Below are 576,716 nucleotides of genomic sequence, written 5' to 3'. Positions count from 1 at the left end.
CGTCGGAAATGTTGTGCAAGAGCTGTTCTTTTGGCTAGGAGTAGCGAGCACGCTATAAAATGCTACTGCCTCCATTCTTCCTCTTTCCTCGAATGATTAAAAAGTTCCCAGTCCCAGTGTTAACCTGTGCGCCACAGCCATACACATACACACTCAGCATCTTGGCTCGACACAGATCAGTAACCAACCCGAGTGCAAACTGGCGTGGCTGGAGAAGCAGAGACACCCTAAGGATGTGGAACATTTACAAGGAGAAAGGGACAGGGCCATCATCCCCTTCGTGTTCCCATCTCCTTTCTGGCAGAGATTTGCAGATTCCACCACTAGAGTTTGGCAGCTTCACAATGGGGCCGCCTTCTCAAGGTCTGACTGCCGCCCGCCCAGAAACCCCTTTCCTCCGCTTCCCACCTGGCCCAAAGTTCACCCGCGACAGGTGGGGCGAGGGCGGCGATGCCCAAGGACATCTGCCGCTTTCGCTTCTGGCCAGCACCCGGCCCGAATCCACACGCGCGCCCCCGGCCACGACCGGTCTGCCCGCCCCCGCCAAACCGGCAGACGCGCAGCGGGCGCTGGCTGCGGGTTCCCGGACGGCCTCGCCCCCCAGACTGCTGCGCGGACGAAGAGGGCAGGCGAGATAAGGCTGCCACGGATTGCCCCGAGGTGCTATCTGGCCCGGGCAGTCGCACCCGGCGCGCGGCCCGGGCAGGCAGCCAGAGGCGCAGCAGGCCCGGGAAGGACCTACTTCTCAATGGGGCCCCCAGGCCCGCTGCCCCGCGATGAGGCCACGGCGGCGGATGAGCCAGCGTGCGCGCCAACGCGCGCCGACTTCCGCACCGCCGCACCGCGGGAGACGCGCAATGGGTCGTCGAGTCCCGCACCTCCCCGGCTAGCGCACGCCGCGCGCACACGGGGGCGCACGCCCCTGCACCCTCACTCACACGCGCTGCACACTCACGGCGTCTCCGACCCCACCCTGAGCCAAGAAACTGCGGGCTCCCGGCACCCCGCCAGGGCCCCACCCAGTCCACCAGACTCTACCCCCCTGATCGGGCGCCGGGGGACCAGACCGCCGAGGCCAAGGGCCGCTGAGGCCGCCCGCCGTCCATCCCGGAGGCCCGCCCGGTCAGGGTTCCTCAGCACCGCGCGGGCACCGCACGCCCGGCCCCGAGACGAGGCAGGGAGGAAGGGGCGGCGCCACGACTGGGGCTGGCACCGAGGATCGATGACTGGGGCAACCCCCCTAACCCACGCACCCACCCACCCATCATCATCATCACCACCACCACCACCACCTTTTCTGCAGCACAAAAGGTTGCAGAAGGAATCGCCGTCCCCGTGCAACCTACCAGTGGCCCACAGCTCCGCCGCCTCCGCCGTGCTTGGGGTCGCGGAGACTGAGACAAGGGCTCGGGAGGCGCAGGGCTGCGGCGTCGAGATCCGGGCTGAGGCCGCCAGCCGAGCCAGCCGGGTACCCTCTCCGCTCCCACCGCTCTCGGCGCCAGCTACGGCCCGGCGTAGTCCCCGCCTCCTTCTCCTCCTCCTCCGCCGCCGCCGCCGCACGCCTTCCCGCCCTCCTCCCTCTGGCTGCAGAGGCGCAGCCCGTCAGCGCTGAGCCCGCCTCCTGCGCCCAGCTCACACACCCTGAGGAAGGGCGGACCCGAGAGAGAAAGGCGCTCGGGAGCTGGAAGAAGGCGGCTGGGGAGAGGCGGGGGAGCTGCCGGCTGCGGTGGTTGAGGGGGAGGGGGAGGAGGAGTCGTAACCCCCCCTGCCCAGTCCAAACCCGCGCCCGACAAGTCAAGTGCTCCCACTCCAGGCCTGGCAACACTCAAGTTGCCCCAGTTATGTGTTGTGGCGATGTTTGTCATTGGTGAGTCTCCGCTTTAAGGACGCAGCACTGAGCTGAAGTAGAGAAGACTAGAAGCCCATGAAATTACAAATTATAGGGTCAATCTTAGAAAAATGCTAAATATCTAGTGAATGTGGGGAGGAGGGTAAAATTCAGATTCTGATTTGATTACCCCTTTTTGAATCCTCAGACTTGATCTTTTCCATTCTTGTAAGAAATTCTTTCCTTTGATCATTCTTTCCTTTTCTCGATTTATGTACGTCTCTGCCAAACCGGTTATCAAACTCAGAGATAAGAATAATTACGGACATTTATTTAGCCCTCACTGTGGGCCAGGCCTTTTTACATGCATTTTCTAATTTACACTCCTCAACAATTCTGTAAGAGAGTGACCAATTATGATTCGCGTTTTAAAGATGCAGAAAATTTAAGTAATTTCCTCGAGGTCACACACACGGAGTTAGTGGCTGAGGTGGGTTTGAACCCAGCCAGAGGAACCCCAGAATTGTTTATAAATGATGATAATTTGTGTTCCAGTCTCAATCCAAGAGAGTTTGTTGTTCTTCCTTTTTTTTTTAAGAAAATGCTTTATCTGAACATAAAAGGCATAATCTTGGTGTAAATTAATACAAATGTAAACAAATATTGATTCACACTTGTTCCAAAATCTATATATGCCCCTGAAACTATAAAGACAAATCTGAACACCCTTATTTCAACAGTGATGTCTGGAGGCTTCTCAGCTGGAAGACATTTTATACTACTTTATGTGCCCTAAAATACGTATGGGAAGATTATAAAACAATTTTAGGAAAACAAATTATTTCTAACAGATATGTGTAACTTCTCAAATATAGAACCTGGCACGATGTAGTATATGTTAAATGAATAAATGAATGGACTTTTTTTTCGTCAGTACTTTAGGAGAACACTGAAAGTTATTTCAGACTATAATCTGTTTGACACAGTAGTATATTGTTCTGATGATCAGTTCTCATAAAACCATCTCCAAAACATGGTATATTTTATATTCAGAAACTTACTTTCATTCTGTTCTGTCTGAAATCTTGTAACCTTTTCAGAAGAATGCCTTGTACTTGCCCTTTGCTCTGAAAGGTTGTCAATGTTCTTTAGCCAAAAGCAGTAAAGTTCTGATTTGCCTTTAAATTTATGAGGCTCAAGGCTAGCTCTCTTGAGGGGCATTGTGTCCAAATTGCCTCCCTCCCTGGGTGGTGCTTTGTTCTCCCATCCTACCCCTGACTCATCACCCAATCAAAACTTCAGTCAGTTCTTGAGTGTCACAAACACCCAATAAACCAATTCACCAGGTAGTTAATGGCTGATAATAGCTTTATGTGTGGCCCCTCCTGATGTGTCTATGCCACCTAAAGACTATGCCTGGGTACTGTCTTAATTCAGATCAGCTGTGGCTTGCAAGGACGTGGCTGAAGAGCGGAATCGGGGTGGGGGTAATGCAGAAGCCCAGAACAGAGCTCTTCCATGTTCTGTGAAGATCTTTCAGTCTACAAAGAAAAATGGCATGCTTATAAAGAATTAGGCGCAAATGTACCATAGATAGACCTTGTGATCTGAAAGGCCTTCTGAACCTGGGGAGTCAAGACACTCCATCTCAAAAGCCCCTTTTGTAAGTTACATCTTTGCCTCAAGCCTCCTTCCCAGAAAAATCACTTTAAAATGATGGCTGTCTGGAATTCCCTACCGGTCCAGTGGTCAGGACTCCACGGATTCGATCCCTAGTCGGGGAACTAAGATCCCACAAAGCGCAGGGCGCAGCCAAAAAAAAAACAAACAAAAATGATGGTTGTCTGGGAAAGATTATACATTGGTTTAAAGAGCGTCACCTAGCAAATAGTCAGTTTGAGAGAACAGGATACGTAGATTTGATAACAATAGAGTGGGTATAAAACAGAAACTACAAAGCCAGGTGTGCAAGAAATGCCACATCACCACTTTTCTTTAAATCCACTTGTTTCAGGCAGGGACTAACAGGGAAAATAGAGATCATTTCAAATTTTTGCAAAGACAGTTGATGCAAGGAATTGATAACACAGGCCACGGAAGAACTCAGAAGCTAAGCAGGGGTTGACAAGGTAATCCAGAAATTAGCAAGTGCAGCTCCTAACTGGAGAAACAAAGGGAAGAGGCAGGGTTACTGGAGCCCAGGGGTCAACCTGATGGAAGCTGTAGCCACAGAGGAAGAGACAGCTACTGCCAAGGAAGCCTTGGTTATGTAAATGCTCTGTATCCTGGTTGTGCTATTGAACTATAGCATAGTATTGAATATAGTATACTATATTGAACTATAGTTATATAGTATAGAATACTATATAGTATTCTACTGTAAATTACCAATGGGGAAATCTGGGTAAAGGGTATATGGATCTCTCTGTATTACTTCCTATAACAGCATGTGAACATAAAATAACATGTTCTTAAAAACTGAAGGAGTTTAAAAGCAACACATCTGCATATTTAGAACATATCTAGAACATATTTAGAAGCATAGCCAGGAAGAGAACAATATTAGTTGCCCCTAGGGAGGAAAAGTTGATGGCTGGGGAACAGAGGTAAGAGGTCAACCTTTTACTATATATTCCTTTGTATATTTTGAATTTTCAACCATGCAAAATTAATGCCTAGTCAAAAAATAAAATTTTAAATACCAGTTTTTAAATTCCTCAACCAATCAAAGCTTGATGCTTTCCAATTGTTAACAGTCTTGATTACACTATTACTTTCTATTCAGAAATTATATAAAGTGGCTTTTTTACCTTTCTAATCATTAACCTACTACACTAGTGCAATTTCTTGTTATTCCTGAACACTTAGCCAAAATCCTTATCTTTTTTAATTAAGAAGATTCACTTCTGTATACTCAATCTTTTCCAGAATAAAAAGAGTTTATGGAAAAATCTTTTTTCCTATTTGTTACTATTGCTGTGAACTATCTGCACATTTATGGGTCAACTGACCCATACCTACCTTGTCATCGAATTACTTTACAAGATACGATGTGATAAAATCGAGATAGCCTGGACTTTGAAATCATGCAGTCCAGGATTTCTAGCCACGTGACCTTGTTCAAATTATTTAACCTACCAAACCATATTTGCTTCCTCATCTAGAAAACAAACATAATAATACCCATTTTTCCAGATTGCTTTGAGTATTAATATCACCTATATACAGTACCTAAGACATGGTAGTGACTCAGAGCTAAAATTATTGAAAACAAAAAGCTTAGATGCAAAAAACAGAGGTCCACCAAAATAAGGGTGGGAATATTTTATGGACACATATCTCAGAAAACAAGGGCAGGAAACAAAGTACAGCCAACCTTGTGGAACCTTGAAAGTTAGCAGGACCTTAGAAGTCTTTTCTCTCTGTCAGAGGCTTCATGGTCTGTGTCTCTGTTATATTCAGCTTCTCCTCCAAGAACAATATTGGGGAATAGAAGCTCCTACAACAAGGAAGTACCGGGTGCTATGGAAGTCTGTGGAAGGGGCACCTAATCTCACCTTGATGAAGCCACTTTTTAAGTAACACCATGATGATATTCATCTTATAGAGAGAGGACATCTTTAGAATATTTGAGACATGAGGTAATGTCACATTTTTCTGTTATAATGTGGCAGATACATATTGTTTTCTGTAGATGATCCTCATGCTTCTATTTATAGTCATTGCTGGCTCTTTCATAGAAATTTTTTCACTGGTTCCTATAAACATATGGTTTCCTTGAGCACAATATTTAAAACCACGGTTCTCTGACATCTCCAGCAAGTGCATATCCACCTTTCTTGTTCTGCTTGCCTTGAAAGTATTTATGGCATAACCCATTCATTTAATTGATCTTCTTTAGCATCTGTTTCCACCTCTAAAATGTAAGCTTTATGAAGGTAGATATTTTTATTCCTTTTATTTACTGCCCTATTTCCTAGCCCCTTAAATGTTCCTGGCACATATTAAGCACCTGGTAAATATTTGTTGAGTGGAAAAAAAGAATTCCTCCATTTCTCATTCATCATAAAGAGACCTCCTCATTGTTGTTTAGATATTTATATCTTAGTCTTTCAGAAATCTTATAATGTATTACGTTAATTCTAGATTTAATTCTCAAATTTCCTTTCAGAGATGTTCCTCTGAAGTCTTCAACTTTTTTTCATTTAATTTATTTGTTAACTCGGGCTATCCAATGAAAAACCACTTCTACATCTTTGGACTACCAATTATACTTTTTTCCAATTTAATGACTGTGCAGTTATTAGGTCTTTGAGGCTCAACTCCAAACCCAGGCTTCTTCACTCTGCTCTGCGATGCCTGGCCTCTGCAGACATTTCTGCTTTGCCTGGTGAGCTCTGCCAGGACTTTCTGATGAAGTTCTCTTGATATTGTTCTAGATCAAATATGTCATTGAAAATATATGATTGAAGATGGTTTCATTTTCTGGATTATACTCTTTGGAGGAGGGGGATGGAAACTAGGGCAAAACAAATCCCTGTGAGGGGTGGCAATAGAGTTTTACTAAAAGGTGAGAGGTGCACATTGAAGGTAAAGAAAAAGAAGGCAGGAGAGCAAGACAGACATGGTAAATGGATGTCACCCAGGGTGTTGGTGGTGTATATGCCTAGTTACCTAGCAAAATGGTTCCCTCTGCAGGCAAATACTTTGTGATTATATGATGCTAAACATGTATAATAATTGTATCACAGTTTTCTTGGGGATCAGTCAAGAATGCACAGCACACAGACTCATCCCTCAACTTCACTCCTCCATCCCTATTCTAATATACATCACCAGAATGATGACATTCAGGACCATAATTCATCAGCACATGTCTTTCTCCTGATGTATTGTGTTTCATACCATCTCTTTGAAAGCGACACAGAATTCCTAGTGAGCAAAAACCCATAAATAATATTACAATTAAAAATAAAAGATTACTTACAAGGTAAAAAAAAAAAAAAGACAGACATGGTGTGTGCCCTTAAATGGCCCTTTGTGAGGGGCTGAATTTGTCTTTTTTTCTTCTCTTGGACTAGGGAAACAGACATATTTGGGATGTAATATTAAAAGGTTTTTAAAATATTATTTCTGTTGTAATTAATTTTCTTTAATTACTCCCAATTCTTCAGGGAAAACTGTTTCACCCATACAGCCTTGACTGCTGGTGCTCTGGGGGAATTAGACTATACAGTAATAAAACAAGGTGTGGGATTTTCACATCACAGCCACATGTAGTGCAGCCCAGTACCCTAGCATGGAGCAGGGAGCTCTAGACGGCAGTAGCCAAAAGTGAAACTGGGAGCGGTGAAGAGGATGTAGTGTGGAGGAGTGGTTGCCAAATTGAGGCCCCAGGGGTGGATGTAAATTGAACCTTCTCCTTTGCAAATCTCATAAAGAGAAAGCAGAGTCTATAAAATGAGAGATTTCCACATAGATCACACTGGGTAGACACAAAATACCCCTACTCACAGCATGAAAATCACCATTGTGACTTCCCTGGTGGTCCAGTGGTTAAGACTTGGCCCTTCCACTGCAGGGGGCTCGGGTTCAGTCCCTGGTCGGAGGAAGTAAGAGCCTGCATGTGGCACGGCACGGCCAAAAAAAAAATCACCCTTAATAAAAGCAACCTGATTCCCACATTTGCATCCCCCCTTCTTATCTTAGGTGCTTTCTTTCATTACAAGTAAACTTCCAATGTCAGGGAATTGTCAGATGTGGAGCCACCTAACCAAATAAGACAACAAATCCATCTGAGCCCATTTTAACAGGTTAATTCCTATTAAATCGGTAGAGCAACACTGGTAATATGTTGATCTACATGAGCATCCACAGAGCAGTTCCATAAGACATTAAGCTGGTGTACATCAAATCAAACTTATGAATATATAGGTGATATTTCCTTGATATTTCTGTATTTTCATATTGCTTCAATAGGCACATGTGTTAGATGTGTTTCTGAAATGCTGAAGGTAAAGAATACATTTTTAAGATGCACCTTTTACTGTAAGTTTGCAGTTGCCATTTAGAAGTTTCCACAATAAAACATAACTCTTAACATTCACTACCCAAAGTATTCCGCCCTGGTTGATAACTGGCATGTGTTAAGTTCTTAGGTCAAACTATAATTTAGTCAAAAGGACAGTCAAATCACAGAACTTTCATATACCCATTTCAATAATAGTACAAACGTTAATGTTGTTAATGTGTGCCACACAGGTGATTAACCATTTCTTAGACTTCTTTTAACTCTAAGAAATTTTTATATTGAAGTAATCATTCTACCTCAGTATTCAGCAGAATTCATGAATAGAAAATTCCCAGAGACAGAATCGTATAGATCTCAATGTTCACTAATCTCAGTGTCACTCTATTATTTATGAAAGAGATTGTCTTATTCCAAGACTGGACTCTCCTCTGTTGTACATGACAAAGGCTTTGAAATGTTGTTGCGAGGTATGTAGTTTTGAAGGATAAACGGGGGCTCTAAGAGTATTGTGCAGTTTCTTTTCTCTCAGACTATGCTACTGTTTGTGATTTTCCAACTATCAAGATCAACTCACCCACTTCCTGGAAAAATTCACTACCCGAAGTCATACAAGATGAATTTGGAGTAGAAAGTCCACCTAATCACTTCTGAAGGGAAATATTTCTTCCTGGTAGAGAAAACCAATTTGACATTAGAAGCCTACTTATTTAGGACTTGGGTGAGAAATGCACATACCATAATAGGTTTGGGCAGATTATCAAGGTCCCCTTGTTGGCCCATTTGAACCTCTGTCCTGGGGAACCCTGAAGACAAGAGCCCTAAATTGTTCCCAAGCCTAGATTCCATTTCTTCAAGCTATACTTTCTGTTCTTTGAACATCTAACTACTTACTTGAAAAAGACCCCTGGCTGTCTTCCAGAGAGATCCTCTCTGTATTAACCTCTTTTACATCTGACAGTTTCTGGTCTTTTAAGGAAGTGGTACATACACCCCCATCAACTTAGTGAGTTTAATCAACGTATTATCATGTTAAGTACCATTAGCAAACGGTTGGATGACTGTGACTTCCTTATGAGGTGCTGTGATTTTTGTACTATCACTTTACTGATTTTTTTTTTTTTTTTTTTGCGGTATGCGGGCCTCTCACTGTTGTGGCCTCTCCCGTTGTGGAGCACAGGCTCCGGACGTGCAGGCTCAGCGGCCATGGCTCACGGGCCCAGCCGCTCCGCGGTATGTGGGATCTTCCTGGACTGGGGCACGAACCCGTGTCCCCTGCATCGGCAGGCAGACTCTCCACCACTGCGCCACCAGGGAAGCCCTATTGATTATTTTTGAAACTGAAACCCATTCCTAATGACTCATCAGCTAGAAACCATAAATCTGCACTTTGGTTCCTATGTTCCTCAGTAACAGCCATCTGAGACACTACATTTTTAACCAGATCATAGTTACCAGGCAAATGAAGGCCTTTGTTTCTCAGTGCTAAATCATTAGAGTCAGATAGAAAGAGTTTGTTCTTAAAATCACAGTATATGTGCTTAAGGTTAGTCCTTGAGTCAAACCTCGGGTGTGTTTGTGTATGTGTGTGATATCTGTGAGAGAATGAGAGAGAGTACATTCCTACATTCCTGGAGGAGTTGCTGATCATCTTTTCTTCCCTAAAACCTAGCTTACCTTTACCATATCTCTGTAGTCACATTTTTCCCCTTGTTTTTCTATTGCTGCATATCCTGGACTAGCAACATTCTTTGTTCCCTCATCCTGGGAACATACCTGTGACATATAATCAGTATCTTTGTGGCCCAGAATTTCTGCTTCCTCAAATCCCCTAGCTCCCAGGACATTCAGCATAGGACAGCTGAGCGTGGAACAGTTGCTCACCAATCCTTGAGGTCTTGTAAAAGTCAGGGGCCATAGGGTTTTTTTTCTCTTTTATCACCAACATCATTCTGTGCTGGTACATAGTGGGTGCTCAGTAAATGTTGAGGAAAGGAAAGAAGGAAGGAAGAAAGGAAGGACGGAACATTTTGAAAATGATTTGGCAAAAAACAAACAAAAAACTGGGCACTTATGCTTTAAGGCATCGTATAAGGAGGCTGGTGGCAAGGAAATCCCAATACTTACACAATCAGAAACAAGCCTTTGCCATTTTATACGTTTGTGGATAAGGAGAGGGCTGGGAATACTAACACCCATGAGGGTGGTGATGATAAAGATGATGGTGAAGATGATGACGACAATGATGATAATTCTTACTTAAAACACTGATTTTTAGCTGGGGGACCAAAAAGTGAGAAGAGAACAAAAATTTCGATTGGCTATAAAATGTTGCTTACAATCATTTACAGGAACTGCTACCTATCTAAGCCAGGTTACTTTGCAATATGATAATGATGATAAACACTATTAAATGGATATGATTACTTTTATTATAATTTTCTCCCATTAGGATATTATTCTATATATACTTCTTCATAGTTATCACACAGCATAACGATACGTTCATTCAGAATGTTATATGCTTATGACTTTAAAATAATCAGAAAATATGGCATCTATCCAAGGAAAAATATATTTTCCCTGGTCTTGTTGAATAAGTTGTTTCACTCTCATATTAATTATTCATGTCCTCAAACCAGGTTGGACTATCTTTATAATCAGCCTTGGTAAAGAAGGCTATTTTGTTTCAATTAACAGGCAAATTGATAGCTTAGAAAAATAACAATTTCTTATGAACAATATATCACCTTCATATTGCTTAACTTTTCTATTTTCTATATCATTATCTTTTCCTGTTTCCTTCTGGGAGAGTGCCTCAATCAAATTTTCCAATCTATTAATCAATTCCTCAGCTGTATCAATTCTACATTTTACTTCATCTATTGTATTCTGTATTTCAACTACTGCATTTTTTACACATATTTCCACTGTTCTTTTTTTTTTTTTACATTTCCTTATGTTTCATATTGCTCATGTCTTTCCTTATCTGTTTTGCTATATTTTAAATGTTTATTTTGAGTCTTTGTCCCATCAGTTATAAAACTTATTTTTTTTTGATGGACTCTGCCATCTACTTCGCTGTTTTCTTTTGAAAGAGCTGTGCTCCCCAGCTATCCTCTTATTTTAACTTGTCAGTTAATATTCCCCTTGGGATATTCATTGCTCTGTCCAGCAATATATATGGGGGAAAGCTAAAAGTCCAACTTCAATCTGTCTCAGACCTGATGTTTGTGGGGTAGAATGGAGGTGTGAGCCTGAAGGTGGAGCAGCTTGGGTACCAGAAAACCATCCTAGTGTGTATCACCCATCCTGGAAGTTTGGGTGAGGGGGCGGGGAAGAGACATGACTATCCAAGGCTTATCAATCATCACAAGTTTTTGATGCTCCTAATCAGAATTTGTGCTGCCAAGATTTTATGCCTGAGGGCAGTTGCATTTACGTGGATTCTGGCACCACTGATAGCCCCAAGGCAAAGTAGAGAAAAATGATATCCAGAGCAAAATGCCCTAGACTAGGACCATCGTCCCCTCACACAACAGCCCTCCATTTTCCCAGGAATTTCTGAGAGTTTCATGTCTCTCTTGATGTTTCTATTTCGGCTGGAGTTGATCTTGGGGGAGTGACTTTGTGGTACTTAATAATATAATGTCTTGACTGGAAGAGGTGATTAAAACCTGCCTTACTCAAACTCTGTAGAAAATCATTTTTTAGTGCTCCAGGTACTTCATGGAAATTGTTAAAATTTTGTATAGCCCACAGCGGTAAGATGCCTACTGCAACGTGCTGATAATTGCAATGTGGAACTTTTAGGTATGTAAATTGTGTTCCATGATTAAATATATTAAGGATGTGAGATTGGACATGGTAAATCAATACATACCACCAAAAAATGTTGCTATGTGTTTGTTTTATCTCTTCTATCTGAGCCACGTGATTGTTGTTTTTCCAATTTACATGGAGAAAACACTTTAAGATAGCATCATACCTGTTTGTAAGAAAACACTTTAAGATAGCATCATAGGGCTTCCCTGATGGCGCAGTGGTTGAGACTCCGCCTGCCGATGCAGGGAACGCGGGTTCGCGCCCTGGTCCGGGAGGATCCCACATGCCACGGAGCGGCTAGGCCCGTGAGCCGTGGCCGCTGGTCCTGCGCGTCCGGAGCCTGTGCTCCGCAACGGGAGAGGCCACAACAGTGAGAGGTCCGCGTACCGCAAAAAAAAAAAAAAAAAAAGATAGCATCATACCTGTTTGTAAGCCATCACCACCAATGGGATGGACATTTCACCACCCCAACACTTGGCAGAGAAAGAGAGCGAAAGGACAACTTCTATCTGCTCTTCCCGTGCCTTGGCACGGACACCAGCCACTGCTGCTCAAAGCTCATTGGCTACATGTAATCGAATTTCCATGTCTGCCTACAGGGGGGCTGGAAAATGTTTTCTACATTCCTGGAAGGAGAGCAGAACGGGATACAAGTGACCACCAGTAATGTCTCTCACATGTCCTAAATGCCATGTCAATTATATTAATAATATAAGCTCGATTTCCAAGATGACATGCTGCTCAGATTCTCCTCTTATCTTCTTATTCTCTCTTTTTCCACTGGATTTACTTCTTCCATATCCCTTATAAATGTGTTTACCAGGGTTCGGCTACCTTTCTTATATGTGCTATCTTTCTTGTAGATTTAAGAATCATGCATCATGGTGTCTCTCATAGTTCCTTAACTGTAGAATTTTAATAAATTTTGAATGATCAATGAACTAAATGAAACATCAGCTCAAGGCTAAACAGTGATTTTAGAAGTTACATATTTGGCATGCATGTTTAGTAATCTTTCACACCGAATAGTAGAAATCTTCAGCCTTCCACCTCCTCTTTCTCATATTTCTTCCCTCTCCAACTGTTTTCACCTTAACACCTTAACTTTAATAGTTTTTTAAAAAGTATTAACTCTACAATGAGCTCTGTCCTTTGATAAACCAGAGTTTGTAAGTAATAACAGCATGAGGATATTCAAATTATGAAAACCTAGGTAAGAAAAGATAGTATTACTTTTTTTTTAAATGTCTTTATTGGAGTATAATTGCTCTACAATGGTGTGTTCATTTCTGCTTTATAACAAAGTGAATCAGCCATACATATACATATATCTCCATATCTCCTCCCTCTTGTGTCTCCCTCCCACCCTCCCTATCCCACCCCTCTAGGTGGTCACAAAGCACCGAGCTGATCTCCCTGTGCTATGTGGCTGCTTCCCACTAGCTATCAATTTTACATTTGGTAGTGTATATATGTCCATGCCACTCTCTCACTTCGTCCCAGCTTACCCTTCCCCCTCCCGGTGTCCTCAGGTCCATTCTCTACGTCTGCATCTTTATTCCTGTCCTGCCCCTAGGTTCTTCAGAACCATTTTCTTTTTTTGATTCCATATATATGTGTTAGTATACAGTATTTGATTTTCTCTTTCTGACTTACTTCACTCTGTATGACAGACTCTAGGTCCATCCACCTCACTACAAATAACTCAATTTCGTTTCTTTTTATGGCTGAGTGATATTCCATTGTATATATGTGCCACATCTTCTTTACCCATTCATCTGTCGATGGATACTTAGGTTGCTTCCATGTCCTGGCTACTGTAAATAGAGCTGCAATGAACATTGTGGTGCATGACTCTTTTTGAATTATGGTTTTCTCAGGGTATATGCCCAGTAGTGGGATTGCTGAGTCATGTGGTAGTTCTATTTTTAGTTTTTTAAGGAACCTCCATACTGTTCTCCATAGTGGCTGTATCAATTTATATTCCCACCAACAGTGCAAGAGGCTTCCCTTTTCTCCACACAGTCTGCAGCATTTATTGTTTGTAGTTTTTTGTTGATGGCCATTCTGACCAGTGTGAGGTGACACCTCATTGTAGTTTTGATTTGCATTTCTCTAATGATTAATGATGTTGAGCATCCTTTCATGTGTTTGTTGGCAATCTGTATATCTTCTTTGGAGAAATGTCTATTTAGGTCTTCTGCCCATTTTTGGATTGGGTTGTTTGGTTTTTTGATATTGAGCTGCATGAGCTGCTTGTAAATTTTGGAGATTAATCCTTTGTCAGTTGCTTTGTTTGCAAATATTTTTTTCCCATTCTGAGGGTTGTCTTTCTGTATTGTTTATGGTTTCCTTTGCTGTGCAAAAGCTTTTCAGTTTCATTAGGTCCCATTTGTTTATTTTTGTTTTTATTTCCATTTCTCTAGGAGGTGGGTCAAAAAGGATTTTGCTGTGATTTATGTCATAGAGCATTCTGCCTATGTTTTCCTCTAAGAGTTTTAGAGTGTCTGACCTTACATTTAGGTCTTTAATCCATTTTGAGTTTATTTTTGTGTATGGTGTTAGGGAGTGTTCTAATTTCATTCTTTTCTATGTAGCTGTCCAGTTTTCCCAGCACCACTTATTGAAGAGGCTGTCTTCTCTCCATTGTATATCCTTGCCTCCTTTATCAAAAATAAGGTGACTATATGTGCATGGGTTTATCTCTGGGCTTTCTATATAGTATTACTTTTTATTTCCTGATATTAAACCACTGAATGACTATTTTCATTTTTAGTTGTTTCCAATTAGTGTTGCACAAATAATGCTAACTTCAATGCCAAAAAATTTTGGAAATAGCATTTATTTTATTTAGCATCTTGAACTAGGAGCTATTTAAGACTGGTGTTTTTCATAAATAGTAGCAACTCTTAGGGCTATAGGACCAAAACAAAGTTACTTTTTAAATATTGGAAGACATTTTCACTAAAAGTCTTCTACATGAATATGAAAGTAATTTGAGAAACAAGATTGCTCATTGATTCATTTGTTTTCATTGATTCATTTTTTTAAAATCTTTATTGAACACCAACTGTGCATTAGATATCTTATTAATAAATTGACTTTGTGATCTCTGACATCCAGATACCAATGAATAGTTTCCAAAGAATCTATTTAATCCCTAGATGGATGTAAATTTTTACATCTCTGTATGTTATATGTCTGTGTGAATCTATATATACATACATGTATGTCTACATATGTGCATATGTGTCTCTATATATTTTTAGAGACTAAGGCAGATGATTGTGGCTCTCTTCTTGCTGTTTTGTCCTTGGGTTTCACCGGCCAGAAAATTTTTATTCTTGCCTTTATGTTTGTTTTTTGTTTAGTCTAAATATGTATCAAAGGGAAACTGACTCTATATGAAATTAGAGATAACATTTTTACTCTATGCCAAACATTTTCATAGAAAAAATTTACATAAATCAGATTCATTTTCAAGTAACATATATTGAGTGCTTACTGTAAGTGCCTACGATAGTGCTAAATGCTTTTATATCTTTTATGTTTTATAAAGAGCCAGAAAACAGTACCTGATATACAACAAATACTTTATGTCTGCTATTATACATTTTTACAGATTTACTCAAGTATAATTAAAATACAAACTGCACTTATTTAAAAAGTACAATTTGACAAGTGTTACTACATGTACACACTTGTGAAGGCATCCCAAGAATCAGGATAATGAAGATATCCATCAACTCCAAAAGTTGCCTTGTGCCTCTGTCATCCCTTTCTCCCACACCTCTCTGCACTACCACCCGACCCCCCATCCAGGCAACCAGTGATCTGCTTCTTGTCATTAGATTTGTTTTTATATCCTATAATGCTATGCACATGAAATGAAAGTATGATTTTTGGGGGGGGGGCTTGCTTTCTTACCCTCGTAATTATCATAATCATGTGGAGATTCATTCATACAGCTGCATGTATCTACAGTTGGTTGTACTTTAATGCTGAATTGTATTCCGTGGTATGGATATATCATAATTTGTTTATCTATTCACCTATTTATAGACTTTACAAATAAAGCTGCTATGAACACTCATGTTCAAGTGTTTGTTGCATATGCTTTCATTTATCTTGAGTGGATATCTAGGAGTGAAATGACCAGGTCATATGATAGACATATGTTTAATTTTTAAGGAAGTTGTCAAACTCTTTTCCCAAAGTGATCATACCATTTTACATTTCCACCAGCAGTGTATGAGGGTTCCAGTTGTTTTGCTTCCTTGACAACACTTAGTATAATCAGTACTTTTAATTTTACTCATTCTAACAAAGGTGTAGTGGTATCTCATTGTGGGTTTAATTTACAATTCCCTAATGATTAATGATGTTATATATTTTTCACATGCTTATTTAATATCTATATACCTCTTTGGTGAAGTATATATTAAATATATTGAAATATTTTGCAAATCTTGGTGGAGATTAAAGGAGTGTTCTTTATACTATTTTTTGTTTTGCAATATTTTAAAAGTCTGAAATTATGTCTGAATAAAAAGGTAAAAAATAAAAAAATTATAAATATGGTCACAATAATTATTACAAATGTTAACAAATCATCTTTATATATATGTATATATGTAAAATATTAAATAATACTTTAAACCCCAAAATGATGTATGAAGAAATAGAAACACAGAAAACTTCTCATCCATATAAGTGGGCTGAGTCAAAAAAGTGCAATTTCAATCTTGACTTGCATAATTAGAGTCCTATTTGTTCAATGCAAGTACAAACAAGAAGTGAAAACCATACAAATCACTGTAGAAGACAAAAGCCAAAGAACCATATTCCTTATATTAAAAGACGAAGAACACAGAACATGGCACCAAAACAAAAATAAACAAAACAAGATAACAGACAGAACAACACTACAGTTATACAAAGATTTTCTTGAGACATGGGAAAATATCCACAATATAATGTTAAGTAAAATGTGTAAGATGTAAAATGTATTCAGACTTCGTGTTAAACACACACATATATATTCAATAGAGAAAAAAAAGGAATAGAAGGAAACACATCAAAGTAATTGTTTTTGGGTGGTAGAATTATGCATAATTTTTATTTTCTTAATTATAATTTATGTTTTTCCAAAATTGTCTGTAGTGAGCATGAATTACTTTTATACCAAAATATGTGTTGTATTTTTTAAAAAGAAAAATATAGCTTTGCAAATCCCCCTGTCTCTTGAGCTAAATCTGATTAAATGGTGCATGAAATGACATCAAGACCTTCTGCCTAACATTTTTCATGAAAAATGTAAGTCTGCCCCTCCGGCAACATTGCTTAGGTAACAAGTTTTATCACTTAAGTTGTTTTACCTGGAACACTATCCCTCACATCAATTTTAGTTTCATCTTGGGTATATAAAAGGTCATATCAAGACGTTATAGGAATAAACATTAATGTCAGTCAGTTTTGATTAAAGTGGAGAATTTTCTCCCATTTCAGAGAACCTAGAAGAGGGGGCGTTTTTCCTTAGTATTTGCAATTGTTGTTTGTACTATTAAATGGCTTGGGATCACCTCCAGCAGCACAAAGGCCGCACAAGCACAGATTAAGAGCATGGATCATGGAGACATGATCTGGACTTCAGTCCTGGCCCTTGAACAAGTTAAATATCTTTGTGTCCTAGTTCCCTCATCTTTGAAATGGGGATGAAAGTAATAGTACCTACCTTACAGTTATGTTGAGAATTTAATGAAGTAATATTTGTAATCTGCTCTGTGCTATAGAAGTCTTAATTAAATAGATATAGCACTCTATAGAGTGCTATAGAAGTCTTAATTAAATAGATAACATTTACTGTAACTAAATTATAGGCTGTGGCACTTTGATCTTCTTCCAGCCTTTTGTTCCCTACAGCAACATGAAATAATATTTCTGAACCTTGTCACATACGGAATTGTGAAATACACTGCATTTCACCATTGGGCTGCTGCTCCCTTTGACCTCTTAATCTTCCAGATACAGTAATCTCCAATCCTTTCTTGATCCTCCATCATCTCATCAAAAACTACCTCTCCCGATGGATCCTGCTTCCTGGCATCCCTGCTCTCTACTTTCCAGAATCTAGCTGGGGAGAATCTCCACACTAACTTATTTACATGTTGTTCCTTTGCGCAGGGCCTTTCTGGAGACGATGCCTTAGTCCTATGTGACCAGAATGGTGTGACACAGAACACGGGTCAGAGGGATGTTAGCAAGTGTGCTGAGAGATAAGGTGTTCTGAGCTCCTATAAGGTCAGTAAACACACTGAGTTTAGCAAAATTAACCTATGCAATGTTGAAGACTCTATAATATGCTAATATGTATGTCCTAGTAGTGGGGACAATGTGTGCAGAATTTCCCAAACATTTGTCCTGATAGAAACTTTTACTTTTTCTCTGTATCCCTGGCAGAGTTGGCAGAACACCATGGAAAAATGCTGCCTTTGCTGAAAGGAGGGATGCCCTGTGTGAAAACACCCGCCTTGTGGGAGAGAAATGTTTCTGAAGGCACCATTCAAATGACCCCATTTTACTTTGGTGGCCAGAACTGCTTCATCCCCAAAATCCCAGAAGTAATTCAATCCCCCTCATCCTGCCCCAGGCCGTCATGCAAGTACTCAATCTACAAATGCTTGGGGAGGGCCCACTCACACCAGGAGCTGTTCTGGATGAGCACTCCTGCCTTTTGTTTCCTCGCTCGTGACTACACATCTTACCCAACAGCTCACAAGGACTATGTGCTGAAGATTGGAAAATATGAATCAGACTTTCAGGAGAGAGACTTGCCCCTCCTTTGGGACCCTAAAGAGCAGAGCCAGCCTCTGGGTGTGGATGGATGTTGAGGGAACTAAGGAGTAGTGTGAGTTCTGCTTGCTCCACTCTTCACTGTGTGCTATTTTGGCGTCCTTGGCAACCTTCTTTTAATCTTTAGTATAAGAGCTGTACAACTGGGAGTCCAACAAGCTACAAGGGCTGATCATAAGAACAATGTTGAAAATAGAAAATATTTACCATATTAAGCCCTTCATATATGTTAAATCTATTTTTACTCTACTTGGAGGGCTAAGTATTTTCTTGTACCTGGTTGAAATCTCAGGCATGTGCCATAATAATTTTTAGAATTTTAACAATAACATGAATCCTCTAATCCTTTCTAGGCACAAGAATGTTCTCATTTTAATAATTAAAATGTTCAGTGCAACTAAACTTTCTTCCGAGATAGTGTTTCTTCCCTGTCCTAGTGGGGGCAACTCCTCATGCCCTCACTTCAGAGTTGGAATGAGGATGGGAGAAGTAAGGGATGGAAAAGCTCTACTTAGCTGTCACAGACATAACCTCCGGGGCTCTTCTGTGTTTGTGGATCCCCAGGGCTGATTCTTTCCCTAGTGGAGCTCCTCAAAGGCACTGCTACTGGGGCCTTCACACTGTGATGCTGACAATGTCTGGCCCCAGCTGGTCAACATGATTCCTCCCTCATGCCCTGGGCAGCTACCTGGCAGTCCAACTCCTTTGTGGTGTTAAAGTAATTAAATAAGGACGCCATTACACCAGGTGGCTCTAATGCCTTGGTAGTCTACAAACCGAAACCTAAGCCAGAGTCAATTCTGTAAATGCACTTGTGTGGAGAAAACAAAATTTAAGAATAACCAATCACAAACAACCAACTAGGTTCTCCCAAATAAGGCAACCACTTAAGCTATAGCCAATAAAATAATTTCCTTGCTTTGCTTCCTTCCATGTCTGCTCTATAAAAGCCTTTCCCCTGGCTCCTGTTAGAAGAGGCTCCTCAGCACTTTGTTGACCTGAAACAAATTTAATGCCAAATATTTCTCCAGCAAAGATGAGTTCATTGGGGATCAGCAGAGAACTGCAATTGGGGTCTACAACCATGACAAGCCACATGCAAGTCCCCACCTGGCAAGGGAAGGAGAACTCTTCTATAGAGAGGAAAGGGAAGATGAGAGGGCTATAGTAAACATAGAGTCCATGGCTTTTCATTGGCTGTGTCCTTGTCAGGAAAGAAGAGGAGCTTTCTTCTTCCTGTTGGGCTCTGTTACTATCACAGGGCATGAGAGCTCCCCTTTCTGGTCTCCCAGCTCTATTTAATTGAGGTTTCTGTTTATTAACTTTTTACAACTTCCAGTTTGGCACTGCCTGATTCCAACTGTTTGCTCATATAAACCCTTGAAAATTTTAATGTGCCTCACTTTATAACAGAGGATATCACATTGTCCTTCCAGATAGGGATTCCTCAGAGTGCACATCTGGTCCATGAGACACGCCTGTGCTTTTATGCCAGTTGGCTACAGCAGTGTACCTTGCTTCCAGTGCAGCTCTTTTCTCTCAGCTTTGTCACCTCAGGCTTGAGCAGCCACAGCCTCTCAGCCATTTTTTATGTGCCTCAACTCCAGGGGACTCATGTCAGCCCTGCCAGTGATTCTCTTGAAGATCCCTTTCTCATTTAGGTGAGAAAGAATGTTTCCCACTCTTCACTATGGTGATGTGATGGATATGTGCAGTCCTCCAACAACTTTCTCCAAATAAATTATCTTTAAAAACAATTCTTTCTTTCAACCTATCCAAGCTTTCTTATATGCTTGAGGTAGGTGCTAAGCTGAGCTTTGCAGTTGTTGACATCACCTTTCCAGGTTCTTCATCAATGGTCTATTGAATACCTTGCCATAAAATGTAGAGCTACTTTAAACCCATTGTTTTGTTCTGCACCTTTGGGAATTCAGTGAACACTGAGGTAGAACGTCACTTTAACATCCTGGTACACAATCAGTCTGATTTTAAATGTTAACAGTTCTTTGGTTATTCACTAGAGTCTAGTGACTAGAATATAGGCCTCATGAAGGCAAGGATAATCTGTTCTTTTTTAAAATGTTATATCCCCAGAGCCTGGAACAATGCCTGACATTAGAAGCTCAACAACATTTTCTTAAATGCATATATTATTTTACAGATAAGAAATCTGAGTCTTAGAAAAGGTAAGTAACTTGCCCAAGCTTATTCAGCTAGAAAACCATGGAGCTATGATTTGAATAACTAGTGATGGAAAGCAACTAATGATAATCAGATGCATTTTACTTAAGCTTCTCCTTTTAAAAAAAAGCTTTTGTGTATATTTCTGTGACCTTATATAGCATTATTTGCACAGAGGTTTTAAATTTGTCTTAGTTTCATAGAAATCTTCTAGAATTTTGTTACTTTGTGTTTCAGATACTCGTGCTGGCTCATCAACCTGATTACATGGCAACCTAACCTTGGAAGGCCACACTGCCATCTGGTGTTGGATATATGAATTGCAAGTTCAATGTCTGTACTGTACATCTTTACATCCATTAACTCATTTAATTTTCACAACAACCCTACAAAATAGGTACTATTTGCATACCTATTTTATGGATGACTTATAGTGGTAGGACCAGGACTTGATCCCAGGCTAATTAGCTCCAAACATTACTCCTTATAGTCTACTGTTTCTCTAATACAGGAATATTCAAGACTTTCAGATTTAGGAACCCACCACTGAGTAAGCCACATAAACTTTTATTAGATAACAGTGGTATGTAAGAGGGCAGATCTGATTAAAACATGAATCACGTACAAGCCTACATAAAGAGTTATCAATATCTATTTTCTTTTGTCCTTCCAAGATCACGGTATTGGCAGGTTTGGCTTCCTCCAACTCCTCTGTCCTTGGCTTATAGATGGCCATATTCTCACTGTATCCAGCGAGGGTTTCCCCTAGGTTTATGTCTTAATTTCCTCTCCTTATAAGGACCTCTGTCATATTGGATTAGGGCCCACCCATATGACCTCATTTTACCTTACCTCTTTGAAGACCCTGTCTCCAAATATACTCACATTCTTAGGCACTGAGGGTTAGGACTTCAACATATGAATTTGAGGGGGACACAATTCAGCCCATAACAATTATATTCCATTTTAAGGGAATATTATCAACCAACTCACTCTATTTCAGTAATGCTAAATGTCTTAGGACCTCTGCTTCCTTGCTTTTCTACAACCTGCTTAATGTCATTTTATGAGGTTATCAATATCTCCACCAGCCTTCTAGGTGATAAACGCTAGGAGGATGAAACTCCAAATCATTTTATTATTTACTCACATAAGTTTTCTTCCTCATTTCTAAGTATTTTGATGCTAATCCAAGTGAGAAAAATTTTAGTCTGGTATTTCACCAACTATATGAAGCCTACTCTTTAACATTTATTATCTCTAGTTCAATAAGCACTGTGCAAGAATTCACATGTGATAATGTGATAGAATAATGAACCACATGGAAACCTTTGCCTCATTACTTTATGGTTATTTCCACTAAAGTTAATACTTCACTATCTGAATGGCTTGGAAGAGAACAACTCTCCTTTGCTGAATCAGGGAATCTGATTATTACACATCATTAATCTAATGTCAAAGCACATTCTTAAAAAATGAGGTCAATAATTCTTAGTGAGATCAACTTTTAATGCTGTAACCATAATTTTCATAATGCTTATATCTTTAAAATGCCTTGAAATTTACAGCACATTTTTGCACAGTTTTTTTTTAATCCTCATAATTATGATTTGAAGTATTCTCATTTTCATTTACAGATGAGGAAACTGAGGTTCAGAAAAGTTTTTGTGACACGTCCAGGGACATAGTTAATAAATAGCTGAGCTCAGACTTCAACTCTGATTCTAGTCCAGAGTTAGCCTTTTTTAAAGGCTTTCCTAATATTTATACTAATGTCAATTTCTAAATGATCTCTTTCCCAAAAGATGCCTTCAGGAGAAAAGGATTTCATGGTCAAATACATTTGGGGAACACTGTCTATTAAATTCCCCACTGGAAGAATCACAGACTTGTTATTTTTAAAGGCTGCGAGGGCTCCTGTAATAATGAAGCCCATTTAAGTTTGTTTAATCTAAGCTTATTCCCAGATTTAATTAATCGTTGAACTTTTTTCCCCAAGTAATTGCTACTAACATCCAGAGGACCTGCATTAATAACTGTTCTAAATGAACTGCTTTTCATCAACCACTCAAAAAGGCCTGGCTACCAATACTATTACATGTGAACAGGCCGTATTTTGGATGAGAGTTTAGTAAAACTAGAGGAAGAAAGTGGCCAGAAAGAACAAAAAGAAGTGTTTGCTTTTGTTTTTTGGTTCTTAGTCAAAAGAATCTGCTACACTATAAATGCCATGAAACGAAGATCCATTTCTAAACTGTTTTTGTGAGACATATAGTGCAATCCACTATCAAAAACATGTGTTTAAAGGAGAAAAATTGCATTAATTTCTCAAGTCAGTTTTACTAACCATAAACAATTGTTTATCAGAAAATAGAAAAAATTTAGCTTATTTTTCTACTTATCAAGTGGCATAGCACTGAGGTATTCTGATGGAGAAAGATCATTTGAAAAACTGCTATATGTTTAAGGGGCTTTAAGGGTCTTGTCATCAACACCACTCAATGATGTGATCAATGCTCCATACAAAATTTTCTTAAAGCGCCACATTGTTGCCAATGATATACTAGAGGGTCTTCAAATATATTAGAAAATAAATTATCTTGCAATTGGAGAGAGGAACAATTATTTTCTATGGTACTTTTTTGACTTAAAAAATCAATCTCTTTCCTTTTTGACCCCCTTTTCTATTCACTCTCGTTCACCTACCTTAATCGATCCAAATTCCTTATTTCAGAACTCTTTAGTAAAGGAATTTAAAAAGTCAGGCAGAGTGGGTAGAAATTGATAGGGTTATATATATCCTCTTCAGTACATCAAAAGTGCTGGGACCTCTGAATAATCACAAATACAATCCACCGCACAGATACATATTAATTGGCAGATTCTGCTCACCTCTCCCGCTACCAGAGTGGAACAGAAAGCTTAAATCTAAAACTTTTCAGTCAGTTCTCTCAGATGAGTATTCCATGCTGGGCACTAGACTCTATTCTTAGCTCCATTAATCTTCCATGAATGATAACTCTGCTTGTGATAAAAGGTCAAAAACAATTTTGAACAATTGTTTTTCTCTAAACATTTAGTTCTTGCCTGCATGAGTGCCTACATGTACACACACACACACACACACACACACACACACATACACAGAGACACAAAATTTATTAAATTATTTCTTCCAAAAAATGGTGTTTTCATTGGTAAGAGAATTTGAAAACCCAGCAGCCAGAGAGAAAAACCTGAGAACAACTGGTGGACTACCAAATTATAGTGAACTTGGATTTAATCCTTGAGCTTGCTCCCTATTACTCTCATATATAAAGACTAGGAATTTCACCTTGCTCTGATGTTAAGCACCCTTAAATTGCTGTCATAGTGGAGATTTTTACTAAAGGTCAACTTGTATCATTCAAGCAAATGAATCCTAACAACAGTTCAGGCTGAAATTTCTTAAATGGCCATTCACTTTCTTTCTTACATTAGCCGAAGAGATATCTCTTCACCTCTTCTGTGGTACTGAGGAAATAATACTATCTTACCTAGGTGGTGTGCTTTACAATTTACCAAGCATGTTCCCAAGTACCATCTTATTGTTGTTCATCACAAAAAGCCTAGTAAAGCAGGAAAAGTAGACATTATTCTCAGTTTTACCTATGATGCCACCAAGGCTAGAGGAGGGTAACAAATTTGCCCAGAGTCACGTACCAGCAGAGGACAGGGCTAAGATAGACATGCTGCCCAGACCGTCATCCAGTTCTCTTCCCATAACCACACTACAAAGAGTTGAAATGGAGGCTAAATAAAAGACAAAACTGAGCTATGTTTCTTGAATGAGGACTTCTAGAACCAAGTCTAGCTACCAGAATTTCTGTGCACTAACTAAAATACTTCTTTTAGAAGTATTAGAAAATTCATTTTTAATCGTTGCATCATGAATTACAAAAACCAAATTATATTCCCCGAGAACTATGGCCACTGAGCAAGGTTAGAAAGTTAAAATAATAAGCACTGAGAGAGATAATTACTGAGAGCTGATTCTGTGAGACAAAAATGCACAGGAGTTGTGGCACTGCAATTCATTTTCTGACTCACTGTTTCCTCTGGCAAACTCTCTGGACGTCAGCTTCCTTATCTGTCAAGTAAGAATACATGCTCTGCTAACCTCCTAGGGCTCTCTGAAGAACTCGGCAAACTAATTTATGATGAAGTTGAAAAGAATGTCTCTCTACAAATGAAAGTCCTGTGGTTGAATTGCCCGACTAGAACTTCAGCTCTTTAAGCCATGGGAATAATACAGAGGCTTAGCATTTTTAATTGCGCATTTTATTTATGGTAAAATGCACAGTCAGAAAAATGTAATTAATTTTATGTTTCTTTCTGATGTTCTAATGACTACTCCCATTTACTCTGTTTTTGCTTGTACTTTTCTTTTTTAAAAAAGTGAGATGTATACTCAAGGAAATATTTAATGGTTCATCTGTAGTTTGAGGAGAGTGAAGCAAAAATAAAAAATTGGGCAGGTTTCAATTCAAACAGATTTTGTAGTAAACTAGTCTCTTTAAAATGAAAGCAGAAAAGCTCGGAATCTGTTCTGTGCAGTTTTGGCAATCAACTTTTTGGTAATATAAGTAGGACGATGAGGCAAGAAAACCATTTTCCCATTCATACTAGTTTAATGTCATTACCTAAAAGCTGGCAAGACTCTGGAAAGGTACAATAACTTTGCATGCGTGTTACAAAAGACAGTGAGAGAACTTGTTTTTATTATAATACCACTTGCTAAGCTTTAATTAGGTACAAAAAGCACTGTTCAACCTTCAGATGCCTACCCTAGAAAGCTTTGAGGGCGTGGACACTTTAATAAAGCTTAGAATTGATTCGATACATTGGAAGTTTCAAAATGAGAGACATTTTAAGGATGGAAAATGGTAAATAATGGAATTAAATTTATTAAGGAGGTTATGGAACAGGATATTAATACCAAAGGGTCTACTTTTTTTTTAAGCCATATTTATACTTAAAATTTTACTTATTTACTTTTATTTTACTTTATTTACTTTGCAGAGTATTTTGATTTTTGGAATAAATATTATTCCTTAATCTGAATTTGGGTACTGGGACTCAGGAAGATTAAAAAATAAACTGCTTATCACACTGATGGCAATAAATAGAATTAACAGTTGAATTGTACCAAAGCCCACACCCTTTCTACTATCCCACATTGTATCCTTTTATAACTTTTGTCCCCATAATTCCACCTCTTGTAATCTACTGCAAAGAAATAATTCACCAGAAAACAAGCTGAGAGGAAAGAAAAAGAAGAAATTTAAGTGCTCTACAATAGGGACTTTAAACAAATTATGGTAGTTCAGCTAGTAGACTGTTAATACATACTGTAAAAATGATGGGAGTTCCCAATAATGAAAGTTGAACTCATGCAATTTAACTACAACTGCTTCCCAAACCACTCTAAGATGACAAGAAAGGAAGAATAAAAAACAATAAATCATAAAGAGAGTATGAATGAAAAGAACATCAGATGAGAGGTGTCAACAGATTTTTGGAAAGTAGAAAGCACACAATTCATGTTACTGGATTTAGAGAGCAGAGGCAACTGCAACCGAAGGCACCGCAGATGGAAACACCAAAGAAAAGCAAACCAGCTGCTCCAAGAAACCAAGAAACCCCGAGGGCTTGGGGCATACGGTATATGGGAGGCAAGGATGGGATGGGGCTTGGGGGAAAGGCAGCAGACACCAATGGTTTTCTACTCAACATCTATTTCTCACCCAGCCCCTGACATGCTCACCCTTCCTCCTTCCTGGAAGAATGCTAAGTCTTTCTCTTAGTGTGACGGTGTGGCCATGGGACTCAGAGGAAGACATGGGCATAGAATCTGAAAAACATGGAGCTAACACAGGAAAGTAGTGGACGCAGGCTTAGAGAGTAATCAGCCCAGACTGGAACAGAAAGACAGCAGACTTTGTTAATGTGAGAGTTCTGTAATGCCCTCAAGGGCAGCCTGGGGGCACAAAAAATTATTCAGAGAGCACTTTGATTTTTAAAATGTTCCATTTAGTAAAGTTACAAATTCAAAATTCCTAAGCACTTAAGTTGACTTTAACATATTATTCTATTTGTAAATCTAGCAAATTTTAATACTTTTGAAGGATCCTTTTATTAATATTCAGTCCCATTTACTAGCTTGATCCATAACACCTGTTTAAGTATTTAAAATATTTAAATGTCTGACAAATGTTCCAAGGTGCTCACAGAATTAAGTTTGATTTCAGCTTAAAATCAAATCAAATCAATTACACATCTTAAAATTGGAATCGCAAGCTGATCTAACTCCAATTGACCAAGTTTTCTTAAATATTATACTTATATAAAATACAAAAATGCAGAGATTCTCTAACAACAAAAAAAATTGTTATTTTAAGTTTGAGTCCCTTAAATATTCCTCTACTTAATTCTAAATCTTCCCAAAGTTAAAAGATAAATGACTCTTTGCCACTACGAAAAAAATTGTTACCCGCCACCAAAATCTTAACATTACCATCCCATGTCATTTTTGTGGCCACCCTTTCAGCTTGTTCAAAGTTTATGTTAAAACAAAACAAAACAACCCCAAAGTTTCTTTAGGTTCAGAGAAGACTTTGGCTTGGGCCAGGACTGGATTCTTGCCTTCAACACTGATGGGATTTACTGAGTACCATTTTATAGTTGTTGTATTAAGCACTCTGTGCCTAAAGAAGATGTAGGTTTTTAAGTAGTCTGCCATCTCTTAGACTGGAAATGTACATACCTTTCTGTCTACTCATAGACATCTTTAAGTCTGTCACATCCATCTAACTGACCATGTGACTTGACTGGATTTTGTATTTCTCTGGCTCTTCTTAAAGTATAAATATCTCCCTGCCTAGCTTTAAAACCTGAACTTTATAAATCATTCATTCATTTCAAATTTTTCCTGACTGGTAGGACCACACAACTCTTAGGAATAGTATGATAACATTGGATTGATTTCTGCATATCTGCCATTGCTTTTTTCTAACTTGGTGGGCCCAACTGCTGAAGTTATTCTACTGACAAGATACAGGAAGGATATATTCAGGGGAAGAAAATGGAACTAATTGGTTTTCTATTATGTTGAAAATAACATTAAAATCTGCTCTACATATCCACTGGAGAAACTGAAGAACTAGCAATATAGTAACTGAATGAAAACCGATGAAACAATTAATTCCAAGAAGAAACCAAAATTGTACAAGACAGGAAACAATCACAATATACTATTTGGCTCAGCAATAAGCAATATTTACCTAGCCACGAACACTGTAAACACTGATTAATGATTTAAAAATATTTTAATTTTCGAGGGTAGGAAGGAAAAGTAGAGTTTAGAAAGTTAAATTCTTACCGTAACAAGAAGTCAATAGATAATATCTAAAATTGCTAAATCAAAACACAGATGTATAAGATTATTATATAGAAATACGGAGGCAAATATATGAAGAAAAAGCTAGAAAACTTGTAGGGAGAAAATGAGACTTTAAGAAATGAGAGTAGGGATAAGGGTGGATAAAGGTCAAGGAAAAGAAGAGGCAGGGAACTGAAGCTCTTTTGTTACATTTTAGTAACATTTGACCTAATGTGCTATATTATTTAATAAATATATTTTTTAAAATTTTAAATAAAATACCAGAGTTTATTTCCTAGGAATAAAGAACCTGGGAAAACCAAAATTCTATGTTTATGGCACAATGATTAAAACTATGTAAAGATGCAATAACTGGAAGAGACAATGGAAAAATGAAAAGTTTTATTCAGGTAATGGGATAATAAATGACTTAAAAATATTTAAACTTCATGTTATATTAGCTTAACATCACTTTATTTTGAAAAGCTTTTACAACTTGCAGAATAACATTTTAGAGTATACACTTTATTTGGGATCCTATTAGGATGACAACCATCCGTCTCCAGTAGTTTATACTCGTGTTTTGAAATTCTTGAAGCCTCCTAAATTAAAGCCTCCCAACCAAGACCAGCCCAGGAATATTTATGAAGTCATCATCGTCTGCCTCTCCTAGCTTCCCCTCTAAATGCCTCTTCCTACTCCAACCTTATTTTGTTCCTTATATGCCACAATCACACACCACCAGCTAGTTCCTCAGATAAGAAGTCTCCTCTCCTAGGTTGCCAACTGTCTCTAGCGGTTTGCTCAGGGGATTTTTGAGTTGTTGTTTAACTGCGAGATTCCCTTGAGTGTGATTTTCTATTGTGGGAGTGCCCTGTGTGTGCTCTGAATTGTGAAAGTGTCTCCACTGTATGTTTTGGTATTTGCTTCTTTTTATGGTCCCACAGGACTTATCAAGATAATGAGCAGGCATGAGATTCTAACAGTTCTGATTACCAACAGTGAAGAGTGTTTCCTGCTCTCTCCTTTATGAATGGAGCCCAGCTCCAGTAACTTGCCATGCATATAGTTTGCAACCACAATCCCTATTATATCTTCTCAAAAGTACCCTTAGCTATAGCTCATGTTGACTAAATAAATTATCCCTGAAAAATCGGAGATCGAGGTACCCTTTGAATCCCTTGGATAAAAAGACTTCAAGCTTGATTTAGCTGTTGATTGTTTTTATATTTTGGATACCCTCTGGTTTTAATTTGTTTTTGAACTGTTGCATTTATTTTCAAAATATTTTATCCAGAAGTTTTAAGTGTTTGGAATGGAAGAGCTAATTACTCAGTCATTTTGCCATGGATTCTGATTACTTTAGAGCACTTAGTCCTCAGTGGACAGTAAATTCCTTAAAGAATGAAAACAGAACTTTTCACCTTTGTTATCACCAGGGCTTAGCACAGTAACTGGTTTATAATAGGCATTCAACACACACTTGGTGAAGAAATGACTATTCTCAGATGACTGAGAAAACCATTTGATTAATTATGGGGTTAATGACTAGCTTAATGAGGTAAACCTTCCAAGGGTATTTGCATTTTAAAAGGGGCTATCTATGTGTTCACAGGGGAGTTCATTGAGCTTTCTTAATGATTTTTTCCCTCAAACGATCTCCAGTGTTTACACTTCAGACACTAAATCTAGCAAGTAGGTGAGATATTTTGAGCAGATAAATTCCTTCCAAATTCTCACACCTTACTCAGCAACCAAATTTTCTGCTTATGTAGTAGCCTCTTGGCCCAACCCAGTAATACGAGGTCACCTGATTCCTACGGAGTCACTCTAGTTTTTTAGGGATAATGTGTGTGTGTGTGTGAAAATGAGTTATAGCCATTTATAACCAAGTGTTATGATGAAATGATACCATGTACTTATTTGTGATTGCAGGATTGGTCAGAATATAGAAGACAGAAGATAACAAGGGAAAGAACTTCCTTAGAATCACAGCATCATAGACTGTAAGTGAGAGGTCAGAACCCACATGATCATTTTACAGATTAATTTTACAGATGTTGGTTTAAACAACCAGTTGGACAAGGGTAATAATGCATGTGTAGTAGGAATATGGAACATATTCTATACACTGAAAGATTTCCCCTTACAGTCATTTGCTTTTACACAGCCCATAGGACTACACCACCCATAAGGATACTGTGTATAAATATTCTTTTCTTGCTACAAAAACATTTCCATAACTGTATTTCATTTTATTAAGGCTAATATGAAGAAGAGTTTGCATTTACAATACCAACCAATATCCAGAACTAAATGCATTCTGGGTAATAAAGGGAAGCTATTAAGTAAATATTCTCATGTTGATAATTCTCAAAGTTATTATTATAAATATTGTAGCATTAACTCTATTAACAGTAAATTCCTCAAAAGAACATCTGGGGAACAAGAGGGAGTAGTAATGTGAATTAGTACCACTAACTGTTTTTTGAGCTATGCTATCTACCTAAATAAGTGTTCAAAAAAACACTTGCTGACTATGATAGAAGAGGGAGCTAGTAATATTAGAGAGAATGGTTAAGGTTCTAGAATTCTGTGGAAGGGAAAATAAAGCAAGTTCATATAAAGTTTTAGAAGAAAGGGCCTCAGGCAAACCCTCTGGAGGCAGAGATAAGGGATCTGGGGACCAAAGAAGTATGGAGCATCACAGTCTCCCACACAGCCAGTAGCAGACCCGGGAGGCAAAACTAGGTCTCCTTTCTCCCAGTCCCGTATTCTACCTTTCATAGCAATGACTTTGCTCTTTCTTCCTGAAGAGGCTTTGAAAAAGTGTGGAAAAAAGCATTATAGCCAAGCAGTTCAACATGCATGTTTTTACATATACAAATTTCATTGCTAAAAATGGAATTAAAGCATCTATCTATTCAGTGCTCTATCCTCTTGCCCAGACTGTGGAATGATCACATGAGGGCATTTCAGTCACATAATTCCAATCTGGACATTTAATATTTCATACAGGATTTCTGAAATGACTCCGTGCTTTCTTTGATCTATTGATTCTTTCAATTTTCACATTTTTAAAGTGATTGCATTTCCCACAGGTGGAGCAGACACAGTTCTCTTTCAATATGGGTACTATTGTGTGGCTTATTCTTTGTGGCTTTTCCATCTATTCCACTGGGATGTAGGTATGGTATATGGGACTTTCAAAAAGGTTTCTACCTGACCAATGAAGAAACAGTAATAAAAAATTGTGATGAGTTATTACATTTGAGAGTCGCGGGTCTCATTTTATTGTCATGAATCTTGTGCTAGACATTATAGGACAAATTAGCATTTCTATGTGTAATGAAAGAGAGTCTAATTATTTGGTTTCCAATTTCTTCACATCAGCAATGATGCTTTTTGATAACAGTAGAGCCTGTGTTCTTTTATTCTCTGCCTCACCTCTCCCTCACTTTCTCTCTTTTCTCCCCATTTTTCCATCCATCCATCTACCTTTATCACTGAGCTTTCTATTCAGCAATGACTAGTTTGAGAAAAATCTATGGGTTTTAAAAGCAGCAAAACCCTTTCAGAAGGCACATTGGGTTTCTTTTTTCTTTTAAAAATCATCCTTCTGTATGTCAAGCACTCCTGAAGCACCTTACATAGAATGATAAAGAAGTAGCTCACTTTCCCCATCAAGATACATGCTTGTAAGTGCTTGAAAATAGGTATTTAAACTGTACAACCATTATCCCACCAGGGTCATATAACTGTTGTCATTCACATCACATACAATATGAGATGGATGGGTGGGAGGGCAGGCCTGATTAAATACTATGTTGCTTTTTTTTTTAACCCGCTTTAAGAAGGACTGTATTGCCTTATTTTAAATACTTTATTTTTAAAAAGGGAAAGGTGGCAGAATAACCTTGATTTGGGGGTGGGGGGCAGGTTCCATTAGATTGTTACTAGGCAGGCTGTTCCCATGGCAACAAGAGCAACCATAAAGGAGTATTAGGAGCTGTCCAGAACATCCTTGACTGAAAAATGCTGAAACACCATTGAAAACAGGCCTGGTGGACATCTGGACTATATACAACTCTATTACAACAAAAGAATGCAAACAATGCTTCGATTTTGTTCTTCCCTTTATGGTTTACCAAATTAACATTTCATTTGATCCTACCAACATTGTACTGCAGGCAGGACTGGCATTATTAGCTTCATTAATAAAATATAACTGGGATGAGAAGACATGGGCTTCTCCTTTTCTCCTTCCTCCTCCTCCTCTTCCTTCTTGTTAAAGGACAGTAACAAAAAAAGAAGCGATTCCCAGTTTGAAAATAAAGGAGGAATTATTTCTCAATAAAAAAATTATCCCCAAATATAAAACAGAAATATAAACTGTCTTCAACACAACTAGAAGACACCTGTAACCTCAGCCACAGTATATGAGAAAGGGATGACATATGTAGTCAAGGTCAAACAGGATGATGCCTGGAGAGGATGCTCACAGGGCAGATCTCAAAGTCACTAGACCAAAAGACTCCAAAATAGATGGCATAATTGGAGGGGCAAAGCCAATTCCTTGTCTGAAAAAATGGAAATGGGCTGAGTGCCAGCAGGAGGGAATTTTCTGAACACTACCTGGTACCACAGAGTAGCAGGAGAGGCAAAGCCAAAGAAGGAAATATAGACATGTCACATACAAGAAGCAATCTGTGGATGAGTCAGAAGGGAGGAAAGAGATTCCAAAGGTGAGTAGCTCTGCAGTTGCCAACCCTTGTTAGCAGGAGAGAACAAAAGGCTCAAAAAACTCTCTCAGACCCACAGTCCTGTCATAAGTAGCTTCACTGTAACCCAGGAAGAACTATTAATCCAAAATGGTGCCCTAGGGACTTCCCTGGTGGTGCAGTGGTTGGGAATTGCCTGCCAATGTAGGAGACACGGGTTTGAGCCCTGGTCTGGGAAGATCCCACATGCCGCGGAGCAACAAAGCCCGTGCGCCACAGCTACTGAGCCTGCGCTCTAGAGCCTGTGAGCCACAACTACTGAGCCCACATACCACAACTACTGAAGCTCGCACGCCTAGAGCCTGTGCTCCACAGCAGGAGAGGCCACTGCAATGAGAGGCCCGTGCACCACAACGAAGAGTAGCCCCCGCTCACCACAACTAGAGAAAGCCCGCGTGCAGCAACAAAGACCCAACACAGCCAAATAAATAAATAAATAAAACAAAATGCTGCCCTATCCACCATATGAATTTATACCAAATAGGTGAGCCAGAAAGAAACTTACCTCATCTAAAGAAGAGTAATAAATGAGAATGACCTCACACAGTGCTAACATAAACACACTCCAAGAAAAGGAGGAAAGGAACAGAAGAAACAACAGCAGATAAAACCATTCAACAGAGAAAATGAATTTGCTGAGCATACAAAGTATGTGACCAAACATACCATCAAAATTCAAAAAATTTAAGGAAGTGAAAAGTTCATCCAGATATACAGTGATCAGAAACCACCTGGCAAAACAACCAAAGGCAATGCAATATGAGCTAACAGAGTTCAGGAAAGAAAGAGAAAAAATAAAGACATCCCAGAAATAAGGTCACACCAGAAAGAATACAGTGGAAATAAGCGAAACTAAGAGAAGGCAAAGAAGAGATAAGGTGAAATGATTTCTTCATCTTGATTAACCAGGGGTTCAAAATATAACATTTAAATTGATAAGCATGTAATAAGGCATAAAAATATTTATAAAAGTTAAACACAGGAAGAACCAAGGAAATCAACCAAAACTGTGAAGTAGAGAAAAGGCAGAAGGAAGTGTACTAATTGGACATTGCTCATAGCAGGGAGTCAGTAGCACCTAAAAAATTAAATGTATAATACAAAATTATAGTTAAAAAGAAAACTATTAGTGGAACCAAAGAAACTATAGCAAACATGGATAATATAATTGATAGTGTACAGTTTATATTGATTACTTATTCATTATCCATCTCCCTACCTCTCCCTCCTATCAGAACCCTAATTTGTGTCATATATCCATCCTTTCTTCATACTGTCATGGGCTCTAGGGCACTGTTTCTTAACTGAAGGTGATTCTGCCCCTCCAGGGGACATCTGATCCTGTCTGGAGATGTTGACTCTCACAATTTCGGGGAGGATGCTACTGGCATTTAGGGTAGAGGCCAGGATGACGTGACTGGCTCCAGGCCAAAATCCTGTATGTGATCTTTCAGACCTTATCACAGGCAATTACAAAGGCTTTGCCTGACAGGATTCATGGGGAAAAGCTGCCCTTCCCACATATAGTCTTCCAAGAGAGTTATAATCAATAACCTCTGGGCCTGCATGCTCATATGCATATCTGCATTCCTAGCCCAGGCTTATCAGGAGACCTTGGCTGAGACACACTTTAGATCTCTCCACTGAGACCTCCTTATGGGGCGGGCCTTGACCAAGACACTTTTCTCCACTATGACTCAGTTTTTTCACTCATAGCCTTTCCTCTAGTCCCCTTGGTTCATAAAATGGCAGGAACCTTTTATTCCAGGCTCCTCAGCAGTAAGACAATTTCCTCCACCTGTACTACCTGTCATTTGATTGATCCTTGCTCAGTGCCATTCTACGGGGAGTGGGGGTTTGGAACAGTGAGGAGTGGGCACTGTTTTCCTACTTTCCTTTTTGGCCTCTCGCTTATCACAGTAAGTAAATAAAGACTTGATTGTTACTTTCATTTTGGCTCACTGTCTTAAAACCCTTCCAGCTTGGTGCAGGGATACTGCTAAACATCTTACAACGCACATAACAGCCTCCCACAATGAATTAACTGGTCCAAAATACCAACACTGCTGAGGCTTTTGGGGAAATCTGACCCCATCACCAGCTCTAGGGCCAATAAGTTCATAGGATTCTCCTGGTGAATGTTATTCATCCAGAAAGTGGACAAATAACTAAATAAGTTAGCCCAATCACACTGAAGAAGATGACTTACTATTCCATGGTTGAAGGAGAATTTTCCTCAATTTCTGTTGTGCTGGACATGAACAAGGCAACATGAAGCCACTGGTAACCATCTTGTGAACATGACGGAAAACAACTTTGGGAAAAAGTTTATTCTATGCTAGAGGAAACGGAGAGAACCTAGGCCCTTGATGACATGACTGATAGAACTGTGGCTGAAGCTCACCATCTTTGGACCTTCAGAAATGTTTAACAGTGAATTTCCTTATGATTTTAAGTTAATTTCAATTGGAGTTTTTCCTACTTGCAATGAAAAGTATTCTTTTACAAAAAGATAAACTAAATAAGCAATAAAAACAAAACATAACTAAAAGCAAAGATATATTACATATAAATAAATACAATTAGACTACACTAATAAATGAAATAAGATACTAAAATAGAATCACAAAGCAAAACCCACTATATAGTAAGTTAAAATAAAATACCTAAATAAATTGACACTATAAAAAAATAAAAGGATGAATAAGGGTATATCAGGCAAATGCAAGCCAAAATAAAACAGGTCATAATCTTAATATCTGACATTTCAAAAGCATCCAATGAGGAAAAAAAATATTGTTATAATGGCAAAGGTAAAACCCACAATGGAAATTTAACAGTTGTGAATTTATTTGCAACAGAAAACAGCCACGTACTGTACAGAAAAAAGTAAAGTAAAAACCACAGATAATAGGAGGAGAACTTAACAGTAATCTGTAAGTGGAGAGTTTAACTTACCTCTCTCTCAAGTCATGACTAAGCATGTGGATCAAAGGAAAAGTCTATAGAAAATCTAAATAATATCTTTAATCAGGATATAATATATATAAAGTATAAAACAATAAAGAGATTTTGTATAGTACTCCATTCTCTGAAAATAGAGACTAGATCTTCCACAAAAATTGACCCATGTAAAGAAAACTTTACATGCCAATAGTTTGGTACCCAGGATTCCATACAAAGGGACAACTGTTTCTACTTGGACTCCTTATCACAAGGGACTCCTTCAGGAGTGTAAAAATTGTTCCCATGGGCAAGAATGCTGCTATTTGTGGTAGCACCAGGTACAGAGAAAGAGAATTAGAGAGAGGCTAGAGAGGGAACTGCTGGGCCATCACAGAAGTGATCCCAACCTGACCAAGAATAGTATGGCTGCCTATACTGTCCAGAAAATAAGGCAAGGGTAAACTGACAGAAAACTAATGAATGCTTTATGTAAGGCAAACTTTGATAAGCACACAAGTAAAGATTGAGAATTTTTTACCAAAGTATGAACACAAAACAAAAAAGTAAAATCTTAGTTCAAACTGGCATGGAAATAAATAATAGTGGACGTGCAGGGTAGATCAGAGTCAGCAGAACCTGGAGAAAAATCTAGGTGACCTTGATCAAAAAACTCTTCCTTTGTCTAAAGAGTTTTAACAAGAGAGTTCTTGAAGAAGAACTATCATTTAACTTTTCTCTCACAATTGCCATCTATCACCCTCTTGCTCTAGGTATGTATATATTAAGCATACTGCCACATGTTCTCTGTTCATTTACTGTCTACCTTCTGCCTCCATTTCCTACTCAAAGGAAACATGATATAAAGTGTTCAGCATACTTTTCTCCATAACCCAAGACTGTACAACACCCCCAAAACATTTTCTAATAGTTAAGAATGGACTACAAGAACTCATTAGAACCAGAGCAGCAGAACCTGCTGGCACTGGACTTCAAGGGCAAAAAATAGGTTTGAGTTCATATGCAGGGTTTTTAAGGGGAAAAGATTGAATAATGCACTATGAAGACTAACAGGCCAGGATAACTGAACAGTACCTCAAGCTGGGCTTTCTCATCTCTTTGCTGGATGGAGGATTAGCTATGAGAAGAAATCTCTTCTAGTATTTAAAACAAACAAAAAACACACTTTACAGGGATAGAATCAAGTGAGAAACAGATGCTTCAGTCAAACTTCCATTGAATGGTGATAACTATAATTTCTTTTTGTTTGTTTTGGAAAATGAATCTAAGGTTCTTGCAAATAAAACTGTCCTGTCTACACAGCAGTTATTACCAAGTTTGGCGACTACAGTGAAATCACAGTTCTTGTATATCAATGGAATAATGTGACTTGCACTGAACTTTCTAGTTAGTTTCTATTGTGATAGCTATGGCCAATACTAAGAAATTTTATCTAATATCTAAGATGAGCATTGTTTAATATTAAAATACTTTTCCTCATTCTACTTTGAAAGTTAAAAGTAAACGGTCAAAGAAAAGAATAAAAAATAACTTGCCATTTAAGCCATCCTCTGATTCTAGAAATAAAATATTTTAATTCAGTTCCATTTAAAAAATAAAAGTAGTTTCTTTAATCTGACAATGAGCACATTAACCACATTTTCACATACAGAAAGCTTAGGTACATTCAACTGTTTACAAGACATGTCTCCATGTAATACATTTACATTCATGTGAAATATATGAACTTATAGAATTGTATATATTTGTGACTTTTGCATCTGGTACCTTTTAAAATGAACACGTATTATGCTTATTTTCTAAAGTCAATTCATATATGATGATTTAAGGTTAGGAGAGTCTCTACTGAAGGATTTTAATAGCTGCATTCATACAAGAATTCAATAATTTTTCTAAACATAAGCCTCAAACTAAAGCTTTAGCAATTTAAGTTACCTAACTGGCAATGGATGCAATTCTTATCAGGATGTACTGTTTGGTTTACAGTTTAAGTCATTTCAAGTGGTTTATACAATAATTATTTGTGCATCAGGGGAAAGTAAGCACCAAGGATAATAAATATTTTTTCACATTATAGATGAAATCACAATGCAATAATCTCAATTTCCCTTCAAAATCTAACCATTTGAAATGAGAATGTATTTCAAATGCTCAATCTTTAAGTTATCTTAGTGAGATCAACTGATATTCTAGAGATAAGAATGGAAATGGTAAAAATAGGTGCTATACATAGTATCTACTAACAATGGAATTCAGATACTCTTCTTACATTGATTACCTCCATTCTTGAACTCAGTTTTTTAGATCTAAAAAGAACTCTGAAAATAACTAACATTTATAAACTTGTCAACTATATCTTAAAGAGAAACTCTAAAGATGTCTTTCTTGCCAATATACAAAGAAAAATTGTCCTGACGAACAAAAGCACCTTATGGTAAGGAAATATATAAAGAAAATATTTTCTACAAATGTATGTGCATAAAGGTATAGTTATCCCAGCTGCATATGTAATATTTTAAATAATACACAATAAAAATTCAAAGCATAGATTGAAAAAATAACCCATATGCCAATACTCCAGTTATTAAATATTGCAGCATATATGTAATCATAACAATTGGGGAAAAAAAGGTTTCTAATCTATATGGTCAATGAAATCTCTTTGGAAATATGCTTTTTAAAAGTCCCCAGTATGGTCATCAAATTTCAAGCTATAGGTTTTTGCAGCCCAGATGTGATCCTCTGAAAGTGAAAATGTGTACAGAGGCCACCTCACAGGTTCTTCAGCAAACAGCATTACTGTGTGACATTGGCACAGGCTGTCTGGGTTTTCCCATTCCTCTTCTTTACCACAGGCACACAGTAAACATCACATTCAGAACAACAGATCTTTATCACCATAAGTTTTGCTACTCATAAAATGCTAATAAACATTGTTTTAAACATTTCCATATCATGACAAAGGCCTTAACTGAATATATACAAAGAATTCTCTAGATGTCATATATCTTTAAATTAATACAGAGATGTATAAGGAGACACAAATTACTTGCTTTGATACTTTTCAGTCAAGGTTTATTACGTGTCTCTTTCTACTGAACACGTGATTTTTTATAAGTATAATGAGTTCCAGCTTCTGCTAAGAAGATTTCATTTTTTTTTCGCAGTGTTTTTTTTGTGTTCATGCATTTCTGTTTTGCTACTCACACCCTTTTTCCGAGATGAGGTATTGGGAACAACCATACTAGAAGGTCCGCTGGGAGCTATACATAAAAAGAAAAACTACTGTTTAGATTTTCACAAGCAATCCAAGTTCAGATAATACAAAATAATCAACAGAAGTTCAAATAACATAAAACAAACTTCTCTTTTTCCCTGCATTCTTCCTGGGAAACTCATTTATTCCATCATTTTTAATTAACATCTAATGTCCTAACGACCTTCAAATTTATACTTCTGGTCCAGACCTTTTTCCCTTACCTCAAGATCTGTATATCCTGTACATCCTACTACAAACCTCTATATAGATATTTGACAGGAAATATAAACTTACCATGTTTAAAATGGAACTCATCATTTTCCCTATAAACATCTATTTTCTTCAGTATCTCCTATCTTACCACTATCTAAAAAGCTGAAAGATTAAAGAACTAGAAACATTCTTGACTTGGGAATCATCCTTTTATATCCAAACCAACATCAAGCCCCAATGAGTTATCAAAAAGTTATTCTAAGCCAGGTTACACTTTTGTATGGATGGGCAAGTTCCTGCCAGACCAATCCTCCTCCTGCAGGTAACAAGTATAAGTGCAGGATAAAATATGAAAAAAACAACTACCTGAAGACACTGAAGAATGAACAAAAGCAGGCATATACTAGAAAAGAATCAATATTTGGAAGAAGGGAACAACATGGAGTTAGTCCCCCATGCCCTTTTTAAAAAAGCTTTAGGCTTAAGGACAGGATCCAGTCTGCCCCATGTGGAATGGCTAAAACTACAACATAAAACTCAGTCCTACTAGCATGAAGAACCAGAAGAAAAGTATTGGGGCAAAAATAGCTGCTTGGAAGTCCAGTGGGGAATCCCAAATCTTTGTGTAAACCCTGATCAAGTGTGTGACTTGAGCAGAGTAAGCTCCTAAGAAGTCCGGCTCAGGCTAAAAGAAATGAAGTGAAATTTGAGCTGTCAGTCACTTCAGAAGACATAGGTTTTCAATCTGAGTTCAGCCAAGGTTAACTCTTTGCTTTAAAAACAATCCAATACTCTTTGGAGGAACATAAGAGAAACAACAGAGTCCAGTGTTTGTCTAGGATACAATCCAAAATTACTTAGTATATGAAAAACAGGAAATAAACCTTCCTTCTTGGGAATGAGAAAATTTATGAGACCAATCCTGAGATCAGCCAGATTAATAGACAAGAATTTTAAAGCAACTATTTTAACTATGCTCAAGAACAAAGGAAAATATGCTTATAATGAATAAAAATATAGGAAATCTCTGAAGGAAAAAAACTACAAAGAAGAATCAAAACAAATGTCTAAAACTAAAGAATAAATATATGAAATAAAATTTCACTGGATGGGTTTAACAGCAGAATAGAGATGACAGGTAAAAGTGACTATCAACCAGGATTTTATTACCAAAAAAAAAAAGTCCTAAGCATGCCGCAGTCAGACTTCTGAGAACCAAAGATAAAGGGAAAACACTGATAGCAGGCAGAGAAAAATAATCCATTAACCCATTGCATACATAGGAACAACCAATTCAAATTAACAAAGATTTCTCATCAGAAATAAGAGGAATGACAAGATAGTGGAACAACATCCTTAAAATGCCGAAAGAAAAAACTTTCTTCCCAAATTCTCTGTCCAGCAAAACTACCTTTCAAGAATGAAGGTAAAATAAAGATTTTTTTTTTTTTTTTTGCGGTACACGGGCCTCTCACTGTTGTGGCCTCTCCCATAGCGGAGCACAGGCTCCAGACGTGCAGGCTCAGTGGCCATGGCTCATGGGCCCAGCCACTCCGCGGCATGTGGGATCTTCCTGGACCGGGGCACGAACCTGTGTCCCATGCATTGGCAGGTGGACACTCAACCACTGCGCCACCAGGGAAGCACAAAATAAAGATTTTTTTTTCAGATATAGTAACAGATCTGAAGTATAAGAAATGGTAAATAGATTCAAGTTGAAGGGAAATGAAACCAGATGGAAACAAACACTTAAAAGAAGAAATAAAGAACATTAAAAATAGCAAATATGTGGATAATTAAAGACTTCTTTCTCTTTTTAATTTCTTTAAAATACATATGACTCTTTAAAGCAAATATCATAACATTGTACCGTAGCCTTTATAATACATGTGGAAGTAACACATATGGGACACTATGTGTAAAAGATGGAAAGAAGGGAAGGTAAACACACCTATACAGTTGGAAGGTTTCTACATTTTACGTTAAGTGGCACAAAATTGACTCGAAGTAGACCATGAAAAGCCAGAAATATGTATTTACTGCTACCAATAAAAGAATAATGCAAAAAGGTACAGCTAAAAAGCCAATAGATAAGTTAAAATGAAATTCTAAAAAATACTGAATTAATAAAAAAAAACAAGAAGGAAAGAATAAAGGAATAATAATCAGAAGGAATAAACAGAAAATATAATAAAAGAGTAGACCTAACTCAACCATATCAATAATTACATTAAATGTTAATGGACTATAAACACTACCTGTAAGGTACATACTGTTAGAATGGCCTTTTAAAAAAGCCAAATATATGCTGTCTAAAAAAGATCCCCTTAAATATGAAGATAGTTTGGTTAAAAAAAATATACACGTGCATGAAGACCTAAATAGTCATTTCTTCAAAGAAGACATACAGATGATCAATAGGCAAATGAAAAGATGCTCATCATTGCTCATTATTAGAGAAATGCAAATCAAAACTACAATGAAGTACCACCTCACACTGGTCAGAATGGCCATCATTAAAAAGTCTACAAATTACAAGTGCTAGCGAGGGTGTGGAGAAAAGGGAACCCTCCTACACTGATGGTGGGAATGTAAACTGGCGCAGCCACTATGGAAAACAGTTTGGAGGTTCCTCAAAAAACTAAAAATAGAGTTATCATATGATCCAGCAATCCCGTTCCTGGGCATATATCCGGAAAAAACTATAATTCAAAAAGATACATGCACCCCTATGTTCACAGCAGCACTATTTACAATAGCCAAGACATGGAAACAACCTAAATGTCCATCGACAGATGAATGGATAAAGAAGATATGGTATATATATATACAATGGAATACTACTCAGCCACAAAAAGAATGAAATAATGCCATTTGCAGCAACATGGATGGACCTAGATGAACTTCATGGATCTAGATGGACTTCACTTATCACACTAAGTGAAGTAAGTCAGAAAGACAAATACCATATAATATCACTTATATGTGGAATCTAAAATATGACATAAATGAACTTATCTACGAAACAGAAACAGACTCACAGATATAGAGAACAGACCTGTGATTGCCAAGGGGGAGGGTGGGTGGGGGAGGGATGGATTGGGGGTTTGGGATTAGCAGATGTAAACTATTATATATAGAATGGATAAACAACAAGGTCCTACTTTAAATTAAAGCACAGGGAAGTATACAATATCCTGTAATAAACCAGAATGGAAAAGAATATGAAAAAGTATATATATATATAAAACTGAAACACTTTGCTGTACATCAGATATTAACACAACATTGTAAATCAACTATACTTCAATAAAATAAATTAAATATATATATATATATATATATATATATATACCATGCATACAGTAGTCATAAGAAAGCTGAAGTAGCTAAATTCACATTAGATAAAATAAACTTTAAGACAAAGCATTACTAGAAATCAAAGAGGGAAATTTCATGATGATATTGGGGCAATACATTAGGAAGTCATAACAATCAAATGTGTATGCACCTAATAACAGGGTTTCAAAATTCACAAAGTAAAAACTGACCAAATTAAAGAGGGAAGCAGACAATTCCACAATTGTGAGTAGAAACTGCTCTCTAAGCAACTGCTAGAACAATCAGAACCTCCTCTCCCTTGTACGTGTTGCCATCCCCCAAAATGGTAAATACGCAGAAGATCTGAGTAACGTTATCAACAATCTTGACCTAATGGATACTTACAGAATGCTACATCAATAAACTATGGAATAATTCTTTTTTAGTGCACTTGGTACATTTATTATGCATCTAAAACATAGAGAACAATGCACCATGATTCAAAGAGTATTCAGGTCTTAGGTCTACTGACTACTAGCTACATGAACAGGGACAAGTCATAACCTCTCTGCAACTTTCTTCATCTGTAATGGGCAACAACACAATCAAATAAGCCAAGTAAAAACAGAAAAAAGCTGATAAAACATAGTTGAATTTGGTAGTTACAGCACCAGACTGAGAATGGAGAGATTAAAATACTCTAGGGAAAGAGAAAAAAAAAATCTTTCAAACAAAATGACTAAAGTGATGCCTTGGCTCAAGAGAAAAGCAAAAGAAGACAAGATAGTCCATAAATCAGTTTGGAAAAGTATGAGTATGAAGTATATTTTATTAACATATGTGAGGGAAAGGGGGGATAATTAATGGAGGAAAAAAACCCCAAATATGTAAATAGGCTACAATAACAGAGTTCCTAGAGTCTAATGATCCTACTTAAAAACAGATCTTTACATCTACAAAGCAAGCTATTATTACTCCTCTAATTGCTATATATATATATATATATATATTTTTTTTTTTTGTGGTACGCGGGCCTCGCACTGCCGTGGCCTCTCGTGTTGCAGAGCACAAGCTCCAGACGCACAGGCTCAGTGGCAACTGCTCACAGGACCAGCCGCTCCGCGGCATGTGGGATCTTCCCGGACCCGGGCACGAACCCGTGTCCCCTGCATCGGCAGGCGGACTCTCAACCACTGCGCCACCAGGGAAGCCCCTCTAGTTGCTATATATATATATATATATATATATTTTTTTTTTTTTTAATTGCTATATTGAATCCACAAATTCACACACACTCCTAACCTGGTTTGCTGCTTGCTTTAGTACTCTTTATGGTAGCTTCTGGCATTGGGAGGATCTTTGCAGGTGTATATGTATTTAAAGATACTTTTCTTCTTATTATTGGACTGGAACGTGAAGCTGAAGAGGCTGGAAAAAACAAACAAACAAACCCAACATGGTAATTCAATAATTTTCTGACAATTCTATCAAATCTAAACTAACTAGATTACAAATAATTAAATCAGATTGTCTTCCTATATCACCCAGATGAGATTTATCTTCAAGCAAAAGAAATTTAAATATTTTTTTTTCTTTCTAATTAAGGTGGGGAGATTGAGAGGTGTGAAAAGGACAAGTAGGTACAATTCTTAAGTATGAAGTCCTCTGGGAAAGGATAGGCTGGAGTGGGGGAGCTATTGGCATGACCTTTTGGGTTCCTAAACAAAGGGAGTTAAGGAGATAACAGAAGACCGATTTGCCTATTACTGCAATTTTGGAAGAGGACCTGATAGCAATAAACACTGTGTCTCTGAAAAATCAATATGTGGGCCAATTATGGCAAATGTGCCTTTGGTGGTTGATACCTACACTGAATGAATACAAATTTCACTGGCAGAAGATCAAAGTAGCCATTAATAAAATAATACACAAATGATTAAAAAGTGCCTAAAATATCCTATAAAGCACCACATCATTACTTAGCTCTTTTCTGCTTGCATTTTTTATCCTATTATAACTTCCACCTCTAACTTATCCAATTAGTATTCTCACACCTTTTCCACCAACATGATATTGTCAGTGCCTCATTGTAAGCTATCTACTAGTTACCACAAAATTAATTTTGTCCTAGGTGAGAAAAAAGTCTGTGAATGACAGATATTAACAATGTCTTCTCCCTTGTTATGAATGCCACAAATTCAGTATAGTTCTATATTATGATGTTACTTCCTTGACAATCCAGGGAATTAAGTATAAATTACATAAATATATTGTGACTACTAAATATTTATTCTGCAGTTACACTATACAATACAGGATTCAGATACTTCCATCATAATTGGAACCCTATTTTCTTTAATCAAAGAGAATGGAAAAACCATACACTTTAGGAGACCTGGGTTTTAGTCTTTTTTTGAGCACTAACTGGTTAATTTCCTCAATGGTGTCTCTAAGTTTTTCTCTTAAAACAGTAAGCTTTTCTCAAATGAAATCTTAAATAAAACAAATCAAAGCAGAGACTCTGATTGAAGCAACCACAGAAGACACAGGCCTAATCACTCAGCATCCTTCTCTTCCTCATGGAACTTCCTAAAGCTCTTGGGAATATACTTTGAAGACCAATGAATTAGATTAACTCTAAGGTTTATCCAACTCTATGAACTGCATTAACTATACTTACTTTCTCATCTAGTTCCCTTAGTAAGTAATGGAATGAAATTTTAAGAGAACTAGAGGGGTTGGGGTACAACTTGTGTGCATAATAAAGAGAAGAGTTAATGAGAACTAGAAAAGGAATTTAATATTTCATTTCATTAATATACCTCAATAATACACTCTGAGGAACTGAATTCACTAACCACAGAAATGAAGCCATCATAAGGTAGCAATGCCACAGCATAAACATTCAAAGATTATCTTTTTGTAAATATTCCACCAAAATTCTCTTTCCAAAACAGATGTCATTACTGCTACTTTACCTTTAAGTCATTTACTGAAGATCTTCTAAACTCAAAGCAGCATTAATGCCTACCCTAAATTCTTATTTACTAATTACAGTCTTTCTTTAATCTCTATTTTAAGATTATAAATCCCTGACCCAGGGAAGCACTGAAATGCCAAGTATAAAGAAAGGTAAAAGAGAAAATGAGAATTAATTTATTCAGGTTCTCTACTACGTTCTGAGGAGTAGCATTGTCCATTCTATCAGCTAACAGAGAATATAAAAGCAATAACATCCTTCAGTTTCCTGACTTTGACTTTATAGCTTGCAGGTTATTTCATTTGGAGTATTATCAATTCTCAGAATCAGACACATTCATATGTACATTTAAAACTGAAACCTACTTCCCCAAACCATTCCTAAAGTGAAATATTTTAGAACATTCACACCAAGATACCTCTCCATTACCCTTAATGGTTAAAAGCTGACCTCTGCCACCAGATGTGAAAGAGAAAGGCAAAAATGCAGGGGGCACTGTTTGGACAGAATACACTGAATAGAACTCTGCAGAATAATACATTGTGGTTCCCCAGGAAAGGGAGGAGAGTAACAGCAACACACAAAAGTGGCTTTCATCCCAAGACCTCCAATTTCATTCTTGGGAAAAACATATTTACAACATTCTCCTTACAAAAAGGAGTTGGTATACATAGAAAGTTTGTACCTTTCCTAAGATATGACTAGGACTAGCAAGACTTTTAACTCTAAGCAGAGCATTCTCTTTCAGAATGAATGCTTCCTAAACTGGAAATTCCAATGTGTCAAAGAATCCTACAGAGCTGAAAATGACAACAGCCAGCTGACTTCTCACATCTAAAAAGGTAGCCCTGAACATTTCCCAAACTGAAGTCCCTCAGAATAGTTCTACATGATGTTTAAATGCATTACCAAAAAAAGTGTTTTCTCAGCAAGTAAGTTCTGGAAAATGTGGGTGTATAGTTTTCTTTATAGAAAGAAGAAACTTAGCTGTTTATATGCTGATGAAACTACACCTCTTGAAAGGGAGGCGGGATATAATAAAGTTTCCAAAACTTACTTAGCCACAAACCCCCTTTTTTTTTTTTTTTTTTACACAGAGGAATTAACCTCTTCAGAATATTTTCTGCAGAACACAATTTAAAAAACTGTTGTCCTAATTTGCTCTCTTTAGTTAAGGGCTCTTTCTGAGTCTATATGACTGCTTATCAAAAGTGGTGAAGGGATGGGCATGTGGCATGTGTAGGTTAATATAGACTGATGTTTTGTCATTTTTAAAAAGCTTATGATAAAATGACATACAATAGGAATGTGAAAATAAGACCATGACTCTATATTACATGTTGCTGATTTTATTGCTGGGTCTTAGATTTTTCCCCCCTTTCTGTAAAAAAAAAAAAAAAAAAAAAAAGTCTTTGCGGAAGAGTCAAGACAACAGTCTGGTACATTGCATATTACACCAAAGAATTCTAAATAATGTTCTTCTCTTTCTCTCCTAAAATTCTATTTACTATCACTATTGAATTTATGTTTTTATAATTATTTTTATATTCAGATAATCTCTATTGCCTAAAAATCAAATAATAATAATAATTTTCCTACAAATTTCAGGGGTCTTCTGTGGAACTTCACTTGATGGAGAAGCAATGGAAGCAAGAAATTCATCCACCTGCTTTAAAGACAGGGCATTGTGAAGAGTTTCTAGAGGACAAATAGATGGCACCATCGAATACAATTCAAAGCCTGAGGGGAAAAAAACAAAAACAAAAACAAGAGTTGGATATCTTAAAAATCATTAATTAAAAAGGAAGAAGACCATTGCTTAGAACCAGACAGTTTAGATCTTTTCAATCTATCACATGCAAACACACGAGATCTCTGAAGTCATGACACCAGATGCTATGCAGTATGGGGTTGGATCAGGATGTGACAAAGATTTCATTTTAAATGTAACCACATAGTACAGCATGCACACAATTTCTTTCTCTATTTTGGTAAAATCTAAGAATAATACTTAAAGAAAAAAACCTGGGGGAATAATAAACAGAGAAAAATACAGGTTTTTTAGTTTTTACTTTTTAGAATCAGCTCTATTTGATAGGTGAATAAGCTGATGCCATAATGTGTCCCTGATGCCAGAATGCTAAAGGTAATTTCTTGTTGAAAAACAATTAAGCGATTACTTGTGAAGAGTGATTTTAAATACTTTTCTAGTCATAACAAGGCCAATAATACTCTCTAGTGTGACCCCAAAATAACATCCATTCATTTACGCTGAAATTAAAATTCCAAAACATATTTCACCTACCTTTATTGAATTAACACAATAATTCTATTTTTGGAAATTGCTAGCTGAGTGAAGTCAGGCCAAGTAAAAAGCAATACAAAATACATATATGTTTGCATTCAACAACGGCACAGGAATACAAAAATTTCATGAAACAAACCATGCAGATATGTATTAATACCATCAGTGAAACAAAAGCACTTAAATATACAGTTTTTTTAAACAAATAGGACATAGGTTATTCACTTTTTATAAATATTGCCTACTTTATTCAACTGAATGGCTTTTAAAATTGCTTTTATATACAACTAAAATAACAAGTCTTTCTGCATGTACTTTTTCAAAAATTTAAACTAGTTTTCCTCCAAAAGAAATACTTTTAATGTTTAGTTTCTACATAAAGTCTAATATTCTTAACTTAAAAGTAAAAATTAATTAAACTCAAATAGACTGGAAAACTCTCTGCTTCAATAGGCATGTGCTCATTTTAACACTGACTGATACTTATTTAATTTTGGGAGAAAATACTGACCTAAGAACTGTCTAATTCTTAGTTGCAATAGGGAAACTCTGGTTAAAAGAGAATCTATCTTTCAATGAAAACAACAAATCCTTTGATTAACAAAACTGGTATGTTTGATTTTCAGGTGCAAACCAAAGCATGACAGAACATTACATATACTTAAAACAAAACAAAACTATAATACCATAGCAGCAGCTAAAGCACCTAAGTTAAGCACTAAAGAAATTAGGCTTCCACAAGTACTACATTTCTTTAAAAGTACAAGATTCATGCAAATAAGCGCAAACCCTTTCCTTGCATTATGCTAAACTTAATACTGTGGCTTTTTTATCCTTTCCTCAGAATGTTTATAAGTCTTTTGTAACAACTATTTTCTTGCACTTGCCTGTTAGATTTTATAACAGGCAAATGACAATATAATCAAGCCCCTTTGGACTACATCTTTTTCCATCTATCCTTAGTAAACTTTTTCTTTAATGCACAGTGAAAGGGTTAGCGCAGCAGTTTAAAAAGCCACCCTGCTGTCATGTTTAGAAGCTATAAAAACATACCACTGGAGCCTAGAAATTCCACAGAGGAAACGGACCAGCACCTATAGAGGTGTAGGTGTTCTGCACAGAGGCCCAGAAAATAAGGTAAAGCACTGTCAGAAGATACTTGTTTCACCATGTTCTTTGAACTAAAGATGAAGGGGAGGGGTAAGTCCATAATAGGTGTTAAGATGGAAAAAACATGAAAGTTAAGGAAAAGAAAAAGAAAGAGTCAAATGACAACTCATAGGACAGATAAGACAACACAGCATAAAAAAGAAAATTTGAAACCCAAAAGAAATATTTATAGAATTGAAAGGGATGCATTTTATATGCATCAAGTCACACAATGTGTGGAAAATCCACATTTTTAAAAAAGTCTAAACCAAAAGAATATAAAATTACTCTATTTTCTGTTAAACTTAACAAAAGCTTTTTTATTTTTAAGCTTCAGTAAACAAAGATTTCTCCTATATAAAACTTGCAATACTGGCTATAAACACATAAGCATTTTGTATAAAAACTATAGTCAGTCTTAAATCTTCAATGTCTCTTCTTTAGAATTTTGTGACTTCGGTTTTCCTTGTGACTTCGGTTTTTCTTGTGACTTTGGTTTTTCTTCTAAGAAGTTCTTATGCATGTGGGTTCTTTAGAAGCTGCAGCTGTATCAAATAAGGATCTTTTTCTTCAAAAAGTAGCATTTAAACAGCTACAATGGAGGGAAAGCACATTTAGCTTTAAGGCTAAATTTTCACTTGTTGAGGATTAGATCTTCTTACTCCACCTTCAAGAAGTATTAGTGCACTGTTAACTTAGGTGTGCTGTTAAAGGATCCAGAAGGAGAAGAATGACTATAAACTTGTGTTCAATCCCTGAGCTTCATAATAGTTTCTGAAAGAACTGACCTGAGTTTTTGAAAGACTTACTTACAATTAAAAAGAAAAAGAAAAAAAATTGCATGGATAAAAACAACTTCATTCCGAATAAAAGCAAAAACATGTATGTTTTCTTTTAAATTCTTTGATTCTGAGTTATTTAAAAATGATTAGTAAATATTCCCTCTTGTCCCACATGAAAAAAGCTCTATGTAAGAAAGCTGTAATAGTGCAAAATTCAGCTTATAAATAATGGCCACAAAACCTTCCTGTTCAGCCTCAAAAACTGAATTTAATTGAACTGGTTGTCTAGATTTTTAGCCTAGTCTTCTTCCTATCAGGAGCCCTCCAAATCCTAACAAAAAGCAATGATACCCCCCCAAAATTGGTTGCTCGACAGCAGCAAACCATATTGCCACATGAGGACAAAGTGAATGCTGAATGAAGTTTTCAGAGTGCTCCAGACCAAGTTGGGTTTTGCTTTAGACAGGGATAAATAATGTTACACAGTGAAACCTGCATCCCCTGGTTCCCAAGAAGTTTTCAAAGACACATCTCATTTGGCTATTTGACAAGTGTGGTTCTGTATTTTTGTTAAATAGCTCAATGAAACAACCATGTGATCATGGTTGGGAGAATTGGAAGATTGGGATTGACCTATATATACTAATATGTATAAAATAGATAACTAATAAGAACCTGCTGTATAAAAAAATAAAATTCAAAAATTCATAAAAAAAGAAAATAAATTAGAAAGAAAAACACATTAAAATTATTAAGAATTAAAAAGAAAATAAATAATACTAACTGTATTTTTAAAATTCCATAGATTGATCACTTGAGAAATCAGAAGGAATTTTTAGGTGCTAATTAAGTATTAAAACTCATCATCAGTGTGGTCATTTAAAAGTTTGATGAGTAGTGCTAAATTATTGTCTAAATTACAGATGAAACAGGGAGCTAGACAGTATCAATATTTTGGGTGAATAATAAGTTAGAATTGTATGCCAATTGAAATTAAGGACTGAGAAATGAATGATACTGTATACCCCACATATTTTGAAACAGAAGAAAAATAAAAAAGGATGAAGCAGGGGATTATCTTTTAAAATAAAAGCAAAACGTACCATTGGTTGGGTGTCGAGCAAATGAGATAGAAAACCTTTTAACAGCAGAACCGCGTGTGGCGTCTGAGAAAGAGAAAAACAGGTACCTGAAATTCATAACAGCTACCAAAAGAAGGACACTTAAAAAAAGAGGAGGAAAAACAAATATATAAGGAGGTTAGAATTAGGTGACATGCAGAAGGGATGGTGAGAGAGAGAAATAAGCCAAAAACTGGTTAAAAGAAGTAAATGGCTTGATGATAGAGGCAAAGTGTTTAACGAAATATACAAAAGAAAGAAAAGCAGGATGAGCTGGCAATTCTGGGAAAGCCATGTTTTACTGAGTAAAATAAATTTGTGGATACATGAGAAAAAGTTTCAAATAAAGCTAATTCAGAAAGGGCTAATAAACACTCCTATTAATAAAAGGGGCAAGCTTCTGTGAGCCTCAAGAGATGTTCTGAATACTATAATTTAAGGTGCATTAACAGTAATGAGAGGATTTCCTTCTACTAGGCGTCCTAAAATATTCTCATCTTATGTTTATTCTTATAAAAATATTGCCAATATGATATTTTCTTCTACTTATAAACATTCCATTCACTTTATTTATTTAGATCAATACTAGTAAATAAAATAAGGTTTAATAATGAACAAACGTTTAAAAGATCAAAGAAAGATTTACTCTTTACAATATGGCTTATCAACTATTTAAAAGAAGAATACATATGATGTAGTTCTAAATTTCATATTTCAGTGAAATACTCACTGAACAAGTACTGTAAGTCTAACTACAATTAACTGTTTGATGAAACATGGACCCAAGTAGTGAATAACAGAGCACTAATAGTCACTTAGGCAAAGGGTGCTAGGATTCCACTTGCATCAGTTAGTGGCCTTAGGCTTGCCTTTGAGAAATATCGTATGCTCATGGGTGTGTGCATGGGTGTAGGTATGAATCTGTGTGTGCATGTGTGCACATACCATCTATGCAGCCAGAAGAGGTCAGCTTTTTACGATGAGTACGAGCATAATCCTGTAGGTTAGGTGCGCTTGAAGAACCCCCGAGCACCGAGGTGCTAAACAGGCCCGCACAGTGAGACCCTGATGGGAGTTAGAGAAAATACATACAACAACGGGTGTTCTTCTATTCACATTGGGAATTCATGCAGCATGCAATAACATGGCTCTTACCACACATACTTGGCAGTGCCCTGAACAGGCTCACAATTCACTTTTAATGTCAACTTAATACAATCACCACCACCATTTATCATATGTACAAATGGAGGCATTTTACACTGGAGAAAATGTTCTTTGAGGAAAATAATATGCCCACACAATAATTAGACATATACATATTTAAAAAACACTATCATAAAAATTAATTTAGGATGATAAGGAATTCTGTCAATCAATATGCGTGAGCAGGCCATATAAAAAAACTTCTCCTAGCATAAATTAAATCATACTAAATCAATATTTTTGAATGTATATCTGTAAATGAAGAAGCTTTCCTGATGCCCTTGAATTTGAGTTATCAAATTCTATTATGAAATTTGTAAGAAAACCAGGTGAAACAATTCCTTTTAAGTGGTCATTCAGGCCTAAATCACTCTAAATTCCTAATACTTAAATGATTTAAGATCTTAATTAATAAGACCCCAATCTAATGCTTAACTTGTAGTAAAAGTCTTTATACCCAAGTAAAACTTTTACCACTGGGTAAGGATTAAGTAAATTTTTATCAGATGCATTATGATATATAAAGAAAGGAGTAATATATATATATATATATATATATATATATAAATAATATGTATGTATATATATATATATACACACACACATATATATATACACACACACGTGTGTGTGTATGTGTATCTGGCAAGACACTGTGGGAATATCAAAAGTTATCAATTAACAAATATGTAATTAAAGAGAGATTTTTCAAGTATGTAGGCATCAATGGACAGTTCATAAACTTAGTATAGAGATCATAGTACGTACATAGTCGAAACATAATGAAATTTATTTATGCTGTTATTAAACTGATTTAGACAACTATTTACAGAAAATAATATGTCATTATCTCATGTAGTTTATCTATCATGACCTTAAAACTAAAATAAGTTTAGAAAGGTCTTTTTCAATGTTGCTTTGCTTGAGTGTTAGCAAAGAAACAATTATGTTCTGTAGGTCAATGAAGAATTAACATTGTCACTGTACATTAGTTTTGCTTTGGCTTTCCTTAAGAGATGACCAAAACCAAAAGGATAATTAATATACCCAGACAGGGTTTGAAACACTCCCCACTTAAAAATTTTTTTAATCAGAATAGTAGATTCTTTTTGTATGTGATAGCATATTTTCATCTTTATCAGCTGGGAAAAATGAAGTTTCCTTCCTAAATTAAAACATGTTGGGATTTTAACTTATAGAATACAAGATTAAAAATGAGCACTGGCAATTAGACTAAGTAGTTTACATTATGGGCATTCAAAAGGGTTATGAAACAAAATTAATGCTATTTCGTATTTATTTCATCAAAACTTTGTATTTTGAGCTTTATGACTCAACATTTCTGAATTAGTGTATGTTAAATAAAAACTAAAGCATAGCATTTGGTCATGCTTTCACCTCTGAAGAGTTTTACATGTGTGCAAAATAGTGAGTTTAAGATTTGGAATACAACTTCCTTTAGACCACATACCTACAGTAGGGTTCTGCTTCTGTTCTACAAGAGTTCGTGGTGTTCGCAAGTAATTAGCATTTTCAGATACAACCTGCACAAGGAAAGCAAAATAAATGAACTAAAACAGTAAAATAAATTAAAAAGTCCATACTTCATTTGCAGCCTGTTCCAGACAGACAAAGGTTAATAAGCTGTATGATACATATTAGTAGAAATACACAAATTATGAAAGATCATGCAAGATCCCCTTCTGAAGGGAGTCCATTTCATATGAGGTCCTTGCAATGAAGTGGTGCAAAGCAGGCATTCAGAATTAAATATCATGTATGAAACAAGACAGATGAAAAGAAACAATTAATAGACAATTAATAATTTCACTCTCTCTTAAAAGAAGCCAAATGCCCACTCTTAAACGGCTCCTGTATTTGAAGGGGGAAAAAAACAATCACAAACAAAAGAAAGGACAGACAGACTGTTGAGATCACCATACAATTACTGATCCATGCATAGGCTTTATCAGAGTAACCTTTAAATATTCACAGCCTTAATGGATACCATAATCCCTTTTCCTATAATCAATGCATTATATTTCCAAAAGGAAATTGCTGAAATTCTCGGAAAAGTCATGTGTATGAGCAGACCTTCCATTGTGAAAAAACAAAAAACTAAAAAAACCCACAGTATTTTAAGTTTCCAAATGTCATCACAAAAAGTCCTTCTGAAGTAATTTTATTTTGACCCCTTTTGTTGGGGCATATTATTGATGGGCACATATACATTGTCCCCTTTTATCTTAAAGAGAGCATTAAGATATTATACAACTAAAAAAACCCATACTGTATGTAATTATTAGATACTTCCAGATAATAGAAAGCGAGGGAGAGAACCATCAGTATTAGATGTATCCTGCTAATTAACATAGGGCCACATAAATTTTGATATTTAAAAAAATGTTCACATTCTCAGCAAATTCCAAATGGAATCTATTTTTCAATTATGGGGGAAAAGGTTATTAAATTTTCTTATCATCAAATTATGTAATTTCATTTCTGAATGTTTTAAAGAATAAGTCAAAAAAATGATTTCTTTACATTTAAAAAATTTTAATTAACAAGCTAAAGTTCCAGGAGTATAAAATTTATTGACTAATTTTAAAATCCTGGATATTTAAACCCCCCCCCAGTAAAAATGCTAAACACATGCAATGTAAGTGGTTTCTTTCCCTCAAATATTGTGAGACATTACAAGCATTTTTAAGTGAATTCAAAATTTAAAAACAGAAGTATTTACTCTGATGTAAAATATAAGGGATTAGATGTCCTCAAAGACAGCTGTTTGTTGCTCTGAATGCGGGGAGGAAAAATGTTTAATGAAGTAAAGTTTAAAAACCTGTTGCCATGAGCCAAAAATACTGGATGTGAAAGCCAATGATTTGGGGGAGACAGGGGAAGAAGTGATTTGTTCCCCTGATCTGCGTCTTCGACGCCCAGTACCCACACCACTGGTGTAATGCAGCCAGGTACCAGTACCCTCTGGGCTAGACACACTCAGGGGGCTCTCTTCCTGGAAGTGAGAAAGGGGCAAAAAAAAAAAAAAAAAAAAGCAGAGCATGCAAAGTTAGATACAACAGAGCCAAATGATCAGAAAGAAAAAAAAATACAGTTTGTTTGCATTTGTTTATCAATTTTTAAAAAACTATTAAACAGTAATTTGGGAGCCAAATATTTTAATATTTGAGAAATTGATCGGAATGAGTTATAAATCTAATTGTAAGTAATAGATTATGAGAATTACATTACTATCTTAAATATACAAAATATTTATACTGCTTAATAGTTGTCACTTCCCTCTTAGAACTTGAAAGATTTTAACAATTTTTTATCTTAGCAATGTTAAAAATATGATATTTAGGAGGTTTTATGCTATACTGGGCAAACTTTTCAACCCAAAGCACTAAAGAATCCTGCAAAGGGTTAAAGAGACTTCATTGTATATATGTATGAAAGGAAATCTGTCTGGCAGACAAAAAAAATTAGAGATCGTAAGATGGAGGATTCAAATTGCACTTGTTTACACTTTCAAGCTATCTATTTATTTACCCCCTCCAAAGGTTATTTATAGAGTTCAGTAGGCAAAACATGCAGCAAACATTCTCATTTTACATGTTTGCATGTTCAGGTTTCAGACAGTGAGGACAGAGTAAAATCTACTTGCACAAAATGAAGAGAATAGTCTTTTTCTCTGTATGTCTTTTGGAAGTACAAACTTCTGATATCCATGGAGATGATGGACGCTGGAAAAAGTCTTCAAGGTTTTACTTGAATAATTTACCTTATGGAAGTAAAAGTTTAGCATGGCATAGAAATAATCTCTTGAAAGCAACTATTTAAGTATTTACGAGAAAAAGGTTTATAAATGTGTTCTGCGTTTTAAGAGTTAACAAAGGGCAGTGATTTTGTTGAAGATTTCACAAATACAGATGAGACTCAGAATACGTTTGACTGTATCAGTGTTACAGACTTCTTCTGGAGTTCAGAAAAAAGGTTTAATGGTGAAATTCTGAACAGTCTGATGAATTGCAGATTGCTTTGTTCAACAACACCAAAATCACTGCCCTCACGCAAATGGTATTTTAGGTTACATTAATAAATGTCATTTCCCAATTTTCTGAAATTAAAGATAACTGAACATAACCCCAGGTTTCTCATTCTTAAATTAAGCTATAATAGAATAATCCCAAATTCTACAATTTTTAATCATCCTCTTTTTATTGGGTTGGCCAAAAGAGTGCAGGAAAAACCCGAACGAACTTTTTGGCCAACCCATAATTAACTTAAAATATCCCATTCATGGGAATCCTAACTAGTATACATTTTCAACTGTAAAATTACAACAATCTATTTTATCGAGATGTTTTTCCTATACACCATTGTCAAATTGGGACACATACATTTGAAATTTGAGAATCAAAAGCACATATGTTTGTATAATTTGGGGCTATAGAAATGAGCATAATTCTCATTTGTTGGTGTTTACGTTCCTATTCACCAACTGCTAGATGTTATACCTAACTCTTAAGATTTGGCATATTTAATCATCAACAAAAAATATTTTTCTAACTTAAAAGTTGATGGTTCTTCCTATCTTATACTTTTACTTCAGCATTTAGAGAACATTTTTAAGCACTGATCTCAAATCAGTGCTGGGGGAATCATCCTATAGAGAATATAAATAACCCAAAAAGAAGGTATTCAGAGTATAAAAATGTATACAGATGTTAAAGATTTACTTAAACTTTACTCCAACTGCTCAACTTTCCTTTCTTTTTTTTCAACTTTCCTTTTAAATGTTATTTTAGTAGTTATTTAAATGTTATTTTGTTAGTGAGCATAAGAATTAGCCTAAGTTATTTAATTATAGACCTTAATATAATACAAAGGTAAATTTTTCAACCATAGCATCAAAATTTCAAATTCCTATACTGACTTTAGCAATCAGGTTAACAATTCAGAATCTCACATCTTATTATACAGTGTCATTGGAATCAGTTGTTGCTGAAGCATCTCTGGCAATTCCTCACTACTTTTAACCAAAAATTATTCCTGATCCATTATATCAGACTTTGAAAAAAGTTCTTTATTAGAATAACCTAAAGTGACAAGAAAATAATGGATCAAGTCTTCAAAAGGCCTTATTTTACTACTTCTATTCAACTTTGCTATGAAAACTATAAAGCTCCAAATTCTAAAATTAATCTTTGCATTTTCTAACTGCCTCTATATTTTAAAAAATTTATTTGAAAAATAAAGTTGACAATTAAAAATCTGTTAGGTTCCCAAGCTTGATAATTAAAGCTGTATTTTCTTTTCTGTTTTATTAAAATATAGTTAGTTTACTTCATAAAAAACATGCTCTGATATATACTTACTTCATTTGCAGCCATCTTCCTAGATCTTGGAAGTGGAGACTTCCTGTGTATATGAATTGGCTCTGATACCATAGGTTTAAACAATATCACAGCTCGATCAACCTCATCTTTTTTAGAAGTATGTGGCTCATCATCACTATCAATTTTAAAAGATCTCCTGCCTTCACTCTGTGCAGAAAGAACATAACATAATAAAATTCAGATAAAACAAATCAATCTCTTCAGATGAACAAATTCAACCACCAACTGGTGTAGTCACTTGCAGTACATATACAAGTTTGTTTATTCAAGTAAATTAATAATTGAATTCTTATGAAAGCCTAGTATTATTCTGGATATTGTAAGACAGATGACAGAGTTCCTGACTTCAAGAAATACATACTCTTTGGATACATTAAACCATAAAACGACAATAAAGAGCCATATAAAACAAAGTACTTAATTAAATTTCATCCAATGCCCAAATAAATAAGCAATAATAATAAATGACAGTAAGAAAAAAGAGATCAGTTTTGTTACCAGTAATGCCATCAACTCAATCACAAACTGAAACAGTATCTGAAGTTATAAATTTTAGAAAATTCAAACTCTATGCCAAATATTTCCAACAAATGTAATGACTACATACTTAAATAACAACCATTTGATGACTCACTGAATATTTAGTGAGTATGTACCATGTGCCAAGACACAGATGAATAAGATACTGTCCCAAATTATAAGAATCTCACAGTATAGTACAGAAAACAGATACGTTTAAAAAAGTTACACTAAATATCCATCTAAATAGAATGGGTAGGGCTTCCCTGGTGGCGCAGTGGTTAAGAATCTGCCTGCCGGGCTTCCCTGGTGGCGCTGTGGTTGAGAGTCCGCCTGCTGATGCAGGGGACACGGGTTTGTGCCCCGGTCCGGGAAGATTCTCACATGCCGCAGAGCAGCTAGGCCCGTGAGCCATGGCCACTGAGCCTGCGCGTCTGGAGCCTGTGCTCCGCAACGGGAGAGGCCACAACAGTGAGAGGCCCGCGTACCGCAAAAAAAAAAAAAAAAAAAAAGAATCTGCCTGCCAATGCAGGGGACCACATGCCGCAGAGCAACTAAGCCCGTGTGCCACAACTACTGAAGCCCACACGTCTAGAGCCCGTGCTCCACAACAAGAGAAGCCACCGCAATGAGAAGCCCACACACCGCAACGAAGAGTCACCCCTGCTCGCCACAACTAGGGAAAGCCCACGCACAGCAATGAAGACCCAATGCAGCCAAAAATAAAAAAATAAATAAATTTAAAAATAAACAGGACGGATAAATTGGGTAAATTACACTAAAACACATATTTTAAAGCACTAAGAATGGGCAAACTAAAACTAATTACATCAATGAATCTTATGAACGTACGTTAGTTTAAAGAAGCCAAGCAGAAGTACATAAAAACCTTCATCAAACTAAGGGGTATAGAAAATAAAGATAAACTTCTTCAACCAGGTAAGGGATATCTAAAAACTTGAAACAATCATCACAATTAATAAATCACTGGAAGACAAGAGTGCCCACCATCACTAAATCTATTCAACATTTTGCTGGACATTTGTCATCATTCACAGATATGATCATATACATAGAAAATTCAAATGACTCTATGTATAAATTATTAGAATGAATAAATAGCATGCAGTAAGGTTGTTAGTTATAAAATCTCTCTATAAAAATGAGTTAAAATTCAATATGAAAATAGCAAACAGAAAATGAAATTTAAATAAGCCATTTATGATAACATAAAGAATTTAGGAATTACCCTGACAAAGAAAATACAAGACATTAAAAAAAGTCTTAATTTTATCAAGAACATATAAAGAATAGCTCACTAAATTCAGAGCTGTATATCAAGTCCTTGGACTAGAAGATTCAATTCTGTAAAAGTGTTATTTCTCTCAACACTGATCTGCAGAGTTTATGTAATTTCAATCAAAATTTCAAAAAGTTCACTTTGAAACATGACCTTTTGCTTTAGTTTGGGAATGAACAAGGATGATACTAAGGATGCTTAGTATCAACACTTCTACTCAACACCATACTAGTCCTAGCCAGTAGCACTTCACAAAAAGCATATTCAAATAACCAATGAATATAAGAAAAGGTACTAATCCTTATTGGTCATGAGGGTAATGTAAATTTAAGCCACAACAAGATACCACTACATAGTCCCCAAAATAGCTATATTAAAAACACTAATCATACCAAGTGCTGATAAAGATATGGTAGTATCTTTGGAAAGTTATTTGACTGTATTTTAAAAAGTTGAACATATGCATACCCTATAACCCAGCAATTTTACGCCTACATATATATCCAAAAGAAATGTGTACATATGTTCAGAAAAAGACCTGAACAAGAATCTTCATAAAAGCATCCATCTTCAAACCTTGAACTGGAAACAAATCAAATGATCATCATAGTGAAATGGATTAATAAACTGCACCATATTTATTTAATGTAATCCTACATGGCAACAAAAATGAAGAACCGATGAATCTCAAACACATAATGAAAGAAACCAAACCCACTCTCCACCCCCAAAAAGCACATATTTTGTGATTTCATTTGTGATCATAAAGTCCAAAAATAGACAAAATTAATCTAAGTCATGATAGTAGGTAACTTTGGGGAGAAGGCAGGGAGGTTGTGAGAAAGAGGGGGCACAACTGGTTCTTCTAGAATGATCTTCTATCTATAACCTGGCTAGTTGTTTTACAATTGTGTTCATTTTGTGATATATCATTAAACTACACACTTATGATTTAGGTATGTTTACGAATATGTATTATAGTTTAGTAAAAAAGGTTTAAAGCTGAGTACATATTTAACTTTTGTAAGGTTAAGAATTAAACTGCAGTAATTCGTAACAAGTGCTTAGCATAGTAAAGAATGGACTAGTCCTCAAGTAGGACTTGAGGACAAAAACAAAAATTATAGTTATCCATTCTAACTACTGATCTTAAAAATCCAAAAAATCTAGAGAAAAGATAAAATATAAAATTCTAATATTCATAAAAATGTTGTCTACCCAAATCATACTTCAAGAAATTTAAACCATCTTGCTACTTAGTTGAGATAAGAATTATAGTACATAATAGAAAATTCTTAAAGAAACCTCATTTATATTTAGAACTGTAGTAACTAAGCAATGAAAATTTCATCTTCATTACCTCCCTTGAAGCTGGTCTATATCCATAGCCAGATGGTAAATTTTTGTCTTCTTCACATCCTTTGGCTCCTGGACTAAAATGTAATTCAACATGAAAGCGTTCCTCAGAGGAAAGATCCTAAAAAATATTACAGAACACTTTCAAAATGAGAAACTTCAAGTTATTTATTTACCTCTGGTAACACACGCAAATCAAGACTCTGTTACCTTGTTAGGATCCTCGTAAAGCATGATAACAATCTGAGTCATGTAGTTGAGTTCACTGACAACATTTAAATAATCCATAGCTCGTTTCCACTGTTCATCCTTTGATTCCTGAACAAATGGTAAGCATTTTCTCATATTATGTTACTTTAAAACCACTTTATTTTCATTATGGTAATTTGTTTAATCCTGATTGATACCACACAAATGAGGTGAATACTTAATACTCAACAAGCTTATATATACTCAACAAGCTTTCTTCTACTGCCACCACCCTAAGTGTAAACTACATCATCTTTCTTTAGATCACTGTGATAGCTCCCTAAATCGTTTCCTCATATCTACTTCTACTTATCTATTGTCTACACAGAAACCAAAGCCATTCACTTCCCTGCTTAAAACCTTTTAATGGCTTCCCAATCCTCTTAGAATCCTCAAGGCATGGCTCTCCAAACTTATCTGTTACAATTTTATGCATCACTCACTATTACGCTTCAATTATAGGCTTTCTCTCCATTCTTACATCTTCTATGTTCTTTCTACCTTATAAATAAGTGCAAGAAAGTTAAAAGGTGACCACATAAGAGATGTATCTCTCCTCCCCTAAAACAATTCCATCATTACTAATGGATATATAAGCTCTTGCCTTGCTAATTAAGGGTCATTTTTTTCTCTATTTCTTTTATTAAAGCTCCACTAATCCTCATATGTATGCAAGGGATGCCACTTTGCTATCCTATTAAGGAATAAAAAAGAAATAAAAAACAAGAGAAAAGAACATATGAATTGGAAAATTTGATGGGAAAAGAACACTTACATAGTCTTAGGGTAACTGATAATAACTATTCATCAAGGCCCAATGATAAGAGAAATTAAGAATCAGGAGACATATACCAAATCTTCATACATTTCACTGACTGCCCTTTATTTTAAAAAGTACAAAAGAAAACAAAGTTGAATTCATTTTCTTTTAAAGATTATTTTTTTATAGATGTGCATAAATGTATATGCTAATATATATATATACACATAAAAAGTTTTTTAATTCTTATTTTTTGCTAGTTTGGAGATGGCTGAAAAGATATTTTTGATATATAATAGAAGTGACATTGTATTCTAGATAATTTGTGGTTTGAGTGTACTGAGAAAGAAAGGGGATATTAAAATTTCTAAGTCTGTGTGGTTATCACTTCCACTGCCAATCTCTAAAACATCATTTTCTTAATTTTTTCACATACAAACTTCCTGGGAATCTTATTAATAGCCACTGCTTCAGCCATCATTAATATGTTGGCTTACCAACTCTGTACCTTTAACCCAAACCTCTAGCCTTACATATAAACATACTACTGGTCATCTTCACTTGACTAGCCTACTAGTGCCTCAAATTCAAGCTATCTAACCTCATTACTTTCCTTCTAATGCCTGATACTCCCCCAAGTGTTACTTATCAGTGAATGATGAGTAATTTTGTAGATGATCCTGTTAGAAATATGGGAACCTTTCTTGACTCTCTTTTCTTTCTTACCTTCCACACCTGTAAGCAAAGAAAGGGCCTCAAGGAGAGTGTTGGTGAAAGTTAAAATGCCTCAAAAAGAGAGTGTTAGTGAAAGCCTGAAAGGGCACTGAGGAGGTTGTTGGTGAGGGACTATAGGAAGGTTAAAAAAAAATCTTACTGGAAACTATAGGAAAAAGAACCCTTGTTATGTAGTGGCATAAAGTGTAGAAACACTATAGCCTGCAGACAGTGGAACTCAATGAGCTAGCTACCAAAAATTCCAGGAAAAATTCTCAAAAGGCCACCAAGATTCTTCTCACTACCTGTGATGAACTATGAGAGGAGGGAGATAAACTACAGGAAAATGGTTAATTAAAGGACCCAAGACTTGCAGAGTTCAGAAATAAAACTGTTTCTCATTCCTAGCCTCTCCAGAGAGCAAAAAATGCTATAGTTAAAAAGTGGCTTCCAGGAAGAACAGAAACGCAGGAATCTGTCATGAAAACATGGGTGTGATTGTAAAAACACTTGCTAAGACTTCAGAAAGATTTAAGGCTCACAGACCTTTCAAAGACGCAAAGACTTTCTCAGGATTATACTACCATGTCTCTCAGATACTCACTATTAAGCAATAAGGACTGCTGAGTACTATCCCTCAGTAGACACAGAGGGAGCCCAATGTAAAAATGGGCTTATTCTTAAGATTTGTGGGTGTGAACTGTTTAATAAAGTAGATTATAAATTACTCCTTTTTGTTTTGTTTTTTAAATTATACCATCTTGAACTAAAAATAAACAGACCTTTGGATCCCCAAACTTCCTTGGACAGGAAGCAGGTTAAAGAAAACTACTTAGCTGCAAATGTGAGCTACTTTTTATGGAAAAGGAAGGATGACCTAGATGAAGCAATTAAGAACCCAAAGTATGAAGCCATGAACCATTATAAACAACTCCCTGGCAGTATGACAGAGCCCTAATTAAGGAATGGGCAGTAAGTACCTAGGCAGATTTCAAAATTGCTATGGACCAGTGACCATGGTGTACCTTCTGTTTTCCCCTCTTTTGAAAAGGTTATCTACAGCAGTTATTCTATGCTTATCCCACCACTGTATGTCAAATGTATGAAGGACAGACAATTGGTATCTTCAGTTCATAGGTCTTTGAAACTAGACTGAGTTCTCCTGAGCACTCAAGGAGCTCTGCCCAAGGAGTCCCATCCACACCTGGACCTGATTTAGATAATGAGATCCTGGATGTCAAGTTTATGCTATAATAGATAAGCCTGAGGGAATACTGGAGGAGAGATTACCTGAATTTTGCATGAGGGAGAAATATGGACTGTGTGGGTAATGGACATACTGTGATAGACTCTGTTTTCCAAATATGGCCACCAAAATACATCCAATCCCAAGTATTCATCTTACAATAAGTAAGTGACAGTGATACTCCACTCATCTAGTAATATGGGTCTATTCCCCACCCCTTGAACCTGGATGGGACTCGGTGACTGCCTCCAAAAATGCTCAGCAGAAGTGATACTACGTAACTTCATAAGTTAGGTCATAAAAATGCTTTGTGCTTGCTCCTTGCTCTTTTAGGAAGTTCACTTTTGGAACTCAGCTGCTATGTTCTGTGCATCAAGCACCAGACATGAGAAGAAAGTTGTGAGATGACTTGAGCCCGAGCCACTGTCTGACTGCAATATCACGAGAGGCCCAATGCAAAACTGCCTGATCACAGTCAGCCTTTAAACCATGAGAGAGAAAAATAAAATGACTGTGGTTGTTTTAAGGCAGTAACCTTTGGTATGATTCATTACCTAACAGTAAATAAGAGTCACAATGTCCAACCAAACACCAAGTCCTATTGATTCTAACCTCTAAATAATGCAAATTCATCAGTTTCTCTTTATCTCACTGCCACTGCCCTGTAACATTACCTAAAATATTTTGTATTATTGTTTGCTTAAATGGATCTTCTCCAAAGGGAAGAGAACATGTCATTATCTCAAACATCTAGCAGAGTGCTTGGTATAAAGTAGACCCTTGACAAATGATGGTAAATAATGAATTATTAAAAACTGCACAGTAAAAAAATGGTGTTAGTGATTCGATTATAAATTCAATAACACATATTTGTTAAATAGATTTATATAACTTATCCTACTTACATCACATAAGGCACCATAGCGAAGAATAGACAGTAAAGAATGTACATGACTTTCACTGGTGAAATATAATCTGGTACGGACATGACGTTCAGGTGACAGAACACCCCTGGAATACCTAGAGTAAGGAGCAGACACTGTTAAAATGTAACCATGCAGTTAAAACTTAATGAAATTATTTTGTAAAATGGAATTTAATCTTACTAGAAGTAAAAGAACATAATAAGCAAATCTATCACTCTTCCAATAACAATTGAGGCGTTATCTTAGCAGGTATTCCTCTAACATGAAGATAACTGGAACTAACTGGGACCACTGAGATGAGTCAAAGAAGCATTAATATTAGTCAAGTTCACTGTAAATAGGTTATTTAAGCACCTTTATTAACAACGAAAGAGGTCATAGCCCTAAAGAAGCTCACAGATGTTAATGCTGCTGAATGAGGATGATCACTGATGATCACATGTGAATGATAACACACATCCTCTTTCCCTGTTTGCCTCAGTTTTTTCTCCAATTTGGAGCCAAAAAGAACCTTGGTTGGAAGTTAACTATTAGAAATACCTAGGTAATATTTATTTCCACAGTGTGCCAAGTGATACACTCCTGATTTAGCCATAGGAACATTAAAAAGTAATTAGATTTGAAGAATGCAAAAACAGATGCCTATAGACTTAAATACCAGTACAGTCTCTTACACAGGATGGAGTTTATTTACAGTGTCATCATCTTGCGTCCTTTGAAGATCTGAGCGAATTTTTCTAACTAGAGGAGTACAGTAGCCTTTGGCAATCTCCAGTTTTTCAGCTTTAGTTATACCATATTCCTGAGCAGAACATACACAACATTAGAAAAAGGGTATAATAATAAAGAACTCCAATAAAGGTACTACTAAATTTAAGAATTTTAGTGAGCGACAAGTATTTTTATTCAGCCTCTTTTGAACATTATACAATGCTCCTAGTTTACATTTCTGCAACTTCAAGTACACTATTCCCCAAAGTATTGAGTGTAATTAGAAGAATTTTATTTTGGTGTAAATGAAAAAGAAAGTAATTTCTAAAGAGGATAGGATGAATGGATGAATGTAATCTTTATGAACAGTATTCAACTCAACCAGGTTTTAAATGTAGAAACAACCCTAAAAGAAAGATGGATTAAGGGCACAAACACTAAAGCACAGAACAAATAGTCAATAAACATACAGAAAGAAATATAAATTGAAACCATGAAATTTTTGTCTATTTGAATGTCAAAGATTAAAAAGGTTAACAAATTATTTAAAAGCCTTTGGCCAATACTGTAAAGGTTTTAACTAGTGGTTAGCCAAAAATGCCGTGAAATTATCAAACTTAATGAGCTCTATAACCATTATAAGTTAATTAAATGAGGAATTACAATCTAAAGTGTTAAGAAAACATAGTAATTGTAAGAATTATAATAAAAATTACAGTTCAAAGAGGTAGATGAGAAAATGACCTGATATAATAAAAAAATCTGTTTTGTGTGTATAGATGGGAAGAGAGGGTATAAGAGGAAGAGGGCAGAAAGTGGGGTGGAGGCGGAGGAAGGCAGGGACAGAGAGAGAAAGAAGGAAGAGTAGAGAAGAGGGAAGAAATAAGCACACTCTTTCTCTCCCAGTTCCTTCTGGGATACCTGTATTTAAAGGCTACTTGCTGTTATCAGGTACTTCCCAGATGGCAAAACTTTAGTATGGATAATAAATCTCAAAACTGCCTAATAAAGAAAAGGCTGATTGATTAGATGGAAGACGTATGAAAATGGAACCTCTTGGGTCATTTACCTTAAACACAAAAGCTTGGTTGGTTAATTATCTCACCAACATAGATGACTGTGAAATTGGTATGAAAAAAAGAAATACGTATGCAATTGTGTATGTATGTGTAAACAAAAGGAAAATGTTGAAATTAACATCATCAAAGGAAATTTTTCTGTTGTTATTAGCAAGGTGTAATGAAACAGGCACTCTCATACACTGCTGGTCTGTAACAAAACTGGTAAAAGAGTTCTGGAAATCTTCTTGATTTTATGTAGAAGACATATGTATAAGGAGAGTGAAAGAAAGTAAAAGAATCCACATTTCCAAATGTGAGAAATTGGTTAAATAGCTATTATTACATCACATCATTCAGCCATTAGGAAAAATGAAGTATATTTAGCTTTACTGATTTGGAAAAAATTTCTTGATGCCAAGAAAAAAAAATCAGGTTATAAAATAGTATGCATTTCCTGGTTCCATTTTTGCAAAGAATACATTTGTCATATATACGAATTTATGAAAAAAATTTTATCCATGAATTTAAGGGAAAAGCCCTTTTAGAATTTTCCAAAACAGTGAAATGTTTTTCTCTAGTTGGTAATGGCATACTGATTTTTTTTTTTTTGGCTATATCTATATTTTATAACAAAGATATATTACTTTCATAACAAAAAAACCTTTCCCTTCAAAACAGTGACATATTTTGTAGAGCTGAAAAAGCAAGCTGCCATAACCAACTAGGACCAAATAATTAATTGTTGGATACCCAAGTTCTCTTATTTCTTCCACAAAAAGAACTGATTAAAATAACCGATGAAGATATTTGAAAGCTTATTATATGGTGATATTTAATGAGAGTATCATTGGACTTTATATTGCAAATGCTATTATAAAGAATCCTCTGCATTTCATAATACAATCACCAAAGAAATGATCTTCAAACTTCAATAAATGTGTGCCATCTCAATTAAGACTCTTAATAACAAATATAATCTTTAGATGTTCTTATCTTCCATCATACCATCGAGGCTCTTTTACTATTTACTTAATTTACTGAGGTAACATTGGTTTATAACATGTCTCATGTGAACATTATATTTTGACTTCTGTATAAACTACAGTATGCTCAACACCAGAAGTTGTTTCTACTCATCACCATACAGTTTACCTCCTTTACGCAATTCACCCCCTTTCCCTTCTGGTAATTATTACTCTTTTCTCTATAAATACATGTTTATTTTGCTTGGTTTGTTCATTTATTTAAAAGAAATTTTAATATTCACATTTGAGTGAAATCATATAGTATGTTTTTCTTTGAATGACTTATTTATCATAACACCCTCAAGGTACAACCATGTTGCCACAAATGGCAAGACTGTATCTTTTTTATGTATTCCACTGTATTATATATACTACTTCATCCATCCATTCATCAATGGGCACTTTCCATATCTTGGCTATTGTAAATAATGCCACAATGAACACAGGGTGCATGTGTCTATTCAAATTAGAGTCTTCATATTCTTCAGATAAATACCCAGAAGTGGAATACCTGGATCATAGAGTAGTTCTAGTGTTAATTTTTTGAAGAATCTCCATACTGTTTTCCATAGTGGCTGCACCAATTTACATTCCCACCAACAGTGTACCACACTTTTTTCCACATCCTCTCCAGTACTAGTTATTTCTTGCCTTTTTGATAACAGCCATTCTAACAGGCCTGAGGTGATCTCTCACTGTGGTTTCGATTTGCATTTCTCCAATAATTAGTGATGTTGAATATCTTTTCATGAGCCTCCTGGCAACCTGTATGTCTTCTTTGGAAAAATATTTAGCTCCTCTACCCATTGTTTAATCAGACTGTGTTTTTGTTGTTGTTGAGTTGTATGAGTTCTTCATATATTTTGGATATTACCCCCAAATTGAATATATGATTTGTAAATATCTTCTCCCATTCCGTAGGTTGTCTCTTCGTTTAGTTGATGATTTACTTTACTGTACAGAGCTTTTTAGTTTGATGTAGTCCTGTTTGTTTATTTTTGCTTCTGTTTCCCTGCCCAAGGAAACATATCCAAAAAGATATTGCTAAGACCAACTTCAAGGAGCATACTATGTTTACTTTTAGTTTTATGGTTTCAGGTCTTACATTCTAGTCTTTAATCCATTTTGAGTTTTGTGTATGGTGTGATATAGTGGTCTAGTTTCATTCTTTGGCATGTGGCCGTCCAGTTTTCCCAATACTATATTGAAGAGACTATGCTTTTTCCATTGTATGTTCTTGGCTCCTTTATCATAAACTAATTGTCCATATATGTGCGGGTTTGTTTCTGGGCTCTCAATTCTGTTCCATTCATCTACATGTCTGCTTTTCTTATCTGTTATAAAAATACAACTTTTTATTGTGTAAAATAAAACCTCTTTTGCAAAATAAAACTTCTATTTAGCAAATGAAAGATGTTGTCAGAGACTAAGTCCTTGTTTTCTAAGCCTATGTTTCTTATAGTGAGGCCCAAAGACATATTCTTGCAGTATGAGATATTTTTATCCTCTTTTAAAGAGAATTTATTTGCAAATCACTGATTTATACAATATACTTAAACCTGTCTACATCATATACACTGACCAAACAAATAAATAGTTGTTCTTTCATGCTGCAAGAATAAGCTAAACTTTAACATGTATACAAATACTTATAGGTAAGTTGTGCAGCCTGAATTCCCAGTTTTTAAAAGTCTCTAGTTTTTCCTGGATATTCTGTGAATATTAGGAAAAGGACACTGGAGGGTTTTTTTTTTTTTTTTTTTTTGCTGCGCTGGGTCTTCATTGCAGTGCATGCATTTCTCATTATGGTGGCTTCCCTTGTTGCAGAGCACGGGCTCTAGGCATGCAGGCTTCAGTAGTTTCAGAACGCAGGCTCAGTAGTTGTGGCTTGTGGGACCCAGAGCACATGGGCTTCAGTAGTTGTAGTGCACAGGCTCACTAGTTGCAGCTCGCGGGCTCTAGAGCACAGGCTCAGTAGTTGTGGCACATGAGCTTAGTTGCTCCTCAGCATGTACGATCTTCCCGGACCAGGGATCAAACTCATGTCCCCTGCATTGGCAGGTGGATTCTTAACCACTGTGCCACCAGGGAAGTCCTGAAGTATAGTTTTAATTGTAGTAGATTTACAGTATTGTGTTGGTTTCAATTGTACAGTAAAGTGATTCAGTTATATATTGGGTTGGCCAAAAGGTTCGTTAGGGTTTTTCTATAACATAAAAACCCGAACGAACTTTTTGGCCAATCCAATATTTTTTCAGATAATTTTCCATTATAGGTTATTACAAGATATTGAATATAGTTCTCCTTGAGAACTAGTATATAGTAAATCCTTGAGAGAATATAGTAAATCCTTGTTGCTTATCTATTTTATGTATAGCGGTGTGTATCCCATACTCTTTATCATTCCCCCTCTCCCTTACTGTAAGTTTGGTTTCTATGTCTATGAGTCTGTTTCCACTTTTTAATATAGATTCATTTGTATTATTTTTTAGATTCCACATACAAGTGATATCATATAATATTTGTCTTCCTCTGACTTAATTCACTTAGTATGGTGCTCTCTAGGTCCATCCATGTTGCTGCAAATGGCAATATTTTGTTTTTATGGCTGAGTAATATTCCATGGTGTGTGTGTATGTATATGTGGTGTGTGTATGTATATATACGTATATGTGTGTAGAGAGATATATATATGTATATATACATACACACACCACATCTTCTTAAACCAATCATCCACTGATGGGCACTCCAGTTGTTTCCATGTCTTGGCTATTGTAAACGGTGTTGCTATGAACACCGGGATGCATGTATCTTTCTGAATTAAGAGTTTTTATCTTTTCTGGATATATGGAAGTGGGATTGCTGGATCATAAAATAGTTCTCTTTTTAGTTAAGGAACCTCCCCACTGTTTTCTATATATGAGTATCTTTAAGTGAGGCTACTTTTATATACAATCTTTACACTTTTCATGTACAGTGACCCTTGAAAAACGTGGAGGTTAGGAGCACCAACCCTGCACACCACTGAAAATTCGAGAATAACTTATTTGTGGTTCTGCATCCCTGGCAGATTCAACTGTGGATATGTGGATCATGCAGTACTGTAGTATTTACTATTGTAAAAAAATCTGCGTATAAGTGGACCCACTACAGTTCAAACCCACATTGGTCAAAAATCAACTGTATTTCATTTTTCCTGCTTTTTAACTTTGGTTCACAGTTGGAATGTGTGATTTACTCCAATCTCCCTTTTACAATGTCCAAATGATCTTTTAGTAATTGAGTTGAAAAAAGTTCTCCAAAGGGCATCTGCAACTGTTTTCTTCTAACACATTTCTTATCTCAACTTGTCTTGTCACCTGTCTCTTTATTATCATCTGATTCTCTGTTTAATTACATTTCAGTTAACTGAATTTTGGTTACACCTCTATTTTTACTCTCCTATAATGATAAGGCCCCCCGTTCCACCTCTACCACACCCCACAAATAACTACTTACATCCTGGCCTCTAAATATTATTTTCAAAATACTTCCACATAAGGTAAAAAAACTTCCAAAATTTATATAGGGACACAACTATCTTTTTCTCCCACTTTGCACACATTCCCACAGCACAGAGCTGGTAGGTGCACAATAAATGCCCAATAAATACTTAAGTGATTTATCCCATCCTATTTTCAGTTGTCTTGTTTGTTGTTAGCATATTATTATTAAGAGTATCAATTCTTAAATTTTAAAAAGTCACTATAAACTATTAAAAAATCAAACAATGATTTAATATAACAAAAAGTTTAAAATATAAATTCATAATTAGTTACTTTCCTTTTTAAAATTATAGGCTTACTGGGACACAAAAACCAACTATCTTTTATCCACTGATAGACGTTTTAAAAGTATCTATATAACAGTACAAGAAAATTGATATGTAGGAATTACTTACCTGAGGGATAACAATATCTGCTAATGCCTTTGAAAGCCTATATAATTCCATTGTGTTTTCTAATTTCAAGGAACCATTATGCTGGACATCATATTTTATACAGTCATATATGTCAGGGATTTTACTAATATCATATCTTCCATTCTTTGTTTTAAAGTCTTTCTCCAACTTGGACCATCTACGTAGCATGAGCTCTAAGGTCTCACTATGATAAAGCTGAATATCTAAAACAACATAACAGTTTTAGTGTATTAAACTTCAAAATCAGATAAAGAATATATATTAAAAATTGGTAGTTAGAAACTTCTTAAATATCAAAGGTAAAATTGTTAACAAGCTAGGAAATGTTATCATAGGCATATACTATTAGCAACCATATATTTTGTAGACTTGAATAAAGGTATAAATACATGGGTTAGGAACTGGTTTTATAGAAGACCTTCCATATGTTACATACGTTAGTTGCCCAAGTTATTAACTAAGCTAGTCTCAGAGCCAGAGCACTGATCACCTTCCTGTTGCTTGCTCCTTCTTATTATGCTGCCTATTTGCTGCTGAACTGTACAGTAATGCTACATAATTAACCAAATAAAAATGTTTTATTATCCCTTTCATGCTACCACAGATAAAAGCAATTATAACTTCGCTATTATTCTTTTGCTGGATATATACTAACTCAAATTACACCTAGACATACCTATCTAATGCTAAATATAGCATTAAAGGCTTGAATTTTTTATGATTGGCACATCTTATTTAAAAAATGTTTATAGCAACTGGATAGTGCCTTTTATTTGTTTTCTAATCTAAGGAAAACAAAATATTTACCTGATGATTTGGGATCTTCCATTCGATGTCTGATTTGAGAAGTCAAACTTTGTATCAAGAAATACACTTTGTCACAGGTCTTCACAGGATTTTTAATTAAATGCATTGATTTGATAAGAGAAATGCTTCCAGATGGAGTAAGCTACAAATGAATAGAGTATATATTTTTACATCTGGTTATGCTCAATTGGCCAAGAGAACAATATACAAAATTTTCCAGTAGCTGCAGAATAACTCAAACTACAAATGAAGATACCCCCAAAATACAGAAATAAGATCAAGGAGGAAATAAAAACCTCAAAATTTCATGTTAAAAAAATCCTAAACCTTAGCTAACATTAGATTATCCACAGGGAAAATCTAATAGAAGTACTCTAATTTACAAGGAGATTTTATTCTAGTATTTTGCAGACATTTTGCTGATTCACTTGGTATTTGCAAATATGGTTTAACCATTTGACATATATTGACATGGAATAACCTCGAGACTATTATTTTCATCACTTTTTCCAGATGAGGTACTTAACAGAGGTTAAAGCACCTTCCCTAAGATCAAACCACTAGTATGCAAAGAGTGAGATTAAAAAAGCAGGTAATCTGGCTAAAGAGCTGTGCTCTTAACCACCATGTAAATGCCTTTGTGATGAGATTTTTTGCAAGTCAACAAAAGCCATTAATGACAAATAGTTTCAATTTTCACTGTTGAAACTTTGCTTGGCAAGTAATTTAACCCCATCAAATAAATTTGTATAAATATAAAAAATGTAAAGTGGAATTCCACTTCTTGTTATGGTGAACTAGGTAGTTTAGGCCAATCTAACCACTGAAGATTAGTAAAACTCCTGGGCAAAGAACTTCTATACTTCTGCTTTAAGGTATCTGAGAGATAAGATATTAAGAATTATTAAGAATTATGGAAACCAAACTCTCTGGTCAGAGATCCAGAGAGTGATACTGGCTTTTAAGGCTGTTTTTGCATTGGAGACATCTGTTGATTCTGAATAGACAGCAGAGAAGAAGAATAGAGCTTTAATATCATTTTATGTTAACAGGACAAAAAAAGTGAAGTCCAGGATTTTCAAAGGTGAAACTCTGGTAAACTCTACATTTAGGGTTCAAAAAAGGGATAAACTGGAGTCTGCATTTTTAACAAGACCCCAGATGATTCTTAGTCAAGTAAGTTTGAAAAACACTTTAGTTCTAGAGTCCTTGCTTTGTCCAGGAAGAGGATAAAAGCATGATGTAAACATTCAATTTGCAGATGTCATAGAAGCCTATTGTTCTCTCTTGGGTAGTGACAAAACAAATAGTAAAATCAAATATAATTTTCTAACTACCAGGGAAATAAATAAATAAAAAGTACCAATTCCAATGAAGCAAGAAAGGAGAGAAAAATAAAAATAGGCAGTATAAATATAAAGCACTTAAAAGGATAATAGATTCATATACAAATTTCAGTAATTTATAATATAAATAATTGTCCTAAACAAAGATTTTCATGACAAATTTTTTAAAAATCTATATGCAGATTTTAAGAGATACATCTAAAAGTATAGTTTCAGAAAGACTGAAAGTTAAAAGATAAAAAAGATACTGTACAAACACCAAGTAAAAGAAAAAACAACTGTTTTAGCTATATTAATCTCAAAGTAAATTTTGAGGCAAAAATACTGATTGAAATATACCAATTCTTAATTTGTATGCATTTAATAGCATGACATCAAAACATGTAAAGCAAGGCTTAAGAGATTACAAAGACAAGAAAAATCCACAATTATAGTGGGAAATTTTAACACACAACAGTAAAGAAAGAAAAAACAGACCAAAAAAAAATCAGCAAGAATTTTTGTTTTTACCAAAATGATATAAAGTTAGAAATAACAAAAATATAACTTAAAAATGCATAGGTCTGAAAATTTTAAAAGTACACTTCTAAATAACGTATGATCAAAGAAATCACTAAGGAAATTAGAAAATGTCCCAGATGGCATAAACCTCAATTTATGAATACAGTCAAAACAGTGCATAAAGGGCCTAGAGTGTGTATTTTACAAAAGATTGAACATTCATGAGTTAATAAGCATCCATCTAGTGACATCAGTTTTTAACAATTAGAAAAAGAGCAAAATAAAACTACAGAAGTAGAAGGAATAAAATATTAAACAATAAAAATTAATAAAATAGAAAACAAGTGCATAATTTAGTGAACCAACAAATCTGAAAGACAGTTCTTTTAAAGGACTAATAAAGCTGATCAACTATGGCAAAACTGATCAAGGAAAAAAAAGGGGGGGAAGACTGTACAATGTTACAAAACAAAAAGGAATATCTCTACTGATCTTGCAGACATTATAAACAACTTAAGAGGAGTGTATACACAAATTTCTAGAAGAATGTAACTTAATACAGACACAAGACATAATAAATGCAAACTACTAAATTACTCTGGAAACCACAATTACAAGCTTTCCCATAAAGAAAATGCCCATGGGATTTACCAGTAAATTTTACCAAACATTTACTGAAACATATATACATGAATTATTCCCCCCAAACAGGACTCTCTAATTAATTTTATGAGAACAGCATAATCTTGATATTGAAAGCAGACAAAGACAACAAGAATAAAAAAGTAAAGGTCAGTATGACTCATGAACACAGATGTAAAACTTCTAACCAAAAATATTAGTAAACCCAAACCAGTGATATATATATATATTTTTTAAATGAGCTTATTCTAGGAACCACGGTAGCCTCTCCCCCAAATCATATGATGTTTAACAGATAAGAAAATATAAAATTTAAAAACTTGTCATGATAAAACCTCTTAAGAAAACAGGAGTAGAATGGATTTTCCTTATTTTGAAAAAGAGTAGCTTTAAAAAAATCTACAGAGACCATACTTAATGGTCAGTGTTAAAAAGATTTCCCTTTGAGAATATAAACAAAAACAGAAAAGCCACTTCTATTTACTATCACTTTGATGGTACTAGCTATTAAAGTAAAGCAATAAAAAGAATTAAAAACATAAAAACTGGAAAGGAAGACAAAAACCTGGGGATATGCTTTGAAAAGATTTTTTTTTAATCTACAGATAAATTACTAAGTTAATAAATAAGTTCAATAAAGTTGACACATATAAAGTCAATATTAAAAAAACTATTTGTACATAGCAGCAACAGATAGTAACCTTTTTAGAGGGAGCGTTTACAAGTACACAAAATTTTTTTTTAAAGATGTAAGTTTTCACAAACTATAGATCTAATGCAATCTAAATCAATATTCCAACAGGATTTTAGGCCAGGTTATTTTAAAATTTATATGGGAATACAAGAAAAGCCAAGAAGAACTTGAAGAAGGACCCATGTAGGATTTGGGAGATCTTATTCAATGGCCCAAGAGTCAACAAAAGAATACGTTCTAGAAACAGAGAACACACATATGATAAAGCTGGCACTACAGAGTAGTGGGGAAAGGATGGTCTTTTCAGTATGTGGTGTTGAGACACCTGGATGTACATATGGTTGGGGGGAAAACATCAATTTTGACATCTTTATCTAATAGCACACACAAAAGTCAATTTTAGCTAGATTGTAGATAAATGTGCAGGGAAAAACAGTAAAGTATATAGAAGATCGTATATGGGAATACCTTATGACCCCACATTAGAAAAAGGTATTATACTGTATGTTAACACACATATATGGAATTTAAGAAAAATAAAAATGTCATGAAGAACCTAGGGGTAAGACAGGAATAAAGACACAGACCTACTAGAGAATGGACTTGAAGATATGGGGAGGGGGAAGGGTAAGCTGTGACAAAGCGAGAGAGAGGCATGGACATATATACACTACCAAACATAAGGTAGATAGCTAGTGGGAAGCAGCCGCATAGCACAGGGAGATCAGCTCGGTGCTTTGTGACCGCCTGGAGGGGTGGGATAGGGAGGGTGGGAGGGAGGGAGATGCAAGAGGGAAGAGATATGGGAACATATGTATATGTATAACTGATTCACTTTGTTATAAAGCAGAAACTAACACACCATTGTAAAGCAATTATACTCCAATAAAGATGTAAAAAAATATATATATATAAGAATAAAATATAGGTTTAATTGTTGAACCTATGATAAATTAAAAAAAAGAAAAAGGTATTATAAAGAATGCATTAAAATGCACTGAACGTAAAGGAAAAAATTGACCTTGAAATACATGGGAAAAAAAAAAAGAAATTCATGGAAAATAAGAATTTCTGCTTATCAAAGGAAATCATTAAGGCTCAGAGTAGATGGCAGTATTTAGAACACATAACAAAGAGCTCATATCCAAAATATACAAAGAAATTCTACTATTCAATAAGAAAAACACAGGCAACTAGTAGAAAAAAAGGACAAGACTTGAAGAGCAGGCCTTATGAAAGAAGATACCTAAATGGTCAACGAATATTAAAACCACAGTGAGGTACTACTATACATCCACCTTCAGAATAGGCAAAATTGAATGGTCTGAAAATACCAAGAATAGAGACTATGTAGAGCAATAACAATTTCCATGGACTTCTGGTGGGAGTATAAATTGCTTCAATGACTTTGGAAAACAGTTTGACATCTACTAATATTGAAATATTAGCACACTGTGGGGCACAACACTTCCACTCCTAGAATACACCAAAGAGAAACATATGCTCATATGCACTAGGAGGCATATATGGATATTCACGGCAGTATTAGCATAACAGCCCCAAACTATAACAATATTAGAAAGCATATATAAATTGGCATATACTCATAAAATAGAATATGGATCAACAAACTAGGCCAAACATGACCTGTGATAGCCTGTGAGCTAATAAATGGTTTTTACATTTTTAAAAGGTGGTGTAAAAAAGAAAAGCATATGCAACAAGCAACTATATGTGATCTACAAAGCCTGAAATATTTACTATCTGGTCTTTTATAGAAAAAGTTTGCCAACCTCTGAAAACAATACTACATAGAAATGAAAATTCTCAAAACTATGGATGAATTTCACAAACATAACACTGAGAAAAAGAAGCCAGACATAAAAGAAAACATTCTATTACATGAAGCTTAAAAAATACCCCAAACTGAGACTATGGTAGCTACAGATACATACTTAGCCAAATAAGCACTCTGGGTATAAGACTATAAAAAGTTAGGATAGTGATTATTTCTAGCAGATAGGGAAGGGGCTGCAACTGGGAAGGGACACACAGAGGCTAGAGTTGTTCCAACGTTCTGTATCTCTGTACTGATTATATAACTCTTTGCTTTATAATATGATAAGCTCTAAGTTTACATTTTATGCACTTTTCTATGTGTATGTGCATGTAATATTTGACAATGCAAGAGTTTGGTAAGACCCACCTTTTCATAATCTTCAGCAGTAAAATCTCTGTCTTTCTGAAGTATTTCATGAAGTCTTGCTTTCACACGTTGCTGACAACTGCTCAAAGAGTCACTATCACTATCCAAAAGGCCATTCATGTTTGCACTTTTCACCATCTGAACAAGAATGGGTGTAAGTTCTCCTTCTAGAGCTAATAGCCCCTAAATACATAAAATAAAGCCAAAACAGATTAAGAATTAGTATGCAAAATAGAAGGTATCTTAATAATTATCTTGTTACATGCTGAATTTCACAAGGTGTAAGCTTACTATTTACAATAAACTTTATTAATAATGCAACTTGTCATTGCCATTTCAGGGCTTTAGTTAGAAGTTTCAAATTTAGAATATTAAAATAATACCTTAGTAAAAATCTTTTAAAATGCTATATTAGATGAAAATTCTAATAATTCTAAAAAACATTTATTTATACCTTTGCAAAAGCAGCTGCAGTCATCTGGACTCGTCCTTCATCAGAGGCGTATATTTTAAGGTCATGTCGGTAGGTACTGTGTAATCTAAGTAAACCACAACCAGGAAATCCTGCATAATCTCCTGAAAATAAATCCTCAAATCACTTAAGCTATATTTTTACCTCACTGTATTTCTATAAATATTTAATAACATCTCAAAATTAGGATTTGAAAATATGATGTATGAATTTAACTGAATTAAAGAAACTCCAATATTTACCTTGACCTCCAGGATACATACACCTCAAAGCTCTTCCAAGTTCTTCAGCCTGGACCCAGCCTGTATGAATTTAACTGAATTAAAGAAACTCTAAGATTTACCTTGACCTCCAGGGTACATACACCTGAAAGCTCTTCCAAGTTCTTCAGCCTGGACCCTGCCTGCAGGGGTTAGTTCTCCTCCCCATTTTAGAACCAGAAGTAAGGATGGCTCTTCTCTTCGGCTGTCTAAGATACATGTGAATGAATAAAGCAAATGTCAAGGTTTTTTCTTCTAAACAGACATATTTCAAGATTAATTTTTTCTTTGTGTCTCTTCTGCAGTGGAATATGGCCCTTATGTAAATTATTTTGTTCCCTAAATATACCTTTCTTGTAGGCTGTTGCTTCTGCTAGGAATACCCCTTGCTCCACCTGTTAAAATCTTACTAAAATTTCAAAATCTCTCCCACACTCTAGAAAGAAGGCTCTTTCCCAGTTCTCTAAAAGGAAACTTCTCCCTTCCCTGCTCTCAGTGGTATGAGAGCAATGGTATTTGCCCAATGTATTTAGTTGTACTACATATACTAGATTAAGAGCTCCTTGATGACAGGATTCAGATCTTGGCTTTATATTAAGAGCCTCCTGCAGTGCTGTCACATAAAAGTTAATGTTATCTGAAGTGAAGAAGATATACACATTTTTATGATTAGTAATCAGTGATTTGCATAACTTTCAAGATGTGAGATGACAGAGCTTAATATTTATTATAATTTAAACTTATGGGTGAGATATACAATAAAATATAGCCAAGAACACCTTTTTAAATTTGGAGTTGTAGAATCTGTATGTTCCAGACCAAAGTATATTCTCAGATATAGGGGTCTGAGTTTCTATATTTAATTTTGACTTGCTCTTTATCACGTCCTAAGATCTGTGCTGGATTACAGAAACAAAGGTCATTTAAAAGTTAGCACTATAAGCACTAAAGAATTTGATGATTCATTAAAAGTGATAGAAAATCACCCTTTCCCCTGGGGCTAGTTAGTAGCTGTATGTGCTTTATCATGCAAGCCAACATTTATAGAAAGGTAATTAATTGACTTGTTAATTATAGTTGTTTATGGATTTTTTTGATATAAACATCAAAATATAGAAAATTAATCTGTGTTGCTATTAATCACAAGGTGTGACAAGAGCAATATATCAAATTTTAGAATATATAAAGATCAACATAATCAAATTTGTTTGCATTTAAAATAATCATTACTTCAATTTTTGCTACTATAAATAATGCCACTGTGAATATCCCTATAGAACAATCTTTCCCTCAATATCGGATTACCCCCTTGGGATAGATTCTTATAAGTAGAATTAAGGTCAAAGCATATGAAAAATTTCTGAAGTGTTTTTTTTCCCCCCAGCTGCACTGTGTAACATGCTGGATCTTAGTTCCCCAACCAGGGCTCGAAACCGTGTCCCCTGCAGTGGAAGGGTGGAGGCTTAACCACTGGACTGCCAGGGAAGTCCCCTGAAATGTTGATATATATTGCCAAATTACTTGTCAAAAAATTATGTCAACACTTCCCTGGTGGCACAGTGGTTAAGATTCTGCCTGCCAATGCAGAGGACACGCGTTGGAGCCCTGGTCTGGGAAGATCCCACATGCCACAGGGCAACCAAGCCCATGTGCCACAACTACAGAGCCTGAGCTCCAGAGCCCACGAGCCACAACTACTGAGCCCACGAGCCACAATTACTGAAGCCTGCACACCTAGAGCCCGTGCTCCACAACAAAAGAAGCCACCGCAATAAGAAGCCGGTGCACCACAACGAAAAGTAGCCTGCACTTGCTACATTTAGAGAAAGCCCACGCACAGCAACAAAGACCCAATGCAGCCAAAAATAAAATAAATAAAACAAAGTAAAAAAAAAAAAAAAGAGTTATGTCAATTTACAATCCTACCAGTAAACTGAAATCTTGTCACATTGTACTCTCATCAGCATTCTTTATTATCATTTGAAAAAGAAGAAAATAAGAAAACACTTTGCCAGTGTGATAGGCAAGACTGAGTATTACTATTATCATTATTGTATTGGGCATCTCCACTTCTCCGTAAAATGGCTTCCCAATCCCTGCCCATTTTTCTTTTGAAAAGTAAATGAACTTCTGTGCTCACTGCTCTTAGGAAACTAATTTTAAATGCTTATTCTGATTTATTGGCAGAGAAAAATATCTATTTTAGAAACAAGGTGATTACGTATTTTTTTAAACAATCTTTTCATATTTCTTAAGTTTTCTTCCTGTATACCCTGTATGGGATAGGGACCCATTAAGTAACATTTAGTTACAAACAAATAAGCTTTCAGAAGAGTAAAAGAGAAGTCCTAGACAGTTTTCAAAATAATAAAAGGTATCCTTTACCTAAAGGATAAAACGTAAAACATCTTTTATTTAAAGGATAGAAGGCATAGTTAACACAACTCCATGTTATTTTTCCTCTATTCAGCATGCTAACCCCTAAACTATTAGACAGAAGATTACAAAGGTAATCAACAACGAGTAGTAAGTCCCTACATATAAATAAAACACAATGGGCATTAATAGTGACATACCTTCTTCTTCACTAGATGTCTTAGGACAACCATGAGGGAGATAGGTTAATTGGACCTTACGATTTATTCCAGAAAAATGGCCATACCTGAAAAATAAAATGGCAAACAGAACAGACAATTTTCAATAAGCATGCGATGCAACCTCCTAAAGAAAAACTAAAATCCACCTGGACAAAAACTAAATCTTACATATTAATGCTTCCTATTTGTAATTACCTTGCTGAATTCTTCAAAATATCCTAGCGCAAAATCTGTATCCTAGGTAATTATTCTAACCACGTTAAAAATAAAAATACAATAAAGTTTCTCTATAAAAGCTGGAGAATTTTGAATAGATGCCAAAGTATATAAACATACAAAAACATAAATGTATGTGTCTTTAAAAAAATAAAATAAAAAACAATTTTAAGTGGTCAAGGAAATAAAGTTTATAAGAGGAATATTGGTGGTACCAATTTCATTTGATTAAAACATAGTTCAAAATTATTTTTCACTTAAACAGCACTGAATCTGTGGTTAACTTAGCAATGTGGCCTTCATCCTAAGTAGTACTTCATACAAGATCTAAATGTGATGCCCTCTTTTGATCTTCTCATCAAAATTAAAACTAAAACAGAAACTTCAATACAACAATCTCTTTTCTCACTGTTGAAAATAAAGTTCTTGTTAGATTTCCACTAATTTCTCCTCAGCTACAGTGATAAAGAGAAAGAAGATAAAACTGTGAAGGAAATTAACATGAAAAGTCACACATATTAAAAAAAAAAGCACTATAAGTAGTTACCAAAATTATAGGTTTCAAAAAGATACTTACATCTCTAACACGGTCTTAAGTTGTTCAAGTTTTGACTTGTTTTCTTCAATTTCAGAATCATTATTTTGTCCCAACTCTATAAGAAGTTGTCGTGCAATATCCAGCACTTCCTGTAAAATAAATAAAGAATTGAATTTTTATGTAACTTTGCGATTAGCAATTTAAAACCCAACAAGAAATCAGATGCACTTACCTGTAATTGTTTTGGTTTTTTCAGCTTTAATTTCCCAGATTTATATCCATCACACTTTTCAAAAAGATCAAAGAATCTTATAAGAAAGACAGAGCACTGTTAGGCATTTGCAACAATATTACCTCTATAAACTAACACAAATAATTACAATAAATGATAGATATGGGACTAAAACAATAATTAATAATAGATATGGGACTTGGGGTCTATGGACTTCAAACACTGTGTGCCCTCTTTCACTATATGATGTCGCTCCTCTACTTTGATTGATAAAACTTAGTATTTTCTTAAATCATATCAAACTAATAATCACTAGTTTCACTGAATAGAAGCAACAAACTTTCATTCTACTAATTTTCATCTAGAAGGTTGAGAAGTTAATGATTCTCAGAAAGCAATGTAAGAGAATAATAACAGAAGACTGAATATTTACAACAATAAATAAAAGCTAGGTCAGGATGATGACCATATATGGATATTGCTACAGTAATTTTCAGATGCTAAAATATACAATTTAAAATGGATTTTGTTGGATTTTATTGCTTTCCAGTGGTTTAAATATTAATGGCCAAGAAGTAGTGGTAAACAGTTTTTCTATATGAAGTATTAATCAAAATAACTAAGCACCTATCAGAAATCTTAAATTATCTCCTAGGAGTTAAATTATTCCCCTTTAAACATACTTTTGATGCCTCACTTCCATTTTCATTTTTTGTTTTGGTGTTCGGTCCCCATGACGTATGACAGCTATGACACATCTAAGTTCCATCCTAAAATTTAAAAAATAACGTTCAATTTTCTGACAAAGATTTGTGTTATATAATTCAGATTAATATATCTAATTATATTATAGAACCATCTTTTACCACTCTAAGATATTCTCCATGAAGCATAGTGCTTATAACAAATAGTCTTAATTTTATCAAATCAAATCCTAAAAAGAATTTAAGAGGCTGGAGGGGGAGTAATATTAAGCTACACAATACCTGCTTCTTCTCTTGAGATGACTATGCTAACTCTAGGATAAAAGTAAATGGAGGGGAGACCTTAAAGATGGTGAAAGAGTAAGACGTGGAGATCACCTTCCTCCCTACAAATACATCAGAAATACACCTACATGTGGAACAACTCCTACAGAACACCTACTGAACACTGGCAGAAGACCTCAGACCTCCCAAAAGGCAAGAAACTCCCCACGTACCTGGGTAGGGCAAAAGAAAAAACAGAGACAAAAGAATAGGGATGGGATCTGCACCAGTGGGAGGGAGCTGTGAAGGAGAAAAGGTTTCCACACACTAGGAAGCCCCATTGCAGGTGGAGACTGCAGGTGGCGGAGGGGTGAAGCTTTGGAGTCACGGAGGAGAGCGCAGCAACAGGGGTGCACAGGGCAAAGCAGAGAGATTCCTGCACAGAGGATCGGGGCTGACCTGCACTCACCAGCCCGAGAGGCTTGTGTGCTCACCCGCCGGGGCGGGAGGAGCTGGGAGCTGAGGCCCGGGCTTCGGAAGGTCAGATCCCAGGGAGAGGACTGGGGCTGGCTGCATGAACACAGCCTGAAGGGGGCTAGTGTGTCACAGCTAGCTGGGAGGGAGTCAGGGAAAAAGTCTGGACCTCCCTAAGAGGCAAACTTTTTCTTGCCTCTTTGTTTCACGGTGTGTGAGGAGGGGATTCAGAGCACCGCCTAAATGAGCTCTAGAGATGAGCGCGAGCCACAGCTATCAGCGCGGACACGAGAGACGGGCATGAAATGCTAAGGCTGCTGCTGAAGCCACCAAAAAGTCTGTGTGCAAGCACAGGTCACTATCCACACCTCCCCTCCTGGAGCCTGTGCAGCCCACCACTGCCAGGGCCCCGTGATCCAGGGATAACTTCCCCGGGAGAACACAAGGCATTTCTCAGGCCGCTGCAACATCACGCTGGCCTCTGCTGCCGCAGACTCACCCCACATTCCATACGCTTCACTCCCCACAGCCTGAGTGAGCAAGAGCCCCCTAATCAGCTGCTCCTTTAACCCCGTCCTGTCTGAGCGAAGAACAGACGCCCTCAGGTGATGCAGAGGAGGGGCCAAATGCAAAGCTGAACCCCAGGAGCTGAGCGAACAAAGAAGAGAAAGGGAAATCTCTCCCAGCAGTCTCAGGAGCAGCGGATTAAATCTCCACAATCAACTTGATGTATGCTGCATCTCTTAATACCTGAACAGACAACAAATCATCCCAAATTGAGGCAGTGGACTTTGGGAGCAATGATATATATATATATATATATATATACTCTTCTTTTTTCTCTTTTGTGAGTGTGTATGTGTATGCTTCTGTGTGTAATTCTGTCTGTATACCTTTGTTTTTATCATTTGTCCTAGGATTCTGTCTGCCCATTTTTTTTTAGTATAGTTTTTAGCACTTCTTATCATTGGTGGATCTGTTTTTTGGTTTCCTTGCTCTCTTCTTTCTTTCTTTTTTTTATTACTTAAAAATTTTTTTATTTTTAATAATTATTTTTTACTTTAACAACTTTATTTTATTTTATTTATTTATTTATTTTTCTCCCTTTTATTCTGAGCTGTGTGGATGACAGAATCTTGGTGCTCCAGCTGCGTGTCAGGCCTGTGCCTCTGAGGTGGGAGAGCGGAGTTCAGGACGTTGGTCCACCAGAAACCTCCCAGCTCCACGTAATGTCAAATGGCAAAAAACTCCCAGAGATCTCCATCTCAACACCAAGACCCAGTTCCACTCAATGACCAGCAAACTACAGTGCTGGACACCCTATGCCAAACAACTAGCAAAACAGGAACACAACCCCACCCACTAGCAGAAAGGCTGCCTAAACTCATAATAGGTCATAGACACCCAAAAACACACCACCGGACGTGGACCCACCAACCAGAAAGACAAGATCCAGCCTCATCCACCAGAACACAGGCACTAGTCCCCTCCACCAGGAAGCCTACACAACCCACTGAACAAACCTTAGCCACTGGGGGTAGACACCAAAAAAAACAGGAACTACGAACCTGCAGCCTGCAAAAAGGAGACCCGAAACATAGTAAATGAAGCAAAATGAGAAAACAGAGAAACACACAGCAGATGAAGGAGCAAGGTAAAAACCCACCAGAACAAACAAATGAAGAGTAAGTCTACCTGAAAAAGAATTCAGAGTAAGCATAGTAAAGATGGTCCAAAATCTTGGATACTGAATGGAGAAAATACAAGAAATGTTTGATAAGGACCTAGGAGACCTAAAAATCAAACAAACAATGATGAAAAACACAATAAATGAAATAAAAACGTCTCTAGAAGGAATCAATAGCAGAATAACTGTGGCAGAAGAACGGATAAGTGACCTGGAAGATAAAATAATGGAAATAACTAAGGCAGAGCAGAATAAAGAAAAAAAAATGAAAAGAATTGAGGAGAGTCTCAGAGACCTCTGGGACAACATTAAAAGCACCAACATTCGAATTATAGGGGTCCCAGAAGAAGAAGAGAAAAAGAAAGGGACTGAGAAAATATGTGAAGAGATTATAGTTGAAAACTTCCCCAATATGGGAAAGGAAATAGTTAATCAAGTCCAGGAAGCACAGAGAGTCCCATACAGGATAAATCCATGCCAAGACACACATTAATCACACTATCAAAAATTAAGCAGCAAGGGAAAAACAACAAATAACATAAAAGGGAATCCCCATAAGGTTAACAGCTGATCTTTCAGCAGAAACCTTGCAAGCCAGAAGGAGGTGGCAGGACATATTTAAAGTGGTGAAAGGAGAAATCCTACAACCAAGATTACTCTACCCAGCAAGGATCTCATTCAGATTTGATGGAGAAATTAAAACCTTTACAGACAAGCAAAAGCTAAGAGAATTCAGCACCATGAAACCAGCTCTACAACAAATGCTAAAGGAACGTCTTTATGCAGGAAACACAAGAGAAGGAAAAGACCTACAAAAACACACCCAAAACAATTAAGAAAATGGTAATAGGAACATGCATATCGATAATTACCTTAAATGTAAATGGATTAAATGCTCCAACCAAAAGACACAGACTGGGCGAATGGATACAAAAATAAGACCCGTACATATGCTGTCTACAAGAGACCCACTTCAGACCTAGGGACACATAGAGACTGAAAGTGAGGGGGTGGAAAAAGGTATTACATGAAAATGGAAATCAAAAGAAAGCTGGAGTACCAATGCTCATATCAGACAAAATAGACTTTAAAATAAAGACTATTACAAGATACAAAGAAGGACACAAATAATGATCAAGGGATCAATCCAAAAAGAAGATATAACAATTGTAAACATTTATGCACCCAACATAGGAGCACCACAATACATCAGGCAAATGATAACAGCCATAAAAGGGGAAATCGCCAGTAACACAATCATAACAGGGGACTTTAACACCCCACTTTCACCAATGGACAGATCATCCAAAATGAAAATAAATAAGGAAACACAAGCTTGAAATGATACATTAAACAAGATGGACTTAATTGATATTTATAGGACATTCCATCCAAAAACAACAGAATAACTTTCTTCTCAAGGGAACGGAACATTCTCCAGGATAGATCATATCTTGGGTCACAAATCAAGCCTTGGTAAATTTAAGAATATTGAAATTGTATCAAGTATCTTTTCCAACCACAACACTATGAGACTAGATATCAATTACAGGAAAAAAAATCTATAAAAATACATACACATGGAGGCTAAACAATACACTACTTAATAACCAAGAGATCACTGAAGAAATCAAAGAGGAAATCAAAAAATACCTAGAAACAAATGACAATGAAAACAAGAAAACCCAAAACCTACGGAATGCAGCAAAATCAGTTCTAAGAGGGAAGTTAATAGCAATACAATCCTACCTCAAGAAACAAGAAACATCTCAAAAAAACAACCGAACGTTACACCTAAAGCAATTAGAGAAGGAAGGACAAAAATCCCCAAAGTTAGCAGAAGGAAAGAAATCATAAAGCTCAGATCAGAAATAAATGAAAAAGAAATGAAGGAAACGATAGCGAAGATCAATAAAACTAAAAGCTCGTTCTTTGAGAAGATAAACAAAATTGATAAACCATTAGCCAGACTCAGCAAGAAAAAAGGGAGAAGACTCAAATCAACAGAATTAGAAATGAAAAAGAAGTAACAACTGACACTGCAGAAATACAAAGGATCATGAGAGATTACTACAAGCAACTCTATGCCAATAAAATGGACAACCACAAAGAAACAGATAAATTCTTAGAAAAGCACAGCCTTCTGAGACTGAACCAGAAAGAAACAGAATATATAAACAAACCAATCACAAGCACTGAAATTGAGACTGTGATTAAAAATCTTCCAAAAAACAAAAGCCCAGGACCAGATGGCTTCACAGGTGAATTTTATCAAACATTTACAGGAGAGCTAACACCTATCCTTCTCAAACTCTTGCAAAACATAGCAGAGGGAGGTACACTCCCAAACTCATTCTACGAGGCCACCATCACCCTGATACCAAAACCAAAGATGTCACAAAGAAAGAAAACTACAGGCCAATATCACTGATGAATACACACGCATAAATCCTCAACAAAATACTAGCAAACAGAATCCAACAGCGCATTAAAAGTATTGTACACTATGACCAAGTGGGGTTTATCCCAGGAATGCAAGGAATCTTCAATATATGCAAATCAATCAATGTGATACACCATATTAACAAAAAGAGGAATAAAAACCAAATGATCATCTCAATAGATGCAGAAAAAGCTTTTGACAAAATTCAACACCCATTTATGATAAAAAACCTCCAAAAAGTAGGCATGGAGGGAACTTACTTCAACATAATAAAGGCCATATTCGACAAACCCGCAGCCAACATCACCCTCAATGGTGAAAAACTGAAACCATTTCCACTAAGCCCAGGAACAACCCAAGGTTGCCCACTCTCACCACTATTATTCAATATTGTTCTGGAAGTTTTAGCCACAGCAACCAGAGAAGAAAAAGAAGTGAAAGGAATCCAAATCGGAAAAGAAGAAGTAAAGCTGTCACTGTTTGCAGATGACATACTATATAGAGAATCCTAAAGATGCTACCAGAAAACCACTAGAGCTAAACAATGAATTTGGTAGAGTAGGAGGACACAAAATTAATGCACAGAAATCTCTTGCATTCCTATACACTAATGATGAAAAATCTGAAAGAGAAATTAAGGAAACGCTCCCATTTACCACTGTAACAAAAAGAATAAAATACCTAGAAATAAACCTACCTAAGGAGACAAAAGACCTGTATGCAGAAAATTATAAGACGCTGATGAAAGAAATTAAAGATGATACAAACAGACAGAGAGATATACCATGTTCCTGGATTGGAAGAATCAATATTGTGAAAATGACTATACTACCCAAAGCAAGCTACAGATTCAATGCAATCCCTATCAAATCACCAGTGGCATTTTTCACAGAACTAGAACAAAAAATTTCACAATTTGTATGGAAACGCAAAAGACCCCAAATAGCCAAAGCAACCTTGAGAAAGAAAAACGGAGCTGGCGGAATCAGGCTCCCTGACTTCAGACTATACTACAAAGCTACAGTAATCAACACAGTATGGTAATTGCACAAAAACAGAAATATAGCTTAATGGAACAGGACAGAAAGCCCAGAGATAAACCCATGCACATATGGTCACCTTATTTTTGATCAAGGAGCCAAGAATATACAACGGAGAAAAGAGAACCTCTTCAATAAGTGGTGATGGGAAAAGTGGACAGCTACATGTAAAAGAATGAAATTAGAACACTCCCTAACACCACACACAAAAATAAACTCAAAATGGATTAACGACCTAAATGTAAGGCCAGACACTATAAAACTCTTAGAGGAAAACATAGGCAGGACACTCTATGACATAAATCACAGCAAGATCCTTTTTGACCCACCTCCTAGAAATGGAAATAAAAGCAAAAATAAACAAATGGGACCTAATGAAACTGAAAAGCTTTTGCACAGCAAAAGAAACCATAAACAAGATGAAAAGACAACCTTCAGAATGGGAGAAATATTTGCAAAGGGAGCGACTGACAAAGGATTAATCTCCAAAATTTATAAGCAGCTCATGCAGTTCAATCTCAAAAACAAACAACCTAATCCAAAAATGGGCAGAAGACCTAAACAGACATTTCTCCAAAGAAGATTTACAGATTGCCAACAAACATATGAATGGATACTCAACATCAGTAATCATTAGAGAAATGCAAATCAAAACTACAATGAGAGGGCTTCCCTGGTGGTGCAGTGGTTGAGAGTCAGCCTGCCAATGCAGGGGACACAGGTTCGTGCCCCGGTCCGGGAAGATACCACATGCCGCGGAGCAGCTAGGCCCGTGAGCCACGGCTGCTGAGCCTGCGTGTCCGGAGCCTGTGCTCCACAACGGGAGAGGCTACAACAGTGAGAGGCCTGTGTACCGCAAAAAAAAAAAAAAAAAAAAAAACCTACAATGAGGTATCACCTCACACGTGTCAGAATGGCCATCATCAAAAAGTCTACAAACAATAAATGCTGCAGACGGTGTGGAGAAAAGGGAACTCTCTTCACTGTTGGTTGGAATGTAAATTGATACACCCACTATAAGAGAACAGTATGGACGTTCCTTAAAAAATAAAAAATAGAACTACCATACAACCCAGGAATCCCACTACTATGCATATACCCTGAGAAAACCATAATTCAAAAAGGGTCATGTACCACAATGTTCATTGCAGCTCTATTTACAATAGCCAGGACATGGAAACAACTTATGTGTCCATGGACAGATGCATGGATAAAGAAGATGTGGCACATATGTACAATGGAATATTACTCAGGCATAAAAGGAAACGAAACTGAGTTATTTGTAGTGAGGTGGATGGACCTACAGTCTGTCATACAGAGTGAAGTAAGTCAGACACAGGAAAACAAATACCATATGCTAACACATATACATGGAATCTAAGAAAAAAAATGGTTATGAAGAACCTAGGGGCAGGATGGGAATAAAAACGCAGACCTACTAGAGAACGGACTTGAGGACACGGGGAGGGGGAAGGGTAAGCTGGGACAAAGTGAGAGAGTGGCATTGACATATATACACTACCAAATGTAAAATCGATAGCTAGTGGGAAGCAGCCACATAGCACAGGGAGATCAGCTCAGTGCTTTGTGGCCACCTAGAGGGGTGGGATAGGGAGGGAGACGCAAGAGGGAAGAGATAGGGGGATATATGTATATGTATAGCTGATTCACTTTGTTATAAAGCAGAAACTGACAAACCATTATAAAGCAATTATACTCCAATAAAGATGTTAAAATAAATAAATAAAATAAATATAAAAAAAATAAAGTAAATGGACTGTAATCCCCTAACTTCTTTAATTATCTGCCCTGTAGCACAGATCACTATAGACTGAGATTTCATTAAATCAAATAAAATAAAGCTGCTATATTTATTTTGCCCACGTAAGAAGAAAAATATTTCAAACTCAAGTTACTGGAAGATAAAACTGTCTTAGCAGGAATGGTAGGGTACAATTTAACACTTGCCAGACTGTGAGACATAGAACATAACTCTATAGAATAAGTTACCCAAAAATATGTTTTGTGTTAAATAAGTTTGGAAATATTGGTTTAAAAACAAAATTAAGTATTTTTGCCCTCCTCTCCGCCCCAATCAGGACTCCTAAGAATATTTAATACGCTAAGATAAAGCTCTAAGCTGTGAATATGAAGCATTTGGTCAACTCACCTGAGTGACAGGTGAATTTCAAGCAGTAACTTTCACTAGAATTTATGAAACACTTTGGCAATGTTGGTCTAATTAATTTACTTCAAGATATAACTGTATATTTTTCCTTTACATGATGAGAGCACTAAAGTTGTATGACCACTGACCACGAACCTTTAGGGAACACATCTGTTGGCACCTCCTTTATTCTTATGGCTTAATTCAATAGTTCTATAACTATATAAGCATTTTTCAGGATTTTATTTGGAACAACAGAAAAGATCTTTAGTCTAAATAGCCCCATGTAAAGCATATAATCTATTTCTCCATCTGCAAAGTCAATCATATGAAAACATACACAGTAGAGTGTCTAATAATTATTCAGAAATATAATCTTCACTGTAATAGCACTAACCAATGGGGAAAACCCAAGGAGTTTCTAAATGAAAATATTTAAACTTACATAGTTCCAGATGTAGTTGGTACAATCGGGATATCTTCAGCTTCTAAGGGTATGGACCAGGGGATATGAAACTGTGGAGCAAGCTCTCGCATTACAATATTCCTTCAAGACAAAAAGAAAAGAAAAATTAAACTAGTTCATTTCAAGACAAACCTGGGTATTTAATGACAAATAACTGAGTATTATAGGAGGTAAAGTCAAACTATCTAGTGATTATGTGAATACAGCACATAAAAAGTAACCTAAAAAATCAATCCTGGTCAAGAAAAATTAGATCAGCAGTGCTAAACTGTTGTATAGAACACACTAACAGGATGTCGTGAATTTGGCTTTACTTATTTACTCTCATTTTAAAAATATAAATTACACAGGATTCAAGTAAATCACTGTAACTGCGTATCTACTTACAAAGATTCTGAAATCCAAGATTATCTCTTCTGTGTGGCCATTGATCATTTCTTTCAGTTTTTATTTATCACCTGCAAAGCTATTTTAAACTATTGCTCATGTTTAACAAATTTCTTATTACTCTTTGCTAATAAGGTTAATAATGAAAACATGTTTAAGTAATTATAAGACATTTTTTGTTTTGTTTAAATTTAGCATTTATTCATGCTAAAATTTAGTAAGCTCCCCCAAATTTCACTTTAAGGGTAAGTTCACAAACCTTTGAAATATACTATAACAGCTGACCCCAATTATTAAAATACATTTTAAAGTGTAAGTTTTTTACGGCTTTGTCAAATATACTTTGAAATGGTTTAAAAATAGTTCTTGTCTTTCAAGTCGTCTAAATCAGGATATAAGAAAATAAGTCAAAGAATATAAAAATGGCATTTCTATATGCAATAATTTCTTTTATATTCACTTCATAATCTCATGAGATTATTTTAAAGTAACATATGCGTGTAGAAAGCAGAATCATTCAAAAGAATTCTAAATTCCAGATATTTCTATTTTATTCTGGTTACTTATTCTGGTTAATTTTGAACCATTAAGTACTATAATTACATATCAAAAACTTGAGAAACAAAATAATCAAATAAATTAGCCATTTTGATGAATAACCACTGTAATAATCACTAAAAATCACTGTTACAGCATTTCTAAATCTATGAAGTTAAATACCTTTAAGCCTTTATCTATACTGGTCATATATTGATTTGTCTTTCATAACCCAAAGTGTAATTCAGGATTTGGCATGGTCTTTGGGCATGTCATTTTATGAACATTGATTTTTACTCTGCAGTGTTTACAAAACCCTGATCACTTGATGTTTACCATTATTTGGTTTCTGAATAACCAGTATGCATTAGCTGTAACAAAAGTAAAGAGGAAGAAGTATAAAGAAGAAAATCTTACCCAAGTATTTTTGCACAATCATCATAATACTTCATGGAATTTTTCACAAAACTGAAGCCATTGACATCACAGACATAGGACTGTCCATTGGCCCGTAACAAATCAAAGCCACAAACTGTTTGCTATTTAAAATAAAGTATAAACTTTAAAGTTCCATTTGAATTATGACTTACAGTTTTCCAGTCTTATTAGAAAACATCAAATTTTATAACTGCCTAAAAGTATATTACTGCTTATCAGTTTACTTCATAGCAAGTAAAAACAAAGAAACTACGTATTTGTAACTTGAATACTCTGAAATATGCATGTCCTATGATTATTTAAGTTCTTCCTATGAAGTAGATGTAGAACAATAATGCTTACGGGACTAGAGAGGCCAAGAAATTCTTCAATTAACATTTTATTAAAAAATAAAAGTAAAAATTTTTAAAGGCTTCAATAAATTCTGTGCTAGTAGAAATTAAATCATTTTAATCCAAAAAAAACCACAAAAAGCTAAACAGGAGAAAGTTTTGAAGACATATCCCAGAGGAAATGTCCCATTATCCCTATGAATCTTTTAAACGCTGATAACCACATACTTGTGAGCACCTGAAATAAATTTACTTTATTTGGGAGAAAACAGTTGAAGGGTATGAATTTCCTGCTCGGGCTCCAGGAATTTTCTGATCTTCTACATTTTATATTCACATATCACATATTAGTATAATGTTATTTTAAGTCAAGGCTTTTGGAATCCTGGTATTACAAAATTAAAACAATTCACATAAAGCTATTAAAACATATTTCAGGCTAAGATTCCTTCCATGAGAGACTTCAAATTACTAAAACACAAAGAACTTATTTATTATTTAATAACCAGTAATATACACTAGTCTTTAAGTTACATATCCAAGGCAAGGCTTCAACAAGGTAAAGTTTATCCTTTATTAGATTCAAGTTGAACTACTCTATTTAAATCTTTACTGTACAGTACAGGCAAAGCCTAATAATACAGATTGAGAGAACTAGTCAAATGTCATAAGTAAAAAGTTTTCTTTAGGAAGTGTATTAGTATAGCTTTCATGAACATATTTTACTATACATAATAGGCTAACGGATCAACTGCAAAGGCTAGAAGACTGATGACATTTTTTATTTAAAAAAATCATTTATCAACTCTGAATAGATACTTGTAATCAGTTTTGGTTATAGGGGTATGTTAAATAATACTCCTGTAATTCTACTGTTTCAGTTAAGTTTTCCTCTGTAATTGTAGTTTCTGAATAAATTGACACGGTTTCCTTCTATATAATACAGAAAGAATAAAGAGAAACAAAGGTCTTCATTTATTATATATTTTTAATATTAATGGCACTACAAGAATCCCTTGAAAAGTACATAAACCATTCAGATATACCACTTTATTTTCTCTGCTTCTCTCTCCTGTTATAAGCCCAAATAACATCTCATTTACTCAAAAAAAAAAAATCAGAATTTTTACAAGAGTCTATATGGCCTGCATAACATCTTACCTTAAATGCAAGGCAAACTCTCCAAGCAATTAATTTCTCTCGTGCATTGAGAATAACAGGGTACCTTACTTCTTTTCCTTCACTATCTCGTTCCACCTTGCCATCAAGTGCAGGAGATTTTCGAGCTTCAGCATGGGCATAATCTGGACCTACTGTATAAACCTTTCAGAAATATTAAAATACATATTTTACTTAAAAAAAATATATATATATATAAAAACAGCAGACAACAAATTCAAATAAAAATAATAAATAAAAAATACCTCAGTGTCCAGACTATTTTTTCACACATCTTTCTATTTTACATGTGAAAATTTTCAATACACTGGAAGAGGTTATAAATAATTAATTATACAGCAAAAATTGGTAAAGTAAGGTCCTGTTCTCTATAAAAAATAATTATACTGAACATTATGAGGGAATACTAGAATGCATATGATGTGACCCTTCTCAAATTGTTTTAGTTTAACAAAGTAGAGGTACAAATAAATTTAAAAATTACAGAAGGAAGTAACTGCCAAAATAAAGATTTAAAAGGGGGTGGGGGATGAGGGACAGCATGAATTCAAAAGCAGACAAGAGACGGAAACGCACTCTAAGCAAAGGTAATAAACACAGACAAAGGGCAGAGAAACAAAACAGCATGATGTATTCAGGTAACAGTACGTATTTGATATGGTTTATAATGTAAGAAATAAGGTTTGTAGGACAGAGGGCAGACTGTGAAGTATCTATGCCAGCCTTATAAATCTGATTATTACCCTGTGGTCAATGAGGATCCACAAGAGAATTTTTAAAAAGAAGTTCATGATCAGGTTTACACCTAAGAAAGAACTCTCTAGACACAGACTGGCTGAAGGTAAAGCAGTTAAGACCTTATTTGTCACCAACAGAAATCACACCTATTTTTTTTTAAATCACATTATAGTTGTCAAAGTTCTCAAAATATCATTTACACTGATCAATGCCTGGAAACATCGTGGTGGCTATTAGACCCTTAGCCACTATATTTTGGGTTGGTTTTTAAATATTCAATAAAATCTGTCTCCTTGGTAATCCTGTGTGGTTTATTTTAAGCATTTAAGAACATTATCCTGTATAAAGGGTCCATAGGCTTCAGACTGCCAATGGCATTCATAATACAAAACAGATTAAGAATCCCTAGTTAAAAAGAAAGAGATTCAGAATAGAGGTTATATATAGCTAACTAAAAGGTAATCTCTTTTTCTGAGATCACTGGTAAACTCAAAATACAAAATAAAAATATACTTTAATCAATCCTACCTTAACATCAGTACCATCTGTGGGCATAAACTCTTCATATATATATGAGCCTGTTTTTCGTACATTGCTTTCTGGGGAATAAACACTACTTCTACTGCCAATCTGAAAATAAAAGAAGTCTATCAATGTAAAAACTAAATTATTCTCCTCATTTTTATAAAATAACCCTTTTTACCATCTATTTCCATCACTGATATTTCCAAAAATTTTTTTAATCAACAAATATTTAACAACACATTACATAGTTGACACTATATTATTTTTTGCTCTAATGGTAACGAATAGCGTAAAAATACAATGAACACTAAGAAGAGTGTTTCTAAGATTCAACCATATTGCTGCATGTAACTACTTTCTTAATACTATAGAATTTTCCTCTGTATAAATAGCCCATAATTCATTCATTTGCCTATCAATATATATTTAGGTTGTTTTCTAAGCTTTAGCTAGTAGAGCAATCTTGCTTCGAACTTTCTTTTAAATATCCCCATGGCACACGTGTGCAGGAGTGTTTCTAAGGCATATACTAGAAATGGAATCGCTAGGTGATAGAATATGCTCACATTCAACTTACAAAATAATGCCAAAATCTTTTAAAAACTGTTTTAATAATTTCCAGTCTCTCCAGCAATGTATAAGAGTTTCTACTGATCTACAATTATCTATATTTGGTATTGTCAGACCTCCTAATATTTGCCACTCTAATGAACATAAAACAAGTACCTCATTGTGTTCTTACTTTGCATTTCCATGACTGTTTATGAGTGAACGTGCACATTTTTTTTTTTTTTGGTACGCGGGCCTCTCACTGCTGTGGCCTCTCCCGTTGCGGAGCACAGGATCCGGACGCGCAGGCTCAGCGGCCATGGCTCACGGGCCTAGCTGCTCCGCGGCATGTGGGATCTTCCCGGACCGGGGCATGAACCCATGTCCCCTGCATCGGCAGGCGGACTCTCAACCACTGCCCCACCAGGGAAGCCCTGAACGTGCACTTTTAATCCTGATATATTGCTAAGTTATATTGCTAAGTAGAAATGTTGCTAACAACGTTTGGACTTGTACTTGTTTTCCAACTACCTCAATCTTTTTGATCATGCTAATTCAAAAAGTAATTCAATGTCATTACCTTTTAGACTTTACATTTATTTTATTATGGGTGTAAAATTTTGAGCATACTTTCATGTATTTAAGAGTTCATTGGCATTACTTTTTCTATGAACTATCCATTTGGAAGGCCATTTTTCTTAAAAAAAATGCTGATCTTTACCGAATTTCTCACATGACAGATACATAAATGGAAGGTAGAAAGAAGATCAAATAATTTTCTTGGTATTCTGTAGGTAAGCTTTGCTTTTCTAACAAAGTATTGATATGATATCAGTTTTATTAATTTATCTCTAAATGATACATTGTTAATCTTAGTTTTACTAAATACTTCATTACTTTTAGTAAAATTTATACAACAATGTATTTAGAATAGTATTCACTAGGGTAACAAAGGTTTACCTTTCGAAAAAGTCTTTGACTTCCACCACCAGCAGATGTTGGATAATAAATGTAAACATTGTGGTCTTCTGCACTGACTGGCTTTTCTACAAATGGCTTTTGGAAAACTTCCCCATTTACTTCTACATGATCTTCCCCTTCAATCAGATTACATTCTATAAATCAAACACAATAGCAAGAAAAATTATATATTGTATATTACCTAGATATATTATTAAGGACTTTTTTTGTTTTTACTATAATAGAGATTACAAAGAAAAGTAACCTTGGATAATGTACTGATTTGATTTTAATTAAAAATATTTATGCAAACATATGATCTGTGACATTAGGAACTATATTCTTCAAAAATCTAATGGACTGGCCATTTTACCCTGCCACCCCATAGAATTCAAAGTTAGATATGAAATGATACACAAGAAAGATTGAGAAATAACTACATAATGCTATCATCTTCTGAAAAATGTATGGAATCATTATACCACAGATACCATAAAACATGAAATTATTTAAGTTAGAAAATTAACCAATATACAGAGTAACCAAGCAATCCAATCAGCAAGTTGTACCTCTAGACAAATGAGAAAAGTTCCCTGTTACAGATGGTACTATATCTGGTTTTTAATAAAAATTCCTCTAATGTACAATAAAGTCATCAAAATTCCCCCAAATAGTTATCAGAATATTAAATATTAAAACATATAAACATTTATCTTGCCTTTTTAGACTAAGTGTAACTTACATGCTATGCTTTAGATAACCAGGAAAATGAAGCAAAGGGTACTTTAAAATATTAATAAATAGTAGTATTTCAAAATTCCTACTCATCAGAAGTTTAGTTGTGGCATACTAACATGAAGTTTCTAATACTTAAATCAATAGTCATAGATGAATCACTCATTTACCCCAATCAATACAAATTTATTAAGCATGTAATTTAAAAATTCTTCTTTATGATTCTGATATGTCAAATGTAGACCAAAGAAATGTAGGACATACAACTCCTGATTATTAGTTAGCCTTGTAGTTCATAGTGTCACATTTTTATTGAAATTTAATTGCCTATTTGGATCATTTTTTAAAAATTGAATAGAATAACATAATTTAAATTCTTTCCATTTAATTATAGAAGACAGTGGCTCAAAAGTATGTTAAGTGACAAAAGATAGCTTGTTTAAAATCTCTTACTCTTACCTTTGGGATTATTTGGGTCACGATTCAAAATTGCGTAACGAGGAAGTAAAATACCTTCAGCTTGAAGAATACTATATACTTCTCTCCTGAAGAAAAAAGAAAATATCCTTACTGTTTTATTGTTCTGTTTCACAATGAGTATATTGCTGTACTGTTCATAAAGTACATTATTACTGTTCTATCATTAAAAAAGTCATGCATATAAAGTCTTTTTTTAAGTAAACAAATATGTCATTTAAAACATTGAAAAGCTGTATTCTAAGTAAATATTCAGCAATATTAGAACAAAAGTGTATGTACAATACTTTTTATGGCATATTAAAATACTAATTTTTAAAATTGGGAATGTAAGTGTATAAAAAGAAATGGTTAAAGTTACTATATCACAATGACAGAATATTATCTAAGTATTAAAACCCTTATACAGTACTCAAAGAATATTTAACAATGTGGGAAAATGTTTATAGTCTTTTAATAGAAATGTGATGCTAATTTTGTAAAATATAAGTGCATATATGTATTGCTTTCTATATTAAAAAAATATGGTAAACGTAGTGGCAGGGTTAAATGCCTTTCTTCATAATTTTATTTTTTAAATTTCTTAAAATGAATATGCATTTATATATATACATATATATATTTATACTATATAAACATGTAAACCTAGGAAAAATGTTATAAAAATTGAGATATTAACTATCTGGAAAAGGAAAAACAAAAATAGAAAAACAAAAAACTATAGGGCCTTACACTTCATATAGCATTTTCATATGTATAACCTCATATTGTAATGCTAAGACAGAATAAAATAGAATACCGGTGAAATTATAAGGGTAGCCAGTAGAGTGAAACACCAATTAAATGAAATATATAAATGCATTTGTATTTTACAATTTCTTTTAAATATCTATGCTTTTGACCTGTTAAATGAATTGCTAAGATATACAGTAAAATATTTCTCAAAATGGTTCCACTTTACCATTAAAAACCTAGTTATAATGGGTAAAGCCGTAGCTTCATCATCAGTCACATGATAGAAAAACTGTTCATAATTTTCAGTGGTTTAGTAGGGTCTGGAAATTAAACAGACCTGGTTTAAGTCCTTGTCCCACTACCTGAGAAACTACTTGTGACTTTTGGCAAACTAAATGATCTGCCTGATTCTCAAGTTTTGTCATCTGTAAAACTGGGTACAAATACCTATTTCTAAGTATTATTTCAAGGATACCACAAATTTATATATGTATAAAAACACCTGATACCATGTCAGTTTAAGTAGATACTAAATAAATGTTAATTTTCCTTCCTTAATTTAGCCAACTTAACCACTCACCTATCTTGTATGAGATACTGCATATTCAAGTCATTGATTACAAATGGATTCCTGAGTTTTGCATAGGCAACTGCCTTGTCCAGTGGAAATCCTAAGAACACATATTAACATATTCTGTAGAATCTCAAGATAAGTTGACATCTATAACTTAATCAACTTGAATTTATGCCATTTCCTATAAAAGACTAATTTCATTATGCATGTAACTGCTTTCTTTAGAAGATAGAATTATAAATACACAAAACTTGATTTATCTTGTACTAGTAAATAAATCTTATTTTTTCTTAGTGAATTTGATAGATAAGGCACAGCAAGCCAGTGGTTACATAACCCAATTTAGAGCACTGACATGTTAGTTGATGCCTGATTATTCAAAGTCACCTGACAGAAGGTAAGACTACCTCATACACAAATAGAAATCTATATACAAATAAGTGTATCACAATCACCTGGTGATTTTTAAAAAATTTATATAACTCCTCTTCTTCTAACGATATTTTGATGCATATACATATAAATTAGCTGATAATTCAAAGAACTTAAGCATCTTCAAAAACAGCAAAAGAAAAATTAATTTACATTCAACAGATATGCTCAAAATATAAAATACATGAGCAGAATCATGCTTGCTGTTAACTAAGTCAATAACACAGCAGAAATTAAGTCCTTACCATTTCTAGACTTCGGTAAAATTACTAATTACAATGAAAACAAATCAAATGGCAGATATAGTAAGAGATCTAAAAAAAATCTAAATAATTTTAATGATTATACTTCACTCTCTGTATTAACACTAAAAGACTCCAATTTTATCCATCAACGTATAGTTTATGATTAAGAATGGCAGTATACCATAGATGTTAAGAGCATAAACCAAGGTTCAAACCCTAACTCCACCTTTCATTAGCTATGTGACCGTGGGCAAATTTATTTAATATCTCCAAGTCTCTGATTCCCAGCTGTAAAGGGGTATTTTAACTAAAAGGGTTTTGGGGAAATTAAATATAATACTGTATATAAAACACATTACAATACCTGGCATAATAAGTGCTCAATAAATGTTAACTATTATTATTCCCTAAACAACAATATTTTAATAAATAAGCAAAAGCGTAACAATCATCAGGCATACATAGCTTTAGCATTTAACTATAGTATGCTACAGTGTATCTGTGAAGACACTGTATTTTGTAGCATTATCAGAATAGTTAGTAGAGGAAGGAAGTGTTAAAGCCTACTGAAGTTAAAAAAACAAAAACAAAACAAAGAGCTATGGTCAGTTAAAAAAAAGATTTAATCCTAAATTCCTCTTAGCTTTTAACATTTAATTAGAAGTACTCTATACCAAGAATCAATGGGCCACAAATCACAAACCCATCTAGTGTTATAGACTCTTAAGAATTCATCACTTACTGTAAAGATGTCTCAATGTCTATGGTTTGAAGCCTTGTAACAGAATTCAGGAAATAAGAAACGCCTATACAGTCATTACCCTGCTTTTGTTGCTGTTAAGGAGGCAGCATGTGGGACATGACCTTAGGTAGTATCTAGTTTTTACAAGCAAATAACTAGCTTTAACTTAATAAATAGGAAGAACCACGTGACAGTAAGGGAAGAACACCTTACCATCAAGGATAAGCAAGTTTTAAGATCCTCTAAAATGAATGACTTCAGTCTGTAAAGAAGACCAGGGACTTGACTTCTCTATGAAATAATGAAAATCAATACAGGGTATGGGAGCACAAAAAATCTTAACCTGCTCCATCCCCTTCTTGCTGAAGGGGATGCTTTTTAAACACCTAACTAAAGTGAGACTTTAACACACCTGGAGGCTACATTAGTTTGGTAACAAAAACGATTTAATATGAAAACATTTATAACTGAGTGCATATCTTTTAAATTAGAGCTCTTAATGAAAACTCACTTAATTCACAGATTCTTAGGTTATAAATTTTCAGACATACACTTAATAACTTTTGATTAGTGGACATTACTTTGAAGAAATACTTAAGCTTAATTGATATTTCAGTTTGATTTATAAAAGACAGCAAGGAAAATATAAAATTCAAATATTAAGTTCTTAAGAAATAAAGCATGAATATGTATTGAGGAATGATAGATCATCTTCTATATGGCAAAACATATGGGCTTATAATATTTAAAAAATCAAGAATTTGTCCTAAGAAACTTACAGTTGTAAACAAAGACGTACATTCAAAAAGTTCATCACAATCTTATTTTTAATAGTAAAAATTGGAAACCATTTCACTTTTAGGATATTGGCTAAGTATGATATAGTACATTCACAGGATGATATACTGTGACACCATTAAAAATCAGGTTTTTGACAAATGATATAGAAGGGGAAAACCTCTTGATGTAATTAGGTTAAAAATTAAATATAAAATTACATATACACTATAACACTAAATGTGTTTTTAAAAAATACACACAAAAAAAGATTGGAAAGAAATATATCAAAATGTTAATATCACTTATCTGTGAGACTAGGTGAGTTTAATTTTATTTTTCTATTTTATCTATTAGTTTTATAGTTAGAAAGGATAAAGAGGTTTCCCTCCCTGTTTTACTACCTTTAGAATGAAAAGAAATAAGACAATCACACAAAGGCCAGTTTTCCACCGGTTCATTCAAAATAACATCTTCTTCAAATACTACTACTGTGATATATTTAAATAAGGAGATCCGTTCAAGAATTTCCTTCATTGGTTTGGATTTGGATTTCTTTGCCATGGAACATATTCCAACCACAATCTGCCTTTCTGGTGGCTAAAACAGAAAGAAAACAAAAAATCAGGTTGACTTGATAACAACTCCAAAGTACAGCTATCTTAAAACTCTGTCAGAAGTACATAAAGTATGTGATGAATCAATAAAAGTGACACATTACCCGAACAGGCATTTTTCAAGATTATATTGTTATAATAAATACTTAATAATAATAGTTTTCTATAAAGGTCTGGAAAAATTTTTTTAAAGTTTCAGAACACTGTTACTATTTTCATTCAGATTTCAAACTTAAATACTTCCTTAACTGTCTCTAGCGTTTATTTGCTAAATAACAATTTAGCAAATTGTTAAATTGCTAAAGGAGCAAATAAGGCCTAAAGGGCCAATAGGAGTGAGATAAAGAATTCTCTTGCCTAAAATAAGATATTTTCACTACAAAGCTATGCAGTGTTAAAATATTTTTGTAGATTGAGCTTAAATACGAGTTGGTCACCAATGACAACTTAGAAGGAAATTTTGGAGAAAGCCACACTGCTTAACAGAGGTGTCTATGCTCTTTGACACCCCAATCTTCATACTCAACATTCCTAGTTTATAGTGTTGCTCATCTCTGGCACCCTTGCTACAGCTCAAAGGCCATGATTCAGCCTGAAATTTAAAACGCAGAATATAGAAAACTTATGAGTAGCTCATGGGTTTATAAAATTACTCAAGATTCATTCTGAGGTCTTTGCTTTCAGGTACTTTGAGAGTTTTATCAAATATAAAGCTGTGTCCAGTTTTCCATTTCAGTTCTTCTCTCTTCTATATTTATTTATTTTATATGACATTATAATCTGGGCCCAAAAGTGTTTTACTAGACCTTCTCTTATTATAAATCTAAAAATAAAACAGGGCAACATCTGAATAATTCTTCTTCTTTATGCTTAGCATTATTCCTCTCACTCATATGAAATTTAGAGTTCAAATTGGTATTGGATTTGATGTTACCATCAAAGATTGTAAATTCTAACCTCCCTGGGATCTGCTGTCTTTCACCCTCTGATCATCTACTTTTATGTTCCCTTATTCAATTCTTTCCTGATCAAAAGCCTCGGCATAGCTCATTATGATGCTCCTTAAGTAGATCTCCCTAGACAACAAGAGTACTCAACCTAACGTCTTTGATACCTTAACAGAACAATCTGGAACAAATCATTTTATCAATCTCCAGGTCAAATGAACCAAATCAAGCTCCTCAAAATGTGAACTCAATTTAATTAGTACCAATATTGCACTGAAGAGTTACATATACAGAAACTACCTGTCATCAAGCACTTTGAATCTAACAGGAAACACAGTAATCATACAGTACATAGTGATACACAGAATAGAAGTATATAGTCAAGGTATAGAAATGGTATTGAGGAAAAAATGTTCAAGTTTCTCATGGGGAAAAGAGTAAGGAGAGGGGGAAGACTGAACAACATGAAATCTGAAGTTTTGAAGAACGAAAACTGATTCACAAATTATCCAAAAAGGAGGGGTATTTCAGAGATAAAGAAGTACATACAACAGCAAAGAGGCATGGTACAAGATGGAATATGTGGGAAATAAAAATCTGATATTGCTAAAACATAAAAGGTAAAAGAGAAGAGAGACAAGTACAGTTCTAGACATAGGAGAGAGATAAAAATCCTTATATGGAAGAAGACTGGACTTGATTTATCAGCGGTGTTCTCATGTGCTCAGAAGAACTCTAAAGAAAAGGGGTAAGCGTAGCAGAGGCAGAATCAAAAGTACTTTCTAGTCTAAGTCAGTTAGAGAAGCTCTGCTTTTATGTTTTAGTTACTGGACTTCTACATAAGACTTTAGATGAAGAAAAGTTTTGGCTGGTATGAGAAGTTTGAAAACCATCATTTTTTTCTAGGGGTGACGTGAGGGGGGTGGGATAGATTTTAAATGGGTGACAGTCTGATTTTGCATTTCAGATGTATAACTGCACTGTGAAAGGTGTTGTTAAATAACAGTGAAAAAGAATTTGAAGAGTCATCTAATAGCTATTTTTGGTTCAGTTTTACTACTTACATCAAGTATAACAGGTTTTTGTTTTAAAACAAAATTCTTTTTTCAATTGGAAATATAAGAAACACATATTTTAAGTTTGTATTTTAAATAGGTTCTCAAAGTAAAGCAATCTCTAATTGTAAAGGGACAAAAATGATGAGTAATAAAAATGTTGAGCTAACATAACCATAGCAAAATAAACATAATAAATGTGTGTTACTCCTAAAGATCCAGTATGGTTTACACACATACACACACACCCGTAGATACTTGAGGTAGTTTCTCCTAGTCACACAGTTTAGACTTCTGAATAGTTAATAAAAGGGGTATCTTCAGGTCAGCCACTACTTGTGTTGACAACATGACAAACTTAATGAAGCTGGTTAAGCAGTTCTTCTTTAATACCTTTAAAATTCTTTATCTTGATGTATTTGCTGTAGCACTTCTACATACAAGGAACCCTTTTGATTTATGGCCCTGATTACTCTTTCTCCTTGTCACTTTTTCTACCTAACCCTGTGTTATATTAGACATAGCAATGAAAGACACTAAATTAGTCATTATTAAACAACTTAGAAATCTGACCTCTAATTGTCTTTCTTGAAGCACTATAGATTCAGTAATGTTACTAATGAAACACAGTATGCTTTTTCAGTTTAAAACTTTCCAACAAATTTCTATATGAAAAAAATGTCTTAATAATTTAAGACAATGGTATCAATTCCCCTTCACAGTGATCAGTAAAAAGCCCAGACTGTATTGGTCTTCACTAAACAAACAACTTACAGATTCATCCTCCTCCTCATCATCTTCATCTGCATGGTGGAAGAAGTGTCGATAATTTCCAGGGTTTATTTCTGTATCCTCAGGTCCAACAAAGAATCTGGGGCCTTCACTCATTTTTATTTCATTTGATATAAATATAACTTAAATGTGATATACTAAAACTGTTTCTAAATAAACAGCATCTGAAAAAAGCATTCTCTCTGTAAGAGTTGACACATGGGTCTGTTGCAGCTTGTTTCTGCTTATACAATCACTTGAAATTGTGATGACAGTTAGTTGGCAAATGTTCATTTGTTCTCAGATATTATTGCTTCATTGTTGATGCAGTTTAAAAGACAAGACAGTGACCTATTGCTTCAGTGAGTTGATATGGCAATCTTTTTACCTAAAATGCAATTAAAAAATTAATTTTGGAGACTGTACTTCAAAATCACTCATGTAAAAATAACTTTAAATGACACTTGTAAAATCATTATCAATAACTTGATGTATACCTTCAAATGAAAAGACATTTTTCCATAAACTTAAGAAATTTAGACTCTCATCTTCAATAATATATATCTTGGCAATTTGACAAACTGATACAAAATAACAAAAAAGAGTACACTAAATTCAAGTCTAAAAATATCTAAGGAATTAGGAGAAAATTATTCAAATTATAACAAAATTACACTAAAAGCTAAATCCCTCGGGCTTCCCTGGTGGAGCAGTGGTTGAGAGTCCGCCTGCCGATGCAGGGGACACGGGTTCGTGCCCCGGTCCGGGAAGATCCCACATGCCACGGAGCGGCTGGGCCCGTGAGCCACGGCCGCTGAGCCTGCGTGTCCGGAGCCTGTGCTCCGCAACGGGAGAGGCCACATCAGTGAGAGGCCCGCGTACCACAAGAAAAAAAAAAAAAAAAAGCTAAATCCCTCTGCACATAGCTCAGTAATATCTGAATAGAATGGAAAAGGATAAAATATAATGTGGATTTAAAAATAATTAACAACTATACACCAATCTGAAATTACATTAAATCAATTTTTAAAAAGGCTTCAAATTGTATAAGTTCAATTTGCAAACAGGTTTTTTGGGGTACATAACCATTCTTCATTTTGGTCTCACATATAAATCAACAGAACAAGATTAGAATGAAAACAGGATTTCATTATAACAGCAGCTCAAAGTTTTAGAGTCACAAACGCTTTTGCAATATTTTATAATAACCATAAATGGAGTATAACCTTTAAAAATTGTGAATCACTGTATTGTATACCTGTAACTTACATATTATATGTCAAGTATACCTCAATTTAAAAAAATAAAGCCTAAAAAAAAAAAACCTGTGGCAAATCTACTAAAATCTATGGATCTTCTCAGAAAAAATACACAAGTACACTAAATTCTGCAAGCAATTTTATGTGATTGACAGACATCCAAACTTCCACAAAAACAGATGCCCATGAACATCAGTTTAAGAACTATCATACAACAGTGATATAACCTCAGAATATTCCTTAGCAAAGCTGTTTACATGTACTTGGTTCCTTGGTCATATTAAAACTAATCACCTACCACGATGAAACTACATATCAAATACTTTATTAGATTACTGGTAATACAAGAAATTACTTGATTAAATATTCTTAGGAGCTGAATGATAAGCTAGCTAGAACTGCAAAGCATAATGCCAAAAGTCCTATCCCTAAAGATCTAATTCCAGTTTAATTGGTGGCTCCCTATGAAACATTAAAACTAGTTTACCTTGGGCTTCCCTGGTGGTGCAGTGGTTAAGAATCTGCCTGCCAATGCAAGGGACATGGGTTCGAGCCCTGGCCTGGGATGATCCCATATGCCGCGGAGCAACTAAGCCCGTGCGCTACAACTACTGAGCCTGAGATCTAGAGCCCGCAAGCCACAGCTACTGAGCCCACGTGCCACAACTACTGAAGCCTGTGCGCCTAGAGCCCGTGCTCCACAACAAGAAGCCACGACAATGAGAAGCCCGCGCACCACAACGAAGAGTAGCCCCCCACTCACCACAACTAAACAAAGCTTATACACAGCAACGAAGCCCCAACACAGCCAAAAGTAAATAAATAAATAAATTTATATTAAAAAAAAAAAAACTAGTTTACCTAGCCAGGCAACTACATTTTTATGAAATTTAAAACTTTGTCATTAAAGAATAAAAGTAGAAATAATTCATTTTATGTATCAGTGTTTTTTATTCCTATTTCCCTTGCACTGTTTCATACATAAAAGATGTTTGCTGAAAAAAAAAAAAAGGAAGTTTCCAATTGTTGTAAAACTTGATGGTAGTGAATAAGCTGATCTCAGTTCTTCTGTTTTGTATCAAAAGGCAAACTTCTTTGGTTTCTTTTTAGTTTTTAACCCCTCCCATCCACCTAAAACCAGCCCTAATATTGAATATTTAGTACCAGAAAGGGCATGTGTTTTAGAGTCAGATATACCTATTTAAATCTGTCATTACATAACAAGCAACTTATGCTAGTTTCTCTAAATTTCTTCATCTATAAAAAAAGGGGTATCATAGTACCCTGTAACTCTGTGAAGAGTAAGTAAATGTTTGGCATATACTAAACACTCAATAAACCTTAGTTTCTATAGGCACTCTATAAACCAAGCTCCCTATTAACATAACATAAAATCTAACAAAATGAATATTGCTCATTATTTGTTGACCTAAATCACAAATAACTTTTAACCTATTACAGAAGGCACAGTATTAGGTGCTAGCAATATAAAGTCAAAGTAAACATGAACCTTTTTCTTAAGCAGCTTAAGGTCTAGAAAGAAGACAGCCAAGTAAATTAACATTTTCTGTTTTAGTGTGATAAGCACACCAACAAAACTACAATAGAAATATGCAATAATGTCTCACTTTTCAGAACGGCAACAGTGGGAGATGTATTTCAGTGCATATAAAGATATATGTTTACTTTATATATATATATATATGCATGTAAGTATGTGTATGTGTACACTTTATGGCATGATTTTAAAATTGTACTTTCTTCTAATTTAGGTGCTTTAATGAGTGATAATAATCCTGTTCTACAGAGCTGAAAATTAATTTTCAAAAACTGTAATTTTAGAGTGTTTATCGTGAAAAGTCTAGAATGCATAAAAATGAAAATTTATAAGTCAGTTAATAATACCATGACCCAGTGGCAGAACTACTGGTTGTAGTTCTTAGTTGTGGAATTATTGGGTTGTATTTCCTACTAGTCCCTTTACTCTATATTTTCCCAAATTTTTGAGCTACTTTATATGTGTATTATGTGTGAGTAGAAATCAGCTTTTGGAAAAAAATGTGTATCCTGCACATTTTTTTCCAAGAGTATAAATGAATGACTGATCTGTCCCCTTCTCTTCACTTAGTCAAATTCTGTTTCAGTCTTCAATGCTGCTTCAAATACATATATGTCTTCAAATACATATATGTATGTCCCCCATCTGATTATGGGTTTAGGTCTGAAACCATGTCTCATTCACTCATTTGGAGAGAGACGATACACAAATCAACAAATAAATATATGATAGGAAGACCTCCCTAATATGGTGACATTTGAGTAGAAATCTGAATTAATGAGGAAACCAGCCATGGGGTTATATGACAAGAGCATTCCAGACAAGAAACAAACTCTAAAGGCCCTAAAACATAAATATTTGGCAGATTTCACATGATCAAGGAAAAGTAAGGAGAACATTGCAGCTGGAGCAGAGCAAGCAAGTAAAGGAAAAATGGTAGAAAATAAAGTCGGAGAAGTAGCTAAGATACATACAGAGGACTGAGAAGCCACGGTAAGAATTTTCAATTTTATTAAATGTGATTGGATTGCTTTTAAAAGAACGGGAGAAGAAGAAGTAGAGACAAGCTATATTGACAATTCTTTTGAAGGGCTTTGTTATAAGGGTAGGCAAAGGCTTTATTTTTTGTTTTCTCTTCTGATATATGAATGATACTTACAAATACCAGAAATAGACAGAACAGGCTAGTGGTTAATAGTATGGATTCTGGAGCCAAAAACACTTGGTGTTAAATCTTAACTCCAGTAGCTGTGTGACATTGAGCAAGTTAATTAACCTCTAAGAGCCTCAGTAAATTGTACCTATCTTTCAAGTTGTTTTACAGATTAAATTATATTTAGAAAGTTCTTATATCCCACCGCTCAGGCAATACTCCATACCAATTTTATCAAAATATTTGGGAGAAAGGCCCAGGTATTTTTAAGGTTTCTCAGATTCTAATGTGCACCCAAGTTTGAGAACCCCTGTAGAACTCAAAAAAAGGAGGGGGAGTGTAGAACAATGGAAGTACATGGCAAGCAAAACCTGTGTTTGCCATTGTTAGGGGAGCATGCTATTATTACAGGAGATCTGATGATCTGATAAAAAAGGAGACAAAGCTGATGAAGCAGAGTCTTTGTCTTCTTGACGCTTGGCACATCTCAAGTACCCAAAAAATATTCCCTCACAAACCTTTCCTTAACAATTTCCAAGATTTCTTCTCTGAATCATTCATTTTGCCCTTTGGTCACCTCTACTTTGGCATTATTTAGCTGTTTTGGTTGTGTACATCCCTTCAAAACACGATAAGCTTCAAGAGAACGAACATTTATTCACCATTGCTACCTGGTATGTACTTAATTTGTTAACCCAGAGCCTCGCAACACATTGCCTCACCATGAATGAATACTTTAAGTATGCCAAGTGTGGCAGCTGGAACCCCCGGCCAGTTGCCTCCAACACCACTCTCTTCAGTTTCTCCTGGAAACATCGTACAAATACTATCACTTTCTATGAATACTCTAATATGAAAAAAGTTGGGAAGCAGTTATGACTTTGTGATTTAACAATTATTCTTAGCAATCCTGGGATTAGAGATATTTTCCTCGTTTTACAAATGCTTCCAGTACATAGATAAATGTCCATCATTTGATTATAAATGAGGACTTGAAGCTCAGAAAGTTCAAGAAATTTGACTGTAACCACACACCCAATAAGACCTGTAAAAAGAAATCAAATCCAAGTCTGTTTAAACCAAAGGCCATCATGATCACTTAAGGGCAAAATCAGGACTCCACAGTCCTTACCATAGTATTACACATATTAAATAAATACTTATAAAACTAAAAGTATGAAATAAATGTATTTTTTGTTTCCCCTACCCAAGTGATATGTATACTGTAGTACAAGATGAAATTTTATGGGCATGATAGGAAATCCAGGATATTCTAATGAATTGCTATTTCACCTGAACCCCTGACAAACCAAATATACCTTATGCATTTCCACATTATTTAGCATTTCGACCAACCTACATCCTCCATCATGAATTCCAAAACATATAACTGGCCTTAAAGATATTACATTATTCAAGTATCAAAGTTGAGCCTTTCTTATTTTTAAGATTCTTTGTATAGCAGTAGTCCCATAATAAACTGGCTACATCAGAATTATCTGGGACATCTGTAAAAACTCAAGTTAATAGACCTCCCACAAATTTTCTACAGCAGCATTTCTTAACCAGATAATCTATATTTTAACAAATCAAAGTGTAGCCAGGTTTGGTAATCTGTTTAAATTTGTGCAAAAGACAAATACCTATTAAGGCTGATTTCTAAATTTGAAATTAGTATCATGCTACTAAAGTACCCACGCTCAAAGCACTGGTTCTCAAACTCTAGAATGCACTCAAATCACCTGGAGGGCTTGTTAAACTACTAAACTAAAAAGTCTGGAAGTCACACCTTTGCTAACCCCCAAATACACATCAGCACCCTCTTCCATCCTCTATGTTCCACAGCATTTTGGATCTATCGTTACAAATATGTTTCCACTACAGTTACAGTTTTCCTCCCCAACTTTTTATTGTGAAAAATTTCAAATATTCACAGAAATTGAAAGAACAGTTCACTGTAAACACCCATATACCCACCACTGGACTCAACAATTGCTCTACCATTTGAAAGTAAGTTGTAGACATCAATATGTGTCATCTCTAAATACTTTACTATGCATCTCCTAAAAATAAGGACATGCTCTTACAAAACCACAGTATCATTTCCACATAAGAACATTAATAGTTCCACAATACTATTCATATGTAGTTGCATGGGAGCTTTCAGAGAACGAGGATGTCATCTATATATTCCCAGTACTTAATTGGTGCATAGCACTTATTTGGGTGATGAATAAGTGTTCCACCAATTGTTAAGTTTAATACCCTCACAACTACCCTGCAAGTCGTGAGTTTAAAACTTAAACAGCAAGCTTTGATTGCACAACCTGCACCTTCTGCCCACCAGTTTAATCACCTGCTTTAAACAAACCCATGCAAGTTTAAGTATTTTGGTTTCTGAACTATTTAATTCTGCATCAATACTGAAGCTCCATGAAGACAGACGTCACATCTGTCTGCCTTAAGACACCTAAATAGGCATACCAAATATTTTTCTAATGAATACTTTCAGCTACTGAAAACGTTAGTGAAGAAGTTGGAAGCAATGAAGCACAACGGTAGGACAATGGTAATGTAATAGTTAAGTATACAGATTTTGAAGTATGAAAAACCTGCTTTCTAGTACAGGTTTGTTCAAACGTTTACCAGTAGAAAAAATTTACTAGAGCAAGTTAAGTGAGGCTTAGAGATAAGGCTCAGTTCCTACCTCTGTAAAATGAGAATAATAATCTAATACAATACACCTCATGGAATTGTTGAGAGAAGTATATGAGAAACTATGTAAAGCACTTGGCACACATAAGAACTCAGTGAATGGCAGCTATCATTATTTTTTTTATTTGCTTGAAACAAAACCTTTATTTTTCATGAAGAATTTTCAGTAGCAAAGCACAACTCTATCCCACTGCAGAGCAAGGATGCTAGGTGCCTAAGTCAGCAAGGAGGCTTCCTACTTCCACAACTAAGCTTTTCAATACGCTAAAGCCAAGGTAAGTATCATCCACGGGACTCCAAAGGTCGCAAACTCCCAGGAAGTCCTAGTAGATGAGATCCAGCGGTCACCACCCTCGCCCCTTCCCCCTCGAAGCGCGCGAGGATGCAACACTCCAACCGATTAGGGGCGGCAGTGACCTGCAGCCTCCTTCCCTACTCTGGAAAGCTGCAACGGAAGGGGCTTTTGGTCTCTTGTAGTGGAGTGGAGAAGCCGAGGAGCAGAAGGACAAAGACTGAGGAATGAAAATGAAAATAGCCATCTCTACCCACAGCAGTCCCCAAACTCGAGACTGCCTACTTCGGTGGAACGAGACCGCAGCCTGGCGTACCAGCCAGAACCTCGGCAGTTCCCTTCGAGCTAAGATGAAACCTCCGGTATCTCAAACCCAAGAAATGGAAAAGGGAAGTGATGGAGGAGAAAGAGAAAATAAGACACGGAAAGACCCTCAAGGCTGTACTGCCACTCCTCCACACCCACGCTGCCTCTCTGGCACATGCCCCTAGGAGGAGCGCGTGTCTAGTCTCCCCCAGAGCGCAGCAGGAGACAAAACAACTGCCCAGCAGCTGCCGCAAACCTCGGGGGACCAGGTTCCACATCTTGATTCCTTCGGTCACTGGGCCCGCACCTGCCACGGCTGCGGTCGTCACGCGAACTGCAGGAAATGACCACGCCCATTCAGGCCTCGGTTTCCCCTTTAATCCCCGGGACAGAACTGAGGTGTTCATCAAAGAGACTCCAGCTGTTAGCTTGAACCTGGGTCTTCTCTCTTCAATAGCAGCTGGAAGGCCACAGAGAGATACTGTAGGCAACACTACACCTCGCCGAATCCTGGTCACGCCTCTTCCCCTCCCGCCTCGGGTCTCACACTGAAACCTCACCGGGCGGAACGATTTCCGGCAAGAACCAAACGATCCGCCCTAACCTTTTGTGACCGAAGCTCCGAGGCCCCCGTAAACACTCCTCTCTTAACCACACGGATAGTTCCGCTTCCGGCAGCACCACATAAATCGCGAGAGGACGCTTAAATCTTGACGCTTGCGTTTAGGACCACTTCGGTGAGTGGTCGTTTTGGTGTGTTCACACTTGATGATTTTTTAAAATGAGGCGTGAGCTGACAGTAATTTCAAAACCATTCGCGTCAACTAGTTTAAAGAAGGGTTTAATTGACTTTGTGGAGATTGCGCAGGCGCCCTTGGAGCGGGAGGGCCTTGCTTGGGCGTTGCGATGCCCGCGACAGCTGAGCAGGAAAGGGACGTGTTCCGTTGTCGGGCCTAGGGAGGTGCTTTCTGCGTGTGACCGACTTTTACTTATTGGTCGTTTTCTTGCCTACGCTAAATTACCTGGACCTTGCCCTTAAGAATTAGTTAACGAGTAACCCAAACTCTGGAAATGCTCCCTCAGAGTAGCAAATTCAGAAGTTGAGTGCTGCCTTTGGCTGACAGTAAAGAATTCTCCTCCTTACTTTATCATAGTTGTCATTTAATCTTTTGCCCCAGATTAAAATCTCCTGTGGCGGGGAGAAATGCGAGTTTAAGGGAGAATCTTGCCCTGTTGTTTTAAAGGAAAATTACTATCTCTGTGGATGTTCTTTAAATGAGCGTTTCTGAACCAAAGTAGAGAAATAATTTTTAAAATTTAAATTCATTTATCACATGTGGCTTCATGTTTATGCATATGGAGATGAAGGCGTTTTTGTTAAATGAATTTGCACGTTGAAGTGAAGCAGATTATAGGGAAGTGTATTGTGTAATTAGATTTCCCGGTCGTTTTCGTTACATAAAATTGTGCACTTCCAGTTTTTCAGAGATTATAATAGAATAATTCAGAAGTAAAATTAATGATCCCAAGTAAATATGTTTCTCGAAATATTACAGATTTTAAGTTTTAAAGTTGGGACATATGCGTATTATAACCTTTAGAAGCTTAAATTGGGTTTTGCCCTTGGTGAAACACAGTTAAATCCTAATTTTATTTAAAGTGGTACCTAACTGCCTTTATTGCACACACAAGATAAAATTATTAAAGGAATCAAGTAATAAGTATTTACACCTACAATAAGTATTCATTGATTTCATCTAATGTTGTACCAGGGACATAGTGTAAAAAGCTCAACCAAATTTGATCCTGACAGTTCCTCAATTAGGATTTGTAATAAGACACCTGTACTGCCTTTTCTCATCCCTACATATTTTAATACATGAGTAATTATTTTTTTTAAGAATTCTTGAAAATGTGAGCATATCCAAAAAAGGTGTAATGTAATCTTCGTGTTTATAACTCAAACCACTTAATTCTCCCTTGTAAATGATACCTTTGTTTAATAATATTTGGGAATAGGAAGATATTTATCTTTGTTCTGAGTATTATAGCCTAAAGCCATTTGCTCATATTAACTATTCCATTGGATGGTTTCTAGGGACCAAATATTTCTTTTGAAAAGGAAAAAACTATTAGTTCTTTAAGTTATACCTATATATAAATAGCAAACATTAGCAGGAAACTTTTAACCTTCTACTTAGAGGACTGTACTTTTTGTGAACTGATTTTTCTTTCTTATTCGTTTTCTATTTCTCCTTGTCATCTGTCTTTAGTGCCAGAACCACAAACTTGTGAACCCAATTAGACTATAAACTCATTATAAAGTATACAACTCTTGATTCTTCTGGGTTTCGTGTTTAGCAGTAAAACATAAATAAACATTGCTGTGTAACATTAATCTCGTTCCATTAATGAAAGGAACGAGATTTTAAAATCTTTTTTTCCTTGAAGATAAAGGTTTTGAGACAAGAAAGTTCTTTGCTACTTTGAACAGTTTTATATGGATGATAATAATACTTAAAACATTTTAACAGTAATTATATATTGCGTTACCATTTGCAAAGGACTTTTCAAATTCATAATTATCCCATTGATCTTCATAATTGTGAAAAAGGAAAGGTAAGTATTATTTCCTTTTTGTCAAACATGGATACTGAGACAGGTAACTGTCACATGCTAGAAATTCTGACTCCTAAAAGCCGTACCTTCTTAGACAGGCCCCACTTGTAGTACCATATATCAATACATGCAAGTGAAGTAATGTTTGCTGAAGTGAAATAATAGTCACCTTTGGAACGTGTGCTCTTTTTAAATTCAATGCTACCTCTCCTGTCAGGAAATGCAAGTAATTCTTACTCATTTACAAATAGTTGAATGTCCACTGTGTCCTGAATACTATGTGAAACATTAAAAACTAACAAGACCTTCTCATTCCTCATTTATAACCTAAATTATTTATTACAAAAATCACTTTATAACTTTTCTAGCAGAGGCCTGAACCAAGTATTATGAAAGCTGAGGATGACAAATAATTAAATTAGTGTGTGTCAGGGGACGGACCATGAAATTTGAAGCAACAGAGACCAAGGTTTAAATTTAAGTCAATGGATGCATTCACTAACTGTGTTGCCTTGAGTAAAGTGGATGATCTCTCTGAACCTCTATTTTCTTGTCTCTAAAACAGATGTAAAACTAGTACCTGTTCCATAGCATGTTGTGAGGATCATCACAGTAAAGTGCTGTATAAATGTTTGCTATTATTTTTAAAATCTGCTTTTGTAGTTATTTTTCAAAAATCAGTTCAAAAAATTGTTTCCTCTCTTTATAGTTTTGGCTTTTCCAGATGTCATAAAAAGACTGGCGTATAGTATGTATGTAGCCTTTTGTGTCTGCTTTCACTTAACACAATGATTTTGAGATTCCTCTCTATTGTTAAATGTATTTGTAGTTCCTTTTTGCTGAGTGGTATTCCACTGTGTGGATCTACCACAGTTTGTTTATCCATTCACCTGTTGATGAACTTCTGGATTGTATTCAGGTTTTGGCTGTTATGAATAAAGCTTCTAGAAACATTCACATACACATTTTTGTGTGAACATATACTTTCATTTCTCTTGGGTTAAAACTGTTTTCCAACATGTTTACACCATTTTTTATTCTTACCAGCAATGCTTTTCATGCTTGGTAGTACTTAGTATTGCCAGGTTTTGTTTGTTTTTGTTGTTTTTTGCCATTTTGGTGGATTTGTAGTGGTATCTCATTGTGGTTTTAATTTGCGTTTTTGTTGTCTAATGGTGTTGAACATCTTTCCATGTTTTTATTTGCTAACCATATCTTCTTTGATGAAGTGTCTGTTCACACCTTTTGCCCATTTTAAAAATTGGATTGTTTGTTTTCTTATTATTGAGCTTTGAGAATTCTTTATAAATTCTGGACCCAGGTTTTTCATTATATACGTGTACTGCAAATACTTTCTCTGCGCTGTGATTTCTCTATTTTCTTAAATTAAAACAGAAGTTTTAATTTTTTCTTTTATGGGGTTCTTTCTGTTTGTTATCTGAGAGTCATTGCCTAACCTAAGCTCACAAAAATTTTCTTTTTTGTTGTCTTCTAGAAGTTCTGTAACTTTAGGTGTTACATTTAGGTCTGTGACCATCGTGAATAATTTTAATTTCTTCATATGGTGCAAGGTATGAGTTGAGATTCATGTTTTTTCATGTGGATGTTTAGTTAGTTGCTCCAGCATCATTTGTTATAAATATTATTCTTTCTCTATTGAATTACCTTGGCACCTATGTCAAAAATAAGTAAACACCATTTCTGTGTGGCTATATTTCTGGACACTCTATTCTGTTCTGTAGATCAATGGCTGTCATTTTGCCAGTACCACACAGTTTTGATTACTATAACATTAAAGTAAGTCTTGAAACCAGGTAATGTAAAATTTTTCAACTATATTCTTGTTTTTCAAACTTGCTTTAGCTATTCTGAGTCCTTTGGTTTTCCATATCAATTTTAGAATCAGCTTGTCAGTTCCTACAAAAGAGCTTGTTGGGTTTCTGATTGCATTGCATTGATTCTATAGATCAGTTTGTGGAGAACTGACATCTTAGTGAACTTATCCAGTTCTTTTCTCATTGTTAGGGTAGGAGTGACTTTTTTTTTCCAGCTTTCTGCATTCTAGGCAGAAGCCTATATGGGAATTTTTAAATGCTGTTTCAGAAAGGAATAATTTACTTCCATTGTTGAGTATTATAATTTACCAGTCAATTTCAATCTGAATTAACCACTTGAAGTCTTTTTTCTTATCTGGAAAATGGGATATTGAATCACAGTCACTGGGCTTCCTTTTGCTGCTATATTAATGTGTTCTTTAGTCAAGATCTAATTTTTCAGTGTGTGATGTGGTATATTTAAGTTTTCAAAAATCTGTTCATCTTTCCCTACTTCTTGAAGATTAAATGTATTTTAATATCCTTTGCTATATTATAATTGTGTGAAAGATGCAAAAGAATAGAAATAATGAAATAAACTAACTCTCCTGTTAATAATGATTGGTCTTTCAAATTAGAAAGCCTTATTTCCTGAACTTTTTGGAAGTTAGAAGTACACATCATCAAGAATGATGTGTATGTTTTAAGAAGTGTAAAAATTAATTTTACAAAGAGAAAATGAAATAAGAAACCTTTTTCTTCTGTGAAATTACCTCTTGCCTTTTTTCTTTATTTAGGAAGTGCTTAGAAAAGAGATATATGGAATTGACCTGATAGGTGCTTTTTGTTATACACTTAGAGAACTTAGTATTAGCATTGTCATCTGCCAGGTTTTTTTGATTCCAGTTAAAGGAATGTCGAAAACTTTTAGTCTGTACCTCTGAGCGACCTATAATTTATAAATATCAGTGTTATCAGTCTACAACCTTTTAACATCCAAAAATTTAACTTAATAAATCCAAGTTGTATTCACTTGTTAAATGCCTTAACTCTGAATTGTCAAGCTGTGTGCCAAGGCTTCCTAGCGCATCATAGTGAATTCACAGGGTGCCATGAAACACTGTAAACTTTCAAAGGAAACACAGGTGTATTCAACATCTATCATATCCCTTGTGGACCACTAGTTCACAGTTTCAACATTAGGTCACACTACATTCCTTTTTTTTATATCTTTGCAAGACTGGTTTTTGGATGTTTGCTGTGGTAATAATGCAGATACTGTACGAAAATCAGTACGGAAGAAGAAATGAGGGTGGCAGTGTCTAATCTAATTCCAAGGTTTGAGAAATTGTACACTGACCAGAGGTGCAGGCATGCCATTAGTAAGTAACTATAGTTACCTCAGTGCTATAGACAATGTTTGTGTCCCCCCAAAATTCATGTGTTGAAATTCTAACCCCTAATGTGATGGTATTAGTAGGTGGCATCTTTGGTAGATGATTAGATCCTGAGGGTAGAACTCTCAAGAATGGGTTAAGTGTCTTTATAAGAGAGAGCTCAGAGAGCTCCTGAACCCCTTCTACCATGTGAGGACATAGGAAAGATGCCATTTATGAACCAGGAAGCAAGCTGTTACCAGACACCGAATCCACCAGATTGTTCTTGAACTTCCCAGCCTCTAGAATTATCAGAAACAAATGTTTGTTATTATTAAGCCACCTAGTCTATAATAAATTACCATAGCAGCCCATATGGACTAAGATACCCAGGAGAAGGGAAATGGGAGGGGTATGGTGGGAACTTAGAAGAGAGAGGTTTTTAAGTATAAGGGCAAGATATAGACATCACTGTGCTTTATGCAGACGTTCATGTTTTCCAATGGCCAATTTTTTTCTACCAGTTGCAATTACCCACATCCCTCTGTGTTTTAGTATGGTGTATCACATTGATTGATTTGCGTACATTGAAGAATCCTTGTATCCCCTGGGATAAACCTCTGTGTTTTAGGACCTGTACTTCCTTTGAGGTGTGAGAGTTTGGTCTTTTGCTCCTGCGGGCTTTTTAGAGGCCTGAAAAGGCTTCTCCCCTTTTCTTTTTAATGTCCTTCAGGAAATTTTGCAACCTTTACTGGTCTCTGAAATGGAGGTAACAAAGGATTTTACCTTTTTAAAATAAATTTCATCCTCCTACAGGTACCATGCTCCCAGTGGCTAGGCTGGGATGTTTTAACGTTTTCTTTTATGATTTAGAACATTGGTGGTCCCAAAAGCCATTAAGGGAAAACAAGAATTTGGGGTCATTTATAATATATTATAAATTTTACAGAATATAGACCATAATGATTTAATGTAAACTAAGAAAGGACGGGTCCTTCTATCTCTTGGACTTGGAAGAGCTTGCGTCAGTGTATCCTAGAGATGAAAATAAGACAGAGAAAAATGATTTTTGCCTGTTTTTTGGTTGATTTTTTAAGAGTTAAGGAGAATTATTAATAATACAGAGCTAGAATGACAGGCAGGCAAATGAATAGGTAGACTGACAGTCTATATTCCATACTTAAAACCACACAAGTCTTCCTAAATTGAAAATTGATGAAGGGTGTAAGTTTGCCACAGAATCTTTTGGCAGAGGAAAGGCTGTAGATAGGATGACATGAAAATAAAGGCATCAAGGGGTCTATTGTCACAGATTTCACAGTTAGTTTGAAAAGCACTGAGATTTAGAGCAACACGGAACTGGAAAACAACAGAAGTGTCTATAGGGCAAGGACTGAGTATACACAGGGTAAAACCTCTTGATGCCTTTACTGTTTCCAGTTAGGGGTATTATGACTATATAACATCTATGAAAATTTTTATACATGTCTTCTGATACTCATATACTCATTTCACTAGGATATAAACTTAAAAATAGAATTGCCAAGTCCTTAGGGTAAACATGTTTAGCTTTAGAAGAAACTGTCCGTTTTCCAAGGTGGCTGTACCATTTTACACTTCCACAAACAGTGTATGAGTTTCGGTTACCTGTCCTCACAACCCCTGGTGTTGTCTCTGTTTTTAAATTTAGCCTTTTTAATAGTGTGTAGTTGTAAATCATTTTGGCTTTAATTTGCATTGCCCTAGGGGTAATGATGTTGAGCACATTTTCACTTGCTTATTAACCATTTGGATATTCACTTCTTTGAAATGTAAGATTCCCCCCCCCCTTTTTTTTTTTTGCGGTACGCGGGCCTCTCACTGTTGTGGCCTCTCCCTTGCCGAGCACAGGCTCCAGACGCGCAGGCTCAGTGGCCATGGCTCACGGGCCTAGCCCATGGCACGTGGGATCTTCCCAAATGGGACACGAACCCGTGTCCCCTGCATCGGCAGGCGGACTCTCAACCACTGCGCCACCAGGGAAGCCCCTCCCCATTTTTTTGTATTGAGTTTTATCCTTTTCTTCTTGATTTTGTAGTAGTTAATTATATATGCTGGGTATGAGTCTTTCATGAGATATATATACATTAAAGATATCTTCTCCCAATCTGTGGATTACCCTTTCCCTTCTTAATGGTCTTTTGATGAACAAGTTTTGATTTTAATGAAATCCAACGTGTTATAATTTTTTTCTTTTATGAATAGTGCTTTTTGTGTCCTGTTTAAGAAATCTTTGCTTATCCCAAGGTTTTGAAGATCTTCTTCTGTGTTTCCTTCCAGAAGTTTTATAGTTTACTTTTCACTTTTAGGTTTATGATTTGTCTGGAATTACTTTTGTTCATGATGTAGGTAGGTGGTCAATATTAATTTTTTTTTCTGATACAGATATCCAATTGCTTCAGCATCATTTATCGAAAAGACCATCTCTTCCCACATCGTATTGATGCCTTTGTTGTAAGTTAATTGACTGCATACATGTGGATTTAATTCTGGACTCCCTATTCTATTTCAGTGACCTGTTTGTCTATCCATAAGTATTGGCTTATGCCAGTACTTCACTGTCTGATTTACTGTAGTTTCATAGATGGTCTTAAAATCTGATCCATTCATTTTTGAGATGTTTTAGAAACTGTGATAAGGTACATTTGTTTGATTTAGGGGTACAACCATTTATTATAAAATGAAAAAAATTTATGTATTTAATGGAAAGTGAATTAAACTTAGAATAAGCTAATTGTTTTATAGAGATAATTGACCTGTTTTTTAGGTTATGATAGGAGAGAATTAGCTTTGCAGAACCTTTGCTTTTAAAATGGCGTACTGATATCCCAAAGTTATGAAAAGATCGGAAAGATGGTTATTAAATGTGCAAAGTGCTGTATCATTGGGAAAGAGACTTAATAAGCTTTTTAAGCCATAGTTTATAAGCATGGTCTATTCTGCTTTGTTCTAACACTCTCTCTGCAGTAATATTTTCTTGTAGCCTTATCCCTGCATCTTCTAGTGGTCAGTAAACATCTATATTGTTTTTGGAAATTCAGAATTTTAAGCATTTGTATCAATTATAGTTCTAGCAGGAAACAGAAGATATACTCTGCTAGGATTTTAAAGAAAATTTAATGAAGTTCCTGTTTATAAACATATGATGGAAAGGGTCAAAGAAACCAAGATGGCACCTGGAGACTAGCAACAGCAGAAAATAGCAACCACCTCTAGGGCTGAAGCAGCAAGAAGAAATGTTGTTACAGACTTCCAGTGAGAACTAGAGACACAGAAGATGGGCTTCCTGACAGGAGCTTTGATTGTAGAGGGTTGCAGCTTAAACCAAGGAAGGAGCCGGGAAATAAACATCCTGACCTCTTTCTTCTGCCATCTGATTTGCCTGCTCATATCTCCCATTGGACAAGTCCAACCAGAAAACTATAAATGCAGTCTGCAAGGGTCAGTCTGCAAGGGTACAGCAGCAGGGAGAGAAAGGCCAAACATGTATCTGGATCAGCGGGGATGGTGGCAAACAAAATAACCAGCGCAGAATAGTTCGTTTTGACTGAAAATATGAGGGAAAGGTTTTTTTTTTGAATGTAGTAATGGTTTTCCATATGGCTTAGGTCTAAAATAGAGAAGTTTTGTTTTGGCCAGTCCAGCCAGATTTTTCTTTATAACATAGGGAAAGTACACACAGAACAAAAGTCATTTCTATTCAAGAAAAATTAGCTTACATGTAGTTCAGAAGAGTGTATGAGATCTAGCATAGCGAAATATCTTCATTGCCATTTATCATTTGAACATTTCTAAAATGTATCTTTCTCATAAATGATTTGAGAATTTTTTGCATTTTGCAATGACCATGAATATATTTAGAAGTAATATAAAATTACATTTTCCCTCTTATAAGCTGTCATTTGTTCAAATGTCACATAACAGAACTATCCTATGTTAAGTAACATTTCAGTTGATGGTAATAGAGACTTTAAGCAAAACTTTTTGAAGTGTGCTTGTCATTTCCTTTTTTCCCAGTATGTGGAAATTTTTCAGTATTTCTTTTCACAGGGAAAGAGACGAGATAATGTGTCATGTTGTGTCTCAAAAATAGCATTTGAATATTTTAGTTCATCTACATCACACACTTTTCTGTACTACAATTATCTCTGACACAGATAATATTCCGGGAATGTTCAGTTCACATGTAAGCAGAAATATGACAGAAGGCTAAACTGAAATAGCAACTGAATTAGTTTATCATTTAAATTATATCTTTAAATACCTTTTACCTAGGTTCATGATGGTTCGTAGTGGAAAAAATGGTGACCTTCATCTTAAACAGATTGCATATTATAAACGAATTGGTGAATATCATCCAACTACACTGCCTAGTGAGAGAAGTGGCATAAGAAGAGCAGCAAAAAAATTTGCCTTCAAAGGTAAAATTAATGCCCCCAATTTTTAGTATAGAGTTTATATAGATGTTTCTCCATATGTAATTCCTTGTGGAATCCTGAGAATTTCTGTAGTAATTGGTCGTTGCTTAACAATTACCATTTAAATTGATAATGCCATTCAGTCAAAAGCAAAATAAAACTCACATTGAAGCTAACTGAAGGCCAGTAAGCGTGAAAAGGGCATTTTAAATCATAGACAGAAAATGATACCATGAACAAAACAAAACACTTACCTAAATTAATGTCACCTGCTTTTGTCCTCAGGTGATTCCTACTCTAGTGGTACACTTGTAAACATTCGTGTCACTCTCAATGAAGAACTTATTTGATGCCTAATATTGAAAATGTTGACAAAGTTAACTTACTCTACTTATTTCTGTGGTTCCTCCCTCTCAGTGCCATTAAATAGTCTCAGGATCATATTTATTTTTGAACTCCTAATCCCCCTGAATGAATTAAATATTTGAAAGACAGTAGAATATTTATCTTGAAAGGTTATGATAATTTTCCCCTCTTTCTCTTCCTCCTCCAAAGGGGAAGAGAAGTTTGGGATGAGATAAGCAAAGACATACAATCACCAGATGACTAAATGAATGTTGGTACTATTAATGGGAATTTTGCCTGTAGGTACAGAATCAGGCTTTTCTCAAAGCAGGTCAAGAAAATTCTAAGATAATAAATAAATACCTGCTTATTTTTCCCTGTGTACACCCCTTCCAGTAACTCCCTTAAGCTTAAGAACAGGCATACCTATTACATCTTAGACTAAAGAGGATTCATTCATTCATTTATTTAATCATTTATGCAACAAATGTTTACTGAGTTCCTCCTGTGTGCCAGTCACATTTTAGGCCTTGGGAACATGTTGATGAATAAGATAGATAACTCCTGCCCTTAAGTTGCTTACTTTCTAATTCAAGTAAGGAATGTTCCACTCAGCATGTGCTTAATTAAGCACACTAATAGCTTACTGGTGTATTTTGGAGTTTGAATAGCTACTCATCCACACTGGAGAATTAGCTATTCTCTTCCTGCCCTGATTACTTCCCAGCCGTAGACTCTTTCCAGGTGTCTCCAAAGGAAAACAACTGCCCTGAGGATTAAGGTTTGCCCACTTTCTTGGCTTTATGAACCCTATTTCCTACCCAAATCCTGAAAAACTTAAGAGAGGTAGTTGCTTACAAAAATACAGCTATGATGAAATGCTATTTTGGAAAATTCTATTCCAGAAGTTGCTTATCTGTACATAATTTATTTGCTAATTCCTGCCTTTTTTAGGAGGTGCCTGCTGCAAGTATTTTTCTAGTTTGATTACTCCCATAGAAGATAATTTTATACTCCCATATTTACCATGTGCTTTGGTGAACAAGCTAGCCCTACTTGTGTTGATAGCTACAAAACTATAGCGGCTAGTTCTACATATCTATTAGTAAGTGTAACAGCTGAGGACCTTTCAGATTGTATGGTAGCATCATCACAAATATTCTATATTAGAGGGAAAAGGATTTAACAAAAAAAACCTCATGGTTTGAAGATAAGGCTATGATTATCTTAAAACTATATAGATATCTAAAAATTTCAATTATATCTTTTTGGTATTTTTTTATTTCAGAAAAAAAGCTGTTTTATGTCGGAAAAGACAGAAAACAAAATCGTTTGGTAATTGTTTCAGAAGAAGAAAAAAAGAAAGTCCTAAGAGAATGCCATGAAAATGACACTGGAGCCCATCATGGCATATCCAGAACCCTTACTCTAGTGGAATCCAGCTACTATTGGACTTCTGTGACCAATGATGTCAAACAGTGGGTATGGCTTATGTATTTAGAATATTTTGAATAATGTCTTTGTAGTATATATCCAAAATTCATGTTTGCTCCAGATTAACTCTAGATATCACTTCTCATTAAGTACTTTTTGTCTGGGTAGTTTTTCTGCAAAACATTTAAAGGGAGTTTTATTTCCCTTCAAAAATCTTCTTTAAAATCACTGAAATATAATTTAAACTAGAACAAAACATTATTTAAATATTTGAAAATACTCTGTTTAGATAGATTATCTAGAACCAGATTTTCATCATTGAACTATCTTGTGTAGGCAGAATTTAAATGGGGCTGAAATTTCTTTGACCAAAAATTAATCATTACCTCTTTGATGGCAGTCATACAATCTTTTCTTGAGAGGAGAATATGTTCATTATAAGTCAGGCCCCATGTGTGTCTCCTCTTTTGTCCGTATATTGTCTTGACATAGAAAATGTCAAATATGGCAGAAACACCAAACCAACTAATTGCAAAATCAAGTTGTGAAGATAATGAAATTAGTCTGAGTTTTGTAACTTTATAACCCATTAGGACCTCAACTTCTTCTAATAGAAAATTCACCTAGGAGTTCTGGGATTCTTGCTGCTAGGTCAGTTGATCCCTACTCTTTCTAGTGTGCTCCATATAGCAAATGATAGAAATTCCTTAGTATGTATGTGAGAACCCGTTAGTAATCGTAATAGTGCATTAAAAAGACTGTCATTTCAGGCATAAAGAATTAACACAACATTTAATTTAACTAAGTATCATTTGTGAGTCTGTGCAGGTATTCCAAAGACCTCAGTTTTTGTATTTGCCTTTAGAACCTGCCACACATTCCTTTACAGACATTCAATGAAATCTTTGTCACATCTTTATCATTTGAAAAATGATTTTGGGAAATAAGGTAATTTGTGATGAGAATTAGTTTAAGTTAGAAAAACTAGAAAATAAAAATTTTGATCAAAAGTAACTATAATGCAAAAAGACTGGTTTAAAAATTTTGTTCAGGACTTGGTTTGAAAGTAGTTTCCAAAGTATAATTCCAGAAATATGTTGAACAATGGCACCATCCATATGTTGATCAATTGATCTCATCTCACACAAATGAAAGCTCCATGACAGCATGGGCTTTGTTTTTGTTCATTCTCTTTTTCCAGGACCTAGTGGAATTTCTGGCATCTATAAATATTGTTTGAATAAAGTTATATTTTAATGAATATTATTGCATACATGAATGAATGAACTCAGTAGAGTGATAACTTTAAAAGAAAAATTTTTTTTGCTTATAGAAATTATATACTCACATACTGATTTAAAATGATAGCAAACATGTTTTAAGATCTATTCATTTAATAAATATTTATTGATTGTAAACCAGAATTATGTTCCATGTGAATAAAAACCCTTAAGGCAGTCATTGAATAGTAGTAGCAAGTAATATTTGCTTATATTCTGAATAGGTTTTATTTTATTATGAGAATAGTCCAAAAGTTTCTCCTTCAAAACACAAAGTACCTATCAACCATTTCAAAGTTCAGATTTATAAGACTGCTTTTATTATATTGAATATATTAACATTTGTATACCTTTTCTTTATTGTATGCCTGTTTTATAGGTATATGCTTGTCAGCATTGCCAAGTGGCAAAAAATACGGTTATTCTAGCACCTAAACAGCATCTTCTCAAAGTGGAGAATCCATGGAGTATAGTTACTGTTGATCTGATGGGCCCTTTTCATACAAGCAGCAGAAGTCATGTATATGCTATAATCATGACAGATTTGTTCACAAAATGGGTTGTGATTTTGCCTCTTTGTGATGTTTCAGCATCAGAAATTTCTAAAGCTATTATCAATATATTTTTCTTATATGGACCTCCTCAGAAAATAATAATGGACCAAAGAGATGAGTTCATTCATCAGGTAAGACAAACTAGTTAGATCTAGGAGCATATTTTACTCACCTTTCAGTGAGCAGCACAACTTATATGGTACTTAATAAGTTTAGAAAATTCCTACAGATATAGAGGTTTAATATTGTATAGTACAAAGGTAGTTGGACTGGAAATTAAGGATTTTAATAGTTACTATGCCACTAAGTAATTGTAAACCTGTCTTTAGTTTTCTTCAAAGTAAAATGAGGCGGTTGGACCAAAGAGTCTTTTTTTGCTTCTAGCTTAAAAATTCTGTGATTGATATGTAGAGGGAGAATTGACTAAATGGAGAAATACAGTCATGCTTGTGAATGAGAAATTCAATATTGAAAGATACCAATTTTTCCCAAATCAAAATTAATTTATATGTTAATGTATTTCTAATCAGCATTAAAAAGGAGGGAGAATTTTCCCTTGCCCTGGCCTTTAACTGCATTAAAGTTAACCTGAAAGAATAAGTGGACAGGAATACATACAAAAATTCTAAAAAAGGAATATAACTACTATACTTAAGGCATATTATTAAATTTTTATAATTGACAGGGTACTGGTGTAAGAAAATAACCAGACTGTCTAGGTTCACGGCACCTTTGATATCTCAGTCCAAAAGAAATACCTAAAATGATACTTATCAAATAGTTAGGGCTTGTGCCAAGGGGTCCCTAAGGTTATCTCCAGGTTTTATAATTCACTAGGAGGACTCAGCAGATGTTCATACTATGGCTAAGATTTATTATAACTAAAGGATACAAAGCAAAATCAGCAGACAAAAGGCTCATGGAGATAAGTCCAGGGGAAACTAGGAACAAGCTTCTAAGACATCCTCTCCCAGTGTAATCACACAGGACATGCTCAGTTCTCCCAGCAGAGTTATAGCAACCCATGTAAATTGTTGTCTACCAGGGAGGCTCACTAGAGACTCAGTGCCTAGGATTTTTACTGGGAGCTGATCACATAAGCACCAAAAATTCTAGATTCTCAAAAGAAAGAAGGTGTTCAGCATAAGCCACCTTGATTGTATAAACAGTTTTGGCACTTTGAGCCACCCTTAATCAGTTAGGGAATGGTGGAAACCCGCACGAAATCCAAGGTCCTAGACACCAGCCAAGGGCCAACTTTGTAAGCAGGACTTTCACAGGATAGCAGCCTTAGTTCTGCTATGTTAACTCTTTTTCTGCACAGGTCCAAACAACTTAGTATTTATATCCTAACCACTTAGCCATTTAAAAAAATAGTAGTCATAAATTGAAAGAAATAATATTTTCATTTCATTCATTTCATTTCATTTCATTTTCATTTCATTCTTAAATAACCACAGTTAGTTACTAATGGGATGTGTATACCTGTTTACCACTGCTAAGCTTTTCAAACTTTGGAATCAGTTTGGACACTGCCATCCTCATTTCCTGTTTTGCATTGATTTTTATACAGTCATTGCTTTTTATCATAGCGCCTGTCAAAAAACAGTTCTGTAAAGAAACATCATCAAAAGGAATGTAGTCTGATCTATTGTTGAAACCATAAACTACCTTAAGCTAGTAGTTTTCAAGGTGTCCAACAGATGTTAAGGAGGCCCTTTGGCACAGAGTTTAGTAACCATGTTTAAAATGATAGAGCTGGTATCATAAATGAGTGGAGTTAGGGAAGGATTATTTAATAAATTTAATTTAATTAACAGCATAGATAACAATTTTCTAGTTATTTCTATAATATGATTTTAGAATTACTGCACACCAAAATTGTTTTCAGGTAAATTAAAAATTTTTTTTTTTTAATTGAAACAAAAAAATACAATTGACTTTTTTTTTTTTCAATCTCTAGAGACTGAGTTAACTTTCCAAGCTTAGGGAATAGTGGCATAAATTTAAATGGAAAAATCACCAACTTTGGCTGTTTAAAAATTAGAAATTTATATGTGGTAAAATCACCAAAATGTACAGGCCAAGAAATAGGCCAAAAAAATAAAGCACATTCATGCAGGAAAGGGCTAATGCCTTTATTATAAAAGATTCAAACAAATTAAAAAATTTAGTCAATGGCAGAAATGTAATTCACAAGAGGGAATAAAAATAATAAATATGGAAAAATGTTCAAACCCAATAGTAATGAGTAATGTAAATTAAGACCATTTTTTGTTTATCTAAATCAAGAAAAATAGTAGTAATACCAAAAATACCAAATAGACTACAGATAAAATAATATAGCCTTACATTACAGGTAGTATAGCAACTTGAAACTAACTCTTGTAAAGCAGTCTGCCAAAGGTCCAGTAAGAGCCATATATATATATATATATCTTGGTGAACGATCCTATTTCTAAGAATTCTAAGGCGATTATCCAAAGTATAGAAAAATAGCTCTTTTATGAAATTATTTACCACAATGCTATGTATATTAACGAGAAACAGGAAATGACCTAAATATCCAAATAAAGGAAGTGTTTCAGAAAAACGTCAAGCCCCATGATGAAATATTTTGTAGTCATTAAAAATGTTTACAAGAAAAGGAAATAACATGGACACTGATTAAAACATGTTCAGTTAAAACTCTGGGTAAAAGATTTTATTACATACATTATGTATACATATTTTACACAGATAACTATGTAAAAAATAGATGTAAAGAAACTAAAATAAAAATTTATATGGTTAACCATGGAGTTTTTAAGAGTAATGAGATTATAGGTTTTTTCCCTTAACTTTTCAGTTTATATGTTATCATTATGTTGTTTTTATAACTATTAGTGATTAAAATATACATAATCATCTGTTGTTTTGTGATATAAATTACTACTGCTTAGCAATAACTAGTTCTCCTAGCCTTCCAAACATAGACGACTGTCCTAGCCTCTTTCAGGTGGGCAAGCCCAAGTAACACATCTGGGCAAAGAAGTTGAATGGATGAATGTGTGCCCCTTTCAGCCTGAGGTATTGAAAACTTCATCCTCAATTCTTCCTTCTCCCAGTCTTATTCTGTCTCTGGAGAATTAACTGCATATTTCAGATATTACCCTAAAGGGTAGTGGATTTTCTCTCATCCAGGATTTCTGAGGCACCTAGGTGCTTTGGAGAGACACCCTGACCTACAGCTGACCTTGTCTGAGCAAGTAGTAAAATTTTTGAGTTAAACCACTGAGCCTTGAATGTGTTTTGTAACTGCAGTATAATATTGCCTACCTTGACTGACATAGCAGTGGTCTGCAAAATGAGGTGTGCAAGACAATCTAGTTTGTAGGATGACAATATTAGAACTTTTGTTTATAATTTTTATCTAATAAATAAGAAAGAAATGAAGCTTTTACTAATAATATATAGAGATTCATAATAGCATCCTGAGTCAACAAAGCAGATGATTGTGTGTCGCACATGGTACGGGAAGGTATCTTGGGAAAAAAGTGAGAATCTGCAACATGTGGGAGTCCATAGTGGTTCCCTCACTCATTCTTTTGCTTTAGCAGCAGTAATTAAATTTATGGATATTGTCCAGTTTTTGCCAAACTACCCTTCATAGAATAACTAGGTGGCTTAATTTTCTTGCAGTGAAACAAGATCATACGAATAATGCAATCACCTTTCAACCACAGGAAAATGATAGAGCTGACACAAGTAACTTCTAGTACTAGCTCTTTCACAGATACATTAACGATATAAAAATAAATGTGGACTAATCAGATCTGATAGGAAATTGGCCACCAAAACTCAAAATTATCAAGAAATCTATTTGAAATATTGTCTTACTTTTACCTTTATTAATGAAAAGCCTCATCCTAAATGCATATAGTACTTCAAGATACTAGGTAATGACAATATGAAACCATTATGAATCACCAGCAGTCTTTCCAGTCATGTTTAAAGTCATATGATGTATACATTATTGGTACTATGTATAAAATAGACAGCTGATGGGAACATACTGTGTAGCACAGGGAACTCTACCTAATGCACTGTGATAACCTATATGGGAGGGAAGTCCAATAGAGAGGGGATATCTGTATGTGTATGGCTGATTCATTTTGTTGTGCAGTGGAGGCTAACACAACATTGTAAAGCAACCATACTCCAATAAAAATTAATTTTAAAAATAAAAAAATAGTCATATGATAATCCAAGACTTTGAAAATTTTACCAAAAGTAACAATAAATGTTTATAAGCCTCTTTTATGAGGTTTAACAAAAAAAATAAAAATCACATGTGATTAAGAAAATTTGTTCTTTTTGCTGTGATTTATATGGCTTAAATATTATACAGCAGGCATAATTGTGACAAAATAAAATGGGTTTTTTTGTCAGCATATACTGACATAGGAAACACTGCTAAAGTATTGAAATAAGATTTAGAACATTATACACAATGTGGGAGGTTTATTATAAAGTTGATGAAAGTACAGATGTTTCTAACATATCTCAGCTTAGAGCATTTGAGTATTTGCTAAATTGTTTCAATAAAATACACAAAGACCTTTTTATAAACCTGTGAAGAAAAGAGAATTAACATTTGTAAAGGAAAAATTATTTCTTTAATTTTAAAAATGTGTCTTATGGAAAACTAAAATTGTGACCACTAATGGAATGTCTGGTTTGATGGGGAGAAAAAAAGGCTCTTGGGTTAAGGATATCTAGGTAGCATCTCACAAATGGATTCACTGGATCAGTTCTAGGCAACCTCTTCAAGTTGAAGCCTTTTCCAAAAGTCAGTCATTTTTAAAACCATTAATTATGACCTCAGATTGAGGCTGACCCAAATAATACCTATTTTCTGGGATTTCTTTTAGATTACTTTTGATTTAAAAGGAGGTGGCCTAACATATATACAGTGGAATATTACTCAGCCATAAAAAGAAACAAAACTGAGTTATCTGTAGTGAGGTGGATGGACCTAGAGTCTCTCATACAGAGTGAAGTCAGAAAGAAAAACATACCGTATGCTAACACATATATATGGAATCTAAAAAAAAAATGGTTATGAAGAACCTAGGGAAAGGACAGGAATAATGACACTGATGTAGAGAATGGACTTGAGGTCACGGGGAGGGGGAAGGGTAAGCTGGGACGAAGTGAGAGAGTGGCACAGACTAATATATACTACCAAATGTGAAATAGATAGCTAGTGGGAAGCAGCCACAAAGCACAGGGAGAACAGCTCGGGGCTTTGTGACCACCTAGAGGGGTGGGATAGGGAGGGTGAGAGGGAGACGCAAGAGGGAGATGTGGGGATATATGTATATGTATAGCTGATTCACTTTGTTATAAAGCAGAAACTAACACACCATTGTAAAGCAGTTATACTCCAGTAAAGATGTTAAAAAAAAAAAGGCGGCCTTCGTTAGTACATATATTAGGTAGGAATTGTATTCCACTGTGAGTAACAGAGAACCCTTCTCTTCCCTCCAATATATAAACTCCAATAGGAGTTTATTTTATACTTAGGGAAAAGAAAGCCAGCCTCTCCAGGGTTGGAAGGGTAACTCTGAATGTCATTGGGAACCCATGCTTCTAGCATTCTGTTCCACCATCTTTGAGATGTGACTCTCAATCTTATGCTTACAATATGGCATGCCACAAATTCTACATTTCTGGCAGAAAGAAGGGGGAGGTTAATGGGCAAAAAAAGCTAGAACTAGCTGAGTCTGCCCAACAACTTTCACTTAAATCTTTTTGGCCAGAACTATATCACTACCCCACTACTATATCACTACTATCTGACTACCCCAACGAAAAATAATAAGAAAAAATAGTTTGAGGTGTAAATAAGGTAGGAAAAATAAGTTAACAGGCTTATTCTTAGAAGTTTTCTAAACTCATTTTGACTTATTAGGCCCTGCCCATAATAAATATAACAACAAAAATAATAGTAACATTAAGAGTTATAAAGTGCTTACTACTTGCCAAGCACTGTTTTAAGTGCTTATAAACATTTATTCATTTAATCCTCAAGAGAGTCGTGGGTAGGATTTTCCTCATTTTACAGATGAAGAAACTGAGTACACAGAGGTTTGGTGATTTGGCCAAGGTCATGTAGCTGTCAAGTGGATTATGTTAACTGTGTTTGAGAAACTGTCTACTGACTTAAAATGTTATCTGAACTCAGAGTTAGTGTTAAATTCTGTTCTTCCATTTCCTTGCTGTATGTGTATGTCTGGCAAGGCACTTAACCTCCCAGAGCTTCAGCTGCTTATCTTTAAAATGGAGTTAATATCTCATAAGATTTTTGTCATGTATAATGACTGTAATGTAAAGCATCAGCACATAGTAAGGACTCAATAAATGGTAGTTACTCTTTTAAACAAAATATGTATGTTTTCATAAAGACTGGCTATGGTCAAGGAAAAGGCAAGATTCAAATTCTTTTGCAACCTTTCAATCCAGGGAAAAATAAAATACAGATTTTAAAATCAGCTTTGTTTTTTATATGTTTTTCAGATCAATGTAGAACTGTGTGAATTGTTTGGTACAAAGCAAATTGTAATTTCTCATGCCTCCCAAACTATTAATCCAACTGTAAGTACACATAGCACAATCAAAACATTTCTTTCCAAACACTGTGCTGACTACCCAAACAACTGGGATGATCACCTAGCAGCTGTTTCGTTTGCCTTCAATGTTACTCACTCGGTATGTACCTTTTTATAATCTGTACTTGTGAATTATGACTATTTCTTGGCTACATAAATGTTTTATTACAAATTGTTGTTTATTTTTCTTAATAGGAACCTACGAAAAATACACCGTATTTTCAAATGTTTAATAGAAATCTTTACATGCCTGAGACTTCAGATATTCTTCGTGAAGTGGATGGTAATAATACAAGTATGTTTGCCAGAATTCTAGGTGCAATTAAAGAAGCTGATAAAGTAATGGAGAATAAGACAACTTCAGCGGGCCAGGTGATTCTATCTAATAGAAAAAAACTCTATAATCTAAAAATCTATAAAGTGATTTTTTTTTAAATTTCAGCATACACTCACATACCTATGATATACCCTAAAACCAATTTTTTTCCATTGAATTCTGCATGTTTTGATTAAACAGTATGTTTATTAGCTATGAAATTCTGAGAGACATTACTAGGAAAACTATGTGTTTTGGAATCAAGGTAGAGCTGAATTCAAATCCCTGGTTTTGCTTTCTAGTTGTTTAACTTGGGCATGTTACTTTATCTCATATTACTTTATTTTCTTTATAAAGTTGAGGTAATAATACTGACTTTGAAATATTGTTTTAAAAAATTAAGTGGGATTCTTGCCTAGCTTTCAGTAGCATCTCAATAAGTAATCTTTTTATTATAATATTATCTGTATATACCTTCAAGAAACTCTAGCTCTTTCATCCCTTTGTTCTTTTTTTTTTGTTTTTACACTTGCAGATGGAGAACAACAGTTTTGATGAACTAAATAAAAGCAAAATCATTGTTAAAAAGAAACCAAAGCAATTAAATCCATTTCAACTAAAAGTGGGTCATGAAGTTTTAAGACAAAGGAAAAACTGGTGGAAGGATGGTCGTTTCCAATCTGAATGGGTTGGTCCTTGTGTCATAGACTATATTACAGAAAATGGATGTGCTGTTCTGAGAGACAACACTGGGACAAGACTTAAAAGACCCATTAAAATGTCCCACCTCAAGCCCTATGTAAGAGAATCCAGTGAACAAGGTAAATATCTGTCACTTCTCTACATTTTTACTTTCTTTGAATGAAGAGAGAAGTTAAAAATATAAGAAATCTCACCCGCCCCGCACCCCTCCTTTGGTTAGTTTTTCTTTTCCCTTCTCATTTTTATAAAATTTTGTACAGTATTGGAGCCCAGGTAGTCTTTTTTATAAGCATGTGTCTTCTGGAACTGTCAGGTTTGTAAGAGATTTTATATTGATTTCTAGTGTAATTTTCACACACTTTCCCACAGTTCATGTGGGAGACACTGAATGTGTTTCACAGAAGGAAGAATTATATCTTCATTATTTTCACTTTCAGAATATTTTGTCACTTTTAGCATGAAATGATAGTAACTAAGATAAATAATGCCAAAAACAAACATACTCTCTAGAATTCTGTTGTGAGATAAATATATTAGGGGACATTTTAAAATGTGATTAATTTTTAATGTTGCATCTTAGTCACAGTCATGGTGGATGCAGGGGAGGGTGAGAGTGGGAGATACTCAGAATGCTATAAAGTGCCATTATAAGAAGAGGTAAATAGCACACTGGACAAGGTAATACTTGCCTCAAAATGTGATTACGAATAGTCAAGATATCCTGATCTTCTCTAACCCTTTCTTTCATAGACTGGAGCTAAATGACATGGCTTTCAGATTAAGTCCCACTTTATGTCCTATTTTATGTGCTCCTTAGAGTTTCTTTGGAGTGGATAACTTAGAGGGAGTGAATTGGTACCTTAGCTAGTTAATTTTGTTTATTCTATAAAGAAATATAAAGCATCAGTATTATTTGAATCTGAGTAGCAGTTAAGGAAGATACAATTTAGTACAATTTTAAACAATATAAACAACTGAGGTATTTAACAAGCTTAAGTAAATAATAATTACAAAAATGATGATAATAGATAACCCTCTTTCTTAGGATATGAAGCCCTTGGGGCTGCTTTGTAATAGCTCAACTCTGTTTCTGATCTGGGTCACAACTCTCATGTTAAAAGCTCTGAGTACCTTCCTTTCTGCTTATGGCAGAACCAGTTGCTCTAGTAGCAAACTTAGCTTGGACTGTTCCAATTCAGAAAGCTCACAGTACCTTCATTCTCGTTGTTAGAAGATAAGCACATTTATTCCTTGTGCCTCCTCTTAGTTCTAAGCTGCCCTTTATGATTTCTCCTTTCTGCAAGTTAAGTAGGGACAAAAGATTATACAGGTGCATGTTGTCCTTCCTTCTTCTTTTGATTTTCCCTTTAATCTTTGGTGTTCAGGACTTGCTCCCTTCTAATGTGTTAACCTTCCTTAATTAATACAAAATTTCTGCTTAAAATGTTGCTGTATCAGGATCTGTTTCAACATTTTGCAATTTGCTCTTGCTGGAGAATTTCTTAAGGAGACCTAACATTTTGCTACTGCTGAATATTTCAGAATCCAATTGAATAGAACAATTTCTAAACAGAGGCAGTACAATTATTGCCTCATGCTTGAATTCTCTGCAGATTATTCTTCCAGTAATACAAAGGAAATTGCAGTATTAGTACTAGTGTATACATATAAGGAACCTGAGATTAATGGGTAAAGTTGTTTTTTCTTATTAATCAAAGGAAGTACTAATCTAGCTATCCTAGAGTCTGGTTCTTGTTTACTCTTTGGTCCGTTTTTGTCTGTTTTTCTTATTTGTAGAAAATTCAAAATAAATGTGATTTCTATCACATATTTTCCTGAAAACCTTCACCTCAAAAGCTGATTTTAAAGAGTCTTTGAATTTAAACTGAATTTAAACCAAACAAAATGTCTTTGAATAGTCATCCCATTCTTTTGACATAAATTTGAATAAGGTATAGCCAAAAGAACTATGAATTTGTCTGCATTGTTTCTCTTACCAGCATTGAGATTTCATAGCTGTATTAAAGTTCACTGTACAAAGCAGATATGCTTCCATTGCGAACTTATCCATTCTTATCTAGAACATAATGTTGAGGGAGCACATTCAGTACTAGGTTGACATTGCTATTTTAAGTAGGCCTATTTGCCTTTTTGTCTAGTTCAGTGCCAGGCACCTTTTCAAGACTAAGTATTTTAACAAGAAATTTTTTGACATACCATAGTGTCTCTTCATAATCGTAATGTTTCCCTTTGAAAGGAAAAATGTTATTGACCCATTATTCTATCTGACATAGATTTTGAGTAGTTTTGTTCTGAGTGGGAATTATTGTGATCAGTTTGTGTCTGCCTCCCCTAAAGGCTTTGGTATGATTGCCCTTCACAATTTGTGAAATGGTTTTTGTTCTTTTATAAGTTTCCTATTGCTGCCGTAACAATTTACCACAAATTTAGTGGCTTAGAACAACACAAGTTTATTATCTTACAGTTCTATACTTAGAAATCCAATGTAGGTCTCGTTGGGCTAAAATTGAGGCATTGGCAGGGCTGTGTTCCTTTCTGGAGGCTCAAGAAGATGGTGTTTCTGTGCATTTTCCACCTTCTAGAGGCTGTTCCCATTGCTTGGCTGTGGTCCTCTTCCTCTATCTTAAAAGCCAGCAGTGGGGGTAGAGTTCTTCTCACATTTATTACATCACTCCATCCTCCTATTCTTCCTTCCCCTTCCACATTTAAGGACTCTTATACTTGGGCCCATCCTGATAATCCAGGATAATCTCCCTGTTTCTCCCTGTTGGTTGGTTAGCAACCATAATTCTATCACTACCCTAAGTCTCCTTTGCCATGTAAGGTAACGTAATCACAAGTTTCATGAATTAGTACATGGCTATCTTTAGGGGTCCGTTATTCTGCCTACCACAATTATGGTCTACATTCACAAAACAAAATAAAGCTTAGTCCCTATATTAGTATCAAGCCCATGAGCTTGAATTTATTATTAATACACAGTCATCAGTTGGTATCCACAGGGGATCAGTTCCAGGAGCCCTGTGGATACCAAAATCCGCTCATGCTCAGGTCCCTTACATAAAATGGCATAGTACAGTACCCCCAACCTTTATCCCCTACCCCACCCGCACATCCATGGATACGAACCCTGGGATATGGAGAGCCAACTGTAGTTTTAGCAAAGCAGCTCCCTTTGACCTCTAATTATGTAATCTCAAAATTAAAAGTCATTCAGTTCTCTGTGTTAGTATTGGTTATCTATTATGACAATTATGTGTTATGTATCAAATTGTAGTTATTTGTTATTTTATCATAAGAAAAGATGTACTAGTATGGCAATACATTTGTAATAGTTTTAGGATATCAGGCCATGTATAGGATTAGTCAAGACACCTCACTTCACAATAAGAAAATTAATTATTCTGAAACCTTGTACTTTCTTTCTATTTGAAAAAATAAATTAATCCAATCACTCAGACTTTTCTGAGGCTTTGGTTTTAACTTATTTTTCTCCCTAGGGAAATTTTAATACTCTTAATCTCATTTTTTTTCTCCTTAAAACTAAATAAGAAAAAGTGTGTCAAAACTGCTGATAACACCTTCCTGAAATGTCTTGAAAATACCTCTGCTTCTAAGAAACTAAAGACTTAAGTATTCAGTCCAGTCAAAACCGAAATAATGCTTTCATCAAACATGTCATAATAGTAACTAAATAAATAGAATGAGAAAATTAAAATAATTAAATTCTATCGTGTAATGTGACTGAGTAGAAAAGTCCTTTAATACGGTTTTGTTTGTTTATTTCTCTGTCTTTTTATCTTGGGTGCAAAAACTTATCTTGTTCTTTTCTGTATCCCTAACTCAGGACTGTTCTAGATCAGTACTGTCCAATGGATATGTAATGCAAAAACTATGTAATATAAAATTTAAAATTTTCTAGTAGCCATGTTTAAAAAGTAGGTGAAAAAAATTTTAATAATATATTTTATAGTTACCCAGTATATTTAAGATAGCATTATTTATTATCTATCTAAGATAGATTATTTCAACATGTATGTAAGGCCTCAAAAATCTCTTTCTGGTAAGTCTTTGGTAATCTTTTTCGAAGTTAAAGAGCATTTCTCTTGGGTCCACTAGATTTAGAACATAGTAGGAATTGAAACATATTTGACCTTTATGAATGAATGAGAATTTTGTTTTTTCCTACACAAAGAAGGCTTGAAATCTCCAGAGTAGTTTTCAATTGCATATAGAGTGATTTGTGTAGAATTTGCTGAGTATAATCTTTATTCTCTACAGTTTTATCACACTAAGTTACTTTAAAGTTTATTTAAAAGAAAGTGTGTGTGTGTGTGTGTGTATGTATATTCAGATATATATTGGTTACTTTCATATAGAAGCTGTCCTCTTACAAACAGGTGAGGTTGGTAAAGTCCATTTGTTTCTAAGTCTACTGTAATTAGGAGGTGCTTATGCTCAAGGTCTTTGAATGCATTTGCAGGAAATCAAAGTGATAACTTCTAAGAGCTTTACATCTATCCATAGTTTCCCTGTTGATACATGTTTACTGGACATATTTTACTACAATAGACCCGCTTTCTGTATGCAAAAAAATTTTTGAGACAGAAAACTTCCTTCATCAAAGATCTCTGCAAAGATCCAATTTGGAAATACTTTAAATGCTATATTGTAGCTGCTGTCACTAATACATTGCAGCAGTGTACCCTGAACTTATGAAATTCTTCATGGCTTATTAGAAAAATTTCATCAGCAACATTTTTACCATATCTAACCTTTTTAAGTTCTCTTTTAAATTACAACCTATCTTTCTCTAGTATTAACAAGCTAATAGCAGACTTTGATGTTGAAGCTCTAGCAACACATTCTAAAAGTGTTTCAATTTCACTGATCATTTTTTCTTCTTTCCTGCTACTCTTGGGCATAGCACTTCTCATGGGTTGCATGATTTTTGTATCTTTCAGACTTGTTCTCTTGTTCAGCAATACATCCCCTACTAACATACAAAAATCATTTTCTTATCACCTTCAATTACCCATACTTTTATTTCCATCATAAGTATGTATATCTTCTTAACAGCCTTTTCAATCTAATTACTACTTTTGCATTAATAAGAATTGGTGGGGTTAAACTTAGAAAGCCTCTCAAAACTAAAATACCAACTACACTTTGCCTAATGAAGAAGTAAATGGGCAAAACTAAATGTCCATACAAGCCCAATTCTACTTATGCCATTGTTGGGAGAGAGCATAGCTTTATTTGATCTTTTTTTTAATATTCTTTTTTTTAAGTTTATTTATTTGTTTGTTTATTTATTTTGGCTGCGTTGGGTCTTCGTTGCTGTGTGAGGGCTTTCTTTTAGTTGCGGCGAGCGGGGCCTACTCTGTTGCAGTGCGCGGGCTTCTCATTGTGGTGGCTTCTCTTGTTGTGGAGCATGGGCTCTAGGCACGCGTAGTTGTGGCTCACAGGCTCTAGAGTGCAGGCTCAGTAGTTATGGCACACGGGCTTAGTTGCTCTGCGGCATGTGGGATGTTCCCGGACCAGGGCTCGAACCCATGTTCCCTGCATTGGCAGGCAGATTCTTAACCACTGCGCCACCAGGGAAGTCCTGTTTGATCTTTTGATGTTTGTAAATTTAAAGTTCATAAATGTGTAACTTATAGGGTTGGAATAGATTCAGTTAGCTTTTCACATATTAGTATGAGGATGGGTAGGGTGGAATAATGTTCTGGGATATATTACCAAATTTATCTGCTCTGAGAAACTTTCATTGATCTCTAATCTAAATGGATAATTAATGTTCCTTTTGCTATTTATTGGACTTAAAATTTGAGGATTCTTTAAGGTATTAAAATCTTTAAGAGAATCTGTTAATGTTTTGGGAGAAAATCCAGAAAGAGAAGGCAGGGGTCCAGGAAGTTAATCAGCGGCGGTGGAATAGTTCTTTGTTGTAATGAATTAAAATATTATGTAGGGAGAAATTCTTTTATATAATTAACCTTTATTTATAAAGATGATGCTACTTTGCCATGTGTTTTTCATATTAAGCATTTTTTTCCTGATAGTGATGATAAATTTGCTCAAAATAGAATGAAATGCTGACAGGGAAGATTCCTCGTCTCATTTTAGTATGGATTTAGCTACACGTTTTAAGAGGTCATGAGCATTTTAATATTAAATTAGACTTAAGTAAGCTAAGCTTTTTAATCTAATTCGTTGTAGCCTGCCTACTTTCACATTCCTATTATATAAGCCTGATTCTAGGAACTTAATCTTCATTTTAGTTTATCATTTCATATTGTGACAATTTAATATTATTGCCCTGATATGGATTCTATAAAGACCAGAGAATTATCTAAAGTTGTAAATGTAAGTATTTAACAATTCCATTTGTTAAAACATCTTTCGAGATGTTAATTCACCCAGAAATGCTTTGCAGAAGTATATTAAGAATATCATCAATATCAAAAATATAGTTTTATAACTTTCGTTTTTAATCTATACCATGATTCTCAGCCCCTCACCCACACCTACCACCCCCTCCACCCACACCTACCAAACACAGGTCAAGAGAATACTCTGTAATGGCCAAATGGGAAAAGAATCCAAAAAAGAGTGGATATATGTGTATGTATAACAGATTCACTTTGCTGTATACCTGAAACTAACACAACATTGTAAATCAACTATACCCCAATAAAATTTTTTTTTAAATCCTGTAAAAAAAAAAATCCCTTTATATTATTCCTTTTTTTTTTAATTGGAAAAAAAAAGTTTGGCTCTTTTAAAGTCCTTGATCTTTCCTGAATTCTGTATGTATGCACTGTCAAATTCATATGTCATTTTATTCATTCTTTGACATATTTATTTAGGAGATACGAGAACCCACCAGAAATTAATCTTGATAGTTAATTTGTATTACTTGGAATTTTGTTCCTCATTTAACATTATTTAATTTTAAAGTGGTTTAATTATAATTCTAAAAGGCAAACTTATGTTTCTTCTTTCAGACAGTCTTTATCTCTTACAAGGTTCAGTAGTGGCAGATCATGACTACATTGGAATGCCTGAAATTTCAGTTGGAGCATACCAAGCAAATATTCTGGTAGAAGATGCGACTATTGGAGTAGTCGACAATGAATTACTGACATCAAGCAAGGATCATGAACTGTTAGAATATAGAAATGCCAAAATCTCTCCCTTGATAGAAGATCATAGTACTCTTGAAAAGCAGACTTTTAGTCTCTTGGACTCTTCAAACCAAGTCCTTGAGTACTTAAGTTAGTGAACACCAAAATTCATTTAAAGTGCTTGTTTAGAAAGTATATCTCCTTGAATCTTGTTATCTTTTCCATTCAAAAAGGTTATTTAGAAAAAGTATCTTGACAAACTCTTAATGACTAAATCCTGAAGATTTATTTTATAACTATTTATTTATCTAAAGTTGTGCCTCATTTGAATGTCAGTGCATATATATATATATATATATATGCAAAGGAAGTATATTACATAGATGTCATTTTTTCTTCTAAAAAGAGAACAGGCAAAGCATGCTTGCTTCTTAGGAAGTAAACTAAATTCTAGCTCAAAACTTTGTTTGATATTGGTACCATGTTTTCAGTTTTAATTTTTTTTTTAATATTTCCCCCTTTTAAAAAATGTTTGAACTACCTAGAATTGCATTAATAAATATTTATTAAATGTGATAAATGAAACCTCTTTCTGTGTCATTGGAACGTCTAAAAACAATATTGTAGGAAAAAATTTAGAGTTGTTTAATGGGCTCTTACAGTGTATTGGTAAGTTCACCTTGTTAGACAGGCTGAGGATTAGGATCTGAAACTATATATTGGTTTGAAAACATTTGTGCATTTCCATAGTATATATTAAAGTCAGAAGCATCCATTAATAAGATTTTTTCTTCAGCCTTAAGTAAATAATAATTATAAAATAACTGATATCAAAGATTTTAAACTATAATTTCTATGATAGTTATAACTTTGCTCAACAAATATTTGTTATAAAGCACTTTGAAGAATACTGTGGGAAAAATAAATGCTGTGTGTGCCTTGTCCCCAAGAGAGACATACAGTCCAGTAGGGAATATAGATCATATAAGCCATGTACAACAGTAGTTACAAGTTATGTGCTAAGTTCCATAAGAAAAGTGCAAATAATATATTTAGGGAGGAAGAAAAGAAAGAGTTTATTTCTGGATAGGAAACTTAGGCTATTAATGGAAGAAGGATCTTTTGAGCTGGACCCTGAAGAATGAATAGGATTTGGTGAGAGGGTCCAAAAAATTAGAGGAAAACAAATGCACAGAGACAGAAAGTATTGTAATGATTTACAGAAAGGCGGGGCTTTTTGTTGTCTACATTGCCTCCAGTGTAAGGTGAAATGGTAAGGTATGGGGAGATAAAGCTGAAGGGGAAGTAGGAAACCTTGTGGAGGGCTTTGAATACTGTTAGGGGTTGAATTGTGTCCCCCTTCCTCCAAATTCACATGTTGAAGTTGTAAACCCTAGTACCTTAGAATGTGACCTTATTTGGAAAAAAGGTTATTGCAGATATTGATTAGTTAAGATGAGGTCATGTTGAAGTAGAGTGGGGCCTAATCCAGTATGACTGATATCCTTACAAGAGGGGGAAATTTGGTCATAGAGTCAGGGAGAATGCCATGTGAAGATGAAGGCAGAGATCGGGGTGATTCATCCACAAGCCAAGGAATGCCAGAGGTTACCAGAAAACCACCAGAAACTAAAGGAGAGGCATGGAATAGACTCTTCCTCAGAGCCCAGAGAAGGAAGCAGCCCTGTCAACACCTTCATTTCAGCTTTGTAGCCTCCAGAACTGTGAAACAGTATCTTTTCTTTAAGTCACCAGGTTTGTGGCACTTTGTTACAGCAGCCCAAGCAAAGTAATATAAATACCTAGTTAAATTATTTTTTATTTTCTGAGACCCATTGAAGGTCTTTGTATAGGGAAGTGTCATCAGGACTATGATTTAGGAAGCTTAATCTGGCAACTAGTAAAGAACTGATTAGAGGAGGAGAGAAGCAAAGCATGGAGGATTAGTTATGACTTTGAAGTGATGATGAATAATAGGAACCTGAACTATTCTAGTAGCATTAGTAATAAATGGAGCATATCTCAAGATCTACAGAATATCTCATATTTTTGGCATCAACCATACTGAACAGTGATATTGAAAATAGAAACCTGAGGTGAGGTATTACAGTTACTCATTTAAGAAAGGTTAAATTATGTTTAATATAGGCTAAAGTAAAAGTGATTGGAGGAAAGAAATCAAGGACTCCATCTTATACCACAGACAAATGAATTCCAAGTAGAATTCCAGAAACAAACCTTTAGAAAACAGAAGCTGAACCAAGATGGCGGAGTAGAAGAACGTGCTTTCACTCCCTCTTGTGAGAACACCAGAATCACAGCTAGCTGCTGGACAGTCATCGACAGGAAGAAACTGGAACTCACCAAAAAGATACCCCACATCCAGGGACAAAGGAGAAGCCACAATGAGACAGTAGGGGCGCAATCACAGCAAAATCAAATCCCATAACTGCTGGGTGGGTGACTCACAGACTGGAGAACACTTCTACCACAGAAGTCCACCCACTAGAGTGAAGGCTCTGAGCCCTACGTCAGGCTTCCCAACCTGGGGGTCCAGCAACGGGAGGAAGAATTCCTAGAAAATCGGACTTTGAAGGCTAGTGGGATTTGATTGCAGGACTTTGACAGGACAGGGGGAAACAGAGACTCCACCTTAGAGGGCACACACAAAGTAGTGTGCGCATCGGGACCCAGGGGAAGGAGCAGTGACCCCAGGGGAGACTGAACCAGAACTACCTGCTACTCTTGGAGGGTCTCCTGCAGAGGCGGGCGGTGGCTGTGGCTCACTGTGGGAACAAGGACACTGGCAGCAGAAGTTCTGGGAAGTACTCCTTGGCGTGAGCCCTCCCAGAGTCTGCCATTAGCCCCACCAAAGAGCCCAGGTAGGCTCCAGTGTTGGGTTGCCTCAGGCCAAACAACCAACAGGGAGGGAACCGAGCCCCACCCATCAGCAGTCAAGCAGATTAAAGTTTTACTGAGTTCTGCCCACCACCAGTCCCTCCAATCAGGAAACCTGCACAAGCCTCTAAGACAGCCTCATCCACCAGATGACAGACAGCAGAAGCAACAAGAACTACAATACTGAAGCCTCTGGAACAAAAACCACATTCACAGATAGACAAGATGAAAAGGCAGAGGGTTATGTACCAGATGAAGGAACAAGATAAAACCCCAGAAAAACAACTAAATGAAGTGGAGATAGGCAACCTTCCAGAAAAAGAATTCAGAATAATGATAGTGAAGATGATCCAGGACCTCAGAAAAAGAATGGAGGCAAAGATAGAGAAGATGCAAGAAATGTTTAACAAAGAAGAAGTAAAGAACAAACAAACAGAGATGAACAATACAATAACTGAAATGAAAACTACACTAGAAAAAATCAATAGCAGAATACCTGAGGCAGAAGAACGGATAAGTGACCTGGAAGACAGAATGGTGGAATTCACTGCTGCGGAACAGAATAAAGAAAAAAGAATGAAAAGAAATGAAGACAGCTTAAGAGACCTCTGGGACAACATTAAATGCAACAACATTCACATTATAGGGGTCCCAGAAGGAGAAGAGAGAAAGGACTCGAGAAAATATTTGAAGAGATTATAGTCAAAATCTTCCCTAACACGGGAAAGGAAACAGCCACCCAAGTCCAGGAAGTACAGTGAGACCAATACAGGATAAACCCAAGAAGAAACACACCAAGACACATAGTAATCAAATTGGCAAAAATTAAAGACAAAGAAAAATTATTGAAAGCAGCAAGGCAAAAGCAACAAATAACATACAAGGCAACTCCCATAAGGTTAACAGCTGATTTCTCAGCAGAAACTCTACAAGCCAGAAGGGAGTGGCATGATATACTTAAAGTGATGAAAGGGAAGAACCTACAACCAAGATTACTCTACCCAGCAAGGATCTCATTCAGATTCGATGGAGAAATCAAAAGCTTTACAGACAAGCAAAAGCTAAGAGAATTCAGCACCACCAAACCAGCTTTACAACAAATGCTAAAGGAACTTCTCTAAGTGGGAAACACAAGAGAAGAAAAGGACCCACAAAAACAAACCCAAAACAATTAAGAAAATGGTCATAGGAACATACATATCGATAATTACCTTAAACGTGAATGGATTAAATGCCCCAACCAAAAGACACAGGCTGCCTGAATGGATACAAAAACAAGACCCATCTATATGCTGTCTACAAGAGACCCACTTCAAACCTAGGGACACATACAGACTGAAAAGTGAGGGGATGGAAAAAGGTATTCTATGCAAATGGAAATCAAAAGAAAGCTGGAGTAGCAATACTCATATCAGATAAAATAGACTTTAAAATAAAGAATGTTACAAGAGACAAGGAAGGACACCACATAATGATCAAGGGATCAATCCAAGAAGAAGATATAACAATTATAAATATATATGCACCTAACATAGGAGCACCTCAATACATAAGGCAACTGCAAACAGCTGTAAAAGAGGAAATGAACAGTAACACAATAATAGTGGGGGACTTAAACACCTCACTTACACCAATGGACGGATCATCCAAAATGAAAATAATAAGGGAACAGAAGCTTTAAATGACACAATAGACCAGATAGATTTAATTGATACTTATAGGACATTCCATCCAAAAACAGCAGACTACACTTTCTTCTCAAGTGCACACAGAACATTCTCCAGGATAGATCACTTCTTGGGTCACAAATCAAGCCTCAGTAAACTTAAGAAAACTGAAATCATATCAAGCATCTTTTCTGACCGCAACGCTATAAGATTAGAAATGAATTACACGGGAAAAACCGTAAAAAACACAAACACATGGAGGCTAAACACTACGTTACTAAATAACCAAGAGATCACTGAAGAAATCAAAGAGGAAATCAGAAAATACCTAGAGACAAATGACAATGAAAACACGACAATCCAAAACGTATGGGATGCAGCAAAAGCAGTTCTAAGAGAGAAGTTTATAGCTATACAAGCCTACCTCAAGAAACAAGAAAAATCTCAAGTAAACAATCTAACCTTACACCTAAGGAACTAGAGAAAGAAGAACAAACAAAACCCAAAGTTAGCAGAAGGAAAGAAATCATAAAGATCAGAGCAGAAATAAATGAAATAGAAACAAAGAAAACAATAGCAAAGATCAATAAAACTAAAAGCTGGTTCTTTGAGAAGATAAACAAAATTGATAAACCATTAGCCAGACTCATCAATAAAAAGAGGGAGAGGACTCAAATCAATAAAATTAGAAATGAAAAAGGAGAAGTTACAACACCACAGAAATACAAAGCATCCTACGAGACTACTACAAGCAACTCTATGACAATAAAGTGGACAACCTGGAAGAAATGGACAAATTCTTAGAAAGGTATAACCTTCCAAGACTGAACCAGGAAGAAATAGAAAATATGAACAGACCAATCACAAGTACTGAAATTGACACTGTGATTAAAAATCTTCCAACAAACAAAAGTCCAGGACCAGGTGGCTTCACAGGTGAATTCTATCAAGCATTTAGACAAGAGCTAATACCCATCCTTCTCAAACTCTTCCAAAAAATTGCAGAGGAAGGAGCACTCCCAAACTCATTCTATGAGGCTACCATCACCCTAATACCAAAACCAGACAAAGATACTACAAAACAAGAAAATTACAGATCATTATCACTGATGAATATAGATGCAAAAATCCTCAACAAACTACTAGCAAACAGAATCCAACAACACATTAAAAGGATCATACACCATGATCAAGTGGGATTTATCCCAGGGATGCAAGGATTCTTCAATATATGCAGATCAATCAATGTGATACACCATATTAACAAATTGAAGAATAAAAACCATATGATCATCTCAATAGATGCAGAAAAAGCTTTTGACAAAATTCAACACCCATCTATGATAAAAACTCTCCAGAAAGTGGGCATAGAGGGAACCTACCTCAACATAATAAAGTCCTTATACGACAAACCCACAGCAAACATCATTCTCAATGGTGAAAATCTAAAAGCATTTCCTCTAAGATCAAGAACAAGACAGCGATGTCCACTCTTACTGCTATTATTCAACATAGTTTTGGAAGTCCTAGCCTCGGCAATCAGAGAAGAAAAATAAAAGGAATACAAATTGGAAAACAAGAAGTAAAACTGTCACTGTTTGCAGATGACATGATACTATACATAGAGAATCCTAAAGATGCCACCAGAAAACCAGAGCTAATCAATGAATTGGGTAAAGTTGCAGGATAGAAAATTAATGCACAGAAATCTCTTGCATTCCTATACACTAATGATGAAATATCTGAAAGAGAAATTAAGGAAACACTCCCATTTACCATTGCAACAAAAAGAATAAAATACCTAGGAATAAACCTACCTAGGGAGACAAAAGACTTGTATGCAGAAAACTATAAGACACTGATGAAAGAAATTAAAGATGATACAAACAGTTGGAGAGATATACCATGTTCTTGGATTGGAAGTATAAATATTGTGAAAATGACTATACTACCCAAAGCAATCTACAGATTCAATGCAATCCCTATCAAATTACCAATGGCATTTTTTACAGAACTAGAACAAAAAATCTTAAAATTTGTATGGAGACAAAAAAGACCCCCAATAGCCAAAGCAATCTTGAGGGAAAAATACGGAGGTGGAGGAATCAGACCCCCTGACTTCAGACTATACTACAAAGCTACAGTAATCAAGACAATATGGTACTGGCACAAAAACAGAATGATAGATCAATGGAACAGTATGGAAAGCCCAGAGATAAACCCATGCACCTATGGTCAACTAATCTATGACAAAGGAGGCAAGGATATACAATGGAGAAAAGACAGTCTCTTCAATAAGTGGTGCTGGGAAAACTGGACAGCTCCATGTAAAAGAAAGAAATTAGAACACTCCCTAACACCATACACAAAAATAAACTCAAAATGGATTCAAGACCTAAATGTAAGACCGGACACTATAAAACTCTTAGAGGAAAACATAGGAAGAACACTCTTTGACATAAATCACAGCAAGATCTTTTTGATCCACCTCCTAGAGTAATGGAAAAAAAAAACAAAAAAAAACAAATGGAACCTAATGAAACTTAAAGTTTTTGCACAGCAAGGAAACCATAAATAAGATGAAAAGACAACCCTCAGAATGGGAGAAAATATTTGCAAAGGAATCAACGGACAAAGGATTAATCTCCAAAATATATAAACAGCTCATGTAGCTCGATATTAAAAAAACAAACAACCCAATCCAAAAATGGTCAGAAGACCTAAATAGACATCTTTCTAAAGAAGAAGACATACAGATGGCCAAGAGGCACATGAAAAGCTGCTCAACATCACTAATTATTAGAGAAATGCAAATCAGAATTACAATGAGGTATCATCTCACACCAGTTAGAATGGGCATCATCAGAAAATCTACAAACAACAAATGCTGGAGAGGGTGTGGAGAAAAGGGAACCCTCTTGCACTGTTGGTGGGAATGTAAATTGATACAGCCACTATGGAGAACAGTATGGAGGTTCCTTAAAAAACTGAAAATAGTATTACCGTATGATCCAGCAATCTTACTACTGGGCATATACCCAGAGAAAACCACAATTCAAAAAGACACATGCACCCCAATGTTCATTGCAACACTATTTACAATAACCAGGTCATGGAAGCAACCTAAATGCCCATCGACAGACGAATGGATAAATAAGTTGTGGTATGTATATACAATGGAATATTACTCAGCCATAAAAGGGAACGAAATTGGGTCATTTGTTGAGACGTGGATGGATCTAGAGACTGTCATACACAGTGAAGTAAGTCAGAAAGAGCAAAACAAATATCGTATATTAACGCATGTATTTGGAACCTAGAAAAATGGTACAGATGAACCGTTTTTCAGGGCAGAAATTGCGACACAGATAGAGAGAACAAACGTATGGACACCAAGGGGGGAAGCCATGGGGGGTTGGGTTTGGTGGTATGCTGAATTGGGTGATTGGGATTGACATGTATACACTGATGTGTATAGAATAGAACACTAATAAGAACCTGCTGTATAAAAAAAAAACAAAAACAAACAAAAACAAACACCTTAAGAAAACATAGTTGTCTCAAACAGTGATACCTATCCTGCTCCTATTAGCAGAACAAAGTTCATGATGGAGTCATACTGAACTCTCTCTGGTAAATATAAGTGGTCAAGTGCCCTTTTCTTGGCTCAAATAAAGTGACTTTTCTTCAGTGATCATCTGACTCAAAGTCTTTTTCCATTGTAACAGGGTAATTAGTAATGAATCATTTTAGAATTACAATTCCTAAGCATTTTTTTTTTTTTTTTTTTTAGAATTCTATCTCCTCTAAATACTTTCTCATCAAACAGACCTTTATCCTGTGTGCACTGGTCATGTTGGGTTACACCAGGTTGTGTCTACAAACCACCCCAAAATCTTAGTGGCTTAAAATAACAGAATGTTATTTCTTAGCCACCCTCTTGGTTCATTAAGCATCCATTTTCATCCTCACTCCAAGATGCAGGCTGAAGGAACCTGAGTACTGGAATACACCAGTGACCATGGCAAGGGGAGAATACGGTGAACTGAGCACTAGCTGTGAAAAGACTTGGTGTGTAATTATGCACATCCTTCCTACTCACATAACAAGGGTAAAACCTAGTCACACACTGCTAATGGGTACAGGTTTCTTTTTGTAGTGAAAACAATGTTCCAAAGTTAATGGTGCTGGATGCATAACTGAAAAACTACTAAGATCCACTGAATTGTATTCTTTAAAAGGGTGAATTTTATGAGAATTATATCTCAATAAAATTGTTATAAAAAGAGTCTAAACCAAAGTTTTAAAAAAAGAACTAGCCACATAGCCACACCTAATATAGTCCTACTATATTCCTTGAAGGAAGAAAACTAGAATATAACTGCAGTAACTGCCATACTCGTCTTTGTTTGCAAATTCTATTAAAGGCCACCTATGATGAAAGTTATTTTTATTTCCTGATAGCGAATATAAGCTATTCAAATAAAATGCTGATTTTATTACTGAAATCTCAGGATTCTAACGTAGAGATTCCAAATACAGATGTTATGTAAACAAATAACAAATTATATACATATACATAATCTTGTCTCTAATGTTTGCAGGGCCCTGTCAAGAGTGAAAATGGATTTCAATATACCATATACCTAAATATTTAGAAGTTATAAATTGAGCTAATAAACTATTCCTACCTTGGCAAATATGCCTTAAGGTTCCTAGAATTCTTGGACTCTTCAAGCTTCACACTAATGAGTGGCAAAGCAGGGAGAGCTGGTCATAGAGAGTTCTTTGTCTCAACTCCATCCTCTCCCAAGAACAACTCTCCCCCCTCCATTGCTGCCCCTCTCCCCCATTCAAGCTCCTGCAGATGCACCCTTTGACCAGCCCAAGCCTTTGGGATGTGCTCTGCACCTCTCTGTCCACCCCCTTAGGAGGGAGGCCTTTGAAGAGGTTCTCCAGGAGGGGAGGGGCACATCCCTGAGCCCTGTGATCTTTTCACCCTACAGGGAGGAACATATGCTCAAGGGGGACAGAGCCTAGCCCTCAAGCAAAGGGTCTAGAGTGAGGTCCCTCTTGCCTGGATTTAAGTGAGGTTTTCTATAAGTATATAGTAAAATTTTGACCAAAAAAATTCCAGTGTCTTTATGAGGTTTTATATGCCACCTTCTGGTATTTTTATGAACACTTCAAACCATGATATAGAAAGAAATGGAAATGTTAAGCTATAATAAAGGAAAAATTTTTTTGAATAATTTCCTCATTTGAAAAGTTATTTTTAAATATCATAATTAACATTCCAAGTGTAAATTTTTTCTTATATCACCATCTTTAAAAAAGAAGTAACTCACTAAGATTTACAAAATAAAACTTACTAGATATTTAGTTATGGGATTTATTCATACACTCAAAAAAGGTATGTATTAAATGTCTACGATGTCCATGTACTGTTTTGGCACTGAGGAAATATCAATGAGAAACAAATATCTCTGCCCTCCTAGAGCTTGCATTCCAATAGAATAGTGACCAGTAGTTCTTAACAAATACATTACTTACATCCAATCTTAAAATCTCATTGATAGCCTTTTGCACAGACATCTTGTGGGATACCGACCTTAAGCCTCTTCCACTTATTTTTTGACTGTGTAGAAAGTTCTAACTGTTTTTGTTCAGAGGTCTAGAAAGGACTGGGCCACTTCCAGCTGGAGTTTCTAACCATTATGATTAGTAATTAAAAACAAAATAAACATTTAAAAAGCAAATTTTTTCCAAACTTTTGTTTTCCACAAATGCATCTGTTATTGAGTGGAAAATGCCAGCTTTGTGCATTGTTACAATTGATATTAAACAGGCAAGGATCAATTCAATGTCATCAAATTAGAAAGTATCTAAATTGGTAGATTGCCCTGAACATGAGGACCAGATCAAATGGTTCTCCTGCTTCCTCGAATCCCTCAATTTCCTCCTCTCTCCCCTTTCTTACTTCCTCAACCCCCATTAATACTAGTTCCTGGACTTCCCTGGTGGTGCAGTGGTTGAGAGTCCGCCTGCTGATGCAGGGGACATGGGTTCGTGCCCTGGTCCGGGAAGATCCCACATGCCGCAGAGCGGCTGGGCCTGTGAGCCATGGCTGCTGAGCCTGCGCGTCCGGAGCCTGTGCTCCGCAATGGGAGAGGCCACAACAGTGAAAGGCCCGTGTACCATAAAAAAAAAAAAAAAAAAAAAAAAACTACTTCCTTTGTGTACTCACCCAAAACTTGTTCACAAGTTAAGGAGCATTGAGTCCAGGGGACTTCCCTTATCTGACCGCCTCACTGTCCACACGTTGAAGTTCCTTGTGAAGAGCTCATAGTGAGGAAAGCCATTTCCTTGGCCTGGTGGGTAGCTGGAGGAGACCAGATAGCCAATGACCACTTCACTCCCTCCTCTCCCCCCACATCCCAATGAAGCCTCTGTTAGTTCTGAGAAGAGGTCCCAGGAAATGAAGTGGCGAACAGAAGAGAAATGAAAGGAAAGGGAATCTGACTTCCTTCCTTCCTGTGTATTATTGTGAAATAGAGGTGAAGAAAAAAATACTAAATGGAATGGTTCTCTTCCTCCAATATGTTTTCCTACTGCATTGTAATATATAATCTACAGTCTCTGGATTTCTGGAGAGTGTTTTATTCTGGGTTTTTGCTCTTTCCATTTAGAATTTCATCCTTACAAACATATGCATATATTATTCAGTTAACAATTTTATGTGGTAAATAAACAGTGATAAAATAATCGTAGTGGTGGTTTATGTTACTTGGTCATAGCTAGAAACAAGTCAGTGGCAAATCTGCCTAGACTTTGAGAATAGGACTTACAGTCAATCCCCTGTTAAGCCACACTGATCACAAACTATGTTTAATAATCACTAATTCTACCTGAGGTAGCTAATATGTTATCAGTTAAAAGGGTAATGATTTCTTTTTATGTAATGTGAAAAGTCATAAAATCAAGAATATATAAAAACTCTTGTAACTCAACAAACAAAAAGACAAGAACCCAATTTAAAAATGGGCAAAAGACTTGATTATACATTTCTCTAAAGAAGATATACAAATGAGATACCACTTCACACTTACTAGAATGGCTGTGATAGTTGGGGGGAAAAAAAAGGAAAATAAGAAGTGTTGATGAGAACGTGGAGAAATTGGAAACCTTGTATATTGCTGATAGGAATGTAAAATGGTTCAGCCACTATGGGAAACTGTTTGTTCCTCAAAAAACTAAACACATTATTACCATATGACCCAGCAATTCCACTTGTAGGTATATACCCAAAGGAATTGAAAACAGGGACTGGAACAGATAAGTGTATGCCAATGTTTATTGTAGCATTATTCAATAGCCAAAAGGTAGAAACAGCCTAAGTGTCTATCAACAGATGAATGAATAAATAAAATGTGGTATATACATGCAGTGGAATATTATTCAGCCATCAAAAGGAATGAATTTCTGAATAATGCTACATGATTGACCCTTGAAGACATTATGCTAAGTGAAATATGTCAGACAAAAATGAAAAATATTGTATGATTCCACCTACATGAAATATCTAGAATAGGCAAATTCATAGAGATAGAAAATAGATTAGTGTGTACCAGGGAATAGGGGAGGGGAAATGGGGAGTTGATGATTAATGGCTACAAGGTTTCTGTTTGAAGTAATGAAGACGTTTCGGGAATTGTAGTAATGGTTGCACAACATTGTGAATGTAATTAATGTCACTGAACTGTACACTTAAAATGGTTACAATGGCAACATTTATGTTATATATATTTTACCACAATTTAGAAAAATTAATAATGTAATATACCAAAAACTACTGAGTTATTCACTTTAAACTGGTGAATTTTATGGTATGTGAATTATATCTTAATAAAGCTGTTTTTAAAAGTTTGTGTGATGTAGCTCAAATTGTGCTTAGATGAAAATTTATGACCTACATGATTATACTGGAAAAAAATAAAGGCTATAAAGTAATGAGCTAAGCATCAACTTAATGTGGTATAAAAAGAACAAGTGAATAAGCCTAAAGAAAATAGGTTTGAAATCATGAACATAATAGAAATTAATGGAATAGAAAATAAGCCTATGACAGGATGAACTGAGCCAAAATTGCTTTTCTGAAAACACTAATAAATTGAGACAAATCTAGCAAGTTCTAATTAAGAAAATAATCTTAGAGAATTTATAAACAATATTGTGATATAAAAAGGGTCAGAACCATATATAATGCAGATATTTAAAAGATAAATGATATTATAACTTTATTCTAATAATTTTGAAACCTTAATAAAACTGATAAATTATAGAAAAATTTAACCTGCAAAAGTGGTTCAAGAAGAAATAATAAGCCATATGATTTTACCAAACATTTATAACAAAATTTAAGGAGTACATAATTTTAATCTTACACCAATTATTCATGGTGCAGAAGCAGAAGGGCTGCTCCTTAAATCTTTGGCATGAGGGTAGCATAATCTTGATACCAAAATCTGCAAAGGACAGAATGAGAAAGGAAAATAACAGCTCATTCTCCCATGAACACAAAGACCTAAAAATAAATTAGCAAACCAAATCCAGTGACCTATAAAAATATGCATTATGACCAAATTGAGTGGATCCCCAAAATGCAAGTTTGGTTTAACTAATGACTGTATTTCTAAGAGATCTGGCAAAAAAGAGATGAAACACACAAAACATTTTAACTGAGGAGAATTTAAGGAACTATTTAAAGATTAATGGAACCCACAAGGGATGGTGGGACATTTAGTAACTAGCAATAGCCAGAAACCTCTAGGCTTGAAGGGGCAAAGAGTGAAAATGTCCACTGAGAGACGAATTCATGGAAAAGAGTTTAACCATCAGTGGTGGTAGTCATAGAGGAAAGCAACTTCTGCCAGAACAATACAAGTTAGAACAGTAACAATCATTGTTAAAACTGTGACCATAGCAGGGTACAACCCTCCTATCTCCTGCTAGAGCCTCTCATTTGTTAGCCCCCATAGGAAGTCAGTGTCAGGGAGCTTGGGGATGCAAGCAGTTAAGATCAGCCTCCTAGGGAACAGAGCAGAAAAGGGCAGAGAATGGATGTTGGCATGTGATTTGAGAAGAACAGGCAAAACCACATGATCAGATGTAAAAAAGAAAAGTCACATAATCATCTAGTTAGGTGGCAAACATTTTCTGTAAAAAGCTTAGCTAGATAGTAAATATTTTTCAGCTTTGCAAACCAAACATTCTGTTGGAACTACACAATTCTGCCATTGTAGTGTAAGCAGCCATATATACACACTAAACAAATGGGTGTGTCTGTTTTCCAGTAAAATTTTATTTCCCCCCAAAAAATTGTGGACTGGATTTGGCCTGTGGGGTAGGCGTTTGTAGACACTTGATCTAGTAGATGCAGAAAAAGTATTTGCTGAATGTTAACATCCATGTGAAATTAAAAAAAATTCTTGGCAAACTCAGAAGGGCATTTCCTTATCTTGATAAAGTGTATTTTATTAAGAAAACAACTATAGTAAGCATTTATACTGAATGAAGCATATATTAAAAGGATTCTCTTTAAGATCATGAACAAGACAAGATTACTACTATTGTATTGGAGGCTATAGCCAGCATATTAAGGCAAGAAAAGGAAAAGTTATAAGAATTAGAAAGAAAACTAATCTTGTTTGCAATAGAAATAATTATCCACCTAAAGAACTAATATAAGTAAATATGAAAAAGATACCCTAATATAAAAATGGGCAATAGTCTTGAATTGGTACTTCATAGAAGAGAAAGAGAACGGCTCCTACAAATATCTTTTGTTTGCCCCTATATACCAACTTCCCACTGTTCTTCACCTTGTGCTCCGCCCAGGATCCTGGCCTCAGCAGAGTTCCAGGTGGATTTGGCCAATGGGGATTGCTGGCAAAAGATCAGAACGAAGGAGGAAAATGAGGTTGAGATATTTGTTCTTCTTGTCCGCGTCCTCATTCTGGCTGTTACTTTCAAGAAAAGGCCCCTGCTTTACAGTACTCTACTCTTCTGGGTTTCCAGTAACCTCTTCTTCCTCTGGTCCTTTTGGATCTAGGTGTGGAGTTAGGTCTATTGGTAACAGTCTGGGTTTTGCCTACATCCCATGCACATCTTTGTACTTAGTCCCTTTGATTATGCTGACTTGTCATTTGTTCACTGTTGAAATCCAGATACAACCAATAAACACATTATAAGATGTTCAATCTCATTAATAGCCAGAAAAAAATGCAAATTAAAACCATTATTAAAGATGATTTAAAACCTACCAGATTGGGGATAATTTAAAATATTGACAAGGATGAGAACAGACAATACAATTATACATTATTGGTGAGTGTATAAATTGATACAACCATTTTTGAAAAAACAATTTAGTATTATATAGCAAAGTTGAAGATTCACAAGCCTATAATCAGCGATTTTGCACCAGGAGCCATGTTCAAGGAGGAATTTTTGTAATAGCAAAACATTGGAAACAACATAGATATCTATCAACAGAATGGATAAGTGGATTGTGGCTTATTCATACAATGGAATACTTAATAGCAATGAAAATGAATAAATTACAGGTACATAAAAAAGCATGGAGGAAGTCAAGAACCAAAAGGGAGCAGAAAAATCAGCTTAAAGAAGGTGAGACATGGGCAAAGATTTGAAGAAAGTGAGAAAAGGAGGCATGCGCATATCTGGGGGGAGAGCATTCCAGAGGAGAAGAAACAGCAAGAGCAAAGGTGCTGAGGTGTTTGTGTTTGGTGTTTTGAGGAACAGCAAGGGGCCCAGGAGACTTAGAGTAAGAGGGAATACTGTATAACAAAAGATCAGAGAGGCAAAGGGGTAGAATAAGTTGTTTCAGGCCTTGTAGGCCATTGTATGGAATCTGTTTTTAGTGTGAGTAATATGGTAACTCACTGAAAGTATTTGAGAAAAGTGACACGATCTGACGTGTTTTTAGATAATCGCTTTGGAAGCTGGAATGAAAATGCACTGAGAAAGGGCGATGGAGGACTGAGAAAGGTTAGGAGGATGTTCCAATAATTCAGGTGAGAGATGACATGGCACTGGTAGCAGTGGGGTGTGGCGAGAAATGCTTAGTATCTGGTATATTTTAAAGCTAGTTTACATGGAATTTGCTTATATTGAATGTAGGTATCTAGAGGAAGACAGGAGTCTGTGATGACTCTAAACTTTTTAGGTTTGCATAACCAGAAGGATGGAGTTGCCACTAAATGAGATGAGGAAGAGTTTGAAGAGGTGGGTTTGGGAAAGAAGAAAGAACTTCAGTTTTGAACATGTTGCATTTGAGATAACCATGCAGATGGATATGTTGGGTAGACATTTGGATATAAGAGCCTGAAGTTCAAGAGATAGGAATTCAGCATTCGTTTATGCACATTTCAGAACTCTCCAAAATAAATCTTTAATATGCGTCCTTTTGGGAGACCAAGACATTCTCTTTGCTGCAGAGAACTGCACTTGCTGTCGAGCCACCACACTTCTCGTTAAATTATTGCTGAGGCAGCGATCCAAAGCACCTGGTGATTGATTACACATACTTGATGGCATTATTTATACTACCTGGCAGAGCAAACAGATGCTTAAGCAAGGTTCCTAGCTTTATGAATGACAGCAGCAGAGCATTCAACTCCCTTCCCCCTTTTGATGGATATAGCTGATGCTAACATCACATTTAAGGGACTACAAATAAAGCAGGTAAGTTCTCAAGAATCTCATTCTCATCCGCCAGTGGAAACTGAAAGAGGCAGAACATTAGCCTCTGCAGCAACTTATTATTTTGCCATCACACAGTACTTCGTCTTTCCTAAGGAATTTGCAATCCAATGTAATTTACATAGAATTTCTGAAGTTGTTCTTATATCATTTTCCTATTTCCAACTCAATTTGCATTTGAAAACTGGAGAGAGAAATTTTTTCCCCAGAATAAAGATCAGATTCTTTGGAATATCTTCTCAAACTTGAAGTTATTCACCCTTAATTCTAATCTTCCTTGTAATTCCTGTCAGTGAATTATAGATTCTAAAAGTCTCAGCATTGTACATAATTTTACTAAGATACCTAAGTTATCAAGGTCACTGGGATACAGGGCTTTGCTGAAGCAATAAGACATTTCTGTTCACTCAGAGGAAGACAGTGTGTTTGGCTCCAGTGGTAAAAGGGTTTCATTCGAATTGTGATCAATGACTGGAAGGTCATGTACCACTAGGGAAGACAGAGTGGGCAGTGAAGGCAGCACAGCAGCAGAAAGAAGAATATTTTCTGTTCTCCCCACACACCTCGTTAGCTCTTTCCATAGTTAGCTTCACATCTCTCCCCACTAAGAGGCCTCTTGGGCTTTAGGTTTCCAATCTCACAGACTGAGTCTCCCTGAGCTGAGAAAGCTAACGTAGGGAGTAGATCTGCCTGATGGTGGGATGCAGGGGCTGGGGGCACGGTTTAATCCATGGCAAAAGGACACCAACTGGCAGGGAGATTCTGCTGTGGGACGACACAGACTTCCAAGCAAAAATCACCCCATATCTGTGAGCCTCTCCCTAAGCAAGGAAAGCAATGTTGCAGGACACCTTGGGGAAAGGTATAGAAAAGCAGACCATCCACAGATGTTTTCACCAGTGTAGGTTAGGTAATTACTTAACTAGGCCCCTGGAAAGAGTTGGAATAATTCAGTATTCAAAGGAGCCATGACACAGTTTGCGGAAGCCAAGAATGCATTTCCACGCGGCCCAGCTGTGACTGGGAGTTTTCAGGCCTTGGAGGTGGACAGGGATTTATCTGGCTTGAAGGTTATTGGACAGTTTTTTTTTCTTTTTTGTTGAGATAGTTTACATACCATACAATCCACTCATTTAAGGTGAAAATTCAAAGGCTTTTAGCATTCAGAGCTGTGATTTTAGTCATATAATACTGTAAACAACTTGAAACCAGCGGTCTGAGGGGTGGCAGTAAAGAGCAGAAGAGAGGGGTGCCTGCTAGCTGCACTCCCCTGTTTATTATTCCTCCTCTTTTTCCTCTTCTGCTTCCCCGGAATCCATGCCCATCTCTTTGTAATCTTTCTCTAGAGTTGCAAGGCCCTCTTGGGCCTCAGAGAGCTTTCCTTGCTCCAAGCCTCCCGCATCTTAGCAGTGCACAAAGGTTTGCTCTGTGTGTCTAAGATCAAACTTATGGGCCGGGTGGGTCCAGGCCTCGGCGAGGGCAGTCGTGTCACTTTTATTTTTTAAAATGGCAATAGATAAGCATTCAGTGACTTTTGAATGGCATTATGTATGTATGTTTATTTTTGCCTCCTTAAGTGTTCATGTAAAAATTAGCTAAGCAATTTCACAATTTTCTGGTTAGAAAACAGCAGTTAGAGAAGAGCAGGCATGGATACTGTCAGTATCTATGTGACACCTGACGTTTCAGATATTTTCAGATACCTGCTTGGCATGTATTAAACTGCACCCTGGGGCTTCCCTGGTGGCGCAGTGGTTGAGAGTCTGTCTGCCGATGCAGGGGACACAGGTTCGTGCCCCGGTCCGGGAGAATCCCACATGCCGCGGAGCGGCTGGGTCCGTGAGCCATGGCCGCTGAGCCTGCGCGTCCGGAGCCTGTGCTCTGCAACGGGAGAAGCCACAACAGTGAGAGGTCCGCGTACCACAAAAAAAAAAAAAAAAAAAAAAAAGCTAAAAAAAAAACCTGCACCCTGCAGGCTTGCAAGCCTTGTAGTTGCACAGCCTCGAGACTGAAGTAAGAGCTCAGAGACAGCGACAGTGACAGCAACATCAATGGTTTATTGGATGGGAGATCTTACTTGTCTGAAGCAAAAAGGTCCTGGAGTGACCTCCCCACAGTATACAGCAGGCAGAACACGGCACTGCTTGTGGGAGAAAGAGGCTACCATTTATAGAGGGAATTGATGCCAGTTCGGCTCATCAGTTACCAGAGAAACCGGCAGCTAGGGGCATGTCCTCACAGCCCCCTCAGGTTAACAAGTATCACAAGGGCAGATGTTTCTCTTTAATAAACTAGCAGGTGGAGCCACCTGGCCTAAGGATTAGCACAATCACCAGCTTGGGCAGGGGACAAGCACGTTCAAGTGCGTAGGGACTGGTGGAGCAAGGGATGTACAAAGAGCAAGGGCACAGCTGTCTTGAATGACCTGACTGTATACTCCACCCATACAGACCCTGCATGACCCTTACAATCTTGGTCCAACCCTCTTCCTCGCTACCCCTGGAGTCAGTTATGTAGAGGTGCACTGCAACCAAATACCACAAATGCAATACAGGTAATAGCAGCTAAAGAGTATCAAGAGTTCAAGAGCCAGGTGCTTACTGAGTCAGTTTTTCACAGAAGTTCAGAGGACGACACCAACATCTCGCTGTAGACTCCACAATCAGATTCATTTCACACTGAGGCCACTGTTCTCACCCAGTCAGAAGAAATTCCCTCCACTCAGACTAGGGATGAAATGGGAGATGTTTAACAGGCACAATGCAGGGAAGATCATGACCATTAAGTAAAAAAAATAGCGGTGACCACATTCTGAGATAATACAACCTCGTGTGTCGTTTTTGTCCTGACCTGCAGAACCGTCCCGCCTGTTCACCCTCGGAGCCCACAGCCCAAGCTGAATCCTGGACAGGCAGTGTAATATAATGGTGCCTTTCTCCAGTAGAGGGCCTGGATTAATTACTTTAGCAGTCTTAGGCGAGGCTGGTAGAACACTTGTGAAATCGGTAAATCTCTTTCTAATCCTCTTCCCCACAGGCAGCAAATCCAAACCACCGGGGACTCACCTGCCGGTCCCAGAGCCTTTTTTTTTTTTTTTTTTTTTGCGGTACGCGGGCCTCTCACCGTTGTGGCCTCTCCCGTTGCGGAGCACAGGCTCCGGACGCGCAGGCTCAGCGGCCATGGCTCACGGGCCCAGCTGCTCCGCGGCACGCGGGATCCTCCCGGACCGGGGCACGAACCCGTGTCCCCTGCATCGGCAGGCGGACTCTCAACCACTGCGCCACCACGGAAGTCCCCAGAGCCAGTTTATAATGTGTTCCCCTGCGGGTAGCTCCCGTGACAAGGGCAGAAGTGAGCTATTGTACCGACTGATAGTTGGCAACGGTCTGGTGGTCAACAGCTGAACTTGGCTGGTGTTGACTAGTTGCCTCTGGGTTAACACGGCCTAGGCACTGGGATGATTGCTCCTGGATGTTCAGTTATAGCTCATACGGCTTGAGTTAGCCTCCTGGTCCACACGTTGAGAGATCAGATTTCTGGCTCACTCTTAATTTAAGTCCATTCATCCTTTTGATTATCTAGCAGCAGTGGGGTTCTAAGGCAGGTGGAAATGCCAGCGTATGGCTTTTTTATCAGCTCATTCCTGAACTTCATGGCCTGTGAAATGGGCTCTTTGGTCACTACTGATGTCCATTGGGGTCCCCTATTTCACACACAGCTGTTCTAGACCCGGAACAGTGTTGTTTTGCCTTGCTCCAGGACTTGGGTAAGCGTTTTGTAATGTCTTCCACCTGTTTATGATGCATTGTAGACTGCATATAGCTGTTGTTCCATCACACTATATGGTTGCTCTGTCCCCTTCCATAGCTGGGATCAGAAACCCAAGAGTACTCTTTTTATTATTTTGCTCTCAGAACAGGCCCCAACCAAACCTTTCAGGAAAACTGGTCACGTCAAATACACAAGCCTGTACCTGAGTTAATATCGCTAAAGCCTGTGTCTGTAATTGTTTAAGGGTAATGGGTTGGGGGTATCCAGGTTCTTGCATTTTGTCTGTACTCACCAGCTATCCCACTGCAGTCAGATGAGTGCAAGGCTCCGAGGTTAACAGGATGTCACCAATATAATGGAAGAGAAAGACATCTCTCATGGTAGACAGCTGTCACAGGGCCCCATATGCTAGTGGACGGCCACCTCTGAATTACCCCTGCAACCTTCCATTCTCCGTCCTTATTTCCCGACAGCTTGGCGCTCACGGGAGTTTACCCGGCCTCCTGGCTGGCTCATTAGCTGTTGGGCTGCACCCCGCAGGCCTGCAAGCCTTTGTAGTTGCCCAGCCACAAGACCAAAGTAAGAGCCCAGAGCCAGCGACAGAAACATCATTGATTATTGGACAGGGGACTCTTACTTGTCTGAAACCAAAGGTTCTGCAGCAACACGCCTACTGTGGACGGCTGGGGGCAAGCAGCATATGGCAGCAATCTATGCTACTTGGGAAGAAGGAGGCTACCAATTATAGGGGAATTGATGTCAGGTTGGCTCATCAGTTACCAGGGAAACTGGCAGAGGGGCATGACCCTCACAGCCCCTCAGGTTAATGTCCATCACCAGGGCAGATGTTTCCCTTTAATAAACTAGCAGGTGGAGACGTGTAAGTGAAGCAGGCACTGGTGGAGCAGGGGATATACAAAGAGCAAGAGAACAGCCATCTTGAGTGGCCTGATTGTACAGCATGATGTAGCCATAAAAACTAGATGACTAGCAGCATTTTAAATCATTCTTCTTGAAGACAGAGCCGTCATTCACTGAATAGCACCTCTTTCATGAGTGCAAAAATCCATGCAAAATTTTTACTAAGTTTTACCACCAGATGTCAGCCATTCACTGCACTCGTAACAACTACCCTGAAGCAATCTTGAGGAGAAATCTATAAATGTGGATGTCTCTTTCATTGCTCTTTCCCTCTGTCTCTCTTTCACCCCTTCCTGCTAATGACTGTCCGTCTATCAATCAATCATCTATTTATCTAGCATCAATTTATTTACTTGTAATGCACATATTTATTTTTATCTATCTAAATAATAAAAGGGATATACTAGGTATTTTAAGAAAAGTAACATGACAAAGAGTTTAACTATTTACATATACAAATGTGAAAACTTCACTAAAAACATTTTCTAAACTTTGGTCTGTAATTCAGACTCTTTTCAGCCCAGGAACTGTGGGACCAATGCAATGTTTTGCAGCCTTTGTTTTCAGAACATACTTTCAGCTGTCACCTGGAAGTTTTGTTTTTTGGAACTTTTTTTAGATTCTTGTTGTTACTCTGGAATTATATTCTTATTGAAAAAGTATCAACAATATATTGAGAAAACCATACAATACTTGATTTTTAGAAAGGCTCTAGGGTGTTTGATTAAAAAGCTATTGGAGGGCTTCCCTGGTGGCACAGTGGTTGGGAGTCCGCCTGCTGATGCAGGGGACGTGGGTTCATGCCCCGGTCCAGGAGGGTCCCACGTGCTGCGGAGCTGCTGGGCCCGTGAGCCGTGGCCACTGGGCCTGCGCGTCTGGAGCCTGTGTTCTGCAACGGGGGAGGCCACAACGGTGAGAGGCCCGCATACCGCAAAAAAACAAACAAAAAAAACCCAAAAAGAAACTCAAAACAATTAAGAAAATGGTCATAGGAACATACATATTGATAATTACCTTAAATGTGAATGGATTAGGGCTTCCCTGGTGGTGCAGTGGTGGGGGTCCACCTGCCGATGCAGGGGACGTGGGTTTGTGCCCCGGTCTGGGAGGGTCCCACGTGCCACGGAGCAGCTGGGCCCGAGGACCATGGTCGCTGGGCCTGCGTGTCCGGAGCCTGTGCTACACAACGGGAGAGGCCACAGTGGTGAGAGGCCCGCGTACCACAAAAAAGAAAAAAAAATGTGAATGGATTAAATGCTCCAACCAAAAAACACAAGCTTGCTGAATGGATACAGAAACAAGACCCATCTATATGCTGTCTACAAGAGACCCACTTCAGACCTAGGGACACATACAGACTGAAAGTGAGGGGATGGAAAAAGACATGTCATGCAAATGGAAATCAAAAGAAAGTGGAATAGCAATACTCATATCAGATAAAATAGACTTTAAAATAAAGAATGTTACAAGAGACAAGGGGGGACACTACATTATGATCAAGGGATCAGTCCAAGAAGAAGATATAACAATTATAAATATATATGCACCCAACATAGGAGCACCTCAATACATAAGGCAAATGCTAACAGTTATAATAGAGGAAATTGACAGTAACACAATAATACTGAGGGACTTTAACACTTCAATTACACCAATGGACAGACCATCCAGACAGAAAATTAATAAGGAAACACAAGCTTTAAATGGCACAATAGACCAGATAGATTTAACTGATATTTGTAGGACATTCCATCCAAAACCAGCAGATTACACTTTCTTCTCAAGTGCACATGGAACATTCTCCAGGATAGATCACATCTTGGGTTACAAATCGAGCCTTCGCAAATTTAAGAAAATTAATATCATATCAAGCATCTTTTCCGACCACAAAGCTATAAGATTAGAAATCAGTTACAGGGAAAAAAACGTAAAAAACACAAACACATGGAGGTTAAACAGTATGTTACTAAATAACCAAGAGATCACTAAAGAAATCAAAGAAGATTTCAAAAAAATACGGAGAGAAAAATGACAATGAAAACACAACGATCCAAAACCTATGGGATGCAGCAAAAGCAGTTCTAAGAAGGAAGCTTATAGCAATACAATCCTACCTCAAGAAATAAGAAAAATCTCAAATAACCAATCTACCCTTACACCTAAAGGAATTAGAAAGAGGACAACAAACAAAACTCAAAGTTACTAGAAAGAAAGAACTCATAAAGATCAGAGTAGAAATAAATGAAATAGAAACAAAGAAAACAATAGCAAAGATTAATAAAACTAAAAGCTGCTTCTTTGAGAAGATAAAAAAAATTGATAAACCTTTAGCCAGACTCATCAAGAAAAAGAGGGAGAGGACTCAAATCAATAAAATTGGAAATGAAAAAGGAGAAGTTACCACAGACACCACAGAAATGCAAAGCATACTAAGAGACTACTACAAGCAACTCTATGCCAATAAAATGGACAACCTGGAAGAAAGGACAAATTCTTAGAAAGGTATAACCTTCCAAGACTGAACCAGGAAGAAACAGAAAATATGAACAGACCAATCACAAGTACTGAAATTGACACTGTGATTAAAAATCTTCCAACAAACAAAAGTCCAGGACCAGATGACTTCACAGGTGAATTTAGCAAATATTTAGAGAAGAGCTAACATCCATCCTTCTCAAACTCTTCCAAAAAATTGCAGAGGAAGGAGCACTCCCAATCTCATTCTATGAGGCCACCATCACCTTGATACCAAACCAGACAGAGATTGCTACAAAAAAAAAATTACAGATGAATATCACTGAAGAATAGAGATGCAAAAATCCTCAACACACTACTAGCAAACAGAATCCCACAACACATTAAAAGGATCATACACCATGATAAAGTGGGATTTATCCCAGGGATACAAGGATTCTTCAATATATGCAAATCAATCAATGTGATATACCACATTAACAAATTGAAGAAGAAAAACCACACGATAATCTTAATAGATGCAGAAAAAGCTTTTGACAAAATTCAACACCCATTTATGATAAAAACCCTGCAGAAAGTAGGCATGGAGGGAACTTTCCTCAACATAATAAAGGCCATATATGACAAACCCATAGCCAACATCGTCCTCAATGGTGAAAACTGAAAGCATTTCCACTAAGATCAGGAAAAAGACAAGGTTGCCCACTCTCACCACTCTTATTCAACATAGTTTTGGAAGTTTAGGCCACAGCAATAAGAGAAGAAAAACAAAGGAATCCAAATCGGAAAAGAAGAAGTAAAGCTGTCACTGTTTGCAGATGACATGATACTATGCATAGAGAATCCTAAAGATGCCATCAGAAAACTACTAGAGCTAATCAATGAATCTGGTAAAGGTTCAGGACACAAAATTAATGCACAGAAATCTCTTGCATTCCTATATGCTAGCAATGAAATATCAGAAAGGGAAATTAAGGAAACACTCCCATTCACCATTGCAACAAAAAGAATAAAATATCTAGGAATAAAGCTACCTAAGGAGACAAAAGACCTGTATGAAGAAAATTATAAGACACTGATGAAAGAAATTAAAGATGATACAAATAAATGGAGAGATATACCATGTTCTTGGAATGGAAGAATCAATACTGTGAAAATGACTATACTACCCAAAGAAATCTACAGATTCAATGCAATCCCTATCAAATTACCAATGGCATATTTTACAAAACTAAAACAAAAAATCTTAAAATCTGTATGGAGACAAAAAAGACCCCCAATAGCCAAAGCAATCTTGAGGGAAAAATACGGAGGTGGAGGAATCAGACTCCCTGACTTCAGACTATACTACAAAGCTACAGTAATCAAGACAATATTGTACTGGCACAAAAACAGAATGATAGGTCAATGGAACAGGATAGAAAGCCCAGAGATAAACCCATGCACCTATGGTCAACTAATCTATGATAACGGTGGCATGGATATACAATGGAGGAAAGACAGTCTCTTCAATAAGTGGTGCTGGGAAAACTGGACAGCTACATGTAAAAGAAAGAAATTAGAACACTCCCTAACACCATACACAAAAATAAACTCAAAATGGATTAAAGACCTAAATGTGAGACCAGACACTATAAATCTCAGAGGAAAACATAGGAAGAACACTCTGACAAAAATCACAGCAAGATCTTTTTTGATCCACCTCCTAGAGTAATGGAAATAAAAACAAAAATAAACAAATGGGACCAAATGAAACTTAAAAGCTTTTGCACAGCAAAGGAAACTATAAAGAAGAGGAAAAGACATCCCTCAGAATGGGAGAAAATATTTGCAAAGGAATCAACAGACAAAGGATTAATCTCCAAAATTTATAAGCAGCTCATGCAGCTCAATATTAAAAAACAAGCAACCCAATCCAAAAATGGTCAGAAGACCTAGACATCTTTCTAAAGAAGACATACAGATGGCCAAGAAGCACATGAAAATTTGCTCAACATCACTAATTATTAGAGAAATGCAAATCAAAATTACAATGAGGTATCACCTCACACCAGTTAGAATGGGCATCATCAGAAAATCTACAAACAACAAATGCTGGAGAGGGTGTGGAGAAAAGGGAACCCTTTTGCCCTGTTGGTGGGAATGTAAATTGATACAGCCACTATGGAGAATAGTATGGACGTTCCTTAAAAAACTACAAATAGAACTACCATACGTCCCAGCAATCCCACTACTGGGCATATACTCTGAGAAAACCATAATTCAAAAAGAGTCATGTACCATTTGTTTCCATGAGCACTAAAGAAAAATGTGTATTGTTGTTTTTGGATGGAATGTCCTATAAATATCAATTAAGTCCATCTTGTTTAATGTATCATTTAAAGCTTGTGTTTCCTTATTTATTTTCATTTTGGATGATCTGTCCATTGGTGAAAGTGAAGTGTTAAAGTCCCCTACTATGAATGTGTTACTGTCGATTTCCCCTTTTATGGCTTTTAGTATTTGCCTTATGTATTGAGGTGCTCCTATGTTGGGTGCATAAATATTTACAATTGTTATATCTTCTTCTTGGATCAATCCCTTGATCATTATGTAGTGTCCTTCTTTGTCTCTTCTAATAGTCTTTATTTTAAGGTCTATTTTGTCTGATATGAGAATTGCTACTCCAGCTTTCTTTTGGTTTCCATTTGCATGAAATATCTTTTTCCATCCCCTTACTTTCAGTCTGTATGTGTCTCTAGGTCTGAAGTGGGTCTCTTGTAGACAGCAAATATATGGGTCTTGTTTTTGTATCCATTCAGCCAATCTGTGTCTTTTGGTGGGAGCATTTAGTCCATTTACACTTAAGGTAATTATCGATATGTATGTCCCTATTCCCATTTTCTTAATTGTTTTGGGTTCGTTATTGTAGGTCTTTTCCTTCTCTTGTGTTTCTTGCCTAGAGAAGTACCTTTAGCAGTTGTTGTAGAGCTGGTTTGGTGGTGCTGAACTCTCTCAGCTTTTGCTTGTCTGTAAAGGTTTTAATTTCTTCATCAAATCTGAATGAGATCCTTGCTGGGTAGAGTTATCTTGGTTGCAGATTTTCCTCCTTCATCACTTTAAATATGTCCTGCCAGTCCCTTCTGGCTTGCAGAGTTTCTGCTGAAAGATCAGCTGTTAACCTCATGTGGATTCCCTTGTGTGTTACTCGTTGTTTTTCCCTTGCTGCTTTTAATAAGTTTTCTTTGTATTTAATTTTTGACAGTTTGATTAATATGTGTCTTGGCATATTTCTCCTTGGATTTATCCTGTATGGGACTCTCTGTGCTTCTTGGACTTGATTAACTATTTCCTTTCCCATATTAGGGAAGTTTTCAACTATAATCTCTTCAAATATTTTCTCAGTCCCTTTCTTTTTCTCTTCTTCTTCTGGAGCCCCTATAATTCGAATGTTGGTGCATTTAATATTGTCCCAGAGGTCTCTGAGACTGTCCTCAGTTCTTTTCATTCTTTTTTCTTTATTCTGCTCTGCAGTAGTTATTTCCACTATTTTATCTTCCAGGTCACTTATCCCTTCTTCTGCCTCAGTTATTCTGCTATTGATCCCATCTAGAGTATTTTTCATTTCATTTATTGTGTTGTTCATCGTTGCTTGTTTCATCTTTAGTTCTTCTAGGTCCTTGTTAAATGTTTCTTGCATTTTCTCTATTCTATTTCCAAGATTTTGGATCATCTTTACTATCATTATTCTGAATTCTTTTTCAGGTAAACTGCCTATTTCCTCTTCATTTGTTAGGTCTGGTGGGTTTTTATCTTGCTCCTTCATCTGCTGTGTGTTTTTCTGTCTTCTCATTTTGCTTATCTTACTGTGTTTGGGGTCTCCTTTTTGCAGGTTGCAGGTTCGTAGTTCCCGTTGTTTTTGGTGTCTGTCCCCAGTGGCTAAGGTTGGTTCAGTGGGTTGTGTAGGCTTCCTGATGGAGGGGACTAGTGCCTGTGTTCTGGTGGATGAGGCTGGATCTTGTCTTTCTGGTGGGCAGGTCCACGTCTGGTGGTGTGTTTTGGGGTGTCTGGGGCCTTATTATGATTTTAGGAAGCCTCTCTGCTAATGGGTGGGGTTGTGTTCCTGTCTTGCTAGTTGTTTGGCATAGGATCTCCAGCACTGTAGTTTTCTGGTCGTTGAGTGAAGCTGGTTGCTGGTGTTGAGATGGAGATCTCTGGGAGATTTTCGCCGTTTGATATTATGTGGAGCTGGGAGGTCTCTTGTGGACCAGTGTCCTGAAGTTGGCTCTCCCACCTCAGAGGCACAGCACTAACTCCTGGCTGCAGTACCAAGAGCCTTTCAGCCACACGGCTCCTTAATTTGGGATGATCCGTTGTCTATTCATGTATTCTACAGATGCAGGGTACATCAAGTTGATTGTGGAGCTTTAATCTGCTGCTTCTGAGGCTGCTCGGAGAAATTTCTCACAGCTCCCGGGGCTCAGCTTTGGATTTGGCCCCGCCTCTGTGTGTAGGTCGCAGGAGGGCGTCTGTTCTTCGCTCAGACAGGACAGGGTTAAAGGAGCCGCTGATTCGGGGGCTCTGGCTCACTCAGGCCGGGGGGAGGGAGGGGCACGGAGTGCGGGGCTAGCCTGCGGCGGCAAGGCCGGTGTGATGTTGCACCAGCCTGAGGCGCGCCGTGCGTTCTCCCGGGGGAGCTGTCCCTGGATCCCGGGGCCATGGCAGTGGCGGGCTGCACAGGTTCCCGGGAAGCGGGGTATGGATAGTGACCTGTGCTCGCACACAGGCTTCTTGGTGGCGGCAGCAGCAGTCTTAGCGTCTCATGCCCGTCTCTGGGGTCCGCGCTTTTAGCCGCAGCTCGTGCCCGTCTCTGGAGCTCCTTTAAGCAGCGCTCTTAATCCCCTCTCCTCGCGCACCAGGAAACAAAGAGGGAAGAAGAAGTCTCTTGCCTCTTCGGCAGGTCCAGACTTTTCCCCGGACTCCCTCCCGGCTAGCCGTGGTGCACTAACCCCCTGCAGGCTGTGTTCACGCTGCCAACCCCAGTCCTCTCCCTGCGCTCCAACTGAAGCCCGAGTCTCAGCTCCCAGCCCCGCCCGCCCCGGCGGGGAAGCCGACAAGCCTCCCGGGCTGTTGAGTGCCGGTCGGCCCTGATTCTCTGTGCGGGAGTCTCGCCGCTTTGCCCCCCGCACCCGTTGCTGTTCACTCCTCCGCGGCTCCGAAGCTTCCCCCCCTCCGCCACCCGCAGTCTCCGCCCGCGAAGGGGCTTCCTAGCGTGTGAAAACCTTTCCTTCTTCACAGCTCCCTCCCACTGGTGCAGGTCCCGTCCCTATCTTTTTGTCTCTTTTTTTTCTTTTGCCCTACCCAGGAACGTGGGGGGTTTCTTGCCTTTTGGGAGATCTGAGGTCTTTTGCCAGCGTTCAGTAGGTGTTCTGTAGGAGTTGTTCCACGGGTAGATGTATTTCTGGTGTATCTGTGAGGAGGAAGGTGATCTCCGTGTCTTACTCTTCCGCCATCTTCCCGGAAGTCTTGGGCATTTGTTCTTATGTTCAGTATTGCCTGTGGGCATTTGAGACTACCTTCACGAATACAGTGGTGTAGACTCATCACTCAATGTCCCTTTTTAATGTTATAGTTTAACCATCACACACATAGCTATTTCAGTAAACCCCTTTATCTGAAAATATGGTTAAGTGGTTATGGTCTTATGGTAATAGTAGTGAATATCTGCTATTTTTTTCTTCCCAGAATCTACCCTATTCAACTGGCAACAGTATCTGAAATTTTCTTGGGGGAAGTGAATCCTTTATAAATCGGCAGTGTGGTTACTGTGGGACGTGACCCTGCCCAGGTTCGATGCATCACACTTTCCCTGCCCAGAGAGACTGGTTCTGAGGTTGGTGCATGAACCGGATCAGGCCAATTAGTCAACGTATTGGAACCCTTTAGAAAGAGAAGCTTTTTGTCTCAGAGTTACTGCTGGTAGGATTTAAACTTAGAGCTGCTGAATGCCACTTTTATTACCACATGTGGAGAGTCTGCATGAAAGTGAATCCTAGAGGGAGGGGAGCCAAACTGAGGGATGGAAGGAGGCAGAATCCTGATAGCATCATCTGAGTCTTGGAATCTAGTTATGTGTATCAGTCAGTAATAATCCTTTTTCTTGATACATTATTAGTTCCTGATTATTATTTTCATTATTATATATTATATCATTAATTCTTAACAAATAAAGTTGTTCTTCAGCCTATGTTTTTCGTTTTTTTTTTTAAATTGAAGTATAGTTGATTTACAATGTTGTGTTAGTTTCAGGTGTACAGCAAAGTGATATATATATATATATAGGTTACTATAAAATATTGATTATAGTTCAGTGTAGGTCCTTGTTAGTTGTCTATTTTATGTATAGTGGTGTGTATATGTTCCAGCCTATTTGAATTGAACTGTAATTAATGACTGAAGAAGTCTGACTAGAACTTGTTTGCAGAGCAGAGGTAGGGTCACAGATGTGGAGGGTAAACTTGTGGTTGCCGGAGGTTGGGTGGGGAGCACAGGGGGGAGGATGCGTTGGGAGATTGGGATTGACATATATACATACTACTATATGTAAGGGTAGATAACTAATAGGGACCTGCTGTGTAGCTCGGGGAGCTCTTCTCAACACTCTAGAATGACCTGTATGGGAGGGGAATGTAAAGAGTGTACATGTGTATGTGTGGCCAATTCACCTTACTGTGCAGTAGAAACTAACACAACATTGTAGATGAACGATACTCCATAAAAATTTAAAAAAAGAAAAGAAGCCTAATACAATGGCATATAAAATCATCAATTCTAGAACTTGGAATTTCAGATCATTCTGCTCTTAACCCAGTGTCTTTCCAAACTGAACATTGGCTAAGACTGGGCCATGCTAATGAATAACATTTTCTCCTTATCTAGAAGTGAGCTGTAAGAAGAAGTGCAATTGTGCTGTTTCATCCACATGCATGCTTGTCCCACAGTTCCCACACAATATGTTTTTTTCAAAAGACGTGGAGAATGTTGTAGTACAATAGAGGAAAAAACAGAGCATTCTCAATTGACCGGTTTATTTATTTTAGGAGAGAGTATGTATAACGAAATGCATTTTTGCTCAGAAATGAAAAGGGTACTATCTGCTATTGTCAAACTTGTTTTTATGAACTCCTATTTTATATTTTACTTTGGTATATCAATCTTGAGTACTTTATTGTCAGGTCTTCATTGGTAAACCCCTTCCCTACGACAGTACAGTGTGTACTCAATTTTGGAGCATGGAAAATACATGTACTTGTTTTGTACCTGTAGTTTGGATATATAACTGACATCTTTGAGCTTTGGTACTTCAAAAATTTTAAGGCCGTAATGAGGAGTCACATTTACAATCATCAATATATTCTCTACAATGAATATGCTCCCTTAATTAAATGATGATGCTGGAAAAACACACCAAATGGGTTTGGTTGATTCTTGTCTCCTTTAGATGTGATCCAACCCGCCCCCAACACTTTCACTGCCACAAAAAGAAACAACAACAAAAAACCCACAAAAAACCAAAAACACAAAGTCTAGCATGGTGACCTGCTGAAGACATGAACATATCACTTGTATTTTATCTTTTGTCTCTGATGCTTTTTTTAAAGGAGGTTATAGGGAGGTCCCTAGTAGCCTTTCTGTGTATGCATCCAAGTTACTTCCCATGGTGGGATAATCGGTGTTAGGGAACTATAGAAAGAAGCTGCTGGTAGGTAAGTTCTGGCCCTGAAGGTAATTTGCATCTACGTTTTCTGTGATCTAGGTTTGAGGAACTGGGGTGGATCACTTCTGGGCCAAACCATCACTCTACAGAGACCACATATTTGAGAAAATGTATTTGTGTACCTAATAATTTGTTTTAAGGCTCAGCTACTCTCTGGAGAACTGTATTTCTTGGAGACAGTCCATGGAACACCTGGATCCAAATCACCAGGGATGTTTTTAAAAAACGCAGCTCTTGGGCTTCCCTGGTGGCGCAGTGGTTGAGAGTCTGCCTGCCGATGCAGGGGACACGGGTTTGTGCCCCGGTCCGGGAGGATCCCACATGCCGTGGAGCGGCTGGGCCCGTGAGCCATGGCCGCTGAGCCTGCGCGTCTGGAGCCTGCGCTCCGCAATGGGAGAGGCCACAACAGTGAGAGGCCCGCGTACCGCAAAACAAAAACAAAACAAACAAAAAAATGCAGCTCTCTAGGCCCCATCCAATGTAGTGAATCAGAAACTCTGGGAATGGGACCAAGAGTCAGTCCTCTTCAAATAAGTACCCCAGTTGGTTCTTACATTCATTGAAGTCTGAGAAGTACTGCTATAGGCTACATCAACTTTGACTTACATCAACTTTGAGCTACTAGGTGATGACAGTCACGGGAATAAGCTCAAATACCACGTCTGTGGCTTCTCTTGTCATTCAGCTACTTAAATATTTAATTTATATAACATCTGAGTGAGACTTTAAAGATGCATGAGAACTTTGAAAAAGAATATGCTGATTTAATAAACTAAGAAGAAAGCTTAGAACAAAAGATTTTATGCATATGATAATTCAGGGCCAACTCAGTGAATGACAAAGCTACTTTTTTAACTCCCCCAAATAATATTCTCTGGATAATTTATTGTAAAAAAAAAAAAAAAAATCAAGCACAGCTGTTTCCCTTTGCCTTATTAATAAGTCAATTATGCCTATTTTAATTATCCAATTTAAAGCATTTAACAATTAAGGCATTCAGATCTTGGTACTAACGGTCATATCAAAACACCTCAGACCCCATCTTCTCTCTCCAAACATCTGTAAACTATAATTTATGTGAAAATATAGCTATCCACTTGTAGAAACTGGCAAAGTAAAACAGCCACTCTCAAAGACAGTGGTTTTCAACTCTGGTTGCACATTAGAATTACCTGAAGAAATTAAAAAATATGACCTATAGCAATATCCTATGGTAAGCCAATCAAATCAGAATTTCTGGAGGTAGTGTCCAATCATTTTTTTCTTAAATTCCCCAGTGATTCTACTGCGAAGGGATCCATTCCTTTAGGTACTTCCCAGGCAGTGCAATATCTAACTCAATAAATGAAGTTCAGCTAAGAACAAAAATCAGTGAAGAGATTGCCTGAAGTCAGTGCAGTTCATTCATTTCCAGTTCGCCATCTTTATTTAAGCCAGGTTAGTAGAATAAGGGTGGTGTTCTAGGACAGGATGGTAATGCAGACTTTCTTTTTCTGAATTTTCTTTTTTATAAGGCCATTTGCTTATATTAGGCATATAATGCCATGTGCTATATTAAGGGACATATGTAAGAACAGACCTGCAAATGTATTTGTCTATTCTATGGATATTGTTGAAGATTTTAATTAACACAACATGGTGCTATCTTTCAGAAGATACTTGGGAGGAAATTTTTCTGATCTTATTATTAGGAATTCTAAATGTTTAACTGGCTCATGAATCATGTAACTAGTCAAGTTTTACTTAATGAGCTGCTCGAAAGTTTAGAGCCAAATTCTCCCCATGAACAACAAAGATAAAAATGAAAATTTATACAAGAATAATTATCTTTGTTTTCCCTTTTTCTTTACCACCTCCTTGTAACTTATCATTTTGATCTAGTTTTTTTTTTTTTTTTTTTGCATCCATGAGCCACTGTAAAACTGTTTAGGAACAAAATTAGGCATACATAACTTTAAAGATATGTAACTAATAGAGCTGATGATCTAATACAGTACCACAAAAGATGGCTTTAGTGTAAGTCAACTAATTTCCTCAACGTAAGAAAAGTTGAACATCAAAGTCAGCCTATAACATAACACATTCCGATGCTGAAATACAAACATGTAAGATATAGTGAACAGGCACACATACACCAGAATAGTGTTGTTGTGATTCTACATTTACATGTTTACCACTACCGTGGTGAAAGGGGCATAAAGGAGTGGTCAGAGGGAGGAAAAGTGTGTTCTTCATTTGCGAAGGAAAAAAAAATCTTTCAATTAGCTCAATTTGGTGTAAATTATGAGGGAAAAACATCTAGGTTAAGTTAGATATTTTAAATAACTTAGCTGGAAGACAATTTAATTTTTTTGCAAAGTACTCTATATTGCTTTCGTGATTAGTCAGTTAAATCTATAACATGCTACTACTAAGATACCTGAATTGCAAGTAGGCATTTTGAAGAAAGGGTTCTAGAGTCTGATTATTATAAAAAGAAAAGTTATCAGGTTCTTACTAAATTGCATTGATTATGAAAAAGGTGTTTTAAAAGTAATTTGTAGTCACTTAAGAGATGAGTATTCCTACGAATACATGAGTATTTGGAGTAAAATTATTCTTTAAAAAGAAAACCATTAGTAGTAACCTACACTGATGGATTAATTTGCGTATGTAATTTGAGACACAGGTTTCCTCTTAGCTATGATCACCTTTTATTAAAGTATTTACCTTCTGATTGATATACAGGCAAAAAACCTCTTTGAATTTTAAAAGAAAGCCTGGTTTTACACATGTATGTAAACTCTTAGGCTGGTTTTTAATTTACATCAGCTACATAATAAAATACCATCTTAATTTTAATACATTTCTTTTGGTTGAAGACATTGAATAGGTTTCACTATATCTGTGGTTTGTGTAATTATTACAAAAGTTGTATACAAACCCTGCAAATATGCAAAAACTGCAAAATACACTCCGACAGCTAATGCTCTGAAAACACTTTATTACACAAATTACATTCAGATTCTGAAAATAGTGATCTAACAGTGTAACCATCTAAAAATAAGACATCCCCGAAACACACCAACTGAGGAAGAAAATTTAAAAAAAGAATTTAAATAGAGACTTTTTTTTCTTTCCCTCATTGCAATATAATGTTAGTGATTTTAAAAAAATAGAAGGAGATTTAGCCGCTTTGTTGTCATGTAGCACAAAGTTTCTCTTTACTGCCACAGGCTGAGAATGCTGAACAGGAAAGGCACCAAAGAAAGACACTGGCAATGGAGGTGCTATTGGGAAAACACTGTGTTCAAGCAGAGAATGGGGTTATTTACAAACTACAGAAAAGTCTCAAAAATGCAGATGAGCAAACCTTCCATCATTAAATTACTAGTGTGATGGAAGAAGAGAACTGTTTATTCTACGTTCATATAAAGACAATGGCACTGTTATGAACTTTTAGGAAACTCCTCAACTAGAACCAGAAGCCAACTAAATCAAAACGAAGTAAATAAAATGTGTACAGTCCCACACAGACTAGTACCGTTTACAATTAAATACACAAAACGCTAAACGTGCTAAAGGGAAAGGAATCTGGCATTCTTGGCAAATTTCATCAACCTAAATCAAAGCCCCGTTTTCAGGAGGAAGGTGCGGGTACAGGCAGAGGTGCTGAATACTCCTCTTCTGACTCACTTCCGTCATCATCTTTCTCCTGGTCACTTCCCTCCGTGCTAAGGCGGTCAAAGCCTTTTCGGCTATAGCCTTTCCGGCTTGCGAAGAAGTTTCCGAGGTTTAAGCCTCCACTTCCCTTTCCTGCAGAAATCGAACAATGACAGAGGATTGAGGTAACATTTGCACAAATGATTCTCAGTTTCCTTGTAAATTCTTATGGGGATGGGAAAGGGTAGATATTAGCGGGGCGGGGGGGGGAAGTGACATAGAGAGATACTTATCCTACAGAGTCAGAAAGATACGATTCCACAGATTCATTAAAATAAATAAGGAAAAAACCCAAAGCTCCCCAGGATTATGTGTTTCTGCAGGATTATTTCAGATTCACTTTTCACCTCCTGCCTGTTCCAGGCTCTCTGGAATGGGCATCCCCTTGAGCAGCTCTTCATTTCAATGACTTTACGAAAAGGTCATCTTCACCAAGACATGCACTGACACGCTGACAGAAGTGATAGAAAATATAGTGAAGATAGATGAAGCCAGATACAAAGGCAGGGGAAGAGAATTTGATAATACAGAAGAGCAAGCTGGGAAAATGAAGCTGGAGAACCTGCACCAGAGCCACACACTTCGGTCGGTTCATGGTTTGCATTCTGGGGATGCTGTGCTGCACACAAGGAGTTTAATTTCCAGAGAGAAAATAAAAAATATCTCCCTGCTTTTTACAAGACACACACTTGTTGACTTTGAATCACACGTGAAGGATTCTAAAAGGTCACAGGCATACCTCTAAGTCTTCCCAGAACTCTTCCCGAACTTCCCTCAAGTTTATGTTCAGAATCTGCTAGAAAAAGATGGCATATTTCAAAATGAGTCCCAGACACCTTCCTCAATCCATGGGCTCAACTTTCAACACAAAACAAGGAATTAATTCATGAATGATTAATAACAAGGCCTGGCTCTTGTCTGTATGTATTCTTAGAATTCTAAGGGAAAATAAAGGCAATATATTATTGTGATGTATACAAAGTCCAGAGCTGGGTTTGACTCCTGCCTGTGTCTCTTACAGGCTGTGCAATCTCAATAAATTACTTCTCTGAGCCTCAGTTTTCTCTTCTGAGAAAAGAGAGATCAATGACAATCTCTACACTTCTGTAAGGTTTAGATGGGATACTGCATGTGACATGCTTAGAACAGTGCCTGGTACACACACAGTAAATGCTCAGGAAATATTAGTTACCTTTATTAGGACAAACCAGTAATGTGTAAAAATTTGGAAGCTTATTACAGTTTTAGGAATATTGGTCTTAGGTTTTTGTCTTTCTATTAAGAACAGTACATGTCCTGCTTGAGAAAGCTTTGGATCCATGTACACCATTACCTTTTTATGTAAGACGGAAGGCAAAAAACCTGAAACCCTGAGTATTTTCAGCCATACAAGGTGACCCTAATTCCAAAATTTGGGCTCCCCAAATTCCAGCTCATCTCCATGAAGAATTGACTTTCTTTCCTTAGTTGGAGGCAGAACTCCTTATGGACTTATTTCTCTGTGTGCTGCGTACCACCCTGCACTCATTGCCCTGCTTCCAACACTCCCTTAAGGGCTATGGTCAGGGAAAGAAGGCTCAAAGTCTCTAACCAGGAGAGGCGGCAGCATCGTGGAGAAAGCTCACAGGCGAGGACAGAGCAAAGGCAGGAGTTGGTGGGGAGAGAAATAGGCAAGAAAAATCTGATGAGACCGTTAGAAAGCCAACAAATTAGACTGTAATTTCCATAAGGATGAGGGACAGTCCCTAGTCAGTTTTGCATCCCCTGTGCCTAGGACAGTGTCTGATGTGGAGCTGACATGCTGTAAGGGTGTGCTGAATAAGTGGAAGGCCTTTCATGAGGGTTATTAAAAACCCTCAGAGACTGGATAAGATCTATCAGGAACAAATGTTGAAAAAAGGTGAGAGGCTGATCTAATTTTAGAATTAAATGTATTAGACTTAACCGTATAAAACTGTAGTTTTCTAAATAAAACATGATTGAACAATGGCAGTTTCATATGGTTCGGCCTGGGTCCCTGTCTTCCCAACACACGCCTGTAAACTCAGTATCCCGGTAACAGTGCCACCCACGCGTGCTCACAGCAAACAGGAGACACCAAACCTTCGACTCCCCAGCCACTCCACCTCCAGTGTGGGTTGATTACCAACATTCCTGCTACCTGCCCCCAGGCCCCATGTGTTCCTGATACTCTGTGTATTTATCACTGCACTTACCACCCTCTCTTAATACCTTTATGTGTCATTTCTTTTTTATGTGTCATCTATTCCCTGAGCTCCATTTATGTATTCAGTCATTTTCCCAATGACTAATTATCAAACCCCTAGTGCCAGAAACTGTTATTTGTGCTGGGGATATATCAGTAAACAAGTAAACATACAAGATTCTTGCTCTTTTGAAGTTTCCATCTAACTCCATGAAGATAATGACTACATTTACTTATCTTTGCCTCTGCTTAACACAGTTCCATACCCGTAACAAGTGCTCCATAGCAGACCCTTTTGGGAAGAGTTAGCTGTATTTTTGCAGAGCTTTACTGATTGCAGATGAAAAGCAAAAGAAAGTCCTAGAAAAATTCCCTTTCACAAATTATTAAATTAAATCCTCTGGTTTTGTTTCTGTGTCAGGTCTTTGCCATGGGCACTGAATCCCTGCCATGGTTGCCTTGGCCTGAAATACGATCAGATGCGCTGTTTCTTGATCAAATGCTTCCTTCCACCCTGGTCCATGGACGCCTTCCCAAGCATAGCTGTAACCTCCTGCCTTAGGACCTGGGGACCCAGCTAAGGGACTCTTCCTGACAGGTGAGGATCACAAGTTGGATTATTTGTTTATTTATGTGGATACCTTGAAAGGGTCCTATAATATGATAATGATTTGATAAAATACTGACACCAGTATTGGACCCTCCCTTGTTTGGTTAGGGAAGGCTGATGGCCTAAATTATGACTATTTAAAAACTATCAAATGGTTTCTTATAGAAATAGTTGGTTTCCTGAGAGAGCTGAGGTTTAAGACAAGTATCTTTTATGACTTCTTATGACATTTATTACTTTATTACCAATGATTATTCCTAATAATTATTGGTGGTATTAATTGAACACTTACTAAGTGCCAGGTACTGTGATAAATGCTTTATGTACATTATTTCATTTAATCGTTACACAACCTTGTGAGTATTTTATCCCCACTTTATAGATGAAGTGGCTTAGAGAGATTAAGTAACTTGCCCAAGGTCATGTAGCTAGGAGCTAGAGCCAGGACTAGGGAAAAATACTACTTCTAAAAAACTGACCCAGGCATTTTGAGGACTGGGCCTGTTTCTAACAGAAGGGATCTCCTCCTTCCTGACCCTTCAGCTAATTTATACTGACTCTACTCATCTACGCAGTTTCATATGGAGACATTAAATGGGTTTAAGCCAACGCTAAAAGGCAATAATAAAGGTTATATTTTAATCTATCCAAATTTTGAAGCTCCAGATATATATTTCCACTGTGATACTAACTATAGACAATATTTGGAACATAGACAATGTTGAAAAAGGTAGAGAACACAAGAAAAAAAACAACAACACTGAAAAACATCACAACCAAACTTTGAGGATAATCAGGCCAAACATTCTTTCGAAGGTCAGGTTCCAAGTTCAAGGGGCTCATTTTACTTGCCTCCAAAGGCCCTTGATTTTTTCCACCGAATAAATAAGGCAATGGCCAGCAGGACAACCACCGGAATAACCAGAAGGGTTGTAATGAGAATCACGGGCACTCCCGAGCCTGGCTCTTTGATCAGTTTCTGTTTCTCCTGAATCTTCTGCAATTCTGAGGAGGCGGGTTTGTTCTCCATTTTGGTTTCAACAACTGCCTCGGATTCTTCAGGGAAAGAAGAGTTTACAATATTCAACTAACTCAAAAACTCCAAAACCCTCCCACCCGCCCCTACCCAGTCAAATTAACAGCTGCTCATGAAGAACCTGTTGAGCTCAATGCATGTGGGGTTCATATTTCAATATCTGCATCTACCGAACTGGCAATTGTGACTAGCAAATTCCCAGTGCATGATTTTTCCCCTTTAAATTGGGTTTCTTTGGTTCTGCTCTTTGTTCCCTCTTTAACTATAATTCCACAAAAGATATATCCTACTTTTGCATTTTTTCAAAGTTAAAATGGACAGGCAGCATGGTGTAGGGGACAGAACTGGCATGCACGGTGGAGTCAGATGAATCTGGGCTCAAATCCCAGTTCTCTTACATAGTCAGCGTGTGTAACTTTGGGCAAGTTACTTAAGTGATCTGGGCCTTGGAAACCTCCTCTGTATAACTGTAATGATGATAACAACCTCCTTCATGAAATTATTGAGGATAAATGTTTATCATAGAAAAGGTGCTTAGTATTTGTTTCCTTGTGTCTTCAGTTTATGAACCTCTTTCATGTTCAATGAATTATTAGTACCTCACATGCATAGTTGCACATATTAATTCTAGAATTAAGAAATGGAAAAAGGAACTGTGTCCTTTCCAGGTTCTTTTCTACCATTCCCAGCAAGTTGTAAGTGCACACAGATGCACTGTATGTCCATTTGTTGTTGATGAAAATAACTTACACAACTATTCTGTGATACTGGCAGATACTGGGTAGATATCAGGCCTAAGTACTGCTTGGGAAATTGATACAATAAAACCATATAAGCAGCTGCAGGAATCTTAATAACTACTGACTTGAAAATGAGGTTGAACCTTGAGGCATTCTTGCCCCCAAGAAGTACATATATGTGTTTGTACAAGAACCCTGTGTGTGAAGGCTGGAAGTCACAACCATGTTTGCCAAAAGGCTCACAAGGTTTCTGAACTTCAACTTCTTGGTGTGCCCTCTGCCCTATGATACAGAGTGCACCATATGGCCTCATGGAAATTTTGACAAAATGGCAGGGATAAGTGGTTTAACATGATCAGGAAAATCTTTGGTTCATATTTAATATGTATGGACACAGCTTAGTAGCTTGCTGGACACTTCTCCAAGGAAGCATTTCTTAAATTGCTTAAGGCATTGTAAACACAATTTATGATACACACAATTGGGAGGTCCCAGGTTTTTGCCTCAATGTTCTGAGCCAGCCTCCTTCCCAGTCTCAGTTAAATCTATCAAGCACGTACTCTGTTTCAGGCATTGTTCTCATTTAATCATCACACCAAGCCTATGAGTGGGCACTATTATTACCACCATTTTACAGATGGCCTCACAGTCTTCATTTCCTTCCCTGTACTGTGATTAAGGGGAGACCATTATTTCCCTTCCTTTATCCACTGAAGTGGGTCTTGAAGCTTCAGTGGGAAAGAAGGAAGGGGATTGGTTCATAGATCTAAATGGTTCAAATTTAATCTTTTAAGTCTCAGTTTCCAAGAGGAATATGAATGTGATTCTTACTCTTCCTGACCACTAGCTGTTTTGTCTTTTTCTTCACTGTTGTAGAAAAGGTATACAAATTGTTCTATATTTAAGCCTGTTCTATATTTAAGCAAAAAATAACAATAAAGAGATGATAGGATTAAAAAATACAGGCCCAAGATATAGATTGGTAGTCAAGAACTTGTTGCCTTGGAAGAAGGGTTTATTTCTATTTGAAAGTGACTATAATCAGAGTAATTACATAGCACTTCCTACCTGTCATTCAGTGGTTTACCTACACCTAAGACATTGGCTGTACCAGTTCATATCTAGTTTCATCGATAAGGCAGAGCTAGGATCGGGCTCCAATAAAAGGAAAGAAGAACTATGAAGTAGGTGACAGACTAACAGAATCATTTTACCATTCACAGTAACTGTGCTGAGAATGAGGTAATGAACTTGCTAAGATACGCACACTGCACTGCACTTTAGAAATTCTTGATTTCCACAACCCTTCTGTACGCTGAGTGCCATCTACTAAAAATAGTTGAACTTTCTAACTTTTGGAACCAGCTGAAGTATGTTTAGATTTTAAAAGATGCTCTACATTTTAAAGAAAGAGGATAAAAAATTTTAATTTCCCAATATAAAAGAAAAAATTGCTGCTCTTCTTAGAAGCCGTTATAAGTGGAGTAAAAAGCCTAAAAAATCATTATCACTTAAGAGACTAAGAATTCCATTCAAAGCGTAAAGAACAATCTAAATTCTGTCACTTTTACTCTTTATCCTAAATTCTTTAATTAAAACCCCCAGTAATTTAGAGCATCCCTGATGAAGATGGAATGGAGAAGCTCTAAGATTAGCCAGGACCTGGGGCTTCTGGAAGATGGGGGTACCCCATGTGACATTGTGACATTCTCCTATATAAGAGGCCAGATGTATTCAATCTGCAACAAAATATGTCTTCAAACAAGCTTTCTTGGAATCTCTAGAGATACTTGGAAATAAAAAGAATTTTGAAAGCTGATGTATAGGAAGTTTTTTCCTTCTTCTTTAAAGCAATGCATTTAGAAAGGGAGGCTAGGTGCACTCCTGTGTGAGCTCACACACACAAGAACGTGCATGTCTCTCCCCCCTTGACAGAAAGAGAGAAGCCCAGAGATGACCTGGAGTAACCGGGACAGGAAAGGACAGACATTCTTAATACAGCAACATAGCAATTATGACCCAGTCCATCACAGATGGAACTGAAGGCTGAAGGTTGTAGACGGCATACTGGCAAGTAGCATGTTAGAAGACATGAAAAGTACATATAGCACCAATGAGATTACAGGCATACTTTGGAGCTATTGCGGGTTCAGTTCTGGACCAACTCAATAAAGCAAATATTGCAATTAAGCGAGTCACATAAATGTTTTTGTTCGCCAGTGCATATAAAAGTTATCTTTACACTATACTGTGGTCTATTAAGGGTGCAACAGCATTGTCTTAAAAAAACAATGTATATACTTTAATTAAAAAATAGTTTCTTGCTAAAAATGCTAACCATTATCTGAGCCTTCAGCGAGTTCATAGTAGTATCATCAAAGATGGTGATCACAGATCACCATAACAAATAATATTGAAAAAGTTTGAAATATTTCAGGAATTTCCAAAATGTGACACAGAGACATGAAGTGAGCAAATGCTGCTGGAAAACGGCGCCGACAGACTTGCTCAATGCAGGGCTGCCATAAACCTTCCATTTGTAAAACACACAAAGTGCGTATCTACAAACTGCAATAAAACGAGTATTCCTGTACTCATTTTTTGGTTTGTTTGTTAAATGCAATGTGCTTCCCCTACAATGTGTTGCTCTCCATAAGGTCTAAGATGCTAACTGCTAAAAACAGAGAATTTATTTTTATTTTCTTAAGTCTGATTTGCCATCATCATCTTGTACGGTGGAGGTGGGGAAGGGGTGAAGGGCTATGCTTTTGGTGGGATATTGGCATATCTATTTTATCCCTAGTAACTTTATTCGAAAGTTTCAATCCCTTTCCTAAGTTTCTATCATCACAAATTCTCTTATCCCTGGAACTCCCTGACAACACAACACTGGTTCTGAAACTCTATTACTGATCGGTTGTATAACCTTTCACAGTGGGGATGAGTGTCATCAAAGGTTACTCGAATTTCAAAATTTACAATTACCATGTATCTACAGGGCTGTTAAATCTGGGATGGTGTTTCTCCCTCTCTTTGTAAGAGGTGGTTTAAATTAAGCTTCCAGATTTTGATAAAAGACAAACTCATGGAGATCCAGAATGATTTATATTCCTTTTTGTAATAAGAAAATAATCTTTTATAAAAAAGTTTAATAAGAGTCATACGGATTCAAAGAGGACTAGAACAAGTTCATTTGGGTTTGGGTATTCCTAACTATTAAAATGGAACTGTCATGACAAGGCATTTCAATTAAATTGACTATTTGAGCTGCTGAGAGGTTTCTCCACCAAACAGACTCAGTGGTGTGCAGGAGAGAGGATGTTGCCAGTGGGTGAGATCAGTGTGGCTGGGCTGTTCACAGCAGGTCAACCAGTATAGTCTCAGAGTTTTGGTGGGATCTATTTAAATAGAAACGGTCTGAGGCCACTTCGAAATCCCAGAGATTTCAGAGTAAACTGCAACCATCCGCAACCTGTAGTTCCTGGAAGAATTTATGGTGAATGAATTGGTGGTATTGACCTCTCCTCAGCAGTACAGTAATAGTGGTTAAGAGCACAGCTTTGGTGCCAGACTGGTTTAACTTCTGGCTCTGCCATTTAATATCTTAGTAGTAATTCTGACCCTCAATTTTCTCACATATGTAAAATGGGGATAATAGCAATTAACATATGGCTGGTGTAAGGATTAACCTTAATTCTCTGTATAGTCCATTTTTTGTGCTCCATAAATGACAGCTCTTATTAATAACGGTATCTTTTCCAACGTCTTTATTCCAGGGCGAATAGAACTTATTGATAACTCTTTACATAACAATAACAGAAAAATAGCAGATCAGGAACTTCTTCAATATGTGTAGTATGAATGTCACTCAGTAGTGTCACCTGGGTAGAATCTCTACAAATGCCAAACAGTTGCTATTTATTTATTTTATAATATTATCTTACCCCTTTCAACCTGGAGCCGACTATATTTTCTTATCTGCCTATATAAAAGCCCTAAATTGCCTCTTGGTTCTGGCTTCTCTTCCTCTCTTTTCCACCTGCTTTCATGAAAAAGGAAAACAAGTAAGCCTAGGCTTAAGTCTTAATATCTGGGAGAATCATTTGTAAAGCAACTAAGAATTGAATCACTTTGCTACTTAAACATTAGGAACACCTCTAGTGAGTTCTTAACTACACGACAATGTCAAATCCCTGAAAATAGAAAATGTATCAATATAAACTGATCCTAAGAAAGGGAGAAAATAATTTGACTGGGATTCCAAATGAACCCAGTAGTTTTGCCAGTAGCTAAATTCCATCCCCCCATGTCTTACAATACATACCAATGATGTAGTACTTATTTCTATATATGAATATGCATGTATGTATGTATACACACACACAGAGTCCTTACAGGCTATAAGTCTCTTGAAGTCAGGCAGTTCCATTGCTATAGTGCCTTACACATAGATGGCCCTCAGTAAATGCTGGGGGCTGAATGGTACTAAGATTGGAGCTTAGGGAGCAGCTAATCTTTTCAGGCCCCTATATTATTAACTCTCCAAAGATATTTTTCACTCTAAAGATTAGAGCCCATTAAAGAAGGCCTTTCCCAGCATGCTGGATGTTATTTTTCTACTTGCCTGAGGTTAAAACTTCCAAAAGTGACTGACTAACTTTTTTTCCTCTCTGAATGCCTCTGACCCACTTGTTGTAGATTTCTTACATCCCCAATCACTTTTCATCACTTGAAATCAGTGAGTTTGAGCTCATTATTACTATTCCATTTTATCAGAAAAAGCAGTGGCAGCATGTAGGTTTAAAGCCTCAAGCACACAGTAGAAGTTATCGATAATTTACCAGATTATATTATATTTTTAGCCTGATAATATTTAAGTGCAATCAAGAGCCATAAAAGAATTCAACACACATAGCCTTGGGTTTCAAAGTCACAAGAGGAATCTGACCAACCTTTGATCTCCTGGACCTCAATGCCAGCCTTTTTAACTGATCGATGTTCCATTTCTGTAACACAGTACAGCAAGGAGAGAGAAAATCAGAATCCCCAAAAAGAATGTTTGAAAACTTAATTTTGATATTAATTGTTCTCAGTAGATAATATTTCTTTAATTCATCAAGTACATTAGTATATTAGAAAAGAGTTTGATACAAGTCACTAATGAGGTGCCAGGTCCATGAATCCTAGATGAAATCCTCCTAGGGAAAGCTGAAATAATATTTCCAAGGTCTTCGTATCTAAAATGAGATTTTCCATGTGGAGTTTACAATTCTGTATTATTTCTGAAATATCAAGTAGTTCTGTTTTCATGTGGACATCTTAGACTGACTACTAGTTCTGCCATGTTTATCAGTCTTCTAGTTGACAGATTGATTTGACTAGTTAAATACTACAACATAAATACACAAGACACTTGTTTAGTCTTCTATAGCAATCCTATTGTTTCCAAGGTACTGTTTTTCCCAGATTTATTATTTGGTTGCATTCTGGACTGCGCAGAAGGCTTTTTCTCTTTCGTAGCTGAATGTTATATTGTAGTGCTTCTCAATCAGGGGATATTTCAAAACAACTTGGGAAGTCTTTCCAAAATACCCATATTATAACTCTTCTTCTTTCTATAGATCTTGAATGGGGTCTGGCCATGTGTGCTTTGAAAACCTTCTCCAGGTGACTTGGATATGCCTCTCTGTTTAGTACCAACAGCTAGGGTGGAATAATGAGCCTTAGACGGGAATCTTAATGAGTTCAAGTATCATATTCCTATCTGTAAAATGAAGATACTAGTTAGATTTCTGAAGTTTTTTCCATCTTGAAAGGTATTTATCCATCTTTTATTCTGAAAAGCCTGGGTTCAGTCATGCAATTGGGAATTATCCATCTCTTTGCTTTCCTGTCTGCCTACACCTTCTGGTTCTTCTTTGAGGAGGCAGGTGGTAGGAGAGGCACACTTGCAGGGGAATGTGGAGCTACTGCTGGAGGGGAATAGTCCATGGGCACCTCTGGACATTCAGCCCTAACTGGGTCCTTATTACAAAAGAGCAAAAATTACTCAAAGGACAATTCTGAAGACAACAGTTACCAAATTAACTTGGGCTCCAAGACCTGTACAGTATATGATTAAAGTTTTTGGACTCATGATTTTACTTTTCTTTGTTATACCTTGTATTTTTTCCTTGTTGTAATTTGCATTTTTCCTTATTATAAGTAGTATTTCTTATCTTCATCAGGTCCACAAGTCTTTATTATTTCTCTATTTAAAACTGCTGTAGGTTTTAAAACTGTTTTAACTGTAAAACTGTTAAAACTGTTTGTAGGTCCTGATACCTCAAATTTATTATCCGCAATTCTTTTCCTTAACCTCATCTTCTACTGTTTGGACCCTGCCATATTTTAAAAGCATCTCTGGACATTGAGGTTTGTGGCTTACTAAGCATCTGGTACTGTTCAATTTAGAAAACTTAAGTTTTTAGTATGGTATCGGTGGCTATGTTAGTATACTTTTTAAGAATTAGAAATAGTGCTCAAATTGCAATTAGAAGTCTCCAAACTATCTGGTCTGATCCTGATAGAGAAACTCTTCTGTCCCCAGACACACTTTTGGAGTTACATGAAAACATAGTTCAGTATTTTGAACAAGCTGAAGTCTAAAGGGAAAATGCAGAGGGCTTCCTGTTTGGGATGATATGTGTCTGACTCAGATGCTGGTCTTCCAAGATGCTCAGCAGCTACTGAGAGCTGAAGAGCCACGTGGGAAGGGATGCCTCAGTCAGGCCCTCTGCTTTGCCAGAGTCATCTCCTCCTTCTGGAACTAAGTTGGAATTAACATTGGCTTTCAATGTAACAGACCTTACTTCAGGCATCAAGAATTTCCTGTGGAATATCTGTGGAAATAAGGGGATAACTGCCAGCAGAAAAAAAAAAAAAGTTTCTTTCCGCTTTTAAAAAAGTTAATCCCTGAAATGACTACCAACAGGTCTTTTAACAACTGCCAGTCATACCTTGATTCCCTACTCTACTCCTAGCAATAAAAAGAGACGGACATGTAAATTTTTTGACATGTTTTTAAGCAATAAAACTGAGGGAAAATGTGGACAATAATGCTGTAAAGGTCATACTTTCAGTTGAGGTGAACTTCCACACGGTATTGGTGTGAGCGTCTCCAACATACACGGTCCCGTCTTCAGACGCAGTGATGTCATGAGGCATGTCGAAGTGCTGCCAAAACAAGAAGCACATAGTGCGGTGGTGAGCCTGTACTTGAGGTCTTCATGAAAAGGCAGACAAACACAGTACAGCACACAAGAAGACCATAAGCATGTTACTCAGACCAGAGAAACAATGATTCCCATCAAAGCAACTCTAGGCCAGAAAGAGTCATCCCTTCACGCACTGGACACTGCCTCTGCCAGACATAATTCTGTGTGCTGGGAAACACTGAGGCAGCCTCCTCACTGACTTTCAAGTCTTTTAAGAAGTGAACAGGGCTTCCCTGGTGGTGCAGTGTTTGAGAGTCCGCCTGCCGATGCAGGGGACACGGGTTCGTGTCCCAGTCCGGGAAGATCCCACATGCCGCAGAGCGGCTGGGCCTGTGAGCCATGGCTGCTGAGCCTGCGCGTCTGAAGCTTGTGCTCCGCAACGGGAGAGGCCACAGCAGTGAGAGGCCCGCGTACCGCAAAAAAAAAAAAAAAAAAAATGAAGTGAACATTTACAAGCAGATTATTTTTTTACACTCTTGATTAGTTGTTGTTCATTATTTACCTAATTATTTATATTTATAAATAATAATAATATTTTTTGCCTTCATATTTCTTCTACCTTTAGTCATTGTCAAATTTGCCTGTTTTAATTTGTACAACTAAAAAGGACCAGGTCTTAATTCTTGTTATTATTCTCATCAAGCTATCATAAGCTTCCTTAAAAAGTACTTTTATATTACTGATAAGAGGAATCATTTCAAAGATTCAGGACATTCAGATTATTTCTGAAATGCATACTAGGCAATAAGCAGTAAGGTCGGGTTTTCTACTCTGAAGCCCAGTGTTGACAATATTTTTGGTCAGCAAAGGAAACAAACTGAGTGTGCCCTTCAGTATTTCCTGGTTTTTGTACTTACTTCAGATACACTGGTGTTTTAATATGTCTTTCTTCATGACATATTTCCATATCAAATCATGCCATCTCAATCATGAGGACACAGGAGACAGGGGAGCCCTTTATGTGACTTTATCGGGGTCACCGAGTTGGTTTCTTGAAGAGCAGCCTTAAAATGTGCTGCTTCCATTTCCATCTGTCTACTGAAGATTTCAAAGGTGCCACGTCTTGGCTAGGTGGCAGGATGTGGATGATTTTTTTCATCTTTGAGGCCAGGAGGCCTGCTTGAGTGTACCATTCTCAAAAGTATGATCAGTGAGTATGAATAGGAACATTATCCTGACTTCTGGGCTTACCAGATAGCATCTGTCCACTTTGGTTTGCTGAGTACAAAGGGTGCTAATGAGGCTAACTGCTCTTCTTAGCCCGCTGTAGGAGGGGCAGAATACATGCTCTGGAGAAACTACTGTGCTTTGAAAATCAGCAACAATTTGTCACATTGAAAAGAAAAATGAGACAGCCATGCTGAGGAGGCTCATTCCTTCAAACTATCAAATGAGCTTGACAAATGTGCAGGAGAAGGACAGAGAGCCAGAAATCAAAACACTGCCTTGCTGAAATCCCCCAAACCAGTCGTTAAATGTCCATCTTTATTTTGGGTTCAGCTAATAGGTGGCAACAGAATTGCATCACAGGGAGCTCTTTCTCTATGCCAAAATACGTTTTAAGAAACTGCTTTGCAAAAGATGTGGTTGTAAAGTACTTCATATTTTCTGATGGGAAAAATATTATAATAGGTGGAGAAACAGAGGTGAGGGGGTAATGTTTGAACTATTCATTGGTAAGGACTTTGCTTTAAATTAATCACAATATGTCATCAGTTCAAGGCTAGAATAACAATCAACCTCTATCTGTGGTTCTCAAACTGATCCAGGGAGACAGGGGTTCAGCTGGAAATATTTTGGGGCCACAGGAGCGGTTCAGGGGGAAGCTTAGTGATGGGACTTTGGGACCTCTATTCCTACTGCAGTCACAGGCACTCAACTATAATCTTTTAAATGAATTATTCTACTGCTCTGTGTCATCTGAAACAAAATTATGCTGTAAGATTTAGTGTTAGGTTTTAAGACTTCAGAGGTGGACAGATTTAAAGATCTACTCTAGGCTTTGAAATCTTCTCTTGAGGTACTTCTCCCTAACAAAATAAAAGTGATCAGAGAAAAGAATGATAGCAACGTCCTGGGCAGCTGGTGACATAGCCCAGGGCAATCTGCCCTCAAAATCTTATATTCTGTCTTAAAAGGAATTCCTTAAAAGGAATTTGTGTTCTCCATATCCTATGTTTGCATTAACACAAAATAATGTTTAAACTTACTTCATATTAAGCAAAGAAGTTTTCTAAGAAGTTGTACCAAGTTATGTTATGGTTTAATATATCCCGTGGCCTCAGTATTAAACACATTTTCGAGTCAAAAAGACCTGAGTTTAAGATCCAGGTGTGCTACTTACTGTGTAGCTTTGGATATGTAATTTCACTTGTGTGAAACTTAGGCTCAAACACTGTCAAATACTGTGATTTTAATCTCCATTGTTAAGGTTGGAGAAATAACACGAATCTGGGGTTACTATTCCCTTCTTTCTATCTTTCTGATTTATTTTATTTTATTTTTTGGTATGGAGCAGTGGGGATATTCCTTTCCTTTTCCACATGAGCATCCGTGCAGAAGAAAGAAGACAAAAAAACGCTTGCCTGAAGGGTGTATGAAAGCCGATGACAGGGACCATAGTCTTTGCTATGATTATGGGAGCAAGAATGTGGGGGGGCAACTATGTATCTTTTGCCCTCAGAACTTTTTGACACCATTTGATAGAATCATCTTCTTTATTGTCCTACTGTCTCAGCTTCCCTGCATAGAGGTAAAGATGGAGATCATACATTCAGACATAAACATTCCTAAAGAATGTAATAGAAGAGGGAGAACTGAAGTATATGAGGAGATAAGTAGTGGACAGGCACAAACAGCGGGATAGACACATTATGTAAAACTTGACTTTTGACTTGCAGGAAAAATCACTTCTTACATAGGAGTCAATACACCACATTATTCCCTTCACCTAAACTTAATCTTTGTGATGATAATCTAATTAAGTGAAAATTCTGAGAGATTCATAAACCGGTTTCAGTTTACTGAGTCAACACAGAACACATTTCTATGTTTTGGTGTAATATCAAGTCTTGTTTATTGAAAGGAAAAGCAAATTTCATCTTGGAGTTAGACTCTCTTTTCAAGTTTGCTGTATTGACCCATATATTGTGACTTATTCATTGCTGAATGTCTGATGAATACTGATGTTTAGGCACAAGGCTGTCTGAAAATTTCATTCAGGGCTGCTCTCATTTTTACGAGAGTACGGCTCATTTAGAATCTAGCCTCTAGCTTAGCACTTAGTGTTGATTTCTAGATGCATATTTGAATTAAAAGTTAATATCCTGATTGACATAGTTCATTATTATTAAAAGAACAATCAAGCAAACACTGTTAATGCAAAGTGAAGACCTGAAAGGAAGTGAAGTATCTCACTTTCTTTATCAATAGATATGAAGAAGCTCAAAGCAGCGAAACAATGAAGATCAGATAATCAGTCAGGATCTGAAACAGTACTGAGGTAAAACACCTATCATCGATGTAGTGAATTTCTTTCTGAAGGGCTATTATGATTGGATATTTGATTGCTTATTGCTTTTCAGGTGAAATACTTCTACGAAAAGTCCTGTTTGTTATGTATCAATAGAAACTCCAAAAAAAAAAAAAAAAAGAAATTTGTACAGGAATATTTACTTCAGATTCAGTTTGGTTCAACTTGGATCCTGTAAGTTTTGTTAAACTTCAACTGAGGGAAAGGCTGTGTCCTGTTCTGTTCACCATCGTATCCTTAGTATCTAGCATAATGCCTGACACAGAGTAGGTACTTAATTAATAGCTCTAGAATGAATTTTAATAAATCCCAGACTGGCTGTCAGTGTTCTAACATTGGCATTGTAAAGTGTTTTTTTTTTAAGCTAGCAAAAATTTGGTGTCTTAGAGAATACTATAGGAATTTGAGTATGGAAATATGGTTTATCCAGTGGCTTACGACAGCTGCATTTTGATCCATCAAAGCTGATAAATCTTTACAAATTTTGAAAAATAACTCTTATTTGCAGCATTTTAGCTAAAATCTATGTACCACAAGCACATTCAGGCAGTGTATATGAGCATTCTGATCATTTTGGCAATCATTTTGCAAAGAAAGCAAACTGAGGAGACAGAGGGCTATGGGCACACCGCACCACAGTCACTGTGTTTGTAAAAAGCACTGTTGGAATAAACAGTGGTATACCATTGTGAGGTCAAAACTAGACTTTAGTCTTTTACCTAAACCAAATCTCTAGAACTTGAATACATTCTAAGAAGTGCTGTTTTCAAGTCTTGTTGCTCAGTGTAGTCATAGCATAAAAAAAAGCAAACACGATTTCTGTTGAATCTAAGAGAACTATAAAATTATAGTTTAACATATTGTGGTATCTTCTTTACTTGGATGAAACCAGGAAAAGACTTACATTTTAGATAATCTAACTACAGTGAATTTAAACCTGCTCTTGTGTGCAAATCAACTAAGAACCTTCGAATTGCGTACAGTGTTAATTTGCATCTGAAGAAATTCACTGAGGAATAGATAAGGACATTTATTCTAAATAAAACATAGTATACAGCACTCCCATCAACCTCGCTAAGAAAGTAATCACATGTCCTTTAAGTTTTTAAAAACTTATTCAAGTATAAATCGAATTCCAAGATTCATATTTTAGTTTTATTCTCATGAAAACTGATACACAGTTAATGTATGTGAATACCTTGCGCACTGGCTTGAAGACGTCTATAATTTCCCCATTGGAAAAGTTCATCACAAATCCTTGTACAGGTTCTTGATCCTCAAAGTAAGGCTTCCCATTCACCGCAAAGAGCAAACCTGTGAAAACATATCCAGTCAACCTTCCTTTAAAATATGGATAAGACGGGCTTTTCAATACATGTGTGTACATCACACAAACAAGAAATGTGGGGTCCACCTGGTTCCTCCAATTGCCAACAAAAGTAGAAAACAAAATACTTAGCAGATGTCTCTTTCTGAGTAATAAGATAAGGGGCAAACAGGTTAGGAGACTAACTTCCTTGTAATAGAAAAACCAGGAACTGCAAAGCTTGTTCCACTTAGGAAGCCAGTAGAAATCAGGAATACATAGATATGGAAGAGATGACATAGGTAGAGGAATAGATATATAGACATCACAGGTATTCTAAATAGGGATGGGAAGAGTCAGGTTATTTAAGGCAATCATTCTGGGGTACCAGATCTTTTAAAAAATATGTAATATCTACTATAGCTACAAGTAGAATCAGAGAAAAATATGCAAAGAAAGTGAAGTTACACTGTAGATAGAAGAATGGTCCGATTTTAAACAACTAACACTTGAAAATGTGAGATGCATATTTCAGATTATCAACGACATTTTTTCCTAATTAAAAAAATTAGACCATCTTTTTATATTAATTCCATGAATACTCTTTGAAGTAAAATTATATTTCTTAGTATAGTAGTGTTTATCCAAAATAATGGAAACTGTGATGTTTTGGTTAAATAAATACTTCAGATGATTGAATATTATGTTTTAAAGAATTAAAACACTAAAATATACACAATACTAAACCAGTGTTGAAGAGTTTTTCATCTTTCTCTAAGGATTTCAGGATAGGGGTCTTTAGCACATCATATTAAGAAAAAATCAACACTATCAACATCAATTACTATTGTGTAACGCTGTAGAGAGGATTCCAATTATAATACACTTTGTCTTTTGCTGAGATTCTCTTTTTAACCAGATTTCCTCTCATCTTTTCTCCTGATTGTTTTTCTCCTCACATTTGATTTATTTTTTTTCATTATGAACTGGATCACCCTCTTTGTTAAGTAAATGGTCTTGCCAAATTTATTCTTTAAATATGAGGTAAAAACGAACACGAGAATTTATCTTTCATTGACATTAATGAGTCCTTTATTACTTATTCCTTAGTGAAGCCAAACTTGTTCCTATTTCAGTCACTTGAGTCCCTTTATTCCATGTCCTAAATAAATTGGGGGCTGTCTCAGAAGATAGTAGCCATACACAACTTTAATAGCATAAGAAATATAAATATTATAGTGATAACCATGTAGTTAATGCAACTTTAATATAGGTATAGATATATTTACTAAGTAATTGCAAAAATTGTATATAAATTCTAGAAATATATTTTCAGTTGTTCAGTATTCATGATATAAAGAAATCTTATGCTAACTTATTTTTTAATATGAATTAAATGAACTTTACTTTGTAAGTTTGGATTATTTTTCTGAGTTTCTTTAAGTCAAGAAATCTATTTTGAAAATGAGAAAAAAATTCCAGATTTCATTGATCATTTCTCCTGACATTTACACATAAGCCTCACTTACATCACCTATTTATCTTAAAAAAATTGGCTGACACTCTTTAAAAAAGTGTGAAGCAGAAGTATTTTGAATACTGGTTTTATCAACATATACCATCTGTTGATGATGTGTGAAGACATAATATTAATCATTTAATAACTAAAGCAAATGACCATAATTAAGGAAAAATAAAAATCAACGTTTGGGAACCATTTTTTAATCTATCACAAACAGTTGCTAAATCTTTTGAGTTCTTCATTATTTCCAGATAAAGAACAGTGGCACTTGAGTTGAAAATGATGTACAATGCACTAACAGTTTTAAAAATTTTAAGATCTGATATGTAAGTCATCTTCAATCCCTTAATAAAAAAATTACAATAAGAGCGTATTAAGATAAGACAAACACTTTTTAAGAATACAGTGTAGTATGAAAAAACACAAAAAATAAAGATGAAATACCTGGTATATATGAAATTGCAAATACATTTCTTCCAAATGACGCATGCTTAATCTCTCGCACAAATTCTTTGGTGTCAGTTTTAAAACACTGGATCCGACCGTTTTCCCTGTCTGCCACACATAATTGGCCCAGATGAGGCACTAGGGCCAAGCTGTGAGGAACACTGAACTGGCCTGGTTTAGGATTGCTCTCAGTAGATTCTACAGAACAAAGAAAAACCTCAGATTTACAATTTGTAAAATCACCCAAAGTCTGACTCTAAAGTTTTATAATTTTCAAAATTCATGATAGTAAACCACTAAGTATCTGGAACCAGGGGAAAAAGAAGTTAAAGCACTTAATATCTTTTACCCACGAACACATTACAGATTTTCTCCCTATTTGGACAAACTTTAAAGTTTTTGGGTAGAAGCATTCTTTTTTCTCTTATAAGACTCGTGTGTGTGTGTGTGTGTGTGTGTGTGTGTGTGTGTGTGTGTGTGTGAGAACAGCCAACTGGATGCATAAGGAGGCCCTGTTTTCCTCACTCCAGGGGACAATTATATCCTAAAGAATGTGAGGGGTGGCCAATCTCTTGTTCCTAATGATGTTGGCCAATAATTATAATGAGAGATCAAGAGTCTTACTGAGTACCTTCTCCCCACTGTGTGATGAACTTTCCACTTGGTGAAAACTGCACGATCCGACTGTTGCAGTAACCATCTGATACATAGATGGTTCCTGTGTCTGGATCCACAGCCACATCAGTAGGTTGACAGAAGTGATTCTGGTCACTGCCTGGTTGCATGCTCTTTCCCAGGATTAACAGAGGGGCTTCTTCATTGTTTGCATTCAGTTTGAACACCTTTTAAAAAAAGAACAAAAGCCTTACCCACTTTGCATGGTTATAACTGACACACACCCACCTGACTAAGGCAATCAGAGTGTAAGCTTTCAGAGACTTATTTAAAAGCAGGTACTTTTCAGAATTGGATGGGACTCTAGAAATCATCTGGTCTGATTCCTTCATATGAAAAATGAGGCTTATAGAGATTAAGTGACCTGCCCAAGGTCATCCAGGTCATTAGTGGTGAATGGAGACTAGTATGGATGTCCTGTTCCACCCATCCCCACACTTCCTTTTTGTGTTTCCTTAGCTAATAGTAGAACGCTCTCCAGACAATACAAGAGCAATAAATGTTTACTGAGATGATGTTTGAAGACTAGCTATGCCTTCTGAGCTCTAGTTTCTTTTCCTACTTCTTTCCCATCTACTCATTAAACAGGTATTAAACATGAGCTTATCTTTTAAGGGAAAGATATTATGATATATACCCTAATGGAAATATAACTTCCTTTAAAAAGAACAAAGATTTGCTGTTTTACATATAAACGTATATACTAGAGACTTTGGCTCAATTTATAGAAGATTAAGGTAGCTTAAGAGAAATACATAAAACACATAAAGTGATTAAAAAAAAGAACTAAGACCTGGGGACAGAGGAAAGAAAAGCAGATATGGAAAAAAAGAACTAAAACCTGGGGACAGAGGAAAGAAAAGCAGATATGGAACCTAAGGAGGTTGGGAGAGCCCAAACAGTTGGTAGAGTGAAGCTTCACATCTGGCCCTAAGATTCCTGCCAGCCACACAGAGAAGGGTGACTTGATCATTTACATGTAAGTTTTTCCTAGCACTGAGTTCCAAAAGCACCATTTCAGACATGGCTGTTCCATTCTTTTGCTATAAACTTTCTGGGTCACAAAGAAAGACCCAGGGGGTGGTGGTGGTCGAATGAACTGGGAGATTGGGATTGACATATATACACTAATATGTATAAAACAGATAACTAATAAGAACCTGCTGTGTAAAAAAATAAATAAAATAAAATAAAAAAAGACCCAGACAACTCGAGTATTTTGAAAGCATAACTTCATTAACTTCTATTTGAATAACTGCCAAATGGAAGATTACCTGATGAAGAGCCACATCTGTGACCCAATAATTTCCATCTTTATCTATACTTAAGCCATGTGGCAAGTAAAACCTGCAAAATAAAGATAATTGTCTTAATTATATAATTACTCCCAAAGCATACATGAGAGGACATTTTTTTGCTAATTAATTTGTAAAGGCAATATAAATTTAAAAACTGATAAATGTATACCTGTATTACTAAAGAAAAGACCAAAATGAATTGTTAAATGAAAATACCCATTTTAATAGAGACCTCCTTGTGAAAAATCTTAAGCGGTATTTAACCATCTAAAAATCTATACACGAAGCCTACGTATCAATTACAAATATTATAAAGTATGGTATATTAAATAACACAAATAACATCAATTTGAAAACAAGTTCTAAGATCATAAAGAAATGTGTATAAAACAAATTGTCTAGAGAATTATAAATGGATTTATATGGTTTGAATATGCTGCTTAAATATGCTGCAAGGTAATATAATGCTGTACTAATATAAAATATTAAATATATGACTGAAAAGCTTTAAAAGTACCTACTAAAGACAGTAAAACCCAAAGAAAACAACTTCCAGCAGACATGGGCTGTGATCATCTGAGCAAAGAGAAGTGGTGTGCTGGATAATCATTAGAGAAAGTTAATCTGTTTAACAAATCAATTGGAACGACCTGGATAAGAGAACTGTAACGTGGACAGAGACTCACAGGCTTAAGGAACTTGGACAGAGTTAAAAACACATGGACAATGTCCTAATGTGATTGTGGTCAAACCTGACAATCCACAAGCTACGTCTGTCAGCTTCTAGCCTTTGCAAGGTGTTGTAATCATAGATTTTTTTTTTCATGAGCCAAGAATGTAACACCCTGATCTTGACTAATAAACTGAACTAGATCTCTCTTTTGGTGACTGAATGTGAGAGTTATGATTTGCTTTCAACATAGGAACCCCACTGTTGGCCAAGCTGATTTAGCAGCAGTTGCTCTGCCTTCCTCTTTAATTCCTTTCTGGAATGAGATGCTTCTGATTAATGGGTAGAGCACTGAAGAGACAGGTTCAGACACAATGAGTGGTGGGGCTGGTATATTAGAAGTTGGCCCCTGACTCACCATCTTAGAATCCTATAAAAAGCTAATTATTACCATCTCCATAAGCAGCTGCATTCAAAGTGGATGGCTCCCCGCCTTTCAAAGAAGCTGGCTTTCCCTGTGCCTAAGCAGATGGAGTAGGGTATAGCTCCTAACGCTGCCAGGTTATAGCTGTTGTGGACACTCTGTAAGCAGGTGTCCCTTTCTTTCAATGACCATGAATATCAGCCAACTTTTTTTGGCTGCCAAATGCCATCTAGGAATAAGACCAAATAATGAGCAGCTTTCAAAGTCAAATTACCTATGCATGCTATGGAAAGCTGAAAGTGACATTTGTTTAGTCTTCACTTTGAGACGGGAAGAGAGAAGGCTTTTTTCTTAATGGTGATTGGTTGGTGAATTTGGTTATGTAACTTTTCTGCTCAAGAATATTTTTTTTTATCCTTCAGATCTAGCTGAGTAGCAAGTCACTTCATTAGCATGTGTATCAATTCTCTCTGAAGCTTGACTACCTACTAGAATCACCTGGGGAGCTTTCAAACTACTATTTTGATACCTGGGCCCGCTCCCAGACTAAATCTCAATCTAATTTTTGGAAGCGTCTCAGGTGATTCTAATATTCAGTCAGGGTTTAGAACCACCTCTTTAGAAAATGAAAGATAGTCAAGTAATTTAACTCACAGATTTTTTCCACTGGACTGGAGTACTGCAGCATTATTTGGATCTATGACAAGAATAGTGTCTTCTTCAATTGGCCCGAGACCTCTTTGCTGGTAAATAAACTTACTGTCAAAAGAGCTAAAAAAAAAAAAAAAAAAAAAGCATTAGAATGGAAAATAAACCAATCAGAAACATCAGTGAACTTTAGAAATGCAGACCATTCACTTGAGATTTTAAATAGAGAATCAAGAGAAGGGCTCAGATGCGCCTGACTTCACTCTTTGCCCTTCACACTTCAGATATACCATTAGCCTGAAGAACTAGTGAATGGTCAGTGGAGCAGCAGCATGGGCAGTGCCTGGAGATGCAAGGTTTCAGACGTACCAAATATGAATCGGCACTTTCACAAGATCCCTAGGTGAGTCATATTCACATGAGACTCTGAGAAACACTACCTAGAACTCTTAAAGTAACTAATTTTTTTCAAAGGCTCTTCAAAATGTTTTAATTCAATAGTTATTTTCTTTCAAACTACAAAAGAAGGCATAACAACTTTTTGTGCAATGATAAGGAAAGTGTAAATGATAGCAGGAAGGATAGTGATCAAAACTATGTTTGCTATTTTACTTGCTGTAGGTACAACATGCGAATACATATTAGGATGTAGAACGGAATGTTCAAAATATTTCAAAAATATAAACCATAATTGATTCTTGAAACAAAAATGTGTTTAGAGACATAAAACTTTTTCCATATAACAATTTTTCTGTAAGTACAAAATGGACATCTATATAATAATTAATGTAAACACTAAAATGAATATGACAATTTCTGCTTTTTTAACTCTGTACCTTCCAGATTATTATAAAATATTATGAACATGTATGTTTATATATATATTTTCATTTATATTTCTATCTGAATTGTTAGTAGTATCTTTCTTTAAGTTGACAGTTATCACAGACATTGTACTTATTTAAATACCTGTTTTGGAAATTATTTGGGATAAATAACAAAGATAAGCTCTTCTAATGTAAGCTTATGTGAAAGAGGAAAATATACAAAGCGTCAAGAGACTAACTTATATTTTCAAAAGCAAGGAATTGATCAGCACATAGTTAAGCCATATGTGTGTGGGTGTTGGGGGGCATAAAAATATATAATATATATATTTTGCCAGATGAATATTTCTGTAAAATAGAATTTCCCTTATAGAATCAGACAAGTCTGTGAAAAAAACTATTAATATTTTGTAGTTCAACTGTATAAGCAAAAGAATCTGAATAATATTAAATATTTATGGAGAGACATTTGCAAATTTGGAAGGCGACAGACTGCTCAAATCTGTCATACCTCTATTGATTAGTTGGCTAGTATTACTTATGCAAAGTCCCAGTAGGAGAACAAACATTTCAAAATTACATTCTCTTGCCATTAAAAATATACATCACAATTATTTGAGCTTCTTGACTGTCATAGTCTTTTGGGTATTTTTTTCCTGAAAGATACTAATAAGTCCCTGAAGCAGTTCTTATTAATGATGCATTCAACTGAATAAAAAATATTGATTCAGCTTTCTCGACCTAAAACTTAAGTAATATTGCTTACACACGCTATTACGTGTAGTTAAAACCACACACCAGTACCTAGAAAAAAAATACCTAAGTTAACAAAATGGAAGTAACATCACTAACAGAGCAGATTTTATAAGACAGTCATGAGATCACTATTAAATTGAAATATAAAATTTTATTAGTTCGAACCAATGTAAGAATATACAAGGTATTATTAAATCAGGAGACACTGGTAAAGAGCAAACATGAAGTAACTCTTTCTCAGTACTATGAAACACCAGAGTTTATCCTATATCTGAAACTGTATTTTCAATGTGACTTTCTGTACTAAAAACATCATACCAATTCCCCTAGAAACAAAGGTACTGGATTCAACCATCAGTGATCTATATTTTTAACAACTTGTCTATGATACTGGATAACTTAAGTTCAGTATGTCTAAGACTCATAGTATGTTACAGTTTTATATTCATATGTAATAGGATAAAGTCTCTTCATTTATCATTTCTTTTAAGACCTAAGTCATATTTCTCATTATTCAGAAACATTTCATGATTTGTAGTGGCATAATGGTAATTTAAATAATGTGAAAATTATGTTTTCTCTGACTTTAAGGAGTTAAAATTTGTTTTCCCTTTTTTTTTTTAAAGAAAATTTGAGATAACTGTAGATTTACATGCAGTTGCAAGAAAAAATAATACAGAGAGATTCTGTGTACACTTTACCTAGTTTCCTCCATGGTAGCATTTTGCACAACTACAGTACAATATCATAACCCGGATATTGATATTGATAAAATCCACTGATTATACTTAGATTTCCCTTTCCATTTTGTATTTCCTAAAATTTTCATTTATTCTTGCAGTTTATTTACTTGGGCATGGAATATACTAGTACATTACTTCTCCACCCCACCCCCACCTAGGAGTTAGTAATATGGAAAGTTACCGAGTCCTCATAATTCTTACTAAGTGCTATCCACTTGACATGCAGACAGTGTTCTGACCCACCACTGACAGCTAATAACAGTGGCAGTCCAATTGCCTATTGCATATCTTGATAAAACTGGAGCCTATCAGACCTCAGCATACCTAATTCCATATCTCTTATCTGCAAAATGACAAACCATAGAGGAAGCCTGACATATTTACTTGTTCATGATTTCCCCAAGCAATAGGTTGCAGCAACAGCAATTCTTTGGTCTGTCTTGTCATTCACTTAAATATTCACCATCAGTCTTAAATCTCTGGTCCTACTATTTTAGGAAATAACATTCCTACAACTTATGATGGAGAGAAAGTACATCTCCCCACCCCCACGTTCAAGAGCATATGTTGACCTCCTCTAATTTAAATCATGTTTTTTATAGCTTCAGCTTATTTCTCCAGACACTTAAATATTTAAAAATGCAAACTCTAGTTTAAATTACTCTCTGGCAGCCATGTAAGCTCAAAGTCAAGAACCTGCGATATTGAGCTTGGCTTCCAAGAAAACAAGCTATGTCAAGGAAGAAACATAAATAAACCCCGACTCACAGTCCCAATGCTAGTCAGATCGAATGAAATGTTGTAGCTGATGCGTAGGTAAGTGAAAACATCCTTTATCAATGGTACTGTTCTGCACTGCTCATGAATACAGAAAAAAATGTATCAAGTAGTTGATATTTTGCTGTCACAAACCTAAATTGTGTGTGGGCATCTATACTCACAATCTAGAAATGTCAGATTTCTAATGGTGGGAAAAATAGCAAAATTAACTAATTTGAGGATCATACTCTTTTATTTTATTAACCATTTTTTGGTGATGTTATAATAAATTGTGAAATAGCAAATGAAAGCCAAAAGAAAAATAAGTAACAAAGTAAATAAGCTACAGAGTAAATAAATCAGATTTTGATAATAAAAATTTGGATACACAGAAAATATCAGATCTCTCAACTTATCAAGATTTTTTTCTTAGTATCTCATTACAATGTAACAACTAATAATATGGTTTGTTTTTTAGTGTTTTTTTTATTATCACAAATTACTCCCATGTCATTAGCATGTACAGAGGGCATTTTATGTGATGCTTTAGACTAACCACTTTTCCTATGGTATTTGGCTCTATGATTATTAGTCATAGTATTACTACACTTCCCCGTATCCATTAAGGATCTCAGTGATTAGGCAAGTTCTTGAATTTACTGATATTAGCATCATTTGAACATACTAATTTACTTCAGTAACATAAATAACAAATAATAACATTCTAGAATTCTTAGAAAGATCATAGCTTTAAGGAATTAACCACAATAGGCCCAACCGTTTCACTGAAAATCTTTTGTGATACCATTTACCAGATGTCTATATGTTTAAACTGGCAGCATCAAGGGACATTCAGTCCCTCAGTGGATTGGCTGATGAGCCCTAATCCTTTCACTTGGGATCACTGGAGCCTCATGCAACTAACAGCTGGCCCCTGGCAGTTACACAGGGCAAGTAATAAAAGGAATTGATGTTTTTCTGAAATGGGAAAATCACACACACACACACACACACACACACACACACACACTCACATTAAATCTGCCAAATAAAGTAATTTATAAACTCTTTTCTAATTCAAAGAAAAGTAACGCTCTAATAGTTCACAAACAGATGTCAGATTACAGAGCTGGATACACTGTTGCTATAGCAAACTGCTTATTTAGTGTTCTAAAGCAGCTACCCTGCATTATATGCTGCAGAGAGGTCTTTATTTCAACCACATTTAACTTTTTACAGGATATAATAATACCCTGCACATTTCACATAGTGCCTGGAGCACTGCTGATTTCTGTTTGCTTCTCTGAAAAAGCACTCAGCGGAAAAGACTGAACTGCGGGCTGTGGGCTGGAATCCATCAGTTCTTTATTTTAGCAATTTGAATCCCCCATTAATGATTTTGCACATTAGCAGCTAATCAAACAGTTTAGATAAGGATGAAAAGAAATGCTTTGCAATATTCTCACACAAAGGAACTAGAATAGGGAGACAATAAACTTCTGTGCCATCAATCAAAATTAAGGAAATGCAAAATAAATAATAGCAACTGAAGAGAGAAGTAAAATATAATGTTGTAATTATATAAATTAAGAGGCTGGAGAAAGGACCATAGCTTTTCAAGTGAGAAAATAAGTGGAAATGTACCCTCAACATTAGGAAAGCAAAGACATACCATAATAAGACCAAAGACTTTAAATGCAATATAATTTAATACTATGTTAAAAACACTTACTTCTGAATATATACACATTGAAAAATTCCTATGAGGAAGAAAAAAGGTAGGAAAAGAAACCAGTGTGACTATTTAGTATCCTGATGGACCTACCACTAGAGACATCTCAAATAGGGATGAAAAGAACAAAGAACTAGGTATCACAGCACTGGGCTCTGTTCCATCAATAAGGCCACTGGGAATGAGTCACTTAACAAAGTGCTTTTTGTTACTCAACAGAGTGAGGCACTTTTTAAAGTCTTCATTTTTTTGGACTAGGGAACAGAGGCAGGGAGTTCACATGTCTTGATACAGGTCTCAAAGGTAGGAGGTGGTAACCAAGATTCAAACCCAGGTCTCCTGTCTTCAAAAACATGTGGTTTTCTCTTACTAGGATTGACCTCACTGGACTGGAGAGTCTCCCCTCCAGTTATCAAATTTAATTTGTAGATGTAGAAGAGATAGGAAGAATAGTCACATAGCCAAGAAGAATCAGAGAAAGTGGCATAAAACTGGAAGAAAATGGCTTGAGTAAAACTGGAAATGGCAATATGAGAGAAAAGCGTAGACTATGGAAACATTCTTTTTGTAGAACTCCTTACAATTTTCTCTCAGATGTGAAGATACTAAGGTACCACTCAGTCATTTTGAGTTCAATTTTCCAGGCCCAATTAATCTTAAGGTATGAAAGAATTTGCAGATACAGAAGCAGGACCTCAAGCAGATATATCTTAACAGAGACGCCAGAAAACTAGGGAGGCAAATCTTGAACTGATTTTTATGAAAGTTAGAAAGCAGATAGATTTCTGAAACAATAGAACCTCACAAGGTTCCATAAAACATTGATGAAGAGGTGGTTTGTGAACAAATTTTTGGAGGGCAAATGGGAGAAGATTCCCAGAAGACCACACCTCTAAGGACAAAACTTGCTAAACCAATCATTCAACTATTCAATTTTATAAACAACATGTATAAAGATGTGAAAGGCAAGCTCATCAAACAGACCTAATACCAGGCTGGAAAGGACAGCTCATTCTCTGGTTAATTAAGAATAAAATAATATCTGTAAATTGAAGCAATGCTAAACCTAATGAGTGAAATGTAATTGGAATAAAATCCTGAATTCAGTGTTTTTAAAGCACTGCATAAGTATAAATTTCCAGTAAAAACTTCAGCAAAATTTCATGAAATACATTTGGAGATTCTAGTAGATTACAAATTCAACACAGAGTAACAAGGCAACACAAGATATGACTGCTGAAGAAAAGTGAATAGAACCCTTTTACACTAATAGATATCTAGAATACACATCAAGGAAAGTAATTGCATTGCTGAACAGCTAACACATGAGGTATTGTGGCCACTTCTCAACCAAACACTTTAAAGGACTGAGAAACCAGAGCACCTTCAGATGAAAGTATCATGTCAGTATGAAGACTGGCTGAGGGCCTGGGGGATATTTAGTCTGGAGAAGATAAGACTTTCTTTAAATATGCAAATAATTGACATGAATAAATGGGAGTAAATTCACCTTGCATTTGGCTGTCATGAAGGTGAAGTTACAGGACACAGATGTGAGTTTAACATAATGAAGAACTTTATGACATCTAGATGAGTCCCATAACCGGAAAGTATGTCTCAAATCTAGGGCATTTGTTGGCACTGAGAGTTCAAGCTCCAGATGACTATGGAAGATTTTGTTTACAGATGTCCCAGCAGGAAGCTGGAGATGAGCTCTCTGGTGGACATTTGCTATTCTGGGTGCCCAGGGTCTACTGCCCCATTTTGTGCTAATGAAACCTCAGTTTTTCTTTAGTTGACCCAACATTCTGAGCCTCACTCTCAGTCCACTTGCTTTTGATAATGTCAACTCTACTCTCACATTCCAAGGATAGAACAAAAAGTTAGGCTAAGCCAAACAGTAGATTTCAGGGCTTCCCTGGTGGCGCAGTGGTTGAGAGTCCACCTGCCGATGCAGGGGACGCGGGTTCGTGCCCTGGTCCGGGAAGATCCCACATGCCGCAGAATGGCTGGGCCCGTGAGCCATGGCCTCTGAGCCTGCGCGTCCGGAGCCTGTGCTCCGCAGTGGGAGAGGCCACAACAGTGAGAGGCCCGCGTACCGCAAAAAAAAAAAAAGAGTGGATTTCATTCCTCTGCCCACAGTGACTGGTTTAGGATGCAAGAAATATGACCTAAAGTCAGGTAGAACACTGACAGTGTTTTAGAACACTGAAAGTCTCCATTAAAGGATCTCCTGTTGACCTACATCAGGGAAATAGACTACCTCTTCTATAATTCTGAAGCTGCAAGTGGGGAGAAAGATCAATCAGGGTCTAAGAATGGAGCCAACCAGGAGAAAATTGTGTTAAATAGGTGCTGGTGGTGTCGTTTGAGCTACCATACCCTTAAAGTTTTTATTTATACAAACTAATAAATTTCTTTTCCTAAGCTAGTTTGTGTTGGGTTTTCTCCCTTATTGGTTACGGAAAGAATTACAAGTGATAAAACTTCCAAAATCCCTTCCAACTGCATGTGAAGAAATGACAAGTGGTATAATGGAAACACCTTTTAGCACCTAAAAATTAGGGATAAAACCCATGATTTACTTAAGAGGGTATGTGATGTGAGGCCTGCACAGCAGAACCTCAGCCATAGCTAAGATAAATAAAAGAAAGGCCAAGAAGCAAGCCTCTGACAATGGTGGTGATTTTGACAGAGACCGAGGAACAGCTGTTACTGAGGCAGGAGCTACCCAGCTCCTGCTGGGAGGCATTTAAAGAGCTCTAGCTGCCATGCCGCCCGAGCACCAGGGCAGACAAGAGGCTCTTTAAAGTTTCATTACACCCTGCTGGTAATAGGCATTTCCTATTTTAACTAGAAGAAGCCATACTGACAGGGAAGAAAATGGAAATCAAATTGAGAAAGGGAGTTGACAGTCATCTTTCAGGAGGGTAAGTGTTTTATCATCATCATTATTATTATTACTACTATTATTATTTTGTTGCTATGCTTATTTAGCATGATTAAGTAGAAAAGTAAGAGTTGATCAAGGCTATCAGGTAGAAATGAAGAGTAATACTACTTATAAAGACAGTTTTTGTGATGATATCAAAAGAGCTTTGAGTACTGAGTATTAATTAGGGATTACTATTAACTCCAAGTACTGTCTGATACTTAAAGAATGATCAACTACAAAAAATTAGGGGATATAGACTACTAAGATTTGATTTAGAACAAGCTCTAGCCTTATGGAACTTATAATTTTGTGAACATGAGAAGTATCAGGATGGGAAAGATTCTGAGGAAAATTAATACAGGATTTCTCATCTTTCTATCCAAACAGTGGTAGCAAAAAGAATGCAATTTCCACCCCATTTTTAATTTCCATTGTCTCTCACTAGCACATAATAAATTTTTCTGGAAAGTGCTGTCTTTTTCTTTGTATAATCCTTGGATAGTCAATGAGGAAAAAGAAAAATTATGTACGTTGTCTATTCTATATAATGCAACTTATACATGTAGGAAGGATGGTCACGTATGACCATTCAACGAGCAGGGCCCACACATCCGAATCTATTTTCCTACAAAATAACTAACAGAGTAATCCACTTCTTATTCCCTTTATGAATATTAAAGCAGACAGTGTTAAAAGCAGAGATCCGAGTGCCAGAAGAGAACTTCCTCACAACAATGGATTGCAAAGGCTGCTAGAGGCCAACAGGAAATACAAGAGAGGCAGAAGGAAAGAGAGATAACAAATATTCTTACACCTGAAAGATAAAAAAGAAGAAGAAGAAAGAAGAAACAGATTTAATGAGTTAAATCAGCATGACTGCCCTGAAAAAGTCTTGCATTTTTGGCCCTTTGTCAGTGCCATTTATCAGGGTAAACACACTGGGGCTTTGGTAATGGAACTGGAATCTATTTACACATGATACTGGTTATCTAGATGAAAGCAAGAGGCCAGGAAAAAGCAGGTCTTCAGCTAGGACGGCCATATATGTCCCAGAAAATGTTCTTATGTGGCTCTTGTTTCACAGTCTTGTGTCATCTACCCCAAGCTGGCCTTTACAGATCCCTTTTTATTTTTTTCTATTAAACGATTCCAGCCTCTGCTGTTTACTTGGAATGAATATCACATTAAAATGGAAAATTGGACTTTGTCCGATTTAGCTTTAGCCAGCTGAAACAGTATCAATGGGAGAAAATGATGCTGTAATTTTCTCGTCTGGTAAAATGTGGCTAGAAATCCATGCGGAAAATGTAGCAATATTCATTAAAATGAAGAATATGCTACAATGAATAGTAGTAGTTTGCTTTTGGAAGCACTTGTGAAAATATCATTAGATGTTCAATAATGACTAAGATGATGTAACAGAGATGTATAAATAGGGATGCTGAGTTCGATGGCTTTGAACTCTGAATTGATCTCTTCCTCAGATTCCATTTTTGAGTGTGACAACTGGAAAGGACAATTAAACAGTAACAAAGCTATCAATCTATTTTGAAATGCTAATTGAATTCCATCTTCAACTACACAAAGAAAACTACATACATGCGTATGTGACAGAGCAGGCTTAGCCTAAGTTAAATCAGTATCTCTGAAAATGGAGGAAGAAAACAATTGAACTGTGTATGTGGATCCTCAATTTTCCAAATGAAACCCTACAGTTGTACACTTGAAAGGAGAGATTCATTACACTTAATTCATAAGATATTAAAAAATTTACCTTCATATGTAGATTTGTGGTAAAACACATGAATAAATGGATACTCATTACTCAGGAGAATTAAGATAACCTGCTAAATTTTGGAATAAGCTTTTAAAAATACAATCATGTAAATGTGCTCGTAATCCTCTAAAAGGCAGTAAGTTTAACAAACTGGGTAAGCAGGCTGACTCTGGAGTCAGATGGAAAGGAACTGAAGCCTGACTCTGCCAGGCTAACTGTGAGGTCTGGGGCAGAACACTTACTTCCTCTTGGTTTCTTCACCTGTAAAACGTGAATGATGATGATAATAACAGTGCCTAAACGTTGTGAGGTAATTTATGTAAACAGAACAGTCACAGGAGCACAGTAAACACTCAATGAATGTTAGACTTCTTTACCAAAACTCCCTATAAGATGATAGTGGAAGATAGAATAAAAGGTTGGAAAGAGAAACCCAGAGGGAAAAGCGGGATATTAGTCTTAGTGTTATTCTCAAGTCTTGTTACTCTTTAAGTTTTCGGTGCTCATGAGAAATGCAAATTTGAGTAATAAAATTAATCTGTATGGAAATGTGAAGGCCAAGGTACTGACTCTTTCTATAATATGGTGGCCAAGCTGCTCTAACTACAGTCTCCAGAAGGCACTGTTATCATGCCAGGGAGCAGTCTGATGGAAAGGGAGAGTCCCATGGCCTTACTATGGTTCTGTACCCAGTACATGAAAATAATGAAGTGCTTTATTGTAGTCAACTAGTAACTTTCTTCGTTGATCATTGATCATGATGCACTTTTTCTGAAGTCTTGAAATGCCTCAGCCATGTACTGTCTTAACTGCCTTTAATGTTACTTTCCTTAGGAATGTGAAGGTAGCTTCAAGGGGGAGAGAGCAAAATGCTAAGTAGGCAGAATCACAGACTGTTATCGCCTTCTTTCCATAAACTAGTTTGTGAAACTACCTTAATTGTTTTCAAATGCACAAGACTTTCTCTTTTCTATGTGTCACAGTCATATACTAAAAGAACAAATATGTTTTGCTCACAAAAATCAAGTTCAAAGAAAACCTTGATAGTTCTCTCACCATTATTCTCAGTTTAATGAAAAGCAATGCATGCTATTTTTATCTTCTTTTACTCCTTCAAGGAAAAATTATTACTTACTTTCCATCCCAGACATGGTTACCTCTGTGGAAAATCACCAGATTATTCGTAGGGTCCAGAGCTATCCCAGAAACCTGGCCTGGTAACAAGTATACTCCAGGCCAATCCAGTGCCTCTTCTACATGGAAATCTAAAAGATAAATCCATACATTTAGTGTAAAAAAGAAAGCTAGTATAACCTCATGAAGATTCACAATGATTATAAGAAGTTCATGCAGTAATGTCACTAGATGCAAAGAAAAAAAATCAAGCCATGCTCTACATAAAATATACCACATGCACATGCCAAGGAGCCTCCTGAGCTATGAATAAAGTAAGTGACTGTGAACTTGTTTGGGGATATGCTCTTTTCCTGTTGATAAGATGCTTCGTAAAACCAGTTTATCCTTAAGCCATTAAGGGGCAAATTTGAGACAGTCTTCTTAACAAGATTCTTACTTTAAATTAGTATCTTTGAAAAATATGGCAACATGGATGGCATGATTTTAATACAAAGCTTTTAAATGTTGTAAATAGATAGTATTCTTAGGCAATAAGCCCGTTTCTGTGTGTTTGTGTGTGTCTGTCTTTCTCATCTAACTTCTGTGTAAATTGTGGATGTTCAGAATACATTAGACCTTATAATAAACCATCATTGATAATACCTTGTACAAGGAACTATGTAAAATACCAATCTCATTTCACCTAACTTTAGTGTTCCTATAACAATGGGAATGGAGAGATATTCTTTCACTGCTTATATTTCACTGTTTCCTAACACAAGAAAGGAAAACATAACAGGAACTCATGACTGAGTGATTTACAATCACTCTCACTTCTGATCAGAATACACTTATACTTAGAGAATACCTAGGTTCAATTGTTAACCCCTTTTATAAAAATGCTCATGAATAAAGAGGTACCATGTACAGAGTAGCTATATTAACTGAGGATATAAAGTTATGAAGATGCTGTGAAATCCTTTGTATCAGTGTCAATATTTCTTTCCCTCTGAAACGCTTCAACAGAGATGCTGAGAAGTAAAAAAGCAGCAGTTTGAGTCTCCTTTCTCCTTCCCATACTCTGGAGGATGTGGCGACATGCAGTGAAATCCTCAAAGATAAACATTAAAGACTGGAGGAAGAAAGGGAAACACAGGGCTTGTACAGTCAGATTCTGAAAGCCTGAGAGGATGCTGGTGTGAGAGTAAACACTTTAAGATAATTCTCTCAACTATACAACAGGAAACAGTAACTTTTCACTCAAAATATTCTTACCTTTGCTCATTTAATTTTTTAAAACAAAAATTAATAACACAGCACAATCAATAGGATGCCTGGAACAGTTGTGTCTACAACCTTTGCTGAAGCATATTCAACAAATATTCCCTAAGTGTATTGTCTATGTAAGGTGTTATGTTAGATTCTGGGGACACAAAGAAATAAAGCATGGTTTTGGTTCTAGAAGGACTCATAGGATAAAATGAAAAAAAAAAAACCCCAAAAAATAACCAAAAAACAAACAAACAAAAAACAGAAAGCAAATATTTATGACACAGTACAGTGCAGGAACACAGGAAAGGGCCCATAATCCTTCCTGAGGCTTGGCTGGGAGAGGGTAGGTGTTCTCACTTAAAGTTTATTGAATATAGAAGTAGGCAGAGAATATTTCAGTCAGAAAGATGGAAAGTGAGGATGATTATAATTGCAGAATGTGTTTCAAGATCTTTACGTAATTTGTATGTCTTTAAGGATATCTGTGTATGTCAGGAGCGGGTATGAGAGTGACAGGCAGGATTAACAGACCCCAAGATCTAGCTTAGACTGGAAAATATACATTTGTAGAGAACATGAAGGTATGGATTTAACAATGAATTAAAGAATGTAGTTTTGAGCTGTGGTGTCTTGATCTATACTGTGATTAATTTTGAGGTATGCTGCAAGTACTTTATTAATAGCAGTAAAGCACAAAACTTGGGAATAATTTACTTCTGAAATATATTAGAGCACGCGAGAATGTCATTCTCACTCATGTGTGTTTTGCTATGTCTTCCTGAGTTGGGGAGAAGGGGGCAGAGTAATAACTGGCGTGCCTAAATTTGCACAGCAGTGGATGTAAATGGGGCTGCTAGGATGAATAGCATTCATCATCTATCACGCTTATTATCTATCATAATAGGAGAAAAGGATGCAAATTGTGACTATAGGCGACTGGGAACCACTGAAGGTTTTCAATCATGGGGTGACATGAAAAAAACTGTGTTTCTGAAAGTGAACTCAGGAAGCAGGGTATAAGTATTATAATTAGAGACGTATGGATGGATTCCCCAAAGAAAATGTTTCAAATTATTTTTAAGTTGCTTGAATCTCAGGTTGTACTTCATTCATTCTCATCTCAGTTACAGCTTGTCTTTTCGGTGGTCATTCTGTACTCATTCAGCAGCTCCTGAAGATTCTGGATGGGCTCCAAGGGAGACTTGAACCTCATAACAATACAGATATTTAGTCGCTTTCATCAGCTTCTCAGAGCCCAGCACCACTACAACTAGATGGAATTTTGTGAGGGCAAGGATCATGTCTTATTCACTGTTTTGTCACTAAGTCTTGCACGGGGCCTGGCCCATTGTAATGGCCAAAAAAATGCACTAAATTGAACTCTATGCTCCAGTCTCTACTTGCTTATGTTGTCAACTAGCATTTAAACACCCTTATAATCTTTTAGTTCACTTGTACTACCTCTTTTTACCCCTAGTATTGTGCTGAAGCTACCGTGAAGAGACTAAAAAAAAAGCTAATTGGCTAATTATTTTCATTAAAGACAATAAACAAATGTCAGGTTTCCTGGAACTTTTCTATTCAGTGGTCCACCAACAGGTACTGGAAGCGAGGTGCTCATGAAGATTCAGAAATATTAATTCTGATAGAAATATGCAATGCAGAGATATTAATTCTGATAGAAATATGCAATGTCCCAAATATCAGTAAATACACTATTCTGGCTTCAAATGGGGATTTCATCAAATATTGGAAATACTGTATAAAGAACCTTAATCTGGCTGTGAATAACCCTAATTATCACTGATCTTAGATTGGTAAGCACTCAAAAAGCACTGCCTAATGGGTTGTTTACCTATTTTGTCACTTATAAGAATCCCTTTTGGTCGGGAATTTTCAAGAAGAAAAAGCAGTGTAAATATCTAGAACATATTTATATACTTTTGGTAAATTTTCAAAACAGCAAAGGTGATATGTGAGGAAATATATAAGAGGGTTAACACTGTAAGTAACTTTGCTCTTTTTGTCAATGCAAAGAACTATTTTGTGCACAGCAAGAACGTTCAGAGAAATTATATTAAATTATTTTGAATTTCATTTAAAAATATCATTGTACATTTATTAAGATTACCCAGCCAAGACCTCAAAACTTTCAGGACCTCAAAACCTAGGTCTCTGTGTTAATTACAAATTCTAAAATAGTTAAAGGAAAACTGAGTTCACGTCCTCTTCTGTGAACACTACCTCAGTTAATTGATGTTTTTGCTTCCAGTGTCATCTTTTTCATTATTAGGCAGTTAAAGGCTGTTCTCTTTAAGATTAAATGATCAAGAACAAAGCAGTCATTGAGGACTAGTGCTGTATGGATATGGAATAAATACTGATGTTTTCCCAATTCCTGCCCATCTTTATAAGAGAATCACAGAATACTAGAACAGGACTGGCTCATCCCAGGTCATTTTCTCTATTCATAAAAAAGGAAATACAGGCTTGGGCAAGACTTCAGTCATCAATAGCAAGGGTGATTATTTCCTAATCCTCAATTACAAATATTTCAAATCCTTATTAAAAATTGTATGACAAAATATATTTGGGTTCTAACTTAAACTTAACATTTTCAATCATGGAAAAGTTAAAAATTTGAGTTCAGATTCCTCTTAGTTTTTATCTAAGAAGTAATTCAGTGTATGACTAATGTTGTAGACTTACAGTTTTAATTTGAAAATTAAATACAAATTTCTTACATGTGACCTTGGGCAAGCCAACTCCAAGTGTCAGCTGCTCTAAATTCACATGTCAAACGACAGGATTATTTCAGAAGAATCTTTGTATTCATTATAAATAAAGGTAATTGTGCATATTCCAGCATATATTTAGAAACAAAGTTACTACTTTCAAAAAAAAATTAAACATTACTATTAAAATTGTATCAATAAATCACTAAGAGGATTAATGAATTACACCTTTCCAGAAAAGATTAATGTTAGTAATCAATGCTGCTTTCATATGAAATTATTAAGAAGCACTTAAAAGGGCATTTTCATTTATCTGTGTACATAAGGACTAACAGACAAAGTTGAGAAAAAACATAATTTCAAACCTAGGACTATGACTTAACTTCACCATAACAAGGCTCTTCATATTTAATCTTAAGGAAAAGACCCTAGTGAAATCAGTAGAACATTTCAACAACAAGAACAAAATAAAGTGGTTGCTCTTTCTATACTTGCAAATTCTCATTTAGTGAAGAAAAGATGCCTTATTTTGGTCAGGGATTGTTATTCATCAGAAGTGCCAACAATAACTATAATTAACTGAAACTATAGGAGAAATATTTATACTCAAGTGAGAAAGAAAACAGGAATAGTTATAAGGTCTTATTTAGTGGGAGTGAAGTGAGGAAGAGAATTAAGACATAACTAGGGGCTCAGAAGTATTAGCAGAGTTCGTTTTCTTTTAAAAATTTAACTGCAAACGAATCCTCACCTTAGTCAAATTGTTTGGATATTGATTGAGAAAGTATGACCAAAGGCAATCTACACCTAGAGTTATTACAGTTGTAGATAAGATGATGGGATGATTGGAAAAAACCAGCATATCTATCTTATCTATCTATCTATTATTTTATTTTATTGTGAGAGGCAGAGTAATAAAGTGATTAAAAACCAAGACTTGGAGCAAACCTGCCTGGCTTTGAATGTTGGTTTATTGAGCTGTGGCACTTTGGATCCATGGCATGACCTTTCTATGCCTCAGTTTCTTCCTCTATAAATGGGTTTATAAATAGGGTTGTTATGAGAATTAAATGAGTTAATGCATCTAAAACACTTAGCCTGGCTCATAGTAAGGGCTATGTGTGGGTTTGTTTTCACTATTCTCCTCTCCTCCAGAGATGAAAATTCAGCCTACTGAATGCTTTATTTTACCCTGGGAATTCTATAAGACTTGAACCTAGGGGTCAGCATATGACTGAAATATGTTAAAAGTAATGGACTCTGAGTCAAGAAAAAGTTGTCCATAGAAATTAAGTAAAATGTAAATGTATCATAACAATATTTAAAGATTCTGTGCATTCTCTTATCTGATGGGAAGCATCACACAAATGCAGATGTATTTTCTGATGTCCAAGGGTGTGTAACAAATGTTGAATCAGGCTTCCATATGCTAGCAAATAGTAGTCCAATCAGATCTGACAGCAAGAGAATAGCTGTCTGCAGTTTTAAATTTATTTTTCAATGAATCTAGTTTCCAGAAGGCAACTAGAATAAAGACTATGATTTCCTTTCTACTCTATTAATGCTGTCTCAATATAGATGTCAAACTAACGGTAGAAACCAAACTGTTAAGTGTAAAAAGGAGTGCATTTGCCTCTCAATTTACCAGGTTGCATATTTTCACACTGTACGTCATATATTACAGGAAAACATCAAGGCAGATCAATGTAAGTGATCAGCGATTTGAAGAGCCACAAACTCCCATTATGGTAGAACACTGCCAAGTCATTTTCTCAATTTATCAACTCAGAGTGCCAATTTTTGCAGCTTTCCTACACATTGCAAGAAAATTCTCTCATGGATGCTACTTAAGCTAAAATAATTAATATTTAATAAGTAATTAAAATAATAAATAACAAAACACCAACTACTTTGGTGTTTAAATTTTTGAACTATTAGTCCAACTTGACATTAATGGTAGCAATTATAATAATTATTGTTAACATATAGCACTTATTAAGTGCTTTTCTTTAATTAAAGTTAGATATTAGATAGTGTTATGGTAAACAGTGAAAGAAAATTGAAAAGACTTTTAGAAATAGCTTACCTAAATATGAGTTTTGTTATTTTGCATTTAATTTTTTAAAAATTTTGAATCAGAGCAGTGAAGTAACACTAAAATAAGTCATTTCAGAAAGGAAATACATGCACATCTTCTTCCTGTAACTAGAATTTGTGCTCTGTTTCTGTAACTCATTGCTTTATTTATTTCAGTGACATTCACCCACATACTTAAAATGAAAGGAAACTTTCTGAACCAGATCCTGGAGAAACATTTTTTTCCTGGTCACTGCCATTCTGACTACCTTGGAAGGTATAAGGAGATTTGGCCAGTAAGTGTATTTTGAGTATTTTAAGCATTTCTTTCTTAGAAAAACTAAGTAGGTTTTAGGAATACAATTCCTTAAGTCAAACTGTGATTTTTACATTGACATTTATGATGCCTATAAATGACCATGATATTATTTCACATCAAAGAGTAATAAAGGCAAGTCATAGATAACCAGAAACTAAATTTTTGGTGGTGAGCACACTGTAGGGTATACAGAAATAAAAATATACTGTTGTACACATGAAACACATATAATGTTATAAACCAATGTTACTTCAATAAAAAATAAATACTTCAATAAAAAAAAAGACAAGTCATGGAATAAAGCAGGATGCAACTCTAACACTTCATGCTTGAATAGAATTGTATTCTCACCAAAAAGGCCCCTTTCCCTTTTATATTTATATGCTGTTCGGGTTACAATTTACTGTCCTTAATACAGACGTTCAGACAGACACTCCAGTCTTTCTATGAAACGGATAGGGGCATGATAAACTGCAGATTTCTAGACATCATACTCAGAGATGTCAATTCAGTTGGTCTTCAGTAGGATTCAGGAGTCTAGATTTTTCATAATCACCCTAGGTGATTCTGATGCAAGAGGGTCCAGGGACCACCTCTTGAGAAACACAGTTTTATTAGGTAAATTTAGAAGGAGTTAGAGCAGGGCTGACCCTGTTTAAATATGAAGAGGTAAAAATCTGGGCTCCATTTAACGTCTCATAGAGACTATTAGGCCAGTCCTAATGGTCAATGATTGAAACTCCTGTGTTAGCAAAAGGCACTGCATCCTAATTTTTTTCAATTATAAATAAAAATCAGTTGGGTGTTGAATAATTTATGGCTTCCTGCAAAGCTCTATTTGAAAACATCAAGCTGGCAGCCTGTGCCATTCCAGCCCACACATGGACAGCTGCCATGCATGCATATCCGTTACTTTTTTGGGGATTATCTCCACATGCTGTATTATCTGGCTTTCCACATTAGCAAGTAACATGAAACACAATCAATATCACAGAAGCCACAACACAATTAAAGACAAAGATGAGGCATCCATAGCTTGCTGGTACAGAAACCTGAAGGGAATAAGGTATTGTCCTCTAATTACAGAAGCCAATCCTGGTTAGAAGTAAAGATAAATCTGATAGTTACTGACTTGCTGGAGGTCCCTTCAGATATAACTACTCAACTTTCCGATTAAGATAGTAATTGATAATGGAACTCAAGAAATCAAAGTCATAAAAATGGTTACATTTTACAAGTCAATTGGATGAGAACGCTGGAAGTGTAAGATTCCTCTGAGAGGAATTTAATTACCTTAAAGGAAGGTAGTGTATAACCATTTCATACACCGGGACTTTACATATCAGGTTTGAATTTTCAGTTTATTCCCATTGAACTAAATGGAGAATGTTGATTTTGTAAGAATCTGTTACCCTGAATTTCATATGCCACCCTGCCCAATATGATCCAAAGATTTTGGGTCTTAGTAATTCTGGCTCATCAACTGAACAGAGATTGAATTTATGTATTGATAGTACTGGACCAAAACAAAAAGAAAAACTCCTCAAACAAAGGTGATATCTGACAACCCAAATCTGAGTCATGTTTTTTCTAATGATAAATCCTTTTCATTGATGAGCTTTCTCACCCATTAATTTTTATTCCCTTCAGATTTTGCTTATGTGGATTGTAGCGTTTCACATTTTATTCTTTAAAAGAAGCCCTAAACGCACCTCCTGTGTGTTCTGGTTCCCAGGTGCCTTCACCGGGTAGCGGCTGCTGTAATGACAAAACTCTGCTCTCTGCTGGCCTCAAAGTAGATGCTAGTCTGTGGAATTTGTGAATTCTGTCTCTGACAAGAAGAGCATTGTCCCTCTCATGTTCTGCACTCTCTCTGGCATCAGACTGACCAAGATCCTTCTTTTGGACTACGTTTGCAATCTCAGCTACCAGGTCTGACTCTGATTCTGCCTTTTCTGTAGGATTATATTTATGCACATGAACAACATCTTCCCTTTCTCCTAGCAGCTTGGAAAGTAGTGAATAGAAATCACCTGTGAAAAAAAGAGAAGAGATAAGGGGTGGAGAGTTGATAAGATTGCAAAATTTACAAAATTTTGTGCCTTAAATAATATCATCCGATTCCTCATAATAAGTGAGAGGGAAGGTTGCTCTCAGATGTTCAAGCATGGGGAGAAAAAGATGATTTTCCAGAACAATGAGAAAATAATATGCTTCACATTTCATCTTACAAACCACCCATTTCCTTCTGTTATCTCAGGAGCCAACGACACTAAATAACCTCTATTAGCATAATAGTAGAAACAAAATAATGTGCATGTGACTGCAGGGCATGTTTTAATAAATGGTTTTCACAAGGTTAGTTTGGATTGATTTGGAAGTCAGAGTTCATCAGCTTTCTAAAACATTATCAACACTACAACAGAAAACAGCTATCTTCACAGGCAAACCCTTTGAAGTTGTCTTCTAAAAGCCTATTAAAGTGTAATCCACAAAAAATTAAATGTTGGGCTTCCCTGGTGGCGCAGTGGTTGAGAGTACGCCTGCCGATGCAGGGGATGCAGGTTTGTGCCCCGGTCCGGGAAGATCCCACATGCCACGGAGCGGCTGGGCCCGTGAGCTGTGGCCGCTGAGCCTGCGCGTCTGGAGCCTGTGCTCCGCAACGGGAGAGGCCACAACAGTGAGAGGCCAGCGTACCGCCAAAAAAAAAAAAAAAAAAAATTAAATGTATATTTTTGAGCAGGTGCTATAAAACACAAAAAAATCTAACATCCACTTGGCAACTGGAAAACCAGTTTTATTATTTTGTTAACTGTGTTAATGTAAGTAGCTCCAGTTGTTTATTTTAAATAAGAAACGAATAAATTTCAGAAAAATAATTTTGTGAGAAAAGAATATTTTTAAAACAGTTTCAAGCAAAAGAGATTTTAACAAACTAGTATCATTGGAATGATACATCACTGAAATGTATTTCATGTCTTCCTGTACTAAGAAGTAAACTTGGATATGATAATATAATTCCATGAAAACAAACTATTTATAAAATATTACAACAGATACAAAATATGACTATGGAAGGCTCATGAAGCATTTTAATCCTCATCAGTTACATCTATGGTTTCAAATCCATTCACATCAACTGTGTGAATGGGAAACATGTATATTCTCTATGGAATCATAAATCTGCTATTCTAACCCAAACCCAAAGGAAACCCACAGTTCTTCCTTTTCTCACTCTATACTAAGTGCTGCTAATGAAACTTATGATTGTGGAGTCCTTTTGCTTAAGTTTTAATTACATTTATAGCATGATCAGAAAACATTTATAAAATCTTTTTTATGACCATTAGGAAATAAAAATAATAACTGGTTTAGCCAGGATACATTCCACTAAAGAATATGTTATTAAAATATTGGTGCAAGGCGATATGAAGTCTTTCCAAAATGATGCTGAGATCCTGTCATGTTTATAAATAATCTTGGTTTAATGATTCAAAGTAGGTTTTCAATTCTTGCCCATGAAAGCAGCTTATCCTAGGTGAGATCTTCAATCAGAAAATAATTACCAAGTATTAGGGCCAATATCAGTAAAATGAACAAAGCAAATTACAATGCAACCAATTCTGGTAGGCCACAGTGGCATTCTGCCTTACAGAAAAGAAATTAACCCATTACTGTGTAATTGTCCTGCCCCACACACTAAATATAAATAGCTTAATACGCTGTTGTGCAATGAAACATTTTATATAGAAGATGAAAACAAGATGACTTCAGGAACAGAAAAAGAACACAATTTTAAAACTTGAATCCATGACATTAGGCTAATGTTGATGGAGGAACACAGGCTTAGAACTATGCATAGTTATTGAGGTTTGTCAGTAAAAATCTAAAAGCTGTGATAAAATACCAAATACAGAGTACTCGGTTCCTTTGAAATGATCATTTACAATGATCACTGGATTAGGAAAACAAAAATTTAGCAACGTAAGAGGCTTGGCTTCACACAAATGCACTGGCCTTGTGAGAACACAGCTTCAGAGCAGCATCTCACTTCTAGAGGTTACATGCAGGAGCCCACTAGATGGCTATCTCTTATATTCTTATACACAAACCAAAAAGGTTTCTTTTTTTTTCTCTTCTGGTGTATGGAATATATGAAATCCCAAAATGTTAACCGTCTTTCTTAGTCATATTAAGATCGTGATTGAGGAAATCTACCTAACCTTGAGTACAATGGATGGAATAGAATATAAACAGAGGAAGTTGGGTGGTCTCTACCCCAGTTTCATTTCTCAATATTCTCTTTTTCTTTTCAGTTTCTATTATAGCCATATTGGACTTTTACTTCCTTGAATGTCAACTCTAAGAAGATGTTGTTTCTTCTTCCTGGGACATTCTTTCCCTAGTAATCAACTAGTTCCTCAACCTTCAGATGCTACTTAGGCGTCACTTACATCCAAGAAGCCTGCCTTGACAATTGCTGCTATGTGCACCTACAGCACTCTGCTCTTTCCTTGTATTGTTATTACCCGATGTCTGGTCTGCATTTCACACTAGTGTTCGGATCCAGCCCCTGACACTTAATAGCTATTTTCTGTGCCTTTAAGCAAGTTACTTAGTGTTTTAAAATAGATAATGACAACTACCCTTAAAAATTGTTTTGTGGATTTAAAGAAGACAGTTAATGTAGAATGCCCAGTCCAGTGTATTTCATAAAGTAGATATCACTAAATTATAGCTATTATAATTACTAATGACAAAGATATAAACTCTAGTTGCAACATGCATCTGATTCAATCTATTGTTTACCTAAAATTTTTAAAAATCAGTTTCTGTTTCGTATTGGTATTTTCATAATGGAAAAAAGCCACCTTTAAGTTTACAGCCCTCTATTTTCTCAACAAGTCATTACGGCTGCCTTTGTGATTTGCTTCCTGATTTTGCCAGAGAAGGTTGTACCTGCATTTCTGCACTTTCTCTCTCTCTCTTTTTTTTTTATCAGTCTATTTTTGGAGAAAGAACTATCCCTACCACAGTGTTCTGGACGCCAGCCCTCCCTGAGCCTTCTAAGGCCTTTCCCATCTCCTTTTTCTTTCCTTTTCTAATACAATTACTCTGCCAAAGATTTGACTCAGGCTATAAACACACTCACTTTGGGCTTATCTTGAGTGGTCATGGAGGTGAGAAGAGACCCTCCTCTGACACAGTATGTCTTTCAAGCTTTTTCATTTTCCCTCTTTCTTTAACAAGTTCCAGCACCATCTACAAGAGCTTTCTATGATAATGGAAATAGTCTATACCTGTGCTGCCAATATGATAGCTCCTAGACACATGGGACTATTGAGTATTTGTAATGTGGCCAGTAAGACTGAGAAACTTAACTTTTAAGTTTACTTACTTTTAATTCATTTATATTCAAAGTTAAATAGCCACATGCGGTTAGTATCTACCATACTGGACAGTGCGGGGTTATGTGCTGCTTCATCCTTCCTCATATCCTCTTTCTTCCTAAATCGAAGGCATTTGCTTCCACTCCCTACTTCACTCCTGTATGGCTTCTGCATGAGTTGCTCAAGAGCTCCTAGTTGCCAAAGCCAATAGACTCTTCATCCTGACCTACTGGTGGCATGTAGCACTTTTATAGTTCCTTCAGAACCTCTCTCCTTACAATATTGTTCTTTCCAGATCTTCACCTGTCATCTTGGCTTCCTCTTATTCTGCCCAACATATGGAATGTTCCTGTTTTCTGAGGTCTATCCCTGGCATACTTTTATTGTCCCTGGCTAAGGCTTCTTCCTACTAAGTGATCTCAGCCACTCACAAAGCTTACGCTGCTACATTCAGACAAGTGACTCCAAAATCTGGAGATTTCCTAGAACCTAGTGGTACATAAAACTGCCATCTGGAAATTTCCACTTGGATTGAATGTCTATTTCAATGGGATTTTGAACTCAACATGTCTAAACCTGGGCGCTTAATCTTCTCCCCATACTTTATTATTTTTTTTATAGTATCTCTCTCAGCGATGAAACCATGTTTTGGGACCATCAGTCCAGAAAACTAGATTCATCTTTCTCTCACCAGTGAATCACAAAGTCATTTGATTCATAGATGCCGATTTGTCAACATCACCTTTTCCCTCCCTCCCACCAGTACTCACCTGAGATTCTTATCACCCCATAATTGTCGTGCTGGAGGACTACCCCTTCGTCTTCAGAACAGACCCTCACCCCTGCCTTCGATGGAAAAGTCTGTCTGGAATGGTATTAAAGCTGCTCGACCTTTGTGCAACTGACTTGTGATTGAGGGTAACCTGCGTCCCCTAGATACTTCCCAGTTATGACCCCTTTTCCTCAGCTCAGTTAACCTATGTGTTTCGGGGTAGTATTCTCTAATTCTATTCTGGGTCCTGCTGCTAAGTAGACCATATAATTTAATTACCAAACTGGGACACATTTGAGAAAGGAAAGGGGTGTTGTTAATATTTATACTAGGCATAAACTGGTACAATCCTGGAAAAACTGGGAGGTATAATTACCCTACTTATTCTCGACAGAGATAACATATAAAGAAGTACTTTATAAACTACAAATGACAATAATAGTAATAGCAGCTAGTACTTTTTGAGAGCTCAGCATGACCAAGTCACTTTACTGAGTGCTTTATACGACAGAACACATTTAACTTCCGTGGAATACTTACTGTTCTCATTTTAGATGAGGAATCTAATGGCACAGTACTAAGGTGCACAGCTGGTAGCATGTTGAACTTGGATTTGAAGGAGACAGCCTGACAGAGGGATCCACCTTCTAAGTATCACTATACTGGATCCAGGTTACCTTATCTTCTCTGTACTGGCTGTATCTCTTTCCTGTGAATTCACCTCAGACCTGTCCATCTTAGTATATTAATTTTTTTTTTCTTTTTAAAGTAACAGTCTACTGAGCTCAGGTGCCAGGTTTATGATTTAACTGAACAAGTTTCTTTTTTTTTGTCCTATCCTGGCTTGTCTTCTTTTTATTATAAGACTCTAATAAATTAGTCAATACATACATATACAATGTATATGCAAAAAACTGGCCTAAAGAATAATGACTGGGTTTCTTTTTGGCTTGAAAAAGTAGAAAAGTTTTCTATTTTCTATTCTCTTTAATAGTTTTAACTTACCACTGGCAATATGCCTTTCATGTATGATAAAATTCTCTAAGATGATCCAAAAAAACTTTTTTCGTACATTAAAATTATCTGAGAAGGGACAAATGGCAAGGTATAAATGTGATTTTATATAAAAATAACCCCCTCTCATTTCTTATATATTGTCATATTTCCAGTGATTAGTACTGTTCCTATTATAGCAGATACTCAATAAATAATTCTGGAATGAATACTGTGTTATAAATGGCTTCTGCATTAGTAAAGATAAAAATTTTTCCTTGATGATTTTAGGCTGCAGTGAGTTCTATTTCTTTCTTTTCCTCACTTCAAACTTTGATTCTTATCTTAAGAAATGCAGAAACGCTCTAGGTCTTTAAGTTATTTGGCCGAGTGGGTTTGGTATTTGGGAAACACTAGTGAAGTAGCAGCTAATGTGTCAGGAAAAGGAACACAGCATAACACAAGAGAGTCTAAAACACTACCAACTAAACTCCAAGTTTGTTAGCTGTGCGCTTGTTAGCTATTTCATGGCTCAATGTACATTTTTCTATTTAGTTGGGATCACTCAGTATTCCCTCCCACCAGCATGGAAGTTTCTCTGGTTTACTTTCAGGAATATGGTAAGATCAAACTAAACAAGATGGAAACATACCTTGAAAAAGTGCCCCATGCTTTTTTCTTTGAATAAAATGCTTTAAGATTATTGGATTAAAAAATAAGTACCCCTACTTTTAGACAGCATAAAATCTTAATTGTGGCAGGCATTTTTATTTTTAAAGTGATCAAGAGCCTCTTGGTAATCTTTCAGAATATAAACCGCCATTTCCCACACAAATCACTAGTACTTCATTACCTAAAACAAACAGCTTTTGTTACTGCTTATTGCTCTGTGATTTCTATGGTACATGGAGAGTAAATAGGATATTCATTGGCAGTTTAACCACTGACAAAATACGCCAAGTAACCAAGCTAATGAGATCACAATCATGCAACAACAACTGATTAATAAGGGGGATACGACGAATGAAAAGATAAAAGCATTTCTTTCTAGATTTTCGTATTTTAGTTTATGAGTCAGTCATAGCTGACACTTTGCCTTCTGGTTTACTTATTACTTTGCCTTACTGGTTACTTACTGACTGTTTACTTATTACCAACCCACAACATTTATCCTACTAGCCTTAGGGAAATAAAACACATGATCATGATGACCGGCTTAAGGATCATACTTTATTACTTTTTCCTCCTATAGGACTCATCTGATTGTGAAACAATCAGAAATGGGCCTTTTAACTCTTTTCTTTTTTTTAAGAAAATGAGACAAATGTGAAAAAGGAGAAGTTAGGAGATGATGACTTTTGCAACTGCCATACATACTGATCTATATCAGAAAGGCCAACCATGCGATAAATGATCATTCATATCTGCCTATTCTGTTATTAGGAAACCAATTCAGAAGAGCATCCCCTCAGCTTCCCAGAGCCTTGGGGGATATTTAGAGTTGTGTTTGATAGATGAGTTCAATAAATAAAGACTTGTGACTGCGCATAAATCATAACTGAATGGAAATACAAACAAGACTTGTATCTTCTTTAAAACAGCAAAGTGGTATTGAGAATGCTTGGAATAAGCTAAGAAGATGCTACTAAAATCATTTGGAATTTATTAGGGGATGAAGGGAGTGTCCTATTTTGAACAACAAAGGAATATAAATTTTAACTACTAAGCCCAGCCTGTGTTTCGCTCTTCTCATAAATGGTTTATCAACTGTTACTTTAATAAGCTTTTACAGTAGACTACTGTTGTGTTAAGTTGCAACCTTGTTCCCTTGATTCTGCTTACTTGATGAAACATGCCAATGGTAATTCATTTTTGTTAGCATAAAACCATTGTGAAATTATTCTGTTTCACAGAAGGTATCTGAAGACCTTTAACTATCTGGGGCCATGGAGTGTTTTCCCTCTACAAATTGTATTTTTGTCATATTCCTCCTGCTTTGGGAGTATAGTAGCTCATGCTGACCTTTGAGTATAAAGATTGATTATATGAGGGCATGAAGACTACAGTGAGAAGAGTTTGGAGCAAACTGAATAAAACATGCTAAAGGTCCTATCTGCAGCAAAAGAAATGCTGTCCAGAAAATAATGTACAATAACAAGGACATACTGGTATTGCAGATTTGACTTTCAATTCTGCCTTGAGGTTTTTTTTGTTTGTTTAAAAAAATTAATCAATTAATTAATTTATTTTTGGCTGCGTTAGGTCCTCGTTGCTGCGCGCGGGCCCTTTCCAGCTGCGGCAAGCGGGGGCTACCATTCGCCGTGGTGCGCGGGCCTCTCACTGCGGTGGCCTCTCCCGTTGTGGAGCACCGGATCCAGGCGCGTGGGCTTCAGCAGTTGCGGCTTGCAGGCTCTAGAGCGCAGGCTCAGTAGTTGTGGCGCACGGGCTTAGCTGCTCCGCGGCATGTGGGATCCTCCAGGACCAGGGCTCAAACCCATGTTCCCTGCTCTGGCAGGCAGATTCCCAACCACTGGCCACCAGGGAAGTCCCTGCCTGAAGTTTTTTTTTTTTTGCCGTACGCGGGCCTCTCACCGTTGTGGCCTCTCCCATTGCGGAGCACAGGCGCCGGACGCGCAGGCTCAGCGTCCATGGCTCACGGGCCCAGCCGCTCCGCGGCATGTGGGATCCTCCCGGACCGGGACACGAACCCGCATCCCCTGTATCGGCAGGCGGACTCTCAACCACTGCGCCACCAGGGAAGGGAAGCCCCTTGAGTTTTTTTAAGACATAAAATCTTCCCAATACAACTGATGTAAGTTTCAACAGTAGATCTATACTCTGAATTTTAAAGGAGAGAAACACCCACATTCAGAACTCCTAAATGTAGTTGTATAGATTCGTGCTTGAAGCTGGCATGCCTTTTAGTTTCAGACCACATTCCTTGCCTAAACAATGTTGATAGAACGTTCAGGTTGTACCTTTAGTATAGTGAACATATATAAAAAATCATAATGCATAAGAAATAAAGAGAAAAAAAACATGCCTTAGTTTCCTAAAAGTGCCAACCAGAACATGTAAGTAAAGGATACATTTGTGTGTGAAAAATCTCCACATCTTTCTCATTCTGTATAGTCTCCTAGGATTCATTTCCTCCACCCAGAATCACTGTCTAGTTGGGTTTTATTGTTTAGCTTATTGTACTTATTACATACACAGGGAGTTCTTTACTTACAACGTTTTCAAAGCTTGGTGACATTTCCATTTGTTTTGAATAGCCATTAGTGTTTTTCTGCATAGAAGCAGGCATCATCAACTCATTCACCTAAGCTCACCTGTAGACAAATAGGCTATTTTCAAAGCACTATGGGCAGGAATATACACATATTATGCAGTCATTAAAAATCCTGCATGCCAATAATTTTTATAGTTGGAGGAAATATTCAAGATATGGTATTTTAAAAAGAAGATACAAAAATGTGTATATATTATGATCTAAATATTTTAAAAATAATATACATATATGTAAAATATATATTTCACACAGGGTGTACATATACACCCATATTTCTGGGGATTATGGATGATTTTTGTTTACTTCTTAATACTTTTCTATAACTTCCATATATTCTATAATGAATATGATTAAAAAATTCTAATAAGCATTATTTTAAAAAAATCTCTGCAGATTTAATTAAAGCCTCATTAAAATGTTTTCCACTGTTGGGCTTCCCTGGTGGCACAGTGGTTAAGAATCCGCCTGCCAATGCTGGGGACATGGGTTCGAGCCCTGGTCCGGGAAGATCCCACACATCATGGAGCAACTAAGCCCGTGCACCACAACTACTGAGCCTGCAAGCCACAACTACAGAGCCTGCGCTCTAGAACCCACAAGCCACAACTACTGAGCCCGCGAGCCACAACTACTGAAGCCCATGCACCTAGAGTCCATGCTCTGCAACAAGAGAAGCCACTGCAATGAGAAGCCCGCGCACCGCAACGAAGAGTAGCCCCCCTTCACCACAACTAGAGAAAGCCCGCACGCAGCAACAAAGACCCAATGCAGCCAAAAATAAATAAATTTATTTAAAAAAAATGTTTTCCACTGTTGCACGATCCAGGACAACCTGATAGGTAAAGATGTCCATATAATGAGGTTCCTCTGGTGTCTCCATAATTATACTTTTTGAGATAGAGTCTGAGATACATTTGCCTTCGGCCAAATTTTGTTCAAGAGGCAGCAAAGGCAGACAAGGATGCTGCAGCAGGTTAGTGTGCTTGTGAGTAAGCACAGGGTGGGCAATTCTACATGGATTCACACAAAACTCAGATGGCTCTTTCAAACTAGTTAACTTCTGGTCAAGGTTAATATTCTGGTGAAAATTAATAGCTAGCAATTTTAGTGGTAAGAATTTCAAAGGAAATAAAACACATATTTCTCCTGCGGAAATAGAGTATTAGATAAACCGTGTTAAAATAGATTATTAGTTTGCTTTGGTTTTTTTTTTTTCTCTCCATGTTGGAGGTACCTACTACTTCCCATCCATTTGTGGCACTGCTACATTTCTTTTTTTCAGCCTATGGCATATGAGTCTTTCTCTCTCTCTCTTTTTTTCTTTACTACCTCAGTAAAGGTCATCCCTTCTTTCCAACACAGCATTTATGACATATCATGACCTTTATCTTCCTGCCTGCTTTGCCAATGTATTAAGACAGGAAGCAAAAAAAAAATATTGTTTGTATTATCCAGGTAGAACTTTCTCTATTATTTAGTCACTGATGGGTACAGAGCTTGCCTTTGGTTACATGTCCTCTTATGTTTTGGGTCTTTTCTTCCCTGCCCCTCAACTGTTCTATTTCCAATGGGAGTTTTATATCCTGTGTGACCAACATAGATGTTGTCTGTTAGTTTATGGCTAGCACAACAGAAATAATTCAGGGCTTTTATGTATCGGATATTTAAAATATTGAAAGAGTCAATGCAACCAGGAGGAGTACCTGAACATAACTTGTTTTTGCCAGAATACCAAAATAAGGCAAAGGGTTAAGTCTGAGGGATTTCTTTAAAAATCAGCCTACATGGTGTAATTTATTTGAATAATTAGAGCCCTCCTATCATCTCCTTGGTCCATTTAACACCCCAGGGAATGAATACAAATAGACATTTTGTGCAAACAAACATCTCTGAGAAGAATGGGATACTCTCTCAGTAATGAGTAGATTTGTCCTGTGTAGTGCAAGGAGATAGATTGATCTAACTAGCAAGTCAAATAAACTATGTGTACAAATATGCATTTGGAATATTTCTATAATTCTCTTTAAATTCCAGGCTGGTGATCCCCAAAGACTTATGGAATAATAGAGAGGCTACAAAGGCCATTGAAATAGCTTTTGGTGAGGTATTTGTCTTCACATAATCTAGGAGGTGACATTCTGATGGACCTACTAATTTCAACATATGAATGCCACAGCCTATTTTCTGCAGTACGAAAATTGAGTCAGACTACTGGTTTTTTCTTCCCAAGTTAAATCACTTTACAGCATTTTTATTCATAAGTAGAATAAAATGGTAACTACAGGAAAATAATTTATGTATCCACAGAATTCTTCTCTGAAACCATTAAGACTATACTGGGTATATAGCCCAATATATCAATAAACATATAAGGGTATATTTAAGCTTCTTAATACTATATGTATATGCTATCAAACATAAAAGGGTAAATGAATGGCAGTATATGAAAGTGTATTAAAGGATTTGGTTTTTAGGCATACATGACACCATCTAAAATCCTATGGTTTGAAAAGAACAGATTAAATCTAATATTTAAGGTTCCTCTGCTAATAAAACCTCCGTGTTTCTAATCTTTCAGGGGTCTCAATGTCTTTCTTGATCAACTCATGTAACTTCAAAAGGAAAAAAGTCCAGCCTCAGTTTCCATAGAAAAATTTTACAAGCTGCATCTACTAAATGGTGATCTCATTCCACACTGTACCACATATGCTGGTATTTGGAAATGTGTTCTAAGATGACTCCAATTATTCCAAAGACATACAGTTCAAACAGTGTGTGCAATGTCAAAATAATTCATTTTAAGTCTGATTAAATTTCTGGACAGTTATAGTAAACACTTAAAACTACTATATTTAGGCTACAATTATTGATTTCCTTACAAATTATATACACAGGATTGACAAATTTAGCTATTTTAAGCCATACTCAATAGTTCAGTAGGAACCACTTAGCATAAATTATTCACTATAAAATCATCTCCCTTTTTTTGACTTAATACAAAAATAGAAACAACTTCGAGCTAAGTTTATTTTTAAGCCACTTTGTTAGAATGAGATGTTATGGAACATACTCTATATAATTTCAAAACTTTTATATTACAGTTTACCCTATTCTCCTTTCAGAATGCATTTTTTTCCTTTAAAAAGTCTGAGTTTTTAATTTTGCAAATACTATTAGTGCAAGAGTACTATCTTTGACGTAGACTTAACAGAACACATTTTGAATAATTCCTATAGTGGTTTACAATACCCAAAGAGTCACAAATTTCTATAAGTTGCTAATAGAAAAATCCTATCTATTTCCTATACACTTTATGTTGTCAATAGAAGCATGTTTGCATTAACATTAAACTAATGCTTTTAAATATATTACATCTAGGCCAAAAACGACTTGATAACATACTTCAACACCTAACACAAAGTACTATGTTCCAATTTAACTGGCAAGAAAGCAAGATTCAGGAGAATAAATTTTCAGTGCCAGCACATACAGTATATGACCTACAACATCAAATATTACCACTTTAAATAAATAGAACAGAGGAAGAATGAAGCTTTCCTAACTCATCAGATGGCAACTTAACACAAAACTACAAATGCATAAGATGATAATCCCGCCTACCTTAACTGAAGGCAGAGAAGAATGACTTAAAAGAGAGGCAAGATATGTTTAATTCTTAATTTCTTTTTTTCTTGAACCTCAAGTATAGTTATGAACACACCATACAAAACATACAAGAATTTAAATGTTAAAGGTCATAAGGTTTCAAAAGCAGCCCACTGATTGTTTCTAATGATTATATCTGCACTTCCTTGCACTATATATAAAAGTTACAACAATAAATAAGGTAAAACAAGGACAGAAACATCTAGTGGGACTAAATTACATTAATACTTTTATTTTCAAAGCCAAAGTGCAACATTTGACCATTTTCTCATGAATTATGTATTACATAAAATCAGCAATATGTAGGGTATTAGGCTGACAAAGAAAGACCTAAAATACCTCAATAACTTTAAAATTTGGTTGCCTATTTGGATAAGGAATACTTTTATAGGCCTAGTTACAGAAGTAAGCATACATACCCTGTTCTAATACTTCTTCTCGTTTTGGCTGCTGTAGTACAGAAGTCTTATCTTTATTCACTGTTTCTGTAAAGGATCAAAAGAGCTGAGCATAAATTTGCAGTATATATTACATACTTTAAATAGTTTATTGGAAATATGCTATCAACATAAAAATATTTTCAGGGTCTTGTATTTCATAAAAACAGTAGTATTATGAATTGATATGGTAGAAATGCTCTAATTCACAAAAAACTCTAGCATAACTACAAAGTACCAGACTCGGACTTAATAACTGGATCAACTACCCTTTCAGTAATATATAAATGATGCAGAATTTTAAAGATGCATTAATAAAACTGCTTGTATTTTTTAAAAGTTGAATCTAGTAATAATTTTAGGATATTTTCAGAACATTTTAAGGTACATTTTATAAATATATTATGATTTTTATAAATGACCTGATTGCTATGTTAATTTCTTTTATAAAATTTCCTATAGAAAGAAATAAGAAGTTCTGGCATTAAGACTGAACTTGTAATACTCAGTAAAGTCTCAGCATACTTCCTCCAATAAAACAGTATGTGGGTTTTGCAATTTTAAACTAAAGAAGTGACAATCAATATGACCATTTTGCAGATGAACAGTAAATTAAAGAACAATTTAGAGAATGAGACCAAAAAGACTAAGGCTAGTAATGCCTCATAAATCAAGAACTGTTCTTTGCTTGAAGACTCATTCAACAGATAATTTAGGGTATGGTCGGAGATGATAACCATTTTCATTGGCAAACTGTAGCACTCTTTAGAATATGGTGTATAAATTCATAAACTGAATCATTCATTACTGGTTATGGGAAGAATGAAACGAGGAAACTAGAAACACAAATTAAATGAAGAAAGATCTACATTTATGGAATTGGTCTCAAATGAATCTGTTTCATCACTAGTTGAGAGTTTTCACTTTAACTGTTTTGATGGGGGAATGTCAGGAGGGGAGATAGAGGATAAAGAGGGAAAAGAGGGAATCAGATTATGTGTACATATGCGACTGTTTGACAGAAGGAGGATGATTTTAAACATTAATCATATAGTCAAGTGAGACACATAAGAAAACATAAAATACAAAATCATACGTTGATTTAAATTAAACACCAATTTTACCTTTGTGATGTCCATGCATCATAACCATATCAGACTTCACAGGAATTGGAATGTTGGCCTCTGGTGGTATGGTTCTGAACAAATCTGGAGCGATATTCTGTGTACAGGTCATGAAAGAAACTGCATGCTTGGCTTCCATGTAATACATAATGTATAAGTTGCACATTTCATCACTAGATGTGCCACTGCAGGCAAAACAAAAAAAAAAAAAACCCCAAAAAAACCCCAACCAAACAAACAAAAAAACCCACAGACATGACAAATCAGTCATTCACATAAAACACATTCTTAATGCAAGAAAAATGCAACCGGTAAATCTTCCAACAATGGATTCAAAGATGGAAATATTGTACATTTATTTTATAGCTTTCATTAAAACCCATCACAGTTTTCAACATCAAAAGCACACTTTCAAAGGCATATTTCCACTTAATAATGGAGTATTCTTTTGCAGTCACTCCATGGATATCACCAAATACTACTGACGGTAATGGCATTTCAGTTGCAATGAGATGCTTTCTTTCCTCTTCTAAATCCTTTTATTCTTTAGTCCTTCTTCTATTTGTTAAAACTCATAGATTGAGTAAAGTATTTTTCTCATGGAAAATCTTAATTATTTACTTAATAACAATAAAATTCAGAACAGTTCAACAGAAACACCATATATTAATTACAAGTTTATATAAAAGTGGCTTTTTCCATTTAACCCTTAGAGTCAGGGATCTTGGTTTTGGTAACTGCCTGTTCCTCAGGGTGAGATGAATCAAGAATCATGTGTTGATACTAAGACATCATAAACGTTATCTCTGGTATCTGACTTGGCACCTTGACTTCTATAGCAGGGAAGAAAAGAATGCCTGAGGAATGATACAAAATGAAACCAGGCCTAATGTCTTCTAAGGGCTCAGACCTGAATGGGGTAGTGCCGTACAACTGAAAAACTCAACGTTGAAGATAGATTTTAAAACAGTGGGGTGGTCATTTCCAAGAAAAAGTTCCGAATAATATAAATCATGCCTAATAGTTTATAGAACATGTTTTCTTCTTCCTCAATTCACATGGGTTACTAGGTACACCTTCACATAAACCACCTTTTATATACCAGCGTGGTTTGGGCAAAGCAACATTTCCTTTTTGGTGTTAGTTCTGACAATTTTTAGCAAGTCTCTACTAATAAAAAAACAAGCTCTGAAATGGATTATTTGCCATACAGAAATACATCAGTGTTGATTTTTCCAGCAATGTCATGCGGCACTTATTTCCTCTCCATAGCAACAGTAATGACATCAGCAAGGGAAGGAAAAAAAAGAAAAATCTTTTCCAAACAGGGATGTGGTTCCTCTAAGCTTTGAAAATGTAGAGCCCGAGAGACCACAGGAATGAGCCCCAGTTATGGGAAGCTCCGTTTGTGCTTTTGAAAATAATTTGTCTTCTCACTCTCTGAATCTGATACCTGCCAGTGTAATTGCCTTTCCCATGAAATAAAAGCAAAGAGTGAAGTGCAAACCCAAGCAAACACCTGTTCACTACACACATCTTCATGTGTCAAAATGCCATTGCTAAGAACTACATTTTAGCAGCTTTGGAGTTGGTCAGAAAATTATGTGCTATAAAAGGAATGGCTGGTGCCAAAGTAATAAGCCAGAGCTCCCACCATATTATCCACTCTCCCCTCATTCAAAATGAGGAAAAAGGTATAGATCAAGAGAGTGAAATGAGGGAAAAGTAATTTAAGATGTGGCCCTGGCTTAGAAAACCTTGCATCATTGTGCAGAGAGGGAAAGCAAAATGAAACCTTCCCAAATTAATGAAAGGAAAAAAACTGAATAAATTTGTATGGTAATAAATGAAACTTGCAATTAACCAATGGATAGATCCTTCTATATTTTTTGTTTGGGAATGTCATGCCCATGTTCATCTCTAAACACATGTGATTTTGTGAAACAGCCTAATCAGCTCACTAATATAGCTCATTTAAGGTATTGACTCTATGATACAATATTGAGCTGATTAAACAATTTAAGAATCTTCACAATCACAAAGGAAATTTCATTAAACAGCTGAAGAAAAAGAAAAGAGTCATACTTTATTCCTTTCCATCTATAATTGAACTTGTAGTCAAAGTAACTCTGAGTTCCCATCTGACACAGAAACTATCATATCCTAAACATGGTAGGATTCAAATCATTGTTAGTATCAGCAACATGGTGTGCCTGTTTTATTCCACATTCATCTTTCTTTCACCCAAAAAATATCTGACTTTAAACCAAACTGCTTTCTATGTTCCTAAGGGAGAACTGTGATACATCTACCCTTCTTCTCCATAGAGAACAACATATGCAATGCAACTCTGTCAATCTAATGCTTGTTAACATGAGAAAGTATGGAGGGACACTGTGTTCAGACTTCTGCGCTGGCTCTGCTGAATGGTCCTTTCAACACTCCCTAATGCCAATGTGATTCCCTAAATGATGATGGCTGGCATCACCTATATCCCCAAATTACAGTGGTGCATTTCTTTCCTCTTCATGCATAATAAGGTGCTTAAGTGAGAACTACTTCTTTTATATAGGCTAGCTTTAAATCTGACAAAGTCTGGTGAGCCTGAAAATAGTACATGCTCAATAAATATATGTTGAATGAGGAAGAAGGAACAATCTATCTTAACAGATGTTTATAATGTATTACAGCATAACCTGTTACCCCTAATACATCATACTGCTGAGTCAGGTCAATATTACAAACTCAATTTACAGCATTTCTGAAAAATATTGAGGTCTATCTGTTTATCTATCTTTCTTTTATCTATCAGGGTTTTTATAAAAATATATCATTTCATATTATAAAGATATGTAATTGACATTTAAGAAAGTATCAAATATTGTGAAATGTATCATTTATAAAAACCCAAATATTATGGAACACCATGACTATGTTTCAGACAGTGATACTCCACTCTGGTGATTCCCTCATCCCTAGCCCCTGCCCCTTACACTCAACAGATGCTACACTTGAAAATAACCAATGACAATAAAAGACTAATTTGGGAAAGAAATATGAACAGGTGCTAGACTTGAAAATAACCAATGACAGTGAAAGACTAATTTTGGAAAGAAATATGAAAACTTTAAAGAAGTTATTTTACAAAACTTTGAATTGTTTCTTAAGAGGTTTCATGGTACTTTAAAACTTGTACATTAAGAGGCTATTGATCATATAACTTTATTTGCATATAATACACTTTAAATGCTGATTAAACTGTTGTGCTTGGTAACTACAAATATTTATTAGACCTGCTCATATGTATATGAAATAACTGGTCCCAAATGAAAAATATCACCAACAAACTGACCAAACTGGTAAATATTACCTACCAATTCTCAAGAATTAATTTAAAATTTTAGCATATACACTTTTAGGCAAATTAGCTGACTTAATTAGCTTACTTGGCTGACTCAATTAAATTCTTTGTTTGTTGTTTAAACTTGACTAAACATCTGAAATGAATTTAGAGAAGCATCATGTTTAATATAAAATATGTAATGCAGTCAGGTAGAAAATACTGCTTCTTGGTAGGTTAATTAGTACTATATTGTCAATATATACATTAGCGCAACTTTGCCTAAGATATATTACTCATATTTACTATTTAAAAAGAAACATAATATATCTGGATTTAAAATGTTACCATTAAGTAAATTTATTAACATAATTTGTCTTAAATTCAGCTGTTTTTTAATGGTTATATTTTGAGATGAATCCCTGGTATGGAAAAATCTGTCCCTAGTTTTTTAAGGGCTTTTTATTAGTTAACTATGATTGCTCTACTTAAGCTAAGTTTTCTCCAGTCCTAAAATTTCTAGCTTAATAGAGTTAAGCTAGGATTGGGTAGAAGAATCACTCAAGTGAAAATCTTCCTAGTAGGCCACTGATGGTACAATTTTCCAGTAAAACCTAGTTTCCAGGTGGCTGCAGAACAAGAAGGTAAAAAACTTGAAGCCCATTTTTCTTCCAGTGCTTGAAGGGGGCATCTGCTGGTCCTATATGACCTTTGGGTAAGTGGGACTTGTATTTAAGTCAGCTTCATGCTCAGGGCTCAAACCTGTGCCAGTGGGAGTACATGTTTGTGTATGTGGGTTGGGGGTTAGATGGGAACAGAGAAGAGAGAGAGGAGATTTACAGAGTATCATTTAATTTAAAAGACATCATAAAAATACTAGTTTTCTCTTTATACTGGTTACATTCTCAATTGTGATTCTATAGTACCCTATGGAGGTGGTACCTTTTACTTTACAAAACAGATGCATTATTGTTATTACTAAAAAGTATATTAAGTGCTGTAAGAATGCTTTGCATTATTATGAGGATTTAATTCATATTTAAGTTTATTCAAAATTTTCTGCTTCCTTAGTTTAAATTAAATATTCAGAATATGGATTCACCCAATAAGTTAATTTCCTGTAATTTCTTTCTATTTCATTTACAAAGTGGCATTTTCTTTAGTCCACATGAGAGTTACAAAAAGATAGATTGGTATAGTCATTTTAGGGTATTATTTTAAAGCAAAATGCACATTTTAAAAAAGACTAGAATTATTCTGGACTCATGAAACTGAAAGAGGCCCCTAGAGATCACTTTGGCCTCTCATCCTGGTACTATAACAAGTCATTAATTTCTATGGCTGATAATTGCCTCACAGAGGATACTCAAAGGATAGAATCTGGCCAAAGTTACAAGCCCTCCAAAACTGTACAGGAACCTCTAAGCAAAAATATTCTACTTATTCCACACTTAAACTTGTAGGCTAGTACAAAGAATGTGTTGAAAGGGGTTTTTTTACTCCTTTGTTTGTCTACTTCAAAGGTTAATAAAATAACCAATGGCATTTAAGTTAAGTTCCAGAGGCTCTACGCTTCGTGTATTTAAAGATTGTTAATAAGTGAATTATTAGACTTTTTAAATCTAATTATGTCTACTTTGTCAGTCCTTTTGTTACCATTTTATGTAACTCAATAATTTTATTGCTTTACTCAAGTCTCCTTCCCAAATTTATCAGTCATCCAAAAGCAAAGCTGTTAAAAACTTCTTATTTAATATAACTTGATGACTTTTTTCTATTTGTTTTATCTTTAGCCTTAAAATTGATGATACAAAACCCTTTTAGACCGACATTAAAAAGTCCTATTCCACCATCTCGAATGCTTTTTTTTCTTTTACCTGCATCAGTACCTTTTCTGTTTCCCCTGACAACCAACAGCTAGTGTTGTCATCATAAGAATCATCTTCTGGGCATCTAATGCATATTTTCAGACGCCTATTCTCTGTAACTTCTCTTTGATCAAAAGATAAGTGGTTTAAAGCTCCATCTTCTAGGTGGCATCATAAATATTTTATAACCTAGTTTAATATGGAAAGGAGGCTCCTTGGTTCTTTTCTAACAGAAAGAAATAAGAGACTTTATCTTTCATTTTTAATTTAGGCAAACCTTTTTTGAAACAATTCATAGTGTTTTGAAAAATTTACTTGGTGTTATAAAGTATACTTATTTCAAAGCAGCTCAGTATTTTGAAAATTATTTAAAAATTCAACATTCTCTTATGGAAAAGGTACTGCATAGTATTATTCTCATTTGGTTTCTTATCTGGAAAACAATGAATACATAAAAGTTTTAACAGGTAGAAAAAAATCAATGGTTCTGAGTAATTAAGGGCCACCACTACATGCAAAACCTATATAATCACCTAAAGTTGACAGGGCAAAAGGACACTTGAGAAAAAAAAATTATAATCATTACATTTTTCTTTATTAAGATGTACAGGAAGTAATACACACTCTTGTGGCAACTATAATATGTAGAGGTGTGATCCTGAAGGTCTTGAATAAGCAGGAAGAAAGGAAGCATGAAAAAGTAAGCACATGTTCTGGAGTTTATCTAGATCAATCAGTTCTAAAATCATAAAATGCTATAGTTTGTTGTAATTGTTCATAATAGAGAAAAATGTGCCTGCCATTCATTCACAAAGACAACTGTCACCTATACTCATGCCTTGTCCTAATGAAAATCATTTTAAATAGTGGAATTTGTGAAATCATACCCAATGTGTGTGGCTTCTGTCCTTCCTTCACCAGTGAATACACATCTTGCAGCCAGTATGTCACCGAAACTAACATCTACTGGGTGTTCTACAGGGTAGAAAGCCTGCAAAGAAGACAAATACAATGATTCATTAAAATCCTCAATAAAACCCAGAAGCACATGCCTTAATAACGTGAGGCTTGGGGCACCCTGGGTAGAGAGGATGAACACACACTTCACCACGCTGCTTAGAAATATTAAGAGAACTGATAAGGAAACCATCAAGTTGGAAAAGAGGTTATACACAACTTAGATATACAGTAAAGGTAGATTTAGAGATATTTAGATCCTAGAGAAACTCACAAGGGCCCTATGAGGGTTTTTTAAATTACTATCTGATTAATATTTTTTTCTCTCAAAATTGTACTAGATTCTACACACCTGTGGCAGCTGGGGGCTTTGGTGTCCAATCAGTGTCCACTGTCCATTTCTTACTCTGTAACCACTTACTACCTTACCTGCAATGAACACAAATTATAATTATATAAGGTATTAGAAAAATAAAAGGCATTATTTTTCTTATTTCAAAATAAAATATGAATATTTTCAGAACTCCAAATGCTAGGCATTTTCATGAAAACAATATGATCAAAAAACATGCAGAATTTCAAGGTATTGCACAAAATCTCTTTCACTGAAACAGATTCAAGGTCAAATATAATTTACATTTTACATTTATAGCATTAGCAAGGACAGTGGTATATCATCTAATATGTAGTTTAAAGTTCTTACCTAAATGGTGAGTGTGAACTCTGTAGGCAAAGACATGCATTGGATACTTTTTATAATGGCATGAAATATCAGAATTCACCACTGTTAGAAATGAAAACACAGAAAAAAGTCACTATTCAACTGGAAAATAACATTATTCTTGACTAAAAGTATGTATAGAGTATTCACAAGTAGCTAAGCATGGGGGTTTTGAGTAAACATATACTCATATACTCAGCAGATATTAAGCACTTATTATGTGCCAGCTACTTTACTAAGATGAGTTAAGAACCCCTTACCCTCATATTTTATTTCACTCATAAACAAAATGACTAGGCCAAATCAACAGTGAAAACATAGGCTTAATTTGATATCTTTATCACGAAATTTACACAGTTGAAAAAGCTTAAACATTTGTTTTTACTTTTAGAACAGAAGGATTTTTGAAAAATTGATTACAGATACCTAAGATAACAAGATTGACAGTTCCTGTTGAGAAGGAAACATTTCATATACTTTTCCTTCCTTGCAGACTAACACATAGTAGCTATTCAATAAACATCTTTTAAAATAAGCCAATGAAAAGTAATGAGATCATACTTGTCATTAACTTTAAAAGATTCCCAGTAAGAACAAACAAACAATATTTAATATAACACTTTCACCAAAGGATAAGATACACTGATGAATAATATTATATTTATTCCAATAGCTTTTTGTAAGTTTAGGAGAAATCAGCTATTATTATCCCCATTTTACAAATGGAGAAATAAGCCCAGTAAATCTGTGTTCAAAGACTTGAGTTGCACCTGGATTTGCTGGCTTTTGATTCTGAATCTGATATTCTCTGCAGTAGTTTATGCCACAGTATGATATGAAATTTGTTTCTGGCATCAGAAGAATGGATGATTGATTTGTAAAATACTCAAGAATTATTCTTTAATTTGTATAACCCTCTACTTACCCATGGGCCTCAATTCTTAGCATAAAAACTGGAAAATAATAAACTACTGGCTTGGAATAATACAAAAACCTATTTTAACTCCAAGGATAATAAAGAACTGGTGTATTTTTCAGGGACTCAAAAATATTGGTCATTTCAAGTGTTTTGAAAAATATACTGTAAATCCATTCTTAAAGATTAGGTAATGAGGTAACTAATTCTGAAAGATCATTACTCACCTTTCTCTCCTGCTGGTATAACAGTGTCAACAGACATCATAAGGTACATGCCAGCAATTGAAGGCTGTCTGCAGAAAACAGTAATATTTATCTCAACTATTTGCAAAGTCAAAACTATTGCCTTGGAAAAATAAGGTATACTTCAATACATTGGTCGGCAAAATATGATTCATGTGAAAATTAAAATAATATGGTAAAAGAGGTAGAATATATATTTATTTCTGGAGAAAACTTTACTTTCTTGGGCAAATAATACACATTTTTGTGGCACAGTAAATGTGGAAGGCAGTCTCTTAGTGGCTCCTGTGATGGTTAATTGTATATGTCAAGTTGGCTAGGCTGCAGTGCCCAGTTGTTTGGTCAAGCACTAATTCAGATGTTGCTGTGAAGGTATTTTTTAAGAAGTAGTTGATATTTAAAACACTGACTTAGGGTAAAGCAGATTATGGTCCACAACGTGGGTGGGTCTCTTAAGGGAAAAGACTGAGGTCCCGGGAAGAGGAAGGAATTCTGCCTCCAGACTGTCTTTGGACCCAAGATTGCAATATTGATTCCTGCCAGGATTTCCCACCTGCCAGCCTGCCTTGAATATTTCAGACTTGCCAGATCGGACAATTGTGTGGGTCTATTCCTTAAAGTAAATCTCAATTTCTCTTTCTCTTTCATTCTGTCTCTCTCACACATTCTGTTAGTTCAGTTTCTCTGGAGAACCCTGATCTATACAGCTCCCAAAGACCCACAGCTCTGACATTCGTGACCTTGTCCAATCTTCTTCCCTTGATGTGGGCTGGACCTAGTAACCAGACCCAGTACTTTGTTATTTCTAACAAACAGAATATAGCAAAAATGACTTCTTTTTTTTCTCCGCTGGGTTCAGAGTATGAAGATTTGTTGTTAACTATTTTCTTCACCTATCAGGCTTATACATTATATTCAGTAACTTCTGAAATGAGGATACAAAATGACTCTCTGGCTTCTATCCTGCTCACCCTCTTGCTTTCTCCCTTGCTAGCTGTGATGGACACCAGCTGCCATGCTGTGAGCTGCCCTGTTTAAGGCCCACACGGGGAGGAAAGGAGGGAGTCCTCCAGCCCACAGCCAGCAAGGAATTGAATCCTGTCAATAGCCACCCGAGAGATCTTGGAAGCGAATCCTCCTCGGTCAAGTCTCCAGATGGCTGAAACCCTGGCCGAGACTTTGACTGCAGCCTTTGTGCGAGACTGCCAGCCCTAGCACCTAGCTAAGCTGTGCCCAAATTCCTGAGCCACAGGAAAATGAGACAATAAATATTCGTTGTTTTAAGCCACTACGTTTAGAATAATTTGTTATACAGCAATAGGTAACTAGCACAGTGGATTTCCCACTTTTAAGCTCTTGAAGATCTTAAAGTTGTAACTCAGCTAGGATAACAGTAGTACTTACGGCAGGCGTGTAAGGTGTAAGGAAACACCAGAGCAGTCTTTGTGATTATCTGAAAACACACACACAAAATACACACCTTAAATATAAAAATGTGAAAAATGGATTTCAAACTAAAAATGTTAACTAATCACAACCCAATACTACATAAAAAACCCTACATACTTCATTTGTATGGTGTTTTATAGTTTACAGAGTACTTTCATATTCATGAAATCCATTTATTTCCAATGTATCCCAGAGCAACAACAAAACTATCATTTCAAGCAGTCTGTAGCTTTTTTTCTTGACTCATCAAACTGACTAGTTATCTGCTTTCCTGCAGATACACTAAGTACTAGTCATAAGCTCACAGAAGAAAGCTGTGGCTTCTCTCTATGCATTATCTGTATTGTTGAAACATCCAGAAAAGTTTGTGAACTGAATGGTTTGTTCCATGGGGCTCCAAACAACTAGCTTTTCTACTTTTCAAGAACTGAAGTAGTCCATAATTTGGGCTTTCAAGATATAACCATTTTTTAGAGTCTGTAATGTCTCAAATTTATGTATAGGGATCACCTTATTTGGTTTCTACGCCTCGTTCATTCCCACCTTCTAAACAGGAACCTGATGTTCATTCTTTTTACACCCTAACTTCAGTTGAGAGCTGCTAAGTATCTGCATCTTTGCCAAGGACACTTCAGAGACCTCTTACAAATCTTCTCTCTTCTTTCTTCGTCTTCTCCAAATAGAAAGAAGGTAAAAATTTAAATTACTCATCCAAATTCTGATCTCTTTTGAAGTTGCTGATCTCTAACCACAGAGACCATGAAGAGTAACTCAGACTTACTCATTCCTTCCATTTCTGTATATGTTAAATCCTTTCTATTTCACATTTTATTCTAGTAATTATAAAACTCTGTATCTCAACTTTAAGAGTTGATTTTAATGTAACTATTGTGTATGTGTGTGCAAGATTGATAGATTTATATGAGAAATTAAGAAGTGAAGTATACTGGACTTCCTTGGTGGCGCAGTGGTTAAGAATCTGCCTGCCAATGCAGAGGACACGGGTTCGAGCCCTGGTCCGGGAAGATCCCACATGCCACGGAGCAACTAAGCTGGTGTGCCACAACTACTGAGCCTGCGCTCTAGAGCCCATGAGCCACAACTACTGAAGCTTGCTTGCCTAGAGCCCATGCTCCGCAACAAGAGAAGCCACTGCAATGAGAAGCCCACGCACTGCAACGAAGAGTAGCCCTGCTCACCACAACTAGAGAAAGCCTGCATGCAGCAACGAAGACCCAACACAGCCAAAAATAAATAAATAAATGAATTAATTATTTAAAAAGTGAAGTATACTAATAAATAACAGCACATGCAATAATTCAAGAAAATTTTTTCCTTTCATCTGTAATTCTCATGAGAAAAGCAAACGTAGCTTCACATAAAAATACATAATAACAGGTAACTAACAAGATATGCATTTTTATTTACCATAGATAAAGTTTAGAAAGAAAATATAACAAATCATGTTTAATACTTTGGTAATAAAACACAAAGGAAATGTCTCTGTATAGTATTATGCTTGATCTTAAAAACAACACAAATAAATTCAATGATAAATATTTTATATTTAATCAGTTGGATTTATTTTTGTCATTTTACAAAGGGACTTTATCCAGTCTCCTAAATCAATTTCAGTGAGATTTTATTTTCATAATAATTTCACTGTTCTTTTTTTAAAAATTTCAATTGAGTTTTAAATAGATGGAGAAAATAATAGCAAAAAGAATAAATTACAGGTTTATCTTAATTTTTGCCCATGCTTTTAAATATAGAAAGGATAACTGAGTATTTTTTTAATTTATTAAAAATTTTTTTACTTTTGAGAACAAGTTTTCCTAAATGTACTGATTGAGATTTAGTAAATATGCCTAGTCTGTACTACTTGCAAAATGATTAGCCATAGAATTTACCCAGAATTACCTAAACATCTCCACTGATCAAAAGAGAATAGTGGATAGGACTTCCCTGGTGGCGCAGTGGATAAGAATCCGCCTGTCAATGCAGGGGACTAGGGTTCGAGCCCTGGTCCGGGAAGATCCCACATGCTGCGGAGCAACTAAGCCTGTGTGCCACAACTACTGAACCTGCACTTTAGAGCCTGCAAGCCACAACTACTGAAGCCCGTGCGCCACAACTATTGAAGCCTGCACGCATAGAGCCCGTGCTCCACAACGAGAAGCCACCGCCAAGGAGAAGCCCACGCACCACGACGAAGAGTAGCCCCCACTTGCCACAACTAGAGAAAGCCCGTGCGCGGCAACAAAGACCCAATGCAGCCAAAAATAAACAAAATAAAATAAAATGAGAATAGTGGAAAGTATACCATTAATTCATACCAAACGAATTCTAAACTCCAGAGACTCACCTAATTAGCTTGGTTGTTTTCAGAAAACATTTCTCCTGTATATAAACAATGTCATATCTATCTTCTAAGGCTATTTTGAGAAATGGTACTCATCCATTCATTCAGTTAATATTCACTGAGCAATTGCTATACTCAGGCGCTGTTCTACACAATGGGGATTCAGTGAAAAACAGTATGTTCAAAATTCCTGCTCTCATGGTGCTTATGCTCTAATGGAAGTGGAGGAGATAGGGAAATGGGGTAGGTGGGACAGGGAAAAACAAAACACCAAATACATAAACATGATAATGTCACACAGTGAACTCAACAGGATAATATGACACTGGGTAGCTTTTTTATCTACTGTGGCCCAGGAGGGATATGGTGGCCAAGAGGCTGGAGACTGTCCGGGCCATGCAGAGTGTGTTAAGAGCCTGGGTTTTATTTTCTGTCTGCAAAGAAGCCACTGGAAGATTTTAAGCAATGCAGGACAGGATCATATAAGGTGTCCACCTAGCACATTACCTAGCACTTACAGATTACTCACTAATTACTTAATGTCAGATTTTGTAATTTTTTATTTTAATTAACAATATCAAGTGAGAGCTTGTTTTCTCCCTACCATGTCCATCCAAGCAAAAAGTTCTATGTACAATGAGAACTGTCTCTTGGTTTTACATTATATCCTTGTGTTGAAAGAATCAAGTTAATCACATTTTGATATCCAACTTGGCTGATTTTCTTTACCATGACTTAAAAAAAAAAGTAAATGGGAAAAATAAATAAGTTAACACATTTCAGGAACTATTAAATAAGTTTATTATTAAAGCTGAAATGTGTCACCAAATTAAGAGTAGCAGGAGTGTTACTAATAGTAACATGCCAGCTATTGCCAGTAACAAGGCATCTTCCTGTTAATGTTCTTCATTAGAACTGTCTAAATTGAGTAGATTTTTAGTCAAAGAAAAGCATGAAAATAAGTCAAAAACAAATTTTAATTTGAAGACATTTTCTAAGCACACATCAAAGTTTTCTCTAAATTAAATAATAGCAAATAGCCAATTAAATAATTTCTATATAATTGTTGTCTGTTTGATTCCCTGTAGAGATTAAAAAGTGAGCCACAGTCTCACCACTCCAGTGCAAAGTACCAGGTTTTCTTTTGATCCCACATGTTTATCAACTACATGCCATATTCTGTAAGAAAGTCAAGGATATCACACAATAATAACAAATCAGCTAAAAACTCAAGTAGTAATATGAGATGTTCAACACATTCTGGAGAAAAATATACTGAACTTCTGACTTAATGTATTATAACATAATGACTTTGGGGAAAACTGAATTTTAGAGACTCTAAGTTTTGTCTTAGAGAATGTAAATCTTATATGGGTAGAGGGCTGGTGAATATACACAGATCCAAAGTGAAAATCTTACCTGTTTTACAAAAAACTCCAGAAATCAAAATATACAGAAGGAAAATTAGTGAAGAAATACACTTAAGAGCCACCCTAAATAGAGTTGTTTACATCAAATTTATCTTGTCAATCTGATCCACTGAGTCAGCAAAAAACGAGGCATTCTAAAAACTGCTGTGTGTATGTGTGCCTGTGTGTATGAGTGTGTACATACTATGCTTTACATTTTAGATAATCATCATTATTTATCCATGGGGTAATAGAATTACACTACTAACTGTGTGACCTGAGGAAATTCTGTTACTTAGTAATGGATAACATTTTTTTTTTTTTTTTTTTTGCGGTACGCAGGCCTCTCACTGTTGTGGCCTCTCCCATTGCGGACCACGGGCTCCGGACGCACAGGCTCTCAGCGGCCATGGCTCATGGGCCCAGCCGCTCCGCGGCATGTGGGATCTTCCTGGACCGGGGCGCGAACCCATGTCCCCTGCATCGGCAGGCGGACTCTCAACCACTGCGCCACCAGGGAAGCCCATGGATAAACATTTTAACGATGATACTTTAGTAGAGCAAAATTCTAGGAGTTATCACAAAGTAAAGAAAATACTTATAAAGCATATTCATATACATTTTAGACATCATTTCAGTCTATTGCTATTTCATAGAGTCATTATTTCAAAATCAAATTTTATTATTGTAAATCATTGTGATTTCTTCTAGTTCGACTTTCTACAGTTTGACCTAAAGAGCCCATGTGTTTGTATATATACATAGTGAGAAGTCCCAGCAGGAGCAACTTGAACTCCCTCAAACAAGGCTGTCTCGAAGTCTGGAGGGCTCTCGGACCACAGCTATTCCTATAGCAAGTGGCAGCTTTGGAGAGAAGCATATTTCAGTCGAGTGTTTGGTGTGAAGATTATGACCTTTTAACTCCAACATGATCTTTACCACAGTGATGCATTATTATTTCCATAACCTCCACACTGATCTTCCTTCTGGTGAACTCAGAAACTTCAGCTAGTTTTGCATATTTTACTGATGATTTCCCAGTGTGCTCTGACTTGCTTGCCCTTCTATTGTAACACAGTGCTTCAGCCACAAGATATGAAGCCTCATAAGAATTAATTCATTTCAATTCACTAGGCTATAAATGAAATCTGTCTCTTAAAATGGATGAGACTTTAAAGGTTTACTACCATAAAGAAACACATCAGTGCTTCTGCTAATATTTTACCACATAAGATGAAAAGCAAAATCAGAACTGAGATAGTTAAGAAACATAGAGAAAATGAACTCAGAGTATCAAAATCATATGCTGGCTGAAAAAGCTAGTCAAAAAGACTAATTCTGTGACTAGAATAAAAGTAAACAAAAGAGAGCAGAGGAAATAGATGGGAAAATTAATGCAGAGCCGAAGAACCAGAGAAATGGAATCCCACAGCTTAAATAAAGATCGGACAGGAGTGAGTGAAATAACTAAAATGGCCTGAAATCACAGGATTGAATTTGTCCTAATGAAAGGTAGAACAGGAAATGAGGACTATTCCCTGATTTATATTTCAGCATAAATATTGTACATTTACAACATACAATATGTAAGATTTGTTGGGTGGAAAGTTTGGAATTAATTTTTACATTTTCATCACACACAGTTATTTGACCATAGTGCTTTACAAGATCATGACCAGTTTCAACTAGGTGCTCAATGAGTTCCTTTGTTTAAAACGAGCACAGGATCTAGAAAGTTATCTATTTAATACTTGGTAGATTAGTACTCGTGATCAATATTGATACCACTAAGAAACTCCAGTCTATAAATGAGACAATCTATAATATGTAAAGAATGTAGCACTCTATTTGGAGCATAGAAAAAATCCAATAAATATTAGTTCTTCTTCTTCTTATTGGTAGATTCCAAAAAATTTCAGCACATGAATATTTTACTTTTAAGAAATATATTTTCATAGTTATAGGTCAGGAATTTCTTTAACTGAAGAAACTAAAGCACATCAAATTTTTCCAACTTAATAACAGGAATAGAAAAAAGGGGGAAAACATGGGAATATTAAATGAGTAAGGAGACAGTTAAAAAAGGAATTAGAATTGAAATGGTATGTTAAAGATATTGCACAAAATAGATATTTTCAAAATGTAAATAGAAATGCTGATTCAGAAAGGTATGACCTAGGGAGATACAGAAGAGAGTCATCAGTGATATAGTGAAATTGTAGTAAGACATAAACATCACGGTCTGGCTAAAATGAAATTCTTGGATTAGGGACAGTAGGATCTCAAAGAAGTTGATAATACATTGTTTCAAAGGCCTTCCATGACTTTTAGCAATAAAGCTCCCTTTGACCAGACTCAAGACAACCTGCTTCTTTCTGAGTTCTGGGTCAGAAGAAGTTAGTTCAACAGGATTCTGTGTTTGTAGAAAAAAGAGTGAGGCAATTTTTATATTGATACTGCAATTGTTTTTTTAATCTATGTTTATTCATTTATCCTGTACAGCTATCATTATGCAAAAATTCTGACAACTCTTCTTTCCAGGTATCTTTGTTTTATTTTAGTCTTCTGCTTCAAAAACAGATTGTTCTTTCACTGTACTGGGCTATAGGTGCACTCTCTCTCCAAGGTATACTGGTGAATACTTGACTTTTAGCTATTAATGTTCTGTGTTTACAGAGGATTGAACCCAAGATATCACTGTTAAAGGGATCTTTCATGATTGCTGTTCTCTTTCAGTGAGAAATACTTTTAGCCTGATTGATTTCAAGATATAATGATGAAACTTCATTCACCAGATAGGTATCAGATGACACTGGGAGGTATATTTCATTTTATGTCATTACCGTCCAGTATAATGCCATATGTATGTACTAGAAGTTTTTATAATGGTAAAGATATTAACAGTGAATCTCTTAATGAGAATCATTTTTAAAAAGAAATGTAAAATCAAGTCTAATAATGCCTTAGAAGCGTATCATGGCATAGGAGGGTACTGCAGTACTGTAGGTTGAGTGGTAAGACTTCTGAAGAGTAGTCTGATGATGAAAGAAACAAGTATTTACAGACACTGGATGAAACTTGAAAATAGCACTCAACCCAAATCTAATCTTGAGTAAGATGAAAACTGGATGATCACTCGCTCCACAAGGGTCTCAGTTTCTCTTTTTTGAGAAATTGCTCTCCTCTGCTTAGGCAGAGATGTATAACCACAGCAAGGTATTTTATCAAATATATAGACTCATAGAATTTCAGAACTGGAAGGGACCCTGGAGATGAAGGAGTTCAAATCTTGCACTTTATAGACAGGGGAAAAGAGGCTACCGAGACTGGGTGTTGGCCAAAGCAATTCAGCTCACTGGTGACACACCTGGGTATCAAAACTAATTCTCGAATGTTAGTATTTAGTAAACATTATTTACGTAAAAAAAAGAGTTCTATTTCTTAGAGACTTCCAAAGCATTTTATCTATGAAATGTCCTGAAGTTAAAATAAAGGAATTAAGCAAGAATTGATAAGTAACCAGTGGTACTTAAGGATATCCACTTAAGTAGGAAGTACATTTCTCTTAATGTGAGGTGAATGCATGGGATATGAGGTTATCCATTCCATACTATTTAGCTTGCTTTTCTAATAATAGCTTTTAGTTCCTGCCTGGATTCATAGCTAAGTAGTAAAGTAAGTATGTAGAATAATGCATGATAATAACCTATTACATCTTAGGTCCTTAGAAGTCTGTTGATCTCTCCTAATCTTTCCCTCAAGAGATACACTTCATGAGCTCATCTTGTCCTGGTTGTTTCCTGCTTCAATTAAAAAAAACAGGTTAATCATCAATCCTGAGGGAACCAATGTGTTGTTATACACTACATCCCACTAACTGGAAAAGTCCTTCAGAAAGACAGTTGTAGAGTGGATTTTAATTCACTGCACTCTCCTCAGAAGATAAAGATAAAGGATAAAGCACACCCATTATCTACTATCCCACCCACAGTTTTAGATGATGGACCCTTTCCTTATGGAAGTACTGAAAAAGCATGCCTGGAACCATTGCCAAGTCTTATGAAAAACAAAGAAGTAACATCTTTAATAATAAAAATGTATTTTAGGAAATTTATGAGCAAACAGTAAACTGTATCATACCTTTCCACCCTCTCAGAGTGTTCTGACATAATTTAAAGACCATCTTCTTGACTTTCTGCCTATCTTGAATTAACAGACAAGAATGAATCAAGGATATAATACACACCAATATTTTTTCAATAATATATGTACACAGATTTTGTAATAACTATTTGACCGTTAAGCTGGTTTGATCTTTACCTTATGGTTCTTTGTTCTGAATTAACAACATTAAATTGATGGGACAGATCAATTGATGGCACTTTGCTGAGATTAAATCATGGCTCCCAAGGTGACGAAGAATAGGAGATTACTTGGGGATTCATTTCTATAGTCAGGAAAAATTTCATAGAGTCAAAATTACTTGGAAAATCCCATAGGAGAGTGGAGAGTGAGGTCTCTTAATAGATCGAACACAGCCAGTTTTCTTGGCACTGGAGCAGATGGCTGTCAGTTTTGTCCGTTGGGCCATGTTGTTTTTAAAAAATGTTATTTCTATATAGTTGGACTGTGTTGTTATATAAGAAAGGTTATTTCTGTACATTTGAAACCCTGCAGCAGCAGAGAGACGGACACAAGCACAAGAGGCAAATAGGAAACCGCAGAGGGAATAGCAGATAAGGGTCTCGCGTTCATTCTGGGTACAGGCACACTGAATGAAACTCTGGTTTTAATGAAGGTAAGACACAGTTCCTTTATTGTTTTTTGGTACCACTGGATTATAAATGCAGGTCCTAGAGTCACTTAACAGTACTCAGTAAAAAGATGATTCTCCAAATTAACCAGAAAATGCATATATTAAAGTGTTTTGTTAGAGTTTCCTCAAAACAAATTCTCAGTCACCAAATTTCTCCTAGAGAAATCACTGAAAACATATTTTCGTATCAGGACTCTCCAGTTACAGATACATTGATATAAAATAGTCTCCACTCAAAAAGCACTAACACCTTAAGCTGTCATGGCAAACGTGCATCTGCTTAGCAAATATAACTGAAATAGGTGCACTGTTAATACATGACACAAACTGCACAGAGGTTTTCCTGGGGGCTGCTGAAAGCTGGCTTAGCAGACAAGCCTTGGTGCTAAATAAACCAGCACTACCAAAAAAAAAAAACTTCAAAAAAGAATTCCTTTTGAAGCTGTCACTGCAGTGAGTTAGCCTCTTTTGATTTTGTACTCACTGCTGTGGGACTAGAAATTACTAGCTTCCATTTGTCCTGTGGCAAGGAAGAGAAAATGCATTTTATCCATCCTGCAAGAAGACGACTTTCACAAATGATGGCCTGTGCTGTTCCCAAAAGAGATCAAATGGAAGGCAGGCAGGCAGGCTCACCAACGAGCTTTTATAATCGCTCTGTGTGTGGAGAATGTTGCGGCGAGACTAATGTCAGAGCACTTTCCTCTTTCCATCTTTTATGAATGCAAAGAAAAGAATCCATAGTGAAGCTTATGATTTATACTATTTCTTCTCTCAGAATTATGAGCCTGCTCCAGAATCATACTTCCAAGAAAGTAAAATTAAAAGAAAAAAACCCACGAATCCTAGGTAAATACAGAATTTTTTAAAACGTGGCAGTTTTTTTTTTTTTAATTATATTAGCACTTTAATATCTATGCTTTTCAAGGTGGAAGTGAAAGTTATTAAACACTTGACATGGTGATTACTTCTTTTTTAAAAAAATTTTTCAATTTTATTTATTTTTTTATACAGCAGGTTCTTATTAGTCATCAATTTTATACACATCGGCATACACATGTCAATCCCAATCTCCCAATTCATCACACCACCACCACCACCCACCCGCCGCTTTCTCCGCTTGGTGTCCATACATTTGTTTTCTACATCTGTGTCTCAATTTATGCCCTGCAAACCGGTTCATCTGTACCATTTTTCTAGGTTCCACATATATGCGTTAATAGAGTTTTTAAATTAATGATTGTTTTTTGAACTTTTCGTTGAACTATATAATATACAGAAAATTGCACAAATCAGAAGTTACAGCTTCAGGAATTTTAAAAAACTAAAACACTCCTGTAACCAGCACCCAAATCAAGAAGCAAAAACCCTCCACTTGTGGCCCCTTCCTGAGGCATTAAGTTTTAAATCTTTATTTTGTGTACACAGCATATTTAAACATTTATTTGCCTTTCCGAAGGTGCTGTCTTCTGGCACCTTTAACTAGCTTGTCCACTAGCTTCATGGGCTTTGGTCGGCAGTTTTTAAAATACTATATCTGACTACTAAGAGTTATTTTATTATTTCCCCTTTCTCTCAGTGAAAAGTCCTATCAACCACTTTTTACTTCTGCATCTCAGTTTTTAATATATATTCATTTTTTAATTGAAAGTCTAAGCTTTCTTTTGCATTCTCCCAATTATTGTCTGTTCTCCCTACTGAGGGCAGAATGTAACTGCAAAAGTCTAGGAACCACAGTAAAGGTACCAGAAGAGTAAGTAATGGAATGAAAAGGAACTTTAAGAGTTTTAATCAAAGAAACTTTTAAATTCAGTTTGAAATATAAAGCTAAAAATCATATTTCTCATATAAAATGCTCTATTATGAATTTTTGAATTGTCTGGAGGATATTTTTTATATACATAAAAGGTTTACCTTTCACCCCCTTTGGAATTCTCAACTACTTTGTGCAACAGTATATTCTCCATCTTTTATTTAACTTAAACCGCTAAGTGCTCATGAATGATAAGCAAAGAGAGGGTAACCTAGTGGCAATAACATCCTGTTTTGTTTTGCAAACAGGAAGTTTATAGTCTGCAAAAGCGGTAATTTAATTGGAATATATGCTTTTTGAAGCTCAACCTAAAATCAGTGGCTGTATTTTCAACCCAATTATCTTCATCAGCTTAAAATACTGTATCGTGTACTGATTTTGGTTCTTCAATGAAAAAATAAATTTGAAGTAGCTAATTTACATATAATTATGCATGCATGTAGTCCTCGGTATTAATTAGGAAATATACTTTGAATATTATAGCTCATATATTTGACTTGGCATTAATTTTCAGTCATTCAATATGTTTACGTTGTAATTGGTATGAGGATTAATAAAGTTAATCTTCATAAAGCACTTGTGAGTTGAGAAGTAGTACGGAAAACACTGAAACTGCTCAGTGCCCCAAATTATCTCTCAAAATTCCCTGAGACCTTAAGCAAATCTTCATAATGTAAGATAAAGGGTCTGTTTAGAAGGGTTTGCAGTTACTGCTCAGATTTTATTCTCCTTTCTGTTATTATAGGTGATAGATACATTACAGTTAAGTCGGGGAAACAAGGGTAAGGAATACTTGCAAAGAAATGGAGCTAGAAAAGTGTTGGGTAGGGGAGATATCCGTACAAGAAGACAGCCTCTGGAAAATTTTCAAAGATGGAGAAAAGAAGAATTAATATAGAATGAGAAGAAACGGGGAGCAGGACAAAGGGTTTCCAACTGGGATGAAGAGGAGAGCAATGTTTCGTTGGCAGAAAGAGGGAGGTTAGAAGGGTCTCTTCCAGGCCTAAGGAAGGTTGGATTTTATTTTTCTAACAGTTATTTTATAAATGTCATGAGATGTCATATTTGAATGGTTTTCATCAAATGTCTTTTTGGTCACATATTTAGTTAGGGTATCTCTCTCATTTTACACGTAAGACAGTCAACTAACATAAAAAAGGAATTAATAGAAAATAGGAAATAGAATGTACAAATCCTAGCCTCTCTAATGACTTCCGTCTTTTACCGTACTTCCTAGAACACAGTAAACAAACGTAAACATGCCAAAGCAATGAGGGGATTAGTGAGGGACAGGGTGTGGAAACCAGCCTGAGTATTTGTGGAGTGTGTGAAAAAATGCTTTGGATCTCCTAATTTTGATGTGAACCCATGAGCAAGTGACTTTATTTTTCCTCTTAATTTCTTTTGGTTAAAAAATAAAACATTATCTGCTATTAATTTAAATGAAAGTAATTAGTTAATGATTATGTACCCTGACCAGTTTAAAAAAAAGAGTTAAAAATTAAGGGTGATTAAAAAATCATGAGCTGCAAAGGGGTAAATGAAGGTAAAGTATAAGGTTGTCTCAAAAACAACTAGAAAATAAAAGCGAAATGTGAGAAACTAAATAGTATTAGGGAAACTTTTTTTCCCTAAAAGACATCACTTAAGCTAAACATTATATTGTTCAATGTTACATTGCTCTAAAAAATACATTTTAAGGAAAAAAGGACATTCTGAATATATTCTTTAAAAAGCAATAATACTGCAGTGCTTTACATATCTTTTCATAACCAAATGAATGAAAATGCAATTCCTGATACTTAATGACCATATTTAGGTATTAAAATAAACAGGTGTCCCATGGAATGAATGAGATGAATAAGGACCATTAGTCTTCCAAAGTGAAGATGATTAACAAAACTGAAATGCAGGAAGCTAGAGAATCAGGGAGCTTACACTGGCAAAAGCCAAAAACTATTTCAGGATAATAGCCTTCTTTTGGATCATTTGAGAGGCACTGAATAGTCCTAAAATCATTCCCATGACTCACAACAAGCTGCTTGTGTATAATTAAGGTTAGAGAAGAACATGAAGAACATCCTATTATAATTCTTCTGAAATCAGTGGGATTATCAAGTAACCTGGTGTAGAAATATCCCTACATAAGGGAAGTGGATTCCTTCATACATCAGAATGAAAAGGCATAAATGAGATGAGGTAAGCAACTCCAATCTTTATTCATATTTATTCTATTGTGCAAGGATAATTTCATTCCTCTTCCTTCCTAGTGGTTCAAAGGATTTTTAGAAGGACTGACTCCATTATTTGTTTTATATAGTTAGGACATGAACTTTGATAAACTACACATTAGAAATTCAACACAAATTAAATTCTTTTAGCTTTTAATACCATTGGACTAGTAGCTATACCACCTCTGGCAAGTCACTTAACCTTTCTGAGTATCGATTTCCATTTCTGTAAAATAGAGGGGTAGGGCTAGATGGTCCCTTCCAGTCACACTGGTCTCCTTCTATCACTCCAAAGACTCAGTCTCTGTGTTAAAAACAAGTGCTTTAAAAATGAATTAGTACATAACACATAAGATGTACGGTTTTTACTATTTTCAGAAGAAAAGGAAATCAAAGTCATGGTTTTGTTTTCAATAATGCCTTTTCAGCCATGTTGCAATCTCTTCCCTTTATCTGAAAAGGCCTAAGAGGCTGTGGAATTTCATGCAGGTTGAATGTTACCTTCTTGCCAATCATATCTCTCTCCGAGTTGGTCTCATGGTCTCTGCCTTTCATTTTCTTGTCCCTGTCACCCCATATATTCCACTTAAAAATCAAAAATGTAAAAAAAAGGAAGGATATAACTTATTTTTGTTCATTGTTCAAAAAGGTTTATCTAGATTAAGTGTCAAGAAGGAAGATTTGCACCCCATACATGAAGAGGAGTGTGTCCAAGAAAGTCATATATGCGTTGTGTCGTCTACCATAATAGTAAAATAGCATTTTAAATCCAAACACCAAATTTTGTAAAAAACTTAAGAATAAATATAAACTCTCCTACAAATTTCTAAGTGAAATAAAAAAGTGCTAGAATAACCAGACAGTAAAGGCATTTTCTTCTTTCAAAGCACCCCTTTTCTTAGGAGGATTGGGATTTAATTATACTTATTTTGATAAATGCAAATTATTCTGCTCATGTCCCAAGCCCCAGGAGATTTCCCTGATACACCTGTAGTACAGGAAAAAAAAAAATGTAGAAGTAACTTCAATCCTCTAGGAAACTTTGCTCCTCAGTTGTCAAACTTTAGTTTGCATAAAAATCAACTGGGGAGCTTGTTAAAATTTCAGAATGCTGGGCTCAGTGATGTGCTGGTAACACACAAGCTCTCCAAGAAAAATATGCATGCGTGTGTAAATATACATTTATTATAGTTTTACTAATATAAAATGTGTGTAGGACACAATTTACAAACAATAATAAAATAAATAATATTCTTTATCATAAATTCCATATAACCAGTTGAATTTCACAGAATTATTTCCTTAATTTTGTTTTCGTTTTTTGATTTTTTTAAAACCAGATAGAAAGTTTACTTCTGATTCACATTAAAGTCCAATCTTATAGGAGTCCAGTGAGGTGGGGCTTGATGATCTTCTAGGGATCTGTCTGTATTTTTGCTTTCTCCCCTAGGATATTGCCCTCTTCTGCAAAGTCAAAGTTGGCTCACCACCACCATGTCTAAATGAATGCCCCTTAGAAGTGGAAAGAGCTATGTCCTTAATTTTTCCTTAATTTTTCTCTAGCCAATCTATGGTTATAACTGACTAGTGAGTCGTTTGGACAAGAATGTTTGTTGATATCCTTGTTTATTGAAAAACAAAGATATATGTTGGAACTGTACTTGCTCGTCAACAAAGTGAGCAAAATCTTTGCAGTACTGGATAGTAGTTTTTGAATACTTAAAAAAAAATTTCTTCAAAATTTTTGGCTATTCACAGTAATCAGCATTACTAATATTTTTTTCATTGTTTTCTTAAATCTAAACAACCAACAAAATAATTTATGAAGCACTGATTTGTAGCATTTTTCAATTTCGATGGTGTAAATTTTCCCACTACAGTTAATCTCAAGCTACCAATGTGACATTACTGAACACTGGGTTGGAAAGACACACTATTTTATAGTGTTTCCACGATACAGATACAATAGACATAAATACCCCCCAGAGCAAAGATAGTAGTAAAGTGTAGTAAAATAGTTAGGGAAGGATGACCTTTGAGTATTTATTGCCTTTATTTTTAATCAGGGCTATACTTAACAATCAGCTCACTAACTATCTGAAAATTAGCAATTGGCTCTTACGGGTCAATATGAATCAGCTCTAGTACACCACTGCCTAACCTCTACTTTTTGTGCATTTGATTCAGTAGGTCTGGTTGGAACCAGGAATTTTCATTTTAAAAAGCACTCCAAGAAGATTCTGGCACAAGTAGTACACAGATCAGCTTTTGACTGTACATGGACTATGTACTATAGAGGTAATTCTATTAAGAACTTCCAGCTAATTCTAATCCTTTTAATGAAACAGTAAGAGGAGTTCCTTGGTTTAAGTAAACACTGGGCAAAATGTTTTAACTGTGAAAACATCTAGTGCAGGTAAGGATATGAGGTTTGCTCATTCACTATGGATTGTAAATTGGAAAAACTGTTGCATCAGGTAATTTGGTGGAATCCGTTAAGGTTTCAACACTCCACAACCCCCAAATCCCATTTCTAAAAATCTACGCTGCAGTAGCAATACATGGTTACCTAAAACATTTCTAACGTTAAAGTTCACTGCAGTATTGCTTGTAATAACAAAAAACTCAGAACTTAAACGTCTTTAATGGGGAACAGGATATATAAATTATAATATATCCACACAACAGAATACTAGGCAGTCATTATAAATAATGAAAGAGCTTTCCATGTGCTGCCTTAGAAATCCCAGAGTACGTTGTTAAATTCAAAACAACAGCAGATGCAGATCTGTGGAGAGTGTGATCTGAATTTTGTCCAAAAAAGAAAAGAAGTGCAGATATACATACATATCTGTGCTTTCTGTGAGTATAATATAGAAATGCTGGGATAAGCATATGAAAACCTGGCAGATATAAATTCAGTTACCTGGGGGTTGGGGTTGGGGTAGAAGGAAGATGGGATTGAAGAAGGTATATTATAGATTTTTTTTCTTTTGAATCCATATACCTTTTCTTCAATAGCTTTACTGAGATATAATTTACATACGTTACAATTCACCCCTTTAAAGTGTACAATTCAATGGTTTTTTAGTATATTCACAGATCATATGTAACTGTCACCTCATATTATAGATTTTTAAATAGTTAGGTATTGTGAGTAACTTTTGTACTTTTCTTTTTAATGGCTTTTTGTATTTTCCAAAAAATGAAAAATAAAGTTTGGGATAGATTATTTTAATGGGAAAATATTCAGATATATCCAGAGTCCTCCAATCCTTGTTAGTATTTTAACCAATTAACTCAAGTATTAAGGAACAGGTTTCTTTGTTCCCATACTAGAACTATTTGCAATTCTGAAACCTGAAAAGTTTTGGAAGCCTAAAGTTTTTTTTCATAGCGTTTGGCAGCAAAATCCGATCTGAATGATGTGATGCTACTTACGTCTGTCTTTATCCCTTGTAGTGTGACCATTTGAACGTTTTGCTAAAGGAATATTAGCATATTTGATTACGGATAGTGTCTCAGATGCCCAGAGGTGATATAATGTAATATATGATTTATGTACTTGAAAACCTTTCAAAAATGTTTCAAGTTCATAACTCCAAACTGCATCTGTCCCAAAGCACGTGAATAAAAGTCTGTGCCCCCACATCAAGGAATATTAGACAAATAGAAAGTGGGAGGTGGGGAAGGAAGAAAGGAGACTTGCTGCATGGCACAGGTATCCCAGCCTTGGGAGAGAAAAGGGAAACTGAGGTCAAGTGCACCCTTCCTGGGACCACAGGGCTGCTGTCCCTGGAGTTGAACTTGGGAACATTATGTGTTCCCCGGAACAAAATATCATGTTGAGAACTAACCTTCTATATGCCGGAAGGGATTAGGCTTGCTGGAATGTGTGCATGTCAGGGTCTCATTCAGAGAAGGCCAGGCTGAATGCTAGAAAGGTGCCATCTCTGTCTCCTTTAGTGTAGAGACTCAATGGCTTTCAGGCATCTCCCCGGGGGAGGGGAATCATTAATAACACCCTCCACATTTGGAGTTTCAAAGGAGCTTCTTAAACATGGAAAGTAATCCAGAACACCTGAAAATACCTGGGTTTAAATACCCCGACCCACAGCATCCCTCACTTTGCAGAGGAGAGAGTAAAAGCAGGCTTGGTATATATCTCCCTGGAAAGCACGCAGGAGGAAGCTACTTCAACAGGTTTAGAAAAGACAACACAGGCAGCAACAGGGAGCAACATTCCACCAGTTTCCCACTGTCTCTGCAATCAGGTATCAGGGAGTCAAGAGCACCTCTAATGATTACACTGAAGTCAGAGCAGTCTGCTTTATACTGGAATGAAATAATTTGAAGTGCAGCTGCCCTGCCACTGATCTATGCTCCACCTTGTTCAAAAATGCATTAGCAAGGGATTCTTCCCCGGCCCACAATTTCAAAGCTTTTTCCATAGCTTCCTGGCAGAGTCTTGTAAGAGGCAGACATGCAGCAGGAGTCATAGTGGGATTAGAATTCCTCCAGAGTCCTCTGTTTTCCCTTCTGCCTGCCACTGTCTCCCCTTCCCTCATGCTCACCCTACTACTCCTTCAGTGGTGGCGAGGAAGGAGCCCCTTGTGTGTGTACGTGTACAAGTGTGGAGCGCGCATTTCACGAGTGCATGACCTATGTCTAGTAACACCCACCTGTCTGGAACTAAGCTATTCAGAAGCCACACCAAAACGGATCATAGCCAGGGTGGAACAACACAGGAGGGCAAGAGGAAATCAAATCTGAAGGTTACCAAGTCCAGGCACTTGTGTTCCCATGATTTTATTCAAAAAGTTCCCTCTAAGGGTTTCAGTTCAGAGTCTGTTTACCCTAAATTTATAAACAATTATATGAAATTTAGCTGCCTAGATTCCATATCATCAATGTAGTACAAGGCAGAAGGAGGCCTGTAGGAAATCAATCTGGCAACATGAAATCTTTTTCTAAACTAGGTGTGGTCTTGTTTGCTTCTCAACCCCCTCTCTTATTGCACAGACTGTACTGGCTCATGTAATTACAGTTACTGTTTTATTTTCAATTGCCCCCATAGGATGCAGGCAAACTTTTGTTCTTACTCATCTTTGCCTCCATGCGCTGCTCTGTTTGAATTAAAATGAGTTGAAGTGGTAGCTTGACAACAGAAGAAGTTACATAAAATAGAGAGAAGCAGATAGAAGAAGGCAACAAGCCCAGTAAGATGAAAAAACTCTATCTACTCCTAAAATTTGGAGGGAAATAATTGTGCAGTAGCTGATATCCAGAATGATATCCCAAAATTATGAAGGAAAGGGAGAAAGGGATAAGGAAGACAACTAACATTTATTGCCAGTCTGCTCTGTGCTGGGCACAGCATTAGGTATTTAACATCTGCACCTATTTTAATTTCATGAGACACATTATATATTTGGGAAAGATTTCTGTCCAAAATGTTTTAAGGCTATAGTACTTAGAGCGTTAAAACCTTAGCTTTCTGGAAAACTTGGCTACTGAAAATGATTTGTTCTTTAAGGGTTCTAACTAGAATTTTGTGATCTGATTTTACTAATATAACCCCAGAAATTTGGAGAAGAAACTTCTTAGAGCTCACCCTTACATAATGGAGAGTCAAAAACAGAATCCCTCGGTTTCATTCATCTCATTTAGAATATAAGCATTAAACATTCACTCTAAGGAAAATGAATTGTTTAGCTGTACTCCCAGGAACATGCTAAACTGTAGGTGTACTTTGAGGGCTGTGATGAAGGAGTAGAAGCAAGCTCTGGATGTGTGTGTGTGTGTGTGTGTGTGTGTGTGTGTGTGTGTGTGCACGCGTGTGTGTGTGATCTGTATCCTTAATAATACCTGTTAGTTTTCTTAAATGCACCAAGAGCTTAAGGACAGTAAATAGTTTATAGCATGGAAATTTTGCCAACTCAAAGACAGAGATTATGCACTTGGGAAGAAATTCTTGCCTCCTTTTTAAGATATCAGCTCCAAACTTCAGTTGGTGAGTGCAAGAGTTTTCTAATTTGAGAAATGAGTTATTGTTGGAGACTAGTAAGCTAATGCCGGAAACTCTGTAAAGAAGAGGCCACTTTTCTTGATTCCCCTGGGCCAAAACACCTAGAAGAAAAGTGGCAAATTTCTGCAACAATCTCAGCAGAATTTTCTCTATGGAATAAAACTCTATAGAAAAAATTTGGCAATGAAAGAAAGAAAGAAAGAAAAAGGACCAGGAGGAATCTCTAAATCTCTAGTTGCTGCTGTTCTAATTTCCTTAAGGGCAGGAACTTGGTCTTACAGTTTATCTCTGTATAACTGAACTATGAATAATGAAAAAGTCTGTGGAGAACAGGAAACAGAGCATAACTAGGAAAAGTCCGCTGGCAACGTGACAGACATAAATACAGTTCTGTGTCTAAACATAACAAGAAATTTTGACACCCTTGAAAAGTAACCAACATATTCTTTATATTATGGGCAACTATGGCAAAAGGTTGCATTTAGGGGAATTTATATCACTTTAAAGCCTTTTATGGGAACTATAACGATAGTAGCTAACATCGAGTGCTTACCAGATAACTTTATAGGAACCATTATGATCCCATTTTATAGATGAGGAGGTCAGAGAAGTTTAGAAACTTGGTGAGGATAACAAAATTAGCAAGTGCATTGTCAGGCCATCTGGTCTTAGAGTTTAATCATGTAACCAAATACTATGCTTATACTGGACACACATTTCTAATTGGGTTATATTCTGTTTTCCACAGAATATTAATTTATAAAATGTTATAAAGCTTACATTTAAAAAAGAACTCAGGGCTTCCCTGGTGGCACAGTGGTTGAGAGTCCGCCTGCCGATGCAGGGGACACGGGTTCGTGCCCCGGTCCGGGAGGATCGCACATGCCGCAGAGCGACTGGGCCCGTGAGCCATGGCCGCTGAGCCTGTGCGTCCAGAGCCTGTGCTCCACAACGGGAGAGGCCACAACAGTGAGAGGCCTGCATACCACAAAGAAAGAAAAAAGAAAAAAATAAAAAAGAACTCATTCTGGCCTTCCAGAGCGCCTTCCAGGCTCGCCCTGGCCTCCTAACACCCCAATCTTTCTTCATAAGGCTGGTAGCTTTCCCATGCACTCAAGCCTAGGACTGAAGTGAAAATCTGATCAGGTTACTGCTGATAAGCACTCTGGGTGCCAGCTCTCTTCTCCTTTCTTGCCACTTACCCCTTTGCATTTCACCCTCCAGTAAGGCCAAATCACCAAGAGTTCCTTGCGGACATGAGGCTTTTCACTCCCTCATGGCCATGCACATACTTCTACTTCATCGGGAACACGTCTTACCCCTGCTCCCACTTATCTGCAGTCTCCTGATCACCATTCAGATCTTTGCAATGGTTCCATCTTCTAAGAAGCCTTTCCCAGACAACGTCCCACTGCCCTTCCAGGCAGACCTGTTCCGCTCCACCTCTCCACGGCCTCCATATCTGGGATGTGTTTCTATTACTGCCTATAGACGCACTGTTCCTGTGCTTGTCTCTCCTGCTAGAATGTACTATACTCCTCTGGGCAAGAAGATCAGTATACGCAGCACTAGCCCAGGTCTGACATTATGATTGACATGGCATTTAATAAAGTTGGCTCCTTTTAAATGACAATTTACAGTTTCACATTCTGCTCAATTTCCAAAACAAACAACAACCAAAATAAAACAAATATTTTGGGTATCCCACAGACCTATCTTTTCCTACTACTAGGCCTCCCAGTCCAAGATATAACCAGCTGGCTTCAGGTTATGTTCTCTCTGATACTTTATCACATGCCAACAAATTTGAGAAGATATTTTAACTTCACTGTTGATGCTTTATTAAAGAGAAGTCCTAGGCTTCTCAACTCTCTAAAACCTTCCCTATGTGGAAAAATGCTCATACCCTTAAGCCAAACATTTTCCCACTTTTCAATAGAGTGCAGTGATTTCCTCAGAGTGTTAATCTGCTTCTGATTTATAATTTATATTCTTAAAAATATCATCATTAGTTCTAATACCGTGAAGTTCAAATCTTCACTGACACTAAGATGATTATGTATATATATACATATAATACATATATAACATATCTATAATGCATTTTTAATCATTAAAAGATATGTTATAATTCCACTTCTAGGTTCATCTGGAGATAAGTGTGTGATCACAGTATAGAACCTTTTTAAAGTGTAAGTCACTTCTTATAGTTAATCAGGCACATAAAGATTTACTTTAACTCTTTTTTGTCAGGAGGGTATGAGTGGGAATGCAGCGCACAAACTGGCAGGTACTGGCAGGTATCTAACATAGTGCTTATATTTGTGGAATTTAAAAACATGAAGAGAATGTTATAACATTGTAAAGGAAAAAAAAAATCACATGATCCTGTCTCTCATGCTTATTGACTGTTTCCTTTTATTCCTTGTTCCTTATAATCCTTGGAAACATACAAGCATACATATGGTTTTATGTAGTCTGTATAAAATTTTATGATTTGCTATTTTTGTTGTTATACCATTTATTTAATTAGTCCCCTATTAAGGGACGTTTGTTAACTTTCCAGGTTTTCATATTACTAGTTAATGGTATATAAATAACTGTGGGTAGGTAGCTCATTAGAAAACAAACCAAAAAATCCAACAAAACCCTTCCTTTAGTTTAGGATGAAAGCCTAGAGCAAGATTTTAATGTTTTATATAAAATGTATATAATATGATAAAGTTGCTTTCTAAAACACTGCACTAATTCACAAAGCTCCCCAAACTGTAGCATATTCATCTAAGCCCTGGCAGTCCTGGGTTTTATAATTCAATCTCCACTCACACCCAATTAAGTAAACGCAAAATGCTCTCTCGTTGTTTTAGTGAGATCTGATATTTTCCCGCGCGTTTACTTACTATTCTAAGCCATGTATAGTTTAAGGCACAAGATAGTATCTAATGCTACTGAAAGAATTATACGGGTGAAATTTTTTTGTTTACATTTTTATTACATTATCATAAGATCTATGAACTATAGGTCCTACCTCATATGCACCTTCTTTTAGAAAAAAGGTTCTCAAAAAAGTGAAAAATGAAAAACTAGTATGAAAGTTTCTAATCAGTCTCTCATAGTAAATAACTATATATTTATATATTAAATATCAATACTTTTAAATTACCCCATATTAGACATAAATTATAAAATAAAATTAATTCCTCATCGGTAAGAAGTTAATTTAAATTAAATTATTACAGTAATATGTTTTAAAAACTAGCATATTATATGTATCACCCATTTCCCCTGGGGTATCAGTATGGTATCTGTTAGGAGGTACTACAAAGCTCAGAGGAATTAGGCTGAAAAGTCAAGTCTAGGGTTCTATAGAAGGATGGAGAGTAGGGGTGGGGTCCCGTATGTGTGGACACTACCAGCTACTTTAGTTGTGGTAATTGGGGAAAGCCTTCCTCACTTCTTTGGAAAAATAATAGTCTTGTCAATGCTTTGGAAGTCAGCAGCCTTAGAATCTGCCTGTTCCCCTGATAGCAGATAATTTGTGTCTTTGTTTCTCAAACATGAACATTATTTATTCCTCTGTTTTCAACAAAACCTTGGCTCAGCACTACAATTAACAACTTAAGATTTTAGGTCCTGTTCCAAAAATGGAAAGCTATTTATACATAACTCAAAGCATAGTTTTCATAAAAAACAGGTTTTACTTGGAAGTTAGGTTCATGAGCTGGTCCACAGGAGCTTGTTTAATCGATAATATATCTGATTGTAGTACTAATTATAATTTTTCATTATATAAATTTATTCTTTTAAAAAAATTTTATTGGAGTGTAGTTGACATAAATTTATTCTTTCTAACATCCTTTTCCAGAGGAAGACTGCATTTATTGTCCCAGTCCTGAATGCTGAGAACCTATGGAAACTTTCAGCATGGGGCGCTCTCAGCAAAGGCCCCAGAGGATATTTCATAGGCAGAGATGGATGTGTACTTCTAAACTTAGTGGCTGGATAGAAAGCTAATGCATCTAGAGAGCAAAATGTATTAGGTTCGTTTGTAGAAAAATTGTGTTAGAGAACTCAAGAAAACACGTAGAGGTCAGCAAGACAAAGTAGAAAGGCTGACAAGCCAAGAAGAAGACTGCTTAACATTTACACTCCTGTGAACACCAAAGTGTGAACCTGGAATGCAGTTGGAGTTTGACTATATGCAGCAGAAGGAATAATAAGCCCAGTCTTGGTTGCCTTAGGAACAGGGCCCCTTCCTCATGTTAATGATTCTATGATAAGAAAAGGAGCACTTAAACAAAGTGCATGGTAATATGGGTAGACCAGCAAGTGTCTAGGGCAGTGTTCAGCAGCCTCTATGGAGTGGGTGGGGTCCGTGCATCGGTGCAGTGGGCAACAGATGAAGTGGCAAGTGTGGATTACAGATAAACCACTGACATGAACCTGAGCATTTGAGACCTTTTAAAAATTTTTTAAAAAAGAATAAATTTATATAATGAAAACTTATAATTAGTACTACAATCAGATATATTATCGATTAAACATGTTTTGTGTTACAAAACATGCTGACTCTCCAGTGGCTTGCTTCTAGTAATATAAATAAATTACTAGTCCCTAGTCTTTCTGACAATGTTGCTAAGAAGGAATCTAATAGGAGACGGTGGATAAGATAATACATTGGAAAGGAAGAGAACCCTGAAGTCAGCATAAGAGAAAGCACAGTAGGATGCATAAGAGAATATGTGCATAAGAGATTATAACTTTCAAAATAAAAGTCATTTCTTCAATAGTCTCAAATTCCAAGAGACAAAAGCAGCTGTTTACTAGTGGGCAGAGGGTGTAGTCAATTCTTCATTTTATTATATAGAAAACAGTATATATATTTTAAACAATATAGTATTGAAGTTCAGCTTAGTTCCAACATTTCAAAACTTACCTCTAAAAGCACTAATATCCCCATAGTGTACTTGTAGTACAAAGTATTTGCTTCCAGTCTCTCCTCCAACTCTGAATCCAACACCTGAAGATATTCAAAAGAAGATAAATTAATATTTTAGAAATGGAAGTTAAATAGAGCTAATCAAAGGTTGCTGATCTATGAAATCCAAAGGGAAAGAAAATAGCACATAATATATGAAATTATGTTATATGAAAATGGAAATAAACTAGGCATTCAATGAAAATCTCTGATATAACCTATCATTCCTTCTCTAAGCTCTGATAGAATTACACTCATAGTCTCCACTTCAGAACCAGAGTGATCACTTACACTTTAAGAGGACAATTCATTCATTTTTCAAGAAACAGAACAAAACAAAACAAAACAAAATTCTGTCCCTGTTGATTACATAACAGACATACATAAACCCATTCTTTCATTTTGTTTTGTATATACTCATATTCATTTTTATTTTCTGATTGAATATAGGAAACAGACTTCTTAGGACCATCTCAGGAAATTGTTTTTCTTCCCATACAAAATCAGGTATCTGCAAAAATATCATTGAAGAAACCAATTACCTACTAGATTACAATGTCAATAAAGTTTTGGAATCTGAAGGGTGCCTAAGAGTCTTACTGTTAGTAGAGTTTGCTAGTAAGCTAAAAAAAAATCTACAGAGAAAATATTTATAGACAGAGAAAAAAAATTTTTTTAATCTTCTCTACCAATGGATCTTAAAAACATCAACAAATCTATGACAAACCTCCCTATTAGTTTCCAAACTTGTTTGATAGTGGCTGCCTGGTAAACTCTAGAGAGGATTCTGACACTCATTTGAAGTAAAGCAAAACAGAAATCAAACTATTGGGTGAAAAAGAGGCTCAAGGATGTATTGCACAATGCATGGAATATAGTCAATATTGTGTAATAACTATAAAGAGAAAGCAACCTTTAAAACTGCATAAAAAGGTTAAAAATATTAAAAAATTTAAAAATTAGTGCAGGCATGAGTTAGGGAGGCATCACAAGATGCCATCCCTCCATCCCTAAACCACGGCAGTCTTATTCTGTTTCAGAACTATACGTTCACTTTGATACTAAGAAAGATCCAGGTAATAAAGGAGAGTCCGTTAATTCACTCACACGTTGGAAGCTATGAACGGTTTAGAGGTGAATTCAGAAAGCCAGCTGAGGTCTGGCATCACATTAAATACCCAGGTTCCAGGACTGTTAAAAATCTGTCTGCTGAAATGGCAATTTATTTAATTCCTAGCTCTCTTGGCTCGTGAAATGCTCCTGCTGTCAAGAACCAATGTGTCTCAGGCCAAAGGTGGCTTGAGGTATACTCGTTATTTTCTAATTCTATCTAAACTGTTGTGTGAGCCAATTACTTATCAAACAGAGGCAGAGAAAGAAGAACAACCTCAATGAAACCTTTTCAATATAAAGCAGGCAATAAGGGTACTTTTTAGCGTGAAATTGCAACATAGAACATGGTCAAGAGCTGTTGGAAAGAACATATAATAAAAAGTACGTTGGAATCAAAAACGAAGCAGTTTAATATAAGGCTATCCAAGAGGCCTCAGGTATACCTTTGGGGAGTCTGGTTGGGGGAGCATTTCTTGCCCAGGCATATAGAATATTGGCTTTATCTGTACAGGTTCCTTCATCACAAAACCTGAAGAAAAAAAAGTAGCTATAAGTGAAGATTCAATTAGTAAAGTGCATAAATCTCTTCCCATGGGAGGAGTGGGGAGGGAGAGGTTTTTGAAAACAAGGTAAAGAAAAGTACATCAATATACCATCATTATAGTCATATCAACTTTAAGACTGTAAGGGACACTGGAGCGAAGAACAATTTTATATGTGAAAAAGCACCTATAAAGGGAAATTTGTTTGTTAGTTGCCTGATGTGAAACAATCCTGTGAGGTAGATATACAGTTTAATTCACCATTCTTGGAATGTACTCTATGTAATCAGGTAGAAAAGTAAGCATTACACAAAGGGTGTGTAAACCAAAGCCAATGCAGTGGAAATTTGGAAGTGGATTAAAAGAAACATCATACTCATTTCCCATTTGGGGATCGGTGGCATTTATAGTCCTACCCTTAGTAGGGTGAACAATACAAGTATATCCCACTCACAGGGTTCTTGTGGCTTTTTTAAAGTTTATGAATACGGGTTATGCCATTTATAAATTGTTTCAAGTCACTTAATCTTACAGAGCCTCAGTTTTCTCTCTTGTAAAACAGGGATAGTTATACTTACTTCAAAGAGTTGTTCTATAAAGTAGATGATATAGAAATGAAAGCACTTCATAAACCTCAAAGCACTATACCAGGGTTCTGCATAATTTAACAAAACATTCACTTTATCTAAAGACTCACTGTTGAGAGGCAGTGTTATATGCTCAAAGGAGCACAGGCAGAAAGACATCTCTGGAGTTGAATCCCACAACCTCCCCTTAATAGCTGTGTATCTTGGACATGTACATCAGCCCTCAAAGGCCCAATTTCTGTGTGGAAACCTCTCTGATGGGGAGAGTAATACGTGTAAGGCACCCAGCACAGTAACTAGCACGTTGGTATCTATATGGTAGATCCAATTTCACAAATGGTAAGCTGTCTGACTCCAAACCACACATTTTTTCCCCATTACACTACATCTCTTAGTTGGTTCTGTTATATAATTTGACTTGTTCAAAACACTGTTGGGTGACATTTTCATGTCGCTTTTATATATTTGTGTTTTGAGAAACTGGCACCAAGCAAGGTCAGAGTCAGGAGTTTAGGCAGATCTGAAAGGTCTGAGGACCGTCAAGGACAAGGACAAAAACAGCTTCTTGGCCGGGAGGTTGGCTCACACAGGAGAAAAAGTGCATTGCCCATGGCCTGGAAGGGAAGTGAAGGCAGACCGTGGCAGCTTCCTAAACAGGTTAGAAACTGAGCCTAGAAACCTGGAGAAACTGAGCCTAGAAACCTGGAGAACACCCAGGCCATGTCAGAGGCAGGGACTCCTAACATGCTTCCTGGTTACAGCCAGAAATGGTGGGAAAGGATAAGCCATAAGTGCAGACAACAGTTATTCATCTGAATAAAGGGCCAGGAACCAGGAGGTCCCTATAAGGTTATATTTAGCAAATGCTCTAGCTTCCCTAAATCGGGCTGTAGAAAGAAATTGGGTAATGTGCAATGTAAAGCACATCACCCAGTGGTTTCTTACTGTTCACTGTCAAAAACGATATACTTATGATGCAGGATCATTAGCATGTGAGACACGTGCATTGGAACAAATGTCTGTGACATCCTTGTGCCAAGTGTGCTAAAAAGCTTGGGGTATTGGACAGTACACAAAAGCGGAATTTCCCTCCCTGGCCTCATGCTATAATAGTTTAAGAAACGAGATTGCCAGATGCGATGAACTTGGTATCTCACTGCTGTGAGCTACTAAAATTTAAAGATCTTGATGGCAATTTTCATAGCTTTCAACAAAGATCATAAATATACAAGTGCTTAACAGCAATGTGATGACAGTCTTAGGTTAAACAAGATAATTGCTTCCTCTGATATGGAAGTCAATTCAGTGTATGACTAGAAAGAACCAGAATGAAATATAACAGAGAAAACTGGTTTAGTAAAATTTTCTAAGCTACATATTTGACTGTGTCATTTGCTGGCACAAATTCTTTCAAATGTTTCCCAAAAATAACACCAAAATAAAATCTAAACATTGTAGTATAACACATGAGGCTTTTATGATCTGGGTCCCTGTTATATCCCCAGGAAAAAAAAACCCTTTTCAGTCATGCCAAGTTGCTGCCAATTTCTAACTTCTCTCTTCTCCACTGTTCTCTTTCTGGAAAACCCCTTCTCCAACTCTCTGCCTGACAACCTTGTTCTCACCTTTTCATTCAAGATTCACTTCAACTCTTCCTCCTCAGGGAAGCTTTCTCTGATGCCCGTCCCACCCAACTTGCATTCTTTAACCATAGCACGCATCCTAAGTATCACCTTGCTTATCTCCTCTCCAACCAGACTGTGTAGACTTTGAGGTTTGGGTCATATCTTTCACCCTGTACTCCCAGCACCTGCAGCTCTGCCTGGCATTTAGTAAATATTCAAGAAATGTTTGGGGAAGTTAACTTCTAAATACATTTTTAACTTTTTATATACAAACACTTAAATAATTGAATTGGCCTAAGTTTTACTGTACTGTCAAGTATAACATTTAAAAAAATATTAAATGACAATAAATTTGAATTATCATTTGCCTGGAATTCTGTACAAATTGGCTCATACTCACTCTCACAAGTCATTGCAAGTAGGTTATACTTTACAGCTGAATAAGCTCAGAGACTTTAAGTAACTTTCAAAAGGTCACACAGCCAAGCCATGATTCAAAGCTCTGGCTGTCACACTCCCTTATATCTCTATTCATGAGACTGACTTACAGGCAGAGACTTCATGGTATTATATGAAGATCAGCTTTGATGATTACTCTCATACCTGAACTAAGCTGCAATTCGAGTATGCAATTCTAAAATCAAATTTTAGATAAAATAAGTTCTTATTTGCGAAGAGACAATGTTTCATGCTCTCAACAGGTTTGGTAAAAGAAGAGCTCCAAAAGCAAACTTTGATTTGATTTTAAAATCCTGTTATATAATTTTAAAAAAATTGTATAAACTCAAGGCTGAGTAAACGATGACTCACTGGAGGGCCCTGGGATACTGAAACTCATTCTAAAACTTAATGAGTGACAGGACTAAGTGAAGAGGAAAAACAAGAGGTCAAGAGAAATGAGTCCTACAATGGATAACATAAAGGAGTGGCAAAGAACATTTGGATAAACTCGCCGCATCTTTTCATTTTCAAATTTCCATTTCCCATTTTAAATGGAAACAGTGTCACATTTTCTCCACATAAAATGACCAACAGAATAAAGGCAGTATTGCATATGTTGGCTTTCCAAACAGTGTCTTGTAAAAATAGTGAGAATTTTTATTATTCTTATTGAGAAGAAGAGTATTAAGGCTAGGAAACAAAGCAACCCTTGATCAACGGCTCTTGTAATTTCAGGCCTCATCGACCAGGTTTCTTATTCTTATAATTCTAACAGCTACTCCTAAAGGCTTGTCTAGATTAAGCCAATTAATTGTGAAAAGATTCACATAGCTCCCTAGTGGTTTTTTAGTATTCATAGCAAAAATGATGAGAATTAACATTTGAAAATAAAACTACTCTGGATTCTTGGACCTTTGCTATAGAACCTTTTCACCTCTAATCTATGGGGAAACCATTCAGATGGCATGGATATTTCCAGACTATGCCAAGCTCTGAAAAGTGCTAGCCTGTCATTTTGAATTATCCAAATAGAGCATAATTGACTGTTAAAGTACTCCTCTGGTTCTATCTGTGAAAGGTTAGTTAAAACCCAAGGTTACTCAGAGAAAATCAGAACTGATAAGTCATTTCTTCTTTGGTCTGAAAAAACTTGTTTTAATAAAATTGTCATGCCCTAAAGTTAAGTCTGTACAGTCTTCAATTACAATTTTAATGCATTAAGCATCTAACAGAATCACAGGAAAATTAATCCAAAGTCAGAAAGTTTCTTTAAGAAACACACATAAAAATCAATGGCATATGTGGAATGTCCTTACTTTTCAAAATTACATCCAGCGTGAGTCAGGTATTCAAATTTCATTAACTGCTCTATAAACCCACAGAACACATTTCCCAATTCAGACAAATGCTATGTGAATTTCAATGCAATGTGTATGCATTAACATAGTAATTAGAAGGATACTTAATGGGAAAACTAAATAGGAGAGGTGATTAAAAGGCACCAGCCTGAAAAAATAGCACCACAATATCTAGGCATCATCCTCACTCCCCACCCTACCCCTCTCCACCAACAGATCAGAGAGGCTCTAAAGTCCACAAGAGCAGAAGGTATATCTGTTTTGTTCACACCAAATTCTCAGTGCCTAAGAATGCCCTTGGTACGTAGTGGATGGTTAATATATATCTTATTAATAAATGAATAAAGAGAATAGTTACCATTTATTAAGTACTTCTATGTGCCAGGCACTGCACCAACCGTATTACTGACATCCCCTCACTTACTCTTTGTGATGGTCCAATCAGGCGGGATTAGTAGCCCCATTTTATAGATGAGGAAACAGACCAATAAAGATTAAATAATTTGACCAATGTTTATTACAACTATCAAGTAGTAGAACTGAGATTTGATCCCAAGATGCTCTGATTTCAAAGTTCTGGCTCTATATTAAATGTTATAGCACTGTGCTATAACACTGCCATCCTATTTAACATAAATACTCATCTTGTGAGAAAATAATAATGTTCAAAATTATGTAATGCTGGTTTCTGTTTAAACTCTCAAAATGGTTACAACCATGCCATTGTATTTTATTAAAGTTGACACTAGTTCACTAAGAATTGGTCAGTTGCTAAGGAACTCCTATCAACACCTCTATTACAGGCACCTAAAACTTAGACGAGGAATATGATCATTGGTGACCAGAAGTTAGAGCAAGATGCCAACTCTATTTTAATGAAGATTCTTTATACCATTCAGATATGCAGTATAATAATATGAATCTATTACAATATTAAAGGAGAAAAAGGAAAAGGATGCAATTAATTTTAGCCTAGCAGTAATTCATGTCTAAACTTTGCTGCTACACTCAAAGACACATTTTATAGTGCTTAGAACAAGGGGTAGCACAGATTTTGGAGACTGTGTTATTTTTATTTATACTGACAAGGAATTTATGTATGTTAAACTTTAGAAGTCTCATCATGGCAGAAGAAACAGAGGGGATTGCAGAAGACATGCTGTGAATCTTGCTGTATAGTGTATGGATGACAGGTAGCTAGGATGTGGAGAGGGTGCATAAAGGCAGTGTATGCAAATACCATTCTCAACCAAAGAATCATTATCATCATAAGGGAGGCAACAAAGCTGTAGACTTTTCTGGAAAGTGATATCACCCTAAAAAAAAGGTCATTTAAATGAGTAACCAAGCAGGGTGTCTCACATACAGGACTCTCTCTCTCTCTCTCTCTATATATATATATTTATATATATATATTTATTATTTATATATTTATATTTATACATATTTATATGTTTTAGCTACTTTTCTCTTTCCCCTCATCAGCATCTGTAACCCTGTGAAGACAGTGGCATTTAAAAAGACACAGCAGGTGGTTAATAACTAGAAGCAGTTGAAAGGGATCTTAGCTAAAGCTTCATAGGATGGTAAAGCACTACTGCTTTAGCTTGAGAATGATTCCAAGTTAGAACAGCTGGAAACAGCCTCATCTAACCAGCTGGGATTCTTCTTTTCAAAAAAGATTCAACAACCTGTAGAAGCCCCCTTAGGTTTGTAAACAGTAGCTGGTCATAAGCATCATTAGAAATAGTTTCCAAATCAAATATTAATTAATAAGACTGAAAACAATAATTTTAGCTCTGCATAGATTTTGTCAAAGTACAAGACGTAATACAGAAGAAGCCCATTCACTTTAATCACCCAGTATTGTGAACACACAATCTTGGGGCTTGCAGTCATAAGTTGCCTTAAGCCCTAAGTCCTGTGCTCAGCAGAACAGAAAGTGCTTAAGACTATACAACCTCACATCACAAAGAGAAAGTGCTCCAGAATTACTCCAAATGCCAAAACAATGTGTATAAACAAAACTATGATTTTCAAAGCTTGAAACTCTGAATAGCTAACCACTCATTATTTTTAAAAAATGATTGTTACAGTAAGAATAAAGAAAGGTATTCATTGAATAGATAAATGGATATTTCAATTTCCAAGGTCTCCTAAAATTTACCATATTTTCATGGAGAGCAGGAATAAATTTTTAATATCTAAATTACCTAGTTTTCAGCACCTCATTTCCCTACTGACTCCAAAAAGCCACAAAGAGCATCTGCTCAGTTATGGCTCACATTCAGCCAACAAATCTGGGGAACTTAGAACTGCTACACCTTGACTTAAGTCTGCAAGCACAAATGGAGTCCAACAAATCGTGCTATTGCTATGCTTGCTCCAATCCTGGTGCTATTACTTTCCCTTGGTGCCTGGATGCAGTAATTGTCTCCTCCTTTAAAAGTCTGGGAAAGAAGGGATGAGACTTAATCTGACAGGTACTGCTGCCTTCCTGACATGGGCCAGCAGAGCTGCTGCTTTTCCATCAGCTGGTCCTTATTTGCATCCTCGAGAGGTCTGTTAATTTAGAATTGAGCACCAGGCCCACTCTAACTAGAAAGGGACCACCCCACAGTATATTAAAAGGTTCACATCAATGTATGCAATTTAAATGCACATGCATATAATTAACTAGACACATTACCAGTGTGAGCTGCTAATTTGGAACGAGACACAAAAGACTGGATGGAATATGTGGAGAAAAAATAACTTTAAAATTAAAATGACTAAATAATGAAAACTGCTTCATGCTGTGTCTACTATTTTCATGTGAACTTAATGTAACTGTAAATATATTTTAATGAACAGTAGAAAGAGGCAATTACAAAGAGCAAAGGAGGGCAGCACAACAGTAAAATGTCATTAGAATAGCTCTTTGCCGTCATATTAAAAGTGCTGCCTGAAGACAGGGGATGAATTATAACTTCATAATTTCAGGGGGGAAAAATGTTTACTTTATTACAGACACACACCTATTTGCCAACTTGCTGGCAATGAAAACAGAAAACTAAAGTGAAAACGGGGAAATTCTAGCTAACAAACAGAAAAGAGAGGAAATCTGAGCTTGACGCTTTGGTTGTCAACAAAATAAATTAATCAATAGTGAATCTAAGAAAGAAATGGAAAATTTTATTTGAGCCAAACTGAGGTTTATAAGCTGGGAGACGGTCTCTCAGAGAGCTCTGAGAACTGTTTGGAAAAGGTCAGCATATATGTGATTTTGGTGCAGGGAGGATGTGCAATCAAGCACACATCTCAGTGGAAGGTTGCTGCTAGTCACAAGGAACAGACATCTGAGCTCATGGTTTTAATGCTTTTCTAACTACGGGAAGATGCAAGAAACTTAGTTCGTAAAATTTTCTCCTGAAAATGTCTATCAGAGGGCCAGTTTTGCCAGTTTTCCCAGAGCACAAAGTGCTTCATCGTTACCTTCACCCTGAACTCCTTTCAGGGTGTACTTTAGGTCCGCAACTGCAGTGGCTAACGGCTTGACTCTTGTAGAACTGGATGGTGGGCAACATTCTCTATCTTACAATTCCTTCTCTTCCAGTCTTAATTTCGACCAAAGTTTGGGAGGCATTTCGTGACCAATTTGTCCCTTGTTGCTAGGGATGCTCATTCCCAGACCAGGCAAATATTTTGTTGATAGGCCACTCAATGTGCTATTACTGGACTGGGTCCTGTTATCAGTAGCCAAAAGCCTCTGGACCATCTGTCTTACTAAGCTGTTATGGTCCAGGATATGGTTTCCTCTTGCTGCTTTTTCCCATATCTGGAGTTACACTATTACAATCATTGATCTTATAGGACTATATATTTGGTCAATGGTTTCAAGTCGCCTAATCATCATTAATTTTATCTGAGGCTCAGTCACATATTTGGTAGCGTAAGAAACAATTATCTTGTAAAATAGGCAGAATACAAATGATACTGCTAGTGACATGAGTAAGGTCATAGGTGAGTATTTAAGCTAAGGACTTACATTAGGTGTAGCCCAGCATCTCCCAGATTGTCTGACCAGGCAGTTCTGCACCAATCTCTACCATTAAGGAAAATGATAATTGCCACTGTACATAAAGTTTACCAAAGATGTCTGCACGTACAAGGTGAGTGGTGGGTCATCGTGAGCCCTGACAGGATTGAGAAAGGAATGCTGTCTTCTAAAGAAGTACACGGCTGTTGCCAGAAGAAGAAAAATTGATCTTTATGATTGACCAGATATTTCTGTCATTGGGGAGGTCTGATTAATGCATAATGCAGATGCACAATGCACACTAGAGGGGAGGGAGGAGGCCAAAGGGCAGAGAAAAAATTTATGTTTAAATTTTTCTCGTCTTGCCTTAAAATGTGAATTTTTAATCTCATCATGGTGTTAAAATATCCTCTTTGCTTTATCTTCTTTCACTAAAACAGCTTTGTATTCTCAAAATGATTTCCTTAGGGTGTGAATGAGTTCTTGATATTCTTACACATCAAAAGCCACTACTGGTATCATAACCAAAAATATATGTGAAAGTCTGGGAATGTTCATTTAAGTACTGTCTATATCACGGAGCAACTGAAGAATAGATTTGCATCTATAAAATGAGTGTGATAAAGTCCATGACTCAATGTAGAAAAATAATGCAAGGCTTTTGACACTGATAGATTTTTTTATTAGTGCTATAACTCAGATGGGAGGATAAGAGGTTAAGCAGTCGGAAAACATCTGCTGACTGTCTCCAGGGCTGAGCCTGAGTGGCATCGGGGGTAGGGAGTAGAGGATGTTTCTGTGAAGCAACTGAAAAGTTCAGCCCATGAAATATGCTGTGAGCTGTAATGCTTTAAAGAAGCATGGATTTTGCCAAATATTGGGGGATAAAAAGCCCATCCCATTTCTAAATGGAGAATAAGGCTGGATTGTTAAAGCCAGGTCACTAGAACAGTTTTAGGTAATGTACATTTACTAGTTTGCATATTGAACAGATTCTATATATGTAGTGAAAAGATCCTACTTTTAAATGTTAGATGAACACTTTGAGCTGGTTAAAAGCATCAATTATTGTCCTTGGTGTACGGTTATAAAGTCGATTATAACTACTCTATAGATTAACAGGGAATATATGCTGCAAGGCAAATTTTAAAAATCCATTTAAAATGACATGGGTATAGGGACTTCCCTGGTGGTCCAGCGGTAGAGAATCTGCCTTCCAATGCAGGGGACGTGGTTTTGATCCCCGGTCGGGGAACTACGATACCACATGCCGCAGGGCAAATAAGTCCATGCGCCACAACTACTGAGCTCTCACCCCTCAATGAGAGAGCCCGTGTGCTGCAAACTACGGAGCCCACGCACCCTGGAACCCACACGTCACAACTAGAGAGAGAAAATCCACGTGCCACAACTAGAGAGAAGCCAGCACGCCACAATGAAGAGCCCGCACCACAACGAAAGACCCTGCATGCCTCAACAAAGATCCCACATACCACAACTAAGACCTGACGCAGCCAGAAAAAAAATAAAGAAAATAATTTAAAAAAATAAATAAAATGACATGGGTATAATGTCATTAAGAATTCTAATTATTCAGTGATGCAACTCAATGGCAAAACACAGTGGCCTGTCTGCTTGAGGTGAGTTAACAAATGCAACTCACTTATGTCTCCAACTCCTAATAAAGATGTCTTTCCAATCTGACTCAGCATTTGTATACAATTTATATTCGCAGAATTATGGAATTTTAGAGCACAGAGGAGTTCTCTAAATGATCTAGTGTTAGTCCCTTGCTAGAATGAAAAAATCAAGACCAGCCTACAAGGGATAAATAATTTACCCACGGAATCTAGACAGTTAGCTACACGTTCACTCTATAATGCTGTCTTTCAAGTAATAATTTTAGCAAAAAAAATACGTGCAGCAATTACTTTACTCAAAATTGCTGTTTTCACTTTCACATTTTTCTTTGAATTCTCTCTTTCCCCAACCTGGAAGTCTTTTGGAAATATATTTTATAAACTTAATTTCAAAATAGTATATTTAAGAATATTAATATTTTAAAGGAGGCAACATAATGTGTTTGCTCTGATATTGCCTTAACATGAGAACGGTGAACTACACTTAGTTCACTGTACGTAATTTTTCTTAACAATTAGGGCCATAATAACATTTAAGTGATAGTTTATTTTTTCATTCATTCTCTTGAACCCAGAGAATCTGCTAAAGCAGGTTCCCTCTAGCCATTTTCACTAATTCTAGTTCAAAGGTAAATATTGCTAATTTCACAAGACATATTTTTAAAACATAAAGACCAAAATGTGTGATTTGCTGAATAAGATTCAGAAAAGGCTGTCACAGAATAATCTTTTAATGCCAGGATTTTATTTACAAAAATTTACTGAAGAGCAAAAACAGGAATGTTGATATCAATGGGTATTAACTGTGATTTGCTGACTCCATTTTTATATAAACCCAGTCATGTGAGCTGGGTTCCCATGTGATACGCCCCTTTCATCAAATAACTTAAGCCTATTAACAAATGCTTTGATGGTACTTGGTCCATGGAGATTTCCACTAATTGCCCCATGCTTTTAACACTTCCAAATACATATTACAATTGTTTATTGTAAAAATGACTAGAAAGCAGTCGCTGCATGCCTCGAATCAGCCTGATGAATATTAGGATGCACAGAGAAAGGTCTATCAGTCTACACGATCATGCAGGGGCAGGACCACAGAACAGACCCCTTTCCAGTGCAAAGCAGGACACACCAGTCATTCTGGATTGTTAAATATGTAACAGTGATTCTGCCTATAGGTGCAAAATATGAGGCTTAAAACACACGGCTATTTTCAAAGATCACTCTACCAAAGATCACTCTACTCTACCAAAGATCACTTTGGTAGTTCAATCTTGAACTACCAAAGAATAAAATGAAAGGGAAGATCTCAAGCCATAATTATGCTGTAAGCTTCTGGGGGTAGAAAATTATTTATCCTAGAACATCCCACAGCACCTGCTGCAGTTCTAGCATATAACAGGCATTTAACAGATGTTTATTGATTGTTCAAGACATGATATTAAGATTCACTGCAGTGATTAAATTCTAAAACTGCAACAGTTACTTGAATAAATGGGAGGCACTGTGGTAAAAGAGAAATAACTTTAGATTTGGAATCTAACAAACCAGGGTTCAATCCTGGTGTGACACCCACCAGCCATGTTACCTTGAGCAAATCACTGAATCTTTGAGCTTCAGACTCCTTGCCTGTAAAGTGGGGACAATAATACCAACTTTGCAAAGACGTTAGGCTAAATTTTAATTTTCATTTTAAATGGGGTATACAGATCACCTAGCACAATGTCTGGGATAAAAGAGTACTCAGTGAACAGATCTATGGTGCTCTTTGGGTTGAATCATGAACTTAAAGAAATAAACATCAGAGTATCCATTATCTCAATTTCAATCTTTCTTCACAAGCTGTCTCCACCTTGACACATTATCTATGACAACAGACATATATTTATAAAGTCAGTGACAAAGACTGATGGCTGTGTTCCACAGCAGACTAAATAACTGTGATAATCAAACCACGGCAACCATGTGATGCAAAAAGAACAACATTGTTTTCTAAAAAAGAAATGTTCTGCCTATTTACTAATCAGTTGTAAAATACCTGCAGAGATGCACTTTGTACTTATAAAAAACACAGTTTCTCACCCATCTATGTACTATGAACCCATCCCTTACCAGTAATTTTCAGTGGACGCTGGCATATTGCATCCAAAAAGTAGCATATGATGGACAGTATCCATGCTGGCATGGGGTTTGAAGTCAACTGTTAAGAGAAAATGATACATGATCGTCAATACAAGTTATACTTCTGTGCACAAGTGTCACAAGAGACCCCAGCATTCAACATTTCAAGTAGCTGTATAACAAAGATATTTTGATGCTCTTATGACAGAATGCTCTGGTTGTATAAATTATCTTATTCCTTAAGATGAACAGGATTTGATAATTTAGTAGGATAATAAACTATTATATAACAAAAGAGAAAATAATAGGCTGAAACTACAGATATACCCACACACACATTAATGAAATCCCCCTTTTAAAGTGATGAGAGCATTGTGTGGGTATAAAATGAAAGCTCCAGGCTACGTATTCACAATATATTTCCTTCCAGAATTCGGTAGAGTTCTGAGCACCATACAATACTGCACAACATTGTACTGAAACAGAAGCCACAGTGAGTGGTCAAAACATAAGCAAAAGGATTCAGAACACAAATTTATTATCATCTTAAAATAACAGTAGCCACTGGATTGTGATATGGAGAAACAAGTTACTAGAAAAGAAAAGAAAAGTGGAAAATGTATCTTTACAAAAATACACAAGAAGAAAAATGTCCTGGATGAGTACTGTGCACTTGTTAAAGGGATACTGAAACTTGCACATTGTCATTTCTCTTTTTGTCCTAATAATAGTGGTTGAAAGACATTAAAATAAACAAAAGTCAGTTCAGAGGTAGAACAAAGAAAAATCAGGGGTAAGTTATATTATTTAGTATGATCAATATAGAGCATGAGCTTTCTTTCCTGGTTTGGGTGTGGCTCATCTCCTTTTGTCCACATTCAAAATGCTGCCCTACTGGGCAGTTTTCAAGTCACCTTTACACATAAAAATGCTAAATAGTCTAAAATGATCTTAAGTCTTGGGTGTGTGTAAAACTGCATCTTTTAGCTCTTTTTGTCTATTTGATAAAATTAATAAAACACCTTTTATTGCTGAAATGTCTATCTGAGACATATGTATTTATAAAATAAAAGATGTTCTACATCAAACTATAGCACCACGACTTGCATAATGTGGTTGATCAGAAAACACAAGGTGCCTACTGTGAGCCATCTTGACTCCCAACTTTCATGGAAAATAAAAAGCCTTTCATTTACTGCACTGAAAATAAGAATTAAAGCCTAAAAATCACATCTTGAGATTTTTCATACTGCTATTTAAAAAACCAACAGAGGTTAGCTGGAAAATGGACTTGATATAACTTGAGGCTTTGTTTTCTGTTACCAAAGAATATAGTAAGCCTAGGAAAGTGAAGAAGACACTTTGGAAGGAAAGAAACAATTAGAAATTACAATAGTTCCCAAATCATAGAAAATCATATCATTACCAAGCCTAAGTTTGTTACAAAAGAAATGGAAGAAGGATTCTACCTCCATAGGCTCACTCTCAAGTTGAGTGCGGGATTTCTTTCCCCCCTTCCAGAATCCTCCCAGGGGATCATTCCTCTAAGGAAGCAAATTGAAAAGGCCCTGAGGTGGGAGCACCTAGCCTTTGTCTTTTACTCACTTTACATTTATTTTGGTATGTGATGCAATTTGCTATCTTATATTCATTTTTATCAAATGGCTTCTATCATTCTATGGATGTCTATAACTTTTTGGTCTGATTAAATCTACCTCCCACTCTTTTTTTTTTTTAAATATATATCCCTATGCCAGCCAGTCTATGAGGGGCTGTCAAATGAGAGGCTGACTCCTCTGCTTTTTCAGAACCTATGTAGATGATCATAGGGGTCCCATCCCCCTTAGATTCTTTGATTATGGGTGGATTATATTAATAGATTTCCCATGATTGAATCATTCTGGGAGTTTTGGTAATAAACCAACATGGCCACGTGCATTTTATCAAGAATTAAACTGCTGGATGAAAAAACAATGTGAGTTCGAGGTGTCAGCTAAAAATCCAGGTGTAATGATCCAGCAGAAGATTGGAATTCCATAACTCTTATTCAAGGAAGAGATCAGAGAATTACATATTTGGGAATCACTCAAAAATTGAACCCTGAAGCCATGAGGGTAAACAAAAGCACCAAAGGTGATAGTAGGAACCATAGCTAAGGCTCAGGACAGTTCTAGGGACAGCCCTGAGCTGTCAGGGTCTGTGTAGTAGACCCTAACAGTGTTTTGGGTTTTTTTTTTTTTTTTAAATATTAATGCAGTGTGTGTACTGTTGTGAAACAAAGCAAAAACCTTTTTGAAAGAAGAGTGGGCTACCATTAAATTTATAAAGTCAAATATTAAGCAAAAGATTCAGGTAAGGACAGAGAAGAGACCTATTGGGAGAAAATAGATCATGAAGACAACAACATACAGTCTCTGTGGCTTTTCACTAGGAAGCAAAGCCAAAAGTTTTGCTTGGGCTCCTGCTTATGCAAGAGGATCTTCTCGTTGTCCTTTGTACAGGGCAAACATTATTCAAAGTATAACTTCTCTAGCTATTTTCTGATTTTTTTTTTCCTTCTTCTGACATACTATTTTAAGAAGCACTTATTTGTTCCACAGTGAACTCTTAGTAGACATGTGTTTAATTTTAGTTTCTATAGTGAGAAAGAAGTCAATATCTTTAAGGGGTAGTAAAAGAAAATCCCTCAGGGGCTTCCCCGGTGGCGCAGTGGTTGAGATTCCGCCTGCCGATACAGGGGACACGGGTTCGTGCCCCGATCCGGGAAGATCCCACATGCCGTGGAGCAGCTGGGGCCGTGAGCCATGGCCGCTAGGCCTGTGCGTCCGGAGCCTGTGGTCCGCAACAGGAGAGGCCACAGCGGTGAGAGGCCCGTGTACCGCAAAAAGAAAAAAAAAAAGAAAATCCCTCAAAGTTCCCTTTCATAAAAACTTATTCTCACTGACTCATACATTCCTGCAGAAACTCAAGATCTAATTTAAATGCCAAGTAAATTATTGGTATAGAGTGAAAACAAACAACTAACCATCTTTTTCATCTCCTAAAGAAAGAGTATAATAAACTATTCATATAATTGTATCTGGAAGTAAAATTCATTGCAAATTGAAATGAAAAACACATCCAGCAAAATAAATGTCATATCAAAATACAAATCTAAACCAAACAGTAGATGCCATAAAATACAGCAAAGATAAAGCAGGACTTGGACAGTTTCATTGAAGGGCCTGCTGCCAGTACTGGGCAGAGGTCAACTGGGAAAAGATTAGGCTGACAGGTCCATTTCCTGGGTTTGTACCACTCCTACTTATTATTCCTGGCTTTGCAAAATAAGACCCCACCCCTAGGGAATAAGAATAATGTCCACTGAGCACAGGATACACAGATAACTATGCTAGAGATTTCAACACTACACAAAATATAATATGGAAAAATATTTAAAAATCACATCTTAAATTCCCCCTTCTTTCTTTTTCTCTCATCATACACCAAAAGAAATAAAGGATCCAAGGGGAAGGGAGCTAGAGGATAATACTGAAAACAACTGCATTTAAGTGTGCGATTCTGACAGGCAGAATAAACAAAGGCAGCCTTGGGATGGTGACAAACAGGCAAAGACCACTGCCTTGCGAGAATGCAAGCGTGTATTATATCCGATAAGATTAAAAGTGCCACTGACTCCTCTAACTCAATAATAAGATGACAGTTGCTTAAGTGGAAATGGTTCTTCAGCCTCAATGGGTGTTAGCAGTTCAGACGGCCTAATGGATAAGACCAGGGGAAATTTTATAGGCAAGTTAAGTGCGAGTGAGTCCTGGGAACCAAATACTTTTGAAGGACTAAAACTCCAGAAATAGAGACTCAAGCACATTAATTAAAGGAAATGTGATAATACTGCAAGTGCATAGGTTGGAGGATTTCTCAAAGAATAATTTCATCTGAAATGAAAGACTTGAAAGTACATGTGTGGGTGACATATTGAGCAGAGAGATAACTAGGTCTATTTTCTGGAGTTCTAAGCAAAATTTGTTCTAACTGCATGAGCTTGTTCAGGATTTATGGCCTCTTTTAGCTAACATCAGACTACAATCAGGGCCATAAAATTTTCTAAAAATGTGACCTAAGAGAGAATTTCATTTAGCACTTGGCTTTCTCTCCATTTTTCCCTTCCAAGTGGATATCCAGGTCTGCATGTCAAATTCTGATGTATCTGCCAGACCTAGGACGTGGAAATATTTCAAAGAACTCACATAGCCAAGTGGAGGAATATGCAATTTAGGAGATATCTATGTACACATATAACCAACCCCGAAATACCACTGGAAATGGGAGGAACACCCTTTTTAGCCAAAGGAAGGCAGTAAAGAAATACTACAGACCATGGATAATTAACCTATCGAATAAAAAAGAACTGACTTGCAAATGCAAGTTTGAATCTCCAAAACTTAGGCATTCCTGAATTATTACCTATATGTATCACCAGAGAAAACTGTTAACTTTATTTCTTTTTTCCTCTTAGTGGAATCATATTACACACAGTAAACAGCTTATTTCATATACTGTGGATATTTTTACATGTTATTAAACATTTTTTGTCAATGATACTTTTCAGCTAGTGCTGTGCATTAGAATTATCCTATGGAGTTTGTTAAAAATACAAGTGCTCAGGGCCAATCCTAGATCAGTCCTGCCCCTTCCCCCATCAATATCTTATTTGAATCTCCAAAAGTTGTTCCAGGCAAGTGTCTCTTTGCAAAATTTCAAAGGTGAATCAGAGGTGATTCTGACAACAGTCAACATTTTCAGTGGCAGTGGCTGAATATATTCTATCACGTGAGCATATGCAGAGTTTACTCATCTTAATTAACTTGGGTTGTATAGTTCTTTTAAATGTACAGAGTAAACAGTAAAGACAAGGTTTCTTTTAAAACGAATTTATAAATGTTTCTGAAGGCAAAAATTAGTTGATCCTTTAGAATTGTTTTATTAAAAGAGATCATTGGAACTCTACATTACGTCAGGCAGTTTTAGCTGTATCACCTAAAATCGTTTTAGGGCTGAGGTCTGAAGCAAGCATACAAATGGAACCCCTGGTGAGTATGTTCATGTCTGTGATAGAGTCCGTCTTCTAATAATCCTAGTGCTTTCAAGCCATTTTCAACATTGAGAAAATAGAGAGATGTAAGGTTCAAGAAACAATAATGTAAAAGAGCTGTCATAATTTAAAAAAAAATATCAGTTCCCCAATCTTAATATCACTCCCATAAACATTTCTTTATTTCCAAAAAATAAAGATTATACTTCAGAAACCATTCATAGGAACTGAAGATAATGCTCTAAATTGCAATTTAAGTGTAGGCTATGATCAACCTTAATGTTCATAATCTTGCAGTTGGGTGAGAAAAGTTCAGACAGATGTAAAGCTCACAGCAGCATAGTCCATTTGGCTGCATGTTGAAAACCCACAGCAATGGCATATTATATTACCTTCTGCCGGCTTTCTGCAAACCATAAAGCAATTCTACACTAAAATAAAGACCTCTGCTTGAACATTTTTAATCAGAAAGTTTAACAGAAAAGTTGTCGTTAGCTCTCGCTAGCTTGGACAATGATATACAATTCAGAAAGAATCCTTAACATGGTTTATGAGGACTTTAAGCTGCTGTTGCCAAATTAACCAAGAAATAAGACACGCAAGCAAGTCTATAAATTGAACGCAAATTTCAAGTGAAATAATCCTTACCGCTGAATAAAGGAATTTCAGCACAAAAAGAATTAAACTTCTAGATGAAATACCTTTTAAAAAGGAACTTTCTGGTATATGTCAGAACCAACTAAACGGTCAATAAATAGACTTTACCAGCCAGACTATGCAAGATAAAATAGCATAAGCTTCATTAAGCCCTATTTTTGTAATGTCATCTCTGTAATATCCCCCTATTAATTTCCCACAGAATCAAATCCACATTCCCCTCTTGCCTTCCCAGAATATCGCAGCAGTCTCCGATCCTGCTACATTTCCAACAAGACAACCTCCAACATACACTCCGTGCTCTCACTGGCTGCCCTTCTCACCTAGTAACCATAACCACTAACGTTTACTGAGGGCTTACCCTGTGTATGGCTCATTTACTGCTCACAACAACCCTATGAGTCTGGTCCTTTCCCCCTCAGACAGATGAGCCTGAGTAACAACCGCCCATGGCCATGCAGCCAGCAAGTGGCGAGGGTCACGCGTGTGCCCAGTACGCTCCTTCTGTGCTCATATGGTTGGCAGCTGGAATATTTTCCTCCTTCTGCAGATCCAAATAGACCGTCTTCCCAGACCCAGATCAAACACTGCCATCTCTGTCATGAAATTTTCTCTGACTAAAACAGTTCACACTGGTCTTTTTAGAGTTGGCCACTGAAATTGTCCCCACTGAAATAGCTGAAATGGATACTTCAGAATGACTGTCAAAATGCCAAGAACCCCTAGACACTGAAGGATGTTTTACACATCAAACCTGATCCAACCCTGGGCTTTTGGAATTGGCCGTTTTCTGGGGAGTGGGGAGGAGTGGCATTTTGACATTACTGCATTAAAACAGCTTTGTCAACATGTCAGTTACTTTTTGGTGACCTCTAGATGCACTGAATTGAAGACATTCCTAAGTCTCAGCTTCATAAAATATAATGAAATGGTTCCTACCCCTCCTCTCTGTTTTATTACCTGACAAAACTCTGGGGGCTTGGGGGGGCTGTCATGTTGGAAATGTGGGTATTTGGGTGACCAAAGGATAGAGGACATTTAAGAAATATGCTGAGACAGAGTGTATAGCAACAGATTCTCCTTCTTGATTATGACCAAGCAAATGAAGTTTTAGCCACTCATCAGAGACCTCCAGTACGGTGTATCTTATTTGTGCCACTTCAGCTCTCTCCAAGTAGCTTTCACTAAAAAACTAGAATAGCCTCTGAGTATGGCTGCTGGGAGGTACCCAACGGTCATGTGGAAGTCAGAGACTAAATTATTCATGTTGGAGAAAATCCTAGGTGAAAAGAGAAGTATATGTAGTCAATTAATTGGAAGCAGAAAGGTGACAGAATGATTGCATTGGGCTGGGGACTCACACACACACCCCCTTCTATTTACTGCTGTCAAAGCCATAAAATGTGGATAAATGAGCACTGAACCCTGCCAGATCTTGGTCTTTACAGTCATACTATGTAGCTGACCCATAAGCATGATCAAAATTAGATTGCTTCTGTAGTTTCTGAAGTATCCCAACATCACCTTAACATGTGCTTTAAGACAGGTCACATTTGGAAATATTCAAGTCTAACTGTACAATTCTGCAGTAGGAATTGTTTCACATTCAACAGAGAAGCCCAAGAAAATGAAAAGCAATGAATCATTAGATTAATTTTCATCTATTTCTAAATTCAATGCTTCTATCTGATTTGTATAGTGCAATTTGATAGATAGGGACCTGCCATCATTCACTAAGGAAAAGACACATTTATTTACTGGTCATCCACGTCAGGGAAAGCAAGTGGATGAAGATGACAGTCAAATTTCTTGGCTGAGTGGGCTGCTGTCAGAGCCAATTCTTCTGAGTGTCTATAAAACACCTTTCAGACAGCAACACAGTGCAGTGGTCAAATGTAGATTTTATCATACCCTCACTCATTCCAGTTCTGTGGTTCTTTATTAAAACAACAAACAAAAGCAGTGCTCTAGGGAAAGCTATAATTTTGTTCAGAAGATGAAAATTATACTTATCTTCATTATAGTATTTTCTCAAACACCTACTTTAATTCATATTTAATAATTCAATGCTAACATATAAACACATCAAACATGTTGGACAGGCTTATATGTATATATTACAGGCATATGCACATGAAATTCCACGATAATTGTGATGGTATCTTCTCAAAATTAAGAAATATGTTTATTTAAATGAGTTACATAATTAGTCACACAAGTGTAAAAATTATAAATTACTCAAAGGCAATTTTGGCTTTTACCACCATCAAGAGAGTTTGTTTTAGTCCTAATAAGCAGTCTGCCTTTTGTAATTTTCTTCAGAAATTTGAAAAGCAAAAGAAGAAAGTCCTTTTTATATGTTGTAACATTTGTATTCTTGTCTTCTAGAATTCTGCCAGGCTGTGATTTCCTTGAATTTGTATCATATTACATCTCCACTGCCTAGCCCAATAACTGGCACACGGCAGAATTTTAGAAGTTTGCTAAACTATTTACAATAGCCAGGCTATGGAAGCAACCTAAATGTCCATCGACAGATGAATGGATAAAGAAGATGTGGCACACATATACAGTGGAATATTACTCAGCCATAAAAAGAAACAAAACTGAGTTATTTTTAGTGAGGTGGATGGACCTAGAGTCTGTCATACAGAGTGAAGTAAGTCAGAAAGAGAAAAACAAATACCGTATGTTAACACATATATATAGAATCTAAGAAAAAGAAAAGAAAAAAAATGGTACTGATGAACTTAGTGGCAGGGCAGGAATAAAGACGTAGATGTAGAGAATGGACTTGAGGGCACGGGGCGGGGGGGAAGCTGGGGCGAAGTGAGAGTAGCATTGAGATATACACACTACCAAATGTGAAACAGCTAGTGGGAAGCAGCTGCATAAGCACAGGGAGATCAGCTCAGTGCTTTGTGACCACCTAGAGGGGTGGGATAGGGAGGGTGGGAGGGAGACACAAGAGGGAGGGGATATGGGGATATATGTATACATATGGCTGATTCACTCCGTTGTACAACAGAAACTAACACAGTACTGTGAAGCAATTATACTCCAATAAAGATCTATTAAAAAAATTTTTTTAAGTTTGCTGAATTTATGAACAAGTGCCTTTCTTAGAAAACAATTATTCCGTTATATTCAAATGAGTATAATTTAAGACAAAAGAGTAAATTGTCTACTATTCAATATGTTGCCTTATAAAATGGCCAAACAAAACACTTTTTTAGGGTCCACTCATGTATAAGCAAGCAATTACTGAGTCCCTACCATATCCTGTGGCACATATCCTGCTGGCATTCAAACATTTTAAGGGCACAGATAATGAAAACAGAAGGTGCAAAATGATAAGTGTCTTAAGAAAAAAAATGAACAAAGTTTTATAGGTGCTTACAAGTCTTCATTTCTAACCATATTTAATCTTATGATAAGGCACCCTGAGACCCAGAATTTCAGACAACACACAAAAAAGCCAAAATTTCATTCATGGAAAAGCCTTGGTTACCCCACAACTAAAACGTTCACTTTGGGAATTGGGATAAGCTATGTATAATCACCCTCCCAACATATAACCTGTATATCCAAGCCCTTTGCCTTCTGCAAATGTTTAAACCTTCATGTGTATTGGGTTTTATTTCATAAGATGGTTTGAGGTTTATTTTACTTTTTGGCAGAACTGACCAGAGTGTTCCCAGTAGGGAATGAAGGTAAGGGAATGAAAGAATAATTGTTTTTAATGTGAGGAAGACAGAGATGTGCGATTGCTGTATTTCAGCTCCTTCTATCCATTTGATAACTTCTTCCCTTTATCCCCTGTATCACTATCCCCACACCTAAATCTGTTATGATTTAAATGGCATACATGTAGGGAGCACATATATAGTAAAAGCTTCTTAACCTCTCTGACCTTCTGTTTCTTTTTCTCTAAAATGGCTTAAATACACTTAGTTTTCTGTGTCTTAGTGTCTGGCAAGTCCTCAGTAAACGATGGCTGGTGGTGGGCTGATTATAGGAACAAGCATGCCTATAATAGGACAAACTATTGTCCTAGCACCTGATTAAATCACAGACACAGATGTTCCTGTCTCTGTTTCTCTATATGAAATAGGACAACCTACAGTGCTGTCCTAAGAATTAATGAGATTATACATGCAAATTTTTCCTTACTTACTCCCTTATATAAATCATTGTTGGTACTTCTCTTTGGTTTTCAATTTTCCAGTTCTATTTTGCCTACACCTAAACTTCTGTGGTTGCTGAATTATGTAAACAACGGTAACCACAAATCTCCTGGGGGTAGTATATTAAAGGACTAACACTGAAAATGAAATAATCATGTTTTGAACAGGTGACAAAATGTTTAGTATTCATGCAATCCTCCCAGCAATAAAGTAAAGAAGAAATACTGAAAATAGTTATAATTATTCTTATAAGATTCTTTAAGGACGTTAGAACTGGAAACAGTTTAATCTTAGATGAGAGTTGCCTAAGAAAAATGGACAAATGTTTAACACCTGGTTGTAATATAGCCCTTTATGTGTTTCCTGTGAATATTTTTCTTGACTGAATATGTTGACTTGTACTTTCAATTTTAAGTTATGTGAAAGTAAACACATTTATATTAGGAGAGCAATAACACATTCCAGGATATATATTTATAGGCCTTAGAGTCACCAGCTCTGAAATCATTTACTACCACTACCTCCAGAAACAAGCCAGTAACCTATTAATGTGAGACCTGTAATACTGCTCTGAAACACGACTACCATATTTATACAGGTGTGTAGAGGGGCCTTCTCTTCAAAAACAGGAGGAAGAAAGTCTACTCCTAAAGTTGGACAAAGAAAATACAAAATTAGTAAAGAAAAACTTCAGGTACAGTTCCTTTTTATTAGTAAACATTGTTTTCTCCTAAGCTATCGAATATGTGGACATGAAACTGAGGAAAGCTTTACTGTTAATATTTTAATTATGAATTTATATCCTAAATCACTTTTGGTGTTACTCAAAGCATGACAATTAGGAACTTAAATTATTTTTCTCCCTTTAAAGTTAAAGTTCAGGATCTGGAAGCACCATACTTCCTAACTTTTTTCCTGGTAATGTTCAATTGTTACACAAAGGAACATCACTCAGGCAATGTTCAAATTCTCAAGGCTGACTTATTTTTAGGAGTTAACTATGAAGCAAATTTTGTTTAGAGTGTTGATACAGGTTGTATTTTCTGTTGTGATTGCCACCAAAGTGTGTGAAAAAAATAGATGCACATTGTTCTGGCTTTGAAGATCTATAATGTATTTTCCTGTGGGGAACACCTCATGAAAGTTCATCCTCAGATGGCCCCAAGGCTACTGTACACATTTTACAATTCATATAATAGCCATTTCAGACAGTCCACTTGAAGATTAGTTTCAAAGGAACAAAGTACAACTCTCACTACCATCACTTTCTCTCCAAAATCAACATCTCAAAGTAGAAAAACAAGGGACGGGGGCAAATCCATGAATAATTTGCCAATCACATGTCTTCCCTAAACAGTTAAATGTCTGTCATAAGGGATGTTTAAATTAAAACCATCTAGATGAAAACAGATGGTGCTCTGTCACATTTTCTATCTGATTTAAAGGCTCAGCTGGGGAAGGAGCTGTCATTTAAGAGCCCTCTTATTCTATAATATAGACAACAGGGCTGAGGTTCCTTCTGTCCTCCCTCCCTCCCTCTCTCTTTCCCTTCTTCCCTTCTCTCATTCACTCCTACTTTCATTCCTTCCTATCCATCTACTTGTCTGACAGGTAAAATCTTACATTCCCCAATGCTGATTCTGAGTGCAGTCGATTTATAGCATGAACCAGCAGGTATATAAAGAGTCTGTTGAGTGGAGCGGAATTAAGCATCCAGCCACAGACAGAAAGCCAATACTCTACAAATGGCACCACACGGCATTGGGAGCCATCGACATCTGCATGTAACTCCTTAACTACTATTACTCATAAGTCTCTCCAGATACAGTTTGTAATCTTGTCTCTCAGTGGCTCACTGGTTTGTTTCTGCATTAGGCATTATAAATGCATTTTTAGAAACTGACAGTAAAAGATTAATATGTTCATAACCATCAAAGAGAACCTTTCACTGATTTCCAATAGCTGCCCTTCCTTCAACTGCCCACCCCTCCACACCATCCAATTAATACTTACTCACGAAGGCTTCCTCATCCATTGGCAAATGCACTGACATGCAGAAGTACGTATCAGACTATTAAAGAAAGAAAGATACAAAATATGAATTAAACTGCTGCCAGTAAAGAAGAAATAACTTGTAAAAGCATGGGCTCTATGACTGAAAAAGAACTACTGGTCCAGTGAGGTGAAGTTGTCTGCCAAATGCTGGGTGCCAGGTTAATGGAAGGGCTAAGCCTAGAACTTAGGTTCCCTAAACATTTTTCTATGATTCTTTCCTAAACAACGTCAAATCCTATTTATAAAACCAATTATCATAAATAATATTTCTAGTACTGTCACAGTTAAAAGGCAACATTTTAAATGCTTCTATATAAAGTAAAACAATTCAATGCATTTGACTTTAAAATGGTAGGAGTTAGTTTTGACCATCTTTGCTATTTGCATAATTAAATATTTAATTTCTTGAATCACTTTACAACTTACCAAAATATTAATTAAAAAGATACAATGGGGGGCTTCCCTGGTGGCGTAGTGGTTGGGAGTCCGCCTGCCAATGCCGGGGACATGGGTTCGTGCCCCGGTCCGGGAAGATCCCACATGCCGCGGAGCGGCTGGGCCCGTGAGCCATGGCCGCTGAGCCTGCGCGTCCGGAGCCTGCGCTCCGCAACGGGAGAGGCCACGACAGTGAGAGGCCCGCGTACCGCAAAAAAAAAAAAAAAAAAAAAGATACAATGGGGACTTCCCTGGTGGCGCAGTGGTTAAGAATCTGCCTGCCAATGCAGGGAACATGGGTTCTATCCCTGGTCTGGGAAGATCTCACATGGCACGGAGCAACTAAGCCCATGTGCCACAACTACTGACCCTGTGCTCTAGAGGTAGTGAGCCACAACTACTGAGCCCATGTGCCATAACTACTGAAGCCCGCGCGCCTAGAGCCCATGCTCCGCAACAAGATAAGGCACCGCAATGAGAAGCCAGCGCACCGCAATGAAGGGTGGCCCCCGCTCGCCACGACTAGAGAAAGCCCGCGCGCAGCAATGAAGATGTAACGCAGCCAAAAAAATAAATTAATTTAAAAAAAGATACAATGAATAAAAGTTGGTTTTGAAATATATTATGTTTGGTTGTTCTCCCTTTATTATTTTTTAAAGATTTTTTTTTTTACGTGGACCATTTTTTTTTAAAGTCTTTATTGAATTTGTTACAATATTGTTCCTGTTTTATATTTTGGTTTTCTGGCCCTGAGCCCTGAGGCATGTAGGAACTTAGCTCCCTGACCATGGACCGAACCCACACCCCCTGCACTGGAAAGCGAAGTCTTAACCACTGGACCCCCAGGGAAGTCCCTGTTTCCCCTTACTTTAAAATTTTTATGTAGTGCATTGAAGAAATCAACATTAACTCATTATTCTTTCTTTTCCAGTTATTAGTCTCTTATCTAAATTGCCATTTTCTACTATCAAATGCACTAGCATCTACTAGCAAATACACTAGCATCTACTAGCAAATACACTAGCATCAATTTTTAGTGATAAAAATTGCAAATTAAGGAGAATGGGCATCTGTCGATCTATGTATTCCACTTCCTTAATGGAAATCCATATGTAATGAAGATGTGCTATGATTCATAATATACCCAATACAAATAGAGACTGAACTCATTTAATAATTCATACTTCATGGATTATTACTGCACAGTGGTGGAATCAAGAGATTCCACAAACATGGATAGAGATAATCTGGGTTTCTCTAAACCTACTGGTCAGCACGAAAAATTGTGAAATTTGTACTTCTTTTTTTCATTTCTGTGTTGGCTGGGAAGCAAGGAGATTCAAATACACATCAAAGAAGTATCTTAAAATTTAAAAAATTAAAGAAATATGATTCAGTCTTTATTACTACTTTTATATATACCATTTCTTCTACTGGAACAAATCATTTCATTTCTTAAAAGGCTTTATAATTATTTAGATTCACTCATTTTGATAAGGAGGAAACAGGCTGGGAAATGTTGAAGGTTGCACAGCAAGAAGGTTAAGCCACATAAATGCTGGAGATGTGACCTCTGTATCCAAAACCCAATATATTGGGTTTGGAAATATATTGGCAAAATACTGCTTAAAGATCTTACCATCATGTATAAGATTGCTCATAAATATTTTTCCAACCTCTGAATTACTAACGTTATAAAACAGACCTACTCTGTTCTAATAGAAATAAGAAATTCAAGATTCCCTTCTAGTTGAACATGCTGAGCTATGAGTAATTCAGGACTGAAAGATATTTAGTGGCAGACTATAACTGCTGCTGCTACTAATACTACTTCTAGCCAACAGTTATTGAATTCTTATTATGAGCCAGCCATGGTTCTCAATGTTATATATGTATTGTATCATTTAATAACAAAAACAATCCAATAAAGACCCAACAGTATCCACAGATACTATTATTAACTCCTTTAAAGACAGTAAGAGTAAAAATTAGCATTTGTTGAGAGCTTACTATGTGTAAGCACTGTTCTAAGTGCTTTACATGTATTAACTCCTTTAACACTTAAAACACATTCCTATGACACAGGTACTATTATTATCCCCATTTTATAGATGAGGAAACTGAGGCAAACCAAGATTAAGCAGTTTTACTATTCATTCTGGCCAAAACCTGGTAATAGGCAGATAGGCTTCTGAACCCATCTTAGTGCAGTTACTTTAGAAAGCTGGCAATTGTAAATCTTTTCTCTGCCTCTTTGAGTTCTAAATCTTCTATCCAGAACTGTCTTCTCACATCAAGGAGATAGTTCTCAGCCAATGGATGTCCTGCTCTAACTTACATCACTGCCTCCTGTCATAAAGATAGAAGTTTGTTTTTCCTCTGGATAAGTGCCAATCAACAAACCCAGATGGCCTAGTCACATGGACTAACTCCTCCAATCCCCCTCAGTGCCTTTCCCTTAGCATAGCTCAGCCTTTAAAATAAGGTCTCCTGCTTTTTTTTCCAGCAAAGTTGAATTCAGTTCATGCTGGAGCTCCTTCCTTATTTGCAATAGTTTTTATTGAAAAAAATCTGTCCTTCCCACTTTAACTAGTGACCACCTACACTAACAAGTGTAGGAGCTGGGATCTGAACACAGACAGTCTGCCTAATGCATCACAGTTCACTCAAAGCAATATGAACAATTAATGGCTTAGAAGCAAATATGAAACAAAAGTAAAATTTAAAGTAGTTAAGCATATATTTAGAACAAGAAATGATCCAAAGGAGCCAAAGGTTGCAATGAAATGCAAACCAAACAAGTTCTTTTAAATTTGTACTTATAATTTTTGGGTTTGATTTTATCTTTGATTTTATTATAAGCCACCTCAAGTTATTTTTGGAATAGAGAAGTTATGGGCATAAATAGGTATGCCAAATTCAGCAAGTTTGTTCTTTTGATTAAAAAAAAACCTAAGCACAATAATGGTTACATACACAGAATAAAGAAAACTACTTTTTATACTCAGAATTGATCAGAACCGTATTATAATTCTTTTTTTTTTTTTTTTATAATTCTTGCTCTTATCATCAGCTGCATAATTTTAAATGGCAGAACAACTTGGGAATGTCTTTCTTCTATAGATTTATATTTCTTGGCTTATAACTTCTCTAATGATAAGAATGTGTTCAGATTTCAAATGTTTCTGTCCTATTCTGTTAAAGCCAGTTTAAAAAAAAAGAGAAGAGATGACATAGATGCTCCACAGAATAAAGAGTATCCTACAAAATTATTTTTCGGAGAGTCTATATTAGACATTGCATCAGTGGTCTACCATGCACCATCATACTCTGATTTAGGATTTTACTTATGCTCCATTTTCAAGATAAAGAATAATTCTGTTAGAAAAAAAGAAGGTAAAACTCTTCTTTTTAAAAAATGAGCACATCAAAAAATGCAGTGTGTATCAGATCAATAATTAGCCTTCAGCTGAAAGCTCTGAAGACCACAGTGCAATAGAACAAAGAATAGCAAAAAGTAATTTATTCTTTCTCTGCAACTATAAAAGGTATCAGTGACTTTGTTCTCAAGTATTCTGGTACCATAGTTTGATTTCTAGAATTAAGTTGAAAGCTCAAGTTCCTTGGAAAGAAGATATGTTCCTAAGGTCATTTACATGGTTCGATGGGAAAAGCCAAATCTCCAAGGTCTGCCTCCCTTAGGCGGGCTGAGTAGAAGTAAGCACACTTTTGTGTTACTTCATTTTCTTCTCACAATTATGCTGTGAGTAGGTCGAAAAGGCACTGCAACTGTCTTATAGAAATGCAAACTTTCACAGAAAGGTTACTTATCCACCTAAGGCCAAGTAGTTAGTGTCAGAACTAGGATTAAAAATCTTCAGGTTTAAAAAATAAACAAATGGGACCTAATGAAACTGAAAAGCTTTTGCACAGCAAAGGAAACCATAAACAAGATGAAAAGATAACCCTCAGAATGGGAGAAAATACTTGCAAACGAAGCAACTGACAAAGGATTAATCCCCAAAATATACGAGCAGCTCATGCAGCTCAATATCAAGAAAACAAACAACCAATCCAAAAATGGGCAGAAGACTTAAATATACATTTCTCCAAAGAAGATATACAGACTGCCAACAAACACACGAAAAGATGCTCAACATCATTAATCATCAGAGAAATGCAAATCAAATCCACAATGAGGTATCACCTCACACTGGTCAGAATGGCCATCATCAAAACATCTACAAACAATAAATGCTGGAGAGGGTGTGGAGAAAAGGGAACCCTCTTGCACTGTGGTAGGAATGTAAACTGATACAGCCACTATGGAGGACAGTATGGAGGTTCCTTAAAAAACTAAAAATAGAACTACCATATGACCCAGCAATCCCACTACTGGGCATATACCCTGAGAAAACCATAATTCAAAAGGAGTCATGTACCACAATGTTCATTGCAGCACTATTTACTATAGCCAGGACATGGAAGCAACCTATGTGTCCATCAACAGATGAGTGGATAAAGAAGACGAGGCACATATATACAATGGAATATTACTCAGCCATAAAGAGAAACGAAATTGAGCTATTTGTAATGAGGTGGTGGACCTCGAGTCTGTCATACAGAGTGAAGTAAGTCAGAAAGAGAAAAACAAATACCATATGCTAACACACATATATGGAATCTAAAAAAAACAGTACTGATGAACCTAGTGGCTGGGCAGGAATAAAGACGCAAACTTCTCTAAGCAGACATAGAGAACGGACTTGAGGACACAAAGGGGGAAGGGGAAGCTGGGACGAAGTGAGAGAGTAGCGTTGACATATACACTACCAAATGTAAAACAGATAGCTAGTGGGAAGCTGCTGCATAGCACAGGGAGATCAACTCGATGCTTTGTGACGACCTAGAGGAGTGGGATAGGGAGGGTGGGAGGGAAGCTCAAGAGGGAGGGGATATATGTATACATAGAGCTGATTCACTTTGTTGTACAGCAGAAACTACCACAACATGGTAAAGCAATTATACTCCAATAAAGATGTTAAAAAAAAAAGTCAAGTTTATGCCTTCCAGATGATTAGAAATAATTACGTATCTTTCTTGCCACTTTCTTACCATTAAGTTTTAATCCAGTTAAACTGTGATTCTGGCGAGTCTTTCAACCTTCATACCCTGTTTTTTTAACTATGAGACTAAGTCCTATACTTTAAATAAAATTTAAGACTCTTCACAAGTAAATGAATAACTTTTTTTTTATAAGATATGTAATTTGTTCAAGAATGGAGTAGACAATGCCTTTGCCAAACTATTATAAGTTCATAACAGCATGGGGAGAAAAAAGATTATTTAGGTGATTACAAAATACTGTTTTATCAGTAAAGGTTAATTTCTATAGCAAGTCACCAAGAATGGACAGCACTTTTTTTTTTTTTTTTTGGACAGCACTTTTAATTCCATACTGTAAGCAGCAGTCAGTTTAAGAATTTAAGACTACACTAACATGTAATCACATAGTTAACTACAACCAACTCTTCGATGAGAAACTTTTTTTTAAAGCAAACCCTTGTGAGGCAACAACATTAAGAAAATTGGAACAATACATCTCTCAAAGTAATAAAATCATTACATCACTGATATAAATAACCGACTGTGTTTTTCTTTTCTTCAGGATGAACACCAAGAACACTATTTAACAATATCCTGATTAGGTAAATATGATCCCACAACCTCTATCATTCAACAATCCAAAAATATTCAACTGATTTAAACATACGATCAGTACTTAGCATATGATACCCTGTAAAAGGAAGAACATTTACCGCACATTCTAACGTCACTCTAGAACCTTCCCATCATAATTATTTATCATGGTAACATCACCAGGTAGGTATTATAGACACTACTTTAAAGATGGAAAAACTGAAGTTCAAGAAGGTAAGTAACTTGTGATTAAAAAAAAAAATTCTCAAAACTGATGAAATGGGATTTGAACCCAGTTCACTAAAGCAGTTCTCTTTCCACTATAGAAAGATAGCTATTAAAAGGTTGTTTTTCAAATCTAATATTTGAAAAGAAAATGTCAGTTCTTAGACACAATTTTAATTGTTTATTTGATTAATGGGATAAATAAAGGAATCAAAGGCATAAAATTTAACAAGAAGTTTTAGTCCAAGTCCTCTAAATTTTCAAGGGCACATGAGAACATTTCATGACAGATTGTTGACAAACTGCAGTGAACCAGACTAGAGCCACAGCTATTTAATTTGGTCATCATTTTGTTTCTGCAAGGTAAAGCAATTTGAAAATGTACACATAATTCAGATCAATATTTCTCTCTAACACTCTCTAACATTCTGAAGACACAAATACAGCACCTAATTGCCCATTACAATAGGTTCTTCATTTGAACACACTGCCCTAGAAAGGATGCTTCTGTAATTCAACCTAAACTGCCAGTGCAACCTTTCACAATTTTCCATATATCATCATCATGAATCTTCTTTTTCTCTCTGTGGGAAGAACACCGTATCTGAGCTTGGTGCCAGGCGACTGTCTGTAAAATACTGCAGATTCAAACTGCTAACATAAGGCTCAGATGTACAAAAAGGGAGAAATAATGTGCATCTACATAGCCATGTCTCTCCTTGCTATCTCTTACAGCACATCAGCCAAATCTGAATTAAGAGGGATATGATATTGCTGATGCCTCTTTACTGCTGCTTACTGGAAACTATCCAAGAAAAGCACATTTTCCTGACAAAAGAAGATAGTGTGGTAAAAATGAAAAAAAACTCACTTATTACTAAAGAACTCCTATTATATTCTATTATCACCCATTTTAAACTGAGTTCTCATGTAGACAATAGTGTTCATTAATACTTTGCTTACATTATTTAAGAAAAAAGTGTTCTTTATTTTGATTTAGTCATTTGTGAGACAGAGATGCAGTGGATTCTACGGAACAAGTAGTTAATAAAATTGACTCCTTATTTAAATTAATATGGGACAGACAAAACCATCTATATACTATTACACATGAAAACTGTTCACATAAAATCAGTAGTTTTTGTTTTGGGAAACCAGAGGTACCATTCAGATTCTAGTATTGAGCACCTTTCGTTTTTTTTTTTTTTTTTTTTTTTTGGAGGCACGTCGGTCTCTCACTGCCATGGCCTCTCCCGTTGTGGAGCACAGGCTCTGGACGCGCAGGCTCAGCGGCCATGGCTCACGGGCCCAGCCGCTCCGCGGCATGTGGGATCTTCCCGGACCGGGGCACGAACCCGTGTCCCCGGCATTGGCAGGCGGACGCTCAACCACTGCGCCACCAGGGGAGACCTGGACTACCTTTCTTAAGGAGACTATACAATGTGGTGACACAAACAGATGTAGGAACAGACAACATAACCCAGTTTTAGCTGAATATGGCCCTTTTGCTTATATCTGTGGCTATTTGCAAGTTGGTTGCTCTCTGTAAATAAGCCACAACCCATAGAAATGTTATACTGTGTATTAGGTCTCTGGTAACTTTTCTCAGTCATCCTTTGTTAAATAGCCAAAGCAGGGCAACCATCTCATGGTGGCTATAGTGACTTTGTGCCTTTGTTACCCAAAAAGTAGGCAGTAACCTTTCTCCTAACCCAGACCATGCAGTTTAAATCTGATCTAGACAAACCACAAAGGAGCCATCAAGCCCTACATTTTCACACAGTACCACTTAGGGTTCAAATAACTTGAATTCTGCAAAGAAGTAGAGGAAACCTCAGGGACTGACAGTAGTACTGCTAGACCAACAAGAGAAAAGTACAGAAAGTGATCAAGTCTCTTTGACAAGAATTTTGGTTATTGGAGGAAGGAAGCATTTGGAAAATTACTTTTCAAAGTTTTCTTTTAACTGATCCAGATAGATAATAGAATCAAATTGCTGTTTCCCAAAGTAATTTTAATACGTGCATAGTAAGTTTATACTCATTCAGTGGTGTTTGTACTTTCAACATTTTCCTAGAATAAAAGGAAGCTAGGGCAAAAGAAAACTACACCAAAGCATGCACGATTTTTTGCAGTGAAAAATTCAGGTTTAAAAAATCTACCTCTCGGGCTTCCCTGGTGGCGCAGTGGTTGAGAGTCTGCCTGCCGATGCAGGGGACACAGGTTCGTGCCCCGGTCCGGGAAGGTCCCACATGCCACGGAGCGGCTGGGCCCGTGAGCCATGGCCACTGAGCCTGCGCGTCGGAGCCTGTGCTCCGCAACGAGAGAGGCCACAACAGTGAGAGGCCCGCGTACCGCAAAAAAAAAAAAAAAATCTACTTCTCTTACACCAGAATTTAAAGACACTTAATTACAGATAAACTTCCTTAAACTGTCACTTTTGGATGTAGTCTGTTCTAATTTTCCTTTTCCTATTGTCTTTCTCTTACCATATAAATAAAAGATATGTTGCCTATTTATTAGGCTCTGGCAGAATAATTAGGTCTTATGTTAAAGCATTCCCAACCGACTAAAAAAGAGGGTGTTTTCCAAAATGCTCTACTCTGTTCCTTACCATTAAACTACTCTCCATCCTCACCAACTTTTCAGATGTTTATCCCAACCTACAAAGTTATCTTGTAGTAATAATGTCTGCTAGCATCCTAAGCGTTTAGAACAATATCTGGCACATACTGAAAGCTCTATAAATATTTGTTGAATTTTGCATGTACCTTCCTCTTTTGCTGGCAATAAACTCACAGTTTAAGAAAGGCTGAACTGAAACCTGTATTATAGATGCCACCTAATTAGGGTTTTATACAGCATCACTTTTTCATATGAATTTTATCCTTCAGTTAATTCATCCCAGAATCCCATTTGCATTTTTAAACTATAATCACACTGGGCTGATAATGACAAGATTCTCAATGCCAAGTAGTTCAAATGAAAGCTACTTTCCTGGCAAGAGCTTTTCTTTGGGAATTACAAATCTGTGCAAGCAAATGATGAAGGAAAAAATATTGTGGTGAGGGAATACCTGACTTAGAGCTCTCACACACTTTCATTTAAGAGGAAACAAAAAGGAGCATATTAATAATGGTCTATAATTAATCGCCTATGCACAACAGGTGGTGACAATCGCAGGCTTTTCATTGGCTTCCTGGTTATAGGGGGAGTTACGAGAGGGGAAACTACCGTTCTGAACAGGGGTTGCTGTTGACCTACACCACTCATCTTCCCCAAGCTTAAGCCAGTGCTTTATGTTTTTCATAAGTTTCCCTTAATATGAAAGCAGTCAATTTTCTGAACCTTTTGCTAACATTAACTGCTCCACCCATGTTTCTCTCCTTTAGCACAGATTATTGGAAACTGACTCTATCCAACCTGTCTGGAGATGCTGTCGAACAAAAAAGCCTCCACAATCACTACCTCCAAACATCATATTTCTTGCTAACTGGCTACATTTGGTTTGGGGACAAAACAGCATTGTGGAAGAGAAGCTCTAGACTTGAATGGGTCTGTCAGCTCATTTACTGATTGAGTTGTATTCTATTCTCTTAAAGTTTAAAATGAACCATCCGATACCAAAGTGGTATACACAATTTCTGTTCTTTCTGGGCCTGTTGTCATATATCTTGCCATAGTTATCCCATTAATACTTGCCTACCTTTAAATCTCTTTTAATGCCTATGTAGAAATCCATTCTTCCATCCATCTACTCATGCATCCAAGAAACATATATGTTAAGCAACTCCCAGGAACCAGACACTGTGCTAAACTCATAAAACTGTGAGCAGAAGTACACATGGTCTCAGTCCTCACAGAGTCAGAGGCTACTAGCATAACAAATAATCACACAAGTAAGTATTGAATGTTTTCTGTTTTAAATGATACATGGGAGAAATACAGGTTACCACAAGAGCCAGTAATTCAAAGGAAATGACCTTCAGTGAAGGGAGTTGGCAATTGTTTTAGGCATAGGAAATAGCATTTTCAAAGGCCCTGTAATTGGAGAGAGCTAGGTGTGATTGAGAAAAAGACCAGTACATACAGGAAGGGGGAACAGGTTTTAAATTAGACTGGCAAAGTAGATGTGGCACACAATGAAGGACTTCATTTATAGTCCATGTTAAGGACTTTGGTTGTTTTATTTTGTTTTTCTTGAGAACAACAGAAAGCCAATGAAAACTTTTTGTAGGAAACTGCCATGGAGGCTAGAATTAATTAGACAAGGCCAATAAAAAGTCACGTAGTTGTTCAGAAAAGTGATGATAGTAGCTTGAAAATGAGTGATGGTGGTAGAGAAGGAGCAAAGAGGACAGATTCTGGAGACATTTAAAAGATAAAATAGACATGACTTGGGAGTGGATTTGAATAGAAGGTAAGGCAGCAGTGCCGAGGATGATTCCTAGATTTCTGGTTTGCATAGCTGAATATATTTGTGGTAGAATTCATTGAGACATAAAACACAAGAGGACCAGATTTGAAGATGATGAATTTGTCATTGGACATATTAAGTTTAAGAAGCCTTTGAAAAACCTACATGTAAATATCAAATGAGCAGCTGGGTCAAACAGAGTTTGAAGGCAAGGTTGGCCAAGAGATATAAATTCATGTGACATGAAAGTTGGGCAGTGGGTATGGAAGAGGCTGCTTTGTGAGAGTAGAGAGTAAAACAGAAAAGAGAAAGGCCAGAGTTGTGAAGTAGTCAGCCAAAGAGAGAGCAGCCAGGGAGTTTACAGGAAAAAACCACAAAAGTGTTACAACATAGAAGCCTAAAGAAGAGAATGTTTCAAGGAGCGAGCAGCTGACAATGTCACTAATCAAAATCCATATGTTAACAGTGTTCTACTGGGGATGGCACTGTAAACACTAACAACTGGGCATCGACTTTCTTGTGTGTTAATATTCCTGATTTATTTAAGGAGCCCAGTTCTTCCCTGCTGCTCCTCCTATAAGGACTGTGACTGTGGAGACTCTGGCCTCACGACCCAAGCCTTCTCATAGCTCCAGCCACACTCACTATCCGAGTTACTCACAGTCCCTCTAGAGCTGACCTCTACACTGCCTCCCAGTAAAGGAATGCCTGCAGCAACAGTATACAGCAGAGTCACCACAGACTTCCCCCACCAGCTCCTTCAGTGATGGTCACAGAGCATAGGGTGACTTGGGAAATAGGAAAGAAGAACACCAACAGAAAAAACACGGATTTAGAAGGCTGATGAAAAAAGATGGGCCAATAAGTCAGTTTTAAAAACTCCAAACATTCAAAATAAAACAATATAAAGAAAAAGTATTTGAAGAAATACTGGTATTATATAAGCTCCAACAGAGTATACTGCCACCACGCAGTGAATCTCTGTTACGGCCTGCCGATTTCCAGTCTAGGAAACTACTCGTGTTCTATAGACTAGTGGTGTCAACACAAACCCAAGAATCTGAATGCCTGAGGTACCCTTTTAGCACAAACTGATTTAATTTCTTACAATGTATTAAGAACTAATGAGGTGATGTACTATAAAAGTACATACTTTTCACATAGAGTTAGAAAAGAGCAAATATTACAATATTAAAATAAGCAACTTTTAGTAACAATCCAACAGACTTTAGCATAACTGTATAAATGCTACAAGTTCTGGGCAAGGCTTCCGGCTTTCAGGCGTTACATATTTGTAAGGAGACTAATATTTTGAAAATATTAAACTGTTGTATTCACACTCCTCTTCCAAATAAATCGCACTTGGTTCCCTAACAGCCATTCTGTTATCATGGCCCCAAGAAAGGAGGCAGGGCTAATGCTAGCTAAGAAAGGGAGAAGACATGACATAGTGGAATACCCTTAAAGGAAGGAGGTGGAAATTAATGAAAGTCTCTGGCCAAGGGGAAATTAATTTCATAGTCACAGATGAGGTGCCAGAGTTGACACCAATAAAGGGAACAAAGCCCATAGGCCCCATCCGTTTGGGATCTCTTCCACTGTCCAAGGCCATTCATAGATCACCCCTTTGTGTACACCCAGATATTATCCTGATGAATAAAAAAGGGAGGAGGTGGGGAAACAGCTTAATCAAAAGCTGAGCTGATTGTCTTGAACCCAAAGAGAGTGGGATTCCTTCAATACATACTTTTAAGGCTTTCTCCCCTTGCTACCCAGAGGGTCAGGGGTTCAAGAAGGTTAAGTTAGATCGGTTTTAAAAATTAAAATCCTATTTTCTTTGCATACTTGAAGAATAGTGTGTGAATTGTGACGCTGCTACATACGTAAGCAAAGAACAATTTATAAATTAATGTATTACTTGTATTTTTACTTTTTGTTATGCATGGATAACTGGCATTAGCAAAGTATACCACTGACTGATAGGTTTCCTGTAGAAGAAAAGATGTAAAATATGCAAATAATCTTGTAAAGCTCAAATATTTTTATGTACTCCTGGCACCTATTAGCAGAATTTTCGATCTGAAAGATGATTAATTTTTTATTTTATTGCTGGTGGCACTTAAAATTGGTACAAAGATTTTTAAGAAAACAATATGGAAATGCATAGTTAGGAGGAAACCCTTTTTTCCTCAGAGTGGATTGAGCATACAGTCATCAGGACATATCACAAAGACCACAGTAAATCAAATATATGCCATCTCAGTCATAATGCAGGAGGCCTAAGAAAATGTTAATCATCACTAAGAATAAATCTGCAAATTACAGAAGACCAACTCAAAATGGCTTAAGCTAACAGAGATGGGGCTTTCACGTAATGAGAAGTCCAGAAGTAGGACAGATGCAAGAATGGTTATTTCATCCAGAAATTCAACAACATCATCGAGGACCTAGGTTCTTTCCATCTTCCAGCCTTGTCATATTCAATATATTGCCTTTTATCTGCAGAATTCTTTCTTCATGATCACAAGATGGTTGCAGCAGCTTCCAGTATCATATTCTCACAAAGCAATTCCTAAAGGCCAGCAGTGGGAGAGTCTCTTCCTTAAGTTCCTTTTCAAAAGCAAAACTTTCCCAGAAGCACTTCACCTCCAACAGAATTCTCTTCACATATAAATGGCCAGAACTGTGTCACATGCCCATCTCTAAGCCAATCACTAGCAAGGGACATTTTCTGGGCAAGGGAAGGCCAATGCTGGATCAAAAGTGGGGTTCTGTTAGCAAGAAAGAAAGGGAGGAGATGTATGTGGGGTAGGCAAACAATATGTCCTGACAAGCACATTTCTGAAAGCAAAAATAGAAACTTCATAATTCTAAATTTAACCAGAGGTCGATAATCTTTGGGTAACTTGGTCCATCTCCATGTATTAATCTTCAGTGTTCAGAATTTTTGGAACCTTGTCTTCCTCTCTAATAAAATAACTATGTCAATTCTGTATTTTCAGTTAGACATTTTCTGCTGCATCTCTTAATTAGATGCTACAATACACTTAGACATAGGGATCAAGAATGGATAAAATGCCAATTCCCAGTTCAGCAAGCCTGACAATCTTGAGGGAAATAAGACATAGAAAGCCAATTCAATTCTAAATTAAATAAAGGCAACTGTGCCTTCTAAAAACCAAACTTTTTTCTTCAAAATAACAGGTATAACAGGCCTAGGATACTTACGTTTAAGGATGAAGTCATATATTTAAATATAACGATCAAGGGGGAAGTCATTCTGCTTCTGTCCACCTCCCTCACAGCAATTCCGTTACCTATTCATTTTCCTTAGACTTCCAACTCACAAAGAAAACATTACAACAGATTTGAATCCTTTGACTTGAACTTCTAACAGGAACTATAAGATCAAATATAAAAATATTCTTTGGAATGTTCTTTGCTTTTCCTTTTCACTTCATAAACATCTCTGTTTCAACATTAGGCAATTACAACAAAGCTCCTTGTTTGCTAGTCTGTCTCCTGCTATTGGACTATGTTTTAGGGCTGAAACCCTGGCTTATTCTTGTTTGTATTCCCAAAGACCAGGTGGCATTAGCACTGGGTATGCAGTGAATGTTGGTTGAATTAGTTCACTGAATTTTGTTATGCTACATGACTAAGAACCTTTCATAAAAGACCTATTCCTACAAAAATAGCTCCAGAGCACTGAGTCATTTTTTCCTTTAAGGATTTTATATATGCTTTTCTGAAAGGCTATCAAACCAAATTTATCCCACTGTAATTTTCCAACTTCCAATAAAAGACAATATTAATAATTCAAGAAAAGGAATGATGCTACAAAGGTTGACTTCTCTTTGTACCGAAACTCCCAAGGGTGAATACTTGTCATAAAGTTAATGGAGCTATTATTATAATGAACCAAATAGCTGTAGAAACTGCAAATGTTCATTTTCCAAATATGTTTTTACTTGTCATCAGTTCATTTTACATTATTAACATAAACACAGCACTTCAGTGTATCCTTCTTTAAGTCAGCTTGGAAACTTCCTAACACTAAATGAAAAAGTAAATTCAATGCTTTACAATTAAAATCAGCTTTATTTTCTTAAATTTTCTCAGACTCACACACACACTCACACACACACACACACACACACACACACACACACACACACACAAACATGCAGCACGATAAGTACAATAAAACTAAATAATCCTAAATGATCATCATTATATAATTAGGTTTGTATAGTCAGTGGCCCTTAGTTGGTGTTAAAGGAAAACTCAACCTTTTATATCCAGCAGTTTATAGAATATAAACTGTACAAACAATATAAACTGAACTTAAGAGTGATCAAATAGTTTATGGGGAAATCCTTCTTTTTATAGAAATATTTCCACTGACAAATTCAGGAGGAATGACAGAATTAGAATACCCATGATATACAACTTCTAATGAAACTAGACAATGATAAATAGCCATGGCTGCTTACACCAATAGATGAAAAGCTGATAGGAAACTTTATAATGGATTCATCAATCTCACAATTCCTAATGTAATAAGATTAACATCATAAGAAGAAAGATAATCACACATTAGATGTTTCCTGTTGGTACTATATAACATCACCTTTGAAATATTCTTGCCAAGAACCCTAACCTAATCTGATCAAGCCTGTAGATGTTCCACTACAGGCAAACAAAGGTCAGAGGGACATGTTAAATGATATTCTAATGATGCAATCAGCAAATCCTAGAATGCAGAAAACTATTTAGGACAAATATCACAAAGGAAAAAAACGAGACAAAGGGAATCTCAAGATTTTTTTTTTTTTGTATTTTTGAATTTTATTTATTTTTTTAAACAGCAGGTTCTTATTAGTTAGCCATTTTACACATATTAGTGTATATATGTCAATCCTAATCTCCCAATTCATCACACCACCACCACCCACCCGTCACTTTCCCCCCTTGCTGTCCATACGTTTGTTCTCTACATCTGTGTCTCAATTTCTGCCCTGCAAACCGGTTCATCTGTACCATTTTTCTAAGTTCCACATTTATGCGTTAATGTACGATATTTGTTTTTCTCTTTCTGACTTACTTCACTCTGTATGACAGTCTCTAGATCCACCCATGTCTCAACAAATGACTCAATTTCACTCCTTTTTATGGCTGAGTAATATTCCATTGTATATACATACCACAACTTATTTATCCATTCGTCTGTCAATGGGCATTTAGGTTGCTTCCATGACCTGGTTATTGTAAATAGTGTTGCAATGAACATTGGGGTGCATGTGTCTTTCTGAATTGTGGTTTTCTCTGGGTATATGCCCAGTAGTGAGATTGCTGGATCATACGGTAATACTATTTTCAGTTTTTAAAGGAACCTCCATACTGTTCTCCATAGTGGCTGTATCAATTTATATTCCCACCAACAGTGCAAGAGGGTTCCCTTTTCTCCACACCCTCTCCAGCATTTATTGTTTGTAGATTTTCTGATGATGCCCATTCTAACTGGTATGAGGTGATACCTCATTGTAATTTTGATTTGCATTTCTCTAATAATTAGGGATGCTGAGCAGCTTTTCGTGTGCTTCTTGGCCATCTGTATGTCTTCTTTGAAGAAATGTCTATTTAGGTCTTCTGCCCATTTTTGGACTGGGTTGTTTGTTTCTTTAATATTGACCTGTATGAGCTGTTTATATATTTTGGAGATTAATCCTTTGTCCATTGATTAATTTGCAAATATTTTCTCCCATTCTGAGGGCTGTCTTTTCATCTTGTTTGTAGTTTCCTTTGCTTTGCAAAAGCTTTTACGTTTCATTAGGTCTCATTTATTTTTGTTTTTATTTCCATTACTCTAGGAGGTGGATCAAAAAAGATCTTGCTGTGATTTATGTCAAAGAGTGTTCTTCCTATGTTTTCCTCTAAGAGTTTTATAATGTCCAGTCTTACATTTAGTTCTCTAATCCATTTTGAGTTTATTTTTGTGTATGGTGTTAGGGATCAAGATTCTTAAAAGAGACATATCAGTAAGATTTACCATGTGGACTACATCTGGATCCTGATGCAAATGAACCAACATTTTAAAATATAACAATCAGAGAAATTTGACACTGCTAGATAGTTGATGATATAATGGTAATAATGGTGATTGTGGTTATATTTAAAAATAAAGTACTTACCTTTTGAAAATATATAACAAAGTACTATGAAATGATGTTTAGTAGACACCTCAAAATAATTCAGTGTGTGTGTGTTGGGGAGGAATCAAGTAGAGGAATATAGATAAAACATGAATGTTGATAATCATTGATGGGTACATGGGGGCTCATTATACAAGCTCTTCAATTTTGTGTATATTAGAAGTCTTCCATTAAAATGTTTAAAACTAAAAAAATACAGTTTGTTCCCAAGAATCTTTGATACCAACCAATTAATGTAACAGCCAACAAACTGAACAACAAATATACATTGATTCTATATATATTTTGCTCCTGGGACATAAGATTAGATAGGAAAAGTCCTCTTCCTTCAGAAACTTTAGAATCTGATAACGGAAACAAAGCCTACCACTAGGAAACAGTGAAGAGTTAAGCTTTGCGTTAAGGGCTGGGAGAGTGATAGGAGTTCAGAGAAGGGAGAGATCCAAACGGATGACCTGGTTCCAGATAGGACCTGTCAGGATTCAGGGGAAGAGGGCCACTTGGCTGGGCCTAATATTCAGAGCGTCTTTTCTCCTAACAAGTTTAAGCAGAAAGTGAGAAATACAGACAGGACTGAAAAAAGACGACATATCTTACACCTTTTAACTTGTGTCCAGATTTCACCACTTGTAATGCACAGACTTAAAATATTTTACAAATCCTGTAATTTTATTGTGAATGACAATATATATGGCACTGCATCATTTCTAAAACGTAAGCATTAATTTGCTGGGTTTAATATTTAAAATAGTCAAGATTCCCTTAGGAAATAGAAGGTACAAACAAAGGCAGCAATTGAGGAGCATTTAACCAAAGAACCAAGGACATAGCTGTTGGTTAGGTTAAGAGAAGCATGTAAGGCATGTTGAAACACCCTAGGGATTATAAAGTAGCAAGCTGTTACCATTCAAAGATATGAGTCAAGAAGAGAAAGAGTTATGAAACCCAGAAATTTTACAGCCATAGATGACAGGAGCTATGACATAGGGAGAGAACCCAAATCACTGTCAACTTGCTGCTCAACAGAGAAGAAACCAAGGAAATAAATAACCTGATCTCATTCTGCTGCTTTCCAGCCTTCTGCCAGTTCCTCCCACTGACTAAAGTCAACTAGAAGCCAGAGAGCAAGAGAGCCTATTGATGGCACCCATAAAGGTCAGTCTCCTGGAGCCTGGAGTAGGCTGGAGTGGAAAGTACATCAGGAGAGGCCAACGGAGGACAGCCAGCATGTAGTATCCATACCTGCTTTTATATTCCTGCTTTGGCATTTCTTAATATTTAAAAAAAATGATCAAATGGAAGCTCAAAAACAAAAGGAAGTGACCGAGGCTTCTCTTAGCATCTGAGAGGCCCTGAACAGAGAAGCTGAGTCTCTACAAAGGGGAAGACTTCAGACAAACAAAGGTAATAAGAAGACCTGAGCTGAAAAATTAGTCTGAACAAAACCCAGAAATGGGAGTAAGTGTGGTAGAAGGAGAGATAAGGAGGTGAATGGACAAACAGGCACAAAGGTAACATTTTAGGTAGTTCTAAGAAAGGAAGTTGGATAAATTTGAATTAAGCCAGATAATAAAAGAGTTTGGGTAATGAGGGGTATTTAGATTTGATCTGTTTATATGTGATGTTGGTCACTGTGAGTGACTGAGATGTGGCGCATGAAACTATGAGTGCAGTCTTTTAGGAAGAACACTTTGCTGGAACTGAGGATGAGCAACGAGGATGCAATGGGAGGGGGAAGGCAATGGAGTGTGGAACCAAAGCAGAAGATGCTGCTATCAAATTGGGTTAAGTCTATAACAGAAGAGTAGCAGTGGAAATCCACACATTTACCCAGCCATATGTCCCATAGTCTATCTATCCCACAAATGTATACTGAGTCTACTATTAGCTGACCCTGGACTAGACAGGGAGGACACAATGGTGAGCAAAGACAGGTGTGTTTCCTGCTCTCACACAGTCTGCAGTCTGATGAGGAAATAAAGGTATGAATGGAGTAATGACATAAGCAAATGTAAAATCGCAGTTGTGAAAGATATTCTGGAAAAGAGGCATGAGGTGCTATGAGAGCTATGACAGCTCTCTGAAAGGTGGGAGTGGGGAGTGGAGTAGGAAAGATGGGGGAATGCGAGATGGTCAGGGATAGGTTCTCTGAGAGAATGATGCTTAGGTTGACTTTTGAAAGCTGGGACAGGGCACAAAGGGAGGGAAGAGCAAGCACAGCAAGGACAGGCAAGGGCAAAAACTCTGGACAGGAAGAAGAGGCCACACAGGGAATGAAGAAAACCAGTGTCACTGGGACAGAGCGGAAAAGGCACAAATCTGGAAGACATCTCAAAGGAAGAAATAAAAAGAATTTTTAGATAGATACCTAGAAGATACCTAGAATACAGACCATTAGGGAGGTAAAACAATCTAATGCGGTTCCAACCATTTTAAGCAAGGAAATGAGCTATTTAATCAATCCATATTTGCCAGTGTGCTCTGTGCCTTGACCAAAGAACACAACCAATTCTTAACAAATATTTATTAGGTAAGGAACTGGGAATATAGCCTTAACTAGACAGATAACCTTTATTATATCATATGGGTCATCACCCAACTTGCTTTCCCACATGTCCCCAAGAGCAGAAGAAATAGCTAGGCATAGACTCCAGGAAGATCTATTAATCAACAAGTATTCACTGGGTACCTTCCATGTGCAAGACATGATATAAAATATTGTGAAAACAATATCTTGTCTGAAGGACAGGTACGAGCTGGCTTCTTTTAAATATAGATTATGATGTTTGTTTGCTCAGCATGAGCATAAACTGACAAAAATATGCACAAAGATGAATAAGATGCAGTCACTGGTTTCAGAGACGCTTTAGCGGGAGAGATTTAAAACATGAGAATGAATCACTGTAAGTGACAATACAATAGGTTTATAAGAGTGGTGTAAATTATTATGGCACTAGATCAGATCACTCTGAGGAAATCAGTTAGGTTCATGGGGAAAGGAACACAGATTCTGTAACTTAATGGGGTATGATTTCAATAGGTGAAGATGCAGGGTAAAGAAATTATAATAAGCAGAAAGAATAACATCAGGGGGTTCAAAGGTATCTACCTGTAGGAATAATAAACAGGCTAAATGTGGTAGAAAATGGGGAATTCAGAAAAAAGCAATGCAGGGAATAAAAAGTAAAGTGGCATAGATGGGGACCATAGGGCAGAGAATTTAGAAACCAGAATATGGACTAGGAAATGTATTTGGTCAGAATAAGGAGTTGCTGTAGATTTCTGAGTTGGAGAACAGCATTATCAGAGATGATTAAGAAAATTATACGGAATGAAAAACAGCATCACATAACGGTTTCAAAGCACAGGGTCTGGAGCCAGTCTTGCCTGAGTTAGAGTCCAGACTCTCCCACAGCTAAGACTTGCAATAAAAATGAACAAACTACTGATAAACACAATGTCATGGATGAATTTCAAAGGCATCATGTTAAGTGAAAGAAGCCAGACACCAAAGACTATACACTGTTGTGATTACATCTATATGTAAATCTACAAAAGGCTAAACTAGTGACGGAAAGACCAGCAGTTGCCAGGGGATAAGGGACGGGGAAAAGCATGGGAGTAGGGAGAACGAAGGGGCACGAGGGAATGTTTTGGGGTGATGGAAATGTTCTTTATCATGTCTTGGTGGCAGTTACAAAACTGCATATTATTTGCCAGCATTCATCAAATTGTATACTACAAATTCATGAATTTTTATTTTTAAGTAAATTATATCTTAAATATGCCAATAGAAATGAAAATATCATGCAAGAGGAAAAGTTAGGTAGCAGTTAAAATAAAAACATTGAACTTCAGAATATTTATTCTGTATGAAGAGCACGGCAGCAGGGGACTCCTAAGTTGTGATCAATGTGGAGACACAAAAATACTACAGTCACTGGTGTATATGTGTGCATTGTGTGTGTGAGGGCACGTGCACACTTGGGACTATTGACGAGGGGCAGGAAACATTCATTTTTTTAAAAAAAATTTATTTATTTAGTTGCTCCGCGTCTTAGTTGCAGCAGGTGGGCTCCTTAGTTGTGGCATGCAAACTCTTAGTTGCATCAGGCATGTGGGATCTAGTTCCCTGACCAGGGATCAAACTCAGGCTCCCTGCATTGGGAGGAGTGGGTCTTAACCACTGCACCACCAGGGAAGTCCCAGAAGTATTCTTGATATGAGGATAATACCCGTCCCTTCTAAAAAGAATTTATTCAATTAATCTTTATTGGACACAGCACTGTTTTTAGGCCCAGGGAACAGAATAATGAACAAAACAGACCAGTCTTTCCTCTTAAGGAACTTGACAGTATATCTCAAGAATGACAGAAGTGGAGATGATGTTTCAATGAAGAGGCATGAAATGGAGATTTGTTCCTGTAATGATTAATACTCAGATGGAATTCAGGCTTCACCCCAGGCCCACAAAAGTAATACTGTAAATAATGGCTGGCTAACAAGGCTATCTTATTCACTGCATTACACAATAGGTTAGGTATGTTATGGTGACTGGTGTACACTGGTGTTACAACGGTGACATAAGATTATTTTATATAACATTTTATTATGTTTAAAACCATTTTATAAAATGGTCTGGCAGACTGATATTTAGAAAATGAAGAGTTGGAAAAATCATTTCAATCTTGTTTATATTTCAATATTTGAGCAAAATTACTATAAAATTTTTATATGTCCCTGAATTAACTGTTCTAGTACTAATATACATGCAATAATATTTTTGGATTTCACTAGTAGGTCTGAATATACTTAGAAGAAAAAATTCATTCTCAGTCAATGAGTTCCTGAACTGACTACAATAAAGATTCGAGATCATTCTTTTTTTTTTTTTAAGACCGCTCTTAATTTAATGTCCTCCTTCATAACATAGTGATTCACAGGTTTGCAAATCTCTATTCTCTATAAAGTTCTTAGCCACCATAAATAGGTTTTAGAGGTTTTATTTTAAAAATGCAAGGAAACGATCTTGGACTCATATATTTGTCAGCCTTTTTTTGGACAACTGACATTTTTTTATCTTGGGGAATACATGTTGTGGAAAGAAGGAATGTGGGGAAATAAATGACATACGGTCTTACAATAAACTTGGAGTCTTCCAATAGCAGCAGACTTGGAAGCATTAAAAGAATGCTAGATTTGGCTTTTATTTGCTTCAGTGGCACTTCAAATCTCTTTGGCTATTGTAGAAGGTTTTCAGGTCATCACAAACCAAAGTGAAAAGGGAATATTGTGGGCAGTAACTGTATGAAATACCTTATTTATTTCAACTGACTCCTGCCACAATTGATTGAAGGACTAAAGTCTCCTTATGCCTAAGAGCTGTGGGCTTCTAGACCCAAGCTTACTGTGCTGATTAAATAAACTCTAGGCAGAAGATTGAACAGTATATACCTCTGGCAGAGTCAAAGAATTCACGTTGAGCAAGATAAATTTTTTCCTCTCAACTCTGAGCTATTCAGGGCAGGAACTTAATTTCCTCACCCTTGAGCACAGTTTTCTCCATTTTGTATTATGGAGCAGTTATGACTGCGGAAAAACCATACAGAGACTATTTGTTAACTTCTAAACTTGTTTGACCTCACTACAGTCACCTCTTTAATACCTGCATTTACCCAGACTACCAATCTATCTTCTTTCTTACATCTACTGTGTCTACCTTCAAAGTCTGAGGCAAGGGTCTTCCCTGGTGGCACAGTGGTTAAGAATCCGCCTGCCAATGCAGGGGACATGGGTTTGATCCCCGGTCCGGAAATATCCCACATGCCATGGAGCAACTAAGCCTGTGCACCACAACTATTGAGCCTGTGCTCTAGAGCCCACGAGCCACAACTACTGAGCCCACGTGCCACAACTACTGAAGCCCGCGCGCCTAGAGCCTGTGCTCCGCAACGAGAAGCCACCGCAATGAGCTGCCCGTGCACCGCCAATTAGAGTAGCCCCCACTCTCCGCAACTAGAGAAAGCCCCCCGCGCAGCAACAGAGACCCAAGGCAGCCATAAATAAATAAATAAATAAATACAAAGTCTGAGGCAAGTAGATGAAACCACAACAGTAAAATATCTGTGAATATTACCTTAGCGTTTATGAAAAATACATTAAGGAGGTGAAGTTAACATTTTAACATGTCCAAAATAGGAAAGCTAAATATTATAACTAAAAACATCAATTGTAGAAATAGTAAACAGAGAATCTGCATCTTCACAGCAAAATGATCACTCAGCTGGAAGCAAATGATTTAACCATAGTTCAGTACAGCTTACCACAAAATGAAAATTTTTTATTTCCACAAATAGTGAAGACTGAAATATTTTAGTGGTATTTTTCTGCCTGTATTTAATTTGATATCGCTTCTGTTAAGAGTTTATTGTTCTGTTTTGGATTCTGTTTCCAAATTAAAACATTTAAAAATAATCTATTACAAAGCGTTAGCTTTTTCAGTCTTATATAAAATTACTAAATAAGGGTGTTAAAGTGTTAACTGTGCGCACCTCTGAGATCTATGAAAGGAAATATTCTAATCTCGCAGAAACATCATTTGCCCTTTATAAATCGATGTTGCCATGGTAAATGTTTTCATTTAATACTGGATTAGCTGAGGTGGGAGGATGACACGGTGTATAGCTGCAATGTACTCCCTATATTTATATACTTTCCTCTTCAAAAATGCTCTAAGGTTTGTTGGATGGGGTGACTTCTGCATGCTAAGACAGAGCCATGCCTTTAGTGTGTACATCAGATTTGTCCCTTTATACAAGATTGAGTAGATTACATTATCTGTGAAAGGCAATCGGTGCCTGGAAAGAGTGTGTTCTGCACTTTTGCTTAAAGAATGCAACATTCATGTGGAGTGGCTCCAAATGCTCCTCTTAAATAGGGTTATTGAAATATTAATTCAGACTACATAAATCCAGAAATAAGTGAAACAAAGAGGATTTTTCTGGTGGCTAATAAGTGCAAAGAGAATCACTTTTGTTGCCAGTGTGGAAGGATATGCATGGTTGCCTTCCACAAATACCTTCAGACCGACTATAATAGACGAATGACCCCCCTACAAATCTGGCTTTATTTGTTTCTAAATGTGTACAAAATTTCCTAAATTCTTTCATTAACCAGGCTCTCCTAATAGCACTGTTGCAAAGCAGAGGAATAGGAATTAAAAATTTATCAATCAGAGGCATTGTGTGGAAAACCCCTCTAGAGATTTCTAGAACATTAGGGGTTTATATTAGGAAGGTAGAAGATCCTTTTTGTTGGTATTCTTTTTGTTAGTGATCTTGTTTCTTTCTTTGTTAATTTTTAACAATGATAAAATAATAGATAATTTTTTTTTAATGATAAAACAACTTGGATATATACTAAAAGTCTGTTGTCATCCTCCTTCATTGCTGCCTCTCCAAGGGAACCAGCATTTACAGCTTAAAGTGCCTCTTTCCAACTTCCTCCATGTTTGTACAAAAATGTATATCCAAACAGACACACATAGATAGAAATTTTGTTATTATTTATTTTTATTAAGACGGGGTCACACTCTGCACATGACTGCAGTTTGCTTCTCTCACTTAATACACAACAATACTTCTAAGGCAAGGTACACAGACCTATCTTAGTTTTTCATTCATTGCATAATATTTTATAGAATGATTTCCCATAATTTTAAAGAAATGAATATTTTTACTTTAAAATTCCAGATAACTTTATTAAAAAGCTTGTGGCAATGTATCCTCCAACAACAATGTATGAGCCTGCCCATGTCTTTTCATCCTTAAAAGCTCTATTATAGCTCTTTTTAACTTTTTTTGCCGTGTTAATGGGTTAAAAAAATATATTTTTTCTTTAGTTTTAATTTTTATGATTATTAACAGGGTTGAACATTTTTCCATTCTGTTAATTTAACATTAATATCCTTCATTTGCATTTTTCTTTTTTTTTTTTTTTGTGGTACGCGGGCCTCTCACTGCTGTGGCCTCTCCCGTTGTGGAGCACAGGCTCCGGACGCGCAGGCTCAGCGGCCATGGCTCACGGGGCCAGCCGCTCCGCAGCATGCGGGATCCTCCCGGACCGGGGCACAAACTCGCGTCTCCTGCATCGGCAGGCGGACTCTCAACCACTGCGCCACCAGAGAAGCCCCCTTCATTTGCTTTTCTTTTAGGTTGCTTGTCTTCTCAGTAGTCTGTGCGACCTCTTTTTATATTTGGCATATTAGCCTTTTTTCTGTCATATATGTTTTTTTACTCATTCTCAGTCTACTCTTAGTTAAACAACTCTTATCTTTAAAAGTTTGTGTGTGTGTATGTGTGTGTGTGTGTGTGTGTGTGTGTATGTAATCCTTTTACCTTTCTAGTTTCTTCTATAGTTAGTGGCCTGTTCAGTTTTTTAAAGACCTTTTTAGGTCAATTTGGATAGCTAATTATTTTCTAGAAAATCACCATTTCCTCAAGATTATGAAAGTTACCAACAGATGGGACTTCCCTGGTGGCGCAGTGGTTAAGAATCCACCTGCCAATGCAGGGGACACAGGTTTGATCACTGGTCCGGGAAGATCCCACATGCCGCATAGCAACTAAGCCCATGAGCCACAACTACTGAAGCCTGCACACCTAGAGCCCGGGCTACACAACAAGAGAACCACCGCAATGAGATGCCCATGCCCCGCAACGAAGAGTAGCCCCTGCTCACTGCAACTAGAGAAAGCCCGCACACAGCAACAAAGACCCAATGCAGCCAAAAATGAATAAATAAATAAATTTATTTTAAAAAAAATTTACCAACAGAGGTGCACATAATAGTATCTAAAATGTTTTCTTTATACTTTCTAATAATAATGCATAATTTTTTCACTTTTTAATCTTTAGTTAGGCTTGCCATGAGCTTACCCATTTTAATGGATATTCAAAGAAATGATTTATTTCGTTTATATTATTATTTGACCTATTTTATAAATTTCAGCTTTTATCTTTATTAATTCTTCCTTTTCACTGATTTGATTGCTATCTTCCTCATTTTTTTTTTTTTTTTTTTTGCAGTACGTGGGCCTCTCACTGTTGTGGCCTCTCCCGTTGCGGAGCACAGGCTCTGGACGCGCAGGCTCAGCGGCCATGGCTCACGGGCCCAGCCCTTCTGTGGCATGTGGTATCTTCCCGGACCAGGGCACGAACCTGTGTCCCCTGCATCGGCAGGCAGACTCTCAACCGCTGAGCCACCAGGGAAGCCCTATCGTCCTCATTTTTAAGTTGAATTATCTATGTAATTTTACTTTCATTCTACTTTTTCATTATACAAGAATTTAAGGCTATCAGTTTTTCTCTGAGTACTGCTTTAGCTGGGTCTCATGGGTTTTGTTATAAAGTATTTGCCTTGCCGTTACTCTCTAGATAATTTATAATTTCAGTTTTTACTTTTCTCCTTGTTTCATGGGTTGTATAGAAGAATGGTCCTTAATTTCTAAGTAGAAAGTTTTCCATGGCATCTCTTAATAGTCTATTTCTAGTTTTATTGGATTATCATCAGAGGGTAAGAGCTATAAAACTCAAATTATTGTAGTAAACTGAAGTTTATTAATGTCTAGCTAAGTGATTTTTAAAAAATATTTTATATACATTCAAAAATGTATATTCTCTTTCTAAAATGTAAAATTTTATGTCTACATATATATTAAATTACATTTACTGTATGTTAAAAATATTAAATTATTCTGTTGACTGAAATATTCAAGTTCTTTACACATTTCCTTTTTGGAGTCTATTTGATATACCAAATATCCCTCTATAATTGTATTATAACCAACTTCACCCTAAATTTTTGTTTTACATGTTTCACAGTGATGGTTTTGGTGCCTAAAGGTATATAACTGTTCTCTTAGTAAACTGTACCTACTAGATTCTTTTAAAGACAAAATGATAAAAGTTGAGGTTCTGATTATGTCATCTGTTTACAGCACTATTTCTAGAATGGTGCCCTTTATAGGGATTCTATATTGCTTCTATTTTATGTTGTTTTTTTGGCTGCGAGGCATGTGGGATCTCAGCTCCCGACCACGGATCAAACCCACACCCCCTGCTTTGGAAGGCAAAGTCTTAACCATTGGACCACCAGGGAAGCCCCTTTATAGGGATTCGAAATGTTTGTTTCCAAATCTCTCTCTCTATCCATGAACTACATTCTTCAAATCCTACTGCCTCCACAAAGATTTTCCTAATGAAGAAAGAGAGAAATGCAGAGTCTAATCTGCTTGTATAATGTGCTATAGAAAATTATGATTGTGGTCCTGACCAAAGTATTGTTGCAATCACCCTCTTCATGCTCAACTTGATCCTTTCTAATTCTTTATTTCAACTATTCTAAGGTATTTATAATACCTTGGTGCCTTGCATTAGTTACTTGATAACATGCCTTAACTCATCCATTGTAATGTACTTTAGGGCAAAAATAATAATAACTAATTATTTCCTGAGTGGTATTGGGCTTTACACATATTAACTCCCTTAACTACAATCCTATCAGGTAAGAACTATTATTATCCCCATTTTACAGATGAGGAAACTGAAGCTCATTAAGGGTTAAATATCTTGCCTAAGATCTTGCAGCCAGCAAGTTGCAGAACTAGAATTCTGATTTGTCTTTTCCCCATAATGACTTATAACAGGAATAAGGGATGAGAGACAAAGGAGTAGAAAAAGATTGCAGGAAAAATGAAGAACTTTGGAGGTCGCTATAAAGTCTTTGGTTTTAAACGTGAGGGGTATGAAAAGTTCTTAAAGGGTATTCATAGAAGGGTGATGTGATCTGATTTCTGTTTTAACAGGATCCCTGTGGCTGCAGTATAGAGCACAGACTCTAGGGATATAAGAGTGCAAGGCGGATCAGTTGGGAGAGCTATTGTAATAATCCAGAAAAGATGATGGTGCATGGGCCAGAGTGGGAAAGATGGGTGTGGTGACAAAGGGCTGGATTCTGGATATATTTGGAAGGTAGAACCAATAAGATTTTCTGGCATATCGTTTATGGGGTGTGAGAAAGAAGAGACAAGAAAGACGCCAGTCTATTTGGCCTAGAGAAACTATAACACAGGAATTGTCATTTACCGAGATGGAGAAGTATGAAATACAATATTTCAAATGAGAACTCTTGGGAGCTTCCCTGGTGGTGCAGTGGTTGGGAGTCCGCCTGCCGATGCAGGGGACACGGGTTCATGCCCTGGTCCGGGAGGATCCCACATGCCGCAGAGCGACTGGGCCCGTGAGCCATGGCCGCTGAGCCTGCGCGTCCGGAGCCTGTGCTCCACAAAGGGAGAGGTCACAACAGTGAGAGGCCAGCGTACCGCCAAAAAAAAAAAAAAAAAAGTTATTGAACAATTTAGGATGGAGCCAGTAATTTATATTTTGTCTTTTTAACTAAAGGAAGCTTTTATTTTACAATATATGTGTAATAAAAAAATATCTATAATAGTAACATTTTCTGGGAAACACATAGGCCATTAATAGATTGGCAGCACAGAATTATGAAATAAGCATGCATCTCAGATTCAAATAAATCTGTATTTAAATCCTTGTTCTTCAATTTACTGGCTATTTGGCTATGGATTTATAGCTTATTTAATCTCCCTTAGTTTCAATTTCTCATACAAAAAAATTGGAATGATAGTACCTTGAACACAAAGTTTTTATGAGAATTAATGAGCCAGTGCTTGTAAAGTGCCTAATACAGTAGCATGACATAATGAGCACTGCATAAATGTTTTCTCCTTTAAAAAATTTACCAGAAAAAAAGAAAACAAAAAGGACTCTAAATCTTATTGAGAAAACAGGTGATCATAAGGGGGTCTCTTACACTGTAGTTACTTTTTCTAATATCCTCTTTAGGTATCATGTTAATTCAAAAATATCAAACATTAATTGAAAATAAAAGTCTCCTTTTTATTTCTCCTTTTTAATAAAGAAAGGAAAAAATGGTCAATGTATATTTGCAGCTCTGAACTCAGATATATGACACGTTTAGATTATTCTCACAGTGGCAAACGTTGTTAATAGTTCAACCATATGTTCCCTAAGTGGACATTAAATAGGTTTTAGTAAAAATAAAGGTGAAGCATCATAATTTAAACTTAACAATTAGCAATGAGCTACATGAAACTTTAATTTGCCATTTACAAGATCCATTTAACATTTTTGTATTCTATTTATTTGTCTAGTTGAGCCTTGCTGTTAAAACAAGGGGTGAATTATACAAATAAATACAACTTAAGAATTTGACATGTAGCATCCTAAATGATACCAATCCTGAACATTCAAAAGAGAAAGTGGAAAAAACAATTTAATGTGACGCAGCTAAGTAAACAAAAAAGGGCCTGGTAACCGTCCTTTCTAATAATCACAAAATTCTCTTTGCTATTAGCTTCTCCATTGGTAAAACAGATAATATTACGTCCTCAGTTTGGGGAGGGGAAAGGGTATAGCATTTTAATCTCCTTTGTTGCTCTTTTTCCAAATCTTGGAATTTTATACACTTTGCCTAAGTCTTCCTAAATAAAAAGCAAATACTAGTCCAGAATTTGGATATTTCTTGATTTCCCTTCTTCAATAACAAGATCACCATCCTCCTTCTATTTTTTCAGAAAGGGAGAAAAAAATAAGAACAGAGGAAAAAGAAACACTAAAAGCCATAAGTCATGTTCATTTTAAGACAACGACTTAATGGAACCAGTTTTCACTCATAGTCTATTTTTTCCTGCAACAGAAACGCACTGGTGCAGGACTTGCTACTGGAGCCACCACTCCTGTCTTTCACACTCTTGGCCTCACAATTCTTAATATTTTCCAGACAGCTTCTCACAGTCAAATCCCATTAGCCATGTTTGTTCAAGTGTACAGATTGAATCAGAAGAGGTGTAGGGGCAGACAGGCTAGAGGACTAGAGAAGGTAAGAAAGAACTGATTGCTAATCACACAGAGGTGGTCAGGGAATCCATGGGGGGTTGCAAGCTCAAGCTCTGGAGTCAGGTGGGGATAGCCCCCGGCATTTCCCAGCAATCACCCAGCTGCTTTAGGAAGAGCTCGGATCCATTCTCTACAATGAGTATAACAGATAACCTACGGCTGATGCCCAGAAGGCTGAGGTTAATTTTCTCCTTTTGTGCAATGAGGCTTAAGCGGAAAGTCAAGCTGGCCTGTGAGGAGAAATGGAGAAATGGAAGTGCGGGGTGTCTCCCTTCCTTTAATTTTTGTGTCCAAAAGAAAAAAGAGTTTTTATTTTTTAAAAATGCAAATATTATTACATACTAATAACTAGAGCGGAGACAAGTAAATTGCAAACCCCGAAGAACTGAAAATTATTCCAGTAAAGCCTCACTTTTCTGGGCTCCTTTCTAATTTTGTCCTGAATTTTAAACACTAACTAGGGACACTTTTTTTTTTCCCCATAATGATTGAATTAAAAATATATAGATTTGGGACTTCCCTGGTGGCACAGTGGTTGGGAGTCTGCCTGCCAGTGCAGGGGACAAGGGTTCAATCCTTGGTCCGGGAAGATCCCACATGCTGCAGAGCAACTAAGCCCGTGCGCCACAACTACTGAGCTTGTGCTCTATAGAGCCCGCGAGCCACACCTGCTGAGCCTGCGTGCCGCAACTGCTGAGGCCCGCGTGCCTGGAGCCCGTGCTCCACAACAGAAGAGGCCACCGCAGTGAGAAGCCCACACACCGCAGCAAAGAGTAGACCCCGTTTGCCACAACTACAGAAAGCCCATGTGCAGCAACGAAGACCCAACGCAACCAAAAATAAATAGAATTGATTCTTAAAAAAATATATATCTATATCTATCTATATATATATATTTAACATGTTACAATATCCCCCAAATCAGCCATAAGGCAAACTTCTGTATAACTAAGTGACTTTACATGAAAAGGTTTAATCAGCATTCTGAACATAAAATGAAAGCACCACCACAATTCTGCATTTACCTTGTGTATTACCTCTTTGATAAGCATATATTCTGAGGAAATGGTGTTTATAAGTGATGCTATGATAATAGCTTGATGTTTTAAAACTGATTTCTTAAACTAGTGCAGTAAGAAAAGACTGTGAAAGCTGGGTTCTCATTATGTGGTTGTACATGCCTTGTGGAGGTAAGCAGACTTTCTCCCTTCTTCTGTTAGAAAATGAAAAAGTTAAAATATATTAGTAAACATTTTCTAATGGTTCTTCATTGGGGAGAAAAAAGCAAAGGGAAACATCGAGGGAAGCTCTTGAGAAAATTTTGTAGGGAGTATTTTGTTCATTCTGGTTTTATTTCAACAACTACATTCTTTCACCATTATTTTAAAACAAGTGACAACTTAAGGCTCTAATTTCAAGTTTTTCAACTTGTTGCTCTGGGTTGTCTGATCTTTAAACTCAGAATTGTTCTATTTTCTTTCATTCCTGGTGATAGATATTTGTGCTTAGGAACACAGAGGAAGACCACTTTCTGATTTTAAAGCATGATCTGTGACTCTTCAAAAGATAAAGAATGAGACCATAATTTGCAAGAAGTTCAGAAAGGAAACAGTGTATTCCTTCATAGTTCTCAAATCACTCCCAAAATAAAGGAAGAAAATGGCAGCCTAACACATCCTAATGGAAAGAAATTCAATTATTACATGGTTTCAAGTTATTAGGTTCAAGAGAAAATATTTAATTTTTGTAAAATTATATTTTTTACAAATTAGTTTACATTTGTGAATCCTTAAACCAAGACTGCAGAGGACCTATGTGGCACAAATAACAATTAAATAAAATGCTATGTAAACACAGGATTTGAAAGGGCTTGAACTAGATAAGAGTAATTTTTTAATAAGGTCAATGTACAAAGTTCTCAGCAAAGTGAGGAAATCTAGGCTGATTTCAAATAAATATAGAAAAAAATTAAGGTTTCATACTTATGAAATTCCTTTTGATAACTTCTTTTCTAGGCATAAAAGATATATAAGAACTTTGAGAAGAACATACATCCATTCTCAGTGTTCATTCTCTGATCATAAGGGCTATTTTTAATGGAAATTACTTAAGAATAAGCACACTGAAAGATTTACTTCCTTGCTTACTTTCCCCAGGTTTCTTTTACCCCAGTTCATACTTCCTATTTTTCTTCATTGGCCACCTTTCCTCTCCTTATTATGATGTCTTACCTTCTCCATGAAGTAATTACTGGAAGTAAAGGGCTGGCAATTTCCTTCTCATCTTAAGGCTCTTTCACATTTCCCTCAACACACAAAATAACAATGAATTCATATTTTATAAGAACTTAGCCCATACAGGGCAACTGAACAATGCCACTGGTATTACCTTGCTCAGTCCTCAGAAGAACCCTGGGTACGTACTATTATTTTTTATGTTTTATTTTTTGTGGTACACGGGCCTCTCACCGCTGTGGCCTCCGTTGCGGAGCACAGGCTCCGGACGCATAGGCTCAGCGGCCGTGGCTTGCGGGATCCTCCCGGACCGGGGCACGAACCCGCGTCCCCTGCATCGGCAGGCGGACTCTCAACCACTGCGCCACCAGGGAAGCCCGGTACGTACTATTATTATTCTGTCTACAGATAAAGGAGCAGGACCAGCTAGTTAAGAAAATTCCTGAGTTGACACTACAAGAGCTGGGACAAAAATGCTGTCAGCCTGGTTCCAAAACCTACATTCTAGCCCACTAGATTTGGCTGATATTGAGACAATATACTTTATGTCAACTCACTGTAATTATGTCTTATTTATTTTATTTTATAATCAACCCCCCATGGGATAGTTAACACATCAAATTGATGATAGCACCTTACAATGACCATGAGCTGGCAGCTTATCAAATTATTTTGTTTGTTGAGATGACAGCTGGTGACAGCAAAAACCCACAGGGGCCCTTGGTTAGAAAGAAAATCAAGTGAGGAAGAAAAAGTGTTAAAAGAAAGAGTCTCAAAATATCACCACTTCAAGGCTCTGGATTTGAAGCCAGTGCCATCAGACACCAGATTCTACTTACTTTGCCTCTATTCTAGGCTACTTAAAAGCTGCTTACTCTTCTCCCTAATCTTCCCAAAGCCCGAAAAACACCAATTAACAAGAAATTTATTAAAGAGGATGGAAATTATTTTTTGAAATTTCAAGTCAGAAGACAAAGAGTGAGCTCACTTTGAATATAAAATTGACATTGCAATAGATAATAAACTACTTTCCCTAGACTCTCCGAAGCTGGTTTAATGGGAGCAATTTTTTAAAAGGCTGATTTGAAGTCTATGGTATGGCTGAATGGACTGTGTCTCAGAGGTCTGACATGATTGGATATTCTTTGGTAAGACACCAATCTAGATCTGTATTCCATCAACAAAATTAGTTAGTTGTACTATCTGAATTATAGCTAAGGTTCTTTCCACCTCTACTCTACATCTGCGTGTTTTGCTATCCAAGCCTACCTAACAAACTCAAGTTCCCCAAGGAAAACACTTAAATCAGATTCACTGATGCATCATTCGTTATTGCCAAAACTTAATTTACTTTATGAAAAAAAAATCTGTTGAGTGAATATATCTCTTTAACCAACTTGGTCTGCCTCAATTAACAACTCAAGTTCTGGGTCCTCAGTTCCTTCTTTCCTTAACCTTTGTTGCTCTTCTTGATCTTCTGCCATCAAAAAAAATACATTTTAACTTCTCAAGGCCCTTCCTTGTTTCTATGCTTTCCTTATATGATATTTTCTTATATGATTTTTTAAATGTTCTGGTCTTCATATTATAGTTATTCTTGATTTCTTCTTCCTTTTTTTTTTTTGTTGTTGTTCTTTATCAGTTTCTCCATGTTTTTTGGCCAACTGTTCTTATTCCCTTCCATCGTTTATTTTTGTCCTCTAATAGTTGGTCTTTCTTTCTTTCCTTGCCTTCTTAGCTCCTTTTCTCTTAAGGATCTGTATTAAACTTAGTTTCATCTGCATTTTAAGAAAAGAATACTTTCTCCACCAAAAGTATTCACACTATCACAGTTCTGGATCTTCCTCACTAAGAACACAGAGTTTAGGAGGAAAGGGTTTCTGGGGTTTCTGTATCCATCTCTTCCTGGGTACACTCAACAGGAGTATAATTACCACTTCTCATGAAGGTTTATTAGGTATATGACCTATATGTCAGCCGGATCAAGTCAGTAAATACTCGTGGCATGTGGTCAATAGAAAGTGGAAGAAACATTCAACAACCAGTTCTGAGCTGACCAGACAGAACAAGGGAATCTCTTACCCAGTTAGGCAGCTTGTTACAAGTCAGAGAAAACCCAACTTAGTCTGGTTGAAACAAGAAAGGCTAACATAAAGGAAAACTGCCTAAGTAGCAATGTCAGCAAGAACCTCTGTTCTTTCAGTCTTTGCATTGCTGTCTATGGTATTAGTTTTGTTCTAGACATGGCTCCTCTCGTGAACTCAGCAGACCCTAGGACTACATGCCCTTTGCTCACATGCAACAAAAACATGTGTTCCCAGCAAAAGATCTGATCGGACTGGTCTAGGTCACACACCTTCTTCTCAACCAGTCACTGTGGAAGGAGAAGTGGAATGCAGTGATTTCCTAATCCTACTCTATGTACTCCGCCTCTGGATCCTGGGTAGACAGCTCCAGGAACCACACGGTTTCAGAGAAGCAGCAACGAGGAACTGTATTCTGGGAAGGCAACCAGCAAATGTCCACTGCACGAGGCAAAGCTGAATGCAGCTAGTGCAAAATAACAAGCTGTAATTTACTTGTTAATATATGTTCTTTTTTCCACAGAGTTATTTTGCTAATTACAAAAAAATGAGTTAACACATTTTACTTTACGAAAATAGAGTTCCTTTTTATTCTTTTATAATCAATTCCTTTAGGACTCTTTCTGAGAATGTTCACCCCAACAGTTACCTATTATTATTATTAAATAATTTAAATGTTTTTACTGTAAAATAATGAGAAGAAGAAACACAATAATAACAAACTACAACAAACTATTATTTGAGAAAATAATGATATTTTTGTAGGAGAAGAGTGCTTAAAGACTAATTAGTTTGGGCTTCCCCCGTGGTGCAGTGGTTGAGAGTCTACCTGCTAATGCAGGGGACACAGGTTCGAGCTCTGGTCTGGGAAGATCCCACGTGCCGCGGAGCGGCTAGGCCCGTGAGCCACAACTACTGAGCCTGCGCGTCTGGAGCCTGTGCTCCGCAACGGGAGAGACCGCGATAGTGAGAGGCCCGTGCACCGCGATGAAGAATGGCTCCCACTTGCCATAACTAGAGAAAACCCTCTCACAGAAATGAAGACCCAACACAGCCAAAAATAAAAAAAAAAGACTAATTAGTGAATTTTTTTTTAAAATATTTATTTATTTGGTTGTGCCGGGTCTTACTTGCAACAGGTGGGCTCCTTAGTTGTGGCATGCAAACTCTTAGTTGTGGCATGCATGTGGGATCTAGTTCCCTGACCAGGGATCAAGCCCAGGCCCCCTGCACCACCAGGGAAGTCCCATGAATATTTTTAAAAAGTAATATAATGCCACTTTAAACAAATATACAGGAAAAATCACTTTTAAAAGTGAGAAGAGAAAGAAGAATCACATTTCATAAGTGAGCAACTATCACTGTTCTCTCTTATTCCCAATCTCATTATATCTCTTTTTACTAAGTACTAAATAAAGACCTTATAAAATTAAAGGCCAGGACACTAATAACTAAACACACAGAAGAGTAATTTGCCTGGTCATTTGTGGATGGGCAGGGGTGAGGAGGTGAGGGCCAATTTGACAACAGTAGTTATTTATAGATACTTAGACCATACACGGGTATTGTATTCAAATAAATGCATGCCAATCCTTAGTCCTTCAAAAAGACCACGTGTATTTTCTTAGAGCTTCCGAATGTCAATTTCAAAAGAATTCTCCCCAATACGTAGAATACCTTTATTTTCTCAGTACTTTAAAATAGAAGAAAGAAAAGAAAAATAGAATGTTATCTGCAACAATGAGTCATCAGCCACTGCAGCTCTACAACACCCAGTTCTTCCCCTGTCTCTGCAGCCCTTCAAAAGAGGAAGACTATCTTTTAATGACGCACATAAATCCCTGCACTGCCTGGCTGAAAAGCATAATTAATTCTGGCCTTTTTATGCTTAATGAAACACCTTGCTCACATGACAGCAGTGGGTTTGAGCTTCTCGTGTATACCTAAAATAGGGAAAGCCCCAGCAACAACCCAGTTCTACTCAAAATGCTGTGTAAGTCACGGTGGTATGAATTCTGCTACTACTTCAAAATATATCTCTCATGACAAGCAAATCACTCTAAAGAAAACTCACAATCAACCACCTGCATGAACAGTTTTTTTTAAACTTTTAAAAGTATGGAATGTTTTATTTTTCGAATTCTTGGAAGTAAACACATGCTTTTACTTCTCAACTTGTGGCTGCGATAGAAGGGTATTTAAACAACCTAATCTCTTAGATGCAGCTGCTCAATATCATTTCCCTTTATTAGAATAATTTTTCATATTTTAATATACACTTACATGCTGCATTTCGAAGGCTATTACTCCACTGAGAATTTCAAAACAAATTTTCAAGGTTACATTTCAAAACACAAATAATATGGGTAAACTTTTTAGAAAGAAATTTAACTGAAAGATTTACCTTAAAAAATTTACTCCTCTTTATAATATTCAACTATTCTAGCCCTATTTGAGGACTCTTGAAAGCAAATGCCTACTTTTCAAACACGTTACTACTGCTGTAAATGCAGTTTCTTTGCTTTAATTATAGAATGTATACAGAACATGTGAATAATGAAATAAGAATTCCTCTCACCTGTTTGGGAGTAACCCCAGGCATGCGAATATCCAATGCAAAATCTGATGAATCAACAGGAATTACTGGTCTGGTGGTACCAAGACATTCATTAGAAAATGATCTGGTAGTTTCTTTAAACCTGAAAAAAGAAGACAATTTCAATATCCTTGAACATAATGGTATCTTATGCTCATCTGGACGTGAGAAAGGGAAAAAAAAAAAAGGAATTCTATGACTTTAAAGATTGTTGATTTAGACCCAATGAAAAGATGTAATAACCACATAGCATTCTATAATATTCTCAGAACTGCATTGTGTAGTTCAAGAGCAATATATACCCAACTTGAGAGCAAAATATAATCAAAGCAACCTAGCAGCCTACATTTAAAACTTAATTCAATAAAAATTTGTCAAATATACATTTGTTTCTAGTTAATGAAAGTACAGTATAAATAAATTATAATTATCACAGGCCTGTCAATCCTCTAATGGCAGAAATATTAACTACAAGCCAGTAAGTGATTATTTTATGAATGTCCAGTATTACTAGTCAGCAACAAAAAACCAACAGTAATGTTGCTAGGAGGTGGAGTTTTATGGGGGCGGGGGGAAGACTGTGATGTGAATTACAAATGTACAGGTGCATAAATATTTAACATAGTAATTATGAGGAGTGTGTATACAGCTCAATGTTTTCTCGTGAGCTATTACAGTCCATGATCTGCTTCTCCCCACCAGTTACCTACCTTTATATTTTATTCTTCGGGCTGTTATAAACAAGAAGGCATTCAAGTCTAAACGACTATACTGTAGTTTCTGAAATATCTCCCCAAGAGGGAGTGATTAGTATTGGAAATCACAACTTCTAAGTGGAGTTTTGAAAGCCAGTGCAGCTTGGCTACAAAACAGTGGGCTTTTTCTGCAAGGGGGACTTTTACAAGAAGTTATTGTGCTAAAATTCCAAGTGATTTCAGCAAAGTTAATCAACCATGTATATTTCTCCAACACTCCGGTTCATAAGTGATTACATTTTTCAGGAGCATGCACAGAAACCATCCAAACAACATTTCGCCTGTTTAAAAACAAAAACAAACACCCACCTCTTAAAGACAGAAAGTGGGCTTCTGAAACCCAAACAGCTGCTTTGAAAAACAAGGAGGAGAACTAGCAGGCTACGAAAGCCAGCCATGGCCACGCCGCTCCGGCCCCGCCGGGAGGACCCGGCAGCGCAGCGCTGGGCTGGGGCCGGCGGTCGGGCAGCGGCGCCACCAGCAGCCGCTACTTCATGGCCGGGGAGCGGCGGGCGTCCGGCGACAGCCACACACCATCTGCCTGCGAGAGCTGCGAGGTGTGTGGATCAAGAGCCGCAGGCAGAACCCCGTGGGAAGGCGGTACTTTTGTCAGGTCCGCAAGCGGAAGCTCTCCTCCCTTCAGAGCTGCTTTCTGCCCTGGTGCTGGGGCTAGACGTGAGTGTTCCTTATCACTCGGGGATGACAGGGACTGTGAGGGATATCACACAAACCCGCGTCAGTCATCATTCAGAACCTGCAAAAATAGAAGCAGATAATGGATGACTAACACGTTACAGCATTTGTGCTCAGCAAATCCCAGCTGAGGTTCTTCAATACATTAGTAGTTTCACAAGCTTGAGCCCAAGCCTGGTGAAAATGCTGGTCTGTTGATCTCCCTCCCCCAAGATCAGCCCCCAAGATTTCAAAAACCCCCATAGCCCCTGTTCTGCCTTTTCCTCTTTCCTCCTCCCTCACACCCACTCTCTCCTTTTCTCTTCTACTTCTTTCCCCCTTTTACCTCACAACCACCCCAGGCTCCGGATTTCTTCTCCTTACTTCCTATGTCACTCCCTTCTATTATCAAAAATGCACTTAATACCTCTGCTGAATGTAAACAAAGATACTCACACAAATGATAGGCTAAGGCACAAGAAAAGGAAAAAAAGAAACTAAGGCACAGACAAAGCACTTGGATACAACAGTAATCAGAAAGAAAAAGACTTTGAGAACAAAGGCATGTTTACATATATGCATCACAGAGCTATACATCCAAGAAGAAAGATACCCTCTGCCAAGAATGATCACCACAGAAGTAATTGCTGAAGTTCTCAGAATTGCTTTAAAACAAATCAAAAATCCATAGCTAACACAATATATGAAATGTAAGCACCTACTAAAAAATCCTGCATCTAATATACAAAGTAATAATTCCTTACTTACAAGGCATGCCTCCCAAAAGATATTCTTTCCTGAATAAGGTTTGGAGACTTACAATGCAATACAATTAGAAGCAGTAAGGAGAATCTCAGCTGGCTCCCACATGAATTTTATATACAAAGGATGTGATCAAAACCTTTACATTAATATAAATGACAGGCCATACGGAACTAATGCAACATCTCAACATTTTGTCAAGAGGACTCAACTAGGCTAAATTTTAAAATATTTGTGTTTAGACTTTACTCTTGTTCTGAATATATTTCAGACTATGTATCAAGTATGTACATTTTAGCAAGGTATTATTTTAAAATGTATCATTCACAATATAAAAATACATTCAAAGGAAAAGATGTCTTAAAGTTCTATTTTAATCAGTAATTATAAACATGATTTGGTGAATCACAAATAAATCCATTGGCTAGATGAATAACAGTTAGAAGCAAAAATCAGTAAGATCATTAGAAGTGCTCTACAATAATAAGTTAGCCTCTAAATCATCCTCTGGAAATCACAAGATACTGAAGCTAATCTAAACAAAGCAAAACAAACAAAAAATCAAACAAACACTAAGCTAAAACAAACAAAAAAGCATGACCTAAACTTTAAGTCAGAGGAGTTCATGGTCATTGCTTTCTAGAAGAAACATACCTTACACCAAATATAAATAAAACATGCTTGAATATCCAACCTATCCAAGGGTGCTTGAGGCTCACCAGCAACCAAGAACCACAGTTAATTTACACAAGCAATGACATTTTTAAAAGACTGATGATACTTGTTTGAACTTTCTCTTTGGCTTGCTATGTGAGCTTTCAGAACAAAAGCCTTTAGTTTTGTCTGAATCCTGTGGGTAAAAGAAAGAACTTATGGGGGAAGAGAAACAACTGGTCTGAAGGCTATGCTATTGCTTTTGTTTACAACAAAATATAATCCTGTAAAATGACAAGGCTTAACATTCCCTGAAGTTCTTCTTTTTCTTTAAATATATATGAAGAAGGGATTATATTTTATTATTTCATGCAGAACAGGATTCAAGGACAGTCCTTCTTCTAGTTGGCAGGGAGATTTGCTATTACACAAACACTTGAAAACAAATTTAGTATTAAAATTCTCTAAAAGGAACACATCCTTAAGTACTAGTCTTTGAAAAAAATTCCACTTATCCCTCTGATTGATTTTATTACCTTTGATGTCCCTGAACCGCCCACTAAAAGAAAAGGGAACTGAAATTGTGGGTAAAAGCAAAGTTGCTACTTGCAGCCATGAACAGAACAAAAGGTCTTACAGAAATGAAAGCTAATTATGCTTTTTGGTTCTTGATGCCTTGTAAACTAAAGACAAAATACAAATCATCATATGAAAAAAATCATGTCTAATCATTTCATTTGTTATTTTACAATGACTGATAATTGTGGAATATATGTGTGTGTGTATGTATGTGTGTGTGTGTATATATATATATATATTATTCAAATCTTAGTATTCTTGTTTAGGATAAAAAAATTCAACATAGATTTCCTTGAGATAATTCAAAAAAACACACTTAATTTCATATTTTGTACAAAATATTATAATATATTTTGGAATTTTATAAAATGAATAAAAGTAAAAGAGAATGTAGTCTATTAAGGGAGATCCTCATCTTCTCACAAGTAATATAAGGTAAGTTTAGAATGTACTATTCCCATGAGAGTACTATAAAAGGGACTCAGGGAATTTTGAGCAAGGAAAGATCATTTCAATCTTCAAGAGGAGGGTAAGAAAAAAGAGAAAGGTAAAGCAGTCTTCACTGGAAGAGGTGGTTCTGAGCAAGAGCCTGAGTGTGGTTGGGTTTCCGCTGTGAGAGACGGAGAGTGTGTATTCCAAGTGCAGGGCACAGGAGCCCAAATGGGGAGCAGAGGATGTTTGAAAAACGAGTAATAAAGGTTCTGCCTCCTAGACTCAAGCTGCAGACCCAGATTTACTATTTTATTTGTCATACAAAGCAAATATTCTGTTTACACATTATAAATAAATTCTTAGTAAGAATGATGTATAGTTTATACCTGTACAAATATTAATTCCAGGAGCCTAGTAAGGAGGACCATAAAACTCATTTGGCTTTTACAAAGTGAGCAGTCCATTCTTTTCCATTTTTATTTGAAAAAAGAAAAAAACCCAAAAAGATAGTTTACATTTGTAATTGATCAAAGAATCAAATAAATATATTGGCCATTCACTTACTGATTCATTTATCAACAAGAAAGAACCATTATAACATTGAGGCTGACAGCTTGTAAACTGAAGAAAAACTTCCTGGACTCCTGGCTCCACCGCTGACTAGCCCTGTGAAACTGGGCAAGTACTTAGCCTCTCTTTGCCTCAACTTCCTCATCTGCAAAATGGAAATAATCCTACCACCTATCTCATAGGCTTGTTAGAAGGAATAAATGAATTCATATCCTTAGAACAACACCAGACACATAATAAATGTTTGCTATTACTGTTGCTGCAACAAATATTTACTGAATGCCTAGGACTATCTTAATGTTGGGAATGGTGATAATCAAGACAGATAAAGTTTCCACTCATAGAGATTACTTTCTAGTGGGGGAAAAAACAAATGAAAATAATGACCAAATTATTGATTTCATTTTCTTTCAAGGAGATCTTATGTGGCTTCCTACAATGACTTATGATTAAACTGATTAAAAGATGCATATCCATTCGCTTAGAAATTCAACTCTAGGAATTTATTCTTGGGCAAAAATAGAACAAGGGCACAAACATGTTTATGAGGATATTCACTAACGTTGTTTATAATAACAGATAACTGGATGTTTATAATAGCAAGGAACTGGAATCAATTTAAATGCCATCAATAAGAGATTGGTAAAATTTGGGGGGTGGTACCATACATCCCTTAAAAAAGGACAGGTGGGGCTTCCCTGGTGGCACAGTGGTTGAAGAGTCCGCCTGCCGATGCAGGGGACACAGGTTCGTGCCCCGGTCAGGGAAGATCCCACATGCCGCAGAGCGGCTGGGCCCGTGAGCCATGGCCGCTGAGCCTGCGCTCCGCAACGGGAGAGGCCACAACAGTGAGAGGCCCGCGTACTGCAAAAAGAAAAAAAAAAAAAAAAGGACAGGACAGGCGGATCTATTTTTATAGGCGAGGTCATATTCCATGACACATTGTTTTCTTTTTACATAATTTTAAAAAATGTTTAAACAATCTCAAACTTGTAGAAATGTTGCAAATACAGTACAAAAAACTTTTTTTCTTTAACCATTTGAGAGTAACCAATTGCTGACCTGATGTCTCATTACCCCTGAATTCTTTGGTGTGTAATTCCTAAAGTATATCTACTATATAACCACATGATATTTGTTTGAACTTTTGCTTTGGCTTGCTATGTGAGCTTTCAGAACAAAAGCCTTTAGTTTTGTCTGAATCCTGTGGGTAATAAAAATATTCACATTGACACATTACTATCATCTAATCCTCAGTCTCCAAACTTTGCCAGCTGTACCAATAGTATCCCTTATGGCAAAAGAATCAAGTTCAGAATGGACAATTGCATGTAAAGTTGTCAAGTCTCTACTTAGTCTCCTTCACTCCAGGACAGTTTCTGTCTTTAAATTTTATGCCCTTGACTCTATTGAAGATTGCAGGCCAGTTATTTTGCAGAATGCCTCTCAATTAGTGTTTGTTTTCTGCTTATTAGGACTAGATTCAGGTTGTGCATCTCTGCCAGGAATATCACAGAAGTGACGCTGTGTTCTTTTCACTGCATCTATATTAGTTGCCCATAGCTGCATATCAAATTACTCCAAAACTTAATAGTTGAAAACAATAAACATTCTCTTGCATAGTTTCTGTGCATCGGGTAAAGAAGTAGCTTAGCTGGGTGATTCTCTCATGAGATTTCAAGCAAGATGCTGGCAATGGCTGCAGTCATCTGAAGGCTTGACTGGGGCTGGAGAATTTGCTTGCATGATGGCTCACTCACAAGGCTGGCAAGTTAGTGCTGGCTGTTGGCAAAAACAACATCTCCTCACTATGTGGCCCTCTCTCTAGGGCTGCTTGAGTGTCTTTACAACACGGCAGCTGGCTTCTCCGAAAGTAAGCAATATTTTTTGGGACTAAGCATCAGAAGTCACATACCGTCACTTCTATAATATGCTATCCATTACACAAGTTGGCCAAACTCAGCATGGATGAAGTCTACCCCAGGGCATGAATGCTAGGAGATGAGAAGCTGGCTACCACAGCATCTTATTAGGTGGCTTACAATTTTGATTTGTCCCACTACTGATGATGTTAACTTTGATCATTTAATTAAGGTGACATCTTCCAGGCTTTTCCACAGTAAAGTTACCATTTTTCCCTTTTTAATTAATATTTTTTGGTGGAGAGGTTATTTATTGACTTATAAATATTCCATTTCTCATCAAACTTTCATTTTATTCATTTATTTATTATTTCATAATGGTCGCAAAGTTTCTTATTTTATTCAGTGGGTTTTAATCTGTTACTAACTTTATTTACTTCACTTACTTTGATGCTCAAATTATCTCAGTTGTGACTCCTTTAAGCTAGCTTTTGTGTCCTTTTGACATGTCCCATCATCCTTTGAGCACTTCCTTGCTTTCTGTGCCCCCTCTCATCTGGGCTAAAAACCCTCTACCAGGCCTTGCTTTTTGTGTTTTTCATTCCACTTGGCCTTTGCGGACACCTTACACTGGGCTGCCTACACACATGGATGCCCTCCTCACCCTGCTTGGGCCATGACATCCCATGCCAGGCCACCCGTCCTGAACGCCTACCTTGCTCTGCCCCACATAACAGCACTAGGACTGAATTTTTCAGGAAGAGAAAAGAAAGGCATTAACTTTAAAAAATCAAATTATAGAACAGTATACACATGTATTTAAAATTCTGAAGTAATATAACTCAATTAGATTTCCAATGGTCTTCAATGGGAATAGGTTAAAAAAAAAAAGATGGGGGGATGTTCACTGTCCATTTATATGCTTTTGCAGTCTTTTAACTTTCACAAGCTTATATTACTTTTGTAGCCAGAAGAAAACAGGGATATTTATACACATACATATTTATATTTAAAATACTGAATGTGATTCCACAGATTTCAATTTATGTGTTAATTTCTATCTGAGTTTAGGTTGTGTTTTGAAATATAACTAACTCTCCTTCTTTTCCTTGGCAAGAACTTTACAAACTAAATTTTATGGTAGTTATAGCTGTAATGCAGAGTTCCTCAAACTCAGCACTAGCAACATTTTGAGCTGAATAATTCTCTGTTGCAGAGGACTGTCTTGTTCCTTACAAGATGTCTAACAGCATCTGTGGACTCTACTCACTAGATTCCAGTTGCACTCCCTGCAGTGTGACAACCAAAAATGTCTCCAGACATTGCCAAATATCTTCTAGAAGGTCAAATCAAAAATCGCCCTTGTTGAAAACCACTGTTGTAATATGGTTCATTAAGATAAAGCTTAATTTAAATAAAATGATATAATTACACCTAAATCATTGTAAATCAATTATACTTCAATTTTTTAGGTGATATAATTCCTTTAAATACATATAATGAGATATAAATGGATTTTTTTGGTTTTTTTATAAATTTATTTATATTATTTATTTTTTTGGCTGCGTCGGGTCTTCGTTGCTGCATGAGGGCTTCAGTAGTTGTGGCTCGTGGGCTCTAGAGCACAGGCTCAGTAGTTGTGGTGCACAGGCTTAGTTGTTCCGTGGCATGTGGGATCTTCCCAGACCAGGGCTCGAACCTGTGTCCCCTGCAGTGGCAGGCTGCGCCACCAGGGAATTCTCTATAGACTGATTTTTAAAAGTGCTTGCAGGGACTTCCCTGGTGGCACAATGGTTGAGAATCCGCCTGCCAAGGCAGGGGACACGGGTTCGAGCCCTGGTCCGGGAAGATCCCACATGCCACGGAGCAACTAAGCCCGTGCGCCACAACTACTGAGCCTGCGCTCTAGAGCCTGCTTGCCACAACTACTGATCCCACGTGCTGCAACTACTGAAGCCCATGCTCCTAGAGCCTGTGCTCTGCAACAAGAGAAACCACCGCAATGAGAAGCCCACGCACTGCAATGAAGAGTAGCCCCTGCTCGCCACAACTAGAGAAAGCCCACGCGCAGCAACAAAGACCCAACGCAACCAAAAAAATAAATAAAATTTAAAAAAGATTCCACATTGAAAATAAATAAATAAATGAATAAAAAGTGCTCGCAAATATGGAACTTCTAAAGAATGGGAAAAGAATATTCATAACAGCAAGTAACATTTATCGACTTATACGCCAGATGTTGACCTTATGCGTTATTATCTCACTGAATTCTTATGACTTTTAAGTACCAGTTATTATTCCCATTTTATAGATAACAGATCTAAAGCTTAGGAAAATTAATTAACTTGCTCTGGTTACACAACAGTAGAGTAGGGATTTAAATCCTGGCTTGCAGCCTCCAGAATCTATCCTCTCAACGCATATTCTTCAACATAAAACAAACTCTCTACATTCTTAGGGGATGTTTTCTTCAAGTTCAACAAAAAGCAAATCCTCTGAATATCATTTTATTGTGAAGTAACAACAGCCAATGTTATCGAGCAATTACTATATGCCAGGCACTGTACTAATAAGCACTATATATAGATTAGCTCATCTGAATCCTTACAGCAACTCTATGAAATTTGTACCATTATCATTCCCACTTTACTGAAGTGAAAACTGGACACACAGAGTATTGGTAACTTGCCCACAGAACACAGCCAAAATATAAACACAGGCAATCTGATGTCACAGTTAAAGCCCTCACCTGCTCAGCAATAAATGTAACCTAGTCTCTTTTTTCATTCATATATTAGGAAGCATTAACACTTCCTCTACAACCTTACAAACATAACTCATTTAGCTAACTCAGAAAGAACAAATTGAAGATCTATGACAAGGGTCTAAATCTAGTCCCCAAAGTAGATTTTGTTTGGCTTGCACGAATTTTTCCTAACTCTTCCCTTGAATTTGAATTGAGTAAACATTTCAAAATGAAAAGATTTCACATAAAAAGTGTCTCTTGAAGAGTTGTAAAAAATCTGGCATCACTGGACCCATATCTCCACATGGGAACAATTAGTTCCCTCTGCTCCCTATGTATTCCCAGATCCTGAGGCCAAGGGTATTTGTTTTAACTGACACTCAACACTGAGGTGCAGTTTTATCTGTCCATTTGTTTTGTTGTCGTTTTTTACATCTGGCCAGTTTTTCTCATTAACATTACTAGCTATACCCTAAAGTCATCTGTGTTGTGACCCCAGAGGTGCACCCTTTCTTTATGTAAGAAGGTAAACTTCACCCTACACATAGCATAGCGTTTCCCACACTCAGATATACTAAGTTGCTACTTCTTTTCTTTCCTTTTCTCTTCTTTCCTTTTCTTCCTTTCTTTGTTTTTTAAGTCTCTCTTTTAGCAAGGCACACGAAATTGAATGGCATTTTCTGCACGTGGGTTTGTTTGGGATTCATCTCTTCTAACAGGTAGTCAATTTGAAGTATTCTTCCCTTGTAAGTCAAAATTGGCTAGGTACCTATTAGAATATATAAGGTTAAACAACCTCAGGGGTACCATTCAGCATATGATTCTACTGCAATAAGAACTTGCCAACGGTAACAAATTTTACTTATTTATTTTTTTGGTTGCCATGATCCGTACCAGATGGCCTTTAAATATGTCCATTAGTCATCAAATTGTTCAGTCCTGTAAATATTTCTGTGGGGGAAAAAACAAGAGACATTATTCTTAATTAAGTTTCTCAACTTTGACTAATTCAAATGTTACTTCATAACACATGAATCTAAATTCAGTGCTAGCATACTTCAATGTAAGATAAAACAGATCCCTGTGTTCCAATCAGCACACATCCTTTTGCACCAAGGATGCACTGGAAGTTCTCAAGAGACTAGTGTACTGCACAGGAGAGCATTAACTGTTACTGATGATGTCAGAGAGGTAGAATGGCTCCTTTGCATGTGACTCATTTGCCTACCAGTATCTTTTTTTAAATTTATAAACGTGACAAAGAATTCAGTTTCATAAGTAGAGCACAAAACACTTCTGCAGCTATAGCTGCCTTCTCCTTTAAATATTCTTGTTGAGTTGGGGGCGCAGGCCATGAGCCTGGTCCTGCAGTCATTTAGCAAGGTGGGGATTTCTGTCCTAACTTACGGAGTAAGTTAGAGATGAGGGCCTGAACTTATAGGCTATCTCCATAATATGCCAATTCAAAAATTAATAAACTCTCTTCTTCCTCTTCAGTGAAGTTTTTGAGGAACTGGTTTGAAACTAATATCCAAGACTTGACTAAATTTCAAAAGTCTGTTTGTTTGTTTTTTTAATAAAGCATGAATCACTGGCTGATATAAGTACTGAAAGATCTTTCCATTACCTTTGTAATGCTTCCTTTGTGGGTCTGTGCATTATTATTTTCTGCTATTTTCAAGAGGAAGTTGTTATGGAATGAAGGATGGTAGGGTGACACATTTAAGAGCAAATATTCAGTGCCAGGCACTGGGCTTGGATGGATGTGGTCAGAAGGCGGGGATCTGCCTTTCCTTCTGTCTTTCTTGCAACTAATCAACATACTTTTTAATGAGATGTCCTCTTTTGTAGGGATTTTTTTTCCTGTTTATACTTCCACATCCTTAGGCAGAGTTATTCCCAAAGCATTTCAATACATATTTTGTTAAATGCCTCCCTATGACTTCAGAGGCAGGAGTTATTAACTACACATGAACGTGGCTCAGATCCAGAACATGCAGTTACAAAATAAATATCCTCTTTCTTGATAAGTAAAATCTACAGGAAATGTCTAGATTTTCACTCCAAAATTACACTGAACTTTATCTTTTGCTGTCGTGTGTTGTTCACATAGAAGCATTTTCTCCCATAGCAGAATCAAATTTTCAAGTGATTCTTATGTTTTCCATTTCAAATGTTCAAATACTTACAGTAAAATGCCCATAAACATACCCCTTGCTATAATAAAAGTTTTGGTATCCTTGTCTTTAAGCCTCTCAGCTGTATAATTATAGTACTTAAAGTGGAATCTACAATCATATAATGTTATTGTATAACTGAAAAACTTATGGGAAATTTTCCTAAAGATCGTGAAAGAATGTTAAAACATTCTCTCATTTATATAATTCTGTTCAACTGAGTTTACAGTAACCTAGAGGGCTTCTATAAAATATACACTATACACTGCCCCCTCAATCCATCTCAACTATATAATTTGAAAGCCATTAACAAAAGAAACACAGTTGCTTAAAAACATTTTAATGTTTTTTATTTTGGGGTATACAAGCTATAATAAAATACAGCTTAATCATAACAAGACTATTTGAATTTTTAAATATGCAATTTAGCACTGAAAGAAGTACGATGTACTGAGTAGCTTATATTCAAATATTTTAACTTCTCATCTATAATAATAACAGTTTTCTTTGATCAATGTCCCCAAACTCCCCATGAACTATCAATTCAGAGCTTCATAATTTTCTTCTGGCTCAAAAGGATCAAAGCATTCTTATGTTTGCTAGAAGTCTTTGATACTGCTGCACAAACAGGTGGTGAATTTATTTCATAGTTATTAAACTGTTTCTTGCTGTCTTGAGCTTAGGAAGAAGTGGTTTATTTTAACAAGGTGCTTACAGACTGGCTTTCCCTTCCCCAGTTTTTAATCTTCTTTACAAGGTTTCCCACAGTGATGTGCACTACACCATGGAAATGAAATAAGAGCTGAAAAAAAGATGAGGGCCATGCTCCTCTGGGTGTGAAAGAACACACTGGATGCCGTCCCTGTTGCATCACTCCAAGGAAGTGAGGCCCAAGCATGCCCAGTAGATCTTGCTCACCTTCTATCTCCATTACTGAAGTTATAATGACCTAACCTTGAGTTTTATCATTAAAAAAAGTTGAATTTTTAATAACAATTATCATTGAAGAGTTAGGGGGAAAAAAGCATTGAAACCCACAAACTTAAACACTCTTCCTAACATTAAAAGTAAGAGCAAAAATAGTAATTCTATACATGATACAAAGGATAATGAGAGATTACTACAAGCAACTATATGCCAACAAAATGGACAACCTGGAAAAAAATGGACAAATTCTTATAAAAGCACAACCTTCCAAGACTGAACCAGGAAGAAATAGAAAATATAAACAGACCAATCACAAGCACTGAAATTGAAACTGTGATTAAAAATCTTCCAACAAACAAAATCCCAGGACTAGATGGCTTCACAGGCGACTTCTATCAACATTTAGAGAAGAGCTAACACCCATCCTTCTCAAACTCTTCCAAAATATAGCAGAGAGAGGAACACTCCCAAACTCATTCTACGAGACCACCATCACCCTGATACCAAAACCAGACAAAGACATCACAGAAAAAGAAAACTACAGGCCAATATCACTGATGAACATAGATTCAAAAGTCCTCAACAGAATACTAGCAACAGAACCCAACAGCGCATTAAACGGATCATACACCATGATCAAGTGGAGTTTATCCAAGGAATGCAAGGATTCTTCAATATACACAAATCAATCAATGTGATATACCATATTAACAAATTGAAGGATAAAAACCATATGATAACCTCAATAGATGTAGAAAAAGCTTTTGACAAAATTCAACACCCATTTATGATAAAATCCCTCCAGAAAGTAGGCATAGAGGGAACTTACCTCAACATAATAAAGACCATATATGACAAACTCACAGCCAACATCATTCTCAATGGTGAAAAACTGAAACCATTTCCACTAAGATCAGGAACAAGACAAGGTTGCCCACTCTCACCACTATTATTCAACATAGTTTTGAAACTTTTAGCCACAGCAATCAAGAAGAAAAAGAAAAAAAAGGAATCCAAATCGGAAAAGAAGTAAAACTGTCACTGTTTGCAGATGACATGATACTATACGTAGAGAATTCTAAAGATGCCACCAGAAAACTACTAGAAATAATCAATGAATTTGGTAGAGTAGTGGGACACAAAATTAATGCACAGAAATCTCTTGCATTCCTATACACTAATGATGAAAAATCTGAAAGAGAAATTAAATAAACACTCCCATTTACCATTGCAACAAAAAGAATAAAATACCTAGGAACAAACCTACCTAAGGAGACAAAAGACCTGTATGCAGAAAACTATAAGACAGTGATGAAAGAAATTAAAGATGATACCAACAGATGAAGAGCTATACCATGTTCTTGGATTAGAAGAATCCACATTGTGAAAATGCCTATACTACCCAAAGCAATCTACAGATTCAACGCAATCCCTATCAAACTACCAAATGGCATTTTTCACAGAACTAGAACAAAAAATTTCACAATTTGTATGGAAACACAAAAGACCCCTAATAACCAAAGCAACCTTGAGAAAGCAAAACGGAGCTGGAGGAATCAGGCTCCCGGACTTTAGACTATGCTACAAAGCTACAGTAATCAAGACAGTATGATACTGGCACAAAAACAGAAATATAGATCAACGGAACAGGACAGAAAGCCCAGAGATAAACCCTCACCACCTATGGTCAACTAATCTATGTCAAAGGAGGCAAGGATATACAATGGAGAAAAGACAGTCTCTTCAATAAGTGGTGCTGGGAAAACTGGACAGCTCCATGTAAAAGAATGAAATTAGAACACTCCCTAACACCATACACAAAAATAAACTCAAAATGGATTAAAGACCTAAATGTAAGGCCAGACACAATCAAACTCTTAGAAGAAAACATAGGCAGAACCCTCTATGACATAAATCACAGCAAGATCCTTTTTGACCGACCTCCTAGAGAAAGGGAAATAAAAACAAAAATAAACAGATGAGACCTAATGAAACTGAAAAGCATTTGCACAGCAAAGAAAACTATAAACAAGATGAAACGACAACCCTCAGAATGGGAGAAAATATTTGCAAATGAAGCAACTGACAAAGGATTAATCTCCAAAATATACAAGCAGCTCATGCAGCTCAATATCAAAAAAACAAACAACCCAATCCAAAAATGGGCAGAAGACCTAAATATACATTTCTCCAAAGAATATATAAAAATTGTCAACAAACACAAGAAAGGATCCTCAACATCATTCATCATTAGAGAAATGCAAATCAGAACTACAATGAGGTATCACCTCACACTGGTCAGAATGGCCATCATCAAAAAGTCTACAAACAATAAATGCTGGAGAGGGTGTGGAGAAAAGGGAAGCCTCTTGCACTGTTGGTGGGAATGTAAATTGATACAGCCACTATGGAGAACAGTTTGGAGGTTCCTTAAAAAGCTAAAAATAGAACTCCCACATGACCCAGCAATCCCACTACTGAGCATATACCCTGAGAAAACCATAATTCAAAAAGAGTCATGTACCACAATGTTCATTGCAGCACTATTTACAATAGCCAGGTCATGGAAACAACCTAAGTGTCCATCGACAGATGAATGGATAAAGAAGATGTGGCACATATATACAATGGAACATTACTCCACCATAAAAAGGAACGAAATTGAGTCATTTGTAGTGAGGTGAATGGACCTAGAGTCTGTCATACAGAGTGAAGTAAGTCAGAAAGAGAAAAACAAATACCGTATGCTAACACATATATATGGAATCTGAAAAGAAAAAGAAAAATGTTTCTGAAGAACCTAGGGGCAGGACAGGAATAAAGACACAGCCATAAAGAATGGAATTGAGGACACAGGGTGGGGGGGAAGGGTAAGCTGGGACAAAGTGAGAGAGTGGCATGGACATATATACAAAACCAAATATAAAACTGATAGCTAGTGGGAAGCAACTGCATAGCACAGGGAGACCAGTTTGGTGCTTTATGACCAACTAGAGGGGTGGGATAGGGACGGTAGGAGGGAGATGCAAGAGGGAGGGGATATGGGGATATACGTATATATATAGCTGATTCACTCTGTTATACAGCAGAAACTAACACAACAATGTAAAGCAATTACACTCCAATAAAGATGTTAAAAACATACAATAAAAAACAAAAAAACAGTAATTCTGTCATTCTGCAAAAATAGAACTAAAATCTTAACCTATATCATTTGAAATACGTGCCACTAATCAGGAATAACAATTTATGTTTCAAGGGAATTACCACTGTTACGTCAAGATTATTACAAAATATTTACTGGGTACCAGCACTGACGGGTATTTTATGTCATGGCTCAAGTTTGTGTTGCATGACTTAAGGAAACTATATAGAGGCAGGTTTGTAGAACCAACAGCCCAAAGAAATTAGCAGTGGAGGTAAATAACACACATTCATATTCCAAAAGCAGTTAGACATTTTCTTAGAACAAACAAATATAAAATGGTAGACCCAACTAGGTGCTTGGGATTTAAATAAGACAAACGGATTCTTATTAGTAATACTTGCCTATCTCTTTATAGGAGTATTGACAAGAAATGTACCTTACTGTTGCTAAAGCATTTTAAAGATGAAATGTGCTCTATGACTACTAAGTACTACACAAATACTAACTGTTAAATGAGTAATCAGTTTTACTACTCTTTACTTGATTCTACTGAATTTAATATTTATTCCTAAATAGAGGAATTATGTGAATTATCTTATTGGAAGATGATTCTTTTGAAAATCATTTTTTTTAGTTTTTGAAATGGAATTTTTAAAGTCAGTATATATGCATTAATTTTACTTTTTAAAAGTTTTGCTTCCCCTTATGATGAATTTCTATTATCCTAAGACTAAATCTCTCAAACAGTGAAGAAGTCATGCAGATACCAAAACCTGGATCATTATACAAATAACTCATGGCAATGTGTAAAATTCTAGTGATAAAGCAAACAATGTACTTTCAGTCCAGTAATTCCACCAAAAGACTGTTACCTCTTTTGAAATGACATATTCCTAAAGATGTGGTAAAAATAGAAACCAAACAGAAAAATAGGACCTTAAGTGTTTAAATATACTATTCATAAAAGTACAAAAGGTGTAGATTTAGTAGTGATTATTGTTACTTAAAAATACATCAAGGTCAACATCAAACCTTTTAAAATTCCTTTAACAAAATAAAACTATAACATAATCAGTGGTTCCTATAACACCCCCGAGTTATATCAGAATATCCTTAAAAGAAGCTGGCCATTTTATCTTTCAATATGATTTTCAGGGAAATTTATGTCTCTATCAGTGCATTCAAAATTAATGGCCCATGCTTGACCGGTTGGTGATTTCCACTATCATAGTGGCCGGCAGATGACTGCTTCATTGATTCAGGGATGGATACCAACTGGGAAGGCAGCTTCTAGATTGGTCACCCTGGCTTACATCTAGCAAAATACTGTACTGATTACTGCTCTTTTGGCATGGTGGAAATTGTATTCTATTTCATGATTTCTTCATCAATGATTAAAGAAAAGATAAGTTGAATGGCAGAGATGAAAGAATGATATTGTTAAATATGAGTGGAGTTATTCAAACATAATAGAAAAATATGCTTTAAATTATTTGATCAATTAGGTTAAGGTTAAAAAAATAAGGTAAAACTTCTTCCTCTATAAATAATAATATAGCACTAACATATGCTGTCTTTGTTCTAAGTAGGCCACAGATTTGTTTTAAGATATTTAAAAAAATACTATTAACCATTTCATTCTGATTTAGCTGAATTAACATTTTAAGATGGCCTACTTTATTTCTTCCTCCTGAAACTTTGTAATTATCTCCTTCTCTTTTTATAAAATATCAAAAATTTTCTTGCTACCAAAGAGGTCAACATCTTTTATCAGTAAGTTTTATCTTAACCAAATGCTAATTTTCAAATCAGAAAAATAAATGGATTAAGCAGTATTAATTTGCCAAAAAGAATAAAACTGTGATAAAATTTCCCTTTCATTTTGATATTTAAATCACTATCAGTATTACATTATAATGAGATAAAGGTTCATTAAGGCAGCCTTTGTTATGTGAAAACACAACACACTAGAGGGGAAATTCATTATTGAGTTACAATTATCCTCCAAGGTATACAGCAAATGAGATATCATTAAAATATTTTAGTTTAATTATGCAGTGTGTTCCAATACATAATCAAAATACATATGCACACAACCTAAGCATTTTACTCACTTCTGAAACCTGAATTTTTCTCCTAATGAGAAAGTCAACATTAATAAAATTATAGAAAAATTCTAAGGAGAAGCAATCACACTTTTATGCACATAAAACAGTATTTCCTAAACTAATTGGAGAGGGCATCTGATTACTGAGCAGAATTCTCCCCACACATACAGTTTCAGTTTCTCTCAATCCTACATTCCTATTGCTCCACACCAATCCAATCAGTACATTATTCTGCTTTTTGCTTTCCCCCAAATGAAACCCGATATTTTGAGTTTCCTGTCCCCTCACATTTTCCCCACAAATTAATTTATTTGAATCTGAGACTTAATGGTAGTCAATGGTTACTCCTGCTTTTCTTTCTACCCGTACATTTCTTTTTTCTCTATTCTTCCTATCAAAATTTCCCAAGCATATGATTTGTGTAGGGCACCGTATCTGCTGTAACAGAGACACACCTCAGCTGCCCGCAGCTGGGTGGCACAGGAGTACTGTGCACTCAATGGCCATGTGACTTCTTTTAACCAATAAAAGGGGGACAGAAGTGAATTGTGTCAATCCAAGCTGACGTTTCAAAAGCCATTGCTAGTTCACCACACTCAGTTTTCCTGTTTCTTTCTATGTTACCCGTGTGTCTTCTACTCAGTGACTGGTGATGTTCAGAGAGAGACTACTTCCATCAGCCTGAATCCAAACACTCCCTGAGGAAGGCAGAAGGCAAAAGAAGGAACAGTCCCCCTCACAGGGACTTGAATTTAGAAACTGTCCAAAGATGTACATGAAAGACATGTTAAAGCAGAAGAACTAGATAACTCTAATGAGCAAATTTAATTACTTCCCAGCTACTCAGCGGGATGGAGGGTTATGAAGTTTATACGAGTTACAGAGAAAAAAGGTTGTGTATTTCAATATACACTCCCATGCCTACACCTACCCAAGGCATTATGTTTGTGAAAGCCTCATATTCATCTCCACTTAGAAAAAAAAGCTCCTTTTTCTTTTTTTCTTTAAATCCAGTGAGAGTGGAGCATCATCCTACCTGTTCCAACATGACATACTCAATAAATATTAAGCAAATGCATGGGAGCAAGGAATGCAAAGAAATACATCACACAGTTCTCCAGGGTCTCACAGTAAAGTTTAAGAAGAACTACACATACCAAATTTGGATATACATAAAGTTTTAGAAAAAGAAAATAAACTTTTTAAAAAGAATTTTTAAATCAAAGTACTGTAGTATGTACACATAGTTAAAAGTCAAATAGTGCTAAGATCCTACAATGAAAACAGCAGTCTTTGCCCAACTACCACAAGTCCTACTCATCACATATAACACTTTGGCACTCTTTTAGCAGACTATTCTGGTATTTACCTTCATTTTTCCAAATGTTGATGTTCTCATTGACCAATTCACAGATCTATTCATTATCTATTGGCTTCCTACTTTCGAAGATGAGGACTAAGTCTCTTACAGCCCCCCTTCCAATCCCACCAGCTTTCCAAAAGACATGCCACAATTTTTAGTAAAATCAATATTTAAATTGTTAAAGCTATATAAACACTGTTTTCCACTGAACCAAGTAACTGTCTTATGATTGTTAACTTTCTTGTATATCTTTTTATTTTTATGGAGTTCAGGAACTAGAGCATGGTTCCTGAACCACGTGTGGAATATCTTTATTTTAGCATCATCCTTCATTGTGTTTGGCTGAATATAGATTTACAAGATGAAAATCACTTCTAAGAATTTAAAAGGTATTACTCCTCTATCTTCTTTCTTATAATCCTGTTGTTGAGAATTCAGGTACCATTCTGATTTTTCAGACTTTATTACTAATCTCTCTCAATACCTCCCCAGTCTGGAAGCTTTAAAATATTTCTCTTTAGCTTTCTGTTCTGAATTTTTACTGATGTTCCCTAATATAAGTCTTTTCTCATTCATTCTCCTGGGCACTGCTCATTCAACTTGCTACATCATTTTAATCTAAAGACTTATGAACTACTATGTTGATAAATATGCTTAAATATTTCTTTGATAATTTCTTTTCTTCAATAATCTGGGGTTTTTTTAAAGAACTTTTTCTAGTTTCAACCTTTTCTATTTTCTCTTCCTTTCTACACTGTTTGTTCCAGCTGAGTTCCTTTTTTTCTTTCTTTTTTTTTTAAATTCTCTCTTTCAAGTTAGACATTTCCCTAAGTCCCCCATCCACCTGGGGGTTTTCAATTCTCTAGAGAAGAGTCACCCATATTCTGAAAGGGTGAAGTATGCTGCTAAAGTTCAGGGAGCAGGGCAGGGAGAGGGGGCCAGAGGAGACTCCCACATTATCCCCCGATTTTAGCGCCACACAGCATCCCTACTTTCCATGGCACTGGTATCACCAAGGCTTGAAGCTTTCATGTGGTTTTTGAAGCCGAACAGCTTGATTCTCATGGGTCTTTCCTCTCTAGGGCACTTATATGAAACAGCTCCTGCTGTACTAAGTCTGTTATCAGTCCTCTACTTTCCGCTTTCCGAAGATATATTAATCTCTTACTCGCTGTGGAATCTCTCCTTTATATTTGCAAGTTTATAACTTTTAAAATTCTTTTAACATCCTTTTTAGAGGAGGTCAAAGAGACAAAATCATGTACCCAATCTGCCACATTGAACCTGAAGTCCCAGAAATACAATTTTAAAGTGGATTATTGCAGATTATCTAGCCCAATTTCCTCATTTAATAGCTGAGGAAAGAAACAAAGGTAGGTTAAATGCTCTGCTCAAAGTTCCTTCTCCAAATTCAGAGCAGAACCAGGGGTAACATGTCTCCTGCCTATCAGTCCAGTGTTTCGTTGACTCCTTTCTAAGGAGTCTTTCTAAGACTTTCGTTGACGTCTTTCTAAGAAAAGCATTTTGTTGGCCTTCTGGATGAGAGACAAGAAATACACCACTGAACCATCCATGAATAACATACTTAAAGGGAAAACTAATAACCAGGGAAGTATACACTGAATGCTGTGTGTCAGAAATAATAAGCAACACACGTTGAGAGAAGGGAAGATCCCTGAGGATTAGGATGATTGCTAAAGGCTCCATGAAGCAGCTGAGATTTGTATTTGATCTTGTGGCAGGAACTCCAGGTAAGGGGCTACTAAGGGCAGTGTGTTGGCAGAGGATCTATACTGGGAGCAGTGAGGGACTGGTGCCTCACAGACTTTCACCAAGGCTGTTTTCATGAAAGGTAGAAACCTCTCCTGCAACGAGTCCCTTTTCCACCCCGTGTTCTGACAAGCACCCAGGATACGCAAAACATCAGAATCACTGCTTGCTTTTCTGGACTCTGTCCATCTGTACAAGTGAATAAGATGATGTTGACTCTTACTCTCTGAAGTTTGTACTGTGGAATCAATGGATAGTTTTTCATTTTTTATTATAGTTACATTATCTGATAGCCATTTTCAGACTATTCAACCTGAAATTTATGACTCAGCTTCAATATTTCTAGGTGTGACACTGTGTTTAAGGACTCAAACAGTACTTATAGGACAAAAATAGTACTAGATGAGGTAGAATTTTTAAAATTCAACTGAAAGGCAGCCAAAACATCCACAATTTGGCACTTTTCCTTCTTTCTATGTCATATGCCAAAAGAAAGCAGAAAGCAGGAATAAACACTTTTTAACAATCAATAAAGTTTAAAATAATGTATTCAATACTTCTGTCTCTTAGGAAAATAACTAAACATTTAACTCTAAATAGTAAGACAGTGGTAAAACGCAGCATCACTTATTTTTGTTGTTGGTATTTCAAGGCAGTTTTCATAACTAAAATATCACTAAACCTCCACTGCTCCCTGACCTTGGCATATACACTGTCTCCTTCAATGGAAAAGGGCTAGTTTCTACTTAATTTCGTCAACCTAAGTATAAAGGTGTAACTGGATTTTTCACAATAAAACAATGCTTTCAATTAATGAGGCATAAACAAACAAAAAGCACTTACTCTTTGGCAAAACATTTCCATACACTTTCAATTTTTTTCCTTATCTAGTTCCATTGAAATTGTAAGAATATTTAAGGATTTTAAATATGTGTGCTTTAACCATTTGTTCAGAATTGCAGTGGGGGGGACTTCCCTGGTGGCACAGTGGTTAAGAATCCACCTGCCAATGCAGGGGACATGGGTTCGATCCCTAGTCCAGGAAGATCCCACATGCCTTGGAGCAACTAAGCCCGTGCGCCACAACTATTGAAGCCCGTGTGCCTAGAGCCCGTGCTCCACAACCAGAGAAGCCACCACAATGAGAAGCCCATGCACCGCAATGAAGAGCAGCCCCTGTTACGTAGAATACAATTAGACTGTATTCAGATGAAAGTATAATTTAATTGAGAGGAAGAAAGAGATAGATTTTTCAAATCCCTTTAGATTTAGTAATAGCAGTAGACCTGAGTATCCTATAACTGTGGATTCACTAGTGGTCAAGAAACATTCTTGAATTTGCTCTTGAAGCAAGCTAATTCAAGTCTATGTATCATGTCCAAGCTTGCTCTGCCACAGAATTTTCCACCACTCACTCTGATTACAAGCATTTAAAGGAGAACAACAAAACCTATTCTTGTCCTCTTTACCTCAAAGGGATTCTGGGAGGACAAAGGAAGACAACAAGCATGAAAGAGCTCTGCATATTTTACTTTTAAAAACTTACTCTCTTGAGGATCAATCATAAGGAGAGAAACTGCTCTAAAAAGACCAATATACTCTAGCATCAATCTTGCAGTGTCAAAATCTGGTCTGTGTTCACCCGCTGAGCTACTCCAGCACTTTTAAAAGGTCAAAAAGCAAACTAGGAGATAGGAATATCTTGGAGGCTGTTTTCGAAGCAAAATTAGACTAGGTAAGCAAAATCAAAAGCTTGCTTAGCCCAAGAATCCTCTGACTATAGATCTTATATCAATGCTTGAGTCCAGACCTACTCAGTCAAAAACTGATGGGAACGGTACAAGGAACGTATGATTTTAAAGTTCTTCCGGTTAAGAACCTCTGCTCTCCAGGTCATTGTTCTTACTGAAGCCTATCTGCTCAGGTCTAGATGGGTCAGGTCAGAGGCAAAATCAGGAAGCTGTTTCCAGCAGAAAGTCTTCGGGGTTTAGGTCACTTTGGGTCTTCCGAAATCTGAGTTTAATTCCTGCAACCCCATAACACAATGTTGTTCAAATTCTAGAATCATCCAGACCTTAAAATGCAGATTCCAGGGTCCACATTTAGTGGACACATTTAGATTCCAATTCAGTAACTTTGGTGAAGGCCCTGGAATATGTATTTTCTATTGCAGGTTGGGTGAAGATCAATTTAAAAAACGATGGTCTAGGAGTTTTGATCACTCTGCAACAGGCAGAGCATTCCAGGGTTTTGCAGAAGTCTGACCACCATCTTAAATTTGATGCATAATGATCCATTCTAGTGACCAGATGCCCAAACCAACAGGATCTCCTCAAGGTCATTTGGGACCAAAGTATAACTACTATTCCCAGGTACCTCTCCCTCCCTGATCTTCCTTCCCTGGGTCTTCATTTTCTTGTGCCAACTACATCTACACCGGTCTACAACACAGGGTGTATGTACTGAAGAACCATTTCATTTGCACTCATCTAGGATTCTGTATCTTGTTTCTAAATGTGGTATCTGGATGAGAATAAAAGGCTCAGAGGCTACCATGAGGGCATAGGTGGGGTTTTGATGTATAAGGGAAACGAGATATAGCCGGATAGTGTTCCAGTAACAGTCCTCTGCCCCCACCCCCATCCCCTTCCAACAATGAAACACTAAAATCTCTCAACGTTAGTGGCTGCGAATGAAACAGAGCAATATGACAAGAGAAGGCCTCCTGAGCACACGGTAAGTGCACTTCAGTTCTCCCTGACCCCTCCTTAGTCCAGACCACAGTATGTTCAAGGATGCATACGGCCTCTACAACCATCTCCTTGGCAAGAGCAGAAGCTTCATATGGCCTAAAAGGAACATGAAATGTCAGGGGTGTCCCACCTTGCACAATTACAAAAAAAACCCACTATTTGTTTTGCACAACTTTGCTCATTTTCCATGCAATATGTTTATTCCCAGAAGGCAGAAAACTCTTCTATTAGTTGAGTGATAGTAAGGTAAACCTGGATAATTACCTAACCATCTAAAAATGTTAAAAACAAATCAACGTATATCCAAATATAAGTTATGATAGCTGATAAACATAGAATATGCAGACAATTGACAAAGGACTTGTTAACTAGAAGCCAATTTATATATGTCTACTCTGAATCCAATATTTTTTTTTCTGGAAAACAATATGTTCATTAATGACTTTCATTTGATAAAAATGTGTTCAAATTTCTATTCAAAACCAAAACTATTTTAAGGTGAAGAAAACTGTTTCTGAAACTAAATGATTGAAAATAGAACCAAAAAGAATTATTATGCATAAAAGTGCTAAATGTCTTTCGTGTAGCATCTACACCATCAATGAACTACACAAATAGCACTAATATTCACAAAGGTATACAGTGCTAATTCTCAGCTTTGGGAGTTGGTGAAGACATCGCACATTTGTGCTCAAGAAAAATGCCTCTAAAACGTAATAATGGCCTCTCTCTTCCTACCGTCTTAAGGTTCCTGCTGCTAGTTATTACTAGGCCTGGTTTTCTTGACTATTTCTGTTACCACAACAGTTCAACAAGAGTAACTGGCTTTTTGGTACTTTGTCAAAATCCTTTGACATATTGCCAGTGCCATCTGTACAAAAAGTGTCCTTGGCAAAACAAATAAGCTATAGACTAGGAACAAAATGGTCAGTACAATAATCTACTTATATGTTAGTCTTGATAGTAATTAACTGGTTGCTGGCCAACTGCGACTGACTAATTCAATTACCTGCCTGATGATAATGAAGGTGGTATATCCTTACTTCTCCCCTCACCTTCACCTTCATTATCAATGCCCTGCCTTCAAAACATATCTATGTACATAATGTGGACCTGTTAAATTTGTTATGTTCCATGGTCCATGACTACAAGTCTAACCACCACCTAGTACTTCAAAACATAAGCCCTGGCTTACAAGAGGGATTTAATAAAAGCATGTGCTTGGATCAGACACTCATCAATCAATCACCATTTCTAGAAAAGTAAACAGTGGCACACACTCACTGTGCATCAACAGCTACCAAATGTATATACAGTGGGCAACATCAACGATATCTCCTAAGAGCCCTGGGGTCCCCTCCAGCTAAGATCCATGATTTTGATTCTGTGGCTGCAGGCAAACAGTTAAAGCTCTAGAAATGTATATCTCTGCCATGGTCATAACATATAAATCAGACAACAGGACTGGAAGACTTTTTATTACAGCATAATAATGGCTCTCATTTCTTGAGCACGGACCATGTGGTGATGTTCTGGTTCTTCCTTTTTCACTGCTATATCCCTAACATCCAGAACAATGTCAAACAGAGAGCAGGTGCTCAGAAATATTTGTTGAATGAATGGATGGGTGGATGGATGATTGCTTTATTGCCGGACAACATCCTATCAGTTAGGTTTTATTATTATCCTTATTATCGAAATGAGAAAACTGATGCATATATGGTTAACTGACATGTCCCAGGTTACTTAGCTATTAAAAGAAAAAGCCAGGATTTGACACCACATTTTATAGGACCAAGTTCTATAAAATGCCAGAGTCTGCCCACTAAACCCACCACATGCACCACTTCTCATAGTGATAGGCCAGCAGAGGGGACTCCTCTCCTCCCTTTCCCAAACGAAAGCTCTTGTTCCTACTGCTCTGAATCACCAGGACACTTTATTTGCACTTCCCTTAGGGGTCTGGTCAATTTCTTCTTTATTTTATTGAAAGAAAGGAGAACTACCATTTACTAATTACCCATCGAGTTCCAAGCACCACGTGGGTACCTTATTCATACCTTGTCATGATCTACTGGCTAGGCATTTTGCTTTATCTCCCATTTCACTTCATGAACGAAGAAAATGAGAGTAAAATCTTTTGTCAGTATTTCCCAAACTTGCCCAATAATAATCTGGGGCGGGGGGTGCTTAAAATAGTAGCAGGCCCTATTCCAAATCTTTTGACTCAGAATGTTCCAGAAAGGAGCCTGGATTTGTCTGACTCCCAAGCTAAGGGTTAACCCTTTAGGGCAGGACCCATGTGTTTGGCATCTTTGTTCCCTTCACTGTACATACGAGGCCCCAAAAGTGTCTCATCTTTCTAAAACGCAACAGTTTATAAAGTACATTCACATGATTCCCCCAAAATAGTCATAAGAAGCAAGCATAACAGATCTCAGTACCCTCCTCTTATAGATGGGAAACGTAAAGAAAAATCAAGTTCTATGGCTCCTGGCTAAAAGAAACAAAAGAGGGGGAAAAAAAGAAGGTTATGTGGAGAGAGAAAGACAGATGATGATTCAAAAAAATTTACCCAGTTCTTCTTCTCTTCGGGTATAGCTTTCTTTTGATACCCCCAGCAGGAAATCACTCTATATATTTTGCAAATCCCAGCATGACGCAAGAGGTCTGTCAGGAGGATCATGCAGGCTATTTGTAATAGGTCCCTCAAAAAATAGTATTTTTCATTGGTAATAATCAATAAAATCTTCACCATATTCTTATTCTATTACAGAACTGGTATTCTCTAAGATAAATTCTCAAAATAGGGCATCATGAGAGAATTTATAGGATGTGGTATGTATTTAAAGAAAAAAACTCTGTAATTCTCTGACCAATTTCAGCTTTGAGTTTCTTTAGGATTTCCACTTAAGTAAGTTTTCCTAGAAAAATTTTTCCCCTTATCATCTAAAGCACTCTCACTGGAATAGTCTTAGGAAGTAGTTTAGAGAGTTGAATGATATTAACCTAAATGTAATTTTACTATCTTTAGCTCACTCAAGTAGATAAATTTTCACAGCACAAGGGGTAAAAAATCCAATTTCCTTTTAAATTTTATTGCAAGTTTCCCCCAAATAAACAAAGAATTGAGCACCTTGCACCAACCAAAAAGGAAAAAAAAAGATTTTATAAGAAGCCCAGTGAGAGCATGCCCATTCCAAAAAGTGAACTTGCTCTCCTTATTTGGCAAGGAAACCCTGAGAGGGAAAACAACCCTAGAAGTTGGAGGAGGGTTTCCTAATATGAAGTGAGATGCTGTGCCCTAAAATCTGAGAACCTTATACACTTTGAGTGAAGGTTAAGTAAAACTGTGTTTAGGAGCTCAGTAAAGTGGGACTTGGGAGAAAAAGGATCGTCTACCTCTGAGTGATGGAATCCGAGCAACAAAACCAAACACAACCTTTCACCCTTGAAAGATGTGCCCCATGTTAAGGTGGGACCCCACTCCCCAGCCATAGCTAATTGGCCACTTGACTTAACCGTGCCAATCCAAATCTCTCTTCCTGGGAATTTGAAATTGGGAAAATGAGAAGATAGCTGAGTTGAAATTCACATAGAATTAGAGCCAAACTGACATAGGGTAACTCCAAGCAAAGCCAGGAACAAGCTGAAATGACAAAAGGGTACAGAAGCTAAAACATCACTTTTCAAATGAAAAGAATGGAGCAGACACAGAGAGAAGTGATAGAAACCAGGCATCACCACATGAGCAGCCCTGGTTCCTGACTGTCCTCTTCTATCCCCAAAGTCCTAGCTATATTTACTGACCTATTTGGGAATGTCCATGGAGTGGCCTGCTCTGTCGTTTATATAAATGTTTTTATTTGCGATAATTTGAGTGGGTTCCTATGCCCTGAAACCAAACAGCTTTGACTAAGACAGGCAGCTTCATGGAAGAAGTGACATCTGAGCTAAATATCAGGTGTTCACCAGGTGGCCAATGGAGAGAAAGCATCCCAACTAGAGGAAACAGCTTAGAGGTCAATCTTGAGGAAGGAGAAAGCAAGTTGAGTTCTAAGGACTACAAGTACAGCCAGGAACACTGGAAGGGGGAGGGGCAGGAATGAGGCTGAAGAGAAAGGCAGGAGCCAATGCACAAAGGACCTGTAATCCATGCCAAGGTATTTAGCCTTTATCCCGTAGCTGATGGGATCAGAGGTGTATTGTAGGAGATCATTCTGGCTGTGATGTGGAGGCTGAATGCAGGAGGCTGGGGGCAAGACTGGAGGCAGGAGGCCAGTGAGAAAGTGAGCTTCTCAAGGAGAGATTTGTGTGTCATTAGTTCCACCATCAGAGACTATTCAAAGGGAAGAAAAAAACAAAAACAGCAACAACTTGGTTCTAAGAAGCAAGTCAGCACAACACCCTGTGAAATGAGAGCTTTGCAGCTTGGCCAATGGCAGAGCTGTACATCATTCCACTTTTCATGCCTGATGTTTTACAGAAGCAATGACAGCCTAAGGGCTTGTTGACCCATGAGCAAACCCACCAGAAAATGTGACCCAGAACACGATAAAATACAGATCACAAAAGAAGCTCACATTGTGAAATACCACACAATTTCACACTTCATTTCCCCAGTTCGCATACTCATTTATTAATTTCCCATCATAATATAAAGCCATATCAAGCTTTAGTTACTTCAGGAAACATGGCACCTTTCATAAAGCCTGATAAAAGCATTAATAATTAAAGGATGACTTTGAAAGAAGGGCATCTAAACCTCTCTGGCACAATGTTTTTGTTCTATTCAGCAATACAAAAGGGAAACCTGCATACCCCTGAATAAATGGAAGCTGTGGATGTTCTGATCTTAATTAGTTTAGATAACAGGACAAATCAAATCCCCAAATACTTAAATGGATGGAAATGGAGCTGTCAGGCCTGATGACAGTGTAGGCTGTGGTCACAATAAACTTCCTACCTTATCAGTAATTTCTCTTACACATGAATGAAGAAAGTAGACATCACATGCACAACAAACAGCTGTTATAATTGCAGCTGACTGCAAAGCACCACTTTAACTTTTTATACTTTGACTCTAGTTTTTCTCTTTCCACTCAAAATGCCTGTCAACTGTCTTCACTTATGGATGAGATTGCCAGGCTTAAGCTACACTCCAACAATGGATCCCTTTCTCTCTCATTCCATTTGCTGTTGGAGTGCAGGATCCTAACCACATCTGAAATGCTGTTTGTTGTAAGGCATTCTTTTAGTTACAAACAGCTATGTTAGAAGTCCCTTTCATCCTTGCTGCTCAGTGAGTGGTCCACGGATCACAGCTTTAGTATCACCTGGGAGCTTATTAGAAACAGGCAGTCTCGGGCCCCATCCAAGACTGAATTAGAATCTGCATTTTATCAAAATCTCCAGGTGGTCTTGTGATGATGAGAGGCACTGCCAGATATTTTTGGAAAACACAGTTGAGAAGAGTTTGACTAGAACCTAAGATCGGATCTCAATTTTCTTTGCTAGTCTGGAGAAGTGGCTTCCAAAGCCTGCATGTAAAAATTACTGCCATTTACCTTGAGTGGGACCTTCCAGGAAGATAGCAAGTGCTGTGCAAATGCAGACAAGCCTGAAAGTCAGAGAGACCTGAGTTCAAATCTAAGCTCTGCTACTCATAGGCTGTGGGACTCTGGGCAAGTTACCTAAACACACTGTTGAGTCTTTTGTCCCTTTTCACTTAGTTGAGAAAAAACCATTAGGTGTTTGTTTGCTATTGTTCCTTTTTTTTTTTAAGATCACTGTAGACTCACTTATACAGAGTTCCTATATACCCTTCACCCAGTTTCCCCTGATGGTAACATCTTGCAAAACTCTAATACAATAGTACAACAAGGAAATATGTTCTCCCTCTCTTATAAGTTTGTCATTTCAAGTATGTTATAAAAGCAGGATCTTATAGTGGGTAATCTTCTAGACTGGCTTTTCACTTAGCATAATGCCCTTGGGATCCATCCAAGGTGTTTCATGTAACAATAGTTCATTCTTTTGTACTGCTGAGTCTTATTTCATAGTATAGATGTACTACAGTTTGTATAACTATTCACCTTTCGCAGGACATTTACATTGTTTCCAGTTTTAGGCTTCTACAAATAATGCTGCTATGAGTAAGCATGTACAGGTTTTTGTGTGAACATAAATTTCTATTTCTCTGGGATAAATGCTCAAGAATGTACTAACAGGGTCACATGATAATTTTGTGAAAATGTCCTACTCTTTCCCAAAGTGACTACACCACTTTACATTCCCACTAGCAATGTAAGAGTGATCCAGTTCTCCACATCCCTACCAATATTTGACGTTATCACTAATTTTTAATTTTAGCCAGTGTGATAGGTATGTAGTATTTTCTCATTGTGCTTTTAATTTGCATTTCCCAAGTGGGTAGTGATGTTGAGCATCTTTTCATGTGCTTATCTGCCATCTATCTTTTCAGTGAAATGTCCATTCATGTCTTTTTCCATTCTCTAATTGGATTGCTTGTTTTAACCACAATTTTGTAAGCTTTTGTGAATTTGAGAGCTCGTCAGATAATGTGGTTTGCAGATATTTTCTTCCAGTATGTAGCATGTCTTTACATCTTCTTCACAGGGAGTTTCGTGGAGCAAAGTTTTTAGATTTGATGAGGTCCAATTTATCAATTTTTCCTTTTATGGATTGTGATTTTAATGTCAAGTCTAAGAACTTTTTGCCTAGTTCTGAAGATTTTCTCATTTTTCGCTGTTTTCGAGTTTTATGTCTTACATTTAACTCTGTGATACATTTTGAGTTAATTTTTGTATAAGGTGTGAGGTTTAGGTTTTTATTTTTTATTTTATTGCTTTTGAATGCCCATTTGCTTGGACCATTCATTTTGAGATGCACCCTAACTTAACAGCAACTTTGCAAAGAGAAAAAATCAAGTCATCACACTAATTGTACATATCAAATATAAGAAACCACAGTTCTAGAAACTAGAACCACCTAAAACCTAGTATCACTATGCATATCCAATGGAGAAATTATGTCTGGCTCAGAGTCTGACTCATAAAAGTCATTCAATAAGCCTGTGCATTAATTGTTTGCTTTTTCTCACATCTGTAATTGTTTTGATTTAATAAATAATGATTAAATCATTACATTGTTGTTGTTGCCTTAAAATAACATAGCAATACTTGGAGTAAATTGTGGCAGACCACATCACACAACACTCCACATCAATCCCATTTACTTAAATAAAGTAACTTCTTTTAAAAAATTTACATGTGTTCTTTAGTCCCTTTCAATGCATTTACATATATGTGAATATACATATACATAAATTTAGGTTGTATTTTGTGAAATCAAATGATCAATATTTTACCCTCTGTGTTTTTCTCCCATTTTTAAGTCCTTCCCCCACCCTGAGGTTAGTTGAATCATGACTTAATTTTTGTCAGTAATTTTTTAATCCATCAGGAATATTTTTTTGTGTATTGCATGCAATAGGAGTCAAGTTTTATTTTTCACAAATAATTACCCAATTTGGGGTGTGAATGAATGAAATCTTATCTAGACAGTCTTGACACATGCTATGTACCTATATAAATTTAAGCATATTTTCCAGATGTTTATTCTTTTTCATTGACTTAACTATCATTTTTATTGTCAGATTTTAACTTTAGATATCTGACAGTTCAAGTTCTCCTTGTCTTATTTGTCAATATTTTGTTAGATACTATTATTTCTGCTTATTTTTCAAGACAAATTAATAAATCTATATTTTCAAGTTCAAAAAAACAGTCCTAGTGAGTTTCTGATTATGAGCAAATTTATAAATACTTTTAGGACATGCTCTATATTTTTGCAACTGTTCATTTACACTCCTTAGTAAAGTTATGAAAAGCAGATTAAGAGAAATGGTTGAGAACATTCTCTAAACTTACTTTAAGCATTAAAATTCTCTTTTAACCTTTAAAGCGCTTTAAGTTTTTACGTACACACAACAAAACTGACACAGTCTTCAAAGGACAGAAGAACCATGGACTGTGCATGTTCTGATAAGTACTTAGTTCTGATTAAAAAAAAGAAAAGAGGAAATAATGATCCTTATGCTACAACGTGGAGAAACAACACTGTGTGTGTGTGTGTGTGTGTGTGTTTGTAGGAGTTTGAGGGTGAGCAGGTGGAGAGAGTAGAAAAAGCAAGCCTTGCTTCTGGGCCCTAGAATATATAAATAAACAGTATGTTATTACTCCAAGTGCAGAGGACAACTGTCATAATAAGTGCAAATTGAAACCATTTAATCTGGGAAAAAGAGATCGTATAAACCCAGTAATTATGCTGAGTACAATTTGTTAGCATGAGTTGCCCGAAAGAATTAGGTAATTTCACTCTAAATAACTGAATTTTAATGAAGTTTATTGTGTGTTATTTCTTATTTCTATCCTAGTTTGTTTACTATTCACAATGACAAAATTGTCTTAAAAAAAAAACAGCTCAATGACAGACACTATTCCTATACTGAAAGGGACAAGGTAAAATCAAGTAAAGAATATGTTTCTTCTAACTTTCCAACAATTAAACTAGTTTAATTATTAAGTGAAAATGTGCTCCTGTAAAAAAAACCACTAGCCTTATAATATCCCTTCCCCCCTACCACCTTCATCACAAGAATCTAATTTTTAGTTGGTCATAATGCTGCTCAATTAAAGGACAACATGGCCTAGCCTCAACTGCAGATGGGTAAAGCCATGTGGCAAAGTTTGGTTGTGTGCCCCATTTCTGCCCCTTCTTCACTTTTGCTGGTTAAAAGGGGCATATGCTGACTGGAGGCTCAACAGCTGTACTGGACTAAAAGGACAGGGGTTATACTGTAAAGATAAAAGGATGCTGAGCCAGAAGGAGTCTGGGTCCTTGATGAATATAAGGAAAAGCCATACCACCTTATCTCCAAAATTCTTTCATTTGTGATAGCAATTAAGTTCTATCTTATTCAAGATATTTCACATATTTTGTTATATGCCGCTGAACCCAATCCCAAATTAAATAGCACTACTGCTGCCCAGGAAGATCAAAGACTGTGGAACCCAATGTATTGAACTACTTTTATACAGAAATTTCTTTTTAAGTTTTCATTGTTATAAAGATTCGCTATGTCCAAGTCAATACATTTTAATTTTATGTCAAAAATTTCCAGCAAAATAGACAATTATTTTCTCTATACTTTGATTTATCCATCAATATCAACACTTCTGAATACAAACAAAGAATATACAGTCATTCCCCAGAATCCACGGGGGATTGGTTCAAGACCCCCATGGATACCAACGTATACGTCCACTACATTTTCTGTTGATCTATATTTTTTCATTAATTTATGAGATCTTTACTCTTTCATTTAGAATCCTTACTGTCTTCAAATGTTATCATGCAAGTTCACATAAAATCTTCTAATATATCGACCCAAATAATAACACTTCTCAACTATGCCATAATATGTAGAGTTGTTTCCTTAAAAATACTGCCATAAACAAATTTTTTCCATATTTTTGTGGTTATTATTTAATGTCAAACTCTCTCCTAAAAACTTTCATCCTTTAATCCTGCTGTTTGACTTCCAAATCTATGAAATAGAAAGGTACTATAGACAGAAAGTATATGTCCCCCCAAAATTCATATGGTTAAATCCTAATCCCCAATGTGATGGTATTCGGAGGTGGGATCTCGGGTAGACAATTAGGTCTTGAGAGCAGAGCCCTCATGAATGAGATTAGTGTTCTAATAAAGGAGGCACTAGAGAGCTCCCTCACTCCTTCCTCCAAGTGAGGATGGATGTGAAGATGGCCATCTATGAATCAACAAGTAGGTTCTCACCAAATCTACTGGAACCTTGATCTTGGACTACTTGCCTCCAGAACTGTGAGAAACACATATTTGTTTATAAGCCATACAATCAATGGTATTCTGTTACAGCAGCCCAACTGGACTAAGACAAGAGGATTATGATCATTTTCTTATACTATTCTGCGTTTATTCTGGAGATTCTCATTCCTCACTCCCATCTATAAATTAAAGGAAATCTGTATTAATTACACTTACAGTTGCACAAAAATCTAGATCAAAATGTCTAGATCAAAAATGTCTCTTGTCCTTTAGCAATTCCTTTTTGGAGCCAAAAGAGTTGATGAAGTGTTTGTGGATGTTTCTGACAGACAGAAACGAGGCTGTTATGATCACTTAAAATAGTTAAAAGATACTTATATTCGAGATTCACCTTCCTTTTTAAGTTTCAGTTTTAGTATTTGGTTTAGGATGCTACATCTAAGAAAGTAGATTCATTTGTCTAGTTACAGACAAGGGTGGCTGTGAGACTCTGGAAGGGAGAAAAGTAATAAGAAGTGGGGAGTACACCAATCATTTATTTTATAAATATTCATTTGTTCAATAAATAATTTATAGGGGTTTAAAATATATCATTGGCAAAATACATAAAGATCCTGGCCCTCATGAAGCTTATATTCCAGCAGGAAAATGGACAATAAACATACCTAAGTCAATAACATAGTATGTTAAAAGGTGATAATCATCATGGAAAAAAGAAAAAGGGGGCTTCCCTGGTGGCGCAGTGGTGGAGAGTCCGCCTGCCGATGCAGGGGACATGGGTTCGTGCCCCGGTCCGGGAAGATCCCGCGTGCCGCGGAGCGGCTGGGCCCGTGAGCCGTGGCCGCTGGGCCTGCGCGTCCGGAGCATGTGCTCCGCAATGGGAGAGGCCACAGCAGTGAGAGGCCTGCATACTAAAAAAAAAAAAAAGAAAAGAAAAAGGGAAGAAGAGTAATGGAGAGATGGACAGCTGGGTGAGGTGTGGGGTAAGTTGCAAGCCTGTAAGGGGGACATTTGACTAAGACTCATAGGTAGTTAGGGAATGAGCACAGTGGGTATCTGTAGACGTCTCCAGGTAGATAAAAGAGCTGGAGCTAAGCAGCTACAAGGAGGCGAATGCGGTTGAACCAAGAAGGGGGAGCAGATCGGGCAGGTAATGGAGAATGGATTGTAGATACTTGTAGGTCACTCACTGTAGGGACTTTGGTTTGTTCTCTGAGTCAAATGGAGAGTCACTGCAGAGTCTGGGAAGAATGGCGTGATTGGGTTTCTATTTTAAAAAGATCACTTTGGCTTCTTTATTGAGAATGGACCTGGGGGAAGGGAAGGGAAAGGGTTTATACCCTTCCTGCTTAGACAAGGAAATTATATGATATTGTTGTTTTCTGCTGTAATCCCGGTGGTCCAATCAGGGTGGGTGAGATAACAAGATAACAAGTGGTTGAAACCTGGATATATTTTGAAGGTAGAGACAGGATATCCTAATGGATTGTGTATGCGATGTGAGAGAATTTAACTACAGAAGACCTCACCCAGGAAAAGTAAAGGAAAAACAAGAAACAAACAGATGAGGTTGTAAGACATCCAGGGAGAGAACTAGGAAAGAATATTGATTAGTTTTTGTTCTTCACCCCAGGTAGTGATGACAAAACCCATGACCCTTTCACATGTTAAAGAATATAACCTAACTAGAAAATGGAGTACTCCGCTCAGAGATGCCTCTGAAGCCAGACAAGTTGTTTCAAATTGATATATAGTAGAGTGAATTCACTTGGTTTTCTTTTCAAAATGTAAAGAGGAGTAGGCAAAAAAAAATACAGTAATAAAATACAGTGCAAACCTTGACGATGGATATCATCCAGAGTTACTGGCTGAAGACATTTTTGTGAAGCGATATTTTTCACAATAGCACCTATGTTTTATAGGTCAAAATAAAGAAGACATGTTTTGTCTTACACCATATTTAATGTCCTCTGTGTCTTGGAATGCCAAAACATTCTCTCTTTGTGAATTGTCACCTCTGGCTGATGACAGCTTGATCCTGGTACCAATGATTATTAAACAGATCTGCAACAGAGCCACAGAAGTGAACAAGGAGGTCAAGGGGAATGAAAACAAAGAACGAAGTAGAAGAGGTATAATATTAAATCTTACAGGAGAAGTACTTATTACCCTATAATTTTAATAAATACATATATTTAAAGGCAATGTTTTTTTTTCTCTTTTTAGAAAAATATATATAGACTTGCATGTGGCTAATTTACTTTTTCTCCTTCCTTTTTTCTTTCTGTTCCCGTAATCTAATTACCGACTGTATACTTTGCCAACAGCTCTCCCAGGGGAATAATTTTTAAAAAAACAAACTGCAAAACCCAGCACCCATCTGCTCTTTCATCCCTAGCACCGTTTTGATGATGTTTATAATTCCTTTTACAGTAATAAAGTATCTGCTCAGTGATTAATAATTCAAAATATAGTAAAAGAAAACCAAACAAATGGCTCAATGTAAGAAAGCGGAATAAGAAATAAGTTTGAACACAATGTAGTATCTGTCAAAATGAAGAAAAGCAACATGTTTTATGGGCAGAGCAACTGAGCTGTATATTTAAAAATCTAGTATCTAGTCAAGAATGGCAGTGGACATTTTTTCCTTCTGAAAAACCTGATTATATTACTGTTACATCATTTGTCTGATGTCTTATTAATTGAAAATTGCCTTCTAGTAGCTGCCTTCTACCCTGCTATTTCAACTACTGATTGTAGTTCTACTGGATTTGTGATATCATCATGAAAGATGGATATAATTGGTCTCCATCCAAGACTCTCTTCTCAACCCCATCCACTCAAACCTCTTTAACTTTTCATGTTAAGCCTCTGCATTTTAAAGATGGAAAGAAGGATGCTCTCTGCAGCTTATCCACCAAATGCATCAACTGACACAATTATCTAACTGATCCACTTTTACTTTCAGCCACTAAATGCATTTCAAAAGAACCAGGAATGGAAATACCTCTTGCCTCTTCAGGCTTTCTATGGAGTTTAACTCTTTCCAATAATAAATCTCTGGAAGTGTTGGGAGGGGGGAAACAATGATTCTACATGGAATCCTTGAGTATAAACTGAAAAACAACTGGAGCTAGTTTTGATAGAAAGTGAATGAAATTTCACATGGAGAGGACTTCGGGGATACTAGCAATGTTCTGTTTCTTGACCTGGGTGGTGGTTCCATAGGAATTTGTAGCTATTCTTTAAACTGTCTATGCTCTATGCATCTGTATGTATGATATATATCACAATAAAAAGTGATATTTCAAGGATTATTCCAGACCTCTGATTCTGTATTTATTACATGCTAGTCAATCCATCACTGTCAACTTTCCATATTAAAGAATATTTAACGGTGAAAAACCAGAAACTCTTCCATCTTAATCAAGATTTTTAATCAAGAATTAAGGACATTCATGATATATGTGTTATCACTAATGGATTAGAATAGGAAGCAGAGGCTGCAATTCTGCCCTCTCCTCACTATTTTCTTCTTATTATTTACTGATCATGGACAGAAACTCATTATGAAACAACCATTCCCTTTGAAGTCACAATAAAATAAAAGCAAAAGAAAACCAGACATTTACCTCGGGAGTACAATTACAATGATGCTATGTTTCTCTTTTAAATAATAAGAATTATTATTCAACCCAAATCTTAGGAATTTAAGTAAGTTTCTCTGCCACATATGAAGAAAACAGAAGTTAGGAAATTATTAAATCATATTCATATATTTTTCTCTATTACATTCAGCTGAATTTAACTTTTTTACTATCTAGTAATTGACATTTTAGAAAGAACAATATAAAAATGGTCTTTAAATGTAGCTATTTTCACAAAAAACAAACTTAAGCATTTGTGTTGTTTATTCTTCCCCCTTTGGGGGAGTAATTCATGTCCAAAGAACATAATGGCCAGCCTTTTAAGACTGGTATGACTAAAAACGGTGAAATCACATACAGACATAAAAAAGACTTTACCAGAAGTAGTGGGAAAATGCCATGTTGTTTAACGGCAATGACTGCTAATCTGTAAACTGATGATACTCATGTACTTTTTTTTAACTAATGAAAAAAGACTGCAAACTGTTTTATAACTGTAAGAATGAACTCACTGTGATTAATTTCTTTCCATCTTCGAAGTGGGCAAACAAGGCAGCTAAATATTCAAAATGTAATTTTCTTTTTAAATGTTGCTTTAAAATGTTTTAAAATTTTTCCATGAAAAGTTATAAATATCTATACTGATTCCTGTAAATGCATGATGACATCATCCACATAAAATATTTCTTTAGGTCATGGCATTTTTCTCAGCGTTACATTATAATTTAAGGTAAGCCACATAATCGATTGCATTATAATGAATCACGCAGACCTTCAAACGACTTGTCTAATTTCACTTTGCAGTCTAAAAGTGCATATATAATTATGCTGTTTTCTATGTGTCTCTAATGTTTCTTCTGATAAACTCTGAATGTGGTTCAGCATCCTGCTCTCTTCGGTTGAGAAAAATATAAATAGCAAAAGAGAGTAAACTAGTTACTAAGGTACCGTTTACATTTTACTTAATTGACAAGAATACATTAAGTTACTTGAATTAACCCCTTACATTTTATGTTTTCATTTAATCACTTAGATATTAGAAAGGAGAGAAGTATATATGTGTGTTGAAGTTATCATAAGGGCAAGCAGTATAAGATTAAACAATTTATTAATTTGGTTTAAAAATACAATACTTTCTGAAAGTTACTTGTTTCAGACACTGTGTTAGCCTCTGGAAAAACAAAGATGAATAGAAATGATGCTTACCTGGGGACTTCCCTGGTGACACATTGGTTAAGACCCCGTGCTCCCAATGCAGGGAGCCCGGGTTTAATCCCTGGTCAGGGAACTAGATCTCACATGCATGCTGCAACTAAGAGTTTGGCCACAACTAAGGAGCCCTGCAGCTAAGGAGCCCACTGCCACAACTAAGACCCAGCGCAACCAAATAAAGAAAGAAATATTAAAAAAAAAAAAAAAAAAAGAAAGAAATGATGCTTACCTGGCTTTTAATGGGGCAAATGGGGATGGCATTTTGGAAAGGAATGGAAGACAAATTATTGCAAGGCAATGTGAGAAGGCCTATAATATTTATAGAAGCAAATTCAACATGTTGTGTGGTACTGGGGGATGAAGCAAGGGGCTGGTGGAAGAGGAGGAAAACCTTCTAAAATACATAATAATTAGTGAATTCTTATAGGGGGTAAGAAAGTGAAGGCCTATAAAGGAAGGACAGTCCATCTGTATCTCCCACATATCCCTGGAGAGGGAGAAGAGGTATGGCGTGCCATTGGCTTCAACTCTAGGTACGTGGAAAGCTGTGAATGCAGCCAGGCTATTATGAGTCTGTGGGCTAGAGTGAAGGCAACAAGGGCACAAGAAGGAAAAAACAGCTTGCTCTTTCTTATCATTCAGGATTCAGCTTCCCTGTGGGATGAGTGGCCTTCCCTCCCCACCCAGTACAATATCATACTGCTCTGTCACTACTCCCTGCCTTGGTCTATTCATAGTGAACATTATCCCTTGTTTAAGATGTTCATTGTTCACCCTCCTCACAAGACGGTAAGTTTCCAGAGAGCAGGGAGGTGTATTTCTAGCCCCTAGAATAATGCCTGGCATACAGCAGGCACTTGATAATAAACTGGAGGAATTAAATCAGCAAGAAAAGAGAAAGGAAAAGGATACAGGAGGACACGAAGAGTGGTCCACGCAAAAAATGGACAGGAAAAGAGAATAACAATAAACCACTGTCTCAAATGTTCCCCATGCACCAATCCCCTCAGCTGCCCCAGAAGACATTCCCTACCAAAAACTTCAAAAAAAACACTTTGAAGCCACCAGGCCTGCCACATATTCTACATATTGCAAAAGCTTGTCAGGTTGAAAGCCAGAACATCAATTGCATTTTACATACATTGCTATTTCAACTGAAAAGTGAAAAAAATACATCCTTAATGGGGAATATTATAATTGAGGGCTCATTCAAATAAGTAGGTTTTTCAACATAAACTATTAATCTGTTCAATAATCATATCTGTTAGAAAGTAATGGAATACTATTGTGTGAACCACAAGTTCAAATTCCTATCCCGAGCACTTAAATTTTTTTCACAAACATCACTATATTAATCTGCCTTTTTTGCATTTACTGCTGTTATATTCAAAAATTCAATCTCTTAGACAAATGGCAATTCAAGAGCACAATTCAAGTGATATATATATTATTCCTTTTGACTACAAACGTATATTTGCCCATTCAATTTTTCTTTTTCATTCAAATTTTGCAACAGCTGTTACATGATATATTTCTGAATACAAAATACACACTCTGCTTTCTCAACTACAATATACAGGAATTTCTACAACCTCTCATCTTCTCTGAAACACTTATAATATATTATAAATTTAAATTAAATCACACAGAAGTTATTTATGCTACTTTCTTTGACTTAACTTGAATATGTTAATTGTATTCAATGTATCTTGCAGGTTAAAAGTAAAATGTCACGAGCCTCATTATTTAAATTCCATAAAAGAAAACCATCTTTGCTGAAATATTTTGACATATACAAGGAAACACTGCACCTAGTGTTACTCATCAGCAAAAATTAAATATCTTTTGGTATTATAATTCCCTCAACATTTGGGGGATTCTTCCAGTTTTGGTACACTTTTTTTCTATTCCATCTTTAGATGTGTGAATCCTATAAAGAGATAAGATGAAATTAAAAGGAAAAAATTAGGAATGCTCTTGTTTATAAAGAATCCCCTTTGAACAATTTACAGATTCAATTCCAATAACAATCAAGTTTTTTTAGCTTGACAACCCAGCGACCACCAAAGACAGAGACCACAACAATGCTCATTACTCTTTAATGAGTTGACAGCTGAGTAAATTTCTTTAAGTGCACCCAAGTCCCATTCTCCGGGAAGAGATGATTATTGGTCACTGCTTAGTTTGTATGTTTTTACTGAAGCCAATAGGCACACCACCGAAGAGAAGGGGCCAGCTGTGTGACCCTGACATGTCTTATAAACCTGGAAACTGTCACCCACTAACCAGGCCATTGTGAGGGCTAGATGTGGCAATACATATAAGAATGGCTTGAAAACTGTAAAATGCCATATACATGCAAGATTCATATTACTACCAGTAATGGCTAAAAACAAAAGTGAAGTCATTGATTTCTCTCTTTCCCTTCTATGGGAGATTTGAACCACAGGGGAAAAAAAACAGACTGAAAAATAAACCCAAATGGTCCCTTGCACCAGTGTCTGTATACAATACACACAGCAGTAAATGCACAGGAAGTAGATAGATACCATCTTCTCATGCCTGGGTTATTGTAATTGCCTCCTAACTTATCTCCCTGCTTCTGCCCTTGCCACCTTATAATCTGTTCTCAATACACAGCAATCATAGCAAGTCTTTGAAGCTAAAGTAGTCCATGTCACTGCCCTGCCTAACACCTCCTGCAGCTTCTCATTTGGGTCAGAGTAAAAAAAGCAAGAGTCCTTTCACTGGCATGCAAGGCCCTACAAAACCAGCCTCTTAGTCCCCTACCCCACACTGGCCCCTTGCTGTTCTTTACACAGCACGTTCCCACTTCAGGGTCTCCGTACTTGCTGTTTCCTCTGCCTAGAATATTGTCGCTCCTTGTAGCCAAGTGGTTTCCTCTCTTGATCACCTTCAGTCTCTGTTCAATTGTCACCTTCTCTGTGAGGTCTTCACTGACCTCCACATTTTAAATTGCAACCTCCCTGTGCTCCTTGCCTCCCCCACCTCCCTTTACTACTCCAAAATACTTAGCTTCATTACAGTATTTTAGTAACAGTGTTTAATCTCTGACTATAAGCTCTATGTGAGCAGGGGTTTTTGTGTATTTCGTTCACCATTATACCTCCAATAGCTAGCTCAGGACATAGCAGGACATCAGTAAATATTTGTTAAATTAATAGATACGCAACTTTCACATCATAAATATATGTGAGCCACCTGTAAACTACTACAATATTATAGCAAACTTTATTAAACTCAGGTTCAAGCCAAATGTTGCAAAAAGAAGGGGAAAAGATTATACAAATAATGCAGAAAGAAAATGAGATTTTTCTCTTTTTAAAAATCATCACAAAGGAAAAACACCAAATCATGCCTAGTGAATCAATAAACTGATTAAACTCAGAAGAGTTCCAACATATTCATAAAATCTTTCATTTAACCAAATACTCAATGTAAAATGAAAGAACATATTTCAAGTCCATCTTTGACTAAAATTTTCAAAAATGAAAATGGGAACCATTTAAGGTCGAACACATTCAATAATTAAATTAATTATATATGCCTTTGATTCTCCTCTACATGGAATCAGAATTGTCACTAAAACAAGTAGGAGATACCAATACTTCTGCCTTTTGGTCCCACAAACACATAAACACACAAAAACAAAGTTTGTATTTTGGCCATTCTATTATAACAGCTTATTGGACAATCACAAATAGCTCAATGTAGGATCTGTTGCCAGAAAACGTGGGTCTCTGGGGGACAGGAGTAGGATGCCACCTTGGTAGTTCTGAGCTCCACTCATCAGAATGTGAAGAAGCCAAACCTCTAGCTGCCTTTCAAGTATTGATGGCAAATGAATCAAATACTTAAAACAAAAAACTTATTTCTTCTAGGAAATCAAAATCTTGCAAACAAGATCTGGCAAAATTATGATTTTTACAGTAGCTGTTTCAGGATTAAGCTTATTGAATCCTGGTGTCTAACATACTTTTATGCCATTTTATTTAAATGGCCACATCAAAACAGAAAAGTAGAGCTTTCATTCATACGATGTTTGATCCTGACAATGCGTTCATTCCCTCTCCCAATATCCTGTAGCACTGATGATCTTTATAAAACAAGCTTTTGTACTTTATTTCTTGTATGTCCATATTATTTCTACACAAGAGCTCCTTGAGGGTAGAAATCCTCAATTAATAAATAATTTGACAAGGATGAATCCCTGTTTATAATATCATCAAAGCAAAACAAGCTAAAATGTTTATAAATAATGGGAAGCAAAGCTGTAGGCACTGGCAGGATATAACGAGTGGGGCCTCTACATTCCCCCAACCAATAGCAGGTAAATAGGACTTCTGGAAAAGATATGATCCCTACAAAATTTGCCTTTAGAGTCCTCAGCTTCTCCTTTATTCACCTTCTCTCCTTCTTCTATAGTCCAATGCATTGATTGCTATTTTGTTGTCACACTAATTGACATTTTCAGGTATTGACTAAAAATGAAGTTGCTCAATTTTTTCATAGACTTTTCTTTTAATCTTTCTAATAATACAGTTGATGAGACAGTATTACTTTCATTTTACAGATGAGGAACCAGTGGTCTAAGTGAAGTTATGTAACTTTAACTTGTTCAGTGACATAATGTCTCAGAGAAAAGGCTTAATCTCAGGACTGACTCAAAGCCTATGTTCCTAGTTCCTTACCTGGTCTGTCTCCTGTTTGTCTAGAGTTGATTATGTGCCCAGCTGTGCAGTTTATACACTTTCATGTGAATGAGCTTCCCATGACTTATCGCTGCAACCAGTTCTTGCAAAGAAGCTGGTATCTATTTACAGAATAAAGGGCAGTATATAAGAATAAAAGAAAATGGGGATAATATTTGGGAAAAAGAGAACATGCAAGCCGCTGAAAATACACCAGATTAGCTTGGCCTTGTCCTAGGTGTGAGCATGGGTTAGTGCTGGGCCTGCCTTGAGAGGATGCTAGCTCCAATAATATTTTAGTATTGTTGTTAGAAAGCAATTACTGTGTATCCCCCAAATAATTAACACAGCGATAGACACAAAGTAGAACTCAAATGCCAGGACACAGAAAAGTTTGGAAAGTTGTGATCGTGGCTAAATTTGATCATTTCCCAATTTTTCAAGCTACAGAGAACCACAAAAGAAGTAGAGGGAACAGCCTGAGACCATCTTTAAAGCCTGGGTTTCAATGGAATGTAGGACTCTGGTACCTCTGGTTACTAAGGTGATAAGATGAAAACATAGAGCATGTCACAGGAAAGGCAAATGGCTGGAGGAAGGTGAAGTGTGTATGACAGGGAGAGAGAGAGAGAGTTCTAATTAAAAAATGATAATACCATAACAGAATGCCAAGAAATTCATTTAGCATCTTAACAAACTTTAAAAATTGTACAACATGAGCACAGCAGTTTTTTCTAGTTAAAGTAAATACTGTATGGGAAAAGAGTTATTATTGTTAGATATTTACTGTGTGCCAACAATGTTATCCAGGGAAATAACACAAACTACATCCACAGGGCTTAAAAATGGTATGAAATACAGTTGAATTATTCATAACATCACAATACAAACAATTACTCTTAGCTGTTGATAAATATATTTCTACTCCACACACATATATGTGCATGTTTGGGCAATTATAGGCATACCTTGTTTTACTGTGATTAGCGAATAATTTTTTACAAATTGAAAGTCTGTGGCAACCCTGCATCCAGCAAGTCTATCAGCACCATTTTTCCAACAGCATTTGCTTACTTCATGTCTCTGTGTCACATTTCAATAATTCTTGCAATATCTCAAACTTTTTCATTATTATTATATTTGTTATGATGATCTATGATCAGTGATCTTTAACTTACTATTGCAAAAATATTACGACTCACTGACGAATCAGATGATGGTTAGCATATTTTAGCAATATAGTATTTTTAAATTATGTACATTTTTTAGACATAATGCTACTGCACACTTAACAGACTGCAGTAAAGTATAAACATATCTTTTGTATGCACTAGGAAACAAAAAAATTGGTGTGACTCCATTGATTGCGATATTCACTTTACTGTGGTGGTCTGGAACTGAATCTGCAGTATCTTTGAGGTATGCCTGTACTTATAAATAATTCAAGCTAATTTCCCAAAGATTTAATCCATGTTGAAATGTGTCCTTTAAAAAGCTGATGGCACACTTTGTAAAAAAGAGCTTAGTAATGAAGAGTCATGCTTAAAAAGATGTGCATATGAAACTACATTTTTCTTTCTCACATTATTTCTGCATTTCCTTTTTTATTTTTTTTTTTGCGGTATGCGGGCCTCTCACTGTTGTGGCCTCTCCCGTTGCGGAGCACAGGCTCTGGACGCGCAGGCTCAGCGGCCATGGCTCACGGGCCCAGCCGCTCCGCGGCATGTGGGATCTTCCCGGACTGGGGCACGAATCCGTGTCCCCTGCATCAGCAGGAAGACTCTCAACCACTGCGCCACCAGGGAAGCCCTATTTCTGCATTTTTGAAACTGAATAATAAGCATGATATTTTTAACAAGATAATTTTCACTTTCTTTGCATATAATAAAAATGTCAGAATCTTAACTTTTCATGCCTACATGATGGATTACAAGGTTATAAAAATGTATTCAAAATAAAGGTTTTCATGAGGTTTATAATAAAATGACTAGGAGAAATGAAAACAAGATTAGAAGCCAAAAGAACTGGGTTCTAGTCCAGACTCTACTTCAAACTAGTTATGTGACCTTGATCTAATTGAAGAATATCAAACCTATGTCTTGCAACAGCCCAAATCCCAGAGCTGACATGGAAGTTGAAACTTATCCATCCCTGGGCTAGTAAGTTAACTGCTGTGAAGTTTGTATTCTGAACTATAAATCAAGAGAGTTGGCTTCTGAGTTACTGTGCAACCCTAAGACGCTCAGATACCCAAAAAGCCAGAGTCAGAGATCTAACATCTGTTAAAAGCACTGTTCCTACTAAATCTGTGAGACTCCTTTAACCACACACCCACATCTTTTTCAAAGCAAAAATGCTTAATTTGACATGTACTGTAATATTCTTAATTAACAGAAGAAGAATACCATTCAGTAATACAGACAACATAACAGGGAAAATAGACACGGGCCACATTCTTGGCAACCTAGGTATTTGATGGTGTCAAATAACCAGTTAGAATGTTGACTGACTAAGATGATTTAAATGCTCCTTATGATGTGAATCTGATTTCTAGTATTATCAAATCTCCTGTAAAGACCTCTACCACTCAAGCTTAATGATCAGGACTTTCTAGGGTATCTTCAATACAGAGGAATTTCAGGTAATAGGAGAGTAACGGAGAAGAAGAGACAAGTAGTTATGAGTCTGTATCTAAAAATACCCGGAAAAAGTCAATAAAGCATAATAACGGTGGCCCAAGAACACATTTCAGTGCTGATGCTGACGTACCACACCTTGTATAAAGTACTGAGGTTCAGTACAGTGACAAATTAAGCCACAAGCCAGCAGATACTGCAGTTCTTCAACAGAAAGGTCTAGCCAATTGCTAAAAACTATCTCACTCTAATGACTTCAACCTTCCTGTAGTAAAAGACAAAGAAAGAATATATAAGATTATATTACTCTGGGCTTCCCTGGTGGCACAGTGATTAAGAATCTGCCTGCCAATGCAGGGAACACGGGTTCGAGCCCTGGTCCAGGAAGATCCCACATGCCGCGGAGCAACTAAGCCTGTGTGCCACAACTACTGAGCCTGTGCTCTAGAGTCCGTGAGCCACAACTACTGAGCCCACTAGCCACAACTACTGAAGCTTGGGCGCCTAAAGCCCGTGCTCCACAACAAGACAAGCCACTGCAATGAGAAGCCCGCACACCGCAACGAAGAGTAGCCTCTGCTCGCCGCAACTAGAGAAAGCCTGCACGCAGCAACAAAGACCCAGTGCAGCCAAAAATAAATTAATTAATTAAATTTTTTTTTTAAAAAAGAAAGAATGCCAGCCACACAACTATGACAGTCACACCAGTGCATGCCAGCTAGATCTAAGCCCTGGTTACAGATAGAAATATTTACCTAATAGATTGAAAGAAATTTATGTATATTGTTAGATTAGTTTAATATTGACCTAGTATAATTCCAGAGCCCAGAAAGAGGGACTAATCAATCCTTTCCAGGTTCTGAGATTTCTAAAGGTTATACGCACATGAACAGTCTGTATACATTTGAATAAAAGATAAGGTATATTCAGAATTATTTCTCACAAGTACAATTTTCTAAAAACAAAAAACTCCTATCTGCTAATTTGGGGCTCTTTAATTTAAAGACTACATATTAAAGATCCAAAAGGGGGCAGCTGTTTATATGAATATATTCTGAAATATATGTCCAAAATTTAGCTACTTTACATATTAAGTATAACCATTTAAAGATTAGTTTGTTTTTTTTTTTCATGAAATACAGAAACATCAGCCTAAATTGGAGTACCTGGAAAATGTTTTGTACGTATGACTCTTAGCTAAATTTGGAGTACCCAAGCTCTATCACAAGGATCTCATCTTCACATTACTAATAATTTACCATTACTGAGTGCTTAGCATGTGCTACGGTCTTTGAATTGTTATATATCATTGAGTCTTTAAAATAACTCTGTGAGGTATGAACTCCTCATTTGTAAATGCAGTTGATTTAGTCATATATTTATATTTTAAGCCTAGGTTGAGGGCCGTATCTACATTGGAGATTACATAGCTTCATTCACTTTTTTTTCTTTTAAATAAAAAGCAAACAAAGAAATGACCAACAATCAAACAATCAAGGCCACAGCTGAAGTCAGCATGTATTCAGCTCCAAACCCAACCATTTGCATTTCCATTTCCATTTACCACGAACTAGGGAACAAAATTTACTGAGCACTTTCCATATGCCAGACATTGTTAGACACGATTCAATCTCATGTAACCCTCACCACCACGCTAAGACAGGTATCTCTAGCCCCATTTAACGATGAGAAAACCGAAGCTCAGAGAGGCTAAGTAATTTACACTAGGTAGTCAGAGAGCAGGTAGTAAATCACAGCTCGGATACTGAAGTCAGTGTTCCCCAGGTTGTACTCCGTGGTTTCTACAGCACAGACACAACTGATATTCAAAGTCATGACCAGATGCCATCAAGACAAGGTAAATGTAGAGTCAATAAAATACATCCAAGAAGTAAGGGAAATAAATAGAACATTAGAAAAAAATTGAGAACAGTTTCAAAAGAAAAAATTAAAATTAGTATGATGTAAAGTTTTACTATACAATAAACTTTGTTTTTTAAATCTAAATTATTCAGTGTAGTCTGAGTGGTTTTTACATTAAATTCATAGTGACCTTCAAAAGATACTGTAATTTATATTTTATATTCCATTGGAATCTTAGCTATAGAAAAGTATGCTTCATGAAAACAAACTTGGGATATTTCAAATTTATAGACATTTTCTAAAAGTAATAATATTTATTTAAAATGTTCATTGTTCATATTAAGATATAATTTAAAATAAAAGGGAAAAAGAATTATAGAATATGATCAGGAATGTGTCATAAAACAAGTTTACTAATATTTTAACTTCTTTTATTTTCCAAGGATCATAATGTCTCAACATACTTATATTATCATCCCAGGGATTAACAGCTGGCTTGTTGAAAGAGGATAGAAAAGAGAAGAATAGAATGGTTCTTGACTTTTATTCCTTTTGTAATGAATTCCAACCAAACAACCTGCCTCAGAACATTTTAAATTATCAAGTGATATACTTAAACTGAAAATATTTCTTAGCATACTTTTCTTTTAAAAGTAGTAAAAATTAGGGACATTAAAAGGAAAATTTTTCATGACTGGCTTAGAAAAGCATCTATATGTCACTGTCTTCTTAAATTCAGGTTACTCATCACATTCCTTCAATACCAACATCAAAGAAAAAAGATGAGGAGAAACTAATTTTAAGTATGTCAAGACAGAATACTTTCTGTTAAAGTCCTTGAATTTCCTAATCCAGCAGAGGAAAAGAGGTCTGAGGTCTGTGTTTTCCATTCCAAGAGTGTCAGTTACAGTGTAAAACCTGTCAAGGAGCATAGGATTACTAGCTAGAACATTTAGAAACAAATTTGTATCCTTAAAGATTGCACTCCCAACAGAATGCTAATCCCATTACCTCAGGGAAAAGGCTTGAGGTTGACTCTTTAAATGGATTGTAAGTGGTAGGCAATCGCTGGTGCATCTCAAATATGTTCTCTAGAGAGGGCACATAGCATAGAGGGCATAGTGCCCTTCAAAGGTTTTTTTTCCTCTCAAAATTAAAAAAAAATAATAAAAACTTACACTTATAGAATCATATAAGCTCCTCTTGTTTTATACCAAATCCACCAACAAAACAATTTAATTATTAATTATGGTAAACTATAAACAATGAGAGGATCCTGGACTTCCATTCCTTCTTAGTCTCTTATATCAGAAAGCTAAAACAATACCTATAGAGGGACATTATTTGTTTAGGAAGAAAATTTCTCATTCTACATACAAACTTAGCTTAAAAGTTATTCTAATTTACAGGAAAGTGTGCAGTACCAAGTTTTCAAGTAAAAATACATACCTACTGGGATAGACTTTAAATAACCTTAAACAAAATTTTATGTCATTATATAGATTATAATAAATACATTCACAGAGATTTAGTAAAAATAATAGTGATAACAGCAACTAACATTTTTTGAGCTCCTACTCTGTAACAATCAATTTGCAAACATTGTATACTTATCCTCATTTCACGTTGTGGAAAATAAGGCTTTATTGGATTAGGTAATTTATCCAAAACTACAATGCCAGAAAGTGGTAGAGTCAGAATTCAAACCCAAGTTTTACAATGCACAAATAACTTGCATAAACAATCTCATATATGTCTCATAATACTGTAATGCTAGAAAGCAGTATTATTCTCTTATGTACTCTTATTACCTGTGGTGAAATTGAGACTCAAAGAGGTTCCATGACTTGGCCAAGTTCACACAGCCTGTTCTCCTGGAGCTTGAACTCCAGGCCAGTGCCTCATAAATAAACATTAAATGGTCTTTCCAGCACAGAATGCTGACATTAAAATCTGGTATTCGACATGTGATCTCATACACAGGCAAACAGTAAATGGTCAGGTTCTTATGAAGATTGCTGTTGATTCTCTTCTGAGTCTGTTCTCCTGAACTATTAATAATATATTTGATTTGGATAATATTTAATTTCCCACCCAAAGCATAGATCTAAAACTTGCAATATTGAAGGAAAGATGACTTTATTAGAGAATCCGAAACCAACGGTACCTAGGGAGATCCACTACCCAAAATTTCTTCTAAGGAGTTCAGTAAGGAAATGTTTGATTTTGAAAACAAAACTATTAGCCATTTAATGCGTATACTTGAAAATGGTTTAAATTAGATTCTTTCTCTTTCTGTTAACTTACACAAGAGGCTGACATGTTACAGGTTGGGAGCCTACAGGGCTGACACTGAGCACCGATGCTCAGGTACAAAAGGCACTTGCTCTCCAGCTGCCAAGTCTCTTGCATCTTAAGATACCCTCACAGGTCTGTCCTCAAATTGGGACCTATATCAGTAGTGGATGATTTCCTATTTCCTGACCATTCAGCATCCTGCAGGGTCTCTGGAAGTCTAATTAGGCATCTGGACATGGGTTTTTAGATCTAGCAACAATATGCTAACTACATGGGTTATAACACAAAAATGTTTGTTTAGAGAGAATCCTTATTCCAGAAAGTTTACATTTCGTAAAAAAAAAAAAAAAAGGTGAAAAGAGCTCATGAATTTTTAAGTGATTTATTTCTGCTCTCATAAAACTAATTAATTTTAACTAATTAATTAGGAAACACTGTCACCTGTATTTAACATTGCTTTGAACCCTCATTCTTTCCCTCACTGGAAAAAAAAAAAAATTAGCATGTATTAAGTAGGAAGCATAAAAATTTTCACAGAATTGTTATAGTAAAAGAATAAAAAGAATAACAGGAAAAGTAACTAGATGCCAGCTATCACAGTTATACATGGTACCAATTAATTATACTAAGCTTTTTAATATTGTAAGTGTTGGGAAAATATTTAAAGACAAAAACTTAGGGATTCTATATTTGGTGTGAGGGAGTTTAAATACATAACTATTGGGTTTCCCTGGTGGCGCGGTGGTTGAGAGTCTGCCTGCCGATGCAGGGGACGCGGTTTCGTGCCCCGGTCCGGGAAGATCCCACATGCCGCAGAGTGGCTGGGCCCGTGAGCCATGGCCGCTGGGCCTGCGCGTCCGGAGCCTGTGCTCCGCAACGGGAGAGGCCGCAACAGTGAGAGGCCCGCGTACCGCAAAAAAATAATAATAATAAATAAATACATGACTATTTATTTCAGTGACTATTACAAATAAAAACATCCATTTGTACAGAGGATGAATAAAATAAATCAACAGAGCTATAAAGTTTTGACTGGATTCATTATAAAATTCTGTTCTCCGTAGGTTTATTAAAATGTTACATGAATAAATACTACAGATTTAGAGATGTGTGCAGACCCCTCCTCCTATGGAATATCCATTTGGTTTCATATACTATGCTCATGAACACTTGCTTCTTATTTTCCTAAATATTTATGAATAACATAGTCTTTAACTCAACAGCATTGTTCCTGGCATAGCTCTTCTTCCAGATACAGCATCAGGTATGGTCTTGAATTAAGGATCAAGTAGCATCCTTAGTGCTGCTTCCCTAAGCCATCTGCTAATTTTGTGGGGTTTTTAATCAAATGTCATTTTAAATGTTTCCATTTCCAGTGCTCCTCACCACAATAAAAGTATTAAGTAAAATTAACGTAATGCTTAGTAAACTAGAGACACACAAAAAAGGTAAAATAATGAAAGTTTAAGTGTATTTCCCCTTAATAGAGAAGGGGGCAGAACTGATATATTCTTCATGGTAAGCTTCTATTTGAGATACAGTTAATCTGTTTCTGTGGCTGGATTATCACAAGGTCAGACTCTGCTTTATAAAATATACATGAGAATAGGTCTATTAAAAGTTAATAAGCATGGGATGTAAGGGTTTATAGTAAACTTAAACTCAGAACCACCAGAGTTTAGAGTTCCATTCTGGGTCATTTTCCATTTCTTTCTTCATACCCATTTTTGGAAAAAATGCCCACAGGAAAGAATTGATCTAAACTATAATTCTTAGTCAAGTATGCCCTAAGATTACTTGATTTTAATTGCTCACCCTGACCGTAGTTTGACACCTGCTCCAATGTTCCTTCCAGGAATCAAGTCACAGATGCAAGAAAGCCTGAACCATCTAGTTGCTCAGTCTTTCATGTCTAATTATTTCCCACACATGAAAGTCAGACACTTAAAATGAAACATATTAAGGAGAAAAAATATTTTAAACTCTGATTTAATTTTTTTTAATGTGGGGTATAATATATCACTAATCCTTACTTTGTTTTTAAAAATATTTTTTAAAAAATTATCTTGTAACTTTTTTTCCTTAAAGTTTAGTAAGACTTTACAGCAATTTGTGACTCTATTTCAACTAAAGTGTTGCTAAAGAAACATTGTTATTTTATTCTCATCTATAACAACTTGTGATACTCTTAAAATTCCCTCCTTTGGTGATAAAACTTTAGAATGTGACAGAGTTTATTTTTGTGTATGCTGTTAGGGAGTGTTCTAATTTCATTCTTCTACATGTAGCTGTCCAGGTTTCCCAGCACCATTTATGGAAGAGACTGTCTTCTCTCCATTGTATATCCTTGCCTCCTTTGTCATAGACTAGTTGACCATAGGTGCGTGGACTTATCTCTGTGCTTTCTATCCTGTTCCATTGATCTATATTTCTGTTTTTCTGCCAGTACCATACTGTCTTCATTACTGTACCTTTGAGGTATAGTCTAAAGTCAGGGAACCTGATTCCTCCAGCTCCATTTTTTACCTTCAACACTGTTTTGGCTATTCAGGGTCTTTTTTGTCTCCATACAAATTTTAAGATTGTTTGTTCTAGTTCTGTAAAAAATGCCATTGGTAATTTGATAGGGATTGCATTGAATCTGTATATTGCTTTGCGTAGTATAGTCATTTTCACAATATTGATTCTTCCAATCCAAGAACATGGTATATCTCTCCATCAGTTGGTATCATCTTTAATTTCTTTCATCAGTGTCTTATAGTTTTCTGCATACAGGTCTTTCGTCTCCCTAGGTAGGTTTATTCCTAGGTATTTTATTCATTTTGTTGCAGTGGTAAATGGGAGTGTTTCCTTAATTTCTCTTTCAGATTTTTCATCATTAGTGTATAGGAATGCAAGAGATTTCTGTGCATTGATTTTTTATCCTGCAACTTTACCCAATTCATTGATTAGCTCTAGTAGTTTTCTGGTGGCATCTTTAGGATTCTCTATGTATAGCATAATGTCATCTGCAAACAGTGACAGTTTTATTTCTTCTTTTCCAATTTGTATTCCTTTTATTTCTTTTTCTTCTGTGATTGCTGTACCTAGGACTTCCAAAACTATGTTGAATAATAGTGGTCAGAGTGGACATCCTTGTCTTGTTCCTGATCTTACAGGAAATGCTTTCAGATTTTCACCATTGAGAATGACGTTGGCTGTGGGTTTGTTGTATGTGGCCTTCATTATGTTGATGTAGCTTCCCTCTATGCCCACTTTCTGGAGAGTTTTTATCATATACAGGTGTTGAATTTTGTCAAAAGCTTTTTCTGCATCTATTGAGATGATCATATGGTTTTTATTCTTCAATATTTTAATATGGTGTATCACATTGATTGATTTGCTTATATTGAAGAATCCTTGCATCCGTGAGATAAACACCACTTGATCATGGTGTATGATCCTTTTAATGTGTTGTTGCATTCTATTTGCTAGTATTTTGTCAAGGATTTTTGCATCTGTGTTCATCACTAACATTGGTCTGTAATTTTCTTTTTTTATAGTATCTTTGTCTGGTTTTGGTATCAGGGTGATGGTGGCCTCATAAAATGAGGTTGGGAGTGTTCCTTCCTCTGCAATTTTTTGGAAGAGTTTGGGAAGGATAGGTGTTAGCTCTTCTCTAAATGTTTGATAGAATTCACCTGTGAAGCCATCTGGTCCTGGACTTTTGTTTGTTGGAAGATTTTTAATCACAGTTTCAATTTCATTACTTGTGGTGGGTCTGTTCATATTTTCTACTTTTTCCTGGTTCAGTCTTGAAAGGTTATACCTAAGAATTTGTCCATTTCTTCCAGGTTGTCCATTTTGTTGGCATAGAGTTGCTTGTAGTAGTCTCTTAGGATGCTTTGCATTTCTGCAGTGTCTGTTGTAACTTCTCCTTTTTCATTTCTAATTTTATTGCTTTGAGTCCTCTCCTCCTTTTTCTTGATGAGTCTGGCTAATGGTTTATCAATTTTGTTTATCTTCGCAAAGAACCAACTTTTAGTTTTATTGATCTTTGCTATTGTTTTCTTTGCTTCTATTTATTTCTGATCTCATCTTTATGATTTATTTCCTTCTGCTAACTTTGGGTTTTGTTTGTTCTTGTTTCTCTAGTTCCTTTAGGTGTAAGGTTAGATTGTTTATTATTTGAGATGTTTCTTGTTTATTGAGGTAGGCTTGTATTGCTATAAACTTCCCTCTTAGAACTGATTTTCTGCATCCATAGGTTTTGGATCGTCATGTTTTCGTTGTAACTTGTCTCTAGGTTTTTTTCTTTTTTTCTTTTGCGGTACGTGGGCCTCTCACTGTTGTGGCCTCTCCTATTGCGGAGCACAGGCTCCGGGCACGCAGGCTCAGCGGCCATGGCTCACGGACCCAGCCGCTCCATGGCATGTGGGATCTTCCCGGACCGGGGCAAGAACCTGTGTCCCCTGCATCGGCAGGCAGACTCTCAACCACTGCTCCACCAGGGAAGCCCTGTCTCTAGGTATTTTTTGATTTCCTCTTTGATTTCTTCAGTGATCTCTGTTATTTAGTAACATATTGTTTAGCCTCCATGTGTTTGTGTTTTTTACGTTTTTTCGCCTGTAATTTATTTCTAATCTCATAGCGGTGTGGTCAGAAAAGATGCTTGACATGATTTCAATTTTCTTAAATTTACTGAAGCTTGATTTGTGACTCAAGATGTGATCTATCCTGGAGAATGTTCCGTGCACACTTGAAAAGAAAGTGTAATCTGCTCTTTTTGGATGGAATGTCCTATAAATATCAATTAAATCTATCTGGTCTATTGTGTCATTTAAAGCTTGTGTTTCCTTATTAATTTTCTGTTTGGATGATCTGTCCATTGGTGTAAGTGAGGTGTTAAAGTCCCCCACTTTCTTAATTGTTATGGGTTTGTTTTTGTGGGTCCTTTTCTTCCCTTGTGTTTTCCACTTACAGAAGGTCCTTTGGCATTTGTTATAGAGCTGGTTTGGTGGTGCTGAATTCTCTTAGCTTTTGCTTGTCTGTAAAGCTTTTGATTTCTCTGTCGAGTCTGAATGAATCCTTGCCAGGTAGATTAATCTTGGTTGTAAGTTCTTCCTTTTCATCACTTTAAATATATCATGCCACTCCCTTCTGGCTTGTAGAGTTTCTGCTGAGAAATCAGCTGCTAACCTTAAGGGAGTTCCCTTGTATGTTATTTGTCATTTTTCCCTTGTTGCTTTTAATAATTTTTCTTTGTCTTTAATTTTTGTCAATTTGATTAATATGTGTCTCGGCATGTTTCTCCTTGGGTTTATCCTTTATGGGACTCTCTGCACTTCCTGGACTTGGGTGGCTATTTCTTTTCCCATGTTAGGGAAGTTTTCGACTATAAACTCTTCAAATATTTTCTCTGGTCCTTTCTCTCTCTCTCCTCCTTCTGGGACCCCTATAATGTGAATGTTGTTGCATTTAATGTTGTCCCAGAGGTCTCTTAGGCTGTTTTCATTTCTTTTCATGCTTTTTTCTTTATTCTGTTACACGACAGTGAATTCCACCATTCTGTCTTCCAGGTCAATTATCCGTTCTTCTGCCTCAGTTATTCTGCTATTGATTTCTTCTAGTGTAGTTTTCATCTCAGTTATTGTATTGTTCAGCTCTGTTTTTTTGTTTTTTAATTCTTCTAGGTGTTTGTTCTTTAATTCTTCTAGGTCTTTGTTAAACATTTCTTGCTTCTTCTCGATCTTTGCCTCCATTCTTTTTCCGAGGTCCTGGATCATCTTCACTATCATTATTCTGAATTCTTTTTCTGGAAGGTTGCCTGTCTCCACTTAATTTAGTTGTTTTTCTGGGGTTTTATCTTGTTCCTTCATCTGGTACATAGCCCTCTGCCTTTTCATCTTGTCTATCTTTCTGTGAATGTGGTTTTTGTTCCACAGGCTGCAGGACTGTAGTTCTTCTTGCTCCTGCTGTCTGCCCCAATACTTCATTTTTTAAGATGAGCATTATTCCAACTTCTTAGGTCTGTTCCCTTTCCTTCAATCTTTCCGTCTTGTTTAATGGAAGACATTTTAGTATAATGCATTTTAATTATATTATTTTCTAATACTGGTGTCATCTAACACAGCAGATCATGCATTGCCAATCACTTTTTTTACTTTTTCACAGGATATAACAAAAGAACTAGTTTCAAGCAAATCACTCTTAATTTGTTATTTGTACCTATGGATAAGTTAGTTGACCACCAGGGTGAAAGGAGGCAGTAAAATAATAGTTTAAGATTTAAAACAAAGATAAGAATTTTAAATAAGAAAGAACAAAGGAAACGTTTTAATGAGCAGTCAAAAGTATACTAACACATCCCTCTACAGGAGAAGGATAAAAATGTAGGTGAATGTTTGATTAAACAGAAAAACATGTAGCATGCTGAAGCACAAATAAATAGTGAAATAAACTCAACAGTTCTGTGTAACTAATATTTATGAAGTGTTAACTATGTGACAGGAACGTCTAGATGTGTAAGCTTCACACAGTAACTGTCAGATTTAAAAAAGAAAGAAACTAAGGGGGGTCATTTAAAGAAATAGCAGCAGCTAATTTAAAAAAAAACAGGGGGGGGAAGGATTAAAAAAATGTTGTGATGTAATTTTAACAAGACAAGGAAAAAGAAAAACCACATAGTCTCAAAAACATTTCATGAAACAGCAGTACTTAAGGGAAGCTAAATAATAGTTTGCACATACACAAAGTCAGTGTCTGTTACTGGGCTATCTTAGGCCACCTTCCTAACGCAGCACCTCTCCAGAATTTTTAGCCCTTATGTATCATTATATTGGTGTTTTTTGTTGTTGTTTCTTTTTGCTTTGCTTTGTATTTGAGATGAAATGCACACCTTAAGTGTACAATTTGATGAGTAACCACCATATCAGTAAGCAACTTCTACTCCAATCAATCTCCACACACTCATGGGCAACATCTATTCTTATTTCTTTCACCATATATAAGTTTTCCCCTATATTTAACTTCTTACACACATTTCTCATATCTGCTCAGATAGACTACAAGCTCCTTATTATCACAAACATTTTTTCAGAGTTGGTAGGGACTCTAGAACTTTTAAGCCAGCTCCCTCATATTACCCACAAGGAAATAAAGAACCAGAGAAAGTTAGTGTAAAACCTGGGACTGATTCAAGGGAACACTCCCTCAGGCCTGTGCACCCTCAGGCCTGTGCACTTTCTATCGTATTTGAAGTAGGAGATTCACTTTTGCACATCCCATTCAATACCTAGTCCAGGTGTTCAGAAATCCCTTTTTTTTTTTTTTAATGAAGGCTTATTTATTTATTTATTTATTTTATTTTTGGCTGTGTTGGGTCTTCGTTTCTGTGCGAGGGCTTTCTCTAGTTGCAGCGAGCAGGGGCCACTCTTCATCACAGTGCACGGGCCTCTCACTATCGTGGCCTCTCTTGCTGCGGAGCACAGGCTCTAGACGTGCAGGCTCAGTAGTTGTGGCTCACGGGCCTAGTTGCTCTGCGGCATGTGGGATCTTCCCAGACCAGGGCTCGAACCCGTGTCCCCTGCATTGGCAGGCAGATTCTCAACCACTGTGCCACCAGGGAAGCCCCCAGAAATCCCTTTTAATTGGAAAAAAAATTAATCAAGTGAAACTCCTGTCCCACTCAGGAATACTTTGCCTCACCTTATTTCTCAGTTGCCCATCAGCCTTTAAAATGGACATAGGTGGAGGAGCATTGACTGGGATGAGGTGGAGAGAACTGATGGGCAAGCCTGGCAGCAGGGAGTCTGTGTACCACCAAAGGTAGCTGTGTGCTGGGTGGGTGCCTGAGCATAAACAGCCTCTTCTGTTAATTGCCCTTCTCAGTCCCTCTTTTTAGTTTAATGTCTCACCGTGAGGCTGTCTTCTCAGCTTCTACTGCCCCTTCCTTGGGTTTAATCCAGAGGGAGTGGGGATGGGGAGGACATTTACTCTTACACACAGGGCAGTTCTAGGAGCTGGGTGGGTTTAAATGGCACTAGAATACAGTCATCTGGAGTCAGTCTGTCTGGAGTAATCCCAATCCCTCTACTGAATTAGCTGGGTTATTTTAGGTAGTTTCCTCATTTGCAAAATAAGGTGAGAATGAAATGAGAAAGTACTTTGAAAAGTGTCAGACACACAGTAAGTACTCAATAAATGTTTGTTGTTATCATCCAAATGACATTGGATAAAGTTCTCTGGAGAGCCATATTATATATTAATGTTATATATCCATAATAAGATGGGTGTTTACAAATGTAAATATGTAGAAAACGTCGACACAATAAAACTGGCACAGAAAGAAGAAACAGGTTGGGAAAGAAGACAGTGCAAGTTAGAGCAGGGGAACCTAAGTGAAAGTGTATGTAGTTCAGGTGGTCAGGGGCTCCTCTTAATCTGGGAACTCCCTTCTCTGAATTTCTGCGGCACCTCGTTTAGTACATATCCTAGTCTGTTGCATCGAAATTATTCATATCCTTCCCCCCATGAGAATGTAGGCTTCTCAGGATAAATGTTTACCAAATAAACTAAAATGCATTTTAAATAAAATTAAAACTTTTTTCTTCCTTCCCAACCCCACTCTTTACCTTGAAAAATTCCAAGCCTGAATAGAGGTGATTATATATTCAAACAAAATGAGAAGCTAATTCAAAGTTTATCTTTAAAGGTTTCTGGTAATAGGAGATGATAAATTTCTATATATTCATAATTATTTTCCTTCTTTTCTGTTGATTCACCTCCAAAACTCATCTTGTTTTTCACTCCAAGTGGAGTGATAAGCTTTACAGATTAATCTTAAAATTCTTGCCAAAGTCCCAAGTCACTCTTGCCCTTTCCCATAAGTGCATATCCACAGGAACCATAAGCAATGAGTGTATTCCAGGGTTCTTCAGAATGTTTTTCAATCTAATTCCTTTATTCTTTGTTCTAACATTTAATTCATTCAATTTCCCCCGTAAGTACTACGTAGCATGGTTTTCATCTTGGCAATCATAATTATGTATCCATTTGGACAGCAAAGTTTTCCATTATTTAATTATATATAGAATTCATGTTATTATGCATAATACATGTGTATTCTTTAAAAATGTAGGCTATATGTTTGCACAAGTATACATTTCAAAATATATTTCTAGGAAAATAAAATAATTATCTTTTACTTCTTGTTCAAAAGCCATTCTTTCTGTGCTTCCAATGTCTTGCATTTATGTTTTTTACATAATAATCAACCACATTCACTTATCTTCATCAAAATTGGATGAACCAGGCTTCTCTGGTGGTGCAGTGGTTAAGAATCCACCTGTCAAGGCAGGGGACATGGGTTCGAGCTCTGGTCTGAAAACATGCCGCAGAGCAACAAAGCCTGTGCACCACAACTACTGAAGCCCGTGCACCTAGAGCCCATGCTCCGCAACAAGAGAAGCCACCGCAATGAGAAGTCTGCACACCACGAGGAAGACTAGCCCCTGCTCGCCCCAACTAGAGAAAGCCCATGCGCAGCAACAAAGACTCAACTCAGTCATAAATAAATAAATAAACAAACAACAACAAAAAAAATTGGGTGAACCTAAATTTCTATCCAATTCTTACCCTGATATTTAAATAAAGAAGTACCATCTATCATAATCTATTTCTAAGTTATAAATATACAACAACTTTAAAATTAGCATATTCTATACTATTTGTACTGGGTTTAGGAGACAGCATAATAAAGTATATTTATTTGTAACTAATACTTGCACTGAGGTTCAAAACACAGGACCCTGATTTAAAATAATCTCTAACAACCTCACTACAAACAAAATGCCCCATCAGCTAAATTTGTTTAGAAACTTTAAGTTTTTAAGATGTAGTGATTTTATGTTATACTCTAAATATTTTAATCAGAGAAAGGGAATAGTGGATTTCAAAAAAATTTATTAATGAATATTTCATTAACCTGCAAACCAACTTCATGAAAACCCTTATATATATGTAATTTTCCATAAATCATTTGATGGCTTCAGCAAGGGGAATATCCTCTATTTTAACTGGCTCATGAAATGACCAGGAAACTCGCTGCAACCACTCTCTCTAAGTCAACTGAAGGCAGATGGTGCCTATGTGTTCAGCTGAAAGAAGTGTTGATCACAAAGTATCTGCCAATCAAACACTTGGGAAAGAAAAGTGTGCCATCTGTGTTTTAATTACTACAGCAAAACCATCCAGTGTAACTGCCAGAGCTGCACATTTTCGTAAGAGTACAAGAGACATAACACGTCCTTTCTTTCATAAATGAAAGCAGAAATTGCCATATACAGTACTGGCCAGAAAAACAAAACAAAACAAGAGTACTGTCAATTTAGAATAAAATCTAGTGACAATATGAATATCCTCTCAAAAATATTATTTTACCGCAGCTCTATGTTTTCCACTCTTTCTCTAAGGCAATTCTAGTATATGAAAGAATTATATACATAAAAGTGAAGATGTGAGATTTGAAAATTAAAATATTATTCAAATGTTTTGGACACCTAAGAGTAATCCCACTAAAATTTAATAGAGTGAGAAAATTTACAAATTTATAAATATACAAATTTACATTATATTTTTATGATCACACAGTATATATTATGTTTGTTAATATATTCTTATATTCATATTATTATAAAAATTTATTTTATTAGAAGAAGTACAGAACTTTCAGAACTTTTCTAGCAAGGAACACCCTGTTCCATCTTCTCTCAAATGATATCAGGTTGTTTCACTGTTGTTCTATTTTGTTTTTCTGTTTGCTATTGTTCTCATAAATGAATTTATTCTGGGACTCACCTTATTTCATCACTGTGTAAATGGAAAATGTAAGCATACAAATATAACTTAAAGTTGTCACTTCTATCGTGGAGGTTTCAGGAGCTCTTTACAACTGGGACGTGCAAACAAGCAGAAAGGAATAGAGGGTGGGATTAAAGGGAAAGAGCTCTCCTTTGTCTTTCCACTCTCTCATCAGCACCAAATATTTGGCATTTAGGATAAGAAAGTAAGTTCAGAGATTCATACCAATCTCAAAGTTTCAGTTACCTTTTGAAATTTGAGAAGAGGTATGAGCATACACAAATATTAACAACGTAAAGATTTCTAAACCCTAAATGTGCATCATGACAAAATAAATTCATTCTGGACTTCCCTGGTGGCGCAGTGGTTGAGAGTCCGCCTGCCGATGCAGGGGACACGGGCTCCTGCCCCGGTCCGGGAAGATCCCACATGCCGTGGAGCGGCTGGGCCCGTGAGCCATGGCCGCTGAGCCTGCGCGTCAGGAAGCTGTGCTCCGCAACGGGAGGGGCCACAGCAGTGTGAGACCCATGTACCGCAAAAAATAATAATAATAATAAATAAATAAATTCATTCTTTCAATAAGCACTTGATGTGCTTATTATATGTTGAGAGTTGGACCACAAAGGTGAATAAAGAGGTCCCTGCCCTAAAGGATCTCAAAGTCTCACTAGGTGGCCATTCCCTTAAGTAACTGAACACAAAACAAGATCACACATATAAGCTGTATGAACAAGGTGCATGACTGGTACCAAAACAAGGGAAGAACTAATCTTGTTGGGATTTGGGGAGACTTTCAAAGGGATTAGTGGGCTTTCACTAGGACAAATAAGGCAGAGGGGAAGAACATACCGGACAGGAGGTAGCATGTAGAAAGGCAGGCATGCTTAATAGTTCATAATGCTTCTTTATGCCTACTTATCTCTTGGGAATGGTGATCTACAGTGTCAAATGCTACCAAGAGATGTGGTCTGAAAAGGCCATATTACGTTTAACCATTTGATAGTTATTGGTGACTTTTTACAGAATAGTTTTAGGTTTGAAACAGGTTGAAACGAGTGAATGAGAAGTGAAGAAGTGGGCAGCAGTTTGAATGAGTGAGAAGTCAAGAAGTAGGTAGCAGTTTGGCAGTGGAAAGAGAGGAGAGAGGAGAAGGGTTGGGGGGAAGTAGGAGGGGGAAGGGAAGGGAGAGATGGAAGGGGAGCAAGAAGAGGGACTTGAAGAGAGAAGGGAGAGGGGAGGCAGATGGGTATCTTGAAAAGGAGACAGGGTGGAATAAGATTTAAGCATTTTGAAGTTCATACAGATACAGAGAAGAGACTGGTGGTTGCCAGAGGCATGAAGTGGGAGGTAGGCAGAATGCGTGTAGTGTGTCAAAAAAACGGTGTAAACTTCCAGTTACAAAATAAATAAGTCACGGGATGTAATGTACAACATATGACTATAGTTAATAATATTGGATTGCATATCTGAAAGTTGCTAAGAGAGTAGATCTTAAAAGTCCTCATAACAAGAAAAAAAATTTTTTGTAACTATGTATGGTGAGGGATGTTAACTGGACTTATTGTGGTGATCACTTTGCAATATATACAAATATTGATATCATTATGCTGTACACCTGAAACTGATATAAAGTTATATGTAAATTATACCTCAATTAAAAAAAAAGATTTGAGCATGTTGACATGTGACAGAAATGGCCACTCAGTGACACTGTGTGGAAGTTTCAATTATTTTTATAATTTTTATATTGAATAATCAGGAAAGTTTATATAATCATATAGAAAATGTTTATCTTTTTCTAAAATAATTCAGTTGATTATTTTTCTTATTCAAATTATCCCCCATACTTAATGCTACCCACCTTCTCATTATTTTAATTCTCATTTGCACCCCCAGAATAAGTAGTGACAAGACAGTTACCAATCTTTTCACAGCATTAGTAAAAAGATTTGGTCTTGCCTTGAGTCAACTTTCACATTCACTATGCAATTCAGATATCAATTCATTATCAGACTCCCATAAGCATAGATAATTCAGAATTGACTGTATTACGATAAACACTTTCAAAATGTTCTAAAATACACAAAACTTTAGAAATAGGTCACAGATGACCATTATAACCTTAAAATTACCACCATTTTATAATTATCAGAACCTTGATCCTCAATTAAATGCTACCTCTCCACCTGCAAAGGATTATTAGGTAACCAATCTAATACTGACAGTGAAACTTTTCAAAAACTGGTATACTTTCTTTTCCCTTTTTTAAACTTAAATTTTTATAAGACTAGGAGCCACATTACCCAATACCTTTTCCCTGCTCTAACAAATCATGATTATTTTTTAAATAAAGTATTTTCTCTATATAACATTATTTATTAGACCAAATTACTAAATATGGAATAGAAGAAAATACATTATATTCTTTGTTATATTGTTACATTAAAGATTCTTCCCCACACACAAGTAAATGTATATGATGATAGATCTATAATTGCAGCCAATATTCCAATTACATAAAATGGTGGGGAGGCAACTATAATCCATTACAGCAGTGGATGAAATTTGCAGAAAATAATACATTCTTTACACAGGGGGAAAGAGAAAATTTTAAATTAAAAGTAAAAAAGAAGCATTTGGGGAAATGACAGGTAAGTGAAAATAAATTCTTTGACATTCATAAATCTTTGAAACTAAAAAATGACTCAAAGCTACCAAAAATCAACCCAAGTAAACTACTTTATATTTCATTGAAAACAATATGGAAATTTCACACAAGGCTTTATGATTTGCTATATAGATACTCTATCCCGCCAGTTGTTCAGGCCAAAAAATTCTGTCATTCTTAGTCCTCTCTTTCTTTCATACTCCAATCTTTCAGCAATTCCTCTCCACTCTACCTTCAAAATATATTCAGAATCTGATCTCTTATTTCCATTGCTACCCTGGTTCCCATCATCTCTTGACAAGATCATCACAGTTTCTCCCAACTCATCTCTCCATTTCCATTCTTGGCTCCTAGTGTCTAGTTTCAAAAGAACAGACAAGGTGAGCCTTGTGAAAGACAAGTCAGACCGTGTTTCCCCCATGCTCAAACCTCCCAGTGGTTTCTCCTCTTCAGGACCTACAGGCCTTGTACAATCTGGTCAGATTTGGTCCATCTGACCAAATCTCTGGCTACTCTCAGCATCATTCAGCCCACTCCAGACACAGCGACCTCCTGGCTGTTACTCACGTCTGGCACTCTCCTGCTCCAAGGCCTGTGCCCTTGCTCTTCCTTATGACTGAAAAGCTCCTCCTGCAGCCCTCTGCTTGGCTTTCTCTTTCATCCATCACCTCCTTTAGATCTTTGTCTAATTATAACCCTCTCAATGAGTCATTCTCTGACCACCCAAACTAAAACTGCAAACCCAACCACAAACACCTCATTACCCCTTCCCGAATTATTTTTCTACCTAGGGCTAACCATCCTGTAACGATCAGTACATTTTAATTATTTGTTTATTCTCAGTCTTCTTTCACTAGAATGTAAACTCCATGAAGGCAGGAATTTTTGTTCGTAACAAGAGCACTTGACAAACAGTTGCTTCACAATAAATATTTGTTGGATGAATCAAATCAGACAGTTCAGGGAGCAGACAGTTGGTAACAATACATAAATCTCTCTATTTCCTGTACAGTGGTTAAAAGTTTAGCCTGATTAAATTTTATGAGTGTTCTTTACAACTTACGCTTTAGGTGAAAAGTCCCATAACAAGCTACCTCTGAGGTATAGTCATGACTTTAAATGAAGACCTGGCACTAATAATCAAAAATAAGAGAGAATATCAATGGTAATGTTAATAATTTGAGTCTATCCTTAAACAACCAGAAGAAATTGATGAGATTATCCCTGATACCCACAAACACTGGCCAAATATTCAAAGCACCTTTATGTAAGGCTCCTTGATGTCAGTACAGAAAGCTTTTGAACAGGCAAGGACAGGGCAGACTTCAGTTTTTAAAGACTATATGAAGTCAGAAAACAAAATATCAAAACCAAAATAATGTATAACGTAGTCTCTGACATTCTTTGCAAACATGACTGAAATAATTCAGTTTGAGTCCCACTGGCCACTCCAATCATGCCAATCCTAATTAGCAGCAAGCAAGAAAATACTCCAAGGTTTTGAGCTGAGCAATTAAAACAGCATTGTCTGAGAGGACCTTCAAGATGGCGAAGGAGTAAGACGTGGAGATCACCTTCCTCCCCACAAATACATCAAAAATACATCTATATGTGGAACAACGCCTACAGAACACCTACTGAATGCTGGCAGAAGACCTCAGACTTCTCAAAAGGCAAGAAACTCCCCACGTACCTGGGTAGGGCAAAAGGAAAAAAGAAAAAACAGAGACAAAAGAACAGGGATGGGACCTGCACCAGTGGGAGGGAGCTGTGAAGGAGGAAATGTTTCCACACACTAGGAAGTCCCTTCACTGCTGGAGACGGGGTGGGCGGGAGGGGGAGCTTCAGAGCCACGGAGGAGAGCACAGCGACAGGGGTGCAGAGGGCAAAGCGGAGAGATTCCCGCACAGAGGATCGGTACTGACCAGCACTCACCAGCCCGAGAGGCTTGTCTGCTCACCCGCTGGGGCGGGCGGGGCTGGGAGCTGAGGCTCGGGCTTCAGAGGTCAGACCGCAGGGAGAGGACTGGGGTTGGCTGCATGAACACAGCCTGAAGGGGGGCTAGTGCACCACAGCTAGCCGGGAGGGAGTCCAGGAAAAAGTCTGGACCTGCCTAAGAGGCAAGAGACCACTGTTTCGGGGGGCACGAGGAGAGGGGATTCCTTCCCTGTCCGCCCACAGAAGGCAGAGTACCACCTAAATGGGCTCCAGAGATGGGTGCGAGCCGTGGCTATCAGCTCAGACCCCAGAGATGGGCATGAAATGCTAATGCTGCTGCTTCCACCACCAAGAACCCTGCGTGCAAGCACAGGTCACTATCCACATGCCCCCAACCTGGAAGCCTGTGCAGTCCACCACTGCAAGGGTACTGTGATCCAGGGACAACTTCCCCGGGACAACACACGCATGGCTCAGGCTGTTGAAACGTCACGCTGACCTCTGCCACTGCAGGTTCGCCCCACATTCCAACTACAACTATCGTACCCCTCCCTCCCACTGGCATGAGTGAGCAAGAGCCGCCTAATCAACTGCTGCTTTAACCCACTCCTGTCTGGGTGGGGAACAGATGCCTGCGGGCAACCTACATGCAGAGGTGGAGCCAGACCAAAGCTGAACCTCAGGAGCTGTGCGAACAAAGAAGAGAAAGGGAAATTTCTCCGTGGAGCCTCAGAAGCAGCGGATTAAATCTCCACAGTCAACTAGACGTACCCTGCATCTGTGGAATACATGAATAGACAACAAATCATCCCAAAACTGAGGCGGTGGACTTCGGGAGCAACTTTAGACTTGGGGTTTGCTTTCTGCATCTAATTTGTTTCTAGTTTTATGTTTATCTCAGTTTACTATTTAGAGTTTATTATCATTGGTAGATTCGTTTATTGCTTTGGTTGCTCTCTTCCTTTTATATATATATTTTTTTCTCTTTTCCTTTGTCTCTTTTTGTGAGTGTTTATGCTTCTTTGTGTGATTTTGTCTGTATAGGTTTGCTTTTACCATTTGTCCTATGGTTCTGTCTGTCCGTTCTTTCTTAGTATAGTTATTATGCTTGTTATCATTGGTGGATTTGTTTACTGGTTTGGTTGTACTCTTCTTTTCTTTTTAATTACTTTTTTATTTTTTTACTTAAATAATTTTTAAAAATTTATTATTTTAATAATTTTATTCATTTACTTTCTCTTTCCTTCTTTCTTTTTTCTTTTCTCCCTTTTCTTCTGAGCCGTGTGGCTGACTGGGTCTTGGTGCTCCGGCCAGGTGTCAACCTTGAGCCTCTGTGGTGGGAGAGCCGAGTTCAGGACATTGGTAACCAGAGACCTCCCAGCCCCTCATAATATCAATTGGCGAGAGCTCTCCGAAATATCTCCGCCTCAACGTTAAGACCCAACTCCACTCAACGACCAGCAACTTCCAGTGCTAGATGCCTCCTGCCAAAAAACTAGCAAGACAGGAACACAACCGCACTCATTAAGAGAGAGGCTGCCTAAAATCATACTAAGTTCACAGACACCCAAACCACCAAATTGGATGCGGCCCTGCCCACCAGAAAGACAATATCCAACATAATCAACCAGAAAACAGGCACCAGTCCCTTCCACCAGGAAGCCTACACAACCCACTGAACCAATCTTACCCACTTGGGACAAACACCAAAAACAACGGGAAATATAAACCTGCAGCTTGTGAAAAGGAGACCGCAAACACTGCAAGTTAAGCAAAATGAGAACACAGAGAAATACAAGCAGATGAAGGAGCAAGGTAAAAACCCACCAGAACAAACAAATGAAGAGGAAATAGGCAGTCTACCTGAAAAAGAATTCAGAATAATGATAGTAAAGATGATCCAAAATCTTGCAAACAGAATGGAGAAAATACAAGAAACGTTTAACAGGACATAGAAGAACTAAAGAGAAAACAAACAATGATGAACAACACAATAAATGAAATTAAAAATTCTCTACAAGGGATCAATAGCAGCATAACTGAAGCAGAAGAATGGATAAGTGACCTGGAAGATAAAATGGTGTAAATAACTGCCACAGAGTAGAATAAAGAAAAAAGAATGAAAAGAATTGAGGACTGTCTCAGAGACCTCCGGCACAACATTAAATGCACCAACATTCAAATTATAGGTGTCCCAGAAGAAGAAGAGAAAAAGAAAGGGACTGAGAAAATATTTGAAGAGATTACAGTTGAAAACTTCCCTAATATGGAAAAGGAAATAGTTAATCAAGTCCAGAAAGCACAGAGAGTCCCATAAAGGATAAATCCAAGGAGAAACAGGCCAAGACACATAATAATCAAACTATCAAAAATTAAATACAAAGAAAAAATATTAAAAGCAGCAAGGGAAAAGAAACAAAAAACATACAAGGGAATCCCCATAAGGTTAACAGCTGATCTTTCAGGAGAAACTCTGTAGGCCAGAAGGGAGTGGCAGGACATATTTAAAGTGATGAAAGGGGAAAAACCTACAACCAAGTTTACTCTACACAGCAAGGATCTCATTCAGATTTGACGGAGAAATTAAAACCTTTACAGACAAGCAAAAGCTAAGAGAATGCAGCACCACCAAACCAGCTTTACAAGAAATGCTAAAGGAACTTCTCTAGGCAGGAAACACAAGAGAAGAAAAAGACCTACAATAATAAACCCAAAACAATTAAGAAAATGGTAATAGGAACATACATATCGATAATTACCTTAAATGTAAATGGATTAAAGGCTCCAACCAAAAGGCACAGACTGGCTGAAAGGATACAGAAACAAGACCCGTATATATGCTGTCTATAAGAGACCCACTTCAGACCTAGGGACACATACAGACTGAAAGTGAAGGAATGGAAAAAGATATTCCATGCAAATGGAAATCAAAAGAAAGCTGGAGTAGCAATTCTCATATCAGACAAAATAGACTTTAAAAGAAAGACTATTACAATGGACAAAGAAGGACACTACATAATGATCAATCCAAGAAGAAGATATAACAATTCTAAATATTTATGCACCCAACATAGGAGCACCTCAATACATAAAGCAAATGCTAACAACCATAAAAGGGAAATCGACAGTAACACAGAATAGTAGGGGGCTTTAACACCCCACTTTCACCAATGAACAGATCATCCAAAATGAAAATAGGAGGATGCGACTGGCGTCGGCCTTCCAGAGCGAAACGCCACACTTCCCTCCAGGATGACAGTGATGGGATCCCATGGTCAGAAGAAAGGGTGGTTTGTACTACAAGGTTTAATAAAAAAACAAAGTTTTTTGGAAAAAAAATGAAAATAAATAAGGAAACACAAGCTTTAAATGACACATTAAAAAGATGGACTTAATTGATATTTATAGGACATTCTATCCAAAAACAACAGAATACACTCTCTTCTCAAGTGCTCAATGAACATTCTCCAGGATAGATCATATCTAGGGTCACAAATCAAGCCTCGGTAAATTTAAGAAAATTGCAATGGTATCAAGTAACTTTTCTGACCACAATGCTATAAGACTAGATATCAATTATGGGAAAAAAACTGTAAAAAATACAGACACAAGGAGGCTAAACAATGCACTACTAAATAACCAAGAGATCACTGAAGAAATCAAAGAGGAAATCAAAAAACTACCTAGACACAAATGACAATGAAAACACGATGACACAAAACCTATGGGATGCAACAAAAGCAGTTCTAAGAGGGAAGTTTATAGCAGTACAATCCTACCTCAAGAAACCAGAAAAATCTCAAATAAACAACCTAAACTTACACCTAAAACATTTAGAGAAAGAAGAATAAAAAACCCCCAAAGTTAGCAAAAGGAAAGAAGTCATAAAGATAATATCAGAAGTACTTGAAAAAGAAATGAAGGAAACAATAGCAAAGATCAATAAAACTACAAGCTGGTTCTGTGAGAAGATAAAATTGATAAACCATTAGCCAGACTCATCAAGAAAAAACGGGAAAGACTCAAATCAACAGAATTAGAAATGAAAAAGGAGAAATAACAACTGATCAAAATACAAAGGATCATGAGAGATTACTACAAGCAACTGTATTCCAATAAAATGGAAAACCTGGAAGAAATAGACAAATTCTTACAAAAGCAAAACTTTCTGAGACTGAACCACGAAGAAATAAAAAATATAAACAGACCAATCACAAGCACTGAAATTGAGACTGCGATTAAAAATCTTCCAACAAAGGCCCAGAACCAGATGGCTTCACAGACAAATTCTTTCAAACATTTAGAGAAGAGCTGACACCTATCCTTCTCAAACTCTTCCAGAATATAGCAGAGAGAGGAACACTCCCTAACTCATTCTACGAGGCCACCATCACCATGATACCAAAACCAGACAAAGATGTCACAAAAAAAGAAAACTACAGGCCAATATCACTGATGAACATAGATTCAAAAATCCTCAACAAAATACTAGCAAACAGAATCAAACAGCTCATTAAATGGATCATACACTATAATGAAGTGGGGTTTATCCCAGCAATGCAAGGATTCTTCAATATACACATATCAATCAACGTGATACACCATATTAACAAACTGAAGAACGAAAACCATATGATCGTCTCAATAGATGCAGAAAAAGCTTTCGACAAAATTCAACACCCGTTTATGATAAAAACCCTCTAGAAAGTAGGCATAGAGGGAACTTTCCTCAACATAATAAGGGCCATATTATGACAAACCCACAGCCAACATTATTCTCAATGGTGAAAAACTGAAACCATTTCCACTAAGATCAGGAACAAGACAAGGTTGCCCACTCTCACCACTATTATTCAACACAGTTTTGGAAGTTTTAGTCACAGCAATAAGAGAAGAAAGAGAAATAAAAGGAATCCAAATCAGAAAAGAAGAAGTAAAACTGTCACTGTTTGCAGATGACATGATACATACAGAATCCTAAAGATGCCACCAGGAAACTACTAGAGCTAATCAATGAATTTGGTAAAGTAGCAGGATACAAAATTAATGCACAGAAACCTCTTGCATTCCTACACACTAATGATGAAAACTCTGAAAGAGAAATTAAGGAAACACTCTCATTTACCACTGCAACAAAAAGAATAAAATACCTAGGAATAAACCTACCTAAGGAGACAAAAGACCTGTATGCAGAAAACTGTAAGACACTGATGAAAGAAATTAAAGATGATACAAACAGATGGAGAGTGATACCATAATCTTGCATTGGAAGAATCCCCATTGTGAAAATGACTATACTACCCAAAGCAATCTACAGGTTCAATGCAGTCCCTATCAAACTACCAATGGCATTTTTCACAGAACTAGAACAAAAAATTTCACAATTTGTTTGGAAACACAAGACCCCGAATAGCCAAAGCAATCTTGAGAAAGAAAAACGGAGCTGGAAGAATCAGGCTCCCTGACTTCAGACTATACTACAAAGCTACAGTAATCAAGACAGTATGGTAGTGGCACTAAAACAGAAATATAGATCAATGGAACAGGATAGAAAGCCCAGAGATAAACGCACACACATATGGTTAACTTGTCTTTGATAAAGGGGGCAAGCACATACAATGGAGAAAAGACAGCCTCTTCAATAAGTGGTGCTGGGAAAGTTGGACAGCTACATATAAAAGACTGAAATTAGAACACTTCCTAACACCATACACAGAAATACACTCTAAATGGATTAAAGACCTAAATGTAAAGCCAGACACTATCAAACTCTTAGAGGAAAACATAGGCAGAACACTCTATGACATAAATCACAGCAAGATCCTTTTTGATCCACCTCCTAGAGAATGGGAAATAAAAATAAACAAATGGGACCTAATGAAACTTCAAAGCTTTTGCACAGCAAAGGAAACCATAAACAAGACAAAAAGACAACCCTCAGAATGGGAGAAAATATTTGCAAATAAAGCAACTGACAAAGAAGTAATCTCCAAAATATACAAGCAGCTCATGCAGCTCAATATCAAAAAAACAAACAACCCAATCCAAAAATGGGCAGAAGGCCTAAATAGACATTTCTCCAAAGAATATATACAGACTGCCAACAAACACATGAAAGGATGCTCAACATCACTATCATTAGAGAAATGCAAAGCAAAACCACAATGAGGTATCACCTCATACCGGTCCAAATGCCCATCATCAAAAAAATCTACAAACAATAAGTGCTGGAGAGGGCGTGGAGAAAACGGAACCTCTTGCACTGCTGGTGGGAATGTAAATTGATATAGCCACTATGGAGAATAGTATGGAGGTTCCTTATAAAACTAAAAATAGAACTACCACATGACCCAGCAATCCCACTACTGGGCATATACGCTGAGAAAACCGTAATTCAAAGAGTCATGTACCACAATGTTCATTGCAGCACTCTTTACAATAGCCAGGACATGGAAGCAACCTAAGTGTCCATCAACAGATGAATGGATAAAGAAGATGTAGCACATATATACAATGGAATTATTACTCAGCCAAAAAAGAAACGAAATGGAGTTATTTGTAGTGAGGTGGATGGACCTAGAGTCTGTCATACAGAGTGAAGTAAGTCAGAAAGAGAAAACAAATACTGTATGCTAACACATATATATGGAATCAAAAAAAAAAAAAGTGGTTCTGAAGAACCTAGGGGCAGGACAGGAATAAAGATGCAGGCGTAGACAATGGACTTGAGGACATGGGGAGAGGGAAGGGTAAGCTGGGACAAAGTGAGAGATTGGCATGAACATATATACATCTACCAAATGTAAAATAGATAGCTAGTGGGGAGCAACCTCACAGCACAGGGAAATCAGCTTCATGCTTTGTGACCATCTAGAGGGGTGGGATAGGGAGGGTGGGAGGGAGACACAAGGGGGAGGGGATATGGGGATATATATATATATACGTATAGCTGACTCAGTTTGTTATACAGCAGAAACTAACGCACCATTGTAAAGCAATTATAGTCCAATAAAGAAGTTAAAAAAAAAGCATCATCCTATAGAAATATGTGAGCCACACATATAATTTTTAAGTTGCTGATAGTCACATTTAAAAAAGTAAAAAGACAAAGATGAAGTCAATTGTTTAAATATATCTTATTTAGTCCAGTAAAAGAAAGTATTTCAACAACTAATCAATACAAAAAATTATTAATAAGATTTTTTTTCAAACTAAGTCTTTGAAATCTGTATTTTACTTTTTATGGCCCATCTTAGTTTGGACTGGCCACGTTTAAGTGCTCAACAGCTACTTGTGGTTTGTAAGTACCATGTTGGAATAGTGCAGAACTAGAATCATGAAGTGATTTTTTCTTTCTTTTTTGTAACAAGGATACGAAATGAAATGGGGATACTAGTCATAGTTTACACTTTAATAGTAAGTCATGGAAGGCAATGCAATGTTCACAAAAAAGGTCAGTTAGTAAATGATGGTACAACCAAGTAGCTACTAAAAGCTCAGTTTCCAAAGAATATACAAGGGTGTATAAAACATGTTCATAGTAAAGGGGGTGAGGTAGATTTAGAGAAAGAAAACAGAGCACACAATATTATCTCATGAGTGGCAGTTAGAAATAAACATACATACCCACATGAGTCTGGAAAGGCATATCCCAAAATGTTAACATTGATTATCTGTGGGATAACTGATATAGGAAAGACTAGATTTGACACAAGGGAATCATCAGGAGTTTGGGACACATTATATTTAAGATACCTATTAGATATCCCAAGGGGAAATATGTTGTCTAGAGTCCAAGAGAGAGGTTCAGATGAGAAATGTAAATTTGGAAACTGTCAGTGTATTATAGAACTTAAAACCAAGAAAGAAACTGCATGAGTTGCAAACTCTCACAAAGAGAGTGAGTTTCAGCAGAGAAGAAAACAGGACCAGGGACTTCATCTTAGAATATGCCAACTTTTAGAGTCAGGAAGATGATGGAGAACCGGCAGACTGGGAAGAATAGCAAACTAAGTTGAAGCAAAACCAGAAGATGCAGTGCTTGAAGGAGTAGAGAAAGACCACCTGCTTCAAATAATAACTACAAGCCCAGTCAGGGAGGACTGAGAACTGACCCTGGTTTTGACCTGAAAGCCACTCGTGATCCTGACTGAAGCCGTTTCGGTGGAGAGTTGGGTTCTAAAAGGAGTGGATTCAGAGAGATTAAGAGGAAATGAACTGCAGAGAACATGCATGCACTTCACACGAGCAGTTTTGCTGTAAGGGGGGCAAAAGATAGGGGTATTTGTATCAGTCTGCCATCATATTCCTTGTGTTCTCTTCCCTCTGACTGTAATGTAAGTTCCTGGAGGCAGAGAGTGCTTTAATTCTCTGAGCCCAATATTACTTTGGGGGCAAAAAAATTCTGTGTCCAGCAGTAACACAGCAAGTTTACACAGGTGAACTACCGGATCACCATGAGAGTTAATTCCTGATTCAGATCATCAATAGGAGGAACCTTCAACTCAGGGTAAACACCTCTGAAAAGTAACTGCAATCTGATAATTACTGGCTGCCAGGGAGGCAAAGCATAAATTTCTTTGTAACTCAGTGAAAGCTTTCATCAAGAATGATCTTTTTCTTTTTGGCAAATCCCAAGTTTAAAAACCACTAAACCCTACATTTCTTTGTCATTACTGTAAAGATGAAAAAACCCCCAAAAAACCCCAAATATTGAAACTTCAGGCAGATAACTAACTAGTGAAATATCTATATAACACAAAGGACCATAGACTGAAAACCAAATCAATACAGGGGTTGTTACAATGAAAAATACACTGACTAGAAAAATCAGTTATTCTTCAAATTTTCAACATTTTACTAAGTCTGGACAAACTTCAAACTATTGTTTCTGCACAATCAGTCTTTCAACAACAGTTCAACCTAACTGGAAAAATCATCACAGAGCTAACATGCTAGAAGGTAATTCTAGATAATTATCAAGTTCAATATATTTGATTCTTGGCATAAGAACATCTTCCTCTTTAAGATTTATTTAGAAAGCACAGGTTGTTTCTAAATAGAATGTAGGGACTTATTTCAAAAACTTGGTCCCCTAGGTTGAGAAATGATGACCAGAGAATTGGCAGGATAGTGAAATAATTGCAGTGATGTCAAAGAAATGTAAAGTTCTGAGGTTTATAAACTTAGATTTTAAGTAGTTGAAAAGGTTAGACTGGTAACTCAGTGCAGAAGTTTCCATGTGTATATATGGCAATCTATTTTGCTCACCATAAAACGTCTGATAAAACACAAAATAATTCTATTGATGCTGCTTCTTTACTTGGTCCTGTTAACCTAACAAGACTCCACGTTCCCAACATAATCTCAGTGCTCTGTTTCAGTTCTCCTTTTCCTGGCTTACAGATTCTAACTTCAGTGTCTTCTCTCCATAACCAACCATGTCCCTTCCCTCTGCCCACTCTATCCTTTAATTTTACCAACCTCCTACCCGTCAGAAGGAAATACTGGTAACTGTACAAACAAAGGACTGCAGTGGAAGAAAATGAGGGGCAGAGCCCTCACTGTGTAGCACAATCCTTCATACTCAGTAGGGGCTCAAGAATCAAGATTTGGGTTGCTTAAAATAAATTTTATAGACAGGCTAAAGGAATATGGAAACAAGAGTAAAGAGAAGGACTAGGACATGACTCGTTCACTGTAAAGTAATTCTGTGTGTGTGAGTGTGTGTGAGCTGCATGTGTGGGTGTATATGAAAAAGAGAAAAAGACATTCTATGATATAACACAAGAAAAAGATATGTGTTTTAAAGTCAGGCAAATGGGACTAAGAGAGGTGGGGGGATAAAAAGCTTAGCAAGATAACAATAGGACCGCCATCAAGTAAAGATATCAGTTCATATACAATTTTAGAAAAAAATTACTTTTTAGTAAAATGCAAATAAAATGAATTTATCAAATCCCAACTAGGCAAACTGGAATTTGCCACTTGGCAAAAATTACCATGAAAATAAAACAATAATAATTATTAAGTAATAAGGAAGTCATTCTTAATATATGTTATTCTGTTTTAGCTGAAACTCCTTGAAATTTGAGGTCACGTTGTCCTTTGATTAATTCTGCATTGTGCTTAGTGCACCACCATGCACGTGAGGGCATTCAATAGTAATTACTGAGATTGCATTTTGATCAAAGAGGACAAGACTGACCTTTGCCTATAAGGAAAACAATGCCACCTGCCTCCTGTCATACTCTAATATTCCAAATGGTAACTCATATTCCTCTAAATTAGTGATATGTATTTGTGATTGGAAGGTTTGAATTTATAAAATTCTTTGGGCTGGTGAGCTCATTCTCATACTTATGAATCCTGAAGGCTGCCTGACGGTCTCCCATTGCCTCCCCTCTTTTGCACCCTTCATGGAGAAAAGGCATCTATCTCTCAGCATGGCTGTGGCTAAAACCCAGGAACCAACCCCCTGCCCCCAACACAGGCTTACCTTTTGCAAAGTCCTCTAGGACAGACAGTAAGCACCAGGCATGGGGCACAGTTCTTACTAAACCTCCCCACCTCCTGACTAGTCCTACGCTGCAGTGGCCACAGCAACATATCCCACCCCCACGCTCCACCACCGCGAAGAAGACGGCAAGCATCAGTCCCCTTGTCTTTGTGCCCTTTCAGGTACTGCTGCTCAAACTTTCTTCTTTCTACTTGCCCCAGCCCACAGATTTTATGTGCAAAACCGATACCCTTTATTTCCATTAATCCTCACTCCAAAGCTGACTATCCTAGAGGAGTTAATGAAAACATTGGTCCGGTTATAGAACCTCATGTCCATAGCAGAAATTGGCAGAAATAGGGGCATTCCACAAATTAAAATAACAGAATTTTCTTTGTAAATAATTCCAATAATTGCTTTCCTTTTTGCAAGTATGACCCAAAGATGGAAGTCAAACTAAAGCAATAAAAAAAGTAAAGAAAAGCAAGTGAACGCAACGTCAGTGAGAAAAATGAGTAGAGTTTATGCTACTGTGATCTGCAAAGCCTTTGGAGCAGGAAAGACTTAGGATAACTTCCTAGATCCATCACTGGATCTAGTAAAGGCTGATTGCCTTTACTCCTGTTACTGGGAAAATCCCCCTAGACATAAAACCCTGAGCTAGTTTTCAAAACAGGCAATGAGAAATCATGACAATCTTTCAAGTTTCTGATTCTGAAGTCTCCTTCCATCTTATCCACCACCCACTGACCAAATACAATTCAGAACCTCAAAACTCTCATCTCCATTAGTTCCTTTATCTCTGATTTGTTTCAAAGATAAACTTTAAAGATAATTTTAACAAAGTTAAAGGATCAGTAAAGCAACTGAGCCAGTTCAAAATGATTTAAAGATTAAACAGTCTATTTTATCACAGAGAAGGCAGCTGCTCTGTGGTTTTTTGGTTTTTTTTCTTTAACAAAACAAAGAGATTTCATCTCTATTCTCTCTAATTTACCATAGCTGGGAAAATTCAGTATTAAATTGAATATTCCGTATACATTTAAAAAAATGTTTAAAGGTGTTTGCGTTTTATTTATTTATATTTTGCCTTTTATTTATTTATATCATTTATCAAATTGTATAACTCACTGATTTTAATTTTTAAGTTCACTGTCAAATAAGTTTTCCTTTAATGATATTTTAATTGACAAATAAGTCCCATGACAGCATAAATTCAGATTTCACTTTTTTTTTTTTTTTTTTTTTTTGCGGTACACGGGCCTCTCACTGTTGCGGCCTCTCCCATTACGGAGCACAGGCTCCGGACGCGCAGGCTCAGTGGCCATGGCTCACGGGCCCAGCCGCTCCGTGGCACGTGGGATCTTCCCAGACGGGACACGAACCCGTGTCCCCTGCATCGGCAGGTAGACTCTCAACCACTGCACCACCAGGGAAGCCCAGATTTCACTTTTATATAGAATCCTAAGGTTGTTTTACTCTCTACGACCAAAGAGAATCAATGTCAAAATAATTACCTCTTGCAAAGAAATGTATGGTGTTCCACAAGCCCTTTTCTTCCAAATAAGGGTCTTAAGGTACTGTTTAGTCTTCCTCCAGAAAATTATTCCAAAACTAAAAAGGAATACTTGCAGGAAAACAGTCGGTTTTCTTTCCATCTCCTTTCCTTGAGAGAACCACAGCAAAATGTAATTTTAGGCTTCCTGTCCCAAAGTAATATGCCTGAGCACTTTCTCCTCTGCATCTTTTACCACTAGTGTTTAGCAAACAAGGTTTAAAAACTACTACTAGATATAAATTACCTTATGCTTAGTACAGATGGATACATGTGCTATGAACTGGCTTAAACTGAAGATAAATACAGGATGTAAACAATAAGAGAAACTATTTTTGCAGCTGTTGGTCTCAAGTCTAGCATTATTGATTGTGGTAATAGATTGTGCCTTTCCTAGGAAACCCTGCAAGGCATACCTGCCAGGCTCATTTGCTGAGTCCTGTGACTCATATGGCTTAATGCCAGATCAATGAACGACAGTGTTATTCAAAACTCAGGGTTACCAGATCTCACATTTTGGTCTCTAGTGGCCTTGCTATTACCCTTCGGCTTCTAAAGAAACGCAGGCTCATCCACATAGGAGTTAGCTAATGGAATTTTCACAATCCCAAATCAGTTTTGTTTAATTAACTTCATCTGATGTGAGCCTTTCACTAAAAATATTAAGCTGAGAATAGTGTCACTTTCTAAGACTCACATCTTTACCTCAGAGTTCTGAACATTTGAGTTGGTGAAACATTTCTTTCTAATATGATTTTCCCTCATTAATTATCTTGAGGCATTTTAATATCCTTAGGGATGACTGCATCCACTGAATTAGGTCAAGATTTCGTGGTCTCTGTTGGCAATCACAAGTTTAAGTTATAGTTATCAGTAAAAATATCTGACTTGTGAATTTAATATTGATAGAATCAGCCATATATTTTGAAGTCTCTGAGGGGGGCAGAATTATGGTCCCCAAAGATGTCCACATCCTAACCCCCCACCCTGTGAATATGTTACCCTACATGACAGAGAGGATTTTGCAGATGTGATTAAGGATAAGGATCTTGTCCTAAAATGGGCTGATTATCCTAGGTTATCCAGTGGGCCACATCTAATCACATGAGCCCCTTAAAACAGGGGTCTCCAAATCCCCCTGCTCCCTGTACCGGTAACAGTACCAGTCCATGGCCTGTTAGGACCCAGGCCGCAGAGCAGGAGGTGAGCAGCAGGTGAGCGAGCAAAGCTTCATCTGTATTTACAGCCGCTCCCCATCGCTCGCATTACCACCTGAGTTCCGCCTCCTGTCAGATCAGCGGTGGCATTAGATTCTCATAGGAGCGCGAACCCTACTGTGAACTGCGCATGTGAGGGATCTAGGTTGCGCGCTCCTTATGAGAATCTAATGCCTGATGATCTGAGGTGGAGCTGAGGAGGTGATGCTAGCGCTGGGGAGCAGCTGCAAATACAGATTATCATTAGCAGAAAGGTTTGACTACACAAAGGGCATAACAAATCAATTGCTTGCAGACTCATATCAAAACCCTATCAGTGAGTGGCAGGTGAAAACAAGCTCAGGGCTCCCACCGATTCTGCATTATGGTGAGCTGTATAATTATTTCATTATATATTACAATGTAATAATGATAGAAATAAAGTGCACAATAAATGTAATGAGCTTGAATCATCCTGAAACCATCCCCCCTGCTCTCTGATCATGGAAAAATTGTCTTCCACGAAACCAGTCCCTGGTACAAAAAACGTTGGGGACCACTGCCTTAAAATGAAGGTTGCTTCCCAGCCTTGAAGAACCAGAGAGATGGCCTCATAAGGATTCGGTCTGTACTTGCTAGCATTAAGGTAAAGGAGGGTGGCCATGAGCCAAGGAATGCAGGTGACCCCTAGAAGCTGGAAAAGACAAACAAATGGACTCTCCCCTAGAGCCTCCAGAAGGGGATACAGCCCTGACACCTTGATTTTCTAGTCCATTGAGACCTGTGTCAGCCTTCTAACCAATAGAGCTCTAAGATAACAAATTTTATTCACCAAGTTTGCAATAATTTGTTACTGCAACAAAAGAAAAATAATACCTTCCTAGTTTTTATACTGTTTCATCACTCGTTTTTTGGGAGAAAGCTGACTAGGAAAAAGTGCTCTGCTCTAACTGGGGCATGTGGGGTCACATAAATGAAAACCGGCCTGTTCGACTGTAGGCATCTAGGTCCCAGCCCTGGCTCTGCCATTAAACGAACACAGACAACTGGGCTAAGCATTTAACCAAGCCCTCACAGCTTGAGCTTCTTTCCTCTCACTGGACAAAATGTTCATTTCCAGGTCCATGTTCTCTATTACAGCTTCCTCTCATTCTTCTCGATACTGGTTTTATTTGTCTTTCTAGTAAAAGCCAAAATGATCCTTTTTCTGCCATGTTTCATTGTCTCACACTGGTAAAGTCTACAGACCTGGCATTTCCATATTTCAGCAGGAGCAAGTTTAAGTATGCATAAAACTTAAAACATTCTTATTAGGACATAAAAATAGAATGAAAACTCTCCTAAAGCAATTTTTAAAATCACCCTGCCTAAAACTGCTTGGAACCACTTCCTGCCTGAAGCATGAAGGAAACTGTAATCTTTACAGTACACTCTGTATAAACTGCTACTTGTATTGGTTAAGTCAGCAGGAGGAGATATACATGGATATCTTAAGGATTCAAAACTGCAGAAGTATTTTTCTTACTACAAAGAGTTAGCTACTCAATAGAGTACATTATATTACCCAAAACATTAATACAACAAAGAGCAAAAACCTGATGTAACATAGCCTAGAATACAATATACTCTTCTTTCCAATACAAACGTATGAAAAGTGTTCCAATAAAAAGGTTTTAAAAAGTATGGAAACAGTTTATATTGACTTAATTTCTTTAACATTTAACCTACGGTAATCTAAACTAGGTGGTATCATAATTTCTCTCTATTTTTCAGGAACTTTTTTGAATTAACTAGCAAATTTTCAAACACATAAGCAGGATTAAGTATTCAAAACAGTAAAGAAATTAAAAGTCAAAGCATTTTAGCATATTTTAGGGTAGAAAGGAATTCATTCATAAATAAGCATTTATGATATTCAAGATAAGACAGATATCTTTTATGTGAAACTAAATTTTTAACCTTTTTTTACACTCTCTCACAACTATGTTTTTCACTGATTCTTTAAAGAAAGGTGAATGAAGAACATTATCAGTCCACTAACATAATATTGCACAAAAACAAAGCAAAGGTAGAGAGCAGGGTATATTCCAGAAGACTCCAAAAATACAAGAAAGAAAACGCCAGTTTTAATCAGTCTCTCTAGAAATGGACAGTCTAGACCATTTACTGACCTCTCAAAAGAGCCATCTGTCTACCTCCTACATATAATAAAGGTTCAGGTACATAAAGAAATGGGAGAGTCCCCATCCTACCTACTCCCCTCTTCTTCATTCTCCTGCAAAGCTATCCATTAATTATTTAGAAACTGCCTTTACCTACCACATCCATTTAAACACAGTATTACATTCTTCATAGAGTATACTGAAATAGTCCCTTGGGAATAAGGAAGAGGAAATAAATGCACAACTAACATTGTCATATGGACAGAACTCTCGGAACGGAGAGAGTCAGACATAGGCAGTAGAGAGAAACCTGTGTGTCTCATCACTTAGTGTTTATTGATAGGACACATTGTGGTAGAAAACTTGAAACAGAAAACTAACTTTTCAAGGGAAATATTCATTCATGGCTCTTCTATTTGAATGTTGTAAATGTCTACAATATTCTTTTCATAAAGCTGAACACAGCTGGCTTATCCTTAAGGAGCATGAGTATGTGTTAAAGGAGAACTTTTATGAAGCGCTGATTTCATTTGTCACAATAATAGAAGCACTATTTTTATTATCAAATTGGGAGATCTGTGAAAAGCATTGAAAGTATGAAATTAGTATGAAATGATGGTTATCAATATACTTTAAACTTCATATATCCCCCTGTAACTAAATCTTTGTTTTAACAATTTAAGTTTTAATTTCCCTAACATGCAAATTCTCAATGTAACTTGGCCCTTCTTTCTAAAAATATCTTCCCATAGCCTCTTAGACCTTTCAAATGTTAATACTGTTTAAAACTGGATAAAATATACAAAGTATCAATAAAAAATACATAATTCACACTCAGAAAACTGCATTTGTGCTGTGACACCTGTCAAAATATTTTAAGGAATTTGTATATTTCAAATCATTTGAAATAAAAAGCTCTACTGTGTTTGCTATTGCTGCTTACCAGGGACAGTAGCCAGCATTACATTGTACACCCACAGTTATTTATATAAGCCCACGCCATGTATGTGCGCATACAGACGCACACAAACACATACACGCACTTTAAGTACAAACTAAAAGTCTGTTCTAGGTAATTGGCTGAAACATATACTATGTTTTCAGTCAGTAGTATATCGTAGAAAGCAAGAAACCATTCATTCACCTGAAAGAGAAAAATAGAGGCATTTGGTAATTCTCCGATATGCAAAACAAGGCACTTACCTTCCATTTCTAGGGATGTCTGAAATAGAACTGGAAACCGAGCAACGGGTGAGGGGCTTTATTGCGGGGTGAATCATCCCCACGTAGAGGCTCTGAACAACCCCTGTATGCATACTGACATCATCAGGAGAGACTTGGAGGCAGAGGATACTATGGTAACCAAGCAATGTGCTGGGAGACAGAAGCCTTTAATTGCTTTAACAACTTCCTGGGGCTCCAGCGACCAGGCTTGGATTTACTAAGTAGGAAATGAAGGTTGTCACAGAAGCAGCGAGTGTGACACAGAGCAAGGGGACTCAATGAATTCTGAATCTATTCACCGCAATGTGACTTTTAATGACAACTGTCATTACATGATTCCATTGGCAATATTCTTCTCACAGCTAAAGCTCTGATGAAGTCACAGGTCAATAAATAATGCACCCAGGTTGCAACAGTATAAGTATTCATAGATGGTTTTCTCACTTAACAAGCATTAATATTATTACATTACAAACATCCTTTTCCTTGAGGGTGAATACTTGATTCCCTTTGAAAAGAAATCTCACATCTGTGCCTTCGGAGGTCAGAGTACCGATAACAATGAAAACTGATGCTCTGCGTTTACTTCTCCAGGAGACGGCATCTGCCCGTTCCATTTATCTCCGGGCTCCAATAAATCCCCGCCAATACATCACTTATCCAGAAAACACCCCCAAGCCAAATGCCCAATTATGACACCCAGATAAAATAAGAAGAAATCTACCATCTTACTGCTCCACAGTCTTCCTGGTTAAGTCTTCTATCACAGGCAAAATTACTTCTACTTCTAACAACTCCCAAAACTATACATAATTTAAACCTTCCCTTTGAACTATTTGTTCTCCCGTGCATCTGGCACCCCATTCACAAGAACACAACCCCTCTTAATAATACCAGGTTTAAAGTAATTGCTTAAAATAACAACGTTTCAACATCAAACTGAGTCTATAATGATATATCATGCTTATTTGATCAGATGCGATGTTTTAATAAGTATGTAATTTATCATCTGTACTATAAAAACTATTGTTTTCTTCTCTATATTGGATTGACTTTTTTTAAACAATACCATGGTCTAATTTTTTCTACTGTAGAATACTGTAATTGCAAGAATAATCAAGTAACTTGGCAGATCCTCTTTAAGATACTCATAACACAATAAAAAATGAAGGTTGTCATTCTGTACTGTATACTGCAAGCTACTACAAAGAAATTATTATTATCTCTATTTCAATTCAGATGAAGCTAAGCCTGCCTTTTAATGTTTCCCTTATGAGTAAATACCATACAAATGTATGGCAATAATACTGCTTACAAAAATAGTAAAATGGAATACCACAGCACCGATTTACAGTCTGGAAAAACACAGAGAATTTTAACCTAATTGACAAGTTGGACTTTTTGCTACCATAGAGGTTGGGGAGAATTCTGAAAATAGTATAGTAAGGTCAGCGCTCATGAAAAACATAATATTTCAGTTTTCCTTAATTTAGGTAAAGTGAAAAGGCTTTCCAACAAAATGGAATTACTCCTAACCTCTCACTTGTTTTTCCTGAGATACCGAGTCTGAGGAGCAAAACATGCAAAGTTTACCATGAATTTCATGAAAATAGTGTGTATATACATATATATGTGCATATATAGATGTATGTGTGTATATTTGTGTGTATATATATGTATGTGTATATATATATATGTGTGTGTGTGTATATATATATATATATATATACACACACACACACACGCACGCACGCACGCATGCACATATTAGGTTGGCCAAAAAGTTTGTTCACATTTTTCTGTAAGATCACATGGAAAAACCTGAGCAAAATATTTGGCCAACCCTCCTATATATATGATTCACACACACCTCTACATATATATATATATATATATATATACACATTATATATATGATTCAAATTTTAAAACAAATGCATTTGTTTATTTGAAAATGCCCAAAAGATATACACCTAATTTCTGAGAGTGGTTACTTCTGGCAGTTTCAATTATAGACTGAGAGAGTCCTCCAATTTTTATATTACATAATTTTAAACTTTTAAAAGTTTTTCTAAACACCATGGATATGAATTACTACTGTAATTCAAAATATGAAAATTCATCTAAATGTGTTCTGAACTTGCAATCCTGATTTACTTGCTCTCAGAGAAGACCAATGACAGCTTCAGTGGACTAGATCCTAACATACTAGCCAGACTATTTCAAGGTTGTTTCAAACAACTCTTTCTGGGAGATGATCCACCTGTCTAAACAAAACTAGGTTGGGAAAGGTAAATAAAGGTTATCTGGACAGCATGCACACAAAAGGGAACAGGTGTATTGACTACTCCAGAGATGGGATGGTCATAAAGTAAGAGTACAACAGTAAAGCTAGTTTGCTAGGGTTTTTGTTTGTTTGTTTTTAATAAATTTTATTTATTTATTGGCTGCGTTGGGTCTTTGTTGCTGTGTGCGGGCTTTCTCTAGTTGGGGTGAGTGGGGGCCACTCTTTGTTGCGGTGCACGGGCTTCTTATTGTCGTGGCTTCTCTTGCTGCAGAGCGCGGGCTCTAGGCGCGTAGGCTTCAGTAGTTGTGGCACATGGGCTCAGTAGTTGTGGCTTGCAGGCTCTAGAGCTCAGGCTCAGTAGTTGTGGCGCACAGGCTTAGTTGCTCCATGGCATGTGCTATCTTCCCGGGCCAGGGCTCGAACCTGTGTCCCTTGCATTGGCAGGCAGATTCTTAACCACTGCACCACCAGGGAAGCCCCCTGCTAGGGTTTTTTTAAAAAAAGGTTGAGTTTAGAAAAGAGTCTCTCCAAGTCCCTCACGTGCTGAATGCTGAGGCTAAGCAGGATGCCCTAGGTCACCAGCTCCTGCGCTGCAGCACTCACCCACTGGGCTGCCTGCTAACCAAAAATTACTTTTGAGTGTTCTTGAATTTGATCTTAATATTGTAATTGTTTTTTAAAATTGTCTATGTTAATCAATATGATCTTTTCATTGTACTGGTTCTTCTTACAAATATGTAATTTAATTAAATGTTCTCTACATCATTAAAGAAATAGCCTATCCAAAAATAAGACCAAACCAAAAGATGTCCGCCCACTACAGAAGGCTGAAGGGAATATGGAAGACCACCAGCAGGAATAGAAATCAAGTGTCCGTGAGACAAATGGCCCCAGGTGGCCAGATTTTGTGTCCTGTTAAAGATGCTTGCTTCCACGATGAAGAGTGGCCCTCGCTTGCCACAACTAGAGAAAGCCCTCGCACAGAAACGAAGACGCACACAGCAAAAATAAATAAATTAATTAATTAACTCCTACCCTAAAAAAAAAAAAAAAAGACGCTTGCTTTAGGGAAAAGGGGCCTCGTATCTCCAACGTTCATTCCCTAAATCCAGGCTTTATTTAGTTTTTATTCTCCTCTTACGCTACAAAAACAGCTTAATGTGTCACGTTCTCATGAGTGTTCTATTTCCTCTTGCCACTCCACTAAATCTCTTGATCAATGCAATCTCATTCCCACCTTCTTAGGGAAGATGATAAACTCTTTCTTAAATGATAACTACCTCCTTTACTTGGATTCCCAAGGATAGCACAGAGAAGCCCGTGAAGCACACACCCACATTAGGCCACTCACAGCACAGAGCTGGGAGCTGGGACAAAGTACCGCATAACAGCACTAGCTCCACCAAGCTCTGACATATTCTTTCTGGATAACTGTATACCTCCTTTTCTCTGTCCTAAATGTCAGAAAATCCACTTCTTATTTCCCAATGGATCTTAAGGCTTCACAGACATCCAAACAATATTATAATATCTCAGATTGAAAGACAACAAAAATTAGAAGGTAAAATACTCTTTCACAGGAAACAAAGACACAGCAAAGAAATCACCCCTTGACTGTCGAAAGTTTTATAAATCTCATCTACAAACCACCTTAATCATTAAATTGAAGTTTAGGGTTCAATGAGACTCTGAGCTTAACTTATTTCTTCAACTAAATTCATGTTGGCAAGTGCCAATTCAAAAGCAAATGTAAGTTAAAGCACCACTTCTGAGGGGATATTTGGCCAGAATTTCTAAAGCCTTGACTAGTCAGCTGCAGTGCCCCCTCCTGGAAACCACCTTTCTGATAAGGCAAAAAACCCTCCATTCTATTTTTTTTTTTAGGTAAGAAGTGGATTTATTTAGAGAAACATACTCCACAGACAGAGTGTGGGCCATCGCAGAAGGTGAGAAAGGCACCAGGATATGGTGTTGTCAGGTTTTATAGTGGTGGGTAATTTTACAAGCTACTGAGTGGGAGAAGTATTCCAGCTATTTCAGGAAGGGGTGGGGATTTCAAAACACCCTCAATTCTAACCCAGCTTTGCCTCATGATTTACACTGAACTTCCTCTTAGCCCAGAGAAGCAACATTCTTGGCTCCTCTGGTCTTAATACAACACTTTTCCTAATTCCAATTAAAGATAGCATAAGGGCTGAAAAATGACAGTGTATATGGGATTTTATTATTAGCATATGAGGTTAAATTTGTTAAATAAAACAAATTCATACTGATTTAATGAAAAAGTATCACACTAACTTCCAACGGCAAAAGGGTTCTAACTCTTCATCACTGGCCAAACCCACTCAGTGGCCAAATTTCACAGATGTATCTTCTCCTTGCTCCAGCCCCACAGTTGCCCCTCTAGCTTAGATCTTCTCTATCAGTCATCTCATAACGCTCTGGTCCTTGGTCTTCCTGACTTCATTGTCCCACCTCTTTAATCATTCTTCATATCACTTTGTCCTTAATGAGTCTTCACAAATCATGGCCTTGACCAGATTACCACAAAACTCAAAATCCTAAAAAGCTCCTCCTGTGCACCACTGAATAAAGTGCAGAGTTCACAGATTCCATGTGAACACATCTTTGCCAACCTTATCTCCAGGCACCTTCAGCTACAGCCAATTAGACAATCTGATACACTAATATGTCCCCATACCTTCCCTCCTCTAAGCCTTTGCTCTTACTGTTTCTTCTTCCTGGAATCCCACACCTACCTCCTCATTCCACCCCGCACATACACTCCTCCTGTGTCTCCTCCCTGGCAGCCCAAATCCTACCATCCTTCAAGATCTACCTCCTCCATCAGGGACTGGTTCCACCCCAGAAATTCCACAGTATTCTCCACCTGGCTAACTGCAATTAAAACATTCTACTACCTAGTTATTATCTTGCGTCTTATTTCCCTCTCCCTTCAATCTTCTGAAAAGTAGAGACAAAGTCTATATTTGCCTCCTATTCTCAATATAGCACCTATGATTTGCCTTTGGCATTCACTTGATAAATATTTATTGAATAAATAAACAAAAAAAATGTATTGTGTCCTAATTTTCCAAAGTGATTTTTTGATTTTCCAAAGAATAAATTATTTTACTTAATCTCTGAAACAACCTAGTGCCGTAGGGTAAGGTAGAAATTGGAATTTCACCTTTAGAAATGAAAATAAAAAACAGAGTCTCAAAATGATGCAATGATTTCTCTTGAACCACATATCTTCTAGGTCCTCTGGTTCCCCAACAGGCTCCTCACCTGGACATCTACTGCTTCTGATGACGGCCAGAAAGGAGGTGCTTTCATATCCCCTCACAACAAATCCCCTGTTTCTGAAGAATTAAGGCCAGAATGGCCTTAATTTTTCTTCCTTGCCAGTGACCCACGGCAGAGTCATTCACATCACCATAATATTCTCAAGGCAACTCCTGAGGCTTGGGAGAAACATTTCTTACTACCCGTTTCTCCTCCCTATATCTAGCTACAAGTCTACCTTCTCAAAGGAAAAAAAAAAAAAAAAAAAGTATCTTATCTCATGATTCAGCTATTCTGGGCAAATCCCTGACTTTTCTAAACATCAGATCTTCATTTTCAAAAAGAGAAGAACACTAGTACTACCTCATACTGTAGTTATGACGATAAAGATAATGCATAAAGTACTGGCATATCAAAAGCTCTCAATTAAAAAGTTATTACAAGTAATAATAATGAACAAAACCACAGAGAATCAAATTATACCACCTTCTTTGAAAGGCTTCATTTGTATTCCAGTACAGTCTATAATTGGGTGATGAGGAAACAGAAATTGGCCAAGTAAGAGCTTGAATAATTAAGTGGGGACCTTAGTTTTTTTGTTGTTCAAAATGAGGGTGTTGATCTTTTCCAGTCTAACATTCTATGTGCTAGGAAAGCATTCTAAGGCAATGCTTTTGTTTCTCCCACACAAATATCTGCCCTCTTCTGCAACCAAGCCCATCAGAGTGCCCAATGTATGGGTACTTTTCTTAGTCCCTGTAATAGACTGAAATTATTCAAAGTTTTATCCTTAAAGAATTTAAACTTTGCTTTCATTTAAACATTCAGGATCTTTATACTACCACTGAACTCACCCATGAGTCAATTAACTTTGATGTTTTCCCAAAAGTAAACAATGATTATAAAACCTTCAATGTTTTGAATCTAAAAGTCAAAGGAATTATAGATGATGGCTTACTCTAATACCAAGAATTTACTTCAACATGTCATGATTCTAATTTTGATTATAATTCCCAAAGGAAGCACTGGATTAAGTTCTAATGTAGTTTCTCTAAAGAAGCCAGTTTAAGATAAGTTCCCATTTTAGTCTCTCAATTAGTGGAACTTTAAAATACCTTTTCCCTGGGATACAAATTAAGAACTTTGCTGAAAATGTAGAGCATTTGTATGAATCCAAACACAGATATTGTTTTCATGAAAAAAAGGGAAGCATAAGAGGGGTTAAAGATGATGCCTGCAGCCTAAGAAGACCAACTGAGCTGAAAGGGTCTGACAGCAGGATGTGGGTTATAATGCCTCTGAATGAAATCCTTTTGTGTGAGGGTCTCACAAAGGGCATCCAGGCAGGACTGTGTGTGTTTGGATTTAAATTAATCAACCAGTCAGTTCCACAATGCTAAGATTCCTCCTGTTTAACAGATTAAGGCAGGTTTACTGGCAGTTCCCAAATGATGTCAACAGCTTCTAAAAGGTCAAATGCAGCAACACACACCAAATGTCCTAGAATAAAGAGCACCAATAACTTTTCCCTCTATAATCTGCTAGGTGTGACTTATTAAATGCAGTGGATTATCCCATTTTAATCAGCTGTCCTGGTATAAATTTTCTTTTTTTTCTTTCCCCAAAAAGCTGAAACACATTTATACATTTTAATGATATACATTTGAAAACTGCCTGTTTTATTCTATAGTATATCTGGTTAAAACAATATAAATAGCCCAGCTTCACCATCGCATCTTGCAAGGGGGTTGGGTGATGGGGCAGAAAGGCACAGAGGTGGAACTATTTAAGTCAATAGGGGCCAAGTACGACCAAAGCATTATCTGTGTTGTTAGCACAAACTCACAAAAAGAAAGTTATAGCTGCAACCACTGCCAAGTAAAAAATGCTCAAAAAACAGCATGTATATAAAAAGGAAGAATCCTGGCCAGGTGGAAGATTCCATATGGGTTCAAACTCATGGATTCTAGCCCTTCGGGAACTTCTTTAAAATCTCGTGTTTCACTGTTTTTCCCAAGCAGTAAAGGATTGAATGCATTCTTGTAAAATATTAATCATGCGTGTCTTGGGCACTGAGTCGAAAAGGAAAAGGGAAGAGAAGATAAGCCAAGGATACTAGAGTATAAGGTGAACAGGACCAGCTCTTGTCTGACAATGCTGTGGAAACATTAACCGCTGGCCCTGGGACTCAAAGGAAGCTCCAAGAACCAACACAGCCCCCTGCCTCCCACTGACGTTCCTGACCTTCAACTAAGGAAGGGAAGGCATCGTGGCATAGGTTATTAGAGCACAGCATTGAGTCTAAATCCCAGCTCTGCCACCTCTAATCCCTGTGATCTTGGGCAAGCTACTTAAACTCCCTGATCATCACTTCTCTCAACTATAAAACTAAGGAAAGAATAATCATACCTCTGAAGGTTGTTCAGAGCACTCCTGTGAGCCAGGCACAGTTTCAGGTATCAGGAATACAGTGTTGAGTAAACCATACAAGGCCACTGATCTCAAGGAGCTTGCATTCTGGGTTGGGAGATAAAATAATAAACAATTAAATGAATAACATAATTTTATACATATGGGAAAAGGCTCTGAAGAAACACATCATAGGATGACAAGATAAAAAACTGACTAGATGGAAGAATAATGACAGAGTTGTCAGAGAGAAACCTCAGTCTCAGTAGAAATGGCATTTGAACAAGGAGAAGGAGCAAGATGCACAAAATAAAAGGATAGAGCCTTCCAGGCATAGCGATCAGCAAGAACAAAGGTCCCAAGACAGAAATGAGCTCAGGATGTCAAGGAACATGAGGAAGCCCAGTGTAACTGAAGGACAGTGAACAGTGAGCAATAAGGGTAGACACCTATTAGACAGTTAACTGGAGTCAAGTAATAAGGTAATTCATGAACGGAGCTTGGGGTACAGAGCTGGAAATATAAATGTGGGAGTAACTTAACACAGTTTTCTGTAAAGCACCCACCACAGTGCCTGAACATTATGATTATGGATAACCAATCTCTCCATTCCCACTTTTCCAAATAAGTAAATTGATATTTGCATTAGGGAGACTGTCAGCAAAATAGAAAAAAAGAAGGAAGACAGGTAGCATTGGATTCGCTCAGGGAAAACAAAGACGTTTTATGTTGAGTGCCAACTTCTACAAAATAGTAGGAGCTTCCTGCTGTTCTGAGTTGAGCAGGATTCTGAGGCCAGCTATGGCCTGCGTAACAGTGTGTCTCATTACTTGCAAAATATATAAATGGAACAGATTTCCAAGGCTTTGGAATTGGCAGTTCTTGTTCACTATAGGTTTTAAAATTTTTTAATTTTGGTAATTATTTCTCAGAATAATAATATGAATTAGATACCATCACTATCCCTATTTTATAGTTAAGAAATTTGAGGCTCAGAGAGAATAACTTATTTGCCCAAAGTGACCAGCCTTCCAATAGTTAAAACTGAGAACCAAATTTGGGTATCTCTAACTCGTAAGACCATATTCCTACCTACTGTCATATACATGTGTAATTTTGCTAAATACGCTCCTTATTTGCATTCCCCCAACTGCACTTTAAGGGTCCTCCCAATGGGGCCTGGCTCCAGGATGGAATATCTTGTACCGTCATCACTCTAGCTCCGGCATGTTCTTTGGTTTCTAAATTCTCACGTCTCATTCGGAAGGAAAGCATCCAGGCACAATTCTTTCCTGTATTGATGTTGGTGGAAAACATCTTATTCGTTAAAATGCCAAACCCTATTTGATTTAGTGATTCGGTCATCTTATAAGTAAGCTGACAATTTTAGCAATGTCAGAATTCCAAATTATTTTAGCAATCACCTACCTATTATTCATCACCTATCCTATTTTTCAGCTGACAGGCGTCTCATCTAGCTGTATTTAAAAACACACACATAGGGACTTCCCTGGTGACACACTGGTTAAGAATCCACCTGTCAATGCAGGGGACATGGGTTCGATCGCTGGTCCGGGAAGATCCCACATGCCATGGAGCAACTAAGCCCGTGAGCCACAACTACTGAGCCTGCTCTCTAGAGCCCACGAGCCACAACTACTGAGCCCGCGTGCTGCAACAACTGAAGGCTGCACGCCTAGAGCCTGTGCTCTGCAACAAGAGAAGCCACCGCAATGAGAAGCCCGCGCACCACAACAAAGAGTAGCCCCCGCTCGTCACAACTAGAGGAAGCCCGCGCGCAGCAATGAAGACCCAATGCAGCCAAATAAAAATAATATTAATTAATTTAAAAACGCATACCTACACTAGCAAATTAAGTTAGTGCCACTGTTGTTATTGTTACCTCACCCACACAACAACATATTCATATACTTTGACTAAAGAATAGGAATTTTTTGGAGGTTAGTCCTAAGGAATAGGAATTTTATTTTTAAGGATTCCAAGGCAATAAGAAGTAAAAACTCTTGTACAGCTTACAGACTTACCACAACATAGGCAGAAAAGCCAAAATATATTTAACCCTGAATTGCTTTGTCCTTTCCCTCCACCCCATGCTTTCTTTCCCTCCCATCTATTTTCTACGAGAGGGCCTCATAACAGGAGAAAAGCATGCCATATACTACCTTGATTTGATTCCAGCAAACTAACCAGAATTTGAATTTTTATTAGCAAGAGCCATAGGCAAGAGCAATAATACACTATATCTATCACAGTGTTTAGTTTTATTCATGAACCCATGCTGGGTTAAGAAAAAAAGAAGAAAAGCTAACTTGAAAGCATTATTGAAAGATGGTTAACTCTCTAGCCACAAATGAGAATCACAAGCTACTTTGATGTGTGAGAATTTTTAGTGCCTAAATTTAAAGAAAGGACATCTATGATACAAGTTTAACCATTTAAAAAATTCCAATAATATATTTCTTTTGCATCTCGAAAAACCAGTAATTACCTAAGGGAATAAATAAATTAGAACTCAGCCTCAGAAATTAAGCCTTAAATGCAAAGCATACGAACAATATTCCTCCCTCATCATATGGTTCAGTGGCAAAATGCCAGCTCTAATATGTTCAGTACGGGAAATATAACTCTTCATATTGTCATTTTCTCACAGTCATCACTCCACAAGGACTTTAGGCATTAACCAAACTGCATACACATCTTCACCTCAAAAATTCAACTAAGTATAAATCAGAGCATTACTCAATGTATAAACTATGTGGCACATGACTGCAAAGACTGTGATTGCACAAAAACTTGTGCCAATACTTAATTTGAAACTAACCTTGACAATGACCTAAAATCGCTAACCTTCGAACCCTAACCAATCTGTCACTTATATAGTGCATGCCATGGTCTACTTTCACATGACATTTGAGAATTATTATTCGGTATGTATAATTCTTAAAGGTTTTATGAAAATAGGCCATGGAATATACTGTGTAAGTTTCAAAAGAAAATGGAAATTACTAAGGAGAAAAGTGAGTGGATTAAAATGTGTGATTTTTCATAACAATGGTCCAAAGATATGGGAAAGGTGGAAAGTTGACACCACGTACTTTGTATGGCTTTTAACTTATAAATATATTACATCTGATATTATTTATTAAAATACTTGTATTTACCAATCTGAATATATTTAAATAGTCTTCAAACCTAAATGCTGGAACATCACAATTTTCTCTTCTCTCTCTTACCAAACTGACATGTCTCCATCAATAACTACTTGGAAAAATATTCAAGGCAATCTCAAAAAGAATTACTGTGATTCATTATGCAAAACAAAAACGCAGCTTTTAAAAAGTACTCTGTCTGACATTCAGTTCTGTATGCTGCTACAGCAGGTCAAAAGCCATTAGCCACCTACTGAAAATTCATACTAGGAAATAATATGTCCTTCAAAATTATTTCACATACAGTATTCTCAAAGTAAAATGGGTGAGATTATATTCTAAATGTTTAAAAATGTGATGCCTCAAAAAGAAATATACTCACCATGTCAGAAATTAATGTGAACATAGATTTAATAATGGTCATATAATTTAGAACACTCACCTTAGATAAACAAAGTACTGTGTCTGCTATGAGAGAAATGAATACATAAAATAACCAACCACCTCAACACTGTATGGTTATTATACTCTCCTTTTCCAATAAAAGTAACAGACTCAATATGATTCCTCGGACACTTAGGATATTCTCACTATTCAACAGTCTTCTGGGGACTGACCCAACAGTCCTCTTGTATCTTTAAGACATTCTACAAATCTATTTGGGCAGAAGAAGCAAAACAGGAGCCCCTGTGCTACTGGACATTAAAAAGAATTCACAAGTCTATGTTATTTAACATTTTGAAACTTGGCACTGAAGTCTATGGTTTTCTATGGTTTTTCCACTAATAGATTCTATTAGCAATTATTAGCTAATTGGCCACTTGGCACTTTGTACAACCAGGTACGGAGCTAAGTGCTTGACACATCTTAATGCATTTAATCCTCATAACAACTTTATGATGTAGATAATATCCTATTGCCATCTTACAAGTAAGGAAACCAAGGCACCAAGAGGTTAAGTAATTTGCTCATAGTTATACAGATAGCAGGTGGCTACTTTTCAATGAGGGAGACATAGTTTATAGAATGTGAGGTCCCAAACAGGATGAGGAAACCAAGGGAAAGAAACTGAAAAAGGCAAAAGTACAAGGAGAGTCAATGATAGGATGGAGAAATGCTTTCTCTTTCACTATTTTCTCTAATCTTAGCTGGCTGACTATGGTGCTTAATAAACAAAAATAAAAAGGTAACTTAATCGTAACCCAGTTTTCAAGAGCAAAGGTGACTCCTACTTAAAAACTAGGAAGCTCAAATTTTCTTGCCTTACTTAAAAGATGGATTTCTGTTGTGTGGAACTGCAAATACCCAATCTCACTGCCCAAGCTCTGAGATAACATCTGGTGGATAAATACACATTTTGGTGCCATGTCAGATTCATATTCACAGGCTGTAGGGGCAGAGATGGGTCTATAAGAGCCCTAGACTATTCACCTATAAACCTGGTTCCTAACATGGATCCAGGGCAACCCCTGATGACTGATCTCCTGAAGGGTCAGTGGGGTAACAGACGATTAGTTCTAGAGGTTCCACCTCTCATGGACTTCAGCCAACCTAAACCTGTTTATAGAAATCTTGAACTGGCTCCCCAATATAGTGCCACTGTCTCTTCCAGGGGCCCTATTCCAAAATCTATCATCAGATCACAGGAGTTTTTTGTTGACACCATTGGGTATTTGGATTTTGTTTGATTATTTAATAAAAAGACATTTCTCCCTTAAAAACAATACTGCAGGCCTCTAAATCTCCAAGTATAAATTAAACAAAATAACTCCTGGTTAATAAAATATGAATTCAAACAAAATGCTTCTGTTGAAATGGAGTATCTAAAATATTTCTGGAAAAAATTCACTAATCCCGCTGATAATAAGGTTGGAAAAGATTCCCTTTTCCACACCCAACCCAAAGGAAACTGAATCCCTGCTTTAACTGGAGACTGTTGCTATTTGTCTTATGGGTAAAGGCCAAATTATGTGTATTTTTGGGACTTCGGTCAAGAATCAAGGTCAGTCACCAGATTTTCTCCCATATCAACAACATAGCGGCAGCATGAATACAGATGTTCCTTATCCCTTTCACCATGATTTTTCAAACTCAGTTTTCCCTCTCAGAGCAGCTAAGATTTCTTCGTTTGTCAAAAGGATAGCCACTAAGAAAATTACTTAGCTAATAAACAAGGAAATTAGCCAGCAGGCCTGATACAAAACAGATAGTAGCAACACTAACAGCAATTTGTACACACAAAGTAAGGCAGCAAGAGTGGCTCTGATAAGCACTCTGAAACTGCAAGTGGTACTCAAAAAACTGAGTGTCACTAGTACTAGGGGTCAGACAGCAGTTGTAAACTTTTCTCCTTGTCTCACTTGGTTCCCCCCAAAATCTCAATTAGTTTTGAGTTTTATCGAAGTATGTGAAGAGAAAGAAAGCAGCAGAAAGAAAGCAGCAGAAAAGAGGAAACAGGGAAAGTATCTGGGCAGGATAACTCTTCTCCCTCTCCAACCACTTTTCTGTATCTTCTTTTGTCAATGTTTGAAGGAACCAGCTAAACACTTGTTTAATTTTGAGAAAAGCTACATAACCTAAATAAACAACACAATGGAAGTAGGACTTGTGAATCCCATGAAGGATGGTGCCAGATTTTGAAGCACATGATTATCAAGCAAAATGATAAGGGCAGAATGTTTATTACATTTTACGTGATCAATAGATATGTATTTTTAAAGCTAACAATCTTTAATTTTTTTTTTTTGCTTTTAACTTGTATACAATTGGGTTTCTATCCCCTACAGTAACTGATTATGGAATAAACAGTTGAAGAGTAAAAAAATATTATACACTCAATTTTTTGGTGGGGAAATTGTAAATTTTACTAAATTTCGTATTTCATCAAAATGTCTTCAGTTCTCTACAAAAATTAAACTTTTCCTAAAAGTCTACATTGATATCTTCTCTCTGATTTTAAAATAGGAAGCTTCCCTGATTTAATCACTTCTTACAAAATGCTTGAAATGCTTTATTCAACCCTGGGTTGAATAATTCCTCCCTTCAGTTGGTCAGAAGTGTATCTAAATCAATAAGAATCTACTTCTGCCAATTCATTCCAGGAAAACATTCATTTCCACCTGCCCAAATCACACCTCCGCTCCAGGCTGACCCTTCCTGACCTTCACTGAGATGATGTCTTGCCTCCCCCTCTCACCTCCATGTTACCCGGTCATCATAGGGCTGCATGACCCTCAATACGCCAGAAATAGAAGAAAACCAGTAACAGTAATGCATGTTTAAATGATCATTTAAATTAGCTTTACAAAATAGAGTCTCAAGTGGTATCTGGCCAAGGATAAATAAACCACTTCATGTACATTCTAAATATGGAGATATATATATGTATAGTTGATTCACTTTGTTACAAAGCAGAAACTAACACACCATTGTAAAGCAATTATACTCCAATAAAGATGCTTAAAAAAAAAGGAAACCAAAAAATAAATAAAAATGGGGAAAAAATTCAAAAGTATTAAATAAGTAATGAATTTTAGTTAAAGTTCCCCTAGAGATCAGTGAGTATATGAATATTTTTAATGAATTTTAAAAAAGAAAGAAATGGGTCTTTAAGTTGTTAAGGCAAAAATTCTCAGGTAAATATAATACAACACATTCAATATGTTTCACATATTGCTGAATTTTTAAGTTCAAAATGTAAATATTATCTGCTCTAACTCTAATCACTTTACAAAATTGATAAATTAATTTTGTATATAAATCTAGGATAAAAGTGTTCCTATAATTACTTAATTCATCTAATATTTTCAAAATTCTTTTAAAATCTTTTACTAGTTCAGTTTTTTAAATGAGGAAGGATATTACTATATTACTTAAATAAAATGAGCTTTAAAATAAAACCACTACTTATGTACTTAATATATTGAAGTATATTAATATATATGTATATAACATACTTAAAATACTGCACTAACCAACTTTTTAAAAGATTTACCAATAGTTTCACAATTTTTTAAATTTCCATTTACAAAAAGCTTTTGATTTAAGCATTAAAATCAGAAACACCTAGACACTTCATATATATTTAAATATGTATCTATGTGTTTTTTCTAGGAATTTTAAAAGCAAAGAAGCAGGTGTTCTAGAAAAAATTCACAAGTTCAGGTAAGTTATCTTAAATAATTTTAAGAGGAAGAAAGGAAAAATAGATCTAAGACATTATTTTAGTGTAGAAAGAAAAAAATGTATGTATTCTGTTCCTATGAGGACCAAGATTCCTAACCGACCATGATGCCAAAGGGGAGATTTTTTTTTTAGAGAAAAAAAAAATTATCTCTATGTTACTTGATTAAAGCTAAACTCGACTTGGCAGAACTCTTATCTGCTACTGGAGACTTTTGTGTTACCTTTTTCTATCTAAGATGGCTAAAGAAAGCACATTTCCTACTCACAATCAAACTATCAGCCAGTATGAGATTACCATAAGCCTCAAAAACTGTGAACCTGTATTCTGATTTGCATGAAGAATGAACCAATGGTAATTACGTGCTACAAATTCTTCACTTGACGAAATTATGGTTTGTAGAGCTCCTTTAGATAGGGAGCACCTCGAGTGTATTTAGAAGAGATTTCAAATTACTAAATTTGCCATAAAATTATGTTAGTATACTGCCCCCTTCCAACTCTTCATAATGCCAGTCAATGGCAAATGGGTGACCATGTATCATATTGTTTTTGAAAGCTTATGCAAGCCAAGAGATCTTAATAATCAATTGTTTGGTAAACAGATAAAAAGCCTTGTGCATTTGTCAGGTGTCTTTTATACAAATACAATCATTTCCTGGAACTTGGTAAATTCTTGAAAGTAACCTTATAGTCTCTTCACATGCCTTTTATCACTATTGAATTGGAGAGCAATTTATGACAATAAAGATTTCATTTACCTTTAATGTTTTTCTCAATGATTTTGGCATTACTTGTGCCACCTCCCATATGTTTTAACATAAACACAAACCCACATATATACACACATCAATGTTAACTTTGATGTATTTGAAGTGAATTTCCTAAATTCCATAATACTATGTATAAATATAAATTATAACTCCAAAACAGCAAATGGTTGTAATCTTCATTCATGGAAAAAAGGGCCAGAGAGTTGCTCAAATACTTTGCTGTAAGAAATACTCAATAATCAATTTCTTATTATCTTCCTTATTAGGATGGGGAAAACTTCTCTCAATGTTTGCATATTGCTCAATTAAAATGTCAACTGCTGTTGAGTTTCAGCAATACTTGGTTTAATGGAGCACACCCAAATGGAAATGTTCACTACAGCTACACTTTCCTTCGAGAAACGCCTAGCATATCCTAGATAAAACCCTAGAGACAAGTTATCTGGTTACGGATCATAAAACTGAATGCTTTACAACTAATTGACAGGGTAAGTTTTTCTCACCTGAGGTTGGAGGAAGGTAATTTACCTTATCTATCTTGTATTCAGAAACAAACCCCAAATAGAGTTAAGTAATCTACCTCAAAGGTTTCTGTTGTTTTTTTTGTTTGTTTGTTTTTTTCCTTGGTAATACTTGGCAAAATGTTGAAAACAGAAAAATCCACTGGGGAAAAAGCAGTTGCAAAAGAAACTACATACAGCCAGGTTAATGTCTTTAACACATAAATACATCTCACAAATAGAAAAAAGGAACACATCAGATTAACCATGACATGAAGAAATACATATGCTAAAAAATCATATACAAATGCTCACCACCAATGCAAATTAAAATAAATGATTACAATTCTCCACTTCTCAAATTGTTGTTAACAAAAGCCCTAATTCTGGGATGGGCAATGGGTGTTCTGATACAGACCACTAGAAAAGTATAAACCTGCACAGTCTTTCTGTGCAGGACAACTTGACACATATATATCAAACGCCTTTGAAAATGTTCATATCTTTTTACTTAATTTTTATCCTAGAGATTTATTCTTAAAAAATAAATAGAGATAGGGAAAAGATTAATCTAAAAGTATTTTCATCATAGTGTCATTTATAATAGCAAAAAAAGAAGAATATTCTAAAATCCTAGTAATAGAGGATTGGTGCAGGCATAAAATCAAAGGAAATACAGCTACTTAGAAGGCAGCTGTGAAAGAATATTTAGGGATATGAGCAAATGTTACTATTTAATGCTCAGTGAAAAAATATGCAGGTTATAAAATAGAATAATCATTACAATCCTAATTTTATGTCTCCCAGTTTTGTGTCTCTGTTTGTTAATGTGTGTGCACATATGCATGGACAGAACAGTAGAACTGCTGACACACAAACAAATGGTATCGGTGCCTATCTCTGCATGGTAAAATAATGGGTAATTTTTTTTTTTTTTTTGGCTGCACCACATGGCTTGTGGAACCTCAGTTCCCCGACCAGGGATTGAACCCGGGCCACAGCAGCGAAAGCCCAGAATCCTAACCACTGGACCACCAGGGAACTCCCAATAATGGGTAATTTTTAAAATACGACAGAGCTTTTTTTATGCATTAGCCAATATTCCATAATGAACAAATATAATTCAAGAAACAATGGGGGGAAAACATAGTTACTCACAAAAATAAAACTGTATAACCTCTTTTACAAGTGATACTCAGTTTCTGATAACTAGAATAACACTGTTCAGAATAATGAAAATAATGTTCCTATAAGAGGCTTAAAATAGACTCTGTCCACAGAAATGAAGAGAGTGGCATCACTTCTCCGCCTGGCAAAAGCAGCCAACTGAAGCAGCGTTAGGTAACCTAATACCACACTGTTTAGATAGGTTTTCCACCCCACCACTTGGATCCCAGGATAAGAGTCAAATTATCCTCATAAGAACCAGAGGGTTAGATGAAGAAGCTACTGTCTGGGACTTCCCTGGCGGTCCAGTGGTTAAGACTCCATGCTTCCAACGCAGGGGGGCGTGTGTTCAATCCCTGGTCAAGGCACTAAGATCCCACATGCCGCGGGGGTGCAGCCAAAAAGATAAAAAAATAAATAAATAAAAATAAAATATTAAAAAAAAAAGAAGCTACTGTCTTAGTAAAATAAGCATGAAGATGGCCATGAGATCCACCATGATCTTTGTACAGCTATAAAACGGGGATAATAGCACTAGCTATCCTAGAGGCAGTCTTTCAGGCAAATAACTGCTCATTTCTTGAGATCACATCAATATTGCTTTTATATCAACAACAAAAATTCGTGGCATATTTTATAATAACTAAGATACATTAGTTCCCATAATCTAGTATATCTATACTACATTTTTGATTGCCTGTATTTTAAAGGTTATATTTGCTACCTGTTCACTGAGCTTATAAGTAAGCTTAACGAGTTACAGTTAAGCTGATTATTTTGCACATGATGCTATAACTATAATTTCCTGAATAAACAAATATCAATCAACAAATATTTACTGAGCATCTTCCATGCTCCAAGAGTTATGTCAAGTACTGAAAGACAATATTTTTAAATATGGGCAAATCATTCCCCAGATCATATACAAGATAAGGAAAATGTGTTTTTCCCAAATTTAGTCTAATGATGACTACTGAATATTTATGAATGAGTAGTTAGCTAACCCTTATATTTGTCTCATTAGTTTGTTCTCTAACTGGAAGCATTTTATTACTTTATATTACCATTTTAGTAAGCTTTGTTTTCTTTAGTGCAGTAAAATATACATAACATAAATGTACCTTTTTAACCATTTTTAGGTGTACAGTTCAGTTGAATTAAATACATTCACACTGTCATGCAACCATCACCACCACCCATCTTCAGAAATTTTTCATCTTCTAAAACTAAAACTCTGTACCCATTAAACAACTTTCCCCAGCCTCCACCCCCACCCACCCACCCTTGGCAACCACCATTTTATTTTCTATCTTTATGAAGTTGACCACTCCAGGTACCTCGTGTAAGCGGGATCATGCAATACTTGTCCTTTTGTGTCTGGCTTATTTCGCTTAGCACAATGTCTTCAAGATTCATCCACGTTGTAGCATGTGTCAGAATTTCATTCCTTCTTAATACTGAGTAATAGTTCACTGTCTGTATATACCACACTTTGTTTATCCATTCAACCGTCGATGGACATTTGGGTTATTTACACCTTTTGGCTTTTGTGAATATCGCTGCTATGAAAATTGGTGTACAAATACCCATTCAAGTACTTGCTTCCAAATTGTTTGAGAATATACCCAGAAGTATAGAAGTGGAACTGCTAGATAAGTTTTGCTTTTAAAAGTACCAACTTTCAATAAACGTGTTTCTTGAGTTTTTAAAAATCAATATCATCAAATTCAGTCTCTAGACTGAGTTTTTAGCAGCAAAACAGCTATTTTATTTCCTTTCATTGTATGCTTCAAAGGCCCAAGTTAAAAATAAAAATACTTTTCATACCTATGACTTGAAGGTGAATCTCCCAATAATTCCAGTGTTAGCCAACTTCCCTCTAGCAAAGCGCATCGCCCTTCAGTAATGTCGTCTATAAATATTCTTCCTGTTTCCCCACACCTTCTAGCCTCTGCCCCTGAGTGTCAACCATCAGGGCACTTAACCACCAAACCATTATGTTCTTGTAGCTGATATGTTCCCCTCCAGCTATTCACACATTCTTATCTCACACATCCTGATTAACACATACTTGTTTTAATAATGCCACCACAATGCTCTCAGTTTTTCTGTTAAAAGTTACTTAATTGGAAGAATTCCAGCCAAATGAAATAAAACAAAGCTGTATGTTTCAGATAAAATTATGAGCCTCTCTCAACACAATATCTGATTTCATACCATCATAAAAACCAGACGTAACACAGCCCATAATGCAGATATTATCATCTGTTACTCAGTCGTGTTACAAAAGAATTCCACCTTATTTTTTAAAATTCATATGAAGGATTCCACTCACACTAATATATGAGTAGTTTTTTAAAAGTATGTAAATATCAAAAAGGCATTTCATTGCTGTTGTGAGTAGAGAAATCATCTATAGATGCAAAGTCACCATTTTTGAATCCCTAACTGTGAATTACTGACCACTTGAAAAGAGAAATGTAGTTCCTATCAAAAAGAAAAAGTTATTATGCCTTGCATGCAATCCATAACTTTATGACACCAGTGGCATGATGAAGTTATTAAAGTTTTTCTGACAAAGTAAAGACCATAATAACTCACTGCCACCTTCATCAAAGCTAGTGAGTTATGGAGTATATGAAGGGTAATTACCCTTTAAGTAAAGTATGTGGGCGGTTTCTTATTATAAATTTTTATCTTTAATACATAAATTTCCACATTTTGTTAACAATTTAGGCTGAATTATGTGATTAAATTATAAAAGAAAATTACTTCGTATCTGTTCATTTCTCATCTAAGACATCAAACATATGATTTCTGTTACTAGGGTCCAGTAATTTGTTTGAAGTCAATCAGAGCTGTGGAAGTACAAATTAACTGAAATAGGACTTACCTCAAGTATTTTTTTTAATTTTTTATTTTATAGTGGAGTATAGCTGATTAACAATGTTGTGATAGTTTCAGGTGCACAGCAAACCCTCAAGTATTTTTATAGTGAGAAAGAGCAAAAGATTTTTCACAGATGTGATATAATTTTAGTTCTTAAACCAAAAGCTAATGTATCTATTTTGCCTACTGCCAATGATGATAGTAGCAACTATCTATATATAGTTTTATATATATATATATATAGTTGAAATGTCTATATATATGTATCATTTAATAAATCCTGAGTTATGCACTTACTATACATGCTAAATCATGACTTAGAGAATTCCAATTTCTTAGATGGGGAGCTACAAATAGATACTGGAAATACCCAGTATTTATGAGAATACTCAATATTAATATTTATCTATGTAAAGCCCGACATTTGCATTCATTCACTAAGGGACCCACACCTCTAAAATCGCTACTGGCCCCCATCCATATCATGAAATATGGATTTCCTTGATGAGAGTTGCACAACAGTTTCCTTCCAGGAGAAAAGCTGATTGGGGTCTTGTCAGAGCTGATGTTAGACACTTGTACCATAAAGTGGCATACTTTCAATATCTTTTTCTGACTGTAGGAAGTTTGTCCCAAATGTGGACCATTCCCAGAACACAAAAACTCCAAGTAGCACAGGAGAGTGTTAGATATATTTAGAACCTGCCTGGACATATGCCCAAGTTACAAGAGTTCTGTGGATCTGACAGGGCCTAGACATGGTATGCTGAATTACACCTATCCCTCTGCTGCCAGTTCCCAACCCCTATTGAAATAGGTTGAAAAATGTGGATTGTACCACTACTTTGAGGAGGATAAGAAAAATGTTAAAGATGAAGCATTTCTCCTTGGCCTTTACACCAGCATAATGATTTCTAAACTAAGGGAAGATTTTAAATGAAATTCAGATCATTATAATTCAAGAGTGGTGAGGAACAGCCTTAATTTACAAATCTCAGATGCTGCCAGAGGCACTGCCTTCTTCTCATTGTACCGTAAGGGTCAAATGTATCCTGTGGGAATTAACCATTGTTATTACTAATTATAATCACACGTTGCTTGGTAGCTTTCCTTTATATAATTTTTGACGCAGAAACTGTTACGATATATTCTTGACCTTTACACTATGCATCAAAAGAGTAGTAATTTACTTATTCCTGTTCAGAGTAAATTATTGACTTGCTACTGACTATGCTCAGAATGAGGATTAATGAAACACGATTTAAAATCGTAAAGAATTTGGAGCCCAGTTCCTCCTAACCCTCAACTTTAAGCCAAAAATCCAGAACGTGTCTAAATTAAAACATACACTTTAATTTCTATATGTTTAGAAACTTCTATATGTTTTTGGTACATATCTACATTTTCTCCATAAATGATTCAGAATTTAATTCCTAGAAATCTGCTGGTTTGTAATCTTTCCCTTCAATGTTCAGAAGTTCATAAAGCTGACAAAAATAACATAAGAAAGACTCAGAAACTATCAATAGCAACAATTTAGAAAATAAGACTAAGTAGAGACTGAGAAAAATTGTTTCCAATATTAATAAGAGCTTACATTTACAGATTACTAACTAAATGCTAACCACTTTTCAAAGTACTTTTACAGGTATTTACTCATTCAATGCTTACAAAAAACCCTGTAACATGGGTAATATCAAGTTAGCCATTTTGTAGATGAGGAAACCAAAGCACATGGAGTTTAAGTAACGTGTCCCAAGTCAGACCTCCTCTAAGTGAATGGAACTCAGCTGGCTCCAGAACCAACAGGCTTAATCATGACACAAAAAAAAACTCCCTCCTTTAACAGTTGCAGTGAGAGATTTATTCTTGTTTTTTCCATTTCAATTCTTTCTCTGAAAATGAATGTTTGGTGTACACTTGACGCAAGAATGTAAAGTAAGTTTATAAAATGTAACTTTTCTTTTATTATAATTTTGCTAACGTATTCTACAGATTCTATTAATTACTACAAATAACTTCATATAAATGATCCAAATATAAGAGATTATAGACTTTGAAATTCATCACCTTTGGCTCAATCTGAAATGAAGTGGACATGTTTAAAAATAAATTATTTAGTGCATATATAACCATTAGAATGAATGGTTTTAACATGTAAATACCATAGTGAGAATTCCCAATGCCATACCCCCATCTCCATTTGCTTTCAAAGTTCTAGAACCAAATTTTCAACTAGGCAAGACATCTCCTGAATGCTTTAGGGCACCTCATGTTCAATACTTTTATCACTTCCCCAAGCTTACACTTTCTAAAGATATTCCTGCCTTATTTAATAACATGGCTTAATCCACTCAGAAAGAAACGTATACTTTCTTTGACCAAGTTCTCTCCTTCAACCTCAATGCAATCATTCAATCACAAAATTCCACCAATTCTGTCTCTGAAATATCTCCTGATCTATCACCTCCCTTCATTCCTCTATTCACTGCTCTGGTTCTTAGCCCCATCTTCCCACACCTACGATCCTATAACGATAGCAGCTTCTAACAGGTTGCCTTATCCTCTGGTTTGTTCCTTAAGTTCCCCACATATCTAGCAGAATTATCTTTTAAAACACAATTTTTTAGAAGCTTTTAACAGTTTCCAGTTGTTTATCACAAAGGTTCCAAACGTTAAAGTACGTTAGGGCTTGTTAAAACAAACACAGATTGCTGGGGGGATATCTCCAACTTTCCAATTCAACAGGACTGGGAGGGGGCCCAAGAATCGGCATTTCCTACAAGTTCCTAAGTGGTGCTAATGCTACTGAGCCAGAGAACACACTTTAGCTTCTCAGCTGATGTTGTGCATTAAAATTACTTGGGGAAGTTGTATAAAATACCCTGCCACACCCCAAACCAATTATCAATACATACAGGCACAGGTTTGGTTTTTTCTTTTCAATCCTCCAGGTAATTCTGGTTTGCAGACAGTATTATATACTCGAAATTTGCTAAGAGGGTAGGTAAGTGTTCTCACCACACATGAAAAATGGTAACCAAATGTGGTGACGGATATGCTCATTAACTTGACTGTGGTAATGATTTCACAACGTATACATACAGGAAAACATCAAGTTATAGACCTTAAACATACAATTTTTATTTGTCAATTATACCTCAATAAAGCTGAAATAAAGCCAGATTTAACCAGGTGTCTTCTATTTTCATTTTCTAAATCTGGCAGGCCTACCCACATTTTCAATTCAAACTGGGCCCTACAAAATGTGTAACCAATCCTGATCATGACAACAGATTTAAATATTCATTTCATAAGGCAAATGGATGAACTGAGTAATAAATGTCATCGGCTAAGATTATACTGAATGAAAAACTTTCTTGCTTTTTATTTGAGCATCATCCTTCCCTGCCCTCACACCCCCCACACAAACACACCCTGATGTACAACTTTCCTGCCAAGTCTCCATCTGCGAGGTGTAAAAATGGTACTGCCAACTAGGAAATAAAAACTTGGAAATGGAGACCCACTAGAGTTTCAGATACAACCAAACAATATGATAGAATAACAGAAAGAAAGAAAACTTTAAAAAGAAACATTTTTCACAAGAGCACAATTTCTTAAAAATAAGAGTTAAGTGGAAAAAAGAAGCCAATGTGTTGCCTGTGCCAATATCACCAGTAAAATATAAAATCAGAGACAGAGAGCAAGCGCTGGGAATACAGAACTTAATTGATTCTGCCTTTTCTCCTACCTGAAATTTAAAAACCTAATATTGACTTTGGAAATATTTCTAAACCCTGTGATGCTATTTTCATTTTTAAATATTATGTGTGAAAGGTTTGCATCCACTTCTCAATAAATATAGATGTTTTTCCTTCAAGTGTCTTGCTAAAATAAGGGCTGGATTTTTTTTCTTTCTTCTTTATAGATTTCAATCATATATATTATTTGGGTCTACTTCAAACTCATTGTGCAATAAAGGATTTCAAAATCTTCTCTCCTTCCTCAGGGGGAATAAAGAACGGTAAAACAAACAAGGAAAATGACTTTATATAATATCCTTTCATTTCAGATCCTGGTTCCTTGCTACGAACTTCATGCCAGAGGTTCTGCTTTACTGTGCTTCAGATATGGACAAGATGAAAGAAGCTCTTATATCCATAAGGAGCAAGTTCACCTTTGGTATAAATGTTGGAGAACAGTGAAGAATGATTTAATCTTTGAAGAAAATATAATGTGCTCTGAAAGTGTTCAGGTTTGAAATTCTCCAAATGTTTAGCTCTTAAGAATGTCAATTTCACAAGCAAGCTATAACAGCAATCTGTCCTTCATCAGTTCAATGCTTAAGGCTTAAAGCAAGTATACTAGAGCAGACTAGGTAGCAGACAAGAGCATGGACATGGGCAACAGACTGCATGGCTTCAGAGCCCAGCTCAGCCACTTATGAACTCTATGACCTTGAGCAAGTTTCTCAGACTCTTGGTACCTCGTCCACATAAGGTGGATGATAATAACAGCGTCTATTTAATACAGTTGTTGTAAGCATTAAAAGGTACAGTTCGTAGAACAATGCCTAGTCCACCAAAGCACCACAAAGGTATTGTTATTACATTAGTATTAAAAACATTTCTGGGTTCAATCTATGAATGCAAGACCCACTATATAATAGCTACCCATCTCACTTATTTTTCCTGGCATACATAATGGAGACCAAGATTTTAAAGAAAACCGTTATTTTGTCTTTTATTTCCTATCAAGAGTCGGTGCTTGCAGAAAGCTAAAACTATTTTACAAATACCTGGTTGAGAGGCTTCGTAACGTACGGGGGGGTGCCCAAGACATGGATTAAAGTCCTGGTTCACAGTTAAGCTGTGACTGTACTTTAGCATTTACTGCTTTTCTCATCTGTAAAATGAGAAGGGACCCATTGAATTTCTAATATTTCTTGCACACCCAGAATTCTGATTTTGTAACCTTTAACATTAATGTCAAACTTGTCAAAAAGGAATTTGGTGAACTCCTACTTTATAAGTATAAAAGGGCCTTCCCGGGGCAGTTTTTCTTGAAATTTTCATTCCCTATGCTCTCATACTACAAAATTTACCATCCTATGCTGTACATACTTCCCACCCCTCCAAAGCCAGACAGTAAAATAATTCCAATGTTAAATGGCCAGAAAAACAAGAATGAAGAATTAGCAAAAGTGTCCATTACTAGCAGAGCCTGGCAGAAAAATTAATAATACCTATTAGTGTGGTATGCAATGTTTTTATGCATATTAATGAATATTACAGTATCCTAAATTCACACTTTTGGAGCTGGTAAAGACCTCAGAGTGGTGTTTCTCAATCTGGGCAAGTTTACCCCCCAGGAGACATGTGGTAATGTCTGAAGTCATTTTTGGCTATCACAACTAGGTGAGTGCACTGGCACCAAATGAGTAGAAGCCAGAGAAGCTGCTAAACATCCTCCACTGCAAAGGACAGACCCCACAACAAAGAATTCCCTAATTCAAAATGTTTGAAGTGCTGATGTTGAGAATGAAGCACTGTACCACATTCTACTCAACTTTCAAACATCCCATGAGCCACACAGATGATAAACTTGTTTATGATTACCTAAGCCTAGAATCTAATTCCATTTTGCATACAAACACAGAGAATTTTTTGCACGGTTTTAAAACTTCTATGTTTAGAAATGAAATTGTGTAAATCAAGAGAAGATGGTTATTTTGTTTGATTTGGAACTTCTCCAAGAGTTGCTCATCATTCTGGAAAAACAACCACCACCACCACCATTCGCAGTATTTGAGTGGCCAATGCGACAAAAATCAATCGGCATTCGTAGCCTTCACATACACTGTTATTCTACGTATAGGCACAAGCTTCTGAATAATTCATTATGTCTTCCCATGTAATCATAACTAAACATTTACATATTAGAACACATATTTTATTGTAAAGTACTTGATTTGTATTGCTCTTTTATGTTAGAGATTTTATATATAAATTTTTTTTTAACTATGCATGTAGGCAGGTTATATTATATATGAATTTCATTTCATGGTAGTAAAGAGGGTGCTACAAAACATATGCTATAAAGAAGAGGCAATGGATCCAATAGAGTTGGGAATCTTTGCTTTACAGATTACTTCATTCAATTCCTTCACTTTATGTTAGTCAAGCTGGAGGTCCAGAGAGGAGCCCAGGGTCTTCTGATGGCAGGTTCAGGGGGTTTCCACAACAGGTCATTCTCTTCTATCCTGATCTTAGATCCATGCTGTCAATACATCTGAGTTCTAGGGACTGCTCCATTCAAGTTCACACAAAATATTCCCTCCAAACACACAAACCTGACCTGTACAGCATCAATACATAAAATATTACCATGGGAACCATGACAAGGGCAAACTGAGGAAATTGTCATCGCCAACACATAGGAAAGCTAAGCTTCATTCATTGGGTTGTTTGTCTATGCCATTTTCCATGTAAAAACAAAATGAAGAAAAATGAGAATGACTCATTTCAGAGGTTTCTAATTTGGCAAGATTAAATTACCACAGGTCTAGAATTTCCTCTGGAACAAAATGTCACAGACCAGGCTTTTGAAGGAAACAAAAACAACAATCTACTTGAGCAGTCCCATAACTCACTGTATCCATTCATATGGGGTCCGGTTTTCATTGCACTCTAAATGCCCGGGAGACCAAATGTCTGTTTTGATTACTCTGACTCCTTAATATGATTTTTGGTAATATAACAATCTCCTTCCTGAAACCTTAATTTTCCCTCTTGTTTACTTGTGATGCAAACATTAATTGAGTGTTTCTTGTTTAAAACACTGTACAGAATGCTCTAGGGAATTATAAAGTACAGGACAAACTGTCTGCCTTTGACAACGTTACCACCTAAAAAAGGAGACAACAAATATAAACATATAAACACAAGTAGAGGGTAAAATCAAGGAGATGTCAGAAGAGCAATATGCAAGTATTAAAGGGGAAGACAAATCAAATCTTAAAAAACAACAAAAAAACCCATGTGGGAAGCTGAGTAGCTGAAAGGCAATCCTCTCAAGTCTTCTTTTTAATTTTCTGTGATACAGGTTCTCTCCTTTGAACTTGTTCTATCTAGTGGGGGGTCCAAGAGCTACTCCTGGATACTTCATCACATCTTCTTGTGTAATTGTAACTAAGCATTTACATAATGAAATATTATTTTGTTATAAACTCCTTGATTTGTATTGCCCTTCTATATTACAGTGGGGTATATATATATATATATGTTTAAATATATATATATTTATATTTATATTAAATATTATGTATATGTATATATATTTAAGCAGATACCCAGTCTGCTTACCCCAAGATGGCATGATGCCGTTCAAATGTTAAGTCACAATTAACACAGTTCTGCCTGCAGAATAAATGACTGCAGGTCTTTCAAGGTCAGATAAAAATTTGGCAGATGACCTTGCATTTACAGCACCACAGAAGAAATAAACAGAACCATCCCATATTAATCTCTAATCTAGTAAAACAGCTTTTCTCCTTCTCTTTTATTTTCATCTCTAAAAATGGAGAAAGATAACTTCAATGACCTCTATTTTGTAGGGGAAATAAGAGGTTAAACCAACATCCTCTCCATTTCTCAGAGAAAATTAAAGAGACCTCCACATGGTAAACAGGGCCCTGGGAATGAACAGCAACACCCTTGTTCCTCACATATTCAAATATAAATCTCTTACCTCTCAGCTGAAAAGCTATCTTCCTAACGTGCATTTTACCCACAGATTTCTTCTGGGAAGAAAAAGCTAAATTTGGGCTAATTTTTAAATTCGCTAGTAGAATCAAATTTCTCACCCTTACTCACACACTTAAGTCAGTATTTTCAGAAACCCTCACTTAAAGACTTGATTTTTGTCCAACTAACGTTTTATTCATTCAACTAAAATTTACAGAACATTTGCTATGTTCCAGGCACTGTTCTAAAAATCCGAGCCCAATGAAGCTTCGATTCTAGTAGGAACAAGCAATAAAGGGAAAAATTTTTAAGTAAATTATATAATATGTTAGACAATAACAAGTTCTATGGGGGGAAAATGAGAGCAGGGTAAAGGGATCAAGAATTAGAGGTGAAGGTTTACTAATTTAAATAGAGTAGTCAAGGTAGGTCTCTGAAAAAGTAACTTGAACAGTCTCCAATTTATACAAAATTCCCTTTCTCTCTAGATTAATAAGTCAATTAACATGTTGCTTCATTTTTTCCATTTTCATATTACTATTTTTATTGTTACATTTCGATTTTGAAAAAGATCCATTTCAATTAGGTTGATGCTCCACGTAAAGAAAAAGACTTTACAATATAAGCAACGCTTCGCGCTCCCCCCACAAAATTTTCTACATACCCACAAAAACAAAATAGAAAATATGAGGGAGGAAGAGGGAAACAGTGCCCATACACAAAATTTTTTAAATAAACAAACAAATAAAGCAAACGAACAAATATAACCCTCATAAGAAATGTGTGGGATTCAAAGAAAAACAGCAAAATTTTTGCTGAGAACTATAAATGCAGTTATGCACCAAGGGGAAATACATATTGTTACCCAGTATGAGAAGACTAGATACTGTAAAAATGTTATTTCTCCCAAAAATTATTGCTAAGTTTAACGCAGCTCCATTAAAAATATCAAGGTAGGGGCTTCCCTGGTGGCACAGTGGTTGGGAGTCCGCCTGCCGATGCAGGGGACACGGGTTCGTGCCCCGGTCCGGGAAGATCCCACATGCCGCGGAGTGGCTGGGCCTGTGAGCCATGGCCGCTGGGCCTGCGCGTCCGGAGCCTGTGCTCCGCAACGGGAGAGGCCACAGCAGTGAGAGGCCCACATACCGCAAAAAGAAAAAAAAAAAAATCAAGGTAGACTAGAACAATACAAATGTAGCTGAACTGTGGTTCTTAAACATGGACACATATAAGACTCCATCACGGAGTTTTCTCGGAATACACATGCCTGTGCCACCTTAGACTTACCTGTAATTTGCAAAGACTACGTATATTTTGCCAAAGCTTCCCAGATAATTCTGATACACAACACTAGTTAAGAATAAATGATCAGGAATACTAAATGTAAGGAAAGTTAACTAAAAGAAAAAGGATAGGAAGTATAACTTACCAGTCATTACAACCCATGTTCAAGCTACAAAAATAACATCAATGCAGTAGCTGAAGAATAGACAGATACATCAATGCAGAAGAATAAACTTATAAACTTTCCAGGAAGGCTCTATATTCACATATGATAAAAGTCACAGACCAATGGGGAAGAAACAGGCTGTTGTCTAAATTGTTTTAAGAAAAGTGGGGAGGGGATCAAACTTCAATTATACCTCCCACTACAAAGACCTATGCACACACACACAGACTCACACAACCAGGTGTATGAAAAACTAAGTGGGATGGAGGGTCAAAGATACAGGCCTTAAAGAAATGACTGAAAAAGAAAAAAATAAGAAGATTAGGTCATTTTTACCAGATCACTTAAAAGGAAGGAAAAGGGGCAACAGACAAGGGCCCACAAATTAGATTAGAATACAAATGGTGAGTAAACAGATGAGAGATTACAAAACAGTAAGCAGAGTATGATTCTATTCTATATTATCAACTCACCGATTTGTAAGGATATATACTCATATGTTAACAGTAATTGACTCTGATTTTCTTCCCTCTTAGTTTATGTTCAGTTTCTTAATGTCATGCAATGAATTTGTATCACATTTTAATTTTTTTAAATGGTAATTTTTTCAAAGCTATTTAATTTGTTCACTGATTTTTTTTTCATATAATGGCAATTTTGGCACATAATACGGGAAGCTTAAACTCTTCACGAGTTTTTAAGTGTTTTGTTCATCTTAAAAAGTGTTTTCTGCTAATTATTGCTTTGCTATTTCTTATTAATTTTCAGCCTGATGAAAATTCCTGCTCTAACAGATCATAATTTTTTTAAGCTGGAATAACTAAATGTCCAACCACAACAGTAAGTTATGACAACTGAGTATTCAATGAAAAGGACATATTGGGGCAAACCAAATTTCTACAATAGAGGATAACTGAGTTTCACACAGAGAGGACCTGGTAAATAGCTGTTCAATAAATGAGCCAGACTAGGACTGTTGACCAGCTTAAGAGTCCTACCATAAGAGATTAGCAGGAACAACCTGAAAGTCCAACAACAGAATTCTTGCAGCATTTTTTTTCTACAAAATGTATGCATGCTCTTTAAGATAAATCCAAAGCTACAAAACAGAAAGGACATTTACCATCTGATCAGATTACAGACTAGATTTAAAACATTTCTATTTGACCCAGAATTAGCAAGATATTTTTAAAAAGGAAAAAGTGTTTGCAAGAAGTTCTAAGTGACATTATGTTAAGTGAAATAAGCCAGTTACCAAAAGACAAATACTGTCTGATTCCATTTATATGAGGTATCTAAAGTAGTCAAATTCATACAAACATAAAATAGAATAGTAGTTACCAGGGGCAGTGGGAGGAGGAAGTGGGAAGTTGTTGTCTACTGGGTAAGAATTTCAGTTTCGCAAGATTAAAAAGTTTGGGAGATCCGTTGTATAATCACTACTGAACTATACACTTAAAAAAGGTTAAGATGGTAAGCTTTGTGACGTGTTTTTTTACTACAACTAAAAGTAGATACAAATTCTTAAAGTAAAATAAAATGCTTCATATTACACCAAATTACCAATACTAAAGACCAGAGCATGGTGTCATATTGACAGCCTTGTTTTAAATTTTTTTTTCAGGCCAAATTCCATTCAACTAAATTATTTAGACTCTCATAAAAGTGGCATTTAAATCAGCAGGGAATAAATAATTATTCAATTAATGATGCTGAACTGACTTGTAAAATCTATGTAAAATATATACATTTAGAAATTTATAACTTACATAAAATTTAATCTCAGAATTAAAGATGTGAAATTATAAAATGTGAAATAAAATGACTAGACTAAAAATATAGGTAAAGAATATCTAACCTTTGATTGAGAATATTTTTATAAAAATAAAAATGAAAATAAATGTATTGAATTGAACTTACCTTCAATAACTGAAATAACTGAAATAATTACCTTCAATAACTGAAATACATAAAAATGAAAGATCTTATCTTTTTCAAAAAAAAAACTCAAAAAACCCACCACTACAAAACCAGAAGGCAAAAAGCAGAAAAAAAATAATCTGCAAAATACCTGGCAATGGGTTGATAACCTTAATATACAAATATTGTGTCAATATATAAAGAACAAATAATAGATATAAATGTAGAATTCACAAAAGAACAAATAAAAAATTTTTAAATGGCCAATGAGCACATGAAAAACTCTATAACCTCAACAGTAATTATAGAAATAATAAGAGCAAAAGCTACAGACTACTTCTCTGTGTTACACATTATACATCCAGTCTTTCATTTCATCTCCTGCAAATGTTCGAGGTACAAAGAAAAAATTTCCCCTATTTTCCAGTTGAGAAAACTGAGTCAAAAATAGGTCACATTCCAGTCTCACTTCAGAGTTACTGTGTTAATCACCACACCAAAACGCCTCCATAAACAAAAGGGAAAAAAAGATCCCCTCTCTACTCTATCAAACGGCATCTAGGGCAGGCCTCCATAAAACGTTCTCAAGTCAAATGCCCTGCTGTTGTTTTTATTCAGCCTTCAAGCTAAGAATGAATGGTTTTCACATTTTTCAATTGTTGGGAAAAAATTAAAAGAAGAATAATATTTTGTGACACATGAAAATTGTATGAAGTTTAAATTTCAACGTCCATAAATAAAGTTTTATGTATTGTCTATGGCTGCTTCCGTGCTGTAATAACAGGGCTAAGTAGTTGCTACAGAGACTGTATGTGGCCTGCAAAGCCTAAAATATTTACCCTACTGGCACTTTATAGGAAATGTTGTCTGATTCCTGATGTGGGATGTGGTAAACTGGGCTCTCTTCTATATGCTGACTGTAAATGGCAATCAAATACAACACAAAGCAAGAACTTCATAGCTTCATACTTGTTAACCCAGCAGTTTTAGTTTATCACAAAGAAATGTAAAATTCACAGAAATTTTAATGTAAAACATATTGTTGCAGCAAGATGAACCCAGGAAGTCTGATTCTACACCCTAAGCTCAGGGCCAAGACCAGGGTGAAGTCTACACTTAAACACTGACACCAAAGGGAATAAAACAGCTTTTCATGTTTTATCAAGTAACACCCATTAAAACTGGTATTCCTGAAGTTCTATTACTCTGAACTATCAAACTACACCTTAAAATGATTACTACCAAGTTATGTAACATATTTATTTTAAAAGACTTTTTTTTTTTTAAGGTTTTTGTTTGTTTGTTTTTTGCGGTATGCAGGCGTCTCACTGTTGTGGCCTCTCCCGTTGCGGAGCACAGGCTCCGGACGCGCAGGCTCAGTGGCCACGGAACACGGGCCCAGCCTCTCCGCGGCATGTGGGCTCTTCCCGGACCGGGGCACGAACCCATGTCCCCTGCATCGGCAGGCGGACTCCCAACCACTGCACCACCAGGGAAGCCCAAGACTTTTTTTTAGGTTGAACCATATGAAACTACAGATATTCAAAGGTTTATAATACATTAATATCATGAAATCAAAAGGCAGATGCAGATTAAACAAAATCCATCCTGAGTATGGATGAGCCCAAAATTGAGGTTACTTTCAGCAAAACGACATATCTGTCACATAAATTAATGTAACTACTTGAATTTTTATTGGTTGTATAGTTTTGTTGGCATTTAATTTGTAAATTTGCATTATTTTATAACGACTTAAGTGCTATAAACTGACGTTTATTCTGCATTGGAATGTATTTATGTAACATTATGACAAACATAATTAAGTCAAACTGGAAGTAAGGGAGGATGTTTTTCTTGGAAAAGGAACTACATATTTCCAAATTTGAGGACACTGTGTGTATCTCGTGAACTTCATAAGCATCCTAGCACATAATTTTCAGAAAAAATAAATCAATCTATTTCTGCTCTATCTTATAAACTTGGTGTTGATGGGCAACGGCAGAGCACAACCATCAGGATGAGGGGGATGGCAACAAAGACCATTTTCACAAGCCTTCACATTCAAAACAAGCGCTTCACCTCTGTGCCTCAGTTTTCTCTTCTGTAAAACAGGGATAATGGTTTACACTGCAGGGTTATAGAAAGCAACAGAGGTACTCTAGGTAAAGTACATAACGTATAATAATAAATATACCTAATATTTACTGAGCAGTTAACCAAGTAGTAGGCATTTTGTATGCATTTTTTATGCATATAACATTTTATACACATCACCTCAAAGAATAATTAGAACCACCACACTCCATGAAAATCCCTTGTTTTAAAGAAGATAAAGCCAAGGCACTGAGACAGTCAGTCATTTGCCCAAGGTCACATAGCTAGTAAGAGGCAGAGCCAAGACTTGCCCGTAATGTCTAACACTAGGAAGCTGGTTTCCTTCTCCTCCATACAAAACTACCTCAATAAATGGAAGCAATTATTATGATATTGCTGTCCACAGTTTACCAGAATGAGAACACATCAACGTTTCTTCTTTTAAACCCAGCCACAGACCTGCTAGTGCACTGCAGCCTCTGAGGGGTACCTGAGCCACTCAGGTCATAAAACTTTCCGGAATGTTATTTTCCAATAGGTGTTAGGCTTCTCTCTATAAAATCTGGGGCATACAGTGTAACTTTCTTTTTGAAAGGCTTCAAAATTCTAGCTGACAGCAGTATAAACATCAATTTCCTCTTCTCAGGATGCTAAAGGGTCCCTCCCCCAGTCTTTCCTCCCTTTGTGTTCCTTAGTTGAAAACTCTAGACTAAGCCACTAGGCATAAGTACACAGTGCTCGTGGGAAGGAGCCAGAAACATCACCAGCAAGTATGCTGTATAGATGAAAAACTGCTTGGTTAACATTACACAGTGGTGAGACTAAACCCCAGAAAGGCTATGCTTTAAAAGATAAAACTGTTTTCTTCTTAACTTCTATGTTTCTCCTGCTTAGAATGGAGCAAAAATAACAAAGATTTTCAATTTCATTCCCACTGGCAAATGGATTTATTAAATGAGTATTATAATAGAATGATAATTTTTAGAAATGGGCAAAATAGTTATTAGGTGATATAGCTCCCAACCACCCTCAAACCTTACACCCTGGAATCAAGCATACACTGTACTGAAAAATAAAGGTTTTAAATTGCTACAGGGCCTAACTTTTATGGAGAAAATCTAAAATAGCCACCAGCAATTTATAACTCCCGAAAAGTTTAACCAAAGCCCTGTAGCTTTTTTTCCACCTGCATAGCCGCAACCTTTAAATGGGTGTACTGTACAAATTACTTTATTACACGGACCTGCTAAAATATTAGGTTTAAAAACAAATGGAAACCTCTTTAAGAACCAATGCAAGTGTTAGTGCATCGGTGGGAAAAAAACATGAAAGAGACACTACTAATGCCATTTTTCAGAGAGAGCATTTGGGAAAATTATTAACTACTATTAAAATGTAGTTAGGTATGAATCAGAGTGGACAATATTAATAGCAGTAAATGATACAAATAAACATATTTATAAAACAGAAATAGACTCAGAGACATAGAAAACAAACTTATGGTTACCAAAGCAGAAACAGGGGGAGGGACAGATTAGAAGTTTGGAATTAACAGATACATACTACTATATATAAAATAAACAACAAGGACCAACTGAATAGCACGGGGAACTGTACTCAGTATCTTGTAATAACCTATAATGGAAAAGAATCTGAAAAAGAATATAACACTTTGCTACACACCTGAAACTAACACAACACGGTAAATCAACTACACTTCAATAAAAAAAAAATTAATAGCAGTCATTGCCATCACAGCAGTCGTAGCAGTAATAGGGATGGGGAAAAGCAGTAGACTGAGTGCTTGCTATGTGCCAGACTCCATTCTAAGTGCATTAAATGATCATCTCATTTATTCCCAGGTGACACAGACCCCTAAGGCAGAGTCTGTGGATTCAAATCCTTGCCCCACTACTTAATACCCATGTGACCCTGGGCAAATTACTTTACCTCATTTTCCCTATTTGTAAATGGAGATAACAGAAGTTACCTCACAGGGATGCTGTAAGAATCATATATGTTAAAAATATGTGACACACTTAGAACAGTGCCTAGCCCATAATAAATACCATAAGGGCCAGTTTACTATTACTATTATTTGGTTTCAGAGATGAAGAAACTGAGGCATACAGAGGGTAAGTCACTTCTCCAAAGTCACACAGCTGGTAAATGTCAGACCTGGGGTTTGACCCCAAGGCTGCCTGACTCTCAAGTCCATACACTTAACCACTTCAAAAAAGTCCCTGTAGTTTTCAAGTATATATATTTTTTTATATTCGTATCTCAGGAAAATGTGTAGGGAATTCACCAAATAGGGTAAATGGAATCACTGAGGTTATGACTGTCCTGGAACCTAGTAGCTAAGCACCCGCAGGGTCCAACACTTCCACCGGATGCTGACACTACACAAAACACCAGATGGTCCCAGGTGTGGTCTGAAGTTCATGTTTTAGGGAGAAAGAACATACATATAAATATTTTAACTTGGAACAACAATGGAAGATTGCAAAACCAAAAACAGCAAAAAGAACATTTAAAATGGTCAGAAACAAGGTCTTTCCAGACTCCAGGAATAAATACACTTTTAAAGTGTCCTGCCCTAACCGTCCCCCCACCTCACTGCCTCGCCCTTCAGCCCACGAAATTTTCTATCTGACACACTCTCTCTTCAACACATTTCTTGGTTGTTATTATCACTTCAGTAACTATTTTGACCTTCTGGTATTTATGTTTTGGAGGGAAAATATTTGTCAAAAAACTTTACTTAAGAACAAGGAAGAATCAAACTTTGCAGATGATGATGAGTAAGTAGCAATAAATTTAATCTCCTGTCCATTATTTTATCCTTTTCATGTAACTCTTTCACTCTTTTATAGTTTCAGAAAGAAGGTATCCTGTTAGATTTGGAAGAGTAAGATCAAAATATTTTTTTCTCCAGGTAATACCTACTTGATAAGACACCAAGAAGAAATTTATTTCTATAATAACACTGAAACCTGGAATTCATTGTCTTTGACTTTAAATTTTTTTTTCACAAAAAAACTATAAGCAGAAATAACAATTTATGGCTGTTTTTTCCTTTAGTGAAAATCTCAATGCAGCAATAATAATGAAGTAAATTAATGGAAGTGCAACAATTAAAAACCTTCTCTATCATGTAGTTTTTTGGAATATGGGAGCTGTGCTCTTCTGGTTGACAAAAAATAGCCACTTTTTAGGTAAAAGTCAAGTATTCAATTTCTATTCACTGAGTCTGAATGACTTCCTACAATAAGCTTCTCAGATGTGATCTATGTGCCAGACTGTTAGGAAACAAAAAATGGTTAAACTTTTAAATTGGTCAGCCAGGTACACAGGAAAATACCACCACACCAGCTTCAGGTGCCTTCCTCAATGTCCCTAAGGCAAAGGCTGTCCTAAATGACAATAAGAGAGCATATGAAGATTAACACAGGTTCACCAAATAAAATGTAACATCCTAATGTCAAATCTGATAAAACTCTACTAGGGATACACTTAGGTATTCGCCAACATCAACTGGTAACAATGTATCAAACTCTCCCCTGCACTATCAAAAAATAACAAAACAACAGTAACAACAACAAAAAAAAACTGATGAGAAAAAAATACATCAGTGAGATTTTTAAGTCTAAGAGAGGAATGAGTTTTATCAACAAGGCTGGGGCACCGGATAGGAGAAGAACAACAGACCTTTCTGGGCATTTAGCAGAGAAGGGTCAGTTTGTCATAGGACCCACATGTGGCCTTCCAGAAAGTCAAAGAGAAGCATACTGGGCCAAAAAAAAAAAAAAATCAATTGAAGCAATAAAATTTTTCACACAAAAAAGTTCACATAAAGATTATATGAATAAGCACATGCACTGCATATTTTTTCCATTCATATCAGTACAAGAACTGAATGTACTATTACAATTTGGAAGAAAAGTTACTGTGTTCTTTTGTTCTTCCTCTTGGCTGGCCCTCTATGCTCTAATTTAAACCAATTTGAAATTAACAGGACTTGCAGAACTCTGAAATAAGTATTTATGAATGTTCAGATTTCACACATATTTTTTACCAAGTATTTCATTTATTTTGCCCTACATCATACAGGAAACTAGCTCTTCCATACCTAATTCATCTCTGTGAGTCATTCTAGTAATACAGAGCTAATTCACCAAGTTTGTGACTTCCCTTTCTTGTATGTATATTGAATCATGTTAATATGGGTTGAATTCTGTTCTGTAAAAAGATTAGTTAAAGTCTTAATTTCTAGTACTTGTGAATGTGACCTTATTTGGAAATAGGGTCTATGGAGATGATCAAGTTAAGATTAGGTCACAAGGGTGGCCTACAATCCAATGACTGTGCCCTTATCAAAACAGGAAACATGGACACAGTGACAGAGAAGAAAGGCAATGTGAAGACACAGGGTGAGTTCCATTTACAAGCCAAGGAATGCCTGGAGCTACCAGAAGCCAAGAGAGAGCAAGAAAACAGATTCCCCCTCACAGCCCTCAGAAGGAACCAGCCCTGCCAATATGTTGATTCAGAGCCTCCAGAGCTATGAGACAATAAACTTCTGTTGTTTAAGCCACCTAGTTTGTGGCACTTTCTTACAGCAGCCCTAGGAGACTAATACACATGCCATGGATTGAGTTGTCCCCAGCTTGCAGAATGTGGATGGAAGCTCGAGACACCTCACAGAACTCCTGCAGCACACATAATTCCACGCTGGTGGGAACTGGTGTGAAAAACCTGCAATTTAGATGAGGATATGAAATATGCCCATCAAAAATATTAAAAAATGTCTTGCATCTATTTAAAACACATTTTCCGTGTTTTACTTCATTTGCTCCTTACAACCACACTGGGGAAGAAACAGGGGAGTGGACAGGGAAACTGAACCTCTGTCAGGTGAATGCTCTGGCCAATGTCACATATACACATAGCAGAGCTGGCAGTAGTGCCAATTTTTTTCTAGGAAGAAAGAATATGATCATAAATAACTTAATTTGGAACAATGGTGGCACTTTTAAGCAGTGCATTTTCAAGTGACACAAGGAAGAAAGAAAAAAATGACATCACACAGACTGAGTAGGCTGAGGGGCTCAGTGATCCAGGTAAGGTGGAATAAATCAAAAGAAACTAGTAGAAAAGGTAGCACTTCACTTGTGAACCTGGTCTTGAAGGAAGAGATGGAAACAGACTAATAGGAAGGAAAGAGGCATCATGGTGAATAAATGTAACACCAAGGAGAAAAACAATAAATTATGTGGAAGGTCTAAACAAACACTGGAGGACTGCCTTCAACTGCCTAATTGAGAAGTCCAGAGAGAGTTGTAATGGGAAGTGGGCTTAAAGCAGGAGAGGAGCCCTCCCACTGAGCTGACTGAAGAGTCATCATTGACAGGACGGACATGCAAATATCGCCACCAGGTTTTTAGCAAGGTGTGAAAAGGAAGCTGTTCCAATAGCAGTGTTAAAAACAGGTTAGGGGCCAAGTAACCTGGGATTGTGTGGCTTATGACTGAAGAGAATATAATGAGCCTATTAAGATGTTTTAAGTTTCAAGTATTGGCAAGGCATCCTCGACATCTGTCTTTCTTCCCTCCTCCCATATTTCTATACATATTGACCTCCTTGGTATTCTTGGAAGGTGAGGGGTCCCTCTTCCAGCCTCAAGCCCTTGTACTTATTGTTCCCTCTGTATGGTAGACGATTTTTTGCATGGTTAGCTCCCCCACTTCATTTGGGTCTTTGCTGAAATGCCACCTCTTCAAAAACGTTTTTCTTGACCACCCTATATGAGGACTCTCCTGTCATTCTCCATTCCCTTGTACAGCTTCATTTTTCTTTATAGGACTTATTATTATCTGAAATTATATTTATTTTTTATTTCCTATTAGCTGTCATTCCTATTAATATGTAAACTCCGTTGGTACAGGGATCTTGTATATCTTGGTCATAGCTATATTCCCAGAGCTTGGCACAGAGTTTGGCATAAAGTTTAAAACTCACTAAATATTTGTTGAATGAATAAAAAATAATCCCATCTTATTCCCAAGTATAATTGATGTTATCCCCTAAAACACTTTTTAATCTATTTTCACTGCCACTTTCCAGTATACACAACAGGCTTAGTACATCCTGTCATTCTACTTGGATTAATGCAGAAGCCGCCTAACATCTCCCCACTGCCAACCTGGGCCCCTCTCCAATTCATTCCCCTACAGATGATCTTACCCACACACAAATCTCATGGGGTCACCAGCCCCTACTTAAAACACAGTCCTTAGGATAAAGAAAAAATTCTTGACTGGCCCCCGCCTAGGTGTCCAGCCTCATCTCATTCCATTCTCCCCTGAATTCTCCTCAGTTACTTGATCTCACTCTGCTCCCTTCTGTTGCAGGGCCTCTGCACAAACTTCCCTCTGCTGTGGGGAACACCCTTCCTCCCACCCTCTCTCACATTCTCCTACTCATGCTTCTGCTATCAAGCAAGTGTCACTTCCCTGGGTTGCTGTTATACAAGCCCACAAAAGTACTGCTCTATTCAGAGCATTTATCTCTGTTTGTAACTATGTAATTGTTAATTGCTGTGCTTTTTAAAAAACTGATTAATGATTGTCTTTATCTTGGACTCTTCACTCCATGATAGCACAGACCATGAATGTTTTGCTCACTCTCAAATTTCTAGGGTCAAGAATAGTGCTTAGAATATGGCTTGGCACTGAATAAATATTTGTTGAATAAGCGAAAGAAGGTACCCTATTAGGAACCAAAAAGCTAGAAGTCAATATCAAATACACAGATATAAAAACGTTCCACAAATACTGAAGTAAAGACAAAGACAAAGATATTAGTGAAAATCTGTAATAGGATGACAAGCTGCTGTTAAAAACAGGAGAGAGGGAAAGTCTTGGGCAATGCAAACTTTGAAATGGCAGTGACTGTAGACTGGAAAAGAATAGGAACAAGACAATCTGTTTCATTAAAGAACTAGAACCAGTTCAAACAATTTGCTAAAACGACATAGTTATGATTTAGGTAATGACAGTAACTAGGTGAAAGGTTACATTTACATATCCTATTAACAACTCCGTGACTCATCAGTCTCTCTGGAAACATTTAACTATGCAAAGAAACCATTCAAACTTTCCTTCTGGGCATTTTCCTTTATAAAAATTTTCCCCAGAGTCCTTAGTCCCCTAGAAAATGTTTTAAAGACATTTCACTGTGGTCGATTAGGCATACAGTAATAGCTAAGTGAGGCAAGGGCCATGGAGGAAATGGCTTATAATAGAAAGAACCTACTTTGCTCCTGATTAAACTCACTCATGTGCAAGTTGAGAAATGTACACCCTAAAAAGTTCTCAGCACCACAGGAAATCACGGGTTAAAGGACAAGGCCTAATTTGTGACCCTCAGTGTTACTGTTTTAATCATCTAACACTTCTAAATTCTCTGGGGAAAAGAGCTTATCAGTTTATTTTTATTTCCTTATTTCAGGCCTATTTTAAAATAAGATGTAATAATGACGCGCATGAAAAGCAATCTGTCATTTCCTTTCATTTGAACCCATAAGTGACTCATGCAATAAACAGCAAGTCTCCTGCGTTTGTTTCAACTGCACACTCCAGTTTTACTGGAGCCAGTTTTCGAAAGATGATTTACCACACCCGGTCTGAGAAGGGACAGCATGAAACTGGTGAAATTCTGATCTTCAGAAATACAACTGACAATGATTATTTCTAATTTCATGCTGTCTGCATGAAGAGAAGGGAGGCACAGGAAATGCAAGCCTGAAGCACAAGTTAGGAACTGTGGCAAACCAAACAGAAAGAGAAAAATGAAAGCACAGTGAACAGCTGATGTTACCACATATAGGAAGACGAGGAGGGGAGAATGTAGGGGGGACAACCAAGCTTTTCCATCCCTACAGAAATAAGATATTTTTAATTCACAATTTAAAAAATAAGACATTTAGGGCTTCCCTGGTGGCGCAGGGTTGAGAGTCGGCTTGCCGATGCAGGGGACACAGCTTCGTGCCCCGGTCCGGGAAGATCCCACACGCCGCGGAGCGGCTAGGCCTGTGAGCCATGGCCGCTGAGCCTGCGCAACGGGAGGGGCCACAACAGTGAGAGGCCCACGTACCGCAAAATAAATAAATAAATAAATAAATAAATAAATAAATAAATAAATAAATAAATAAATAAAATTAAAAATAAGACATTTAGCAAAGTATAATAGCATTAAAACACTAAATGGAGTAAAACCTCACTGACTGAGACATTTATGTAAGGGACTCTACATTGGTACAAACCCTAATAGCACCTGACCTTGGCTCTCCCAAAAGTTACTGAAACTTGAGAAGGATTATCTGTGAAAATAAGGGTTTGTTGATGCAATTAGTATCGTTAACAAGAGGTAAACGTGGGCTTCCCTGGTGGCGCAGTGGTTAAGAATCCGCCTGCCAATGCAGACGACACAGGTTCGAGCCCTGGTCTGGGAAGATCCCACATGCCGTGGGGCAACTAAGCCCGTGCACCACAACTACTGAGCCTGTGCTCTAGAACCCGTGAGCCAGAACTACTGAGCCTGTGTGCCACAACTACTGAAGCCCACGCACCTACAGCCTGTGCTCCACAACAAGAGAAGCCACCGTAGTGAGAAGCCCACGCACCGCAACGAAGAGTAGCCCCGCTCGCCGCAACTAGAGAAAGCCCGCACACAGCAAGGAAGACCCAATGCAACCAAAGATAAATAATAAAATAAATTTTTTTAAAAAGGAGGTAAATGTATAACCCACATAAGTTTTCTTTAAACACTCTAATAAAAGCCTCCAGTTACATGCAAACAATCATCATTCTACTTCAAAATTAACATATCTCTTTATAAAAACTTTCTTCAAAACAGTTCTACAAGGTAACAGGCTTAGCAGGTTCTGGGTTATGTATGTAAGCACTTAAAACTAATAAGTTCAATCTTTAAAATATTCTAAAACTTAGATTTTTAAAAATATGAATTAGTCTTCATATAAGTAAAATTTTACCACACTACAAATAGGTACTATTTTGAAGCAAATTTCTTCCAGCACAGGTAAATGAAATTTGTAATATCTGAAATTTCTGAAAAGGCATTTTTACCGATGGAAATAGCAGGTAGTAGTATGATTCTTCTATACGGGCCTATGTGTTTATTGTTTAACATTTCTACCACTGTCCTTTGTTTTGCTTATGTTGTAATGACAGGACTAGCAGTCAACTGCACACTCAATGCAGGTATAAAAACTGTCCTTTGCGGCTGCAGCAGCTGTTGGCTGGGCTGACAGAAATACAGAATGACAGAAAGAACACTGTGCTTTCACTTTCCAGTACTTGTGGTCCATGCCCTCCTCAAAATGAGCTTCCCCCAACAGATAGGGAAGCAGGGATCTACTGCTTTTATTGTTTCTTGGCATCCTCCCCCATCTCTGCTGTGCCACTTCAGGTTGTGCTTTACAGTACTACTGTGTTTTGCTGGGTTTGGAGTTTGTTTTTTGGTTTTTCTTTTGACTCCAGTTCCTTCTTTTCTTGAGGCCGTCCTCTTAAACTCCCTGAGCAAGAGCCATGTGGAAATCTTGTTCCTGTCCTCCATCCTTTATGTGAGTGCAGGCAGCACAGCTGGGTTGCAGCAGGCGCTGCCTGGGTGCTTTTGGACTGGCTGTGTTGCAGAACCTCGCTGCAAATGTGCCTATCTTGTCCTTCTATGTTAAGCATGGCTAGTAGATGAAGCTGAAGACAGTGCTCAGAAGTTCAAGCTCCTTTTAGCATAGATCCCTATCTCACGGTCACACATGATTTTGAAGAATGCCATATATCTGGAGAACTTACGCTGCCACATGGCTCCAGTCTCCAAGTTGACATTGCAGATAATTCTCTACTTTTTTTTCCCCCAGCAGGTGTGAACTAAATACTGTACTAACTATTCAAACTGATATTTCCTTTGTATGAAAAAACCCCGATGAACCTAACACAAAAACAAGCATCATTTGTATGCTGTCATAATCAACAACTTCTGCCTCTACTCATCCAAGAAGACAAAAAATCTGAAGCTTTAAACCAACAACATCCAACAGAACTTTCTGCGATGATGGAAATTTCTGTGTCTGCTCTACCCACTATAGTAGCCACCTGCCACATGTGGCTATTAAGCATTTGAAATGTGGCTAGTGTGACTGAGGAAGTAACATTTTTTATCTTAATTAATTGAAACAAATCTAAACAATGTGGCTAGTGGCTAAACTGGTGGCTAGTGCTAACAAATAAGCACACCACAGCTTCATGGATGCTGGCACAAGGAATGAGATTCCTAGGTCAGAGACAGAGGATTACATTACTCACAGAAAAAGCAGTAGCAGAAGTATTAGCATAGCATACCTACACACTAAATGATTTGCATTAGAGAAGTGGACCCCTGAGCTTAGAGTACCAAATCTTTTACAATTGACAGTAAACCTACCTGACCTTTGCTCCATAGAGAAAGGCTACCTCTATCTTCCATAGCTATCTGCTATATAAAAGTCCTTGAAAAGATAGTCTGGAATGAAAACAGTCAGTACCTCTGCTCACAAAACGTGCAGAAACATGAGTGACTAATGGAGAATTATCTCCCAACAGTGGAAGTTCATACACATGTCTGAAATCTACCCATCTCTCTCCAATCTGCCTGAATACCCTGTTTCTAGACATATTTATTTCTTGCGAGGACCACTGCAATAGCTTCCTAAATGGTTATCACTATAGCCTCTTCCCAGGCATTTTCCATACAGTAGCCAGAATGTATCAATACCTTGTAAACACAAATCTAAGCATGCCACTCTTGTTTCAGTCTTTGATGTCATCCGTTGCACTTAGGATCAAGCCAACCCTCCTTGGCAAGTGCCACAAGGCCCTGAATGATGTGGCTCTGCCCCTACCTGTGGGCTCTTCCCTTACCTCTTCTTCTAAGATGCATTCCTATAGCCACACTAAACTTCTTTCATTTCCTAAAATACAGGTCATAAAGTACTGGCCCTGGGTTGAATACCAACTACGAAATACATCTGGTTTTTGGCCCACACAATAGTTTTAAAAACATTTGGGCCATTTCACATTTATGAAATATGAATTTTAACTCCTCTTAAAAAAAAATCAGGGCATCTGGCAGCACTTGGCCTGCATCCCAACCTGACAACGCTTGGCTGGAGCTGAGTATCTACTGTTCCCTTTAGACAAAGCCTGGGTTCTCCAGTTGCCACACCTCTCTCTCCAGCTCTCACTTATTTATTCTTTTACATTATCTACCTGAGTTCCATTCTAAACATCATGCTCTGTTCCCCTTGGTCTGGAACACTCTTCAGTCCTCCAACTTCTTCAGTTGCTAACTATCACTCATTCTTAGAGTATTCATGGGAAGTCTTCCCTGACCACCACCAACCCCAGTTAGGATGTGACGCACTGTATGACACCATTCCATCCTACCTTCTGTGGTTCACTGCATTACTCCACACACAAATCACATAAGATTATAAATTTCTGTTTACAAATCTATATCCCTCCCCAGACTTTTAGACCATAAGAGAGTGACTACAACCGTCTTGTATCCCACTGTATGCCACTGCCTAGGAAAAGGCCCAACATAGTAGGAGCTCAATAAACACTTGTTAAATAAATTAACAAAGCCATTGGGAATGGCTAATTCAAAATACTGAGAGTGGTGCTGTATTTATATTTTTATGCACTTATTTATTTTTAAACTTTGGACCTTTGCATTGTCATCCCCCTCCCCTCAGAAAACTGAAATAACTATTTGAGTTTCAGGTATGTACTAAGTAACAGGCAATGTGCTAAGCACTTCACATCAATTAGTTCATTTAATCCTTACAACCGTCCTTTGAGCTAAGTACTTCCTTTATTCCCACTCCGCAGATGAGGAAACTGAGAACTCGGGAGGTTAAGTAACTTAGCCAGGGTTACACGACTGGTAAATGCCTGGCAGGACTCAAACCCATGCCCATCAGAACCCAAAGCCAAAATTCTTAACCATACACAATTTATAAATGTGAGATTTTTAATGTGCCCTGGATGATAAGAGACCACACAGGGTAAGGAGAAACCAGAGAACTATTTTCAGGCAATTGAAATTATAGTTCTACTCCTGCCACTAGCTGTTCAACCTTGGATAAGATGAAGGTCTTATTCTCTACATCAGTACAGTAAATTGTAGGAGATAAAATGATGGAAACTTCTCTCACGAGACTTGAGAGCACAGGACACCACTACCAACTTTATGCAGAGCCCTTCTTTTCAGCTATTTGTATGTGATTTTCACAATTAGCTTTTACTGGCTAAAGGAATTAAAGGGGAAAAGAAAGTTCTTACACACACAAGAAGCTTTCTGGCTCGATATTCATGACTATTACACCAAACCACACAGTTCCAAGCAGTGACACAATCTTTCATCTCATTTCACAAATAGGAAAACAAATGTACTGAGCAATAAGGCCAAGTGTAAAGTTAACTTCATATCCCTCAGGCTGTCCCGAAACCTGCCTAGCCTCACTGTGTGAGTTGAATCCAAGCTCTCAAAGCCAAGTACTGGTGGTATGTTAAGCCTATGAAATTCTACACATACCCTGCAGATGGATGAATTCTTCCTAGAAGCAGGAGAAGAATCAGAAATGTCACCGAGTCACACCAAATTCAACCTAGTCTGGTCAATCTTTTCCACGTGGGATTCCTGCCCATTCTTTGCACCAAGCCAAACGTTTTAAAGTGGTTTTCTTAAAAAAAAAAGTCTCACTAAGAATCTTGTAACTTTTTAAGCCAAATTCCCGAAATCAATCCAGGGCCCACCAGGCCATTAAGTGTTCAAGTTTCAGCTTATTCCATCACTGTATTTTTTCTAGGCATTATGGTATAATTTCCTTTCTCAAGGAGTTGAGAAAAAATTGTATATGGACACCATAAATCGACTTACTGACTAAAGTTAGAATTGAAATTTCTATAGCTTTTAACATTTGATTACTACTTCATACATACATGGATGCTTTTCTGAGCTTTCATTCTAAAAATACAGAATTCATTTTATTTCCAAGTATGCCTCCCATTTGATGATGTAGAAGCACCTGAAGTTTTATTTCAGAAAACACTGGCTTATCTAAACTTATTTTTTTCCAATCTATTAAGTATATTCACCAAACAGTGATCTTAAAGGGCCTTCAGTGATGTATTCTTGACATCATTTTACTTGCCATATGTAGTTGCTAGAATACATGATGTTTATATTAAAATATGAAATAAAAATATTAATCTCTAAGTTAGATTGGAAGTCCCTCTAGGGCAAGAAACATATTCTATATCTCTCTTTAAAAGCACATAGCACAATGCACTGCACAATACAGGAACTCATGAACTGCCTATTAAATCATGAATTCATGAAAGACAGGCCATAGCTATTTAACTTCAAGTCTAAAGCTAACTTTCTTAGGCCATTTACTTGTTTTCTTCATAAAGTGATAAGAGTAGTGCTAACAATGCTTCTTGTGCCTGTGATTTTAAACTGAAAATTTACAAATGATAGGGCACAAGTAATTTGAGCTAAATATCTGAACTTACTTTACTAAAATAAAAGTCTACTTCCTGAACTGTTTAAATTAAAAGCAAATTTAAATTTGCACTTAAGATGGAAAAGAGGTTTTCAAGATTGGCAAACATCTGAAGCAAGCACAGTTCTTATTTCCAAAGACTTGTGCCAATAACGATCTTCTGCTATTTTAAATCCTATAACCACAGAAATATGTAAGGTCCTAGCTTTGTACATTGATTGGGTTGGGTGGGGAAGAGATGATTTCAATTCTGAACACTAATTATCAGATCCAGAAACACAAGTTTTTACCCTAATAAAGCTATTGGCCAAATCACCTAGAGACATAATTACATCTCAGCTGAAGGACCTGGACTCTGACGATTAGAACGAACACAGGACCTGCCATCAGGCACCTTCATAAAACCAGAGACCAGTGGCTCAAAATCAAGTAACACACCTAAGTGATCCCACTGGATCGTCACAACGACGCTCTGCAGTGGGCAAAGCAGACCCGCGTTTTACAGAACATAGGGTATCCAAAGGGTCGCGACCAAGGCCACACAAATAGGAATGTGACTGAGAGCAGGCTTAAATCCCTATTTTCCAAGTATCCGAGTGGTGGTTACTTTCCATCCCGCCTCTGCGATCACCCAGCGTATTATACTCCACGGCAGGAAGGACCGCCGAGCTGGGCCAGGACTCGAGAGAAGAGGAGAGGGAATTGCCAGCGCTTCCCGGCACTCGCCGATACTCAGGCACCTCGGGTCGCTGCTCGGCTCCAGCCCAGCTCTACCCTCGCGGCGGCCCCCGCTGCGACCCGAAACTAGTCTCGGGGGCGGGTCTGGGAACCGGGGAGCCTTTCTCACTGGCACGGAGAGTTCTCCAAGTTGGGGGCAGAAAGGCCGAATGAACAATTTTACCCACAGCGTGAGGGCGCCAGGAGGAGTGCGAAGGTGAGGAGGACGGGAGGGTGACCCCTTTACCAACTGGCCTCGGCTGTGGTGGTGCTGAGGGGTGGTCAGGGAGGGGCTCGGGGAGTGCGAGGAAGGCTCAGTGCCCGAAATCCTCCCCGGCCGCGCCGCCGGATCCCCCGCGACCCCAGCAGCCTGGGAGGAAACCAACGACCGCCTCGGGCGCGGGGAAGCGGAGGGAGCTGAGACACCAGGATCTCCGTCCCCGCCCAGCATCTGCCCAACTTCCCGAGCCCCCTTCAGCGCTCCCACCCCAGCCCTTGCCCTGCCCGCCGGCCGGCAGCGGACACGGCGGCGGCGGCGGCACCAACCTGCGCGGCTGCGAGCACACTCCGAGACGGAAGCGGGAGCCTGCGGACGGCGGAGCGGCGGGCGCGGCGGGCGGAGTTAGTTGGGAGGCTCCGGCCCCCTGGGCGGGGACAGGCCGAGCACGCGGCGGCCGCGACAGAGGCAGGAGCTCCCTCCTGGCGCACGCGGGGCCCAAGCGTGTCCGCCGCTCGCCCTCAGCTCCGGGGGACAGCTCCCAGTCTCTCCCCCAGGGCGGCTCCGCGATTCCTGGCCGCCCCCGAGCCCGCCCCGTGCTCGACTCCTCCGCTCCGCCCCTGCCCCCTCGCGCTCCCGGGCCGCAGGGGTTGGGAACGAGGTCCCCGCAGAGTCAGCTCCAGGTCGCGCGCAGCGTCCCAGGCTTTCCCTGCGGGGATCGCCGTCCTGGGTGTTCGGACTCACGAGCGGGCAGGAGGTGGCCAAGAGCTGGAACTCTCGCCCTGGGAAGGGGGTCAAGGCCCGGCCTGAAAGTCTCCTTTTTCTCCGCCCGAGTCCCTAAAAGCAGCCCTGCGAGGTGGCCACGCCGGCTGCCCGGAGAGAGGCCGAGGAAAATGTCGGACTCTCCCTCCGCCCAGCGCGGGGCTGGGAGGACTTTTCCCGAGAGAATCGAGGACCCCTCCCTCCTGTTCCCGCCCAGGGTTAGGGACTCCGGCAAAGAAAGTATGCAGAACCGGCAGACGGGGCACCGGGGTTGAACCTGTGGAAAAAGTGCAATTTCTTTCACATGCACACGCCTGCCGGTCGCTGGATTCAGGCCACCTCGCTCAGGTTTTCGCAGTGCTTCCGTGCCCGCACCCGAGGCCTGGCGCGGGGAACCTCCTTTCCTAGCTTGGTTTCCCACCTCTGCACATCTCTTTTTTCGAAACCCTTTTCATCCCGCAGTGCGCCCAACGCGCACACTCTGACCGCTTCTTCCCTAAACTGCAAGCAGGGAACCCAGAAATCAGCCCCCTCCCCGCCTCACCCCGAAGCAGGACAAAACTGGAAGCCAGGGATCTGGGATGTTCCAGTCGGAAGGGTTTCTACCCAAGTGGCTTGGTGCTGTGCATTAACTGACCTCACACAAATTGATACGCCTTTAATTCAAGGGCAGGTGTTTGCCAGTGCCTTTACCTCCCCGAAGGTAACCTGTAGAGTGCGTTCACTGCGCCTTTTCCTTCCCAGCACCAGCCGCTTATCATCTTCCAAAGTCCTATCCTCCTTTCCCCAAACCTCTCCCATACAGGTTCCCGGCACAGATCCCCAGCGCAGTGAGCTCTGGTCTTTCCAGGCACTTTCTCCTTCTGGGGCCCTCGGGTTGGGGGATGGAGGAAGACCAGACCTGGAGGAGGGATCTCGAAGAAGGTGAGGTAGAAGCCAGTGGAAAGCGAGGAAGGAAAGTGAGAACCAACTAAGAGGGTGAGAGGCTGCATGAAGGAGGTAAAGCTCTCCAGCCATCGGGGAACTCCCAGGAAAGAAAATCCATTTCTCTATAGGGAAAACACCGATGCCTGTAGTGGATAGATTGCAAAATCTGGACCGCCTCCCAAAAGAATTCTCAGCGAGCCGTGGTGAGTCAAGGATAAACTTCAGGACTCAGAGCAGGCCTTCACCCGCCCCACTTCCCAAATTCCAGAGAAGGCTGATGACGTCAAGCTCTTGGCCAGTGATGAGAAATCCATCCTGTAAATGATGGGCACTGACAAGATGCAAGGAAACAGAGCTAAGTCAGTTTACAGCTCGTTGGGCTGTTCTTTTGTTTAGACATCCCATAAGACACTTATTCCTCTCCCCTGGCCTGCATTATTAACTAAAGCAAGCAGTTGGGACCCTCCCTTAAATAAGAAGTCACTCCTTGTGGGAAGGGAAGGAAATGGGGACGGACAGGAGTCCTATGGTTGTGGTGGTCGTTATTTTTAAGATCAATTCTGTGTATTTTTATGTCAAGATAATTTTCCTGTTCAGTGGGTGACCACATTTTTACCTTAAAATGTAGGAGAACAGCTGGGATGACACATCCAATGTTACCTGATGGCAGCCTTCTCTCACACCCTCAAGGTCCTGGTGGGCACAGCGACAGCTTCAGCTGCGCTGACAGCCAATGTGCCTGAGGAAGCCACCACCAAGCCTAGATGTCAGACATTACAGCCTTAGGGAGAACCAGTCTGTGTGCAGTCCAGCCACTGAAGGCTCAAGCTTAGCATGTACTTAGTGACGCCAGCCACCCCTACCATTTTGCATTCACAGGTAAGGAGAAGACTCCTTTCTCCTGGCCTCAGGGCTCCACCTCACCTGAGGTTGGCTGTGCACTCTGGAAGTGTCATTACAAAACCAGTCCTTAGTGTCCCAGTTTTTCTTTTGTAAAGACTACTTCCAATTTAATTGCAAAATCTCCTTTCCTTCCCTTATTTCCTCTAGTGCACAAAAGGCTAAGCCCTTGCAAGTTCAAGAGGCTAGAAGAGACCTGCCTGAATAAAGTTTCTGTTTCTCTTCTCACTAGAAGAAAAATCATCTCTGAAATGAAACCTCATTAAACTTACATCCTTTCTGAATATGGTAATCCCTCTGTATCTATTAGTTATTTTAATTTTATATTCATGATAGAATCTTATTGCAAGAAGTGTCTAGTCAGCTGATGGGGATAAAGAGCCCAGTTTCCCCTGGGAAAAATTCTGGTAGAAAAAAAAAGAAAAGAAAAAATTGAGAGAGTTCATTTACAGGCAGCAGAATTGGTCTTAGGCAGTGTTAGAAGTAGGTGCAGATGGACATTCATCCATAAACCTCCCGTTTTCTCAGTTTCCCTTCACAGCAGCCTTGTTCACCTAACACTGCCAATTCTCCAAGCCAGTCCACCTCACACGAAAGTGTCAGAGTCTTCAGATGTTGTTCCCTACTAGTTTTTGTCTTGGAAAAGAGTAGCATTTTGAGCACAAGTAACAGAGTAAAGGAAGCTCCATGGAGAATCTTTCTTTCTCGTACTCCTTATCTTTAGACTTTTCTGGTAGCCATTTCATTGTAAAGATGGGTTGAGGGGACAGAACTTAGCCTGGGCAATTTGAGGAATGTGCTGGCCTGTAGACTTCCCTGAAAAGAAATAAAAGTGCACACTTCCTCATTACACAGCACTTCAAGTAATATCTAAGAGCTCCCAACTTTTATTGAGAACAGAAAGTTACATTCAAATAGTAGAATAAACTTCAAATTGGTTATATCAAACAGTGAAATTTGCTTATGCACATTCAGAACGACAAGAGCAAATATTAATTTCAATTTACAAGTCGTCAATAAGCACCTTCTGGGCCACATAATGAATAGCCCCATGTTAAATCAGTAATATATGTTTCTTTTTTCGCAAATAAATTTTCCTCTGAAATATAGACATCTGTCATGGAGTCAATTATCTTGCATTGCATGTGCTATAAAAGCACATAAAAGAAATAATATACTACAGTGTTTATTTGAAAGTGATCAGGAATACACAGCTCCATGCTGGCATGTCTTTAATTTCATGGTGTTAAGAAAAAACTATAGGAGTATGAAATAGCAAACCCTTTCCTACTTGTGTACTAATTCAATTACCTATCATGATATATACAGGAGGAAACATTTTTCCCATTAACTGACAGAAATATTATGGGACTATTTTCTTGTCTTCCTCTACTAACCCCTGTAGAACGTGAACATGAAGTCTCATTTGAAAACAAAGGGATCACCACACTCTGATCAGCTCTGGGGTGTGCAGAAGAACGAGGCTAGAAATGGCATTCTAAGTACATAGATTATTTAAATGAGTCTAGACTTTTAAGAAATGTATGCATCAAACAGACCTCAAGATGTGAAAAATGCAATAAGAGATAGTTAGACCAACTCAAACTCCCTTGATGTAATGCCAGTGTGAAAACTTTCTCTCTCTTTTCTCAGGCAAACTCCCACTCTCCCTTCTTTCACTGAGTGATGCACATATAAATAAAATACCAAAATATTTTGCAGAAAGCTCTGCCAGATTGGGTACGCAGAGCCTTCACGAATACCTCACATTACTTTATCTTGTGACACTTTAAAATAGACTTGAGAGAATTCCCTGGTGGCGCAGTGGTTAAGAATCTGCCTGCCAATACAGGAGACAAGGGTTTGATCCATCCCTGGCCCGGGGAGATCCCACATGCTGCGTAGCAACTAAGCTAGAGTATAGCTTAGTTGGTAGAGTATAAACACCTTGCAAATAAAAATAAAACCATACTTGTTTAATATGGTATTTAATATGAGCTCATCTACCTATTAGGTGCAGTATTTTACTTTTTTTAATTAAGAAAGTTGTTAATTTGTTTTGGCATGGTAAGTTTTTCCTACCAAATGATGTTCTCTCTACCTAGCTTTCTGGCTAAGATAGCAAGTCTGACTCACAATGAAAGTCCATGACCTACTCTCATTTTGGTGGGTTTGTTACTAAAATCAAAGCCATAGATCACTGCAGAAAAACAGACTTTGGGGAAAATGAATCTTATAAGTGTTAAATTCCCACAAGTAATACCCTTGAGCTATTAAACCATTATCCAATTTAGCAGTTAAAAAACAGACATATGTTATAATTAATTATTTCTATAAAGTCCAAGGTTTAGAAACAAAATAACTACAAAGACAACCAGGATCATCAATTTTATGTAGATTCAGCACTAATGAAGAACCAAATATTTGATTCTGAAGAGTGTTAAAATGCTGCCAGCAGTATCACATAAGTAGTTAATACTTTGAATATGCTTGTAGACTGAAACTAAATCTGACCCCAAAGAGAATACATGATAGGTTTTATATATAATATTATAATGTAAGCTATAAAAACTTTCCCCATACACAATTTAGTATGATGGGATTAAGGAGAGGGGAGGTGGAATAGGGAGATATAAGAAGGAAATCAATTAATAGGAAATGGATTTATTGGAGAAGCTGAAGAGGCTAATAGTATTTGACTGGACAGTAGAGATTACAAGGTCAAGTAAAGTCTGAGTAAATACTGCTTTTCTCCACTGCCATTTTTGGAAAGGTTACTAGCAGAGTGAGAAGCTGGTATGGCAGAAACAAGGGCTACAATAGCCACTGAATCACTAGAAATTTCTGGAAATCACTGTCTCCAACAGTGCTCCACAAACTTTGATTTTTTTTTTTTAATAAGAAATTAAGTTAGGGAATTCCCTGGCAGTCCAGTGTTTAGGACTCCAAACTCTCACTGCTGAGAGCCCAGGTCCAGTCCCTGATCAGGGAACTAAGATCCCACAAACCAAAAAGAAAAAAAGAAATTAATTTCTTGCCAGATGGACTAATTTAATTTCTGATAAAAAGTGGAAATCCCACATATTTTTCAAGTGAAAAATATTTAGTTTTAGCACAGGTAGATGAAATTAGAAGGACTGATAAACTCTTCAAAGATATTTGAATGTATGATCTCAATTTTGTTGAATATGAAAAAAATCTATCATACTTTTCTGGACTTTCCAAAATAAGTACGTAATACACTTATTGTTAGAAAAATGGTTATGTTATTTTTGAAAGGCGTAATCTCTACCCTTTGTCATAGCATTCTGTTTCTTTTCAGTGACTTGAAAACTGAAAATGAGGTACATTTGCTACACAGTTTTCTTTCTCATCATATTTGTATTTTATTTTCATTTTGCAGCTGTAGATTTGCATCTCTATTTAAGTTCTTAGTGGGATGGCATTGGAGATTTGGTTTCAATAAGAAAAAGCCCTAGATGTATAAAAAAATGACATAGATTTTCCAGTCATATTTAGAAGCAGAAGAAGACTACATAAGGGTGTTGAAAATTTTTGTTTTTAACATGTATTGGAAAAAAAAAAAAGCTTTTCAAAGTAGCCTACAGGAAGTCAGAATACCTGACTCTCATTATTGTGCATTTGTTGCTAACGAGTTATGTGACATGCACATCATTTCTCCTCTCTGGGTCTCATTTTTTCCAATACACAGTGAGAGGTTGGCCTAGGGGACTGAAAATGTCTTTCAAAATTAACATGAGATTATTTTATGAAAAAAATACAAAAATTAATACAAGGAGATGCTTTGAGATTAGACCTCTATGTTTCTGAAATATTGATGGCTACAACAAATAACTTTTTAAATGCCAGTATTTTCTTGATGCTTGAGAAGCTGGGTACTATGCTGTTGCCTTTGTAGGAGGGTGCTGTGCTGGGTGGATGCTCCAGTGGGCATTTATACTCTCCTGAGATAAAGGCCTGAATCTCCCGAAAGGACACCTGAGACACTGAATGCTTGAATATCTGAAGCAGGTATGGAGGAACCCGTCAATGTGTACTCTGGTCAGTGGCAGCCACATTGATCCCAGCAGTAGAGCAATCAGACAGAAATGGTCAGTGGGGGGTCATTGTATAGGGGTACAGGAAGTAGACTCTGTGAATAGTCATAACAAATATCCAGGTTTGTTTCCCTGTCTGCATTGTATCCATTTTCTCATCCCTGTGTCCTAGCTTTGCTGAGTTTTAGAGAATGAAGGGAAAGGTGTGGGTCAATGCTTAGGTAAGCGCTGGGACAGATCTGCAGCAGTGGGGAAATTATGGTGGTGTGACCTGCAGAGCAGCCCTGGGTCACAGTGCAGAGGAGGAGGCAAGGAAGAATCCCAGGACTGATTTGTGGAACATGTAGTGGTCCTTGAATTACCTGGGAAGGGGAACATAGCAAAAGGCAGTCCTTCCTATCAATCCAGCAAAGTGGAGGATTGGATTATTGTTTGAGCATTAAAGAGACGGCATCTGAGGGTGGGATAATTGATTATTGAGGACATTTGGGTTACAAGAGATAGCCTATCTGTTGAATGCTTGTTATGTGTCAGGCACTGTGCTATGTTCCTCACTTTCTGCATCTTGCTGTCTTCCCGGGGGGGGGCGGAATTTTAGAAAAATATAATCATTCAAAGGATAGTTCTTGTCCTTTCTTACCATGGCTGCTTCATTAATCACCAGTCCATGGCTATACATTAATAAGTATGTGGCCTTTGTTTTTCATTTTATAATTTAAAAAAAATCCATTGTGGTAGGCAGAAAAATGTCTTCCAAATATGTTTACACCCTAATTCCTGGAGCCTGTGAATATGTTACTTTATTTGGCAAAAGGGACTTTGCAGATGTGATTAAGGTTAAGGACTTTGAGACGGGGAGATTTTTCTGGATTATCTGAGTGGGCCCAATCTAATCATATGAGTCCTTCAAAGTGGATGAGAAAGGCAGGAAGGTTGGTCAGAAAGATTCAATGATGGAAGAAGAGGCAGGACAGATGAGACGTGAGAATGACTCAGCTGCCATTTCTGACTTTGAATCCATGGAATGCAGGTGGGTCTAGAAGCTGAGAATGACTCCTGGCCAACAGCCAGCAAGGAAACAAGGCCTCAGTCCTACAACCCCAAGAAACTGAAGTCTGCTGGCAATCTAAATGTGCGAGAATATGGATGCTTTCCTAGAGCTTCCGAAAAGGAACGTGGTCCTCCAACACCTTCATTTTGGCCTAGTGAGACCTGCTTTGGACTTCTGACCTACAGAACTGTAAGATAAAAATTTTGTGTTTTCCAAAGTGCTGTTTGTGGTAATTTGTTACATCAGCAATAGAAAAGCAATGCATCCACTAGATTTTGAATAGAAGCTTAGACCCATGGCTATTCACTTTTGACTCCTGGTACCTTGCATGAGATTGACATTTAGTTAGAGTGAATATCAGATGAAAAAAGTGAAATAAAAAGGGAGGAAGGGAGAGAGGGAGTAATCTAGGTTCCTGGACCCCAATTTCAATGTGTGTGTGTGTGTGTGTGTGTGTGTGTGTGTGTGTGTGTGTGTGGTCTTCCCCACACCAGCAAGCACTTCTCAGATACCAGCAATTCTGACACCATCGACCCAGAGATATTGTCAGATTCCACATGTAAAGAGCTCAGCCTCACAAAACTGCCCTCCACTACAGCCAGCTTCACAATCCAGGTTGTTACTTGTTCTTCTGACTGACTGGCTACAAATGGAGGTTCTCAGGACCCCCTCCAACTCAGGATGCCAATGGCAAGTCCAGGTTGTTACTTGTACTTCTGACCGACTGGCTATAAATCAGAGGTTTCCACAACCCTCTCCTTGGGTTCTACTAGTTTGCTTGAGTGGCTCACAGAACTCAGAAAACCCATTTACTCTCTAGACGACTGATTTGTTACAAAGGATATTAAAGGATACAGATGAAGAGTTACACAGGGCGAGGCCTATGCATCGAGGGGCTTCTGTTCTTCTGGAGCTTAGAACCCGGTATGGTGGCACATGGCAGCTCTCTGAACCCCCTCTTTTGGGGAGTTTTTACGGAGGCTTCATTACATAAGCATGATTGATTAATTCATTGGCCACGAGGTGATTGATTCAACCTCTAACCTCTCTCCCTTCCCTGAAAGTCAAGGGGTGGTACTGAAAGTTGGTTCCCCTGGCAACCAGCTGCCATCCTTAGGTACTTTCCCAAAGTCACCTCATTAACATAAAACCAGTTGTGGTAGAAGGGAGCTTGTTATGAACAAGACACCCATTTCAACTTTATGGCTCTGAAAGCATTTTCTGGAACTGAGGACAAGAGACCAAATATTATAACAAAAGATATTCCCATTGCTCTTATTACTCAGGAAATTCCAAGGGGCTTGGGAGCTATGCAACAGGAACTGTGGATAAGAACCAAATACATATGAGAAATATTTTTTGGTCATCTGAATGACCAAATATATATATTTCTTAATATAAATCAGAATATCACTGGGAGACATAGCATAAGTCTTTAATTTCCATAAATATTTTTGGAAACATAAAAGAGCAAATCTGTATCTAGGGAACCAACTACAGGTATGGAGATGGTGGGACAGAAGAGGAGTGGAATGGAAGGTCAATATGTCACAGCTCATGTTTGGAGAACCTCTGCACCAGTATTGCTAGTTGAAAATTAACTCTTGTTATAATTTTACCCAAATGGGTCATGAATTACACATCACACATGTACTTCCTTATATGCCTACTATGACCACCCTTGATCAAGTCCTTATTATTTGTTTTCAACTTTTCAACTTGTGAAATGTATCGCAACTACTAAAGTGCATATAAAATGGACCTATACCGCTAAATAATAACAAAATAAACTCAGCTGTTGTGAAAGAAAATCAAAATGGAGTCAATATAGCTAAGCAAGCCCTGTAAAGTGGAACTGGGAGGTCATTAAGGAAGTGTGACTTATGCATGTCTCAGCCTGGAAGGAATCCGACCTTCTGACTGATGAAGTCATCAGAACACCTGCCAGAAATTCAAGATACTTATTGAACTGTTACCCTAAAATAACTGGTGACAGTCTATCTACTTATCAGACTCCTATCCTGAAACAACTTGTGATTTTTTTAAGTTGTTTTAAATATTTTCTGACTCAAGTCACAGTCAATCACAATTCTTGCCAGGCAACAACCTCGTGGCTTTTTGTCTTTTTAAGCCCCTGACTCTTTTGCTTCCCCAGAACACTCTTTCGGGGTTACCCGAATCTGTGTCTCCTGAATTGCAATTCTTAAGACCCCAAATAAACTCTTTTCTTATTTGCATCCTCCCGCATTATTTTTTGGCTAACACTATACACGCCCAGTTTAAGAAGCAGGATGTCGCCAGAACCTCAGAAAGGTCCTGTGGGCTCGTCCTCAGTCATACACGCCCCCTTTCCCCAGAGGTGAACAACACCCTGAACTTTATGTCATTCCATTACCATTCCTTATAGGTTTTCCACGTTTGTATGTATTCCTAAAGGAAATATAATTGTTTTATATGTCTTTGAAATTGGTAAAAGTGAAATATGCGATTAAAACAATTCACAAGAGAATTTATGTATGTATACACACATAAATATATAAATAAATATTTAACTGTGTATGTATAATTAACAAAGTAATATATACAATTCTCACAAGAGAATTTATATATGTATATACACATAAATATATAAATATATTTAAATGTGTATTATATAATTAACAAGATTATATATAACATTCGCTTGTGAATTGTCTTTTTTCCAGTCAACATTATGATTGGGTGGTTCTTACATGTTGATGGAACTGTAGTTCACTCATTTTCATTGCTCTGTGTGAATATGCTACAATGTATTCTACTCTTAATGAATACTTGAGAGATTTCCAAGATTTTACTGATACAAATAATACTGCAGAACACATTCATATCCAGGTTTTCTAATGCATATGTGAAGAGTTTCTTTAGGGACTGCACCAAAGAGCAGAATTGCTGGGCCATGGAGTATGTGTCTGTGCAGCTGTATCAGGTAGTGCCAAATTGTTTTGCAAAGTGGTTGCACTAATTCACCCGTATTACTTTTCTAAGACTCTTAACTGGTGTTTCTGCCTCCAGTTCTTCTCTAAATCAGTCTATCCTGTCTACTACTGTTAGTCTGGTCCACCTAAAATGCTACTATCAGCATGTTTTCCTCACATCCTAAATGCTAATTTTACTATAGCAACTTAATGTCTACATCAACAAATCCAAACTCTTGACATCTTTTCAAGGCTGTTTTGACTTCTCAGTGATAATTCTTTGTGCTACTGATCTTTGTAGTTTTTTTTCCCCGTAATGCATGTTCTTTTTTGCTTTTGAGCTTTTGCTACTAAAACTCCCTGCCCAGAATCCATCTCTTTCTTCTCTGCTTCCTAAGTACTACCCATTCTTCAAAGCCCATTGATGTAATTTGAAGATCCAAATGACTTTATTCCATGCTTCATGAATCAGGCATCCTCCCATCTAGTATCAGTAAATGGAAGCCACTCTGAGGAGCTGTACAAAATGGAAGGTTTTTATAGAAGGAGGGTGGGGCAAAGAAGTTATTAGCAAAAGAAAAGAAAGAATTGTTTCAGACCAGCTCACCTTCTCCTAGGGGAAAAGCAAGATCTGTCATGCAGATTACCTCTTCTACTTTTCAGGGAAGGAGATGGCCCACATGACAGATTATCTCACTAATGCTAACCAGAAAATTCTAGACTGGTGGACTAAGATTACATTCCCAGGGAAAGTTGAACCTGCAGTCAGGTCAGGTATTAAATCTAGGTTTGGTATCATGGGCTTTAGCACAAGTGATGCCATTTTCGGCTGTGGTTTTCTCTTTAACACTTGCTTTTCTATGAAATTTTCCCTGGCTATTATTGAGGTAGATTATTCAGTCATTAAAACACAGTTTGAGGGTTCATATTATATGAATTCATGATGTATGCAGAGAGAAAAACCAAGGTAAGGAGCTTGCTTTTAGAACCATATGCCCATCAATTATGCATCATTCTTCAAGCAGAAGCTAGATGATAATGTGTCATGGGTGCTTAAAGAGGGAATCTAGGGTTACCTGGTAAGTTGGGCCTGATCATCACCACTGTCCCCTTCACTGTATGATTCTAGGGATCTTTGACTTACCAAGAGAGATCTGGCATGCAGCACTCTCCATTCTGATCTCAACCTTCCTTTCCTTCTTCATCTGTCAGCAGGCACTGACAGGACCCTGTGCTCTAATCCAGGTGGTCTTCCTATCTTCCAAACTCATTCTTCTGGCCTGTTTCCAAGTGTCTGCTTGGGCACCGCCCTCTATAAAGAGGACCTCAACACTCCACCCTGCTGAGCTAAGTGCTCTCTGTCCTTCAAGAACTGTCTAGGAAGCCTCTCCAGACCATCCTAGCTTACTATGATCCTCTTCTCTCATAGAATTTTTGGTGCTCAACACATATTGCCTCGTATAGTTAGCTGTCTTTTTATGCATAAACGTCAAAATCAAGAACCATGTCTTCAACTCAGCTGAACACAGGGTCTTGAACAGTGGTGTTGTTCAAAGACTAACTCTTGATTGACAGATGATGGATACTTTTGAAATAACTGTGATTTTGGTTTTATAGGTGGCAGATACATTTTACATTCAAAGAAGATTATATTTCCTATGTTGGATTTACTCATGTCAGCAAGAATTACGCTTGAATTCTTAACTGGAATAATGTTTTGTGTTGGTTATTTTTGTTTTGTTTTGTTTTTTACTTTACCAGGCTGCTAATATTAAATACATAATGAAAATCAGTACATGGGACATATACAATCCATGAACGTTGACAGACTTCTATTGTATCTAAAGTTGGAATGCTTGACATCTGTGCTATTTCGATATGATGTAAGTCCCCTACTTCTAACCTAATCTTTAAGCTTTTTGAATATTTGCTACTGTTGTTTTCTTTGTGTTAGACCTAAGAAAGACCAGCTTCTAATACAAGATCGTTTGACTTAGGATTTCTGAAAAATTGTATCTTAGTTTTCTTTTTTTTTTTAATAAATTTATTTATTTTTGGCTGCATTGGGTCTTGGTTGCTGTGTGCGGGCTTTTTCTAGTTGCAGCAAGCGGGGGCTACTCTTCGTCGCAGAGCACAGGCTTCTCATTGCGGTGGCTTCTCTTGTTGTGGAGCACGGGCTCTAGGCACGTGGACTTCAGTAGTTGTGACTCGCAGGCTCTAGAGTGCAGGCTCAGTAGTTGTGGCACACGGGATTAGTTGCTTCACAGCATGTGGGATCTTCCCGGACCAGGGCTCTAACCCGTGTCCCCTGCATTGGCAGGCATCGGATTCTTAACCACTGCACCACCAGGGAAGCCCTGTATCTTAGTTTTCAAATCCTAGTGTTTTTTGGCGCATAAATTTTCTTTTAAGTTTAGCCTCATTTAAATGCTAATGTCTGTTTTCAGGCAGCCAGTTTCTTGTTCTCCTCTATATATTCTCAGAACCGATCTGAGTGTGGAGATTCCATTCACTTCAAAGGAAACTTCACGCTTGGATCCTCTCCACAGGGGTGCTCAGACTAAGACAAGAAATGATCCTTATAGCTTCCGCCTCCCTGCATTTTTGAGGAAAATAAAATAAAACGAAAGATTTCCAAATGCATTTAACATTCTAAGTAATTGAATCAGTAGCATATACTGGAGCATTCATACACTATTGTTAGTTCACAGTCTTAAAGACATTAACACTGGGACATTAAAGGTATGTCAATATGGTAATTGAATATTCTAGTGTACCTATTACTTTCAAACAAACCGTATACCACGTTATTACTCTCATGTGTGTATGTTGGGAATGGTCTCATGCTGTGGAGATAATTGACTGCATGATAGATAGACATACTTTACTTGCAAAAAATATTTTAAAGGGAGGACAAAATACATTAACTTAATGTGGTCATAGATAGTTGTTAGTTCAATAGGTGTTTTTATCAGTGGTTTGTAAATTGCAATTAATCCTTTATTCAGCTGATATCTTGAATCTTAAAATTCTTTTCCTCTGTTTTTTATTGTGAGCCTTAGAACATGCATGATTCAGAGCTCATCAATTTGGAGATAGGAAATTATTTAAATTGCCAATACTCTTTGTTCTCAAAGATAGAGTGGTAAAGAAATTCCAACCAAGTGTCTGCAGGGCTAATTCATTCATCCATTAATTCTTTATCCAACAAGTATTTGTTGAACACCTATTGTGTGCTAGTTACTGTTCTAGTAGCTGGGAAATTCTAGTTGAACAAAGAAAATATTTCTTTTCTTTTGCTTTAAAGAAGCAAAAGATTTGTTCTAACAGAGCAGTGGCTGTCAAAAATGTAGTCCCTAGAACCCTGGGGTTCTCTTACCCCTTTCAGGGGGGGTCCATGGAGTCAAAACATGTCAACATTTGAAAGATTTGCATGACTCAGTGAACCAATATTTTTCAAATATTGGTTCACTGAGTTATATTGGTTCACTGACCACCTGTGACATTACTGAATGATTTGGGGTAAAAGATTCATTGAAAATGCAAGATGGACTAATTGATTTTAATGTAAAGAATTGTTGTGTGGAATGTTTTATAAATGTCTCTTAGACCTGGTGATTGATTATGCTTTAAATTCTTCTATATTTTTGCTGATTTTTGTCTAAATGTATTATCAATTGTTGAAAGAGTTGTGTTGAAATCTCCAGCTGTCTTGTGGCTTTGTCTATTTCTCCTGCAACATTTCTTTTTTTTTTTTCTTTTTTTTCCGACAACTCTACATCCTTCCCAAATCTGTGAGCCAACAAATTATCTTATTGTTATGCCAGTTTCATTTCTACCACTTACAGTAAACTTGACTTAAGTCCTGGACTGAAGTGAAGGTTCAACCAGTCATTCCATGATAACATTATTTCTCAAACTGGTGTCTACAAACACATTTTTAGAATGTCCAGAAAACTATACAAATTTTAAAATGTTCATTTGTATTTCAATTCTAACTTAAAATAATTAATGTAAAAATAGTCTGGAATAATTGAGGACTGTCATGTAATTTCATTGCTTTTGCTTGTCACAAGTCATTTTTGTAAACTGAAGGGAAAGAAATACTGGTGGTTTAATTAGACATCAAGCTCTGGAACTCCACTGCCTGGGTTTGAATCCTGACAATATCTCTTATAATTTACTCTAATCTTTGGTTGCTAGTATCCTTGTCTGTAAAATAGAGAAAATGATAGTACTAATCTCATAATGTTGGTGTGACTATTAAAGGAGTTGGTATGTATAGTGATCTTAGAATATTGTCTGCCACATAGTAAATGCTCAACAATGTTCTTCTTTTTACATAAATAATGTTTTTGAGTCAAGTGAAGGACATGTAACATCAGATATGCTATAAGCTTTGCTACAGTTTTAATAGAGAAAAATGGTCAAAGAAATGACTTATTTCACACATATTCATTCAGTGGAATATTATACAGTAGTTAAAATGAATGAAGTGAAGCATCATGCAGGAATATCATATGGATAGATATTGCAATTTAATAATAAAGGAAAAAAGTCTCCAAATATTATAATATCACATTTCTCCTTCTATGAAGTTATAAACTATAAAATTAAAATAGGTACTTTTGGGCTTCCCTGGTGGCGCAGTGGTTGAGAGTCTGCCTGCTGATGCAGGGGACACGCGTTCGTGCCCCGGCCCAGGAAGATCCAACATGCTGCAGAGCAGCTGGGCCCGTGAGCCATGGCTGCTGAGCCTGCATGTCCAGAGCCTGAAAAGGTACTTTTTAGAAATACACAAACCCTTTTAAAGCATATGTAAAGCTATGTATTGAAATAAAATTATATTTTAAAAAGCAAAAAGGATGGGCTTCCCTGGTGGCGCAGTGGTTGAGAGTCCGCCTGACGATGCAGGGGACACGGGTTCGTGCCCTGGTCTGGGAAGATCCCACATGCCGTGAGCCATGGCCGCTGAGCCTGCGCGTCCGGAGCCTGTGCTCCGCAACGGGAGAGGCCACAACAGTGAGAGGCCCATGTACCAAAAAAACCCCCAAACAAACAAAAAAACAAAAACAAAAAGCAAAAAAGATGATAAGTACAGAGTTTAGGGTGGTTGCCATGGGTGGGAGGAGCCTAGGGAATAGAATGAGAGGGCTGTATTGTGAGTAAATTATTGTCAAGATCTTAAGTTTTAATTTGGTATCTTCGTTTACTGTCTTTTGTAACACTGTAAAAATTAACTAGATAACTAAATAAAAGGGGGACATGAAGAGATCAATGATGAGAATGTGTCCTTAACTAAAGATTATAATTTATTTAATTTCGTGCATCTCAGTTCCAACGAAAAAGAGAGAGAGAGAAACGTGTTACACATGGCACAGGGTAGTACATACATGCTGATGAACCTTGCTACCAGAGCAGTATTATATTCTTGTTAGAAGGGGCGATTTTGTTTCAGCAAAAATCATCTGTCACATCAAGTCGATGTTAAGAATTTGAGGGGGTTTTTGTTTATATCTACTTTATAATTTTAAATTTGAATTTAATAGTTGTCCAATGGCTACGCAATGGAATTTCCAGCTAGTTTTTAGTTTATATTATGTTGGAGATGACTTAAGGAATCATCGGAGAGTCTGTGAAATTATTTTTTACTTCAAAAGGATTCTATTCTTTATTCACCTTTAAGAGACACAGCACTGTACTTTCAATGGTTCCATTCTCAAGTTCCTTATCCCAGAGATTCTCAAAATGAAATCCAGGGATGGCTGAGGGATGCTGAGACACTTTCAGGATTATGCCACACAAAGTATAAAAGACCCCACAGTCGTGAGGTTAAACTACAACAAGGTGGTTATTTGTCTTTTTTGCTCTCACTCACAAGTGTACAGTGGAGTTTTCCAGAATCTATAAGACGTGGTGCCACAAGAGATGAACTGTAGAAGTAGATTAAGAGAAACCAGAATTTACATTTAATGCTGGCTATTAAATCAGACATTAAAGAGTTTTGCCAAAATGTAAATAATGACGTTTTTCTCTCTGTATTTCTTTCACTGTGGAAAATATAGGGTATATTTTCATAAATACATTATTAGTGTTACCATGTAATGGGTTTACGATGGTTATTTTTGAGATGAATGAGTAAATAAACTTTTAAAAATTTCTGCTTTACTTTCTAATACAATAAATATTAATAGATATTGTCCATATAAACAAAAATTCTTTGGGGTCCTCAATAATTTGTAAGAGTATGAATGAGATACAGAGACCAAAACCTTTGAGAATTGCTGCTTTAACCTATCTCCTCTTATTTTTATATTCTAACTAGGAGTACACTGAAATTCATAAAACATCAAGTACTGTCATGTCTCTTACTATATTGAGCAGCTGGGAATTTATACATAACAGAGGACACAGGGGAAGCACAGAAGGCTGTAAAGGCCACAGGTTCATGAGAAGACTAGGAGGCAGACCCTTGGTTGAGAGGAAGCAGGTGGGCAGGTATGCACTATTAGATAGACAGACACTTAAAACCTGAGGAATTTCTGAAGAATAAGATCAGAATTTCCACGTGAATGGCATAAAAGAACACCAAAGAAAGCAGGGGAGGGGGAAACAAGAGGTTGTGGTCATGGATGTCTGCCCTTCATTTGGCAATTCATTGTGCTTTCCATGGCCTGACATGGCCTGCTGAGTAATGTCTCTGGTCAGTTTGCCTGGAGGCCCAGAACATTGAGAGCAGGATGACATTTTTGTTTAAAATATGTTCAAGCATACACACACACACGCACATGCACACGCACACACAATGAAGGATGCTCAGATCTCTGTCAGATGCAAACAAATCCCTTCCCATAAGCTCCTGGAAAAAACTGCATTTACTATAGATAATCTCTATTTCTATTTGATGGAAAATGCAATGTCAGGTTTTTGGTTTTTGCTTTGGCATTCATGTCACTGGAGTGAGATGAGCCATATTTTAGGCACTAATAAAGGTTTCTCAGTCTTTGCCTAAATCACATAGAGATATAACTCTGAATGATAAACTCAACAAGAAACAGATTTTTAAACAAAATTGTGCCACGTGTGGAGAGCTCAATAATAAAACCTGTGAAAAAATATATATTTTAAAATTTAATATAGTTTTCATTTCATGAAACATCATGAACTGCTTTTAGCAACATCATTATGCCTGCTTTTTGGCCCCTTGGCTTTGTCATTTCCTCAGAAAAAAACGGGCACTGTTCATTTTATTAAGACTTGGAATATTTTTAGACCTATGCACCATTCTTCATGTAACTGACATATTACTTCTCAGACATTTAAAAAAAGAATTCTGCTCCCTTAAGTACTTCACCAATAAACTTTGATCACATTTATCATGTTTTATGTAATTGTCTCACACAGACATTTTTCTTAAGCATATAAATACCACCCACATAGCAGAATTTATGACAGGATATCTGAGGCCATGGCATGTACAAAGCTTACCACTTTTCTCTGTCCTTAACTCAGGCTGTCATTCTGTTTAGTTTGGTGTCTTAGGAAGAATGTGCCAATGTCTCTGTTTTTCCTATTGCTCTTCTGAGGTTCAAAAACACAGAAATTATCTTATTTTAACAGAAGACCCTGCTGGCAACAAGAAAGCATGAGAATCTTCAAAGATCTCTTTTAAGGATGGAAATTATCCCATAAATTCTTGCAGGCTTAAGAATCCTTCATGATATTTTCTCTGCAGGCCCTCACCTTTGTCCTCCATCCTACCCCAACCCACCCCGCATCCTAATAGCTCACCCTAAATTTCATTGCTTCCAGTAGAAAGAGAACCTGCTGAGATTCAACTCTCTATCCATCAGGGCACAGTTCTCTTAAACTGATGTGCTGAGCCACTAATACTAAAGAGAGGAACAAATTGATTTTAAAATGCAAACTTCGTGAATTCAAAAACAGTGTTTACGATTTCTATATTCTAATGCATTTTTTGGTATCTGCACAAGTAAGACACTGCAGAAAAAGTGGAGAAGTGCTGCAATGAGCTAAAGAAGAGGATGAAATACTCCTCATTTCATATATCTATCATAAACAACTGGAAAACAAAAATTTTTTCTGTTCAGCAGTTAATATGGTAGTTTGCACAATTCCAGTTTTACTTTCAAATGCACTCAAAGGAAAACCAGAAACAATTATATGCAAATAATCTGGGAAATGAGATATTTAAAAAACATTTGATGTTGAATTATAATTGCCCATCCAATAAAATGCCTTACTTTCTGCCTCTCGTTTATATATTGTACATTCTACATTCTATATTCCAGTCTCATAAGCTCAGTTTAAATGGTTGGACTTGCTAGCTCTTGTCTTGATATTATACCCTTTCCTAATTATTTGAGAAAAGAAAATTGCTTTTGCCAAAACAAAAAATTCAATTGGTCCTGGAATCTTTAAACATAAATATCACTGAGAGCTTCATCTGCAACTTGTTCCTGTCTGGGTCCAATTTTTCTCACATATTGTCCATCAAAAATATAGATCATCTTTTATATATATTAAGAAAGTTCAAGTTTATCTCATATTTGTCAATGTTGCGAGGCATTCATCAAGAATGCCACACAAGAGATGACGCTTTCAAAGACATAGCTCTAAATTAACTTGAGAGCTTGAAAAGTAAAATACTATGGAGAGCACTACTGTATATTGATAAGGTTAAATAAAATGACAACATGGTAATATACTCTGCTCAGTCAGAGACTTGTTAACATAACTTAGTTGTTCATGAATGTGTGTGTGTGTGTGTCTAATGAAAATGTCAGTGACCTCTAAGTTTTTATTTATTAATTTATTATTTCATAAAAAGTTTTCTTAACTACTACAAGCCGATAACCCTTATGCTGATATCCTAAATGAACCCAAACCATGCTTTTTCCTGTAAATTGTATTGATTGAGATCCTGGATTTGCAGTGGGCTTTTTGATATACTTTGTTTTTAAAGTCCAGTCTTTCCTTTCTTTTAAAATATAGTTGAGAGATAAAACTTATCTTGCTTTAAATGGTAGGGTTAATTCAATTCTAATGCTGACCAATGTTTATGAAGTGCTTATAAATGAAAGGGGTTGCTATAGAGCTCGGGAAGGAGACAAGAGCAAGAACACCAGTAGATGCTTACACATAAAGCCTTGCCTCTATTCTTACTACCGGTTTGAATTTGGGCAAGTTACTGAACCTCTGTTTCCCTATTTTCTCACTAGTAAAATGGAGCTAAAAGTAGAGCTTACTTTTTAAGGTTATGGTAAAGATGACATGAGACAATGCATTTAAATTGCTTAGCAGACTATCCGGTACATAGGTATCCAGTATGCCACACACTGGATGTTTGTGTCCTCTCAAAATTCACATGTTGAAGCTTAATCCCCCATGTGATGGTATTTGGAGGTGGGGGCCTTTGGGAGGTGATTAGAGCAAGCAGGCACTAATGAGATTAGTGCCCTTATAAAAGAAGCCATCTTCTTCCTGTCTTGACATTTTCTGTCCAGATTGCTTCTGAATGCTGTTGGTTTATGTATAGATGGTTTAGGAAGCTCAGGAGAGGGAACTCTGTAGTGGGCCGTAAACTGAAGATGAGCCAACTGTATTGCAAATCAGATCCTCCAATTACACATACCTCTTCGGAATTTTTTTTTTTCTTTTATGATCCCCTATCCTTTGGTAAAGTCAGGTTTAAATATTTCAGCATTGTTTCTGGTGGGCCATGGGGTGTAAAGGGGAGATCCATTTGTTTTTGCGGGGTAAATGATACAGGTGAAACAGTGCTTCTTCCTATGCAGTGGAAGGATTAGTCTTGGAATGGAATGACATCCCTTCCTTAAGCTCATGGAGTAATTAAAAAGAATAGATTTCCCCAAGAAAATTTGAAACAATGGGTGGATACCAGAATAGGAATTTGCCTCAGAGGGCTTTGGTTTTCCTTGTAATTTAGGCGAATGGCAAAGTTATTTACTGAGAATAAGGAAGACAGGTGTGGGTTAGGGGCCTTGAGATGCATTTTCCAACAGTTATTGTGGCAAATGCAATAGAGGATCAATTACAGTTAAATAGAAGAATTGCTGATAGTGCTTGGGGCCTAGCTGAGGTATTTAATGCAATGCAATTAAAAAGAGAGAGAGACACTATTCTTTACATTACTTATAAAAAAGGTGAATATTGGGCTTCCCTGGTGGCGCAGTGGTTGAGAGTCCGCCTGCCGATGCAGGGGACACGGGTTCATGTCCTGGTCCGGGAAGATCCCGCATGCCGCAGAGCGGCTGGGCCCGTGAGCCATGGCCGCTGAGCCTGAGCGTCCGGAGCCTGTGCTCCGCAACGGGAGAGGCCACAAGAGTGAGAGGCCCACGTACTGCAAAAAAAAAAAAAAAAGGTGAATATAGAAGAGGGGCTGCTCTGAAGGAGCTCAGTTTAAAGCCTACAAGGAGGAAAATGTTATCAATGGTAATCAAGAATGATGGGAAAGAGGTTTAAAAACAGAGTACAGTTTCCAGTTGAGATCAAGCAAAGTAGTTTACATGTTGGCTGTATATCTAAGTGAATTTTTAAAATAAGATAATCTAAAATAAACTGGTAAAGTCCATTGAACAAGCAGTTGAGTTACTAAATGGTCTGTGCCTTTGTTTAATGGGCTAATTTCTGAAAAGACTGTAGGTTATAGGCAATTTTAAGACGATAATAGATAGAATGAAACAAGTAGCTGGAATATGAAAAAATTAAAAACAATTAACCAATTGAGATATAAGTCTGATAATTAAAATCAGTCCTTGAATGTAAAGGTGGGATAAAAGTTTTATACATTATTGTTCCTTTTAATTGTGTTTTACTTTTCCTAAAATTTCAGAAGCGGTGCTGTGGACTGTAAGTGGGAATAAGAAAACACGGAAATAATCCAAAAACAATAGCCTACTTTACAGTTTCTACATGATTTCACTTATTAACCAGGTAGCAGGAGCTACTGACCACGTATAGCCTGCACTGCTAACTTCATGAACTGATTTTCAAGCAGGTCTGGCTTCTTGTTTCAGAAATTCAGAGATACTGTACGGCACATGGTAGGACCTGGAACTCATTCATGTAGGTACTGAAGGCACTAAAAATTTTAAGAGAAGTCTGTTAAAAGGAAGCCATCTTGGTAAAGAACAAACTGGGTGTGAGGAATAACTACTGTTCATTTTCCAACCCTGATACAGAGCAAATACTTCTGTAGAGAGAGAGCGAGAGGGAGAGGTCAAGAGAGTGGGTACTGGTGGAGAGACTGGAAGAGAATCAAAGGCATATTTCTTTCTTTCTTTCTTTTTTTTTTTTTTTTTTTTTTTGCGGTACGCGGGCCTCTTACTGTTGTGGCCTCTCCCGTTGCGGAGCACAGGCTCTGGACGCGCAGGCTCAGCGGCCACGGCTCACGGGCCCAGCCGCTCCGCGGCATGTGGGATCTTCCCGGACCGGCGCACGAACCCGTGTCCCCTGCATCGGCAGGCGGACTCTCAACCACTGCTCCACCAGGGAAACTCTCAAAGGCATATTTCTACTTCACATTTTTCCCTAGGACTGGGAAATACTAAGGCTCTTTTAGAATTCTTTTGCTAGCATAAGAATGCCAACAAGCATATCCCTCTGTATGTATTGTTAAATTCTCCATGTGATTTCTTTTACCATCTTTGAAGTTCTTTTTTAGTAAAAAAAATTATTTTTAATGAAGAAAAAAACAGTTTTTCATTTAAGTTTTCTAACTTATATATTAAAAACTGCATAACTGAAAATTAGCAGTAATACAAGAGTTGTAATTTAACCCAATTACATGGTTCTAGCCAAGCAGAAGCTTATACTTTTACACTCACTTGGCTAAAGCTATTTTTTTTTTACAGAATGACATCAGCTCTCTTTTAAGGTTGTCAAATATGCATCATTCCCCCTTCCAATATCTTATTATAAAGTATTTAAAAATTTAGAAAAGTTAAAAGAAAAAGTGTACAATAAACAGGCACATATCTACTTTCCAGATTCTACAATTAGCATGTTGCTATTTTTGCTTTATTATATACTTACTCATCTATTCATCCTTCTATCCATTCATTGTTTCATCTTTTTTTGAGCTTTGCATCTTTTTATAAAATAGGAATAAAATTACTAATATGTGCATGTATTTTGAGACTAACCAGAAGGATTGTAAACATATTTTGTATTTTTCAGAGGATACTTCTTATAGAGGATTGTATTAATTTCCTACTGCTGCTGTAAAAAAATTATACAAACATAAAGTTAGAGGCCTAAAAGCAACACAAATTTATTTCTCTTACAGTTCTGGAGGTCAGAGATCTGAAATGGGTCTAACAGGCTGTAATCAAAGTCTCAGCAGAGCTACATTTCTTCTGAAAGCTTGAGAGGAAAATCTGTTCCCTTGCCTTTTCCAGCCTCTAAAGGATCACTTCATTCCTTGGCTCATGGGCCCTTTATCCAGCTTCAAGGTACATCCCTCTAACCTTTTCTTCCATGCTTTAAGCTTGTCTAACTCTCAGCCTCCAGCCTCCCTGTTATAAGGACCCTTATGATTACATTGGACCCACCCAGATGATCCAGGATAATCTCCCTATAGTACACCCTTAATTTAGTCACACCTGCAAAATTCCTTTTGACAGGTAAAATGAAATAGTCACTGATTCTGGGGGTCAGAATGTGGACACCTATTGGAAGCCAATATTCAGCTTACCACAGGATACTGTGTTGTGATCCCTACCTTGTGTTTGTGTGTGTGTGTGTGGTACGCGGGCCCCTCACTGCTGTGGCCTCTCCCGTTGCAGAGCACGGGCTGTGGACGCAGAGGCTCAGCGGCCATGGCTCACGGGCCCAGCTGCTCCGCAGCATGTGGGATCTTCGCGGACTGGGGCACGAACCCGCATCCCCTGCATCGGCGGGCGGGCTGTCAACCACTGCACCACCAGGGAAGCCCTCTACCTTGTGTTTTGTCATTAGTATCCTTTAGTGCTAGGAAAACACATATGCTGCGTTTAATTCTTTATCTGTTTGGCCCATTCCATGAAATAAGTAATGCTCTCTTATGACTGGTTCTTACTATACGAGACAACAAAATCATGAATAATCTACCATTTGTCATGATCAAAAAGATGTACTATCATTTTATGTTGAAAGAAAAAAAGAAAACACTGCCAATTAAACTGATTCACTCCCTAACCTAAGATGCATTTTGATTTGATACATGTTAAAATGTGGTAAAATGTATCTTAAAATGGATGAAATGTTTGATATTGTGGTTTCAGTGGACTGCATGGCACAGAGATGGCCCAAGAAGTTCCTTCCTTTTCTAATAACAGTATGACTATTATAAAGTTCCCATTTCAGGTAGGAAATCTACTTCTGTTAACATGCAGCATTGAAAGAAATACCCAAGTGATTTAGTGCTTGCAATGACTAAATGTATGCACATTTCTACTGTAGGTTATATTTAGCAATTTCCTTTATTCCAGTACTCTGGACACTAAAATTAAAAATACTAGTCCTGTTAAGGCCATGTCTTTTAAAGATGGACCTATTATTTCGTACCTCCCAGTGATAAACTAACAGTGCAATCATCTACAGTATGCACTAGATACCTAAAGGGCACTGAAGTAATTAAGTCTGCATTATTTAATTGGAGCTTCCAGATCTCTGGGTTGACAGTTGCTTCATAGCCAGGATGGATAGGAATAGAATGGAAACATAATTTTCTTTAAATAAAAAAGCAAATAGGCTGCATCTTGATGCTCCTTATCTGTATTTCACCTTTATTGTCTCAGGAGCAATTTGTCCAGTACACAGCACAGCCCTTGTGTTTTCATTATTTTCTGCCAGTAATCTCTTTCTCTTTCCTGTGAGAAACATCTAAAGTTAATAAAGAGATAAAACCTATTTTCTTCCAGCTGTTTTTTTCCCCAGATTTTTCAATATTCAATTAAGAAAGGGCAAAAGTTGCAGACCACCTTAGAGGAACACTGCTAGACTACTCTGATTAATTTTCCCCTCATAATGGTATTTCTCAGCTTGGATTGTGATAAGAAACCTTATAAACAATGATAATGCTTCTGAAGCCCAGAAAAACTTGGAACAAAAAGAAGATTTTCATTTCTCAAAGCTCTGCTTTGTGAAGGGCTCCCCTACATTCAAGAATATGTTTCTGAAAATTCTTCTTGACATAAAAGTTTAAACCTTATATTTTCTTGTCTATTGCAGTGAGTAGCATGACTTGAGATGTTGGTCTCATGAGGTAGGACCACCTGAAAATGCAGCTTTGTTTCCTAGCTCAACCAATAGGAAAAAGAATCATAGAATGTTTAAACTAGTGAGAACTGTAGACTTAATCTAGTCCCAAATCCTTAATTTTACAGATTAAGGAATCATATCAGACCTGGTGCTGTAGATCAATTTTTCCATTTGGGAGGTAAATTCTCACTTATTTACTATTCGATTTCTTTTAGTTTTGCGGTATACAGAGCTAAGTTAATTTGCAACTCTAAATTAAGGCTGCTACTGAGAATTCAAGCCATCACACACACTGAGACAGGTTTTGTTCATTTATTTTGCACTTTCTGGAGGAAAATGTCTGGGGCAGAATTTCCACTAGCTGAGAGCTTTACGCAGCAGAGTTGAAAGTACTTATTCTTTGGGACTGATATATAAATAACTTCTATGAAAAGTGATTCCTTTTCTCTCCCTCAGAATTTATTTGGATATAAGACTAAAAAAATTATTTGGCTTATGGAACTTCATGGTTTCAAGAGTAAATATAGAAGTCCCCTCCGATCCGCGGTTTTGCTTTCTGCGGTTTCAATTACCCGCAGTCAACTTTCTACTGAAAGTATTTAGTAGCAAATTCCAGAAGAAAAACATTTCTGTTTTAAATTGCGCCGCTGTTCTGAGTAGCTTGATGAAATCTCGCGCTGTCTCGCTCCCGCCCGCCCATTAGTCGCTCAGCCGCCATCTTGCTTACCAGATCTACTGTCAGAGGTTTCGCTGTGGCAGCGCTGTGTTCAGGTAACTCTAATTTGACTTAAAAATGGCCCCAAAGTGTAAGAGTCGCGATGCTGGCAATTCGGATGTAAGAAAGAGAAGCCGTAAAGTGCTTCTTTTAAGTGAGAAGTGAAAGTTCTTGCCTAAATAAGAAGAGGGAAAAAAAAATCGTGTGCCGAGGTTGCTAAGATCTATGGTAAGAACGAATCTTATATGAAATTGTGGAGAAGGAAAAAGAAATTCATGCTAGTTTTGCTATCGCACCTCAGACTGCAAAAGTTACGGCCACGGTTGCGTGATAAGTGCTTAGTTAAGATGGAAAAGGTATTAAATTTGGACAATAAGATATTTTGAGAGACAGACCACATTCATATAACTTTTTTATTACAGTATGTTGTGATAATTGTTTTTTATTAGTTATTCTTGTTAATCTCTTACTGTGCCTAATTTGTAAATTAAACTTTATCATAGGTATGTGTGTATAGGAAAAAAAATAGTATGTATAAGGTTTAGTACTATCCAAGGTTTCAGGCATCCACTGGGGACCTTGAAATGTATCCCCCCCAGATAAGAGGGGACTACTGTATTCTTCTTCTTACTAAAAAGCAAAATGTATTTCCAAAGACTTGGACTTTGTGTCCAAGGAGTTCAGAACGTGAACAAAAGGGAACTGGACAGTTGATGTCCTTCTGGGGTTCAGGGTAATGTGTTGGTGAGCACTTGTATTTCCTGTTTTGATGGTAGAAATTGCTAGGAATTGTCTCACGTTGTAAGAGCGTGATACCAACAATTTGAGGTTTGTAGATTAAGTATCTTTTTTTTGTTTTTTTCGGTACACTCGAGCAGCATTTGCTAACCTTGTTGCCATTTCGCAATCAATGTGACCATAATATTTACACATGAGTCATATTCCCAAGGTACCTCCAGTTTATGGACTTCCCTGTAGCCATTAGACACCAAAATAGCATCACTTCCAAATCCCCAGCAAGCGGTTGTAATCCCTCCTCTTTCTCTCCTAGTCAAGAAAGCACATTGGACATCAAGTGCATGAGAGTATTGGAGAAAACATTGACTCTACTATAATTTATTTTTTAAAAAATCATTCCTAAGCTTTAATATTTTATCATACAGAATACTTCATATCTGATAGAGACAAAATGTTTTGGAGCATTATGCCTGAGAACAACTTTTATGCAGCATTCACTAATTAGATCATGAAACGGGTTAGGAGTGCAAACAATAGATTTTGTTTCATTTTTCTTTCAGTGCTCTTATTTTTTTAATAGCTAACATAGTTATTCAAAAATCAGGTTGATATAAAAAGCTGTACACTGAGAAGTCTAATTCTCACATCTGTTCTCATTAACCCTTTTCCCTTTCTTGCTATTTTGGTAACCTTTGTTTAGGTTTTACCTGTGTTTCTTCATATAAATACAAACTTATACAAATATATAAACTTATTTTTCCCCTTTTCTTTCACAGGTGAAGGCTGCTATATTCATTGTTTTGCATAATGCTTTAAAAAGAATTTGTAATGATCTAACCTATATCATATACTGTGATAATATACCACTACACAGAATATACATATATAATAAATTATATATATATATAATTTCCTTTTTGCAGCTACACAGTCTGTATCATAAGCTATTTAATCAGTTCAGTATTGATGGACACAAGAAATTCTAATCTTTTACTATTGTAAACAATGTTGCAACAAATAACATTGTATATATGTTACTTTGTACCTGAGTGATATAAATATCTTCTTACTAAAAAACAGGAAGTGTTTCAAATGACATGAGTTTTGGGGTCCAAGAAGTTACACAATCTGAAAAATGAAAGGAATCCTGGCAGCCCAAGCCCTTTTTTGGTTCAGTGTAGGATAAACTACCAGAAGTGGGATTGAAGATAAAGGGTTAATGAATTTGTAGTTTTTATATTTTTCAAAATTCCCTTCCTTAAGGTTTCAACAGTACCATAGGAGTTCAAAGTAGTCAAACTTTTGCATTTTTGCCAATTTTATGGGTTAAAAGCAGTATCTCCATGGATTTTTTTTTAACATCTGTATTGGAGTATAATTGCTTTACAATGGTGTGTTAGTTTCAGCTTTATAACAGAGTGAATCAGCTATACATATATCCCTCCATATACTTTTCATTTGCATTTCTCTTGTTGTGAGTGAAGTTACATATTTTTTTATATGTTGGTTTAAGAGCCAGTTGTATTTGCTTTCCTGTGAACTGTCTGCTTATATAGTATGTCTGTTTTTATTGACTGTTGGTGATATTTTTATGGAGTTCAAAGAGCCCTGTATGTATTAGGAGATTAGTTGTTTCTAATATGAAGGGCGTATATTCTTTTCCAGTATGTTTATTTGTTTAATTACTTAGCTATGGCATAACTCATCCACATTTTTTTCAGAGACTTTCTCTTGCAGGGGCTCCAGCTCTTTCCAATTTCTCCACTTTTGCTCTGGACCCCATGATCCCCAACATCCTTTATTAGTTACCTCCTTTCTCCATCTCATATCTCTCCCTTTTTGCTGGAAGTTACTGAATTATCCTCACTGTATACACATATTTACATATCTCCTATCTTAAATGCATAAAATGTCTTTATCTTACATTGTCTTTACTTCTACATTCTTTCCTTTGTATCCAGGTTGCTTGAGAGAAGAGTTTTCACTCCATGTCTCCATTGTCTTTCCACAGCTCTGAGCTTAAAAAGTTAATTCTATGACATTACAAATTGACCCCTAGTTCTCAAATGACTGTGTACTTTCCCTTCGTATCCTACTTCATCTCTCTTGCAGAATCTGACACTTCAGTCACTCTTTTTTGACATCATTTCCTTCTTTGGTTGTTTTCATGATACTCTCCCCTCTGTATTCTTTAACTATTCTACTCACCCTATCTTATTCTTCTTTGTTGTCCTCATTATACGTGTTAAAGGATTTGACTATCACATGTAAGTGAAGGACTCCTAATCTATGTCTACATTCCATACCCTGGCCTCCGAGGACCATATATTCATATCCAAATGCCCCTGACGGGTGGGCCATAGACACCAATCTCTCCCTCCTCTGCCTCTCTCCACCCAGTCACTTCTATTTCTCAGACAACTTTGATCAAGTTACTTAATGCCTTTGCATCTTGATTTACTAATAAGTAAAATGGGGTCTATAATGTTACCTACCTCATAGAGTTATGATAAGGATTAAACAGGAAAAGAAACAGTGGCAATTAGGAATCCCTTCAGATTTCCCCTTCTCCTTTCCCTCCTCTTTCTTAATATTATAATTATTATTAATAGTATAATTACCGTTAGGGGTTTTGAAATTTTGTTCAAATATTTCCTTCTCTGGGAAGTTGTTACTGGCAAGGACTGTGCTGACAGTGATTTTGCTTTTAAGAAACATAAGTCTACTTGAAAAGGCAGATAAGAGAATGAATCATTCTTGTAATATGTGAAAAGTGCTAGGTTAGAGGTAAGCCATGCATTGCTAAGGCTACCAGTATGTCTGGTACATAGTAGGTGTGCAGTAAATATTTGGAAGGAGTGTTTATAAGCTGGTATAACAATACATGTCAAAAGAATATACTTAAAATTACATGCAGTGGTTTATAAATCTATTTAATTTCCATGATAGTGAGATGTGCTAATATTGGGTTTATGATTTTGCTTCATACTAGTATTTGTATTTGTAGGGGATATATTAGAGGCAATTTAGACTGTTAATTCTCTCTTTCTGTAGAATAAAAAAATTCTGTCCACTGTAGTTAGAACCTTTGGGTTTATAATAAATGAGGACAAGTTAAACAACCAGATATATTTTTCTATTAGCCCTTAAAGAATTTCTTTGGTCCTGGAATTATTGTCAAAAATCATTAATTCTATAATTGGGTAGAGGAAGAAATTTTACATTGTGTCAAATGAATGGTATTTCTTCTCCCGCTCACCATATCCTTTATATTCATCTAGTTTTCATGTCAATAGATCAAGAAAACTAAAGGCACTCTACAGAAAAGGCTCTCATAAACAGGATCTTATGAAAACCAAATAAACTGGAACAAAAGAAAGAGGCATAGATATAAATGCTCTGAAACCATCAGAATTTTTCTTTTAAGTCCCAGGGTTTATTTTCATGTCTGAAACATAATATAAACAGAGAAATGTAGCTTTCTGACCACTGCCTCATTGTTATTTTACATTTCCCAACACTGGGAAGCATAATCTATGTGTTGATAATTTATCTTTGAAGTATAAATTGTTTGATATTTTCAGAGTAGAAGTCATATGGTTTAGAGTCACAAGAAAATTGCATCAGCATTCTATCTTTATAATGAAAGACGAGGGTTTATTATTCCATTGACCTATGAAGACACTTTAGAGAATTAATGTACTGTACTGTAGGTGTTATATACTAGGGTTGACATGTATAAATATTCTGAAAAATTACTCATTTAGTTAGCTGGATGGTTTAACAGATTTAGCAGAAATAATAATACTTTTAGCAAATATTTGTTAATGTTGGCTAAATGTTTAAATATTTGTTAAATATGTACGCAATTTGTGTACAGTAGCATTTGAAAGAAAGATTAAAGCAATCACGTTTCTGTAACAAGTTACTACATCTCTAGTTTCCTGTATACATGAAGCGATTCCTATCTTCCTTAATCTCTAAAATTCCATTAAATAACTTGACCCAGACTAAAATCAAATATGATGCCTGGCACTGTGTCATATTTAGTGCTGGACTGCAGTTCAGAAACAAATTAGACCATTGTTTTGAAGTTCAAATGGTAGATCCCTTTCTGAGGCTTAACATGAAGAATCATATAATCATATAATCTGTCCAAGCTGAGGACACTGACATTCCAAGGAAAGTAGAGCTCTCCTTATTTGTTTTTCAGACAGCTTTAACAAATTATTTTAATATTGTTAAAGAATATTCAAGATTAAAAATGGAATTATGTTTTTTCCTCTACTTCTAAATAAGAAAAAAGAGAAAGAAACCAAATCTCCCTATTACTTCTCAGTTCTAACGTGCTGAAGTTAGGCAGCAGAAATATATGTAACTTAAAAAAATTGGGTATCAGAGTAGAGAGTAGTAATTTGTGGTGTAAGCAATATTCTGAAAAATGGCAATAATTCTAGGCTCATGTGTGTGTGCACGAATGTGTGTGTGGTTTCAAATCCATCAGGTCCAATGCAAAATGTGTCACCCCTCTTCAGTATTCCCAAGGGGGAAAAATGGACCTAGATTTTAAACAAAGAAAATGATGTATTTAGATGTTAAATCTTGAATCAAATCTTTAGTAATTTCAAAGTTTGTAATATAGTCATGTTGCTTTGAAGGTTATAACAATTATTATCTTATTAACTGATAGCCCAGGCACTATGTTTAAGTGAAAGTTATTTGGCAGAATTTTAGCTTTTTTCTCACAATAGTACACCAAGGAGGGAAGGTGATATAGCACAGGTGAGGTTAATGACCTTGATGGCTGGAACATGTCTTCCATTTCTTCTGAAAGTTAAAAAGTTTCATACTTTTAAATTTCTCTAGGGCTCTGTACATCATGGACATTCAATAAATAATTTGGATGTAGCTGATATGAGCACAGAAGATAAAAGTTCTAGCATCTGTTTCCTACAATCAATTATTACTCTAAAGATGGGAGACTATTGGATATCCTTATAACCTCCCTCCCTTTTTTTCCTGCTCATTATCTCAGGAATTTTTGCAAATTTTCTATTTGTAATCAGTAAAGCTATCCTTACATGTTCAGTAGCAGAAACATTAAACAGTTGTTCTGAGTGTAACTTTCCTTATGCTCGTTATACTCATAGCAGCCTGACTGACAATCAGTGAAGAATCAGTGTTCACCACACCCATGGTGCCATTTGTCTAACTCAGGGTTTCTCAATCCTGGAGCTATTGAAATCTGGAGCCATGTAATTCTTTGCCATGAGGGATATCCTGTGCCTTGTAATATGTTCAGCAGTATCCCTGGCCTTTACCACTAGATGAGCAACACTATACCAGTTGTGATAAGCAGAAATGCCTCCAGATATTGCCAAATGTCCCCTGAAAGCCAAGTCACCCTCAGTTGACAACTATTGCTCTAATTGGTTGGTTTGATGATAATTTGTATTTTGAATGTCTCTGTTGCCAAATATGTAAGTGACCTCTTCATGGGCCTGTGTTTCTTGAGTCATATGTGTAAGGTAGTTCTGGTCTTACATATCTTCACAGGGCTGCCCAAGCATCCCAGTAAAGATATAGATAAAGAAATAGAGTTTCCTAGTGAAAAATGTGTTGTGCCTTTATTGTGTAGAGTCACAAGATACCTTTCCTTATTTACACAAGAGTCAGGATTATAAGCAGAGCTCTCTGCACAATGACTTGCACATTAAAAAAATGACTAATAAATCAACAGCTACTTTTGTTTTTGCACTCTTATTATTAATACATTGTAGAACTGTACATTCTCTTCAGTCCTGAAATCTGGAATATCACCCTACTTGGCAAGTATTTGGAACAGCAATGATCTCTTTGTCTTGTGTCTTTTGGCCTACGTAAGAATATTTAAGTGCTATAACCAGCTGACTCACTAATGAAGTTATGTTGAATTTCCACTAAGGACATAGTACCTGGAGTTTTTCTTCTAGAGCCACAGTAGTTTTTTTATAAATTCACTGGAGTTAAGAGTAGAGAGTTCAGCTTTCTGGAGATATTTTCTCATTTCCTTTAGGAAATACATTTACATTTCCTTTAGGCTACTTAAGAAGGCCTTAGAGCTATTGTCAATAATCCAAACTCAGCAGCAGTTCCTAGTTTTTGTTTGTTGTTTGTTTGTTTTTTTAATTGGCTGAGCCTGGCATATAGTAAGGGCTCAAGAAATATTTGCTGGTGAGTGAATGAATGATTGAATATTCTGTGCTTTTCTGTCTGAGACATTTGATTTAAAACCAAAGACATTTTGTAACAACTTAATGGCACATGTAATATTTCATCATTCAATTCAGTTCAAGTCAGAGCATTTAATTGAGGCTAGGATGCCAAAGGCAGGGTGAGAAAATTCATGTTCACGGGCTTTGTTTGGCTTCATTTCCTTTTTGCTTTCATTTACTTCATAATAACATCAGTCACTGTTGCTGGTGGGCTGGGGAATGGGGTGGTACATACAGAAGCAACGGTAACTTCTGGATTAAGAGTTATTGTTAGTTTGTTTCTCAGTATAGGTGAAAGCAGATTTGCTACAAACCTTCACTGAGTGGTGGCAACAACTTAATCTTTCTAAAGGAATAATGAAAGTGTAAATGAAGTTCACTCTTAGTCACTCAATATGTAAAAGCATATGGGAACTATACTTCAGAAGAAAGAATACTGTCTCATGTGGAAAAGAATACATTTACGTTTCCTTTAGGAAAGCATGTTTCATGGAAGCAACCTAAGATGTTCTTTAATTGAAATATTATTCTAGATGTTATCTTAAAAACATGAACATTCTCACTTATATCGTATCCCTTGAGATAAGTCAAATGCCAAAATTTATGTATGTTTGTGTATATGAGTGTGTATGTGTGTATGTGTGTGTGTGTATTCTAAGGTTTTTCTCTCTCTGTCTAAATTTCTGGTTTTCTTCTTTGTCTCTGTCACCAGCCAAACTAAATAGGTGTGAAAGAATGTGGTAAGAGGGTCTACGAACAACTATCCCACAAAAGTTATCATAAGAAATAAGATTTTTGCTTGTGTTTTTGTTGTTGTTATTGCTTTTGTTTTTTAGTAAAGCACATAACACAAAGTCTGTCACATAATATGAGTTTAGTAAATATTAATAGTATGTCAATTACAGTGCTGCCCTTTCACTGTGATTATGCCTCCTCCGTGGTTTAGAGTTTTCTGCAGAGAGAATATTAAAAACAAATCCAAGGTATTTTCTTGAGGTTTGACTCTGTTTATATGGGCAAGGAGAAAACATAGTTTTAGAAATTTGTACTCTCCCCTGGCTTAAAGCCTTTTCCTGTCATTATCCCAACCTTCATTATGTCAATTGGAATATAGGAACAAGAAAAGAAAAAGAATCGACTTTTTTTTTTTTGCGGTACGCAGGCCTCTCACCGTTGTGGCCTCTCCCGTTGCGGAGCACAGGCTCCAGACGCGCAGGCTCAGCGGCCATGGCTCACGGGCCCAGCCACTTCGCTGCGTGTGGGATCTTCCCAGACCGGGGCCCGAACCCGTGTCACTTGCATCGGCAGGTGGACTCTCAACCACTGTGCCACCAAGGAAGCCCTTATAGTGTAGTTTTCGTTTCAGTTATTGTATTGTTCATCTCTGTTTGTTTGTTCTTTACTTCTTCTAGGTCTTTGTTAAACATTTCTTGCATCTTCTCGATCTTTGCCTCCATTCTTTTTCCGAGGTCCCGGATCGTCTTCACTATCATTATTCTGAATTCTTTTTCTGGAAAGTTGCCTATCTCCACTTCATTTAGTTGTTTTTCTGGGGTTTTATCTTGTTCCTTCATCTGGTATATAGCCCTCTGCCTTTTCATTTTATATATCTTTCTGTGAATGTGGGTTTTCCACAGGCTGCAGGATTGTAGTTCTTGCTTCTGCTGTCTGCTTTCTGGTGGATGAGGCTATCTTAGAGACTTGATTGGAGGGTCTGGTGGTGGGTAGAGCTTACTGTTGCTGTGGTGGGCAGAGCTCAGTAAAACTCTAATCCACTTGACTGTTGATGGGTGGGGCTGGGTTCCCTCCCTGTTGGTTGTTTGGCCTGAGGCAACCCAACACTGGAGCCTACCGGGGCTCTTTGGTAGGGCTAATGACAGACTCTGGGAGGGCTCTCGCCAAGGAGTACTTCCCAGAAATTCTGCTGCCAGTGTCCTTATCCCCACGGTGAAACAGAGCCATTCCCCGCCTCTGCAGGAGACCCTCCAACACTAGCTGGTAGGTCTGGTTCAGTGTCCCCTGGGGTCACTGCTCCTTCCCCTCGGTCCCGATGCGCACACTACTCTGTGTGTGCCCTCCAAGAGTGGAGTCTCTGTTTCCCCCGGTCTTGTCGAAGTCCTGCAGTCAATTTCCACTAGGCTTCAAAATCTGATTCTCTAGGAATTCCTCCTCCTGTTGCCAGACCCCCAGGTTGGGATGCCTGACGTGGGGCTCAGAACCTTCACTGCAGTGGGTGGACTTCTGTGGTATAGGTGTTCTGCAGTCCGTGAGTCACCCACCCGCCAGTTATGGGATTTGATTTTACTGTGATTGCGCCCCTCCTACCATCTCATTGTGGCTTCTCCTTTGTCTTTGGATGTGGGGTATCCCTTTTGGTGAGTTCCAGTGTCCTCCTGTCGATGACTGTCCAGCAGCTAGTCGTGATTCCGGTGTTCTCGCAAGAGGGAGTGAGAGCAAATCCTTATACTTCACAATCTAGGTTCCTCTCCGATTTCCCATTTTATGGCTGTTAGTATTTGCCTTATGTATTGAGGTGCTCCTATGTTGGGTGCATAAATACAATTGTTATATCTTCTTCTAGGATTGATCCCTTGATCATTATGTAGTGTCCTTCTCTGTCTCTTGTAATAGTCTTTGTTTTAAAGTCTATTTTGTCTGATATGAGAATTGCTACTCCAGCTTTCTTTAGATTTCCATTTGCGTGGAATATCTTTTTCCATCCCCTCACTTTCAGTCTGTATGTGTCCCTAGGTCTGAGGTCAGTCTCTTGTAGACAGCATATATACAGGTCTTGTTTTTATACCCATTCAGCCAGTCTATGTCTTTTGGTTGGAACATTTAATCCATTTACTTTTAAGGTAATTATCGATATATATGTTCCTATTACCCTTTTCTTAATTGTTTTGGGTTTGTTATTGTAGGTCTTTTCCTTTTGTGTTTCCTGCCTAGAGAAGTTCCTTTAGCACTTGTTCTAAAGCTGGTTTGGTGGTGCTGAATTCTCTTAGCTTTTGCTTGTCTGTAAAGGTTTTAATTTCTCCATCAAATCTGAATGAGATCCTTGCTGGGTAGAGTAACCTTGGTTGTAGGTTTTTCTCCTTCATCTCTTTAAGTATGTCCTGCCACTCCCTTCTGGCATTCAGAGTTTCTGCTGAAAGATCAGCTGTTAAACTTATGGGGATTCCCTTGTGTGTTATTTGTTGTTTTTCCCTTGCTGCTTTTAATATTTTTTCTTTGTATTTAATTTTGGTAGTTTGATTAATATGTGTCTTGGCCTGTTTCATCTTGGATTTATCCTGTATGGGACTTTCTGTGCTTCCTGGACTTGATTAACTATTTCCTTTTCCATATTAGGGAAGTTTTCAACTATAATCTCTTCAAATATTTTTTCAGTTCCTTTCTTTTTCTCCTCTTCTTATGGGACCCCTATAATTCGAATGTTGGTGCATTTAATGTTGTCCCAGAGGTCTCTGAGACTGTCCTCAATTCTTTTCATTCTTTTTTCTTTATTCTGCTCTGTAGTAGTTATTTCCACTATTTTATCTTCCAGGTCACTTATCTGTTCTTCTGCCTCAATTATTCTGCTATTGATTCCTTCTACAGAATTTTTAATTTCATTTATTGTGTTGTTCATCACTGTTTGTTTGCTCTTTAGTTCTTCCAGGTCCTTGTTAAACGTTTCTTCTGTTTTCTCCATTCTATTTCCAAGATTTTGGATCATCTTTACTATCATTATTCAGAATTCTTTTTCAGGTAGACTGCCTATTTCCTCTTCATTTGTTAGGTCTCGTGGCTTTTTGCCTTGTTCCTTCATCTACTGTGTGTTTCTCTGTCTTCTCCTTTTGTTTAACTTACTGTGTTTGGGGTCTCATTCTGCAGTTTTGTAGTTCCCATTGTTTTCGGTGTCTGTCCCCAGTGGCTAAGGTTGGTTCAGTGGGTTGTGTAGGCTTCCTGGTGGAGGGGTCTAGTGCCTGTGTTCTGGTGGATGAGGCTGGATCTTGTCTTTCTGGTGGGCAGGTCCATGTCTGGTGGTGTTTTTTGGGGGTGTCTGTGGCCTTATTATGATTTTAGGCAGCCTCTCTACTAATAGATGCGGTTGTGTTCCTGTCTTGCTAGTTGTTTGGCATAGGGTGTCTAACACTGTAGCTTGCTGGTCATTGAGTGGAGCTGGGTCTTGGCATTGAGATGGAGCTCTCTGGGAGATTTTTGCTGTTTGATATTATGTGGAGCTGGGAGGTATCTTGTGGACCAGTGTCCTGAACTTGGCTCTCCCACCTCCGTGGCACAGCCCTGACACCTGGCTGGAGCACCAAGAACCTGTCATCCACACGGCTCAGAATAAAAGGGAGGAAAAAAAGAAAGAAGAAGATAAAATAAAGTAAAATAAAATAAAGTAAAATAAAAGTTATTAAAAATAACAAATAATTATAAAAAAAATTTTAAAGAATTAAAGGAAAAAAAAGAGATAGAAAGAATTGAGCTACCAAACTGCTAAACAATTCCACCAATGATAACAAATGCTAAAAAATATACTAAAAAAAAAAAAAAAAACCAAACAAACGGAGAGACAGTACCCTAGGACAAATGGTAAAAGCCAAGCTATAGAGACAAAATCACACACAGAAGCATATACATACACACTCACAAAAAGAGAAAAAGGGAAAAAAAATATATATCGTTGCTCCCAAAGTCCACCTCCTCAATTTGGGATCATTCGTTGTCTATTCACGTATTCCACAGATGCAGGGTACATCCAGTTGACTGTGAAGATTTAATCCGCTGCTCCTGAGGCTGCTGGGAGAGATTTCCCTTTCTCTTCTTTGTTCGCACTGCTCCTGAGGTTCAGCTTTGGATTTGGACCCGCCTCTGCATGTAGGTCACCTGAGGGCATCTTTTCTTTGCTTAGATAGGATGGGGTCATAGTAGCAGCTGATTCGGAGGCTCTGGCTCACTCAGGTGGGGTGGCGGGGGTATGGATGCGGGGCAAGCCTTTGGCAGCAGAGGCTGGCATGACGTTGCACCAGCCTGAGGCGCGCTGTGCATTCTCCCGGGGAAGTTGTCCCTGGATCACGGGACCCTGGCAGTGGCGGCCTGCACAGGCTCCTGGGAGGGGAGGTCCCCTACATTTCTTAATTCTTTTTCTCCAAACCTTTTCCCACTACCTTTTAGAATGGTTTATTTGTGTCCTTATACAAACACAAAGTTTGAAGATATTTTTAGTCTATAACATGGGCAGTGGGTATAAATCTTACCATCCTCTAAACTTGGATGAAAAAATTTTTACAATCCTTCATTTTTCTAAAACAAATTACATTTGTCTTTAAAGCGAGATTCTTCAGGGATGGCCAGAAATTCAGTCTCAGTCACTAATGTGATTCCCTTTCTTTTAGGACTATGCTAAAGTGAGAGGGTTTGAAGCAGTCCAGGAGAGGAGAGAGGGTGTTCTCAACTTTGCTCCCTTCTGGACATTGGGTATACTGCCACTATCTAAGCCTTCTTTGACTCTTCATCTGCCCTGCTTGCGTATGTGATCTGTGATGAGGTTGTCAGTTTCAGTCTGGTTTGCAGCTTTTCTGGGGGTTAAGGGGGGGGGGTACCAAATCATTCTTCAGGGCCCTGCCAGATACCCCGAGTGCAATGTCTGCTACTCCCCTAAACCCACCAAAACCTTCCCATACGTTTCTCTTTGTAGCTTCCTCTTGACCCCCTTTCCTCATGAGTTAATCAACATAATCTCTCATGTTGAGAGATTCTTCCTTTTAGGAACACCATGTTCTCCTTTTTAGGAGTAGGTGTGAATGAACTACAAGCTAAAACCAATATTTTTTTTACTAACTCACCCTGTTAAACATGTTGATTCATCAACAGAACACGTGGAACAAAAATGGCACACTTACAGAGAGTTGACCTCATCCTCGAAGTTTCTGATGTCTTTTCCAGCATTTGCTAAATAGATAAACATTTATAGAGCTCAAAACTTATTACAAGTTATTTTAAACGTATGCCAATGACTCATGGAAATATTATTCCACTGTTTTATCTCCAGATTTTTCTATTCTCTAATTACTTGAGAAGAAAATGTTATTTGTGACATCTTAAAGCAAGGCCCTACCCTAACTATTCCTATTTACTGATAATTATGTGAGTTCACTGATTACACTGGATAATTATATTCATGCTGAGAGTGGAATCAATATAATTACAGGCTGAGAGCTGGGATTGGGATGATGGACACATTTTTAAGGACAGTCTTCTCAGGTGTGTGTATAGAGACAGTCAAGACTCTCAAAGTGAAAAATGTAATGCATTTCAACTTGTAGGGTGGTGGCCAAGTACCAAGAATGAGGAGATAAAGAAAGACTTAGGCCAAGGGCAATATGCTTGTGGGTGTGGACAGGTCCAGGACCAAAGTCCTGCCAGATGCCAGTCCTTCCCTTTTCAGATCTTGCTCAGCAGCATTCATTGAGGGTTGTAGACAGGTTCGAACCACCTAGTCCCTGGGCCAATACTGGCCAAGTCTGCCAATACATATAATAGGATGCTTCTGCTTCCTACAAGTAGGGGTTTGGAATTTATCTTGCATCTATAAGCTGGGGGTCCCTGAAATGAGCCCCTAATCACCTGATCACCATATTGTGGCTTTCTTCTCAATCTGCACTGTGGTACACTCAACTCCTCAGGTGCTCTGTCTGCATTACAGATACCTACCTGGAAGAGAGCTCTAACACCAGCTCACTTATTTGGAGACTGGGTGTCTTGGTTATCTCTTAATGCTCCTTGCTTCCTGTGCCTATGGTAACAAGTTCAGATCTTTTTCTCAGCCAGAATTGCCACTCACAGCTGGGAAACTTCTGTCTCTTATATCACTAGCCTGTTAGGTGTTAGTTCTGGTCTGGTTGGAGCCGGAGTTCACTCTGATACTTTGGCAGCCATGGTTTAGAGCGCTGGTTACACTTTGAGCCATGGACTCTGGCCCGTTGTGACTCCCTTTCCCAAGCAACCATCATTAACTGAAGTCTCAATATGCCTCATGGTTAAGTCCACATAGATTCACTGGCTGGCTACCATTCTACCTGTTCAATTTGTCCTAGGTACACACACACATTTTTTGGGAAGTCTTCAGCCAGCTTTCTTAACAAACCTAAACTCAGGAATCACACTGAAAAGATCAACCTGTTTCAATTTGTGCAGAAGTAGAAGGTTTTGAGTTTAAAATTTTTAAATGTTTGGTCACAAAGCCTCCTATCATAAACACTTTTTCTTTAGAGATTATTTCAGGGGAAGATTTCTAACTACTGTCCATGTTGAGATAATTCATTGTTTTCTCACCATGGAGAAGGGTGAAGAAAGATCAGGACTGGAATAAGGCTCACTGATTCTCAGCTTCCTCCCACACTCCCCTTAAGACACCAACAATATAAAGATCTAAGGATCATTTCCAAGATGCAGTCACAGATTTGAGATTCACACTCAAGTGACCCCAGTGCTTTCAGTGAATGCTAAGATATAGAGACATCAATTAGGGGTTTTAGAGGCACAGGTTTTGTTTTAAGGACATTGGGATTCTCACTTGCGTATGTGTCTAGACTCAGTTAACTGTTGAATTTTCACCAGGTTTGGCTGATACAGATGTTCCACTTGTACTGGCAGTGTGACCGCCAGTTAATGAAGCATCTCAGTTCATGAATCTCTCCTGCCGCTCATCCTGACAAGTTGGAGAGGAAGAGGCTGCCTACAGATGGTCTTTCAAGTGTGTACAATATAGTGGGTTCCAAACACATGGGGGCTTTATTCAGGTTGCCAAAACTCACTGTGCTCTCACACGTAGTAGATGCATCTGATTAAAGGGGATCAATCTATAAGCAGTGTTTCATGATTAGAGAGAAAAATATTGCCTTTCTTGGCTAAGGAGCAAATTTAAACTGAGCCCTATGGAGAAGAGAGGAAGCAAGAGTTACTAGTTTTAAAGAAGTAGCTTGTCCTAGATGCTCTTTTGTCACTTTACTTCATTAATATAGGAGGTCTCACTAGTGTGGATTTGTCAGATTACAAGTTAACTGTGATTGTGGACAATGGCACCAAAATGTGATTGCAGTGGTTCCCTGTTCCTTAACTCTCTGCAGGCTTTTCATTAGTCACAGCTATCATTCCTTCACCACCGGCAAAGAGTTGAATGTTAATGTTCATGCTGAATGAGGGATCCAAAGTTGGAACACAAATTTGTATTAAAGACCTGTTTTGAGAAAGAACTATTGTGAAAGTGGAGGATACCTGGGTAGCAGAAATTTCAGTTTAGGGAAAAAATAGATATTCCTGGTTTTTCTGTAGGACTGAGAACTCCTCAGAGATATCCGCTGTGTTTAGCACAGTGCCTTTTTTACAGTAGGCACTCAATAAATGTTTGTATAAATAAAGGAGTGAATGGCATTGCCTAACACAAGCAATTGATACTGAATTTAGAATAGATGAATTTTATCTTTCTTCACTAATGTTTTCTTTGAAGCATACAACAATGAAAGTAAAATTGCAAAATTTTAGAAAGAAGAGGAATAAGGTGACCATTCAGACTGATTCTATTATGTTAGAGATTATAATGATGATATTTAGTGTTTACCATGCCAGGCATTGTGCTAAGCGTTGAGTATGTCTTATTTAAGTCTCATAACAACTCTAGAAATAGTGCTAGCCCATTGTATAGAAAAGGAAATTGAGGCATAGAAGGCCCACACAGCCAGTAAGTGATGAAGCCAGGATTAAACCCAGGCTGTCTGACTCATTCTTTCTCATTTTCTACTTCGGCTGTTGCTCAACCTCCAAGAGGTTGGATGACATATCCAAGGCTGTCATGTGATGGGGTCTCAAACTTTATCTCATGATTTTCATCCTATTGCTTTTTCTCCTGCAACACATTTTTTTTGAGTAAAAAAACCTTTTCTGTAATACATGCCCTTCAAATTATGACCTAAATCTCAGAGATAACTGGAGAACTGGTGGTGCTGGTATGGAATTAATACATAAGTTAGGATGCTGTCAACAGCAAATAATAGGAAATCATAAATCAGCTGACTTATACAATAAATAAAAAGTATTATTCTCAAAACAAGAAGCCCGAAGGTTGGATAGTGTTGAAAAATAATTTAAGTACACTGACACTCTTACAGATATGTACAGTACTAAACATTTATTAGTGAGCAAATGAATGAAAGGTGTTCACATAATCTATTGTCCAGGCTTGAACAAGTCCCAACTCTCTAACCCTTTAACACCTCAGCACACCATCTTGTGTAAGAGAATCACTGAAGACAATCTCTAAGATTCCTGAGATAAGGTTCCACATACAGTCCTTACAGCTGGTTGCATACAGTCTGAATTTTAGATTGCACGGCTGGAGACTATCTTGTTTAGGAATTTAGCCTGAGGCAAAATCCCAAGGACTACAAGCTTCTGATCTTACTAGATTCTTATTCTCTATTCATGAAAGAATAGGAAGTATCTATAAAATAATTTTAGCTAATCCACATAACTTGAATACCTTTAATTTCACCAGTGAGAGCTTAATTTTAACATTCATCATGCTAGTCAACAGGCTGCTATTTTTATCACTAAAAGCCCTTTTCTGACATTTAGTATGTTAATTAGTAAAATGTAGGTTACTGAGGAAGGTACAGTTAACAGAAGTTCTTATAATAGCCCTTCTGGAGTTTAGACTTCCTGATCAGAGTTCCAGTAACCACTCCTGTGTTCTTGATTGCCATGTTCATTGACCACTCCTAGACAGGGAATCTTTGATTAGAATGCTTAGAGCTCAACCCGGGTTACACTCACATAATATCACAATGTTTATGCTGAAGTATTTAAAAGTATAGTAATTTTAACAGTGTCATCCAGATTGGTTAATTCAGCAATTAAATGAAATCCTCAAGAATCCAAGCTGCCCTTGTTTCCGCCCTGCTGTCTGACTCTGTCCTTGACTAGTACCCTTAACGGTAGTGAGGTGATGGCTGCTCGAGTTCTAGGTGTCATCAAATGCAGACTTGATACCATCTCAAAGAAAAAGGGGACAGGGGTAACGGACATCCCTTTGTGTGCTCCTCTTCTCAGCAGCAAAGAAACTTCACCCAGAAGCCACTCAGTAGATTTCCCCTCATCTGATGGGACAGAATAATATAGCATATTCATTTTGAAGCCAATCATTGGGAAGTAAAATTGAATTTTTTTGAATATTGGTAAACTTTATTAGGACTTAACACTAAGTCATCTGAGGAGTGGGGAAAAAATTAGAGCTCATGAACAATAATGAATAAGGAAGAGGTGGTTGGGAAGGCAAGATCTGCAGCATGTGGAATAATGATTTCTTCTTTTTTTAAGTGTGAATATCTTTAAGGGCAACATTCATCTTTATTTGACCCTTCATCCCATATTCTTCCTTAGTCGCAGCTCTCTTTGTTCCTTTTTTGGTTGATTTGTCTTTGCTGCTCTACTCCCAATCACTGAGAGTCTTCAGTTAATACCCCAACATCTTGAACTAGGGGAAGGAAGTTACAGCTTTAATGAGCATTTCTTTTTTTGATAGTTAGCCTAGAGTCATTTCAGGCTCCCTGATGCCTTCTTATCTTGGTGCATGCTGTTTATCATGTTAAATCTGGGATGAACCTGTCAGGGAATATTCCTGATTTGGGAACATAGAGGCCAGAGGAAAAAGATTTGCTAGGGCACTGTAATCACTGAAACCATCCTTTAAGAATGCTGTTGTCAGGCCGTTTGCTTCTCTTCCTTGACCAGCTAGAATCTCACTCAAAAACAAGTGCTTAATATTTTTCTAAAAATGTTTGATTTCAAGCAATCACATCCAACTTCTTCCTCTACCCCCTGGCTAGTTTTAAGATGAAAGAAATTGCATGGTGTTTTAAAAGCAGATTAGAGAGCCTGTGTCAGAGGATAAGGGCATATTCTCTAAATATTTACTTCTCCAGTGTCTTCAGAGAAAAGAAAGTAGAGACTGTACAAGTCAAGAATCTGTTTTCTGGAAATGAAAGAAAATGAACTAAACTTTCTGCAGATTATAGAATTGATTCTTAAAAGCTTACACTTATTTAATGCCAAAAAGCAGCAAGTCTAGATGGCAAGGGTTCAGGATTATTAAAAAGGTATGGTCAGGGAAATAAAGGTCAATTTAATTGATATTTTTAAAACTTTCATTTTACATAGGTCTGATTCAGAGTTAGTGACAAGAAAAACATAAATAAGATTTTAAAACTCTAAATATACTATAAATTGTATCTTAACATTCACACATTGTAGAAGGTTGTCTTTTTAAACTGCATCACTAAACTTCCCATCATCATTTATTTCCTCTCTGCTATGAGGTCACTCTTCACCCTTTGCCCATGCCCCCACCCCACTCCACTAACGTACACAAAACAGGTACACATATACAAACCTCCTTCCCTTCTGTGATATCTAGCTTTGGTAATGGTGTCACCATTTTCCTAAATTAAAGTCTTGAAAAATGTTTTTTATTTCTTCCTCTTTCAATTCTCACAACCAATTATTGACAAGTCCTATTGATTCTACTTCCCAATACTTCTTGCTTCAATTTCTTTCCTTTATTACTTCCTTCCTTTCCACTATGATTGCACTCAGAATTTGGCCATGACCTCTCAGTGGGATTCCTTGCCTCTGGCTTGTTTCCTCCAATCTATCTTTTACACCACTACTACCAGAACATTCTTTCTATACGACAGCTCTAGCTACTCTGCACAACTCATGGCACTCTGCAGATACTTGAAGATCTTCTGCGATTGGCCCTCTTTGCCTGAAGAATTTTAGCCCTCCCACCCAGTGTAACATTCATACTCTATTCACCAACTACATTTATAAACTCATCTCCTTTTATAATTCTTTCAACTGTTCTACTCTCAAGCCACTAGACACTACTTTTACCCTCTTTGCCTTTGTTCTCTTACCATTAACACTGTCCCCATGATCTCTCATGTCAGGATGCCTCCATCTTTCAAGGCCTTTTTCCATGATGCCTTCCCTTGTGACTTTCTCTCCCTCTTTAATAACCTCTTCAGGTTCCACATCCCCCTATCAAGGAACTTTATCAGCATTTCTGTTATAGTACTTATCGTTGTCTATTCTGAGTTATAGTTGGTTATGTGTCTGTCTTTTTAATCAATCAGTTAATGTCTAACAGAGTGCTTCACAAATAGTTTGGTTGTTGCATTGGGTTGAATCTGGGAGCTGATGGTACATTCTATTAGCTTATTTAATGCAGAACCCAATTGAGTATTGTCTTTTACTTTAGAGTCCAGGAGTGAGGGCAAAGCAGGGTTTATTTCTCTTAAACCCCACTGATTTTTATATGCATTATGGTAAGAATATCCTTTATATTCTACTCTAATTTTTTTGAAGGTTTTCAAGTGACAGCTGTTGTTGTTGTTGTTGTTAATTAATTAATTAATTTGTTTATTTTTTGGTTGCGTTGGGTCCCTGCCGCTGTGCGCTGGCTGTCTCTACTTGTGGTGAGCGGGGGCTACTCTTCGTCGTGGTGCGCGGCCTTCTCACTGAAGTGGCCTCTCCTGTTGCAGAGCACGGGCTCCAGGCACACAGGCCTCAGTCGTTGTGGCTCATGGGCTCTAGAGTGCAGGCTCAGCAGCTGTGGTGCACGGGCCTAGCTGCTCCGCAGCACGTGGGATCCTCCCTGACCAGGGCTCGAACCCATGTGTCCTGCACTGGCGGGTGGACTCGCAACCACCACGCCACCAGGGAAGCCCTCTACTCTAATTTTTCCTTTTCTCTCCTGTATGCTTTCTGCACCACCATAAAATGACTTTCTTACCTGAGCTCCCTCACCAGTATTTTATGATTTCTATCTCACTTTGCTTATTTATACCCCTATTTCTATGCTGTGGTGGACAGCTTTGACATTTGCTTTCCTGGTATTATTCTTCCTTCATCTAGTGACATAAACTGATTTTTCTTTGGAGGGTGATTGGCACTAGGAATAACATAGGTCTGGTGAATCATGCCACAGAGATCGGCAGGCACCCAATTTGATGGGCATGTGTTCAATGAAACTCCAACATAGTACTATGACTTTGATGAGTGGAATGAAAAATTCTCTTTGTGGTGTGATTGCTAAAGTGATAAGATCCAAGCCAGGAGCTGTGGCTGAATCTCTGTAGCCCTCCAGCAAGAGCTGACCTGAATGAAACCACCACAAAGGAAAGCAGACCCAAAAAATAGAGACCAAATGCTGAGGACACGATTTTAACTAAGCCAACTTGAGCTGAAGTTTCTTCGCATGTAGCCAAGAGTCCCTATTCCTCATACCAGAGATAGGCTTCCTCACTAAAGCTACTCCTTTTAGCCTTTCTCTTTTTCATTGATCTTAGAAAATCCCCCCTCCCCCACTCACACACACAACAACACACAAGCCCTTTATGAAAGAAGTTTTTAAAAAAGAATAATAATGATACCTGTATTATTTGGCTTTTCTGAGGGTCAAATAAATGTAAAATGCTTGAAAAGGTGCCTGGCATATTGTACCATGTTAATGTTAACTTTTGTCATCACCACCATCATCATCAGCATCATCATCATCATCATTTTTTTTTTTTTTTTTTTTTTTTTTGGGTACGCGGGTCTCTCGCCACTGTGGTCTCTCCCGTTGCGGAGCACAGGCTCTGGACGCGCAGGCTCAGCGGCCATGGCTCATGGGCCCAGCCGCTACACGGCACGTGGGACCCTCCCGTACCGGGGCACGAACCCGCATCCCCTGCATCGGCAGGCGGACCCTCAACCACTGCGCCACCAGGGAAGCCCCATCATCATCATTTTCATGTTACTTATTACAATGATCAGATCATACAATCGGAGACTTAAATCCACTGAAACTTCAATTTCTAGAAACATTTATTTGTGAATTGACTTTTATTTGGCCAGGATATCACCCCTCGGCATGTTATACATTGCTGCTTCCATGAATGACTTTCTATGTGTTTGGCAGTGCATCCCATTTAAAAAAGTGCAATGTAAAGATTGTGTCTGTCAACTCTGCGCTTGGGAGATGCATACCGAAGAACATCACAGAATACTATTTGTAGCTGCCATTGGTTCATAATACTTATACTGTAAATTTCTATATCCCTTTAAGGTGGTTGAAAAGACTGTTTATTTCATTTTGCAGATAAAAGATAACAAAAAAACATACTTCTTAATGTTTATCTATTAATGGAGACTATGGAACATTGGTCTCTAGATTTCTAATCTAGGAAATGAGTAATTATCTCTTAAAACATGAAATTAAAATATTTCAGTATGATCCTCTTCTTAGTATAATGTTGTTTTGATTTGGAATTAAGTTCCCAGAGTTCTAATTTTTGCTGTGACATTAACTAATTCTGAGCAGACCATATAATCTCTATTGACCACAGTTTCCTCCACTGTAAAATGAAGAGTTTATACTTTACATTTAATTTGCATTCCAACTTGAATATTCTCTAAATTCCTTTCAAAGAAAGATTTATCATGAACACAATTTAGAATCACTGTTATCCACAAGAGAGAAGAGCTGCAGAGAGGGGCACTGAAATTCTTCCTTCAAGTATGCAGATAATATTTAGTTTCTAAGATTCATTTGAAGAAATAAAGAGGAATAGCATGTATAATGCAAAAAGGTTTAGATCAATTTAAGGTGAGAGCTTAAAGGTGGCAAGTTCAGTTCATTCTAGTAAAACAAAAGCTAATTAAAGTGAGAGCTAAGACCCAAATTGGGAAAAAGGTGATGAACTGTACAATCACACTACATGGCAATTGGGAAAAGGGTTTGGTGAATAGGACAGAGGTCACTGAAATTATCATCTTATGCTGCAGGAAGGTAAGGAGAGGCACATTTACCAAGTATTACTATCACATTTACCTAGTAATACTACTGGTGCATTTATTAGGCATAGCACAGTTGTCTAGAACTGAAAGGGCTCTGAGACAGAGGAGGATTTTTGCCTGAATCTCCCTCCTAAGGTGCACCCAGGCTATATAACTTGGCAGACATTCTGAGTCAGAGCTCTTTTCCCAAAATTAGCTCTTGAAAAACACACACAAAAGGTTTATTTCTTTTGGGTTTGTGTTAATTAAATGTAGTCAAAGTGAAATCAGTTCCCTCTCAAAGTGACTGGCTTGCTGCCTATCAGAAGAGCTACAACAATTAGGTTGGACCTAGCAATTCAAAGCACTTATTCCCTACTGGATTACTGTATCTAGCAGTTCAATAGGTAGATAGGTAGATTTAGATGTATAGATATAGATAGGTATATAGACATTCAGAGATGTGTATTATTATTGACTGTGTTGTGTCCCCTCAAAGTTCATATGTTGAACCTTTAACCCCCAATGTGACAGTGTTTGGAGATAGGGACTTTAGTGGGGTAATTAAAATTAAGTGAGATCATAGGGTGGGGCTCTGATCTGAGAGACTGGTGTCCTTAAAAGAAAAGGAAGAGACACCAGAGATATCTCTCTCTTTACACATACAGAGAAGATGCCATGTGAGGACACAGTGAGAAGGCAGCTGTATACAAGCCAAGGAAGAGAGCTCTCACCAGAAATCAGCCCTGAAGGCACCTTGATCTTGGACTTCTGGCCTCCAGAATTGTGAGAAAATAAATGTTTAAGCCACTCAATCTGTGGCATCTTGTTATAGCAGCCCAAGCTGACTAATACATATAAATTATCTGCTTATTTGTCTATCTGTCTATATACCTGTATCATCTATATCTATCTATCTATCTTTCTCTATATCCATCTATCATCTATTATCCATCTATCTACCCATCCATAATCTATCTATCTATCTAGTAACAGTTTCTTATACAATTGAGAACTTTATTCAACCCACTTTGTTTGTTTCTTCTCTTTCCAGTTTTTCTATATTTAACATCTCACAATGGGGTGTAACTATACACTGATTTTTAATTCTGAAATAAGGAGCACAGGTCCCCAAAGAATATCCTATAATTCAATATGTTATCAGTATGGTGAGTGGTTCTCAAACTAAGGGCTAATATTAGAATCACCCGGGAAGATTTTTTAAGCTTTAAAACTAGAAAGCTAGTTTTGGGGGTTTATCAGAAGCTTCAAAAGGGAAATGGGATATGAGTTGTTTGAAACAGTTCACCTGCTAATGTCTGCCCAGAATGTCTTTTCTCCTTCCTCCTCTAACTTCAGGAGGAGAATAACTATCAGGCTGTGAGTATTCCCAAATCATAATTTTTGAGGGTTTATTATGTGTTACTTAAATATATGTTCTATCTCATCAATCAGATTTCTTGAGTTTAGGTGTATGGTTTTAATTTTTATAATTCTAGTACCTAGCCCAGTGGTATGGAAGGTAAGTGGTGATATCTTGGATGTAGAATAAACTCAGGATGATGTCTTATCCTGATATGACCTATTCTAGAGACCCAACAGAATTATCCTGGATCAAGAGAATTAACATTACCACATGTGCTGAAACAGTGGTCCCAGACTTGGTCATTTGCTTATCACCCACTGTCTGTTTTTACTCCTGCTCCACTGGAGTTTATTCTCAACATAGCAGCAAGGATAATCCTTTAAAAACATCTTCAGTGGCTCTCCATTTTACTCAGAGTAAATGCCAAAGTCCTTACATTGTCCTATAAGTAGAGTGAACCTATGTTCTAGGTCGACTGGGATAAACCCCATTTATGCATGTTAGTTTGGTGTAATTATTATTATTTTTTAATTTACTTAATTGAAGTATAGTTGATTTACAATGTTGTGTTAATTTCTGTACAGCAAAGTGATTCAGATATATATATATAATATATATACTTTTTCATGTTCCTTTCCATTATGGTTTATTACAGGATATTGAATATATTTCCCTGTGTTATACAGTAGAACCCTGTTGTTTATCCTTTCTATATATAATATATATATATTAGCATTTGCTAATCCCAAACTCCCAGTACATCCCTCCCCCACCTCCCCCTGCCCCACAACCACAAATCTGTTCTCTATGTCTGTGAGTTTCTGTTTTATAGATAAGTTCATTTGTGTCATATTTTAGATTCCATATTTAAGTGATATCATATGGTATTTCTCTTTCTGACTTACTTCACTTAGTATGATAATCTCTAGGTCCATCCATGTTGCTACAAATGGCATTATATCATTCTTTTTTATGGCTGAGTAATATGCCATTATATATATATATATGTATATATATATACATATACATACATACATATATATATAATGTTCCATGGCATTTAGTTTACTTCCATGTCTTGGCTATTGTAAATAGTGCTGCTGTGAACATAGGGGTGGATGTATCTTTTCAAATTATAGTTTTGTTTGGGTATATGCTCAGGAGTGGGATTGCTGGGTCATATGGTAGCTCTATTTTCAGTTTTTAAGGAACCTCCATACTGTTCTCCATAGTGGCTGTATCAATTTACATTCCCACCAATGGTGCAAGAGGGTTCCCTTTTCTCCACACCCTCTCCAGCATTTGTTACTTGTGGACTTTTTAATGATGGCCATTCTGACTGGTGTGAGGTGGTACCTCACTGTAGTTTTGATTTGCAGTTTGGTGTAATTATTAAATAAATGTGTCCTCTTTTATTCTAATGTGTCCCAGACTGTATGTTAAATTATGGTCACCACTTAGAAGGCCCTACCTGATCTGGCTCCATGTAATCTCTTTGGCCTACTCTCTCTGCTCCAGCCACACTGGCCTCCCTATTGTTCCTTGCACACACCAGGCACTCCTACTTTAGGGCTTCTGTTTTAACTCTTCCCTCTACATGGAACACTCTTTCCCAGACATGTACTCGGCTCACTCCCTCGGCTTCTCCAAGTCTCCTCAAATCTCACCTTCCCAAGGAGATCAGCTCTGACCACCTGCTTAATGCTTGTAGAATGAACAACTGAATACTGAATATTTTTCTCTAAATTTATCCCTTTTTTACCTTAAATATCTTCTTCACTCTTAGTCTTAACAAATTATGTTGGTGTGGTGAATGTTATATTTTTTCTAATATACAATTCTAATGTTTATTTTAGAGTAAATATATTAAAAGCTGAGTAAAGGTAGGTACTACCTAAAATTATCACACCACTAGCAGTGTGCATACTGGATTTTATGGAACAATACGTGTAGGTTTCCTGAAAACTCTACGACACGGAATTCTGAGACCCAGGGGCTCTGTGGCTATGCTGAAATGTCCTATGGTCCCCACTCAATATGGAATAAGTTTATTATTTGTAGTTGAACACATTTCCCTGGATCTTCCCAGCAAGTATATTATATCTTACTGGGCCCAAAGAGAGCACAATATAGTACATCTTAATAGATGTTGACACCCACTTATGAGTTTATTATATCACCAGTCTTCAGTCTTCCAAAATTCAAGGGTTTCATTCCAGCTACTAGGTAATTTGATTCTTTCTTACTTGCTTGGCACAGACGCTAAACCCCTTATCTGGCTTGTTGTTTTTATTGTTGAATTGGCAATCAATCTTAATTACATTCAGCTGTCTGACCCCTTTTTATGCTACAAGGTTCAAATTTAAGAATCTCATCTAGACTTTATGAAATTAAAAATAGCATACCTGGGAAATAAGAAGCTATAGATATGAATATACGTGGAATGAAAGTGAAGAAAATAGAGAATGAATAGCTCATGGCATTAAACAAATGGGAGACGGGCATTGTAGAAAGGGAAAATAATGGAACTAATCTTCACTCATTTGAATCAATTCCAATTTGAACTTGAAAAGGAATTGCCATTTAGAAAGCTAAAATTATCTATGATTTTCCCCCTTAAGTCATAGTAGTAAGTGCAGTTTGAGCAAGACATTTTGATTGCAACGATATAGAAAGAAATTGCATTATAAGAATAGGTCTGTCTGAACTTATTAGTAGCACTTTTTAAAAAAAATCTAAGTTCAGTGTAAATGTTTAAAGAAATAGATGGTACGAGAAATGGCCCAAATCTCTAATATGTTTCTTTTAATTACTGACATTTATAAGCAGATATTTTAATACTGTTATTGATGTTAAATAATGATAAATAAAATGTTATAATATACAAAGAATCACATGATAATCCTGGGTAGAATTCCATTATTTCCAATCACAAGTAATGTACTTTGTGCTAGAACAGAAAAACAAAAGAAAATTAGGAGAAGTCGTATATCAATAACAAATGAACATCACAGAAACTATGAAGCTCTGAGAAAAACAATCACAATAGCATAAAATGTTTTAAGATATCTAAGCCACACTTGGGGTCATCATAATCACTTGTCTGTCTAGCATCCTTCTCTTTGGAGGACCAGTTCTTCCTACCTTTGTAGAATTTCTTTCTTTCTTCCCCCCAACCCCACCCCCCATCCCCCATCCCAACTCGCCACATGGTTTGAATTGGAGCTACCTTTCTTCCAGACACTATCTCAAAGGCTTTAGTAATGAGTTGGAGGTGAATACTTCAATTGTATGTTTTGGAGAAGTTTCAGACTAAGGTTAGGGTGAGAATCAAGAATGGTAGAAAAGAATTTATTCTTTTTGATGGTGAATCTGGGATGATCTGAACCCAGAGCTTGCTGCCACTATTCAAGTCTCCTGCAGCCATGGAGAGACCTGCCTGCTTTGGAGCAATTAGCAGTTCCTAACATAGAAAGAAGCAGAGAGCAAAGGAGTCCTGAAGATGTGTGTGAGTTCCTTGTTCCAGCAGCTCTTGCTGTTTCCTTTGTCATGAGTTAATGATTTCTCTATTTCTGCCCAAGTTAGTTCAAGTCGAGTTTCTTCACTTGAAATCAAGAGCCATAATATACATCCTGAACTTCTGTCTAGAAATTGTATGAACATGTGTGTACAAGTAAGTTCCCACAAATAGGAGTATAATTCATTAATGCAAGTCAAGTCTGTTCACTTATTAAAATTTTCAGTAAGATTTTAGGCAATTGAGAAAAAGTGGCTTTAAAAATCTGTTGTGCAAAGAAATACAGTATAACAAGTGTGATAACAAAGTGTTTTTTTCTCTTACAAAAACAAAATCCTGATCTTTAGTCAATGACCCACTTATACAAAGTCTAAAAAACAAAATAATTTGGATGATAACTATGTTCTTTGTAATGGAATTTAATCTATCTCTCTTTCCTTGGAATAACTGGTAGAAAGTTTTCCCTTATTTCCTGTGCTGGGGCCTGAAAATGTTCCTCAGTTTATATAAATGAAAGTCTCATAAATAAGATCAGCAGCAGGTCTTGACCCCTGACTTTCAGATTTTTATAATAGCTCTTTTAGTACATGCCCTGTCTTGCAAAAGAGCAAGAATTTTCTATTTTTAATTTGTGTAGCTATCCATAGGTCCTAACGCATTGTACTATGTACTGTTCTATGTACTATGTACTAGTAGTTAGTAAAAAATACCTGTTAAATGAATGAATGAATGGAAGATTGGCAGTTGCAAGACAACTCATTTTCTCTAAAAAAGAATTTAAATTCTCTCATCCTACTCCCTCTAACTGCATTTGCAATTCCTTCTTTAGGAGGCACGTTTACCATATAGTTTATAAATGGTACAAATAGACTTTTTCTGTTTTCTGTGCTGCTTTCATCTTGCTATAAAAAACAAAACAGACAAAAAAGAAAACCAAGAAGAAAGCAAAGAAAGAGAGAAAGAAGAAAAAAATAAAATCTATGCTCTACCCTGTGGGTTGTTTACAGTTTCTCTGTAAGCTGAAAGGAGACACAGTTTGGTGGGATTGATGAATTGGTGAGAGCTGGTGCCGGATGTTGACCACAACAGATGCATAATAAAAACATCCATTGAGGTTTTCCCTCAGAATTCTAAATATATTTGGAAATAAGGGAAACATCTGCTTGATATTTCTTTCATTGACAGACTGCTATAGCTTTTTGAACTGATTTTTTTTTAATTGGGGGGATTACTTTTGTGACATTGTAAGTGCTTCATCTAAATGTTCTTCACAAGCAAAATTCTAGCCCATGTTTTGATACCATTTCACTTAGTAAATGGCTACATTGTTTCTTACATTCCTATGCAGCTCTCTTTTGGTTCAGAGCAAAGTCATGAATGCTTAATAAAAATGGAACAACCCTATTTATTATAATTTCAAGATTGCAAAAATTGTGCTGCAACCAGAGTATTCTTTTTCCTGCATCTTGGCCTCTGGTTACCATGGTTGTGACAGCATTTGACACAGTTCTTGGTGGCTAGGTTAAGGATATGTGTGAAAGCCATATGAAAAGTAATATGTTATATTTGAATCAGTGGCTTCACCATAACTCTCAATGATGCTCCCTAGACAAGCACCATGACCTGACCTTCAAAGACTGAATAGCTTCTCTCTCAATCTATTCAGTTTTGACATCTCTGACCAATACAATATGGAAAGAAGTTAGCAGCAACTGTAATGGCATGTGATCTCAGTTTGGCCAGTGGAATGAATGGACAGATGGAGATGTTTCTCAGAATTTATAGTGCACAGACAAGTGCAAATGAGGAGTCATTGGGCCCTCATGGATGACAGTACTGTAGCAGGTGCCAGCTGAGTCTGGGACTGGAGTGGGAGAAAAAGGGAAAAGGGGCTCACTGGGGAGAGGAAATGGGCTCCACCTAACAGAGGAGACCATTTTGCTTCTCTCATATTTCTGAGACAATTCATATTCATATAATCCACGAAGTCCAATGCTATACTCCCTTCTCTTAGCTTCATCAGAATGTGTTACATATGGTCAAGAAAGCCTCGTTTAGAACAAATTTTTTCCCACATTTTGGAGCATTATAAAATAAGTATTAAGAGTTGTGGGAGGTGCATACTATTTAATGTTTCAGGTCATTAGTTCTTAACCTGATGATAACATGGAAAAGTCTGGGGCATTTCAAAGTTAGTGGAGAAGAGTCTATAACATTGGTGGTAAGTCTGTGAGCTATGGACACAGCTTGAATTTGCCTCCTTAAGATTTTTTAATCCTTCGTTTTCTCATATTGGTCTGTGATGCAAAGTCTTTGTGTTGGCCTCATTGGCCCCCAGCTAGGGAGCCTTGAGCTAAAATCTAGGTTTGGGCTTTATGGGTTGTGAATCCCTTGACAAGACATTCAAAAGTTCGAATAAATGTTGAGCATATTCATGAAAAGATTTTCATAGCTTTAAGCAAATCATCAGAGATAATTTTAAAAAGCTTAAAAAAATAACTACTAAAAAATTGCCTTTCATTTTTTTCTGCCTTCAGCAGTTAAGTGACTTTTTACACTTCCCTTTTTCTTTTGATACTTTCTACTAAGATTGCTTTCAGGAAATGACTTCATATTTGTCATTAACACTTTATTAGTGTTACTTCTCAGGAACAGTTGCTCTTTTTTGTTTCATTTCTGATTGTGGAGCTAAAAATGTCATTGCCTTTTTAAGGACTACCAAGCTTTAGGATGTGAGAGAGGTGGTACTTTGGGTGGGAAAATTTTCTAGATTGGTTGAAATCATACAACCACATTCTAGGAGACTATAGAATTATAAAACCCACACAATTTTAGTTTTCAAGATGTTGAGAAAGCATCTTGGTTTTGTGAAAAAGTGCTGGGCTTGGAGCTGGCTGATTTTGGCTTTATTTCCTGGATCCACCAACTACTACTAGTGAGACTGTGGGTAATATATTTAATCTGAGTTTCACTGTCATCATCTATAAAATGGAAGCTAACAATACTTCCATTACAGGGTTGTGAGGATTAGTAGTAATTTATGTAGTATGCTTTACCACTCAATAGATGGTTGCTACGACAGATGGAAATGCATTGGGAAAGCAATATGGTAAGGAAGAAAAACGGCTACAATAGTGAAAGTAATAAGCTTTAATAATGTTTTACATACATTGTTTTGTTTAAGTCTCACAACAACACAATTATTACTTCCATTTCACAGAAGAAAAACTGAGGCAGAAGTGGCTCAGCAACTGGCTAAAAGCTATTCAGCTGACAGTTGGTGGAGCAGGTGAAATCAGTGAGCAGTCTCCAGAGCCCACCCTTTAACTTCCAGTCCAGACTATCTACCCTCATTATGATGACAGACATGGGTGTGAGGTGTATACATTTGAGAATTTTTAGCTTTGATGACATTTGATTTTGTATTTTTGTGGTGGCTAGCAATGTAAATCCATTAATACGCTCAACATTATCTTACCCATAAGTTTTGTCCTGATATTAAAACAGGATTTTCCCCTTAATACTTGCTTTTCAGTTTAGTGAACAAAAAACCAAAAAACCCAACTTATTTGAAGTCTGTTATCTCCAGGCATTGTACTTAGCTCATTAGCCTCATAGAGCTCACAGTCTAGATGAAGAAACACATGCAGAAACAGATCATTTAAATATACATATAGTAGGAGAAAAACATAAATGTATCTTGGTTGCTATGGGAATATAAGGAAGGGGACCTTTGACCAACCTGGGGAAACAGGGGTGCTTCCTAGAGGAGATGATCATAGTAAGTGTTGATGAGTAGGTGAGAACCAGCCAGACTAGGGAAAGTGGAGAGGGGGTACGGTACTTAGCAGAAGGAATAGCAAGGGCAAAATCATGGAGGCAGAAAACAGCATGGGACATGGGAGGTGAGAGAAGTGGAGGGCGGAACTGCAAGCAACTGGGCTTTGCCAGACATGGATGGACATGGGGCACAGCAGGAAGGTGCGACACAGGGCATGGACTCACATACCCCCCTCACTGAATAGTCTGGTTGGTTGGCTGTCATTCTGTAGAGATGGGAACTAAAGAAGAATTAAGAAGGAATGAAATGGTCAGATCTCCCTCTATCTCCACTGTGGAGAATGGAGAGGTGATGGGGACAGGGTTTATTTCTTGGATACCCTTTTATCAACCAGTATCCCTTGTGGAAACTTTTCATTTTCTTATTATATTTTTCCTTTCTTTTCTCTCCCTGGTTTTTGTTTCTACAATCCAGTGGGGAGATCAGAATTTAATAACTAAATGCAGTAACTTATGATAGCTTCTGCCTCTTCCATTCTTTTCTCAATCCTTCTGTATGTTTAATCTGATTTATTCAAACTTCCATTTGGTGGTTATGTCTGAGTGAGTCTCATTCTCTGACTATCCCTGGAGACCTGGCTTATGTAAACTTAGGGTCCTGGGCTTTACCTGATATTCTGATAGAATTCTCCCAGAAGTAGAATAAGAATCCCCCAAATCCCAAATCTGAAAATTGTCTGTATTGTTTGCAGGAAAGCCTAGAAAAATATTGAAGCCAAAGAACTTAGGAGAGTAATGTGAGGAGATAAGAGAGAGAATCTGCTCTTCATAAATAGAAAGCCTATGTTCCCTAGAGTGGAGAAGGTGAAGTGGGGCAATTTATACATAAAGCTCATAGTTAGTAAAGCTCACAGTTGTCTTCTCAGTTGTCTTCCTTAATCACACAAGGGCACACATGGAAACTCATCCCCCTTGCACAGTTCAGTTCTGCATGGTGGAGCAGTGATTCTCAAGGCGAATGAAGGGTACAATGAAAACCAGCTCTGGGTCTTTTTCAAACAGAGAATTTTGTGAAAACTCTCCCACTGCCCACATCTCCCACACTCCCACTCCCCACATTGAAAGTTACCAACGAAGTGAGATACAACTGCTGATACGAATGTGTCACATCCCTTAAGTGCATCTGGGTAAATAAAAAGTTGAGAACAACTGTAGACATCCTCTGGTGGTGTATGCTGTGGTGTGCAGGGAAACCTACCAAAAACCAGGCATGATTATGCAAAGCTGGCAGCCATGTTTTTCCCAGTTCCCCACTGTCAGCTGTGTTTTCTTTTGTGACAAAGAAGTAGTGACTTACAGTGGGTCGTAAATCTAAGGCTGTTCTCTTATCAGCATTCAGAAGGCAAGGACTATGTCTTATTTATCTTTCTATTCCCACTGCCTTGCACAGTGCCTGATAGAGAACAATCGCCCAACAAATGAACTGCAAAATGAATGAAAAATTATCTTGAGAGGGTAGTGAGCTAAAAGGCAAAGATTTTATGGACTTCTAATTCTTCAAAACACTGCATTTTCCTACCCAAATGTTTGAATTGGGGCTTTTATATGTTAAGTATTTGGCTTATTTGGTAATTATTGTTCTGTTACCTGACACTTATAAAACCTAGCATTATGAATAAAACTAATTTGAGGTCTCTCAGCAACTGTTGATTTTCAATGCTTTTCTTCCCTGCAACAAATAATACTCTTTAGGGCATATACTTCCCCGCCATGGTTTTTTAAAATTTATCTTGATGAACTAAACAACAGTAATTTGACGGTGAAGACATTTAAATCATGCACTTTAGTGCAATTCCTAGAGCTAGAGAAAACAGGCCACTGTGATTGAAGCAATGGATTGAATCTCTACTGCCAGATGGCAGCTGAAATATAACAGGCTTACAGCTGTCAGCCACACCTAGAGGTCTGCACGCAAAGGGTAAGCATGTCAGCGATGGAAATAGAAAGCTGGGTGGTTACCTGAAATTCTTGCATTGTTCCTAGTGGCTTATAAAGGCTAAGGGAAATCTGTTTAGTATTTGTGATGGAGCTGTGTAAATGTACTGCTTGCGTCCTGGGTATTATTGCTATTTTCTATATGTGCTGTGTTAGATTTTTAAACACATACCTCTGAAATCAGAACCAGCATTATATTTCTCAATCTATGATGTTTACATGATTTTGTTCAAATCATTCTTAAAAACACACAACCTGTGAGAAATGGCTTCCCACATCCCCAAAGCTTTTAAGCATGGGTTTTCAGAATTTTCTCTAATGACTGATTTGATTTTTCTTCTTATTCTGTATGCTACAGTTGATTCAGGGCAAAAGTATTTTGAATTTCCCACTCCATGTCAGAATAGCCCTGAAATAATATAATACTTTATAGGATGAAGCTGTTGTCCATGTTTCCATAACTTCTGTTAGAGAATGCATCTGGATCCATTCAACCATGTTCAATGTTTTTAAATGCCAAATGAGAGCTTCAGAAGAGCCCCTTGAGGAAGGAGAGATGACATGTGCCGAGCTCTGCTCATATCAACTCAGAAAGAAGAATATATCTGGCAATACATTTATCCTGATAAACGTGATGATAGGAAAATTTTTGTTTAAGCAGTGGCAGCATGTATTTACTGCTACATCTATATACGGGCTGTCAGGTCACATAAAACAGGCCATGACAGAAGACAGTTGCAGGGAATACGTTATGTAATGAGATCAAGCCAATCAAAGTCTGGCATCCAGCTGTAATTCTACTAACAGTGTGGGGAGTCTGCTTATCCACCCAAGTCAAGGATATATTTCTTTTTCTTTTTGATCACTGTTCATGAAATTACATTGTTATCCCCTTCAGCTGTTCAGTGAGCCACTAGAAAGAAGAATAAAATGTATAAAAAATGGGAGGAAAAGGAGAAAGGCCTCAGGCTATAGAATTTATAGCTGGAGAACTCAAGATTTTTATGCAGGTAAATTTCCTAAATAGAAAAGGACCACAGAGTCTTGAACTATTCAGAAATAAATATGCTGTTTTAAGTTTATGATGCTCACAAAACCCCACGGTATTGTAACTCTCATTCTGACAAATACAAGGCACTAGTCTTTAGAACAGCCTGAAAAATCATTCAAATGAGGGAGATATCAAAAACTACTGAAGCAGAGATTCCTTAAGTGTAAGTTAGTAGGTTTTCAATCACTTTAGTTTCACAATTTGACATTATTAAGGCTAATATATAGGTGCCTGCCAGCACAGCTACCATTAGGAATCTATCAGTATTTCCATTATAAATCCCATTTTTCAGGAGTTAATAACTTGGTCATAAAAATTTACTGCAGGCTGAAATCAAGTCTTGAAGGAAAATCTCTTTCCTTAATCCTAGCAGAAGAGTTTGCTCGTGTTTCTGATGCTAAGATAGTCAGAGACCAGAAAAGGTAGAGTGTGTATAAACTTTCATTTCTGAAAATTTAGCATCAATCCTGGTGCTGTCAGACGTGGTGATATGTGCTGGTATTTTGTTTGTTTGTTGGCTTGCTTTTTCTTCTTCTCCTCTCCCCACCCGCTCCTCCACCTACTCCCCTTTCTTTTTTGTATCTTGGTCCTAAGTGGAAGTTTGGTCCTTCTAAAATGTTCAACATACGCATTTTGCTCAGTGGAGAAAGAGCAAGGAAGTCAGAGTTTATATAGATTCATCAGAAAATAAGCTCTGAGCTTCTTTTCCTTCTGGTTCCCTATAATCTTTTCAGCACTGAAATGCTCTGCATGGAAACATTATAAAGTTACTTCAGTAAGTAGGGAAAGCTATAAACTGTTAACTTTGTGGCTAGGCGAGAAAATTGATCTACCATCTTACAACCTTTTTGACTATCCAGCAAAATATTTATCCACTTCCTCTGCATTTACCAAATACATAATAACTATGAAGGGGTACCATATTAATATGGTGAAACTAGTAAGGAATTAAACAATTCAAAATTTTCTCATTGCCTAATATCTTTTTTAAATTTATTTTTTAATTTTTAAATTTAAAAAATTTTTTAAATTTTATTTTCTTTAGTTTTTAATACAGCAGGTTCTTATTACTCAACAGTTTTATACACATCAGTGTATACATGTCAATCCCAATTTCCCAATTCATCACACCCCCACCCCCACCCCCCTGCCGCTTTCCCCACTTGGTGTCCATACGTTTGTTCTCTACATCTGTGTCTCAATTTCTGCGCTGCAAACTGGTTCATCTGTACCATTTTTCTAGGTTCCACATATATGCGTTAATATACGGTATTTGTTTTTCTCTTTCTGACTTACTTCACTCTGTATGACAGTCTCTAGATCCATCCAGGTCTCTACAAATGACCCAATTTTGTTCCTTTTTATGGCTGAGTAATACTCCATTGTATATATGTACCACATCTTCTTTATCCATTCGTCTGTCGATGGGCATTTAGGTTGCTTCCATGTCCTGGCTATTGTCAATAGTGTTGCAGTGAACATTGCGGTGCATGTGTCTTTCTTTTTTTTTTTTTTTTTTTTTTTTGCGGTACGCGGGCCTCTCACTGTTATGGCCTCTCCCGTTGCGGAGCACAGGCTCCGGATGCGCAGGCTCAGCGGCCATGGCTCACGGGCCCCAGCCGCTCTGCGGCACGTGGGATCTTCCCGGACCGGGGCACGAACCCGTGTCCCCTGCATCGGCAGGCGGACTCTCAACCACTGCGCCACCAGGGAAGCCCGCATGTGTCTTTCTGAATTATGGTTTTCTCAGGGTATATGCCCAGTAGTAGGATTGCTGGCTCATATGGTACTTCTAGTTTCAGTTTTTTAAGGAACCTCCATACTGTTCTCCATAGTGGCTGTATCGATTTACATTCCCACCAACAGTGCAAGAGGGTTCCCTTTTCTCCACAACCTCTCCAGCATTTGTTCTTTGTAGATTTTCTGATGATGCCCGTTCTAACTAGTGTGAGGTAGTACCTCATGTTAGTTTTGATTTGCGTTTCCCTAATAATTAGTGATGTTGAGCAGCTTTTCTTGTGCTTCTTGGCCATCTGTATGTCTTCTTTGGAGAAATGTCTATTTAGGTCTTCTGCCCATTTTTGGATTGCGTTGCTTGTTTTTTTAATAGTGAGCTGCATGAGCTGTTTATATATTTTGGAGATTAATCCTTTGTCAGTTGATTCATTTGCAAATATTTTCTCCCATTCTGAGGGTTGTCTTTTCGTCTTGTTTATGGTTTCCTTTGCTGTGCAAAAACTTTGCAGTTTCAGTAGGTCCCATTTGTTTATTTTTGTTTTTATTTCCATTTCTCTAGGATGTGGATCAAAAAAGATCTTGCTGTGATTTATGTCAAAGAGTATTCTTCCTATGTTTTCCTCTAAGAGTTTTATAGTGTCCAGTCTTACATTTAGGTCTCTAATTCATTTTGAGTTTATTTTGGTGTATGGTGTTAGGGAGTGTTCTAATTTCATTCTTTTACATGTAGCTGTCAAGTTTTCCCAGCACCACTTATTGAAGAGACTGTCTTTTCTCCATTGTATATCCTTGCCTCCTTTGTCATAGATTAGTTGACCATAGGTGCGTGGGTTTATCTCTGGGCTTTCTATCTTCTTCCATTGATTGGTGTTTCTGTTTTTGTGCCAGTACCATATTGTCTTGATTACTGTAGCTTTGTAGTATAGTCTGAAGTCAGGAAGTCTGATTCCTCCAGCTCTGTTTTTTTCCCTCAAGACTGCTTTGGCTATTCGGGGTCTTTTGTGTCTCCATACAAATTTTAAGATTTTTTGTTCTAGTTCCGTAAAAAGCGCCATTGGCACTTTGATAGGGATTGCATTGAATCTGTAGATTGCTTTGGGTAGTATAGTCATTTTCACAATTTTGATTCTTCCAGTCCAAGAACATGGTATATCTCTCCATCTGTTGGTATCATCTTTAATTTCTTTCATCAGTGTCTTATAATTTTCTGCGTATAGGTCTTTTGTCTCCTTAGGTAGTTTTATTCCTAGGTGTTTTATTCTTTTTGTTGCAATGGTAAATGGGAGTGTTTCCTTAATTTCTCTTTCAGATATTTCATCCTTAGTGTATAGGAATGCAAGAGATTTCTGTGCATTAACAAATTCATTGATTAGCTCGAGTAGTTTTCTGGTGGCATCTTTAGGATTCTCTATGTATGGTATCATGTCATCCGCAAACAGTGACAGTTTTACTTCTTCTTTTCCAATTTATATTCCTTTTATTTCTTTTTCTTCTCTGATTGCTGTGGCTAGGACTTCCAAAACTATGTTGAATAATAGTGGCAAGAGTGGACATCCTTGTCTTGTTCCTGATCTTACAGGAAATGCTTTCAGTTTTTCACCATTGAGAATGATGTTTGCCGTGGGTTTGTCGTATATGGCCTTTATTATGTTGAGGTAGTTTCCCTCTATGCCCACTTTCCGGAGAGTTTTTGTCATAAATGGGTGTTGAATTTGTTGAAAGCTTTTTCTGCATCTATTGAGATGATCATATGGTTTTTATTCTTCAATCTTTTAATATGGTGTATCACATTGATTTGCGTATATTAAAGAATCCTTGCATCCCTTGGATAAATCCCACTTGATCATAGTGTATGATCCTTTTAATGTGTTGTTGGATTCTGTTTGCTAGTATTTTGTTGAGGATTTTTGCATCTATATTCATCAGTGATATTGGTCTGTAATTTTCTTTTTTCGTAGTATCTTTGTCTGGTTTTGGTATTAGGGTGATGGTGGCCTCATAGAATGAGTTTGGGAGTGTTCCTTCCTCTGCAATTTTTTGGAAGAGTTTGGGAAGGATAGGTGTTAGCTCTTCTCTAAATGTTTGATAGAATTCACCTGTGAAGCCATCTGGTCCTGGACTTTTGTTTGTTGGAAGATTTTTAATCACAGTTTCAATTTCATTACTTGTGGTGGGTCTGTTCACATTTTCAATTTCTTCCTGGTTCAGTTTTGGAAGGTTATACCTTTCTAAGAATTTGTCCATTTCTTCAAGGTTGTCCATTTTATTGGCATAGAGTTGCCTGTAGTAGTCTCTTAGGATGCTTTGTATTTCTGCGGTGTCTGTTGTAACTTCTCCCTTTTAATTTCTAATTTTATTGCTTTGAGTCCTCTCCCTCTTTTTCTTGATGAGTCTGGCTAAGGGTTTATCAGTTTTGTTTACCTTCTCAAAGAACCAGCTTTTAGTTTTATTGATCTTTGCTATTGTTTTCTTTGTTTCTATTTAATTTATTTCTGCTCTCATCTTTATGATTTCTTTCCTTCTGCTAACTTTGGGTTTTGTTTGTTCTTCTCTATCCAATTCCTTCAAGTGTAAGTTTAGATTGTTTATTTGAGGTTTTTCTTGTTTCTTGAGGCAGGCTTGTATAGCTATAAACTTCCCTCTTAGAACTGCTTTTGCTGCATCCCATAGATGTTGGATCATCGTGTTTTCATTGTCATTTGTGTCTAGGTATTTTTTGATTTCCTCTTTGATTTCTTCCGTGATCTCCTGGTTATTTAGTAACATAGTGTTTAGCCTCCATTTGTTTGTTTTTTTACATTTTTTCCCTTGTAATTGATTTCTAATCTCATACCGTTGTGGTCTGAAAAGATGCTTGATATGATTTCAATTTTCTTAAATTTACTGAGGCTTGATTTGTGATCCAAGATGTGATTTATCCTGGAGAATGTTCCGTGTGTGCTTGAGAAGAAAGTGTAATCTGCTGTTTTTGGATGGAATGTCCTCTAAATATCAATTAAATCTATCTGGTCTATTGTGTCATCTGTTTCCTTATTTACTTTCACTTTGGATGATCTGTCCATTGGTGTAAGTGAGGTGTTAAAGTCCCCCACTATTATTGTGTTACTGGCTATTTCCTCTTTTATAGCTGTTAGCAGTTGCCTTATGTATTGAGGTGCTCCTGTTTTGGGTGCATATATATTTATAATTGTTATATCTTCTTCTTGGATTGATCCCTTGATCATTATGTAGTGTCATTCCTTGTCCTTGTAACATTCTTTATTTTATTTATTTATTTATTTGTTTTTGCAGTACGCGGGCCTCTCACTGCTGTGGCCTCTCCTGTTGCGGAGCACAGGCTCCGGACGCGCAGGCTCAGTGGCCATGGCTCACGGGCCCAGCCACTCCGCGGCATGTGGGATCTTCCCGGACCGGGGCACAAACCAGTGTCCCCTGCATCGGCAGGCGGACTCTCAACCACTGCACCACCAGAGAAGCCCCATTCTTTATTTTAAAGTGTATTTTATTTGATATGAGTATTGCTACTCCAGCTTTCTTTTGATTTCCATTTGCATGGAATATCTTTTTCCATCCCCTCACTTTCAGTCTGTATGTGTCCCTAGGTCTGAAGTGGGTCTCTTGTAGACAGCATATATATGGGTCTTGTTTTTGTATCCATTCAGCAAGCCTGTGTCTTTTGGTTGGAGCATTTAATCCGTTCACATTTAAGGTAATTATCAATATGTATTTCCTATGACCATTTTCTTAATTTTTTGGGGTTTGTTTTTGTATGTCCTTTTCTTCTCTTGTGTTTCCCACTTAGAGAAGTTTCTTTACCATTTGTTGTAGAGCTGGTTTGGTGGTGCTGAATACTCTTAGCTTTTGCTTGTCTGTAAAGCTTTTGATTTCTCTGTTGTATCTGAATGAGATCCTTGCCAGGTAGAGTAATCTTGGTTGTAGGTTCTTCCCTTTCATCGCTTTAAGTATATCATGCCACTCCCTCTGGTTTGTAGAGTTTCTGCTGAGAAATCTGCTGTTAACCTTATGGGAGTTCCCTTGTATGTTATTTGTCGTTTTTCCCTTTCTGTTTTCAAAAAGTTTCCTTTGTCTTTAATTTTTGCCAATTTGGTTACTGTGTGTCTCAGTGTGTTTCTCCTTGGGTTTATCCTGTATGGGAGTTGCTGCACTTCCTGGACTTGTGTGGCTATTTCCTTCCCCATGTTAGGGAAGTTTTCGACTATAATCTCTTCACATATTTTCTCTGGTCCTTTCTCTCTCTCTTCTCCTTCTGGGACTCCTATAATGCGAATGTTGTTGCATTTAATATTTTCCCAGAAGTGTCTTAGGCTGTCTTCATTTCTTTTCATTCTTTTTTCTTTATTCTGTTCCCCAGCAGTGAATTCCACCATTCTGTCTTCCAGGTCACTTATCCGTTTTTTTTGCCTCAGTTATTCTGCTGTTTATTCCTTCTAGTGTGTTTTTCATTTCAGTTATTGTATTGTTCATCTCTGTTTGTTTGTTTTTTACTTCTTCTAGGTCTTTGTTAAACATTTCTTGCATCTTCTTGATCTTTGCCTCCATTCTTTTTCCAAAGTCTTAGATCATCTTCACTATCATTATTCTGAATTCTTTTTCTTGAAGGTTGCCTATCTCCACTTCATTTAGTTTTTCTGAGGTTTTGTTTTGTTCTTTCATCTGGTACATAGCCCTCTGCCTCTTCATCTTGTCTATCTTTCTGTAATTGTGTTTTTTTTCCACAGGCTGCAGGATTGTAGGTCTTCTTGCTTCTGCTGTCTGCCCTGTGCCCTAATATCTTTTAGACCTAGCTTAATTTCTTTTAGGGCCTAGCTCTCTGGGCATATTATGACACACAAAACCTAGTCTATTCTTGGACCAAACTATTTTTTCTGTAGTTATGTACAACTGAAAGTCCCTCTTCTCTTTTCCTGGGAGAAAAATAGTCAACAGTCATTGTAGACCACCAAACTATTCAAGATGTTGTGGAACTACTTTCCATGAAGGTTTAAAGACAATGAATAGAAAGAAAGAAAGATAAAGCACTCAGATTTAACTGTGAGAAATAAGTGCAAGATTATCCCAACATTCTGTACTATTTTAGTGAATTTGGTGGAAGAATTAAGGAATTGCTGGTATATACTGATTTCTAGAAGGATAAGCATTCTCATTTCCAACCCAAAGCTTTCCATTGGTGTGCATAAAATTTTGACTTGTGTGTTCCTACCATCTCCTCCGTCTAGTGCCTGGCCCTGACTTATAACGGTTTCTTTTTTTTTGCATATCTCATGCTGTTATGTCTCACCTTGCTCCCCTCGGCACTTCCTAGCTAACCTGGCAAGCATCCCTTGAGTTTCAAACAGTGAGGGATCTCATATGCCTTGCTGCCCCCTATTGGTGAGCAAAGACAATCTTAGATTTTTTAAATTAATGCCTATATTTGAGAGGTACTTCCTATGGAAGCTTTTTATAAAGTTTTTAAAAAATTATATAAATATTATGTGATGATTTTATTTATAATTAATGGCTTTATTTTTTAAATGTTTATTTTGACTTAGTTTTCTTCATAAATTTGTAAGGAATTTCTTCAGTTCATGTCATGATCTTTTTCTAAAATTGGCACTGCATAACTGAAAGTGCAAGGCAAAGTTTTCTATCATCATTGCACAAAGATTTTCTTTCTTTGTACATTTAAACGAAGGAATTGATTTCTTATGGTTTTGAATGTAGTTCTTTAAATTGAAAACATACATATTGGATTTGCATATTGCTTCCTCAAAATGGGTTTCTTTTTTGTTTTGTTTTGTTTTAATGTTGTATTAGCCTATTTGGGCTGCCACCAAAATATGCCATGGACTCGGTGACTTAAACACAGAAATTTATTCTCATAGTTCTTGAGGCTGGAAGTCCCAGGTCAAAGTCTGGCAGGGTCAGCTTCTGGTGCGAACTCTCTTCCCAGCTTGATATCCTTAAAATGGTAGAGGGAGAGAGCGCTAGTGATTTTCCTCTTCTAATAAGGTCACCAGCCCTATTGGGTTAGGACTCCATCCTACGACCTCATTTAACCTCTATCACCTCCTCACAGGCCCCTTCTCCAAATGCAGTTCCATAGGGAGTTAGGGCTTCAACATATGAATTTGGAGGTGGGGGACATAAACAGCAAAATGTTGATATGTGAATTTTAATAATCCAACTTATTTTTTAATTAATCAATCAAATTATTATTATTATTTTTAATATCACATACCATGGTCTAAGAGTAAATGAGAATGGGATTTGTATTAGAATAATAAGGCGTTACCCTCACCATGGTGAACTGATAACACAGTTAAGAAAATGAATTAAAATCAGACTAAAACAAGGAAAAATGATAAAAGTGCAAAGTACTAAATCATCATACTGTCTTTAATTACAAAAGAAGTTGTATTTGTGGGCTGGAATAACCAGAGAAGTCTGACAGCTTAGTGCTTTCAGAATTTTCTTAAATCACCTGATATATTTTTACCAGGCTACTGCTGCTAACTGAAACAGTGGGTTATGTGTCTTGGGCTGAATGAAGCATGCCAGAGAATCATTGATGTTGGGCTAAAAAACCCAAAACTCTTCCTTCTTTTGTTTCTTTATTTGTTTGACTGCCTGTTGAGTCCAGAACAATTTCAGAGCATCCAGTGGAGCCCCTAACCATTCCAGAGGGCAAGAGATTGGACACACTGATTGGTTTGAAAACCTTGATATCTAATTTTTTCTGTGGCTTCTCTGTAAGTTCAGCTCAATAGTTCATTTATTTATTCCTCCAACCATAGGGAAAACAAGCCTGAAAACATCAGTTCATAACACTAAATTATGAATGTTAAAGACACGCACAGCTCCACCTACCAGCAACACCTATGGGCAGAGCCTGTCATACCGTGGACACTGACGTATTTCTAATTATACCATTTCTTATCAAGTAAACGTCCTGGGTTGATCAGAAAAACAGAAAATATCGCCATGATCAAAATAAATCTATAATTTAAGCTGGATTTTCTACCACTCTCAGGCAAAAGGTTGTTTAAAAAAAAAGTTGTGCTGTAAATCACATCTCATTTTGCAGGATCTGGTATGAAGGAAAAATCATGTGTTTGAAATTTGTCCCTGAATTTATCTCTAATTTCAAAATCATTTTCCTTCTTCTGTGAAGCCTATCCCCAGCCCAGGTTACTGCATTTCCCTTGTGCTCTCACTTCGGCTCGCCTCCATTTATCAAAGCAAAGTATCTGCTAACAGTCATGTAAAACCTGGTATGAATTTAAGTCATGGTGTTATCTCTCTTCAGGGGATTTATAATTTTGGATTTATCTATAATTCTGGAATAAATGCCTTTGACTCCTGCAAAAGAAGCTTTATGTATGACCATAGTAAAGAGAGGTGTTTTTGGAGTTGGGGACTTTCTGTTACTGTTGAAATCACACAAAGAGCTAGCAGTCAACTTTATTGAGAAGATTGGTATCTAAATTGTAAAATTATCTCAAAGTTAGGGATTTATGTAAAATGCAAGGTCAGAATTACAATGAAGGGACATATTACTTAAGTATTTTGGAGATGAGAAAATGAAACTAGCATTTATTGGGTATCATATGCCACGAAATGTGCCAGGCATCCTCACATTTCTTTAGCTCATTTAAAGCACTTCTGTAAATTCTTCACCCCATTTTACCATCAAGGAAACAAAGTTCTGGAGGTTAAGTTTCACAGATATCCTGCAGCTAGCAAATAATGGAACCATGTCTCCCTGGCTTCAAAGTCCATTATCTTGGTATAGGAAAGAGAAAAGTTGTCAAAATACATGACACTTAAACACGTGATTTATTTTGCTCTATTAAAAATTTGCTTTGAACATTTTGAATTAAACTCCTTTAATCACATGATAACATGTACTTTGTACCATACCACCTTGCTGGCTTTTAGTATGCAGAGCCAAGATGAATTGCCTTCAAAAAATTTTTCAATTTATTTCTTCTATCAGAAACTGTCAATAATAGAGGATGGTGAGGCTGTAATGCAGAAATTACAAGGTTATCCAAGACCTGCCTCATATGTAGTTGGCATATGTTGCTCTCCAACTAACCTATGGATATGAATATTTCTGTACTAATTGAAAGTAAGCTAGCCAAAGTCAACCTACACAATCATATGGGTGGAATAATCATATAAGTTGAACCAAAAATTGGGACACATCAACAGACTGAATATTTGAAATTATGACTATTACATTATATCTAGAATATATGGTTAGCTTATTAAGGGTTAGGGGGCTAATTTTGTATTTTTTCTCAATTAAATTTAACTGTAGATTCACTTGAGAATGTGTTTTAATGCTTTACTGAATGAATCTACCCACTTTTACATTTTTTTGAGAAATAAAGAAAAGAATTAGGTGGTAAACAGAATCTATTACTAAAGTCATGTATATGATCCAAGGCCAATTTGAAGCTGCATTTTTGTGCAAGGAAGCCCATTTTGTTTATTGCTTTCCAAAAAATTTAAAATATTAAGTGTGATTATTTTTCCAAACTTTTTAAGGTTACATTAAATCAATGTAAATAATAACAATAAAGCTTGCTAACTTAAAAATGTGGGTTTTTTAGGTGTATGCTTTAGATTGAATTATTAATTAACTTTTGAATTGGAAATATTAATCTACAAAAGCAATAAAAAGTGTATTTTAACTCTTATTCTATCTAATATGAAGATAATATAGGCTCTTTGCTTTTACTATTTTCCCTCTGGTTACCTGTACTTTTTTTTTTTTTTTTTTTTTAGGTTTCACATATTCATTACTGAGCTACACAGTGAGCAGTGGTGAGGAAAGATCAAGAAAAGAGAAGAGAGCCATTCCATTTCTCCCATCAAACACAGACAGCTGTTCCAGACAGTAGTGATGTCCTGATACGGTAAGACACAATTGACCTTAATAGCATAAGTGTGTGCCACTTCATATGTGAGGCTCCTTATAGACCCAGCTTGGTTCTTCTCCAGTGTCTTCTCTTGGAGTTGTACCTGATTGTATTACCAGTTTTCATTTGAATCCATGGGGGAATGGGACGATTTTGCTTTTGTTTCTTGGCCAGGAATCACTTGATCCTGAAAGTGTTGTGAGAAGACATGCTGAGGAGGAAATTCAACTGCACATAGGATGGCAGACAAGAGAAAAGATCCCCTCTGGTTACCTGTCCTTGAGTAATCCTTTCTGCTTGTAATTATCATGACCAGAGATTGGATAGGAAAATAAAAGACTATAGGAATTACTCGGGGCTTAATCTGTCCTTGCATATGATGGTGGTGGGGAAATAAGTTGAAAAAGGTACATAATGTGGTGCTTGGGTTTTCTAAGGGCTCATTTATATACTATTTATATTCCCAATTTGGCATAAAAAAATTGAGGCTCTGATGATGTAATTTATAAAATTGATACATGGTACTATAAAAGATGGTTTCATAAAAATGTATTTTAAAACGTAATGACAAAACATTCTGGCTATCTTTAAAAAAATAGACTTTGACTGATTTGGAAGTGCCCAGGTCACTTTAAAGAGAATCTTTATTAGTCTATAGAAAGTAATGTTTATAACAGCTTGAAACTCAAAGGAAAGGGAACTCGGGGAGAAGCATGTTCAATAATTTCCAAGGTAACATGGATGCATACTGTGTATGCTCCTTTCATCTCATTTCTTACTGCCACATCCTTTCAAGGAAGAAAATAATATATTATTCATGGAAAAAATGTGTAAAGAAGGCAGTATAAGAAAGGCATACTTGAGAACTAATTGAAGTGCTATGAGGCAAGTTAATGCTTTTTTGCCAATAACTTGTGTGTACAGATAGGTTAAAAGGATTTTGAAGCCCTCTCTGAATCTGCCCCTTCCACACCCAAACTGGGATACATTTACTGAGAAAACAAGGATCTGGCATTTTAAAAACATTAAAAATATTTTATGTGAGTTATTTTTTACTTAGCACAGTAGAAGAAAGTCAAGATTAATTCATTAGTATATAGTCACCTTAAAAATGTGGAGGGCACTTCGATGGCCTCAATGGCCAGTAGGGGAGGGAGCAGGCTGTGTACAAAATGAGGAGGGAGCAGGCTGTGTACAAAGTCGGCTCTAAACCCTCTTTTGCTGTGGTGCAGTTTTTGTGGACTGGATGGCTGAGAGATCCAACAGAGAGGAAGAAATCATCACCAGGATCAACAGAGATAGGAACAGGGGAAACTTGGAAAGCTGTTGTGACAAAGTCAGTGATAAGAAGCCAGATCCCTGGGGTGGGTATCTGATCATGAAGCAGAGAACAGCATGTCATTAAGAATTTGATCAGGATTGAATAACTTCTGGCGATTTACTTACAAAATGACTCTTGCAGCCCTGGAGCATGGTACTCTTGCATGAACCACTGAAAAGTATCATTACAAAATATAAAATAAATTTTTTTAAAAAGAAGAAAAAATTAAAATGATCTCTGCCAAGTATATAGGTGAAAATAATATATAACTTTTTTGTTGGCTTACTAGTAAAATTGAATTATTTTCCATACTTTTAAAATTTTTACTATTTTTTCCCTGTCAACTGAATTTGGTGCCTTAGTTTAGTAAATATAATTTACCTCCTGTTTACTGATCATATATTACATGTAAAGCAGGGTGCCAATGTTTTGGAGAGGGGGCTGTGGAGAAATAAACGAAATGACAAATCCCTTCTCTTAAAGCCATATACTGGGTTGGGGAGAACAGCTTGTGCAGAATAACGTGACAGAAGTAAGGAAAGGAATGTGGATTGGGAAAACGGGACAGCTACATGTAAAAAAATGAAATTAGAACACTAACACCATACACAAAAATAAACTCAAAATGGATCAGAGATCTAATGTAAGGCCAGATACTATAAAACTCTTAGAGGAAAGCATAGGCAGAATACTCTTTGACATTAATCGTAGCAATATCTCTTTTGATCCACCTCCTAGAGTAATGAAAATAAAAACAAAAATAAACAAATGGGACCTAATTAAACTCAAAAGCTTCTGCACAGCAAAGGAAACCATAAACAAAACAAAAAGACAACCCACAGAATTGGAGAAAATATTTGCAAACAAAGCAACCAACAAGGGATTAATCTTCAAAATATACAAACAGCTCATGCAACTCTATGTCAAAAAAACAAACAATCCAATCAAAAAATGGGCAGAAGACCTAAATAGACATTTCTCCAAAGAAGGTATACAGATGGCCAAAAAGCACATGAAAAGATGCTCAACATCACTAATTATCAGAGAAATGCAAATCAAAACTACAATGAAGTTTCACCTCACACTGGTCAGAATGGCCATCATCAAAAAGTCTACAAACAATAAATGCTGTAGAGAGAGGGTGTGGAGAAAAGGGAATCCTCCTACACTGTTGGTGGGAATGTAAATTGGTACAACTACTATGGAGAACAGTATAGAGGTTCCTTAAAAAACTAAAAATAGAACTACCATATGACCCAGCAGTCCCCCTCCTGGGCATATATCCAGAGAAAACCATAATGCAAAAGGATACTTGCACCCCAGTGTTCATTGCAGCACTATTTACAATAGCCAAGACATGGAAGCAACCTAAATGTCCATTGACAGATGAATGGATAAAGAAGATGTGGTACATATATACAATGCAATACTACTCAGCCATAAAAAAGAATGAAATAATGCCATTTGCAGCCACACAGATAGACTTAGAGATTATCATACTAAGTGAAGTAAGTCAGACAAAGACAAATATCATATGTTATCACTTATATGTGGAATCTAAAAAAAAAGTACAAATGAACTTATTTACAAAACAGAAATAGAGTCACAGATGTAGAAAACAAATTTATGGTTACCGGGGAGGTGGGAGGAGGGAGGGATAAATCAGGAGCTTGGGATGAACTTACACACACTACTATACATAAAATAGATAACTAATAAGGACCTACCATATAGCACAGGGAACTCTACTCAATACTTTGTAACAACCTATATGGGAAAAGAATCTAAAAAAGAGTGGATATATGTATACGTATAACTGGTTCACTTGCTGTAGAGCAGAAACTAACACAACATTGCATTGTAAATCAACTATACTCCAATAAAAATTTTAATAAAGAGAAAGGGATGGGGAAAGGAGGGGTAGTGTTAAATGCAGGCACACTTCGGAGCAGCTAGCTTCAAGGTTCTAAACAGAACCACTGGTGAGTGGGACTCACACACCTCCTTTGAGTTCTGTTCCAGTGGTCAGTGTTGGAGAAATATCTTTGGGTCTGGAGGCAGAAGAGCAGGACAGAGGGACGATCCAAGAAGCCCTCTGAGACTCAGTGAATGCTTTATGACATGTTTACTTGCAGGCTCATGAGTTGAAAATGGCAAGAAAATGTCAGGTTTGACTTCCAGTGAGATAAAACAGTGTTCTGCCAAAGAGGTCCTATAAAGGGCTTACTTTGGGCTCCTACCTTCATTCGGGATATGTGCTCAAAATGTATATTCCTGGGGCCACTGGCTGAAGGTCTTTCCATTTTAGGGAAAGCAAAACGTAGAGAAGACATTTTTTTTTTTTTGCGGTACGTGGGCTTCTCACGTTGCGGAGCACAGGCTCCGGACGCGCAGGCTAAGCGGCCATAGCTCACGGGCCCAGCCGCTCTGCAGCATGTGAGATCTTCCCGGATCGGTGCACGAACCCGTGTCCCCTGCATTGGCAGGCGGACTCTCAACCACTGCGCCACCAGGGAAGCCCGGGAAGACATTTTATCCTATGTTGTACCCTGCCTCTGGTTGTTGACAGTGTGTTCAGCCTTCAGCAGGGAGAGTCAAATTTGGTTATTTTTCCACAGTCTTTGATTAATGAGCAGGACAATTCATCCCAGTCACAACCATGTTAGTGACTTTCTCAATGGTTCTCAACTGGAGAAGGAAGTCAGCAGATGGCTGGGAAATACCCACCAGCTGTTTACAGTCAGTCTGAGGCTTGTTAAGCTCGTTCTTTCAGGAATCTGATGTGGACAAGAGTAGACACCATGCTACTTTATGCACATTTTCAAAATCCCTTTTTTGCCCTTGGTTCAATTCTCAAATGGTTGAATGGTTGAAGTGAAATATTTTGCAGGTCTCTCTGAGATTGGTTGGATACTTATGTGAAGACAGAAAATTATATGATAGGTTTAGTAGTGACAGCGTGGACATGAGACTCGGTACATCTGCTAAAACATGGAACTTGATCCATCTATCAATAATTCTCTGAATTAAGAATTGGATAGTGGAGAAAGCACTTAGATTCTTTTCCTGGATGTATCATTTATTTATCACCAGCGTAATTCTGGGTTTTGCAATGAACTACTCCGAATTGTAGTTTCCTTTACTCTGCAAAATGGGGATTGTAAGCAGCAAGCCAGCATACTTCACTGGGTATTATAAGGATCAAAAAGACTGCATAAATGAAAGAATTTACAAAGTATAAACATGATACAGATGTGAAGACTTACTGCCAATAAGGGGTATGTGCAGATCACCTATGATGTTCCTGACACAGCTCTAGGTTTTTGGAAGATACTGAATAGATAAAAGGTGTGGCTCCTGCCCTCAACATCTATATGGTCCAGCTAACTGAGGAGCAGCACAAGGCAGTACCTAAATCAAGACCTAAAGGGGCTGATGGAAAAGAAGTGCCATCAGAGTTTAGAGAAGAATGAGATGAGCAAGGGTTAATGTGCAGATAGACAACATTATGGAAGAGGTAGGCATTGAGTTGCACTTTAGAACAGGGAAACGGGTGAACTGAGAGGACTGAAATTAAAAGAAGCTGAAAAGGACTTAAAATTCGAAGTTCAGCCTTTTCCAAAAATGTCCTTTCCCTACTATGTTCACTGTCAAACTCCTTATTTACAAGTTAACCCCTTTCTAAACCCTAGGAATTCTTTTCTGACCCTCCCAAATGGAGCTGGTCATTCTCTCCTCTAGTGGTTCCTGTCCTCAAAAGATACACATTTACATTATTGAAAGTATCTCATTGTGTCAAAACAGTAATATAAATACCATTTTAAAAATGAGACAGACCTGGGATCTACACCCAGTTTTACTGCTAACTGACTCTCTGACTTAGGGCAAATCATTTACCCTTCACCAGTTGAGTAAATCTTTCATCTGTAAGCTAGAAATGATAATAACAACATTATAATTCTGAGCATTAAATAAGGAATAGTGTCTCAATGAGTCCTGTGTGTAGTGAACACTTCAGAAATGATGTCCGTTGTTAATTTTATGGATCTGTTGCCCTCATTGGTTAATGTGGAACTCTCATTTTGCTTTTCTTTAGATACTAGCGTCTAGCCTGGGGCCAGGCACAAAGTAGGTACCTGATAAATATTTGAACCAAAATGAGCATTCAAGATGGAGGAGGCATTTTAGGAAGTGGCAACAGCAAAGATACAGAAATAGAAATAGAGATAATCTGTGTGAAAAGTAGTGAGTGTGGAAGTGGGAGGGGAGAGATAATGAAATAATTCCTCTGATCTGATGAGAGGAAAGATTTATATTGGAGAATAAATTACGCTAGATGAATTCGTGGGGCACAGATGGAGGAGGACCAGGATTTGGGTTTGATGTAGTGGGTAATAGGGAATCATAGTTTTTTGAGGAGGAGTGACATGATGAAAAATGTTGAGTAAATAGATTAAGACTTCCTTGGTTCAATAAGCAAATTATTTTTAGACTAAAAGCTATATCACTATGACCATTTATGACTATAATTTGTTGCCTTCTCACTCGATTGTAAGAGAAACAAGTCAATATTGTTCTCTTCTTTCCAAGTTTTTAAAGGAAAAAGAAACATTATTTTTCATACTTGATATGGCTGTGTGGTGAGTCTCCTTCAGATCAGTGAAAGTACTCCTCTCTGAAGACATTGAAGGGTGTCTTAACGATAATGATTAATGACTTGAAAACACCCATAAATCTTTGAGGAATGAACAAACCACTATTAGAGCCATATGTTGCCCTCACTCTTTGCATGGAACTTCTACGAAAGTCGCTAGGAGTTCAGTGGAATGATGAGGGGAAGCATATGGCCCTAGATCTGAACTAAATTAGTAACAGTATGAAAACACAGTTAAATAGTGATAATCCCCCTTGTTATCCAGCTTTTTTCCTTTTTCAGACCACCTTGTGGTGTATAGTTAACCACAAAAAAGATACTTGTTAAATGGGGAGAGCCAACCTGCGAGGAGAAACCATGTGGCATATCTTTTGAAACAAGCTGAAGAGGCAGTGATTTGGGGCTTTGTTGCTCAGGACTTCCATGGAGTCATTTAGAGATCAAAAAAGAGCGTAACCTGACGACTATGCATTAGGCACTCCATCTGGCTCTGTCCCACACTGTTGCCATAGTCACCTATCTCCTAGCAACAATGAACAGCATTTTCATGTCTCTAAAGTGACAAAGCATGCAAGTGAAAAATATAGATGTAATCACAATAGGATAATAATCTGAGAGGTTATCTTATGGTCAGGGTTCACTGTGAAGATCTATATGAATCTGTGGTTTCATGGTCCTCTCTCCTGTGATGGGTTTCGATAAGAAAATGCCTTGGCTCAAACTGAGGCAGCCCAACAGCTTCCTATTGAATATAAAGACTACAGATATCATTACAAAGAACATGGTAAAGGGGAAGTTTATTTTAAAAGGTGGAAAAACACAATTATCAGTTTGAATAACCTGACAATCATTATCTAGAACTCTGGGTAGAAGGGACTGGGGATGGAAAAACCCTGGCCTTCAGTCTGCGAAGAAGGAATATTCCATCCTGACAAATTCAGGCTCAAACAGTCCATTAGCAGCCTTTGCAATGAGCAATGAGTCTCAATTGAGGTCACTAATCAGAAGCAGTAAAGAAGCTGAAATAAAGATAAAAGGAAAAGGCTATATGCGTCATGCTTGTCTTTGAGGCAAAGTGAAAAACAAACTGTGTGACACTAAGAGGATCTTTAGCTGTTTATTTCTAAATGTTTGTACCATATTTCAAATAATCTTTATTTAAATATTCTGCCAAAAGAAATCCATTGAGATACCAGCCTTGTTTTTTTTTAATGTCACAGCATTGAATCCTAATAAACCTTGCTATTATACTGACTCATGTGCATAAAATGAGAACTCAGAAGAGTTTGGACATCCACACAGAGGTTAGTAACAAAGAAATCAATGCCAGTTTTCATCTTTAAATGCCATTTTGTGTATTATTTACTAGTTTCATCACCTATGTTCCATGACCCACTTCTCCTTTAGAAAGAAGAATACATAGGTCTTTCCTGATTTTGTATCAGAACGTATGCATTTGGTAAATGTCAATGAAAGATGTACACTGTGGGAAGTAGATTCAGGAATGTCTCTGAGAGATGTCACTTGAGGGGAAGTAGAGCATCAAAACAGTGTTGACTCCAGGATGAAATAAGTAATCTCCACACCTAGGCAGGCCATCACAATGTGTTTACACATTACATGCAGAGCTGAGTTTAGCTGTGCTAACTGCTTTGTCAGAAAATCCTCCTGAAATGAAATAATCATAGAAGATAGGTGAGTGCTGATTTTGTGAAATAAACAGTGATTGAGGAAAGAAGAAAAACCAGCAGGACTCAGCATGAAGCAAATTAATTCATGCTGGAGATTTACTCTCCAGAAGAAATTAAATTGCCCACTTCCTAAACAGTACAGTTCTTGGCATGCCGTTTCTTTCTCTTTCTTCCTATATTTGTTTCACGTTAGAGCTCCTTAATATTTCTTTCCACTATTTATATTTTACTTTATTTATTTATTTTTTGGGAGCTAGGAGATATGTGATTAAATGGATACATGGAAATTTTTTTTATGGGCTTGCATTTTACTTTTATTTTTAACATCTTTATTGGAGTATAATTGCTTTAAAATGATGTGTTAGTTTCTGCTTTATAACAAAGTGAATCAGCTATACATATACGTATGTTGCCATATCTCCTCCCTCTTCCGTCTCCCTCCCACCCTCCCTATCCCACCCCTCAAGGTGGTCACAAAGCACCGAGCTGATCTCCCTGTGCTATGTGGCTGCTTCCCACTAGCTATGTATTTTACATTTGGTAGTGTATATATGTCCATGCTACTCTCTCACTCCGTCCCAGCTTACCCTTCCCCATTCCCGTGTCCTCAAGTCCATTCTCTACGACTGCATCTTTATTCCTGTCCTGCCCCAAGTTCTTAAGCACCATTTTTTTTTTAGATTCCATATATATGTGTAAACATAAAGTATTTGTTTTTCTCTTTCTGACTTACTTCACTCTGTGTGACAGACTCTAGGTCCATCTACCTCACTACAAATAACTCAGTTTCGTTTCTTTTTATGGCTGAGTAATATTCCATTGTATATGTGTGCCATTTCTTCTTTATCCATTCATCTGTCGATGGACACTTAGGTTCCTTCCATGTCCTGGCTATTGTAAATAGAGCTGCAATGAACGTTGTGGTACATGACTCTTTTTGAATTATGGTTTTCTCAGGGTATATGCCCAGTAGTGGGATTGCTGGGTCATATGGTAGTTCTATTTTTCATTTTTTAAGGAACCTCCTTATTGTTCTCCATAGCTGTATCAATTTACATTCCCACCAACAGTGCAAGAGGGTCCCTTTTCTCCACACCCTCTCCACCATTTATTGTTTGTAGATTTTTTGATGATGGCCATTCTGACTGGTGTGAGGTGATACCTCATTGTACTTTTGATTTGCATTTCTCTAATGGTTAGTGATGTTGAGCATCCTTTCATGTGTTTGTTGGCAATCTGTATCTTCTTTGGAGAAATGTCTATTTAGGTCTGCCCATTTTTTGGATTGGGTTGTTTGTTTTTTGATATTGAGCTGCATGAGCTGCTTGTGAATTTTGGAGATTAATCCTTTGTCAGTTGCTTCGTTTGCAAATATTTTCTCCCATTCTGAGGTTGTCTTTTTGTCTTGTTCATGGTTTCCTTTGCTGTGCAAAAGCTTTTAAGTTTAATTAGGTCCCATTTGTTTATTTTTGTTTTTATTTCCATTTCTCTAGGAGGTGGGTTAAAAAGGATCTTGCTGTGATTTATGTCATAGAGTGTTCTGCCTATGTTTTCCTCTAAGAGTTTTATAGTGTCTGGCCTTACACTTAGGTCTTTAATCCATTTTGAGTTTATTTTTGTGTGTGCTTTAGGGAGTGTTCTAATTTCATTCTTTTACATATAGCTGTCCAGTTTTCCCAGCACCAGTTATTGAAGAGGCTGTCTTTTCTCCATGGTATATCGTTGCCTCCTTTATCAAAAATAAGGTGACCATATGTTCGTGGGTTTATCTCTGGGCTTTCTATCCTGTTCCATTGATCTATATTTCTCTTTTTGTGCCAGTACCATACTGTCTTGATTACTGTAGCTTTGTAATATACTCTGAAGTCAGCGAGCCTGATGCCTCCAGCTCTGTTTTTCTTTCTCAAGATTGCTTTGGCTATTCGGGATCTTTTGTGTTTCCATACAAATTGTGAATTTTTAGTTCTAGTTCTGTGAAAAATGCCATTGGTAGTTTGATAGGGATTGCATTGAATCTGTAGATTGCTTTGGGTAGTGTAGTCATTTTCACAATGTAGTTTCTTCTAATCCAAGAACATGGTATATCTCTCCATCTGTTTGTATCATCTTTAATTTCTTTCATCAGTGTCTTATAGTTTTCTGCATACAGGTCTTTTGTCTCCTGAGGTAGGTTTATTCCTAGGTATTTTATTCTTTTTGTTGCAGTGGTAAATGATAGTGTTTTCTTAATTTCTCTTTCAGATTTTTCATCATTAGTGTATAAGAATGCAAGAGATTTCTGTGCATTAATTTTGTATCCTGCTACTTTACCATATTCATTGATTAGCTCTAGTAGTTTTCTGGTAGCATCTTCAGGATGCTCTATGCATAATATCATGTCATCTGCAAACAGTGGCAGTTTTACTTCTTCTTTTCTGATTTGGATTTCTTTTATTTCTTTTTCTTCTCTGATTGCTGTGGCTAAAACTTCCAAAACTATGTTGAATAATAGTGGTGAGAGTGGGCAACCTTGTCTTGTTCCTGATCTTAGTGGAAATGGTTTCAGTTTTTCACCACTGAGAACGATGTTGGCTGTGGGTTTGTTATATATGACCTTTTTTATGGTGAGGTAAATTCCCTTTGTGACTACTTTCTGGAGGGTTTTTATCATAAATCGGTGTTGAATTTTGTCAAACCCATTTTCTGCATCTATTGAGATGATCATATGGTTTTTATCCTTCAGTTTGTTAATATGGTGTATCACATTGATTGATTTGCATATATTAAAGAATCCTTGTGTTCCTGGGATACACCCCACTTGATCATGGTGTATGATCCTTTGAATGTGCTGTTGGATTCTGTTTGCCAGTAGTTTTGTTGAGGATTTTTGCATCTATGTTCATCAGTGATATTGGCCTATAGTTTTCTTTTTTTGTGACATCTTGGTCTGGTTTTGGTATCAGGGTGATGGTGGCCTCGTAGAATGAGTTTGGGAGTGTTCCTCCCTCTGTTATATTTTGGAAGAGTTTGAGAAGGATAGGTGTTAGCTCTTCTCTAAATGTTTGCTAGAATTTGCCTGTGAAGCCATCTGGTGCTGGGCTTTTGTTTGTTGGAAGATTTTTAATCACAGTTTGAATTTCAGTGCTTGTGATTGGTCTGTTTATATTTTCTATTTCTTCTTGGTTCAGTCTCAGAAGGTTGTCTTTTCTAGGAATTCATCCATTTCTTCCAGGTTTTCCATTTTATTGGCATACAGTTGCTTGTAGTAATCTCTCATGTTCCTCTGTATTTCTGCAGTGTCAGTTGTTACTTCTCCTGTTTCATTTCTAATTCTATTGATTTGAGTGTTCTCCCTTTTTTTCTTCATGAGTCTGGCTAATGGTTTATCAATTTTGTTTACCTTCTCAAAGAACCAGCTTTTAGTTTTATTGATCTTTGCTATTGTTTCCTTCATTTCTTTTTCATTTATTTCTGGTCTGATCTTTATGATTTCTTTCCTTTTGCTAACTTTGGGGTTTTTTGTTCTTCTTTCTCTAATTGCTTTAGGTGTAAGTTTAGGTTGTTTATTTGAGATGTTTCTTGTTTCTTGAGGTAGGATTGTATTGCTATAAACTTCCCTCTTAAAACTGCTTTTGCTGCATCCCATAGGTTTTGGGTTATCGTGTTTTCATTGTCATTTGTTTCTAGGTATTTTTTGATTTCCTCTTTGATTTCTTCAGTGATCTCTTGGTTATTAAGTAGTATATTGTTTAGCCTCCATGTGTTTGTATTTTTTACAGATTTTTACCTGTAATTGATATCTAGTCTCACAGCATTGTGGTCGGGAAAGATACTTGATACGATTTCAATTTTCTTAAATTTACCAAGGCTTGATCTGTGACCCAAAATATGATCCCTCCTGGAGAATGTTCCATGAGCACTTGAGAAGAAAGTCTATACTGAGTTTTTTGGATGGAATTCCCTATAAATATCAATTAAGTCCATCTTGTTTAATGTATCATTTAAAGCTTGTGTTTCCATATTTATTTTCATTTTGGATGATCTGTCCATTGGTGAAAGTGGGGTGTTAAAATCCCCTACTATGATTGTGTTACTATTTCCCCTTTTATGGCTGTTAGCATTTGTCTTATGTATTAAGGAGCTCCTGTGTTGGGTGCATAAATATTTACAATTGGTATTTCTTTTTCTTGGATTGATCCCTTGATCCTTATGTAGTGCCCTTCTTTTTCTCTTGTAATATCTTTATTTTAATGTCTAGTTGGTCTGATATAAGAATTGCTACTCCATCTTTCTTTTGATTTCCATTTGCATGGAATATCTTTTTCTATCCCCTCACTTTCAATCTGTATGTGTCCCTAGATTTGAAGTGGGTCTCTTGTAGACAGCATATATACAGGTCTGTTTTTGTATCCATTCAGCCAGTCTATGTCTTTTGGTTGGAGTATTTAATCCATTTACATTTAAGGTAATTATTGATATGTATGTTCCTATTACCATTTTCTTAATTGTTTTGGGTTTGTTGTTGTAGGTCTTTTCCTTCTCTTGTGTTTCCTGCCTAGAGAATTTTCTTTAGCATTTGTTGTAAAGCTGGTTTTGTGGTGATGAATTTCCTTTGCTTGTCTGTAAAGGTTTTAATTTCTCTGTCGAATCTGAATGAGATCCTTGCTGGGTATAGTCATCTTGGTTGTAGGTTTTTTTCCCTTTCATCCCTTTAAATATGTCCTGCCACTCCCTTCTGGCTTGCAGAGTTTCTGCTGATATATTAGCTCCTAACCTTATGGGGATTCCCTTGTATGTTATTTGTTGTTTTTTCTCTTGCTGTTTTTAATATTTTTTCTTTGTATTTAATTTTTGATAGTTTGGTTAATATGTGTCTTGGCATGTTTCTCCTTGGATTTTTCCTGTATGAGACTCTCTGTGCTTTCTGGAGTTGATTGACTATTTCCTTTTTCGTATTATGGAAGTTTTCAACTATAATCTCTTCAAATATTTTCACAGTCCCTTTCTTTTTCTCTTCTTCTTCTGGGACCCCTGTAATTCAAATGTTGGTGTGTTTAATGTTGTCCCAGAGGTCTCTGAGACTGGCCTCAATTCTCTTCATTCTTTTTTCTTTATTCTGCTCTATGGTAGTTTTTTCCACTATTTTATCTTCCAGGTCACTTATCCGTTCTTCTGCTCCAGTTATTCTGCTATTGATTCCTTCTAGAGAATTTTTAATTTCATTTATTGTGTCATTCATCACTGTTTGTTTGCTTTTTAGTTTTTCTAGGCCCTTGTTAAACGTTTCTTGTATTTCCTCCATTCTATTTCCAAGATTTTGCATCATCTTTACTACCATTACTCTGAATTCTTTTACAGGTAGACTGCCTATTTCTTCTTCATTTTTTTGGTCTTGTGGGTTTTTACCTTGCTCCTTCATCTGCTGCGTATTTCTCTGTCTTTCCACTTTGCTTAACTTACTGTTTTTGGGGTCTCCTTTTCGCAGGCTCCCGGTTTGTAGTTCCCATTGTTTTTGGTGTCTGCCCCTAGTGGCCAAGTTTGGTTCAGTGGGTTGTGTAGGCTTCCTGGTGGAGGTTACTGGTGCTTGTGTTCTGGTGGATGAGGCTGGATCTTGTCTTTCTGGTGGGCAGGACCGCGTCCGGTGGTTTGTTTTGGTGTGTCTGTGACCTTATTATGATTTTAGGCAGCCTCTCTGCTAATGGATGGAGTTGTGTTCCTTTCTTGCTAGGTATTTGGCATCGGGTGTCCAGCACTGTAGCTTGCTGGTCGTTTAGTGGACCTGGGTCTTAGCATTGAGATGGAGATCTCTGGGAGAACTTTCGCCATTTGATATTACGTGGAGCTGGGAGGTCTCTGGTGGGCCAATGTCCTGAATTCAGCTCTACCACCTCAGAGGCTCAGGCCTGACACCTGGCCAAGCACTAAGACCCTGTCAGCCACTCGGCCAGGTACATGGTGAGTTTCTTGCCTTTTGGGAAGTCTGAGGTCTTCTGCCAGCAATCAGTAGGTGTTTTGTAGTAGTTGTTCCACGTGTAGATGTATTTCTGATGCATTTGTGGGGAGCAAGGTGATCTCCACGTCTTAGTCCTCCACCATCTTGAAGGTCTCTTCTTTCCACTAATTTTAAAATTACAGTTTGAAGCTCCAGTTCTCTGTGTAGTTCTGTGAAGTCTGGCCTTCAAGTAGTTTCTTTACCACTGATTTGTTTTGGAAAAGAACATTTCTCCCCAGTTATCTCACTTGTTTATTTCATTCATGTCTGCTCCAGAGGAGAATATAAGGAGTCACCATGGTTACTTTGTCTCTTCTGCTTTATACTGATTTAGTGACTCAAGGGATATTAATGTTTTCATTATACTAATTTGGAATCACTGAAGGAAAACTGTATCTTAGTGTCCATTCACAATATATGGCAGCTCAGTGTAAATAAAGATTGCTGGGTTCTTTCCCTATTCTTCTCATCCAGTAGCAAAAGAAAAATAAAAGACACAAACTGTTGTTCTTCCATTTATTTCTGCACACAGAGAAAGATGTCAGCACACATTAAAAGTGAAACCACATTTGAGAAGACATGCAGAACTTTGCAAATGCCATAGCTGTTTGTAGAGCTTTGAGCTGGAGGGGATATCATATGTTTTTCAATCTGTTTTTATCTCTTCTGCTGTCTTAAAATAAACATGTAATTCTTGTTCTTGGCCTTAGAACGTGAGTTGTGCCATCAGTCTGTTGTGATCCATTTGCTAAAATATTCCAATGATGAATGACTCTTCCTTCCTGTAATAACTGTTGTGGTATTATTTTTGCCTAGTGAAAGTCTTTGTGTCTCTTGGAGGGCTAACAATAGGAAAGGACAGCTATGTGGCACAAGCCCTGGTTGATAACCAAAGCTCGTAAGATTTCATTTGAATCCTATGTCCCTTACAGGCACAGTTGGGTGGTGGGAAAATTCCATTGGCACCACCTGCATACCAACTTTGATTTCAAATGGTGAGACCAGATTTCTAAAAGTAAGGTATTGGAACATGGCCATGCCTTAAAGTTGAAGCCAATATTACAACTTGCTCTCTAACTTATGTATGTGAAAGTAGTTTTTGTGATGACTAACATGTCCAGGCAGTTTTCTTCTGCCTGATACATCTGGATTTGACTAGTTTGTGTAAAGGGTTGTGTGTGGTATTTGTACCTTTGGGGCATTAATTATAGCTTCTTGTAACCATCAGAAGACAAAAGGGCTGTCCTGAATATCTAAACAGCTGGGTTACTGGCAGATACTCAGATTACTAAAGGCAAGGAGGACACTGTTTTTGACACTTAGTGGAAATTGAGTCTGTTGTTGCTACTGCAGTTTGAAGGTAGTTTAGTATTGTAAAAGATCGTCCCCCTGGCATGGGGAGGTTGGTGGGAGGTATCCCCTGAGGAATGAGTGAGGAGTGGTGAGATAGAAAATGTAAGACAGAAAGGACTTGGTCAGCCAGTAGTCTTTGGATTGCCAGTTCTTTCTGTTGACATAATCTCACATTGGAAATAGAACTTGAAGTAAGGTCAAATAGAGTACAAGCTTCAAAGGAAGAAGAGATAGAAAATTTCCAGGGCTGTATGTATGTCTGTTGAGGTGATGTGTTTGGCATCTTTGACCCAGGGACCCTAATGAAACCATGCTAGATATCGGCTAGAACAAAAGGTGAAGGGTAGAATGAGCCTCAGTACCTAATTTAGTTAGATTTAAGTTAGTAGCTATAACAAATAAATTTCTAAATTGTGTTTAACAATAGAAATCTATTTCTCCTTCTCATAATGGTCCACTGCAGATGTTTCAGGTAGGCAAGATTCTTTCCTCAACATAATGATTCCGAGAGTCAGGCTCTTTCCATCTCATCTCTACAACAGTAAGGACCTCAGAGCTTTCTGATTCAGCTAGTGAAAGCAGATTTTAAAAAAGGATTATGGAGAAGATGCACCTACTTCTTATGTTCCTTGGCCCCAAAGTCATACTCACCACTTTTGTTCATATACCATTTGCAAGAAGTAGCCACACAGCCTCATCAAGGAATGGGAGATATTGCCCAGCAATAATCTAACACTGTGCAAATGGAAGCTTAAATTGTGGTGGATTGCCAACTGGCAAATGTGTCAGGATAGTTGGAAAGGGAAGGACTCTAGGTCTCAAATGGGAAAGTGCTTTATTACAAATGTGTGAAGGGCAAGGACAAGGACAATACATGCAAGTTTGTCAAGTAGGCAGATAGAATAAGTTCAAGTTTTATCCTAGAAGAAATATAATGAGTCATATTCTAAAAAAGACTAAGAGTCCATAAGAATTTTCATCAAATACAAAATTTCATAAAGCAAATATCTGTATCAAACATTACCAGAAAGGTTTAGGGTTGTGGGTAGAGGGAATGTATAAATGTACAAGACAGGAATTTGTGATCGTTTGCAGGATAATCTAAAAAGGGAAAAGTGTTTGGTTTCAAATGGTGTCTGGCTTGGAGTACTTGATGCAGCTTCCCTCATATTTCCACTACATGTTATTAGAGACTAGAAGAAGCTATAACTTGGTGCTGAAAGCTAAGGTTATCAGAAAACTTAATGTCAAATTTGAGACATGTTCTTACCAAATAGGAAGAAGATAGAGCTGTATTGAGAAAAAATACCTAGGTTACACACTTATCCTGGCCTCTACCCACCAGAAATTGTTCAGGTACCCCTCTAATGTGTGAATTCTGCTTTTTAAGGTGGTTTGAATGCTTGTCCCTGCTTCCATCTTTTCATTCAGAAATAGAGAAAGAGACTAAGAGTGTACATTGGAACCTGGTTGATTTAAAAAAAAAAAAAAGGTGGAGCATAGAAAGGAACAGCTTTGGCAGCAGTCCATGCTGGATGCTGGTAGTTTTATAAAATTTATTAAATCAGAAAACCAGGCAGGGGAGGTGGTAGAAAATTTCGCTTTGTTATAGGAAAGCTGCATTATAGAAATGCCTGTGAAGCCCTAGTATTGAGCTAAAGGTATACATGTCAAAATGCTCTCCTACTGTAAATCTGAGAAGGGAATGCAATCAGTATTTGTGGTCTCCTTGTAGGTAGACAGTGACCCTGAGTAAATGTCCCTTTGTTCAAAGATGAGAAGTGTGGGGAAAGATAGATTTACTATAGAATAGCTGGGCCCTGGGCTAAGCCTGTGTGTATATGTTCAGCTTTAGTAAATATTACCCAGCTGTGTATGAGATTACAGTTGTTCTATATTCTTGTTAACTCTTGGTACTTTCTGTCTTTTTAATTTTAGCCATTCTGTAGAATGTGTAGTGGTATTTCATTGTGGATTTGCTTGTCCCTGATGGCTAATGAAGTAGAGCATGTCTGATGAATTAATAGGGCCATCTCTAAGAGACCAAGGCGCCACCTAAGGGACTGTCTCATTCAGGGGTAAGTTCAAAGTATTTAAGAGCCAGTAAGACACAGCACTGGCCAATCAGAATGAACACTAGCTAGGAGTAATGAACTAAGGTCCTGCGAACCCTGTCTGTGCCATGCACTAACCCTTAGTTGCTGGCATATTGCCAGGTTTGAGTGGTCCTGGAGGAGGCCTGGGTTGGCTAGGGAAGTGGGAGGAGGAACTCCACTCAGGGTCACAGAACTGGCTATTTGCAACCCATGGAGATCATTTCAGTATTTAATCAACTGCGTGTCCAAAATGGTGCAATCTAGCAGAATATTAGCTATATCTCATCCTAAGGGAGCAGAGAATCAGATTCATAAGACTAATGAAATGGAGGGTAAAGAGAGAAGTAATTTTGAGTATAGTGATAATTAGTTCAGTGTATCTGAGTACAAGGTAGGTGGCAAAGACTGATGGTTGTAAACAACACCAGAAAAATTTTTTTACTAAAAACTCTTTAAGATGTTGATGAAGAAGAATCATAACTTTTATATACCCTTTATAGAAGGCAAAGCCAAAAGGAGATAATTTACTCCCAATTTTATTTTGACATCTCCGATCCATTACTTTAGGTTCTAAAGTAGGAATAGGAAATAGGAATAGTCTAAAATAGGAAATGTTGGTGCTTACTGAATAGTGGGATCAGAACAGAAAAAAATTCATGTATACTGTGCTACAGCTCAACAGATTTGTTCTGGAGCACACATGAGAAAGTCCTCATAAATTTCAGAAGTGATTAGAAGTAGATTTAATCAGAGGACTGGAGGACCTTCACAAGCAGGTCAAGGAAGGAGCTAGGGCTACATTTATTTTAAAAATTGTGATAAAAAATAATATAAAACTTACCATTTTAATCATTTTTAAGTGTCCAGTTTAGTGACATTAGATACATTCACATTGTTGTGCAGCCATCACCACAATCCATCTCAAGAAATTTTTCTTTTCCCCAAGTTGAAACTCTGTGCCCGTTAAAGAACAACTCCCTTTCCCCCCTTCCCTTTAGCCCTTCACCATTCTACTTTCTATTTCCATGAATTTGACTACTCTAGGTACCTCATAAAAGTGGAATCATGCAATATTTGCCTTTTTGTATGTCTTCAAGTTTTGTTCATGTTGTAGCATGTGTCAGAATTTCATTCCTTTTTTAGGCTGGATAAAATTTCGTTGTATGTATATACCACATTTTGTTTATCCATCCATTCATTGATGGACACCTGGGTTGTTTCCACCTTTTGGCTGTTGTGAATAATGCTGCTATGAACATTGATCTACAAGTACCTGTTTGAGTCAGGGCTACATTTTTATAACTTAACTAATATAGCTCTGAGGCAGTGGCCTTTGTAAGTGGATGTGGGCCCTTCTGGGGACCTTGTCATCCCTTTCTCTCCACACCTATAATAAAATAATAATTGCTACCGTTACTAGGTGGTTACTATATGTTTTAAGTGTTTAAGACACTGTTTTAAGTATGTTAGCTGTATTACGCCATTTAAAGCTCAAAACAAATCCATAAAGCAGGTAATATATTTATATTTATATATGTTACATATCTAGTAAGTAGTATAAGATAATCTTATTTTTTCACAGGGAGGGTTTCACCCAAGGTCACATGCTAATATGTGCTTGAGTGTGCTAACCATTACATTGGGCTTAGAGATGCTGTAGATCTAATGTAGACTTCAAGCCCAAGTCACATGCTCTATATCCAGGTATGCATTAGTGTTGTTCAGCAGCCCCTAATAATAAGATAAAATTTTGTCTCCCATTCTATCAGTTTTCTTTTGGGAACAGCATCTTTAGGAACCCAGGGCAGGGATTGTATATCCATGATCACACTAGTCAGATATTATCAAATATTCTCAAAAACTTATCATAATCCTCGGTAGGTTGCTTAACTCCATGGGTCCTGCCCATGGGAGGCAACTGTGGAAAATAAGCACAGATGCCAAATTCCTCATTATACTCCCTGAGACCAGATGTGTTTCAGAATTTAAAAAAAATTTTTTTAGTTTTAAAATAAATTCTGTAAAACCCTCAGTGGGAATTGTGCATCATATGAAATTCAATTTTTAATGTTCCCAACAACAAAATATATGAATATTCATAGTAAGTGAGATCAGTCAAGATTATAAATAGCCTCATGTCAGTTCCAGCTAGGTTTTGTTGACAAATGAGTTTTGATGCCAAATAATAAACATATCTTTAGGTTTTCAGAACTTTTAGAATTGTATCATTGGGATAAGGACTTGTGGAACTATACCCTGAAATAAGCATGGCCTGAGCCTGCCTTCCCAAAAGTCAGCCATGTTCCATCCAGCAGGCCAGGTAAACCATGGCCTTTGGGGTTGGTTTCATTTCAGTGGCAGATTCAGGTTTTGTGCAGTCTGAAACTTAATTTGATTGGACCCCATACCAGAAAAAGAGTATAAAATTACAAATAGAAAACTAGGTGTGAAAATGAACATTTATTTAGAATGATAAATCACAACAAATTACAGTAAAAAACAGCTAATGAATATCACAGGTATTTCCTTTTGGTTTATGATTTTGGTTTCTACTTGGATACTTTCTTCTTGATACATCTGAATTTTGGAATGCTCAGGAATTCTGAAAAAAGAGAAAAGGTAATCTGAAATTAAGGAATACACAAGAGCAAGTTAAGTGTACTCTAGAATTGCTGCTATGTTTAATGGGCTACATAATTGTGTAATCAAATTACTCTTATGTAATACACATTGAATAATTACATGAAGGTGTTTGGTCATAGAAATACTTATTTCCTCAGGACATTTTCTTGCCCTGGTAGCGTTTTTGTATGTCATTTCATCTGGAACCTCTGGTCTTCAACAGGACAGTGTATTTCATATACTATGATGTGATCTAATGAAATTAATAAAGTATGTGACTTTACATGCTATATTTGTTTTTTTGTAGTACTACTTCAGGTTTGCGCCCTACAAACTCAGACATTCTGATAAATTCTTTTTTGGACCATTCCATAAAAAATGTGCATTTTTAATTGCATATGCTGTATTATTGTTTATAGTTCTGACAGGAGAAAACCAGTTTTGATCAGTCATTGATGAGAATTGGTTCCTATTATTATAATTCTGTATGTCTGATGATTAGAAGAATTTTCTGCTTCTATCTCTGGATTTTCAAACCTCACTTCTCCACCGCTCACATACTTAAATCACTAAAACCTTTGGCCCTGTACCTTCCTGCAGATAAATCATCATTTAGCCATTCTTGGAGTCATTCCTGCATCAGGATGTCTATATATCCTGATGCAATGCCCAAAGCTATGTATATATAGAAGTCACTGTGAGCCATACTAAACCCGTATTAAATGAATTTGCACCTCAAATTTCCTTTAGCTGAATCTCAAAAAGCTCTTGGCTACTTCAGTGCCACCAGACACATGGGACAGTGTTATGGAGAGGAGGTTGGACAGGAAAGGGACAACGGTGGTAATTGGTTGCCGTTAAAATAACTTATTTTGCAAATTTTCAAAAGCAAAGAGTCATATGAATGCCTCACTAAAACCTCTCAGGGCCATGAAAGTGCCCACAAAAGTGAAGGGCTCTGAAGGTTAAACTTCATTAGCTTCACAAAAATCTTTGTCTTTCACTGCTATCTTTCACTTAGACCGGTAAGCCTTTGCTGGAGTCTGAAGTCCAAGTTTGCAGTTTGTATCTGAACATCCCAGTTTTCTCCTGTCATGAGAAATGTGGAGTTAGAGTTGAATAAATACTTCTACAGCTATTCAGAGCTGAAGCAAGTTAAAAGGGCCCAGCCAAAGCTCATTGCCAGACACTACCCAAAGCTCTCCTTTGGGAAACAATAGGGGATACTAGGAAGCATATTATGACATTAAGAGAATGGGGGTAGAGGTAGAATACTGCACCGCTACTTTACTGTTGTATAGCCTTGGGCCTCAGTTTCCTCATTTGCAAAGTAAGATAACACTACTGACCTCATAGGGTTGTTGTGAGTGCATGTTAAGTGTTTAGCATTGTCTTTGGCAGGTGTTATGCATTCAATAAGTGCTAATGAAATATAAGCAGAAGAAGAGAGTCCAGGACAAAGGCCTGCTCACATTACCACATTTTTGGATTTTTTCTACCAACCAACGTTGTGACTTCGTTTTTCAACTTTTGATGAAGGTACTCCTTAAAGCATGATTGTGGTTCATAATGATAAAAGCTTGTGTTATGCTCAATAATAATATTTTATCGCCCAAATCTTACACAATTTGTAGAGCTGTTCCTTGTTATCAGAGGCTGTCAGTGGTGATAGAATGAGTGTGCTCATATGAAATTATGCTGCTGCAGCTGTGGACAAGATTGAAATAATCTTGCTGCTTTGGGTTTTAAGTTTGAATCAAAAATGGATATAGCATTCGGTTGCATTATTGTACCTGGCTCCCTTTTAACACTCACTGGTCCCCGTGGGTAGGAAGCAGTACTCTGAGGTCTTTAGCTTCTCAACTCAGATACTGCATTCAAGCAAAGACTGGAGAAGAGAAAAGTGACTTAAAATAAAAGCATAATTGACCAAACTGATAGCATTTTATAGATGATATAGAAGCAGAGCAAAAAATATATGAGAAAGCCCCTCTCCTCTAATATCATCCATATTTAACAAAAAATTCTACAACATAGAAAACGTTCTCAGTGTTCTTTTAATACATGGAACATGTACTACGTTGAGGTGCAATTTTAAAGAGGTTATCTATCTATCAAATGGGATCTTGTCACAGTAAGATTATTAGTATATCTAGGTGGTTGGAACCATGCCACTAGAATCTGCAGAGTGTTTGGTATTGACAGTATTTGAGCTAAGCTCACGCTTTGGGAGTTTTTACACAGTTAATCTGTAACTTTGCTCTATGATTATAGTGTTCCTGTGACAGCTAATGCCACAGTACATACACAGCTACTGCTTGCCCTACCATCTCCATCCCTATCCACATATTACTTACTTTATAGCCTAACGATTCCTGTGGAAAGCAAACCTAAAATGTGACAGTAGTAATTCTAGGTGCTTTTTCTTTACAGTTCTTTCAAATAGCCTTCCAGAGAACAGTGGTGAAACAATTCAATTAAAATTTCTTGTTCTTCCTGTTACCAGAAGAGCTGTCTATGTAGTAGTATCACATAGCAAGGGCAGATTTAGAAAGACTTTACATATGTTTACATACAACTGTTCAGAGATCAGCAAGGTGACAAGGGAAAACCGTGTCTTTCTCTTTAGACCTTGTGCCTATCTCTGATACTTCAAACCATAATATAACAATCCAAATACTCATAGGAAACTTTGTAAATATATCATGAATTAAAAAAAGCCTTGCACTTATTGAGGGTGTTTTTCTCATAACATCCAATCACAGAAAAGACATTAATCAAATTATGATTGAGAGGTAGGTAAAGCAGGACTACCTGTTAGGAGTTATGTACAGATTAATAGAAAACTGAAGTTTAGTTGCATGATATTCCATGATCGTATATTTAAGAATTATGAAATTAAATTATTAAAATTATTTTATATAAAATAATTATTTTATATAAATTTAAAATTATTAAAATAAATTATGGATTTGTGAATTAAGAAAAAATGCTTTTAGAAACTTACTTCATCCCCTTTTTACAGATCAAGAAACCATGCTTAAGAATTATTTGGACACTGCTTCATTAATTACCTACTGGATTAATTCAGCAAAATTTAAGGTCAGCCCATTTTAAACCAGTTCTGCTCTCTCCACTGTAATTACTGAGGAAGATACACTAGTACTGTTCAGTGGCAAAGCCAAGTTTTGGATGTTTGCTCTCAAGTCTGTATAAGTGGAAAAGCAGAGAGAAGAGTAAACTGGTGCTCTGTCTCTTGTTTCCTATGTGCTTATCTGTCTATAAACAAGTTAAAATTCAAAGTGTTTTGATACACACTAATCTTTAGAGGGAAATCTAGGCTCCTGCCACCATTCTTTCCTCTTTCATTACCTCCCATCAAAATCCCTCCACTCCACTTTCTCCACCAACCCCCAAACGTTTGAATTCTGATGTGAGTCAAGCACATTTCTTTACTGAGAAGAAGGAGGAAAGAAGTTAACCATTCTCTCTTCTGCAGGTTCCCCTTTCATCCAGGTCTCTTGAATGATCTCTTTAGAATGATCTCTCTTGGATCTTTTCTCTCTCTTCGTCCCATGGGGTACAGTCAGATAGTGCAGGGCTGCTCTGACTTGGGATCTTCCTTCCCCCAGCACTGGGAGATCACCCACTGGGAGACTTGGTAGAACCAGGGTAAAGGTGACTTGGAGCGCACTGTGTACCTGGAGGGCCAAAAAGAGGTCTCAAAGTTCACCTGGGCTCATGGAGATATAAATAACTCAGAGGTTTGGGGCTGTAGTCTTAGCTGGTAACTAAGAATTCATTTGCCTCAAGTATCTTTTGTGCACAGATTTCTTGGGCACCCACTACGGCAGGATTTGGGGAGAGGGGATTCTGGCTACTTGTCTCTCTTCATTAGAGACACTGCTAATTCAAGGCAGGCACTTTGTGTTAGCTTTAGCATCCCAGCCTCCCCCTTCTCTTTTTGTGGCTGATGTCCATGTTGGTGACCAATATTCTCAGAGTCTCTTCTTCTTAGGTCATGAAAGACCAACTTTTAGATAAGAATCTGGTAACTTAGGAACTCATGAGTTATAACTGATAAGACTATCTATTTTCTGTTCAGAGGTCTTTGCAATAGATCATGGCTTAAAACCCTTCATTATTTTGAAATTTACATGTAATATACAGAATAACAAATTTTAGGATTTTAAGCATCTGCCACTATGGTGTAGGAAGAGCTTTGGAAGCCTCATCTTACTTTATAGAAGCCTCCTCAATTATGGGTAAGGCTGAAGGGTGAAGCACTTGGCTGGTGCTACCCCAGAGTATGTGAATCACTTCGTTGTTCAGTGCCCAAGGCAGCATCCATAAAGGTGAAAATTTCATAAATACTGCATGAAGTGTGAAGATGATGGAGAATCTAACTCCTACCTTCATCAGGCATTCCATGCTGGCTGTAAACAATTTTACTGAGTAAAAATCTCACCACTTACCAATGACCTTGTAATAAAAACACCTTGTAGCAAGCTGGAAACAAATACTGTACTCCACCCCCCCCCACCCCCCATGGTTATTTTGTACCAGTCTGCAGAGGCATATTCATATCGTGGAAATCACTTGTAGCTGTGAATATACTGTGGTCCTGTTCTTTGGGTTCACCAGAAAATTCCTGGTCTTTCAGGATACCTTGCCTGTATTGGAACTTTTTGCTCTCTCTAAAGCAATCTTTTCTTTTCTCCCCCCACCCCCCAGCAACTATGCAGTATTAGTTGTTAAGAGAAGAATGACTCCATTTGGAATATTGCATAACATGTTGCAATCTGTCTAAATCCATAACTTGATTTTCTGGCAAAATGTGAGGGCAACTTTGCTGTAACATCTGTTACTCCTTTAATGGCCAGGATTGATTCAACCAATTTAGTTTGGGTAACTCTTCCTAAATTTACCCAGTTTAGAATTACTTCCAGGTATGGGTTTCACTGATCATGAAGATGAAATTAGTTTTTCCTACATAATGGCTTTTTAGAGGCAGACCTTTGTGTGGAGAAGAACATAAAGAACATGAACCCAGATATGGAAAATTTCTTTATTTTTTGTTGTTTTCTAATTGACTGTATCCCTTCTTTTCATTGCTTTGGCAAGGTTGGGAGATATTGGCTCATTAGCTCTATATTTACAGAAGCTTGTCAATCAATTCCATGTCTTTGTCAGCTCCCAGGCAGGGCTCCCTGCCAAGCACAACAGAGCTCCATTTACCCTCAATGCAGCAGGTCTATGGTACCCCACTGTGGGCACTTTAGTAACCAATGGTAAAACTGACAGCAAATGTCTGGCATGGGAGAAGTGAGATAGGCACTTATAAGAATCAGGGCTTAAGGGAGGAAGGGTGATTTGGGAAAATAGCCACCTTATGGGGACTCTTTCAAGTGAATTTTGTAGCAAGTTCATTGATTAATTAACTCATTCATCCATTTATTCACTAAATGAATATTTCTCACGTGCCTCCTATGTGTTAGCATATTGCCAAGTATTATGTATGAACACTCACCCTTTTGTGGCTTCATTCTGAATTGAGAATTTCCTATAACTCTGTCCAAGATTAAAATTTATAACCCCTCTCCAAAACACTTACTGATTTAAATCTGGAATTAAGTTTGAAGAATTAGCCTTCCAGCTATGCTTCCATTCTCTCTTAGTCTTGATTTTCTTCTTCCAACTAATATGGTTGGTTGTGAATCTCAACTCCGCATTCTCATACTTAAATCAGTGTGTGTGTGGAGAGGTCTTTAAAAATTATGAGGTTGGCAGGTAAGGGAGAAAAGTCAAATGATTAAGTTTGTATTTAACACAGTTGAAAAGACTTGGGAATCATTAGGGAAGGTTTCTGTCCTCAGATTTCTAGGTAAGCACAGAATGTGCCTTGGTTATGGGTAAGGTAATTGCTCTAGAAGATCAGGGCATTGCTCTGTGTGCTGTAAGCATTTAGAGATATGATATGCTTCAATAAGCTGAAATTGTAAAGAAAATCGTTATAGGGAACCAAACTGTCGGCAACTGGAGTCAGGTGATTGCATTGGTTTGAAGAATGGATAAATCAAGAAAAGAATAATTAAAATGGTTTTGGACTTATACTTGCTGTCTGAAACATTCCCCAACTATTTGAGCTTTCTTCTAACCCCCTCCACATCCCCTTGCTTCTTCATGAATTCTGGTCTCACTGTCTGCCTGAAATAGGGTAGCACATGATGTATATTTAACTGTAGCATGATGAACTAATAACAACTTTCAATTAGAGATTTGCTTTGCTATAGGTCTTTTGAGGGACTTAGAAATTTTAAGTCACCATGCAAATGCTACTGAGTTTATCCAATGTGTGGAGATGCAGGTCTTTGAGATTTTGGCAAGACACTTACCAAGCTGCTGTAGGTCTCCAGACTCCTGTGTGAATGAATTTCATTGAATGAAAGAGAAAGCCTAAACTAAAATGCCGTCAGGGGTCTGGCATTTGCATGAAACTGGCCTAAAATAAGAATAGGAGATGGTGGAGATTGTGGTAAACCAGAGCAGTACATTTCAAATTATCTGTTTGGATTCAACAGACATATGATCAGTTTGCTAAATTGCTATAAAAGTTTCTAAAGCTGAGGCTCAGTTTCTGTAGTTAACTTGTTGCAGACCATTAACAGTTCATGGACTGACACCAGTTTGTGGATGAAACTTAGAGCAGGCTAAGGATATTAAAATTCAGAAATTTAAAACATATGTACAAACCAGATAAAATCTACCCTTAGACAAAATCTGACCTGCAGCCTTCAGTTGTGACCTCTAGTTTAGGCACTGACTAGGGAATTTTTAATTTCTTATATTCCACAAGTTTGTCAGTTTTTCCTGCACTGTGTAAGCCTGGTCTAAGTCACTTAATGTTTAATTTCACTTATGACCTGTATCCTATGCCATTCCAGACTAATCTTGTATTTTTTAATAATTCATTTAACTTCTCATGTAAGTTTTCCCATCTTATAAAATCTGAAAAGTACAGTGATATAATTTTCTGACTTATTGGCATTTATTTAGCCACTCACATGTAAACAGTTTCTCCAGGAAATCTCTTCTGATAGAATCTTCTTAACTCCTTAAGTTTAATATGGTAGATAAAACTGTACCTTTACTATGATTTTAGGTCATCATTTTGAACAAACTCTAGTTATGTCCTAAGGCGCTGGTATGTAGGGCTGGTTGTCAGTTTTCTTTCCAGAAAGTGGCCTCAGACTGCTTCTTTTATGTCAGCTAATGATTTTGGATTTTTGTCTTGGAAGCAGTAAAAAGCCATTGGAAGATTTTAAGCAGGACCATGAGAGTATCAGATTTACATCTTAGAAAAGGTCATTATAGCAGCCATTTATTTGGAGTTTGAGATTTTAGGGGTTGAGATAAGAGACAAGGTATTGTAAAATAAAACATTATGATAGTTTGACCAAAGTATAGAATGTATACATGTATACAATGTGTGTGGTCCAAGAATAACAGGTAAAAGAAAATAATTGAAAAATTCCACTTACAAAAACCTGAAACCATTTAGCATAATACAGTTACGTTCACTATATTCAACTTAAGAAATCAAGTTAGAAAATTTAATTTACTTGTCACAGTCTTCTTTCAAGTATTAAGAGATAGAGGCATCTACATGAAAAGTTAAACAATTTTTAAATAAAGCACAAGATGAGTTTGGAGTGGCATTAGAATCTTGGACTTGGTTGCAGTAAACTAGGCAAAATATTATAAAGAGGTGACTAAAGCACTGGCAGAGAAGGTGGAGAGAAGAAAATAGATTTGGGGGTTCAAGAACCATAAAAGAGGTAGAATCCATTGGATTCAGTTTTCAATTGGATGTGAGAATTGAAGGAGAAAGAACTGTGAAGAATACCTCCTGGGGACTTCCCTGGTGGTCCAGTAGTAAATAATCTGCCTTTCAATGCAGGGGATGCGGGTTTGATCCCTGGTCAGAGAACTAAGATCCCACATGCCACAGGGCAACTAAGCCCACGCGCCACAACTATTGAGCTTGCGCGCCTCAACGAGAGAGTCCGCGAGCGGCAAGCAACAGAGCCCACACACCCTGGAGCCCACGGACCACAACTAGAGAGAGAAAACCCACACGCAACAACTAGAGAGAAGCCCGAGCTCTGCAATGAAGAGACCACGCACTGCAACGAAAGGTCCCGCATGCCTCAAGGATGATCCCGCGTGCCGCAACTAAGTCTTGATGCAGCCAAAAAAATAAAGAGAATAAATAAATAAATATTAAAATAAAAGAATACCTCCTGGCTTGGGCAGCTAGGTATATAATATTACTCATTAGGAAGTTAAGGACTTGAAAAGGAAGAACAGATATGGGGAGGGGATACAGAAGATGAAGTTTAATTGGGGATATGTTGAGCTGGAGGTAACTGTTGGACATTGAATTAAGGATGTCCTAGGGTCAGTAAGATGCACAGATCTAGAACTCAGGAAAAAAAGCTGAACTGGAAGGTAATTCTAGTAGTCATTAGCTTCTAGGTGATGGTTGCAGCCATAAATTTGGATGAGATCACTTATGAGTAAATGTTGCATGAGAAAAGCAGAAGGCCAAGAATGCAACACAGAGAAACATAAACAATAATCCTGTTCAGGAAGGCCATGTAGGATAGTAAAGATAGCTCTGTTGGAGCCTAGCTTTCCCCCTACTAGCTTGGGTGAGTTACTTAACCTCTCAGCTTTGGTTTCTCATCTATAAAATGAGGGTAAATAGTGTCTACCCTTAGGATAGTTAAGATGGTTATCAGGATAATTAGAAATAATGTAATGCTCCTAGGCCAGTGCTAGGATATGTAGCTACCATCAGCATCTTCTTCATCACTATAGTCACTACTAATCAAATTTGTTAGAACTAGGTGACAAGACAAATAGCCTCTGAGTGAAGATAAAGATGCTGACCAGAAGAAACTCATAGGTTTTGGAGTTTCAACATTGGAGTGTCCATTTTGGACACTCAGAAAACTTTTTTTGCTAATTACTATTTTCCAACTACTTTAGGATAGCTAAAATTATTGGAAATATATTATTATAACACTTTCATCTATATTGTTCAAATAGGTGTCATAAAAATAGACCATCAAATATTAGGCAAAAAAGACAAAAAATTACTACAGATTGTCATAGGAAAAATTTCTCTATCAAAGACAGGAAAGGCTTATATCTGTATAGAATAAAAAAGAAAGTACAAGATGAAAATTAACTTCTTTTTCTTGGCAAGTGTGGGAGATGCTCCCCCTTCACCACCAATATTTCTTTACTCCTATATTTACCATATCAATGAATAAACATTGATCCATCATTCTCCTAGGCATACAAGCAAGAAACCTTAGAGTCATCCTGGTATGGGTAGTAAAGAGAAGGAAGCTTCTGAAGAATTTGAGAACAGCTTGCTGAACAAAACCATGTCATTGTTCTTGGTCATGACCTTAGTGGACCTTGTGAATTTACAGCTGAGCACATAAGCCACAACTCAATTTTGTGGTTGACAGCATTTTCCTTCCCTACCCTCACCTTTTAGGCAGTCTGCAACGTTGTGAGCCTGTCACACTGTGTCTCTAGGAAGAGAATATTAGGCAAAATTTGCAGTTTCTTCTGTCATATTAAGACAAAGGCTAGTGGACATACTATTATGTAATTCACTGAAAAGAAAAGCTCCAAGACAAATTACTAGGCTTATCAATCAAAAGAAATATATCCAACTTGATGCACAGAGTTTAGGATGTTTCTCTGTAAGATACCAGCTTTGTACTAAAGCCTGATAAAGTCACTTTTTGTAAAACAGCCGCTGTGGTACCCTGGCAGTTTGAAGGCAGGCAGTATTTATGCAAGGTCAGAATGTTCTAGAGATACATGGGCACATCCTCAGAGGGAAAGCCATTCAATCTCATCTGCAAGAGGGAGGAAGGCTTATGAATGTTTTAGCACCTTAGTAATCTGACTTGAATGGATTAAGTCATACAATCTTGCTCAAACTAAAGAATATCTTAAGAAATTGTTGAAGATTCAGGGATAAACCAAAAAGTTGGTTAGAAAATAAGAGCTTCAGGAAGATTAATTGAACTGGGGTTATTCTGCTGGAAACATGAAAGGCTAGTGAGAAATTTAATAGCTGTCTACTTCTGTCTTCGTTGCTGTTACAGGTTAAAAGAATGATATATGCTTACGTTAAAAAACTCAAGAGATGAAGGAATGTATATGCACAGAGGGAAGGATCCCTGTCATCCCCCAGCAAAAACCACCAATAGTGTGTATATATATATATATTCTTCCATACTTTCCCCCATGCTCATATCAATGTATTAATAATGCTGTTAATTAATAATAATATTCAAGTCCAAAGCTTCTCAGATTGGTGGGAGAGGAAGAGAAGGGAGAAAAGAAAGGTGTTACAATCACTCCTGAGCTGGAGACAACTAAAAGATTTGATGAATATTTCTCTCTATGACCAAAGACATACCAGATTTCAGTGAGGAAGAAAAGTTGTGTCTTTAAGAATATGGAGAATACAGATTCCATCTCTATTCTCTGCATTACCATATTTCACTGCAGAGAGAAAGGGTAGAGTTCACACCAATGGGTAGATCCCAAGTTAAATGTTGGTTCCTATAGTTGGCTAACCCACACACATTCCTGAATCCATCTCTATTGTCACCTCCCAGAGGCCAGAAACCCACACATACTCCTTTTGGCTGAAGGTGGCCAAAAAGATATTTTTTTAAAGTCAGATGGTGGAAAGATTAAATGCTGTTTGTACAAACCACTTTTCATCTTCTTCGTACCTTGAACACAGCATGTGATGAAACTGCAGTAGCCGTCTTGATATCATGAGGTAACAAGCTTGATGGAGACCAACACATTCTAGATAGAGGGCCAAACGATGGGAAGAGCCTGGAACCCTGACAGCATTTTTTTTTTTTTAACATCTTTATTGGAGTATAATTGCTTTACAATGGTGTGTTAGTTTCTGCTTTATAACAAATTGAGTCAGTTATACATATACATATGTCCCCATATCTCTTCCCTCTTGTGTCTCCCTCCTTCCCACCCTCCCTATCCCACCCCTTTAGGGGGTCACAAAGCACAAAGCTGATCTCCCTGTGCTATGCGGCTGCTTGCCACTAGCTATCTATTTTACATTTGGTAGTGTATATATGTCCATGCCACTCTCTCACTTTGTCCCAGCTTACCCTTCCCCCTCCCCGTATCCTCAAGTCCATTCTCTAGTAGGTCTGCATCTTTATTCCTGTCTTGCCCCTAGGTTCTTCATGACCTTTTTTTTTTTTTTTTAGATTCCATATATATGTGTTAGCATACGGTATTTGTTTTTCTCTTTCTGACTTACTCTGTAAGACAGTCTCTAGGTCCATTCACCTCACTAAAAATAACCCAGTTTCGTTCCTTTTTGTGGCTGAGTAATATTCCATTGTATATATTACCACGTCTTCTTTATCCATTCATCTGTTGATGGACACTTAGGTTGCTTCCATGACCTGGCTATTGTAAATAGTGCTGCAATGAACATTGGGGTGTATGTGTCTTTTTTTTTTAATAATATATTATTAATATAGCAATACTTTTTTTTTACATCTTTATTGGAGTATAATTGCTTTACAATGGTGTGTTAGTTTCTGCTTCATAACAAAGTGAATCAGTTATACATATACATATGTTCCCATATCTCTTCCCTCTTGCATCTTCCTCCCTCCCACCCTCCCTATCCCACCCCTCCAGGCGGTCACAAAGCACTGAGCTGATCTCCCTGTGCTATGTGGCTGCTTCCCACTAGCTATCTACCTTACGTTTGGTAGTATACATAGGTCCATGCCTCTCTCTCGCTTTGTCACAGCTTACCCTTCCTGCTCCCCATATCCTCAAGTCCATTCTCTAGTAGGTCTGTGTCTTTATTCCTGTCTTACCCCTAGATTCTTCATGACATTTTTTCCCTTAAATTCCATATATATGTGTTAGCATATGGTATTTGTCTTTCTCTTTCTGACTTACTTCACTCTGTATGACAGACTCTAGGTCTATCCACCTCATTACAAATAGCTCAATTTCGTTTCTTTTTATGACTAATATTCCATTGTATATATGTGCCACATCTTCTTTATCCATTCATCTGATGATGGACACTTAGGTTGTTTCCATCTCCTGGCTATTGTAAATAGAGCTGCAATGAACATTTTGGTACATGACTCTTTTTGAATTATGGTTTTCTCAGGGTATATGCCCAGTAGTGGGATTGCTGGGTCATATGGTAATTCTCTTTTTAGATTTTTAAGGAAACTCCATACTGTTCTCCATAGTGGCAGTATCAATTAACATTCCCACCAACCGTGCAAGAGGGTTCCCTTTTCTCCACACCCTCTCCAGCATTTATTGTTTGTAGATTTTTTGATGATGGCCATTCTGACCGGTGTGAGACGATATCGCATTGTAGTTTTGATTTGCATTTCTCTAATGATTAATGATGTTGAGCATTCTTTCATGTGTTTGTTGGCAATCTGTATGTCTTCTTTGGAGAAATGTCTATTTAGATCTGCCCATTTTTGGATTGGGTTGTTAGTTTTTTTGATATTGAGCTGCATGAGCTGCTTGTAAATTTTGGCGATTAATCCTTTGTCAGTTGCTTCATTTGCAAATATTTTCTCCCATTCTGAGGGTTGTCGTTTGGTCTTATGGTTTATGGTTTCCTTTGCTGTGCAAAAGCTTTGAAGTTTCATTTGGTCCCGTTTGTTTATTTTTGTTTTTATTTCCATTTCTCTAGGAGGTGGGTCAAAAAGGATCTTGCTGTGATTTATGTCATAGAGTGTTCTGCCTATGTTTCCCTCTAAGAGATTGATGGTGTCTGGCCTTATATTTAGGTCTTTAATCCATTTTGAGTTTATTTTTGGTGTTAGGGTGTGTTCTAATTTCATTCTTTTACGTGTACCTGTCCAGTTTTCCCAGCACCACTTATTGAAGAGGCTGTCTTTTCTCCACTGTATATTCTTGCCTCCTTTATCAAAGATAAGGTGACCATATGTGCGTGGGTTTATCTCTGGGCTTTCTGTCCTGTTCCATCGATCTATATTTCTGTTTCTGTGCCAGTACAATACTGTCTTGATTACTGTAGCTTTGTAGTATAGTCTGAAGTCAAGGAGCCTGATTCCTCCAGCTCCGTTTTTCTTTCTCAAGATAGCTTTGGCTATTTGGGGTCTTTTGTGTTTCCATACAAATCGTGAAATTTTTGTTCTAGTTCTGTGAAAAATGCCAGTGGTAGTTTGATAGGGATTGCATTGAATCTGTAGATTGCTTTCGGTAGTAGAGCCATTTTCACAATGTGGATTCTTCCAATCCAAAATCATGGTATATCTCTCCATCTCTTTGTATCATATTTAATTTCTTTCATCAGTATCTTATAATTTTCTGCATACAGGTCTTTTGTCTCCTTAGGTAGGTTTATTCCTAAATATTTTATTCTTTTAGTTGCAATAGTAAATGGGAGTGTTTTCTTAATTTCACTTTCAGATTTTTTTATCATTAGCGTATAGGAATGCAAGAGATTTATGTGCATTAATGTTGTATCCTGCTATTTTACCAAATTCATTGATTAGCTCTTTTAGTTTTCTGGTAGCATCTTTAGGATTCTCTATGTATAGTCATGTCATCTGCAAACAGCGACAGCTTTACTTCTTTTCTGATTTGGATTCCTTTTATTTCTTTTTCTTCTCTAATTGCTATGGCTAAAACTTCCAAAAGTATGTTGAATAATAGTGGCGAGAGTGGGCAATCTTGTCTTGTTCCTGATCTTCGTTGAAATGGATTCCGTTTTTCACCATTGAGGACGATGCAGGCTGTGGGTTTGTCACATATAGCCTTCATTATGTTGAGGAAAGTTCCCTCTATGCCTACTTTTTGGAGGGTTTTTTTTTATCATAAATGGGTGTTTAATTTTGTCAAAAGCTGTCTCTCCATCTATTGAGATGATCATGTGGTTTTTATCCTTCAATTTGTTAATATGGTGTATCACATTGATTCATTTGCATATACTGAAGAATCCTTGCATTCCTGGGATAAACCCCGCTTGATCATAGTTTATGATCCTTTTAATGTGCTGTTGGATTCTGTTTGCTAGTATTTTGTTGAGGATTTTTGCATCTATGTTCATCGGTGATATTGGCCTATAGTTTTCTTTCTTTGTGACATCTTTGTCTGGTTTTGGTATCAGAGTGAAGGTGTCCTCTTAGAATGAGTTTGGCAGTGTTCCTCCCTCTGCTATATTTTGGAAGAGTTAGAGAATGATAGGTGTTAGCTCTTCTTTAAATGTTTAATGAAATTCACCTGTGAAGCCATCTGGTCCTGGGCTTTTGTTTGTTGGAAGAATTTTAATCACTGTTTCAATTTCAGTGCTTGTGATTTGTCTGTTCATATTTTCTATTTCTTCCTGGTTCAGTCTCAGAAGTTTGTGCATTTCTAAGAATTTGTCCATTTCTTCCAGGTTTCTTCCATTTTATTGGCATAGAGTTGCTTGTACTAATCTCTCATGATCCTTTGTCTTTCTGCAGTGTCAGTTGCTACCTCTCCTTTTTCGTTTTTAATTCTATTGATTTGAGTCTTCTCCCTTTTTTTCTTGATAAGTCTGGTTAATGGTTTATCAATTTTGTTTATCTTCTCAAAGAACCAGCTTTTAGTTTTGTTGATCTTTGCTATCGTTTCCTTCATTTCTTTTTCATTTATTTCTGATCTGATCTTTATGATTTCTTTCCTTCTGATAACTTTGGAGCTTTTTGTTCTTCTTTCTCTAATTGCTTTTGTTGTAAGGTTAGGTTGTTTATTTGAGATGTTTCTTGTTTCTTGAGGTAGGATTGTATTGCTATAAACTTCCCTCTTAGAACTGCTTTTGCTGCATCCCATAGGTTTTGGGTCATCGTGTTTTCATTGTCATTTGTGTCTAGGTATTTTTTGATTTCCTCTTTGATTTTTTCAGTGATCTCTTGGCTAATAAGTAGTGTATTGTTTAGTCTCCATGTGTTTGTATTTCTTAGATTTTTTCCTGCAATTTATATCTAGTCTCAAAGTGTTGTGGTCAGAAAAGATACTTGATACGATTTCAATTTTCTTAAATTTACCAAGGCTTCATTTGTGACCGAAGATATGATCTATTCTGGAGAATGTTCCATGAGCACTTGAGAAGAATGTGTATTGTGTTGTTTTTGAGTGAAATGTCCTATAAATATCAATTAAGTCCATCTTGTTTAATGTATCATTTAAAGCTTGTGTTTCCTTATTTATTTTCATTTTGGATGATCTGTTCATTAGTGAAAGTGGGGTGTTAAAGTCCCCTTCTATGATTGTGTTACTGTCAATCTCCCCTTTTATGGCTGTTAGTATTTGCCTTATGTATTGAGGTGCTCCTGTGTTGGGTGCATAAATATTTACAATTGTTATATCTTCTTCTTGGATTGATCCCTTGATCATTATGTAGTGTCCTTCTTTGTCTCTTGTAATAGTCTTTGTTTTAAAGCCATTTTATCTGATATGAGAATTGCTACTCCAGCTTTTTTTTAATTTCCATTTGCATAGAATATCTTTTTCCATCCCCTCACTTCCGGGGTGTACATGTCCCTAGGTCTCAAGTGGGTCTCTTGTAGACAGCATATACACGGGTCTTGTTTTTGTATCTATTCAGCCAGTTTATGTCTTTTGGTTCGAGCATTTAATCCATTTACATTTAAGGTAATTATCAATATGTATGTTCCTATTACCATTTTCTTAATTGTTTTGGGTTTATTATTGTAGGTCTTTTCCTTCTCTTGTGTTTTCTGCCTAGAGAAGTTCTTTTTAGCATTTATTGTAAAGTTGATTTGGTGGTGCTGAATTCTCTTAGCTTTTGCTTGTCTGTAAAGGTTTCAATTTCTCCGTTAAATCTGAATGAGATCCTTGCTGGGTAGAGTAATCTTGGTTGTAGGTTTTTCTCCTCCATCACTTTAAATATGTCCTGCCACTCCCTTCTGGCTTGCAGAGTTTCTGCTGAAAGATCAGCTGTTAACCTTATGGGGATTCTCTTATGTGTTATTTGTTGTTTTTCCCTTGCTGCTTTAATATTTGTTCTTTGTATTTAATTTTGATAGTTTGATTAATTTGTGTCTTGGCATGTTTCTCCTTGGATTTATCCTGTATGGGACTCTCTGTGTTTCCTGGACTTGATTAACTATTTCCTTTCCCATATTAGAGAAGTTTTCAACTATAATCTCTTCAAATATTTTCTCATCCCCTTTCTTTTTCTCTTCTTCTTCTGGGACCCCTATAATTAGAATGTTGGTACATTTTATGTTGTCCCAGAGGTCTCTGAGACTGTCCTCAATTCTTTTCATTCTTTTTTCTTTATTCTTCTCTGAAGTAGTTATTTCCACTATATTATCTTCCAGGTCACTTATCCGTTCTTCTGCCTCAGTTATTCTCCTCTTGATCCCTTCTAGAGAATTTTAAATTGCATTTATTGTGTCGTTCATCATTGTTCATTTGCCCTTTAGTTCTTCTAGGTCCTTGTAAAACGTTTCTTGTATTTTCTCCATTCTGTTTCCAAGATTTTTGATCATCTTTACTATCATTATTCTGAATTCTTTTTCAGGTAGACTGCCTATTTCTTCTTCATTTGTTAGGTCTCGTGGGTTTTTGCCTTGCTCCTTCATCTGCTGTGTATTTCTCTGTCTTCTCATTTTGCTTAACTTACTGTGTTTGGGGTCTCATTTTTGCAGGCTGCAGGTTCGTAGTTCCCACTGATTTTGGTGTCTGTCTCCAGTGGCTGAGGTTGGTTCAGTGGGTTGTGCAGACTTCCTGGTGGAGGGGAGTAGTGCCTGTGTTCTGGTGGATGAGGCTGGATCTTGTCTTTCTGGTGGTCAGGTCCACGTCTGGTGGTGTGTTTTGGTGTATCTGTGACCTTATTATGATTTTAGGCAGCCTGTCTGCTAATGGATGGAGTTGTCTTCCTTTCTTGCTAGGTGTTTGGCATAGGGTGTCCAGCAATGTAGTTTGCTTGTCATTGAATGGAGCTGGGTCTAGGCATTGAGATGGAGATCTCTCAGAGATTTTTACCGTTTGATATTACGTGGAGCTGGGAGGTCTCTTGTGGACCGGTGTCTTGAACTTGGCTCTCCCACTTTAGTCACACAGCCCTGGCACCTGGCTGGGGCACCAAGAGTGTGTCCTCCACATGGCTCAGAATAAAAGGGAGAAAAGAAAGAAAGAAGAAGATAAAATAAAATAAAATAAAGTAAAATAAAATAATGTTATTAAAATAAAAAATAATTATTTATTAACAATTTTTTAAAGTAATTTAAAAAACCCAAAAAATAGACAGAACTCTAGGACAAATGGTAAAAGCAAAGCTATACAGACAAAATCACACACAGAAGCATACACATACACACTCACAAAAAGAGAAAACGGAGAAAAAATATATATATCGTTGCTCCCAAAGTCCACCTCCTCAATTTGGGATGATTCGTTGTCTATTCAGGTATTCCACCGATGTAGGGTACATCAAGTTGATTGTGGAGATTTAATCCGCTGCTCCTGAGGCTGTTGGGAGAGATTTCCCTTTCTCTTCTTTGTTTGCACAGTTCCTGGGTTTCAGCTTTGGATTTGGACCCGCTTCTGTGTGTAGGTCGCCTGAGGGTGTCTGTTCCCGCCCAGACAGGATGGGGTTAAAGGGGCAGCTGATTCTGGGGCTCTGGCTCACTCAGGCCTGGGGGAGGGAGGGGTATGGATGCGGGGTGAGACTTCGGCAGCAGAGGCCGGTGTTACATTGCACCAGCGTGAGGCGTGCTGTGGGTTCTCCTGGGGAAGTTGTCCCTGGATCACGGGACCCTGGCAGTGGCGGGCTGCACAGGCTCCTGGAAGGGGAGATGTGGACAGTGACCTCTGCTCACACACAGGCTTCTTGGTGGCGGCAGCAGCAGCCTTAGCGTCCCATGCCCATCTCTGGTGTCCGTGCTGATACCCGTGGCTCGCGCCTGTCTCTGGAGCTCCTTTGAGTGGCGCTCTTAATCCCCTCTCCACGCGCACCAGGAAACAAAGAGGCAAGTAAAAGTCTCTTGTCTCTTCAGCAGCTCCAGACCTTTTTCCTGACTCCCTCCCGGCTAGCTGTGGCGCACTAGCCCCTTCAGGCTGTGTTCACGCCGCCAACCCCAGTCCTCTCCCTGGGATCCGACCTCCGAAGCCCGAGCCTCAGCTCCCAGGCCCCGCTTGTCCCGGCAGGTGAGCAGACAGTCCTCTCGGGCTGGTGAGTGCCGGTCGGCACCGATCCTTTGTGCGGGAATCTCTCCGCTTTGCCCTCCGCACCCCTGTTGCTGCGCTCTCCTCCGTTAATCCGAAGCTTCCCCCTTCCGCCACCCGCAGTCTCCGCCCGCGAAGGGGCTTGCTAGTGTGTGGAAACTTTTCCTCCTTCACGGCTCCCTCCCACTGGTGGGGGTCCCATCCCTATTCTTTTGTCTCTGTTTTTTCTTTTCTCTTTTGCCCTACCCAGGTGCGTGGGGAGTTTCTTGCCTTTTGGGAGGTCTGATGTCTTCTGCCTGCATTCAGTAGGTGTTCTGTAGGAGTTGTTCCACATGTAGATGTATTTCTGATGTATTTGTGGGGAGAAAGGTGATCTCTGTATCTTACTCTTCCGCCATCTTGAAGCTCCTCCGGGAGCTAACCCCTGACAGCATTTTTGAGCAGCAGTAACAATGCTGCAACCACATAACTCTAGATTTTTTTGTGGAGAAATAACCCCAGTTTGTCTAAGCCATTGTCAATAGTGACATTTGTTACTTGTAGCTGAAAGCATCCCTAACTGATATAATGTCAAAACCATTTCTATTATCTGCCTAGACAATACTGGTGGATAGAATCCTAATGTCAATATCTTTAGGAATTGAAATCAAGTTTCATGTAGTCCAAGGAGACATATCAAAAAAAATCGATAGTTCCAGATTAGAGACCTGTTAGGCAGTGAAGACAATTCTTTTCTTAGATATCCTGCTATCTCAGGAGCACATATCAGAAACAAATTGTCTTAGGGCTATGTAAAGAATACATATCAGAGATGCATGGGCTAGTGTTTTCATTGGGAACCAGAATAGCACCAGCCCTGAAGTCAAAAAGTACTAGGTTGGATCTGGCACCAACAATGACTGTTTCTAACAAAATTATCCATCTAATGAACGTGAAATGGAAGCATTTTTGGCTTTTGTTTCATATTATGAGTAATTATAGCACAGTAGTTAAAAAAGTAGACTAAGAGTTTAAATTGCCTGGGTTTTTACTCTGTTACTTCCCAGCTATGAATCCGTGGGTGAACCAACCTCTTTGTGCCCCTATTTCCTCACATGCAAATTGAGCAGAATAATAGTACCACTTCACAGGATTTTCACAAGGATTTAATGAAGTGGTGCATATAAATTCCTTAGAAGAATGCTTGATCCTCTATAAGTAGTGGGTCTACATAGAAGGCTGTTATGCTTAGCATGGTGCCTGTCACATGAAAAATGCCTGGTAATGTGAGCTATTATTCTATTTAATTCATTCTCCCCAGATTTTCCATATAGTATTTTTGGAGGCCACAAATTAAAAAATTAAAAATCATGCCAAGGATATTTTATTGGAGTGCTCTCTTCTTGCATTTTTGCATTAAGCTCAATTAATACTTTTATAGACTATTGCTCCTGCCCTGCCTTCATATAATCTATTTGTTCTTTTATAAGATATCTACAAAACAGTTTAGAGGGTACTCTGGATGTCATTCTACTTAAGACAATTCAGCCTGAGCTGACTTTAGTATTGTCTCCTTGCCCAAGGGCTTAGCCACAGGTGCTCTGTGGGCAGCCACTAAATAGGACAACCCTAGAACTTATTGTCCAAACTGGGAGATTTCTGATAGAGAAAGGGAGTGCTAATAATAAAAAAACTAAGACAATAGGAATGAACCTGGTTGTGTGGTCCCTAAATGACTCCCTCTGTTCGGGTAGAGTTGTTCCAGGGAATTTCCCCAAGCTTTGCCCACCCATACCATTACAGACCTTTTCATTAGCTTCCAGTGTTTGAATGACAGATTCATTTTGCCTGGGTTTAGGGAGCCTCCGAACAGGGGACCATGTGGGAAGAGGAAGAAGCTGAACTTCCTAATACCGTACCACAGGGAATGTCCTTCCTGGAAAGGGGCATAACAAACTGGCTAAAAATCCACATATTGTAATATTTTAATTTGCTTTGTAAGCTTTTCAATGTCTTTTGTTTTAGGTCCACATATGTGAGGTCCTCTTGAACTTGTCCTTCAGTTTGAGCTGCTATAACAAGTGCCACAGACTGGGTGCCTTAAACAATAAACATTATTTCTTACAATTCTGGAGTCTGGGAAGTCCAAGACCAAGGTAAATTCCAGGTCTGGTGAGGATTGTCTTCCTGGTTTGCAAATGGCCATCTTCTTGTTCTCATTGTATTCTTACATGGCAGTGAAGAAAAGAGAGAGAGAAAAATTTCTTGTGTATCTTTTTAATAAAGGCACCAATTCCATTCATGAGGGCTCCATCCTCATGACCTAATCTCCTCCCAAAGACGCACATCTTCCTAATTCCATCACACTGGAAATTAGAATTTCAACCAAATTTGGGGGGTACACAAACACTCAGCCTATACACTGACCTTATTCACTTCTTAATTATTTTGTGCAGAAATACCTTGTTCCAGTCAAATGTTTTGTTTATTGTTATGCAAACATATTGCTTGCCATTTCTATCTCTAATCTTGTATACATCTGGTCTCTGTATGTAATACCCTCTCCCATATGAGAAGGTATTATCATAAACTTACATATATATATAACAATTATAGAAATAATACATTGCTACTACTTGTCATCATAATCATATAACATGGCAACATAAAGACTCCCTCAAATGACCAAATTAGAATGAGTGTTTCATCTCCCATATTAAATCAATTCTATTATATAATTTCCTAAGCTTTCTTAGAAATTAGGTTTATGATCCTATAAATGTAAAGAGGTAGGTTTTTTTCTCCTTCCTCCTTATAGAAGATAACATTTCTGACATTTTTGATGTGGTCTTTATGTAGGAATTTATTACTTGGGAGGCAAAAATGAACATTAAACTATATGATTCATTGTTGCTATTGAAATAAGAGTAGGCAGGGATAAAAAGTAGTTTGTGTGACTCTTCCCCATTAAGAGTATTCAGTATGATCTTATATACGTACGTGTGGCCAGGGCTGTCCTCACCCCTTAACCTCTTCTTTTCGGCCTCACATCTATTCATATCAAACTAAAAACTGACTTACAATGGGCAGTAGAGCTCTCTGACGTTGCAGCCTCACACAGTGATGAAAATGCAGTATATGATAGTATTTAACAATTTGCTTAATGTGGAGAATGATTTTAAAATATGAAAAAGTTTTACCTTCTTCTTAATCTCTAGTTACTAGGATAAGCTGAAAACCCCTAGTTAAAAGTGCTTTTTATAGACAACTTACAGTATTACCAAAATACTCTGTATAATTTCTTCCAGACCTCTACTAAATGATTTAGTTAACCTAGTCAGGTTTCTAGGATTAAACTCCTATCATTAACTGTTCCATTTCAAGTTTGCTCAAAACGTGATTGATGAGAAGGTAATGAATTCTAGAAAACATTTTTTCTCTGTCTATTGAGATGACCATGTAGTTTTTCTTCTTTAATCTGTTAATGTGTTCAGTTACAATACTAGGTTTTCTAATTCCAACGAACCTTGCATTCATGAAAGAAACATAATTTAGTCACAAGTATTTTTTTGAAGTCAGTTTTCTAATATTCCTATATCCAGGTTTATAAATGAGATTATCCCATAATTTTTTTCTTTGTACTGTCCTTATGTTTTGTTTTGTTTTTTTAAATGTTGGGGGTAGGAGTTTATTAATTAATTAATTTAGTTTTGCTGTGTTGGGTCTTCGTTTCTGTGCAAGGGCTTTCTCTAGTTGTGGCAAGCGGGGGCCACTCTTCATCGCGGTGCACGGGCCTCTCACTATCACGGCCTCTCTTGTTGCGGAGCACAGGGCTCCAGACGCGCAAGCTCAGTAGTTGTGGCTCACGGGCCTAGTTGCTCCGCGGTATGTGGGATCTTCCCGGATCAGGGCTCGAACCCATGTCCCCTGCATTAGCAGGCAGATTCTCAACCACTGCGCCACCAGGGAAGCCCTGTCCTTATGTTTTTAAAAAAATTAATCACTGATTCTTCTCTAGGCATTTGAAATGGCTTAATGTCATAAAAGCCAGACTAGGACTACAACTTTATCTTCTAACTATATAACATTTCAGAAACTGTCCGTAGACTTAGAATTCCAAGTGTTATAAGGGGTGATTGCAATTCGTGATTATATTGCTATTAATTAATAAGGAAGGGCTTCCCTGGTGGCTCAGTGGTTGAGAGTCCGCCTGCCGATGCAGGGGACACGGGTTCGTGCCCCGGTCCGGGAAGATCCCACATGCCATGGAGCGGCTGGGCCTGTGAGCCATGGCCGCTGAGCCTGCACGTCCGGAACCTGTGCTCCACAACGGGAGAGGCCACAACAGTGAGAGGCCCACGTACCGCAAAAAAAAAAAAAAAAGGAAGAATAAAAAGAGCCCCCAAATCTAAAAGAACTAAAAATTTAAAAACCCAGTGTCTCTGGTTCTCACTCTGACACATTTATTAACTGTGTGGTCTTGAATGTAACAGGAGAATTTTATGTTGAGTTACGCATTTTAAAAATTGATTTTGTTGTTAAGTGTAAAAGGTGGACTGACAAGGAAGAGATGAAAACAGATTGGTTAGGAGGCTGTTGCAATAGGCTTAGCAGCAATAAGACTCAAAACTAAGACCATAGTTATGGAGATGAAGAGAGGATGCAGATGTAGATCTTTTGGCCACAGCGAATCTTCATAATCTTCCCCTTACTTCTACTGAAATTTAGACATAGATCCAAGGGGTGGTTTTGTCAGTTACTAGTTTTTTTTTCCCCCCAACATCTTTACTGGAGTATAATTGCTCTGCAATGGTGTGTTAGCTTCTGCTGTATAACAAAGTGAATCAACCATATGTATACACATATCCCCATATCTCTTCCTCTTGCATCTCCCTCCCACCCTCCCTATCCCACCCGTCTAGGTGGTCACAAAGCACCGAGCTGATCTCCTTGCGCTATGTGGCTGCTTCACAAAAGCCACCTGTTCTACATTAGGTAGTGTGTATATATCCATGCCACTCTCTCACCTTGTCCCAGCCGACCCCTCCCCCTCCCCGTGTCCTCAAGTCCACTCTCCACATCTGCGTCTTTATTCCTGTCCTGCCCCTAGGTTCTTCAGAACTTTTTTTTTCTTTTTAGATTCCATATATATGTGTTAGCACATGGTATTTGTTTTTCTTTTTCTGACTTACTTCACTCTGTATGACAGACCCTAGGTCCATCCACCTCACTACAAATAACTCAATTTCGTTTCTTATGGCTGAGTAATATTCCATTGTATATATGTGCCACATCTTCTTTATCCATTCATCTGTTGATGGACACTTAGGTTGCTTCCACGTCCTGGCTATTGTAAATAGTGCTGCAATGAATGTTGTGGTACATGACTCTTTTTGAATTATGGTATTCTCAGGGTATATGCCAAGTAGTGAGATTGCTGGATCATGTGGTAGTTCTATTTTTAGTTTATTAAGGGACCTCCATATTGTTCTCCATAGTGGCTGTATCAATTTACATTCCCACCAACAGTGCAAGAGGGTTCCCTTTTCTCCACACCCTCTCCAGCATTTATTGTTTGTAGATTTTTTGATGATGGCCATTCTGACCGGTGTGTGGTGATACCTCATTGTAGTTTTGAGTTGCATTTCTCTAATGATTACTGATGTTGAGCATCCTTTCATGTGTTTGTTGGCGATCTCTATATCTTCTTTGGAGAATGTCTATTTAGGTCTTCTGCCAATTTTTGGATTGGGTTGTTTGTTTTTTTGATATTGAGTTGCATGAGCTGCTCTTAAATTTTGGAGATTAATTGTTTGTCAGTTGCCTCATTTGCAAATATTGTCTCCCATTCTGAGGGTTGTCTTTTCGTCTTGTTTATGGCTTCCTTTGCTGTGCAAAAGCTTTTAAGTTTCATTAGGTCCCATTTGTTTATTTTTGTTTTTATTTCCCTTTCTCTAGGAGGTGGGTCAAAAAGGATCTTGCTGTGATTTATGTCATAGAGTGTTCTGCCTATGTTTTCCTTTAAGAGTTTTATAGTGTCTGGCCTTGCATTGAGGTCTTTAATCCATTTTGAGTTTATTTTTGTGTATGGTGTTAGGGAGTGTTCTAATTTCATACTTTTACATGTAGCTGTCCAGTTTTCCCAGCACCACTTATTGAAGAGGTTGTCTTTTCTCCATTGTATATTCTTGCCTCCTTTATCAAAGATAAGGTGATCATATGTGCATGAGTTTATCTCTGGGCTTTCTATCCTGTTCCATTGATCTATTTTTCTGTTTGTGCCAGTACCATACTGTCTTGATTACTGTAGTTTTGTGGTGTAGTCTGAAGCTTGATTCCTCCAGCTCTGTTTTTCTTTCTCAAGATTGCTTTAGCTATTCAGGGTCTTCTGTGTTTCCACACAAATTGTGAAATTTTTTGTTCTAGTTCTGTGAAAAATGCCATTGGTAATTTGTTAAGGATTGCATTGAATCTGTAGATTGCTTTGGTAGTATAGTCATTTTCACAATGTGGATTCTTCCAATCCAATAGCATGGTATATCTCTCCATCTATTTGTATCATCTTTAATTTCTTTCATCAGTGTCTGATAGTTTTCTGCATATAGGTCTTTTGTCTCCTTAGAAAGGTTTATTCTTAGGTATTTTTTGTTATTGTTGCAATGTTAAATGGGAGTGTTTCCATAATTTCTCTTTCTGATTTTTCATCATTAGTGTATAAGAATGCAAGAGATTTCTGTGCATTAATTTTGTATCCTGCTACTTTACCATATTCATTGATTAGCTCTAGTAGTTTTCTGGTAGCATCTTTAGGATTCTTTATGTGTAGTATCATGTCATCTGCAAACAGTGGCAGCTTTACTTCTTCTTTTCTGATTTGTATTCCTTTTATTTCTTTTCCTTCTCTGTTTGCTGTGGCTAAAATTTCCAAAACTATGTTGAATAACAGTGGTGAGAGTGGGCAACCTTGTCTTATTCCTGATCTTAGTGTAAATGGTTTCAGTTTTTCACCATTGAGAACAATATTGGCTGTGGGTTTGTCATATATGACCTTCATTATGTTGAGGTAAGTTCCCTCTATGCCTACTCTCTGGAGGGATTATATCATAAATGGGTGTTGAATTTTATTGAAAGCTTTCTCTGCATCTATTGAGATGATCATATGTTTTTTCTCCTTTAGTTTGTTAATATGGTTTATCATATTGACTGATTTGCATATATTGAAGAATCCTTGCATTCCTGGGATAAACCCCACTTGATCATGGTGTATGATCCTTTTAATGTGCTGTTGGTTCTGTTTGCTAGTATTCTGTTGAGGATTTTTGCATCTATGTTCATCAGTGATATTGACCTGTAGTTTTCTTTTTTTTGTGACATCTTTGTCTGGTTTTGGTATCAGAGTGATGGTGTCCTCTTAGAATGAGTTTGGGAGTGTTCCTCCCTCTGCTCTATTTTGGGAGAGTTTGAGAAAGATAAGCATTAGCTCTTCTCTAAATGTTTGATGAAATTCACCTGTGAAGCCATCTGGTCCTGGGCTTTTGTTTGTTTGAAGATTTTTTTTGTTTGCAGTACGCGGGCCTCTCGCTGTTGTGGCCTCTCCCATTGCGGAGCACAGGCTCCAGATGCGCAGGCTCAGCGGCCATGGCTTATGGGCCCAGTCACTCCGCAGCATGTGGGATCTTCCCTCACTGGGGCACGAACGCGTGTCCCCTGCATCGGCAGGCGGACTGACAACCACTGTGCCACCAGGGAAGCCCTGTTGGAAGATTTTTAATCACAGTTTCAGTTTCAGTGCTTGTGATTGGTCTGTTTATATGTTTGATTTCTTCCTGATTCAAGCTCGGAAGTTTGTGCTTTTCTAAGAATTTTTCCATTTCTTCCAGGTTGTTCATTTTATTGGCATATAGTTGCTGTAGTAATCTCTCCTGATCCTTTGTATTTCTGCAGTGTCAGTTTTTACTTCTCCATTTTCATTTCTAATTCTGTTGATTTGAGTCTTCTCCCTTTTTTCTTGATGAGTCTGGCTAATGGTTTATCAGTTTTATCTTCTCAAAGAACCAGCTTTGGACTTCCCTGGCGGTGCAGTGGTTGAGAGTCCGCCTGCCAATGCGGGGGACACGGGTTTGTGCCCCGGTCCGGGAAGATCCCACATGCCGCGGAGCGGCTGGGACTGTGAGCCATGGCCGCTGAGCCTGCGCGTCCGGAACCTGTGCTCCGCAACGGGAGAGGCCACAACAGTGAGAGGCCCGCGTACTGTAAAAAAAAAAAAAAAAAAAAAAAAGAACCAGCTTTTAGTTTTAATGATCTTTGCTGTCGTTTCCTTTATTTCTTTTTTCATTTATTTCTGATCTGATCTTTATTTTTTCTTCCTTCTGCTAACTTTGGGGATTTTTGTCCTTTCTTCTCTATTTGCTTTAGGTGTAACGTTTGGCTGTTTATTTGAGATGTTTCTTGTTTCTTGAGGTAGGATAATATTAATATAAACTTCCCTCTTAGAACTGCTTTTGCTGTATTCCATAGGTTTTGGGCCATCATGTTTTCATTATCATTTGTTTCTAGGTATTTTTTGATTTCCTTTTTGGGTTCTTCAGTGATCTCTTGGTTATTAGGAGTGTAATGTTCAGCCTCCATGTATTTGTATTTTTTACAGTTTTTTTTCCTGTAATTGGTATTTAGTCTTATAGCGTTGTCGTCAGAAAAGGTACTTGATATGATTTCAATTTTCTTAAATTTGCCAAGGCTAGATTTGTGACCAAGATATGATATCTCCTGGAGAATGTTCCATGAGCACTTGAGAAGAGTGTCTTCTGTTGTTTTTGGATGGAATGTCCTATAAATATCAATTAAGTCCATCTTGTTTAATGTATTGTTTAAAACTTGTGTTTCCTTATTTATTTTCATTTTGGATGATCTGTCCCTTGGTGAAAGTGGGGAGTTAAAGTCCCCTACTATGATTGTGTTACTGTCGATTTCCCCTTTTATGGCTGTTAGCATTTGCCTTATGTATTGAGGTATCTAATGCATCTTCTTCTTGGATTGATCCCTTGATCATTATGTAATTAGTGTCCTTCTTTGTCTCCTGTAATAGTGTTTATTTTAAAGTTTATTTTGTCTGATATGAGAATTGCGACTCCAGCTTTCTTTTGATTTCCATTTGCATGGAATATCTTTTTCCATCCCCTCACTTTCAGTCTGTATGTGTCCCTAGGTCTGAAGTGGGTTTCTTGTAGACAGCATATATACGGGTCTTGTTTTTGTATCCATTCAGCCAGTCCATGTCTTTTGGCTGGAGCATTTAATCCATTTACATTTAAGGTAATTATCGATATGTATGTTCCTACTACCATTTTCTCAATTGTTTTGTCTTTGTTATTGTAGGTGTTTTCCTTCTCTTGTGTTTCCTGCCTGCAGAATTTCCTTTAGCATTTGTTGTAAAGCTGATTTGGTGGTGCTGAATTCTCTTAGCTTTTGCTTGTCTGTAAAGCTTTTAATGTCTCCGTCAAATCTGAATAAGATCCTTGCTGTGTAGAGTAATCTGTTTTTTTTCTTTTTTTTGCGATACATGGGCCTCTCATTGTTGCGGCCTCTCCCGCTGTGGAGCACAGGCTCCGGACACGCAGGCTCAGCAGCCATGGCTTACGGGTCTAGCTGCTCCATGGCATGTGGGATCCTCCTGGACTGGGGCATGAACCCGTGTCCCCTGCATCGGCAGGCGGACTCTCAACCACTGCGCCACCAGGGAAGCCCTTGTAGAGTAATCTTGGTTGTAGGTTTTTCCATTTCATCACTTTAAATATGTCTTGCCACTCCCTTATGGCTTGCAGAGTTTCTGCTGAAAGATCAGCTGTTAACCTTATGGGGAGTTCCTTGTATGTTATTTGTTGCTTTTCCCTTGCTGTTTTCAATATTGTTTCTTTTGATAGTTTGATTAATATGTGTCTTGGCATGTTTCTCCTTGGATTTATCCTGTGTGGGACGCTCTATGCTTCCTGGACTTCATTGACTATTTCCTTTTCCATATTAGAGAAGTTTTCAACTATAATCTCTTCAAATATTTTCTCAGTCCTTTTCTTTTTCTGGGACCCCTATAATTTGAATGTTGGTGTGTTTAATATTGTCCCAGAGGTCTCTGATACTGTCCGCAGTCTTTTCATTCTTTTTTCTTTATTCTGCTCTGCAGTAGTCATCTCCACTATTTTATCTTGCAGGTCACTTATCTGTTCTTCTGCCTCAATTATTCTGCTATTGATCCCTTCTAGAGAATTTTTAACTTCATTTATTGTGTTGTTCATCATTGTTTGCTCTTTAGTTGTTCTATGTCCTTGTTAAACGTTTCTTATATTTTCTCTATTCTATTTCCAAGATTTTGGGTCATGTTTACTATCCTTTCTCTGAATTCTTTTTCAGGTAGACTACCTATTTCCTCTTCATTTGTTCTGTCTGGTGGGTTTTTACCTTGTTTCTTCATCTGCTGCGTATTTCTCTGTCTTCTCATTTTGCTTAACTTACTGTGTTTGGGGTCTCATTTTTGCAGGCTGCAGGTTCGTAGTTCCCGTTGTTTTTGGTGTCTGCCCCCAGTGGGTAAGGTTGGTTCAGTGGGTTGTGTAGGCTTCCTGGTGGATGGGACTGGTGCCTGTGTTCTGGTGGATGAGGCTGGATCTTGTCTTTCTGGTGGGCAGGACTATGTCCGATGGTATGTTTTGGCGTGTCTGTGAACTTCATATGGTTTTAGGCAGCCTCTCTGCTAATGGGTGGGGTTGTATCCTTGTCTTCTAGTTATTTGTCATTTGGTGTCCCACAGTGGAACTTGCTGGTCATTGAGTGGAGCTGGGTGTTAGCGTTGAGACGGAGATCTCTGGGAGAGCTCTTGCCGATTTTTATTACATGTGGCCGGGAGGTCTCTGGTGGACCAATTCCTGAACTCGTCTCTCCCACCTCAGAGGCTCAGGCCTGACACCCGGCCAGAGCACCAAGACCCTGTCAGCCACATGGCTGGAGAAGATGGGCTGTGAGTTGGGTGTCAACCACTGCCCTGTTGTAGCTCTGTCTCATCTGTCTCCAAAGGTCACCCAGATACATTGGGTTGTTCCACCATACCTTAGAACTTGCACATGCCAGTCTGGGATTTGTAGATGTCCTGATACTCTTCATTGAAATACCTTGCATTCATGATGTGCTAATAGTGTTGGTTCTCTTCAGTTCAGAGACTGGGACAGTCTGACCTTCATGTGACCAAGGCAATGGTCCCAAAGTGATAACATGTCAGATTCCAAGAAGGCTTTCTGCAGCGCCTGAGCAGTAGTCCCAAGCAGCCACTCCACTCAGCTGTAGCACTCTGACTGGGGAACTTGGTGGGACCCTCAAACAAGGATTTCTGCCGGCCCTAGATCCTGACTTGCCAACCCAGGCAAGGAGCTGAGGAGAGCGTCTCCTGGCCCCATCTCACTAGAGGAGCTGACACCTGGAAGCTGCTCAGTTTCTAGTTTTTAAATTTTATGCTCTACATAGTTCAGTATCACTAAACATTGCTTTATTCATGCAATATATATAAAAAAGTGTCCATCTTATTTAAGTCATTGTGAAATTAAGTGGGAACTTTAGATAAAGTTCTTATTTTAATGCCTGAAACATAGCATGCACTCAGTAAATAAAAAGTAGTTATTTTTAATTATGATAAACTATTCAGACCCTAGATGTACTTAAGCCAAAGTGGAGAGAAAAGGGAACTGAGAGAGGAGGCAGAAAATTTGGATTCTAGTCCAGCTCTGTAACTAGATGGTGATTTATCTTGGGAAAGTTGAGCTTCAGTTTTCTAATTTGTCAAATGAAGGGTTTGTATGGCTTATATGGGTCTCAACTGTAAGCAGTGCAGGTAAGTAAGTCACAGTAGTTGCCTAGGTAAGAACTGTACTTTTCAAAGAAATTGGTAAACAGTCACTGTTCCTCAGTCTGTGTGATCTGCCATCTCTTTCCAGTTCTTCCTCTCACAGGTTATCTGTCTTAATTGAGTTGCTAGTCATAACCTTGAATTGTTTCAGTTAATCATGTTTCTCTCCTGTACTTGCCTAAACTTTTTAGATGTTCTTCATTTGTACTAGTGAGCTAGTGTGTATCTGAACCTCCTCCACCACTCTTTGAAAGAGGCCACATGGATGACTCCATGGAGGGCAACCTGGGATGTCAGACCAAGACGATAACAACTTGGAGGACCATGCCAACAGACTGGCAACTCCTGGCCCTTAGTTGCTCAGGGTTCTGTTTGTTTTCTTGACTTTCTTGTGTTTTTTTGTGT

At 37.0% G+C, this 576,716-nt stretch overlaps 4 protein-coding genes, 1 long non-coding RNA gene and 1 pseudogene across 27 annotated transcripts in view; 2 read left to right on the top strand and 4 right to left on the bottom strand.

The window, feature by feature from the left end:
- MACIR (macrophage immunometabolism regulator) overlaps window positions 1-1,485 on the bottom strand; it is a 19,055-nt gene extending 17,570 nt beyond the window's left edge. Inside the window, exon 1 of the mRNA XM_082649983.1 lies at window positions 1,347-1,485. The gene's annotated coding sequence lies outside the window, so the exon portion shown is untranslated. The remainder of the gene's footprint in view (window positions 1-1,346) is intronic.
- Window positions 1,486-37,428: 35,943 nt separating this feature from the next.
- Window positions 37,429-112,737, bottom strand: PPIP5K2 (diphosphoinositol pentakisphosphate kinase 2). Of its 4 annotated transcripts, none has more exons than XM_082651218.1 (31): window positions 104,960-105,082; window positions 101,971-102,166; window positions 99,377-99,467; window positions 98,044-98,129; window positions 96,850-97,004; window positions 95,344-95,445; window positions 94,060-94,221; window positions 92,546-92,667; window positions 91,184-91,285; window positions 82,643-82,729; window positions 81,960-82,035; window positions 81,767-81,876; window positions 80,953-81,038; window positions 78,460-78,585; window positions 78,099-78,220; window positions 77,645-77,827; window positions 72,256-72,397; window positions 71,428-71,651; window positions 65,362-65,489; window positions 64,667-64,781; window positions 61,003-61,110; window positions 60,797-60,913; window positions 57,597-57,764; window positions 55,879-55,999; window positions 55,058-55,227; window positions 53,687-53,759; window positions 51,955-52,074; window positions 50,992-51,054; window positions 47,252-47,392; window positions 43,975-44,100; window positions 37,429-39,142 (listed from the first exon to the last, which is right to left on the bottom strand). In XM_082651218.1, exons 1-31 carry the CDS (start codon window positions 105,071-105,073, stop codon window positions 39,030-39,032), a joined length of 3,849 nt encoding a protein of 1,282 aa, XP_082507344.1. In that variant the 5' UTR covers window positions 105,074-105,082; the 3' UTR covers window positions 37,429-39,029. The 4 variants fall into 4 exon arrangements, with proteins under 4 accessions (XP_082507344.1, XP_082507345.1, XP_082507342.1 ...); XM_082651219.1 differs by lacking the exon at window positions 55,879-55,999 and adding an exon at window positions 49,011-49,070 and having other exon boundaries at window positions 55,058-55,231; XM_082651216.1 differs by lacking the exons at window positions 50,992-51,054; window positions 51,955-52,074; window positions 55,058-55,227; window positions 55,879-55,999 and adding an exon at window positions 112,496-112,737 and having other exon boundaries at window positions 104,960-105,344.
- A 106-nt stretch (window positions 112,738-112,843) lies between these two features.
- GIN1 (gypsy retrotransposon integrase 1) lies at window positions 112,844-141,451 on the top strand. Of its 4 annotated transcripts, none has more exons than XM_082652078.1 (9): window positions 112,921-112,976; window positions 120,473-120,541; window positions 122,363-122,508; window positions 124,139-124,332; window positions 125,944-126,249; window positions 132,680-132,871; window positions 132,967-133,143; window positions 133,623-133,908; window positions 140,821-141,451. In XM_082652078.1, exons 2-9 carry the CDS (start codon window positions 120,531-120,533, stop codon window positions 141,093-141,095), a joined length of 1,587 nt encoding a protein of 528 aa, XP_082508204.1. In that variant the 5' UTR covers window positions 112,921-112,976; window positions 120,473-120,530; the 3' UTR covers window positions 141,096-141,451. The 4 variants fall into 4 exon arrangements, with proteins under 4 accessions (XP_082508205.1, XP_082508204.1, XP_082508206.1 ...); XM_082652080.1 differs by lacking the exon at window positions 120,473-120,541 and adding an exon at window positions 120,397-120,436 and having other exon boundaries at window positions 112,943-112,976; XM_082652079.1 differs by lacking the exon at window positions 120,473-120,541 and having other exon boundaries at window positions 112,844-112,976.
- Window positions 141,452-175,175: 33,724 nt separating this feature from the next.
- PAM (peptidylglycine alpha-amidating monooxygenase) lies at window positions 175,176-457,388 on the bottom strand. 16 transcript variants are annotated; one of them, XM_082650119.1, is made up of 28 exons: window positions 456,866-456,926; window positions 416,080-416,187; window positions 336,405-336,461; window positions 327,543-327,987; window positions 326,461-326,581; window positions 289,536-289,593; window positions 277,578-277,665; window positions 265,695-265,780; window positions 264,097-264,180; window positions 240,457-240,505; window positions 239,035-239,102; window positions 237,874-237,954; window positions 237,523-237,599; window positions 237,101-237,204; window positions 231,006-231,190; window positions 229,864-229,929; window positions 217,044-217,364; window positions 208,949-209,078; window positions 198,291-198,407; window positions 196,519-196,591; window positions 195,201-195,411; window positions 194,567-194,767; window positions 192,493-192,608; window positions 187,622-187,721; window positions 185,459-185,512; window positions 179,583-179,786; window positions 176,654-176,710; window positions 175,176-176,007 (listed from the first exon to the last, which is right to left on the bottom strand). In XM_082650119.1, exons 4-28 carry the CDS (start codon window positions 327,629-327,631, stop codon window positions 175,832-175,834), a joined length of 2,916 nt encoding a protein of 971 aa, XP_082506245.1. In that variant the 5' UTR covers window positions 327,632-327,987; window positions 336,405-336,461; window positions 416,080-416,187; window positions 456,866-456,926; the 3' UTR covers window positions 175,176-175,831. The 16 variants fall into 16 exon arrangements, with proteins under 16 accessions (XP_082506245.1, XP_082506237.1, XP_082506249.1 ...); XM_082650111.1 differs by lacking the exon at window positions 336,405-336,461; XM_082650123.1 differs by lacking the exon at window positions 336,405-336,461 and having other exon boundaries at window positions 176,654-176,707.
- A 36,567-nt stretch (window positions 457,389-493,955) lies between these two features.
- LOC309821356 lies at window positions 493,956-504,822 on the top strand. Its single transcript, XR_014296601.1, has 3 exons — window positions 493,956-494,050; window positions 496,793-496,928; window positions 504,718-504,822. It is a non-coding gene; the product is annotated as an uncharacterized lncRNA (long non-coding RNA).
- A 21,657-nt stretch (window positions 504,823-526,479) lies between these two features.
- Window positions 526,480-526,635, bottom strand: LOC309820082 (large ribosomal subunit protein eL39-like; annotated as a pseudogene). Its single transcript has one exon. The product of its transcript is annotated as a large ribosomal subunit protein eL39-like (transcript).
- Window positions 526,636-576,716: the final 50,081 nt, after the last annotated feature.

This window comes from Grampus griseus (assembly GCF_964374135.1).
Source record: "Grampus griseus genome assembly, chromosome: 3".
NCBI lineage: Eukaryota > Metazoa > Chordata > Mammalia > Artiodactyla > Delphinidae > Grampus > Grampus griseus.
This window is presented reverse-complemented; position numbering and strand designations above follow the sequence as displayed.

Coding starts and splice junctions, on each gene's coding strand:
- PPIP5K2 (XM_082651218.1), bottom strand. CDS start 105,073: ATGAGTGAAGGCCCCAGATTCTTTGTTGGACCTGAGGATACAGAAATA. Junction 99,468..101,970: donor TATTTCTTTTCATTCTAAAG/GTAGTAAAACAG, acceptor ATGTGTTCTTAG/GATTTCCACTGGACAAGGCA. Junction 55,228..55,878: donor ATTCTCTTCATTTTGTGCAA/GTAGATTTTACT, acceptor ACTTCCAGGAAG/AGAGCCCCCTGAGTGTGTCT.
- GIN1 (XM_082652078.1), top strand. Junction 133,144..133,622: donor AGACAACTTCAGCGGGCCAG/GTGATTCTATCT, acceptor TTACACTTGCAG/ATGGAGAACAACAGTTTTGA. Junction 133,909..140,820: donor AAGAGAATCCAGTGAACAAG/GTAAATATCTGT, acceptor TTCTTCTTTCAG/ACAGTCTTTATCTCTTACAA.
- PAM (XM_082650122.1), bottom strand. CDS start 327,631: ATGGCTGGCTTTCGTAGCCTGCTAGTTCTCCTCCTTGTTTTTCAAAGC. Junction 240,506..264,096: donor GGATATTAGTGCTTTTAGAG/GTAAGTTTTGAA, acceptor GTGTGTTTTCAG/ATAATCACAAAGACTGCTCT. Junction 187,722..192,492: donor TCTTCAAGCCAGTGCGCAAG/GTATTCACATAC, acceptor TTGTTTTGGCAG/CACTTCGACATGCCTCATGA.